Source organism: Pan paniscus, chromosome 3, assembly GCF_029289425.2.
Source record: "Pan paniscus chromosome 3, NHGRI_mPanPan1-v2.0_pri, whole genome shotgun sequence".
Taxonomy (NCBI): Eukaryota; Metazoa; Chordata; class Mammalia; order Primates; family Hominidae; genus Pan; species Pan paniscus.
Window position 1 is genome coordinate 153,969,103 of NC_073252.2, and position 576,716 is coordinate 154,545,818.

General features: G+C 35.8%; 2 long non-coding RNA genes across 4 annotated transcripts; one reads left to right on the plus strand and one right to left on the minus strand.

Annotated features, from left to right (window-relative positions):
* Nucleotides 1–184,372: 184,372 nt before the first annotated feature.
* On the plus strand, nucleotides 184,373–364,416 carry LOC117980099 (uncharacterized). Of its 3 annotated transcripts, XR_004671241.3 has the most exons (5): nucleotides 184,655–184,841; nucleotides 254,284–254,410; nucleotides 273,707–273,835; nucleotides 354,634–354,676; nucleotides 360,173–364,416. It is a non-coding gene; the product is annotated as an uncharacterized LOC117980099 (long non-coding RNA). The 3 variants fall into 3 exon arrangements; XR_004671244.3 differs by lacking the exons at nucleotides 184,655–184,841; nucleotides 254,284–254,410 and adding an exon at nucleotides 184,373–184,631; XR_004671242.3 differs by lacking the exon at nucleotides 254,284–254,410.
* LOC129397640 (uncharacterized) lies at nucleotides 355,843–417,196 on the minus strand. The gene is made up of 3 exons (XR_008625244.2): nucleotides 417,069–417,196; nucleotides 359,111–359,196; nucleotides 355,843–357,536 (listed from the first exon to the last, which is right to left on the minus strand). It is a non-coding gene; the product is annotated as an uncharacterized LOC129397640 (long non-coding RNA).
* Between the last annotated feature and the right edge of the window lie 159,520 nt (nucleotides 417,197–576,716).

Here is a 576,716-nt window from a genome sequence, read left to right on the forward strand (position 1 = left end):
ATCAAAATATTTAATTTGTTTCCTTTACAATGTGTGAATTAGGAATGGAAATTTAATAAGTGTCAGTCTCTAATATAATATCTTATCAGTATGTGTAAAGGTTTCAAGTTTAAATAATTTCCTCACAAAAAATAGCTACCAAAGAACTGCCCTTTAGCAATTGCAAACTTGACCACATGAACTTTTGAAAGTTTATTTCCAAGCTTCTCCCACTGTTCAGTATGAACTTCTGCCTACATTTCAGGATTTGAGACAGAGAGTACTTGAATTTATTGGGAGTCAATTGGTATTATTTCAGTATGTAGGAGGCCAGGTAGGATGTATAGAGATTAAAAAATGGGTTATGAGACACTATGAAATCCTATCTTTTCTTGACCCTTGACATAGAAAGAGAATTTGCTTGGAAAGTAGAGTTTCAGTGGACAACTTAATAGCATTGGGTTAGAAATTAACAGGTCTATCAATATCTGGTATCTTATTAGGTTATTTGTTTTTTAGCTTTATCCTAATGCCAAGTGAACCTCAGGATACTTGTTACATTTACCTACATTTTTATTTTGTTTTTGATTCACAGTACTTGGCATCTGTTGATACCTGAACATTACAATTCCTTTTATTTTTATTACTTTGGGTTTTGCTTTGAATCAAAAAGCATTAATGTTCCTGGATTAATAGTTTAATACATTTCACCAATTTGAAAGATTTTAATGAAAAGTAACAGTAACCTTGAAGGCTTTTCAGAATTTTAATATTTAATCACGGAAAGACTTGTACTGAAAACAACTCCCTTAAGGAATTTACTATTCAACAACTCAGGTCTAGTGAATCATGCCATTGTATACAGTTTTGTTTTGTTTCTTTGAATTGCATTCTCTTACCAATTCCTTCATTTCTCAATATTTTATCAGAAGAAAAATATATATCCTACTATCTTTCCTTCAGTAGAACAGCATATAGCAAATATTTTCACACAGAAAAAAAGCAGCTCATTTTGAAGGTAAGAAACTTATTTTATGAGAGTTGTCAGTTTAAATTAAAAAATTATCTTAGTCAACTAAATTGATTTTAGGTTGAATAGACTATCTATAATCATGTGGTTATTTGAAACTAAACAGCCTTAAGTAATTTTCCAATCACTTTGAAGACTCTGGTAGAGTTTACTAAAGGATTTCTCTAGTAATATGTATATTCCAAGATTTTAAAAATATTGTTCATAAAAGTCACTAATAAAACTTTTAACTTTGCTTGTGAATTTCCATTTTATTTAAAGATAAAAAGAAGACATTCAGAAAACTTTCACTGCAATACAAGGATCAGATTAATAAAATGAGGATGCTGAAATTCAAATAATTTTCAAATAATTTCTGGTAACTTTCCTAGAGTTTTCCAGGTAGATTTTTTAAATGTTTTCCATGTGGTTGTTGGTTATTAGTTTTTTGTTTTTTGTTTTTTAGCTCTACAACTTTTCAAATATTCTTCTGGAAGAAGTTCTTTTGGTCTATAAGTTCAAGATAAACAAGCTGTCTGAGAGCCTCACCATTTTCAAATCAACCCTCTGGTGCTGTTGTTGCTGCTTCTTCACTCCCATTGTTCAGTGAGCAGGAGGGAATATTACAGTTCTTTGACCCTTGCCACCAGCAGCTCAGTGAGTGGGACCATTACACCATTACAGCTCCTTCGCTCCTGCTTTTCAGTGAGTCCCAGGTTCTTGTCCCATGACTAAGAAGAATAAGCAACGTGGACACAGGAGAGTGAGTAACACAGGGATTTATTAAGGGACAGAAAAGCTCTCAGCAGCAAGAGGGGACAAGAAGGAGGGTTGCTGACTCTGGTACTAAGTTTGGTGTTTTTATGGACTAGGAATAAGGAGTGCACTGAGTGGTCTGCAGGCCATTTTGGAGAAAGCACCATTCAGAAAGAGACATGATAACGTAAAGCTCCAATTAGAGGCAGAAGTGAAGGCTTGGCCCACAACCAATCAGGAGCTAGAGTGATGTTTCAATTTATGTAAATGAAGATTTGGCCCCCTGCCAATCACAGAAAGATAGGTATATGCAAAACAGGTGAAAGGTAAGAGCCAATCAGGTGGAAGCACACAAAATGGGACAAAGGTGTGCCAAGGGGAGAGAAAAATGCTCAAAAAAGGAGTGGAATTTTTTCATTTGGGCTCACAGGGTGGGTGTTTACACTTAGGAACACAGGTTTTTTCTTATCTTGGGCCTGCAGCTTGATTCTCAGGCTGTTCTTGAAGGAGTTCTACTGAGGACCCGCTCTAACTGCCTGTCTGCCTGCCTGCCTGCCTGATTTCTTCCTTCCTCCTCTCTCACTATTACTATTGATTAATTCTGTGGGGAGTTTCTTCGAAGTTTGTACCTTTTCTGGTGAGGTATATGAACTCTGCATCAAGATCTTAAAATCATATTTTAAGCTTGATGCTATGTAGAAATAGCAGTCTCCAAAAGTCTCCAAATCCTGCAGTATAAATCTGGTCTCAAAATTTAGGCCTAACTATGAGGAATCACACAAATATGGTCTGCATATCATAGTTACAATTGTCAGTCTAAAATGAGTCAGCTTTGTCCTATGAAACTTGACTTACATTAAGAGGTTGTGATAGGTACATTACATCTTTTGGATTTTAGCTTCTTAAAGACAAAAAACCAGTATATTTTGAATCCCTTTACCCTTCTACCATCACCAACTACCCCAGCCTAGCTCAGATCTTTGTATTGAGTAGACGATTTAACACATGAAGAATGAATGAGTGGATTTATAATACTGCATAGTGCCTTCCATGTATGTCTCATTGGAGGCAGAATAATATAGAGTATATGACATATGCAAGAGCTGGAAGACACATTGTCATATATTTTATACAGGCACAAAACTATTTCTTTTGATCAGTGTAGTTACTGTTACCTATTTATATTGTATTTGAGTATTTTAGCTAGGATATATACTGTAATCTCTAGTTTTACAGAGTAATCATTGGTGCCCCCCCGCCCCCCGCTTTTTCTTACAAAAGAGGAAACAAAGTGTCCATGAGGTCTTGAGCTTTGAGCCCTTAAATAATTAATGTATCATATTTTGGCCTCAATTTTCTAATCTGTTGAATAAACAGATGAAGGCCAAATAATTGTTAAGGTTCATTCTGGGTCAGAGACTCTCCTTTTAATGCATTTTTTGTAACAATTTTATTGAGATATAATTCACCTGCCATAAAATTGGCTCAAAGTTCACAATTTAGTGATTTTTAATATAGTCACAGAATTTTGCAACCATCACTACTATCTAATTCCATAACATATCTATCACCCTATTATCAGTCATACCTCATTCTTCTCCCGCCTCATCATTTGGCAAACAACAGCCTAGTTTTTGTCTCTACGAATTTACTTTTTCTAGATATTTAATAAATTTTGAATGATGCAGTATGTGGTATTTTGTGACTGACTTCTTTCATTTAGCATAACATTTTCAGCACTCAGCCATATTGTAATGTGCATCATTACTTCATCTATTTTACTACCAAATACATTTTTAGTTACGTATTCATCCACTTATGAATATTTTGGGTGTTTTCACATTTTGGCCACTATAAATAATTTTGCTATGAACAGTTGTGTACAATAGTCATGGAAAATACATTTTAATTTCTTTTGAGTATATATCTAGAATTGGAATTGCTGGGTCACATGGGAACTTCAACATTTTGAAGAGCTGTTTGTTTTTTAAAGTGGCTGTACTGTTTATGTGCCCATTTGTAATAAATGGGGGTTCTTTTTTTCATCACATCCTCACTAACATTTGTTGTATCATCTATCTTAGTCTATTTCAGCCATTTTTCTGCATATAAAATAATATTTTGTTGTTTTGATTTATATTTGCTTAATGCTATATTAATAAGCATCATTTGGTGTATTAATTGGCTGTTTTCATAACTTCTTTAGAGAAATGTCTATCTGTCTATCTAAATCCTTCAGTCATTTTTTTTTTCTTTTGAGATGGAGATTTGCTCTTGTTCCCAGGCTGGAGTGCAATGGCGCGATCTTGGCTTATCGCAACCTCCACCTCCTGGGTTCAAGCAATTCTCCTGCCTCAGCCTACTGAGTAGTTGGGATTACAGGCATGCACCACCACACCTGGCTAGTTTTGTATTTTTAGTAGAGGTGGGGTTTCTCCATGTTGGTCAGGCTTGTCTTGAACTGCCGACCTCAGGTGATCTGCATGCCTTGGCCTCCCAAAGTGCTGGGATTACAGGCGTGAGCCACCACGCCTCGCCTAAATCCTTCAGTCATTTTTATTAGGATATTTGTCTTTTAGTTGCTGAATTGCAAGAAACTTCTTTATATATTGTGGATACAATATTAGACATAGTCTTCTACTAGACATAGGATTTGCGAATACTTTCTCCCATTCTATGGGAGACCTTTTCAATTCCTTGATGGTGTCCTTTGCAATAAAAAAAGCATTTAATTTTCATGAAGTAAATTTACTTTTTCTTTTGTTACTTGTGTTTTTTGGAGTCATATATGATAAACTATTGCCTAATTCAGCATTACAAAGATTTACTCATATTTTTTCCCCTGTGGGTTTTATCATTTTAGCTTTTAAACTTAGATCTGATTCTTTTTGAATTAAAATTTGAATATATCTTGAAGTAGGGGTTCAACTTTATCTTCTTTCAGTCTATAACAAGCTTTCCAGTACCATTTGTTGAGTAGACTATTATTTCACTATTGAGGTATATCGGCACCTTTACTGAAAATCAATTGACCACTACTTTCAGGGTTGGTTTCTGGACTTTTACTTCTATTTCCTTTATCTATTTGTCTATTCTTATACCAGTACCATACTGTCCTGGTTACTATAGCTTTGTAGTAAGTTTTGAAATTAGGAAATGTAAGTCCTAAAACTTTATTTTTTTTTTCAAGGTTTGCTTTGGCTATCCTGAATCCTTTGCATTTCCATATGAGTTTTGGTATCATCTTGGCAATTTCTGCAAAAATGAAGAAGCTGGAATTTTGGTAGGGATTGCATTAAAGCTGTAGAACAATTTGGAAAGTATTGTAGTAATAATTAGTCTTCTGATGCATGAACATAGGATATCTTTCCAATTATTTAGATCTCCTTTATTTTCCTTCAAAATGCTTTACATTTTTTTCAGTGAACAAGTTTTACACTTTTTTCATTATATTTATTTCTAAATGACACAGGTTCAGTGCCACTTTGCCAGCTGGAAATCTTTGTGGCCAGCAGCACCTCTGCCTGGGTTTCGCTCGGCTTTGGGTTCATGGCTGTGCTCACTCTGCCCACTTGGCCCAGCGGGCTGCAATCAGTTGATGCTACTGGCCTGGATCTTACACCTACACAGGGACTCCTCACTCTCAGTTCATGGCTGAATCCGGTGTGCTCTGGGTGGTTTTCACTGTGTTCCCTGGCCTCTGGACGAGGGGGACATGGCAGAATCTGAAAACTTGAAGATGCCAGCAGCCACGAAGCCCCAAGGGATGTTACAGAGCTCATCTGGGGATTTCAAAGTTTGAGCCCACAGGAAGCATTACAGTTTGTTCATTCCTGCCGTCTGCACACTTTGGCAAATGAGGACCACAGCTCGTTTGGTCATGCTGCCCCACTCCGGCCTGTGGCTCCTGGCTGGTCTGGTCCCACTGCTGCAGCTTCCCATTATGTGAGGTGGAGGGCAGAATGGTTACAGTGTTACAGCTCCTTTCTCACTTGCCGTTTGGTGGGTTCTGGGTTCTTGTCCCATGTCCAAGAGGAATGAGGTTACATGGACATCAGAGAGTGATCAAGACAGGGAAGAATTTTTTTGAGCAAGAGAAAAGCTCTTGACAATGAGAGGGGACCTGAAACAGGTAGACCTCTTTGTGAGCGAGGGCACAAAAGTGGGTAGTCCAATGTGTGGCTGGGTCTGAGTTTTTTGTTTGTTTGTTTTGAGATGGGGTCTTGCTCTGTCGCCCAGACTGGAGAGCAATGGCACCATCTTGGCTCACTGCAACCTCTGCCTCAGTCTCCCAAGTAGCACCACCACAACTGGCTAATTTTTGTATTTTTGGTAGAGACTGGATTTCACCATGTTGGCCAGGCTGGTCTCAAACTCCTGACCACAGGTGATTCACCTTCCTCAGCCTCCCAAAGTGCTGGGATTACAGGTGTGAGCCACTGTGCCTGGCCAAGTCTGGGATTTTATGGGCTCAGAATGCGGGAATGCATGCTGATTGGTCCATGGGAAGGCCTGGAAAAAGCACCATTCGATTGGCTAGAAGGCATCAAGGAAGTTCTCACTCCCATTGTGGACTCCCCAGAACTGGCAACTCAGTTTTCAGGTTTTAAGTGGTCTTCGGTTTGAAGATCAGGTTTCACTGGGGACCCCTCCCTGTCTGCCTAGGAATTTATCTGCGTCCTGCCACTATCATAAGTATTTTATTCTTTTAATACTATTATAAATAAGAGCTTCATAATTTAATTTTTCAACTGTTTGTTGCCAGTGTATAAAAATAAAAGTAATTATGTATATTGACCTTGTGTCCTTCATTTTTACTGAATTCATTTCTTAGTTTTAGTTGTATTAAATGAATTCCTTAGGATATTCTATATATAAGATTACGCCACCTACAAATAAAGATATTTTTAATTCTTCCTTTCCAATATGAATGTCCTTTATTTCTTTTCTTTCCTTTCTTTTTTTCCCCCACATGCCTTGGCTAAAACTTCTATTATAATGTTTAATAGATGTAGCAAGAGATGATATTCATGTCTTATTCCTTATCTTAGGAGAAAATCATTCAGTTCTTCATCATGAAGTATGATACTAGTTGTCGGTTTTTTATTGATCCCTTTATCAAACTGAGGAAATTCCATTATATTGCTAGTTTATTGTGTGTTTATATCTTACAAGGATGTTGAATTTGTTAAATGTTATTTCTGTCTTTTGAGATGACCACGTGTATTTTTTCTCCATTCTATTAATATAATGTGTTCCATTTATAGAACGTTGGATGTTAAACAAATGTTACACTCCTGGGATAAATCTCAATTAGTCACAGTTTACAAAACTTTTTTATGCTGCTGGATTCAATTTGTTAGTATTTATTAAGGATTTTTGCATCTATGTTAATAAAGCGTATTTGTCTGTAATTTTTTTATCTTATGATATCTTTGTTTTAGTATCAGGGTAATATTAGCTTCATGGAATGAGTTGTAAAGTGTTACTTTTTCTTCTATTTATTGGAAGATCTGTGACTTATTAGTGTTAATTCTTATGTAAATATTTGGAAGAATTTACCAGTGGAGGCACCTACCTTTTGACTTTTGTGTGAAAAGTTTTAAAATTACAAATTCAATTGTTTTACTTGTGGGTTTATTAGGACTTTCTAATTCTTCTTGAGTCAGTTTTAGTAGTTTGTTTCTCTTTAGGAATTTGTCCAATTCATCTAGGTTTTCTGACTTGTTACATACAATTGTTCACAATATTTTCTTATAATCCCTTTTATTTCTTTGGCATCAATCCTTCTATCATTTCTGATCATAACAATTTGCATCTTGTCTCTTTTTTATTGGTTAGTCTAGCTGACCAAGTTTGTTAACTTTGTTAATCTTTTCAAAGAAGCAACACATGACTTTGTGGATTTTCTCTGTCATTTTCATATTTCTGTTTTATTTATTTCAGCTCTAATCTTTATTATTTCTCTCCTTTTGTTTCCTTTGGGCTTAGTTTGTTCTTCTTTTGTAGAGCTTAATCTAACCTTTCTTAGGTAGAAGTTTAGATTATTGATTAAAGTCTTTTTTTTAATATTGGCATTTAGTGTTCAAAATTTTTCTTGAAGAACTGCTTATCTGTATCTCATAAGTTTGGTATTTTGACTTTTTGTTTTAATTCTGATCAAAGTTTTCTTTTCTTGATTACCTTGTGATTTATTCTCCAACCATTGGTTATTCAGAAGTGTGTTGTTTAATTGCCACATATTTGTGAATTGTCCAAATGCCCAAATTTCCTTCTGATATTAATTTCTAATTTTATTCACCATGATCAGAGAAACAATCTGCATAATTTCAACCCCTTTAATTTAATTTAACTCAGGCTTATCTTATGGCCTAACATACAGTATATATGGCAGAATGTAGAATGTCTATACATGTACTCTTGAAAGGAATGTGTGCTCCATTGGTTTTGGATGGACTACGAAGTCCATTATGTCTAGTTGGTATATAGTGTTATTCAAATCTATTTTATTGTGGATGGTTAACCTAGTTGTTATGTCCATTATTGAAAGTGTGATATTGTGTTCTCCAAATATTATTGTTGTATTTTTCTCTTTCAATTCTGTCATTTTTTGTTTCATGTAGTTGAAGCTCTACTGTTAGGGTGATCCATATATATGTTTATAATTGCAATGTCTTTCCAATGGATTTCCTCTTTATTATTACAAAATGTCTCACTTTGTCTGTAGTAGTTGTCTTATTTTTTAACATTTATTTTGTTTGATAATGGTATGGCCACTCTACCTCTCTTTGGGTTACTGATTTCATGGCATATCTTTATTCCATCCTTTTATTTTCAAGTTATTTGTGTTTTTTTTTTAATTAAATATGTGTCTTTTGTTGAAAATATATAGTTGAGCTACAGTTTTATTTTAACCATTCTGCAAGTGCTTGTCTTTTGATTAGATTTTTGTATTCAGTTATAGTTCATATAATTACTCATAAGTTCGGATTAAAGTTGCATTTTGCTTTCTATATGCCTTGTGTCATTTTTCCCTTTTTTATTATAACACTTTTTGTATTAATTTGATATTTTCTTATGTATTATTATAATCTTCTTGTTTTTCTTTTACTGTATTCTTTTGAGTTACCCTTTTAGTGGTTTCCCTGGGGATTATAATTTACATCTTAACTTAAAGTGATCTAATTTAGATTAATACCTATTTAGTTTTAATAGTATAAAATACTTTGCTCAAATATAACTTCATTTGTTTCCCCTCACTGTGCTAGTATTGTCACATAAATTATACATTTATATAAGTCCATCAACACAGTTTTATGATAATTGCCTTATGAAGTTGTCTTTTGTTTAGATAGAAAAGAGTTACAAAGTAAAAAAAAAAAGATAACAAATTTCATGTAGTATACTTACAATATGGGTATTATTATTGTTGCTATTTATTTTTACTACCTTTGCCAATATTATTTATTTGTTCATGTGTCTTCAAGTCTGTTTCTAGTATCCTTTTATTTCTACCGGAAGAAATCTCTTTTAATATAGCACGTGGGGCTGTCTGTTAGTAAAGAATTCTATATTTTTGCTTATTTGAGAGTATATCCATTTACTTTCCATTTTCAGAGGATGGTGTTCCTGGATGTAGAATTTTGGTTTGCCATTCCATTTATTTCAACACCTTGAATGTTATCCCACTGATACCTCATTTCAATTGATTCTGGTGAGAAGTCAGTTGTTGTTAGTCTTATTGAAGCTCACTTGAGAACAGATTTTACACCATAACATTGTTAATTTTATTCAGTTTAAATCTGTAAAATTTTATTGCCAGTAAAAAGTTTAAGCCGAAGTGTATGAGAGTATTTTAATACAAATTCTAATTAGGATATATTTTTTATTGCACTCACTTTGAATCACTGGTTTTTAAAACAAATTCACATAAGTAATAGATTCATGCTGTTCTCTGTCTGTATTACACAACTTTTAAACATAAACTGAAATAATTTAATGAGAGGTAATACATTTCACATGAACTGGAAAACGTGTATTTATGAGACTTGAACATAATTTGTAGGGTAATACACAGCTTTCTTGGATAAATAAACCCGAGTAAAGCTTCATTCTCTACCTACCAAGCTTTACTTTTCTGCCCACTAAGGGGTACCATGGCTTTGATTGCCATGGTCTTTTGGGGCTCGCCATATTCATGAATCTTACTAGTACATTATTTCAAAGGGTTGTTGAATGAAGATTTTGTAATGACATTAAATAACATTATGTAATCTGTAGAATATTTTGAATATAGCCAAATTAAAAATAGTGGACAATGATGGTAACTTCTAACTTTATCTCTTGGAAAGTCTTACCTGTGGCTGAGGAAACTGCCTTTAATATGGTTCTCTCTGGAGCCTCCTGTATATGCCAGCCTCATTCAATGATCTTCAACTATACTCCACTGTCATCCATGTTAGTAGTTATTTTGGAGCAAAAAGTGTATTTTATTCCTCTTGGACACTTACTTATTCTTTCTTGGCTTAAATATCTTTTTTTATAAAGTATGACTTATATGAGTATTTTGAGAATTAAATGAGATCATACATATAAAACATTTAATACTTTCTTGTTATAAATATAATAAATATATGTGTTTATTATAACATTTATTGAATGTTTACTATATGCCAGTTTATGCTAAGCCCTTTATACATAAACACATACTCCTATGCTACTTCCATTATTATTAGAGTGTTGCTATGGCACTGTCTACACCTGGATACTTCAGGTACACTGGCTGCTTCACAGGACCATGCAATGCTGGTATTGGGAATTTCTTCTCTAATTTACTCCACAATGTAAATTGCAGTGACCTCTTACCTAATAAGTTTTTCCTTTTTTCTATTTATCTGATCTTCTAAATTCTAGGATAGAGACAAAACAATTTTTACTACAGAGTCTTGATTTTCATAGGAAAAAGCAGATTCCAGAAATACTTGTTGGAAAATGATTACATTCAACCTTTACATTATCTTCTGCTATAGTTTGGATGTGACCCTTAAAAGTTCATGTATTGGAAATATAATTACTATTGTAACAGTATTAAGAGGTGGGGCCTTTAACACATTGTTAGATGATGAGGGCTCTGCCCTCATGAATGGATTAATGCTGATATTTTGAGATCCCAAAATGGGATCCTGATTAAAAAGATGAGTTTGTTTCTTTATCTGTCTCACATGCTTACTTGCCCTTCTTTCACAGTACAAGGCAGCAAGAAAGCCCTGACCAGATGCAGCTCCTAAATCTTGGACTTCCTGGCCTCTAGAACTGTGAGCCAAATAAACCTATTTTCTCTATAAATTACCCAATCTGTGGTATCGTGTTACAGCAGTAGAAAACAGACAAAGACATCATCTCAATTAATGTACATAAATGCATAACCTGTCTTGCGAAAAGGGAAGTGGAATGCCCAAAAGGTAAATTAATTTGCTCAAAATTACACAACTAAGTGGTAAAAGAAGCATTTGTAGAAGGTTGTGTTTAGTTCTGAAGCTTCCAGTCTTCCTAGAACTCGGAGGAATTGTGTAGGGCTCATTCCCGCTGTTCATGTCCCCACCTGGCACATAAATTTAATGACTACAAGGTTTGGTTTTTCTTAATGCCCTATCTCTAGTGCCTAGGACAGTGCCTGACACATGGTAGGCAGTCAAAATGTGCATTGATAAATTAGCACCAATGATAAATTTAATGTTTTCCTTTTACCTTTAAATTCAACTTTATGGAATAATAGCCATCACACACACAGAATGTTTATTCACAAGTTGTTGTCAGAAGTCATTAAATCTCTACTTTTTGCCCCAGCTTAAACAGAACAATGTCTTAGTTTTCCCTGGTAATGTTAGTATAATCTTGAACATTTTATTTATTTTTTCTGGGCTTAAAATATCTCTTATATAAAGTATGATTTATATGAGTACTGTGAGAATTATATGAGATCATACATAGAAAACATGAAATACATTGCTTGTTGTAAATATAATAAATATATATTGTGTTTATTATAACATTTATTAAATGTTTATTATATGGCAGATGATGCTAAGGGCAGCAAGAAGGCCCTTAAGTGATCCTGGTTAGTGATTCTTTAAATTTTGTCTCATTTTAAGAATGAGGACAATTAAACACCCTCACTAAGCAAGATCTTTTCTTCATACAATCAATAGCAAACGATTATAAAGTTGCAAATGGGTTGTTTTACACTGCCTAATAGAGAAACTCACTTCTAAATGATTGCCTTTTGTTATTTAGTCTCATGGCAGATACAAAGTAAACTGATATATGAATGAATACAAAATAATGTAAATCAAGAACCTTCATAATTACTTGTAAATAGCAGATTGGTCCTTTTTGTGGGAACACCAAGGACCTGAACATGACATTCAAAAAGGACACATGGGTGCTACATTGATTGGAATGGAAAAAGCTAGGAAATTACTGTGTACAAGAGATCTCGTAGGAAAGCAGTTACTATAGCAACTGCAGCCTCATAGACTGTATTAGATGATAGAACTTCTTTCAGCATAATTACACAGTCTTTTGATGTGCATCCTTCCCTGGGAGATACCAAACCCATGCAACATGGCTATACAAAGAAAATTATCTTAATTGGAAAGGACACCCCTCTTTAATATATGCTGATTGAAGTTTTAGTATCAGTATTCTCTGTGAAATTGTCTTTGTAGTTACCCTTTCAGAGATGTTTGGTTAATACGTTTCATGTAAAGTCTAAATATAGGCATCCTTGTGATGTGAATACAAATAAAAGAAGAGAGAATATAAATGTGCAGCATGCTATTTATACAGGATCATATAATTATTACCCTTGGCTATCCAAATAAATTAAACTTTGCTACAACTGCTAATTGAATTGGTATTAAGCTCATTTTTTTCTTTCTATTTTGAGCTTTCCTTAGAGATATTTAAATTCATAGCTTTAATTGCAGAAGGGGTACAGAGATCTTCCCCTAATTAGGTTATTAATAGTAAATTTGACTATTTTAAGACAAATGCTGAAGTGTACCTTTATATCTGATAATTTTCATTTTTAAGAAGAAAGAGATTCTATTTTTACAAGGAGAATGAACTTTTAAAATCACAGCTTCTAGTCAGCAGGTGCACATTACTGTATTCATAAATGACTGTCTGTGGACCATAACCTTATAATTATTCTGCTGAAAGACATTTCTGTCACTTGCTAACAACAGAATGGGTCAAGAGCACATCTCACTTTGGTGTTTGTGCCTTCTGACATCTTGCAGTATGGTTTGCAGACAGAAGGAGCTTTCACAGAGCTGTGAAGTGTTCCTTGTGTAATATAACCCAACTGAGAATGAAACCCCTCTCAGCTCTGATTTAGGGACCTGATGTTTTAACCCCTGCCCTGCCATAGATAATAACATTAAATAAGCCACTTATTACATTCATAATTTAAAACTCATACTTAGATATCTATTTTCTCTTCTCTAACTGGGTGGCATGTGCTATAAAATGAGATTTAGCCTCATAAAATAGATTTTCTATTAAATTTAAAGTTTACATTAACTTAAATATTATTAATTTATTCTCTTAGTGTGGATTATTATAAGAACCCCAAGAGGAATCCTATAACTCTCAACTCTTTAAAGTAGTAAAAAATTAAGTTCAGCATCATTTTCGCAGGCTCATCCCAGCAAAAAAAAAAAAAAAAAAAATATATGGTGGGTGATTTTGCAACCAGTAAGGAAAATGACAGTAGCACAATCCTAAGAAAGTGTGATTAAATCTAAACATTCCAAGTCCTGTAAACAACTGTGTTTCATCTCTGCCCCCTAACAGCTTACTGGAATGAAAAGTAAAACCAGCATAAAGCCAGAGACAAAAGGGAGCTGCCTTGAACAGCTGAGGTAGGACATTCAGTCCTGTATCCCGATCTCCTGCAATACTCTGTCCTTCCTCTACCCATGGAAAGAAGATGTGTAGAAGATAAAAGAGATGGGTAGAGTTTATACACATCTAGTTTTGCCTCTATTCTGTGAGCCTGTAGCATCAAATTTTAATTTGCTCAATACTGATCTACATGCCCCTCACTGAAGCTGCATCCATGTTTTCTTGCCCTTATGGGAATAGCCCAGAGGCCGGCAGGTGGCTCATGAAGGGTTGCAGATGTGCTTCGGTATTTTTTAAACGTGTGCTCTATTCACTGCCTGATTTCTTTTTTGATTATGAACCATCTGTAATTTTCAATCTGTTCTCAGGATTTTGCTTTACATGTTATTTGGCTATAGCAGGACTATTGTTCGTAATTCTCCATATGTGACAAACAAGGGGTGAGTTAAGACTTTTTGATATCTTGCCCCAAATGCTCATAATGGCAAACCTGTTTATACAGCAAGAAAGTGAATATAATTTCTGGAGCCCAGTCAGCCTCCTGATCCCACAGCCTGGAAAACCACCACCCACTTGAAATGATCTTCTCAACATTTTAAATTTATTTTCCTAACTCTTCTTTGGAAACAAAAGGGATACAATGCAAGTAAGTATGTCCATACTGACAAGGGGAACAGAAATTCCAAAATTGTTTTGTTTAATTCTAGAGACAGGGGTAGAAATAGAAAAGCAGAAGTTACCCTTCATCTTTTATTTCCTCCCACAGTTGCCTCTCTTCTTCCTCATTGATATCCTGACATCTTTCCAACCCCCAAACCAGGAATGTGGTTGTGGGTTCCTCCTGGACCTTGTCCTCTCATCTCTCCAACACTAAGTAAAGCAACATGACCTGTGCAGAACAACTCTTTCATTACCCTCAAATCCATCACCAACTCTCCATTATTTTAAAGTGCAAATCAAATCAGGTTACATTTTTGCTCAAACTTCCTAATCATTCTATCAATCTTTGTCATTCTCAAGAGCATATTTAAATTCCTTAGCTCAAATAAACCATGTGCTTTATCTATTGTCAACCAATGAAGATGTAGCCATACACACACACACACACACACACACACACACAATATGGCATAGAAATACATAAACAAATATAAGTATATAAATACATATATATGGATAGATAGATTTAATTTTTTTTTCTCTATGATTCTGCACATGCAGACCATTTAAAATCCTTCTTTCCATACTCACTGATCCTTACAGAGCCAGCTCAGGTATAACAAATGTCTGTTCCTCTTAGTCTTCCTTGACAAGGAGACAAGGGATTAGGTTCCTCAGCTCTTGGTTTCTTCTTTTTAATTTTCAGAGCACCCTGTGCCTATTTGCCTAACACTTCTTACTCTGTAGTGTAATCAAGGGTTTTTGCTTTCTGTCTCTCTTTGTATATGTGACTTCACTGAAAGCAAGGCCTATGCCTAGTTGCTTTCTCTGTCTCAGGATATAGCTTTGTTTGGCTCATACTAATAATCCCATTAATGTAACCAGAATGAATGAATTATTGACTAAACAGGGCACTAGTGTTTTGGTTATCAACTTCTTCATTCTAATACATTAATGTCATTTGAATAATAATAAACCATTCTGGTATTTTTACAACCATTTGGAGCTACTCTCTCTCCTCCTTTAATTTCTGTTTTAAAGATCTGTTGAAGCAAATCTTGTTTGGCACTGAGCTATTCATCTTCCTGTATTTTTTTCTTCTTGCCTGTAAATTCTAGGCCAAGTTAGAACGACTAGTTGCAATGGGCATCCCACTTAACACACACAGAAGGAGACATCATCCATCATCAAATAGAAAAAAAAAAAAACATGTAGACCTGTTTTGCTTACTCTCTTGCAATGGACTCAAGGCCAAAGAGAGGGATTCCTCCCTGCTACACAAGTCTTACTGCAGCAAAAGTCTCTATACTTTCCAAGTAATAGCTCCTGAAGCCCATACTTATATTCAAGTAGAAGATACTTCTACATATCAGATACTTGTTAACTTTTCTATTATTTAGAAGTCTGATAAGCTTATCGTAGCAAACATGTGCACCTTTGACTTTGTCTTCTCCCATCTTTTCTCTTTGCCCGCCTTACTCCAGACACTAGAGTCGTTTTACTTGTTCCTCAAATATAAGAACTTCGTTCCACTTTAGAGCCTTAACAATCATTTTCGCAATTCTTGGATTTCTTTTTTCTATGAATTTTTATGGCTGGTTTCTTTCTGTCTTCCAGGTTTTTACTTAAATCAATGCACATAGAAAGGCCTTCTCTGATAATTCAAACTTAATGTGCCGTCTGATCACTATATCATTCTTTCAAAAAATGTTCATAACATTTACTATCATTCAATGCTTTCTAATTTACTTGTTTATTGATTGCTTCCTTCCCAGCAATAAAATTCAGGCTCCAGGAGGGTAGGAAACCATTGTTTACATTTGAATGAGGACCTGGTTATAATGTGTGTTTAATAAGTATTGTCAAATTAGGAAATATGCTATCTTCGGAAATCATTTTATTCTTGTTGTTATGGAATCCCTGTCATTTACTTGTCTAGGACAAAATGGAACAGAGGGTCCTGAAAGAAAGATGAGAATTCAAACAAGTACCAAATTTCTAGGACAAATCCGCACTCTGTAATGTTGACAGAACAGATAAGAGAAGTGGACAAAGATGGGTGAACTAGGGGGGTATGAGTAGGGATTGGATGTAAGCTTTCTGTTTCCTGATCTTGGGCTGACGTGGTTTGGTTGTTTGTCACCAACAAATCTCATGTTGAAATGTGACCCCCAGTGTTAGAGGTGGGGCATGGTGGGAAGTGCTTGGATTATGGGAGTGGATCCCTCATGAATGGCTTGCTGTCACCCTGGTGGTAATAAGTTCTTGCTCTGTTAGTTTACATGATAACTGATTGTTAAAAAGAGCCTGGCACCTTCTCCTCTCTCTTGCTCCTTTGCTCTCCAGGTGACACACTGGCTCCCCTTGCCTTCTGCCATGAGTAAAAGCTTCCTGAGTTCTCACCAGAAGCCAAGCAGATGCCAGTGCCATGATTCTTGTAAAGCCTGCAGAACTCTGGGCCAAATAAACCTCTTTTCTTTATAAATTACCCAGCCTCAGGTATTTCTTTATTGCAATGCAAAATAAACTAATACGTAGACATAGTTACCCACTGTGCAATTTGGGCCTTGGGGTTAAATACTTTAGAAATATGGTAGCAGCAGTAAGTACAGTTCCATGATTATTAGACCACTTGATATATGGAGTAACCCTAGTTTGGGAAATAATTTCCTTCAAACTGGGAGATTTAGCCATATTTGTCACTGCTGCTGCTTTGATCTTTATTGTTACTTAACTTTTCATTGATGGTAAGGCTCCCAAGAGGCTGTGAGTTTACTGAAGACAGGTTAAGACTGTGCCTGACTCATACAGAATTCTTACTAAATTTTCACATAGTAAGGGCTCAGTCAGCCTCTTTTTCAACTGCATTAATTTAAAAGTATCTGCCTTTTACTGTCACCTATGTAGTAATCCTGCCAATATGTTTAACTTGAATGTCTTACTGAATAAACAATCAGAAGTGTCCAAATTGTGAGGAATTCTGCAAAACTGCTACCCTATACTCTTCAAAAAATATCAGTATTATGAAAAGCAAAAAGAAAATGAACACTGCTGTACATTAAAGAGACATCAAATCTAAATTTAATCAATGGGTAATCCTAGATTGGATGGTTGATTGAAAGAAAAAGACATAAAGGTTATTATTTGCACAATTAGGGAAATTTGAATAGAGAAAGTAGTATATTAGGAAACAGTGTCATATTTATGTTAAATTTCCTGAGTATGATAGTTGTATTACCTTTTATTAAGAAAAATGTCCTCATTCTTAGGACATACATGCAAAATATATAGGGGTAAAATTGCACATATGATTATGTCTTTCAATGACTTAACAGCTTAATTTATGGCTACCTAAAGAGAGAGAGAGATATTGAGAGACAGATAATGTACCAATTGCTAAAATGTGATGAATTTTAGTGAATATCATGGATGTTTGTTGTACCATTCTTGCAAAATTTCTACAATTGGGTATTATTTAAAATAAAAATAGAAGTTTGATTAGAAAAGTAAATAAATGTAAAAAAATTAAATGAAATTGTGTCTTGAAGATTTTATTTCTATGTGTACCTTGTTTCTTTTTGGAAGAGACAAAAGTCTTCAAGAAAAAAGAAATTCGCTGTATTTTGTAAGCTGACTTTTCAATAGTTTGAAAGTCAGCTCCTCCAAATAGTAAATTTAAACCACTATTTGATATCTTGATTATTTAAAAATAGTTTGAAATATGAAGGAATGTCTCCTATTTAGCAACAGAACAAGAAAAATTCTGTTTCTTAAGAATCCATGGGATATACTTACGGGATTAAAATTTTATTATGAATATAACACATAAGGAATCAATTATATTTAAAATAACTATATTATGCAGCTTTTCCTTTAGCAAAGGAGATTTGCCTACTGATTAAAGGCCATTGAGATTACTAGATTTAGATTCATATTAAACGTTTCCATTTAACATGTATAAACATTAACCAGATTTCCTGAAGATTCACTTAACATAATTTAAAATTTAAATATCCATTCAATTAAAGTATTGTTATCTCAGTGTTTTAGGTTTCTAGAAAGATACATTTTAAATAGGGATGCCGTTTGTATACATCTGTTTCTTAATATAAATTCCTTAAATATAATGGCATACAGACTGATGAGGTGTTTCATTTTTGAGAAGGCCAACTCTTGGAAAGCACGTATTAAAGGACATAGGCCAGGCATGGTGGTGTGTGCCTGTTGTCTCAACTAATAGGGAGGCTGAGGCTGAAGTGGGAGGATCTCTTTAACCCAGGAGTTCGTGGCTTCAGTGAGCTGTAATGCGCCATTGTACTCCAGCCCAGGTTAAAGGAAGCCCTGTCTCTAAAAACAAAACAAAACAACTCAAAACAAAAACCAAAACCTGAAGAACATCTGGGCACGGTGGTTCTTGCCTATAATCCCAGCACTTTGGGAGGCCGAGGTGGGTGGATCACTTGAGGTCAGGAGTTTGAGACCAACCCAGCCAACATGGTGAAACCCACTGTCCACTAAAAAACACAAAAATTAGCTGAGCATGGTGGTGCTTACATGTAATTCCAGCTACTTGGGAGGCTGAGGCAGGAGAATAGCTTGAACTTAGGAGGTGGAGGTTGCAGTGAGCTGAGATCGTGCCACTGCACGCCAGCCTGGGAGACAGAGTGAGACTCTGTCTCAAAACAAACAAACAAACAAACAAAGACAACAATAACAAAAGTCCTGAAGAACATAGTCTTATGGCCACAGGCCTCAGTATGAGCTCTTTTATGTCTAGGACTAACAATTGTTTATGTCTGGTGATTCATCTTGAAGTTAGTATTATTTTAATTATTGGCTTTAAATTTAGCAGAAATGTAATGCAATTAATGAATGAAATTAAACAGGAAATATAAACATTGATATAGATATTTACTTGTAAAATATGAATATATTTTCAAAATAATTGACTATACAGCATTGAGAATATATCCAACAGAAAACAGCACTTTCATGAGGATGCTCTAGTTGAAGCATTCAGTTTGTCTATTGTCTGATTTGTCTATTCACCCAGTCTTTATTGAATGCCTCCTACATTCCAGGAAAATTAAAAGTTCTAGGATAAAGCAGAGTATAGAAAGGATACAATCCCAGCATTATAGGTGATTAAACAAATACATATATTAAATTAAAAATATGTTAACTGGTGATAACTGTTAATGAAGGGAAGGGAAGGGAACAAAAAAGATGCATAGGAAGTGCCTGTGTGGGTGTGGAGGATGAAGAGGGTGGTCACTTTTAAATAAGGTTATTAAGTAAGGCCTCATGAAGAAAATCACATTTCAACCAAAACCTGAAGGTGATAAGAATGTGAGCCTTCAGGATATTGGGAAGACCATTCTAGCCAGCAGAACAGCAGATACAAAGGTCCTGTGGTAGAAGCCTGCTTGCTGTATTAGAGGGAAGCTGAGGAGGCTAGTGTATTAGTCCATTTTCATACTGCTGTGAAGAAATACCCAAGAATGGGTAATTTATAAAGAAAAAGAGGTTTAATGGACTCATGGTTCCACATGGCTGGGGAGGCCTCACAATCATGGCAGAAGGCAAGGGAGGAGCAAAGTCATGACTTACAGGGCGGCAGGAAAGAGAGCATGAGCAGGGGAACTGCTCCTTATAAAACTATCAGGTCTCATGAGACTTATTCACTATGATGAGAACAACATGGGAAAAACCCACCTCCGTGATCCAATTACTTCCCACTGCATCCCTCCCACAACACATGGGGATTATGGGAGCTACAATTGAAGATGAGATTTGGGTGGGGACACAGTTAGATCATATCAGCTAGTGAGCACAGAGCCCAGTGAACCATACAGAGAAAAAGGATATGGTGTCAGGGAGGTAGTTGGATGGCATAGGGCAAGGAGGTTGGACAACTCAGACCTCAGAGATGCTGTGAGGATTCTGGCTTTTAAGGCTTATCTAAGTTCTCAACTTATATACAAAATTGATTACCATGTCTTCTCATTATCTTAATGTCCTCATCTTAGAAAGGAAGTGACATTAATACAGGAAACTATGGATATCGAATAGTGAGTGAATAACAAAATTATTCATAATTAATTTAAATAGGTTCAATTTTTATATTGATGAATATTTTTATGAATACTTAATCTGAAACCAATATCTATGTTTCAGTGTAAATTAAATTACAAGATTATTTTTTAAAGGTATCCATTTATCCCTCTGAAATTATTTCTAATAATTAACAAGGATTTTTGTGCCAAGAAGCCTGGGTGAGATCTTGTAGCTATGGTGTGCTTAGGAATTTCAATGTACAAAGAATCATATATGTGAAAATAGCCACATATGTGTGGCTAATGCTTTCAGGATTTTGAAGAACTAATTTTACACGAATAATTATTACAATAATAAAATATGTCTTGCTTCAATAACTCACATGCTTTATTTAAACTTGTGATTTATTTTTATTTACATTAATGGTGAAATTTAAAGTGGAACGACTGAAATTAAAGATGAAAACTGTCTATAAAACTTACTACATTTAAATAGGTAATATGCATAATACTTAAAATATGCTTTGATGTGGTCACCATGAATCACTGCAAATATAAGATGTAAATAAATAATAATATATCTAATATTAATTAACTAATTAAATTAATTAAATATATTAATATAACTAATAATACATTTATAATAAAAGGCAATCCATTCAGAAAGTTCAAGAATACAAATATATAAACAAATACAGTTCATATGGTTTGGATGTTTGTCCCCCTCAAATCTCTTGCTGAAACATAACCCCAGTGTTGGAGGTATGGCCTGCTAGGAGGTGATTAGCTTATGGGAGTGGAACCCTCATGAATGGTTTAGCACCATCCCCTTGTTTAAAAGTGTGTGGCACCTCCCCTCTCTCTGTGACTATCTCTCTTGGCATGAGACACATTTGCTCCCACTTTGCCTTTCACTACGATTAGAAGCTTCCTGAGGTCCTCCTAGAAATAGATGCTTGCACCATGATTCTTGTACAGCCTGCAGAAACGTGAGCCAAGCAAACTTCTCTGTAAATAACCCAGCCTTAGCTATTTATTTATAGTAATGTAAGAATGGTCTAACAACAGTGAAAAATCTCTCACCTTTCCCATTACCCCTGTATTAGTCTGTTCTCACGCTGCTGATAAAGACATACCCAAGACTGGGTAATTTATAAAGAAACAGAGGTTTAATGGACTCAGGGCTCCATGTGGCTGGGGAAGCCTCACAATCATGGCAGAAGATGAGGGAAGAACAAAGGCATGTCTTACATGGCATCAGGCAAAGACAGAGCTTGTGCAGGGGAACTCCTCCTCATAAAACCATCGGATCTCATGAGACTTATTCACTGTCCCTAGAACAGACGGGAAAGACCCACCCCCATGACTCAACTACCTCCCACTGGGTCCCTCCCATGACATGTGGGAATTGTGGGAGCTACAGTCAAGATGAGATTTTGGTGAGGACACAGCCAAACCTAGCACCCACATATCCAACTTTCAAACTGGTTGCCACTTTAACTACATGGAAAACACTCTTTTAGTGTCTAGTGATCCTTTCCAGAATTTATGCAGTTGTGTCATCTCTCTTCTTCACGTTGTTCATCATTTGTCTTTTTTACTTAAAATTTATCTTTGCAAAAATTCCATGTCAGTACATGAATTACTTTTTTTAAAAGACTGCATAGCAATTTGTGATTTAGTCTCCTACTAATGAGCATTTATATTATTTCCAGTGTTTTGCTAGTTAATACACTTTTAGTTCAATGTATAATATTGTACAATTGTCATTTCACAAATATACAAGTATATTGTAGTTTAAACTCCAGAAATGGAAGTTCTGTGCATGTATATGAATATTTATATGTATACATATGTATTTGTATATTGATAAACTTTATCAAATTAACCTCAATAGAAGTTCAGCTAATTTATTCCAGAAATGTATGAGAATACTGGCTTTTTTATGGCTAACCAACAATGATCAATTTTTGTATTTTGTCAATAGAAGAAAAATGCAATTTCAGTGTATTCTTAACTTACTCTCCTCTTATCATGGAAAAAGTTGAACATCTTGTCATATGATTAAAAGCCATTGTATTTTTGTTCATGTGAATGCCAGTTTATAATGTTTTCCTAAGTTTTTTTACTTTTTCTTATTACTAATTTTTAGGCATTCTTTAAATTTTAGAATAACCTTTTGTGAAGTTGCAAATTTTTATTTTCAGTTGTGTAGTTTGTCAACTGTCTTTGTTTATAGTTATTTTAAAGTTTGTTTATAGTTATTTTAAAGTTTTACTTGTGTTTTTCAAAACAGTTGAAGATGCTTTGTTTTGTGGGTTTTTGTTTTTGTTTTTTGACGGCGTCTCACTCTGTCGCCAGGCTGTAGTGCAGTGGCATGATCTCAGCTCACTGCCTCCCAGGTTCAAGCGATTCTCCTACCTCAGCCTCCTGAGTAGCTGGGACTACAGGCACGCACCACCATGCCCAGCTAATTTTTGTATTTTTAGTAGAGACGGGGTTTCACCATGTTGGCCAGAATGGTCTCGATCTCTTGACCTCGTGATCCACCCACCTCGGCCTCCCAAAGTGCTGGCATTACAGGCATGAGCCACTGCATCCGGCCTGTTTGGTGTTGTTTTCGTTTTCATTTAGATGATATCATCTAGATCATAAGTCATATTTAGTAACTACTACTGTACACAAGGTTATAAGTCAGTTATTATTTACATTTAAATCTTTAATTCATGTGGAGTTTATTCTGATGCCCTGTGGGAGGTATGGTTCCAGTTTCATTGTTTTCCAAATGCCAGTCCAGTTGTCTCAAATAGGCATTTATTGAAAAGCCAAACATCTCTTAATAATTTGAGATGAACTGATTGCCATATTCCAAATTCTACTATGTTTTTGGGTCTATTTCCATCCTTTGTAATTTTTTTCAATTGGTCTGTCTTTCCAGAAATGCATCAGAAGTACCGTACACTGATGCTTGGTTTTGATCATTTAAAATATACATTGTCTGCTACAGATAATATTCCTCTTCTTTTTCACGTTTTTAAAATTATTCTTGCTTACTTTCTTTCCACATGAACTGTAGAATTAATTTGCTCAGTGTTAAGAAATTTTTATCGGTATTTTAATCGGAATCAAATTAAAATTTTGCATAAATTGAGAGACTTCATATCAATGTGAGGTTGAATGCTCGTGATTGCTGACCAGTCCTTCTATTCTTTTTGGGATTTGTTTGTTTTGGTTCTGATTAAATTTTATGTCTAAGTTTTTCCCCACATAGTTTTTGCAGATTCAAGTTAATTTTCATGTATGTTCTTTTGTGCATCTTCTCATCTAAAGAAGTAATTTCTTTCTTTCTTTCTTTCTTTTTTTTTTTTTTTGAGACGGAGTCTTGCTCTGTGGCCAGGCTGGAGTTCAGTGGAAGGATCTTGGCTCACTGCAACCCGCGCCTCCCAGATTCAAGCAATTCCCCTGCCTCAGCCTCCCAAGTAGCTGGGACTACAGGCACGCAACACCACGCCCAGCAATATATATATATATTTTTTTGTATTTTAGTAGAGACAGGGTTTCACCATGTTGGCCAGGATGGTCTCGATCTAGTGACCTTGTGATCCGTGCATCTCGGCCTCCCAAAGTGCTGGCATTACAGGCGTGAGCCACCGCGCCTCGCGTAAAGACACAATTTCTAAAGGCAGATATTTATATGAATATCAATAATGTTCATGCACTGCTACTTTACTGGATTTTCTTATTGTTTTAATAGCTTTTCCACAATTACTTGAAGATTTCTGGGGATTCAGCCATATTCTGCTAATGGTGATAATTTTGCCTATTTTTTCCAATATTTATACCTCAAATTATTTTTATCCTCTAATATCCAAGTATATCTGAGTATACATTTCCAAAATTGGAATAGCTTAGACAAAGCATTTATGCATATGTTTTTAATAATTGCTCACAATGCCAATATAATATTTCATAATTAAGGTATAAGGGGCATCCTTATAGAATTGAAAATAATTTAAAGTGCTATACAGTTATATGTATGTCTATATTATATATCTCGTTAAGGAAGTAACCATTCTGTTTTAACATATTGGGTATTTTTTAACAATTATCAATATTTTTAGTTATTTCAGATGACTTGAACATGTATTGAAATGATCAGTTGATTTTCTTATCTACTGAAAATGAATTCTGAGTTTTAAATGTTAAATAATTTTGCACCATTTTTAAATAAACAACCTTGATTATAACATGTTAAAAGACGTGTGAGGATTATTTTTGTAAATTTGCTTTAGGAATCTTGCATGGATATTTTAGGACAATTTGACCTATATTTTATGTGTATGTATTAATATTTGTGTGTATATGCATTTATGTGGTCTTTGCAGGTATTGGTGCTGAAATTATACTAACCAGGTAAAAAGAATGTGAATGTCATCATTTGAGTTTGCATGTGTGATCTGCGCTAATATAAGTGCTCTTAGGATTATCTGACTTTAAGAGCTTTTGCAGAATTGCCCTGTACTACGATAATCTAGGCAAGGTGTTTTTAGGCAATGGAGGCAAATTGTTTAATTTTTTTTACCTTTTATGGGGAAATCAGTCTCCTATTTAGATTTGTCTCTTTTCAGGTAAACTTTGAACATTCTTAGATAATTGGATAGTTTATACAGGTCTTCGTGTGTGTGTGTGTGTGTGTCTGTGTTGGTATACAGACACAAATATATATAGTATATATATTTGATTACTAAATATATACTAGATTAGATTATCTAGTAGTTTGCCAATGGCATTTTTTATTTTTTATTACTGTTTATTAATTCTGTTTTTCTTTTCTAATACATGTATTCTAATATTCTTATAATATTTATAGTTTATTTATAGTTATAATTTTATAAATATTTTCCCTTTTGCTTTCTTTTAGTTTATTTTGTTGGCCTTTTACTAGCTTTTTCAGTTGCTTATTAAAAGAAATTGTGCTCATGTTTTAAATTTCTATAAATATGTAAAGTCATGAACTTTTCAATTAAAGTACTATTTTAGTTATATCTCAAAGGGTTTGATATTTTCATTATTGTTATATTCTAATATTTTGCTTTACATTTTCTCTTTCACCCAAGATTGGTTTAAGAAAGAGTTTTTAAACTTGTTGGTGGATGAGGCATTTCTTTTTATAATTTTGTCAATGGTTTTTGTTCCATTGCATTTTGATTTGGAGTATTTTCTGTGCTATTTTCACCTTCTTTTTGGATTTATTTAGGATGTTTCTGTGGCCAATTATGGAGTCAATTTTCATGAGATTCTTGTGACATTGCAGATTTAGGTTTTGTTTTGTCATCAGACTAAAACTATTTCTTAATATGAAAATTAAGTTATCTATATTTATTACTATAAATCATATTTAGTCTGACTTTTAAATTATTTTCTTTTCTCCTTATGGTTATTAATTTTGCTTTGTAGTCTATTTCGTTGCTCTGTGTTTTTTGTGTGTATGTATTTTCTTTTATCTTGAAATGTTTTGATTCTTTTTTGAAAGGTTTTGATTCTTTTTATTATTGTTCTTAATAATTATACCTTTCCTCATATTATCAAGTTTTTAAAGATAATCTCTACCAGTTCCCAACTATGAACAATATTCAAATAGCATATTTCCTTTTCATCCTTTCTCCTGCTCTCTCTATTACCACCCAATTGTGGTAAATAATACCACCTCTCAGTGTTTTTGTTCTATGCCATTGCTGTGTTCGTTTTGGGGCTTAAATTACATTAATGTTCGGTTTCTTTTGCCTGTCTTTTACATATTTGATTCTCTTTCTAAAGATTCTCTTTTCCATTTCTTCTTGTTATTCTTATTTCTAGACGCAATGCCCTTTAGTGTGATTTTTTTTTTACAAAATGTATTCTGCTTTGTGTTCTTGTAGTATCAACTTTCTTCTTGTTAGAATTTTTTCAATATTTTTTTCTTGAGACCACCTGCTCACATTTCATCTCCTCCTGTTATCCTGACATTAATTTCTGAAGTTCCTGTGTTTCTGATCAGTGACTTTCTTTAATAAAGGTGATTAATTCATTAAGATGTTTTAATACATAGCAAAATATTTGGCTGTAGTATTTTAACTCTTCCGTGGCAATGTTTTTTCAGTAAGTGTTCATCAATTGCTAATTTTTCTGCTTCTTCCAGTTTTTCCCCCTTTGGTATATTTTTTGAATGGTACATGAGATGATACTTTTAAATTCATCAATAGATGCATTTCTATTGATGCACCAGGAACAGCCACCAGGAAGGGAATCCCATGGCAAGTGTGGGGCCGGTGTAGCCATCCAAGCTTCACAGTCTAAAGGTGGACTTTCAACTGCTGTCAGCTTCCTAGGGAAGTGGCTCTTGGTATCTCTCCATACAGCCTAATTTGCCTTTTTGAATAAAAGCTGTGTCTCGAAGACTTCATCCAGTCCTTCTGACCCAGTTGTTCCTCCCCTAATTGTTGCAAAGAATAGCTATGACTTAGTCCTGTAGGACAAACCATTCGCTTGCAAGAAATGAATATTTTGCTTGCATGCACTGAGATCTGGTAACTTGAGCTACTGTCCATATTATTTTTTCTTTGTTTTTTCCAGTCCCTTCTGTTCCACCTTACCTGTTTTTACAAACTTTCCCATATATGTTTAAGTTTGAAAATTGTTACTTCTCTTAGTTTTGCTGAGTTTGTGGCTTTAAAATACATATTTCTCTCTATTTTTAAACAAATTCTAGGAGAAGAAGTAAAAAGAGACATGTTGTATATGAAGCCTTCTTATATTGACTTTAAACATAGATCTTCTGGTTAGAATTCCTGTAAAATTTGTATTTTAATTTTATTAAAATCATCCTCACATTTTCTTAAAATTAAAAAATATAATTTTTTGTTTACCATGGGATTCTGTTTTGAGAAGAAGAAAATTACTTGTTTTGAATAAAACTTCATATGTGCTCCTGGCTCTTACCATTTCTAAATATGTGCGGACAGAAATGTATCATATCAAGGTAAACATTTATGAGAATAGAAAATTACTTGCCCTGGGCCACAAAATAATGATCTGAATTTAGTAGCTGTCAACATTACCAATACAAGATTAGAATAAGCTCTCTGACAACCTGATGCATGCCTTCTTGGGAATATGGGTATTAATTAGCTTCAAATTCCATCTCAACTTCATCTGAAGGACCAATGTCTATTCTCTAATTTTCATGCTTGGAAAAGGCAAATTTCAAATTATTACATATAATATTGAAGAGAATATATACTTTCTTAACTGGAAGAATGATTTTTCATAGACTTTATTGTAACAAAGTTCCCAAATTCTTAATCATTAGCAGATTATAGGTCCCTATTATTATAATTTGACACATTTAGGTTTCTGAATTAATAATCCTGATTTCTTCCATACCAGCAAACTTCAAAGAATGCCCTCTACTTAGGCCTCAAAAACAAACAAAAAACTAGGGAAGGAGAATTAATAGTTATCAACTGTGCTGGTACCTGAGCAGGTGCTTCACATGTATTAGTTCATTGAATTAACCCAAAGACTGTGCCACATCTGCGTGATTCCTGTCATTCTGTACATGAGGAAACGTGGGCAGTAAGAAATTGGGTAAAGATTCCAGAATATTAATACCAGAAAATAAAGAGCAGGGTCTCACTCAGGCTTTTCTGCTCCAAAGTCTGTTCACTTACTAACACACCAGATGGATCTCAAACAGGTTTCAGTGTTTTATGTAGGAGGAAATGAGACTTATTTTTAAATTATTTCAATTTCGCTAGGGTGAATCAATATTTATTCCAAACATTAATTACACCCTTGCCTCTTTTATTTACAATAAATTTTTCTTCTTTTTAGAGAATTGAGAGAATGAAATTCCAACACACATATATATATACACACACATATATACTTGTGTGTGTGTGCTTGCACGTGTGTGTGTGTATATATATATATATATATATGCATGCCTCAGAGTACTGAAAAATTAGGCATTGTTCCCTGTTGGCTTTAAGGTTTGTTTATTTTTTTTTTCAATTGGTCTAAAAATAATCATAGAAAAGAGCAGTGTGCTATATTACCTACATTTTCTCTATTTGTCTTTCTTTTTTGCAAAGTAATTATCAAGTTTGCCATGAGAAAATTCCAGATCCTTCTGTATTATGGACTTGAGGAAAATGTGAAAACAGTAAGTTGATTATACTTATTAATGAGATAGCATTTCTCAAGTAACTTGTTATTTTTGGAAATCCACCAGTAAGAATGTCTAGAGACTGGGATATTAGTATTCACTAATACTAACTGCGCCACAGCTGTGGCTGGATGAGTAATCAAACAATCTGTATTTGAAATGTTCCCAACACAAAGAAATGATAAATGTTTGAGGTCATAAATATCCCAATTACCCTGATTTGATCACTACACATTGCATGCTTGTATCAAAATATCACATGTACCCCATAAATATGTACAACTATTATATACCCATAAAAATTAAAAATAAAAAAAGCATTCTGCCCAGATCTCTCAACATTATGTTATTTCTTTAAAAATTTACTAACAGAATGAGAAGTGAAGAAAAGTAAACTCAAGTCTCACTGAAATAAGTCACCTGTGTTCTGTCTAGTGAACGTCTGTGTCCTCCGCATCCTCACTGTTCTCTGACCCCTGTCCTTGCTCTGCATTAAAAGGACAAGGAAAATGTCAAAGAGTGTTCAGCAGAAATTTTTGTGTGTTTGCCCAAATGTGGTAAATGTGAGAGCAGCTCTAGGTTCCTGAGTCCTGTAGGCAGATATCCCTGGATTGAGAAAATTAAGAAATGGTGCTCTAAGTTGGAACATTTAGACATAATTAATTAGTTCTACTGCAGTCTGAGATCATCTTAGAAATATGCTTTGGTACTCATTTTGAATTCAAGAATTCTCAAATTTCTTGTTTTCAGTAGTAAAAAAATTACACCATGATACAAAAGTTTACATATTCTAAAAGGACAATATGGTAGCCACTGAATATTATCTCTAAGACACAAATCATCAGCTGCAAAAGCATAGACTTAATGACTTAAAACCATCTTGCTTGAGGCTTGAAAAGCCACTTAAAATATTATGGAGTTTAAACACCATCAAAACCATTTATGTCTACAGCTGTACTACAATTATGTTTAAGGCATTCCTTGTAACGGAGACAGCAACTCATCAGCAGAGGAGAATGTTCAGAGAAACTAAATGTGCCAGCAAAAACATCTGTTCAACTCACAAATTTATGTGAGATAATTCAGCTGTATGGAATTAAAGTAAGTTTTCATTACTATACCCTATCAAACTGTAAAATGGATTATATCATGACATATAGATATGTCTTATTGAAGTAAGCATGGAGACTTGTTTTTTAATTCAAAATTATATTTAAATATATCATTTCAGTCTTTCAATAATTAGAAGACAGTTTATAAACATCTTAGTGGGTTTACGTTTAAACTGAACACTGTTTTAGTTTTAATAATAGGTTTTTGCACAGTAAAAGATAGGATACCTTAGAAGTGTTGGCTAAAAAAAGATTTCTGACCAAGTATGCACTCAGTCCTCTGTACTCTGTTTTAGACAAAAGAAAGGTGAATGCACTGCAATACCATGTTTGTATTTTTTTCTACTATAGACACCCAAATTAAGGGTTAAGCTCATTTCATTCTCGGTGGTTAAAGATATATTTGGCAAGAGATATCTCTGTTGTACAATGAAACTAAAACTAATGAATATTTTAAAACTTATAAGAAATTATCCATTTAAAACTTTTTTTTTCTCCAGTAGAAAATAGTAGAGCCTTCCAATGGGTAAGTCATGTTATCTCTATCCTCGATCTGGACTAAGGAAATAATTTGGTCTTCAATCTAGATGGTTGACATTCTAATTTAGGCACTTGAAACAATTATGATGGTCCATTTCCTTTCAATACTGTTGGTTTCCTGCTGTCAAGTAACAATTATTCAATTATTCATTTTCCATGTTTATCTTATAAAATCATCTTACCATTTATCAAATCCCTTTTTTTCTTTTTAAATAATGGAGACAACTTAGGAATTTAGAGAATCACAAAAGACCACATTCCTGGTGAAAACCACTGGAATACTGTCTCCAAGAGTGTTGCATTTTGGCTCATTGTATTTTTCATTCAGTGAAAGAACTATTTTTTAAAAAGGAGGACTTTGTGATGGTTCTGAAGTGAAGCCCATGCAGTTTACCAAAAGTGATAAGTAGCAAAATCATGAGTTAGGGTAAAACAAAATTCAAAAAACATTTACCCTAAAATGAGGCCTTGAAGGGGCAGGCATAATGTGAAATATGAATTTTATTCAGCAGCCATGGGTCATAGATCATAACTTTGTACTAAGATGAATCTAATATCATTTTTATGAAATTATTGTACATATATTTAGAACATCCTGATAGAAGTATTAAAAAAACATAAAAGAAATCAAAGGTGACTCCAGAGTTGTGACTTTTGAAAATTAGTCCTGCCTCAAATGCAGAAGGAAAGTCTGGATTTGTACCCTAAATATGCTGGGTATCCCTCTGAGAAACCCATGACTATGTCTAACCCAGACTTTTCCCTGGAAACTGATGAGGAGACACAAAAGCAAAGTGGATGTACATTGCACACTGAATGGTGCTGGGGCCAGAGTGGCATTATAGAACCAGAAATGTTGATGAAAAAGAGTGGCTGTCAGAAGAAAGAAACAAGAATGAAGTGATGAGATTAAAAAAAAGATCAAGAGATGAGAGAGAGAAAGCCAGAGAGAAAGAGAGAATGAGAATGGAGGGTGGAGAGAGAGAGAGAGAGAATGTAAATGAGCAGTCCTATGATTTCTGACAATATTCTGTGTCTTGGTTTCAGTCCAACTATTGCTCTTGTCCTTGAATTCCATGAGATAGTAATAAATTCTCTAAGAAGATTCCTTTTCTTGCACAAGTTGTAGGGACTTTGTAGACATAGAATTTCTAAATAAGACACTATGATTTACTTATGTTTATGCTAATTTTTGCATTTTCTGTAATAGACAATTATATTATTCTGTATATTTTGATAGTGGCTTAGTTAACATTCATGCAGCACAGCTTACACTTAAGAACCAGGAGTTTGAACTATGCCTTAAGACACCAAGAATCATGATGTAATAATCCTTTGTATATATTGTCAAGGGTTTTATACTGAAGACTTTTTTTTAGAGTGTTTGCTTGCTTATTTCTTGTTCTATTTTAAAAGAATTTGAATAGAGTTGGATTGCCAGGTATATCTAAATTAAGCCAGCATTCAATCAGCTATTACTGTCTTCTTATATTAATAAGAAAAATAAAACGATATAGTGGTAAAGGGTTGGGACAGCAAAAATTTTGGGGGGGTGGTATGGAGAGATAATGGGCGATGTTTCTCAGGGCTGCTTTGAGCGGGATTAGGGGCGGCGTGGGAACCTAAAGTGGGAGCGATTAAGCTGAAGGAAGATTTTGTGGTAAGGGGTGATATTGTGGGGTTGTTAGAAGAAACATTTGTCATTTAGAATTATTGGTGATGGCCTGGATACAGTTTTGTATGAATTGAAAAAGCAAACGGAATAAGAGAAGGAGAAAAACAGGTATTAAAGGACTAAGAATTGGGAGGACCTAGGACATCTAATTAGAGAGTGCCTAAGGAGGTTCAGCATAGCCTTGCCAGCAATGATTATTTATTTACTCTAACAGTTAAGAGTGGCGGTTTGGGGATAGTACCAGGAGATATCAGCTGTGATGTCTTGGAGAAACAGTGTAAACTGGCAGTGTAAACAAGAGCAGGGCATGTATGAGTAGTTGAGAACGGTGAATAGGAGTATGACTAGACAGAAGATAGTAGGGATGACAAGTTTTTTGGGGCACAGTCTAAGTTGGTCTGGTGTCTGGAATGAGACTGGGGCCTAATAAAAAGGAGTGTCTATACAGGAGCTTAAATGGGCTGTATCTTGTAGCATTCCGAGGACAGGCCTGAATTCTGACAAGCGAAAGTGGTAAAAGTATTGTCCAGTCCTTTTTAAGTTGGTGGCTGAGCTTGGTGAGGTGTGTTTTTAATAGAATATTAGTCTGTCACTGAATACTAAGAGCCTGAAAAAATGCTTGGCTGATTTGACTAATAAAGGCTGGTCTGTTATCAGACTGTATATTGGTGGGAAGGCTAAACTGAGGAATTAAGTCTGGCAGAAGGGAATGACAAGGCTAAACTGAAGAATTATGTCTGACAGAAGGGAAGAAATGACTGCAGTGGCCTTCTCAGACCCTGCAGGAAAGGACTCTACTTATCCAGTGAAAGTGTCTACCTAGACTAAGAGGTATTTTAGTTATCTTACTCCAGGTATGTTGAGTAAAGCTAATTTGCCAGTCCTGTGTGGGGGCAAATCCTTGAGCTTCATGTGTAGGGAAGGGAGGGGGCCTGAATAATCCCTGAGGAGTAGTAGAATAGCAGATGGAACACTGAGAAGTGATTTCTTTGAGGATAGATTTCCATGATGGAAAGGAAATGAGAGGTTCTAAGAGGCGGGCTAGTGGCTTGTACTATAGCATAGCCTGCCTTTGCTGGTGTGTGGCAATTAGGCCTGGTGGAACTGCCATCAATAAACTAAGTGTGATCAGGGTGAGAAACAGGGAAGAAGGAAATGTGGGGAAATGGGGTGAACGTCAGGTGGATCAGAGAGATGCAGTCATGAAGGTCAGGTGTGGTATCTGGAATAATGTGGGAGGCCGGACTGAAGTCCGGGGCAGGAACAATGGTAATTGTGGAGACTTAACAAAGAGTGAGTACAGCTGAAGGAGCTGGGGAGCAGAAAGTATATGCATCAGGTGTGAGTAAGAAAATAGATTTTGGAAATTATGAGAGCTGTAGAGAGTGAGTTGAGCACAGTTTGTGATTTTTAGGGCCTCTAAAAGTATTAAAGCAGTGGCAGCCGCTGCAGGCAGACATGAGGGCTAGGCTAAAACAGTAAGGTCAAGTTGTTTGGACAGAAAGGCTACAGGGTGTGGTCCTGGCTCTTGTGTAAGAATTCTGACAACACTAACCATGCCTAGGAAGGAAAGGAGTTGTTGTTTTGTAAGTGATTGAGGTTTGGGAGATTAACTGGACATGATCAGCAGGGACAGCACGTGTGTTTTTATGAGGTATGCCAAGATAGGTAACAGATGAGGATGAAATTTGGGCTTAACTGAAGTAATGGGAGCTATCTGTGAAGACTTGCGGCAGTACAGCCCAGGTAATTTGCTGAGCCTAATGGGTGTCAGGGTCAGTCTAAGTGAAAGCAAAGAGAGGCTGGGACGAGGAGTGCAGGGGAATAGTGAAAAAAGCATCTTTAAGATCGAGAACAGAATAGTAAGTTGTGAAAGAAGGTATTGAGGACAAAAGAGTGTACGGGTTGGGCACCACAGGGTGGATAGGCAAAACAATTTGGTTGATAAAGCGCAGATCCTAAACTAATCTGTAAGACTTGTCCGGTTTTTGGACAGGTAAAATGGGGGAATTGTAAGGAGAGTTTGTAGGTTTTAGAAGCCCATGCTGTAGCAGGTGAGTGATAACAGGCTTTAATCTTTTCAAAGCATGCTGTGGGATAGGATATTGGCGTTGAGTGGGGTAAGGGTGATTAGGTTTTAATGGGATGGTGATGGGCTGTGATCGGTTGCCAGGGAAGGAGTAGAGATGTCCTATACTTGTGGGTTAAGGTTGGGGGATATGAGAGGAAGACACGAAGAAAGCTTTGGGTTGGGGAGAAGGGTGGCAATGAGATGCGGCTGTAGTCCAGGAATAGTCAGGGAAGCAGATAATTTCGTTAAAATATCTCAGCCTAATAAGGGAACTGGGCAGGTGGGGATAACTAAAAAAGAGTGCATAAGAGTGTTGTCCAAGTTGGCACCAGAGTGGGGGAGTTTTCAGGGGTTTAGAAGCCTGGCAGTCAATACCCACAACAGTTATGGAGGCAAGGGAAACAGGCCCTTGAAAAGAAGGTAATGTGGAGTGGGTAGCCTCCGTATTGACTAAGGGGACGGACTTACCTTCCACTGTGAGAGTTACCCAAAGCTCAGCGTCCGTGATGGTCTACGGAGCTTCCGAGGTGATCGGGCAGCGTCAGTCTTCAGCTGCTAAGCAGAGAAGGAGTCAGTCAGAGAGCCTTGGGCCAGAGTTCCAGGGGCTCTGGGAGTGGCTGCCAGGTGAGTTGAACAGTCTGATTTTCAGTGGGGTCCTGCACAGATGGGACACGGCTTAGGAGGAATCCTGGGCTGCGGGCATTCCTTGGCCTGGTGGTCAGATTTCTGGCACTTGTAGCAAGCTCCTGCGGGAGGAGGTTCTGGAGGAATGCCTGGCCACTGCGGTTCAGACGTTTGGAATTTCTTGTGTGCTGGAGAAGTGGCTGGGGTTTGTCTCACAGTGGAGGCAAGGAATTGCAACTTTTTTCTATTATTATACACCTTGAAGGTGAGGTTAATTAAATCCTGTTGTGGGGTTTGAGGGCCGGAATTTAATTTTTGGAGTTTTATTTAATGTCGGGAGCAGATTGGGTAATAAAATGTATTTTGAGAATAAGATGGCCTTTTGACCTTTTAGGGTCTAGGGCTGTAAAGTGTCTCAGGGTTGCTGCCAAACAAGTCATGAACTGGGCTGGATTTTTATATTTGATGAAAAAGAGCCTAAACGCGATCTGATTTGGGATAAAGAAAAAGGAGCATTAACCTTGACTATGCCTTTAGCTCCAGCCACCTTTTTAAGAGTAAATTGCTGGGCAGATGGGGGAGGGCTAGTCACGGAATGAAACTGTAAGCCAGACCCGGTGTGAGGAGGGGAGGTAATAAAAGGATTATAGGGTGGAGGAGCAGAGGCTGAGGAAGAATTGGGAACTAGCTCGGCCTGGCAAGGAGCAGCCTGGGAGGAGGGGAGAGGTCAGATGGGTCTGTAGAAAAGGAAGATTAGAAAGACTCAGCGACACTTGGGGTTGGGACTGAGGGGACAGGTGGGAGGGAAAGAAGGAAGATTTGGGACGAGTTGCACTGGGCACAGAGACTAGGGAGGGACCGATATGTAAAAGAATGCCTGGATGTCAGGCACCTCAGACTGTTTGCCCATTTTATGACAAGAATTATTTAGATCTTGCAGGATGGAAAAATTGAAAGTGCCGTTTTCTGGCTATTTGGAACTACTATCGAGTTTGTATTGGCGTCAAGTGGCATTGCAGAAGAAAATAATGACTTAGGTTTTAGGTCAGGTGTGAATTGAAGAGGTTTTAAGTTTTTGAGAACACAGGCCAAGGGAGAAGAAGGAGGAATGGAGGGTGGAAGTTTGCCTATAGTGAAGGAAGCAAGCCCAGAGAAAAGAGAGAGTAGAGACATGGAGGGAAGGGGTTCGTGGGTTCTTACCTTCTAGAAAAGCGGGAAAGGGGTTGGGGCATGGATATAAGGGATTGGGGCGCAGTGATAAGAGGTCAGGACATGGAAACAAGGGATGGGGCGCAGAGATAAGAGGTCGGGGCATGGAAATAAGGGATCGGGGTGCAGAGATAAGAGGTTGGGGCACAGAAATAAGGGATTGGGGTGCAGAGATAAGAGGTCAGGGTGCAAAAATAAGGGATTGGGGCACAGAGATATAAGAGGTTGGGTCACGGAAATAAGGGATTGGGGCACAGAGAAACAAGGTTGGGGTACTTACCCCTCCTCTAGAAAAGCAGGACTTGCCGCTAAGAGTGAAGGAGAAGGGTTTGGGGGTTTCTTGCCCCCCGGAAAGGTAGAGAAGGGGTAGAGACATGGAGAGAAGGGGTTGGGGTACTTGCCCCTTCCCCCGAAAAGCGAGACTTGCCGCTAAGGGTGAAGGACAAAGGCAGGCGTCCCTGCGTGGTCTGACACCTCTGAAACATGGGTAAATAATCAGAGAGGCGTCCCTGCAATAATTAAACACCAAGGGAAGGCTGCCTTCCCTAGTCCGTGACCGACACCGGAGTTTTGGGTCCACAGAAAAAACGTGTCTCCTTTGTCTCTACCAGAAAATGAAAGGAATTGAAATTAAGAGAAGGGAGAGATTGAAGAGTGGAAAGGAGAAAGTGGTTGAGGGACAGTGAGAGAGGTTGGAGAAGAGAGTACGAAGAGGTCGCTTACCTGATTTAAAATTGGTGAGATGTTCCTTGGGCTGGTGGGTCTGAGGACCTGAGGTCGTAGGTGGATCTTTTTCATGGAGCAAAGAGCAGAAGGACAGGGGATTGATCTCCCAAGGGAGGTCCCCCGATCTGAGTCACAGCACCAAATTTCATGCGCGTCCCTGTGAAGAGACAACCTAACAGGCTTTGTGTGAGCAATAAAGCTTTTAATCACCTGGGTGCAGGTGGGCTGAGTCCGAAAAGAGAGTCAGCGAAGGGAGATGGGGTTGGGCCGTTTTATAGGATTTGGGTAGGTAAAGGAAAATTACAGTCAAAGGGGGGTTGTTCTCTGGCAGGCAGAGTGGGGGTCACAAGGTGCTCAGTAGGGGAGCTTTTGAGCCAGGATGAGCCAGGAGAAGGAACTTCACGAGACAATGTCATCAGTTAAGGCAGGAACAGGCCATTTTCACTTCTTTTGTGGTGGAATGTCATCAGTTGAGGCAGGAACTGGCCATCTGGTTGTGTACGTGCAGGCCGCAGGGGATATGATGGCTTAGCTTGGGCTCAGAGGCCTGACAATTACCATATGTAAACATTGGTCTCAACACTAAGCATACAAGAATACACAGAAGGCAATTTATGATCTAGTTTGGGATCTAGGATATACACATCAGACATTGCCCATTGTAGGGAGCAACTGGCAAATGAATTATATAAATAATGAGGCTGGAAAAGGAAGATATCATTTTCAGTACCCATAGTCAAGAAAACTTTTATTTGTTAAAAACGATATCGTGCAGTAAATGTTTATTGAACACTATCCATAGCCAGGACAGGTTCTGACACTAGGAATATCAAAATCAAATAACACAATGTTATTAAGACCCAAAAACATTATAGAACTAAACAAATATAATGCAATGTGCTAAATGTTATCATTAAGGCATTAATATTGTACTTCGGGGGTTCAAAAGAGAGTTTCTACTCTTCCAGAGAAGTAAGGAATGGTGTTGAAGCACAGCTGTATTTTTGGTGGATTAGGAAGAAGTAGTAAGAGTACATCACGCAAAATAGGCATAAAAAATAGATTGTTCTCAGCAAAAGAAGGATTCATGTGCTTGTGTTTTCAGCAGACTGAGTAGGGCGGGGCAACGTGTTTTAAAATGCAAGTTTTGTTATTATTATTCAGGTATGATGAAGCCAATAGATCAAGACATGGTTGTCACTGAAAAGTGAGTTTGTTACTCACACAAGAGGAAGGAGCGCATCATGCCACACATTGCAACACAGGGAACCGCCAGCAGGGGTGAGGAGGCAGAAGGAGTTGGGGGTTGGGGGAATGTGAGCAACAGCCTTTATTTTTATTTTTTCTTTTGTGGGAAGGAATGAGCAAGGCAGATGCTATGGTTTGAATGTGTGAAAAAAGCATGTATTGGGAACTTAATTCCCAATCCAACAGTGTTGAGAGATGGAATCTAATGTGAGGTGTGTAGGTCATGAGGGCTCTACCCTCATGAACGGATTAATGACAATTTTAAAAGGGCTCGAGGCTGCAGATTCAATCTCTTTCTTGCTCTCTGTTGCTCTTTCACCTTCCACCATAGGATAATGCACTGCAAAGGCCTTTGCTGGATGCTGGTGCCATGCTATTGGATATCCCAGCCTCCAGAACTGTGAGCCAAATAATGTTTGTTTGTTTTCTTTTAAGTTATCTAGTCTCAGGCATTCTGTTGTAGCAGCACAAAACAGACAAAGACAACAGGATAAGCAGGCTAAGTAGGTTTAGAAACGGTTAGTGTAAATAATTTCTGTGAGCTCTGAGATTTAGGGACTGACTCTAGTTGTCTGATGCCTGGTTCTGGGATGATTCGGTCAGGGAGATAGTGACCCAGGAGTTTAAGAACTTGGCCTCACCTCAGATGGAGGAGGGGAAGTAGTAGTAGCAGCGTGCTGAATCTAGCCAAGGAGCTGGGGGAATTGCTGGATTGCCCTAGAAACGCCGCCAATTCTTTTCTTTTGCATGATGATACATGTTTCCTGGAACTCGTTAATCCCTGCCTGTTCTTCCTCACCCTGATACTACATGTTCTGTTAACTAAGGCAGGAAGTGGGAGGGCCAACTTGTCTCCTATGGTTTGCTCTGATATGTCTCCTCATCCCTTAATCTCCTTAAAAAGACACTCATGTACTTAAGATAAAATATATAGGTTAAATATCCTGTGTGATTCCAGCTCCATATGGAAAGTGCAAAACTTGTATTGCTTTCTCCTTTAACATACAAATGCCACCCAAGTGGTTACCGAATTTCAGGGAAGGGGCTTGGAGATCTGTTTATTTTGGAGCTAACAAATAGTAAAAGAGCACTTTCAGGAATTTTTCCTTAAGGGCAAATTTACTTCAGGTTTAATAAAACATATTAATTGGACATCAAGCAAAAAGATGAAGTGTGTACATTTCCATCAAATACTCATAGACCCCTTGTTACATTGTGAGCTTTGACACGTGCTTTTCTTAAAAGCATCTTTCAGCCCAGGGTCTTTAATCACTTCACAGTTATTGTGACCTTGCAGGTGTACTTATTATCTCTCTTTTGCATCTAGAAAACCTGAGACCCAAGGGTTTCTTCCCTGGAGCTGCGCTAATTTTTCATCTATAAAAATAACTAGTATTTACTGATACTTTACATTCTTTGTGTTTAAAGAAACCAGGAATTATAGGGGTTTGTCTATCACTTTTAAATCCAAAATTTATGGTTCTTATTTTCAATTTTCAGGTAGTATCATCATTATGAGGTGATTGTTAAAAATGTGTATGAAAAGGGCTTCTAAATTTTAAAAAAGTGTGTATTTATTCCTACTGAATGTACCATATTTTTAAATGCATTTTATATCCCAATATATTGGAGGACAATTGATTTCAATACCAAACAAATATGTTTTATTAATTATTATAGCACATTTACCATGTTTATTTAAATATTCCCTCCTCACCTATTTTGAGAATATCCATCCAAAATATTTTTTATGTTTTCCTGTATATATTTCCGACCCACCCAAGCTCTGAGGGAGCATCTGCAGCTGTTGGAAGAAGATGTTAAGGATGGACCACAGAATGAGGACATTTTAATGGAATTTAATAGCTGAATAGCAGGTACATTCTTAGGCGAACGTTTTTCCTAATGCCTCGGCATCCAGCTGCTTTCCTTAGCCCTCAGTTGGTGAATATGAAAGTGAGTGCTACTGCTAACATCTTACTTAGATTCTTCTCCCCATCTCCCTTTGTTTCTTCCCTCTCAAATGTCTTGAACTGTGATCAGATGCTACATTCGGTGTGTTGCAAACTAAGTGCCACTCAGCTAATTCACTCAAAGGCTGCCACAGTGTCCCCTGTGCTGGTGGACACTAATCCCATAAAGTGGGTCTGTGGCACTTGTATCTCCTTGTGAAACTAAACTGAGACTAAAAAATAAAGTTAAATTCTAAATATTAATATATAATGGGAATATAAAAACAGTAAAGGAATTATAAAATTCACTACAGTCTATAATAATTGCATGATTTTTCTAGATAAAAGCAATTACCAATATTGAGTCAAGAGAGGCAGCATTATTTTAGATGATATGGCCATCTACTTAAAAACTTAGAAGAATCTACTGAAAAACCATTGAAGTTAATAAGAGGGCTCAGTAATACAAGATCAACATTAAAAAATGACTTTTTCCTGTACCTGTAATGACCAAATAAGAGGAAGATTTTAGTTTTTCCATATCTTCTTCTGCTGCAGCTTCAAGTTCAACCCTTGAAAGGTGAGTCAAAAAGAAAAACAAGGAAAGATCAACCTAAGGCTCAGCTTCAGAAAGCAAGTGGTATATAGAATATTATCTTTCACTATTTATCTTACATGCAAGCACAGAAACATTTTGCCAACAGTAAGATATAAGTGGTAGGTTCTATCAAGAGAAAGTTCCATTTGTGTATTTTCTTGGCAGAAATTTATATACCAGTGGATACCAGAGGAGTAAATCTATTTTTAAAGTTCTAGTTTGCTTTTTGACAACTTCAAATAAAATTTCATCAACACAGGTTTGACCACATGAAATTCCAGTCTGAAAATGACCATTAAGATTACAGTAGTTTATCCTTCTTAGGTAACTAATACCTGCTGTTTTTGACCAAAAGTGGGAACAAAAGATGAGCTTCCATATCCCTTGTATAATTTTGGAGCTCTTTGTTTCTTTTGCCATGAGGAATTATTGGTCACTAGTCATCCCAAATACAACCTTCTACTTCAAATATAACCTCAAACTATGATAAAATACTTTTACCTCAAGGTGGAGCTGTTATATTTTCAGAAGAGAAAAAGACTCAACACCTTGGTCTTGTTCTAGAATTTTGTTACAATCCTGAGGAAATGTTATTTTTAATAAGAAATGACAGAAAAAATGACCATTCCTTTTCTTCTCTCTCTTTTTCTAGAAGACGGTAATTAATGTTAAAGTTACAAAAGAACACTGACCCACAGGATCATTGTGTGTGATGACATTGTCTGTTCATTCTGGCACAGGCTGTTTTGAGCATATTTGGCATGGAGCTTCTTTTGTGCAGCTGTATACAGACTATGCAAACATGGATAGAAAGGCATCAAAACCATAACTTGCCTTTGTCAGAGCTTCTAAAAACATGACATTTTATGAACTGAGTTTTGTTTCTGTGTTCTCTGTTGACCTAATTAGGGATATTCTAGACAATTACGGCAGCTTTCCAAGTAGATGTTATCCTGGATATATTCAATTCTAATATAGTTTTATGTCCTTTTAAAAAACTTACCAGAGCCAGTTGTATCAGTAAATATCAGCAGTATCTGAGGTAAAGTTTAGCTGAATGAAATAAGAGCATAATAAAGCTTAATTTATCTGGTTCTTTTTTAAAACAATTCTGAGAATAAAGAAAGTCTTTAAGGGGCATTTATATCCTTGTTATATTTATTTTGAACTATTGAAAAAATGTAACTTCTACTCGAAAGGTGTGAATACCACACAAAATATTTCTGTGCATTTATTTTGCAGCTATTTTTAGCTGATGGAGAAGTCTCATTGAAGAACTTTCAGGTGCTTGGATCACAGAGAATATTCTCTTTTTAAATGAGGACTTCATAAGTTTCTCCCTGCCCTATTTTTTTGATTGATAGAGAAAAAATCTTAACCTACAGGATTTTGCAAATCGTAAAAAGCTACATATAGAGTCACTATCACACTGCAGTAGAAATTATGCATTCTATAGCATGGATGGTGACAGCCATAAACACGACAATTAATATGCCTAATATATTGTCATAAAATGCTACAAAATATTGCACTGCTACTGACTTCAGGGTTGCTGAGTCACTTGTAACAATGAATGTGATATTTTTATCAAAAGGTTATGGGCAAACCCCAACAATCCCCTGGCAAAGTCTCAAGATGTCTTCAGTTTAAAAAAAAGTAAGAGGTCTATCATTAGATGCCACAGAACATGAAATCTCACCCAAAATTAAAAATTAAAAAGTGGCATTTATTGAAGACAGTGTACTATTGTTTTTATTTATTTTATTTATTGATTTATTTTTTGAGACAGAGTCTTGCTCTGTCACTCAGGCTTGAGTACAGTGGTGCAATCTCAGCTCACTGAAGCCTGCATTTCCGGGGCTCAAGCGATCCTCCTGCCTCAGCCTCCTGAGTAGCTGGAACTACATGTGTGCGCCACCACTCCCAACTAATTTTTTGTATTTTTAGTAGAGATGGTGTTTCACCATGTTGGCCAGGCTGGTCCTGAACTACTGACTTCAGGTGATCCGCCCGCCTCGGCCTCCCAAAGTGCTCGGATTACAGGCACAAGCCACCGCATCTGCTGACAGTGTATTATTAAAAACAAGAAATCTTAGGTACTTTGTGACACATCATAAATTTATAATACAAACACAATGTTCATGTTTTTGAAAAACAGGTAGATTTTAAAATGTGGTTTCATAATGCTTTGATGTCAGAGCTTCCCAATGTGTCCTGATGGGAGCAGAGTGAGCTAAAGGAGGAACAGACCTTCTCATTTTCTCTCAGCTGCCTGATCCTAGTCTTTTCCAGAATTTCCAAATAAAACATGTTTGCTCCAAAATTAAGTCCAAATGTAACTTGATAGACAAGTTATCCTTATACTCACTATACTTCTGTTCTATTTTGAATATTAAGTGAGTGATGTTTAAATCGACTTGGATTTCAATACCTATTTTGCTAATGGGATTATTCTGTTTTTAGTAGTGTTGAATTATCATCATAAGAACAAAATATCTGAATCAAATTATAGAAATAAAGGCCAAAATATTGCACTGCTACTGACTTCAGGGTTGCTGAATCACTTGTAACAATGAATGTGATATTTTTATCAAAAGGTTCATGGGCAAACCCCAACAATCCCCTGGCAAAGTCTCAAGATAGCTTTAGTTTAAAGAAAAGTAAGAGGTCTATCATTAGATGCCACAGAACATGAAATCTCACCCAAAAGCAATGAATTTATTGTTTAAAAGAATATTCTGCCACTCGGCTTTCTACAAAGAATAGATACACTTTTAAATTCTAAAAATGTTAGAGAACTTTGCTATTCCATACCAAATCATTCTAAGATTGTTCCTTTGTAGTCTTTGCTATATTCTATAGCAGCACCATGAAACAGGACTTTCTGAAAACACTGAAATATTTCTGTGACCTCACAAAATGAAGCCACTAGCTGTCTGTGACTACTGATCCCTGGAATGTGGTTAGTGTGCCTGAGGAACACATTTTAAAATTGAACTTCATTTTAGTTTTTAACTTATTTTATGTATTTATTTTGAGGTGAAATCTTGCTCTTGTCACCCAGGCTGGAGTGCAGTGGCGCGATCTTGGCTCACTGCAACCTCTGCCTCCCGGGTTCAAGTAAGTCTCTTGCCTCAGCCTCCCAAGTAGCTGAGATTACAGGCACCGGCCACCATGCCTGGTTGATTTTTGTATTTTTAGTAGAGATGGGGTTTCACATTGTTGGTCAGGCTGGTTTCGAACTCCTGACCTCAGGTGATCTGCCCACCTTGACCTCCCAAAATGCTGGCATTACAGACGTGAGCCACCACACCTGGTCTTTAACTTAAATTTAAATGGTCACATGTGACTGGTTCCTATCCCATCGGAAGGTACAACTCTAGACACTCCATTATGAGAGTACTTCAGTGCTCTTTCTCCTCAACTCTACTCTTCTCCACACTCAACATCAACACATGCTAAAAAGATTTCTTTTCTGGGATATTAGACTTCAGATCTTGCTGATTTAAATAAATCTCACATTTTCAGGAATACAACCTGAGCATTATTCAAATAAATTGTATATTTGGAAGTGACAGTTCTAAGAAAATACTGCTGGTGAGTACTGTCTCTTCTATATAGTAAATTCCTCACTAATCCCAGATTTAAAGCTGATTTATTTCAAAATAAAATGAGTAGTATTTCTTTGTTGTTTTTCATTCTGCAGATGTAAAGACTTATCCAAATCCCCAGTCAATGGGTTTCTATTTTAAATGACTTCTGATTGAATTACTTATCCTTTTAACTATCCACAGGTGCCCATGAAGAAACCTTTAACCTATAACTAAACTAAACATGTGTCATCTAGACATTCCTGAGAGCAGTAGCTTTTTTGGAGGCATTTCTCCTCAGGAGTTCTAATTCAGGTAGGGGCCATTTCACTGTCAGTCAAAGTGATATTAGACCTGAACACATTCCAGAACAGTAGTGATTATGGCTGATGGAAGTAGACACTTTTGAAATATTCTCACTTGTCAAATCAATTAAGAAAAGTTTTGGAATCTTATTGCTTAGCCATTTTAATTCAGATAAAAACTTTTGGAAAAGCTAACAGTAAAGCTTCTATAAGACTTTGAAAAAAATCACCTCTAATTCCTATGCTCGTTGATTATAGTTAAAATAAAGGCTTTGATTTAGAGTTGAATCTACTAGCACCTTTCTTCTGAGACATTGTTATTAATTAGCCAATAATTTGCTAATTGACCTAAGCCAATTGGCTTGCCAGTCACATTTTAAAAATAAAGATTCTATTACTATTTAAATAGTAATAGTAATGATAATATATTGAGTACTTATTATATGTCATAGCATATATTAAGTGCTGTTCCAAATATTGTATACATAAATGAGTTATATATATTATATATATATAAAATGTGTATACACACACACACACACACAAACTCATTTGTCACTGAAATGACACTGAGATACATATAATAACATTAGTTGCATTTTACAAATAGGAAGCTGAGCCACAGGGAATTTAAGCTGCTTATTTATGGCCTCAGAGATAGTAAGTGACAGCAGCAGAAGCCAAATTCAGGCAGTCAGCTAAAATCTGAGTTTGGTTGCTGGTTCTTCAATTGACACTCTTTAAAGTAGAATTTTTCAAACCATTCTGTGCATACCAATTGCATTTTAAGATGTAAATTCTAATTCAGTAGATCAGGCATAGGACTTCAGAATATACAATTCTGATTTTTTAGTTTTGAAAAATAATGGTGTATATTTAAAGTGTACAACTTGATTTGATATAGGTATGCATTGTGAAATAATGACTATAATCAAGCTAATTAACATATTCATTGCCTTACATATTTACCATGTTTTTGATGTAGTGAGCACACTTAGAATCTATTATCTTAGCAAATTTCAAGTATACAAACTGTTTTATTATCTATAGATGTTATCTATAGAGAGATGACTATTCTCAAAGTCTTATAGAAACTTCAGTATTAGCATTTTCAAAAAGCTATACATTCTATTAGATCTCCAAGTTTATTCATCTTACATAATGGAAAGTTTGTACTTCTTTCCCAGGTGATGTCAATGCTGCCATTCAGGGACTCAAACTTTGAGGAGCAATTCAGATTAACAAAAATAAAAAAACTAATACGAACTTGGAATTTGTATTGCTGGGGTTTTTTAGATCCCAAAGGGCTCTCAATCTGTGTTCCATTTATACATTTAAAGCAGAGGTCCTCAGGATTTTTCTATAAAGTGCCAGATAGTAAATGTTCAGGTTGGCAGGACATACAGTCTTGGTAATAATCTGAAGTAGTAATATTGCAATGAAACTTTACTTACAAAAATAGGGGCTGGATTTGGTCCACTGGCTGTAGTTTGTTCAACCCCAGTTATAAAGCACATAAGAGAAAGCTTATTTAAAAGTGCATTTTGAATATAGTGTTCTCAAAATACCAAAAATGTCAAATTATTTGTCAGAGACCATTTGGTCAGTATATGACTCATTTTTCAGAACCAGTTCAAATCCTACTTTTTCTGGGAAGTCTTCTTTGACAAATTAGCACTTAATCTAAATACATGCTTAGCTTCATGTACACTTCCCACAGGAGTCAAAATTAATAAGTACCTTAAAATATAGTAGATATAAATTTAAAAATAAAAACAAATTATGTCTAAGTTGGGAGATCAAGTGTCAGATATTAAGTAGCATTTTTAGGTTAATCATGAAGCCTGGACAAAATTTGACAGGTTTAATAAAGAAATTCAAAGGGGGAAGAAACAGACCAAACCAAATGTATGTATGTTTATAGAGTTATAGACTTCTGGTTTCTGGTCAAGCACCTAAGGAGTTTAGAAGTCTTCACTCAGTCCTAGCAAAAGATAAAAAGCTGAACAAACTAAAACATTAAAAACTCTTCTTAGATCCATCAGACAAGTGGGGTCTCAGGACAAATCTACTGCCCCAACAATTGGAGAGATAGGTGTGTACAGAGAATCACAGCTTACTGGAGTAGAAATCCGTTAGTAGAAACCTTCATAGCAACAGTGCTGGGTTAGAAAAATCTGAACAGTAGTTGATGGATAGCTGGAGGCTCAGAGTGTGCAAGTCTGAGAGTTAAAAAATCTAGGGGGGCCCTCAGACTCTTACAACTTTTATTTCCAGGAATTCTACCAGATCCTAACAGTGAATACTGGAGAAAAATCCCCTCATGCTTCTGGCCAGGGAAGGGGAATAGGAAACATTTTGAAACACACCAGAGAATTCTCTTCTTCTTAATTAGGCCTACCCTCAAAAGAAACTAATTAACCAGAACCTAACCTGCTGGGATTATATCAGAGCTTAATCTACCTAAGGGTAGGGAAATACCCAACTGTAGCCCATCTAGTCATTTTGTCTCACCTAATGTGGGGAGTAGGGAGACTGAGAAAAGTCTGCAGTCCAGAGGCATGGGATTACCGTAAGACTGAGATGTAATAGTAGGACTATACATCACTTCCTGTCCACTCCCTTCTTACCACTTTATTACTATAAGCCTGTTTATAGAAGTTTCTTTTACCTGGCACAACACATCTACCTTTCAACAAGGTGTAATAAGAAAATTAACAAGAAACACTGAAAGGCAAAAGAACTGTTTGAAGCGACCTGACAATCATCAGAGCAATATTCAAATATGGCAGGAATGTTGGAATTATCAGACCAGGAATTAAAAAAAAAAACAACTTAAACTATGATTAAAATGCTAAGAATAGAACACAATGTGCAAGAACTGTGGCATAACTATAAATAGATGTAACTTATACATAATGATAATGCTGGAAAGAGAAGAAGGAGAGATAGGAGCTAAAGCAATATGGATGCAAAAATGACAAATTCCCTAAATTAATGTCAGACACCAAACTACAGATCCAGAAATCTCAGAAAATACCAAGAAGAATAAATACCAAAAAAGTACATCTAGGCATTTATCATATAAAAACTTAGAAAATCAAAGCTGAAAAAAAATCTTGGGAGAAACCAGAGGAAAAGAACAGTTCACCTATAGAGGAGCAGAGAACTACAACTGACTTCTCCTGAGAAACAAGGAAGCAAGCAAGCTTGCTGCATAGCAAGAAGAGAGTGGGATAAAATATTTTAAGTGTTAAGAGATAAAACCTACCAACTTAAAACTCTGCACCTTGTGAGGTTATTCTTCAAAAGTAAAGGAGCAATAAGGATTTCCTCAGAAAAATAAAAATTAAGGGATTTTTTTTTCATTAGTAAACCTGCCTTGCAAAAGAAGTTCTTCATAGGGAAGAAAATTATGTAGGTCAGAAATTCAGATCAACATAAATAAAGGAAGAGCACCAGAAAATGCATAAGTAAAGGTAAGATACTAACTTTTCTTTTCCTTAGTTGATCTAACAGAAAACAATAATAATAATAGCAATAGTGTATTCAATTATGTATACATATATGTGTATACATATATATACACACACATATATATGCATGCTTATGCATATGTGAAATGAATGTAACAATACTATAAGGCCAGAAGGGAGAAGCTAGTAATATTTTGTTATTATAAGGTACTTGGCTTACCTACGTGGTGATACGGTGTTATTTGAAAGCAGGTTTGGATTAATTGTAAATGTATGTTGCAAAATTCTAAGGTAACAACTAAAAAAGTACAAAGAAAAAAAGTATAATTAACATGCTAAGAAATGAGAGAAAATAAAATCAGAAAATATTCAAACTGTAAAATATATAATGTGATCTAATTTGTCCATTTTTACTGTGGTTGGCTGTGGTTTTGAGGTGTTATTCAAGAAATCCTTCCCCACACCAATATCCTGAAATGGTTCCCCAATGTTTCATAGTTTCAGGTATTAGATGTAAGTCTTTAATTCATTTTGATTTTATTTTTGTGTAGGGTGAGATAGCAGTCTAGTTTCATTCTCCAGCATATAGATATCCAGTTTTCCCCAAGCTATTTGTTGAATAAACTGTCCTTTCTCCAATGCATGTTTTTAATACCTCAGTCAAAAGTGAGTTGAATGAAAATGTGTGGATTTATTTCTGAGTTCTCTATTCTGTTCTATTGGTCTATGTGTCTGTATGCCAGTACTACAATGTTTCGATTGCTATAACTTTGTAGTATAATTTGAAGTTTAGTAATGTGATGACTTCAGCTTTGTTCTTTTAGCTCAGGGTTGCCTTAGCTATTCAGGGCTTTTTCTGATTCCATATACATTTTAGTCTTATATTTTCTATTTCTGTGAAGAATGTCATTGGTATTTTGATAAGGATTGCGTTGAATCTATACATTGCCTTGGGTAGAATGGACATTTTAATAACATTGATTCTTTGATTCATCATCATGGAATATCTTTTCACTTTTTTGGTGTCTTCTTCCATCTCTTTTAGTGATGTTTTATAGTTTTCATTGTAGAGATCTTTCAATTTTTGGTTAAGTTTATTACTATGTGTTTTATTCTGTTTGTGGCTATTGTAAATGGTATTACTTTCACAGTTTCTATTTCAGACTGTTTGCTGTTGGCATACAGAAATGCTATTCTTTTTTGTATGTTGATTTTGTATCCTGCAACTTTACTGAATTTGTTTATTGGTTTGAATGGTTTTGTTTGTGGAATCTTTAGGTTTTTCTGAAATTAAGATTATATAATCTGCAAACAAGAATAATTTGACTTCTTCTATTCCAATTTGGATGCCATTTATTTCTTTCCTTTATGTAATCTCTCTGGCTAGGACTTCCTGTATTATGTTACATAAAAGGGTGAAAGTGGGCATCCTCATCTTGTTTCAGCCAGGCACACTGCCTCATGCCTCTAATCCCAGCACTTTGGGAGGCCAAGGTGGGTGGATCACCTGAGGTCAGGAGTTCAAGACTAGCCTGGCCAACATGGTGAAACCCCGTCTCTATTAAAAATACAAAAATTAGCCGGGTGTGGTGGCGCATACCTGTAATCCCAGCTACTCGAGAGGCTGAAGCAGGAGAATCACTTGAACCAGGTAGGCTGAAGCTGCAGTGAGCCGAGATCATGCCACTGCACTGTAGCCTGGGTGACAGAGCAAGACTCTGTCTCAAAAAATAAAAAACAAAAAAATAAAGAAATAAAAAGGAAAGGCTTTCTGTTTTTCTCCTTCAGTATGATACCAGCTATAAGTTTGTCATATACAGTTATTATTGTCTTGAGGTATGTTTCTTCAATACTCAGTTTTTTGAGAGTTTTTATCATGACGAGATATTGAATTTTATCAAATACTTTTTGGCATCTATTGAAATGATCATACGGTTTTTAATCCTTCTCATCAAGCTACAAAGCTTCTGCATAGCAAAGAGAATATTCAACAAAATGAAGAGGCAAACCACAGGATGTGAGAAAATATTTACAAACTACCCATCTGACAGGAGATTAATAACCTGAATATAAGGAGCTCAAACAACTCAATAGCAAAAAGTCAAATAATCTCATTTAAAATGGAAAAAATATCAGAATAGGCATTCTTAAAATGAGGCATACAAATGGCCAACAGATAAATGGAAAAATGCTCAACATCACTAATTGTCAGAGAAGTGCAAAACAAAACTAAAATGAGACATCATCTCACTCCAGTTAAAATGGCTTTTATCAAAAGACAGGCAAAGCTGGCATGTGTGAAGAAAAGGGAGCCCTCATACACTGCTGGTGATAATATAAATTAGTACAGCCAGTATGGAAGACAATTTGGAGATTCCTCAAAAAACTAAAAGTAGAACTACCATATAATCCACCATCACAATAGCCAGTCTATGGAATTAACCTAAGTGTCCAGCAGTGGGTTAATGAATAAAGCAAATGAATTATTCAGACATGAAATGAATGAAATCTTATCATTTGTAGCAACATGGATGGGACCAATTATTATGTTAAATGAAATAAACCAAGCATGGAAAGACAAATATCACATGTTGTCACTCGTATGTGAAAGCTAAAAAAGTTTATCTCGTGGAGTTAAAGTAGAATGATGGTTACCACAGGCTGGGAAGAGTAGTAGGTGGGAGAGTGATAAAAGGCTATATTTCATGGGTAAAAAAAAAAATTATATTGAAGGAATAAAACCTAGTATTTGGTAGCAAAATAGGACAACTGTAGCTAACAATAACTTTTATTTCAAAATAACAAAAAGAGTAGAATTGGAACACTCCTAACACCAACAAATGATAAATGCTTGAGTTGATGGATATCCCAATTACTCTGATTTAGGCAGTGCACATTTTATGCTCGGATCAAAATTTCACAGCTACCCCATAAATTTGTGCAACTATTATGTATTTATAATAATTAAAAATAAAAAAATTAAATAATAAAACTATAAAAAAGAGAAAAAGTGTAAAAACAAAAATAGACAAAATGAAAAGGAAAACAAACAGAAAACATGAACAAATATGGTAGAAATTAATTGAACCATATCAATATTAATCTGAAATATCAAGTCTAAATACACTAATGAAAAGACAAAGATTGAGTATATCAAACAAGAAGACTCAACTATATGCCATCTATTAGAAACCCACTTTGAATATAAAGACACATACACATTGAAAGTAAATGAGTAAAGGAAAATATACCTTGCTAGCACTAAAAAAGCAAAGTATCTGTTAATTTTAATATCGATGTTAAATTTAGAGCAGACTTCAGAGCAAGTAAAGTTATCAGAGATAAACAGAGACATTATATATTGATAATGGAGGTAATACACCAAGAAGATATAACAACCCTTAAAGTATATGTGTTTAACAAGAAAGTGTCAAAATAGATGAGACAAAAACCAAAAACTGACAGAGTTGCAAGAAAAACTAAATGAGTCCACTATTATAGTTGGAGATCCCATTCAGAAATGAATAGTTTCAGCAGTCAAAAACTCAGTAAGAACACAGTTGAACTCAATAACTGGAATTCAATAACTCATCCATCAACTGGAAATATGTGGCATCTATTGATTACTCCATTGAACAACAGCAGAATGCACATTCTTCTCAAGCTCACATGGAATATTCACCAGTTTAGATTGTATTATGTTATGTAAGTCACACCTTAATAAATTTAAAAGAATAAATCTATCCTATGTCTGCTCTCAGATCATGATGGAATCTATAATGGAAATCAATTTAGAAATCAAAAGAAAGATGGCTGGAAAATTCTAAAATACTTAGAGATTAAACAACACACTTCTAATAACACATGAGTCAAAGAAGAAATCTTAAGAGAAACTAAAAAATAAGTTGAACTAAATGAAAATAATAATAAAACTCATCATAATTTGTGAGATGTAATGAAAGCAGTGCTTATGGGGAAATTTATGCCACTGAATGCATATATTAGAAATAATCATCTAAAATCAATTATCTAATTTTTCCCCTTAGGAAACTAGAAAAGCAGAGCAAATTAAATACAAAGTAGGAAGAAGAGAAGAGTTAGTAAAAATTAGAGCAGAAATCAATGAAATTAAACAAGAAATCAATACAGAGTATCAACAAAACCCAAAAGCTGATTCTATAAAAAGATCAGTTAAGTCAATGAGCCTCTTGCCCCAGCAAGCCTAACTAAGCCAAAAAGAGAAACACAAATTACTAATATCAGAAATGAAAGAGGGGACATCACTACCTGCTTATGAACATTAAAAGGATAACAAAAGAACATTCTGAACAACTGTGTGCCCACAAATCTGATATCTCAGATAAAACAAACGAATTCCTTGAATGACATAATTTGCCAAAACTCACAAAAGAAAGAATAGAAAATATGAATTGGCTTGTATCTATTAAAGACATTGCATCAGTAATCAATAACCTTCCAAAACAGAAAGTACCAGGTCTAGATGGGTGCACTGGTGAATTCAACAAGACATTTAAGAAACAAATTATATCAATTCTCTACAGTCTCTTTCAGAAAACAGATGAAGAGGAAATATCGAATAACTCATTCTGTGAAATCAGCATTACCCTAATACCAAAACCTGCCAAAGACATTACAAGAAAGTAAAACTACAAACCAATCTTTTTTATTAATAGACACAGAAATCCTCAACAAAATATTATCAAATTAAAACCAACAATATAGAAAAAGAATTATACACCTTGACAAAGTGCAATTTATCCCAGTATGCAAAGCTCATTCAAATTTCAAACATCAATGTAAACCATCATATCAATGCACTAACTAGAAAAAAATCACACGATCTTATCAATAGGTTTCAAAAAAAGCATTTGACAAAATTTCACATTTCATTCGTAATTAAAACTCTCACTGTACCAGAGATATATCAGAACTTTTTCAATTTAATAAAGAACACCTACAAAAATCTTACAGCTAATACCATATTTAATGCTGAGAAACTAGAAGCTTTTCCACTAAGATCAGGAACAAAGTGGCAAGGGTATCTCCTCTCATCATTCCTTTTTAACATAATATTGGAAGTCCTAGCTAGTGCAATAAGACAAGAAAAATAAATAAATAAATATATAGATTGGAATGGAAAAAATAAAACAGTATTTGAAGATGGCATGGTCATCTAACTAGAAAATCTGAAAGAATTTACAAAGAAAGCTTTTGAAACTAATAAGTTATCCTAACAAGGTTGCAGTATATAATGTTAACATAAGAAAGCCAATTGCTCTCTTACATACAACAATGAACAAGCAGGATTTGAAATTAGAAGCATAATAATATTTACTCAGCATCCCCCTCCAAAAATGGATTACTTACATATAAATCTGACAAAATATGTTCAAGACCTATATGAGAAAAACTATAAAACTCTGATTCACGCCTGTAATCCCAGCACTTTGGGAGGCCGAGGCGGGTGGATCACGAGGTCAGGAGATTGAGACCATCCTGGCTAACATAGTGAAACCCCGGCTCTACTAAAAATACAAAAATTAGCTGGGCATGTTGGTGGGTGCCTGTAGTCCCAGCCACTCAGGAGGCTGAGACAGAAGAATGGCGTGAACCCGGGAGGCGGAGCTTGCAGTGAGCCGAGATCACGTCACTGCACTGCAGCCTGGGCGACAGAGCGAGACTGCATCTCAAAAAAACAAAAACAAAAACAAACTCTGATAAAAGATATCAAAGAAGAGCTAAATGGAGATATTTCATGTTCATAGATAGGAAGACTCAATATTGTCAAGATATCAGTTATTTCTAACATTATCTATAGGTTCAATGTAATCATAATCAAAATCCTGGCATGTTATTCTTTGAATATCAACAAACTGATTTTAAAGTGTATATAGAGAGTGAAAAGATTTAGAATAGTCAATGCAGTATTGAAAGAGAATAACTAAATTAAAAAACTGACAATTATAAACCTTCTATTAAAAAGGGAGATGCGTAAGGAAACTTTTCAAGGTTACTTTGATAGTGGTGATGGTTTTATAGCTATATGCATACATTCAAACTCACACAGTGTAGGCAATGAATCAATTCATAATGCCAAACTCATTTAGATTTTATTATATTCATTACAGATGTACAGATTGTGAGTATTATACTTCAAAACATGGTTAAACGCAGGCCTTATTATAAAGAAACAGTAATCAAGACAATGTGGTATTGGTGAAAAAATAGACTAATTGATCAACTAATTGCTGAATAGACTAACAATAGGAGCTCAGAAATAGACTGAAATAAATCCAGTCAACTGGTATTTGACAAAGGAGCAAAGGCAATATTATGAAGCAGTTAGTCTTCTCAATAAATGGTGCTTGAAAAACTGGACATCTGTATACAAAGAAATATACACACAGACATTAATCCTTCAAAAATATTAACTGAAAATGGATTATAGACATAAATGTAAAATGCAAAACTATACCTATGTGGTGTTCAGTAAGATGACTTTCTAGGTAAAACACCAAAGGCTCCATCCATTTAAATAAATAATTTAAAAACTGAACTTAATTAACAACTTCTGCTCTGTGAAAGACAATGTCAGGAGAAAAAGAAGACAATCTACAGACCGAGAGAAAATATATGCATAAGACACACCTGATAAAGAACTTTTATCCAAAATATACAAAAACTCCTAAAACTCAGCAATAAGAAAATGAACAACCTAGTTTCAAAGCGAGTAAAAGACTTGAATGTCTGTTCACCCCATCAAAGAAGATATACAGATGGCAAATAAGCATTTGAAAAGATGTTTAACATTGTGTTATTAGGAAATTGCAAATTAAAACAAAAATAAGATTCTACTACATACATACCTGAACGGCCAAAATCCAAAACATCGATAATACCATATGCTGGTGAGGATGTAAAGAGACTCTCTCATTCAATGCTGGTGAGAATGCAAATAGTACAACCACTTCGAAAGACACTTTGATAGTTTCTTACAAAGCTAAACATACTTATACTATGTAATCTAGCAATTGTACTCCTTGGTATTTATCCAAATAAATTGAAAACTTTTGCCAACAGAAGTTCCTGCACAGGGATGTTTATAGTTGCTTTATTTATAGCTGCCAAAACTTGGAATCAACCAAGTTGTCCTCTAATAGGTGATTGGATAAATAAACTATGGTACAACCAGACAATGGAATATTGTTCAATACTAAAAAACATCGAAAAGTTTTTCTCTATGAAAATACATGGAGAAAACGTAAATGCGTGTTACTAAGTGAAATATGCCCATATGAAAAGGCTACTATATGCATACTGTATAATTCTAACTATATGACATTCCAGAAAATGCAAAACTATGGAGGCTAAAAATATCAGTGGTTGCCGGGGTATGGGGAGAAGGAGGGATGAATAGGCAGAGCACAAGTAATTTTAAGGCAGTGAAACTATTCTGTATGATATTATGACAGCAGATATTTGTCAATAAGCATTTGTCAATACCCATAGAATGTACAATATCATGAGTGAATGCTAATGTAAACTAGGTAATTTAGGTGATAATGATGTCTCAATGCAGCTTCACAGAGTGTAACAAATGTACCACTATGGTGGAAGTTGTTGACAGTGGAAGAAGTTGTGCATGTGTGGGGACAGGGTGTATGTGGGAAATCTCTGTACTTCTGCTCAATTTTGCTGTGAATCTACAGCTTCTCTAAAAATAAAGTTTTTATTAAAAGTTAAAAACAAATAACATCAATATTATATAGCGCTGAATAAACACAAAAGTAAAACTGGAGAAATCTGAATAAGATGACTAGTTTGTATCAATGTCAGTATTGTAGTTGCAGCATTACACTACAGTTTTGCAAAATGTTATCAGTACGGGAAACTGAGTGAAGTATAGAGGAGACTCTATATTGACTCTTACAACTGCATCTGAATATGCATCTATCTGAATGCAAAGTTCAATTTAAAAAATAAGGTTATGTCTGCTACTGGAGTAGGCAGCCAGATCGAGAGTTTTATTCTAAAAATACAATGAAGAAAATGTCATGAGAATCAGTGAGGGTATCTACACTTCTTGAATGCTCGCTACTTAATTGAGTAGTGGAGCAGAAAAAGAAAATGACTAGATTTGAAAACTGGATGGTAGGGAGAATCACAGCAGCCACATTAGGGCTAAGAAACCCATGAAAAGCAAAAGCACTTGATATTTTATATTTAAATGTCTAGTAGGCCATCAAGTTGGAAGTGATTTTTAAAAAATAGAAAGAAAAAAAATGTGCTTAAAGCTTAGGAAAAGAGGTCAGGATTACAGATGTAGATTTGTACATCTATAAGTTCCATGCATTGAGATAATTGAAAACCTGGCAGTGGTCAAGTTGCTTACAGAAAAAAAAAAAATGAAAGAAAAAGGCAAAAATTATCCTGTGACCAAAATATAGAAGAATGCCTGCTTAGTTCTTAGGCAAGGCATATAGTGAACAAATAAATGAAATCAAGTAGAAAGATAGAACATTTTAAAAAAATGGGTGATTACACAGAATCAAATGCCAATCCAAATTTTGTATTGAATAACTGAGGAAGTTTTGAAATGTTGAAGTTGTTGCTGTCCTCCAAGAAAACAATCTTAGTTTAATTTATAGATCATGGCAAGGAAAGGAAGATAGTTGGTAAATCCAATGGCTCTAAGAAGTTTGGGGAACAAGATAGCCAACTGGCATACACTGCTGACTTCTTATACCTGGAAATCTTGAGCAATAGGAGAGTGATGGTTCCCAGAGGCTGGCTCATTAACAGAAACATTATTCATATCCTGTAGGGAGACAATGGTGATTGAATAATGATTGTATATGTGTGGGAAATGGTAAAAAAACAAAACAAAACAAACAAAACCTGTAAAGGATGAAGGGAAAGGTTTCATGTTGGGCCTTTTTGTTTCCTTGTCATAGCCCTGTATATAATTTCGCTACTTAGGGCTAATTTGACTCTATCAAAAAAATCTGTTTAATTAAGGATGCCATAGGCAAAAAATTAGAGATAGACTGGTTAAATATATTGAAACATCTAAAGTCAACAAGGGATGAACACATATATTATACATGGAACTCCTTTAAATTGATAAGAAAACTCATATAAAATAGGTAAAGAAATAGACAATTCAAAGTAAGAAAAATCTCAAAGACCAATACATATATGTGCATATGCAACCTCAGTAATAGCCAGAAAAAAAAAAAAAGAAAAAAGTAAATTACACAAAGAGATACAAGTTTACTTATTACTGACAACATTGGATAGCTGGATATTAGTAAATGTGTTGATTTTATATGGAAAACAAGAAACCTGGCTGGGCACGGTGGCTCACGCCTGTAATCCCAGCAATTTGGGAGGCCATACAGGTGGATCACTTGAGGTCAGGGGTTCAAGACCAACCTGACCAACATGACAAAACCCCGTCTCTACTAAAGATACAAAAAAAGTAGCCAGGCGTGGTGGTGCACTTCTGTAATCCCAGCTAGTGGGGACGTTGAGGCAGGAGAATTGCTTGACTCCAGGAGGTGGAGGTTGCAGTGAGCTAAGATCGCACCACTGCACTCCAGGTTGAGTGACAGAGCAAGACTTCATCTCAAACAAAAAAAAAAAAAAAAAAAAAAGAAACCCTCAAGCAATGATGGAATATCTACTGATGTAATCATTCCAGAAACATTACAATTAAGTTATCATTTCTCCTTTGATTCAGCAATTTCCCCATTGGACTAAACTTGCTAGGGAACCTAACCGATATTTACAGTGACCACTAACAGGATGGTCACTGTAGCTTGTGCATAGTAGCAAAGCACTGAAAATAACTTGGGTACTATTGTTTATATATAAATTAAGTTACATGTGCAAGAAGAAATTCTGTGCAGTGGAGGAAGTGAATTGGTTTATATACTTACCCAAGATGTGATAGATCAAAAGTTGACGAGAGGATAGATGAATGCCCAGAACATAGCACTTAGGGAAAAATAAGTGTAAGCAACATAAGATTAATAACCCTAAATTATTTGTAAGAATGTCAAACACAGAAATATACACAAAATAGTACATTTGTCAAGGATTTATATATTTTTATATATAGAATTATGAAAGAAGAGTTGAAAGAACATATTCTACAAGAAAACATACAGAAAAAAATTAAACAGAAACACCTTGCAGTGGAAATGAAAATTCTATGCCGGAAGATGGCCAACTAGAAGCAGTTAGTGTGTGCCACTCTCATGGAAAGAAATAGAAGGGGAAAGTAACCTTTAACTGAAACACCTAGGGACATGCATTGGGATTCATTAAGAAAAGAACTTGACCTGCAGAGGATGGAACAAGGCAAGGTAGGATGACCGCCCACTCGGAGTGGCATGGAGCCAGAGGAGCCTTCCCACCCAGGGAAGCAGTGAGTGAGTGAGCAACCCTGGGGATCCATGCTTCTCCCATGGATCTTTGCAACTCTTGGGTCAGGAGATTCCCTCATAAACCCAGTCCACCAAGGCCTTCATTCTAACAGGCCAAGCTATGTGGAGTCTTGGCAGAGCAGCTGCTCAGGCACATGTGGAGCCCCAGAAGCTTTAGATACCCAGGGTTCCTGGCAAAAGTGGCTGCAACTCCAGCAAAACAGGAGGTAAGACCCCCATACATACCCCTAGAGAAGAGGCTGAATCTAGGGGACTGAGCAGCCACAGTCTGTAGGCCTTGCTTCCATGGCATCTTGCAGGATAAGACACTGTGGCTTGGAACTCCAGCTAGCCATGAGTGGCAACATTACATTTCCCTGAGACACAGATCCCAGAAGGAGGGGCAGTCTGCCCACTTGGCTATTTTGCAGCTTTAGTCATTGATGCCTGCAGGTTCTGAGGAATTCAAGGTGTCTAGGAACTGGAGTGGTCCCCCAGCACAGCACAGTAGCTCTATGAAGAGGCAGCCAGACTGCTTTTTCATACAGACCCTGGAACCCATTTCTCTTCACTGAGTGGAATCCCACAACCAAGGTCTACAACCGCCCCCACAGGTGTTTTCCAGCTAGCAGCAATTCCAAACCTACCTGGGATGGAGCTCCCAAAGGGAGGGGAGGGCCATCATCTTTTCTGTTTTGCAGCTTTAGCCACTGTCACCTTCAGGCTTTGGAGAGTCTAAGGTGACTGGGGGCTGGAGCAGACCCCCCAGCACAGCATGGCTGCTGTACGGAAAAGTGCCAGAGTGCTCTATAAAGTAGGTCCTTCATCCCCTTCCTTCCCACTGGGTGGGAGCTCCCTACCGAGGTTTCCAGCCACCACTGCCAGTGTGTTCAGGCTGGCAACAGATCTGTATCTCCCTGGGGTGGAGCTCCCAGATGGAGGGGCAGGCCACCATCTTTGCTGTTTTGCAGCCTTCACTGAAGATGCCTTCAGGTACTAGAAAATCTGAGGTAACTAGGGACTAGAGTGGATTGCCAGCATACTGCAGCAGCCCTGTGAAAAAGCAGCCTGACTGCTGTTACATGGGTCCCTGATCCCATATCTCCTCCCTGGGTTGGTCTTCCCAACCTGGGTCTTCTGCCACATCCAACTGGAACTATCAAGCCAGTAGCAACTCTGCAACTTCCTGGGACAGAGTACCCAGTAGGAGGAGCAGGTTGCCATCTTTGCTTTCTCACAGCCCTTGCCCTTGCTGTCTCCAGGCTCTGGAGAGTACCCAGGATTATGGACTGGTCAAGACCCCCAGGACAGAGCACCCATTTCATAGAAAAGTAGCTGGACTGTTCTCCATGCATGCCCCCATCCTCACTTCTCCTCACTGAGCAGGGCTGCCTGACCTGAGACTTCAGCACAACCACGCTGCTGCTGCCTGACTACTTCGACAGCCTAGCAGTTGGAGGAATAGCCTCATGCAGAGATGAGAAAGAACCAACGCAAGAACTTCAACAATTCAAAAGGCCAGTGTCCTGTATCCTCCAAATCACCACATTAGTTCTTTAACAAAGGTTCTTAACCAGACTGACTTGGCTAAAATGACAGAAATAGAATTCAGAATATGGATTGGAACGAAGATCAGTGAGATTCAGGAGCACAGCAAAAACCAATCCAAGGAAATTAAGAATCACAATAAAATGATACTGGAGCTGACAGATGAAATAGCTGTTAAAAAAGAAGAATTTCCCTGGTCCGATAGACCTGAAAAACACACTACAAGGATTTCACAATGCAATCACAAGTATTGACAGCAGAATAGACCAAGCTGAGGAAAAAATCTTGGAACTTGAAGCCTCGTTCTCTGAAATAAGACAGCCAAACAAAAATAAAGAATGAAAAGGAATGAACAAAACCTTGGAAAAACATGGGATTATGTAAGGAGTCCAAATTCATGAATCACTGGCATCTCAGAAAGGGAGAGGGAGAAAGCAAATAACTTGAAAAACATATTTCAGTATAGAGTCCGTGAAAACTTCCCCAACCATGCTAGAGTGGCTAAGAGTCAAACTCAGGAAATAGAGAGAACCCTTGCTTGCAAGATTCCACACAAGAAGATCATCCTCAAGGCACATAGTAATCAAGTTTTATAAGGTTGAAATGAAAGAAAGAATGTTAAAGACAGCTAGAGAGAAAGGGGAGGTCACCTACCAAGGGAATCCCATCAGGCTAACAGTGGGCATCTCAGTAGAAGCCCTACAAGCCAGAAGAGAATGGAGGCCTATATTCAATATTCTTAAAGAAAAAATCTTCAACCAAAAATTTCATATCTAGCCAAAATAAGCTTCCTAAGTGAAGGAGAAATAAGATCCTTTCCAGTTAAGCAAATACTAAGGGAGTTTATCATCAGACCTGCTTTACGAGAGATATTGAAAGGAGCACTAAGTATGGAAGGAAAGAAAGTTACCAACCACTACAAAAACACATCTAAGTACACAGAGCAGTGATACAATAAACCAACCTCACAAACAAGCTGGCATAATAACCAGCTAACACCACAGTGACAGGTTCAAATCCACACACATCAATACTATTCTTGAAAGTAAATGTGCTAAATGCCCCATTTAAAAGGCATTTAGTACAATACTAATCTGTGGCAAGCTGGATAAAAACAGCAAGACCCAATGGTATGCTATCTTCGAGAGTCCCATTTCACACACAATGACATCCATAGGCTCAAAATAAAGGGATGGAGGAAAATCTACCAAGAAAATAGAAATCAGAAAAAAGCAGGGGTTCCAATCCTAACTTCAGACAAAACAGACTTTAAACCAACAAAGATCAAAAAAGACAAAGAAGGGCATTACATAATGGTAAGGAGTTAAATTCAGTAAGAAGACTTAACTATCCTAAATATAGATACACCCAACACAAGAGCACTCAGATTCATAAAGTACGTTCTTAGAGACCTACCAACAGACTTCAACTCTCACACAATAATAGTGAGAGACTTCAATGCCCCACTGACTATATTAGTCAGAACACTGAGGCAGAAAATTAACAAAGATATTCAGGACCTGAACTCAACATTGAACCAAATGGGTCTGATAGATGTATACAGAACTATCCTCCCCCAAACAACACAATATGCATTATTCTTCCCATCACCATGTGGTACATATTCTAAAATCACCACACAATTAGATATAAAACAATTATCAGCAGATGCAAAAGAACAGAAGTCATACCAAACACACTCTCGCACCACAGCACAATAAAAACAGAAATCAAGACCGAAAAAAAATCACTCAACACAATGCAACTATGTGGAAATTAAACAACCTGCTCCTGAATGACTTTCGGGTAGATAATGAAATTAAGGCAGAAATCAAGAAGTTCTTTGAAACTAATCAGAACAAAGAGACAACATACCAGGATCTCGGGGACACAGCTAAGGCACTGTTTAGAAGGAAACTTATAGAACTACATGCCCACATCAAAAAGTTAGAAAGATTTCAAATTAACAACTTAATATCAAAACTAGAAGAACTGGAGAAGCAAGAACAATCCAATCCCAAAGCTGGCAGAGGCAAAAATTAACTAAAATCAGCACTGAACTGAAGGAAATCAAGACACCAAAAAACATTCAAAAGATCAATGAATCCAGGAATTGGCACTTTGAAAAAATTATTAAGATAGATTGCTAGCTAGAGTGATATGGAAGAGAAGAGAGAAGATCCAAATAAACACAATCAGTAATGACAAAGGGGATATTACCACTGAACCCACAGAAATACAAATAACTATCAGAGACTACTATGCACACCAACAAGGAAACCTAGAATACATGGATAAATTCCTGGACACATACACCCTTCCAATACTCAGTCAAGAAGAATTTGATTCCCTGAACAGACCAATAATGAGATTTGAAATTGAATCACTAATAAATAGCCTACCAACCAAAAGAAGCCAAGAACCAGACAGATTCACAGTCAAATTCTACCAGATATACAAAGAAGAGCCTACTACAAAGTACCATTCCTTTTGAAACTATTCCCAAAAATTGAGGAGGAGGGACTTCTCCCCAACTTATTCTATGAGACTAGCCTCATCCTGATACTAAAACCTGGCAGAGACACAACAAAGAAAATTTCAGGCCTTTATGAACATTAATGTAAAAATCTTCAACAAAATACTGGCAAACCAAATTCAGCAGCAAATCAGAAAGCTTATCCACCACGATCAAGTAGGCTTTATTTCTGGGTTATAAGGTTGGTTCAAAATAAGCAAATCAATAAATGTGATTCATCACGTAAACAGAACTAAAGACAAAAACCACACAATCATCCCCATAGATGCAGAAACGACTTTCAATAAAATTCCACACCTCCTTATGTTAAAAAAAAAAACTCAATAAACTAGGCATTGAAGGGACGTGCCTTGAAATAATAAGAGCTATTTAAGACAAACCCACAGTCGGCATCAACTGAATGGGCAAAAGCTGGAAGCATTTCCTTTAAAAACTGGCACAAGACAAGGATGCCCTCTCTCATCACTCCTATTCAATATAGTTTTGGAAGTTCTGGCTGGAGTAATCAGGCAAACAGAAGAAATAAAGGGCATCCAAATAGAGAGAGAAGAAGTCAAACTATCCCTGTTTGCAGATGACATGATTCTATATCTAGAAAACCCCATAGTCGTGGCTCAAAAGCTCCTTAAACTGATAAACAACTTTAGCAAAGTTATAGGGTACAAAATCACCATAGAAAAATCAGCATTCTTATACTCCAACAACAGCCAAGCTGAGAGCCAAATCAGGAACACAATCCCATTCACAGCTACCACAAAAAAAAAAAAAAAAAAATCTAGGAATACAACGAATCGGGTGAAAGATCTCTACAATGAGAATTAAAATACACTGCTTAAAGAAGTCAGAGCTGACACAAACAAATGGAAAAATATTCCATGTACATGATAGGAAGAATCAATATCTTTAAAATGGCCATAGTGCCCAATGCAATTTAGAGATTCACTGCTATTCCTATCAAACTACCAATGACATTCTTCACAAAATTAGAAAAAAAATCTATTTTAAAATTTATATGGAACCAAAAAAGAGCCCAAATAGCCAAGGCAATCCTGAGCAAAATGAACAAAGCTGGAGGCATTATGTTACCTGACTTCAAACTATTCTACAGGGCTACAGTAACCAAAACAGCATGGTACTGGTACAAAAACATACACATAGACCAGTGGAACAGAACAGAGAGCCCAGAAATAATGCCACACACCTACAACCATCTGACCTTTGACAAAGCTGAAAAAAACAAGCAATGGGGAAAGGACTCCTATTTAATTAATGGTGCTGGGATAACTGGCTAGCCATATGCAGAAGATTGAAACTGGATCCCTTGCTTACACCATATATAAAAATCAACTCAAGATGGATTAAAGACTTAAATGTAAAAACCAAAATTATAAAAACCCTGGAAGACAACCTAGGTAATACCATTCTGAAGATAGGAACTGGCAAATATTTCATTATGAAAATGCCCAAAGTAATTGCATCAAAAGCAAAAATTGACAAATGGTGTCTAATTAAACTAAAGAGCTTCTACAGAGCAAAATAAACTATCAACAGAGTAAACAGACAACCTACAGAATGGGAGAAAAATTTTGCAAATTATGTAGACAAAGGTCTAATATCTAGCCTCTATAAAGAACTTAAACAAATTTAGAAGAAAAAAAACCATTAAAAAGTGGATAAAGGGCATGAATAGACACTCTTAAAAAGAAGATGTACATGTAGCCAACAAGGATTTGGAAAAAAACTCCATATCACAGATCAATAGAGAAATGCAAATCAAAACCAACATGAGATACCATCTCAAACCAAAGTGGCTATTACTAAAAAGTCAAAAAATAACAGATGCTTGTAAGGTTGTGAAGAAGAGGAACACTTACATATGGTTGGTGGAAGTGTAAGTTAGTTCAACCACTGTGGAAAGCAGTGAGGCAGTTCCTCAAAGAGCTAAAAACAGAACTATCATTCAACCCAGCAATCCCATTACTTGGTATATACCCAAAGTGATATAAATTATTCTACCATAAATACACATGCTTGTGTATGTTCATTGTAGCACTATTCACAATATCAAAGTCATAGAATCAACTTAAATGCCCATTGATGGTAGACTGGATAAAGAAAATGTGGTACATAAACACCATGGAATACTATGCAGCCATTAAAAGAATAAGTTAATGTCCTTTGCTGGAACATGGATGGAGCTGGAGGCCATTATCCTAAACAAACTAATGCAAGAACAGAAAAACAAATACCGTGTGTTCTCACTTCTAAGTGGGAGCCAAATGATGAGAACACATGGACACAGAGAGGAACAACAGATACTGGGGCCTACTTGAAGATGGAGGGTGGGAGGAGGGAGAGGAAGAGAAAAAAACAACTGTTAGGTACTAGGATTAGTACGTGGGTGACTAAATAATCTGTACAACAACCCCCATGAGTTTACCTGTGTAACAAACCTATACATGTATTCCTGAACCTAAAATAAAAGTTAAAAAAAGAAAAAAAAAATCTACACTAGAACTTCAATTCTGAGCACTTGAGATCCTTAAAAACAAAAAGGAAATAAACAAGCAAGTGTGTTTTTTGGAAATGTCAGCAGGTTTAGTGGTAGTACAATTTAATCAAGATAGTGAGAAGGAGAGACTTGAGATTGTTTCTAATTCACAAGGAAGGAACAAGGAGAAAAGGAGAGTTGAAGTACAAAGAAAACAGGATGCTTATTTTGGAACAGTATTCTGAAGGAAGGTAGAAGGAAATGGGATTTGGAGATTCAGGTTAAATGAATATCTTTGGTAAGTAGAAAGATCCCATTTTCTTCAGCAGGAGCGAAGGAATAGAGAAGGAATGAACAGACAAGAGATATTTTAAGGCAAATGTGGGGCGGTGAGAGCAGCTTTCTTTCTCTTCTTTTTTTTTTTTAGTGTATTTCTCAATTTAGCACAGAAATGTATAGTCTTGTCTTATTTTCAAAATCATCACATGTCTATTATTCTTGGATCCCTAACTATATTGAGAGCACCTTACATTTCCTCAGAGATTATGAGAAAAATGAATTTTAGATCAAGAAGGGTCTTAAGAAGCATGTAATTAGCATTGATTATACCTGTATTATGTGATAAGCACTGTTTAAAGGGTGTACAGGCATTTCTCTAGACAAATCCTTCTTTTCCTTTTTTTTTCTTTCCCAGCGGATGATTAGATGAAGATCCAAAGAGGTTACCTGGAGGAAGTCACACACAGTAGCTAATGACAGTGTTGGGGATAAGAATCCAGATGTCTTCATTTCCAGGTCTTGGCCTGTTTTCCTCTACCTAAATCCTGCTGTGGATCAGCAGCTTCCAGTGCTGGATGATAAGTAAGCTGAAAGCATGTTCCCTGAGTGAGGATTAACAATAGGCATGTGGCCTCATTTTAAAAATCTTCAACTCACAGGCCTTGTCACAGGTTTGTACCCCAGGCTCTTCTTTTTTCTTTTTGAAAGCTTCAGTCATACAGAGAAGGATAATAAAGCCAATACGCCTCTTGCCGAGGTTTTATGAGTTTCTGTGCTGAAGACAGCATGCCAGAAGCTATTTTGGGCTATACAGTTTAAAATAATGAGAAAACCAACACCAGCAGCTGGGTGAACTGAGCACAATGCAAACAAGTAGCACTGAGCACACACGCACAGTGGGGACCCGCTCCACGGGTTTATAGCTTTTGGGAGCTGCTGCTGCAGTTCTTTTTTCCTGAGAGAACACTGACTACATTGGCGCTTTGCTAGTCTGGAGGTATCCAGTCCCAGCTTTAATGAAAGGCCTCATTGCCAGTAGTTCAGCCAAGAAGGGAACTCCCACTCCTGGGCATCATTTTGCACTGAATGGGTATTAAGCAGTTAATTATGAAACCCTGCTTCTATATGGTTGCTATGGAAATCCGTGGGAAGGAAACATTAAATACTGTAGGAAATAATTCGAGAATAATGAGCTGAGAGGGACAGACCATCACCATCTCAATTATTTCCATCATCACATTGTCAGGTGGAAAAAGTAAAAATCTATGGAAATTCTATGCACATTAATTTTCCTTTGTTGGAATTTGAATATTTCTAAAAAGCATAATTCATTCATATGAGGCTTCCACATTTTTTAAAAGAGTATTGGATAAAAATAGCAATAGCAAGGTAGCTAACACTCCAGATTAACTAATTATACTCCCCCCAAAGCAATGAATGTAAATATTTGGTTTATATCTTTAACAATTCAAGAATATACACACTCATAGTTTTCTACTTACATTTTTTTTTCAGAAAATCCTCATTAAAATCCTCATAAATTCCAAAACGTTCATGCGTCAAAGAAGCCGTAATCCTTCAAAATGAAGAAAAGGATTAAGAGAAATAAGTCATTCTGTGACAAAAATAAGCTCTTAAGCTCACGTGTCAGTTTTAACAAAGTTTCATAGCTTATTGCATTAGCTTCTGTCTTTGGTTATATCATGTCAAGTCAGGGCATGCCATTTGACCCATTACTTGAAAAGAAATACTTATAAATTTTCTTTGGTCATCAAAGCTGGCAGAAGTGGAATTTAGAATGATGATATTTCCATCGTTCCTGAGCTCAATTGAGCACAATATGGGTCTTGAGTAATAGAGAACAACGGGGCTATAGTCGAAACGCAGAGTTAAGCAAGAGTTTTCTGTGAGGTGGTTATGATGCGTGAGTACCAGAGTATTAATTGTCAAATAAAATTTTCAGTAATTCAAAACATAGCTGTCATACAGATATAAAATGAAGATATGTCAAATAAAATAGAACTCATGAACAAATAAACAGTAAGATGCTAACGCTGGTTAAAAAACCATTGAGTATAAGCATTTGAGAAAAACAAGCATTAGACTATGATCTCTAGGTTAGATTTTTTTAAAAACCTTAGTGTTCTACAGGGTAATAATGAAACCATTACTTTTAAGGTCTTTTTCCAATGAACAGAAATACACAAATTAACATACAACTTCACAGTGTCTAGGCCTGAATTAAAAAAAACATATGAATGACATTCACAGGTAAATTACTCTAAATAGTCCTGAGATTTGGAAATGATACACTGTGCTCTTTTTATTTAGAAGTTTTGGATATGTTTTCTTAACAGTTCCTCTAGTTTGATAATAAACAACCTCTAAAAATTTTTCTTGATTTCAAAAGAGTCTGGCTCCATTATGTTTGGCCTGACATTTTACACATGTGCAGAAAACATGGTGAATTAATTATACAAGACTCCCTGAGTTTGGAGCACAGAACAAATACTGAAGCTAAAAAATTAACATTTGTGTGGAAATTTCATTTTGGAAATTAAGATTGGGTCTTTTAAATGCCTCTATTATTTGTTCTTCTATCTCAAACCTGAGTGACACACTGTAGAAAGATATTATTGCTAATATAAAGAATGAAGAATTATCTTTCAATTGGATTAAGCCCTAGTGTTACATTTTCACAATCCTAAAGTTTGTAGAAGTAATGATGTCTTCTGATCAATAAACCAGTGTCAGAAATTCAAGCAGCTCAGTTTAAACAGAATTACCATTTGTCCTAAGAATCTAATTATTGCGTATGTAACCAAAGGAATATAAATCATTCTACCATAAAGACACATGCACCCATGTGTTCATCACAGCACTATTCGCAATAGCAAAGACATGGAATCAACCTAAATGTCCATCAATGGTAGAGTGGATAAATAAAACACAGGACATACACAGTGTGGAATACTACACAGACATAAAAAAGAATGAGATCATGTCCTTTGGAGCAACATGGATGGAGCTAGAGGCCATTATCCTAAGCAAACTAACACAGAAACAGAAAACCAAATATCACATGTTCTCACTTATATGTGGGAGCTAAACAATAAGAACACATGGACACAAAGAGGGGAACAACAAACACTGAGGATTACTTGAAAGTGGAGGGTGGGAGAAGTGGGAGGATCTCCCTTAGTACCCATAGTACCTATTGGGTACTATGCTTATTACCTGAGTAAGGAAATAATCAGTACACCAGACCCCCTAGACATACAGTTTACCTGTATAGCAAACCTACGATTTTACCCCTGAACCTAAAATAAAAGTTAAAAAAAAAAAATCTTCCTATCTAAAAATTAAAAAGAAACTTAAGCAGTCTGATTAATTGGCCTCTTCAAAAAATAAAAAACCCAAACCCTATTAAAAAATAAAAAGTATGCCTGTTTTATAGCACAAACTAATACTAATAAAGTCATGAAAATTATATACAGCTCTTTATTCACTTTTTAAATCAAAATTATTATGCCAGTCTATTTTGTTCAAAGATTCACCTTAAGTTTATGAATTTGAATTTTTAAGTGAAAATGTTTCTAGATAGTGGTTTCATGAGGATTGTTTTTTCTCAAATGGCTAGCAGATTTAAAGTATTAAAAGTTTGGTTTCATTATTTTCTGAGAATGTTAGATGTATAATATATGTGATTAATTTGAGAGTTTTTATTATCTAGTGTAATAATATCCCCCAGAGGAAAGATAATATTTTAAATTCACACAAAGAGAGGAAAAGGCTTTTCTCAGTTGCAGACACATCACTTTCTGCTTCAATTCAGCAGGCTCAGCTCCTGGTGAAGGATAAAAATGAAGCACAAATCCACGTTTCAAAAGTCTATTCTACTTTTGATTGTTCAAAAGAAAATTTTGCAGTTGATTTGAACTCACACATAGCAAAATGAACAAGCAAAAGAAGGCTAACAAACCAGATTTTATGTTGTCTCTGACCTGATAGGATAGATTTCTAGCATCCTGGTGGAGATTCTTAATTACAGACATATAAACCCACTCATATATACACACAGGGTGTTCCCTGAACTATGCAATGGTGGCTAATGCTCTACCAGTTTTTGCCTCTGGTTGGGGAGAGAGAACTCAAACCATTAGTTAAATAATGCACAGACGGAGCAACAGCCGTGGCTAAGAAATATAAACAAAGACAGAAAATTAAGAGGCAAAAAGATAAAGTTCTAGTACCACTTGAGATCCTGAGAATCATGAAAACATAGGTTTCAGCTGGAAAAATGACGAATTGCATTTTTCTGACAATGCAGATGATTATCTATGGCAGATGCATCCACTTGGGCATCTTGTAAATAACCTCTAAAAATGTCCACGTTTAATTTTAGAACATAAAAATATGATTCTCATGTAAATATTGAGTACATATATATCAGGGATTTTATGCAACTGATCAATTAATGCAGATGTCAGGAAAAAAGGAGTTTTTAAAGTTTAAACAATCATTTTGGGGAGCTGGCTATTTCTAGGCAGCAATGCTCTTGTGTGGTAGCCTTTGATTTTAAAGTTTTGGGTATTTCCTAGGGTATTTAAAAGAAACTCAGTTTATATATTTTGAGATAGTATTTGGAGAGCTATATTATGGTTTAAAATAAAAATAACATGCTTGAAAATAAATATAGTTTATATTTAGTTAATAAACATAAGAGTTAAATAAAATGTATTTTAAAGATGCATTTAAAAAACTGACTATAATATGGCCTTCAAGTAAATTCATAAAGAAAAAAACTTAAAAAAATCCCCTGACTAGAAGCAACTCAAACTTAAGCATAATGTTCTTAGAGTAATGTGGACTGCTTGCTGATACTAGCTTTAAAAACCTATACCATTCCTATTTTTATTTTTTATTTTTATACTTTTAGAGATAGGGTCTTGCTCTGTTACCCAGGCTGGAGTGCAGTGGCATGATCATAGCTCATTCTAGCCTAAAACTTCTGGGCTTAAGCAATCCTCCTGCTTCAGCCTCCCAAGTAGCTGGGACTACAGGCACCCACCACCATGTCACACTTATTTTTATTTTTGTAGAGACAGGGCATTGCTATGTTGCCCAGGCTGGTCTCAAACTCCTGGCCTCAAGCAATCCTCCTACCTTGGCCTCCCAAAGTTATGTAATCACAGGCATGAGCCACTACTCCTGGCCCCATTCCTATTTTGATTGCATATTGAGACTTAAGGGCTGAATTCTTTAGCCTTAACTAAAAACAGAATATACACTTCTATTAACCAAAAAAGACAAATTATGTTTTCTATTTTTTTGTCTGATAGATTTAGTTTTTTCAAATACTCCATTCACATGAGTTATACACAATTTATTTTGGTGGCATAAATATTTTCACACCTTATGTACTGCCATTTTAAATTATATGAGTAATACTGTGATTAGTATAATATTAATTCATTTTAAATATTATCATAATATTGATGACTTTTTGCCATTACATATTGATTGTATGATCAACAGAGTCTGCACTTTAACAAGATTCTTGGATGACTTATATGCACATTAAATTCTGTAAAACACTCATGTAAGAAAAATAAGAATTCAGATTCTAATATTGTCCTTGCAATTCAGTAGCTTTGTAATCTTACAACCTGACATAAACTCTTTTTTCATCTATTAAACGGGACAGTAAAGCCTGCCTTTTAAGGCTGTTGTAAGCACTAAATAATTCTGTTACCTATAAATTTCTTGGTAAATTCAAGTCTCTATAAATGTTAGCCATCACAATAATATCATTTTTAAAAGTCAGACTAAAGTTTCCATTGAAAAATCTTAGATCTAAAGCAAGTAATTATAATATTCAGTCTTCTAATCTCTACTACATAAAACAGTTGAGTGGGCACACATATTTTATTTAGGGCAAATTTTCCATTTCTCAATTAATTGTCCCTAGATTAGTGCTTCCAAGTAGTAGTTCCTGATTCAGTAACATTTCAATCCCTGGGAATTTGTTAGAAAGCAAATTATCCAGTCCAGCCCTTACCTAATAATAAGAAACTGTAGGAAGAGGGCCCAGCAATCCGTGTTTAACAAGTTTCCCAGGTGATTCTGATACATACTAAAGTTTGAGAACTATTGCTCTAGATCAGCCTCCAGGAATATTTAACCCAATTAATTTTCTGAGATCATCTAGCGAACACTTTTGGAGCAGACATCCAATCCACGATTACCATGCATCTAAACGTTGCTTAATGCATCTCGTTGGCATCAACTTCCATCCCTGGACCTGAGTGCACACCATTTCTCTATAATGGCTAGACTTCCTAATTCTAAACATTTGGCATTTTCAGTGAAATGGATTACAGTGATAATTTTTCTAAGAGAAGAATTTTGTTTTTACCTTGCTGGCAACCTCAATAAAGCTGCTTCCATACTTCTTCCTGGAGGGCTTTTGGCTGCTGTGATCCTGTAGCCAGCTATAGGCACATAGTGTCCGGAACACCTAGAGGTATTTTTGCAGCTACAGAATCTTCTCTTTGTTAACTTTCCTGTCCTTGTTCTGTTTACGGCAATGTTCATCCTGACCTTCACAGTGCATCATGTTGCCAGGGGGACTTAGCAACAAAAGCAGCAGAGGAAGTGAAGGGATATATTTTAAAAATGTAGATCTAAACCTAATCTTTGTTTTCTTTTTGGTTAAAATGAATCCATAGATGTTAGTTATTGAAACTGCATGCTTTGTTAATCATAAGTCTGTCTAAAATCCCTTGACTTAAAAATAAGAAATTATAGGTACTGAACCATATACCCTGTGATAAACGTGGTGAGATTGACTGTCTTGGTCCATTGAGGCTATGATAACAAAATACCACAAACTGCATAGCTTATAAACAACCAATAATTTATTTCTCATGATGCTAGAAGCTAGAAAGTCCAAGATAAAGGACTGAGAGATTGGATATCTGGTGAGGGTTTGTTTTATGATTCATAGAGGCTTTCTTCGTAATGTGTCTTCACAAGTGGCAAGAGGCAAGGTAGTTCTCTGGGGTCACTTTTATAAGGGCACAAATTCTGTTCATGAGGGCTCTGCCCTCATGACTAATCACCTCCCAAAAGCTCCACCTTCTATTACCTTCACGTTAGTGATTACCTTTCAACATATGAATTTTAGGAGGATATAAGCACTCATATTATAGCACTGACTACAGAAATAAATTGCAGATTTAATGAGAATCTTCAGATGATAAACAAGATTGCATATCTGGACTCTATAAAGTGGCAAGTAAGATATAGATTATCAGGGGATAGAAAGAATTGAATGATTATATGGTTAGTTATCCAGCTAGTTAATGAATTCATTCCCTTTGCAGAAGTGATTAAGGGAACAGTATTCATGAATTGGATTTTTTTCACTGAGAGATAATCCATTAGCTAAATAAAGAAATATCTATACCCTTAATAAGGACTTCAAAGACTTTCATAGTCTAGACTCAGGCTGCCTTGCTGACTTCCTTTCCTACTGTGCTTTGCCTCGCTCATTTTGCTGGTTTTTGAACATATTAAGCACACTCCTCAAGGCCTCTAGTTTGGAATGCTTTTTCCCCACTGTCTTATTCTATGTTATGTTGCTATGACAGAATACCATGGACTGGGTAATGTATAATGATCAGAAATTTATTTGGCTCACAGTTCTAGAGGCTGGGAAGTTTCAGAGCTTGGCTGTGGCATCCTGTAAGGGTCTTTGTACAGTGTAATCCCATGGGGGAAGGAGGAAGAACAAGGGAGGGCAAGAGTGCTCAAAAGCAAACCCGCTCCTGAAAGCTCTTTCCTAAAGGCATAGAGCCCCCTTTAAAGGCCTCACTTCTTAATCCTGTTATGTTGGCAATTAAATATAAACACGAAGTTTGCAGGGGACATTCAAACCGTAGAATCCACTTTGTACATGACTTATGCTCATACTATTCAGCTTTCTGTTCATATTATCTTGTGTTTTGTTTTCATTTCTTTTTCTTATTTTTCCCTTTGGCTCATAGGAGAATGTTTGGATTCCCGTCCCTGCCTAATAGCACCCCTGGAATTATCTATTCCTCTTCTTTATTCATATTTATAGCACTAACACTATACAACACATTTTATTTTATTTGTGTCTTTCCTCTTCACTATGGTATATGCTTTAAGAGGGGCAGAAATTTGTTTTTTCTTCTTCATGGCTATAACATCAATATATAGAACAGAGCCTGATGCATAGGTAGTTGGGTAACATTTGTTAAATAAATGAATGCATAAATAACTTAGTGTTTTTTCAGTTTTGCTTGTGATAAACAGGCTACTTTCTGTCTTGTCAGGCAACCAAGTGCAATCTTCAACAATGCACTTTGTCCAAATCTTCTTCAAAAATTAAGTCAAAAATTTCTCTATGGGTAACTTTTCCCATTTGTACTATTTGATAAAGATAGTGCTTAACATCGACTGAGCTCATACTATGTTCTAAACTGTGAACAGTGTGCATCACACTTTTCAGTGTGAAAGAATAATCAGTGAAAAAATCCAATTAATGAATACTGTTCTCTTAATCAGTGTAATGAAGGGAATAAATTCGCAATTTAATAATCAAACTCTATGAAATGCACCAAGTTTTTATGGAGCCCTAACAGAGAAAGAGCTCAGTAAATGTTAGCCATGCAGGAGGAATAAAAAAAAAAATCCTAATTCTTCTTCCATAGGAAAGTCTTTCTAAATTTGGAGATAGTTGTCACAAAATGTTGCGTCTTCTCTCTTCTCTTTAAATGCCTTCAGCTTTTAGAATATTTTCTTCTTCTTTAGTTTTCATGGATGTTCTTCTGTTTGTGCTTCAGTTTATAAATAGCCTCTTTATAATGTATCCCAAGATGGGAAACAATATTCTAGCTACAATTTAGCCTAGTGTAGAGTTCAGGCAATATAAATACAATCTTACATTGTAGCAGGTTTCAATTTAATGTTAACAATTAATTTCAGTGAATGTGTTAGTCAAACAAAATCACATGTGTCTTCTCATTTCAAGTAGTCTTAAGCAAACTGACTCTCAATGTAGTTGAATGTAAATGGTGAAATGTAAAATATTCTACAATTATTTATGTAGTTTCTTTTTCTTAAATTTTAATCAATTATTTAAGGCTTTTGAGAGCTTTTTAAATCTTGATTTAAATATCCAAAATGGTAACTATCCCTCCAACTATTCTATCATTAGTATGTGTTTAATTATGACAGATATTGTTGCTTGCTTATAAAACACCCAGTATCTCTTTTCTTCACCCTAGAAGAACTTAATTTTGTTTTCTTTTAGTTGGCCACATGCCCAGGCCTGAGATATAAATCATAATTGTCTAAACAAACCAAATCAAAGTCCTAATTTGGCATTGCATGGTCTAGGAGAGGCGTATGATTCTTTTCTGGCCAATGAGACATAAGAAGTTTTCTGGGTGCTTCTGTGCAAGTTTTTCTTTTCTGATAATGAATGGTATGGAAAACAGAAAGCCCTTTGGCCACATTCCTTTATTCCAGCATAAAACACTACTGTGTGAAGGTTTGTGGACCTTTAATAACCACAAAGATGTCCATTTACCGGTATTGAGACTGTTGAAGGAAAAAGACATAATTGAGCTAGGAGAAAAATGATCATCTATTGAACTAAGGCACGGTTAGTGTAAATTCTATTACATAAAGCTAAAAGCTACAAGTTTTGCCTTATTTAGGATGCTTATATGTCATTAAATAGGAAAAGATAAATAACAGAGTCTGAACTTCTTTCCACATTAAGCATGTCAATTTTAGGGGCCAGAACTGCTCAAAAGTTTTAGATCTACCAAATCTATCATTAGTTCACATCTACCTCTTTTCCACATGAACACACACACACACACACACACAGAATGACTTTAAAATTTATTAAATGTCTTATTGAAAATCAGAAACTCTGTGTTACTTACCTTTTCAAAATGTCTAACCTAATCGAGTTTCTCAAAAAGGAAAATAGTTTGGTTTTTAATGACTCGTTTTTGATTTTTCATGTTCCAATACTAAACCAGAGTGATTGTTGTTAGAGTGATTACTATGCTACGCGCTGAAAAAGTATTTCTGTCAAAGTCCATTTTTAATGTTTTTTTTTTCTTCAGGTATTAAAAGCAAAGTCACTGACTTACATTGAAGTATACATAGGGAATTATCTTTTTCACATTTTAAATACTAGAGAATATTTTCTTTTTTCCAAATTTTCAGCATTTTTTTGTGTGTCACTAAAACTTCTCAAACATTGTCTACAGTGGTCCTATGATCCAAATTTACCGTGTTTCCATACTCCAGATTGTAATTAAGAAGATCATATTGAATTCATTTGACTATATTGAAAGTATCCAGATACTCTACTGCTTAATGGAATTTAAATTACCATTAATAATGTTATACTCTCATGAAGTTCAAATCAATCTCCCTTGAAGAAAAATTGGAAGTCAGTAGGGCTATATTATCATCATTATTATTTAACAGTACATCTGCTTCTAAAGTTGGGACTATCTTTCTTAGTCACTTTTCTATAAACACTCTTCTGTGGAAAAAGACAGATTCAAAGTACTATAAAAATGGTTGATATTTGCAAAAGAAATGCTAAGTATAAATACTACATATATTAGTATATATAGTACATATCGTATACACTTAGCATTTTCTTTTGCAATTATCAATTATTTTTGTAGTAGTTTGAGACTCATAGGCACACAGGATATATATTTAAAATTTATGTATTTATATATATTTAACATTTTCAACTGTATTGATGTATAACTGATAAAATTGTGTGTTTACGGTGTACAATGTGATGATTCAATTTGCATATATTTTGTGAAATGACTCCCACAATCAAGTTAGTTAACACAACTGTTGTCTCCGATAAAAGAAAAACTTCAACTGAATTAGATTTAAAGGAGTTTAATTGAGCAATGAATAATTTGCGAATCAGACAGCCCCCAGAATCACAGCAGATTCACAGAGAATCCAGAACAGCTATGTGGTGAAAGAGGATTTACAGACAAAAGAAGAAAAATGACGTACGTAAATTGGCAGTGAGGTACAGAAACAGCTGGATTGGTTACAGGTTGTTGTTTGCCTTATTTGAACAGTTTGAACTCTTAGCAGTCTATGAGTGGTTGAAGTATGGCTTCTTGGATTGGCCAAGACTTAGTTATAGTTACAGGCGCATACTCCTAAATTAGGTTTACAATCTTGTCTGACTATTAAGCTAGGTTACAGTTCATCTACAAGGACTAAAATATTGAAGTACAGAGTCCCTCTCAGGCCATATTTAGTTTGCTTTAGCACCTCACATAGTTACCCTTTATGACTTAAATATTTTTACATTTCCAACCACAATGTTTATGTGTGTGTGTGTGTTTGTGTATATACACACATGCCTGTAAGACATTATCAAAATTGTATTTTGTGAATATTATATGCATTCACACAGGAACAGTATTGATTACTGCAAGTAACGTGAATAAGTGATGTGGATTGATGGAAACTCTCATGAAATGGTGTGTGTGTGTATGTGTGTGTGTGTGTGTGCGCGCATGCCATCAGTACTGATATTGTCTCCAGAAAATTTGGGTTTATAAGCCAATTTGAGCTGAGGTGAACAATTTTGATCTGTATCCTATTATTTTTTTTTATACATGGGAAAAATAACACTAGTTCAGTGTTATTTCTTGAAGCCTAAGATATGCATCTGAGGCTTCATTTCTGGTTATAACCTGCTATCATAGGAAAGAACAATTGTCTATTGATAAGTTTATTGTAATTTTATCATCATCCTAATTTTTTCCTAAGTAGCACTGGGTTCAATTTTATTACATTTCTTTCTGTAATGCCTGAAAGGCAAAAGGCTTTATATTAGATTATAAAATTTATTTTTTCAGCCAAGATGGAGCAACAAATCATATTTATATTCTCATATGAAATGCTATAAAACAGAAATTAGACACTAGGTTGCACAGGACAGTGATTCCTGAGAGATGGGGGACAAATGACATAATTCCTACAATTTTCTCAGCTTACTACTTGGAGAGATTTCTAAGTCAGAGCATAGAGAAGGGGAATCCAGGAATAACCTTCAGGTTCCTTGAGTTGAGAAGACAGAGCTAGAAGTCTACAGCCAAGGCAGCTAGAGGTTACATGGCAAAGTCCCAGACACAGACAGAGCGCTTCATAGAGAAAGGGTATGGAGATCTCCAAGTATCTCCCTTGAGTCTTCACTTGAGTACAGGTCAGCTCATAATTGTGTGAGAAAACTACCTAAGGCTAGAGGCAAAAAAAAAAAAAAAGTAACCATCCATTGAGATCATATGATGGTAGGAATAGTTTGTGTTCCAACTCGCTAAATTGGAAAACTACATAATTCATGGCACATTTGGTAGAATAACCAAAATTGATTTCCTGCAGTAGTAGGGAAAAATTAGCCATAGGCCAAAAGATGCTCCTGTTCTTGCTAACAATTTTAAAAGCAACCTTTGATTTTTTGTCCTTGTGATAGGGGTGGGGGGAGGGGGAAGGGATAGCATTAGGAGATATACCTAATGCTAAATGACGAGTTAATGGGTGTAGCACACCAACATGGCACACGTATACATATGTAACAAACCTGCATGTTGTGCACATGTACCCTAAAACTTAAAGTATGATAATAATAATAATAATAGAAAGAAACAAAAAAGCAACCTTTGAAAGAATCAAACCTTTTCTAAGCCACATAAATGCATTCCAGAATAAAGCATAGGGCTATTTGTAGAAATACAAAACATACAGCAACTGACAAACAAAGTTTACAGTGTTAGATATCCAATTAAAAGTTGCCAGGCAAAGGCCGAGCGCGGTGGCTCAGCACTTTGGGAGGCCGAGGCAGGCGGATCACGAGGTCAGGAGATCCAGGCCATCCTGGCTAACATAGTGAAACCCCATGTTACATGTCTCTACTAAAAATACAAAAAAAATTAGCCAGGCGTGGTGGCGGGCGCCTGTAGTCCCAGCTACTCGGGAGGCCGAGGCGGCAGAACGGCGTGAACCCGGGAGGTGGAGCTTGCAGTGAGCAGAGATCGCGCCACTGCACTCCAGCCTGGGCGACAGAGCCAAACTCCGTCTCAAAAAAAAAAAAAAAAAAGTTACCAGGCAAACAAAAAAGCAAAAAAATATAATGAATTGGGATGACTCACAAAAATATAACCTAAAGAAGATTGAACATCATTTTGGCAATCCCATGTACCTAAATACGTCAAATAATCCTGTTTACTGCTTTTCTGGATATTTTCAGCGTCCCTCTGATCCATCCAAAAAGCCAGGCATTAGGAAAGACAGTTTTAAAATTAAAGTTTGATTTTGGAATTCCAGATTACCATAAATTATTTATTTTGCCAAAATGATGACTGAGAAATTTTAAAGAAGAAAAACCTTTATAACCTTTTACAAAAGACCCCCACATTGTACTGTTCTAACACATCTTGCATGTAAAACTCTTTCTAGTAGTCTTAATTGCGTGTTATAATGATGACTCTTAGCAATTTTAACATAAAACCAGGTAAGTTATGTTCTGATAAGGTCTAATTCCAGCATAGCTAGGGGGTGTGGCCAACTCCACATGTCCCCAGGCCTTACCTAGCTGGAAAGCAGGCAAGTTAAACAATTTTCAAAAGCCAAAGAAGCAGTTTATGACCTTAACGCATTTAGCAAACCTAATATTTGAACATAATTTAGACCACATTTACATTTTGAAGACATTTGTATGTTACCAATAATCTTTAATAAGATTTCCTTTAGAAAGGAAAGGAGATCCTCTACAGAATGCAAATTCCCCCCACAAGGGACAGCTTTGCAGGGCCATTCCAAAATAAGCCAAAGAAATATATTTTGTGGTAAAATACATTGGTTTCCTTTAGGGCCTGCTATCTGTCATGTGATGGTATCCCAGACACCAAAAATTCCAGTTTTGGAATTTTGTATTTTATTGCTACAAAGAGTGATTTGTCAGTCTTACGATCTCTATTTTAATGTTAATGCTGGTCAGTTGTGTCTAAACTCCAAAGGGCGGGCTTATAATGAGGTATGTCCAAATCCCCTCTTCCCATTATGACCTGAGCTACTTTCTCAGGTTCGTTTGGGATTCCCTTGGCCAAGAGAGGGATCTATTTAGTCAGTTGCAAGGCTTAAAATTTCATTTTTGGCCTTAATTCTCCTGCTTCTGAACAAGATTTGCCAGAGGCAAACTCAATGGCCAAACTTTCATTGTGTCCCATAGCATTGCTGGGTTGGTGTGGCTAGCTGCCTCAGGTTTATCCTGTTGCTTGGTGGGACCCCTATGGCCAAGGGACTTTGAGCAAAAAGGTTTATAGACAATTTAAAGGTTCTAGGCCAGATGGGAATGGAGGTGAGCAGGCATTCATCAAACCTGAAAATCTTTTATGCAACATAGGAGTCAAAAACCAAAAGCCAAAAGGCAAGGTTACAAAATTGACTTATCTATAAATTCTATGTGTTGAGCTACTGTAATCTTGGGTTTAGTTACAGACTGGTAGCAATTAGTTACACAAAACAGGAGGATTTTGTTAAAACCATTTAAGCTAAAAAATGTAAAAAAAATTAGACATTTTTGTTGTGCTGCAATGCTTTTTGTCATTTAAAAAAACGACAAAAAAGTTTAAAAAAAACAACTTTGTGTGTGTGTGTGTGTGTGTGTGTGTGTGTGTCTGCAGAAATCTTATAACTGGGAACACTTTTCCCAGGAGTCTTGCAACAAAAATAGATTTTTTAAAGGGTTCAGATTGACTTCCAGTATGATAGTGGATAGAGCTTTGCTGACCTACTTCCCAGTGAAAAAGAAAAGAAAGGAAAGAAAAAACAATATAAAGCCTTTGGAAATTGTCTTAAGAGCAAACAGCAAATAAAGAAGCATCTGTTCAAGAAAATCAAGAAATATTTGGTAAAAATGTTGAGCCATGACTACTCCCTCCCTCCTTTTTTTCAGCATAGTGAAAAAGAGATTTCATTTTTTTCTTCTGTAGCTAAGATCACAGGAATCTCTTTCCCTTTAGTTTCCAGTGAGAGAGCTTTCTTTCTGTCAGAAACAGGATATGAGTTTCTTATCCTGTGCCTGGCTATCTGCTACTGAGGCTAAGATTTGGGAAAGTGTAGTTGAGAAGTGCTGTCTTCCTTCTTCCATTGAGATTCCACTCACGGAATGGAGGCTCTTCCTTGATGCAGCATGCATGCCCCAGCTTGGTAGGTGGTTCCATGCAAGAAGAGAACATCGAAGAGGGTTTTCAGGCTCAGGCTGCTTCCCTCCCCACCACATCTTCCACTAAGCTCCTACAGTAGTCCAGAGAAGCTTGACATTGTCTTTACTCACAACTCCAGAGCCTTACTCAAAAATTTTGCCTATAGGAAGAAACAAGCCATAAAATAGATCGCTCCTAATCTCTTCCCAAAGGAACTGACATCAATTGCAGCAGAGCATAGAGAAGTTCCATAGTATAGACACTCTTAAGAACAATGGAGGTAGTTGTGGTGAAAGACAATTAGAAAGAGGCTCTTGGATTTAATATAGATAAAGTCTAGATGATAGCTGGGTAGTTTTAGGAGAGAACTGAGGAATAAGACAGCTGGAAGGAGCCCTTCTGAGGTCAGAATAAATATCAAATATAGACACAGAAACTGTAACCGCCCAACTGGTTCACCTCGTCCACTGCCTAGACAGAGCCGATTTATCAAGACAGGGGAATTACAATAGAGAAAGAGTAATTCATGTAGAGCTGGCTGTGTGTGGAGACTAGAGTTTTATTATTATTCAAATCAGTCTCCCTATAATTCAGGGATCAGAGTTTTTTAAGAATAATTTGGGGGTTAGGGCTCGGGAAGTGGGGAGTGCTGATTGGTTGGGTTGGAGATGGAATAATAGGGAGTTGAAGCTGTCCTCTTGCGCTGAGTCAGCTCCTGGGTGGGGGGGCCACAAGACCAGATGAGTCACTTTATCCATCTGGGTGGTGCCAGTGGATCCATCAAGTGCAGGGTCTGTAAAATATCTCAAGCACTGATCTTAGGTTTTGTAATAGTGATGTTATCCTCAGGAGCAATCTGAGAGGGTTTACAAACTTGCAGCCTCCAGTGGCATGACTCCTAATACATAATTTCTGATCTTTTGGCTAATTTGTTAGTCTTACAAAGGCAGTCTAGTCCCTAGGCAGGAAGGAGGTTTGTTTGGGGAAAGGGCTGTTATTGTCTTTGTTTTAGAGCTAAACCAGAAACTAAGTTCCTCCCAGAGTTAGTGCGGCCTACTCAAAGGAATGAACAAGGATGGGTTAGAGGTTAGAAGCAAGATGGAGTCAGTTAGGTCAGATCTCTTTCACTGTAATAACTGTCTTAGTGATAACTTTTGCAAAGGCAATTTCAAAGCCTCCTTCAAAGGAACTAGAATTTTATTAGATTGGTGTAGAGAAATTTATTCAGGATACTTTTGAAAACAATAGATCCATCATTCAGCAGTTACTAGAGTTTAACAGCTGGATGTCGACAGGGAAAAAGAATGAGAGAGCCATATCAAACCACTGTTGTCCCAGGATGCATACCCAAAGCTGTGCCTTCAAGAAGAACAATATTAGAGGCCTAACACTGAGAGAGGGTGGAATGGAGTTAATTAAAATTTTCAAGCCAATTTTTCAACAAATAAACAAGAAATAACTATAGCAAGCCCCAGAGAGGGGAGAGGACCAGTACCTAAACTTGCAGCAACATTTTATCTAAAAGGTCAAGGTTTCAACAATAATTTCAAGGCATGCAAACAAATAAAAAATTATGGCTCATGTACCAGCAAAAAAAGAAAACAGACAACAGAAACTTCACGTAAGTGTAACCAAACTTCAAAGATGCCATTATAAGTATATTTAAAGAACTAAAAGAGGCTGGGCATGGTGGCTCACTCCTGTAATCCCAGACCTTTGGGAGGCCAAAATGGGTGGATCACCTGAGGTCAAGAGTTTTGAGACCAGCCTACCAATATGGTGAAACCGTGTCTCCACTAGAAATACAAAAATTAGCTGGAAGTGGTGGTGGGCACCTGTAGTCCCAGCTATTCAGGAGGCTGAAACAGGAGAATCGCTTGAACCTGGGAGGCAGAGATTGCAGTGAGCCGAGATCGCACCACTGCTCTCTAGCCTGGGTGACAGAGTGAGACTCCGTCTCAAAAAAAAAAAAAAAAGCAAAACAAACAAAAAAAGAACTAAAGCATTGAAGCAGAAAAAAAAGCATGATAATGTTATATTAAATATGTTAATAAAGAGATATGAATCATAAAAAGAACCAATGGGAAGTCTAGAGTTCAAAAGTACAATACCTAAAATAAAAATTGCCCAAAAAGACTAAATAGTAGATATTAACTGATATAAAAAAGAATTAGTAAACTTGAAGATATAATAATAGAGATTATACAAGCCAAAGAGAAGAGAGAAAGAAGAAAAAAGAAAAATTAACAAAGCCTCAGAGAAAGGCAGTATACCATTAAACATGACAGTTATGTTTACTTATAAGATCATGGAGAGGAAGAAAAATATTTGAAAAAGTAATGGCAGAAAACGTCCTAAATTTATTGAAAAATAATAACCTACGCATCCAGGATGCTCAATAAATTCCAAGTAAGATAAATGCAGAGATCCAGAAGAAGACACGTCATAGTAAAAATTCTGCAAATCAGACAAGGAGGAAATGTCGAGTGCAGTAAGATAAAAACAACTCATTGCTTATGCGAAAAACAAATGAAACTAATAACTGACTTCTCAGCAGAAACACCAGAGGGCAGAAGGCAGTGAGAAAACATTTTATTAGGCATGAAAGAGAAAAAAATAACTGAACAAACACTCTAGAGAATTATATATCCTGCAAACATGTCTTTCAAAATTAAAGATGAAATAAGACTTTCCCAGATAAACACAGAGATTTTGTTGCTAGCTATCTCACCTGACAAGAAATATTAAAATATTTTCTACAGTCTGAAAACAAGTGAGACCAAATGGTATTTCAAATCTACAGGAGAAAACAAAAGTCATTGACAGATAAAATTTATTATGTTATTTTAAATAAGTGTAAAAATTCATATTCTTTTTTTTCTTCTCTCAAGTGATTTTTAAAATTGTATGTGTGTGTATATATACGCCATATTGTTGGGTTTGTAACATACAGAAATGCAATACTTGTGTAATGTATCTGACTGTAACAGCACAAAGTAGATGGAAGTGGGCAAAGCTATACTAGGTAAGTAAATAACCTCAGATGGTAAAGAATAATTATAAAATGTATTGCTAGATGTAATATATATAACAGTAATATCATCAAAAGGGGAAATCAAATAGAAATATGTGGGAGTAATATTTTCATATATTATGGGAATTAAATTCATATAAGTTTGAAAAAGATTCTGATAAATTAAGAGGTATATGGTAAGCTCTAAAGCAATCACCAAGGAAATAACTCAAAGAAATGTAGTAAAAATAATTAAAGGAATTAAAATGTTACACAAGAAAATATTCATTATTGGAAAAGAAAGCAGCAAAAAAAGGACTCCTAAGCCCCTATGCTCAGCCCACTCCCACCCTGTGGAGGGTACTTTTGTTTTCAATAAATCTCTGCCTTTGTTGCTTTGGAAAAAAAAAAAAAGAAAGAAAGTAGAGAAAGAGGAATAGAATAAACAAAGAGAAAAGACATATAGAAAATGAAAAGTAAAATGATAGGCAAAATCCCAGCTGTATTAAAAATAACATTAAATATAAATTGATTGAAAAATCCAATAAAAAAGATTGTCAGAATGGATTTTAAAGAGCCAACTTTCTGCTGTGTAAAAGAGACACAATTTAAATTCAAAGACCCAAATAGAATAATGATCAAAAGATGGAAAAAGACATATTAAGTAATCAGGCACCACAAGAAAGCTATACTGACCTCAGACAAAATAGACATGAAACAAAAGATGCCTCAGGAGATAAAAGGGGACCTTTTATACTGATAAGGTCAATCTACCAGGAAGATATAACAGTTATAAACCAATAACAGAGTGGTAAAATATATGAAGAAATATTGACAGATGTGAAGGGAGAAATAGTTCAACAATAATAGTTGGAGACTTCAATAACCTACTTTCAATATGAGATAAAACAACTAGGCAAAAGATCCACAAGATATAAGAGACTTATACAATTGTATAAACCAAATAGGCCTAACAGACTCTATAGAACACTACGGCCATCAGCTGCAGTATGTATATTTTTCTCAAGTGCACATGGAGCATTCTCCAGGATAGACCATTTGCTATTCTGTTAAACAAGCCTCAATAAATTTACAAAAAAAAGATACAAAGTATGTTCCTGAACAAAATGAAATAGAATTAGCAATCAATAGCAGGAAAAAATCTGGAGCTCTTGCAAATATATGGAAATTAAACAATACACTCCTAAACAACCAATGAGTCAAAGAAGAAATAAGTAAAATCAGAAAATACTTTGAGATGACTGAAAATACAAACATGACATACTAAAGTTATATCATCTAGGTAATGCAGAGTTTAGAGAGAAATTCATAGCTGTGAATGATTATATTAAGAAAGACGACCTCAAATCAATAACCTAAACTTCCACCTTAAGACACCGCAAAAAGAAGAGCAAATTAAACCTAAACAAGGAGAAGAAAGAAAATAATAAAGATTAGATTACAAATGAACAGAGACCAGAAAAACAATAGAGAAAATCAGTAAAACCAAAAGCTTGTCTTTGAAAAGACAAAATCACCCTTTAGCTTGAATGACCAAGAAAAGAAAAGAGTCAAATTACTAAAACTGGAAATGAAACAAGGGTCATTATTAGTGGCCTGAAAGAAATAAAAAGGATTATAAAGGAATAATCAATAAAATATTAGGAAACCAAATCTAATAACATATAAAAATAATTATACATCATGACCAAGTGAGACTTATCTCAGGAATGCAGGGTTTAACATCTGAAAATGAATTAACCCAATACAGCATATCAATAAATTAAAAAATAAAAATTGTATGCTCATCTCAATAGACAAAAAAAAAAAAAAAATTTAACGAAAACCAGTAACATTTTGTGATTTAGAAATCCTTAAGAAATAAGTAACAGAAGGAAACTTCCTCAGACTGATAAAGGGCAACTCTCAAACCCATATCTGACATCATACTTAATGGAATAAACTGGATGAATTCTTCCCAACATCCAGAACAAGACAAGGATGTCTGCTCTTGCCACTTCTATTCTGCAGTGTACGAGCTATTTTAGCCAGCACAGGGAAAAAATAAAAAGCATCTAAACTGGAAAAGAAAAGGTAAAACGATCTATTGGAAGATTACATGATCTTGTATTTAGAAAATCCTAAGGAATACACACACATGCACACACACACACACGCACACACAAACTAATACAACTAATAAATGAGGTCAGCAAGGTGTTGGGATACAAGATCGATACACAAAACGTATCACAATGAACAGTCTGAAAATAAAATCAAGAAAACAATGTATTTATAATAGCATCAAAAAGAATACAATATTAATATATTTAACAAAAGAAGTGCAAAAGTAATACCCTGAAAACTGCAAAACATTGTTTAAAGAAGATCTAAGTAAATGGAAAAACAACTCATGTTTATTGATTAGAAGACTTAACATTTTTTAAATGCCAATAGTTTCCAAATTGTTCTAGTAATTTAATTCCAGCTATCAGATTCCCTATTAGAACCCCAGTTAACTTCTTTATAAAAATTGAGAAATTGATTCAAAAACTTATATGGAATTGTAAACATCTCATAATAGCCAAAACGATTTTGAAATACAAGACCAAAATAAGAGGATTTATACTTACTGATTTCAAAGCTACAAAACCATGACAATCAAGACAGTGGTACATATACTTATTCCTCAGTATACCCAAATTTCCTGGTACAAGCCAACAGTTCAAAAAACAAAGGTAGATATTTAATTTATGCAATATAAAGTTTTACTCAAAATGAATCAAGGATCTAATATAAGAGTAAAACTATAAAAATCTTGGAAGAAAACATAGGGCTAACACTTCATTATCTTGGTTTTGACAAATAATTATTAGATTTAGCACCAAAAGCATGAACAACAAAAGTAAAAGTAATAAAATTGAACCTTGTCAACATTTAAAAATTTTGCGCTTTAAAGGACACCATCTAGAGAATAAAAAAAAATCTACAGAATGGGGAAATATTTTCAAATCGTATAACTTATATGGTAATTGTATCTGGAATATATAAACAACACTTACAACTTGATAATAAAAAAGCAAATAACCCAATTAAAAAAGAAGCAAAGAATCTGAATAAGTATTTTTCTAAGGAATATATACAAATGGCCAATAAGCACATAAAAAGTTTGATATCATTAGTCATCAGGGAAATAAAAATCAAAACCACAATGAAAATCTACTTAAACATGATAGTATGCCTAGAATCAAAGAGTCAGATAATAACAAGTGTTAACAAAGATGCAAAGGAACTGAAACCCTCATAGACTGCTGGCGGGACTCTAAAATAATGCTGCTCCTTTGAAAAAGAGTGTAGCAGTTCCTTATATGACTGAACATATAGTTGCCAGATGACCTAGAAATTTCACTTCTAAATATATACCCAACAGAAATAAACACATGCAAATATAAATGAACACACAAAATAATTTTATATAAGCCATGAATAAAAGAATAAATCAAAATAATGAGAAAGCATTTTGAATTTTATGAATATAAAAATGAAGATGCATCATATCAATATTTGTAGGAAGAAACTAAAGTAGTACTTAGAGGAAAATTGATAGTGTTAAATGAGTATATTTGGAAACTCTCAAATAAATAACCAGAACTTCCACCTTAGGAAATTTTAAACATAAGAACAAATTAAGTTCTGGTTTCAAATTGGAGTATAGCAGCAGGCTGGCTTCACTCTCACTCCCATCTGAAGAAAACCAAAACCAAATCTACAATGCTGCAATATTTCATAAGTCAAATATGATGATGTGACAGTTCACAGGGCCAAAGAGAAGTGAAAAAACTCCAGCAGCAGATAATAAAGGAATTGCACTTTCATATCCATAACACCCTTCATCCCAATCTGCCAAGTACCCAGCTTGCAGAAAATTTCCATCTGACTCACGGTTTCTACACTGGAAAAAGTGAGATTGAGGATGGATAACCAGCTTTCTCACTATCTTGGTTTCCCTTGCAGAAGACCCATCCCTGCATCAACTCATGGGAAACACTGAGAATACGTGAAGAGAGAAATAGCCCTTAAGACAGCCAGAAACAAAGGGAAAAGGCAGGACTCCCATCTCCAGCCATGGAAACTCTGCTCTGTAACTGCCAAAAGATTTGCCAAATGAGAGTGGCTGTTCAGCAGCACCACATGGTATGTCTGTTTCAGAGGTGCCCTGGGCAGGAACCCCTCACCAGCCTTCCCACACCTAGTGGAATATCCCCTTCAGGAGCTTCCCCATTTAGGACCAGCAGCACTATGATTGTTTACCAGAACCAAGACAAACCTGGGCTTAAGGTGCCATACAATAGTGCCAAAAAAGAGGCAGTAGCCTGTTGGAAAAATCAATAGGTAAATTATAAAGAATATCTAAATGAACAAATACAAGAAAAACCAAAATAAACCAGACAGAGAAGACTAGAATAAATAGCTAATCCTTCAGAGCAAAGACATAGACATACATTCACAAGAAACAACAGCAAACAGCAAACCATGACCTCCTCAAAAGGACAAAGCAAGGAACCAATGACTGACCCTAAAGAAACAGCAATATGTGAACTCTCTAAGAATTCAAAATAGCAGTTTTAAGAAAAGTACTTAAACACGATAGTGATCTCCAAGATCGAAGGTGCTAATAGCACACATTGGGGAGAGGTCAGTCTTTTCAATAAATAGTGCTGGGAAAACTGGATAACCATATGCAGAAGAATGAAACTAGATTTTTCTCTCTCACCATATACCATAGTTAAATAAAAATGAATTAAAGACATACATTTAAGACATGAAACCATGAAACTACTAGAAGAAAACATTGGAGAAAGACTTTAGGATAATGGTCTGGGCAAATATTTTTTGTGTAAGACTTCAAAAACATGGGTAACCACAGCAAAACTAGACAAATGGGATTACATCAAGCTAAAAAGCTTCTGCACAGCAAAGGAAACAATCAAAATAGTGAAACGACAACTCAAAAAATAGAAAAAAAAATTGCAAACGATCCATCTGACAGTGGATTAATACCAAAATATATAAGGAGCTCTAACAACCAACAAAAAAACATACAATCCAATTTAAAAATGAGCAAAAGTTCTGAATAGACATTTCTCAAAAGAATATATACAAATGACCAACAAGTATCTGAAAAAAATGCTCACCATCACTAATCATTAGAGAAATGCAAATCAAAACCACAATGAGATCTCATCTCACTTCAGTTAAAATGGCTTTTATCAAAAAGACCGGAAATAATGGATGCTGCTGAAGATGTGAAGAATAGGGTACCTTCTGACACTATTGGTGGGAATATAAATTAGCACAGCCACTATGGAAAACTGTATGGAAGTTCTTCCAAAAACGAAAAACAGAACTACCATATGATCCAGCAATTTCACTATGGGGTATATATTTTAAAAAATGGGCCAGGCGCAGTGGCTCACGCCTGTAATCCTAGCACTTTGGGAGGCTGAGGCAGGTGGATCATGAGGTCAGGAGATCGAGACCATCCTGGCTAACACGGTGAAACCCCGTCTCTACTAAAAATACAAAAAAATTAGCCTGGCGTGGTGGCAGGCGCCTGTAATCCCAGCTACTCGGGAGGCTGAGGCAGGAGAATGGCGTGAACCCGGGAGGCAGAGCTTGCAGTGAGCCGAGATCGCGCCACTGCATTCCAGCCTGGGCGACAGAGCGAGACCCCAACTCAAAAAAAAAAAAAAAAAAAAAAAATTGAAATTAGGCTCTTGAAGAGATCTGTACACCCATGTTCATTGAAGAGTTATTCACAATAATAGCCTAGATACCTAAACAGCCCAAATGTCCATCAACAGATTATATAAAGAATATGTGATATATACACACTTGAAAGCTTAGATGAAATGGACAAATTCACTTAAATGCACAAACTACTAAACTTATTGATACAAATAAATTACTTGAATAGCCTATGTATGTTAATTCTGTAATCCATTTAAGGAAGAAATAGTACCAATTCCACATAAATTATTCTAGAAAATTGGAGAAGAAATACCCCACAACACATTTTCTGAGGTTGTTATTGCTCTGAACCAGACATTTAAAAAAGAATACAAACAAATATCTCCATGAACGTAGATGCAATTCTTAACAGAATTTTAGCAAATCAAATTCAACTACATATATATATTTCCATATGTATGTGTGTATATAAATATGTGTGTATATATTATATGTGTGTGTACAAATATGTGTATGTGTATATATACACATATATGTACACACACATATAATGTATGTACATATGTATATACATTATGTTGTATTACATATATACATGTATACAATACATGTATACTATATATATAGTATATACATATATATACACACAGATATACACACACACATATATATATAAAGATAATATGCCATAATCAAGTGGGCCTTATTCAGAAAGTCAAAGTTGGTTTAATCTTAGAATATCAATTGATGTAATTCTTTGCATTTTAAGACAGAGAAAGTGAAATCATATCATCATCTCAATAGAAGCAGGAACAAAAATTGATAAAACCCAACTCTCATGCCTGATAGACTTCTCCGTAATTTAGTCCTGAAAGGGAACCTCCTTAACTTGATAAAGGGCATCTCTAACAGAGCGAAGGATTATAGTTTTTGGAAGAGAATAAGTTTTCAATAAAAATCTTTCTCTAGAAATATCTATACTCTGTTTGGTAGTTTAAACTAAAACTATCTGCACCCACCAACTATTATAGTCGTCTTTTGATATGTGTAGTGGATTGATTCCAGAAAACCTGCTCCCCATACCAAAATTCTATACATAAGCAAGTCCCACAGTTAGCCCTGGGGAACTTGAATATATGTAAAGTAGGTCCTGTTTATAGGTGGGTTTTGCATCTTGTGAATACTGTATTTTTTATCTCCATTTGGTTGAAAAAATCCACTTTTAAGTGTATTGGACCCATGCAGCTCAAACTTATGTTGTTGAGGAATAAACTATATAATGAAGACATACATAGAGACAAGCACATACAGAAATTTTCCTTTCACATTTGACTACAGTATAACAAGTGTCGGTATAGATATAGTTTAGTTACAAGAAAATAAATTGCCTGCTGATAACCAGTACAGCCTCCTTCCATGATGAAGTTGAATGTAAGTGGAAAAAAATGAAATAGCAAAGAACATAGTTGAAAAGTCATACTATGTCCTTTCTTTTCTAGGATCACATTCTCTTCATTGTTTTCTTCATTGCAAACCTTCATTTTTAAAGAGTTACTCAGAAGGAGCTTGGCAAATTACTACCTAAATGTTTTTTTAAAGTGCTACCCAATTTGAATAGCACTATGACCTATTCAACTAAATATGAATTTAGTTACCTATGGGTAACTAAACTCTGGGTTACCTGTGACCCAGATCAATGAAATATAACTCTTTAGAGACCTATTTTCCATCCAGGAAATTATGTAAGAATATTGCTTTGGTTTTGGTTTTGTTCTTGTTTGTTTTTAAATATTGCTTTACTTTGTTAACTAGCTAGGAATATTTATTACTTTGATAATTTTCCTGTTCTGGCTTGACTTGTGATATTATGTACTATCATGTTATTGGTTTTATTGGAGCTGGTTTTGAACAATCCTGTAAAGATGATTGAAATGTTTTAGAAAGGTAGTAGTATAGTGTAATGGGTTGGGAGCTTGCATTCTGTAGACACATACTGTGGGTTTGAATTTCTGCTTTGTAACTTACTAACTTTAATCTTCAGTAAGTTTCTTATCCTTTATGTAACTCATTTCTCTTACCTCAAAATGAGAATAATAATGGTACCTACGTTATAAGGCTTGTAGGTGCATTAAATGATTTGATATATACAAAGTGCCTAGAAAAGTTCCTGGCACACAGTGAGTGCAAAGTTATGGCAGCATTATATTAAACCTTATGTTCGTCATTTGGGTGGGGTAGACATTTAACAAAATTGTAACTGACACTGTTTCAGATTAATTTCTAGAGTACTGTGTTTTTAAGTATGGAATTTCCATAAAAATTCTGATACAAAAAAATGAAGTTTTTAAACTTTTAATCATTTCAAGTACTAAACAAGTAACATAGTCAAAACAAATCAGTGATTCTGGCCTTTTGGAAATATCAAAAAGCAGAATTTGACTCAAGGAAAAGGAGAAAATATCATTGCTTAGGATTTTTGCTTTGAAACCTCTTGGAAATTAAGATGATAACTCACATGAGTTATCACAAAAAGAAATAAGGAACTCTAGCCGCACAACATTTTGAAACATTGCTAAACTCATTCAATTGTTTGTATGTTGAACTAAACATATTTAAAATATAATTACAGCATTTTCCACATATAAACAAATTCCTTTCACTCCACACCAGATGAATGTGTGCAAGGCTCTGTGTTATATTTCATACTAATTAACGACAAATTAAACTTGGAGCCTAATTTGTATTTATTCACATACCAAACACATTTGAATGTTTTAGATATCCCAGGTGAGCATATAAGGTATTGGAGATACAAAGTTGAAGGAAATAGATATGGTTCTTGCCCGGATGGATCTTCCAATTTAGAGAGAGACAGGATATATATGTATATAAATCAACAGAATACTTAATGGTGGATATCATGTACTATAAAGGAGCTAAACAATAAAACAATAGGGAAAAGAGAACAATCACTCAGTGAGTAAGCCACTGCCTTTGAGGGCATGGTCAGAAAGCCTCTCTGAGTGCACCAAATTTAAGGTAAGACTTAAAAGCTGAAGAAGGAGTCAGCCTAGTGAAAATATGAAGATTATGGGTTGGCCATTCTAAATACAAGGATCAGTAGATATTTATATAAAGGGTCTGATATGGAAGAATGTATGGTGTCTTTCAGTTTCTTTCAGAATTAGGAAGATCAGAATTAGGGAGGGTAGAGTAGCATAAGAGAATGTGTTTGTGGTGGTAAGATCACTCAAGATGTAAGCCATGGCTAAAAATATAGATTTTATAGTATAAAAGCAGTAAGAAGCCATTTTAAACAGGATAGTAATGTGATTTGTTTTATATTTCAAAAAGATTACTCTGCTTCCTGTGTAGACGGTGGAGTGGTGGGAGACAAAGGTGGAAAGGAGGGAGTCTAAATAGATAAGTAGGTTTTCAGCGTTCTGAGGAAGAGACAATGATGACATTGACTATGATTATGATCCTGAGTTTGAGAGAAGCAGACAGATTCAAAAATACTTTGTAGGTAGAACAATTAGGATATATCGATATATTAGATGTGGGTTTTTTTTTTAAAAGGAGAAATCAAAAGGTAATACATAAGTGTTTGTTTTTGTCTTTTTTGATTTGAGCAATTGGGTGAATACTGGTACAGTTTAGAGTAAAATAGAAGACTGGACCAGGCTTAAGAGATATAAAGGAATGAAATATTTAGTTTTGGTTATGTTTATTTAAAGATGTCCTTTAGAAAATAGGCAGTTGGGTTTAAGAGTCTGAAGCTTAGAACAGGAAACACATTCTGATAATGACCACATTTATATTTGTAGAGGCTGGGAGAGACAAGGAAAATTTATATTCCTCAAAAGCAGCGATCTATCAGTCTCAGCTTTTGTGATTTTAAATGTCTGGTATTTTTTCCACAAAGGAAGATGCTTGTTTCTCAACAAGTTTTATCTCAGGTCTGATACCACTGCTTCATACCATCCTACTTAATTAATGACTCCGTAGATGAAAATCATAGGGGACATATAACATTTTTTCATCAAATGCTGTTTTGTGTTTACCTTATACCTCAGGATTTCTATGCAACTTGGAAAATTAGTGTCTTTGTTAATATGACAAATGAATATTAACCTACACAATACTTCCAGACATGTTCTTATGACTGAGAAGTAAATCTTTAATTCCATATAATCAGTTCTCCTTTATCATATCAGAAAACTCGTCTTCATTCTGGAAATTATATTATTTTTCAGGTTTTTATTCTGAATATCTTATATAAAATAAAACAACAAAGTTTAGTAAAATTCTGTCTTAAAATGTAAGTGGATTCTATTCATAGAAAATGTGGGATGTATTGTTACTAGAGTAATTAAAAAAATAGTATTTTCAGTCAGCTTTCTACCAGTTATTGTAAAAAAAAAAAAAAGGTGGGGGGAGAGAGTGATATTTTCTTAATAGGTGGGGAGTTGACTGATTCCATACAACGTGAACAATTGTCATGGGCTGAGAAAGTTCCAAATAATCACCAGGACTCTCATTTTCAACTCTCCCACCCTCGCGTAGAGGAATAAACAAACAAACAAACAATAACAAATTTTAGACTGCCATCATTGGAGAATGAGTCTGGCTAAAACACAGGAGCCAATCACCAATTATCATGAATATTGGGTTTTACTTTGATATTGCATTTTCATATGTGGCTTATAGAACCTTTTCATTACTTTATATCAATGATCAACAGATGTCTTCTACAAAGAGCCAGATAGCAAATGTTTGAGGCTTTTCTGGCCATATGGTCTCTCACAACTATGCAACTCTACCACTGTGGTTTTGAGCCAGTGAATTTAGGTGGCGAAGTGTGGCTTAAGATGCTCCATTTTCTTGAGATTTTTCTAGAGAAATAGTTAAGTTTTACATTGAGTCCTACTAAGAAATTATGATGCAGAGTCACCTTTTAGCTATCACTGCAGAGAAAAGTTATCATGATTCACCTTGTCTTGAGAAATTATCAGGTATGGGAAGTACTGAGACTGAATATTATTATTACACAAGGTGGATTTGCAAAATTTCCACCATTGGAACTAGAAAATAGAGGATAAATACTACACTCCTATTTTATCTGAACTGATATGCATGAGTCAGTCAAAAATTAAATTCATTTCTAGAAAATGTTTTAGAATGTCTCATCATACAACAGCCACAAGATTCTCTTTAAATGTTGGCTTCAAAATGCAGATGAAAGATAATCATTTCAAACATACCTCTAGATCACTTGGTGATTTTCCATTTTCTTGTTCTACTTCTTCTCTAAGATGCCTGAAAAAGTTTGATTTTGGCTAGTTGTCTGTTTTCTCCATTTGTCCTACTGTTTGTCCTTCAGTATTTATTCTGCCTCTTAAGATTCTTGGTTTCCTGATTTCTGGTAGTGACCTGGTCTTGTGTATATTTCAAACTTACAAGCACACATTCACAGGAGTTAGGACTCTGCGATCAATTGATATAATATTAATAGGATGCTTTTTACTGAGCCCCATGATTCTCTGTATCTATTATATTTTTCCAATAGATTTTGGAACCAGAAATAGCTTACAAGTTAATGAGAAGTCTTATAAACAAATCAATAATCACAATACATTCTAATAAATGTATGATACATGTTTGATCTAAGATTTTCATTTTGTATAGGTCGATTAAAAGTGACTGTTATAATATTTTGTGCATACTTATAAATGGGACTCTACATATCTAAGCCTGTGCATCTCCTAAGGACCAAAGTATCATATGGAATTTCTTCCCAGATATCAGTAACAGAATATTAGGGACAAAAGAAACTCAGTATTTGGATGGCTTCTTGAAACTACTCTCTCTGGTATTGTAATTGGTAGGGGTCAGATTTACTGAAAGTTGGAGAGTATCGATTGATAAGAGTACAAAAGAGTAACTAACCAGGGGCATATTCATTAGTTAGAGCTTGGGAGTGGCTTTGCTGCGTTGTTCTGGTTCCGAATTTCTCGTGAGCTTGCAGATAAGATGGTGGCCCACACTTCAATCATTTTGTGATTTAATTGAGAAACGATGGTCCACTTCTCAGATGGATAATTCACATGGCTGTTGGCAGGAGCCTCCATTTATGTTGGCTTTTGGCAGGAGGCTTTAATTCCTCATTGTCTGTTGACAGGAGGTCTTAATTCTTTGCTTCATGGGTTTCCCCATAGGGTTTCTTGAGTGTTCTCATAATATGGCAACTGGCTTCCTTCTGAGATAATGATCTGAGAGAAGGAGAACGAATAAAGGATGATGCCACAGAACACACTGTCACTTTCACAATCTGCAATTATTTACACAACTTAGTCTGATTCAACCACACAAGGGCATGGAGTAGGGAAACTTTGAAGGCTATCTTGGAGGCTGGCCTACCTTAGTGGGGTTAGAATAATGGCAGGGTAGAAGAGGTATATGAGTGCAATATGCAAAAGATAGTGATTTACATGAATAGATTTTTATGGCAGTAAAGAAAAACTGGAAAAAATACACAGAATTCAGATTGGAGGCTTGCCAGAAGAAAACTATAAAAGGAAAACTTAACAGGTTAAGAGGTTACTGGAAATAATTGTCATTGCTATTGGGAAAAACACCCAAATCTTTAATATTGTTTTCAAATCGTCACATGGTCCAAATATTAGCTTGCTCTTAAGCACCATCTGCTAGGATGCTTCAGTATTGCTGTCTCTCTATGCCAGACACATTGATTGGCCTCCTTGAAGATCATTAAATAAGTATGTTCCTGCCTTTAAACATGTGCCCTACATTTGGAATGCCCTTTCCCACCTCTTTACCTAATTATCCTCTATTCAGCCATCATACTAAGCTCAAGCACCAGCTCCTTCAGGCATAACCTTTGGTCTCAGGTTGTCTAGCTATTTTCTCATGTATGACTATATCTATTACTGTCATCATCATCATCATCATCATCATCATCATCATTTCAGGGACATTTTTAATGTTTTTAATTATACAACTATCAGTGTCCTTAATCTCTAAACTAAAGTTTAAGCTATATAAGAAAAAAGAATCACATCTGACTATTCCATGTGCCAAGCACAGTGCCTGGTAAATTAGAAGGACTTAGTCATTTTTCATTTAAAGAGGCACTTAGTCATTTCTCAATTCAAGAATAAATACACTATTCCCTGAGATAGATGATAAGGATATGAATTAGTGTGATAGTAAGAAGGTAGAAAGTAGACGGCACATTCAAAACAGATGTTAAATCAAGGCCAAGGCATGAAGGAAAGTGAGTCATCAAGAATAATGATAAATACCTGATATTTTAAAACTGAACAACAGCAAAAGATTATAGGACGAAATAACAATATAAAATGAAGGCGTTAACTTTGAGAATTTTATTAATCAGACCCCAACCAGGAACACAGAAAATACACTGTGTTAATTTCTATGTATTGCCCTTACCTCCAAATTGACCCCTCAGTGCCTGTTCTGAAGTAATGGACTGATTGCTTTAAACATTTCTCTTTAAGCACAGCACTATGTTAAGCTTTGTCAATAGAGGGCACTGGAGTCACATTACAGAAGGAAGGGGCTTCTCTTCCCAGTTTTGGCTGTTTTGCTTTGGATTTTCAGCCCTCTCTGGCTCCTGCTGCAGTCCTGCTGTGTGGGTGTGTAAGAACATTCAGTGATGCCTTGTCCAGCCACACACCCAGAAGGCAAAATCCGTCAGTGACCTCATAGGCCCTGCCTAAGCCCTGTGACTACCTTCCCAAGGCTTCTTATCTCCACCCTAACATACTGACGCTGCATGCTCCAAGCCCATAACACCCACAGAGTATCCAGATTTCCTCTGTGTACTTGCCGACCAACCTGGCTTGCCAGCACCCTGGAGGTTTATCTCTTTCTTGTGTGATGAATGCAGACCAGCTTTGTCCCAGCCAACCTAACAAACTTCTCTGCTATTCCATGAGCTGCAAACATGCTTTCTCCAAGATGAGAACTCAGCCCTGAAGAGGGTCCCACCTTCTAAGTTTGTCCTTCCTTTGAAAGTCAGCTTCAGCATAGGGTTCCCTTTAGAATTGCTTCTGTATCTTTATAGTTGCTTTCCTATCATAGTTTAATAATTATTTCATATTAAATTCCTGTTAAATTTACGGCGTGGTTTATCTTTCCTAGCAAAATTAAAGAATATTACCAACTTACTATGAAAATAAAGAACATTTCATGCAGGGAACTGGTCATGCAACTCTGAAGAGCTGAGAAGCCAAATGTAGGCCTCTGAGGCAACTCATAAATTAGCATCTGCAAGAAGTTGCTACCTTTTGAAGTCAGCAGGGACAAGAGAAGAGGCAGTGTTACAAGGGCCAAGATGACACATTGGAAGAAAACTATGTCAACCTCTCTGGCAAAATCTAGAGCTACAGAGGAGAGGCCATTGCTATCAGAGTCCCTGTCTGGCTTTTCCTTTTCTTCATCTGACAATTTCCTGTAGGTGGCTCCCATTGTTTGAAACCAGCTGGCAACCAGCTTACAAGGGAACCCAAGAATGCATCTCGGAGACGGCCATCTGCAGAACACTGCAGATTAGGTGGAAGCTGAAGAATGGATACCAGAGCAAAAAGACCAAAGACTGGCAGAGATTAACTCAGGTTTATGCATTAACAACCAGCTTCCCAGGAGAGCAATGTCCTTTGTTGTAATGTTTTTCTGCGTTTCTGATGTAACTATTCTTACTATGGGTGGTTTCAAGAAGCAAACATGAACATCACTAGACCCTAAGTCTGGAAGGAATGCACCTCAGCACACCATGTATAGTAGTTCCACTATATTCAATGAATTTTTTTAAGTATAGATATTGGCATCTTGAAGAAACTGCTTGTAATGATCAGCAATACCATTCATTTAATAACAAAGTTTCTTTAAAACTTCAGAAGCTGATATCTAGATATTACAATGAAAGCTAAACAATTCAAAAGCAACAAGTTAATCCACAATTTTAAAGTATGCATGGTTACAGAGGACATGCTCCTAGACACTGATAGTAACCAAAGAGAGGAGGGTAAAAGGGAACTTGCTTGTGGTCGTTTATAGTTTACCTGCTTCTTCTGAAATATTATTCTCAGCCCTCCATGCAGACATAATCTGGGCAAGAGATGAAAAACAAATATGGCAGGGGCTGCTAATTTCACTTTTGATTGATATAATCGGAGGGGAAAGCTAGGCCGTTTATTTTTCTACGTTCTAACTGTTACTTTATTCCCTTACTCTGGAGATGGAGGCAAAGAGAATATCTTCTATTCCTAAGTGGCAGAAAATCTCTCAGAAGGTTATTTTGCATATGTATCAGAGTCACCATCAGAGTCCTTTCTAAAGGTGAACGCCACAGGGCGTGGTGGCTCAAGCCTGTAATTCCAGCACTTTGGGAGGCCGAGGCAGGCGGATCATGAGGTCAGGAGATCGAGACCATCCTGGCTAAAACGGTGAAACCCCGTCTCTACTAAAAATACAAAAATTAGCCGGCCATGGTGGTGGGCACCTGTAGTTCCAGCTACTCGGGAGGCTGAGGCAGAAGAATTGCTTGAACCCAGGAGGTGGAGGTTGCAGTGAGCCGGACATCAAGCCACTGCACTCCAGCCTGGGCAACAGAGCGAGACTCCATCTCCAAAAAAAAAATGGTGAACACTCATGAGGGAATGCAGTCAGACTTTGAAGGTTACCACATGCCACTTGCCATACAATTAACAAAGGGCTCTACATTGTTTTTGGCTTTATAATGTAAACATATTTTTATTAATAAGTTATATGATTCCTGCATTATTTCATAATTTGAGCTCATCAAGAAACTGTGTAACATTCTATTAAAATACATTATTAACTCCCCGCCCCCACCATTTGGCAAAGTTTTCTTTTTCTTACAAAGAAATAAAGGAAATAAGGTAGAAAAACCAGACAATTTAAGAATGATTAAGCATGTTAAACTTTATTCTGAACTTTTATCAGGAAAAAGCTCAAAGAGCCTGACTCTCAGTGTTGACCATGTGAATTTAGAAGTCGTCAGTCCAAAATGTGCCTTCATGCAAACCTTTAATTAAATATGGAGAATTTAATTTACTGTGATAACTTTAGGATTTTCAAATATGTCCAGAGAAAGGAAATTAAACAATCAAATTATCCAAACAAAGGCCATTTTTGCCAACATTCCCTGGACAATAAGAATAGATTTTTTTTCCCCTAAATTTTCTACAACGAACATGTATTACAATAAGAAAAAAAATGCTTACTTTTCCTAAACATTCAATGTTTCACTAGTTTTTAATTGTATGTACTTAGTAGTTTTGAGTCACTGTCTCGCTCTTTCACTGAGGCTGGAATGCAGTGGTGCAATCACAGTTCACTGCAGCCTCAAACTCCTGGGCTCACGTGATCCTCCCACTTCAGCCTCCCAAGTAGCTGGGACTACAGACGCATGCCATCACCCCTGGCTAATTTTTTAAATTTTTTGTATAGAGAGGGGTCTCGCTATGTTGCCCAGGCTGGTCTCAAACTCCTAGGTTCAAATGATCCTCTTATTTCATTCTCCCAAAATTCTATGATTACAGGCATAAGCCACCCCACGTGGCACACACTAGTTTTTAAATGACTGATTTGCTACATAAAGATATAAAAAAAGATGAGGCACATGTGCCACTTTTCTTAGAAAATATATTCTGTTGTAAGTTCTCTGAAAAAAAAAGTCATCTCTGTACTTGTCTTAGTCAATCTGGGGTGCTATAACAAAAATACCATAAGTTGGTAGCTTAAACAAAAATTAAATTCTCATGGTGCTTATTAGTCCAAGATTAAGAAACCAGCAGATTTGGTATCTGGTGAGGGCTGTCTTCCTGGTTCATAGCCAGCTGTCTTCTCATTGTGTCCTCACATGGCTGAAAAATTAAATGAACTCTCTGGGGTCTCTTTTATAAGGGTACAAATCTCATTCATGAGGCTCTGCCCTCATCACCTAATCACCTTCCAAAGGCCCCATCTCTTAATAAGATCACGTCAGAGGGTAAGGTTTCAACATATGAATTTTGAGGGAACACAAACATTTAGATATTGACATTTTGCTCCTGATCTCCAAAGTTTATATTCTTCTCACGTGCAAAATACATTTATTCTATCCCAATAACCCCCGAAGTCTTAACCTATTCCAGCATCAACTCTAAAGTCTAAAATACAAAGCCTCATCTATTAATAGATATCATCTAAATTAGTAATGAATGAGACTATAATTCATCCTGAGGCAAAATTTGTCTCCAGCTGTGAACCTGTGAAACCAAACAAGTTATATGCATTCAGAAAATAGTGTGGGACAGGTATAGGATAGACATGTTTATTCCAAAAGGGATAAACAGGAAGGAAGGAAGGAAGGGGTACTGGGTTTCAAGAAAGTCCAAAACTTACTGGGGCAAACTTTATTACCTTTTGAGGCTCAAAAATAATCCTCTTTGGCACGCTACTCCGTCTTCCAGGCCTACTACAGTGGTAATGTCAGTCCTCTGGCTTGGTAGAGATGGTCCCACAGTGGCTCTCTGCCTTAGCCTTCTGCTGGGGTCCCACAGATCTGTTGGGCTGGGTCCAATGCCCTTGGCTCACCCAGGCTGAAATCATAGTCCCATGGCTCCAGGTGGTCCTGCGTTTTGAAACCTGGGTGGAGGCAGCTGGGCCCTGAAGGCTCATGCACTGTGGCCTGTGATGGGAGTGGCAACCTGATCATCTCTGAATCACCTTCAGAGCTATTCTTCACTTGTCTTGAGAATAACATCTGGCCTTTGTTGAGATGACTGATAAATACTAATCTCCTTATCAAATGGACAATTGGCGACATTCATAGTGTTCTCATTTTTCTGCAATATTGGTAGGCTAGGATTTTTTTTCAAATCTTTAAGTTCTGCTTTCTTTTTACTGAAAAATTATGTCTTTTAGCCATTTCTCTCTTCTCACATTTCACTGTAATCATAATATAATACAGCAGCTAAGCTGCTTCTATATTGGCTTTCAGTTGAAGGCAAGCCATACTTTCACCACTTTGCTTAATAATAGCTTCAGCTAAATATCCAATTTCATCACTCACACTTTCCACCTTCTACAAAGCACTAGAGCATGAACACAATTCAGCCAACTTCCTTGTCACTGTGTAACAGGAATCACCTTTCCTCCATTTTCCAACAGCATGTTCATTTCTGTCTGAGGCTTCATCAGTATGGTCTTTACCATCCATATTTCTACCAACATTCTATTCATGATTACCAAAGTATTCCTTAAAGAGATTGAGGCTTTCTCTATAGTTTTACTCTTTCCTGATTCCTTATGAGAATCACCTTTAAAGGTCCATTCATAGTATTGTAAATTTTTTTTAAGTTTTCACCTCAGAACTCTTCCAGCCTCTAGTCATTATCCAATTTCAAAAGCACTTCTACATTTTTAGGAATTTGTTATAACATCACTTCCATTTCTCAGTACCAATTTCTGTCTTAGTTTAGGTTGCTATGGCAGCATACTGTACACTTAATGCCTCAGAAGCAACAGAAAGTTATTTCTCAAGTGTTAAAACCCCAAGATTGAGGCAATGGCATATTCTAGTTCACAGATGGCCATCTTCTTGCTGTGGTCACATTGGGGGAAGGGGTGAGGGAGCTCTCTGGAGTCTCTCTTATAATGGCACTACTTCCACTGAAGAGGGCTCTGCCTTCATGAACTAATCACCTACCAAATGTTTTCCCTCTTCAGATACCATCACATTGGGAATTAGCATTCAGCATATAAATTATGGAGACATTAACATTCAGTGTATAGGACTTCATCAGGATTAAAAGTGATTTACCCACTACTGTTAGATTAGTACAGTATTCTGTATTTTTTTATATATGTATCTTTACCAGTGAGCTACACACTTTTATGTTCCTCTGTAGCATCTTTCCATTTTATCTTGAGGAACTCCCTTTAGCATTTCTTTGTAAGGTTGGTCTAGTGGTAGTGAATTCCTTCAGCTTTTGTTTATCTGGGAAAATATTTATCTTTGTTTTTTTTTTGAGGAACAGTTTTGCATTATATTATTCTTGGTCAGCTGTTTTTTTGTTGTTGTTAGAGGGTTTTTGTTGTTTTTGTTGTTGTTTCTTTGTTTGTTTGTTTTTTTCCAGCACTTTGGATGTATTATTCTATTCCTTTCTGGCCTGCAAGGTTTCTGATAAGAAATCACTTATTCTTATGAAGACTGCCTTCTATATGAAGAGACATTTTTTTTTCTTGCTGCTTTCAAAATCTCCATTTGTGTTGAACTTTTGACAATTATGCTGTTTCTAGGTGTGGACATCTTTGTGTTCATTCTCTTTGTGTCATTTGGACTTCTTGTATCTTGATGATTATTTCCTTCCCTAGATTTGAGAAGTTTTCAGCCATTATTTATTTAAATAAGATTTGTATCCTTTATGCTCTATCTTCTTCTGGGACATCCATAATGCATATGTTGGTCCACTTGATGATGTCCTATAAGTCTCTTAGACTTTCTTCACTGTTTTTCATTCTTTTTTTTTTCTCTTCGACTCAGTAACTTCAAATGACATGTCTTAAAGTTCACTGATTCTTCTCCTTGATCAAATCTGCTTCCTCTCATGAATTTTTCAGTTTGGTTATAGCATTGTTTAGCTCTGAATGTCCTGTTTTTTGTTTTATATATTTTCTTTCTCTGTTGAAGTTCTCCTTTTGTTCATTTGTCTGACCTCCTTCATATTTATTTTGAATTCTTTTTCTGATAATTCACATACCTTAATTTTTTTGTAACAAATTCTGAAGCCTTATAATGATCCTTTCAGTTGAGCTATATCCCCTCTTTGTTCATGGGTCTTGTAACTTTGTTTTGGTATTCACACTTTTTAAAAAAACAGCCACATTTCCTAGTCTTTATGGGTAGGTTTTGTACAGGGAAAGACCTTCACTAATCAGCCCAGCTAGAGTTTCTGGAAGTCTTTTAATACTTTTCTGCTTCTGTGCACTTACTTGTTTAGATTCTTAATTAGGGGGATTTGGTATTTTTTTTTTTAGTGTATATTCTTTTGTTCTCTCTCTTGTCTATGCTATATCATGGATTCTGTGAAGTAGCAGCTCCTTTTTTATTGTCAGCAGAGCCCCAGGCATTTAATGTACATTAGATCTCATCAGTTGGACTAGACTCCATTCATTCAGGTAGCCCCCTAAAAAGCCGGAACATTAGTCACTCTCTCCAGTCTTCTCTTTACTCACAGTAGGAGAGGCTGGTGAGCTGTATTGGCCTATACAGAGGATCCTCTGGAGTAACAGCAACCCACTCAGGTCTTTTTTATTTTTGTTTTTGTTTGTCCTTGGGGCTCCCAGGCATGTAGTGCTATGTTAGGTCCCATCAGCACACTGAGACAGGCTAAACAGAAGCCTATTTAGGCAGATGGCCTTAAATATCAGAACATTAAATGTATAGTCCAGTGTTCTCTTTACCTCCCTAGAAAGAAGCTGGGAGCTGGGACTTTCCTCTCAATCATGTGGTACTGTCCCAGGGGCAGATGCTGTGGCAAGAAGGTGCCACAAGTTTTCCTACAAGATTTGATCCAGCTAGTTTTGTGCTTTCTTCAGTTGTAACAGCCACTTAACTAGCTTCTGAATTTTTCAAAAAGATAATTTATCTGTATATTGGTGTTGAATTGGTGTCTGTCTCTGCATGAGGAAGAAAGATCTAGAGCTTCCTATTCTGTTATGTTGCTGATGTTATTAAGGGCTCTTCATTTTATTGGTACATAATAAATACCAATTACTAGATTCCAAATCATCTATTGAAGGTATACAGTGAAGAAGTAATTTAGATATAGCAATGAAAATATGTTTCAGAGTTAGAAAAGTATATTAAAATATATAAAACTATATAGTCAATGTAAGTTTTGTAAACACATGTAATACTCAGACATGTATGTACATATACTCACATGCATATATTATTACATATATAGAGAAGATCCCAGAAAAAAAATCATCAAAATGCCAAGACAGAAATATTAGCTAATTTTAATTTCCGTTTTTATGATATTTCATTTTTAAAACATTCTATAGTCCACAAGAGCTAGTTTTTTCTTTCAAAAACTTAATAAATATGTGTTACTTGAAAGAAGAAAGGAGGAAGAAACTGGATTCAAAGAGGACATTTGAAAGGAAGAATTCTTTAATTACTTTATACCATTAATTCCTACTTTGTCAAGGTCATATTATGATGTGACATTTGTAACTTACTTATTCTGCATGCTGACTGAAACGTACTGCTGAACAGCTATAACATGGCTTTTAAAAAGTGTTAGAGCTAAATTATTCATGCTACGGCCATATTGAGAGTTGATAGCCCGCAAATTAGAATGCCAGTACGTGAATTTTATGCACGTTTCCTTTCCCTCAGAGAAACAGCTTATACAATTTACTGAATATAGCCACAGGTAAGAAATGCTGATAACATTTCCTTCTTGAAATGCCAGGTCTTTACAGTGGAGATAAGGAGCAAGATGTTGCTGCCTTGCAATTTTATGTGCTAACAAGATGCTTCAGCACAGTATCCAGAGTACTGCTTACTATTACCATAAGAAAGACAGGCATTTCTTGACGGATGAAAAGGTTTGATCTCACTGTTCACACAGAACATAATTAAAATACAGATACAAGTGCTAAATAGCACTGATTCTACATTTTTTTTTTAAATATTATTTATCACAGGGTGGGCCAGGGATTACTGAGATTTTGCATGATCTGTGGAGAGAATTGATCATTTTTTCTCTAAATTATAAAAGAAAAATATAAATACATGAATGTAGAACTCTTCTTTTGATTAATAATAAAATAGTAGTTTTGAGATTTTGCATATTAACTTGAATGCTTAATGAATGATCAGTTAACTACATGTGACAAGCTTAGGCCTCATTCGTCTCAGTTAAGTCAACTATCAGAAATGGCATGAGGCTGAAAATACATCTTATTAAGTAAGAAGTTTAGTCTTTAGCATCTAGTCAATGAAATGGCTTGCTCAGAGAATTACGCTGTAATTCTACACAGCTATACCTGGCCAATAGTATTATAGCTGACACAATACTTATATTACATTTCTTGTCTTCAGTGAAGTTAGACAGCCTGGGAATTTTCCAAGAAAATTACTAGAATGAGATAATGTACCAATTTTTTAATTAAGTGCAGTTCTAGAAACTGGAAACAAAATTGAGGAAAACTGCAATCATGCTTATCTGAAATTAGGAAATCTAGCTACAGTACTTTTACCAGATACAGAACTTAACACCAAACCTGGATCCGACAGCCTTTGAAATGGGTTTGAATTATATGCATTCAGTAAAAATGCACTGAAAGAGGAGCCTGTCTTTATGGGATGAATTCTTATGCTTGTTGATTGCATCTTCTGTGAACTTCAACCTCGCACACCAATAAAGAATCGTTTACATAATAATTTTGGTTTGTATTATATATGAGAAGATATTCAGGATATACTCAGTGTAGTCTCATTCCACAGACTGGGCAGGAATGCATGAGAAAGCACAGCGAACTTTCAAACAGCCTCTGCATAATTAGTTAATAAGGTAGAAAAAAAGATTCCAGACAGTGCTAGCTCTAAGAACAACTCTAAAATAAGAAGAATTTGTCCTTAGTCCATTCTTATTCTATTTTTCTATGCCTTTTCTTTTCCTTCAGAAGGTGAAACTTCTTGCCTTGAGCCAGCTGAAAAAGTTCTTCATACAGGCTTAGTCCTCCCAGACAGCCCCCTATGTTCTGACCTTCACTTTAGTTTTATTAAAATACATTTATTCTGAGCTCTATTTGCTACTTGTTTAAAGGCATTTTGGAATGGAATAAGCTAAAATATTCTTGCTTAAATTATAATGAACTAATATTATAGTTAATTTGTTATGCTCCTGGCTAATCAGGAGAGCTTAGGAGTGGAAAGATGTATCCAATTATTTCCACAGGTATTTGCTGAGTATCTGTCACTTCCCCTGCACTGGAGAGGCTTCTGGAAGACTATATAAAACAATTAGCTGCCAACTTCCATAAAAGAGATCACAGTTTAATCACAATGCTACATGAATACAATTGAAACATGTGATAGTAGTTTGGTGCTAAAGGAATTCAGAGAAAAGATAAATTTGTGTTGACATGACAAAAAGTATCTGAAGATGGCAGGATCTGAGTCAGATTTCAGAGGATACATGTAAGAGAAAGTAAAGTGTTTGTAAGGCACAGGGAGGCCATGAACAGGGAGAGTTACCATACATCCCATTTTGTCTGGAATAAACCTAGATATGACTATCGTCCCACTCTAATTTTAGTAGCTTCCCCTTTCACTCTCAGAAATGTCTCACTTGCACAATAGATGATACATATTCTCATGAGCAGGGCTTATCAATGGGATAGTGTAGTACCAGGATAACTAAAGGAGAAGTACTTTTGGGGGAATAGAGGATCATAAGGTTGGACTGGGGGTGTTGAGCCAGGTTATAGGGGCTCCTATATTTAGACATGATGTGGTAGACAAGAGGAAAATAACTTATTTTTCAGCTGAGTAAATGGCATAATAAAAGTGATCTTGAGAGATTAATCTAGTATAAAGTGACAATAATGAGTTGCATGTGTATATTTCTCTTTATTGCTTAGACCCTAGCTTACTTAATACCAAAAGATAGCATAGTCCATGAAGCCTTGAGAAAAGAACATCAACTTTATAGCTATAACTGTATCTTTGTTCAGTTACTTTCTGTCTTTACATATTTAGCCATGTACCATCTTGAGGACCTTTAAATGATTAGATATTATGAGGAGGGAAATACTAAACGTAATGAAAATATAACACATTGCCTAAAAATGGTGCTATTCCTATTTTTACTGATAGATTTTTAGTGTATAATATACTTTAAAAAATAACTTTTAGAGCCTAGAGTCATGGAGATTATGAAGCCTTCTACTCTGGAATCCATCTGCGAAGAATTGACAGCGGTATGCAGGAAAATGGGGAGTCATAATAATGTATGAGTAATCCCAACAAAGATGTAAGATACAATAAGTAGAAGAGAGGAAAAAGAACAAAAATGATTGAATCTCACATATTTCTAGCCGTTAATATAAGAAAAATTTTGGTGAGATTCATCAATTTGGGCCATTTACAATAAATGCACTGTACATTAACAGGTGGTTTACTTGAACAATAAAAGTGCCACTTGTTGAGCACCTAGTTTATGTGCAGTAATCTTTAAAAAAAAAAAACCCTACTAGGCAGTATTAGAGTCCACATTTTACAAGTGAGGGTATAGCAGCTGAAAGTGGTGAACTATCTGGCCCAGTGTCACTCAATAAGTGGAATAGTCAAGATATAGACTAAGAGGCTTTTCACCTGCAGAGTTCATTCAACCACATCACCCAGGCATCTCTACACCTGAGGTGAAATATTCAGGCTGGCTAAGACTTTCAAATATTAAAGAAAGTGTGTTACTGAGAAAGATTTAGGAAACTGGGTTCTCAGAATATTATCAGCAACTTGACAATTAGAACGATTAGGGCAGAATTCAAGCCTGAAAGATGGTTATGTAACAAATTTTTATAACCGTATGCTAATTTTAGATCTATTTCTTATGAAGAGCTGTAAGAACATGCCAATTGAGGAGACTATGTTGACAGAGCACTGCAGTCTATGATAGTCACTTTACTCATTTAATATGATGACTCATGATTCTAAATGATAGAAGCTTATCATGTTGAGCTTCCAAATCTTTAAATCCAATATAACATTAGTTAAAATTACAAGTTATTTATTGGAACTTCATAAAATAACTCTAGAGTTTCTCTGGAAAAGTAGACATTCATGAATAATTATTATAAAATTCTGAGGGAGAAAACCAAAATGAAAGTAATGGTTTGCCTGCCTAGCAAATGTTTCAATATACTTTATAACTCACCTTAACTTAACAACATGGCATCACAGCACCAATTCCCAGGTCCAAGTAGAGAGATCAGAAAGATAGGGGAAGAGAAGCATTACAAACCAGGGGTGAATATAAAGATTATTCAGCAAATTGTGCTGGGCCAAATGACTTACTCGTTGGAAATAAGTAAAATTGTATCCTCAGATCAGTCCTTATAACAAAATACCAGGTGCATAAAATTTTTCAAAGGTAAAAATGAATCATAAAACTTTCAGAAAAGAGGTACTTGTTTGTTTGTTTTGTATAATCTTGGCATAGGGCATAAAACCCAGAAATAATAAAAAAGAAAAGACTAAAATATGTTTATAGTATTTCTTTAAAAATTTACATTTGGAAAAATAATTCCATCAGCAAAAATACAAAATTTGGAAAATGCGAAAAGTATAAATTTCAAAACATACAAACTATTCAATTTGTATATACAAGATGCAAACCAATATCCTTTATATAAGAAAGTACTTATAAATCAGAAGGAAAAGGGTCAACATTCTAGTTTTTTTTAAAGTGTGACAGGTAAGGACAGAATAATGAATAATGTCAATCAAAAGAAAATCAATAAAAATTTATACAATAATGAAGTACTAGTATCATTATTGCTATTGCTATCATTATTGCCATTTCATATGCTGTTCAGCTATGAAATCTGCAGAGAATACACAAATTGATAAGACTTGGTATTAGAAATATTTGGACAAATCAGAACTATATAGTGTTCATGGGAAGGTAATTTATTGATCAATAATTATAAATATTTAAAATGTTCAAACAATTTGATGTATTAATTTCGTTAAAAAATTTTTATGGTCATATTCACATAAATAAATATTCCATCATTGCTAATTTTATAAGAAGAAAAAAACATGGAAATGATCTAGATCATAATTTCTAGGAGACTGTTTAAATAAATGTTATATTCATATAATGAATCACCAGGTGGTCCTTATAAAAGATGAGGTAGAATATTATAAATTAATATTGAAAAATGTCTACAATATTTTACCAAGTAAAAATATACTACTGTCAGAATATCATATATGGTATAAACTCATGACTTTTTTAAAAAGCATAATCTTATTTAATAGCTTAAATGCCTATGTTGAGTTAATGAAGAACATATTTGGAATGATATCCTTGCAGCACTTAACAGGCTACTTTGAAAAATTGATGGGGGAAGAAGAATTTATGGGGCATTATGTATTTTACTCTCTATCTAGGTACTATTTTTCTTTTAAATGTTACGTAGATACAATTCATATATGACTCCGCCTTTAGATATTGTTTTTTAAAGTAATATGCCTATAACCATTTTATAATGAAGATAACCTTAAAATAGATTGATTTTATTTTAAATAATAAGTAGATATTAGTTTTTAAATTACTTTTCTTAACAAATAATAAAAATTTACTGTTATTTTTACATTAAATAAATTGAATTGAATAAATAGAATTAATTATTGAATTTTACACTTTTTCTCTGGGTATATTTTCTTAACTGTCTACATTTTTTCTTTCTTGATCTCCTAGCAATATTAATATTTTAATTTAAAAGTCTATTTATGGAGAAAAAATTATATATTGCCGTATAACTTTAAAACGTCATCATCTTGGTAAAATTCTAAAGACTTCTATACAGATATTACATATTGAGATAATATATGTGATAGCGTTATTCATAGCCTGAAAGATTTTTTTATTTACTTAAACTGAAATATTAGGCTACAAAATTCATTTAGGTTCTGAGTTCCTGGACTGTATTTATTTTCATAGCATGGCTTATACAACTTCTAAAGTCATAGTTGTCATGCAATAAATAAATGGTACCCAATGCATTGAAATAGTTAATTAACTTTCATAGGTGAGCAATGCACTCAGGAAGTAGTTTGATTACTAGTAAGACAGCAAAATATTTACAAAGAGCTTTGAACTCTCCTAGTGAACCGGTGATGTCATGTAATCCAACCAGGTGTTTTTGTTTAGTGTTCTTTTACTGGTTTATTAGGGAATAGGACAGAGAAAGAGAGAGACAGAGAGAGGAGAGACAGAGAGATCCATAACTTGTAGCCAACATGTAAAAGCAGCTCTCACTTTCTCAAATAATATGGCATTTGAAAATGAAGCAATCCTTTTTGCTAGGGCACTAAAAATCATAGATACATCTTTATATATAAATATTTTTGAAAAGCTTCTAAAAAGTGTGGTTCTAATGATCTCATATGTAAGTTTCAATGTCTCACTAAATAATGACATTCAATTATAATCAATTTGCAGTTTTGGTGTTAATTTATATACTCTTCTAAAGCTACTATTTATGTGAATCATCTGTGAAAAAATTACTATCTGAATCCAAATATTTTACTAGCATTCAAAGCATTTTAAGAAAGCAATCTTTTTGAAGTGGTTTTCTATGAGAAATCAATCCATATTTAGGCAACATCAATTTAATTTACTACTTTAAATTTTAGGATTTTTTGGTGAAATTTAACTTCTTAAAACATTTCGGAACTGGAAAAATTATTTGTATGCACAAAACATGTTCACATGGGAAGGTCTACAGTGTTACACATTCTTATTATGAGGGTAATAGAACTAATCATATGTGTGGGAAGTAAAAGATGTATCATAGATTTAATATAATACAGGAAGCATGTGCCAGGTAATATAATCAAGTTTATTAACAAAGTACAGAATTCTTTAAGATAGGAAGTTTTGTCAGAGCCACATTAAAAAAATAAAACACATAAAAGAATTGGCATGACCAATCCAGGTAGGTAGGGCCACTAATTATTACAGCAGAATTGTCTCAAAAATATGTAACTTATTGATCTGATAGTAGGTGCCTATGAGGGGAGACCATGGAAGGCTTGCTTTTTCACTCCTCTCTAGGAAATTTTATGTAAAAAATATAATTCATCATTCAGTTTTGGGAATGAGTTGAAGAATGAATGAGGATCCAGTGTTTATAGACCCTTCAAAATCAAACAATAGAGGACTTCTAATTGTTTCAGAACCCTTAGCAATGATCATTGTCTAGATGACGTGACAAATATTTTACTGTCTTTTGGACCTTTAACTTTCATTTATAGTAAAATAAGCCTTCTTTATTATTCAGATTTAAGACAGAAAATATTTTTATCTAATAGGCCGCCTTTTGTTTGGATTATGTTTCTTTACATTCAAGTACCGTAAGATAAATAAAAACGTATATAACGTGACCCTGCATTTCTCAATTTCTCTTATGATTATAGACATTTCCAGGTGGTGTGGGCCAGTATTGACATGTATGCTAGATACCAGTGTAATTATTTTTCAGCTTTATTGAGGTATAATTGGCAAATAATTATACACGTTTACAGTGCACAATGCGATGTGTTGATATATATATATATGTTGTAAAATAATTACTAAATCAACTTAATTAACACATCCATTACCCCACATAGGGGTGTGTGTGTGTGTGCATGTGCTTGTGTGTGTGTGTCTGTGTGGTGACACTATTAACTATGGTCACCTTGCTATACATTAGATCTCCAGAACTTATTCATTCTTTCTCACTAAACTTTGTACCCTTTGATCAACATCTCATTTCCCCAGCTCCCCAGCCCCTGGCAACCAGCATTCTACTCTTTGCGTCTATGAGTTTGACTTTTTTCTGATTCCATATATAAGTAAGACCACATAGTATTTGTCTTTCTCTGCCTGGCTTATTTCACTTAGAATAATGTCCTCCACATTCATCTATGTTGTTCAAATGACAGGATTCCTTATTTTGAAAGGCGGAATAATCTTTTATTTTAAAAAAGATGCATGTGATATTTTAAGTGAATAACATGCAAGATCATTTGCAATGAAACTCTATAAAACGTGTGTAGCTTTCTCTTTACATTTATATGTGGCAGGGTAATTTACTGGGACATTAATTCTGACGGTTCTTGGTATAATCGCTCTCCCTCCATTTCCAATAGTTAGAACATATACTCCCTTCCCTCAGGGGAAATTAAAGATAGGCCCCTTCCTTACATTTGTTATTGAATTTCCCTACTCCTGGAGAGGATTATCCTGGGTTAAGAGAAACAGAATCTACCCAGGCTTGGAGGGCTGCAGAGGTCAGAAGGGGGCTTCAAGGTTAGAGGCACTACTTTACCTTGAAGCTTGTGAAACTTACTCTTTGGCTTTTAGGTGGAAGAGAGTCTTCCAAGTCCTGAACTTAATTTCAAAATCATATTTTTCCCTAAACGTTTTATTCTATATAACATTGACATTGTAAGGTACACAAATCCTAAGCAAATTATTACCAATACATATTCATGGCAACTCCCACCCAGATGAAGATGAATAATTGATATGTATATATTTTCGTTTTTCAAAGAGATCTTCCCAAACTATTTAAGTTCAAGTCCCATAACACTTGGATCCTTTCCCCCTTCAAGGTGTTACAAGTGAAAATTGATAAGACCTGAGGTGAAGGTGAGACTGTCAGAAGATCACTCTCTGCATGGTGTACCTAGAAAGGAGAAGGTTGACTGTCATTCAACAAGATTATTGGGCACAAACTGGCTTCCTGAAAATAGTCAAGTCTTCTTTATTTAAATACCCATATGACACTTGAATATCCTATACGTATTTGAATATCATATAGGCCTAGATGGTTTTCTCTAGGGATGTCCAATGGGAAGAAAAGACCAAAAGAAATTCCCTGCCATTTTACTGCCATGAAATATTAGAATGTTGGTAAAATTTAGGGAAGGTCAAATGAACTCCAGTATAGAATAACATTTACGGCCAGCCCAATAAGATGGAAGCTTTCAGTTAATTTCCAGTTCTGTTAAAGAAAATAAAAGAATGTCTTTTTTTTTTTTTTTCGCAAACCTGAATTTGTGGAGGTCAATTTGCATTTGATTGAATGCTTAGATTAGGATGGAGTAACATCACCACCAAGAAAATCCTAAACTTAACACAGCAAACATGTATTTCTCATCCATGTGGTGCTGGTTGTCCCCAATTCTTTGCTCATTATATTCATGAAGAGTCTCAGTCTGAGAAAGACAGCCTCTTGATGTGTGTGTCTGTGATCAGGGCAGCAAAGGAAGGAAATGTGGTCCAAAGCACAAGGGCTCTTTAACTTGTGCCCCGAAGTGACATGTGTCACATGGCATCCCCTATGTTCAAAAATAAGAATTGCAGCCCTAACAGGTGCTTGCGTGAACAGCCCCAATGACCACCATAAAATTCATTCCAGCTGCACAAACTACAGCTTTTCAATTTTCCTCAAGGAGCTGTTTATATGCTAATGCAGAAAAGGGTGTATTACCTTTCTATTTAATTTAGAATATTCTCAATGAACATACTAATCTCTTTTGTGCACCATTTAACAGTACTTTCATTTTTCCTGACTGCAAACAGATAAGGTAATTATTGTTTTTCAATTTCTCACAGATCACTTGGCACCATAGACATTTTATCAGGTTTTAGAATTGTACACCAAGGAGATCTGTGTATATATTTAACTTCCTTTATTGTCTCTTGCAAATATGGAAGCTATATTCCTTTAGATGCTGATTTTAAGGAAGTGCTTTATAAAAGTTTTGGTGATTTATGCTTAATTTTGTGTTCTGTTTTTATTAGAAACAGGCCAGTGGCTTCTAGTGTTAGAATTGGAATTTGGTTCACTGACAGTAAAATAACAACCATCTATCATAAACTGGCAATCAATTCTTGTTCTCTTCATTATTTGAATGTGGATAGGGCCCATAAAAATGAAAAGTAGCTTTCACACCCCAGAATAGACATTCCACTTACAACTTGAGAGTCAGTAGAGTGAGGTATTTAAGTACACGTGCTCAGAAGCCAGACTGCTTGAGTTTGAATCCCAGCCTTGCCACTGTGTGACCCTGGGCAAGTTGTATAAATTTTCTAAAATTCAGTTTCTTGATCTGGGGATGATAATATTAACTACCTCCATAGATTGCTACAAGTCATTGAATGAATTTTAAATGAATGAATGCTTATAAAGTATTGAGTGTTTGCTACATAGTAAGTTCTCTATGAGCTTTTGTTTTTATTGTTATTATTATTATTGTCATTATTTTAATTGGGGGAGAATATGACATTAATTTTTGCGAGTCAAATGATTTCATTCTACTATATAAGGTAATGTGACCCCAAAATATAATGTGACTTTATAATTATACACATTTACATATATATAATTTATGTGCATATATATATATACACACACACACATATATATATGCTGCTTTTAAGGAAGTGCACATACATACACACACATATTCCTACACACACACACACACACACACACACACACACACACATACATAGATATATGTATTTAAGAAGACAGTGACTCTACTTGGTTCCAAATGAAGTTATTTTGGAAATGCTATTGTTGCAGACACATAGCCCTGATGTACATGTGCTACTCTTGCTCTACGGTTAAGAATAAAATATTTATGTTATCAGTTGCCACTGCAGTCCTAACTCAGCTGACTTTTATTTCATAAGCTTATTTTTTAATCAGCAACATGTTTTATGACTCATCTGTCAATAACAGTGTGGAAGTGCTGTGTATATGCATTCAGAGCACTGGTTTTGCACTGGACTGCCTTTATACACAACACCATTTGTGAACTATGTTATCATGTATAAATTACTTAACATTTTCTGCCTTTTCTTCCAGGAAATAGAAGATAAATGAGCATGTGTGTATACCCACACACACATTGCTTTTAAGGAAGTACGCATACATACACACACACACACACACATATACATATATGTGCACATACATAATGTATGTATGTGTGTGGATGTATATGGACTGCAGCGGCAAGTGACAACAAAAGTATTTTATTCTTAATAGTAGGGCAAGAGTACCACATGTACATCAGAGCTGCCTAACTGTGACCATAGAATTTCTAAAATAATTTCATTTGGAACCAAAGTAGATTCACTGTCTTCCTAAATACGGATACATGTATTAATGAAAATAATTTGTGTAAAAGTGTTTTCTTCATCAAAGTATTTCACACAGGCTTGCTCATCCTTGCTTCTGTTTTTCTACTTTACATGTTTTTCTTTAATATACCTGGTTAAATTTTTTTTCCTTTTATGTTTTCAGATGCCAGATGTTCTAAAAATTAATCCCTCTGTTACAGAGATGATTTTTGTCTACAAATCCAGGTATCTTTAGAAATAGAATCTTGATCCTTGAATAGTCTCCCAAATGTGGAACATGCAGTTTATTTTCTGTAGCTGAGGTCACATCTTTGGTTTTTTTTCTGGGAAGTATATATCAGTGAAACAGTTAAGAATGGCAGCCATTTGCTTATGAGGTCTTAGGATGTTGAAATTGATAGTGGCCTACATGGAGAGATTTGAAATTTTCTGACAGGTGTCTTCTGTCCCAAATAGTTTTCCTTTCTAAGCAATCACTGAAAATTCTCTCTCCTCATCTGGCCTGATCATGAATGAATTTCAAAATACACGTTCGTGTGTTTTAATTCATTTACAAACACGAATTTATAACATCTACCATACAAAAGAGTGTCCAGATATCTTGGAAAATAGTAAGATAAAAGCCATAGTACTTGCCATTAGTGACATCACAATAAGGTAGTGGGAAATACAGCTAAAATGAACATTGTATCAGTGTGTGAAAAACTATATGGTAACATATGGAAGCTGGCATGTGAAAAATTGAGGAAACCCTCCTGGAGATGTCGTATTTTAGCTGAATTTTGAGAGGTGAATAGAAATTATGCTTGAAAAGAAAGTTTAGAAGAATATTCCTCTAGAAGGAAGGAAGCAACAGCAGGTGTAAAGACTTAGAGACACACCTGTAATCCCAGCTACTCGGGAGGCTGAGGCACGAGAATCACTTGAACCCAGGAGGCAGAGGCTGCAGTGAGCCAAGATTGCGCCATTGCACTTCAGCCTGGCAACAGAGCAAGACTCCGTCTCAAGAAAAAAAAAAAAAAAAAAAAAAGCATGACAAGTCAAGAAACTCAAAATAGTTGATGCTGGTTGGAGCACTACATGAGAGGTAGGGAATGAGGAAAGTGAAGCTGAAGAAGTAGGTGGGTGCTAGCTAGATCAGGGGTTGGCCAATGACAGCCTTCCAGACGAATGTGGCATGACATCTATTTTTGTAAATAAAATGTTATTGAAACACAGCCATGCCCATTTATTTACATAGGTCCACAGCTGCTTTAGCCCAATAGCAGAGCTGAGTAACTATATCAGAGACCTTGTGGTTGCAAGGCCTGAAATATTTTGTATTTGGCTTTTTACAGAAAATGTTTGCTAAGCCCTAGGCTAGATCATGTGGGGCCATAACTGTCTTTCTAAAAATTTTGAATTTTACCACAAAGAAAGTAAAAAGCGATTGAGTAACTTTAAACACAGGAGTTAGGCTTCATTGTGCAGAATGCAATGAGAGAATGGCAAGTCTAGAAGCAGAGATACCAGTAAAAAAATTGTTGTATGTGAAATTAGAGTTGAAGCCAAGAAAAAGAAGTTCAAATGAAAAGGAAATGATAGACTCAATAAATTGTAAACTGGTAAAACCATTGATTGGATATATGAAATATAGATATTGGATATATAGATTACGAGAAGTCCATGATAGTGAGGGGATTTTTGGACTGGGTTTCCAAAATATATTTGAACTCATTTATTAAAGTAGATAATTTAGGATGGATGAATTAGAAGAGCAGTAATGATGAGTTCTTTTGAAACATGTTGATTTTGAGGATATTAAGGAAAAATAAGTGGTCAATTCAAGAAGGCGTTTTTATATGTGGGGGTGAAACTGGCATGGAGTACTAGATTCGAAATTTAGATTGAAATGTTAATTTGGTAGTTAAAAGCAGTTGATGAGATCACTGAGGAAGTTTGTGAAACATCCGGAGGAAGTTGGCTCAAGATTAAGATAATGTAATAGACTGAGTTTTAAAAGTAGAAGAAATAGCAGGAGAATGTTTTGGAATTCGAGAAAGGTCTTCATGAATGGAAAATTGTCAACAGTGCTAAATGCTAGAGATAAGCTCAGTTAGATGAGATGTGAGAAGCGGCCACTAGATAATTAATGAGTAAGTTTTTAATAACATTAGCAAGAGAACTTTTAGTATAGGATTTGTGGTGCAAACCAAATTGAGCTGAAGTAAGGAGTAAAAGCCAGGTAAGGAAGGAGAGGCAGTTAGTAAAATAACAATATTTTAAAAATTGACTATTAGAAAGAGAAAGGGAAAATGAAATAGAATAATGGCTCAGGAAAAAAAAATGTTTCTCAAGGTTTTGTTTGGGGATTTAACATTGTTATACAGTGCAGGAAAATCATGAGAGGAAGTGGAGTACAATGGAAATCCCATAAACCTTAGAGTTAGTGAACCTTGGTTTGATTCCCTCCTCTGTCCATTGTTAGTCATGTAAACTTTAATTCTTCTGTTGCAGGATTTGCTGAATAAGTCTGAGCTTCAGTTTTCTCTTATGTAAAATGCAGACAAAAATATCTTGCAGACATATTTTGAGTGGATTGAAATAATGTCTATGAAGTATCTAGCAGAATGCTGTTATATAATAGGGACTCAATAAATAATGTTTTTATTTTTATTAATGAAATATTTCTATATACTCAGTTAATGCTAACGTAGGTTACATCTTGTTGAACCTATTAACTCTCAGACAACTTCCAATACTTATAGCACAGAAACAGAAGGGCAAAAAAGAAATTTCACTTATTGTAAACTTGGGAAGTTGGAGTACAGTGGGATTGTCCTGGAAGAGGAAAAACTGAATGAACACTTCTGAAAAAAGGGTTTTTGAAAAGGGGTATGGAATCACCTAGGGCAAGTTTACTTTTCTCAATTTCTGTCTTCATAATGAACATATTAAATAAAAGTATTGTTTGAACATGAAGATGTTTCAGGTTACCATGATATAAGTGCTCTTTATCTTTGGTCTAGACTATACTTGCTAATTTCTCATGAGTACCTGTGTGCTCAGAAAAGTCTTCCTTAAAATTTCACAAATTTGCAAAACAGGCTTTTAGTAAGACATCATCAGCTTCTTGGCCCTTACAAGGAAATGGAAGGAAACTTATTATATTCTTTCCTAGACCTATTTACAAATCATTCTTGGGTCACAGAAATGTCACAGCCATGAGTTCATCATTTTAAGGAAATTCCCTTTGCTTGAACATAACATATGTTAGTCCCACAGTGCTGAGCTTATAAATTCTTATGATTCCTTATTTGGAATTATCCTTCTGAGTCAAAACCAGACCACAAAATATGTAATGGTACAGACTAAACATAAGCAACATGCTACCAACATCCACCAAGACAACAAAAACAACTTATGGTAGAGTAACTTAGGAGAAGATAAACATTCTCAAACCAAACAAGGCAGAAACCGTACACCTTTCTTACTCTTTATTCTTAACTTTGGACTAAATTCCATGTCCAGTTGATAAATATAAATATTTTATCTTTTATTGTAGCAATTTTATCTGTATTGTAAAATCATCTTCATTTGTAAGACTCTGTTATGATAAAAAGTGCTTTTTCTGTCTTCCCATCTGCTCCATAAAGAAAGCAGATATTCAAGGGAGCAACATTATAAAAAGTGCCTGTGTGTGGTCTGGGCCCTGCTTAATGTAGAATCAAAGGATGCTGTGGGACTTCAGTTCATTCCACTACTTCCAGACAGTTTCCTCTAAACCCTCTTGGACAGACTAGTTTATAAAGTGTCCAGGTCAGGCACTTGGATAGTTATCCTACCTAACTGCCAGGAGTTTCTTCTCAGGTTCAAGGTTCCCTTAAATACATCTAACAATTAAATCCTTATTCTGATATTAGACCTTAAATGGAGAATCTCTGGATAGTTAAGAGCTTGTGATGAATAATTGTTAACACTCTTCCATCATTGAACTGTTAATAACAAATCAGTGACCTTGTTGTATAACCAGACACTTTAAATGTTTGCAGAAGCTTCAAGAATGAAAAGGTAAATAAAAATAGAGAGGCAAAGTCCCAGGTTTGTGTGTGTGAGATAGCGAGGCAGTACACATATGGGAGAAAGTAATAGTGCAGTATCTAAGTGCAGGAATAATAGTAAAACTTTAAAGGATTTTTTAAAATCATGGAACTTTATGTTGAATAGAAACAAATCTTAATATTTCAGAAGCAAGATAACTAATATCTTCAAGCAAATTAGATGGACACAGATAAAAGAATAGAAAGGGAGCAAATTCATTTTTAAGAACATAAATTTAGGTTTCTTTTAAATGATTTGCAGGTAGGAAACTAAGTTTAAAGTTTACTGTTTAAAACATGGATGTGCTCTCATTAGCAGAACACAAGTGCCTCTAGGCTGTTTATGAAGTTGTGCTGAGAACTGACCAGGTAAGCAAAGGTGATGGAGGGGCCCAACTTGCCCCTTTGAAGTCTTACAGATTGAGAAGCATTAACAGCCAAACTTCAAAGAGCAATGCTTCATCATTTTTGTGATCCAATCACTGTATTCAGCTGCAATTTATAGGCTGGTGATATTAAATTGGGAATGGTTTAGTTGCTCCCAATTAAGCTTTGGAAATGAAATTAAAAGTTCAAAGTACTCAGCTGCCTGTAAAGTGAGTTGGCAAAGTTGAGAGAAAGCTGTGGTAGTTTGCTTTGAAGTTTGTTTTGTTTGTCAATGCATCTTAGAGGGTTGAATTAAATGGGAAACTTGCTTGGTTCTAATTTTTCTTTTAGGGCAATACAGTCTGGGTCAACTCACAGTTTATATTGGACTAAATTATTTTCAAATAGCAGGATGGAATTATATTAACTTAAACTCCCTAAACATTCACACACAAAGCTACACACTCACATACCCATAGCTTGATGTATTTGAATTCTAGAGGTGAATGGAATTTCCAAATTTACCTAGACCACCCTGTGTGTAAGCTTTTGAGATTCACTGTCATCTAAACCATCCATCACACACAGTTGGTCCCCCATCCTAAAAAGCTTTAGGGAAGGAAGGTCAAAAGTTTCATTTTCATGAGGTCCAGAGGGGGAAGAATTATAAAATCAGATTCCAGGAAATAAGTAAAGCATCTCAGTAAATAAAATCTAATGGGCCCCATTTGATAAAAAATGACATAGAGGAAAGAGCTTCCATTTTGTCATGGAATGATTTTTAAATATGAAAGTGATCTCAGAGTGGGAAGTTATGGCATTTTTCAGAGAATTATCAAATAAGTATTGGAAGTGTCTGATTAAATATGGATCTATAAATGAATGCTGATGTTTTATTTTTTTGTGTGAGAGAGGAAGGAAAAAATCAAACAATAACTTGGCATTGCTTTTAATATAAATGCTTTATAGTGTATTATGCAAGTGAAATATGAGAAAGACTTTAGGTTAGAGGCATTGGATTAAAGCACATCAAGCAATTCTTTGTTTCATTCAGGAATGAAGATGAACATAGTAGAGGGCTCATGCTTTTCTATTGCTCTGTCTGCCTTTTAATATGTTTTCCAAGTTAAAATCTGTTGCCTTCTTCTTATTTTCTCCAAATGGAATACATTTTATCTTTCTAGTAGAAACTTGAGTTCTCTGAAGAGTACATCAAAGATTTCATGAATTCCCAGAACTTTTCTGGGAGGCGGGGGCAGTTTCATCTGCTAGAGAGAAAAGTCCTGCAGTGAAATATGAGTAAATTGCTGTGAGCCCAGGGCAGAGCCAGGGCAGGAACTACAGTTTCCTGACTCTCAACCCAAGTCCTGATGCCTGATCCATGACCACCAATAAAAACAGTAGCAAAAACAAACAGCAAAGGAACTGGGCTATCAAAAGGGTTACTTTTCCTAAGAGGCAGATGGGGAAAAAAAATCCTGCCTGTTTTATTCATATCTTTTCAATTGCGTTTTACATCCCAATGAATCATCAGGAAAAACAACAACAACAACAAAAACAAAAACACTTTTAATGAAATGTCAAGTCGAACGCTGACTTCCATTCTAAGCTAAGGTGACCTCCCGGTTAAGGCACAGACACTCTTTCCACTGTTGTTTCTGCGACATCATCGAGGGGTCTGCAGTGGATGACAAGCTGCTGGGGCGTTCTCAGCTTATTTCATTCTCCCTGTGAGTAATCGGAATCCTTCAGTTTTTACAGTTCTAAATCATTCATTTATTGGAGATATGTAATCCTATTGACATCACTGGGAAAACTAGTACAAGGAATACAGTATTCCCCATGATTTCAAACCTGCTGAGAGGCAGCCCTTGAATTGTCACTTCTGAAGTTGGCCAAATGGAGCAAGAGATTGCTGAGTGGGTGCTCTCCTCTAACATCTGAGGACGTGTCTATGCTGGGAGCCCACACCTGCACAGTCTGCTCTGGTGGCACTACTCCAGGAAGCTGGGTTTCGCAATGCTGCCAAAAATGGAAATAATGGGGAGAGACAGATGGTGCATCTGTGGAAGCCAAATCCAGTTGTATATTCTTGATTTCTTTTTTCTCTGCTCCTATGTAACCCTGAGGATAAGAAGATGTGAAACTAATCTTAGAAGGAAAAGAAACACTTTATAAAAAGTTTGGGGTACTTTCTGGCATGAAAACCTTTTATACACTTCCTTGGGGTTTCCCTTGATTTACTTAGTCTTTCTCCAATCTCAGATAATTGCATAATCTCTATAATGCATACATTGTTAAACATTAAATCTAATGTAGGGGTTTTCTGGAAACAAAAAATTATTTTTTTATATACAGGGCCTGGAAACAACTAGTCAAAATATATTAATATTGGGTTCTTGTCTTTCCAGGGTCTAAGTCATTCCTTAGTACCAAGGTAAGAGTATAAGCAGGTATGTCCACTCTTAAAGCCCACTTCATTTTTTTCTCTTCCTTTTTTGTGTGCCTATTTTAACTGCATCTCACTTGATAAAGGTAACATTAAATTACTGAGTGATACCTCATCCTTTTAAACTTTAAAAAATTCTATTATCAGACATCAGCATTCCCTAAACGAGTAAAAACCATAAAATGGTTTGCAAGCCATTTATTGTATCTCCACAGAAGTGGGATCATGGCTTGAATTGAGTTCTAGAACACTCTCTAGTTGTGTTGGACTATATTAGCATCCAGGCACGGTGGCTCACGCCTGTAATCCCAGCACTTTGGAATGCCAAGGTGGGCAGATCACGAGGTCAGAAGTTCAAGACCAGCCTGGCCAACATAGTGAAACCCCATCTCTACTAAAAATAAAAAAATTAGCCAGGCATGGTGGTAGGTGCCTGTAATCCCAGCTACTCGGGAGGCTGAGGCAGAAGAATCTCTTGAGGCAGGGGTTGCAGTGAGCCGAGATTGCACCACTGCCCTCCAGCCTGGGTAACAAGAGTGAAAACTCCATCTCAAACAAACAAACAACAAACAAACAAGAACAGTGCTTACCTCCTAATTCTGTTACTCTTGGCTAATGGTGACTAATACAGCCCTTGCCTCATGCCACAATGGACTGGAGGCAATAGTCACCTTTAGTCACTGTAGTTAAATTCTGAAACTTCCAAAGAATGTTTCTCCCCTCCACCTTGAACAAGTTTTATCCTAAAAGAGGAGATCCTCTGACATGGGTTCAGGACAGGCGTGGTGCACAGGATGAGGATTGTTCTTAGAAAAGAGGGGTGCCGCAATGCCTGTAATCATGGGTTTGTGAGGAGGACCAGAGGGAATGGCAGACCACAGGTACTCAATAAATGATAAATGCTTACTTTCCTGTCATCTACTTTGTGTATCTGGAATGTAGCCAGATATTTCATGGGAGCAAGCTGACTGCTAGCTCCCTTAGAATAGTAGAAAAAGAGCAAAAAGATAGGTTACTTCCTATCTAATATACTTTTGCAGTCTATTTTCACTGGACATTTAAAACAATGAAAGATAAAGAAACTGATGCTCAGGGAGCTTATGACCCAAATTTACTACTGAAAAACAAACAACCCCATTAAAAAGTGGGCAACGGACATGAACAGATACTTTTCAAAAGAAGACATACATGTGGCCAACAAGCACATGAAAAAATGCTCAACATCACTGGAGAAATGCAATTCCAAACCACAGTGAGATACCATCTCACACCAATCAGCATGACTACTATTAAAATGTCAGAAAATAACAGATGTCAGTGAGGTTGTTATTAGTTATTAGTAACATATTTATTAGTAGTAGTAGTAACATATTTATTTATTTAAATTTCATGTATTTACTTTAAAATTGTTATAATGTCTATAATTTTTGTTTAATTTAAAATACCTCAACCTTGACAGTATGACATTGCTGTGGTTTGAATGTCTGTCCCCTTCAAATTTATATATTAAAATACTAATCCCCAAAATGATAGTATTAGGAGATAAGGCCTTTGGGAGGTGATTAGGTCATGAAGACAGAGCCTTCATAACTGGGATTAATGACCTTATAAAAGAGACCAAAGAGAACTAACTAGCTGCCTGTGCTACATGAGCTTGAGTAAGAACACAGCTCTCTATGAGGAAGTGGGCCTTCACCAGACACCAAGTCAGCTAGAACCTTCATCCTAGACTTCCTGGCCTCCAACTGTGAGAAATCTCTCTTGTTTATAACCACCCAGTCCATGGTATTTTGTTAAAAAAGCCCAAACAAAATAAGAGAGAGATATGTATTTATTTCAGTTTACATCATAGGAGCAATTAGTTAATATTTTAAGTATTCTAATCAGAAATATACACTCTGAGTGACTCAAAAAGTACTCGCTTAGTTAACATTTGGAAAAAAATAAGAACAAAACCCTAAAATAACAGCAACATAAAAACAGAAGCCCAAGCTCCAGAATAGACTGTTTCTAATTTATAGCTGTCTTTATCTTTCCAAAATATTGAATGGTTGTTAAATAACAGAAATGCTAGAAGTTATGGTTCATCGGTGAAAAAGTTGGTGTTTAAGATAGGGGAATGGGCTGGAAATACCATAGGAGAAATATGGTAGGGGGCAGGGAAGTGCTAAGAAGAGAAAGGTGGGGTCCCTGGCGACAGCTCCACCCTTGGGCCTGTGCCCACGGATGTAGGTGAGGACAGGCACTCTTGTTTTCATGCCCAAATGTTGCATTTTCCAAGACCACCCTGGCCTGCCACTTCCCATATCCTGTGTGTCTAAAAACTCCAAGACCCTAGCAGGCACAGACACAAGTGGCTGGACGTCGAGAGGAACACACCAGCAGAAGAGCACACAGGCAGCTGGACGTGGAGAGGAGCAGAGGAGCAGAAGAGCCACCAACAGGCACCAGCAGACACCAGCAGACAGGCGAATGACGTGGCGCCAAGGGGAATTTGGCCGGGGCCATTGGAGGAGAGTCTGGCCACTGAGCAGCCCAACCCCAGGGGAAAACCACCTTCTTACTCCATACTTCTTCTGGCTCCCCATCCACCTGCTGAGAGCTACTTCCACCATTCTATGAAACCTTGGACTTATTATCATCCAAGGCCACACATGATCCAATTTTTCAGGTACACCAAGTCAAGAACCCTGGGATACAGAAAGCCCTCTGTTCTTGCAGTAAGGCCCATGATCTATTTGAACAGATTAACACAAGCTGCCTACAGATGGCAAAACGAAAAGAACACACTGTAACACACACCCACCGGGGCTTCAGGAACTGTAAACATTCACCCCTAGACACTGCCGTGGGGTTGGTTGGAGCCCGCAACCACAACCTGCCTGTCTGCATGTTCCCCCTAGAGGTTTGAGCTGCCAGGCACCAAAGAAGCAAGCCACACCCCCACCACCCGCCGTGCAAGGGGGATAGGGAACTTTTCCCATTTCAGGAGCACAGCTGGCCTTGCATGAGTAGAGTGTAGGAATGGAATGAGCCTAATTACATCTATGATTCAAAATGACGCTTGGGACTCTCCGTTCTGCTTTTGGCCACTTAGGACTCTTGGAAAAAAGCAAAACAAAACAAAACTAAGTTCTTTCATTAGCCTAAACTGGCAGCTATCTTGGTAAAAATTTTAGGCAATGTACTGTTATATCTAGCTACAAGTTCAGAGACCAGGGTTTCATTGAGTTTATATAATAGGAAGAGTGAATGTTTTATTGCCTACTTAATGATAAATATTTAATGTCTCTTAGATTTGATCTGAGATTTTTTCATTGTAACATGCCACCTGATAGCTTGTGATAGGCAAAAGAAAAAGAAAAAAAAAATTCTCACCCTCTTCTAACTAACTGAAAGTTAATAGTATTTTGTAGAGTAACTAAATAATTCTGAAAAACCAAATTGGCATAGGTCATAACAATATCCCATCTAGCCTGTGACAGAGCTGCAGGATTCAATCTCAGGACTGATTCATTGGCCCCCCTGGGTCATTATGCCTCTTTAGAGAATCTCTCTGCTGTATGTATCACTAATTGTAATCCTGGGCTGGATTTAAAAATAATCGGACTGACCAGGTGGTATGAATCTGTCATTCTGACTTTTCAAATTCCCTGGTCTCCAAAAGCCGACTGTGGTTCACAGTGCTTTGACAGAAGTTTCAGGCTTGCGGTTTTGTGTTTCCATAAGGGTCGTTTGGCAAGACAAGCTTCGTGTTAAGGTGGGATTCGACATGCCTAAGCCTTTTCCTTAAAACTTTATTACTGTGAATAACTCAGTTTTGATAAATTAATCTGGTGGGAAACTTTTCTTCAAGTGTACTGTATTACCTGTGGGAACTTAGGTTCCAATAGAAGCAAATCTAACTTCCATCAGCAAGAGAACCAGTAGAACACGGGAGTTAAATCAAAATGTTTTAAGCTTTCTTCTTTCAAACTTGCATGACGAAAAGATAGAATTATAGTATTGATACAGGAGTGCTGGGAAGGGAAGAGCCTGGTCCCTTTAAATGATACAGAGTACGGGAAGGGAAGTGCCGAGTAGAGGAGGGCGTGGTCCCTGGCTAGGGTTCCACCCCCACGGACCTAGCTGAGGGCAGGTACTCCTGCCTTCGCACCCAAATGTTGCATTTCCCAAGAACACCCTGGCCCGTCACGCCCCCATCCTGGGCCTATAAAAGCCCAAGACCCTAGCAAGGCAGAGACACAAGCAGCTTGATGTCGTGAGGAACACATAGGTGGAAGAAGACACAAGTGGCTGGCCGTGGAGAGCCTGCCAGTGGAAGAGGACACTGACAGATGCTGGCACACTGGCAGGGCATCCACCGGTGGCACGAGGTGGAGTTTGATGGGGGCAGTTGGAAGAGAGTCGGAAGAGAGCCGGATGCCCCCGAGCGGCCCAACTCCAGGGGACAACCATCTCCCTTCTGACTGCCCCATCGGCGGAGAGCTACTTCTACTCAATCAAACCTTGCGCTCATTCTCCAAGCCTATGTGTGATCGGATTCTTCTGGTACCCCAAGGCAAGAAACCCTGGGATGCAGAAAGCCCTCTGTCCTTGTGATAAGGAAGGGGGTCTTAGAAATTGAGCTGATTAACACAAGCCGCCTATGGATGGCTAAACTAAAAGCACCCTGTAACACATGCCCACTGGGGCTTCGGGCTGTAAACACTCATCCCTAGACACTGTTGTACGGTTGGAGCCCCACAGCCTGCCCGTCTGTATACTTCCCTAGAGGTTTGAGCAGGGGGACACTGAAGAAGCGAGCCACACCCCTATCACATGCCCTGTGAGGGGGACAAGGGAACCTTTCCTGTTTCAGTATCAGCATATAAAGGAACAAAAAAAAAATTTTTTTTTGAGAGAAAAAAATATGCTAAGCAAAACATACCACCAGAATAATAGTTGATAAGCAATGAAATATCCCCCAAACTGTAGATCCATAGCTTTATACCTGTCGAACCTAGCACACAGTTCAAATTGTATTGCAGGGGTTTTAACAAGATGCTCAGAGAGAAATGATACACATGACACTATTAGCAGATACAAAACCTTGGTGCCCAGAAGAAGAATATATTGTTGATTAGTTTTCAACCAACCTGATGGCTACAGCTAGATCTACGGATATAGGTCACAGTAATTAAAAGGGCCCAATCTTTTCCCTTTTTATATGAGACAGTATAAATCCTCACATGTTGATGAATTCTTGATAAATCCAGTTTTATTCAGAGTGAATGATGCAGTCAGATCTTTCTAATCTAGTTTTTATAGCACTTGTACATAGTAAGCGATGGGTGCTGTGATCTAGAACATATATATTGCCCTTTTTAATATTTGGAAAGCAAAATTTTGTTTCTACTCAGATGAATAATAATCAAACAAAAGGAACAAAAATTCCCCCAGTAAATGTGAAGAGAGTAGTTCAAACAAGATTAAATTGAACAATGTAGGATTTTTTTGAGCATCTCCTAGTGGCAGCATATCTTATACTTTTGAAAACAGTGGTCAAACTTGTAATAAGCTTTCTTTCATCTATTTTGTCATTAATTTGGATGATACTGATGATAAACTTTGACTGAACTCCACAAAGAAAATCAAACAGATCATTCCAAGGAATTTGTAGATTTTTTTTTTACTATGTATTAGTGAACAGGATTTAATTATGTAAAATGCACATATCACTTTTTCTCTATCCCTTCCCTTTTCGTTTTTGGAGACAGTGAGAGGGATGGTAGTGGGAATGTGGTAATGAGGATAAGGTACTGAGATCCAGGACAGGAACTAGAGTGAGGAGAGTTAGGCACTTGCCTTGAAGAGTGAAATGAAAGAGGGACCCCCAAACTCAGTCATCCAGATAATATTTTAATGTAGTATTTAAAAAAAAACCCACAAAAATAGTGAAAAAGATTCATGATAAACAAAATATCCACTTTTAAGTAAATACGGAGTAATGTTACTTATTTTTTCTTTTGTGTCAGGCTCTGATATGGTTTGCTCAGTATTGTTGAGAACTCTGTTCAAAAATTCATTTTCTAAGAATCATTAATTTTGAAAATAAAACATAAATTCTGATAGCACCAAGACCAGTATCAGTTTTATTTTTATGAACATTTACATTTACGTAGTTATATAAGTAAGTAAATATTCGGGCACAATATACAGCAAGACATTTAAGAAAATGAAGAGAAAGGAGACTAAGTTTCATGTCTTTAAGAAATTAATTTTTTTAAGATTTTAATAATTTTTTTCTAATTATAGGTAAATATATGGTTATTGTAACTGATTCCAAAAATACAAGAAAATATGAAAAATAAATGGCCAATAACTCTACAATCTAGAAATAAAGTTGTAAATATTTTGATGTGTTGGTTTCTAGATTTTGTACTTCACTTACACGCAAATATCTTTTAAAACAAAATATTGGATTTTTAGTTTAATAATTAATTTTTTCCTTGAAAATGGAAACTACGGGTTAGTGGGAATATAGACAGTTTTGAGACCAAAGAGGCATATTAAAACTGCCTTTCTAAAGCTTACGTTAAATTATTCCCCATCCTCAAGTAATGTGTGATTTAGCCTGTTTCTTTGAATACATAACAAGTTCTATCCTTTTTATTTTTGACAGTCTGAAGATGGCAATTAAAAAACAAACAAAACAACACTGTGAGCCCATTGTTGTTTAAAGCCATCTATTCATCTTAAGATTTCATGGCGTATTAATAACACTATTTATAATCACCTTTGTCACACTTTATTATTTATCAGTTTCAGTTCCTCTTTTTTGTTCTCTTTATACTAAAATCACCTACAGGGAAATATTTACAACTTTTTCACGTTGGTTTAAGCCTTTCCTACAGAGTTTTTGCTTTAATACTGACAGACCAAAAGCTTCACCATGGCTCAGTTTTACTTTGTTTTGTTTGCTCCTCATTCCTTATAATATTGTTAAATTTTTCTTTAAGATGTTAGACTTTTCTCAGAATATATTCAGATTTTGATTACTTATCCATGTAATTATATGGGAAACTGTACATTCACATCTCAATTCAGACCATGAAAGCTTACTTCTACTAAGTATTCCCACGGTGATACCCTTCCATTTGCTATTCAGGAATACCACTTACCTGCAGATCCATCATTTGCTTCTGGATATTCCCATGCACAATGGAAGATTTTCTTTCTTGTTTTAAAATTTTTAAAAATTCTGTATTTAGTGACTTGTTTACAGAACGTGTTCCCTCTTTTAAAAAAATTTAAACAAAGTTCATCAGTCTCTCATAGAAATGGTTTTTGTGTGTGTGGGTTTTTTTTTGTTTTTGTTTTTGTTTTTTTCCATTATAGGACGTGAACCTGACAAAGTTGTTCACAGGTCCGCTAGCTTTAAGTACAATGGGATTTCTGTATTCAAAAGACTATACTCAGTGCTTAATCAAATCCTGTCACACTAAAGTCAAATTTAGTTCTCTAGGAATCAAAGTCTACGTTCTTTCAAGACTATTTCCCACATCAGTGATATGATTATCAGCTTTTATAATTCTGCTATTTATTACTTCAATTATATTTCAAAATTTTAACATCACATTCTTTTTTTCAAAAAGTTTCACAAATATCTTACTTAGAACCATTTAAATGTCTACTTCCTTGTAATTCAATTCACGTTTAATCCCCTCTTGTATTTTTCTTGTCATCTCCCTTTCCTTCTTTGTTTCACAATAATTACGTTTTATTGATTATAAAGCAGATGCTATATGAGATTTCCTTTTGTTTTCAGTAGTGATTCTTTCTTTTATATTACGTTTTTTTACTATGTTTGCTATAGAATATTTTCATAGACACATATAGGCTTCATTTGTGTGTGTATACTGTGGCTTCTGTTAACTTAAATTCTGGATCAAATTTTACCCTAATATTGCTTTCATAAAGAAGGTTGCTAAACTGTTTCTGGGGCTTTTTCTTTAACATTTAGATAGAATTGAGACTGATTCTTCAGTCTCAAGTTAGGAGCCTTGTTTGCTAGTTCATTTAGGAGAGTTGGGAGGGAGGCAAAAACATGGAAAATTTTACTAGATGACTTCTGCAAGATTTCTTCCTAATTTTGTTGGAATTCGTATGCACAGGTCCAGGCCCAATAGACCTAGCCACATCTTTTTGCAAATTTATGGATAGCTCTGTTTGGTCTTTCTCATGATAAGAACTATTAAATACAATGTATTTTTTGGTGCAAAAATAATTGCGGTTTTTGTTAAAAGTAATAGCAGAAACTGCATTCCTTTTGCACCAACATAATAGTTTCATAAGGCTGTATCTCCAGAGTCTCTGATGCTATTCTCTCCCAAACGATATCTACACTTAAATGCCTACCTCAAAATTAACATTTAAATATGAAACATTAATCTTTCTCTATATTTTCTTCTCTGATTGCCCATCACAGTGAATGCCACTATTCAATTGGCCAAGCCAGAATAAAAGTATCATTTTTCTACTCATCCTTCTTTGTCACTCCCTCAAAATAACAATTTCCAAGTTTTTTCAATTTAACTTCTATTGTGTGGATTACTGTGATAAACTCTTTACTAGTCTTACTACATTTAATCCCAATCACCTTCAATTCTTTCTCTCCACAGTGGATATAGTGATTTTTCTAAAATAAAATACCATTCAATTATTGGATAAAAAGGAACACCTCCTTATCAAGCTTTTAATAAAGGCCATGCTGTTAAAAACTATTATCGAATTCTTCCTGAATTGAGTGTACTGTTTATATGTCCAGGCTTCCTCCATACTACCCCCTTCCTCTGATTGCACTGCGTCTATAATAAACTATTTTGGGTCATGAAATGAATTATTCTCTCACCCCCAACCATTGCACATGGTCTTCATTCTCTACAGAATACTCTTCCTGCTCATTGCCTTTCATTTCCTCACCCTGCTCCCTATACAGCTGCCCTTTATTATGTTCCCACATCATTCTGCATTTCCAACAACATCGTACTCTTCTTAATGGATTATAACTGCTTGTCTAATTATTAATTTCCCCTGAAAAATATAAATTCTGTGAGGAGAGAATCTGTCTGGGCATCAATGTGTTGTAGTACCAGCCTCTGTACCCAGTGCTGAAGGGCTTAGCTTGGGCTGCCACCATAGACTCCATTTATTGCAGGCAATTGAGGCTGCCCTGGATATTGGCATCTTTTCAGTATCTAAAGTGATTTTAGCTGAGTATTCCTTATGTGTCATTTAGGACTCTCCTCATTGTAGGTGATAGAAGTTCTACTTTAACTTACTTTCAAAAGTGATGATGTGTTGGAAGATTAGGTGCAACTAAACCTTAGGAAGAACAAGAATGCAAGCTGGATCTTAAAAAGAGCTGAAAGAAGAGAATGAAGCAGTCTGGCCTCTCCCTGGCTTTTATCATTGTGTCTCTCCATATATTAGCCATCTTTCTTCTTGGTAGAGAAGGGCTTTTTGCATGTGGAGAATTCCTGATCCACAGTACTTCCAAATGTATGTTCAATATCCTGGGAAGAAACAGTTGACCTGGACTACATCAGGTAACTTAATGCACTCATTATGGTAACCACATGGCTGTAGGAAAGCCTGGTGCCTAGACAAAGAGGACAACGCTGTCTGAAAAACACAAGTTTCTCAGGCTGGCTCTATTTTCATTTCTGAATCTAATGTAGGAGTTTATTCTGGGATCAAGAACCCCTTATTATTTTTTTTCAAAAGGCATATTTGTTTTTGGAAATTTGATTTCCAAATTAGCAAGTGAGGCCCTCTCTAGTCTGAACCTATCTGCATTGTATCTGTTGCATTCTCAAGGTTTCTACAGGTTAATAGCCCATCTTCCTAGTTTTCAGAACTGTTGCATATTCTACCTTATATTTTCTTTTCGAGTTTGTGGAAGTAGTAGTCAGATATTTCAAACTCTCATAGTTCCCTCAAACTGTTTTCCTAGAGATTAATTTATACCTTAAAATTAAAATCACTTAGCTTTTTTTCTCAGTACAAGAATTAAATTGGAAAACAGTTACCCATTTAAGTTAAAAGTTATCTTAAATAAAAGGAAAAACATTTCAGATCTGGCACTAGATAAACCCACTGAAAAACATTATCAACAGAAGAAAGGATCTAGCTCTTCCTCTCAAACATCGTTAATCATCATCTTAATATCTGATCCACAAATCATCACTGCTGTTTGGAAAATCAAGCTCATAGCTCAATGACAGCATAATTATTTTAAAACTAAAGGAATAACACATGTATTTTCCATAAAAAACTAGATTATAAAATGTTTTTTGTTTTTACTAATATTTTTCTTCATACGTATTTAATTTAATAAATATAGATGTAATATTTATGGAAAATTGTGCCGCTTTTTCATTTTGAAAATTAATAGAAGATCTGTGAAATATATAACATGGTTGCAGAAAATGCTCCATGTATTAACTATGAGAAAATATCAATTACTTAATATATACTTTCACATACATATAGTATTTGTGTTTGTCACAAACACAATGTCTTTGTGACCTAGACAAATGTTTTAAAAGTCCACAGATAATAAATAGTGTAAATCTCAAGAAATGTTATGGTTGATTCTGTTGATTTACACTAATTTAAATGTTTATGTGATAGGGATAAATGCCGTTATTTTCTAAGCTCTGTTTTTTATATAGCTTTTTAAAAGCTTCTTAGTATTGTTAAGAAGCTTTCCTTATAGAGGAATCAAAAATAATCCCATGATATTAGTCCAATATGTGCCATTGTTTTTTGGAATTATCCCCTGTGGCTGCTTTCACAAGCTGACATTGAGTGCCTGCAGCTTTTCCAGGTGCATGGTGCAAGCTGTCGTAGATCCACCATTCTGGGGTCTCAAGGACAGTGGCCCTCTTCTCACAGTCTCACTAGACAGTGCTCCAGTGGGTACTCTGTGTGGGGGCTCCAAACCCACATTTCCCTTCCGCATTTCCCTAACAGAGGTTCTCCATGAGGGCTCTGCCCATGCAGCAGACTTCTGCCTGGGAATCCAGCCAGGCATTTCCATACATCCTCTGAAATCTAGGCAGAGGTTCCCAAACCTCAACTCTTGTCTTCTGTGCACCTGCAGGTCCAACACATGTGGAAGCCACCAAGGTGTGGGGCTTGCACCCTCTGAAGCCACAATCCAAGTTGTACCTTGGCTCCTTTTAGCCACGGCTGGAACTGGAGCTGCTGGGATGCAGGGTACCAAGTCCCATAGCTGCACAGATCAGTAGGGCCTTGGACCTGGCCCAGATCCACAAAGCTATTTTTTCCTCCAAGGCCTCAGGTCTGTGATGGAAGGGGCTGCTATGAAGGTCTCTGGCATGCCCTGGAGACATTTTCCTCATTGTCTTGGCTATTAACTTTCAGCTCCTCATTACTTATTCAAATTTCTTCAGCTGGCTTGAATTCCTCCCCAGAAAATAGGGTTTGTTTTTTTTTTTCTACCACATGGTCAGGCGGCAAATTTTCCAAACCTTTATGCTGTGCTTTCCTTTTAAACTTAAGTTCCGATTTCAAACTATCTCTTTGTGAATGCATGGAACTGAATGCATTCGGAATAAGCCAGGTCAACTCTTGAATGCTTTGCTGCTTAGAAATTTCTTTTGCCAGATACCCTAAATCATCTCTCTTAGGTTCAAAGTTCCATAGAGCTCTAGGACAGGGGCAAAATGCCACCAGTCTTTTTGCTAAAGCAGAGCAAGTGTAACCTTTGCTCCAGTTCCCAGTAAGTTCCTAATTTCCATCTGAGATCACCTCAGCCTGGACTTCATTGTCCATATCAATATCAGCATTTTGTTCAAAACCATTCAACAAGTTTCTAGGAAGTTCCAAACTTTCCCACATCTTCCTGTCTTCTTCTGAGCCCTCCAATCAGTTCCATCCTCTGCCTTTTACTCAGTTCCAAAGTTACTTCCACATTTTCAGCTTCTCTTTATAGCAGTACCCCACTATCCTGGTACCAATTCTCCATATTAGTCCATTTTCACATTGCTATAAAGATACTACTGGAGACTGAGTAATTTATAAACAAAAGAGATTTAATTGACTCACAGTTCTGCACGGCTGGGGAAGCCTCAGGAAACTTATAATCATGGTGGAAGGCAAAGGGGAAGCAATGCACGTCTTACATGGTGGCAGGAGAGAGACAGCAAGCAAAGGGGAAGTGCCACACTTTAAAATAATAAGATCTCATCAGAACTCCCTCACTATCATGAGAACCACATGGGGGAAACGGCCCCCATGTTCCAATCACCTGTCACCTGGTCCCTCCCTCAACACATCGTGGGGATTACAATTCAAGATGAGATTTGGGTGGGAACACAGAACCAAACCTTATCAGAAGTATATGTATTTGAAATATATTTTGATAGTTAAACCAACAGGATTTGGTGATGGATTAAATTTGGGTCTGGAGAGTGAGGGAGAGAGAGGAAATAATGCCATTTCCTTGGTGTTTAGCCTGAACAACTGTTGACACTTTTAATGAGCCAGAGTACATGGGGAAGGCAGGGTGGTTCCAAGGAATTAAATTTGTGACACCAATTTGACCTTCATGTGATGATATCAAGTGGCATTTTTTTTGAGTCTGGAGCTCAGGAAAGAGGCTGTTATAGCATTATTGAGTGACACACATTCATGTCACATCACTCATGATATAAAGGTGGAATTTTCAACTACTGAATTAACAAAGCTATTATCTGTGTCTTCTTTTGAATGACATACATATATTAATTAATTATTAGGCAAACTCAATGGACTTAACTAAAATAATAATTATAAAATTTGTGTGTTATAAAGGAGAGAAGGAGTTTATTCACTACGTAAAAAAAGACAAAAGATAAGTAGATTTACCTGTTCTGTTGTGGCTCTAAAAATTAAGTTTTTTGCCCATGTCTTTTCATAGTGCATAAGCTCTTTCATTAAGCTGATATTATACTGTGCTATTATTTGCAATATTCTGGAGGAAATTCATATAACTAAATGTCTATTTTATAATTTGATTTTTTTAAGAAAATAATTTAAAAATTAAGGACTATAGTCAATATTTATTTAGAATAAAAATGAAGTCAGAACAAATGTTAACTTGTAAAAAATGGACAAATACCACAAACATAGCACAATCCATGGAATAATGTAAGAAGTTTATAAACTTTAGGATGCATAGCTATATTTTTTCTGAATTTTGTTATAATTAATAGTTTTGAAACATATACCAAATTATTCGGAATATGGGTGACACATTGGAGCAATTCATGTTTTTTTTAGTTGCTTCATTATATTGAAGAACTTACATAACAAATTAGTCTTATACTACTCACGCAGACCCATTGATGAGTACGTGTAGGACATTTGTCAGTGACACATTTTTTTATGTCTCTTTTGCTCTTTCAGTCACAAATTTGCATGCTGTTTTACCTGGATCTTGCAGGTATTGTCAGGACAAGATGTGTCAGAGATTATAAGATGATATGAGTTTATGAGAGTGTCAAGGTGAATAAAACATACTTAATCATTGAGAGGCAAAAGTACTATTTGCAATATTGCCGCAAGTGTGTTCCCTACCAACACAGGATCTATGAAAGTTACTCATTGAGATTCTCATCCAAAAAGAAAAAAGTGTATAGATAATTTATAAGTATGCATGTTGCATTAGCAAATATATTTCTGATAGGTGAGAAACTATTCAGCTAGGTATTCATGAGAATAAAATTTTCCACTTAACATTCTAAGTTCATAACGAGAAAGAAATTTCCACAGACTTGTTTTGGGCTTCATACTTTTTAAATTTCTTTCTCCTCTACTATCCACCTATTTCTGGGGCAGGAAAAACATAGGACACAGATTGCAGTATGACTTCTGACCCTGCATTTTTGCATCAGAAATCTGGAGAAGTCTGCACAAGAGATGTCCTGGAAGCCTTTCTTATATATTGATTGTGCCCAGCAATTACTTCACTTGGCACAGCAGTGAACGTGAACCACAGGAACACATCCCACCGAACTCGCCTCTGCTTAAGTGGGTTCCCCAAGTGCCACTGCTACTCCAATGCCACCAGATACGAGCATTGTCAAAACAAAGTCTATATCAAAGCAGCAAGTCAACAGATTGCACTTCAAATAGCTTTCTCTGCATGCTTGACAAAAAATAATAATAATAATCATGGGAACACGTATGTACGGCACTTCTGAGGGCCCTGAGATAGGCCTGTGCCAGTGAGAGGACCTGAAAGTTACATTTTACTAACTTGAGAGTAACTACATTCACCACACACAAGAAATAGCTAAAAATGCTGCAGTAGAACAAACTCAGAAATAGGAGAAAAATTGTCAGGCCAAATGTTAAAAGCTCACCCTCTTCTGTTTTTCTTTTTGATGTAAGCACCTGCTTCTAGGATATGCTTTCGAGAGGAAATAATTCCCTTCTGCAATGTTGGTTCTAGATGACTGAATGTTTCCATTTAGGCTGTACCAAAAGACGTTTTCTATTAGCTCTACCTTTAAGAACCTAATTTTGGCACACCCAGAAAAATAACAGAAACATGCAATAAAAATAATTCAAGGAATCAACAGTTAGATTAATTCTGGAATGGAACTAGACTATGTGGTATTGAATAATTATTTGGTACACTTCAAAAATACCTAGAAATAAATGGAAAAATCAAGGGATCATTTCTGAAAAACAAAAGAAAGAGCAAACAAATAAGGACTTTATAACTACTTAAACTAGATCTGTCTCAAATTGATTCTATAATTTGGTTCCGTGACAAATCAATGTTTGATAAATATTTATAAGGATAAATGCAGAAAGATTATATTAATAGTAACAAGTATGTCCATGTTTCTCTTACCAATTATATGAGTTTTCAAAACATTTTTATTTGCAATAATTTAAAAAATATTTTTCATGACTTATTTGCCTTTTACTTTTTTTTGAGACAGAGTCTCACTCTGTTGCCCAGGCTGGAGTGCAGTGGAGGAATCTTGGCTCACTGCAACATCTGCCTCCTGGGTTCAAGTGATTCTCGTGCCTCAGCCTCCCAAGTAGCTGGGATTACAGGAGTGTGCCACTGCACCCAGCTAGCTTTTGTATTTTTAGCAGAGACAGGGTTTCACCATGTTAGCCAGGCTGATCTCGAACTACTGACCTCAAGTGATCTGCATGCCTGGGCCTCCCAAAGTGCTGGGATTACAGGCATGAGCTACCACACCTGGCTTGCCTTTTACTTGTATTTATGATGTATTTGATGCCCAGGAGTTTCTAATTTTTATGTAGTAAAATTTATCACATTCCTCCTTTGTGGGTCTTTCCTCCTCCCATCCCATTATATATACTGCTAAAATGTTTTTCTCTATCCAAAAGTGCACAATTCAAATTGTATCTTTTTATATTTAGACTTATGTATACTTTTGAAAAATTCTAATAGGCTTACTTTAGATTTAGAATTTTTAAAAACTTAATTGAGGCTATATTGTTGAGAAATTTAACTTTTTAAATTTTCACAAATGCTGTGAAGATTAGAACTTGAATATGGCTGGGCGCAGTGGCTCACGCCTGGAATCCCAGCACTTTGGGAGGCTGAGGTGGGCAGATCACGAGGTCAGGAGATCGAGACCATCCTGGCTAACACGATGAAACCCCGTCTCTACTAAAAATACAAAAAATTAGCTGGGTGTGGTGGCGGGGGCCTGTAGTCCCAGCTATTCGGGAGGCTGAGGCAGGAGAATGGCGTGAACCGGGGAGGCAGAGCTTGCAATGAGCTGAGATCGCGCCACTGCACTCCAGCCTGGGCGACAGAGAGAGACTCTGTCTCAAAAAAAAAAAAAAAAAGATTAGAACTTGAATATGTTTTTATATACTCCCCTGCTTTCCTATCCATGATTGATTTTTAAAAATAATTTGGATTTTAGAACTTGCCTGTTATTATTCAATTGCTAATATTGTAGCTAAGGTGTATAATGTATACACCTTCTCATTTAATGAATGTATTTTAGCAGTTGAGTTTAATTCTGTTGATGTGCATTGCACTGATTTTGACAACTCATTATGTACTGGGTTTCAAGTGCTTCCTGCAAGTCTGTTTACAACTCCAATTTCTTTTCACTTAATTTTTTACTTATGAATTATATTTCAATAAGGAGAACTATAGCTTAGAATATATTTTTGCAGAAATATACATGCATGACATATTTGATAATATTACAAGAGAAGTTCATTTATTTGCCATTACATATAAATTGTCACTTGGACCTTTATAGAATGTTTAGTGTGATAAACATTTTCTAAATAGAAAAAGTGGAAGTCAAATTCTCTCTCTCTCTCCAGATGAAATAATTGCCTGCCTGGAAAACTCCACAGTATCTGTCCAAACGCTCTTAGAACTAATAAACAACTTCAGCAAAGTTTCAGGTTACGAAAGATTTTTGTTGGTGGTGGTTTTTATTGTTCTTTTGTTCTTTTTTCTTTTTTGTCTTTTATCTTTTTGTTTAATTTTTTTTGTAGGATACAAAATCAGTGTATGTATTAGTATGTTTTCATACTGCTATGAAGAACTACCCCAAACTGGGTAATTTATAAAGGAAAGTGGTTTAATTGAGTCACAGTTCCGCATGGCTGGGGAGGCCTCAGGAAACTTACAATCATTGTGGAAGGCAAAGGGAAAGCATGGCACCTTCTTTACAAAGTGGCAGGAAGAAGTGCCAAGCAAAAGGGGAAGAGCCCCTTATAAAACCATCAGATCTCATGAGAATTCACTCACTATCATGAGAACAGAATGGGGGAAACTGCAACCATGATTCAATCACCTCCACCTGGTCTCTCCCTTGACACCTAGTGATTATGGGGATTACTATTCAAGATGACATTTGGGTAGGGATACAAAGCCTAACTATATCAATGTATAAAAATCATCAGCATTTCTATACACCAATAATGTCCAAGCTGACAGCCAAATCAATAACAGAATTCCACTCACAATACTCACAAAAAGAATAAAATACCTAGGAATACATCTATCCAGAGAGGTGAAAGATCTCCACAAGGAGAATTACAAAACATTGCTTAAAGAAATCAGAGACAACATAAAGAAATGGAAAAACATTCCATGCTCATGGTTAGGAAGAATCAATATTGTTAAAATAGCCATGTTACCCAAAGCATTTTACAGATTCACTGCTATTCCTGTCAAATTACCAGTGACATTTTCCACAGAATTACAAGCAGCTATTCTAAAATTCATATGGAACCAAAAAAGACACTGAATAGACATAGCAATCCTAAGCAAAAAGAACAAAGCTGCAGGCACCACACTACCTGACTTCAAACTATACTACAAGACTATAGTAAGAAAAACAGCATGGTACTGGTACAAAAACAGACACATAGACCAATGGAACAGCATAGAGAGCCCACAAATAAAGCCAAACACCTACAACCATATGATCTTGACCAAAGCTGTCAAAGACAAGCAATGGAGAAAGGACTTTCCATTTGATAAATGGTGTTGAGATAACTGGCTAGCCATATACAAGAGATAGAAATTGGATGCCTTCATTTACCACATGTAAAAATCAACTTAAGATGGATTGATGACTTAAATGTAAAACCTAAGATTACAAAAGCCTGAGAAGAAAATCTAGGAAGTGCCATTCTGGACATTGGCCCTGGCAAAGATTTAATGATGAAGACTCTAAAAGCAATCACAACAAAAACAAAAAAATTGACAAGTGGGACCTAATTAAACAAAAGAGCTTCTGTATGAAAGGAAACTATCAACAGAATAAAAGAATCAACAGAATAAACAGAATCAACTATCAATAGAATAAACAGATAACCTACAGAATGGAAGAAAATATTTGCAAACTAAGCATCTGACAAAGGTCTCATATCCAGAATCTATAAGGAAATTAAATAATCAACAAGCAAAAAATAATCCCCTTAAAAAAGAACAGCCACTTCTCAAAAGAAGATACACACATAGCCAACAAGTATATGAAAACATGTTCAACATCACTAATCACTGGAGAAATGCAAGTCAAAACCACACTGAGATACCACCTCTCACTATTAAAAAAATAACTTAAAAAAAAACAGATGCTGGTGAGGCTTTGGAGAAAAGAAAACACTTAGACTGCTGGTGGAAATGTATAAAACAGAACTACCATTTGACTCAGCAATCCCATTACTGGGTATATACACAAAGGAATATAAATCATTCTGTCATAAAGATACATGCACATGTGTGTTCATCGCGGCACTATTCACAATAGCAAAGAGAGGGAATCAACCTACATGCCTATCAATGGTAGAGTATATAAAGAAAATGTGGTACAAATACACCATGGGATAATATGCATCCAGAAAAAAAAAAATGAAATTGTGTCCTTTGCAGCAACATGAATGGAGCTGGAGGCCATTTTCCTGAGCCAATGAATGCAGGAACAGAAAACCAAATACTGCATGTTTTCACTTATAAGTGGGAGCTAAACACTGAGTACACATGGACACAAAGAAGGGAACAACAGACACTCAGGACTGCTAGAGGGTGGATGATGGAAGGAGAGCGAGGATCAAAATGCTATCTATCTAGTACTATGCTCTTTACCCAGGTGACAAAATAATCTGTACACCAAACCCCCACAATGTAAAATTTACCTATTAACAAACCTTCACATGTACCTCTTGAGCCTAAAATAAAAGTTGGAAAGAAAAAAAAAATTACAGATGTGATTTTATTGATGTTACCACCTTCTGGTATTGTGTAAAGAAGACATTGAGATCTTCCTGTTCCATTAACAGAATCACTTTTGTTGCTTTGTTGTGTTAGATTTTGTTTGTTGTTTGCTCATTTTGCTGAGATATTTGAAGATTAGATGAGAAAAGATTATTTTGCCAAGGTTGAGGACACACCCGTGACACAGCCTGAGGAAGTCCTGATGACCTGTGCTCAAGGTGGTTGGGGCACAGCTTGGTTTTATACATTTTAGGGAGACGTGAGACGTCAATCAATATGTGTAAGAAGTACCTCGGCTCCGTCTGGAAAGGCGGGACAACTTGAAGTAAAGGCAGGAAGACTTGAAGCAGGAGGGAGCTTTCAGGTCAGACAGGTGAAACTCAAACCACTGTGTTTTTTTGTTTCTCATTAGCCTTTCCAAAGGAGGCAATCAGATATGCATCTATCTCAGTGAGCAGAGGGGTGACTTTGAATAGAATTGGAGGCCGGTTTGCCTTAAGCAGTTTCCAGCTTGAGTTTTTTAGTGATTTGGGGGTCCCAAGATATTTTCCTTTCAAAGGGCATTTGAAAGGGGCATGTGAGATAAAAGATTGGAACTAAATATAATATGTTTCCCTAATTAAGATTATCCAGTGGATACAGTGAATCTGATGATATGTGAAAAAGAAAGAGAAAGAAGACGACTATAAATATCTGAGAAGGGAAGTAGGCTTGGGATTTAGAACACAAATGGAAAAACTGATTTTTTTTCTTTTTCTTTTTTTGAGATGGAGTCTCTCTCTGTCACCCAGGCTGGAGTGCGGTGGCACGATCTCAGCTCACTGCAACCTCTGCCTCCTGGATTCAAGGGATTCTCCTGCCTCAGCCTCCCAAGTAGCTGGGATTACTGTCTCGCGCCACCAGGCCCAGCTAATTTTTGTATTTTCAGTAGAGACAGGGATTCACCATGTTGGCCAGGATGGTCTTGATCTCTTGACCTCGTGATCTGCCGACCTCGGCCTCCCAAAGTGCTGGCATTACAGGCATGAGCGACTGCACCCACACGAAAAATTGATATTTCATAGCAAGAGGGCACCCTCCGTTGTAATAGGACCGAAGAAGGAGAAGAGGGAAAATGCCGCTGGTGGGCAGGTTTAGAGGAGGGAAAATTATAAGGCTTCTGATGTCTTCTGTTTTTCTCAACTAAATTTGAATCTTGGTTATTAGTCAGGAAAGGATGGAGAAGGAAGTGATATAGTCTTAAGCCAAAATAAAGTGTGAAATTATTAGTTTTTGAAAATTAGAAAATCCTATTAGAGAAACAGAAGAATTGTTTGAAGTCATACATTTAAATTTAAAGAAGTCCACTTAGTTCTGTTTCTACGTAAATATAAGTATACATATAAATGTATATATTTTATTTCATCATGAACATGATGTGGATGTAATTATTGTCAATTTAAAAACAATCATATTTGGCCCTGATTACATGTTTCATCAGTGTCAGAATACTAGATTCAGTACAACGAAAAATGTGAATCAGACTAAGAGACTTCTAAAAATAATCCCAGCATTATTTGAGGTTTCCCATTCTGATTTATTTGTGTGGTTTTAGGATTTATCAGATAGCCTGTCACCTAGTAGACATCTTAAATGTCACAAATTCTTTTTAATAGAATCCAGTTATATATACCTTCCACAGGACAGAAGCCATACCATTTACCTGTATATTTCATAAATAATGAAAAGTTACTGGGTGTATGTAAAATTCTAGGATTGAATTTCTGAATAACTTGAATATCACATTAACAGAATACATATTTTCAAACCTCTGGCTTATAGTAAAAGTTGACTTTACTTGATTACTATTTGTTTTCATAAGAATTACTTCTACCCTGAGTCTAAAAAAATTAGAAATTAACATAACAATACCATCGCCAAATTAACATTTTTTCCTAGAAGATATGATTCTTTTCAAAATATTAGAAACTTAAAGCATAATATATTTCACAAAAATATCCATAAATAAATGGAATAATTAAATGTTCTTTTTAAAGAAATAATGGAATGCATTTAGGTAGGTTTAAAAATTACAAAATACAAATCCTGTGCCAAAGTCTGGAATGCTGTAGACTGGTTCACATGAACATGTTAGAATTGCAGGGTTTTTTTAATCAATACTTCTAAGCATGTAGATACTTGTACAGAAGTATGATGTCATACAGAAGTGTACCATGATATTTACAACTGACAAAACATACAGAAAATACATCAAAATAATTTTATTAAAAACTATATTTTAAGATCTTATGAAAACTGTAACTTTATTGACTGCATCACCCCTAATAAGTCTAAATTTGAAATTACAGCATCTTTAACATTTCTGGAAACAGATGGCATTATTCATTGTTGTGTAGCATTTTACTTCAAGATGGTCACTTGTTACCCTAAGATCTGAGGTGAAGTGACAAAAAGGTAAATTTTCTACAAGAAGATCTCTTAACAGAGATTTATTTCCTTCTTAGTGGCTTTCATTTCATTTTAAATCCAGACTAAATTCTGCAGATCAGCCACTTCCACCTATCTTACTATATGAAGATGTTATATTAGAAAAACTTTAGACAAATTAAATTTAACAGAGTTTATCTGAGCAAAGAACAATTCACAAATAAGGTAACACTAAGAACCAGAAGCAGTTTAGAGAGCTTTATTTTATTTTATTTTTTTTTTGGCATTGTGGCCAGTGAGTACTTGTAGACAGAAAATAGAAGTAAAGTAGTAAAGTATTATACGATAGTTTGATTGCTTATTGATCAGTTGGCACAGTTGGCAGCATGTGACTGGCTGAAGCTTGGCTGCTTTTGATTGGCTGAGACCCAAATATACATTACAAAAAATACACTAAATTAAGTTTTGGTTTCATTCCATGCTAGGTTAGGTTGCAGTTCTTTGGGTAGGAACTCAAAATATAGAGATAGCCTCAAGCCAATGGTCTCCTACTTATTTAACAGTTCTGATTATTTAATGTCCTTTAAAAAACATCTAACATTGTCCTGTCCTATGGAGGCTTGGAGTTTTGCATCTTTATTTTAACTTTCAGTGACTTCAAAGTGAACTTTTAACTCAGTCTTGTTAAATTGGATACTTTTGTGATAAAAGATCCCAAAGGTTAAGAGAAAATAACCCAAATGTAAATATGCATAAAATGTCTTTAATGTATTTTCCCGCATTTTCTAATATAGTGACTTGGTAGATATGCTTGCTAAGAACTTCCTTATTTCAAAGATTTGAAAGATTGATTTTAAAAGCAATGAAAGGCAGAGACCAGCAGGCTGTGTGGTTCAAGACCTCTACAAGGTGGTAAGCTGTTCTAACTGCAGAAAAATCGAATATCTGGACAAAAAGCTTTCCAGCACTTTCACTGGCATGATTTCATAGCCTACATCTCTTTAAAAATTAAAAAAAAAATCTCTTAAGAACTCGATTCTGACTTTTAATATTAATCTGCATTTTTTTCCACTTCTGCAATTTCAAGGTGAAAATGGATTTAAAATTTCATTCTTAGAATCAACACTGGTAGACTTCCACTCTGATTAACTATAACAGAGACAGAATGCACAGAAGAGATTGAAAACCTTTAGACTCTAGAGTTTTTAAGGATGTTTTAAAGCTATACGAGTACTTTATTTACTAAGCGATTTCTATTATTCACTCTTGCTACCTTTGGCAGAAGAGGAAAATTCTTACATAAGAATAAAAAAATCACTATACAACAGAATCTTTGACTCTCAGACAAGTATTCCACATATTTTGCACTATATGATTAAGACTTTTGATATTGGTCATGATAGTCCCTTTTGTAATGACTTATTTTAGATGATTTTTTCCTCAAAATTATGGAGAAAACTCATAAAATTTGCTGGACAATAAATTACTGTGTGATATTTAATTCATTTGAAAGAGACACTATTTTTTACAGGGAGTTTAGTTTATGATTTATTGGTTCTATCTGTACATATAAAGCAAAATTTTCATACAGTTTATACACCAAAACATTAACAAATTACTCTAGATGTCTGGAGTGAAGTATTAAAAGTAGCAGATGTTCTGTAGATTACAAAGCATTGGTGTTTATGTTCTATTTGAATGATCCCTTGTGCCAAAAATGCTTCATTGTGTTTTGTTGCCAAGTGACTTTTCCTGGAAACTCAGTCCTCCTTGTTTTCCATGATATCAATCTTCTATGTTTCCAGGTGATCTTTCTCAATCTCCTTCTTGAGCACCTCCTCTTCTATCTATGCCTCAAAGATGGCTGAGCATAGAGGCTGCATGTAAGGACCTTGATATGGTTTGGATCTGTGTCCCTGACCAAATCTCATGTCAATTTGTAATCTCCAATGCTAAAAGTGGAATCTGGTGGGAGGACATTGGATCATGGGTGCAGTTTCTCATGGTTTAACACCTTCCCCCTGTGGTGCTATCATTGTGGTAATGAGTTCTCATAAGTACTGGTTGTTTAAAAGTGTGTACCATCTCTCTGCTCTGTCTCTCTTGCTCCTGTTCCGGTCATGTAAGACATGACTGCTTCTCCTTCACCTTCTGCCATGTTTCCTGAGGCCTCCCTAGAAGCCAAGCAGATGCCATCATTGTGCTTCCTTTACAGCCTGTGGAACTGTGAGCCAATTAAACATCTTTTCTTTATAAATTACACAGTCTCGGGTATTTCTTTACACCAATGTGAGAACAAACTAATACAGAAAATTGGTATCAAGGAGAGGGGCATTGCTATAAAGACACCTGAAAATGTGGAAGCAGCTTTGGAACTGGATAATAGACAGAGTTTGAAAGGGTATGAAGCGCTCAGAAGAGGACAGGAAGATGAGGGAAATTTTGGAACTTCTTAGAGACTTGTTTAATTATTGTGACCAAAATGCTGATAGTGATATGGACAATGAAGTCCAGTCTGAGGAGGTCTCAAATGGAAATAAGAAACTTATTAGGAGCTGGAACAATCACTTTTGTTATATTTTAACAAAGAGGCTGGGTGCATTGTGGCCCTGCTTTAGGGACCTGTGGAACTTTGAACTTGAGAGAGATAATTTAGGAGATCTGTTGGAAGAAATTTTGAAGCAGCAGAGCATTGAAGATGTGGCCTGGCTTTTTCTAACAACCTATGCTCATATGGGTGAGCAACGAAATGACCTGAAACTGGAACTTATATTTAAAAGGAAAGCAGAGCATGAAAGTTTAGAAAATTTGCAGCCTGGCCATGTGCTAGAAAAGAAAAGCCCATTTTCAGAGGAGGAATTCAAGCAGGTTGCAGAAATTTGCAAAAGTAAAGAGAAGCTAATTGTCAATAGCCAAGACAATGGACAGAAGGCCTCAAAGGCATTTCAGAGACCATCCTGGCAGTCCCTCCCACCATAGGCATAAAGGCCTAGGAGGACAGAATGGTTTTGTGGGCCCTACTCAGGGCCCCACTGCCATTTTCAACCTTGGGACATTGCTCCATGCATACCATCTGCTCCAGTTCCAGCCATGGCTAAAATGGGTCCAGGCACAGCTGGGGCTGCTGCATCAGGGAGTGCAAGCCATAGGCCTTGGTGGCTTCCACATGGCATTAAGCCTTAGGGCGCACAGAGTGTAAGAGCTGAGGCTTGGTATCTTCTGCCTAGATTTCACAGGATATATGGAAAAGCCTGGATATCCAGGCATAAGCCTGCTCAGGGGTGGAGCCCACATGGAGAACTTCTACTAGAGTAGTGCAAAGGAGAAACATGGGGTTGGAGCCCCCACACAGAGTATCCACTGGGGCACTGTCCAGTGGAGCTGAGAGAAGAGGGCCACCAACCTCCAGACCTCAGAATGGTACATCCACTGGCAGCCTACACCCTGAGCCTGGAAAAGCCATAGGCACTCAATGCCAGTTCTTGAGAGCAGCCCTTGGGGATGAACCCTGCAAAGCCACAGGGGCAGAGCTACCCAAAACCCTGGGAGTCCAACCCTTGCATCAGTATTCTCTGGATGTGGGAGATGGAGTCAAAGGGGGTTGTTTTGGAGCTTTAAAATTTAATGACTGCCTGTTGGGTTTTGGACTTACGTGGGGCCTGTAGCCCCTTTCTTTTAGCCAGTTTTTCCCTTTTGGAATCAGAGTATTCACCCAATACCCATACCTCTATTGTATCTTCAATGTAACTAACTTTTTTTTTGTTTTACAGGCTCATAGGTGCAAAGGACTGGCCGTGTCTCAGATGAGACTTTAGACTTTGGACACGTGAGTTAATACTTGAATGAGTTAAGACCTTGGGGGACTGTTGGGAAGGCATGATTGTATTTTAAAATGTGAGAAGGACATGAGATTTGACAGAGGTCAAGGGTGGAATAATATAGTTTGATGTGTATCCACACCCAATATCAATTTGTAATCCCCAGTGCTGGAGTGGCACCTGGTGGGAGGTCATTGGATAATGGACGTGGTTTCTTGTGGTTTAATGCCATCTCCCTTTGGTGCTGTCATCATGATAGGGAGTTCTCGTGAGATCTGATTGTTTAAAAGTGTGTAGCATCTCTCCCCATCCTTTGCTCCTGCTCTGGCCATGTAAGATATGCCTGCTCCCCTTTACCTTCCATCATGATCGTAAGTTTCCTGAGGCCTCTCCTGAAGTCAAGCAGATTGCCAGCATTGTGCGTCCTATACAGCCTGTGGAACCATGAGCTAATTAAACCTCTTTTCTTTATAAGTTTCCCATCTCAGGTATTTCTTTATAGCAGTGCAAGAAGAGACCTCTTCTGTTCTCACTTCCATATTTATTTTATGTGATGTTACTTATCACCTACACGCTAGAGATTCCCAAACTTTCATTTTCGGTTTGAGCCTGTCTCTCAAGCCCTCAGTGTGTATAACTGTAGTAGACAGCCTATCTGACAATTCTATGTATTTGTTCCATAAGTTTCTAAGTTCTCCAGAAAGCTCCTCCTTTCTCCCTCCTGTGATTTTCACCATAATGGGAGGCATCTTTGTCCATCAAGTTGTCATAATATGCAACCTCAAAATCAGCATTGTCCCTTTCTGTGCCCATACTTCCCGGATATAATTACTCACTAAGTCCTATTGATTCTGTGTGTTTAATATTTCATAAATCTTTCCACTATTGTCCTCCCATGTTGCCACTGTCTTGGTTTACACACTGACTTCTGTCACCAGAGATAATGTAACTTCCTTCTCCCTGGGGCCTCTGCTCTAGTCCTGTTCCCACTTAGGCAGTCTTTCTCATAAAGGACACAAGGATTTCAGAAATGTTGAAAGTCAGACTGGATGGATGTAAGCTTGCTAGTGAAAGGAGAGAGAATATCAAGAATGCTCACCTCTCAAAAATGTGTCTTAGGAAACTGTCTTTGAAAAGATGAGATGAAGAAGAATGGGATCTTTTAATCACAGATGTATTAAAATAAAGATAGCCACAGGAAAAGTAATTGACTCTCATTCTTCAATCATGTGTACATTTATTGTTGGTCTTGCTCCCCAGATACAGGACAAATGAGATCATTTTAAGTTCCACTTTCTCCAAGAGAAGGATTATCTATTTTTAATTTCTCCAACTCTCACAACCATTAATCCTGAGCTACTTATATTTATTTGTTTTTTAAACTTATTTTTAAATATGACTGTCTTTCTGCAATCAATACTCTCACATGAAATAAACTGAGATTGGATCAGAGAATGTGTAACATACTCAGTAATCAGTCTACACATGTCTCTATCTATACATTACTAAGAATGCTTAAAATATAAAATGTAACTATTTTACACAAAAAATTAAGTTATTTGTTTCACATGTAGGCAGTTAAATGACTAGTAATTACATCCCTCTAAATAGCACAGTGTTTGAATACAGACTAAGAGTCAAGATGTGAAAATAGCCTCCACCAAATATGAGAATGGTATTCACTAAAATGAAATTTTAGTTGTACTTTAAACCTATAGTGTCTTCAATGGTATTTATTAAAAATTCTCTAGACCCCAAATGGACAAAAGAGAACAGAAGGAACATTTATTAAAAATTCTCTGGACCCCAAATGGACAAAGGAGAACAGAAGGAACATTTGTTAAAAGTTCCTATTTGTCTATTAATTTGTACAGAAATAATTTGTACAGAAAGATATTGATACAGAGATAACCATGATTTTTGGTTTAAAAGGGCTCATAGCCTATTTAAAAAGATAGGCTCTAAGCAAACAAGTACAATATAACAAGGTCTAACAAAGGAATCCACAAAGTACTTATAACAGAAGAAACAATTACCTCCCTTTTGGGAAAATTGGAGACTGGACAGAAGTGTCAAATTTAACATGTCACCAATCAGTGAGGACTGTCACAAGTAAGTAAGAAATATTTCATAACAGCAGGTTGGACTAGTGTCAGTTTGTTCCAGAATCACTTGGCAGCTCAGTTCAGATTTCCTTTTATTCCGAAAAGTTTCCGGAGACACACGACTTGGCACCATTCTTCAGCCAGATTCTATGTCCCACATCTGACTTATGACTCTTCAACTTGACCTGCATACTTGGGCTCTCTTGTTTGCTTCAGGAAATGGGGAGAGTCAGAGAGTAAGGGACCTACTGGGATTAAATCCCTGGTCAGAATCCCCAGCAAGATCAAAGGCTAACTGTAGGAATCACCCTGTGCAAAAATGGACCCAAAAACTACTGTCTAACTTACCTTTAAGTCTTGCTAATAGGAAGTGTCAGAGAGGCAAATAAAATACTATTGTATGAAAGATGCCTTTAATATCCAGTCATTTCTATTGCTGAAATGGTTATTGTTATCTTTAGTTGCTAAGATATATTAGATGTTTTATTTGAATGCTACGCTAAAGTAAAAACTGTGTACACTATTGGGTTTTGTATGTTTAATGAGACAGTTACCAACAATCTGAGGATGCTGCATATTTAATAATAAATGTTTGAAAAGTTTTAAGGATATCAAACAATGTATCTTCAATAATAATGAGGGGTACAATTCTGCCCTTTAGTATTGTAGATTATTGTTTATGTTTGCCAATTGGGGTCCCAAAATAGCCATTACTATCTCTACAAACATGATTGCATGCTATACTGTATATAAACTTAAATGTATATCCTATGTGTATGTATGAGGTTTTTTCTGGATACAGTAAATTACTTTTAACTAAAATTTGCTGTATTTTATTATGTTCTATTTTATCTAATAGATATAATAACATAGTTCTCAAATGTACCTTTAAAAAATTATTTCCAAATCTTTGTATATCATTTATTCAAAATTTAGAGCATATTTCTAGAAATAAATGTCATTTATTTCAGTTTGCTAATATATTAAATTTGACAGGGAAGAAAATATAGATGATACAAAATTTGTGAAATTAATATGAATTAGAATAATATCTTACCACATAAAATCATACACATTATCCTTATCACTCTTTAAAGTTTTCTTTGTTTCTCTTAAAATTATATTCTTTCCTCATGTTTGAAATTAAACAATGACATTTATTTTTATTTAAATGTTGTCTATCAAGATCCAGAGAATGTCAGTGAAACTAATTAACTATAGATCCAAACCCACTTTGAACCACTGTATATATGCTGAATTAATTTTTCAAACATTCTGAATGATAAGCTTTACAATATTTTTTTCTCTGGACTAGTTTTATACACATGAAGGCTGAGTAGTTCATCAAGGATTTACGCTTTATGATCAGGAGTTGAGAACTAACACTATCAGTAAATATGTGGAATTGGTAAATTCCTTAATAGTTCTGAGGCAAGTTTTCTTTAGATAAGCATAAATACTTTACTAGATTGTTGTTTGAAATGAGATTGAAAAGTAACTAAGTAAGCTATAAAACCTTAACAAATGTTTTTTGTACTATCACAGACTCCAGCCTCAACAAATAGATCGCATTTAGCTACCCAAGATAACATTTTCCAAAATGGTCCAGTGACACTTCAGAAAAAAATCAACAAAATTTATGGTTATATAGGTTCAGAAAATGCCACTTAAAAGAATTATATATTACATCACATTACAGGCCCTAAGGTGAGCTGCAGTAAAGGAAACTACTATTGTTTGACAGAGACTTTCTGAACTTACTTGATCTAGAAATCTTTATTCACATAATACTTCTCATATTCATTTTAACTTGAGCATAAACAAGAGGAAATTAAATATTCGAAGGTAATTATCATTTATAAAATTAAAATGATAGTTTATGTCAATATATAAAACACCTAGATTTGTATAAAGATTTGACTTTTAAATTTACGTAAGTATAACTTAACAGACCCAAGAAACACACATGGAGAATGTGCACTTAGCAACCTATTCTATACCTAGAAGTTGTGGATATTTATTCATTGCGAAAGGAGAAGAGTAAAGAGGAAACAATTATGAAAAGCCTGTAGACGGGGTAAGCCATAGAGAATGCGTTTCCAGAGAAGGTAGATAAATGATTAGTCAAGTTGCATGGAAAGAGAATTTCAGTATAATCAAATCATATATGATGGTACTGAGGAGGTTAGTAAGTCTCCTGTGTGGGTGACAGCAAGCAAATTAACTTGAAGATATAGAATCTCAGGCTGGGAATAATGAGAAAAAGCTCAGAGAGACTGAATAGAAATACAATCTTAGGGGTTAGACCAGCTCAGGAAACTGATTTTTTTTGAGGAATTTAAATATCAAAACATCAACACACATTTACTCAGCGAGTCACTAGTGTTCACAAGTCATCATAAGTTATCCTTTACTTTAAATACTAATTATTCCTGTCTAGACATTCACCGAGTTATGTGTATGGTTTTAGCAGAGCTTAATAAATATTTTGAGTCTGGTCCTGTGCATGAAACAGAACGCCTTTGTGTGGTTTCCTAGCCAGCTAAGTGAGAGTGACATGAAAAACATGCAGAGGTGTTTTTAACAAGAGTTATCCCTGTACACTCACCTTCCTGTAAACACTGAGCTTCCCTTTATGAATCCACCTGCTCTCTCCTCAAGCCTTATTTCTAGGAATACTGCCAAGCTTTCTGTTTTTGAATATGACAGTAGAATACTAAGGAGCAAATTTCATGTAACCTCATTTAACAAAATACATCTTAAACCAAGGTAAGACTTCAGAAAGATAATTACTAAAATATTCAAATATCTATATTTTAGCTTATTTCAAGGTATGATATGATCTAATTTATTATTTTTATAATATACATAAATGACGTATATTTATTGATAAATCTTCATGATATGATATAATTTATTATTTTTGTGATATACATAAATGATGAGTTTTGAGGAAATTTGGATGAGGCTGTGGTAAGGCTTAAATTTGACTCATTGGGGAAGAAGGATTTGTAAACAAAGTAGTATGAACAAGAAAAACAAAGAAAAATAGTTTCATCTAAAATGAGATATTTTAACACATTAAAAATACATTCACTATTACTATTCATAAACCAAAATATGCTTTTTAAAATAACTTTTCTGGAAAGGCAGAATATGATGGAACCTGCATTGGGCAATGTATACTGGCTTGTGAATCCTGTTCCCATAAGTACTGGCAATAATAAAAATACATTTATATGGTATATTTCATAGTCTTTCATTTTTATCCAATTTTAATACATCTTCTGTCAATTCTTCTGAATTAATTAGGTGAGACATCTTTTCAGTGTTTTCAATGCAAGTTGTACAAAGAATTCCATATGAATTTAAAGAGTTGCTGTAATAGCAAAAATAGATGTGAAAGTCCACGTTGTTTTTAGTCACTTATATTCTCCAGAAAGCTAAGCTGAATTCCCGCGTGAGCAGCCATTAGATAGCAAGGATCTATAGTTTTTCTTGGCAAGCCCAATAGACATGGCAGGTCCAAACCTGTGAAATTAGCTTCTTTAATGGCATTTCTCGAATCTAAAAAAAGTAAAACAGTTTTTGAACTGCTTTGACAATAATGGTGCTATTGAGGTAGTGTTTATATAGCCAGGGCCTGGTTCCATGGACCACAATAACCAATCTGTCCCCAAGATTTGGTCCTCAATATGAGCTGGAACAAGCCAGTGACTATGTTTTTGCCACATTGCAGAGTGCCAATATATTTATTTACCACTTTTTTCCCATAAATGATTTAAATTAGCTTACAAATCACAAATAGTGAGTCAAGATGAAGGGAGAATATGGGTAAAACATCAAAGTCATTGTGACAAATGCACACAGACATGCATGTTGGAGAATCCTACGCAGTGGCTAGAGGTGGACCTCAATTTTGGCTTTAAGTTGCCTAATAGCAAGTGAGTGAAAGAAAGGGGGATAACGAGACAAAGAGAGAAACATACAATGAGAGAGAGAGAAGGGAAAGAATAAAATATGCTGAATTATTTAATCAGTTTCCATAAAAATTAAAATCAGACAGTTATTCAGAATGTAGGGATATTTTTCTGAGACCTGAACTGGATGACATGAACTGTAGGGTAGCAGACAATGTCCTTGGCAGCATCCTAAATTACAGGAAATACTGAATTTTACATAATGCTCATAGCATTTCTCAATGAAGCCATTGGTTAATGAGGAAGGCAATTCTGCAACAGTTTATACACTTAACTTGATTTCAGTCAGCACACTGCATAGAAACTGACTTCACTGAAGTCTCATTTTATTTTCTTGAAGTCTCTTTTCTTAGAATGAAAGTCTAAGAGATTATTTTTGCAATTGGCTATTCCTTCAATACATGGTGAATCAGAATCTATTGTTAAAATACAATTAGTATGAAAAAATTATTGAAAATAGATAGTGAAGGTCGGTATGCATTCTTTATCCCTGGGAGTAGTATAAAGCATGTAGTATAAACCATGATTTCTATTAATTGGTTTACTTTAATTAACCTATATTTCTCACAGTGGTTTTTCATCTCATTTTCATTATTTTACCTGCATTTCAGAATTTAATGAAGAACTGAGAAATGTTAAAGATGCCTTCCAAATGATGATGCTCCATGCTCATTTTCAGCTGTATTTTACAGAGAGCCTTTTCTGATGCTCAAACTACAGCATTTGGTGTATTTCCCACATTAAGCAGTGTCTCATCCGTTTCCATCTGTGGAATGGGAGGAAATGTGGCTTCTGAGGTATTTCTCTTTAATCACCTGAAAGCTTTTAAAAGATGATTAATTACTTTGGGAGGCCAAGAGGGGCGGATCACGAGGTCAGGAGATCGAGACCAACCTGGCTAACACGGTGAAACCCCATCTCTGCTAAAAATACAAAAAATTAGCTGGTCGTGGTGGCGGGCACCTGTAGTCCCAGCTACTTGGGAGGCTGAGGCAGAAGAATGGCGTGAACCTGGGAGGCAGAGCTTGCAGTGAGCCAAGATCGCGCCACTGCACTCCAGTCTGGGCAACAGAGACTCCAAAAAAAAAAAAAAAAAAAAAGATGATTAATTATGTAGCACACAGATCTATAATCTTTAGCAGATAAAAATGGTTAAGAGCCAGTCCTCCTGCTATTGTTCATTTCACATGGATTACTTAAAAATAAATCTAACTTTCCTTGGTGTTTGAATAATTATTTTCAAAGTCTTGGCTTGCCTTAAGTCGTTTTTATCTACATAATAACTGCTAAGAGCAAATCTTTCTGATATCTCTAAATAACATTTCTTCATAATCTGGATCAAACTAACTGCTAAAAGAATAAAATTAAGTAAATATCCTTGGCACCAGATGATGTCAAGGGGTTTGAAAATGTGCTTTCTGGTAATTCTTGGGATTCAGAGATTTAGAAATAAATACCTCCAGGAAAAGAGTATACAAGAGATACCGCAATCACTGCCCTGCCTGCATGCCCTGCTGAGACATGAGCCTTTGCAGCCATATTACATCCTGTGACCCTGCGCCTCCTTTTCTTTTCACAGCTGATTGGTCCAGTGGTAACCACTTGACCCAAGCATAACCAATTTAATAAATTGAATAATGGCCTTTTGCCTCTAACTTATGACCTGTGGATTGACAGGAAGTATAGATGAACAATCTTATTTAGTGGCTAGGTATCTGAACTGTGAAACATAAAACATAGTAAGGCTTTTGTTAGAGTGAAGAGAGATCTGAAACAAAACAGTTATGAGAGAGACAAGGAAGGACTGAAGGAAACTAAAGTGAAATACCAGCCAAATTATAAGGAAGTAAATAATTCAAGTTACCAGGTAAAGGTGGTCAATAGAGTCAATAGCTATGTGGAGAAAGAGAGATCACATGAGAAACAGGAAAAGCTTATATTGCTCATGCAGGCAGATTAATAAAATTTTCCCTTATGAATACATTGGTTCTTTATTATTTCATAGTTCTAGTTGCTTACACAGACATATTCTTACTATAAATCCTCAGTTACTTGAAGCTACTGGAGAAGATCTCTGTGTTTTGGAACCCAAAGACCAGGCAACAGATATACAGGAATAAAGGAGCAAGACCCCAAAGCATATAATGAATACACAAATTCAGAGGGGTATGAAAAATGTAAAAAATGGCATAAGTAGTCAGTAGGAAGAATGTATAGGGAGTTCCAACCATGAGAAATAGGTGATAATGGAGAGTATAGTATAGGTTATACCTGGAATTGGAAGTTTTGAACAGATACTAATTCCAGCCACTGTGATGATACTCCTAGGATTGCAGTGTCTTGCATAAGAAGTGGTAAAAGCAGGTTTGGATCCTTATATAGATTATAGGAACAATACTCATAACAGCAAACACAGCAAGAATCTATGGCTGGGATCTGGGACACATAGAAGAGAGTTAAACTTCAAAATCCAGACTTGGTGGCCAGGTGAGGTGGCTCACACCTGTAATCTCAGCACTTTGGGAGGCTGAGACAGGCAGATCACGAGGTCAGGAGATCGAGACCAGCCTGGCTAACATGGTGAAACCCTGTCTCTACTAAAAATACAAAAAATTAGCTGGGCGTGGTGGCAGGCGCCTGTAATCCCAGCTACTTGGGAGGCTGAGGCAGGAGAATGGCATGAACCCGGGAAGTGGAGCTTGCAGTGAGCCGAGATCGTGCCACTGCACTCCAGCCTGGGAGAGAGAGTGAGACTCTGTCTCAAAAAAAAAAAAAAAAAAAAAAAAATCCAGACTTGGAAACAAAATGGGCATGCAATGATCAAAAGTGAGTTTCCAAGCAGAGAGACTGAAAGAGGATATCAGGCTCAGGAAATTGGCCTCTGAAGTCCTGCTAATAGTATCCACATACTGGAAATTTCAAATGCGAGAGTGTGAGAGGTAAGTGATCAGCATTGAGATCCTATATCCAGGATTCACAAAGGTTGATTGAACTTAACTTCTGGGTGAAGGCCTGGAGATAGTAGCTCTCCAAAGTGACCTGGGCTCTCAACAACTCTCATGGATTCCAGAGCAGGCTCCATAAAGGAGAGGACTTCAGCCTGCAAGCCATTGCTTGCTGTTTTGGGGAACCCTTCCAGGCCTATGCTCTTTAAGCTAGCTGCATGCTTTCTCACTTTCCGTCTTTATTGTGAGGATCTTGGCTTTGCACGTTGTTCATTTCTTTGACCTTGACTCTTCAATAGTCTTTTCTTTCCTAAACTTAGCCAGTCCCAGAGATATAGCCTCAGATCTGTCTTACTTGTGATTCACATTCCTTGCTCTCACCCCATAAAAGTCTACTCATCCAAGTGTGTCCATTGCCAGACCTGCTATTGCTCATGAAAACTCAGCACTGGTCAGAGCCATTCTTTCCTAAGAAAGGAGGCAAAGAAACTTGCACTGGGATTGGAGTGGGGTCCCATCAACATAACTAAGACTTCAGCCAGAAGGGAAGTTAGCAATAGGAACTTGACTGTGGGAACAACAATAGAATGGCTCTTTAGGTTTCCAGCCAGATAGATCTGGCGACCTGAACAAAGCAGACAGTAAGTAGGAAGACCAGTGGCCAATCCAGTGGGGAGTTCTGCAACAGATGCTTGGGCAATGTTACAGAGTCTATTTAATTAATATTTCAAATTATAATTGCTCATGAATACAAAATCAAATGACACAAAAAATTTATCATTAAAATCAAGTGCACAGGTATGTATCCTTTTCCCTTTGTCCTAATATAAACTACAGCAATGATTACTGTCCATTGGGTGATTATAATGTTAAATTACACTGCTTGCAATAATTCAATAAAGTGATACTATACACTATGATCTTTTTCACAAATGTTGAAAGTGGGCAGCCAGTATCAACTAGCAAAGGTCAAATTTCAAAGCCCATGCAGGTAGCCATTCCTGTTTGTATTATACATACGCACACAGGTGACTGCACAGGCTCACACAAATGAAATTTAAGGTAAATGAATTTCTTTATCAGACATTAAATCAGTCACAAAAGACTACATTTTATTCAAAAATCAAAAAGATAAAACAATTCTATTTTAGTACATTGGCAATCAAGAAATAGAAAAATCTTTCATTGATTTTAGGGAAAATCACTTCAAAATTATCAAATGTATATACTTGCTAGTAATCTTAACATACAAGTATTGCAAAAAACAAATAAAGATAAGTTGTATTAAAACGAATAACAAAAGACTATCAAAGTTGAAATAAATAGGAGATGGAATAGGGTTTTGTGTTATCGTAGAACTGGCAATGAAATCTGTTTAAGCCTTGACTCTGCAGTGCTTTTGTACTACTTGTCATTCCTACTAAGGGTTGTGATGATATATTCTCGGTGAAGGAGTTAGCAACTGCAATTTGCACTCAAACCTGGCTGTTCCATTAACTTTTATAATGAACCTGAAAACTGAGTGCTGGAGTATTATTAAAGCTGCTATTTTACAGGTGGTGGGAGAGAGGATCTTGAAGTGTCTTAAGGTCAGTTTTATCTTAGCTCTGCCTTCTTTTGCAAAACCATTGGGAGCCATTTATAACAACTGCTGAAAAAGCAAGGGCACTCTTATTTCTTCATTGAGAGAAGCACTCACCCTTAGAAAGACATTCGAACCTGCAACTTTACAAAGTACACTTTGCTAATAAGCCTGCAGAAAACCACAGGATTTATGAAAACATAGATCAATGCCAACTACTTTATTACATGACATTGCCAATAGCAGGCACCTGAAGTGAAGTTTTCTGTTTTTAGAACACTTTTCCCCTACATACTTGTATCTTTGGATGAGAGATTTCATACCAAGTAATCTCCCACAGTTATTGCTTCATATCTGAGCTCATAATTCATATTCTAACCACATCATTATAGTTGGTTATAGTAAAGACCTCTTTAGCTCACCAAAGGAAAACATAAACTAATCTTTATTTTGAGAAATATAAAAGTTAATATTTATTCTTGATATTTTCTTATTCTTCTAAAATAAACTAGTGAATTACTCCACATTTTCCAACATACTCAGCATTAAGGCTTTTCAAATGACCAGAGGATATTTTGAGTGCATATACTTATTCCTACTATGATTATTTTGTATTCTTTAAATAAAATACTGATAAACTAATCTTTAGAGAGTATAGCAAATATTCATATGTTAATTATGTCATTACATGAAATCAAATACTTAGGTGTTTCTCATAACCCTGGAGGTTTCTCTTTAAGTGCCCAAATCTCACTAACATTAAAGAAAGGACATGCTTGGAGATATTTACAATAACGTATTCAAAGGAAAATGCCTGTGTGTGTGTGTTTGTGTGTGTGTACATTTGTTCATATATGTGTGTATTTCAGAGAGTCAGTCCATCATTGTTTTTCAGCTATGTTTAGCAATTTCTTATGATTGTTCATGGTCTAACAACACTCAATGCATTCATATAAAATGACTTTTTAAATGTATCTGTGTAAGTGTTTATATCTATGTGTATGTGGGTTTTTTTTTTGCCTGTGCATAAAAAGTAGCACTTCAAAAATTAAGCACTTAATGCTGGCAGTCATTCAGACACAGGCCCCTTGCTCCTCAAGGGGCAGATAATGGTTTCAGGGCTCAATAAATGATGAAGTCTTTCAACCTTGTTTTGATTTGAAAACATTTTTCTCCCAATAGAATTGTACACATTGTATGCAACCTCATAGCTTCCTGCAGCTCCACATTATTCCAAGGTGAATGTAGTGAACTCATTTTAATATTGCATGCTTTGATGTACAAAATACTACTGAGATAATCTGAAACATCTTGCTGCTATTGAAATTCAGTAGGCTCCCAATACTATGTATTCAGTTCCAAAAGAATCTCTTCAGTGAGTCAATCAATTTTAAAGCAATCAGCCTATCTAAATCTTGAGTAACCTGAAAATCTAATGTATACAAAATCGTCACAATAGGGGCTCTGCTTCATATTTTGAAAATCCATTTTTGTTCTCACAAAAAAACATGTAAAAGAAGCATTTGGAAATAATAATTTAATATTAAGGATAAAATGCAATTAAATAAAATTAAATTATCAATTTATAATAAATGAATCATTGATATTTAAATATATCTAGAACAAAGGAAAATATACAATAAGGTTTAGTTAAGTGTTACAAATTACGTTACACAAAAGATAATTTTAACAGTGTATTTTATGTTTATCACAGAATAAAATAAAATACCAAAAAAGCCAATTTATATTTCTAACTATATTCTAAATTGACCTAGTAAGACCAAATAAAGAAAATTCCGTCAAAATAATGCTTGTGATTTTTTCCAGAGATAAAAAAGAAACAGAAAATTTTTGGTTTAGTAATTACAATAATATACAAAGACCTCTTAAGTTGTTTCATACAATTAAATTAATAATATAATTCTGGTAATAAAAGAACACAAGCTTTATATTTTTTAAGTTATACAATCATATCAGAATGACCAATTCATAACTTGAAAATTTAAACAAGTTCTAGTTTAAATTTTCATAGCAGTATGCATTATTTCATACAAAATCTGTGTCACATCTTGAAACATTATGAAACCTAAAGAAGTACACTGCAAGAGGAAAAAGGAAATTATAAATATGTACATTTTATAAAATCTTTAAATAACAATATATCCATTGTATTATAAAATATATGAATATTTAGAGTGACAAAAAGTATGTCTTGTGTCAAAATATTAATAATAAAATCAATAAAATACTTTGATATTGAGATCATACTCTCAATTCAGCCTTAATTCTACATATTTAAAAAAAATTAAATCTAAAATACACCATTAAATATTTTCCAAAAGCCTTATTATTGGCATTAGAATCCTGGTATAATATCTTATCAATATTAAAATATTAGATCTTTTTTCTTTTTCTTTTTTTTTTTGAGACTGGGTCTCGCTCTGTGGGCCGGGCTGTAGTGCAGTGGCGCAATCTCGACTCACTGCAATCTCCACCTCCCTGGTTCAAGCGATTCTCCTGCCTCAGCCTCCCTAGTAGCTGGGATTACAGGGGCATGCCACCACACCCCACTAATTTTTGTATTTTTAGTAGACATGGGATTTCACCATATTGGCCGGGGTGGTCTTGAACTCCTGACCTCAAGTAATCTGCCCACCTCAGCCTCCCAAAGTGCTGAGATTACAGGTGTGAGCCACCACACCCAGCTAAAATATTAGATAATTCTGTTATCATCTTGGTTTTCTATTTTTGCTGTCATAAACATTATTTAATAGACATCCTTCAACGTATTTTCCCTATCTTTAATGTATTCCCATATTGATACATTAAAGTAGAATTATGAGATGAAAAGGCATGACTTTTTAGGATTTCAATTCAGATAGCCTAATTGCTTCTTAAAAAGTTGACAACCAAATGGTAAATGAGAACAGTAAAGTCATGTTGGTAAGTATTATTATTAAAAGCAATTAAAATTTAAAAGGAAAATAGCCCATTATTGTTTATATTTATATTTATTTGAATATAAATACTATTTTTTTCATGTGTTTGCTGTTTGTCTTTCTTTTGACCCATTTTACTAGATGATTATTTATTTATTTATTTTTTTAAGTTCTGAGGTACATGTGCAGAACGTGCAGTTTTGTTACATAGGTATACATGTGCCATGGTGGTTTGCCACACCCATCAATCTGTCACCTACCTTAGGTATTTCTCCTAATGCTATCCCTCCCCTAGCCCCCCACCCCCTGACAGGACCCAGTGTGTGATGTTCCCCTCCCTATGTCCATGTGTTCTCATTGTTCAACTCCCACTTATGAGTGAGAACATGCGGTGTTTGGTTTTCTGTTCTTGTGATAGTTTGCTGAGAATGATGGTTTCCAGCTTCATCCATGTCTCTGCAAAGGCCATGAACACATCCTTTTTTATGGCTGCATAGTAGTCCATGGTGTATATGTGCCACATATTCTTCATCCAGTGTATCATTGATGGACATTTGGGTTGGTTCCAAGTCATTGCTATTGTGAATAGTGTTGCAAATAAACATACATATGCATGTGTCTTTATAGTAGAATGATTTATAATCCTATCAGAGTGAACAGGCAACCTACAGAATGGGAGAAAATTTTTGCAATCTATCCATCTGACAAAGGGCTAATATTCAGAATCTACAAAGAGCTTAAACAAACTTACAAGAAAAAAAAACCTCATCAAAAAGTGGGCAAAGCATGTGAACAGACACTTCTCAAAAGGAGGCATTTATGCAGCCAACAAACCTGTGAAAAAATGGTCATCATCACTGGTCATTAGAGAAATGCAAATCAAAACCACAATGAGATACCATCTCACGCCAATTAGAATGGTGATCATTAAAAAGTCAGGGAACAACAGATGCTGGAGAGGATGTAGAGAAATAACAATGTTTTTACACTGTTGGTGGGATTGTAAATTAGTTCAACCATTGTGGAAGACAGTGTGGCAATTCCTTAAGGATCTAGAACTAGAAATACCATTTGACCCAGCAATCCCCTTACTGGGTATATACCCAAAGATTATTTTTTAATTAAAATGATTTTATTCTATTTTTATTGACAAATTAAAAATTATATTTATTATGTACAACATGTTGTTTTCAAATATTTATACATTGTGAAGTGGCTGAATAAAGCTATTATCATTTTTTTTCTGGTAAGAACATCTAAAAGCTATTTTCTTTGCAATTTTAAATACCATATATTGTTATTAACCATAGTCAATATTGTACAACAGATCTTTTGAACGTGTTACTCCTATCTAATTGAAATTATGTATCCTTTGACTAACCTGCCCCAACTCTTCATGACCCACCCAGACCCTGGTAACTACCAATGTACTTCTATGAATTCAACTTTTTTATACTGCACATAAGTGCGTGTAAGTGAGGTCATGTGATATTTGTCTTCCTGTTTCTGGCTTATTTCACTTAACATAACATCCTCCAAGTTCATCCATATTGCTCCAAATGACAGAATTTCCATATTTTTAAAGAAAGAATAGTATTTCATTGTGTATATTTACCACAATTTTCTTCATTCTTTCTTCTATTGATGGATACAGGTTGATTCCATACCTCGGCTATTGTGAATAATGCAGCAATGACTATGAGAGGGCAGATATCTCTTCTACATATTGATGTCACTTCTTTTGGATTTATACCCAGTAGCGGGATTGAGGGATCATATGGTAGTTCTATTTTTAATTTTTTGAAGAACATCCACACTGTTTTCTGTACTAACTTATATTGCCACCAACAGTATGCAAAGATTCAGATTTTCTCCCCATTCTCTCTGATACTTATCCTGCATCTTATTGTTAGTAGCCATTCTAACGGGTGTGTGCTTAGATTCCACTGTGGTTGTAATTTGCATTTGTCTGTCGATTCAGGATTGTATGTGGCTTCATTTTAGATTTTAGATTTTTTTTCTATTTTTGGGAAGAATGTCATTGATATTTTCATAGAGATTGCACTGAATCGCTACATCACTGTGGGTAATACTGATATTTTAACAATAATAATCTTTTTTATTGTTCTTTTAGTCCCAAATTCATCTATTTATTTTCTAATCTTTATTTTGTTCCTTCTACTAATTTGGAGTTTGGTTTATTCTTGCTTTTCTAGTTATTTGAAGTGCATCATTGGGTTATTTATTTAAAATATTTCTATTTTTTTGATGGAGGAGCTCATTACTACACATTCCTCTCTTTCTACAGCTTTGCTGTATACCATATATTTTAGTATGTTGTGTTTCTACTTTCATTTGTTTTAAGAAAATTTTAATTTTTTTTCTTAATTTTTTCATTTACTCATTGATGTTTCAAGAGCACGTTGTTTAATTTCCATATGTTTTTATATTTTCTGAAGTTCCACCGGTTACTTATTTCTAGTTTTATTCCATTGTTGTCAGAAAAGATACTTGATATAATTGCAAATTTTTTAATTTGTTGAAATTTGTTTCATAGCCTAACTTATTGTCTATCCTGTAGAGTGTTCTATATGCTGATGAGAAGAATGTATATTCTGCAGCAATTGGATGAAATGTTCTATAAATGTCAGTTAGGCTCATGTGGTCCAGGGCATGGTTTAACTTCAATATTTCTTCATTGATGTGTACATTATTGAGAGTGGAGGGCTGATGTCCTCTACTATTATTATTTTGAAGTTTATCTGTCCATTAGATCTATTAATGTTTGCTTTATATATTTTGTGCTCTGGTGTTATGTGCACATATATTTAAAATTGTTATATCCTCCTGTTAAATTAGTCCCTTTATTTCAATATTGTGACTTTCTTTGTCTCTTTTTGCAGTCTTTGAATTGGAGTCTATTTAATCTAATATAAGTACATATAATCCTGATTTTTTTTGTTTTACATTAGCATGGAATATCTATTTTCCATCATATCATTTTTAGTCTATGTGTGTCTTTTATAAATGAAGTGAGTCTTACTTTTATTTTTAATGTTTTTATTCATTCAGCTACTCTATGCATTCTAATTGGATAATTTAATCCATTTACATTCAATGTTATTATAAATAAGTAAAGACATTGTTTGCAATTTTGTTACTTGTTTTGTGGTTGTTCTTTAACTCCTCTTTTTCCTTCTTTATTTCTTACTGTCTTTCTCTATGGTTAAGCAATTTTTCTTTCATAAGAGGTTTTAATTTGCTGCTTATTCGTTTTAATGTATCTATTATAGGATTTTGCTTTGTGATTACCATGAAGCTTCCTCCAAAAAGTCTTATAACAAGTTATTTTAAACATGTTACAACTTAACTTTAATTGAAAGAAAATAAAGGAAAAGCTGAAACACTCCACGCTTTAATTCCTTTCCCCCCATTTTGCCTTTTTTGTCTCAATTTACATCTTTTTATATTTTTTATCTCTTTACAGGTTACTCTTGTTATTCTTTTTTTATAGATTTGTATTTTAGTCTTCATACTAGAGTTACTCCACAATTACAGTATTAAAGTATTCTAAATTTGCCTGTGTACTTACTTTTACCATTGAGTTTTATAACTTCGAATGTTTTCTTTTTGCACATTTTCTTTCAAATTGAAGAACTTCCTGTAGCATTTCTTGTAAGACAGTTCTGGTCGTAATGAAACTCCTTAGTTTTTGTTTGTCTGGGAAACACTTTATCTCTCTTTTGTGTTCGAAGGAAAACTTGACTGAGTACACTTTTTTGGTCGATAGTTCTTTCTCTTCAGCACTTTGAACATGCTGTCTCACTCCCTTGTGTCCTGTGTGGTTTCTGCTGAGAAGTCTGTTGTCAAACAACTTGGAGTTCCTTTATGTGTTATTTGTTGCTTTTCTCTTGCTGTTTTTAGGATCCTTTCCCTGTCTTTTGACCTTTGAGAAATTGATTATTATATGTCTTATTTGGGTTGAATCTGCTTGATAATCCTTATCTTTCTTGTACCTGAATAATTATATCTTACTTTAGGTTTAGAAAGTTTTCTGTTATTTCTTTGAATAAACTTCTGACCTCTTGCTCTTTCTCAACTCCCCGTTGAATGCCAACGGCACTTAGATTTGCTTTTTGGGGGTTATTCTTTACATCTCATAGATGTTCTTCATTCCTTTTCATGATTTTTATTTTGTCTTTTGGTTTTGTATTTTCAAATAGGGCTCACAGATTGGTTCGATTGGCTATGACGTTTACAAGGCCCTCAGGGAAGGCTGGTTTCCCCACGCTTATATTATTATGCAAATGAGCTTTCCAGTGGCTCAGCGTCTACCTGTCACACGTACATGTGTGTGACAAAAGAAGTGAAGATGGGGCCGTCATCTTGAACACGTCTAGCCCCTAGTTCCTGCTGGCATTCACCCAGCTTGCCTGTCTGTCTGCAGCTTGACTTAACAGGCTGCTCTTTGTTAGAAAATGAGTTGGGACTGCTTTCATTAAAAAAAAAAGCTTTATTGCTCACGCTCACACACACACACACACACACACACAAAAAAAAACCTTACAGAGGACTCCCATGCCCTTGCTAACTGCCTAAGTAATTCCGTCTTAACTCTTATTACATTATTCTCCACATGTAGTTTACATCTTATTTAATCTCAACAATGTAGTTTTCAAGATACAGATTTTATATGCATTTTCTGTTAAACTTATGCCTAAGTATTTTATGTTTATGTTTAAAGTCAATAATTATCCATATATATACACATATATAATGAATTATTTTGATCTAGCTTTTTTCAAAATTCTTTTTATCTTTGGATAGCCATTTTTAAATACTGTCTTCCATTCTACCTACTACTATGAAGTGTGAAAACCCAAATAGTTGCTTTACTAGGCTCCCTTGAAGAATATCTGCTGAAATTCTTCTGGAAAAAAAGTCGATTTCTTGTTAAAAGAAATAGATACCAAGGAGAAATGGCTAGGGTTATGTTAGAAATTGCAACCTCTTATACTCTTGAATACGTGAATAAGAATGTGATGCTTTAGATTTTGTATCTGTTTTAATTTGAGTTCTCCAAGAAATAGAAGTCAAGACAAGATTAGACACACAAGTGGCAGCAGATTGAGAATGAAGGAAAAGAGTGGAGTGGGGAGAAACTTCTAAACATGATGCAGATTTTACAGTTAAAAGGGAGAGAGAGAAGAAAAGAATGCATTAGGAGAACCCAGATCATAGTGAAGTCCTGTGAATGTGTCAGTTAGGCCAATGGGGAGTTACAGCAAAAGTTTCCCATTAGAGGAAACAGGTCTTGGCACATTCGAAAACTAGTACACTCATTGTGTTTGGTCATTGCCTGGTGGGAGGCACAGGGAAAAATGGTCTCGGTCCATATGCCAAAGTGAACCCCAAACGTCAGCAGCTCTGATTCTCACAAAATATTTTCTTCTTCTTCTTTTGTTTTTGTTTTTGTTTTGGAGATGGATTCTGGCTCTTGTTGCCCAGGCTGGAGTGCAATGGCTTGATCTCGGCTCACTGCAACCTCCATCCCCTGGGCTCAAGCGATTCTCCTACCTCAGCCTCCCAAGTAGCTGGGATTACAGGCACATGCCACCAAGCCTGGCTATTTTTCTTTTTTTGTATTTTAGTAGAGACGGGGTTTCACCATGTTCCCCAAACTGGTCTTGAACTCCTGAGCTCAGGCAATCTACCTGCCTAGGCCTCCCAAAGTACTAGGATTACAGGCGTGAGCCACCGCGTCCGGCCCAAAATATTTTCTTAAAGAAAGAAAAAACTACACAGAATACCTTCATGGTCACTAGAGTATTTTCTTTTTCAGGCTAATTTATGTTAGACACCCACATTCTCAAAATATTTACAAACTAGGATGTTAGTTTATGAATTTGCAGATAGATATGTAAGTCTACTCCTTGAACCACACAGATTCATTTCATAACAGTTGTTTGAAAAACAGCTTTCCGTGGTTTCTATGTATCCCTTTTCCTGGGAGGAAACTTAGATAACATTAACTAAACTTGTGGGCTAAACTGCAGTCCCCATATATACCTTAGCTCTCAGGACTACCATTGGTAATCATCTTATTCATCTTCTATCACCTGATTTAAATTCTACTTATATTTACCACTTTGGCAGGTCTTGTAGGTTACCTGTTGGGTATGCCTAAACCTTCTTTCCTGAGGGTCTAAACCCTTGGTGATATGGTTTGGCTCTGTGTCTCCACCCAAATCTCATTTCGAATTGTAATACTCATGTGTCCAGGGAGGGACCTGGTAGGATGTGAATGCATCATGGGGGTGGCTTTCCCCATGCTATTTTCCGGATAGTGAGTGGGTTTTCATGAGATCTGATGGTTTTAAAGGTGATAGTCTCCCTTGCTCCCTCTCTTGCTCCCTTGTCAAGAATTGCCTGCTTCCTCTTCACCTTCCGCCATGATTGTAAGTTTCCTGAGGCCTCCCAAGACATGCAGAACTGGGAGTCAATTAAACTTCTTTCTTTTATAAATTACCCTCTCTTAGGTAGTACCTTCATAGCAATGTGAGAACAGACTAATATACTTGGTAATCATAACCTTCTCAGTCAAGAAATTACCACACGTATCAACTCATAGCTATATTCAGACCAGAGCTTGCCAAGAGGCTTCCAGCATAACAAAATGCCACACAATTAGCAGCTTAAAACAACATACATGTGCTACCTTACAGTCTTCATGGGCCAGGATTCTCTGCATGGCTCAACTGAATGTTTTGCTCAGAGTCTCATTTGGCTTCAATTAAGGTGTCAGCTATGGCTATGCCTTTTAATTGAAAGGATCAAGAGGGGGAATGATTCACTTTAAAACTTATTCAGATTTTTAAGAGAATTTGGTTCCATGCTGTCATAGAACTGAGACCCTCAGCTCCTAGAAGGCACCCTACCCATAGGCAGTCACCACATGACTGCTTCTTTCAGGCCAGAAGGCAAATATCTCCTTTAAGGTTTTCAGCTAAATTAGGCCTTCCCCAGGATAATATCTTTTGATTCACTGATAGTCAATTGATTAGAGGCCTTAAATACTTCTGTAATATCCACTTTTGGTATATATGACATTACATCACTCACATTCATAGAATTATACAGGGGAAGAGCCTCAGAATAATCTTAGAATTCTGCCTGCCATACCTGGGTTTCACATATATTCCTCCCTGCTCCTTTGTGTAAAAGCAGTCTCCTGTATGCCGACTGGGGTCAAATACAAGGGTCAATATGGTGACTCCTCTTCTTCCTTGCTGGTTCCTAAACCCAAAATTATAAAATGTACTTGCAGTAGTTATATCCTGTTCAATGGGATTTTTCTGTGTTCCCTGGTAAAATTTTCCAGATTTAAGGACCATGACCCCTAACCCTGCAAAGCCCAGATATGCAAGGATGAGAATAAATTCTCCTATGTATAACTGAATATAATAATAAAAGAGGTCACTCCTGTTTCCAGCCATTTCTGGATCCATGTTTTTTTTTTATTGTGAACTCATCACTATGTGGAGATTTCTAGTTTAATGTGTATATTGAAAGCTGAAAGATGGCACCTCATCCTTATAAAATATTTTCTCCCAGTTAGCACGTTGACTGCATATCTTGAAATATTTTATAAGGATGAGGTGACATCCTTCAGGTTGCAATATGTACACTAAATTAGAGGTCTTTCTAACTTAATGTACATAAAATTACATAGCCAACCTCACTTTCCTATTTTGCCTTTCCTATGTCATCTTCCAGGATAGTACAGGCATTTGCACTTCACTGAGTGTTGACTATAATTTTTCCATGCTTCTGTGAGCAGCAACCCTAGCAGCTAAGTTTTTTTGCCAGGGTGTTAAATTTAATGTCTGAGAAAGTACCCCCAGTCAATGCGTTTTGTTTATCCAGTCTTATGCTTTAACACTTTGATCAAGCACCCTCAAATTGCAGACTTGGGATACTCTTGTGACTCTTACTAGAATATTCTTATGGCTGTTTCAGGGTGTACTCTCTTTCCTGCCTTGTTAGATCCAGCAGGTCTCCAGCCAGGTTGTGCTGGGATTTAATCCTAGTTATTGACCTTGCCGTCAGGAAGGGAGATGGAAGGCAACTCTTGAGGGGACTCCTTTGCTTTCCAGAAGAGAGGCATATGGAGAATGAGGGCCATAGGGAATGCTAGCTCTTTCAATGGAAGGGTGAGTTAATTTTCCAAGCTTGAATGTTTGGGGGAGAGGATTCTGGAAAGCCAACATGCTTAGGACATTCTCCGGTGTTTCCCATCCCATATTTCCAGACTCTAGGTTTTACCTGGCATTGGCAATAATAGACCTGCCTGGGCTGAGCATTTAGACATCTTGGATCAAATCTTGACTATGATCCTCAACTGACTGTTCTTCTACTGAATGTTTTTAAGCTAGAAAACTGTCTCCTTGGCTCTCTCACTCAAGCTTTAATTCTTTTTTCATGACTCTAGCTTGCTCATTATCCATCTTCAGGTCATCAGTATAATTTAGTAATAGCTAGCCAACCCTGTTGATGTTATAACACCATACCTCCACATTTCTCAGAGGCCTGAATCTTCACACTGATGAGAATATCCCTATCAACTGGAACCTAGTTTTCCACTGATAATCTTCAGCAACTTAGCTGCCATTTGTGCCACACATTCCACGTGGAGTGGGATCATCCTTACCAGTGGGGTAGGGAGTGGGCCGGTCCTTAAGATCATTTTACTGTCTATTTTCTTTTTCTTTTTTTCTCTCTCTTTTTTTTTTTTTTTTTTTTTGAGACAGGGTCTCGCTCTGTCGCCCAGGCTGGAGTGCAATGGTGCTGTCTTGGCTCACTGCCACCTCTGCCTCCTGACCTCAAGTGGTCCTCCTACCTCAGCCTCCTGATTAGCTGGGACTACAGACATATGCCACCATACCCAGATAATTTTTGTATTATTTGTGGAGACAGGGTTTCACCATGTTTCCCAGGCTGGTCTTGAACTCAGACTCAAGACATCCACCCGCATCAGCCTCCCAAAGTGCTGGGATTACAGGCATGAGCCACTGCATCTGGCCACTTTTACTATTTTCTGTTACATTCCTGGTGCTATCTGTGTTAGCTTGAGTGTCCCAAGGAGTTAATGCCAAGACAGAATTAAACATACATGGGATCTATCAGGGGAAATGTCTGTGACAGATCAAGGTGAAGAAAGCAAGAACGCTCAAGAAGAGACTTCTCACCATGAAATGGGTCTGACAACTACAAAAGAGAGGGGGAAGGAAGAATTAAGTAGCAAAAGCTTCAGAATGCAGTGTTATTTTAGAAGGTGTCTGACTGACGGTCTCAGGCTGATGGGGTGCACCTGTGACAAATTTTCCCATTAGAATAATCTATCACTTGGAAGGAATGGCCTGAATCTAGTACCTCTGCGTTGCTCAGTCATTTGCTGGGAATAGCCTAAGGGAATCGTGGTCTCAATTTTCACATAATTGGGTCACCCAAGGGTACAGCAGCTGGAACTGTCAGTCAATTCTGCTCCCTGTAGCAGAATCTCTTGGATGAATTCTTAGCAGTGCATCTCCATGGCTACCAAAGTTTTCATAGTGAGACTTAGATATAACAGACATGAGTTCCATAAATCAACCTAGCAGCGATACTTAAGAGAAAACCTAGAAAAGCCTGAGAACTTAAAGGCATTTTTTGGCTTGCTAGACTAAACACAAGACCACCTATTTCTGTATTTCTAGAAAAGTAAACAACAAATACCTCTATTTATTTAAATCACTTTAATCAATTAAGAAGGGTTTTACCTGAAAATAAGGAAAAAATGAAAAGAAGTGCTTAATCAGCTGTCTCATGCAACCAAAAATCTGCAGTTAAGAAAGTCAAGGTTCACAAAAGTGCTCAGAAAAATTCTTGGAGAAACCCAATAACTACCCAAGATTTGTCACCATTTTTGTTGTGTAAATTTCATTCTCAAGATTTTCCTCATTATCGAAGGAAGGCTGTGTATAATATTTCCAAGTATCATATTCATATTTCAAGTAGACAGAAAGAGAAAGAATAAAGGAGCAAAATGCTAAGGAGCAAGCCAGCTGAGCCTACCCCTTTTTATCATCTTATCCAGGAGCCCAGCTCACACACTCAAGTGATCCACCCGCGTAAACATTTTGTTTGTCAGAGTTGGATCATAGTCCCCCCTACCCACAGGAAAGTGATTAAAGTCCATTGTATATGTGATTTGTGAAAGTGAGCCAAAATTACCCATCACTAAATTTGGGTTGGCATTTTCTGTTACAAATGTGTTAAAGTGACAAAAATAGTTATCAGTAAATTGAAAATGGAATTGGAGTAGAGGATGGGAAAATGTAAGTGCTCTGATTTCTGCAACTTCTACTGTGAGTGTTAAGTGATACTGTGTAATGTTGATGAAGCAAAAAATACAGGAAAAAGAACATTGCTTAATTATAAAAAGATTACTAATAGAAGAAAAGAACATAATTGTCAACACTTGCAAGAAGGGAAAATAGAAAAGTTCTCACTTTTAAGATGGAAGGGGGGGATATGAGTGAGCTCTTTTGCCATGATTTATAGAGATGGAAAGTCCAAGTATCTTTTAAAGGAGATAACTGAAAACGAGGATCATATTGTTGAAGAAATAGTAAAAAAAAAAAAAAAAAATTGAAGAAGAAATTATTTAAAATAGTTGCCTCTATGTGTTGTCTGTGTACTCTGTTATTTCTTTTGCTCTGCAGAAACTTTTTAGTTTAAGTCGTATTAGTCTATTTTTGTTTTCATTGCATTTGCTTTTGAGGTCTTAGTCATAAATTTTTTGCTTTGTCCAATGTCCAGAAGAGTTTTTCCTAGGTTTTCTTCTAGAGTTTTTATACTTTCAGGTCTTATATTTAGGTCTTTAATCCATCTTGAGTTAATTTTTGTATTTGGTGAGAGATAGGAGTTCAGTTTCATTCCTCTGCATATGGCAAGCCAATTTTCCCAGCATCACTCTTTGAATAGAACATCCTTTCCCCATTGTATATTTTTGTTGAGTTTCTCAAAGATGGGTTGATTGAAGGTATTTTGCCTTATTTCTGGGTTTTCTATTCTGCTCCATTGATCTATGTGTCTATTTTTGTACCAGTACCATGCTGTTTTGGTTACTATTGTCTTGCAATGTAGTTTCAAGTTAGGTAGTGTGAGGCTTCTGGCTTTATTCTTTTTCTGAGGATTGCTTTGTTCACTATTTCGGTGAAGGGCATACTAGAAGCCAAAATCTCACCATTACACAATATATCTGTGTAACAAAACTTCACATGTGTCCCTTGAATCTATAATAATAATTTTTAAAAAGTTGCCTCTGATAGGTGAGAGTAAGAGTGTGGTGCCAATGTGAGCAAAGAAAATACAGCTTTTAATTTTATGCTTTTCCATACTACTTTATTTTTCAAAAACAATACTCTTGTATTAGTATGACAATTTTGATCAGTGGAGAAACAACAAAGGGTGTCATAAATAAAGAGACCTTTTATTTTATCTTTCATCAGCCCCGTAAAGTTATTTCACTCTCCTTTTCTTGTGGCATTAAATAGACAATCAAACACACTTGACCTTAATTCACTGACAAGAGCATTTCTGAATTATTTAATACTAAATGGCCTTGTAGCTTGTGATTAGATGGAAATGTATTAAGCATTTTTTCCCTTGTAATTTATTTTAAAATCTGTAGCTTCTTGGATTAGGACACAGGAACATTTTAGATTAATATATCTGTAACCTTTGCATTGATTGCTGTAATTAACCATGAATTGGTAATTCTAGAAATAACTTTCATAGATATCAAGTGATTGACCACACATTGGCATATGTTTTGACTTAAAATATGTTTCCAAAACTTAAAAAAAAAATTTCAGGTCATGCTGTAATCGTCTCTTATTTCAATGCCAAACAAATTAAGATTACATTCTTTCAATTTGACTGTTTAATCCTTTTGCTTTTTTTTGAGTGGAGTCTTGCACTCTTGCCCAGGTTGGAGTGCAATGGCATGTCTCGGCTCACTGCAGCCTCTACCTCCTGGGTTCAAGCAATTCTCCCTGCCTCAGCCTCCCAGCCTCCCAAGTAGTTGGGATTACACGTGTGTGCCACCACACCCAGTTAATTTTTGTATTTTTTAGTAGAGACGGAGTTTCACCATGTTGGCCAGGTTGGTCTCAAACCCCTGACCTCGGGTGATTCACCTGCCTCGGCCTCCCAAAGTGCTGGGATTATAGGCATGAGCCACTGCACCCAGCCAACTGTTTAATTCTTTACAGGACACAAAAACTTCATAATGTAGAATAGCGTCTTTTATTTCTATGTGAAATGCTTGCAAATTGTTGCTATAACTATTTGAATGGCTAGTTCTTATTATTGTAACAAGTAGCTGAATTTTCCTGAGATTTTTCATATTCAAATAAAAATGAACACATTAAAATGTTTAAATATCAATGGCCAGTTGCATAGATTCTGTTTCTCTTATTTCAATTAATTTTACTGGCTTCCAGCTTTCTAACCGGTACTCCACTACTTAGTAACTAACTTTGGTTCTTATGATTGTAAAATGCCAACCACCCATTGGTAACAATTTACAAATCTAAGAAAAGCAAAGGTGTCCACATTAGCATATAATGAAAAATAGTGGATTACTCTGACAACCTGATAAATTGTTTAAAAAACACGAATAATAATAATGGGCTAGACATTATTAACCACCTACTGAATATTTGTTCTTCTCTCTTCTTTGATAAAACAAATACATAAATTACAGTTTTGTTAAGAATGGCAATATGTCCAACCTAAAGCAAAAATGAATGATGGTCAGAGCATCAGCAGCCATCTTGCTCCATGAGGAAGATGTAAAAAACCCCAAGTATGTTGAGTCAATGACCTGAAGTGAGCAATCTCTAAGTTATGATGTTTTTGTAATATGAAAAATTATTTCTTTCTTCCACCATAAGTCATTAGTTCTATAATTTTCCACCAAATGCAATGCTAAACATGAATCAATATGTGTTTAGTATATAAATATGTACTAAACATATTTCTAAATAAATATATAAATTTATTTATATAACTAAATGTTTTTATGATTGTACAGTTGGCCTCTCTTTCATAATAACTGTCTTATTTATAAGCCTAGTGCAGAAGAGGCAAAAACATAAAGTTTCTTTTTTTTTCACTTAACCTATGTTCACAAATAAGAATTCTTTTCTGTGGTGTTAGTTTGAAAAAAATTAGAAGTCATATCTTGGTTTGTCCAGAGAGATGTAGAATCACATTGGATTATAAAGAGTGAAGAAAGAAAAGCAAAGAAAAACTTGAAGATTCTTTTCTAGACAGAAAGGGATTCAAAGGAAAGTATGGTGAATTCATAGTATAGATATGGCTTATTTAGCTTTGTCATTATTATTGTTAGCTATTTTTTGAAGAATTATCCACAAACAAAGAACTCAAGTGACCGGTTCTCTAGTGTCAATGTTTATATGAGGGACATGAAATTCTACAGAGGAGTAAATGCTACCAAAGTTTAACATGAAGCAGTGGGTATAAAGTCCAGCACAAGTGGATACAGCGTATATGTGAGCTCATATCTTCAACTTTAGGGGGCATAATAAAATAACAAGAATTTGATGATTTTAAAATGTTGACAAAGACTTCTGGAGGTATGGCAGAAAAACATCTGATTTAGTATAATCCCTTTTAACTAAAAATTTATGTGCTATGGGACAAAATAAAGGAGAATAAATAAATACTACAGCTAAGATTGAAACAAACAGAAATTTCCAGTCACCAGAAATGAATAGTCAGCTATCACAGGGTGCTATTATATACCCTTTCATGGAAGTCTTGGCAACAGATATACTCCCTGAAGCAAGGTAAGAGGCTCCTGCTAACAGCAAGAAACATTTAGGTACTCACTATCTTCACGGATTACAGAAACTCTATTCTGTGGCCCAGATAAATATATAAAAACTTTGTCACTTGTCTAATGCTTTGGGTGGGAAAAATACACCATTTGTGAGAAAAAGAATCCTAGACATGTACCAAGCAGGTATATAAGCAAGGCTGGCTACATAATTTGCTAGGCCCAATGCAAAATAAAAGCGCAGGGCCTCTTGTTCATAAAGCAAGAAAAAAACCACTACTGGTAATGGTGCTAAAATAAAAAATTTTACTTTCTTCCATAGTCTCTCTATTGATGTGTTATGGTACACTTTAGGTACTATTTAAGTCTTTCTAAGTAAACAAACAAAAACCCCACACTAAAATTTTAAATTAGCTGGAATTTTACCCTTAATTTTTATAGTGTCTAATGATAGTTTTAAATGCAAATATGAATGTGTATTAGAATAATGAATCACAGAAATTACACAATTCATGTTTCACAGCTCATATATGCCTATGTGTTTTATTCTACAAGAACGGTGGAAACTGTATAAAACTAACTCAACTGCTTTTATTTATCTTATTGATACATGCACATTCTACCAACATTTCTACCTACATATACTGACAACTAAATAGGCACTGAAATGAAGAGGAACAATGGGTAGTTCTATCTTTCCCTTTCCTGCTGTGTCATCATTTTTAGTGTCAGTGGTTGACTAGTTAGTACAGGGAATTAACACAAGTAAGAAAGGATATGACAGTGCTCTTTGGTCATGGTGTTTCTTAGAATGCAATTGTGTTTTTTCCTGTTTGATGCAAGTTCTGCTTTGATCAGAATGGGTGGGCTTTTGGGGCTGTCAGTGCTCCTGATTAATCAGTGGTAGAGGTAATGTGCTTTTTCCTTGTTTGAGTTTTGCTGAACGCCCGTACCTCAAGAGTCACAGGACTTGTGTACTCATGGAGCATTATATGGGAACAGGGCATCAAGGAAGGTGGATAGCTAGCTATATTGTGCCTATCTCCTCTGCATTATTGCCTCATCAGACTTCACTTACAAGACACAAGTTCAAAGATGAAAATTATCAAGAGTCTCAAAAAGGGGACAACATAATATTAAACTAAGCGTGGAGCTTTTCTGAGTGTGGGGCCCTCTGAGACTGAACAGATCTCATGCCCATGAAGCCAGCTTTGGGTCCAGGATCAAAGTTCATACTATCTGCAGAGTATCAGCAATAAAAACCAAGAAATGAACCTAAAAATAGTCTAGAATTATTAAAATCCCTGGGAAATTGCTGGAGGAAGCAAACCTGAAACTTGTATAGTGAGTAGTAGTGGAAAATAATCAAGTCTGTTTATTTTTCTAGACACAAACATTGTTTAAAAAGCAATATAACAGGAAAGATACAAAAGCCTATTGGAACATGGTATAATGAGTTTCTACTTCTAAAAAATACATGATATTGAAGTAAAACATATAGACATAAAAGTGTGTAAATTTATAAGTACACACCAAAGTGTGCTGACAAAGTGAACACACCTGTGTAAGCACAAATCAAGTATGAGTATAAAATACTCCCAGCAGCACAGAAAATGCCTTCAGGCCCCATCCTATGCATAGTGCACTATATCCAAAAGGTATTTGATTTTGATTTCTAAAACCACAGAATTTGTTCTTTCTCAAATACGTATTTAATGTAGTCATAAAGCTGGTGTCGGTCTTTCTTTGCAAATTTTGTTTGTGACATGCATAAAAGTTGTTGCATGTAGCAATAATTGCTGTATTATTTCTACAGAATACAGAATTTTTAATACAATTTATTCACTCTCTTATTACAGATGAAAATTTCTAGTTAGGAGCCTGTCTTAGTCCATTTGGGCTGCTATAACAAAACACCATAAACTGGGTAGCTTATAAACAACAGAAATTTATTTCTCACAGTTGTGGAGACTGGAATATTCAAGATAAAGGCACCAGCAGATTCAGTGTCTGGTGAGGACTTGCTTTCTGGTTCGTTGATGGCACCTTCTTGCTATGTCTTCACTTGGTAAAGGGGTGAGTGAGCTCTCTTGGGCCTCTTTCATAAGGGTACTAATCCTATTCATACGGGCTCTGCCCTGATGACCTAATCACTTCCCCAAACTCCACCTTCTAATATCATCACCCTGGGGGGAAGGATTTCAACACATGTGTTTTGGAGAAGACAGAATCATTCAGACAGCAGCGGAGTCATTATATAAATGCTGCTATGATCATTCTAGTATATGTTTTTAGAAGCACACATGTAACATGTTACCCAGAAGTGGAATTGCTGGGTCAGGGGTTATGCATATGCTAAACTTTCCAGTTACCACTGTCAAACTTTCAAAGTGTTAATAACAATTTATACTCTAATTAGCAATATTTGAATAACCTAGTTACTCCAGTAACACTTAATTGTTAATATCTTTCTCTTCATTCTTGGGGATAGTTTTAATTTTTATTTCTATGATAATAATTATGATTTAAGCAACTTTTCATGTTAGCAATATCTATACATTGCTGACTATTCAATTACCTTGCACATTTTTGTGTTGGATTATCTTTTTCTTATTATTTCTAGGAATTCTTCATGTACTTATGCTTCTCAACTTATTATCAGGTTACATTCCAATAAACTCATAAGTTGGAAATATGATATGTTGGAAATATATTTAATACACCTCAACTGCCAAATATCATAGCTTAGCCTAACCTGCTTTAAACATATTCAGAACACTTACTGGTATGTTTTCAATGTGTTCCTCAAATTTCATCTGTTAAAAACTTAATCCCCAATGTGGCAATATTGAAAGGGGAGGCCTTTAAGAGATGATTGGATCACAAGGACTCTATCTTCATGAATAGATGAATAGATGAATGGGTGAATGGATTATCATGTAGTGGAACCAGTGGCTCTATAAAAAGAGAGAAAGAGAGTGCTGGGCTAGCATGTTAGCGTGCTCAGCCCTCTCACCCTGTGATGCCCTGCACCACCTCTGGCTCTTCACAGTCCCAATCAGCAAGACGGCTTACATCAGGTGTGGCCCCTTGACCTTGGAATTCTCAGCCTCCATAACAGTAAGAAAGATATTAATTTTCTTTATAAATTACCCAGTTTCAGGTATTCTGTTATAAACAGCAAAAACAAAGATACTTGCATTAGCTTACAGTTGGGCAAAGTCAACTAACAGAAAGCCTATTTTGTAACAAAGTATTGGACACTTCATGTAATTTATTGAATACTGTACTTAAGGTGAAAAACAGAATGGTTGTAAGAGTACCATCTTAATGTCAAAAAATTGTAAGTTGACCCATGATAAGTCAGGGACCATCTGTATTCTGAGTTTAAATATTTTGTTACTCATATGTGTTGTAAAGATATCCCCTGTATTCGTTTGCTAAGACTGCCATAACAAAATACCACAAACTAGGTAGCTTAAAAAACAGAAATTTATTTCTCACAGTTCCGGAGGCTAGACCAAGATCAAGGTGTCAATGTTTTGGTTTCTTCTGAGGCTTGCAGATGGCCACCTCCTCACTGTGCCCTCACATAGTCCTTTCTCTGTGCACATGCATCCCTGCTGTCTCACTGTGTGGCAACCTTTTCTTTTCTCAAAAAGAAACAGTCATATTGGATTAGGACCCAGCCTTATTAACCCTGACCACCTTTTTTTTTTTTTTTTTTCTGAGATGGAGTCTAGCTCTGTCACCAGGCTGGAGTGCAGTGGCACGATCTCGACTCACTGCAACCTCCGCCTTTCGGTTTCAAGCGATTCTCCTGCCTCAGCCTCCTGGGTAGCTGGGATTACAGGCATCTGCCACCCTGCCCAGCTAATTTTTGTATTTTTGGTAGAGACGAGGTTTCACCATGTTGGCCAGGCTGTTCTCGAATTCCTGACCTGGTGATCTGCCCACCTCGGCCTCCCAAAGTGCTGGGATTACAGGCGTAAGCCACCGCGCCCTGCCAACTTTTAAAAGAGCCCTATCTCCAAATATAGGCACCTTCTGAGGTACTGAGGGTTAGGCTTCAGCACATGAATTTTAAGAACACATTTCAGCTCACAACATTCCCCTATTCTATATGATTTTAATAGTTTGTTGCCTGCACAGTTCTTGGCACTAACAACAATTTTTCCCGCTGCCCCAACAACCCTTTCTGCCATTGACAGTACATGACTTTCATTTCTAGTTTTTGGAGATCCCTCATCCTAAGAGGTTTGCTCTTGGAAAGAACACCTTCAAGATGGTTGTAGTAGTTTTCTACTGCTGCATTCACCTTGCCACAAACTACAACACACATTTATTATCTCACAGTTTCTTTGGGTGAGGAGTGTGGGCACGGCTCAATTGGGCTCTGTGCTCAGTCTCAAAATGCTGCAATCCAAGCACAGGAAGGGCAACATTCTTATCTAGAGGCTCAATTGAGGAAGAATCTGTTTTCAAGTTCTTTCAGGTTGTTGGCCGAATTCATTTCCTTGTGTCTTTAGCACTTATAACCTCAGCTTCTTACTGGCTGTCAGATGGCAGCTGCCCTCAGGTCCTAGAGGCCACTTGCCATTCCTTGCCTAAGTGGAATTCCTCAACATGGCCACTTACTTTCTAGAACCAGCAAGGAGAGTCTCTAGTGCAGACTGTTCACAAGACAGTCTTATAGGATGTAACATAATCACAGGAGTGACATCCTATCAACTTTGGCTTTTTTCACTGGTTACACAAATCACAGGTTTTACCCACTCTCAAAGGGAAGGGATTATATAAGGATTTGAGTACCAGAAGGTTGGGATGACTGTGAGTCCCCTTGGAGTCTATCCACCACAACGGCTAAATCCTATGTATCATCTGTCACCTCCAGCTGGACCTTGTGAGACTTATGGATTCTTGACATACCACACTGGGTTATAAGTGGCTCCCATCATAACCTGTCTCATCCCTGTCATATTGAGCTATTCTAGTCATCCTTTACTTTAGAATTTGCTAAACAGGATGCAGGCATCCACATCTAGGTGTCCCACATTATTAGGTGAGGCTTCTAAGAAATTTCAATCTTATGTCTAATTCAAACTTTACTTTCCATAACCCTACTGACGTCTTCTACAGTACTGCATTCAGGTCACTCTGCTCTGGGCGCAGAATAGAAATGAGCATGCATGTTTCTTCAGCTCAGAGTCATCAACCTAGACTCTCTGGTTGGTTCTTTTCAAGCCACATTTACTTGGCAGGAGGTATGCAAGAAGCTTCGAGAGAGGACATAAAAAAGCCATAATTTGCACCCTACAATTTCTTACTCTGATATGCTCCAATTTCCTTTGTTTCTAAATTATCTGTTTTCCCTTTGTGTAGGCTATTTGGGAACACGTAGGTGGGGGCACTACATGTGGCAGGCAGCCTCTAGGATGGCAGGCACTCAATAATTTTCATCTCGTGGTATTCAATCCCTTGTAGAATCCCGTCTGTTTAAGTGTGGGCTGGAGCTACTGACTCATCTCTAGTGAACAGAATATGGCAAAAGTGATAAGATAACACTACTGAAATTAAGTTACAAAAATACTATGACTTCTGTACTGTTTATTTTCTCTCTCTTAGAGACATTAGCTGCCATGTTTTGAGCTGTTTTTTATGGAAAGACCCACATGGCAGGAAACTGATATCTCTGGCAGCCTGCAGGCCTCCCAATACCTTGTGAGTGACTTCAGAAGCAGTTTATCCTCTAGTGGATTTGATTGAGGCTCTAGCTGACAGTTGACTGGATTGTGAGAGACTCTGAGCCAGAGGCATCCAGCTAAACCATGCTTAGATTCCTGACCTGCAGAAACTGAACTCATAAATGTTTATTGCTTTTAAGCCACTAAATTTTGTGGTTTGATTATGCAGCAGTGATCAAATGCTCTATGCTGTATGAGTAACAACCCCCATGGTCTCCAAAACAGTAGTGACTTAACAACAACAACAAAATATTTCCTTTTACTTACATTGTAATCTAATGGCTCCACTCCATCCTGAATCCTGGCTGTGGGTTTCCAAAGCAGCTGTGGCAGGAGAGAGTGGCCTGGAGTAGAAAATCAAGGACGGGGTGGTGAAGGGGACATTTTAAAATCACAAAGCCTGTAGATGGATTATATCATTTATCTTTACATCTTTACCAGCAAAAACTGAGACACATGCCCCTGCCTAACTACAAGCGTGGCTGAGAAAAGAAGAGAAGCACAAGGATAATGGTGAGTACTGACAATCTCTGTCCTGGAGAGTTGGCAATCTTTTCATAAGCTTTGGAAGGGTCTCTGATACTTCAGTACTGCTTTCTTTATAATTTGCAGGTAACTTATGCTCATTTTTTCAGCTTGTTGATTTACTTGAAATTCTGACAATAGGAAATTTCTAACTTCATTTCATACAGGTAATCAATGCAAGAATTCTATACTGAACTCAGGTTTTCTGCCCTGGAGAACCTAACTTGAAAGCAGTAATCTAGGATCTCTTCCTAGCTTTTGGCATATGATGATCAAAATGCTCATTGTGTCTAACAAGCCCCTGGATAATGTGGCCCCAGCCTTCTTCTATGACCTTTCCGCACTCAATGCTCTCCAGCCCCCACAGCCTTCATTCACTTTCTCACATTGTATATTTTCTTTCTCACTTCTCATCTGGCACCAAATTCATGTGACTTCTTTTCTCCTGAACTACAATTTAACATCCTTAAATCTCAACAAAATTGTCACTTCCATAGATAATCTCTCCAATATCTCATATCATAGCAAGTTTTCTTTTTATCCAAAACAATGAACCCATTTCTTTTCCTTCACACTCACCATTAGTGTTTGTAGTTACATGTGATTTTATAAATCTTTAATGAGTATCTTTCTTTTTTAAGAGTCCCAAGGTTAGGGAAAATTTCTGTTTTGCTCATGATAATATCTTTGGTCCTTAACAGATATATACTACTATAGGTGCTTAATGATATGTTTGATTGACTGGACACATGAATAAATAATCTCAGACAAGTCTCACATAAAGTTGTTTGTAAGTTGAGACAATTTCTAAGACAACTCAAGGACCCAACAATGTCTGGTGTAATGCAGGGACAGCTAGAGAATGGTGAGTGACATCAGGATAAATGCAGGAATTTTCTTTAGGGGGTACGTATTCTTTTAGTCTGAATAATTTTCTTCTCTAATTAGTACAGCTCAGAGGAATGTTTCTCCCACTATAACATGACTAAAAACACAGATGGAGCACTTGTCTGATGTTCTCTGTGGGTAGCCAGGCAGAACACTGACCTATAGGAAGAATTTTGAGGGGGGTTGGATAACCCGGTGTCTTCTCTCACAAGATCAAATGGTGTTCTGTTGTACTTTGTGATGAAGAGGGGAAAATACTTGGGTAATATTGTTAAATGGAACCTACTTCATTTATTTATTTTTTCTGTTTTACTTATTTTTTTCTTAAAGAGTTCTACTCTTGAATTGTTTTATTTTCCTCTGACTATGTGTTTCCATGTCTCTGATTCTGAATTTTTTCAAGTTCAATATTCAGTTGAAATGAAGTACAGCTGAGTTAGAATCAATCTGGAAAAACAAACAAATAAACAAAAAATTACAGAATAGAAGGTTTTGTTTCTTCTTTATTGTAATTTCTCTCTTTTCTATCCTACAGCTTGTATCCTTACTTAGTTTCTCATCTCTATCTAATCTTCAAGAGAAGAAATGGTGGGAAATGCTAAAGGCCCAGTCCCAGATTATAACCAGGAAGGAAGGAAGAGGTCAAGTGAGGGGTGAGGGTCCACTGACATTTGAGGACTTGAGTGTCAGAAACTTTACATACGTAATCTCATTTAATTCTCATAGAGGTCCTATTCTATAGGTAAATGGTATTACCCCCTACACACACACACCATTTTCTAGATGAAGAACCTGAGGCTTAGAGAGGCTAAGCATTCTGTCCATAGTTAAACCATGAGCCTGTGACCGAGCTGGAATCTAAAGGTAGGTTTGACTCTAAAACCCACATGATTCTCACCTCAGTTACCTATAGAGAAAGAAAGATGAAATGGGCAGAATAAACCTCAACAGCAGGTAAATCTTTTGCCAGTGGATCATGTAATACAACAGTAGAATTAGAAGTGAAGTGTTCACACCTTATTTCAGTTGCAGTGGATTTTCTAATTCCAAAAATGTTTAAAGATTTCACTAGGGCCATAAATCTGTTTTGTGCTTAGGAAAAAAAATAAACAATAAAAAAGATAAACTTAAAACACACAATTACTGTGCCGACACAGAGATGCACTGGGAATTGTATTTTGCCAACACACCAGTGGCCATCTGTGCTTCAGATTTTCCAAATGAATTTTTGTATTTACTTGCTCTCATGGCAAAACCTCTCAGAACACTCCTTGGTCATTTAAAAACCCATGTTGACACAAGCTTTTCTGGAGTTGCTTGTAATTCCATAGTAACCAAGAGCCTCTCCTAGATGTTTTCTTGGCTTTATTCATCTGCTTGCCCTTCATTTTAGAACTCTGCAACAGTGTTGGTTTTGCATAATCTCAGTTCTTTCCTGTGCAGAGAATTGGGGAATTCTCTGCCAAACTGAGTGAAAAAATTGAGGCAATTATCTGAAAATACATGTGAGAACCTGTTATCACTCAGAATGAAAGGTAAATGTCTTCAAATTTCTGTTTCATTTGGACTAAGAAGACTTGAAGAGATTGCAATCTTTCCCGTCTCATGCATAAATCATCGAGTTACACATTCGCAAGGATGAAGGTGTCACTGAAGTACTTGTTTAAAAATAAATATTGCTTTTCACAGAAAGGCTAAATTCGTTCTCCAGGGAGCTGTAGTCATGGCAATGACACTTCAGAACTAAAATCAACAGTACTTTCTTTGATGAAGTTAGTTATTGCATGCTTCACATAAATACATGCATTTTGTCTATTTAGTACGTAAACCACCAAATTATGTTTTTGGGCATCATTGTCTACAGTTCTTAAGTTTCTTTTCTTCGAAAATATATGTGGTTTCTTCTCATCTGATCATATTGTGGCATTACGTTATGAATAGGTCAATGACTAAATACAAGACTCATCCGTTTTATCTGAAAAAAAGTTTGACATAGATAATAACTATTTTGTCAGTTAAAACTGATGGGCCTTAAATTTAAGATGTTTTTTCTTTCATATTAGTAGGTAGGTGGTAATAGTTTATTTAACACATTGTTTGCACAGCGAGAATCACACTTTTAGATTTTTTTCTTTGTTTTTTCAGGTAAGAAAATTTCTCAGATTTTAAATATTTTCCCCTGGCTATACATTTTTGAAATGTATAACATCCCTAATTCAAAATTTGCAAAGAATACAGTTAATGTGCTGCATATTCATATATACCTCATAGAGCTCATAAAATATATGCACCTGCATGCCCTGTTTTTCACATTTAACTTGTCTTGAGTATTTCCCATCAATGATATTTTTAAAAATTTCACTTATAATAACAATATCATTTTGTGTAATAGATATTTTATAACATATTTAATAATTTACAGATATTTGACTTTGATTTGTAGATATATATTCTTTATGAATTATTTTTTTCTTTTTGTATAATTTTTTAAGATTTTTTTTAAAAGAAAGGTGAGAATAATTTGCTAGTTTGGAAGTTTTCTTATGCCTTGATCTTTTAGAAAATACAGCAGAAAATACCAAAAATGTATTTTTTCCACTTTCTTCTGGAACTTTATTTCATTTATTTTTAATAAAAGATAATTAGGTTTTTACTTAATAAAGAAAACTGCCAATGCCTGTGATATCGAATAATGCCTTTATTTAAAAATATTATAAGTGTAAAGAAGATAATGATGTTCGGACTTTTTATATATAATAGATTTCCCATAATCCCATGACACAGTTCATAACACATAACACTAATACTGTTTGATTCCTCTGTTTAATCCTCTTCTCCACCTAAGATTTTATCAGGAAACTTTCTTCTTAGGAATTGAAACAGTAAGCACTTTTATTCACTATTACCTCTTTTTCTGTTTTGAGCTTTTGGGTCCAAAGGAAGGAGACTCTGTATTTTCTGAAGGCCACACTGCGCCTCTCCCAAGGTATAAAGGTAAGTAGTACCTTTGTGTCTTCCTCTGCTCTCCCTCTTCCATCCACCACGCGGCTCTTCTGGAGCTCTCAGCAGCAGGAACAGTTGCTCTGGTACAGCAGGAGGAAAATGGATTGTCTACAAATGGACTCTTTGCCTACCAAAAACGTCTGCTTGTTTTTAACACCTGTGGTTTAGATCCTCGATAACAGAAAATAAAGCATTCCTGATGTAAGTAAGCTTTAATAGTCAATATCTTTAAGACCCTAAGACAATTAGCTGCTGTTGCTTAGAATTTACTAATGACTCCACTTAATCACCTGGACTGTGCTGATGACTACTCATGACTTTATTATTTTTAAAGCTTTGTCAGTATCCATAAGTGCTTAAGAAGAAGAAGGTGAAGAAAAAAAGAGAGAATTCCATATCTCTCTGTTATCTCCACATTTGCTACACAGTCTGGGTACAGAAGCAAAAAAAGGCATGTATAATGAATAATGACAGCACCAACACAGGAGGCTAAAAAGTTTATTTCAGTTGGTTTCACATTTGACTACGCCTAGGGATTTCTCAAAGGAGTCACCTATAAATGTGGTGGCTACTCATTGATTGATAGACACTGCCTGTTATTTGGATAAGCCTAAAATAGGCCTCTTTGGACAAACAAAATCTCAGGAGAAGTTAGAGCAGGTGATTTAGAGGAGCAATCGGAGGGGTTGAGGTGGAATAGGAGTGACAGGGTGGTCCAAAGGGAATTTCAAGCTGAGCAGGACAAAATGCGAGAGTATAGATCAGAGCCAGACACAGCAGTGTCAGTAAATATCAGATGAATAAAATGCATGATGATTTTGCTTGAGATCTTGTCTTCAACTGTTCTCTTTGGCTTCTGCACTGTTTACCATTAGATTCAGTGGAACATAACTGACGAGAAAGGTTGTGAATAAACCATCCCCATTTAATGAATCCCCTGCTGGTTTTGCTGATGATCTTTTCCCCACCAAGTGTCCTCTTCAACAAGGTTGGGCAAAATACCGAATAATGAATTTAGCATAGCTTCTGTTAACTTGCCAGCTATTTACCATATATTTTCCCCCTTAATTGTCAGATTTTTTTTCAATGAAGATTAACAAGGCATTACTAATTTATAGAATGGTTTTATCTATGCTTTTAAATGTTAATTTGCATTGACTAAGATGAAACTGGGGTCATCACTTTTCCTTTAATAACTTTCTTCCTTAATTGCTATTTGCATCAAACCACTCTGAGTGGATATGGTTTTAGTTTTCTGAAAATGAGCATATTTGAAATATATTTTGAGATTCTTGGCTTTATTGAAGGGTTTGGAGGCATCCTTTATCCCTATGTATTTTATTTTCTGTTGAAAATCTCAGAAACATGTGTTACAGGGAAAGAACACAGATAATTTATATATGCAGAACATTTTCTCAGCATGCATGAAATGTATTATACTATCTCTTGGCAGTATGATTGTTTGCAGTTAAAGTTTGCATAAAACTCAAGTATTCTAGTATTTTCAATTATCTCTTTTAAAATCACCTTTGGCTTTGTCTATTTTATTTTAGCTGTGTTTGTACTTAGTGTTGGCTAATAGAGCACCTGCCATGTGAACATGTAGACAGAATTTTACTTTTTTATTTAATCCAAAAAGCATGCCAATGCAAAAAGGTAACTGCTGTTTTGAAAGAGTGATATGCAATTATCTAATATAAGTTTAAATGATACATTTAAAATACAGTTGTTGGGCTTACCAAATGTCTACTCATTCATACTCCAATTGCTGTTATATGTAAGACGCAGAGACCAGAGAATGCAATAGAAGCATGGTAAAGGTAGGATTTTTCTGTGTCTCAACCATTCAGGCAGATAAGTCTATTCTTTTCTTTCCTGCTATTATTCCAGGAAGTCATGGATTTTTCATGCAATGGGTGAAGAAGACATATAGCTACATACACAGTACTGACTGGGATGTTTTAAAAATTGCGTTTGAGAACATTTGAGCTAATACAATGCATTTTCTTAACGAGAGATTTTCAGAATAAAATTTTTAAGCTATTGAGCCTCTTGAAGCTACCTACCAGTGGACTTGAAAAAAGTCTCAGAGTTGGAATAACTTATTAGGTTATATAATGAGGTTATATAATCCATATTCCTTTATTTTTATGGTAGAAGTAACTGGGTAAGAGAAACTCAAGTCACTTTCCCAAGATCATCTGGTTGGTTTTTAGTAGCATTTGACATTTTGTAACCACTGCCCACTCCCCCAGCCCTCAAAAACTCATATAAATAAAATAAAAAATTTATATTTTAAAATCTTATTTCAATTTGTAACATCAAAGCTATAATGTACCATCTGTTTTTTGAGAATTTTTTTTGCTGTATTCATAGAATTCTATGATTTTCTCTATTTGTACCCAGCCCATTTTTTTCCATATGAATGCTAATATAATGAGAATTACTATTTCCCTTTGTTTATGACATATCTGGGAGTCTATAAACACAGGCAACAAATAGCCCAGAACATATTATTGTGAATTTGATAAACTTGATATTCTTAACCAATGCATAGCTAATCAACATGAGTCATTTCTGCTACATATGCCATATATATTCCTGAAAATCTTTTGCTAGAATTTTAGGCAAATGGAATCATACATCCCGTAAGGCATTAGTTTTTTCTACATGAATGACTTTATTATTTCTTGTGTGAGTTGCTTGTGATGAATTCTTTCAGAATTTTTTATGTATGAAATAGTTTTTATTTGAAATGTTTTTGATATATTTGTGTTGCATGTAAAGTTATAGGTTGACAATTATGGTAAGCTGAATAATAGGCCCTCAAAGATGTCCATGTCCTGGTTCTGGGGGCCTGTAAATAACATACATGGTAAAAGGAATTTTCTGGATGATTGAATTAAGAAGCTCAAGAGGAGATATTATGAATAAGTTAAGGAACTCGAGATGGGATATTATGTTGATATTCTGCGTGAAGCTAATGTAATCACAAGTGCCCTGATGAAAGAGAAAAGATGAAAAGACAGAAAAAGTTATACAAGAGGAAGGAAGGTGATGATTTTGAAGATGGCGGAATCATGAGCCAAAGAATGCAGTTGGCCTGAAGCAGGAAAAAGTAAGGGAAAGGATTTTCCCCTAGAGCTTCCTGAAGGAACACAACCCCTTCAAAGCCTTAATTTTAGCCCAGTGGAAATAATTTTAGCCTTTTTATTCCCAGAAATGTCAGACAGTAAATTCATATTGTATCAAGCCACTAAGTTTGTGATGATTTGTTACAGTGACAATAGGAAATTCGTGTTTCTAGTAATTTTTAAAAGTGACTCTATTATCTTCTCACTTGCATGAAAAAATATCTGCTGTCATCGTTATCTTTGTTCACTTGCATGTAATGTGTATTTTTTCTTTGGCTGTTTTTAAAATATTCTTTTCATCCATAGTTTTAAGCAATTTGATTATGATATGCCTTGTGCTTTTCTTCATGTTTCTTGAGCTTAGAGTTTGCTGAGTTTCTTGAGTCCATAGGCTGTAGTTTTACACTTTTAGCCAGTATTTCTTCAATTTTGTTTCTTACGTATACCCACATCAACAACCCCAACTCTCTCCTTCAGCTGATTTAATCAAATGTATTTTAAGCCACTCAATGTGCCACAGTTTACTGAAGCCTGTTTCAGTTTTCGTATTCTTCTTTTCCTTTGTTTCATCTTGGGAGGTTTTATTCCATTTCTGCAAGATCACTAATCTTTTCATCTGCATTGCCGGATTTGCCATAAAGGCTATCCAATGGTTGGTTGTTATTTTTGTTTACTCATGAAAACAGCATGGAGATAGTACAGAAATTTTCCATATACTTCCACATCTGTTTTTTTTTCTGTTTTAATATCTTCATTATGGTTCATGTGTTACAATTAATGAACCAATATTGATATATTATTATTACCTAAAGTAGCACTTTATTCCAAGTTCTTTAATTTTTACTTTTTTATGTTCCAGAATGTCATCAAGGTTGTTACATTATATTTACGCAGTATATCTCCTTAGGCATCTCTTGGCTGTGATAGTTTTTCAGACTTTTCTTGTTTTTGATGACCTTGATATTTTGTTGAAATATACTTAGGTATTTTGTTGAATGTCCCACAATTTAGAGTTCTATTATATTTTTCTCATGGTTAAACTCAGGTTATGTGTTTCAAGAGTGAGAAAAGAAAGGTAATATCTCAGTCTCATTATATCATATCAAGAGTGCATACTATCAATGTGAGTCATCACTGTTGGTGCACACCTTGAAAACCTGGCTAAGGTAGTGTTTGTCAGTTTTCTTCACCATAAAAACATTCTTTTCCTGTTTTCCATATTATACTCTTTGGAAGCATGTCACTATGTGAACCCCATATGTAAGAAATGAGGCATTATGTATCATCTCCTTGAGGCTAGAGTGTCTACATAAATCATGTGGGATTCTTTCGCATAGAAAATTTATGTTTTCCTTCCTCTCTTCATTTTCTTTCCTCCTCTCCTCTCCTCTCCTCTCCTCTCTTCTCCCTCTCTCTCTCCCTCCCTTCCTTCCTTCTTTCTTATTTTCCTTCCTTCCTTCTTTTTTTCCTTCCTTCCATTTCTTTCATGTGGATTCTTACATAGTTATTTTATACTTCGGGTTATAATCCAACACTACTCTGTTAATTTTGTTGCTCAAATTGTTCCCTGCTTTGGCCATTGGTAGTTCTGTCAGTTGGGTCTTCTGTCCCTTTGACATGTTACCAATATTGTTTTTGTTTTTATACGCACTGTATACTTTGTGGCTCATATTGCATATTTACTATCCCAATTGTATAAATAGTCATTTATCCAGGGAACACTGATTCCTTTTATTAGAAAATGGTATTAGAAACCAAGATCTGGGTACTAGGAGTGTTCATTGCTACTGGGGTGACCATGCTTCCAGGCCAACTCAAATGACAGAATAAGAAAATATATGTGTATATCCTAGCATATTAGTCTATTGGGACTGTAAAAGATATCACAGACTGTCTGGCTGGCTTACAAAATGACATTTTTTTCCTCACAACTCTATGAGCCAGATGTCCCAGATCAAGGTACTATGAAAAGAAAATAAATCTTAGGGCCCCCAAGTCACTAAGCTAACGGGAAAAGTCAAGCTGGGAACTGCTTAGGGCAAACATGCTTCCCATTCTATTCAAAGTCACCCCTCTGCTCACTGAGATAAATGCATATCTGGTTGCCTCCTTTGGAAAGGCTGATCAGAAACTCAATGCAGTGGTTTGTCTCTCACCTACATGTGACCTGGAAGCCTCCTCCCTGCTTGGAATTGTCCTGCCTTTGCTTCCAGTTGTCCCACCTTTCCATACCGAACCAATATTCATCTTACATATGTTGATTGATGTCTCACATCTCCCTAAAATGTATAAAACCAGGCTGTGCTCTGACCACCTTGGGCACATGTCATCAGGATCTCCTGACCCTGTGTCACAAATGCATGTCCTCAACCTTGGCAAAATAAACTTTCTAAATTAACCGAGACCTCTCTCAGATATTTGAGGTTCACCGTACCATTAGGGTTGATTTCTTCTGAGGCCTCTCTCCCTTGGTTTTGCAGAGAAGCACCTTCTCATTTTGCCTTCACATGGCCTTTCCTCTGCATATGTAGAGGGGGAAAGATTTCTGGTGACTCTTCCTCTTCTTATAAGACACTAATTTTATTGGATTAGAGCCCTATATTTATGACCTCCCTTAACTTTTATTACATTTTTTGGGGTTCTGCCTCCATATACAGTCACATTGGGGTTAAGTCTACAACATATGAATTATATTTGTTAGAAAGGTATACAATCTAATCTATAAGAACCAGCTTGTGTATATTTAAAAGTATTTTTATGAGTAACCATCTGTATCTATATCAAGCTAAACACGACATCATACTGATGTTATTTATCTAGTGCATTTTTTCATATTAGATATTATAATTTTAATCTCTAGATGTTTGATTTGGATCTTTTTAATATAGTCCATGTTTGTACTTAACATTTTTGAACAGATGAAATGCAGTTATGTTAATAATTTTAGTATCTTTTTAAATTTTATATCTGTCAATTCTGGATCAGTTTCAACTGATTATTCTTCTCATTATAGCATGTGATTTCTTGTTCATTTGTTTGCCTGCCTAATAATCTTTAAGATGCCAGACATTGTGAATTTTACCTTTTTGAGTGTTAATATTTTTATATTTCTATAGGTATTTTTGAACTTTGGTCTGGGATTTTGCTGACTTATTTGGAAACAATTTGATTCTTTTAGGTCTTTTTTCTAAAATTTATTGGGTGAATTGAGATCAGTGATCACTCTAGGGCCAATTATTTCCATTAAAGTAACAACTTCCTAAGTATGCTACCCAACGTACTATTGAGAGTTTTTCTTCTCTTGCTGCTCAGAGCAGGCACTATTTAGAGTTCTGTGTGATCAGTGGGCACGTAAGCATTTTAAGTGATTCTTTCCACAGTTTTGGAGAGTTACCTCACATGCATGCATGTGCTGATCAGTACTGCGTGCCACACAGTACTGTGTACTACGTAATGGGGGCCCTCTGAAGATCTCTAGGGTTTTCTCCCTGTGAAGTTAGTACTGTGAACTCTAGCCCATCTTGGTGTCCCTGTACCTTCAGAGATATCTCATCAGTTCAGTGAGTCTTCTAGGGTCTGATTGACTTATTTTCTCATGCATTGTGACCTGAAATCCTCTCAAGGAATCAATTTTGTCAATTATGGAGCTTACTTCATTTCTCAGGGAATTTTTTCTTTCTTTTTTTTTTTTTTTTTTTTTTGAGAGAGAGAGTCTCACTCTGTTGCCCAGGCTGGAGTGCAGTGGTACAATCTCAGCTCAATGCAACCTCCACCTCCCAGGTTCAAGCAATTCTCATGCCTCAGCCGCCCACATAGCTGGGATTACAGACATGCATCATCACGCCCGGATAAATTTTTTTGTGTTTTTAGTAGAGATGGGGTTTCGCCATGTTGCCCACACTGGTCTCAAACTGCTGACCTCAAGTGATACACCCAACTTGGCCTCCCAAAGTGCTGGGATTACAGGTGTGAGCTATCGCACCTGGCCCTCAAGGAACATTTTATTTCATTGCTTGATATCCAGTACCTTGAAAGCTATTGTTCTATATGTTTTGTTTGTTCTATATGTTTTGTTTGTTATTTGTTTGTTTCAGGTGGTAGGGTAGATTCAGTCCCTGTTACTCCACCTTGGTAATAAGCAGAAGTTCTATACCATATTTTCTTATTTTCTTGCTCTGTCTGTATTTGTTGCACACCTCAATACGTATGCCAACTTATTTTATAAATTTAACTCATCATTTTTCTTGTCATTTTTTCTACTAATTCTTTAAATATACAAGCCACTCCCTTCCTGAAAAATTATTTTTTCTCCTCCCTTGGCTTCACCCTCTAACCACCATCTGATCCTTGTCCTTCATATCTCAGATGTGCATTTTGAAAGAAAAGTCTATCCAAGATGCCTCCACATTCCTATCTCCCCAACTTTCCTCTGAGTAATCTGCCTAGTGCATGAGCCACACAGATGAAATTTCCTGGCTAAGATCATTAATGACTTATATACAGAAAAATCTAATTAACAGTTTTCAGTTTTCATCAAGTTTCTGTGCTATATTTCATGTGTTAGCCACTCACACCTTCTCTAAAAAATATAAAATTTTAATGATGGAGCTAAGAAATCAACTTTAATAAATCAAAAGCCACAACAAGTGAGAAATGTGGTATAAAATATTAATTTTTTAAAGTAACAAACTAAGCTATATGTGCATGCATGTCATCTTTGTCAAGTTGCTTTCCATTTTAAGTAATATAAAATCACTCAAGCAAACTTTTATCTAAGGCAAATTTATCAGTAGGTATAGTAGGTATAGAAGTATCTGAAGGAATCCAAGGGCAGGGAGTGCAGAGAGGCCTCATGAGCGCTTGAAAGAAGGAACTGGGAGGCAATCTGGAAGTCAGGCAACTGTTCCTCCACTATGAACTCTTAGGATAACATGCTCAGCCTACCTCAAATCAAAATCATGCACATTGAAAAGCACACATCAACAGCTTATTGATGTGCCATTTGCTCATTAAATTAGTAAAACTACTGTGTCATTTGCTTATAAATTAGTAAAACTACTGCTTATTTACCTGATATGGTTTGACTGTGTCCCCACTCAAAATCTCTTCTTGAATTGTAATCCCCCCATGTCAAGGGCAGGACCTGATGTAGGTAATTGAATCATGGGGGCAGTTTCCCCAGTGCTGTTCTCATGATCATGAGTGAGTATCATGAGATCTGATGGTTTTATAAGTGTCTGGCATTTCCTTAGCTGGCACTCCTCTCTCCTGCTGCCCTGTGAGGAGTTGCCTTCCGCCATGATTGTAAGTTTCCTGAGCCCTCCCAAGCCATGCAGAACTGTGAATTAATTAAACCTCTTTTCTTTATAAATTACCCAGTCTCAGCTATTTCTTCACAGCAGCATGAGAATGGACTATTGTTCAGCTCCCACTTAAAAGTGAGAACATGCAGTGTTTGTTTTTCTGTTCCTGCATTAGGTTGCTGAGGATAATTGCTTCCAACTCCATCTATGTCCCTGCAAAGGACATGATTGCATTACTTTTTATGGCTGCTTAGTATTCCATGGTGTATATGTACCACATTTTCTTTATCCAGTCTGTCATTGATGGGCATTTGGGTTGATTCCATGTCTTTGCTATGGTGAATGCTGCTGCAATGATCATACACATACATGTATCTTTATAATAGAAGGATTTATATTCCTTTGGGTATATAACCAGTAATGAGATTGCTGGGTCAAATGGTATTTCTTCCTCTAGGTCTTTGAGGAATCAGCACACTGTCTTCCACAATGGCTGAACTAACTACATTCCCACCAACAGTGTAAAAGTATTCCTAGATGCCTAGCTTCACTGGCATCTGTTGTTTCTTGACTTTTTGATAACTGCCATTCTGACTGGTATGAGAAGTTATCTCAATGTGATTTTGATTTGCATTTCTCAGTGATATTGAGCTTTTTTCATGTTTGTTGGCTACATAAATGTCTTCTTTTGAGAAATGTCTCTTCATGTCTTTTGCCCACTTTTTAATGGGGTTTTGGGACTTTTTCTTGTAAATTTGTTTAAGTTCCTTGTAGATTCTGGATATTAGACCTTTGTCAAATGGATAGATTGCAAAAATTTCCTTCCATTCTGTAGGTTGTCTGTTCACTCTGATGATAGTTTCTTTGCTGTGCAGAAGCTCTTTAGTTTACTTAGATCTCATTTGTCAATGTTTGCTTTTGTTGCAGTTGCTTTGGATGTTTTTGTCATGAAATCTTTGTGCATGCCTATGTCCTGAATGGTATTGCCTAGATTTTCTTTCTTCTAAGATTTTTATAGTTTTGGGTTTTACAATTAAGTCTTTAATCCATCTTGAGTTAATTTTTGTATAAAGTGTAAGGGAGGAGTCCGGTGTCAATTTTTTTTTTTTTTTTTTTTTTTTGCATATGGCTAGTCAGTTCTCCCAGTACCCCTTAATAAAGAAGGAATGAACAACACATACTGGGGCCTGTCAGGGTGGGAAGTGCTGGGGGAGGGAGAGGTTAGAATAAATAGCCAATCCATGTGGGATTTAATACCTAGGTGATGGGTTGATAGGTGCAGCAAACCACCATGTCACACATTTACCTATGTAACAAACCTGCATGTCCTGCACATGTATCCTGGAACTTAAAATAAAATAAAATTAAACAAAATTTTAAAAATTAATCTGTGTGGCCCAAACCACTGAATTTGTGGTAATTTGTTAGGGCAGTGTATTAGTCTGTTCTCACACTGCTTTGAAGAAGTACCTGAGACTGGGTTATTTATAAAGAAAAGAGGTTAAATTGACTCACAGTTCCATATGGCTGGGGAGGCCTCAGAAAATTTACAATCATGGTGGAAGGAGAAGCAAATATGTTCTTCCTCACATGGTGGCAGGAGAGAGAAGTGCAGAGCAAATTGGGGAAAAGCCCCTTACAAAACCATCAGATCTTGTGAGAACTCACTCACTATCATAAGAATAGCATGGGAGAACCACCTCCATGATCCAATCTTCTCCTTTGAGGTCCCTCACCTAACATGTGGGGATTACAATTTGAATTACAATTCAAGATGAGATTTGTGTAGGGACAAAGAGCCAGATCATATCAGGCAGCAAAAGAGAATACATCAACCTTTTGAAATGTTACTGTGATGATTCTACTATCTTGTTTGAAAAAAAACTTCAAAGAATTAAATCGCTTTGCTCAGTGTAACATACAAGACCCCACACTCATCCCTATCATCTACTCCAGCTGCATTTTTCATCATTTCTAAATTATATCCTGCAATAGCCTTATAAAAAGTTATGTTCTTTGGTGAACATTATTTCCTCTTCTTAGAAAATCCTTCTAGCTTTTCTGCACATTTAAAATCTTGTAACAAGAGTTAGATCACATGTTGTCTTCTGTGTGTATAACCACTATTTCTCCCATGGGCATTCTTATTGCCTCATCCTCTCAAACTCCATTGCAGTCTGTGGGGACCTACATATAAGCATTTATTTACATACATTATAACTTCTATATATTTATTTTCCTCAGTAGGCTAAAGTCCATGGGAAAAGGTGGTTCTCAGAAAACTGAAATGAAGAAAACACAGACTCAAAATTAAGGTGACTGTTTGCTAAGAGCCACTAAGATTCAGTGGCTCTGATGAATCTTGTCTTCTAATAGAGTGTTTGATAAATAAACATAATCCAATGTATCTTACAATGCTAGGAAAAATTAATTCTTAAATATTGTATTCTCAATTTTCAAATGTATCCATTTATGGAAAACAGCATATCTTGTGTCTAATGTGATTTGGAAGTGCATTGACAGATCTTATTTTATATAAGAACTCTAGTGTCAAATGAATTAATCCATAGTAAAACTAGAAATTAGAGACATTTGGAGGTGCCTGATTACTTAAAACCTGTAGTCATATCTCACTATGGACTTAAATACTTGGGGAATTTAGGTGATGGTATTGTTTTTATTGCATGTTGATCCTGCTTAAACAGGTGAAAGGAAATTTGTGACTTCCCCATTAATAATTATTCTTGACAAAATATCTCCGGACATAGCTCCCAGAAAGTTTAATGTTGGTCTTTGCATGGTCACATTGACCCCTCAGTCTGAGGAAACACAGACTAACCCCTTAGTTTGAGGAGCTGTTTCCAGGCAAAAAACAGAAATTGAAACTTAAAATTTCTCTTCTCAGTATACTCTGTGATTCCATTTATCTGAATTCCAAGAGCTGCAAAATAACCTAAGGTGGGCGAAATTATGATGTGGTAGCCCAAGTAGGAACTGTAGATTGATTAGAAAGGGGAATAAGGAAACTAATTGGAGTATGGAATGATTTAGTAACCCCAAAGTGACCAATGACATTATTTGAATTACTTTATTGTATTTATTTCCTCTCCCTTTTCAGTATTTTCTTTTCTGGATTGAAGTTGACCTTAAAGCAGAATAATGAGTAGAGTTCCACTGATTAGTTGTTCTTGTCTAAACCTTTCCAGTTTTTTCACTTTTCTTCATTGTATTATTTGCATAAAACTGTGCACATCTGTACATAATAAATGCAGTAGAAATACTAATCTAGTTTGGTGTGTTACAAATATAAAGAAAAAATACAAATAAATGTTTCTATTCATCATCTCTTGATCATTAACAATGTTTAACTCAAAAAATTTCTTTCAGTGATCCTTCCTTTTTGTAATCATTTGAAGCAAAATAATGCCACATAACTTCACTCATTTCAGAAAAAGTATCTAAGTTATCTCCCTACATTCTAAGAGTGTGTTTTAGAAAATTGAAACATGAAACTAGATGCCCTGAAGTTGTACATTTGCTATTGCAAATTCAGATAATTAAACCAATAAATTTAAAGCAAAGTTAAAGAAGGTGATAATGAGTTTGCTCATAGTAATATAAACTAATCGTGTTGAGAAGGAATGTGCAGTAACTAAAATGATTCAACAGTTCTAATTAAGGCAGTAGTGAAAAATGCAATTATAGGCAGAATGCAGAATGACCTAATTTTCCTCCCTTTCCCACTTTTGAAGTAGCTTCACCAAAGGAGTTGCCCTCTTTTCTATGTTTATTTTATAAACTCTGGTGATTAATACTTAAAATGCAAGTGAAGAAACATCATAACAAACAAGTCATTTAAAACACCAATGTCTGATTACCCAAGAGTGTGCTTTGTATTGAATTAGATTATATATTGCTGTGTCGCTGAGTAGGCTATTAATTGTACATATAAAATTTCTAATATGCAATATTTTGGCACTTGGATTCTAAATTAAGTTCAGTGTGATTATCCTAGATAGGTCCTCTTTGTTCTCACTTGGAACTAATTAAACCCAATATGATCACATGAAAGTGAGCTATAGTTAAAACTACAAAGTGCTTTGTTCAAAAAAAAGAAATCTTAATTAACAGAAGACATACTAAGGAATCATTTGGTTTAGTACATAGTTTCATTACTTTTTAAAAGGTGCTATTGTCAATGCTGACCATTTTAGACCCTGGTTCTGTATTTCCAAATGGATTACAAACCACATGGAAGGAAACAGAATGAGATAGAAAGAAGACCAAGACTTACCAAATCATAGATTCCTGGAAGCATGAAGATGAGAGTCTTTTCAAAGTCATCAAGTCTAACCTTCATACAAAGAGGTAACTTTGCTATACAGCATTGGAAGAACTTGTTTTCATTTCTACCATCAATTGGCTCACTTAAATTCCCTGAAGACAGGACCAAGTCCCTTTAGGTTTATGAGCTTAGAAGCTTATTTTTCTGGAGTAAAACTTTGGTTGTTCTTGCCTAAAACTGGGATAGAAGGAATATGGATAAAATATGTACTCACTCTATAAATATTTTTAAATGGTATTGAATAATATGATTTAGCACATCAGAACTGAATAGAAAACATAGCCAGATATAATTTTGTAATTTTCTATTGCCTATATTTAACTTTGTTGGCTTGTTTGTCTTTTCTTGAACTGATTTTCAAGTAAATTTTTTAGACAGTTTGGGGCTGGATCTCTTTCTTTGGAGACCAACGGAATGTGGGACATTTGTTCTGTAGTCTGTCTGAAGCAATAAACACTGAGAGGATAACATAGAAGATGGAATATTCACTCCTCTTTCTTCCTAAGAGAACTCATTTATTCAACCTCATATCACAGCACGGAGCATAGTTCTCAGTAGAGTGTGAAAGACAAATAATCGAGTTTACAGAATACCATCTCTTCATTACCAGGAAACCATGCAGAGTCCAAATATGCTCCAAAAGCCACTCCCTTCTTTTTAAAATACAAATAGAGCAAGCATTTTAAAATTCTAAAAATGTGATATTTGACTTGAAGGTAAGGAAGGAGAGATAACGAAAAGTTGGCCTTTGTGGTTTTTTTTTGCTACAGTAGAATATATAGAATTCATAGGTTGATTTAGCATCTCTCTATGAGAGAGGCTCAGTCAGACCCTAGTCAGTCAGCATATAATGAAAACATTCTAGTTCCTTTCATTTTTATATTTCTTTCATGATCATTAAACAAAAAGTTTACTATAGAAAAACTTAAAAACACAAGAATACAAAAGAGATAATGAAAATTTCCCATAATCAAGCCAGAAATAACACCTTTTAATACAGTCTACCTCTAAGACATATATACCACTACATAAATAGGTGTATGAAAATGATAGCTGGCATTTAAGAAACGTGCAGTGAATATTGGCTATTTTTAGTCAATAGTGATTACTATTATGATTATAATTTTAAATTATGAGGTTATATGGACTCTATGGATTATCATACTTCATAAAATTCTTCTATTTTTGGACAATTATGTTTTATATTATGTGCTAATAACATTTTAATGCATAAATCTCTCTACATCTCAAAATATGACTCTAAGTTTATAGGAGTGAAAATACTTGGTTAAAACAAAGGAGACTTTTAAAATCATGCTCCTCTGTATTCTTTACATAATGTCAAACTGCCCACTACCTATAAACTGTATACACTTTATTTATTATTGTTATTTTATTTTATTTTAGATTCAGAGGTACATGTGTAAGTTTGTTATGTGGGTATATTGCATAATGTTGAGTTTTGGGCTTTTTGTAAACCCATCACCCAAATAGTGAACACTGCACCCAATAAGCACTTTCTGTTTTTCTTTTGAGACAGAGTCTCATTCTGTCCCCTTGGCTAGAGCGCAGCAGCACAGTCTTGGCTCACTGCAACCTCCGCCTCTTGGGTTCAAGCGATTCTCCTGCCTCAGCCTCCCAAGTAGCTGGGATTACAGGTGCATGCCACCATGCCTGGCTAATTTTTTGTGTTTTTAGTAGAGACAGGGTTTCACCATGTTGGCCAGGGTGGTCTTGAACTCCTGATCTCAGATGATCCACCTGCCTCAGCCTCCCAAAGTGCTAGGATTACAGGCTTGAGCCACAGTGTCCAGCCCCAGTAAGTAATTTTTTAACCCTTGCCCTGCTTACTCCAGTTTTGGCGTCCCCAGTGTGATCTTTATGTCCGTATGTACCCATTATTTAGCTATTGCTTATACTTGAGAATATATGGAGTTGGACTTTTGGTTTCTGAGTTACTTTGTTTAGGATAATGGCCTCCATCTTCATCTATGTTGCTGCAAAGGACATGAGTTCATTCTTTTATGGCTGCGTAGTATTCCATTACACTTGCTTTATCCAGTCCACCATTTACGGACATTTAAGTTGATTTTATGACTTTGCTATTATGAACAGTGCTGCAATAAATATATAAGTGCATGTGTCCTTTGATAAAACAATTTCTATTTCTTTGGGTAGAGAGTAGCCGGATTGTTGGGTCAAATGGTAGTTCTATATCTAGTTCCCTGAGAAATCCTCATATTGTTTTCTGTAAGAGTTGAACTAATTTAAATTACCACCAACAGTGTGTAAGAGTTCACTTTTCTGTGCATCCTTGCCAACATCTGCTACTTTTGTGACTTTATAATAATAGCCATTCTGACTGATATGGATGGTATCTATTGTGGTTTTGATATGCATTTCTCTGATGATTAGTGATGTGGAGCATTTTTTAATATGTTTCTCAGCCACTTATATGTCTCCTTTTGAAATGTGTTTGTTCATGTCCTTTGCCTACTTTTTAATGGGGCTATTTGCTTATTTCTTGTTGATTTGCTTAAGTTCCTTAAAGATTCTAGATATTAGCCCTTTGTTGGATTGTTAGTTTGCAGATCATTTCTCTCATTCTGTAGGTTGTCTGTTTATTCTGTTGATTATTTCTTTTGCTTTGAAGAAACTCTTTAGTTGAATTAAGTCCTATTTGTCTATTTTTGTTTTGTTGCATTTGTTTTTGGGGTCTTCTTAATGAATTATTTGCCTAGGCCAATGTCCAAAATAGTTTTTCCAAGCTTTTTTTCTAACATTTTTACTATGAGGTCTTATATTTAAATCTTTAATCCATCTTGATTTAGTTTTTGTGTATGGTGAGAGATAGGGATCCAGTTTCATTCTTCTGCATATGGCTAGCCAGTTTTCCTAGCACCATTTATTGAATAAGATGGCCTTTCACTATCTATTTTTGTTGACTTTGTTGAAGATCAGTTGGTTGTATGTGTGTGGCTTTGTTTCTGGGTTTTCTATTCTGTTGCATTGATCTATGTGTGTTTTTTCATACCAGTATCATGCTGTTTTGGTTACTCTAGCCTTGCAGTATAATTTGAAGTCAGGTAATGTAATGTAATGTAATGTAATGTAATGCCTCTGGCTTTGATCTTTTTGCTGAGGGTAGCTTTGGCTATTCAGGCTCATTTTTGGTTCCATATGAATTTTAGAATAGTTTTTTCTAATTATGTGAAAAATGATACTGGTAATTTGAGAGGAATAATGTTAAACCTGTAGATTACTTTAGGCAGCATGGTCATTTAAACGATATTGATTTTTCCTATTCATAAGCATGGGATATTTTTCCATTTGTTTATGTCATCTCTGATTTCATTCAGCAGTGTTTTCTAATTCTCCTTATAGAGGTCTTTCACCTCCTTGTTTAAATGTATTCCTAAATATTTTGTGTGTGTGTGGCTATTATAAATGGGAATGAGTTCTTGATTTGGTTCTTAGTTTGAGCTTTGTTGTTGCATAAAAATGCAATTGATTGTAGTGCATTAATTTTGTATCCTAAAACACTATTGAAGTTGCTTACCAGGTCTAGGAGTCTTTTGGAGGGATCTTCAGGATTTTCTAGGTATAAGATCATGTCATCTGTGAACAGAGATAATCTGACCTCCCCTTTTTCAATTGGATGCCTTTATTTATTCTTGCCTGGTTGTTCTGGCTAGGACTTCCAGTACTATGTTGAATAGGAGTGATGAGACTGGGCATCCCTTCTTGTCTTATTCCAGTTTTTAGGGGGACTGCTTTCAGCTTTTCTCCATTTAGTATGATGCTGGCTGCAGGTTTGCCACTTTGATCCCGCACTGGTTTCCCTAGAAAATTCTGGGCATCAACCCTTGGGAAAAAACTTCTTTAATATCTATTGGATAAAAATAGTTACATGTTTCTTAAATTTGTATTTGTGCCATCTATTTTTCAATTTTTTCCCAGTGACTGGTCGCATGTTTTTTCTCTCTTTTAATTTTCCATTTAAGAAATTGTCATTTTAAAAGTTAATCGATATTAAAGGTTGTCTTTGTGTACAAAGCTCCTAGCTTTTTATTTAACTTTTAAATTTAAAAATTATAAATTTCTAAGTTTTATGTACTCAAATACTCTTTACATATATTTAAGAAAACACAGAGAGAGAGAGAGAGAGAAAGTCAAATAATGTCTTTGTTCTTGAGAACACCTCTAATATCTTACCATAAGGGAATTTGATTTCACTGCTTTATTTTGCAGGTTTTATTTATCTTTGGGTAGTTTCTAAGATAAACTAAAGAGCAGAGAGTCAAATCACTATTTAAGAAAACTAGAGATTTTACTAAATATTAAGTTTTATTAATTATTTTAAGAATACAGGTAATCACAAGGCACAAGAAATGCAGGAAGAATCAATACTGTGTTCTCAGATCCTTCTTTTTGCCACATCACTATACACTGGTACAGAATAACATGTGAGATCTGTAAGCTGTGTATGCTTACTAAGGAGAGAGAGAGTTTGCCTTAGTCCATTTGGGCTGTTATAAAATATGCCATAGATTGGTTAGCCTGCAAACAACAAAAATTTAATTTCTCACAATTCTGGAAACTGGGAAGTCCAAGATCAAGGTACTAGTATATTGGATGTCTGGTGAAAGCCAGCTTTCTGTTTATAGATGGTGCTTTCTCACTGTGTCCTCATATGGTGGAACGTTTAAATAAGCTTCTCTGGGCCTATTTTATAAGGGCACTAATACCGTTTGTGAGGGTTCTGCCCTCAAGACTTAATAACCTCTCCAAAGGTCTTATCTCCTAATACCATTACATTGGTGGTGGTTGGGGGTGGGATGGAGGGGATGGGGAAGAGAATTTCAACATGTAAATATGGGGGAACACAACCATTCAGATCATAGCAGAGTTGTTTTGATTTTTAAATATTTCCATTTTATAATCTGATAGTTACATAGCTTTTGTGACATTTTCCTAGGAGCCAAATGGCATAGATCCATTGATACAAGTTTTGTTTACCAGATACAAACTTAAAAAGACCAAGCACATTTTGCTAAAGTAGTCCAGATATTAGAACTCTCCTTGTAGAATATACCATCAGCGTCTTTTTTTTTTTTTTTTTCTGACGGCGTCTCGCTTTGTTGCCCAGGCTGGAGTGCAGTGGCGCAATCTCGGCTCACCGTGAGCTCCGCCTCCTGGGTTCACGCCATTCTCCTGCCTCAGCCTCCCAAGTTACTGGGACTACAGGCACCTGCCACCACGCCCGGCTAATTCTTTGTATTTTTAGTAGAGACAGGGTTTTACCGTGTTAGCCAGGATAGTCTCCATCTTCTGACCTCGTGATCCACCCGCCTTGGCCTCCCAAAGTGTTAGGATTACAGGCGTGAGCCACCGCGCCTGGCCCCATCAGTGTCTTTTAAAGGAGTCCTATCATTAGCAAGTTTTCAAGAAATGTTGACTGTGTTGACTATTCTTTTTCTTCAGCCACGTAAGTGCATTGGGGAATTAATCCTTGAGATTGTTTGGGTGCGGTGGCTCATGCCTGTAATCCCAGCACTTTGGGAGGCTGAGGCAGGTGGATCATGAAGTCAGGAGTTCAAGAGCAAGCCTAGCCAAGATGGTGAAACCCCGTCTCTACTAAAAATACAAAAATTAGCCAGGCGTGGTGGCGGGTACCTGTAATTCCAGCTACTTGGGAGGCTGAAGCAGAGAATTGCTTGAATCCAAGAGGTGGAGGTTGCTGTGAGCCGAGATTGTGCCACTGCACTCCAGCCTGGGCAACAGAGAGAGACTCTGTCTCAAAAAAAAAAAAAAAAAAAATTCCTTGAGATGACCATAGCCCTGTCCAACACCTTGATGGATACTTTTTGAGAAACTCAGCCAAAGGAACCATAGCCAAGTTGTGCCCAGATTCTGATCTACAGAAAAGATGGGATAATAAATGTCTGTTGAACAAAGTGGCTAAGTTTTGAGGTAAGATTTTACAAAGCAATAGGTAACTGATACATATTTTGGTACCTGGAAGTAAGATTGTTGCCATACAAATAAGGGAGTGGCTAAAATGTGGGAGTGGCTTTCTATCCAGGCAAAAGAAAGAGGCTGAAGTTATTTTGAGTAGCTGGTTAGAGAAAGCCTAAATTGCCTTGAACAGACTGTTAGAAGAAATCTGGACTTTAAAGATGCTGTCAGGGAGAGCTCAAAAACAAGTTCCCAAGATGTTATTGGAAATTAGAGGACAGGGGAATCTTTGGTATGCAGTGGCAGAAAGTTTACCAACATGATCCCCTGCAGGAATGTGAAATGTAGAAAGTGTGTCTAACGAACTGTATGATGTAGCTAAGAAGATTTCTGAGCAACATGTTGAAGGTGCTGCCTGATTTCTTCTTTCTGTCTATTGTAAGGGGAGCATGACATTGAGAGAAGGACTGTTAAAATAAGGAGCCAAAACTTGATGGTTTGGGAAATTTTCGAGCTCTTTAATTTGCAAATGATGCTAAAATTAGGATGTATCTTCTGATTAATTTCAGGGTGTTACTAAAAAAGCATGACCTAGAGATGAATCTGAGAGTGTGACTGTAATATATTTGGGCAAGCTGTCAGAAAGTTCAATGGCAGTTCCTCAGAGGAGTATTCGGTCACACAAAATACATTAAAAAGAGACGCTTAAGGACTTTTATTTAAGACATTTGTGAGCATGGTTTTTGTCTAATGGAATAAACCCTGATAAGATTCACAGGAGGCCCGCAAGGTGACAGTACACAGTGAAAAGAGATTGGTGGACTCCCTTATGCCCCCACAATTATATTGTCAGTAAGCAACATGAGAGAATTACTCAGCTGAGAACAAGTGTTACTCTTCACGAAAAATAAATGACTCAGGTGGCAGATCTAAAAGTCCAGATAGAGATGCAGAGAGCCAATGAAGATTATGAGACCTAAGGAAGGAACTTGCAACATGTGCCAATTGGTATGGACCAGTGATTCATGTTTTGTTCCCGTTTTTCTTCTAATTCCTTCCCCGCTTTGGGACAGGAATAGGGAGACAGTGATAGGAAAGGAATTGGTAGTATAAGAATCCACAAACTACAACATATGTAACAATATGCTGAGTAAAGGAAACTAGACACAAAAGGCTGTATGCTATATCATTCTATTTACATAGAATTTAAACACTAGCAAGAGAAACTTACTGTTGTTTGATTTCAGGATAATAGTTATCCTTGGGAGTGGAAGGGATAATAATTGCACTGTATTGTATGAGGACGGCTTCTGCTTTTTCATCTCTATGCTGCGTACATGAGTACGTTCATTTTATGAAACGGTAAACTAATAGAAATTTTCACTTTGTCAACTGTAGGCTAACACTTCATGCACTTTTGTAAATCTAGGTTATAGTTCAGTAAGTTTATGTAAGAAAAATAAAGATTTTAATTATAATACATAATAAATAATAATACAGACAAAAAAGGTAAGAATTTCCTTAGGAAATATGTTAAAGATTAGGTTTAACATAAGCTAGGAGAAAGAACAGGTTTCATTTTAAAATTATTTCTAGGAGTAATTATCTCATAGATGAAATAAAATATTGTATAACTTATGCATACACGGTATTGCTAAGATTTAAAACAAAATGCTCATAGATTGTTATTTAAGACATTTTTTGGTTGCAATTTCCTTAAGCTAAAAAGAGACTTTATTGTTGCAACAGTTGGTTAGTAATAATCTTTGGATTAGCTCCCCAAATCAAGAAGAATGCTGAAAGAATCAGAATCTCTCTTCTCTCCTTTTTTTTTTTTCCCCATCTCTCATTTATTCTTGTTTTACTTTGGCTTTATTTTTGTAAATTGCCACTGTGGTTGAATGTTTGTGTCCTGACTCTCCCTCCCCTAAGAAATTCCTATGTTGATATCTTTACCCCTAAGGTGATAGTATAGGAGATGGGGCCCTTGGGAGGTAAATAGATCATGAGGGTGGAGCTCTCATTAATGGGATTAGTGCCCTTATACCTGCAAGAGATTGCTCATTCCTTTTATAATGTGAAAACACAGCAAGAAGGAGCTTTTTGAGGAAGTGGGGCCTCACGAGATATTGAATATGTTGGTGCCGTATTTTGAACTTCCCAGCCTCCAGAAATGTAAGCAATACATTTCTTCTTCTTTTTTTTTAAGTCACACAGTTTATAATATTTTATTCCAGCAGCCCAAACTAAGACACAGATTTATTTCCTGTAGTGGAAGAGACAGCTTCTCACAATTCAGGTTTCATCCTATTAATATGAAATATCTTTCTCTGTGCCTTGATTTCGTCATCTATAAAATGAGGATTAAGTACTTAGCTTATAAGGTTTTTGTGAAAATTGAATGGGTTATTCAAGAGATCGGAAAGGTGCCTGGCACATAGTAAAACTTGGTTTGTCTATCCAGCCTGGACTTCTCCCTTGAATCTAGTCTCATATATCTAATTGCCTGTTGGAGATCTTTATTTAGACGCCTAAAAGGTGTATTACATTTAACATTTCCAAAACTGAGGTCCTGGTATTCTCTCCACACCTGCTTTTCTCTCATTTTTCCAATATCAATATACTCTGTTTTTCTAGTTACTGGGGCCAAACATCATCCTAAACTATTGTCTTTCTCCCAAATCCCACATCATATTTATTTATCAAATCATGTCAATTTGATTGGTGCTGTTGGATAGAACTTTCTATATTGATGGAAAAGATCTATATTTGTGCTGTCCAATATGGTAGCATGACTTGATGTGGCTATTGACCCTTCAAAATGTGGCTAACGTAAATGAGCAACTAAATTTTTTATTTAATGTTTAGTAACTTAAAGTTAATGCAATTGATAAAACCCACAGTTCCCTAACTGTTTACTGAGACACCCTGGGGTGCCACAGTGAACTCATACAAGTGCCAAGGTATATTTTAAATTTTCAAAGAAACACAGAAACATTAAACATCTCTTGGACATTATCTAAACTACTAGCTCAAGATAGTTTAAAGTTCTAAAATTAGATTATGACACAGTCTTCTCAATGATCTTATATCTTTTTGAGCTTAGAATTTCCATTATTATCTCCAACAAAAGCCAAATATTGTTAGAAAATCAGCATGAAATAGGAAATAAGGTTGACATTGTCTAATTAGATTTCAAAGATTAAGAAGTTGTACAGTACCTAACTGATACACATAACCCATTATCAAGTGTTGATTAAAGGTAAAATAGAAATATTAATTTTTCTTTTAATTGATGTATAGCATTTTTTTCAAATGTCTACTAAGTTGTTGGGGTATTAATTGTTATTAAGTTGTGTAGCCCTAACCACTTGATAAATGAAATGGTTAGAGATTTTTGTCCTGGGGACATTGAAAATGTTACTTAGATATTATACAAGAGTGCTATAAACTGAGAAAATATAGGACTCTATGGAGTTAGATTATTTGTTGTCTATTTTGGTTTTTATTATTTACTGAAATTCTGCATTTAATTTTTATAACTCTAGGAAACATTGTAGGGAAATGGTGTGATGAAGTTCTTCATGCTATAAAAATTATTTATAAAAGTGAATATGTGGTTCTGGTCTGAGCCACTTTTTATTTGTTTACCACCAATAGAACTTGGAAACAATATTAAATTTGGATTAGTAACAAATGATGATCAAAAAATTTTTTAAAAATATTGTGAGGTTTTGGTTTCAGGAGAACTTCAAAACACAGTTTTAAAACCCTTTGGATGTGACAAAACCCAACTGAATACTGCCAAGGAACTCTTTTCCTAATTTTTTCAGCTCTTGTGTATTTGTGAAGGAATTTAATCCTTATGTTACTGACTCATTTACACTTAACTCATCAAAATGTTTGGTAAATGCTAAAACATTTGATATCCGAAGAGCTTTATGAGATTTTACATCTGGGAATTCTAAAGTTTTATAAGTAATTTTTTAACTTTTTTAGAAAGCATATGGAAATAGAGCCTTAAATTTACTTTACTTTGGTATAGTTTAGAAGCAAAGGGGTAGTAGACTAATGAAATGATTTTGACTGCCCCTCTTGAAACAGCTCTTGTAAGCTGTTTCAGCATGGTAGATTTGAGTTGTCCTTAATGAAATATTATTTCAATAACTGAAAAGCTGAGTAATAGTAAAATATGTGTTTTCTTTTACTGGAAATAATCTCATTCTGAAAATGAAAAATTATATTTTAATCATTTTGCTATCTCTCTTTAATATAATAAGCCATATTGGTTAATTATCTTATTTTTCATTGGCAAAACTGTCAAAACCAACATAATAGCCTCAGTCACAGTATTTTGAGTGTAATAAATGCTGTCTTTACCCTTGAGAATGTGTCCTGCAGCAACCAACCGTTAACATGTTAAAAAACAAAAGCTTTAAAAAATGCGTTACACCATGGCTACAAAAGGCAAACGTTTTCTAATCACACTGTGTTGTTTTGCCTAACTTTTAAATGGCCTCAACATAAGGCATTTATGAAATGAAATTAAACTCTAAGAAAATACTAAATGTGAGTAATCTTATTTATATTTAACATTTAGCTCACTAAAACACAATGTGTGGTTCTCTTGGATACATGAAGATGATGTGATTATCATTAGGACACTTACTAGTTTAAATCATATGAAGTTGCCATTATTAAGAAGGACTGTGTTCGGTTATAGGCAATTTCTATGGCTGAGCTGTATCTGGTTATGAACACGTCAATATGGAAAGTACTGTTTCCAGAGGAGACACCTTTTCAGGAAAACCTAGTTTTCTTGTTTTAAAAAAAGCTGTTTATATCACTATCATATTTTTCTACTATAAACCTTTTCTGAATCTGGAAATAAACTTCAAATCTTAGTTGTTTGAGTCCAACAGTCAGGAGAGCCAGGTCCTAAGATTATAACCCTGAATCTCTGTGGATTACACATAATAAATTTAAGTTTCACTCATGCTGCTTGTCTGCTCTACATCTGTTGTCTTCATTGCAGGACTCAAGCTGATGAGACACTGATAGTCATGGAGACAGAGAGAAAAGGGAACACAGTGAAGAACAAGCTGGCTCTTAAAACTTTTGTTGACAGTTTTAAGACAGTTGACTTGTGCTCGCATTTCACTGGCCAGAACAAATTGTAGCAAACCACATCTACAAACGTGAAGAAACACAATTCTGCCAGGTGCTCCAAAATTTAGAGAACAGAATATTGGTAAACAACTCTAATGACTACAGTACTAGCAGTTGAAGATAGAGCTCTTAGATTATGTAAGATCCACCAGAGAACCCAAACCTTCAGTAGCTTGGAGTTACTCCAAATTCAACTAACGAAGGATCTGTAACTATTAACAGGAGTACTGGAGATATAAAAATTCATTATGCATAAAATATTGCAAAGGCAGTAAAAAAATACTGTGTAGTATGGAGAAAGAAAATTTGTACCACTGTCTTATTGGGATGAACTATATTTTAGGTGTCAACTTAAATAACAGAGAGAGGCTCCCTAAAAGAAAATGATATTTATTCAAAGAATAAGGTATTGCAATGGAGATATGTATTTCATAGTAAACTATATGCATGTTCAGGGAGGTAAAGCAAGATAAAAGTTTTTAAAGGAAAAAATGAGGAGGGTAACATAACTGTTTTGAGATGATTATTCTTGGCTGTAAGGACCAATAACAAGGCTGGCACCAATTCATGTTTGAACAAACAATTGTTGGGCAGATGTTTTGCCAAAGTATATTTTGTGTTTGGTTGTGATGGCCTTTGTGCAACGTTGTTGATACGGTTTGGCTGTGTCCTCACCTAAATCTCACCTTGAATTGTAATAATCCTCACGTGTGAAGGGCGGGGCCTGGTGGAGATAATTGAATAATGGGGGCAATTTCCCCCGTACTGTTCTCCTGGTAGTGAGTAAGTCCCAGGAGATCTGATGGTTTTATAAATGGGAGTTCACCTTCACAAGTTGTTTTGCCTGATGCCATGTAAGATGCAACTTTGCTCCTCATTCACCTTCTGCCATGATTGTGAGGCTTCCCCAGCCATGTGGAACTGTGAGTCAATTAAACATTTTTCCTTTGTAAATTATATTACCCAGTCTTTGGTTTGTCTTTATTAGCAGCGTGAGAACAGACTAATACAGTTGTGGTTTTTGAAGAATTTTCTGTGATAGTTTTTGTTATCAATCATGCATGAGAATCCTTTCTTCATGGCCTTTCACGGATCTATTTGCCAGGATATTTTAAACACAAGTGACTCAATTTTTATTCTGGTAACTTTCACATAGGCTTAGATTTTGTTAACATATTGTGCAGTAGGAGTGGACCTTATAAACCAGTGGACATAATCTGAACCCGAGTCAGATTTGACTGCGTCATGGAGCCAAATTGATTATTGACTATGGCTTGACATCAAGTTTACCTCGAACAGTCAATTGGATGATATTGATTCAGTCAAGACTGGGGGAAAAATAATCAAGCCCATTGTTTAGCTTTTGGGAACTTGTATGTTTATATGGACACACTCACACATATTTTCTTATTTTTTTTCCTTATCTTTTATTTCTAGTACATAATATCAGCATACTACATAGCCAGGGATAATGGAAACCACCACAGAGTTTGTCATTTTATTTTGTAAGGAAGTAGATTATACACACAAGTGATTAAGTAACTCTCATGTTAGTAAGAATAAATTCCTTAAAGAAATAAATTTTTAAATGAGGCAAAATTTTCAAGAAAAAACAATTTTTGTAATAAAAAGAAAAGTAAACCAGCACATATAGGACTGTTCTTAAGAAGTAGAGATTCAAAAAAGTATATTTAATGGTAGAACATTCAACTTCTTTAAGTTAACCAACTCAAATAATTTTGAAGTAACCATTAATGTCACATTTAAGACTCAAATGAGCATCAATATTGTAATAATCTAGTGCTTTAAATAATTTATTTTCAAATTTTTAAAGGTTTTTTTCATTCAGAATATTAGGGCAGAAACAGTGGCAGTATCATTAACTGCTCCCAGTTATCAAAGGAGTTATCAAAGGATAAAAAGACTAAATCTATGCTAAACCCAAGATATTACAGGAAATATTCTCTAACATATTGTTTATCTTTGCTTGATTTAAAAGACATCTGATATTGCTATAGGCTGGAAAGCTAACCCATTAGAAAGGAATGTGAAACTTTTGCGTAGAGACCACCTCGCTGCCATGAACAGATTACAAAATTAGTCCGGCAAGCAACAGAGAAAACTCAACTTCAGGCCGGGCGCGGTGGCCCACGCCTGTAATCCCAGCACTTCGGGAGGCCGAGGCGGGCAGATCACGAGGTCAGGAGATCGAGACCATCCTGGCTAACATGGTGAAACCCCGTCTCTACTAAAAATACAAAAAATTAGCCGGGCGTAGTGGTGGGCGCCTGTAGTCCCAGCTACTCCGGAGGCTGAGTCAGGAGAATGGCGTGATCCCGGGAGGCGGAGCTTGCAGTGAGCCAAGATTGCGCCACTGCACTCCAACCTGGGCGACAGAGCCAGACTCCATCTCAAAAAAAAAAAAAAAGAAAAAAGAAAACTCAGCTTCAGTGAACCTCCATGTGAAATGGTCTAGCTAGCTTTATTCACTTAGCTCTGACCATATTCATTTTTTTCTGGGGTGTTATTTTTATTTCAAATGTAACTACTCTATTTTCAAGAAAGATGAAACATTATGATGGCACCACACAACAAAGGAGCAATTCAATTACTAGGTATTCAATATAAAATAGTATAGTAAATATATTCTTAAAGTAAATATAATGTTAAATGCATATTACAAGATAACCAATGGGATTTTTATGGAAGCACATCTTTCTTTAATTAACCATAATGTATTAATGGCTGGTACTTTGACAATTTTTCCTTCATAGTTTAACTTTTTACCAAATAAGTTTTGACAGTTTTTAAACAAACTGTTATTTTCCATGATCGAGTCTCTGCCTACTTGTTGGGCCCAGAAATATTTTTATATTTTCTCCATTTCCTTTCAACTTTTTCCTTGGCACCTACCATTGTATCATTCTGTTCTCCAGATGGTAGGTCCTTGCCTGTGAGCCATGGCTCAAATATTCCAATATTAACTTTTCTAGATCCTTCTCATAATGTATATCCTTATCCACAATGCTTTACTGAGCCCAACCTAGGCACTGTGGCTTCCATGGCACACTTGTCTGGAGATACTATTTCACTTCAACGGCCCAAATGAATCCCTTTCTCATTTGCTGCCTGCAAGGTCCAGTTTTCACACTTCCACTGAGCAGGTAGTCAAACCAATGATTTTACCATCTTATTATTGTATTTATTATTTTCACATTGACATTCCCTTCAAATGGCTTTAAGGTGCCTAAAATGCCAACAGGATCTCAACCAACTTTTCTGCATTTACTTGTGTGGTGTAATTCATCTATTATTCAGAAAATGCTCCCCTACCTTCACTCAGTTTATTTTTTTCATATTCTATAATTTGCGCTGTTTTAAACATTTCTTAACTAAATCATTAAAAGTTGAATTTAGTAAGATAGTTGAAAAGAAATGATCTATCCAATTTTAAAAATTATTTTCTGTAAGGTTTTTATCAAGTAGACAAAGACTTAATACTTACATAGGTTCATCATTTATTTCTTACCACAGTATATTTTAACACTAAGAAAAAATTGTTAACTTTATTAGGAAAGATGAAAAAATTTAGATTTTATGCACTTGCTTTGGTTTTAACCTTTCCATATACAACATGTATCCTGTTTATCATAGCGCTTTTGCTTTAAGAAAAAGTTTGTGGCATAATTTAATGCTGTCTACTAATTTCTTATGCTCAATTGCTTAATAGGAGTAGCCTTATGGAACGCTCTCCACATAAATTCATTGGTTCATTTCTCTTGCACTTGTAACTGAGAATACCTAGGGATCTTCTGTACTTTTATTAACAACCTCCCATCCCCAAATCTCTGACCACAACTATGGGCAGTGGCTCTATACAATAGAAATAAGGTATTATTTTCATTAGGTTAAGCTGGAAGAAGCCTGCGACTTATAATGGGAAAAACTCCTTTACTCGTACTCTAGGAATGAATTTTAATGGAGCCAAGATAAGCATTGTGTTCCTAAAAGAAGATTCATTTAATGGTGAAACCAAGTTAAAGGAATACATATTTATAAAATGTTATGTTTCAGACTTTTGAATGTGTACAAATATATTTTGCCTTTTTTTCCCCTAATTCTACAACATGGCTATTCTTTGGCTTAATTAAATATCTTAAACAAATGTGTGCTTGGTTTAAACAATAAGTCACAAAGCTATTTGCCAGCATTATTTTCAAATTGCATCTAGAATCTCTCCATCTTTATGTTAAAACTCATTCCAATGCACAGGCAGGACAAGATTGATGTAATTATTTAAACAGAAACAAAGAGGGTTCTGTTCATAGTTGCAAATCATGTTGGTGCAAATCCACTGCCCTGGCACTGAGTGATGAGTGCTGTGGAGATAAGAGGTTGTAAGCACCAGAAAGAGTCATTTATGGAGTAATTCCAGGGAACTACAGCAGTACTTCAGATGCACAGCATTCCTTAAAGAAAGATCATTGATAGTAAGTCACACACACGAGTAATTTATGACTAAAAGCAAATAAAATAGCTTACAGATTTTCTCTATTTCCCTTTGAGGAAGAAAATGTTCTTTTCAGTTAACAATCAGAGGAATTAGAGTAAGAACAAAAAAAGTAAGGAGAGGAGAAGAGGTCTTAGTGACAACACACAGGATAAAATTAACAGTTTAAGAATAATTCGGTGGCTAGCTGAGTGAATATCCTTAATTTGATTGAAATTTACTTAGCTGATTTTTCCCACTAATAATCTTAATGTTCTTAACAAAATGCAGCACAAAAGTTGATAGTGTTTACAGTTAGAAGCCTTACTTAAATAGTTACCCGAATGATTTGACAAGTTCCCACATATTAATGGAACTTTAACAAATTCATGATCATTTTAGACTATACTTTCCTCAAGAGAGTAGGAAATAATACTTCTACTTGAAATGTTTTATTTTCAGAGAAATGTTGTGGGATGAAATTAGATAACATATGTGAAATTTCTGTGCTAATAATAAAGAAATTTAAGTTCTGTTAATTTCAAATAAGCCTTCTATTCATATCTGTTGATATCTTGAAATTATGACAATCTATATCTGCCTCCCTACTTCTTATTTGCTACCGGCTTAATTTCAAATGTCTTAATTTAAATATTCTTAGATTATCCTTACGTATATTTTGAGTGTTCTCTTTCTCCTAAAATGATATAAAAAGCATTGAAAACACTGCTTGATAATGTGGATATATCAAAGCACATAAATTTCCTCATATAATTTTTAACATATTGATTTTTAGTTATTTCCTTACATTTTATTTTATTTTTCCAAGAAACAAATTTCTAACATTTTGGAAAAAAGTTGTTTGTTACTGGCACAATGTTTTTCTCTGAGTTTTGTGTTATGGTCAAGGTATCCCACTCTGTGTGAAAGCCCTAACCCCAAATATTACTATCTTTGGAGACAGGACCTTTAAGAGGTGATTAAAGTTGCACGAAGTCCTAAGGGTGCAGCCCTGCTCTGCTCCAATAGAATTAATGTGCTTGTTCTTTTTTTTTTTTTTTCTTTTTGAGATGGAGTTTCACTCTTGTTGCTCAGGCTGGAGTGCAGTGACTCAATCTTGGCTCACTGCAACCTCTGCCTCCTGGGTTCAAGCGACTCTCCTGCCTCAGCCTCCCGAGTAGCTAGGATTACAGCCATGCGCCACCACACTCAACTAATTTTGTATTTTTAGTAGAGCTGGGGTTTCTCCATGTTGGTCAGGCTGGTCTCGAACTCCCAACCTCAGGTGATCCACCCACTTCACCCTCCCAAAGTGCTAGGATTACAGGCGTGAGCCACCATGCCTGGCCTAATGTGCTTGTTCTTATAAGAGACACTAGAGAGCTCCCTTTGTCTTTCTCCCTGCCCTGTGAAGACATAGCAAGAAGGGCCACCATCTGCAAGTCAGAGAGAGAGAGCACTCACCAGGACCTGAGACAGCTGGCACCTTGTTCTTAGACTTCCAGCCTCAGAACTGTGAGAAATAAATATCGGCCACTTAAGCCACCCAATCTCTGGTATTTTGTTATGGCAGCTCAAACAGACTGAGACACTGAGATTAAATAATTTAAAGGGATGTGAAGATAAAAGCATTTGAAAGACCCAGAAATCAGTATTTTTTCACTTTCTTTACCACATTGCAATAAATTCTCTCAACTCTTGTTCTCACTGGAAGGATATGAAATATCCTCATAATATACTTGAATAATTATAAGATAATTGTGCAGATATGTTTTGAAAATATCAGATTTCAAGGTGAGCATTAACCTTATCATGAAAAGAATTTTCTTAATTTGCAGCATTTAAACTTTATTCTAGTTATTTACATTTACAAAAAACAATATCCAAGAAATTCTGAGCCTAAATCATTACAGTTGCCACCTTGCCATTTTTGTTGACCAAGTTTATTAATGTATGGGGATTGTAAGGGTAAATTAATCTACTACACATGAAGTGGGTCCTGATTCAAGTTGGCAAATGTTCAACAGGATTTTTCATGGAGGCATAGATAGGATAAGAGTACCAGTAACCATTCAAATATTCAAGCATTTCTTTTTCAATTAGAGCTGTATTCTGTAATTATCATCAAGCACTTTTAGCACTGTGTTTGCCAAAGGAATAGAAAGAACAACATTGCTGACAAATGTCACTAGGTTTAGAGTCCATTAATGAGCTTTTCTTAGAAACTGGCTTCTTTCAACTTGATCAGCTATGTCTCTTCTGATGATTTAAACATGGCTTTTTAAAGCTTAAAATCAAAACCTGGAGGTATAGTATAAATCACTGAAATGCAAGTTCTCGTAAATTGCATATTAATGGTTTAAAAAAATGACATGATTATTCTGTCTGTACTAAAGAACCTGAGAGCCTTTTCCATTTTACTTGTAGATTCTGTTTTTTCCTTTGGCTTGTGTCCAGTTAGGCCATGACATACATGAATCATCATTCCCTATAGACAAAGAATTTGCCTAAGCTGGAAAGAGAGATAAATACAGGGATGATGTCATAGACCAGAACTATGTCTAGAAAAAGATGAAGGGGATGGTTTCATTTTGCTTTAACATAAATTGACCTAAATATTCTATCAGAAATTTTATTAGACAGTAATATAACCACAACTTTAAAGATAAGAAACTGAGACTTAGAAATACCTAATTATTCCTCATTAATACTGCTTATTAATGTTGATGTTAGAGTTAAATGTTAAGTCTGTCTATCTCCAATGCCAATGTTAACTTGCTTCTTTTATATAAACTCTACATGGAAACCGACCTCCTCGCTAATAAGAGCCTAATGTTAGTAAGCATTCTGTAACCAGATAGCAGGTCCCTGGGAATGTGGCAAAATGTGTACATTAAAAAAAAAAAAAAAAACATGTTCAGTAAAATTAACAGAAAGAAAAAAACTATTTTACCGTCTCATTTTTATGGCCATTTCATTTCAAGCCTTCTAGTATTTTTGTCCCTAGCTACTTGCAGCATGATTAGACAGCTTAGATATGGGAGCAGATCTACCAGCTTGGGTATGCTGGCTTTCGGGAAAACTAACCCAGCTGTAGCTGACGAAATGCATTAAGTAAGGGGAACAAAATAGTTTCAAGCAAGTTGTCAGTGAGGGTCTGAGATAAAGTAATTGGTTTTCCAGTAGATGGCAGCAAAAGGAAAACATGGAAGGCAGTGTGCCTGAATATGAGCAGCTGGGTAGAATCAAAACTAGACAGGTAGCAGATTCAAGATCAAAAGGACATGAAATTCAGGACACCAGTCACCAGGTGAGTTGACAATTATGAGTAAAGGAGAAAACAAGACCTAATAGGAAAATGGAATAGTAAGTGTTCACCATCATGGAAATTATGTTGACCAAATTTCAACAGCAATTGGAGATCAGATTTGAGGATATCTACAGTTACAAAAGTAATTTCAATATTTAGCAGCAGATAAAAAGCATATGTGACTTGAGTCAATACCAAAGCAGAAACAGTTATAGCTGATTAAACAACTCTTTGCATAGCAGACGCCAGGTGGTAATTGAATACCAAAGTGAGGTACCATCATCACACACAAACTGTAATTACTTTCTTTCCTTAATTCTTCTGTTCTAACTCCAAGTCCTCCCACCAATCTAACAATTCTCCTTTACTTTGAATTCTTCTTTCATCATTCTTCTCTCTTTGCACCAGTTCCTCACCATATTCTTGTGGTCATCTTGTATTGAAATGTAATTTATCATGGTAACAGGCAATTTGGGCAGTAACTGGATAGCCCAGGAGATTCTGTAATAACTGAACATTGGTAGAAAAAAGATGGATATACTTGCCCTTCTTCGTGCTTCAAATAATGTTCTCTAATTTCGTGTCAATTAAACTGTGTTGTAACTGTTACTCAGTGATGAGCCCTTCTGTTAAATCATAGAAATCTTCCTACCATATCAGGAGATGAACTATTAACCTAAACTAGATGAACTATTAACCTAAACTATAACTAAGAATACTTAGTAAACATTATCTATCTGTTTAGGAAGTTTCTAGCAAGATAAAACTCTATCCCTTTATTCTTTGTTATTAGGGTGGTGGGTGGAAGGCATTCAACTGAGAAGAAACCTCCTAATAATTAATGTTCTCTTCTCCATTTATTTAACATGTTTCTGTAATTGCATTTTAAATATTCTGCTTGCCACTTCAGAATGAATAACACATGATTATGCAATCATACAGTGCTGATCTAATCCTAGTAAGGTGCATGTAAAGTTCATCGCAATGTAAAGTGATCAGCTTTACATGGCTGATGTATTTACAGTCATGATTTACAAACATGACACTGACTCTTATCAATATCAATGATATGGAGGAAATCCAGGGCCTTGGATTCCACATTTTCCTCAATGTAAGTGTGTTTTATTTGTTTGTTTTTCTGTTTGTTTTTGGAGAGCCTCCAAATGTTTAGATAACATCCACTGAATAGGCGTTAAATTTCAAATAAAGTAACTGTGACATTTCCAAACAGTTTTTGAGTATGTGACTATAAATACATGAGAAACCCTAAAAATAATAGTTAATTCATTTCAAAAAACTAATGATAAACATATCAGTCTTTTTAATCAAATTCCATCCTAATTTTTTTAAATATTTGCTATATTGAAATGATAGTATATCTAGAACATTTAATATATTTTTCTCTTTCATCGATATGCACATACCCTGGCTGAGTTGATTAGTTTCAAGCCTAAGTAAACATAGCAACATTTTTCATACCTTACAGCAGGGATCAACCAACTTTTTTTCTATAAAAGGCCAAATAGTAAGCATTTCATCTTTGTGAGACAGACAGCCTCTGTTGCAATTACTTAACTCTACAGTTGTAGTATGAACGGCAGCCACAGATAATATTTAAATGATGGACATGTTATATTAGACTGATGCAAAAGTAATTGCAGTTTTTGCCATTAATAGTAATGACAAAAACCACAATTATTTTGCACCAACCTAACAGTACAATAAATCTATCTTTACGAAATTTAAGCACCAGACTGGATTTGGTCCATAGGCTGACCCCTCCACTGGAGTTTCTATCTCTTACTGTTCTTGACCTTAAATCACTTCCCATAACTTTATCAATGTTATATGCATCTATATAACTTTTATCATCATATGGAATAGTTGTACATATTTGCATCCCTGATATCTTACTAGGCTTATATAAGTGTTTGCGGTCATCTGGCCTACTCTTCTCTTCCAGTTTTACAGATAACAATGTTGGGACTAATGGTATGTTTAAAAGAAGGGAAAAACTCTATCTCCCATAACCATTTTTCTTTCTCCTCAATTTTCACATAAAACAGTCTCTTGGAAGACCAAGGCCATTTATAAGGTAATGAAAATGATAAAGGAATAATACCGGGTAGTCACAAGAGAATGGAAAATTCCAGGCAACAGGTTCACATGACTAGCAAAAGGAAACTGTTGAAATAGCTGCAGAAGTTAAGGGCTGATAAAACCCTGAAAAATAGTGTGGGCCAAGCTGGCTAAGATGGACTCGACCCAACATGGGCTGGATTTGACATAGGTTTCACATGGGACCTCATTATACGCTCATTAACATACAAATCTCATACCCACCAGTGTCATGACAGTTCTGGGAACACCCATATTTTGTGGAAAAATGGGTGACACTACAGTTTCAAGAAATCTGTATCTTTTTCCAGGAATCTTCATAAATTTTCCACTTCTTGCATTAAAAAAAAAAAAAAACATAAATGTAGCAGCTCCAAACCCCCTTTTGCGTGTCTGTCTCTTGAGTATTCCTGCGCTCCCCCTTCTTGAGTGTCACTTTACAATAAATCTCCGTACTTTTGCTATTTTCTGACGCATCCTTGAATTTATTCTCATGACATGTCAAGAGCGGGACTCCTCCTGGAGTCCAGGTCCCACCAATGTCTAGGAACCTCCCCTTGGCCACTGGTATCAGAATGTTAGATGAGAGAAGACCTTAGTGGTCATTTAGTGTAAGTTTCTATTTTGCAGATGAAGATATTGTGATACAAAGATTAAGTGATTTCTCAAACCAATTCAGATAGGCAAAGCAAAACAAAACTTCGGAGTTGAAGTTATGCCTTTAACTTTCTGGTATAATGTCCTACTCACAATTCTCAATAATATCTTAAACAAGAATATAGGATAAGGAAATAAAATAGGTGCAGCCTAACACCCTGGCTATTACCAACGTTCAAACAATGTTGTTTCATTCCTCTGCCACTTTCTGAAACGGACTCAGAATAAACTTTCATTTCCCACAACTTTGTCAAGTATTGACAAACGTTGACAACATATATAATGCCCATTATAGGGCAATATATACTTACTAAAGTGTAAGGAGCATATTTTATTGTAATTTTAGCAAGGGAAGCTGCATAGTCATGTCTTAAAATAGTAAATCTGTAACAGGAAGCTTTGGGGGGGGAAACTAATTCATTTGTATAAAGCTCCTCGTGATCTCTTCAGGGTTTATAACACCCCACCTCTGATCTGCATGTTGGAGAATTGCATAAGTTGTGAACAATAAGGACATATCTTTTAGAAAAAGGGAAAATCAGGCTAGTTTTGATTATAGTATGTGCATGTGTTTCTGTATGTGTGTGTGTGTTTTCCCCTGTGAGCTTGTGGAGATGAGCAGAGTGTCTGGAATGTGATCTCCAGAAGGGTACCAGAAGCTGGATGTGAGGTTGCTAGGCAATTTTCCCTATTGTTTTAAACAAACTGCACAGGCCTGGCAGCAGCTGTCAGAGTTCCTGGCTCTTAAGAATAACAGAGCTGAAAAACACAAAGAACAAAGTCTTCCACAATAAATGGCAATAAATAACAGGAACTTTCTATGCCAGTAAATGCAGGCACTTGGATGTTAAAGCAATTAATAAGGTTAACAAACACAAGAGGCCATTTGAATTCTATTTGTTGTCAAATACTTCTTCCCCCTAGACACTTTAATTTAAATGGTAAGACAATCTGAAAAGAGAATGGTAGGCTGTGATTTTGATAAATTATTCCTTTAAAGTCACCGTTTTCTTGCTTGTTTATTCTGATTTTATCCATGGAGAATTTCAAATCAGTGACAACAGTATAAACCTTACTCTAAATAAGTTTTAAAGACTTTAAATACAAACAAATTCTATGACTTAAATAAAAAAAAAACAGTTCAGTCAACTGTATCAGCACCACAAGACCCCCGCTACTTAACCCTTTATAGCTGTCAAAAAAATTGCACCAAATTTAGTACAAAAAATTCAACAAGTGGCTTTTATTTGCAATTTGAGAGTCGGGAAACACTCAACAAAATAGAATGAGTATTCTGATGAGCCAAGCAGAAGAGGTTGGCTTTATAGGCAGAAAAAAGGGCTGCAGAAAGCAGAAACAGAGAACACAAAGCAGACTGGTCATTTCACAGTGAGACTGTTTTTGTAAAGGTGAATGCTGGGGGGACTTCTTTATCATGCCAGCAAAAACTGACCTGTTTGGGGATTTGGCAACTCTCCCTCTCTCTCTCCTGATTTCTTGGAAGTTCAGATAAACAACTTCATTTTGTCTTGGTGATGTGGAACTCCAAGATGAGTGTCTCCATTTTGGTTTGGTCTGTTGGGCCTATTGCAGGAGTTCGGTCCAAACAAATGACCTTCCTATAAATGTTATGTAACATAGCCATAACCATTTTTTCACCCCTCTCCTCTTTTTCATGGAGATGGTTATACAAAGCTACACGTGATGAGATTGAATAGAGCGACACGCACACATACACACAAGGTCACGTATAACTGTTGAGATCTGAATAACCCCTACGGTTGTATCATTGGTTGTGATAGTGTGCTATAGTCATGTAAGAGATTGTCATCGGAAGAGGCTGTAGTGTGTCTCACGTTTCTGCCTATTGCTTTGCAGTCTTCTGTGAATCTAGAATTATTTCAAAATAAAAATTTTAAACAACCAAACACATCATTAATTTTTAATATTTTGGAATTAGAGCATTTTTTCCCTTTTAGAATGAATCGTAGTTTTACTGGTTTAGTTTTTACCTATGTGTGAACAATTTTCTTTCCTTCGATTGATGTTTGCTTGATCATCCATTACAAAACAATTTGGAAGGGTAACTCAGACATCTCCTGGTAACCAATTTTATTGACATATTGCCGGGCTAAAAAGTTATTTGAATGAAGGTTCTTTTTAAAAATTTATATTTATGGAGTCTACACCACTGGGAAATTTAAAATTAAGAATTTTTATAAATAGAAACAATGAGAATGTTGTCTTTTCAAAACAAATTCTTTGAGACAGTGGTTTTCAAAGTGTGTGTAAATATATATGTGTTTTAGCCTTTTATTTTGAAATAAATACAGGTTAACCAGAAGTTGCAAAGGTAGTACATAGAGGGTCCATACATCGCTCACTGAATCCCCCCAGTATTTATATCTTGTATAACTACAGTCAATATAAAAACCAGGAATTTACATTGCTTCAATGTGTAAGTGTACAGTTAACCCTCAGTGACATGAGTTTCAACTGCAAGGGTCCACTTACATGTGGATTTTTTTCAACCAAAGGCTGATAGAAAGTACAGTATTCATGGGGTAAGAAATCCATGCATAGAGACAGCCGTGTTTTCCCAGAGCTGCTTGTGGGACTTGAGTGTGCATGGATTTTAGTATGGGGGCAGCGCAGACTGGAACTAACCTAATCCCCTGTGTATACCAAGGAACAACTGTAGTTCTATGCCACTTTAATACACAAAAATTCTTTTAAATCCTACCTGAATCAAGATTCTGAACTATTCCATCACCCCAAAGATCTGATGTGAATATTTTACCACTTCAAATGAAGTATAGAAACTTCAGCTGGGTGAGGTGGCTCACGCATATAATCCCAGCACTTTGGGAAGCTGACAGGGGTGGATCATTTAGTCAGGAGTTCGAGACCAGCCTGGCAAACATGGTGAACCCCGTCTCTTCCGAAAATACAAAAATTAGCCTGGCATGGTGGTGGGTGCCTGTACTCCCAGCTACTCAGGAGGCCAAGGCAGGAGAATTGCTCGAACCCAGGAGGGAGGCAGAGGTTGCAGTGAGCCGAGATCACTCCACTGCACTCCAGTCTGGATGACAAGAGCGAGACTCCGTCTCGGGAAAAAAAAAAAAAAAGAGAAAGAAAGAAAAAAGAAACTTCACTTCCTTTTAAATTCCTTAATCCTCCACTGTTTATAATTGTCTTAAACATTCCTTGGCATACATTGACCTCCACTTGATACAATGCTATACTTTTTGCTCTTTCAAAAATAGTTGGGAAAACTCAAGAAGACAAGGAGAATGTATTCACATTTGCTCTGCCCATCATTATTCTTCCTTAATGTTTTAAGGTGCTTTCTTTTATTTCCTTTCTGTCTAGAGAACTTTATTTTGCCATCCTTAGGTTTACTGGCAATAAACTCTTAGTTTTCCTTCAACTTAGACTGCCTCAATCTCCCTTTCATTCCTAAAGGGTATTTTTGTTGGATATAAAATTCAGAGTTGATAATTCTTTTCTTTCAGCACTTCAAAAACATTGTGTAACTTTTTTTCTGGCCTCCAGGTTTTCTGATAAAGAACACATTGTCATTTGAATTGTTTTGTTTTTTCCTTTTAGGTAAGGTATGTTTTTTCTTGCTGCTCAAGATTACTTCTTTCTCTTTACTTTTAAGAAGTTTTCTCATGAAGTGTCTTGGTGTGACTGCCCTCTTACTTAGAATAACGTCTATATTTACTTTTGAAATGCTATCCATGAAATCCAAACATATAACAAGAAAAAGTCATTAAAACTTCTAAATTCAAAAAGCATGCTGTATGTTACAAAACTCTAATTTTATCCGTTTATTGTATTTCTTATATTTCTAACTTCACACAGATTTACACGTAGCTTTTTAGCCTTTCGTTCCAGTTGGTGGTTAGAAAGTTAAAATGAAAGGTTAAATACTGAAGTATAACTTATTTGGTAGGAACAAAACCATTCCATCATAGGTTTCCTTATATTTCTATTGAATGGGGATTTTCTTTTCTTCAAAGCAATCAGCCTGTCAGATCAGACCTTTTTTTTTGTATTTTTTTTTTGTTGTTGTTCTTAGTTTCTTTCCTCCACTACAGACGAGCAGATAATTCAACCTGAAATATAATATGTATAAGAAAGTGTGGAATTATTTTAAGCTTTCCCTACCCTGCCACCACCACTCTTAGAAATTAAATAGAACATGTAGAGTCCCGAAACAGAGTAGTTTGTTTTTGTTTTTGTTTTCTGCAATACAGAGATTTTTCAAGTAAATTATAAAAGGAAAACTTGATTTTTAAAGTCTCATTGAATGACTCATGCTTGAGTAGTTGAATGATAATTTGAAAAAGGCTCAATGCACTGCAGTATATTGCTTGGATAGAGAGTGAAAACTATATGAAGTAAAAAAAAAAATATATATATATATATATATATATCCTTTCAGAAAAGTCTTACTATAAACTTAGATGATGTTCAAAACTGCTAGTCTTCGTTATAAAATGTATTTTTTTTGTTTTGTTTTTTTTGAGATGGAGTCTGGCTCTGTCGCCCAGGCGGGAGTGCAGTGGCGCGAGCTCGGCTCGCTGCAAGCTCCGCCTCCCGGGTTCACGCCATTTTCCTGCCTCAGCCTCGGGAGTAGCTGGGACTACAGGCGCCCGCCATCACGCCTGGCTAATTTTTTGTATTTTTATTGGAGACGGAGTTTCACCGTGTTAGCCAGGATTGTCTTGATCTCCTGACCTCGTGATCCGCCCGCCTTGGCCTCCCAAAGTGCTGGGATTAAGGCAGAAAATGGCCAATCCACACTGAATTAGTATGTAAGCAATATCATAATTGCAGCAGAATGATGAATAAATACTTCCATTGAGGATAAAGATGGAGCACCTTCTGAAGTTTGTCAATAAGAAAATTTCAATACAGGTAAATGTAATTTCCAAATATGTTATTAGGATCTTACATAATGTTTGAGAATACCGCATGCTCTTCTATGAATAATAGAGTGTCTCTGATCCATTTATCTGAATGTTAAGGTAAAACTTTGAAGAGATTTCCAAAAATTTTATTATCTATGCAATTTAATTTTGGAGAAGCACTAGGTACTAGGTTTGAATAACTCATTTTTCCCCTTAAGATTTATAAGGTTTAAAATATTATTAGATTTTTTCCCATGAATGAATTACAATTTTTTTTTTATATTTTACATTACATTTGACTCAAGGTGAGAAGAGACAGGAAAGCATAATGAGAGCTAAGTGCTAGGTGCCAGGCACTGTTTCAAATATGTTATGAGCAATGAATCATTTAATCTTCAAAATTGACTTGTGGGATATATTATCATACTCTTTTACAAGATGAGAAAATGGAGATACCAAGAAGTACTAATAGCTAATGAGACAATTTTTAAACCCAGGTATCTGAATCCAGAGCCTGCACTTTTAGCTATAATACTGTGCGGAGAGAAATGAATATAAACACTGGAACTATTAGAACAGGTAACTTTACTTACATTTACCATTTACCTCTTGTACAGTCTTGAGCAAATAACCACATAATGCCCTTATCGATGTGAATCAGAATGCGTAATTGAAAAGTTGTAAAGATTAAAGACATGTTAATCAAAACTTCTGGCACTACCTAAAGGTGAAGAATTAGTAACTCTTATTATGCTGTTACAATGTTTTCTTTCTAAATATGCAACTTTGACTTTTGTTTGAGTCTTTTCCCTTCTTCTAAGTGTAATGAACACATCTCTGAAATACTGGACTGATACATACTCTTTCTCCCCAAGAGATCCTAATGCTTGCCACCCCGGCCCCACACATCTCTTCCTATCTCCATCTTCGTCTAGTTCTCCCCAAGAGCCTCATATTTGACATTTGCATGTCATACTTTATCAACAGCCTTCCAATATAAGCCCTGTACTTTTGTCATCTTAAATGATTAAAACATGTTGAGCTCCTTCATCACTTTATAGTTCTGTTCCTGTTGTTTTCTCTGTCTGGAATGTGTCTCTCCTGTTTCCTCTCTACCTATTCAAATATTCAAAACTAAAGGTTTACTTGAAACCCTGTCTATTTAACAAAAACTTCCTGTCTATTCCCTTTGACAATATAACTCAGTATCCTTTTCTAAAGACCAGCAGAAGGGCTCTTAAACCCCATTAGGTGGGACAATTGTGTTTCCTCTGAGTATCTGGTCTGCTTTTAAGTTATTTATACTGCCAATCATGGAGGCACAGGTTTTGTGTCTATGTTTACCTTGTTATCAGAAACTCCAAGCGTGAATCTGTGGTCCATTTTAGCTGTTATGAAATACTTCCAGGCAGACTACTTACTACTCTAACTTGATACATGTTTCAATTAATTTTGCTGTCCCATATTTACCCTTTTTTATCAGATATCTTTTAATTTTTGCATATATTACAATTTAATGGTAAAATAAAATTTTATCTCACAGAAAAGTAATGGTGCGAAAGGAAATTCTTGTAAAAAATAATTGAAAAATAGAGGAAATAGTGTAAAAATGTTAAATTACTTGTAAATAAGCATCCAGAAATAACTACTTCAAATATTTGGATCTATTTCCATTACTTCCTAAAATTAGTTGTTTTTATAATTATTTAAACAATATTTGAATGTGTTAAAATATAATTTTAAATTTGCTTTTGAAAATTAACATGATGATTTTTAGGTTATTAAATTTTCTTTTAATATATAATATTTAGTGGTTTCATAATATTTCATATGAATAATCATTATTTAATTGAGGTATTCTTATATAGTTGAACATTTATGCTGTGTTTAATGATTAACAGGTTACTACTGTGATGAACAGCAGTGTCAAGCATCTTAATTGCTAAATATTTAACTTCATATTATTAATGTAAATTAATGAAAGTAAAAGTCTCAGTTCATAAGTTACTCATATTTCTAAAGCGATTAATACTTGTTGCCAAATTTCTCTTCAATTTTCTTGTTCCCTGGACAATTGTAGGCATTGTAGTTCTTTTTATATTTATATTGTATGCGTTTCTATAAATATCTTCAATATCTTTGGAAAAAGATACGTAAATATCTGAATGAATATATAAATGAATGGATGGATTTCTTGCTCAAATTTATTTCTCTTCTAAAATTATATATAAATGATATATCTATTATATTATTTCACAGCTTTGTCTATTCTGTGTGTTTTTTCTTAAATCTTGCTTTAGTATTATGTTTGTCTCCTGAAATAGGTTGAAAACTGCCTTTAAGAAGGTACTATATGTGTTATATCTTCTAAGTGTCTATTTTTTCATCATACCTTTGGAAATATGATTAGAAGTCAAAGTGTACTTGGTTGACAATTAGGCTTCACAATACACACACGAAAATGGAAATTTTTATTAAGAAGTAATATAAAGTTTGTTGTGAGAATACAAATAGCCACAAACTCTCTTGTCCTGTCGTCAACACTAACATCATGGCAGCTAAAAATAATCTTTCCCCACTCTTAACCAAGAATGTTAGACAGTGACAGCATCATATTAAATTATTTCCTAAATTCTTTTGATAATGTCTCGTGTCACACTTCGGGACAGTGAATATTTAGAGTTTCTAAAAACATGACAGTGAGTGAAGAGTCAAATGGCAAGACTGCTTTGAGAAGAATGAACCTGAAACTGGGTCATACCAAACCAACAGTATTGATAGAATTACTTTGGGGTGAAGTGAACAGACTCAGTCAAAATGATCACACTGGGTGCCCAGATTATGATCTCTGAATATTTCTTTCACACTCAAAGTAACCAGGACTCTTTGGAGAAACAGCTTTCAGGTTAGAGGCAGAAAGCATATAAAATGGACTTGACCGAGCTCTATAAATCAGAAAATAAAGAAGCTTTCAAAGGTACTGGGGTGTTGTTTAAAGTACACAGGAGCCAATGGAAAAGGATCACAATGGCCAAAGAATGAAGATATTTGCTGCACTGACATAACAACTATGAAGGTTGGGGACACATCAAAATAGAGTTAGAACACAGCTTCCTCTAGTTTCCTAAATATGTTACCACTTGTCCATCTACTTTCTGGTTTCTAAAAATAACTTCTCTGACTTCATTGTCTCAACTATTCTATCTGCCCTTAATGTTTTATGCATATTTTGTGCATGCTCACTCTCATTTAGAGGGGCTGCAAAATCAGTGGAGGGAAACACATTGTCAGTCTCCCATATTTAACCACACAAAGTCTGGGTCTCAGATTTACTCTTCACATATTATTAAGAAAATACACACACACAATCTATTCTGCCAGACAGAAATAAAGTTGAAAATAGATTTGGCTTTCTTTGAATAAAGACAGAACTTTCTGTGTTTTTTTTTTCCAGCTTCATTTTTCTCATGCTTAGTCTTGTTTATTTGAATAGAAAGAATAGAGAGAATTTGGCTTAATATCCAGAAATAGTGTTCTGGGTGATTTATATTTGTATGGAGAGTTGTGTCATTTTCAGTTTTTCTTCTTTTTCACAGTGGAGGTTGAGCACTGACTTCAGTTAGAATTTCCTACGTGCAATGGTGCATGGATAAAATCAGACTATACATCCAATCTGTTCCTCAAAACACCTTAGTCATATATTGTTTGAGGCCATATTGTGATTTGATTAGAAGATATTCACCATGTGAGAAAAAAAAAAAAGAGAAAGGTATAGTAGTGTAGAAGGAAGACAGTGGAGAACAGGTAAGATATTACTAAGTGTAGGTTCAAATACTGGCTCTTTTCTAACTGCAATTCTAACTGCAACTCTTTTCTAACTGCAATACTTCAATAGAAGCATTTAACTACCACTTTGTCTTGCTCTCTGTGAAATTACATAATTGGTAGAGGTAATGTAAATAGCCTTCTGTCCCTAAATTTCCTGTGATTATTTTTTATTGCTGAAACAAACTATTCTGTATGCTGATTTTATGTCAAAATATTTTACAACCTTGGAATGAGAAGATGTTATTTAAGAAAGGAAAAGGCATAAAGCATTTGCAATTTTTCGTATGGGTTTCAATCTCAAAGTTGTATTCCAAATGTCAAGTTTAATGGTACCAATATTGAGTATTATTATTGAAAATGAAATTCTATTTATTTTAAAATTTATTTCATGATACCAAATATTCTTTTGATACCTGGTATATAATAATCTAGTACTTATATTAATCACCTAAATCTGCAAGTATTTCTTAAACTTTATTGTGCCTAACTTCCACCTGTGAATTAGTTAGAAATACAAGTGCCTAGACTCTTCTCAGAGATTATGATTTAGTAGACAGGGGTAGGACCAAGTTATCTACACTTTTATTGAATAATTGGCCAATTCTGATGTAGTCTTCACATGTCATCCTTTGAAAATTATGGCTAAATATCCTATTTGTAATTTCTTTTCACAATAACATTATTGGATAACTAACAATATTATCATACATATGCATATAGAGGGAGAATACAATTCTTCACATAATCTAAGGGAAAACCTTCAACTTGCATTTGATAATAGGAGATAAGTGTTAAACTGCATATCAAACTTTATATTTTTTGGCACATATTACAGTGATGCAAGGAGAAAATACAGGTTATACAGATTATTTATATGTAAATATACATATAAATATGTATATTTATAATGACCTAATCAAGCTCATCAGCTGTCATCAACTTGGGGAAAAGGAATCTCCAGTACACATAGCTCCCTCTAGATCCCCCATCATCTCTACATTAGAGTAGCTGTAGTGAATTCTTATAATCCCATGTTGCCTAAGCCTTTATTTTAAATTTAAATTGGACTTTCTCATACCAGAAACAGGAATTACCCTTGATATAGTTTACAACTCTCTAACTCCTCCCAGTTCTTCAGTGTGATGGGTCCAGATATCTGCCTTTCACAACTGCTTTTTGATGACCACCTTCCTATAGGACAGCTAGAAACAGCCTATGTGACTCACCCCTCAGACCCTTGTACCCCACATGGACTGCGTAGATATGGCATAGTGACCTGTCAGTCACAGTGTGATCTTCTGGAACTTGTACCTGCTTGCTTTAAACTCACTGTTTAGAGCTCTCTTCGGGAAACCTGCTTGGGTAATGCTTTGGAACCCAATGAAAGCTTTGACTCTTTGGTCTCTTGCTGTCTCTCTTCTTTTCTTGCTTCCCACCAGCTGGTTGAGCATGCGTGTCCCAGATAACTCTTCCTTTCCCACTGGCCCTGTGAGGCATGATGCCCTTTCCTCTCTGGGATCTAAAGGAATAAAGATTGCTTATGTTATTTCATGCCATTCATTTATATTTTGTTCTGTTGCCTCTTCTATGTCTCACCTGATCAACACACATGAACCTAGAGAGGCCAGGGCACTCCTAGAGAGTGGGTATCTTGGATTATGGCCACTATCAAGAGAAAGACCTCAAGACCACATTGGAGGAAAATATAACACCAGCACAAGCTGTTTCTTGGAAGTAAAACATTAGGCTGTTGAATTCTGCTGTTAGAGATCAATGTTGCTAATGTGTGGTCATATTTTTCCTGCCTTGTCTGGGCCCAGTGGGATTTGGCCTCACCTTGGAGTGACCTCACTATTGCTGAGCCTGAAGGCTGTGCAGTTCCTTACCTACTCAAGAGAGCCAAATATGAAGTAAAGTTGCCTCTCAAATTATGTAATGTACTATATCCCTCCAGATCAGAATATATTTTATTAAATATTCTGTAATTATGATTCTGGGTCAATATGAAATATACATAAAACCCGTATGTCCCTTAAGTTTTATATTTGTTAAATAATGAGGTTAACAGATAATTTTCAGTAGGAGTAAAGAAACTTGCTTCTAAGGTATACATCATATTCTGTATGAATATGTTACATACCTGAATATGATATCAGAATACATCATGTTCTGACAACATAATGATAAATATTAATTTTAATTATCACAGATAACTTCTGTTACTTAGCTCTATTTTTGAAATATAGAATCAATACATCTGGTTGGAAGTTCTACTAATTACTAAGTTCTACTAATTACTAAGTTTGGTTGATAGTTTCTAAATTTTTAAAAGAAATGTTAGTTAGAAATAGTTTAGCTAAAATTGCCATATCTATAGTATACTGCATAGCATTATGGTACACCGATAAGGTATTCTGAAGGAAAAGTTAATATCTCATTTAGAGAGGATATCTTTCACCTCTTGCTTCAGAAAAGTAAAAAAGACCAGATTTTCTTTTTACTTTCTTCTTGAGTTAAAAAGTGTCAGTTTAACCATAAAACAATATTTTAATTTTAAAAAACACCATCATGATTACTCCTTTAAATTTTATCTCGTATGTATGTGTGTGTTTTAAGTCATGACCAATATCTCACAGAAGGAAGCCCAATTAACTCAATTAAATGGAGTTTGTTTTATAAATACTTTTTATGCAGTATTATCATCCTGCTATATTTTAAATTCTATGTTCTCTGAGGCACTAATAGGCTTCATATGAAGACTATTGATCTAATTGTTCAAAAATTGTATTTCCTTCAATTAATTTCTTATCCAAAGACTATAGAGCAGAGAACCAGAAACACCAAAGCCTCTGGGATAGATCAATACACTAATAGCGAATTATCTGGAAAAGAAATCAATTAAAAATATCCCATTTGCAAAAGCTATGTAAAAATTAAATACTTAAAAATAAATTTAACCAAGGAGGTGAAAGATATTTACACTGAAAACTATAAGACACTGATTAAAGAAATTGAAGAATTTCTTGATAGATTGGAAGGATTCATATTGTTGAAGTATCCATATCATCCAAAACAATGTACAAATTCAATGTAATTCCCATCAAAATACCAATGACGTTCTTCACAGAAGTAGAAAAAAACATCCTAAAATGTGTATGGAATCACAAAAGACCTCGACTAGCCAAATGGCCATTACTTTTAATGGCAAAACAACAAGAACCAAAAAGTGACCAAAGTAAAAGAAGAAATAAGAAAATGTCAACCGTTGTTGGAAGTTCTGGTGTGCTTCTTTCAACAAGATACTGACGCAGATTCCCATTCAAAACAGAGACGGATGATATGAACAACAAGCTAAACAGATGGTTTAGCATACACAGATGACATGATTCTTAGTAATGGTGGAATACACATTCTTCTAAGTGCATTTCCAACATTTACTGAAGTTGACCATTCTCAGACTTATGGAACAAGTAAAATGAATCCAGAGTTGAATCACGTAGAGTATGTTCAGTGCCCTCAGTGGAATTAAGCTCCCCTTCCCCCACCTAGACTTCATTTCACACTTACTCTAGTGCATGATGCTCCAGAAATGCCAACCATTTTTTTTTTTTTAACCTCTGTTGAACAATTCTGTTCTAGATTCAGGGATTATCTCCTTGTTTTGTAGGTTTCTGATCAAGTGGCACTTTATGAAAGAGGGCTTCCCTGAACATGTTATCTTAATTTATAACTCTTTCCCCTTTCTCTCTTCAATATCACCCATTTTAGTTATACAGTACTTTTTTTAAACTATCTGTTGTTGTTTTATTTATTTACTTGTTTATTTTCTAGGAAATAATTGGCATGACTGCCAGGCTTGTCTCACTTGTTTACTGTCTAGTGCCTTAGCACGTAGGAGTTCAACAAGTAGCATTTGAATGAACAAACCAGTGGTTGCTGCTGATCCAGTGCTCATTGTTAGAACCCACAGCTACTCCCAGGATAAATATTTCAACTCCATACTTCCGTGATGATAAAAATACATTTGTGTGCATGGCCATTTCTTATTATTAGAACATTGAAACTATAGGTTATTGAAATTATGATCTGTATGATGCCCTTAATTCTCTACTTCATTTTGCTAATGCAATCACAGGTTTATTGTTCAGGGTACAGGACACATTTCTGAACCTCTAATTTCTTAGTCTGCACATTTCACATATTTTCTCTGATGCTGCCAACTATGAGCAAGCATGATTCTTTTCTACACATTTTAGTGAATTTTTCTTATTTTTATTTTTCTAAGATTTCTATTTCACATAAAAGCCAATTTATTTGTGAAATACACATTTCTCATTTTTAGAATGAAATGATTATTCTAGAAATTATCAGATTTCTATGTCGTTTTTAGATTGACGTAGAATCTAATGCTTGTAATATTTAAGCCCGTCTCTTTGCTTTGTAGGTTTTATAGTTTTATTTGTGAATCACCTTAATATTCTAGTATGTTTTGAAAAAGACTTTAATAAAATTCAGTGTCTCTAATATTTTTTTCGGGGGGTGGTGGTAGAAATCAATAGAGGGGTTTTGTTTGTGCTTGGGGAGTGTTAGGGAAATAAATACTTTACCTGGACATTTGGGTAGCTATGGCAAAACAATGGAAGAAAAACAGAGGTTGGTTAAGATTCAGAAGAAAAACACTGGAGTGTATATATTGCCATCCTTCCCATAGGGTCCAAGGACTAGGTAGATTTTGTCACACTGGAGATGAGCTATTTCATCTTTTCTTGTACTCTAAATTTAATTGTTTTTATTTCAATATAATTAGAAAATCAGCTAAAATAGAAACTGATCACGTTTATGCAGACAATCCAGACTATTTTAAAAGTATTTTCTCGCAAACTGAAGAAGAACCTCAGGTTTGTTATTTCTTTAGTAGCATTCAAGTACATTCTTGTTATGTCTGACAGGAGTTTCCTGGGCTCAGTGTTTTTTGAGGCTTCCGTGGTCTCATAATTGCATGTTGCTGTAATTCATAAGCAGCAGCGCTATTGACAGGAAAGGAGTAACACAGAATTTTGGAGCACTAACATGTTTAGATATTCACTTGTGTGAACTCATTTTGTTGCCAAGTGTTGTTTTTAGTGCTTACCATCATTGTCATAATTACTTTGCACCAAATTTATGTCCTCTAAAACTTTGTTTTAATTGGATTTGGCTGAGTCATATTTTCATTTTATGGGTGTGGGTATTGAATCTCAGTGAGCAGCTTATCCAAAGTCATATAAAATGTTTGTGACATAGTCGTATGCAGTACTGTTAAACTTATATTTCTGAATAACCCATACATGTGATATGCACTTTCCCACCTATCAGTCTATAGCAAATGCTTCCAAACATGGTCTTCTGTTTTTGTTAGAACTGGGTTCTTATGTTAGCTCAGGAATTTAATAGCTACAGGAATTTTTGCAATCATTTTAAACTTTCCAAGCCTTGGGTACTCATTTGTAAAATGCAGTACCTAACTAACAAGGTTGTATAAACATGTGAGTTTATATACCTAATGGGCACAGTTTATTTGCAATTATTACTTCTGTTTGAAATAAATTCATTTATATTTTACAACAATTCCTAATTTTTACCATGCATTGTTTGGGAACATTTTATAGATCCAGGATTAGACCAATTAATAAGCAACTTGCACTAAAATAAATGTCTCCAGAAATAAAGGCATATATAATTAGTCCTGTATCTTATCAAGGCACAATTTATTCCTCGTTATTTTTTAAATGAAATTATCCCCAAAAGCCAGTGAACAAAGGTGGCACTTCATAATTATTCTATTAAATAAGGCATTGAAGTATAATTAATGATTAATACAAACTGAGTAAGAGGAAAAATAAAGGCATATAATGTGGAGTGAAATTTGAACTAGATTTTTTAGAGCAATGCAGCGTTATGGATAATACATTGGGTTAAGGGTATTTTTATTTCTTTTTCAAATTATAAATGTATTAACATCAATAAGTGTTTTAAATTAGAAATCATTATTTCTGCCAATTCTACATTTGCTACTATACTCAACTTAGGATAACTTATAAAGCCTGATTTTTTTCTATGTTAACACTACATCATAATAAAGCATTTGCATATTTATGGTTAACTAATTAAGAGTGAAAATTTGACCAAAAAAAAAGTTAAAATTGAGTAATTACCGAATAGGGAATTACACAGAGACTTTCTAGCTTTCCTAGTTTTAGATCATTAGCCAAACTCTGAAGAGTATGCTATTGCTACAGTGTTTGAAAAAACAGTCTAGGATGCCAAGATCAACTGCCAAAAAAGGAAAGCAAATAATAATACCAAACGTCAAAAGCTACTTTTCACAGTTCTACTCCAAAACGGAGGATTATAAAAACATTATTTTTTATCGTCATAACAAAAAAACAAAGTGTTGTGTCAAGGTGAGAATAATTCTAAGTCTTTAAAAATTTCAGCACAAATGAGACCCTTGAATAAAATAGTGAAAGAAAATGGTAACATGTTTGAGGTGCCAGGATGGGAAGGATAACTGCTGATGAAAATCCCACATTTGAGTCATAATTCAACAAACACATTTATTATACTAGCTTTAAGGTGTTATTCTTGTGTGGTGTGGCTTTTAGATAGTGTAACATTTAGCTTAGTCTGTCCTAAGTACATATCTCTGAGTTTGGAATATGAATAGAAGAATTGTTTTCAATAATCACTAACTTCCATTTTCTACTCAGAGTGGTGTAGAGAAAAGGTGTGGGTCTTAGTAACAGTTTCAAATATTTTTTTTTTAGCTTTTAAAACTGAAATAATTTACCCATTTTGAGAAACAGCCTTCTTTAAAAATCTATAATTTAAAATTAAAAATACTAGCCCTGATATTGTGTATGTTATGAGAATCAAGTTAGAAATACAGTATAAGTACCTTTTCACAGCTGATTTTTATAAGATGCAAAAGGCATTGCTTTTACTAATATTATTCTACCTTTTTGAGTAGAATTTGACTCTAGAAATAGGGTCCATATGTTGTGAATAGTTTGACCCCTGTTATTTTTCCAAGCAGCCTAACACATCTACTAATAGACTAATTAATATACTAGACCAATGAAGGAATACTATCAGAAGGCCACAGTTTTCCAGAAGAAAAGCAGATTAAAGTGTTAGCCAGGTAACATTTTGGATTGTGAAGCCATTACTTATGAACTATCAAATCTCAATAAGGACTATGGAACAACCTGGTAATTTCATGGCAGGAAGCTTTGCTTAGAATTTTAGTTTTAGTTTTAAATAGCAGTCTATCCATGTACTTTTCTTTAATACAACTTGAAGCTAATTAAAGACAATTTATTCAAATGAAGTATTTAAATATTCTTAACCATGGAAACTGGGTGTGTCTTTTCTTAACACAATCCTAATTCATATTTTGTTAACTGACATACATTAGCTTTGTGCATTTTCACCAATGTCTATGATGTTTCAAACTAAATTATTACTTATGTTATAAATATGAATAGTATTTGTTTGCTTATTAGTTTTACCAAAGACAAGTTAATAGGTATTTCTGAACTTACTGGCAAGTAAATCGTTTCTAATTCAGTAGTTTAATCTTGGTGAGTTAAGACTTATTACTATTATAGATCTATTATTTAATCATTATATGATACATTTTTGAGTTCCAATTAAATGACAGGCTTTGTGCTAGGTGTGAGGAATATGTAGACAAAGAAGATCTGCTCTGTGTCTCAAGGAGCTTGATCTCCTTGTAAAAGAGAAGGAAACCAGCATTATGTCTTACGTTACATGTACAATGCATTCTGCTAAAAGAACTCAAAGAAGAAACCATTACCTCTGACTTAGAAGGCCAAGAAGACTTTTGAGAAGTAACTTCCGTGCTGTCATAGGATAGAAAGCATTTAGCCAGGAAGAACTATAAGACATGTTAACATAGTTGTAAGAAAACCATTTTGGTAAGTTTCTAATATAGCAATTTTTATGTACTCTGAAATTCAGATTCTAAATTTTTACCATTTTTTATCACCAAGAAATTTACAAAAGACAAATGCTTATCCCAATTCTGAGCCACACTTTACACTTTAACTTTACTCCATCTGTGACACCAAAGTCTAGGGTAGGAGAAATGGAAGAAGACTTGTACCAAGTTGGAGTGGAGAGTCAGAGGGAGGCTTAGGAATGGGCTGAGGGGAAGGTTGCACGTTAACACTATCTTACAAACTGCAGAAAACCCAGGGCCACATATTTACCACACTTACTCATTTCAGAAAGGGCCATCAGTCTCTCTAAGTAAAGTTTACACTCATTTTTGTAAGTTCAGGTATATCTTGAACTGATTCTCAAATTACCTGTTACTTTCTTTAAACAATGACCATAACTATTTACTTACAATTAATGATTAGAGTTCACTATATAATACATCTCTTTGAATTTTCATATGTTTTTCTAGAAGATATTACCTCAATTGTTGAAGGGCTCCTGCACCAGATAATCATATTAAGTAGGGGTATTTTTAGCATTGGGTATCTGGCAGGTATTGATGATTTTAATATATGGAATGAAATTTTAAGATTATGGAGAACTATCACCAAGAATAGTTCTAAAAAATGCGAGTAAAGTAGATAAACTTTTTTTTTTGGAAACTTCATACATTCTCTTCTTGTCTGTTTTATATTTCTTTTTAACACTTGGACAAAAGTGTTCCTAGACTTTCTCCTGACAGTACAAGTTCTACAATGGAGCAAGTTCTTCTGCTCTAAGCATGTTTTCTCTTCCCAATTACTTCTGGGCAATCCCTGCTAAAGATTTTATTCTACTCATCACATCCATCTGTGTACAGGTAGTAATTTAGTCCTACTTTATAATTTAGTCCTAGTTTATCTATAAGCTCTTGTCACTATTATAATATCTTCAAAAAGTATTGCATGCAAAACATAGTAATGCACTAGTATCGGATCCCAAGGGTGCTTCACAGTGCACTAGTTAATTTAGGGAGAAAGAAAGAGAATCATGATTCCTGTGGTTCAATATGTTTGCAAATTTGCTAAATAAAGTTAAACAATTATCTCCACAATAATATATAGAGCCTTAAAAACAAATACATGGATTGGATTGCCCCAAGACGGCTATACAATACAATGAAATTTCCAAAACATCTAAACAGTTTTAAGTGAGGAAATCATCTGATGTAGTGAGATAAGGAGTTCTAATTGCATGTTTTTGCAGTAAAAATACTTGGAACTAGATATATGTCTTATGCATTTTTAAAAACATTTTATCACATTCCTGGTTGCAAGATTGGGGTTCCATAGCATACTTCAAGATTCTAGCAAGTAAAAAAAAGGAAACTAATGGCAGAGAAATTATAATACTTTTGACAAACTCCTTATAGTATTTTTTAAAGAAATATGTACATTTTAGGACTAGAGATGTCCCTATATGAAGGCAATTTTATTCTAGCTTGCATTATTTGAATATTACAGGTAAAGAATATTGGGGGGAAACACGACCAATATTTCAATGTAGGTTTCTTCTATTTTCCATAAGTGTTGGTTGGCTGAGAAATAAAGAGAGACAGTACAAAGAGAGGAATTTTACAGCTGGGCTGCTGGGGGTGAAATCACGTATCGGTAGGACCGTGATGCCCACCTGAGCCTCAAACCAGCAGGTTTTTATTAAGGGTTTCAAAAGGGGAGAGGGTGTAAGAACAGAGAGTAGGTACAAAGATCACATATTTCAAAGGGCAAAAGCAGAACTACTGATAAGGGTCTATGTTTAGCGGTGCGTGTATTGTCTTGATAAACATCTTAAACAACAGAAAACAGGGTTGGAGAGCAGAGAACCCAGTCTGACCACAAATTTACCAGGGTGGAGTTTTCCCCACCCTAGTAAGCCTGAGAGTACTGCAGGAGACCAGGGCGTATCTCAGTCCTTATCTCAACTGCACAAGGCAGACATTCCCAGAGGGGTCATTTATAGACCTGCCCCCAGGAATGCATTCCTTCCCCAGGGTATTAATATTAATATTCCTTGCTAGGAAAAGAATTTAGCGATATCTTCCCTACTTGCATGTCTGTTTATAGGCTCTCTGCAAGAAGATAAATATGGCTCTTTTTGCCCAACCCCACAGGCAGTCATACCTTATGGCTGTCTTCCCTTGTTCCCTAAAAATCGCTGTTATTCTGTTCTTTTTCAAGGTGCACTGATTTCCTATTGTTCAAACAAAACACACATGTTTTACAATCAATTTGTACAGTTAACACAATTATCACAGTGGTCCTGAGGTGACGTACATCCTCAGTTTACAAAGATAACAGGATTAAGAGATTAAAGTAAAGACAGGCATAAGAAATTATAAAAGTATTATTTGGGAACTGATAAATGTCCATGAAATCTTCTCAATTTATGTTCCTCTGCTGCGGCTCCAGCTGGTGCCTCCATTTGGGGTCCCTAACTTCCCGCAACAAAAGAAAGATTACATTGTATAATCTGTATTGTATGAAGTTCAATAAATAGAAAAACAGGCAAAAGCAAAGCCTTAAAAGGGATGGTATTAAATAATTGGAAAACAGGGAGCAAATAAATTTCTTCTCCTGATAGTTTGACTTATAGTGTAATTCAAAGCAAAAGTCACATGGGGGCAAATAGCCAATGGAGGCCTGTTGCTGGGAATAAAGTGACCATGGCATGTAACTTTTAATGCATCTCAAGATGCCATATGGGTGGGTAAGGAAGGCACTGGAACCAGAATCAGAATGCCATCATGCCCAGAAGAGTTATTTAAATACAGTTGACATCCATAGTAAGAAATAAAATAAGATTTTTATTCACTTTATGATCTTTTGATAAATGTTGAATATTTCATTAAAACTTAACATGCAGTTTGGGAAATAATAATAGGTAGTTAGTAAATGGGAATTTCTTTCCCCTTCTGTGCTCTTGCAAAGTTAGTTTTTAAATTAATATCCTATGAATTTTTGATTCCTGGTCATTCCTGTGACCCATGATTTTATAATATTAAATCATCAACCATAACTTTAAAAAAAACAGAAAAGAGAATTACACATCCAAATTCTTCTTATGAAGTTTCAAAATCTAAACCTTATTCAGTGCACTAAGGATTTTTCTATTACTGATTTTAATGATTAGCCACAGGATGTAGAAGATGCAAGATGCAATGTAGTGGAAGGTCTTTCCACAAAACACTTCCTAGGAGATTTGAATGGCATGAAACTAGATTTAAGGTGCTGCCTTGTTCCCTGAGATAAAATTCAGCATTGCCATTTCCTGGGCTTTGGCCAACAGTGGCAGAGTTAGGTGATAGAAACCATATATTGGGTGGGGGAATAGAAAAGGAGAGGAGGCTTGTACACTACCTTTCATTTGGAGCTTTGAGAGGAGGAGTGCTCCATGACCACGTGGAGTGATGCTATTAGATAGAAACAGTGACATTGTGTGAGTGGGAAAAGAACAAGCCTGGATTAATGCTCCCCATTCCCATTTACTGTTCATGGTATGTGGGAAATTCAGTCATTTCTGGAGCTCCAGTGATGAACACAGAAGTGCTGAGAGAGCTGGTGACTAGAATGAGCCTGAGGTCTGGAGGAAAGAGATGCAGAGTGTGGGGAGGCTGTGACTTGTGGCCATTGCCGGAACCATAGGTATTTGTATAGATGTAATGCATGCCCAAAGGCCATGAGGAGTTAGGTACAAGGCCAACTAAGACGTGCAGGATAGTATTCAGATAAGCAAGTATCTTTTTCTTAATAATGGCATGTATGTTTTCATCTATGCCCAGATACTGCAGAGGGGAACAAAAGAAAAAGGAAGGGTATGAAAACCTGAAATTGACTGGGATTTGAATCTGCCCTCTACTAAGTAGAAATGCCATCAAATCAGTCATGGACAATTGAGTTCCATAATAGGAAATTAAAGAGAGATCTGTTTCTGTTCATTGGAATCACAAAAATAATTATAAAAAACATTTATGCCAATTAGGCATTGTTTCTAATCATTTTTAAATGTATGAACTCATTTAATTCTTTTTGAGATAGATACAATGTTTTCACCAATTTAAAAATGTTGCAGACTTTGGCCAGGTATAGTGGCTCATGCCTGTAATCCCAACACTTTGGGAGGCCGAGGAGGGTGGATTGCTTGAAGCCAAGAGTTCAATACCAGCCTGTGCAACATAGCAAAATGCAATCTCTTAAAAAATAAATACATAGACAAAATGTTGCAAATTTAGGGAGCATACATTTAACTGCCATGTATACTGCACTTTACAATGACAATATTTCCCATTGAATTATTTATATTTTTACACATTTTTTCCTCTTCCTATTTTCCATTTCCACTCTTCATAACATGTATACCATGTTGAGAAGGGGTAGTAATATAAAATAACTATAAAAAATATAAATTGTTGGCCGGGTGCAGTGGCTCACACCTGTAATCCCAGCACTTTGGGAGGCCGAGGCGGGTGGATCACAAGGTCAGGAGTTCAAGACCAGCCTGGCCAATATGGTGAAACCCTCTCTCTACTAAGAATACAAAAATTAGCTGGCCATGGTGGTGCGTGCCTATAATCCCAACTACTTGGGAGACTGAGGCAGGAGAATCGCCTGAACCGGGACCCAGAAGGCGGAGGTTGCAGTGAGCTGAGATCACGCCACCGCACTCCAGCCTGGGCTACAGAGCCAGACTCGGTCTCAAAAAAGAAAGTAAAAATAAAAATAAAAATAAAAATTGTTATATTTCTTGCTTGTTTTCTTTTTAAGTGGGCCATGTGGAACCTTTAGCCTTTTGTGCTCCTTCCCTTGACAATTTGCTTCCTCATACACCATAACTTTCCTTGCTTGTTGCTTTGTGTTATCAGGCAATTTGAGTTAATAAAAGGTTTCTAATCTCTATGTTTCATGTCCAAATAGTTCATTTGTGCCAATAGACTTTCACAGGATACTCAGAAGAATTAATTTTCAGTGTTTTGGATAGTGAATAGAAGTGGGATAAATGATTCATGAACTCAAGAACCAGAGTAACAGAGCATCTAAAAATGAAATGGATTAACTAAAGGACATATGCTAAACCATATACTGTATATGCCATATACTGACCATGTTAAATAAATTCATTTTCTCTATAGATTAGAATTCAAAGCAAGTATGAAAGTAACTTACCCAAATTATAATATGTAGGAATTATAGCACAGTAGGGGAATAGACCTTGAAGTCTGACAGATCTAGATTTAAGTCCCCATTCTACTAGCTCACTAGCTGTATAACTTGAGACAAATTCCTTGACTTCTGAAGCCACAGTTTTCTCATTGTTAGAATGAGGGTTGTAATATCTATATGCCAAGTTTAGGTCAATTATGAAAGTAAATTACTTAGCCCACTGCAAAAAAGAAAAAACAAACCCCAGAATAATCTATCATCATCATCATCATTACCTAATCATGCTGTTCTTTTACATTAAAAAAAATTATTGAGTGCTCAATTTGAGCTAATCTTTGTGTTAGGCAGTTGTAACACATCAATGAGCAAAACAGATAAATGACCCTGCTTTTGTGCTGTTTACATTTTATCAGGATATAGACAGATATCACTCAATAAATTGAATATGTAAGTAAATTTATGGAATTTTTATAAGGCATTACATATCTTGCAAACCAGCAAAAAATTTTGCAAGGTAAACTAAATTTTGACTATTGATTTAAGGGAACTGGGATAAAGTGTCCTCATTGAAAGGGTAATATTTAAGCAAATGTTTGAAGGATATGAGAGAGTTAGCTAAGCAAAGTAATACGTGAAGTATGAGGAATTATAGTACGAGGAAACCAGTGTGGCTGGAATGAAATGAGTGGGAGAGAGGTCAGGAAACTGATCGCTGAGAAAGTTCTTGTTGGTGCCTGTAGGCTACTGTAAGTGCTTTGGTTTTACTGTGGTGAGATGAGGGGCCACTGGAGGGTTTGAGCCAAGGACTGATGATGTATCATCATCTTCCTACAATGCGGTGAATCAGTACTGAAAACACTGTCAGCATATAAAACACTGACCTCCCATAGTTCCCACATAGTCAGAAGAGACCTGAGTTTTTAAATTGGCAAATATCATTCTAATGGGGTTCCACTATTTCCCTGAATTTTACAGTGAAAGAAATTCTGAAAGTATTTCAGAATTAATATAGCTATTTACAGGACAAAAAATATGGATTTCATGGAGGAAAAGCAAGGAATAATTTAGTGTTATAATAGATTTAAAATATTTGTATGTCACTTAATCTATGGTCATGAATCTATTTCCAAGTGCTTATTTATAGCCATAAATATTTTAGTTCATTATCAAACTGACACTTCACTGAGATTCTTCGGACATGTGGCTGAATTCATGTATTTTATCATTTTAATATGATATTTAATATGAATTCATGTACTTTATCATTTTAACACAACTGGATTAAAGATAGTGATTTAAAATATGGAATATAAAACTAAGTTCCATTGTTTGTTTACTTCTCCCTTTTTTTCTTCGCTATTAAGAAATTGATTTGATTTGGGAACATATTGTCATGTTCAGCCTTGATTTATATTCAGGAAAAAAGATCCTTAGCCTGAACAACTCAAATATTTTCTTGTCTGCCTTGCATGGACCCTGGCACTTAGACAATAGCAAAATTCGATTGTGTAAAGTATAAATTTGGGAAAAACATCAAACTCTAGAGACTCTCCTAGAAGTATAGTGCAGAAGCCACTTTCACATGTTTCTTATATTAGTTTTTCCATATACTTCAAAGTATTAATCATAACCCAATGACTACTCAAAAACTACATGTAATCAAAATTTATAGTACACTGTACAGTTTAAAATACCAATATCACTGGTTTTCTACTTCACAGAAAAAAATCACTCAACTTCTTCTAGCATTTAATCTTCTAGACTCATAACACTCCTGGGAGTTTTAGAGACTACCTGGCCCTACCCTTCATTTAAAATAGAGACATTTAGTCAGAGAATCTAAAGGGCATGCTCTTCATTTCACAGCTAGTAAACAGAGTTTGTACTGAAGCTTTTGGACACATCACTGCATTATGAGAAAAACTTCTTACCAGAGTGAAAGAAAACACTTCTCATTTTAGGTAGAAGTGGTCCTCTACAGTCACTGAAATGCATGAAGCAGATTTTCCTTATAAAACTGAGGTGATAGGATTTTGAAGATGTGCATCTGAAGGATTAGAGAGGAGAGAGTAAAAATCCAAATGATTCATAAGGAGTAAAGAGTGAATCTTGGAAGTGGTTAAATCTGGTAACCAAACTGGAAATTCCTTGATGACTCAGGGCCTACTATTCATCTGTGCTTGGAAAATTGGTAGAGAATTGAAGGTTTGCCTCAGACAGGAAATGGAACTTAGTGGGTAGTTAAGTAGTAGGAGACAGCTTTGCAAGATGAAGAATTAAAAAGTCTTCATGTCAGGAAGCTGACATAAAGCCTTTAGTCTCCAAGAAAAAGATCATCCACTCTGGAAACCTTATTTCCATAGGTGGGATGAAGTTGAGATGCTAGCCCAGAAAATAGGTGAAGGAATTAGGTGTTAACAAAGAAGGGAAACCTCTCATGCAGGACTAAGATGAAGGTATATTTTGGAACAATTCCTATCAGATCTTAAATTAATTGTTGAAATTAGACAAATTATCTTATAATAAAATCAAATGTGATTTTCAAGTGGAGCACATCTTACATCAAGGATATGTGTGCTATATTTGGTAGTCAAAATTATGAAGTGCTGCGCCATAGGGTTTTAGTAGAAAAAAGCGAGGGTTCCTAAATACTTTGCAATATGGAGAAAACAAACAATTATCCCATCCAAAATGCAATCAATGTCTCATTGAAAAACAATGATGCAACTCAAAGGAGGTCTTTGTGGGGAAAATTGTATCTCTAGTGCCCAGTCCAGAGGCAAACAAGTTACTCAAATTATCTTGAATGAAACCAAAAAGAACCTATACTCTATAACTGAATTCATTTCTATATGTTTATATATTTGTTTTTCATTAATATTTGGTTAAGTGTTAATAAAAACTGGAATACTTCCTTTAAATTAGTCAAATGTTTTCTAATCTGAAATACGAGTACAAGGTTCTTGTTCATTTCAGACAAGGGTAGTGTCAAGTCAAAACCAGCAGTTCTGTAAAGTAGGAGTAGTAGACATGGCAATATCATGAAGTGATGAGGGGTATTGTGACTGCTGATATCCTAGCACTCTCCTCCTATTAAATCCAAAGGTACAGAGAATTCAGTACCAATGTGTCTTGTTCTGAGTATCTCATGGTGGTGTTTAATGTATAAGGAGAGCTGGAAGAGTTGTGTGGAGACTAGTTAAAAAAACAATCTGAATCCAAACAAGTCCTCAGATATGTTTATCTCTATTCTGAAAACTAACTTGATCTGAAGCAGATAGCTTCAATCAGTCAAAGAGCTCCTTTGTGTGGTTCTATTTGCCCAAAGTGTTGCTTTAGAAGTCAGGATGAAATAAGGAGGTCACTAGCTGTCCCATCACCTTTGGAAACTTACAGCATGATTTTATGACTCATAGCAAGCCTTTTTGTTTTTGTTTTTGTTTTTGTTTTTTGAGAAGGAGTCACTCTGTTGCCCAGGATGGAATGCAGTGGCGTGATCTTGCCTCAGCCTCCGAGCAGCTGGGATTACAGGTGCCCACCACCACTTTTTTCTTTTTCAGTCAGTAAATTATCCCATCATGCTGCCAGCCCAAGATAATAATATATGAAGAAAAAAAGGTGGAAACAACAGACATGTTTATATATTCAGAAAAGAAAAGGAGATTATGCTTTGCTTTCATAATTAAAACTGAATGTCACATTTGCATGTAATATGTTTTTAATTTTATGGTTTTTATTCTTGTTCCACAAATTTATTGATAAAAAGTATCAACCTCACAGAAAGTATTTAGATGCATTTTCATATCTATAACCTCATTGTACATGTCATTTTCTTATGGGTCTTCTGGAAAATTTTCAAAAATGCTTGTGCTACCAAAAATGAAATGCTATGTTAAAGCAGGGAGTAAAATCCCTTACTGTACTGTGTGCACTTACACTATTTAACTTTTGTTGACCTTATCAAAGACTTTGGAATAAATTCAAAGTAGATGTTGCTTACAGTTTATATGAATAACTAATGATATAGCTATAAAGTAGTTTGTCAAAAATTATAGGTATTACGTCTTTAAAGATATGATGACCGCTGAGGAGTGACTTGCTTATGCAAAATAAATGAATTCACTCCTTCAAGGCAAGGGCATTTAATTTACTATAAATATCTTCTCAGGTGCTCAAAAAGAATAAACTTCTCATCATTGAGAAATGTTCCCCAAACTTTTTTATAAATATTATCTTCACCTGAGATGTGGGATAAGACAAGTTCTCAACTCCTTCCTCTACAGCCTATGAGATATATATATATATCTCATATATATATGTGAGATATATATATGAGATATATATCTCTATATATATCTATATATATCTCACATATATCTATAGATATATAGAGATATATATATATATCTATCTAGAGATATATATATAGATATCTATCTAGAGATATATATAGAGAGATATATATAGATATATATATATAGAGAGAGAGATAGGTACTTAGGTAGTTAGATAGATAGATATAGGTATATAATATTTATGTTCAGGTAATTCTTCTGACATGGGTACCTGGTTTATTATGAAAAACTGTGGTACATATAGAAGAGTGTTAGGGCTTACTCTATACCAGTTATTTTTAACAGAGAAAATCTAATGTATAGAATTATAACTTAAGTATGGAATAACTGAAAAAAAAAGGAAGTACTAAGGTATGTCAGGCATCCCCATGACTACATCTAGGTTCACTGAAACGCCTCACAGTATACGGCATATAGTCATACTCAGGCTATAATTTACTGCAGAAAAAGGATATGAAGCAAAATCAGCAAAAGGAGAAAAGGTGCATGTATGAAATCAGAAGGAAACCAGTCTTAAGCTTCCAAGCATCTTCTCCCAGTGGAGTCACAAAGAATGTGTTAAATTTTCCCAGCAATGAATTACGACAATCCACATGAAGTGTTTTCTACCAGAGATTCTCATTAGAGACACAGTGCCCAATGTCTTACTGAGGACTGATCATGTAGGCACTCTCTGCCTATCATTTGCCAAAATTCCAGACTTCAGAGTAGAGCAGGTGCTTGGTATAAACCACAGTTTGCACCAAGTATAAACTGGTATATACTTGGTATAAACTGGTATGCACTTGATATAAACTTGGTATGCACTTGGTATAAACTGTGTTTGCACAGTTTAGGCACAGCCAGCTATTCTTATCAGGGAAAGGTGAGAATCTTCCCAAAATCTTAGTTTCCAGACACCAGCTAGGGCCCAAACTTGCAACAGGACTTTCTGAGGATAGCGGACTCAGGCCTGCTATATTAAATCTTTTCTGTACATAAGGCATCATGGAGGCAGAAATGGCAGGAAACAGTTACAGGAAACACCCCATGCAGTTGAGGAAACAATGAGAAGTTGAGATCACTAAAATTTGGAAATTTTGGAGGAGTGGCCTCCTGGAGTGAAACTCAGACCTCAGAGTAGGGCATGGTGTTCAGCTGGCCATGATGTCTCTGAGTCAGAGAAAGAGACTGGAAGCCGGGATTCAAACCTCCACTGTAGGACGGGTAAGCAGACAGCTGATGCTGGCGTCTCTAAGGGATGTTGGATGAACTGGTCCTGCAAATGATGGGAAAAATTCAGTCTAGACAACCTTCTGATTCTAAAACAAACTGCCACTGCCAAAGGAAGAAAGAGTGTGACTGGGGCAATGCTAAGAGGAACAGGGAATCAAGTTAACATGCAAGAAGGAACAAGTCCTTTTTCCAGTTCTTTAGTCTATCTCTAGCATTCTCTTTTGGTAGATCCTAATGGAGCATTGGGCAAAGAGGATGTGGTTTTCAGAATTTCAGCCCCAGCTGCACTAGTCTAGAAAGGTGGATGTGGAGCTGAGACATTAGCTTAGTAGCTAGAACGGGATTTTGATTTTTCTCAGACCACCCCATGAAAACTTAGAAGGCTTATGAAGGGAATTCATACATTATAAAATTGCAACCAGAACATTTGGGATGATGCTGTGGGCGTATTTGCCATAGCAACACACACTACTACAATAAAATATAAAAAGTAAGTGACCTGTGAAAAGTAACATGTGTGTACCAAATGAGATAATTGTATCCATCACGTGGCTCCTAAGCCATTTCCATGGACAGCTAATTAAAAATAAGCAAGAATCAGAATTATGTCATCTCATCCTGGATGGCGGTGGTCTCCTCTGTATTCTTTTCTATGTTGGGAGGTAGGTATCATAACCATGCAGTGGCCATAGCCAAGTTTAGTAAAATTTTCAGCCTTTAATATCTTACCTGATATTGCTATGTTTTTGAATATTACAGCCTGACCTTTTTTTTTGTAGCAATATGAAGTCCCTTCTACTGTCTTCTACCTTGCTGTCATCCAACTCATGTGACCCCTATTAATTTTAACCTGATTACTGCCACTTCCTATGTGCATGGAAATGCAGTCTTGGTTGCATTCATTCAGTCCAGGTAGCAATGTGCAAAAAGATATGAAAATAATAACTACTAATGGTTGCACAACATTTTGAATGTATTTAATACTACTGAATTGTGTAGTTAAAAATGGTTAAGATGGTTGCTGGGGTCTGCTAAAGTCTTTCAAAATTCATGTGCTGAAACTTAATCCCCATTGTGGTGGTATTAAGAGGTGAGCCTTTGGGGAAGTGATTATGTCACGAGGGCTTTGCCCCCATAAATGGATTAGCGTCTTATAAAAGAACTGGAGGGAACTAGCTTAGTTCCTCTTACCCTTCCATTTCTTCTGCCATGTGAGAACACAGCATCTGTGCCCTCCTGAGAATACAGTACCACGGCACCATCTTGGAAGCAGAACAAGCAACTCTCACCAGACACCAGACCTGCTTGTGTCTTGATTTTGGACGTCCCAGACTTCAAAACTGTGCAAAATAAATTTCTATCATGTGTAAACAAAAAAAAGAAAGAAAATAATAACTACCATATATTAATCACTTAGCCTGGGGCAGAAATTTTCAATAGTATTTATACATTATCATGTATAAATCCTGCAGGACAGGTGTTATTTTCTATTTTATAGAAATGAACACTAAACTGAGGTTCATGGATCTGTAACACCTATATACTTTTTTGGGGGGTTGGGTGGGGATAGAATCTCACTCTGTCGCCCAACCTGAAGTGCAGTGATGTGATGTCGCCTCACTGCAATCTCTGCTTCCTGGGTTCAAGCGATTCTCTTGCCTCAGCCCCCCAAGTAGCTGGGATTACAGGCGTGCACCACCACGCCCAGCTAATTTTTGTATTTTTAGTAGAGATGGGGTTTCACCATGTTGGCCAGGCTGGCCTCAAACTCCTGACTTCAGGTGATCCTCCCGCCTCGGCCTCCCAAAGTGCTGGGATTACAGGTGTCAGCCACCATGCCTGGCCTGTATATTCTTTATAACAGGCCACACTGCACCTAGATATCTCTTACTAAAGATCTTATTTTCTTTCTTAAACCTCATACGCAGTCTATCATCACAAATAGAGCCTTGGCTTAGCAGAAAAAGTCTTGGAGTAAGAGCCATAATCGCTAATCTCTGCCCTTTTATCTGTAACTTAATTGGGCTACCATTTTCCTCTCTTAAAGCATTAACATAGATATCTGCTAAGGAAAGCAATGAGTTAGAGTGGAAATATTATGAGCCTTGCAATCAGATATACAAAGTTTTAAATTCAAGTTCCATCTTTATTACCTGAGTAAGCTTAGAAAACTTAGCCAATTTTCTCAACTGCAAAGCAGAAAGAATATCTAAGTCACAAGATTACTGTAAGAATTAAAATAGTCTATGTAAAATGCTGACTATATTTCATTTGTTTTGTGAAATTGATTTAACAAATTTCCTGTAAGGTTTTAACTGTATGCTGAAAGCTTCCCATCACTTGTAAATTGCTTTTGACTATTTGGTAAGGAAATAGTTAGATCCCTTTATTTCATGTCTAAATTCTATGAAACATATTTATAGATGTTTATTTCTCATTTCCTTTCTGTTTCATGCGTCCAAGGTCCTGGCCACTAAAAACAAAACAAAACAAACCACATCCATCATATGTACTGTGTTCTTGCCTAGTTTTACTAGCCATTTCACCTCTCTTATTTTCACAGGAGGAGTGGAGATGTTTTATTTTATTTTTAGAGCCAACACTCTAGGTCAAATCTAAAAACAATTTTATATAATTGAACTCTCGCTCACCAAAATTATCCTTTTATTTTACATCAGCATTTTTCTATTATTACATGCATTAGAGACAGCACGACTTTACTACTATACTTCAGAAGGCAATGAAAATGCATGCTGTGCAAAAAGGACAGCAATGCGAAGCCTTAGTAAAGTGTGAATTATTTCCTAGTTGAAAATCCAGAAGTGCTTCCCATTACGGAAGTAAAAAAACACTTTCAGTGAGGTGTATTTAATTGGGCTAAGTCATTTTCCTGGACCAAGTAATTATTACTTATTATTTACATGTATTTATTCTCATCTATGGTCTTTGTTATATTTATCATGAATTTCTTCTTCAACTGAAATTCTGTTTTCACAAGATTAAGTCTCACAGCCTTTTAGAAAGATTTGTTCACCACATAATCAATAGTAATTTTACAAGCAAAGGAAAAATTTGAGTATACAGTTAAGACTTTATAGGGAATGAATTGAATCAGTTCACAAATTAAATAAAAGCTGGCTTTCTCCTGGATTTCATAAAGCTATTGCATATATACCAATAATAAACAAAAAAATGAAGAATTAAAAGTCTTATAATGTAGATTTATCATTTTCTGTTAGAGATAAAATTAGCAGGCACAAAATCAGTGTTCTATATCTTTGCATGATAGGATGCTAACAAAATAAAGTCCAAATCTCAATGACTAAACAAACAAAAGCTTGCATCAAATCATATGTGGATAGACCAACTCGGAAGAGGAAGTCTCCTATCTGGATGATTCAGAGACACAAAGTTCCTCATTTTATGACAGTGCTCTCCCAAAACACAGTTCTAGTATGACTACAGCCGGGAAAAAGAGAATATTGAGAGTACAGTACCCACATTTTCAATGTTTAGGTCCATAAATGATGCTCATTGCTTTTGCTCAAATTTCACAGCCTATATCTAGTAACATAACATAGTCTTGTCTAATTGAGAAAGGACATGGTTAGTTAAATCTTTCTCTGTTGCCAGAAGTAGTGAACAAACAGATATCAATGAGCATTAGAAACCACTGCAGTACTCAAAATGTGCTTTTAATTATATTTATTCAGTAAAAGCACACTGTGTGTTTATATGTACCAGGTAGGTATTGAGGATGCTGTGGTGATCAAAATAGACATTTAAAAAATCCTCAAAAAACTTACTGTTCAGGAGTAGATCTACACACACCAGACTTTCAACAAACAATGTCTCTCAGTCAGTCCATTGGCCTGGTTCATGATCCAAGCAAAATGGCTTTGTGCTTGATCTGGGTGCAAAAATACTCCAATTTTACCTTGAACTACAAAGTTTCTGGACTTTGTACATTCAAATGTAATTTCCGGCCTAAGCAAAGTAACAGAATTGCAGGTGTTTAGCAGCTGGGTGCCCAAGTGTGCACTGTTTCAGCTTGACTTTTTATTATACAAGTGCATGCACAATATTTGCTACTTCTGTACAAGCGGGCAGGGTTCACCAGGTGTTATATTAAATTATGGATTCCTAGTCTAGGTATACAGCACTGGATTTACTTTCCTAAAGTCCGCACATCATTAAGCCTCACAAGAGGAAAGTATGTTGAGATCAAATTTAGAGGCATATGGCTTGCCACAGGCTTCAGTATTACCCTCTCTTCCTGGTCCCATTGCGACACTGGATTGGTTAGTTACAGAGAAGAAAGTAATGTCCATGAAATCCAGGTTTCATACCTAAGTTTTATTGTTGTTTATTTGTTTATTTTAGGCAAGAAACAATGACACCATGTTCTATACCACAAGCCCAAGAGGGTCTGGAAGCTATTTTTTTTAAAGAGAATCTTCTCTATACAAAAACATGGAGCTGAATGGGGAAATGGAGATTAAAAGTATTTAATAGATTTAAGTGGGTCTAAATATGCTACAAGGGAAATCAAGACAAACTAACTAAAACTCAGGGAAAATTCAAATAATGATCATTGAAAACAAACAATGATAGCATGATAAATAGCCATAGATTTGAAAGGGTGTGTGGGTGGGAGGGAGAAATTAAAAATGTTGATGTATAGGTACAAACCTATAGGTAGATAGAGGAAATAAATAATAGTGTTCAATAGCAGACTACAGTGACTATAGGTAGCAATAATAAATTGCATATTTCAAAGCAGCTAGATGAGAGGATTTGAAATGTTATTAACATATAGAAATGATAAATACTCAAGTTGATGGATACGCTAAATACCCTGACTTGATCTTTATATATTCTATGCATGAAAAATACAGATACCCCACACATATGTGAAATATTATGTATCAATAAAAGAAATAGAAGAAAATAAAATAAAAGATAAAAATGTAAAACAGACCCCCAAGCGGAAAGGAAAGCAACATTTGGATAATATCCAAGTGGCTAGTAGAATATATTCAAAAGCAGGCTATTTAAAAAGCCACTCCAGATGGGGTCACAAATATGCTTAGCCCAGTATGGATGTAGTCTACAGAAAGAAGCCTTTGGTTTTCAATGGGGTCATTTGCCAGGAGGCTGAATCCCTCAGGTGCACATGGTATTTAGTATTCAAGCCATTCCACAGAGTCAGTGACAAGATCAGTGAAATGAAGTCTTTCACCCTAACCATGACATTTCTCTTAAAAATTACCAAACAAGTCATTTGTTTGGTAATGACTTGTTTACCAAATGAATGATGAGACAACTTGAATAAATGTGCAATTGGATATGGCAAATCTAGTCTATGAGGCTCAATATCTAAAAACCATTATACTAATTGATCCCTTGCTCAAAACTGTTTATCTCTTGGATAAAATTGCTCATAGGACATACTGATCATGCAAATCATTCTTCACTAAATGAGATCTCAAACAATTCTGGTGCTGCTAATTTGACTTCTGGTAGTCAGCACTCCAAGATTTGATTCAATTATGTAAAGATAAGAACACCACTATTCCAGGATGATAAAGAAGTATTAGAAATGATTCTTCCTGTTATGGAGACTCTAAACCAAAACAAACACACAAAACAAAAAATAATCAAAATAGACATGTTTTCTTCAGCATAGGCTGCCATAGCAAAATACTACAGATGGGGTGACTTAAGCAATAGAAATTTATTTCTCACAATTCTGGAGGCTAGAAAGTAGAAAATAAAGCTGCTGGCAAGGCAGGTTTTATTCTAAGGCATCTTATTTTGGCACACAACTCACTGTATGCTCCCATGTCTTCCTCTTTACATATATGCTGGTGGTTTGTGTGTATGTGGTTTGTGTTTATGTGTGGAAAGAGAGAGAGAGATAGTGCACACAATCTTTCTGGTGTCTCTTCTTACATGAGTACTAATTTCATTATGATGGACCCACCTTCATAACCCCATCCAACCATAATCAAAGGCCCAAACTCCAAATACTATCACATTGGGTGTTGTAGTTTCAATGTATGCATTTTAGGGGAACACAAGCATTCAGTTCACAATGAGACTTGTATGAGGATAGGAGTATCACTATTCCAGGAAAATAAACATGCATTAGAAATCATCCCTTTCCTTATGGATCCTGTAACTAACATAAGCTTATGAACAAACAAACACATGAAATAAAAAATAATCAAAATAAGATTTTAAACGATGCTAAAATAGCAGATTGCAAAACATAGTCATTCAAACAGTGAATGAATGCATGGATAAATTTTGAAGGTATATATATAATGTTTATTAATTTATAAATCTATAATAATCAGTAAAACATGTATTTTATGATAAACATGAAATATATAGAATATAGTAAATATATATATTTATTTACTTTTATTTTATAGAAAACATGTGCTATATGACTTTTTGGAAGAAATAAGAGATATATTGAGTCTTACATCACGAAGAGTAGAATTAATGCTAGTTTAGAATCCAAATCAGTTTTATTACCAATATGTATCACAAGTAGAGACATAAGAAAGCATACTATTTAGAAATAGAGATAAAAGATGTTCATAGGGATAAGTATGGATTATAATTATATAGCACTTGAAGTGCTATACAAAACAGTTGTAAGTACAATTGTTTTTATTTGAAGTTCTTTTTAACAGTAAATGCTTCAAGATGTGTTTGCACTTGCAAAGCATTATGCACATGTGAACACGTGGGATTTAAGCTCAACAGGCATTTATATTTGATGATTATATTTGATCATCATTATATTTGATGACTCTTGCAATCCAAACATACCGCTTGAATACAAATTACTAGTCAATAGGTATATAACACATTTTATTAATACATTTCTGTCATTTTTTATCTGATATGAATAGTGCATGCTGTCTTAGACTGATTAGGCTGCTATAACGAAATATCTTAGACTAGGCAGTTCGTAAACAGCAGAGATTTATTGCTCACAGTTCTGGGAACTGGGGTCATCCAAGATCAAGGCAACCACAGATTCGGTGTCTGGTAAAGACTCTCTCTCTTCTTCAAAGACGTGCCTTCTTGCTGTGTTCCCACATGGTGGAAGAGGCAAACATGCTCCCTCAAGCATGTTTTAAAAAGACTCTAATCCCATCCATGAAGGCAGAGCCCTCATGACCTAATCAACCTCCCAAATGCCTTTTCTTAACCATCACCTTGGAGGTTAGGTTTCAATATATGAATCTGGGGATGTGGGGACACAGACATTCAGACCATAGCCTCTTATTCTGTCTTTAACCAAGATAAAAAGATTCATCCTAAGTAATTATTTTTACATTAGTGCTTTCCGCAAGGATTGGATAATAATGACAATGATGATGATTATTGCATTTGCACTTTTTTTGACCAGGTGTTTTATACACTTTATGATAATCTGCCTGTTCTGATCTGAATTATTTCCTCCAAAAATTCACGTAATGAAGCATTAACCACTAGCACTTCAGAATGTGCCTGTATTTGGAGACAGGGTCTTTCAAGAAATAATTAAGTTAAAATGAAGTCATTCAGTTGGAAGTTAAATCAATACAACTGATGCCTTTCTAAGAAGATATTATGACACAGACAGGTACAGAGGGAAGACCATGTGAAGGCACAGGAAGAAGCCAGCTACCTGGAAGCCGTGGAGAGAGGCCTCAGAAGAAACCAACCTTGTGGACACCCTGACCTCAGACTTCCAGTCTCCAGAACTGTGAGGAAATACATTTCTGTTGTTTAACTCACCTAGCCTTTGATACACTGTATAGTAGCCCTAATATTCTGATATACTACCCAACACCATTTATAATGTAAAACAAAAACAAAACCCACAAGATTCAGAAGGATTAATTTATTTGCTGAAGGCTAAGTTTGGTTTTATTTACCATTGTTTACACTTTATGGCAAACAATTTAAGAAAAGATGAGCTTATTTTTCTTTCTTGAATTTTTCACTGAAGGTCAGTTGGGTTGTGTTCAATCTAATTTCTTAGTTGGAAAGACTGTATCTTGTCTTGTTAAATTGAACTGATTAAAGCAAGTGCATAACAATAGGCAAGAAGATACTAGAAAGTTTAAGAGAATCACTCATGCAAATTCCCACATAATGTGTCATCCTCCCATACCTTAGAGACATTTCAAAGCAAAAATAAACTCGTCGCTTTTTATAAAGCAATGCATGCAAGAAAAGCTTCTACTAATTTAAATAAGTATTTATTTTGCTGTCAGCTATAAATAAATGCATTTCTTTTTTCCTATAAAATTGAAAAGGAGCATGATAATACAAAGTGAATCAGCTTTTTTGCCAGTAAAATAGGTTAAATATATCTTTTTAAAATCAAGTGAATGTATATTATTTCTTAGTTATGGTCGCTTCCTTTCTTCAACTTTCAGCATCTCTTAAGTTCTCTTTTCAGGAGAACTATAGTATAGCCTAAAGTTGGAATGTCTCTTCAAAACTCTTATTGAAACTCAATCTTCAATGTGGCAGTATTTAGAAGTGGGGCCTTTAAAAGATGATTGAATCATGATGGCTCTCCCTTCATGGATGGATTTATTCATTTGTTGATTAATGGATTACTGGGTTAAGAGGTTAACATGCTGTCATGGGAGCGGGTCTAGTGGCTTTACCAGAAGGGGAAGAGAAACCTGATCTAGCATATTAGAATGCTAGGCTCCCTTTCCCTGTGATAACTTGTGCCACCTTAGGACTCTAGGAAGAGTCTACACCAGCAAGAAGGCTCTCACCAGACTTGGCCCCTAGACCTTGGACTTCTCAGCTTATGGAACTATAAGAAATACATTTTGTTTGTTTATGAATTACCTGGTTTCAGGTATTCTGTTATAAGCCAGACATGGACTTTACCCTACTTAATAAGTTTGACAGTGTGGAATGGAGCTAGATTGCCAGCCAAAATATCAATACAAGTTCATAAATTTGCCTGTCACAGTTCCACAGATGCTCACAGAAGACATGAGACTCCTGGTTAGAAATAAAGGATTCTATTACTCTCAATAAAAGCAGTAGCAAGAGTATCGGTACTGTTCAGCTGGGTCTCTGCGTCTCACGTCTCACACGGAGACACAGGAGGCCAGGTAGAGCTTCCATGTGCTGTGGGATGTGCCATAAGAGAAGAACTTAGGGAATCCACCACTTCATACTAAGTAGTAAACAAACCTATTATTTTTATAGAGAAAAATTTGGTTTAACTCAGAATTATGTAATGCATTCCTGCAATGCATTTCTTCAGATCTCAAAATTGCCAGCTGCATAAACAATACTAAGTGGCTTGGGCAAAAGACAAATCAGTCTTGTGCTTTTGCATACTTGTCAAGATATATAAGAAAGCAAGAGACCCAGAGAAAACTTCCTCTCATCAGTAGGTGTTTAAATGTCATTTTATTTATTTAAAGATAGGTAGAGAGATATGTTAGATAATTTTGGTCCATGCATTATTTACATTTATTGTATACAACAACAAAACTATAAGAAAGGGACTGTAATCATTGACCATTTTCAAAAAATGTTTTAAAAACATTAAGTGATTAGGTGAATTGCTCAAGCAGAGTGGTAGAACCATGGTTCTGAGTGAATGCAGAGATTTTCTCAAACTCTGCTCCAGGGACAGAAGTGAATCCGTAAAAATTACCTTAAGTAAATCAATAAAAAATAATTTCCCTCAGCTCTGTTGTGAATTCAGTACCAGAGTCTTAGTTATATGGTAGATGCACTTATTGAGATGTTAATTTGCTTAAAAGATTGAGAGCTATCTGTGTTTAATTCTCTATATGTTTCCTCTTCTAAGTCAAGAAAGCTAGTCCTTTATTACTTGTTTCTGTGATTTTGTAGCCCATCTTCAAAACATTAGTTGTCTAAAGACAATGCATTTTTTGGTCTCGGTGGGGAGGACCTTGAAATTAGAAGAAGTTGAGTAGCAGGGAAAGAGTGAAGGAAAGAGATATATGCTTTGAGATGAAGGAGCAAGAGAAAATATAGATGATGGATATTAGTGGCCTCCCTAGGAAATGGCAGGATCTGTGACATACGTGAAGTGGAATTTGTGGTGGAAGTTGTGGCTAGGGTGTGTGGCATGTTTTTAGCTTGTATATTCAATCATGGGAATGTAACTACTGAGCTTAGTAGCAGTAAGTACTAAGTTCTAAAAGCCTCCTAAAATTTTCCTTCTGTTTAAGAACAATGTTACTTTTGCACCAAAGAAAGTAGACTGGGATGATTGAGACTGTTTACAGTCTAACCAAATAAAATTCAAGCTAAATCTAGCCTAGTTGAAATAAAATAATACAATTTTTCTTGAATGCTGGTGTGTCAACAAGTGACGTTGTGCAACATATAAAATGCCCCAAATAAATGACCAACCAAAAGTATTTTACTTAAACTGAATTAAACTTGAATGGAATTGAATGTGTTCAGTATCTGGAGTTTGAACTATTTCCTGAAGGGGTCATGCTATCATTATTTAGAGATATTTAATTGCCACTACTGGTATTTACCTAGTAGAAATGTACCTGCCTACTTCTTTGGGGAGCAAAGATAAATCATAGATGAGAGCCTGGTAGAAACTGAAGGAACTATAAAGAACATCAAATATAATTTTTCTTTTATTTTAATATTAAGATTTAAATATTACACAACCTAATAGCAAAACAATAATATGAAATAATGTCTTAAACCTAAATTACAGCAATAAAACCCAGACATAAAAAAGGTTATACTCTTTTACTCCAATTTAATGGGAACCCAACACAGGTTGAAGGTATTGGTTATGCTGGAAATCTGATTAATAGCAGCCCCCTTTAAGGAGCGCTAGGGAGATACAAGCAGACCTTCTAGGATCTGGTTAAGGCCCATTCTTAAATTCTGTGTGTTGAGTACGTGATTATGTTCAGTTTGTGAAAATTCATCAAACTGTATATCTATGCCATTTGCAGTTTGAGATTTGTATAGTTTACTTCATTTCCAAGTAAGAAAAAAAAAGAAATTTAAATTAGTTGCCTAAAATAAATTAAGTCATCTGAATCCTAGTTGAATTTTCTTTACAGTGCACAATTCTGTTTTTGTATTGTATATTATAAACCTATATCTGTAAAATAATAGAAATAACTTAAATATGGCAAAGCTTTAGACAAAATGAAGTTCTAATCAAATATACTTTCAAATAATTTTAAATATTGCCCTGAAGTCAGTCCTTTCTTGATACTAATTTCAAAAGTTATAAATGATATAATGAAAATAAATATTGTAACTTGAAAAGTTAATGTTTCTTTTTGCATAATCTCATTAGCTCTGTCCAGGTAGAATAATGGGGAATCTCAAAACACAATGGAGTGTGTATTAAATGCAAAATTCCATCTAGGGGCCAAATTGGGCACCTATAATAAACCAATTGCCTACATCTAGCCTATTCTATACAAATATCATAATTCTCTAGATATTTATGTGAAATTACAGACAATATATCAAATGACAAGCAATAAACGCATATAATTATTTAAGTATATAATTAAATTCCTTGTACACATTTTATTTTATGTAATGTTACCTGTCCTTGGAGACCTCAGAAGTTTGTCAGATGTGTTGGTTTACTGCAAGACAGCCACATTTAATTATCTGAGGGAAAGTATAACACAGTAGAAAAATATAGCTGGTTTTGCTTCAATCAATCCAAAGAAAGGGAATTATTATAGTACGGTTTTTGAATGATGTGCTTTATTTCACACACTAACCAGAGGCAATAGAAGCATCTGTCCCAGCAGAAGCCTAGAGACACCAGGATATTTCCTTGTTCATTCATAACTGGTACTTTCTTTTTCAGTCTTAACTGTATAAATGTTGCCAAAATATATTTATGCCAGTGTATCTTAATATAAATATTGAACTGATGTATTTTTATTGTCGATATAAATTTATATCTTCATATAAATATCAAACTTATGTATTTTTATTGTTGAAAGAATTATAACTCTTACAAAAATTTGTTTGAGTACGGTAGCTTCAATATTTTATGCAAATACCTTTCATGACAGAACCTATGATACCAGAATCTAAGAATTTCATTAGCTAAGGAACTCTTAATATAGTGAGCTCTGAGCCATTTTGCTTTGGTTTCCTTGGCAGGTGTTATCTAATTTCAGAAAATCATAAGAAATTTAATAAGTTAGTTAAGAGGCCATTAATGATACAAAAATTTCAGAAATCAAAAATGTATTAAGATTTATGATGACAATTAAGTGAAGAGTGCTTTTCTTTTAATTAGAGAAAGGATTATTCACCAAAAATGACTAATGGTATAACAGTCTAAAACCCTCATTTGCCACATGAAAAAACTTAGGTCCATCGCAGCTAAGATGATTAAGAGACATTTTCAAGGCATACTGTTTCACTGATAGCTATGCTAAGTTTGGAACTCCACTTTCTGTTTCTTGACCATTACCCCTTTCCTTCCTTCCCTTCCTTCCTTCCTTCCTTCCTCTCTCTTTCAGATTTATTGGGATATAATTCACATGCCATACAATTTACTCATTTAAAGTGTATAACGTGGGATTCTGCAACCATCATCCGAATCTAATTTTAGAATATTTCTGTTTCCCCTTTAAAAGAAACCCATACCCATCAGCTGTTAATTTGACATTCTAGCACGTCTTTTGGAAAACGTGTGTATACACTTCTTTAGGGTATATACCTAGAATAGAATTTCTAGATCAAAGCTTTGCGTGTGTGCAGCTTCAGTAGACAGTGTGAAACAGTTTTTCAAAGTGACTGTACTGAGTTATGTGTCTATCAGAGCATAAGAGTCGCATTTGTTACACATTCTCATTAACATTCGATATTTGCAATGCATTTCATTTTAGCCATTCTAATAGTATGTGGCAGTATTAAATTTTGGATTTAATCTTCTATTCTTTGATAACTAATGAAGTTGAATGCATTTTTATGTATTTCTTGACCATTTAGATTTTCTCTTTTGAGAATCATCTGTTCAAGTCTTTTGTTTGTTTTTCTATTAAGTTGTCTAATATTTCTATCTTCCTTAATACCAAAAAGAGAAGGAATTCCAAATAAGATCACATTTTGTGGTACTGAGGGTCAGGACTTTAAATATAATATTTGAGGGCACATGATTCAATCCATAACATCATCTGTTGAAAACAACTACAAATGTTCGATAAAATATTTTTTAAATGCTGTCTTTAAATGAGCTATACGTAGACTAACAAATAAGAGGAATCTATCTAAAGGAAAGTTTCAATTCAGAGAGGTAAATAATCTCTCAGAGCAGCCAAGAAACTTTTCCCATAGTGGCATTTACTAATTAGGCAAACTTGGGCTTTGGAATTTAAGCTTCTGAAGACAAGAAGGATAAGTAAAGACCCAAAGCTCACCTCAAGTGGTATGTCTCATAAAAATTTTCCCCACTGTAGACTGTGATCCAAAATACTATACTTCCTAGGACACCACTTAGAAAGTTGTCTTGTCAATGAAAGAGCAAGAAAAGTAAGCAAAGGAAAAACACCGATAACAGAATCAGTCATGAGTTTTGCATAAGTTTACAGCCTGGGTTTACGTGACCTGCATTGTACATGAAACCTTAAGTCACAATCTTGGTTTTTGATGGTTTTGACTTGGTAGTGCCTATAGGACTGGCAAAAGCAAACACAAATTCTTCATAACAAAAGATACCTTTATTCTAGGCCTCCAAAAATCTGTTAAAAACATTTTTAACAACAGTAAGAAGTACCCATCAGAATTAGCCAAATATAAAAAGAAGTCAGACCAAAAAAGCCCAAACGAGCAAAAATAACAGAAGGCAGAAATGGACTCAGACAAACTTCAGATATCTGCAATTATCAGAGACAGATTATAAAACAACTACATTTACAATGGTTAAGGAATTATAAATAAGGTTGAAAATATCTCAGAGACACAAAATTATTAAACATAGCCTAATATTTTTAAAAGCCAAAATGAACATTTAGACATTGAATATAGAAAAACCAAAATCAAAAACTTAATGGAAAGGATTGTCATCAGATCAGACACGGTAGAAGAGGCAAAGTAAACTAGAAGCAGGTTTAGATAAAACTATTTAAAGGGGAGCACAGTGATATATCACTAGATTTGTTTAAATCTGGAAATTTCACATGGTAGATATAGTGAAGTCTACAGTACATTTAATCAGAATGTAAAGAAGGAAGCAGGGAGACGATGAGGCAAAGTTAATATTTCAAGAGATAATGGCTAAATTTTTCCTGTACTAATAAAAATACCGATTCAGGAGGCCTAACAAATTCTTTTTAGAATAATTTTTAAAAATATTGCATCTAGACACACCATAGTTAAATTTTAAAACATCAAAACAGGAAAGGCATTGTTAAAATTAACCAAAGAATGAAGAGATTATTCACAAAATTATGCAAGGTAAATTGACAACTGACTCTTTAACAGCAGCACTTGTAAGCTAACAGTTAGTGGAATGTCATCTTCAATGTGCGGCAAAAGAGGACAGAGGACTGGAGTCCTAGAATATGAAATCAAGCAAAAATATCTTCAATAATAAGAATTACATGAATTCACATTCATGCAAAAATCATGTAACCAGTAGACCTCTGGCAGAAAGCTAATGCTTCTGGATAGAAGGTCTGAGAAGAAAGAAAAAAGTGGTGAACATACAGATAAATCTAAACAAATCATGACTGTACAAACAAAATTAGTGCATTTTAGTGTTAAAAGCTCAAGATAGATTAAAATATCCAATAACAATAACATAAATAGCAGTATTTTAGCCCATGTAATTATCAGGAGAAAGATTGAGCTATCAATAGACTTTTAACTTATGATGGATGTTATTACTTTTATTGTAGCCACAAAAAGAAAAGCAAATAGATTACACATTCTAAACAGTCGAATATTTATATTTCACGACCTAACAGTTCCATTATTAGGAATATACCCTAGAAAATGAAGTACCTGGGCACAGGACAATTAAAAATAGCTCCACATTAAGTAATTCAAACTTTTCTCAATACTCGTTGGTAAAGCAATAACAATGTAGTCTAAAATAAAGTTCTACACAGTATTGAAAATAACAAACTGCAGCTATACACAAAAATATAGATGAATTTTGAATAAAAACAGCAAGACACAGATGTTTTATACCCTTTGATGCTGTTTTATATAAAGTTCTAAAAAAGACCAAAGCAAGGTACATTGTTCAGAGATGCCTAGACAGATAACAAAACTACAAGGAAAAGGAACGAATTGATTATCATAAAATTGTAATAATAAATATTCCTGGAAAAGAGATATATAGGTTTGTGTTTGGAGCAGGACTCATGATTGACTCCTGAGTTTCTGGCCCTGTTGTATTTGTCGAAATGCTTAATGGTAATATGAGCATGAACTCTACAATTATTCATTAAAGCAGATACTTGTTTGAGTATATGTTATATATCATAGAGAAAGACGATTAAAATAAATGCATTTTGAAGATGCTGAAAACAAATTTTTATAACTAGAGTAACAGGTACAGTCAGGAATTTTGGTGAAGATTTTTTTTTTTTTTTTTTGAGGCAGAGTTTCACTTTGTCACCCAGGCTCTGGTTTCATCTATCATTGACATCTATGAATAATTTTGATAATAAGAGAAAAACTATGAACCAAATTAAATGTGGTTTATTGACAAAAATGCAATTAGCTATGAAGGTAGTGTCTAGATTACATAACGGTGAAGAAGTGTTCTTATCAACTTTCAAAGGCAACAATCTCATTCAATACACAAGGGTGACAGACTCCTAGCTGAATCAGTAGTCACACTGTATGAGAACAATCTCAGGTTATTTATCCATAGCTGTGTCTATACTAACTTGGGGTAACTTGAGCCTTAGGAAAACGGTATACAAGAAAATAATATTTGGTTAAACTCCCTCTTTGGAGAATGTCATTTATATTTCTTCTGGCAAATAGAATAAAGTTTTGATGTTTAGAGTAGATGTGTTGAAGAAAATATATTGTATACTGAATAATAAGCTTTTTATAGCATTAAAAATAGCCATAGCCAGAAAGTGATAATGATGCTCTCTTTTAGTTCATGTATGATTAAAATATTTCTTCAGTTTTGAGTTGCAAGTGATAGCTTTTGCTTAAGGCTCTTTTTCATTAAAAATATGGAGCTGTAATTTGGCAAATGATTTCTTCACATTCACTATAATTAAAGTGTGTAAATTCTAAAAAAAGAAAGCAAAATACTTTAGAGAAAAGTTATGTTTCAGATATGTAAAAGTTTATTCCACATATTTATTTCAGAGTGTTATGTTTCTCTAATGAATTACTTTTCTTCTTTTGAAGGCATAAAAGTTCACAACTACAGAATGTGTTAGATAGATTCCCTCCAACTTCTTGTGGTACAGCCACAAATGAAGAAAAGATAAATGTGTAAAATGAGATAAATTACTTATTTTATATCAATGTTCCAATATACTTTTACTCCTCTTTCACACTTAAGTGTATGTTTTTGCCTTTGGAGATATAAAACTTATAATCTTTCCAAAATAAATGCAATTTTATTTTGTTGAAAATGGAAACTCCAATCTGTTTCTTATGAAAGTATACACTTGAGCAAACTCATTTTGTTAAGAACTAGGAATACACTTGTTCACGCTTCCTTTTTCAAATATGAAAAGATTTTTAAAGATATGTATTTTGAGACTGGATAAGACTCAAGCCCAACTTTGTCTTCATTCACTGTCATTCTCTTGTATATATTTGTAGGACCTTACACTGCAGTAGTCCCCAACAGAACTGGCAAAGGTCAACTAAAAATATACTATGATTTGGATATTTATCTTTTAGTAATTTTTTAAATAGTTTTTGCTTATTAACTTTTACCCAGTATATTCAGGTCAGACCACTTGGTTGAAACAAAGAGATAAAGGTACCACTGCAGATAATTCAAGTGATCATATTGGATAATACAGGTAATTGAGGCAAAAGTTCATGGGTTATTCTGAAAATTGCCTTAATTCCTTGAATTATTTGGCCTCGGATATGTGACTTAGGTGCTACCATTAAACTCTGTTGAAAAAATGCCTATTTTCTTACAGTAAAAGCACAAATAATTTAGCAGGGGTTTTTTTGGTATTTGTTTTAATACTTCAGTGGGATTCTTAGAAGCTTCCCAGCAGTGATAGTAATGTGAAAGTGGAGGTGGAACAAATGGAGCTAAAGTGGTAGCAATAACAAATAGTGCACTTTTGCTGCCTTTTTGCATGAAAAAATGCATAATAAAACATCATGGGCTGGTGTTGAGTGCCTGCAGCTTTTCCAGGGACAAAGTGGAAGTTGCTGGTGGATTCGGCATTCTGGGTTCTGCAGAATGATGGCCCTCTTCTCACAGCTTCACTAGGCAGTGCCACAGTGGGGACTCTGTGTGGTGATTCCAATCCCACATTTCCCCTCTGCACTGGCAGTGCCACAGTGGGGACTCTGTGTGGGGGTTCCAATCCCACATTTCCCCTCTGCACTGCCATGCTAGAGATTCTCCATGAGAGCTCCACCCCTACAGCAGACTTCTTCCTGGACATCCCGACATTTCTATAGATCTTCTGAAATCTAGGCAAAGATTCCCAAACCTCAGCTCTTGTCTTCTGTGCACCCACAGGCCCAACACCATGGGCAAGCCACCAAGGTTTGGGGCTTGCACCCTCTGAAACAATGGCCTGAGCTGCACCTTGGCCCCTTTGAACCATGGCCAGAGCTGGAGTAGCTGGGATGCAAGGCACCATGTACCAAGGCTGCACTGAGCAACTGGATCCTGGGTCTGGCAGACTAAACCATTTTTCCCTCCTAGGCCTCTGGGTCTGTGATGGAAGGGGCTGCCACGAAGTTTTCTGAAGTACCCTGGAAACATTTTCTCCATTGTCTGGGCTATTAACATTAGGCTTCTCTTTACTTATGCACATTTCTGAAGCCTGCTTGAATTTCTTCCCAGGAAATGGGTTTTTCTTTTCTACCACATGGTTAGGCTGCACATTTTTCAAGCTTTTATGCTCTGCTTCCCTTTCAAACATAAGTTTCAATTTCTTATCATCTCTTCTTGAATGCAAATGACTGTACCACATCTTGAACACTTTGCTCCTTAGAAATTTCTTCTGCCAGATACCCTAAATCATCTCTCTCAAATTCAAAGTTCCACAGGGGGACAATACTGCCTGTCTGTTTGCTAAAGCATAGCAAGGGTGACATTTACTTCAGTTCCCATCAAGTTTCTTATCTCCATCTGAGATCCCCTCATCCTGGACTTCACTGTCCATATCACTATCCACATTTTGGTCACAACCATTCAACAAGTCTCTAGGAAGGTCCAAACTTTCCCACATCTTCCTTTTTCTGAGCCCTCCAGACTATTCCACCCTCTGCTGGTTAACCAGATGCAAAGTCATTTCCACATTTTCACATATCTTCACAGCAGTGCCTTACTCTCCTGGTACCAATTTTCTATACCAGTTCATTTTTACTCTGCTATAAAGAGCTAGTGGAGACTGGGTAATTTATGAAGAAAAGAGGTTTAATTGAGTCACAGTTCTGCAGGCTTAACAGGAGGCATGACTGAGAGGCCTCAGGAAACTATCAATCGTGGCAGAAGGCAAAGGGGAAGCATGCACATCTTTACAATGGTGGAGCGGGAGAGAGAGAGACAGACAGAGAGAGAGAGAAAGAGAGAGAGAGAGAGAGAGAGAAGTGCCAAAATCTTTAAACCATCAGATCTCATGAAAACTCACTATCATGAGAACAGCAAGAGGGAAATCTGCCCCCATGATCCATTCCCCTTCCCCAACACATAGGAATTTCAACTGAACATGAGATTTGGGTGAGGCCTCAGGGCCAATCCATATCAGTGATGGTTTATTTGAATAAAGCTATACTCTTTGTTTACCAGGACTAGCGAAGTAAAGGTCAGCATGGTCATGACTCCTATTATGTAGAAGCAAACATTGTGCAAATGTAGATGAAAAGCTAAGACAAAAGAATTCTTCTGAGTGTTTTCTCACAGAAATATCTGTAAAGAACACCTTTAGCATATCAAAAAAATTTACCACAGAGATATTATATGAGGACCATTTCTCTATTCTCAGTGTAGTTCATTTTACTAATTAGACTAATACTAATACCAATAATCTGTGTTCTTAATGAAAATCTTTCAGTATCAGGAGAAAAGGAAGTAGGAGAATTCTCTTCAAGAGGCCAAAAGATATGCTAAGTACTACAATGTTAAATGATGGGAAAACACATGACTACATCTTAGGAAATAATTCTGCCTGTTTTGGTGTATGTACCTGGACATCAAGCCCCCCTGTTTTGAGAAGTAGTAGGCCCTTGAAGTCAGAGTAACACAAACTTAAAAGAATGAGTATTACTGAGATTCTTCAAATCAATGAAAAGGAAATATTTTTTTAATTAATGAGCTGTCCGAGTTATTTTTAACCGAGGAAGATTAGAGTAACCAAGAGTAATAAATCTATTGCATATGGATGCATTAAATTTGATTTACTTTTAAGGGCTTAGTGAAGCTTAGGAAAAAAATACTGCAGATTTAGGTATAAAACTAAAAACAATAAACTAACAACTTTGCTCCTATTTCTGCCTATTTATTTTTTAGCATTACATGTTGACATAGGAAAAACATAGGAAAGACCTTCCTCACACAAGGTATAGAGAGAGTAGCAGGAGGTAGTAGGCAAGAGCAAAGCAGGGTTCATTTGTTTATTTGTTTTTTCTTGTTTTTTGGTATTTGTTTTAATACTTTAGTGGGATTCTTAGAAGCTTCCCAGCAGTGATAGTAATGTGAAAGTGGAGGCAGAACAAATGGAGCTAAAGTGGTAGCAATAACAAATAGTGCACTTTTGCTGCCTTTTTGCATGAAAAAATGCATAATATGTATTTTTCGTTTTCTCATCCTTATTAAATCTTAGTACATTTAGGACTTTCCACAGTTGAAATAACATGAACCTAATTTTACTCTTTAGGTCAGACACCAGACTGGACTATCCACACAGAAAATAACCTATACTACCAGGGAAGTGAGCTTGGAGAAAGAAGGCATGTAGAAAATGGCTTGAAGGAATTATTTTTCCTCTGCCTCTGGGAAGAGTGATTTGCTTTTTTTTTTCTCTCTCTTCTATAAAGGTACAAGAGAAAATAAAATGATTGTAGCTTGAGGGGAAAAAATGGGGTGATTATTTTTAAAGATTCAGTTGGAGCCAGAAAATGACACACTTGATGCTGAGGAAACTCCAAGTAAAATATTTTGGCTGTGATTACTGTTATCAAGGAAGAACAGGAGGAAAGCTACTACCACAAAGTGATTAAAGAGACAAATCTCTGGCCTCCTATGTGTACCTGGGCACAAGAATTCTCCAGATGTCCTCTCCGAATTGCCAGGGAGGTGAAACATATTTAAAAGGCATGCATTTTGCAGGACTTTTGGGTTTTCCAGGCAGTATCACACACAGTTAACATGTTTTGCTGATTTCTGTTATGCAGAAATGTTTGCTATACTTTTGCTTTTCATTCTTAAAATAGGAAAGTGCTGGGCTGTTCAGGAAGTTATTTTTTGCATTCTCAAAACTTCAGGGCTAAAATTAATGACAACATGTAAGCACTAAGAATTAACTGAGAAATATTTATCCATTTGTGCTGAGAGGTAACTTGCCTTGTTAGTTCTTATGAAATGCATTGAACACCAAGATGGAGATGTTTGATTCTAGCAAATGATCATGCTGATCTGCTCTGATCTTTATATCTTTTCTTTATGTCTTATAATTCTTAATATCTTCTCTCTACATATTAACTTTGAATGAGTGATAACTTAAATAATTTACTTTAGGAAGAAACACCCTATCTCTTGCTTTGAATAAAATCCCAGTGAATGTGATCTGCACTACCCAAAATATTCTGGTTATCTCTCAACTTGGGTTTTTCTGGAGAGATGGCAGCCTCACCACCAGGCCTACCCCTAAATTTTGCAGGGCCCAAAATAAATGTGCATATGAAAGCCCACATATGTCATGTCTAAATATTTAAATATTATAAGTAAAGGTCATTTTCTGCTAAATAACATATATTTTATCCTCATACTTTGACAAATATACCTTCATTAAAAAAATACCCAAACGTGTGAACTAAGGTTTATTGAAGACTTGAGAGGGAGGGAGTCAAGGGGTGAACAACTAGCTATTGGATATTATGTTCACTACTTGAGTGATGGGATCATTAGAAGCTCAAACCTCAGCATCATGCAATGTACTCATGTAGCAAACATGCATATCTGCCCCATGAATCTAACATTTTTTAAAAAATAATATACATTCAGATTATTTTTAAAAAAGAAGACTGCAGTTAAGTATTAGTATACATAGCTGTGTATACTATTGATAAGCCAACAATGGTATGATTAGAAATAAAATAACAATATTCACAAGTTATGTGTTTATTTCATGTTATTTTTATTTCCCACATGTACACAAAATTACTGATATTAGTCAAGATTTTTACATAATCTGTGTTTTATTAGAATTGATCTGGGTATTCAGCAACAAAATATAATGAAGGCATAATTAAAGATGCAAATTACACAAAATTTATAAACAAAAAATGTGGTTACTTTCATTTCTTTTCAAAAGGTTATTTTTATTCTAAAATGTTAAATATTACCTATCAAAACTAAGTGGAAAAATACGAGTTCCAAGTATAAGGTATAATATTAAAAATTTAATTCAAGATAATTTAAACTTAACTGACTTTCATTTTTGAAAATGTAATTAAAGCATTTAAAATAGAAAATAAAACTATGCTCCATTATAGCAAAGATTGGTTCAGGTGAGAATAATTAATGCTAAACCTAGTTTCAATGAAGAGTAGGATATTTGCATCATCTTAAATTGTCCTTTCACAGATTGCTTAATTTTTGCATAAGAAAAATATAACTTTAAGATGGAGAAATTGGAAAAATCCCTAGACTTGGTGGTCAGGATAAACATTACCAGTGAGACTCAGTTAGATACTGTGTGCCACTGCGATGATCTGAAAGGGACAGTCCATATGTACTATTCTATCAGGGAATGCATACGTTGAATCTTACCATGGGACAACATCACACAAACGCAATGAGGCACGTTCTATTGACAAAATGAAGCAGGTTGTATTCTTAAAAAATGCCCATCTAGTAAGAGACAAAGGTTTATGGAAAGGTATCAGATCTAAAATGATGAAAGACTCGTGGCAATAAAACACACATGATCCTACATTAGATACCATACATGTTCTATTTTCAACTTCCTTTTTCTCTCTTTTCTCCTGTTAATTTCATTCCGTGTATGTTGATGCACTTAATTGCTTCCCATGTTACTCTGAGGCTCTGTTCATTTTTCTGCATTATTTTTTTCTCTTTGTTCTTCAGATTGCATAAACTCTATCAATATATCTTCACATTAGCTGATTTTTTTCTTCTGAAGTTGAAATATACTATTGAGTCTCTCTAGTGCATTTTAAATTTTCATTATTACACTCTTTAATTCCAAAATTTATATTTTGTTCTTTTTCACAATTTTTATCACTTTACTTAAATTTTCTTATTTCATGAGACATTGTCATACTTTTTTTTCAATAGGCTTTCTATAGTTCTTTGAATATATTTATAATGGCTGTTTTGAAGTCTTTGCCTACTAAGTTTGATACCTGGGCCTTCTTGTAGACAGTGTCTCTTATCTTTTTTCTTTTTCTTGTATACAGGTCATACTTTTCTGTTTCTTTCCATGTCTTATAGTTTTGTTTCCTTAAGAAGTGGGTATTTTTAAAACATATTGTTACAATTCTGTTGACTGATTCTCCCACTCTCAGGGCTTGTTTTATTATTTATTTGTTTAGTGACTTGGCTAGAGAATTTTTAAGTTAGTTTCCTCTGCAGTGTGAAGCCTCTGTTGTTGCTCCTAGGGGGCTCAACTCTGGGGATATGCAGGATTAGTGTGGAATGTCATTGATTTTAGCTTTAGTAGGTCTGTTTTTATTTTTCTTTTGCCTAATCTTTCTGTTATGCTCTCTCTGTGAATTTCACACCTGGTTGTTGAACTCCACTGATTGGTGGCGATTGCCCTATTGTTTTTGAAAATGTCCTGGGGCATAAATTGTTCCAGAGCCTGATCCAATTAAATTTAAGTCCTTTGCAGGAGTAGTTTTCCAGTTCCCTCCTTGAGGTTTGTTCTAACAGAAGAGAGCTATTCTTAGGTGTTCACCCTGATAAACTGGGTGATCTACAGTTTGGCTGTTACTCTTATATAGCTACTAGCCTCTTCTTAATAGCTTACCACAAAAATATCCATTGTTTTAGGGAGCTCCCTTAAACTTGAACTTCCCTGCAGTCCGTTCAATTGAACTTAGTATTTTGAGAAAGCTTTGAAGTCGTCTCTTCTTGTGGTCTCTCTGTTTCCCCAGGTCAAATCTCTAAGCCACTGCTAATGAACTGGGGGCAAGAATAGTGACTCACTACTCTTAGAGTAGCATTCCTATTCTATGAGTGGGATGCAGGCTTTGGACAGTAACGTCTGGTCCTGTAAAATTGTCTTTCCCATTATGGAGCCTCCTATCAGTGAGGTGTGGCAAAGGTAATGAGGTATTACCTCATTACCTGTATCATTGTATTATTGGCCTGCCACATCTGTATTATTAAATAATATTCTGATTCATGAGTCAAGGCTGGGTGGAAAAAAGAAGCCCTTGCTGTCTTGGCTTCACTCATCTAGAATTTAGTGTCTGTAACAACTAGCTAGAGGGAGTGAGAAATGAGAAATGCTGGCTCAGTGCCCCTCCAAGAGAAATATCATAGCCATTGACAGGGAGCTGGGAGAAGAGGGAGCCCATTTCCTTGGCCACATGCACTCCAAGTGGAACTTCCATTAGTTTAAACTGTGTGTGTGTGTAAGGTAGAAGAAGTGGGTTGTGGCTCAAGTATCACTGGATATTCTTACTGTTACCAGTAGGGATCCAAATCCAGACTCCAAGAGAGGTTTCTTGGATCTTGAGCAAGAAAGAATTTTGGATAAGTTCATAAAGTGAAAGCAAGTTTATTAAAGAAGTAAAGAAATTAAAGAATGGCTACTCCATAGGTATAGTTATTTTTTGACTATATGCTAAACAAAGGCTGGATTATTTATGAGTTTTCTGGGAAAGAGGCAGGAAATTCCAGAACTGAGGGTCCGCCCCTATTTAGACTATATAGGATAACTTCTGGACATTGTCATTGCATTTGTAAACTGTCATGGCATTGGTGGGAGTGTCTTTTAGCATGTTAATGCATTATAATAATGAGTAGTGAGGACTTCCAGAGGTCACTGTCATCTCCATCTTGGTTTTGGTAGGTTTTGACCAGCTTCTTTATCACACCCTGTTTTATCAACAGGGCGTTTATGACCTGTTATCTTGTAATACAATTCTTGCCAACCTCCTATCTCGTTCTGTGACTAAGAATCCCTAACCTCCTGGGAATAGAGCCCAGTAAGTCTCAGTCTCATTTTACCCAGCCCCTATTCAAGATGGAGTAGCTCTTGTTTGAACACCTCTGACATTACCAAAATTTAGTTGATTTTCTTAAGTAAATGTTTCTTCATTTGTTGTATGCCCTTAGGAAAATTGCCAGAAACTTAAAATGGTGACTTTTTAAAATATAAATTTTCATGTGTTATACTTTCTCAAGTTGTGGCTGTTTCTTGGGGGCACTGGGCCACAGAACTCCTCATGCCACAATTCGAAAAGTAAAATTACATCAGATCTTTTTTATATCAAACATGTGTTTTGATAACTTAATATTTAATTTTTCCATGTATTCATTTAACAATTCAGTAGATATTTTAGGGAAATAATTGAGAATGGTTCTGAATGAGGGACTACCCATGACAGAAAAATTATCAATATCTGAATCCACCTAAGCATATATAATGTTTTCATAAGATAGCAAGTAAATAATATTTAGGAAATCATTTCTCATTAATATAATCCCACTCAAATTACTGTTAGCATAAGGAAAAAATTCCTAGGAAGTACAGAATGGAGGTTAAGAACAGAGATATTGTCGTAAGAGTCTGTTTTGAATTCAGGTCTAGTACTTAATGGCAAGTTAGTAGACCTTTCCCTACCTCTGTTACCCTATTGGTAAAAAAAGATAATTGTGAGTTAAAAGTATGGCAAAAGCCACAATTACTTTTGCACCAACCTAATAATATATACAAAAATCTTCTAGAGTAGTTACTGGCATAAAGTAATTTTTATATGAATGTTTTCTATTTTAAAAATAATAATGAAAATTACATTGAATACATGGATGGAATTCAATTCATGTATACAAAATTACTCCACATGCATGGCAATTAATTATATTAAGTCTATCTACTGTAGCTGTCCTTAATAAATCAATTAAAAAGATATGACTTTTTTTAAGGAGTAGTAATTTTATGTAATCTCAAGAAGCAGGTAATTGTAAAGGAAAGTTAATTTGAGAAACTGTTCTATTGTCTTTAATATATCCATATTTTAAAAAATCTATAATTAACATAATTTTAGTGAAGTCAAATAGATTGTATGGTCTATGAAAATAAGTTAAATTAACCCAGAAAGTTTCTGCATTTTAGGTATTATATTTCAATTTTAAGAAATTCCATTATATTTTTTTAAAATGCATTTAGAATCTGCAATATTTATTCTTCACATACTGTGTTTTACTGAATCTTTTCAGCCAAGAAGTAACATAATAAAAAAAAATTCAAGCCATATCTATTTCTATAAAATGAATCTGTGTAGTTCTCCATTGTTGCACAGGAGATTGATTATGTGTCTGGACAGTAGGAATCTCATCCGACAAGATTCCTTGAGAAAAAGAACAAACTTGAGATCAAATTGCTATTGGAAAGATTTTAGAAATGTAATCCAGAAACTATGTTTTTTCACTTATATCACAGTTGTGTATTCAGAACAGGCGATATCTTTCCTTTAGATATTCTTTCTTTCCTAGGGTCACATATGATAAAAATCTAGGGGAGTAATAAAGTTAAGTAAAACAAAGAACTACAGTTGTGTTGAATGCTTCTTCTTCTAGGCCTGATTTGAAATGTTTGACAAAGATGTAGAGGTAGCCTCTCATTGCAGTATTATTTGACCTTAGTTGAACATACTTTCTTTTCTTTGTGAGTTCTCTTTAATGAATTCACCTTTCTAATTAGAAATGCCACTGTCTCACTGTCCCTTGCTTTATTAAACTTTTACATCTTCAAACGCCTTCCTCTGAGACGAATCATTAATTAACTAATGGATCTTTGTTTCATAAAGACTTTAAAGAGATCATAGAGGACCAGACGGATGCATGTACTTTGGAAAAATATTTGTTTAAAGTCTTTAATATGTACTAACAGCTTTTGGTTCATAATAAATGCTCTTTCATTAATAGCTAGCAGAAAGAAGAAATGAAATAGTACTAGAAAAAACCCTATAGAAAGATGATCTTGAGTTGAGAATAAATTCTTCTGAAAACCAGGAAAGTATAAGGCAGTTTAATTTAAAAATCTGGTTTTCACCGACTCAGTGTAAATAAAAACAGGTTTAAATGGGAGCATTGGCCAAAAGTTGGGAATTTTACTGCTGAGGATAAGCTTAGAGAAAAAGGGCTAAAATTATCTATGTAATATTTTAATGGACACATTAGAGGTTGCTTGCTTTGATATCTTGTTCTTTGTTTTACCTGGTACTTTTTCTTTCTATTGATGTTTAAAATAAAATTAACTTCTTTTTACTAATTATAAAATAAAATTTTGATTTAATGATTTAAATATAAACATAATTTTGAAAAAAAATCCCAGTGTTCATGATTTCTGTTCCTAAAGTTTATTATATTTTAATCATGTACAATTCTGTTATTCCTCAGAAAAAGGCTCATGGTGTAAATGTCTCCTTTCAGACTTATTCTGGAAGAAGAACTAAATTATCTATGGAGAAACCTCAAATGGTGATGGAATTCCCCCAATAAAGTAAACAACACACTTGAAAAGTATATTGAGAATTTCCATTGTGTGGACAAGCAAGACAGGTAATTTATGTCATCCAAATTTTTCTTAGGACAGAGCTTGGCATAAGAATCTTACTAGGTCATTGATGTGAGGCTGTCACCTGCCAATGTCATGTAATCACATTGGTTTGGACTGCCACCGAAATGTTATTCTAATTTTGTTCCAGACAAGAAGTAAAAATCAAAAAAACTTACTGTGCATTTAGATGACGTTCAAAATTATGTCTTTGAGTTGTTATACCTTATTTTATTTATAAGCAATTGATTTCTCCGACATTATTTACTATAAAAATGATGTTAGTATTAGAAACCCCACATTTTCATAGTCTGTCTTTTGTCTCTTCATTTTGTAAATAGCACTAACAACGATTATTTTTAAAAACACAGCAAAATATTTTTTGACTATGTGCAACCATTGTTATATCTTACTTGTGTAATTTCAAAGACACTATTTGTAGAAAATATATTTAGGAAGTTGCCAAATAGGTGCAAGGGAAACACTGATATGCTCTTTGAGTGGAAATGGCATGTGAAATTCCTTCCACTTATTAAATATTTGTTTTTATCTTAAATTTTAAAAAGTGGCTAGAGACACCATACAGACTCACTTTAACCAATGGCATTTTATTTATTCAGAGATCAGTTGTTCCCTTCCTTCTCCACCTTTATAACGTCTTATTCATATCCTGTGTAATTCAATTTCACTAAAAAGTAGCTATAGGGGAATCCTCTATGTACTTCAACAGCACTGACAAATTTCAATATATAACCAAATGTCTTATATAATCAATATCTTACTTGAAGTTTGCCTTCTTATGCTATTATGATATAACCAACTACATTTTATAGAATACAAATCTTTTGTTGACTGCAAGTCAAAAGAAACATCACTATGCCCTGATTCTTCCCTTTTTTCTTTTTATGTTATTATTTTTAAGTGCACCTACCCTTTCCTTTTCTAGATTTATATAGAAATATATTCATGAAATTATATGACACATGTACAAAAAGAAAGTGTTCCCAAAGATTAAACTGTTTTCCCTGCTGGGCACAGTGGCTCACGCCTGTAATCCCAGCACTTGGGGAGGTTGAGGTGGGTGGATCATCTGAGGTTGGGAGTTTGAGACTAGCCCGACCAACATGGAGAAACCCATCTCTACTAAAAATACAAAATTAGCTAGTGGTGGCACATGCCTGTAATCCCAGTTACTCGGGAGGCTGAGGCAGGAGAATCGCTTGAACCCAGGAGGTGGAGGTTGCAGGGAGCCGAGATCATGCCACTGCACTCCAGCCTGGGCAACAAGAGCGAAACTGCGTCTCAAAATAACAAAAATGTTTTCCCTTAGGGAAGAAGGTAGGGAAACTGTCTTTGACAGCTGTTCTGCCTACACATAGGTGGGAGAGATGTCACTTCCTTACCATTCTTAACATTCATCTTATCATGTTACATCATTATAGCACTGGATATTTTGTTTTAAAACCTGGTAATTTGTTGCTAGTATTACTAATTCATGAAATATCCTTAGCATAATAAAATTATATCAAAAGCATAAAATAAAGCAATTAATTTTACTACCAGCACATTTGTTACATCCTGGTAAATCCTTTTCAAATCTCTTTGGAAAACTAAGCATCTGTCTGAACTGGGCACAAAAGATCTAGGCTTAATTTTCAGATATCCCTACACACACAAAAACTTGTGGTTTTATGACTTTCCATAACTTCACATAAATTATTCCACCATGTGAGCAAGTAATTTCTTATATCCTCATAAGGGTTTCTTAAGTTATCTACAGGTGTTTCAGGTAAATGATTATTTAGGGCCTCCTGGAGTGAACTATTGTAAGGAAGTTGTACTTTTGTGCAGATGTATTGGTGGGTTTTAGTATTTTTCTCACCCATACAAGTCTAAGTGATAAAATACACACTCATCATCCATGAGAACCTGAGAGATCACAAGTGCTCCTCTTACTGAGAAGGTGTGCATCTGGGAGGCTGTGTTAGAATCTCTGAGGAGCAAAAAGCATGATTGCAGTATGAAAAAAGCTAACCAGGAGACTCTGATAGTAGAAGAGTCAGCGGTAACACATTTCACAGCCTCTCTGCCACCACTCCCTCACACACACACACACGCACGGAAATTACTATATTAGATGATGTAGTCAGATACCTTTTAAAATTATAAAAATCAGAGTCCTGGAGAGGCAAGTAACTTGTCAAAGGACTTCAATTTAATGAATTTTACGTATTTTTTACCTGAATTATTTAGCCCATTATTTTTTAGGTAGAAGTAATTTATAAATCATCTCTAAGCTGGCAACATTGCCAGTTCATCTGATGAGTTTTTGAAGTTTTCCATTCTACCCATCTCTGGACACGATTTTATTTAGAATGAATGTTAAAAAGTAACTTCATAGTAGGATGAAAACTTATTTTGTGTAAACTTAATTTCTAGAGAATAAAAAATAATTAGGAAGTAATTAGATAATTATAACCATAATGCCTCTTTTTTTTTTTGAGACAGAATCTTGCTCTGTCATCCAGGCTGGAGTGCAGTGGTGTGAACATGGCCCACTGCAGCTGTGATCTCTTGTGATCTCTTAGGCTCAAGATCTCTTAGGCTCCTGCCTCAGCCTCCCAAGCAGCTGGGACCACAGGTGTGCACCACCATGCCCAGCTAATTTTTAAGTTTTTTGTAGAGATGGAGTCTCATCATGTTTTCCAGTCTGGCCTCGAATTCCTGGGTTCAAGCAATCCTCCCACCTCAGCCTCCCAAAGTGCTGGAATTATGACATGAGCTGTCATGCCCTGCCCATATACTGCTTTTTTTTTTTAACATTTACAGTAAGAAGTATATTTTTGTAAAGGACCTCTGGTTTCTTGGACTGAGGATCTTCTGACCAGATTATGGTCATTCACTCACTCTTCCTCTGGAAAGGTGGTGGCAAGAACCAGCATTGTTAGTAATGTTACTTTTACAAAAAGAATACATTGAAAAGTCGTGGTGTCTTTTGGGAATAGTCTTGTTTTAGAAGACCAAATTTATTCTGTTTGTCTGTGCTGTAAGTCTTACTTGACAAGTACCTCTTGTAGAGACTTTTGTTATTGGTGAGCGAGTGGACAGTTTTGACAAATGTGTTAGCTCCAGTAGTGGGTTCCTTTGACTTACTCTGAACCATGTTTCTGTATCTGGCTGTTATAAAAAACAAAAATGTTACTTTAGCTTTCACTTGCTTTAATTATTTTGGTATGGCCTTTCTATATATATGAGGGAATATTTGTCTTTGAAGCTCCACTGAGTTTTCAGCAGAAATAAGAGTCATTTCAGAGTTATGATAAAACATAATCTAAAATTCAGCTTTATGAAAGACATAAACCAAGGCATACAAATAAGAGGACGTTTGAGTCAAGTCAATCAGACACTTGCTGTATAGCCTTGGGTAGGTTATTCATCCTCTTTCAATCTCAGTTGTGTCAAAAGTAAAACAAAAATAATAGCACCTACCCTGTGAAGAGAATGTGATTTGATAACCTTCTGTACCTGGTGCATAGTAGGAACACAATAAACATTAGCTCTAATAATATGTAAAGGTAAATCATAAGTTCCTGGTATTGAAAATTAACTTATGTACCAGATGGAATTCTTCATTAAAATTATTTCAAACTCTTAGTCGTATATATGTCGTAAAGAGAATTATCCAGGGCCAAATCATCTGAGCATGAAAATAGCTCCTTGGAGAACTATAGCTTTCATTGGGAATCCACCAATATAATAGAGAATATCAAAATGATCAGGAACAAAACAGTTTTCTATTTGAATATCTGATTCATGGAGCTCCATAAGACCTGAATAAAAAGGGAAAACTTTCATCCTAGATACGTAAACATGTAAATGTGTGCGTGTGTGTGTGCACATACACATTCATGTGTCTTTTATCCTTTGGTATCTTTTCCTAAGAAATTATAAATAATATAGTGTCAAATGTAAAAATAATTGGTCTATGCCATCATCAGAGTACAGTTTATTAATAACTTATCACTAGAACTCTATCATATATGACATCAGCTCCACCCTGGTGGAAAATCCCTTCAGCTGCTGGTATTGAAAAGAAAGTCCAGGAAGCATCCAGGGCTGCTACTGTCTAGTTTTAGGCTTTGGTCATGTCTGTGCCATTTCTGCTAGGTATAATATTTTTATAGTATATATTCCTACATTTATTTATATAACATTTCATTCCTCTCAACAATGTTTTATAGTTGTATTTATTATTATTTTTTTCAACTTTTATTTTAGACTCAGAGGGTACATGTGCAGGTTTGTTACCTTGGTATATTGCATGATGCTTGTAATCTCATCTCCCAGGTACTGAGCATAGTAGCCAATAGTTACTTTTCCAACCCTTGTCCCACTTCCACCCTCCCCTCTCTAGTAATCTCCAGTTTTCATGTTGCCATCTTTATGTCCATGAGAACTTGATCATTAGCTCTCAGTTGTAAGTGATAAAATGCAGTATTTGGTTTTCTGTTTCTGTGTTATTTCACTTAGGATAATGGCCTCCAGCTGCATTCATGTTGTGACAAAGGACAAGATTTATTCTTTTTATGGCTGTATAGTATTTCTTGGTGTATGTGTGCCACATTTTCTTTATCCAGTCCACCACTGATGGGCACTTAGGTTGATTCCATGTCTTTGCTATTGTGTATAGTACTTCAATGACCATGCGAGTGCATGTGTCTTTTTAGAAGAATTACTTATTTTCTTTTGCCTATATACCCAGTAATGGGACTGCTAGGTCAAATGATAGCTCTGTTTTAAGTGCTTTGAGAAACCTCCAAATTACTTTCCACAGAAGTTGAGCTAATATAGATTCTCAACAATGGTCTGTAAGTGTTCCCTTTTCTCTATAGCCTTGCCAACATCTGCTGTTTTAGTTTTGTTTCTTTTTTTTTTTTTACTTTTTTAATAATAGCCATTCTGATTGGTGTGAGAGGAAATCTCATTGTGGTTTTGATTTGCATTTCTCTGATGATTAGTGATGTAGAGTATGTTTTTGGCCACTTGTATGTCTTCTTTTGAGAAGTGTCGTACATGGCTTTTGCCCATTTTTAGTGGAGTTGTTTTTCTTTCTTGTTGGTTTAAATTTCTTATAGATCCTGGATATTAGACCTTTGTTGGATGTACAGTTTTGCAAATATTTTCTCCTGTTCTTGTAGGTTGTCTGTTTTCTCTTTTGGTAGTTTCTTTTGCTGAGCAGAAACTCTTTAGTTTAATTAGGTCTCACTTGTCAATTTTTGTTGAAATTGCTTTTGAAGACTTAGTCACTAATTCTTTCTCAAGGCCAATGTCCAGAATGGTGCTTCCAAGCTTTTATTCTAGGATTCTTGTATTTCTGAGGTCGTACATTTTGAATAGGCGGTACTTTCTCTATTGCTTCTTTTTGTCAACTGTGCTGGAAATCAGATGCTTGTAGCTGTGCAGCTTTATTCCTGTGTTCTCTGTTCTGTTGGTTTATGTGTCTGTTTTTCTACAGTACCATGCTGTTTTGATTACTGTAGCCTTACTGTATAGTTTGAAGTCAGGTAATGTGATGCCTGTGGCTTTATTCTTTTGCTTAGGATTATTTAGGCTATTCAGAATCTTTTTTGGTTTCATATAAATTTTAGAGTAGTTTTTTCTAGTTCTGTGAAAAATGCCCTTGGCAGTTTGGTAGGAATAGCATTGAATCTGTAGATTTATTTGGGCACTATTGCCATTTTAACAAAGAAAAGGAAAATACAATCTTGATTTGGCTCTCAGCTTGAATGTTATTAATGTACAGAAATGCTACTGATTTCTGTAAATCGATTTTGTATTCTGAAACTTTACTGAAGTCGTTTATCAGTTCCAGGAGGCTTTTGGTGGAATCATTAGTGCCTTTTATTTCTTTCTGTTGCCTGACTGCTCTGACTAGCACTTCTAGTACTATACTGAGTAGGAGTGGTGGGAGTGAGTATCCTTGTCTTGTTCCAGTTCTCGAGGAGAATACTTCCAGTTTTTGCCCATTTAATATAAGGTTAGTTGTGGGTTTGTCATAGACTGTTACTATTTTGAGGTATGTTTCATTGATGCTTAGTTTCTTGAAGGTTTTTATCATGAAGGGAAGTTGGATTTTACTGAAAGCTTTTCTCTGTCTATTGAGACAATCACATGGTTTTGGTTTTTAATTCTGTTTATGTGGTAAATCACTTCTATTGTTTTGCATATGTTGAGTCAACTTTGCATCCCAGGAATGAAATCTACTTGATCATGGTGAATTAACTTTTTGATGTATTGTAGGAATTGGTTTGTTAGTATTTTGTTGAAGATTTTTCCATCTATGTTCATCAGGGATATTGTCCTGTAGTTTTTTTCTTCATTGTATTTTTGCCAGGTTTTGGGATCAGGGTGATGCTGGTTTTGTAGAATGAGTGAGCGAAGAGTTCCTTTTCCTCCATTTTTTGGAGTAGTTTCAGCAAAATTGGTACAATTTCTTCTATGTACTTCTGGTAGAATTGAGCGGTGAAGCCATCTGGTCTGAGGCTTGCTAGAGACTTACTATATGGCCAAGCATGTGATCAATTTTGGAGTGTGTTCTGTGTGCAAATGAGAGAAATGTATATGTGTGGTTGATGGAGAGAGTATTTTGTAGATGTCTATTAGGTACAATTGGTCAAGCATCAAGTTTAAATCCAGAATTTCTTCGTTAGTTTTCTACCTTAATGATCTGTCTAATGCTGACAGTGAGGTGTTGAAGTCTCTTATTATTATTGCATGGCTGTTTAAGCTTTTTCATAGGTCTAGCAATACTTGTTTTATGAATATACATGTTCCAATGTTGGAGATATAGATATAGATATATATATATATGATAAGTCTTATCATATATATATATCATATATATATGATAAGTCTTCCTGTTGAATTGAACCCTTTATCATTATGTAATCCCTTTCTTTGTCTTTTTTTATTATTGTCAGTTTAAAGTCTATTTTATCTGTCACAAGAATTGTGATCCCTGCTGTTTTTTGTTTTCTGTTTGCATGGTAACTCTTTCTCCAACCCTTACTTTGTGCTTAGTGGTGTTGTTCTATGTGAGATGAGTTTCCTGAAGACAGCAGGTGGATAGGTCTCTTTTTTTAAATCCAATTTGCTATTCTGTGTCCCTAAAGTGGGGAATGTAGACCATTTACATTCCACATTAATATTGATATGTGAGATTTTGATCCTATCATGATGTTGTTAGCTGGTTGCTTTGTAGTTTCTATTGTGTAGTTACTTTACAGGGTCTGTGGGCTATGTACTTAAGTGTGTTTTTTTTGGTAGTAGGTATCATTCTTTAGTTTCCATGTTTAGTTCTCTTGTATCTCTTGTAAGGCTAGTCTAGCGGTAATGAATTATCTTCATGCTTGCTTGTCTGGAAACTACTTCTTCTTTGCTTTATGAAACTTAGTTTGGTGGGATATTAATTTCTTGGTTGAAATTTCTTTTCTTGAAGAATGCTGAAAATATGCCCACAATCACTCCAGGCTTACAAAGTTTTTGCTGAGAAATCCACTGTTAGCCTGATGGGGTTCCCTCTGTGTATAATCTGACATTTTTATCTAACTGCCTTTAAGATGTTTTCTTTAACATTGAGTAAATGAGTAATAGAGTAATCAGAAGAAAAATAATTTTACTGAGAATAAAATTATCACTATATAATAGATACAACTGAGAAGTCTGTATTATCAATTATTAATATGAAAAGGTTCATAACATTCTGAGATGAGTGACAGAAAACAAAATGAAGAAAGTGATCAGTCCTTCAAATGGTGTGGTAAATGGGACTTAAAGCTACATATGTGGAGGAATTTGAACCCATTGGACTAAATTATAAAATGATCAGACAAACGGTATGATCCACTCTTTACAATGATATATGTTTTTCCATTATAACTTACAGAACTAATAGTTGAATGAAATAAAAATGTATGTAACTGGGAAAAAGAGAATGGACAGAAATTGGAAAGAAAAAATATTTAAAGCGAGCTAATCTAGAAGGACTTAGTAAAATAAGCAAAATAAATCATGTAGTGGCTGTTGAGTTTATATACTTTCAAGATTTCATTCTTCAATAGTTGAATAATTATGACAAATTCCTAATATATCTTAAATCTTGAAAATTATGGAAGACAAAAGAATGCTTAGATTTTAAAATTCAGTTTTTTGGTTTTTTTTTTTTTTTTTTGAGACAGTGTCTCACTCTGTCATCCAGGTGAAGTGGCACAATCTAGGCTCACTGCAACCTCCACCTCCCGGGTTCAAGTGATTCTCCTGCCTCAGCCTCCCAAGTGGCTGGGATTACAGGTGCCTGCCACCATACCCAGCCAATTTTTTGTATTTTTAGTAGAGACAGGGTTTCATCATGTTGGCCAGGCTGGTCTTGAACTCCTGACCTCTGGTGATCCACCCACCTCGGCCTTCCAAAGTGCTGGGATTATAGGTGTGAGCCACTGTGCCTAGCCAAAATTCAGTTTTTATTTATAATTAAGAGATGAGTTTTAGGATTTTCCCCTTTTCTTCAAGGCTCAAATAATGTTTGAAATTGTAAGAATGATGCATTTAGAATTTTCAATATTGCAATGGTAATATGAAATCAAGCAAATGTAATAAAAAAGATAACTTGGATTAACGGTAAGATAAAAAATTATCATTACTAAAAGACCATCTACTTCTTACAGAATTTAAAATATCTACTTAAACATAATTATATGTTTGGAAAAAATTTAGTTGAGCCAATAAATCTATCTATATCTATAAAATGTGGACAAGATGGATAAATCATTGATATTGAAATAGGTTCACTAATTCTCTTTTCCCATAATATGTTTATATTTCTCTGATAATAAGTTATAAGGTTTCTATGAGTATTGAAGTAGTTTAAGTCTATTGTTTTATATATTCAAAATCAGATTCTGCTCTTAAAACGTCCATTTAAAATATGTAAAGCAATAAATAACTTCAGTTGCTAAATTGGTTCAATTGCTCAGCTGCTCTGGGGAGAGGCACTATAGCTTATAAAGTTGTGGTTTCTCACTTACAAAACATCTAATCGATGTGCATATTTTACTCCTAGCTATAAAAAACCCAATATGTCCGTAATTGTAATAAATTTAAAATACTGCAAAGTATTAAAGGGAATATTAAAATTATTTTCTAACTCTTAAGTATTGGTACATTTTCTTCTAGTTTGTTCTTTGTGCATAATTCATATGATTTGCATGAGTTACCACCATTAATTTTCAAATAATCAGCAACTGGAAAAGCAACAAGGGGTAAAATATTAAATTTCTACTCTACTATTCTGTTCTACAAACGAGCCCTCTGCTTTTGGGACTTCACATCTTTCTTCACCTTATACATGTAGAGGCTTCATCACTTTATATGACTTAAAACAACTATGTGTCCGAAGAGCAGGAGCCAATACACTGGCTGCCAAAGGCCACCTTGCTATGTTAACAGGAAAATATTATCTATCTAGGATACATACATCTAAATATGTTGACATATAAATTTAATCTATATGAATAGTAAGTTGGGCAAGATGCTGGTTAGTTTTAATCAAGTATTTTCTTTGAGTAAAATATTGGATTGAGTTAATGAGCTAAAATTCAACCCATCATGAGAAACTTTGGAGAAAATATTTGTCATTGTATCCTAATCATATTTATGAATTGTTTAAAGAATGGAAGGAGATGAAGGAAACCAGAAATATTAGCCAGGAGATATTTACAATAATTCAGGTGACTTTCAGGACCAAGATATTCCCATTGTTTTTGAAAAAGACATGAGAAAAATGTTGCAAAGAAAAAACTGATGGAACTTGTTTAATGCTTTTATACAAGTAATGGGTCTTAGGTGATAGATTAAGTCCCAGTTTAAACAGTGTCAAATGCCTCTAAAGACTGATGGGTATTCAGAGAGAAAATAGGTCCTTGAATTTGGTGATTCTAAATCATATGTGTCTGATGTAAAAGCAGTTTTAACTTCAGTGAAAGCTGAAGAACAAAATATTGAGAGGAAACTGGATGAAACAAGTCAGAATGTTTGTAAATAATTGAATGTGAAAAGATAAAGGTGGGTAAGTCATATTTCAAGAAAAAAGGATGGAGGGATGATTTATTTGGGCTATGGGGCACTTGATTTCTTAATTTTGCATAGATCTCACTAAATAAGTATTGTTTATCATACTTTCCTAATGGTATTCAAAGCTAATATTTTTATGAGACGATAATTATAACTTCACATCATATGAGAAGAATCGATGTTTGCCTTCTGTTTTGTTTTTGTCCTTCAAATTACCTCTATATTTTGCCAATGTAGTAGATTTTCAGTAAGGGGGGAAACTACCTTGTTTCCTAGAGCTATTTGACCATCCAGGCAGTTGCCTGCCATTTTGTTATTGGGGGTGAGTGGAAAGCAGACAATTATAATAAAAAATAAATATGCACAGCCATGATGTATGTCATTCTATATTCAACTGTAATATTTTAAAACATGATCTTCTAAAGTCAAGAGAAAATGCTAGAAAAATGAAATAGGTTTATCCTTACCCATTGTTTACCCTTACCCATTTTTAGCAATGTTCAAACAGGTTAATTCTTAAATGGAGAGTCTTAAAAATAATAAGCTGGCATTTAGATTTCTGGTTGAGTGTGAGGCTTAAATTACTCTTCGCTTTATTTCTCAATATACTCTAAATGAATCGTTATATTATTTTTCATAAAAACTTTTTAAAAATGAAATTTTCTATGTACACGTAGGTACTTATTAGTGTTAATTACAGAAAGAATAAAATTCAAATGAGACTCAAGAGTAGAGTGATTTTGAAACTGTAAGGCTAAGTATATGGCTAACATACTTGACCAAAATTTTAAAACAGCAGAATTAGCCCTCATAAGCTCTAATATTTTATTTAAAAGGTTAACATTTTCCATTTTAAGGTTTTTTCTTGTCTTCATGTACATGATATAGCTATAAGAAAAGAAGCAAAATACATCAATTCCACATTTTTATTTCGTTGAAAGGCATGTTCTCTTATTCTAGAGAAGAAAGTCAGATTTTAGCTGTTTCATACCTGATTTATTACTTAACATAGCAAAAAACAAAACAAAAAAACAAACAAACAAACAGAAAAAACAAAACAGTACATCCTGAAAGGAGCAGGTGTTTATACAGTAAGTTTTGCCTGATCCTCTATTTTTCTTTAAATTCAAAGTGAAGATTTTTATTAATTAATTATTTACTCTCTCTTATTTTTATTTTCAATATAGAAATAATTATATAGGCAAAAAACATATTGACATAATGAAGCAAGTCAAGTATTTGTTATATAAGGTTTAATATTATTGAAGGCAATGTTCTCTATGCATCCATGTAATTTTATATTTCTTATGTATAGACACATAGGTTAGAGCTAAGAACTTTATAGGGAACAAAAATGGAACCTAACAATTGCCACTGACAGTAAGAAAATACTAATGATGAAAACTCGTTTTCCAAAGCAGTTGATGTGATCATTTCCCATGAGGCAGTGGTTAATATAAACAGGCAAACAGATCAATTTTTCACCACAAATATGTCACTACATTCTAATGTTTTCATTAGCTAAAACACCAAAGTGCTGATTCACTCTGCCTTGGGATAAATGTGACCATTTTCCGCAAACATTTTCTAAAATGCTGCATAAATATAATTTTCTTTCATTTAGTATTTGGATTTGGATTTCTCTTTACATGATTTAACAAAAAACTTGTTTCTCCTGAATCTCGTCTTGTCTGTGTTTGCTTCTATCTCTAACCTGAATTCATGTAGGAAAGAACAACATATGAGACACAACTCCTATCATCTATTCCTCAAAAATAGCTGTGCTAGAATTAAAAAATACTCAGTGTTTGATCAAACATGCTCAATGATAATTTTGATCAAATGTGAAGATAACACAAGGAATGGATTTAACAGAAATAAAAATGGTCTCAAAACAAAATTCATGATATGGTTTCAAATGGGAAGGATATTTCCATGTCAGATTGGGTGGTTTCCATTCTATCATACTTGTACTAATAAGTTTTCTTTTTAAAGACTGTAGTTTAGCATATTGTATATCCTCTATTCAACATTGAAATTTCAATGGACACAACCCCAAATCAAAGAAGCAGAGAGGCCAGCAGTGTAAATGAAGAAAAAAATAGAGGATGTTATACGTTTCTTTCCAAAATATGAAATATTCCCGACCGTGTTTGTCAAATACAAGCTGAGCATTCCACAACCAGCATCATTCTGATTCTATTACTTAAACAGTAATAAAAGGAGTCATCACTTTCAACATTGTTCCCTTAATGTTAACTTAAAATTCTTCTTAGTGTGGCTATAATATAGGATCATTAGAATTCCATGATTCGAATGTATATATTATCTTTTAGAGCAGAGGAATGTCTCAACAATAGTCCAGGGCAGTAGGTGTCAGCAGACATGGGGAAGTGAAGGAGGTCATAAACCAAAGTTCAGTCCATCCAAAACGTTACAGCTTCACTTGTAGTAGGACGTTTTTGGGGAACACAACAAAAATATTCTAAAAGTCATGAAGTATAATAAATGCCCCTGAGTAACTAAGTCATTTTTTGAAAAAAGATCAGAGAGGGCACTTGTAGTAAGAGAGCACACAACTTGCTACAGAGCCATAGTAATAAAAATGTAAAACAAAGGAACAAAAAACACAGTGTGGTTCTGACGTAGGACCAGACAACTAGACTAACATAACAAGAAAGGGGTTGGAAACTTACTTGTGTACTAACAGAAGTTTGGCCTGTGATAAAGCTGTTATCAAATATCTCTGAAAAAAAGACATAACATCTTTTCAGATGGTTTTGGAAATTATGTCTTTTACATGGACAAAATTAAATTTTATGCTTATCTTCTTTCCTATACAAGGATGAAGTAGAGAGGGTTGAAAGATATAAATGAGACATAGAAAATTCTAAATATAAGGAAATTCAATGAAAAATTACATAGGAAAATATCTTTATGATATTGAAACAAGGCAAAACTTTTATCTAAATTTCAAAATTATAAGAAATATTGGCCTAATATAATATTAATAAATACATAAGGTTAATGTCAATCACTATGTAAATATTGATTGCTAATATGTAAATAATAATGTTCCTAAAGAATACTATGAAGTTTACAGATGGGCAATGAGGAGGCAGAAGGACACAAATTCATATCTCCAGACAAAAAATGACCTCAATAAGATTTTTATGAAATACTGAAGAAATATTTCAGAGAATATTTGAGAAAAAAGTTTGCTCCTACATATCATTCTTTTTCATGAAAAAGGTAATTATCAGACAGAATTACCTTAGAAATCTCATACAGGAAGAAAATTGAAATAGTATTCCACTAATTTATTAAATACCTATAATACAAAGTATGTAAATAATAATAATTAAAAGAACCAGGAAAAAATATAACTAGCCACGATAAGGAATCCTAACCTTATAATATCCATTCACATACAATTCAATTAGTTGCTTAGAACACTTTGTCATTCAAAATGAAAGAGCCAAGAGTGTATCACATGATACGAGAGACACAAAAACAAGACTATGTTTTTTTTTTTTTTCTTTTTTCCCCCAGGGAAACCGGAATATATGTTTGGTTATATATGGTTACTACTCCTTCTTTTGCTGCTTACATGTAATTAGGACCTACAAGGATTTCTGTCTTAAAGTCTAAACATGTTTTTATGGATGGTCACATTTTTAAAGGTAATACTTTTTTTGAAGTTAGCATTAAAAATATGCAGCCACACAATAAATTCTACTGCACCATTCCTCTTGCTTATATTAAGGAAACTGAGTCACAGAGGTTTGTAGATATTTGATCATGTATTAACATTTCATTTCATATAAAAATTAGTTTTATTAAACTTTTCACAGAAAAAAACAACTAAATAAAATAATCTTGAAGAAGAAAGAGAACCCAGACTCAAGTCTATAATTACGACTTGAGAAGCCATGTGAAAGTGATAATTTTCTATTTAACTATTGTATGTGGGACCTTCAAAAGAAATGAAGTAGTGTGTTAGTTTCCAGAAGTTGCCACTATGTTCTTTGTACCCCAAAAATCATATATTTTCCTTGAACATCAAAATGGTCATCTGATTCGTTATATACGGTCCATGTAAGTTCTCCAACAAATAGCTCCATTGCCTTTTTATAGTTATTTAATCAAATGTGAAGCAATGATACATTCCTGCGGGAAGAGTTATCAAGTCCCCTATTCATTAAAATTGAACTCCACTTGTACAGAAGTATCTACTTTCATCCAAGATACACCCAGCTCCTTCACTCAACTGTGAAGTTCTTCATAAAACATCTTATTCTTTTTTTTATTTTTTATTTTTTCTGAGACAGTATCTCGCTCTGTCGCCCAGGTTGGAGTGCAGTGGTACGATCTCTGCTCACTGCAAGCTCCGCCTCCCGGGTTCAGGCCATTCTCCTGCCTCAGCCTCCAGAGTAGCTGGGACTACAGGTGCCCGCCACCATGCCCGGCTAATTTTTTGTATTTTTAGTAGAGATGAGGTTTCACCATCTCTACTGGTGTTAGCCAGGATGGTCTCGATCTCCTGACCTCGTGATCCACCCGCCTTGGCCTCCCAAAGTGCTGGGATTACAGGCATGAGCCACTGCTCCCAGCCAAAACATCTTATTCTTTTCTCCATAATTTGTTAGTTTCTCCAAAAATATATTTGTTATGTTCACACCACAGTGCTTTTCCTTTGGGAATATTTTTCTAATTCTGAGTCATTCTCATATTTATCTACATATAACAGGGTTGTTACCTTGAGGAAGGCATCTTATCTTGAGGTATGCAAAAACACAAGAGATCATTTCATTTCTCAAAAATTTTATTTTGCTTGCTTTTTAATCTCCCGCCTTCTGCCTTAGCAATCACCTCTCTCCACTTCATCATTTCTATGAGCTCTGCTCATTACTTATTCCACTTCACTGAATGTTTTTGGGTCTTACCAACAATTAAATTATCCTCTGTAACAACTTCAACTTTCACCTGGTAAATCTGCCCTATAGCCAGGTCACTCCCTGTTTCTTCAGGTTCTTTTCTCTAGTGACCTTCACCTTCAATCTAGTTGAGCTACGTGTTTCATATACCTTGTTGCCACCCACAACCATTAGTCTTCTGAAATACTAACCTCAAAGTTATTATACTGTCACCACATGTGTGTAACTCAGTTACACAGGCAATGTCTAAGAGTTGACCTCCTAGGGACATCTTGGCTGTGATATTTCAGCTTTTTATTTTTGTCTCCTGCTTTTGCAACCATTTATTTTTAAATCAGCTTTGATCTCTTTGTACAAAACATTCTCTCATGAGGAAATGCTCAAATCCATGTTTCTTCTAACTTACCACCGAACTTCCTAGAAAAAAAATTAAATATTGGAGGAATCAAATTATCATCTTTTTTTTTTGTTAGCGGTACTAAAACTTCACAATGTCCAACTGGCTTTCAATAGCAAGGTCCACTCACACTTCCATTGCCCTAGTTAGGTCTCTTTATAGTTCTCTACAGAAACTTTCCTCAATACTACTGAAACCAGTATATGTATACATGCATTTATCCTTTCTTTCCCCATAGCTCTTCATTTTTGTAAAGCTAAACCTTTCCATGGTCTTCTGGAACTCATCCCTTCGTGACTTCTCAGGAATAGCAAGACATCAGTTATTGACTTTAATATTAATTCAAAATCTCTGACCATACATTTATTTTCAGGGAAAACAAGTTTTGCTAGTAACTCCAAAGATGCATCTGTATGTGTTTATTTTCCTATACAATAATTTTTAAATTTCAAAACTTGTTATCAATTGATCCACGCAGAACATTGTAATTCTGAAAAACATGAGGTCTGTAATTTGACCTATCACTTTAAAATATATTCCCATCCTCTTTTTCTAATGTTTTAAAGAGTCTCTAACTTTATGTCTAAGAAACAATGAATATATTTTAAAACTGACATCTAAAGAGGATTCTAAAAAAAACCCACTTTTTAAAAAATTGGAGGGGGGAGGAGCCAAGATGGCCGAATAGGAACAGCTCTGGTCTACAGCTCCCAGCGTGAGCGATGCAGAAGACGGGTGATTTCTGCATTTCCATCTGAGGTACCGCGTTCATCTCAGTAGGGAGTGCCAGACAGTGGGTGCAGGTCAGTGGGTGCATGCACCGTGCGCGAGCCAAAGCAGGGCGAGGCATTGCCTCACTTGGGAAGTGCAAGGGGTCAGGGAGTTCCCTTTCCTAGTCAAGGAAAGGGGTGATGGACGGCACCTGGAAAATCGTGTCACTCCCACCTGAATACTGCGCTTTTCCGACGGGCTTAAAAAACAGCGTACCGTGAGATTATATCCCGCACCTGGCTCGGGCGGTCCTACGCCCAGGGAGTCTCGCTGATTGCTAGCACAGCAGTCTGAGATCAAACTGCAAGGCGGCAGCGAGGCTGGGGGAGGGGCGCCCGCCATTGCCCAGGCTTGCTTAGGTAAACAAAGCTGCCGGGAAGCTCCAACTGTGTGGAGCCCACCACAGCTCAAGGAGGCCTGCCTGCCTCTGTAGGCTCCACCTCTGGGGGCAGGGCACAGACAAACAAAAAGACAGCAGTAACCCCTGCAGACTTAAATGTCCCTGTCTGACAGCTTTGAAGAGAGCAGTGGTTCTCCCAGCACGCAGCTGGAGATCTGAGAACGGGCAGACTGCCTCCTCAAGTGGGTCCCTGACCCCTGACCCCCGAGCAGCCTAACTGGGAGGCACCCCCCAGCAGGGGCACACTGACACCTCACACCGCCGGGTACTCCAACAGACCTGCAGCGGAGGGTCCTGTCTGTTAGAAGGAAAACTAACAAAAAGAAAGGACATCCACACCAAAAACCCATCTGTACATCACCATCATCAAAGACCAAAAGTAAAACCACAAAGATGGGGAAGAAACAGAACAGAAAAACTGGAAACTCTAAAAAGCAGAGCGCCTCTCCTCCTCCAAAGGAACACAGTTCCTCACCAGCAACGGAACAAAGCTGGAGTGAGAATGACTTTGACGAGCTGAGAGAAGAAGGCTTCAGACGATCAAATTACTCTGAGCTACGGGAGGACATACAAACCAAAGGCAAAGAAGTTGAAAACTTTGAAAAAAATTTAGAACAATGTATAACTAGAATAACCAATACAGCGAAGTGCTTAAAGGAGCTGATGGAGCTGAAAACCAAGGCTCGAGAACTACGTGAAGAATGCAGAAGCCTCAGGAGCCGATGCGATCAACTGGAAGAAAGGGTATCAGCAATGGAAGATGAAATGAATGAAATGAAGAGAGAAGGGAAGTTTGGAGAAAAAAGCATAAAAAGAAATGAGCAAAGCCTCCAAGAAATATGAGACTATGTGAAAAGACCAAATTTACGACTGATTGGTGTACCTGAAAGTGATGGGGAGAATGGAACCAAGTTGGAAAACACTCTGCAGGATATTATCCAGGAGAACTTCCCCAGTCTAGCAAGGCAGGCCAACGTTCAGATTCAGGAAATACAGAGAATGCCACAAAGATACTCCTCGAGAAGAGCAACTCCAAGACACATAATTGTCAGAGTCACCAAAGTTGAAATGAAGGAAAAAATGTTAAGGGCAGCCAGAGAGAAAGGTCGGGTTACCCTCAAAGGGAAGCCCCATCAGACTAACAGCAGATCTCTCGGCAGAAACCCTACAAGCCAGAAGAGAGTGGGGGCCAATATTCAACATTCTTAAAGAAAAGAATTTTCAACCCAGAATTTCATATCCAGCCAAACTAAGCTTCATAAGTGAAGGAGAAATAAAATACTTTACAGACAAGCAAATGCTGAGAGATTTTGTCACCACCAGGCCTGCCCTAAAAGAGGTCCTGAAGGAAGCGCTAAACATGGAAAGGAAAAACCAGTACCAGCCGCTGCAAAATCATGCCAAAATGTAAAGACCATCAAGACTAGGAAGAAACTGCATCAACTAATGAGCAAAATAACCAGTTAACATCATAATGACAGGATCAAATTCACACATAACAATATTAACTTTAAATGTAAATGGACTAAATGCTCCAATTAAACGACACAGACTGGCAAATTAGATAAAGAGTCAAGACCCATCAGTGTGCTGTATTCAGGAAACTCATCTCACAGGCAGAGACATACATAGGCTCAAAATAAAAGGATGGAGGAAGATCTACCAAGCAAATGGAAAACAAAAAAAGGCAGGGGTTGCAATCCTAGTCTCTGATAAAACAGACTTTTAACCAACAAAGATCAAAAGAGACAAAGAAGGCCATTACATAATGGTAAAGGGATCAATTCAACAAGAAGAGCTAAATATCCTAAATATATATGCACCCAATGCAGGAGCACCCAGATTCATAAAGCAAGTCCTGAGTGACCTACAAAGAGACTTAGACTCCCACACATTAATAATGGGAGACTTTAACACCCCACTGTCAACATTAGACAGATCAACCAGACAGAAAGTCAACAAGGATACCCAGGAATTGAACTCAGCTCTGCACCAAGCAGACCTAATAGACATCTACAGAACTCTCCACTCCAAATCAACAGAATATACATTTTTTTCAGCACCACACCACACCTATTCCAAAATTGACCACATACTTGGAAGTAAAGCTCTCCTCAGCAAATGTAAAAGATCAGAAATGATAACAAACTATCTCTCAGACCACAGTGCAATCAAACTAGAACTCAGGATTAAGAATCTCACTCAAAACTGCTCAACTACATGGAAACTGAACAACCTGCTCCTGAATGACTACTGGGTACATAACAAAATCAAGGCAGAAATAAAGATGTTCTTTGAAACCAATGAGAACAAAGACACAACATACCCGAATCTCTGGGACGCATTCAAAGCAGTGTGTAGAGGGAAATTGATAGCACTAAATGCCCACAAGAGAAAGCAGGAAAGATCCAAAATTTGACACCGTAACATCACAATTAAAAGAACTACAAAAGCAAGAGCAAACACATTCAAAAGCTAGCAGAAGGCAAGAAATAACTAAAATCAGAGCAGAACTGAAGGAAATAGAGACACAAAAAAACCCTTCAAAAAATTAATGAATCCAGGAGCTGGTTTTTTGAAAGCATCAACAAAATTGATAGACCGGTAGCAAGACTAATAAAGAAAAAAGAGAGAAGTATCAAATAGATGCAATAAAAAATGATAAAGGGGATATCACTACCGATCCCACAGAAATACAAACTACCATCAGAGAATACTACAAACACCTCTATGCAAATAAACTAGAAAATCTAGAAGAAATGGATAAATTCCTCGACACATACACTCTCCCAAGACTAAACCAGGAAGAAGTTGAATCTCTGAATAGACCAATAACAGGAGCTGAAATTGTGGCAATAATCAATAGCTTACCAACCAAAAAGAGTCCAGGACCAGATGGATTCACAGCCGAATTCTACCAGAGGTACAAGGAGGAACTGGTACCATTCCTTCTGAAACTATTCCAATCAATAGAAAAAGAGGGAATCCTCCCTAACTCATTTTATGAGGCCAGCATCATTCTGATACCAAAGCCGGGCAGAGACATAACCAAAAAAGAGAATTTTAGACCAATACCTTGATGAACATTGATGCAAAAATCCTCAATAAAATACTGGCAAAACGAATCCAGCAGCACATCAAAAAGCTTATCCACCATGATCAAGTGGCCTTCATCCCTGGGATGCAAGGCTGGTTCAATATACGCAAATCAATAAATGTAATCCAGCATATAAACAGAACCAAAGACAAAAACCACATGATTATCTCAATAGATGCAGAAAAGGCCTTTGACAAAATTCAACAACCCTTCATGCTAAAAACTCTCAATAAATTAGGTATTGATGGGACGTATTTCAAAATAATAAGAGTTATCTATGACAAACCCACAGCCAATATCATACTGAATGGGCAAAAACTAGAAGCATTCCCTTTGAAAACTGGCACAAGACAGGGATGCCCTCTCTCACCACTCCTATTCAACATAGTGTTGGAATTTCTGGCCAGGGCAATTAGGCAGGAGAAGGAAATAAAGGGTATTCAATTAGGAAAAGAGGAAGTCAAATTGTCCCTGTTTGCAGACGACATGATTGTATATCTAGAAAACCCCATTGTCTCAGCCCAAAATCTCCTTAAGCTGATAAGCAACTTCAGCAAAGTCTCAGGATACAAAATCAATGTACAAAAATCACAAGCATTCTTATACACCAACAACAGACAAACAGAGAGCCAAATCATGAGTGAACTCCCATTCACAATTGCTTCAAAGAGAATAAAATACCTAGGAATCCAACTTACAAGGGATGTGAAGGACCTCTTCAAGGAGAACTACAAACCACTGCTCAATGAAATAAAAGAGGATACAAACAAATGGAAGAACATTCCATGCTCATGGGTAGGAAGAATCAATATCGTGAAAATGGCCATACTGCCCAAGGTAATTTAGAGATTCAATGCCATCCCCATCAAGCTACCAATGCCTTTCTTCACAGAATTGGAACAAACTACTTTAAAGTTCATATGGAACTAAAAAAAAGCCTACATCACCAAGTCAATCCTAAGCCAAAAGAACAAAGCTGGAGGCATCACACCACCAGACTTCAAACCATACTAAGAGGCTACAGTAACCAAAACAGCATGGTACTGGTACCAAAACAGAGATATAGATCAATGGAACAGAACAGAGCCCTCAGAAATAATGCCGCATATCTACAACTATCTGATCTTTGACAAACCTGAGAAAAACAAGCAATGGGGAAAGGATTCCCTATTTAATAAATGGTGCTGGGAAAACCGGCTAGCCATATGTAGAAAGCTGAAACTGGATCCCTTCCTTACACCTTATACAAAAATCAATTCAAGATGGATTAAAGACTTAAACGTTAGACCTAAAACCATGAAAACCCTAGAAGAAAACCTAGGCATTACCATTCAGGACATAGGCATGGGCAAGGACTTCATGTCTAAAACACCAAAAGCAATGGCAACAAAGACAAAATTGACAAATGGGATCTAATTAAACTAAAGAGCTTCTGCACAGCAAAAGAAACTACCATCAGAGTGAACAGGCAACCTACAAAATGGGAGAAAATTTTTGCAACCTACTCATCTGACAAAGGGCTAATATCCAGAATCTACAATCAACTCAAACAAATTTACAAGAAAAAAACAAACAACCCCATCAAAAAGTGGGTGAAGGACATGAACAGACACTTCTCAAAAGAAGACATTTATGCAGCCAAAAAACACATGAAAAAATGCTCATTATCACTGGCCATCAGAGAAATGCAAATCAAAACCACAGTGAGATACCACCTCACACCAGTTAGAATGGCAATCATTAAAAAGTCAGGAAACAACAGGTGCTGGAGAGGATGTGGAGAAATAGGAACACTTTTACACTGTTGGTGGGACTGTAAACTAGTTCAACCATTGTGGAAGTCAGTGTGGTGATTCCTCAGGGATCTAGAACTAGAAATACCATTTGACTCAGCCATCCCATTACTGGGTATATACCCAAAGGACTATAAATCATGCTGCTATAAAGACACATGCACACGTATGTTTATTGCAGCATTATTCACAGTAGCAAAGACTTGGAACCAACCCAAATGTCCAACAATGATAGACTGGATTAAGAAAATGTGGCACATATACACCGTAGAATACTATGCAGCCATAAAAATGATGAGTTCATGTCCTTTGTAGGGACATGGATGAAATTGGAAATTATCATTCTCAGTAAACTATCGCAAGAACAAAACACCAAACACCGCATATTCTCACTCATAGGTGGGAATTGAACAATGAGATCACGTGGACACAGGAAGGGGAACATCACACTCTGGAGACTGTTGTGGGGAGGGGGGACGGGGGAGGGATAGCATTGGGAGATATACCTAATGCTAGATGACGAGTTAGTGGGTGCAGCGCACCAGCATGGCACATGTATACATATGTAACTAACCTACACAATGTGCACATGTAACCTAAAACTTAAAGTATAATAATAATAAAAAAAAGAAAAAGAAACAGGTGAAATTAACTTTGATAATGTATTTTATATAACTAGCTATATCCAAAATATTATTTCAATATATCCTCAATATAATTATTAAAAAAAATTGGAACTAATGCTGCAATGCCCTATAGAATCTATTTTTTACCTTTAGTTCATTGCATCAGAATGTTTTTCCAAGGCCCAAGGCCTATTCTATTACTTTTTGAAGCAGCCTTTAAATGGTATTGTGAGCAGCCTGTGGATATGGAGCGACTTTAGCACATTTGAAAATAAACAGAAAAGATCTCTGTTTTCTTGAAGAGCTTGCCAACTGAAATTTGTTATACTATCACTTTTTGTGGGTCACCTGCCTAAGTTTTCCTTCATAATAATTTGTTTCCTCTCTACTTCCTCATTTATTGTGGAGAAATGCCCATTTCTAATGAAGGTTCAGGTCATTTTGGTTCATTCTTGAGGAGGACAACAATGAGCAAAGCTTTTGAAATCAATCTTTGGCAATATGATACAGTGCCAACACAGAAACCTAGCCCTCAGTCTGGCTTATCTCTCCAGATGTTGAAAATTTCTACTTAAGTTTAAATGAAATATTTTGTGAGAAAAGGAGAATGGCTCATCCATTGATGAAGCAAATATGAAGTTTTTCTCTCCAAATCTGAATAAAATGTGAAAATGCACTGAAAACTGAACCTAAAGCATTTAGTAACTTAAAAGGTTTTAGTGGATTACGGCTTGATTTATGAATAACTAGAACGAAGAAGTAATGAATTAAATTAGAACAAAGAGGCACAGCTTTGCAGTTAAATTTAAAAGTGACTCAATTATTTTTAAAATAAAAACTAAGTTCCCATTTGTTCCTTTGGGTGGGGCAAGCAAGGAGACACAGTGGGTAGGAGGGACGAGCAGGGCAGCCAGGTCATGCTTTCAGTTGTTGCCTTTGTTCTTTGAGTGCTTTGAACTCTGAGGATTTACAATGTGCATTTTCCATGCAGGAACCTCCAGGAGAGAATGAACATGTGCTAGAAGGCTGAGATAGATGAGGATCTTCTTTCCTTCCCAACAAAAAGAGATATATAACCCACACATAACAGCATTAAAATATTAGATAGTAAAAACCCAGGCTGTGACTTTTACAAAGGATGTTTGATAATAGAATGCAGGAATAAATCATAAAGTGAGGCTTTCTTCTGTAATGGAGGCTCTTTGACATTCTAATTATCCCAGAAGTAATTTCTTCATGTTATATATAGTTGATCTGTTCTCTTGCAGCAGAAACTAGGACATTCCCAGAAACTCGGGCAACTGTATAGGTATTTTGGCAGAACACACATATATTACCTATGGCCGCAAAGTGTGATGATATATTACATAACTACTTGGAATTGAAACAGTTTATGCATTTGTACTTTAGTGAATGAAATAATTCATCTACTCCACAAATATTTATAGAGACTTTGTGTGCTTGAACCAAGAATTCTGTCTATTTTTTTAGGAGCTCTGATGAAAGTGAATTGTCTGTCATGGAATGGTTTACAATGTGGAGTAGATCGGTAAACGAGACATTGAAACTGATAATGATGGCATATATAGGTTATCTAAAAATAGAATTGAAAGATCCTATCACTTGGACAAAAGCTAAAAATATTCTCATTATATTAATTAGGAATGTTAATATAATTATATCACAACCATTCTACTCTCTCCTTCTATGAGTATGACTTTTTTATATTTCACATATAAGTGAGATTATGCAGTTTCTATTTTTCTGTGCCTGGCTTATTTCAACTAGCATAGTGTACTCCAGGTTTATCCATGTTGTCATAAATGGCATAATTTCCTTCTTTTTGAAGGCCAAAGAGTATTTCTTCTTTTCAGCACATAGAACATAACTCAAGGATAGACCATATGTTGGACCATTAAACAAGTTTCAAAAATTTATAAATATTAAAGTCATACCAAGTATTTGTTTTACCACAATGGAATAAAAACTAGGAATCAATAACAAGAGGAAACTCAGAAACTATACAAACACATGGAAATTAAGCCATATGCTCTTGAACATCCACTGTATCATGAAGAAATTAAGAAGGAAATTTTAAAAATTCCCGAAACAAATGAAGTAGAAACACAACCTGCCAAAACCTATAGGATACAGTGAAAGCAGTACTAAGAGGGAAGTTTATAGCAATAAATAATCTATATCAAAAAGTTGAAAGACTTCAAATAAATAGCATAGTGATGCACTGGTAAGTAGGAGTTGAACAATGAGAACATATGGGCACAGGGAGGGGAACATCACACACTGGGGTCTGTTGAGGGGTGAGGGGCAAGAGGAGGGATAGCATTAGGAGAAATACCTAATGTAGATGATGGGTTGATGGGTGCAGAAAACCACCATGGCACATGTATACCCATGTAACAAACCTGCACATTCTGCACATGTATCCCAGAACTTAAAGTATACATAAAAAAAGAAATAGAAAGCCAAGAGAAAACTAAACCAAAAATTAATTAAAAATGAAATCATAAAGATCAGAGCAGAAATAAAGTCCAAAGTAAGACTAAATTAATAATACAAAAGATCAAAAAAAGGAAAGTTGGTTTTATGAAACTATAAACAAAATCAACAAACCTTTAGTCAGACTAACTTAAAAAAAAGAGAGACCTCCAAATCAATCCAAAATAGAAAATGAGACACTACAACTGATAATACAGAAATTTAAAGGATTATTAGAGACTGTCATGAACAACTGTATACCAACAAAAGACAAAACCTAAAGAAATGGATACATTCATAGACACATAGAACCTATCTAAGATTAAACCATGAAGAAATCCAAAACCTGAGTAGACCAATAATAGACAATGAGCTAGAAGTAGTAATAAAAAGGTTTTTTTTTTTTAATCAAAGAAAAGCCCAGAACCTGATGCCTTCACTTTTGAGTTCCACCACTTAAAAAATAACTAATACCAGTTCTACTTTTACTATTCCAAAAAATCAAGGGGGAAGGAATGCTTTCAAATTCATTATATGAGGTCAGTATTACTCTGATACAAAAACCAGAAAAAGACAACATAAAAAGAAAACAGCAGAGCAATATCTCTGATGAACGTAAATGAAAAAACCAACAATAAAATAATAGCAATCAGAATTCCACATCACATTAAAATATAATTTAATGTAATCAAGTAGGGATTCAAGGATGGTTCAACATAGGCAAAACAATAAATGTGGTACATCATAGCAACAGAATGAAGGACAAAACCATATAATAATTTCAATAAATGATGAAAAAGCATTTGACAACATGAAACACCTCTTCATAATAAAAACTTTCAACAAACTGAGTACAGAAGGAACATACTTCAACATGATAAAACTCATATAAGACAAACCTATAGCTAGCACTATACTGAGTGGCAAAAACCTGAAAGCATTTCTTCTAATATCTGGAACAAGACAAGGATGCTCACATTCACCACTTTTATTCACCATACTATTGGGAGTCCTAACCAGAGCAAGCAGACTAGAGAAAGAAATAAATAACATCCAAATTGGAAAGGAAAAAGTGAAATTATCCTTGTTTGCAGTTATGTCTACATTAAAGTAATACGGTTGCCAGAGGCCTATGCATCTATTTTTGTATCAAGTAAATATGTTTCCAGACTCATAGAGACTTGCAGAAAAGAGATTAAATTTACCATAGGCTATCCTTAGTTATCTATCTTCATCTTCGATACTGCTTGATCCTTGCTGGCCCTGTCCACAATCAAATTTACTGGTCTACTTGTGAAATAAAGCAATATATAGGAACTTCAGCATTTTTACCACCACACCGCATGCATGTAAGGCTGTCTAAAATACTTAAACATGTTGACTCATTTCCTTGAGACTAAAGTCTAGCTTAATATAGTTTTAAAAGTAAGATGAAAAGAAAAGAAGTCTTATTATTTTTGAAAGTTGTATAGGTTTGTTTTAGAAGTCACATTTTTAAAAACGAAATTATGGTCTGGGAACCATAGATTTATTTAGAAGAAAGACATATTTGATATTTGCTTTCCTAAGAAAAAGTGCATTTTCAAAACATCTTACAAAATGAAATTTTGAACTACTAAATCTGAAACTCTGGGTCAAACATGTTGTCATTACTGTAAAAATTCCTGTGGTTCTCATGGTTAGCCTTTGGCATCCACAGTTTCAGAAACTCTGAAGTCCTTCTAATTTTGGAAAATATGGGTGGGATATTTTGGTCTAGTTGTACTAAGCAAGATTCTTGCCTTTATCAAAGCTTAAGCCTCAAAATATGTTTCCGCCATTTGAAAGAAGTGGCAGATAACAAGAACTTAGAATTAGTGTAATAAATAAATGATGTTAGATTTTTTATGCTATATAAGGGCAGAAACAGATTACTAATTAGCTTTTTATCTACTTACACATTTAAATTGGGAACCCAAAAACCAGGAGCTAAACTTTCACACGTTGGGAAACGTATTCCTCAAGGAGTTGGGATCAAGAAACGTTTCTAGGGACAACTCATATTTAATTCAGAAACTAGCTTAAATGATTGTTTGGGGCAAATTCAATGATTATAGCCCACCCATTAATGTGATAAACTGGCATTATAGACTGCAGTAAGACCTACTGGGATAAAGGTGAGGATATGCGGTGAATTGCAAAAAATGACGTCAAATTATTCTGATCCTTGTATACAGGTCTTTTTGTAAAGTGACTTTGCTCCTCCTCCCATCAAGAGATAACGTTTATCTCTTTATCTCTTGAATCCCGGCTTGGCCACATAACTTGCTTTTAGCTAATGTGACAGGAGCAATGTGTTACTGGCAGAGATTTGAAAATGCTTGCACATTGCACCTTCCTCTCTTTCTGCTAGGCTGTTGGAGAATAAGAAGTCAAGTGAAGGAAAACTGAGGTACATCAGCTGTCAGCCCACTGGCTGCTAACCTGGCAACTCCATACTATTCTGCCCCCTTGAGAAGGAATGGAAATACTGCGCCCCTATATGTACACTTCTGCTTTTAAAGTCTAACTGTAAATATTGTTGAATATTCTTAACCTTACATGTATTAAGAAGAAAATTAGAAGTTATATAAAGTGTACAGCACTATGTGTTTACATGAGAAAAGTGGATTAGACTTGTTCACATACACAGAACAAGGTCAAGAAGTGCTTTACAAGGAGTGGCTGAGAAATAAGTGGATGTTTGCAAATGATAAGACTTCATTTGTCATGTGACTATTTTTATTTTTTTAAATAATTCATCCTTTTTCTTTTTTGAGACACAGTCTTGGTCTGTCGCACAGGCTGGAGTGCAGTGGCGCGATCTCGGCTCACTACAACCTCTGCCTCACGGGTTCAAGTGATTCTCCTACCTCAGCCTCCAGAGCAGCTGGGACTACAGGCGCCCACCACCACGCCCAGCTAATTTTTGTATTTTTTTTTTTTTTTTTTTTTTTTTTTTTAGTAGAGATGAGGTTTCACCATATTCACCAGGCTGGTCTCAAACTCCTGACCTAGTGATCCCCTCACCTCAGCCTCTCAAAGTGTTGGGATTACAGGCGTGAGCCACCGTGTCCGGTGCATCATTCTTTTTTAAAGCATATTTAATTCCCAAGAATGTTATACAGTTCTATTTATATATTATTTGTATGTTCTGTAAAGTCAAGAGATGTTGGATATCCAAATGCTTTACTAGTCGACCAACACAAAAGAAGAAGGAAGTCTATTAATGTAGTAATCGACTGTCACTTTACAAGACTGTGTTTTTGGAGATACCAAAAGGGCTGTAATCCTTTACCTCATGTTTTCTTATAACGGTATTTTGAGATAAAAGTACTCAATATAGAAAATACATGAGCAATGCAGTTCTCAAGGAAGTTTAAAAATAACTGAAAAGGAAAATGTGTCATATTTCAGGCTGTCAAGGTGTTTGGTCAGGTATAAAATGTTGATATAGATATGAACATTTTTGTAAATCCTGTGATTTTTTTCTTTGCATAGGTAATTTTATATTTTATTTACTAAAGATTAGTGGTAAAAGAAAATAATATTTTTAGATCAACAAGCATGGTTATGACTATACTTAACCTTTAAGGCTATCAGTTTTTTTGTTTCTTAAATATGAATTATACTATCTTAAAACAATATGGAAATATTCACTTTTGTGTAGTAACCTTAACCAAGGGCATACATTATGCACAATGAGCACTTGAGACATTTCACCTTATATCTAGGTGTCATCACAAAATTATCTGATTTACAGAGATCAAGAAAAACCTTGATTCTTCATTGATTTTCAGCAATGATGAAGAGTAACTACCACATTGACTTGTATATTTCTGAAAAAAGCAATTGGACAAAACACTGTCTACCTGAATCTCTAGTTATCATCTAAAAATGCTTGCATTATGGAGATAAGACTAGGAGAAGTGAACTTATACAATGTTAGTAATGATTAGGAGAAGAAGGATACTGTAGATGATTTGAATATCTTAATATAAAACACATAATAATTTGAGCACACTTTGACTAATTACTTTGCCCTTAGGTATTTCTGAAAAGTTTGTTTAGTAAGAAAATTAACAAAAATAAAGATTAAAAGAGAAATACATAAACTATTTATGACAGTGAGTTATTTAAACCATTTCAGTATTGTATTATTCTAAACATCATATACTTCAATTTTTGGTCTTTTTGTTATATAAAAAGTATCTTAAAATTATATCAGACTGTACTTTGTAAATATCAGGATTGTATACTAGAATTAAAATAGACTTTTGTATTATGCTCTACAAGACTCTTCTTATAGTAAGATATTTTATTAAGCTAGACAGTAAATATATTAAATGAGGTCAAATTTGTTATTTCCACTGCATTTTACTTATTTAAATATTTTAAGACATGCACTTTGTACATATGATAAGCCAGTCACTTCACCTCTACGGTACTCTTCCCCAAAACACATAGCCCAGTCTAATTATCAGCCAAACTCAAATTGAATGTTGTTTCACCAAATACCTGACTGTACTCCTCAAACTGTCAAGGTCAAGAAGAACAAGGAAAGTCTGAAAAACTGTCACAGACCAGAGTAAACTAAGAAGATGTGACACTAAATGTCGTGTGGTATCCTGGGTTAGAGCTGGAAGAGAAAATGATACCAACAAAAAATCCAGCGATATCCAAAAAAAAAGTATTCAGTTCGTTATTAACGTATCAGTGTTAGTTTTCAGGTGTGACAAATGTGCCATTGTGGTACAATGATGGGGAAACTTGGTGAATGGTTTATGAAAACTTTGTGTATTATCTTTGAAACATTTTTATAAAGCTAAACTTCCAAATACAAAGTTTTAAAGAAAATTCTAGAGCTCTATTGTTTTTGATACACATATAACAATTTTTGGGCCGGGCATGGTGGCTCACGCCTGTAATCCCAGCACTTTGGGAGGCAGAGGCAGATGGATCACAAGGTCAGGATTTCGAGACCCGCCTGGCCAATATGGTGAAACCCCGTCTCTGCTAAAAATAGAAAAATTAGCTGGGCATGGTGGCGCATGCCGTAGTCCCAGCTACTTGGTAGGCTGAGGCAGAAGAATCGCTTGAACCCCGGAGGTGGAGTTTGCAGTGAGCCAAGATTGCACCACTGCACTCCAGCCTGGTGACAGGATAAGACTCCATTTAAAAAAAAAAAAAAAGAATTTTTGCTTCAATGTGCATTTAGATTTCCAATACGGAAATAAAAATATTTGTTGCAATGCAAATTAGAATGACAATAGAGAATCCTAAATTTGTTTATGAGGCAGGAAATGGCTACACTTTCATCTTGTGATTTTAAGTATGTTAGATTGTGTATCAAAAGCTACCAGTTGTGCTCAAATATCCATTCTGCCTTGAATGTAATGGTCCCCCTGGTATTAAGCTAGGAGCATGGCTTCCCAGGATGAGGAAGGTTGTCAGGTTACATTTTTCAGGTTACCTTGCAATAGAAATGGCCTGGGTTATGGGATATAAGTTGAATTAGTATATGTGACTTCCAGCATGTCCTTAAAATTAAAGGTAGACTCTCCATTGCCCCTTCCTCCTTCATGTAGGCTGGAATGTAGACATATTGGTTGGAGCTCATGAGGCTATATTGGACCATGATGTGGAAGCCATGTGTAAAAATGGCAGGCAAGAAGAATAACAAAGCAAATAAACAAGCAAAAGGACCTTGGCTTCCAGAGACCATCGAGAATAATTCCAGTCCTGAATTGCAAACCTACAGATTTCTTTTATGTAAAAGAAATAAATTCCTATCTTGTTTAAGCTATTATCATTTAGATTTTCTGTTTCTTATAGCAGAAATGAATCAAAAATACTATAATATAAAATGTACTTTATTTTCTTTACAGATGAGATTTTTGGAATACCTAACATTTACAAATCTTAGCATTTCTGGAAAATGAATACCTAACATTTACAAACACCTAACATTTACACATCAGCATTTCCTGGAAAACTTGCCATTTTAGAATACACTTTAGAAATATTCTACTCCAGAAAGTTAAAAAACAATTTTCCTTATTATATCCAACGTTTGATTTTATCAAAATCTTTCACAAATATTTTATTCTCATGCAAACTGGAAATGTACTTTGTTTTAGGTAATTACATTCTATGCTTTCTGTATCTCTCTTACACACATACACTATCACACACCCATTACCCTCAAATGTGCAAAACATTTGTGCACATTACCCTCAAATGTGCAACACATCTCTTATATAAGATAAAGTAACATTTTCTTGGATACAAAGTACAAATCAGAAAAGGCATAAGCACAGCGAATTTGGTCTGATGCTGTTCAATTTCCATTCATCGTACCAGATATAGTCTTTATGTCAGTATATTGGGCAGCTTCTTCTCTGCCCTAGACATGATTTCATATTAAAATCTCAGGCAGGTTTTCGATATACTTTTCAGAGGAAAATATTGTTCTTTTTATTTCAGACCTGAATCAAGTTATGGAAATCTTCTATGAACCCTGGCCAATTCATTTACACTTGGCCATTTTTCCCCACATTTTTCATTTCTATTATAACTTAGGCAATCCAGGAGACTTATGGAACTCGTACAATTTCTCTCTGAAATAGCTCTATTACAGGGCAGATTAGTACATAGGAAGACACATCAGTAATTCTCACTTTTCTATTTCCACAAGAACGTATATGAAGGAAGTTGACTTGTTTAATGGACTCAGATGGATGAATCCAGCATTATGTATACAGTTCCTCTGAACTTCCGTCTGTCTTGAAAATATAACAGTGTGTGAATGAGAATGGTGTGTGTTGGAGGGATATCCTTTTATTTGCTTTACTTTATTTTTTAAAAAGTAAATCATTCACACACTTAACTATTTTAATTATTATTAATAGAAAATTTCTTACTACATGACTGTAACTTGCAATGCCTTATGTGAGAATTGTTGTTATGTGGCATGTTACTCTCCTCTCTAAAAATTAAGGAAGGTCATCATTGACTATCTGATAATGACGAGTTGATGAACTTCAAAGGGGGATCACTAAAAATATCATTAATTCATAAAGATGTCCAGACCATCCAATTAAACTCTACCAGTTCATAGCACTGCGCTACTGGTTCACAACATGAAATCACGCTGGTCAAGATTGAGCCTCCTTGGCTCACTTCCTCCCTTCTTTCTTCCTTCATCTTTCATTCTAAAAATAAATATTGAGTGCCTACTGCACACACTGGCCTTGGTGACGCGGTAACAAAACAGACAAGATTCATTGCTGTCTTGGAGCATTCGTGGAAGACAAAATTTAAAGTATACACAATAAATATGTAATGTATATGTGAACTTAAATGCTAAGGAAGAAAGGGAAAAAATGGAATCAGTAAATGAGAGAAATTGCACCTTCTTTATTTAATAGGTTTATGGTGAATGAATGTATATACCAGATAAAATATGATTTTATAAAAATGCTTATACTATTAGTATCGAGTGGAAAATTTTGAATGACGTATAAGGGAATCTTTGTATTTACCTTAAAGTGAAAAATTCAACAATTAAGATATTTGGATATTCAATAATCCTTAAGTCACCAGAGGAGCTTATTAAAAACTTTGTATTTGACATTTTCATTTAATTTTAATCTGAAGGGAAGTGGTACAATTGAGCCATAAACTAAAAGTAAACTAACATGTGTGAGCTAACTTTCATAGCTTTCTTTTTCTGTAGATCTATTTAATCACTAATATTTATTTTGGTCATCCTTTTGATTATCTAATTATTGAATTTGACTTTTAAATGTGTAAACCTTTACTTAACAAATGAATATTCATTTGATATTACCATTTTTAAAGTAACCTAAAATTTTAAAGATATGAATTTAAAGAATTTTTTTAGGGATTATTGTAATGACAGAACCAGAAATAGCTTTTTAATTCTTTCCCAACATATACCGACCCACAAACCTTTCAGATATGTAGAATGATTTCAACCATAAATTAATCTGTGCATGTGCAGAATCATCAGATGGCATACAGGTGGCAAATTCTACTTCCAAAACTGATTTGTTTAAAAAAAAAAAAGGCCAGGTGTGGTGGTTCACATCTGTAATCCTAGCACTTTGGGAGGCTGAGGCGGGCAGACTGCTTGGCGTCAGGAGTTCAAGACCAGCCTCAGCAACTTGGTGACACTCCATCTCTACAAAAATTAACACAAAAAAAATTAGCCAGGTGTGGTGGCTTGTGCATGTAGTCCCAGATCCTTGCAGTCGCAACACTGCATTCCAGCCTGAGCTACAGAGTGAGATCCTTTTTTAAAATAAAACAAAAATCTACAGTGAGCTTCTACCTCCAGGGCTCAAGAGATCCTCCCATTTCAGTCTTGCAAGGATCTGGGAGGTGACAAAACAAAATGTTTGTGGGTTGCTTTATTTACATTATAAAATAAATATTAACATTTATGATATTATATAGGTAGCAAACATGACTCAAAATAATTGTATTCGTTATTACTTAGTAGAATTTTGAAATAAGGTTTATTGTTACTCTTTGCTTCGTACAATTGCGTAGTATTTCAGATTTCTGAAAGTCACAAAGTCAGGCTAGTCATCTCCTCCTGCTGGGTTTTAAGCTGAAACTATAAAATAATCACAAACATTACACTGTATTACCTAAAGACCATCGTAATGAAGATTTAAGTTATGTAGTACAGGTTAACAACACTACTGGAATTGAGAAAATGAGAGATCAAACCGGGCAGGAATTATCAATAAAGTTATATAGATTTTTTTTATTATCAGTAATAACTGACAAAATTTCCATTTATGTAGTGCTTAACATTTTATGGTATCAATGTACTTTGATTTATATTTAAAACCTTTTATTTAATGTCTATCAACCAAACATGAATTTTTTTATAAATAGAAATTATCTGTTTTAATATAAATGGTGGAGGTTAAGTGGCCTCAGTTATTATTATTCATTTAAAACTCCTTTTCTCCCATTTGCCTGTTTAATCTCAGGAATACAAAATTTTGCGGTCAGCAAAGTTGCCTCTATTTTTTTTTCAAATGAAGACTTTACACATGATTTCTCCATGAGTAATTCTAATGAAATCAATCATCATATTTCTTTAAGATAAAGATCTGATGAAATCTTAAACATATACAAACATGGACTAGCAATGATGTAAATACTAAGAATGTATATGTACTTAGCAATCAATTACTTAATTCAGCACCATTAGTTGAGCACTTTTATGGCAGTAACCTAAGCATGATACCGGTAATGAAGGTGTGGCCTGCCCCTCCACACCTGTGGGTATTTCTAGTCGGGTGGGACAAGAGACTGAGAAAAGAAATAAGACACAGAGACAAAGTGTAGAGAAACAATAGTGGGCCCAGGGGACCGGTGCTCAGCATACCAAGGACCTGCACCAGCACCGGTCTCTGAATTCCCTCAGTTTTTATTGATTATTATTTTCATTATTTCAGCAAAAAGGAATGTAGTAGGAGAGCAGGGTGATAATAAGGAGAAGGTCAGCAAAAAACATGTGAGCAAAAGAATCTAAGTCATAATTAAGTTCAAGGGAAGATACTATGCCTGGACATGCACGTAGGCCAGATTTATGTTTCTTTCCACCCAAACATCTCAGTGGAATAAAGAATAACAAGGCAGCATTGCTGCAAACATGTCTCGCCTCCTACCATACGGCGGTTTTTCTCCTATCTCAGAGTTGAACAAATGTACAATCGCGTTTTATACCAAGACATTCAGTTCCCAGGGGCAGGCAGGAGACAGTGGCCTTCCTCTATCTCAACAGCAAGAAGCTTTCCTCTTTTACTAATCCACCTCAGCGCAGACCCTTTACGGGTGTCGGGCTGGGGGACGGTCAGGTCTTTCTCATCCCACGAGGCCATACCTCAGACTATCACATGGGGAGAAACCTTGGACAATACCCCGCTTTCAAGGGCAGAGGTCCCTGCAGCTTTCTGCAGTGCATTGTGCCCCTGGTTTATTGAGACTAGAGAATGGTGATGACCTTTACCAAGTATACTGCCTGTAAACATTTTTTGTTAACAAGGCACATCCTGCACAGCCCTAGATCCCTTAAACCTTGATTTCATACAACACGTGTTTCTGTGAGCTCCAGGTTAGGTCAAAGTGTCTGGGTCAAAGTGGTTGGGGCAAAGCTACAAATTAACAACATCTCAGCAAAGCAATTCTTTAAAGTACAGGTATTTTTCAAAATGGAGTCTCTTATGTCTTCCCTTTCTATATAGACACAGTAACAGTCTGATCTCTCTTTCTTTTCCCTACAAGTAAAATTGTCTAAAGCACTACACATTGGTGTTTTTAAGTCTGGGCTGGGCATTCCCATCATTCATTTTAAGATTATATACATAAAATAATACTAGAAGTTTTTTAAGTATATATTTCACTGTAAAATATACTTTTTAAATTAAATAGCCCTCATTTAATACAAACATTTTTATTAAATACACTTACTTTATTTAATAAAATAATACAATTTTATTTTATTAATAAGATAAATAGGTGTATTTAAGTGTAATAAAAATAGTTATTTTTATTTTATTAAACAATTTTTATAATTTTATTTTTTATTAAAATAAAATAATTTTATTAAATACACTTATTAAATAAAATAATATAATTTTATTGAAAATGTGTTATAGTTAAGGAAATCTACAATAATAATAATTATTATTATTCCAGAAAATGTCACTATATTTTGATATTTCTCTTTCTAAATTTACAGTGGTTTGAGGCTTTTAGCTTTTTGTAAATTTTGTTTGGCAGTTCAGATAAAAAGCAATATGAACAACAAAACTTCAGGGGAAATTTAGAGCAGAAGCTGAAAATCTATTACGAAGAAAAGTATCAACTAATACTGTACATGGATGTTCCAAAATTTAGGATCATTTGGAAGTAAAAAATAGGGAGGGGTCAAATTTTGATCCAGTAAAATGGAGAAATGGATTCCACAAGTGAATTGACTGAATTCACAAACCACATTGCTTTTCCATTATTACTTTTAAAAATATCTAGTTATAAATTAGACTTTGGGATTTGTGTTTATTTCTCTTTATAGCTTTTTAAACAATGGTTTCAGTATCTGTTAGGTAAATGAATTTGGGTTCTTTTAGAACAAGCTGCAGTTTGACAAGAAATAAATTGTCAATTTCATTATATTCAAATGTGTTGTCCTTCTACCCAATAATCCCTTTAAACAAGCATTAGGGAGTTGGCCTAACACCTGCCTTAACACCAGATAAAGTGAGGCTCTGAACACGTAGGAAAGAAAGTTTTATTCCAGGCAGACAATTTTACTTAATACATAATGCATCACTAAATTTAATTTGAGACATTCTTCCATGCAGAATATACTAAAAGTCTGATGTTTTGGAGACTTTTATAGATTTCAGAGATTTATTTTGTTTTGACATAAGAAACTCAATGCATAAATCCATGAAAGTGAAACATGTGCTGTAAATATAATGCATCAAAATGCCTGTGATTGCAGAGTACAGGAATAATTATCTTAATCAGTCTGAGGTCTCATGTTCCGGGTAGCAACTTCTTTTCCTAGCTAGGGTTTTCAACTGAGGCTACCTGTTAAACTCAGAGAGCATTTTAAAATACCTGATACTTACTTCCAGGCTCCAACACAGAGTAATCATGAAAATCTATGGAAGTGAAATCACTGGAGGTACTGAGTTTTTTAAAGTACCTCACGTGATTCTAATGTGCAGTCAAGTGGCAAACCATTTGCCTTAGCAAGGGCTTCAAATCATGGTATTTCCTATCACCTGCATTCATATACAGCAGTTTTTCAACCGGAAACAATTCGCCCCTTGGAGGATATTTGGCAAAATCTGGAGACATTTTTGATCATCACAATTTGGGAGTGTTGTTGGAAGCTGGTGGGTAGGGCCAACAAGGATGTTGCTAAACATCCTGCAATGCACAGCTCACCACAGCGAGAAATTATTAAGACCAAAATGTCAAGAGTGCCAAAGGTTAAGAATTCCTGAGATAGAGTCACCAGTGTCTCATGCACTGGGACACAAAAAACGAAAAATAACAACAAAAAACATATATTTATGTATCTGTAATTATTATTATTTTTTTTTGAGATGGATTTTCACTCTTGTTGCCCAGGCTGGAGTGCAATGGCGCAATCTTTGCTCACCACAACCTCTGCCTCCTGGGTTCAAGCAATTCTCCTGCCTCAGCCTCCCGAGTAGCTGGGATTACAGGCATGCGCCACCATGCCTGGCTAATTTTGTATTTTTAGTAGAGATGGGGTTTCTCCATGTTAGTCAGGCTGGTCTCGAACTCCCGACCTCAGGTGATGCGTCTGCCTCGGCCTCCTAAAATGCTGGGATTACACACTTAAGCCACCGTGCCCGGCCATATCTGTAATCATTTTTAAAGTATCTACTATCTTTCTTCCAATTCTAAAGACTCTAAGGAACAACAAGAGTAGGAATCTTTTTTCTTTCCTTTGTAGTTTGCTGTTTAAAGGCTGTTTATCTTCCCTACTGCCAGTTTACTGCCAGTTTAAAAGTAAATGGATAGGATAAATGGTTCAGGCAGTGAATTGATTGATTGATTTATTGGTTTTGCACATTTGACTCTTATTTACATGTTGCCAAAACAATTGAATTATTATGTTAAGTAATAAATATAATTTAAAGAAAGAATCCAATCCAATCAATCAACATGATAGAGACAACTACATTCAAACTTAAGGGGAAATTTTGAGCAGTACAAATGATTGTCTGCCTCGTTTATCCATATGGTAATTTCATGCAGATGACCAAGGAAAGAATAAATTTTCATGGGAAGACCCATTTCAACATTGCAATAAAAAGTCATATGATTATGAAAAATTAAAAATGTGCTCATTTGTTTGCATAATAAGCTTGTCAAAAATAAGTTAATTATAAGCTGCCATTGTGAGGCAGCTTGAGGTATGAGATCACAGAGGCTGGTGAAACACTACGTAATTGGAGCTTGGGAGAGAGGTCAGGATTAGAGAAATTTAGCCATTGTTTGCCTGGTGGGGAACAATTGTGGTCTCTGAATTTCCTAATGAAGAGTGTATAAGGAAGAGCAGAAGGGTCAAGAACAGGAATTTAGTAAGGGAACAATGTTATCTTATTTTAAAAAACCGTAAAATCTATATAAAAGGGCAAAATACAAATAAAAAGTGACGCTTCACTTAATTGACAGAATTCACTCCAGAGGAGTGGATTTCCTCCAAAATCACATATTTCTTTTTTCAGAGAGATAAAAGGGTGGCCTAAATTACTTAGATATTTATTTATTCCTAGTTGAATTACAGTTGCATTCCTAAAGAAGCCTCAGTGATCTTTCACATATTTAAGGGAATATGACTCCTAGTCTTTTTTAGTAAAGGGAACTATGTACTTGATATCCAAATTGTTAAAAACACTAAGTAATTCTGGAAGCCCAGAGCTTCCATGAGGGCCAATAGTCACGCAGGACTGAATAAAGGCCACGATTAGCACTATGATTTCATGCACTCAGGTATAAGCAGGCTCAGACCACATCAGGGGACAAGTTTTTATTAGTGTAAATCTATGTCTCCCATATACTTGGGCTGCAGCTTTTTCTTAAGTAGCTTCATTTCTGCATAACAATTGCCCAATTCTTATGACTGTGCTTTTGCCTTGGTTTTCTGGTTTGAACTTTTTGCTGAGGCTGGAGACTTGCCCTGAACTCCAGCCCAAAATAGTCCTTGCCAGTGCCCTAATCCTTATACCACAGCTTCTGATCTCCAAAGCCTCCAGCTGAGCAGACCTAGATAAATACAGTGATGGCTAAATAGTAAATTCAAGCTCCCCAAGTGAGTGAGTGAGGGAGGGAGTGAAAACACAACATTAAAGAAAACGCATGGTAAAGTTGTCAGTGATTCTTGACCAAAAACTAAGACTTCTCTAGATCATGAGAGAACAAGTCAGCTTTCATCATTTTGATCCTGCGTGCAAAAACCAGAAATGAAATATTTGCAGCCATGCAAGATGGCTTTGAAATCAGGAAGCCTTGGCTCACGCTATTTCCCAAATTGGCACATTCATTGGAAATGATGTTCAAAGCAACTCACACTAGGAATGGGAAAAGCAGTGTCTGCTTCTCTGAAAGAATATACAACAGCATTTCCCTGTGGAGGGGAACATTCATGCTTGCCATTGTAAGCGTGTATATGTGCAGAAAGATGAAAGTATTGAAGATGCAAATTTTATTTGTTTATGTGTTTATTTTTAGGTAATAGCTATCTGTAACAATAATGGCTGATGAGTCTAACAATAAGTCTGTTTATGTCATGTTTTAAAATAGCCCAAGGAATGTCTTATTTCACTCTGTGAAATACTTCTAAGTAGAGCCTCAAAGCAAATTAAACTAAATATTATGCATTTTATGGTTCAGGGTTGGTTTGCTAACAAGATAGCTACTGACAGAGCTGACATGGGCCAACCAAAAACGCTGAGGATGGTCTTTCGTTCAGAACCTCTTCCATACAACCTTTAACTTCTTTAACTGTCACTGTCTCAGATCTACAGAGAGTCCTACAGCACTGACCCAGAAAAAACAGGCTGTCTTGTGGGCAGTAAGACAGTAAAATTCTGGATAAATACCCTCTATAGCCACCCTAGAAAAAAAAATTAATGATGGGAATTTCAAGTTACTAGTATGGGGGCAAACTTCAGGGGAGAAAAAAGAAGGCAGTTGAGACCTTTTGTTATTGATCAAGTCATAAGACCACCTTAATGTTAGATGAGATTACTCAGTTTCCATTTGCTATATTTCATGGGAAGCATTTGCTATTTGGGGAACTGATGTTTATCATGGAACAAATGATTCTTTTTCTAATTTCTAGTATTTATCTTTTGCAATTTTGGCTTTTCTGCTTCCTCCACTTATTTGTCCACAATACCTTCAAATTCTGTACGTATTTAGTGAGCAATGTTGAAAGAGGAATATAATACATTTATTTATTATAATCACTGACCTATAATTCTTAGAATAATTAAGTAGTATAGAAACCAGGATTATACAGAAATATTCCTTATATTTAAAACTCTGTGATATAATTTTATACTTGAACCACTTTTTGATAAAATTTATTTCTATTAAGAGGCTTATTTTGACAAATATGCCAGTTAATCTCTTGCACGATATTCATTGTTACTGAATGTGTTTGGCAAATAATTCGGCTATCTCTAACTAGCTATTTGACATTGCTGTTGCTGTTGGGTGGACCATAAGAGTTATAGTTGCTTGGATCTAACATTTCTACATGAATACATGCTAGAGAAAGGAGCAAATATAAACAGGATGAAGTTCAACAAATCACATGAAAGAAATATATAGACCACAAATACCCGGTGGACCAGTTTGCTTTTTTACAAATATTTTAGGACAAATTTAGAAATGGTCACACTTGACCACAGGATAAATGTGAATCAGCACAATGGGGCTTCAACTAATAAAAGGAAGTAAAATGCACTGACATTTAAGCAATGAAAATAACCAACTTGGCACCCTTTTCGATTGACCCATTCTTCATCAGGACTAATAAACCGAAGTATTTGGGGAAAGGGAACTTAATATTGTTAGTATATTTTAATGTCAGGACCAGTTTCTTCTCTCTAGAAACTTGTGAATGTTAACCTGGGTGTATACCCATAAGAAATATAGAAATAGGTAGATTTACATAAAAATAATACTGTAATGTTAACATTTTTTCATAATCCTTAAATCTTCTTGATGTATATATTGTCTTCTTTGCAAACCTTGGTTTCAATCAGGGTTAAGTCAAGACAAAACATTCCATTTGATGATTTTAAGGTAGAATGGTGCTGGGAACCAAACAGCTGGTATATTTGGCATACCCATATGTCTTGAAGAATTCTGGATTTATCTTTATTATTGGACTACTTCATCCAACATTATTTTCCAAGAGAGTTCTGTATGGTAAACAACCATTTGAGACTCTAAAGGCTTAAGAAATTCCTATTGTTGGGAACAGGCCCCCCAAAATCTGGCCATAAACTGGCCCCAAAACTGGCCATAAACAAAATCTCTGCAGCACTGTGGCATGTTCAAGATGGCCCTGACGCCCACACTGGAAGGTTGTGAGTTTACCAGAATGAGGGCAAGGAACACCTGGCCCACCCAGGGCGGAAAACCGCTTAAAGGCATTCTTAAACCACAAACAATAGCATGAGTGATCTGTGCCTTAATGGCATGTTCCTGCTGCAGATAATTAGCTGGACCCACTCCTTTATTTTGGCCCATCCCTTTGTTTCCCATAAAGGATACTTTTAGTTAATCGAATATCTATAGAAACAATGCTAATGACTGGCTTGCTGTTAATAAATACGTGGGTAAATCTCTGTTCGGGGATCTCAGCTCTGAAGGCTGTGAGACCCCTGATTTCCCACTTCACACCTCTATATTTCTGTATGTGTGTCTGTCATTCCTCTAGTGCTGCTGGGTTAGGGTCTCCCCGACTGAGCTGGTCTCGGTACCTATTTTGTCTTTCCTGTTAAATAACAATTGAGTGAGATTTGTATTTTTTTATTATTAGACTTTAAGTTCTTGGGTACATGTGCAGAATGTGCAGGTTTGCTACATAGGTATACACGTGACATGGTGGTTTGCTGAATCGATCAACCTATCATCTACATTAGGTATTTCTCCTAATGCTATCCCTTCCCTAGCCTCCCATCCCCCAACAGGCCCCGGTGTGTGATATTCCCCTCCCTGTGTCCATGTGTTCTCATTGTTCAATTCCCACTTATGAGTGAGAACATGTGGTATTTGGTTTTCTGTTCTTGTGTTAGTTTGCTGAGAATGATGGCTTCCAGCTTCATCCATGTCCCTGCAAAGGACATGAACTCATCCTTTTTTATGGCTGCATAGCATTCTGTAGTGTGTATGTGCCACATTTTCTTTATCCAGTCTATCATTGATGGGCATTTGGGTTGGTTCCAAGTCTTTACTATTGTGAAGAGTGCCACAATAAACGTATGGTGAATGAGTCTTTATAGTAGAATGATTTATAATCCTTTGGGTATACACCCAGTAATGGAATTCCTGGGTCAAATGGTATTTCTAGTTCTAGATCCTCGAGGAATTGCCACACCATCTTCCACAATGGTTGAACTAATTTACACTTCCACCAACAGTTTAAAAGTGTTCCTATTTCTCCACATCCTCTCCAGCATCTGTTGTTTCCCGACTTTTTAACAATCACCATTCTAACTGGCATGAGATGGTATCTCATCATGGTTTTGATTTGCATTTCTGTAATGACCAGTGATGATGAGCTTTTTTTCATATGTTTGTTGGCTGCATGAAAGTCTTTTTTGGGGAAGAGTCTGTGTATATTTTCACCCACTTTTTGATGGCTTTGTTTATTTTTTTCTTGTAAATTTGTTTAAGTTCTTTGTAGATTCTGGATATTAGTCCTTTGTCAGATGGATAGATTGCAAAAATTTTCTCCCATTCTGTAGGTTTCCTGTTCACTCTGATGATAGTTTCTTTTGCTGTGCAGAAGTTCTTTAGTTTAATTAGATCCCATTTGCCAATTTTGGCTTTTGTTGCCATTGCTTTTGGTGTTTTAGTCATGAAGTCTTTGCCCTTGCCTATGTCCTGAATGATATTTATTGGGAAATGTATTTCTTCAAATCTGGTCTATTTTAATATTTTAATAAAGTTCTATGTAATATTCTCCAAAGTAGTATTTTATGGTTAATAAGTTTTAAGTCATTGCCTTAAGTTGACTCTTCTTCTGTATGTCATAATATTTTAAATTAAGCACAATCTCACAACAGAAGTTGAGGCATCTGATAAACTCTCAGCCCATAATATTAAAAGGACTTTTTTGTATTAAAATGTGTAAATATTTAAGGTCATCTTTTTTTGCTTTCATTCTGAATATATCTCATTAATGATTCTTTGTATGAAGCAAAATTTATAAAATACATTTTATTTATTTATAATGTTAATGTTTATCCAAATATAGATGCTAAAAATTAGAATCCTATTCACTTACTTTCCTTCCCAGTGTGAAATATAAACCTAACCAATGCAAAACGGAAAACTATCAAAAGATTCTTCCCACAATAGGAGATATTCCAAGTTACAATAATATTTCAAAATTAAAATTGTAAACTGCTTAATTTCTCATTAATGTATTCATCTCTTTTCTCACATTTTGTAGTAACACATTTTAATGATTTTCTTTTCTGAAAATATTACTTTCAATAATTAGAAGGCAAAATCACTTCCAAAATTTGATTGATAAGTAGTAAAGAAAACATTTTACAGCAGTGACATAGGTTTTTTTTCAAATTCATAGCAGTTAATCACATACATTTTGTAATTTACTTACTATAGTTGTGAATATATAAAAATAGTTCTACAATTTAATAACTAGCTTACATAGTTAGACTGGTAGACTATGCAATTTTTAATGGACAAAATTATGAGTTATATGTACATCACCATTTCAAGGGCATTTCTAGTCCAACATTTTCTTAAGTCAGCAAGAATATTGTTTGTGCTATGAAGCTGCACTCCTAGGAAATCTGTACTTTTATTCTTGCTGCAAATAAAATTCAATACTTAATGTTGAATCCATAACTCAACTGAATATGCCATTCACATTTTCAAAGCTTTGATTTAGTAACTTGGATTGAAGCATCAATTACTGGCATTAACTAATTTTCTCCATTGGAAGCACCTGATAATAATATAAAACTGGTATATTTAAAAGTTTTGAAATTCTTTTTTTGTTTATGGAGTCAACTCATTTTACAATATGAATATACTTATGACCACATTCAGTTTAGAACAGCCACTTTTTTTAAAAGAAAAAGTAGACATCATACTTTACAGAATGATATGAGAATGCAGAAAATGAACCCTTGTCCATCACGATATTGATATAAGTACTACATGTTAAAGTAAATGTTGATATTTTTTCAGCAGTTTGCATTTTTGATTGGTGTCACATCACTGACCACAGGAAATAAACAAAGACAAAAACCTGCTGAAGGTATTAAGCATCAACAAATATTTTTGCTCATTACGTGTTCATTCTCAACTTCCTTGTGAAGTGCAAATTCAGTACAGAAATTGTTCTTATACCTGCAGTTTTGCTTGTTGAGCTCATTTATGTGAAAGTGCTTATTCTGCTAGACTTGATCTAGTGGGCACAGTAGAATGAACATGTGATGGTGATACATGAAGAATCAGATACTTTCCAAACAAGACTCCCTAGATGAAATCCATTCTCTAGATGACTTTCATACATTTTCATTTTCGAAACATATGAGAGGGAAATGTTTCACCAGTCCAATATTACCCCCCAAATGTTTTGTTTGGGGCCCTAACTTTAAAAAATTGTCTTTAAAAAATAAAGCAAGAAAGAAGAAAATGAAAATTTTCCAAGAAATATGACCAGGAACTACTGTAAAGTCTCAAATTGAAAGGAAGAGACTAAGTGTCCACTCTTAGCACTCTGTAATTGCAAAGTTGTGTCAAAATGCCTTCATTCAGAAAGCTAAATATTTGTTTTTTCTTATTAAGCTTGATGTTCCCCACTTTGCTTGCCTAATAAGTGTTGGTGCCAGGGCCTTGCATAATTCTATTCCTGTTAGTATAGCCTGCTGCGTTGTCAATATGAAAGGTGAAATCATAGAAGCAGTAATCCCCTAATTTCCCATGACTTCACTCAACCATTTTCAATTGTGCACCAAGGTGTTTGCTTTGTACTACAAAAACCACTCTACAGCATACCCTATATCATGAATTTCCCCTAATGATTACATAGAAAACATAACAATACAGAAATTAGAAATTCTTAGAAATGTGGGTCCTATATATCCTGCATGTATTTCTTATAGTGCCCACTTTCTCCTTATTATACTTAAATTGCCTTGCCAGTACATTTTTTAAAATTGTGTAATTGCTTTTTCTGATAAAAGTTGCATTTAGAAAGAAATCATTTAAAATAGCCTAATTCATGTAAAGAAGTTTTGAATTACTTTCCAGCAAGCAAAATACTAACTACTTGGTCAAGTTTAATAAATCTTTTAAAGACAGATTTCTGTTGACCAGAATTATATAGAGAGACAGCTTTTATAAGCCATTTCTAGTTAATCAAAAAATTTTACAGTCTCTCATTAGTTGTGAAAACATATCCAGTACAGAAATTAAAGTTTGAAAAAATAAGCAATATTTTTAGGCTTCAGAAAATTTTTAAAAAATCTAGCTCAAAGTGTCAGAAACCTGGGAACACTTTTAGTTTAAAAACTATATTTTATTTTAACCCAAACCATTTGGCTAAATGCCTCAGTTTTCAGTTCAAAATTAGTTATAGAGCTTGTAATGTACTGTCAAAAACATTTTTAAGGTGGTAATATATTAATCTATAACACTATTCTTAAAGACCCATATAATTTGCTCAGGCAAGATCTTCAAGAATATAGAGAATTTGGGAGACTTGTTCACATTTATGCAATAAATAATCATTTGACAGTGGTAGACATTTCAAGCAAAGTAGCACTCGATCTTTGAATATTTCCTCTGCTCTTATTTCATTTATTAATTTATTAATTTGTCATTTAAAATGAACCAAATCACTGTTTGTAGAATGCTTTGCCTTAATAAAACTCAGAAAATTTTTGACATTACCAAGAAAATTAAAGGAGGATTGAAACTGAAGCATCACCAATGGTGACTAAGCTTTATCTGCAAAAATTCTTTCTGCAGTGAGGGAGACATCGTAGCTAATAATATTGGGAAAATATCATAATTGACTCAGTGGACATTGGTGGTAATTAAAAATTTTACTAAACACATTTTTCCATAAAATATTCGATGTTCACATTAGTGTCAATAAGATAGACTTCTCCTTCAGTCCTCTGAGGCTTGTCTTCTCCTTTTACTTTTTTATAAGAAAATTTTCTTTTTTACATAGGTATTTTTGTACTATCTTCTACTTTTCAGTACCCTATCCATTGGGTAAATGAGACGGATTCATGTACAGAATTTAAGTACCTCTAAATGCTTATATAAAACGACATAGTCATTGTATAGAAGCAGAAAATTGGAGCAAGATCTGCCTATCAAGATGTGAGCCTTTGGGAACTCACAGACATCTCCAGAAGACCAGGACTGATATGCCACCAATACTGTCTGCTATGGCCCTGCTGGCAGTTTGTGAGGAGTGGCCATAATAATACCACACTCCATTCTGATTTTTCAGTACTTATGTCATACCACTTGTTAAGTACAAATGATCCTTGACTTACGATAGGGCCACTCATTAAACCCATCATAAGTTGAAAATATTGTAAGTAGAAAATGCATTTAATAATCCCAATTCATATCTTTATATCTTCAGTTATGTCTGGGTGTTTTTAGATCCCCACGACTAACTTTTAAGAACTTTTCCTACCTCTATTATTGTCAGCTGTATATTTGGTTTAGTCATACTGGAGGGGCAAGAAACATTTGTAGAACAGCCAGTTTCTATTGTCAATCATCCTACCAAAATCCTTGAAGAGATGAATGTCCCTGAATTACTAAAAACAACTGGTTGTTGGTAGCAGCAATGAGAATGCTAGCCTGGCAGTGGTGAAGAAGAGGCCTCAGATATGTGAGACTGAGAGTTCCTCAATTTACTTCCCACTGTTCAGCAGAGAGCACCCTTCTGTGCTAAAAGGAGTGTCTAAAACTAGAGTTAACTATGTTTGTCTTCACTCAGCTACTGGTTTGTGAGTTCCTTGAGGTTAGGCACTGTTTCTCATTTGCACAATTATTCAATTGATAGCTACAGAAAATAGAATGATTTTTATCTCAGGTCTGTCTGCAAATATTGTGTTCTTATAATCTCAAACAGTTCTGTAGAATTAAAATATTTTGTTTCATATAGAGCTATTAAAAATTTTGTTAATTTTACTTTAAGTTTGGGATACATGTGCAGAATCAGGAAACAATAGATGCTGGTGAGGCTATAGAGGAATAGGAACGCCTTTACACTGTTGGTGTGAGTGTAAATTAGTTCAACCATGTGGAAGACAGTGTGGCGATTCCTCAAGGATATAGAGCTGTTTCTGTGTGCTGAGACCTTTTAGTATCCCTTTCAAAATTTACCTCCTCCCTCAAGGATAACTTCAAGACTGTTTATATGATAGTGAAATATTTTTTCTTCTTCTTCTTCTCAGTTTTGAACTAGATGTTTGTTCTCTGATGATATTTGCTGGCTCCTAAAGCCTAAAGAAAATCACAGGGAATAAAATACAGCTCTCTACCTTTGAAGTCTATCCAATAGCATGGAAGATCTATCACTTCTTTTACCTAAAGTTCCTTTAATTTACTTTCTTGACTGCTAAGGGATGACAATTAAAGCACCCAAGCTCTAAAATGGAACCCAAAGGTATAATAAAAAACAAAAGAAGCATTCCAAGAAATACTTTTTAAGATTTCACTATGGTTACAAATGTTAAGATTAAGTTTGTATTTTTCTAAATGCACAATAAAAACAGATTTTTTTTGATAATTCAGGCCAAAATACTTTAACTTGCTATATATTTTAAGTTTTCATAACTCTTGATTATAGTTTAATTCTTTATCATAAAATTTGGATACAGGAAGTTTCAACTTGTTTCAGTATATAAATTCCAATTCTATTATAAAGACACAGCATTCCCAGTATTCTCAAGTTTGCAGTATTTTAATTGAATAGTAATGAAAACAATATAATAACAATGTATGTTTTTTAAAGTAGAGATTATATAATCTGTAATACAAGAGAAGAAGTGAGCCAAATGATAATGTAGAAATAGCCACCCCCATAAATTCTATTTTTCCTCTCTCTCAGAACAAGCAATTTTGCCTATGGATCAAAATAATATTTCCAGAATGTTATTGATAGCAATCTGTTACCATCTTCATAATCGTCAGAGTATTTGAATTAAGTAAAATATTGTTTGTCTTTGAAACATTAAAATTTTGTCAGAATATTAAAATATGGAGACATTAACATCTTGCATCGAATTATAAAATGTGTACTCTCTGGTAGCTTCACTATCATTGTAATCTACTTTTATGCTTTTTGTACCTTGGATTCCAAAGCTTTTATATAAGACATCTTTACTCTAAGTGGTTATTGCAAAGGATAAATAAAACAATGGATGTGAAATTCTGGCTAAGATCTAGTCTTCATAAATAGTGTTATATTTGATTAATTACCATCTGTTCAGTTAGTGAAATGCAGATTTTATTCAAACATAAGTGAATATTAAGATTCGTATTAAGTAATGTATACCTGCTTGTATATATTTTCCTTGCCATTATAGTGGGTTACTTTGGGGATGCCAGAGATATTCCGGCATGTACACCAATATTTCTGAAGTCCCTGAACACTTTTATCTGAAACTGAAGGCTTCCTAATACATTATTACACATTATTATAATTTACCATCCTGACACCTCTAAATAAGGTCTAGCATATCACTCCAGACCTAGACAATATGGCCAACATAGCATACATACTTGTAGAAAACTCTATCATAACTTACAAAGTAAATAAAGTTGTGAAGATAGATTATTTAAGATCATTTAACAACTTTTGTACTAAAACACTCTTTGCTTAATAACAAGCAGAAGTGGAGTAATAATAAGTATCCTTCAAGCACTGTCTAATGTGAGGCTTTGGTACTATCAACCAAAGTTTTAATTTTGTTAGATATATATAACTTATTCCACATTTTTTATACTAACCAAATCAAAATATTTTTCTGAGCTAAAAAAATTGGATATTTAACTTTGAAAAGAATATATGGTACAAAACATGAAGGATGATACAGAGGAAATAGTATTCTAATACATTACATTCAATGTATGAGCATATTTACAACAATATTGGGGCTTTTTGGCCTTTAAAAAACCAATAAACTTTTTGAGTTCTTTGTTGTTGTTTATGAATCAATTATGAACAGAGCAAATTTGTTATATAATGTTTCCATTTTGATTTGAATAAAAGAACATGCAATAGATGTTCTAGTTGTTAAGAAAGAGTGAGCATACTCTACTCTATCCTTTCTACTGATTACCATTAAAAGTCCTGGACAAAACAATACATAAAGCAACTATCACAAGACATTGAAAAGTAAATTAGCACAGAACAACTGGTATGCAATTAAAAACACTACGTATGAAAGTGAGGACTTCTGTAAATCTGTTAATCAATAAAAATAATCAAAATGACGACAACATTTTTCAAAATTTACTTCTTCAAAACTCTGGAGATTAACCAAAGAGTTAAGAAAACAGAGGAACATTTACTCAAGAAAGACTGCTGAACCTCAGTGCAAACAGGATAATTTATAGCTTTTTAACTTGGCCTATTCCCATCTTTCACTCCCTGGCTTCACAGTAATCTTGAAAAAACAGTAGGCTCATCACCATGGTAGCTGTGAAAATCAGCAGCTTTGCCACCACTGGAGGAAGAATGAGATTCAAGCTCCTCAAAAATTTGTATCCTTAAAGCCTTGTAACTATGTGATCTGTCTTACAGATCTCTGTAAAAATCCCACTTACAGGGCTTCATCACTATTTGATCTTACTTGCAGGAAAGCTCTATTCCAAGATCGCAAGGACATTTGTCAAAAATAATCGGTAGCAATTGTTTAACATGGCATTTCCCTTAAGTTTCAATACCAGGTGGGGCAATCAAGAGCCTGGCCAAAAATGTGAAAAGAAGATTTTGGGAATGAGATGCTCATAAATAACATTGAAAGCTCTGACATATACCTGGAAAACTGGAAAATCACATGCATAGGCAGGGTTGTGTGCATGGTCAGAAAATGCCTAAAGGTCTCCAATCTTTCACTCCTGGGTAACCTTAAGGCTCTGTATAAGCAAAGAGTTAAAGCTAAAGTAGAGTTTTAAACTCCTTGAGCACTGAGGCTTATACTCCAACACACACACACACACGCACACACAGACACACACATACACACTACACACACATACGCACACATCCTTAGCCAAGAGCGGCAGACTTATTATTTCCAGGCATTTAAGAAAATATTGGTACAATCAATAACTGACTACTTGCCAAACCATGTAGAGACTTCAGTGGATGCACTCTAAGGAGGAATAAACATTAGAGGATTAGTTCAGGAAACTCACTAAATAAAAAGCAGTGGAAGCAATAACAATAGTAAAAACAATTAAAAGGCAGCAACAATAAACCTAAGGGAGAGTAGGAGAATCTGATTTCCTGGGTTACAGCATTGTATTTTCTAAAATCTTACTTTCCAAAAAAATTATGACATATGGAAAATATGAAACACACAAAGAAAAAAAACAATACGGAGAAATTGTGCCTCAGGAGAACAAAAAATTTCTACATTTAAAGAACAACAACAACAACAACAGAAAACATGTTCAAAGAATTAAAATATGAAAACTGTGTATCACCAAATATAGAATATCAATAAAAATAGTAATTACAACAAAGAATTAAATATAAATTCTGAGGCTGAAAAGTAAAATAACTAAAATAAAAAGAATGTATTAGGAGAACCCAACAGTAGATTTGAGATGGCAGGAAAATTAGTGAAATTAAAAATATGCCAACTGAGATTATCCATTCTGATTAAAACTAATAAAAAATAAAAATGAATGGAAAAAAATGAGCAGAGCCTCAGACATGTATGGCACACATCCAATACACCAACATACATCTGATGAAAATCTCCAAAGGACAGGAGAAAGAGAAAGAAGTAGAAAGAATATTTGAAGAAATTATAATCAAAAGTTTCAAAATGTGCTGGCAAATATTATTCTACACATCTAGAAAATTCAACAAATTTCAATTAGGATAAACTCAAAGACAGTCACACCAACACATCATAGCCAAATTGTCAAAAGATTGAGAGGAGTAATATTGTCAATATTGAGAGTAGCAAGAGAAAAACAGTTCAACACGTGTAGGAAAACCTCAATAAGATTAATATCTAACTTCTTGTCAGAAATCACTGAGACCAAAAGGCAAGAAGACAATGTATTTGAAGTGCTGGAAGAAAAGTTCTGCCAACCAAAAATTTTATATCCAGGAAAACTATCCTTCAAAGGTGAAAACTAGGTAAAGCTATTCCAGAATAAATGAAAACTGAGATACTTCATAGTTATCAGACCTGCAACACAAAGAAAAAAAAGAAATAAAACAAACAAAAAAATTTAAGGGAGTCCTTTAGGCAAAGAGGAAAGAATACTAGAAGGCAACTTAAATGCATAACAAGAAGTAAAGAACATTTGTCAAGTTAAATACACAGGCAATATAAAATATAGTAAAAGTGTATTTTTCTTTACTTTTGTCTCCTTCTATCTGATTTAAAGGACAATGGCATAAAGCAATTATTATGAATCTGTGTTGACTGGCAGAGTATAAACATGTCATTTGAATGACAATAATAGCACAAAGAAGGGATAGGGAATGGAACGATACATGAGCAAAATTTCTGTATAAAATTAAGTTAGTATTACATTAAGATTTTAATTGTAATCACAAGGACAACCACTAAAAAATGTTTGAAAATATTAAAAGAAATAACAATGGAATTAAAGAGGTATACTAGAAAGTATCTATTTAACACAAAGGAAGGCTATAATTAAGTAATAGAAGAAAAGAAAAGACACAAGACATATAGAAAACAGTAAAAACCAGCAAAAGCTTGATTCAACTAGATGCTATCTACAAGATACACACCTTAGGTTCACAGACAAGTAAGTTAACAGTAAAATGAAAAAATATTCAAAATGCAAATATTTATCAAAAATCTGGAATGACTATATTAATGCCAATAAAATAACCATTATGATAAAAAGTTATAATTGAAACAGAGAAGGATGCTTTATATGATAAAATGATCAATTCCTTAAGAGGATGTAATAATTATAAAACTATGTGCAACTAATACATAAATACCGTAAGCAAAATACCAAATACAAAGCAACAATGGACAAAATTGAATACCAAAAATATACAATTCCATATTAATACATGTAGAATTCAACATCTCACCATCAGTAATGAATTGAACTAGTTAGAAAACGATTAATGGAAGACTTTAATAAAACTATAAACCAACTAGAGCTAACAGATATCTATATAACCTGGAGAAAATTATGCTAAGTGAAATAAGCCAGACACAGAAGGACAAATTCTACAGGAGACCATTTACATGATGAATCTGAAATAGTCAAAGAAGCAAAGAGTGGAATGGTAGATGTCAGGGACGGGGGAAGGGAGAAACATGGAGATATTCGTCAAAGGGTACAAAGTTTTGGTTATACAAGATGAATAAGTCCTAGAGATCTGCTATACTGAATAGTGCCTATAGTTAAAAAATACTGTATTGTGTACATAAAATTGGGTGAGAAGATAGATGTTAAGTATAATAGATGTTAAGCAAATAATAATAAATAAATAGGGAAGAAGAAAACTTTCGGAGGTAATGAATTGGTTTATAGCATAGATTGTGTTTCATGCATAGAATTGTTTTATAGCATAGATTGGTTTCACAGGTGCATACTCATCTCCAAATTCATTTACTTGTATATATTAAATTTGTGCAGCTTTTTGTATGTCAATCATAACTCAATGAAGAGTTTTCTTTTTAAAGGAAGCCCCTCTTTGTCCCATTTTTCTTTCTTTTCCCTCAAAATAGACAGTAATCATTTCCCCACATTTCTTTATACTTTATTAAGTAACTATATATCTATAAACATTATTATTTCTATCTCAATAGAGACAGAAAAAGCATTTGATAAAATCCAGCAAACTTTATGATTAAAACCCTCAGCAAAATGGGCATAAAAGGGACATGCTTTAAGATAATAAAAGCAATCTATGACAAACCCACAGCAGATATTATACCGAATGGGGACAAGTTGAAAGCTTTCCCCCTGAGAACTGGAACAAGACAAGGATGCCCACTTTCCCCACTTCTATTCAACATAGTACTGGAAATCCTAGCCAGAGGAGTAAGACAAGAGAAAGAAATAAAGGGCATCCAAATCAGTAAAGAGGAAGGCAAACTGCTGCCTTTGCTGAGGACATGTTCATATACCTAGAAAACCCTAAAGACACATCCAAAACATTGTAAATGAATTCATTTACCAGTAATTACTGGTAAGTGAATTCATCAAAGTTTCAGGATACATAATTAATGTATAGAAATTGGTAGTCCTGCTATCCACCAACAGCAACCAAGCTGAGAATCAACTCAAGAACTCAACCCCTTTTATGATAGCTGCAAAAAGTATATACTTAGGAAGAATATACCTAACTGAAGAGGTGAAAGAATTCTGCAAGGAAAACTACAAAACACTGCTGAAAGAAATTATAGACAACAGAAACAAATGGAAACATATCACGTGCTTATGGATAAGTAGAATCAATATTGTGAAAATGACCATACTGCCAAAAGCATGTTACAAATTCAATGTAATTCCTGTCAAAACACCACCATCATTTTTCACAAAACGAGAAAAAACATCCTAAAATTCATATGGAACCAAAAAAAGAGCCTGCATAGTTAAAGCAAGACTAAACAAAAAGAACAAATATAGAGGTATTACACTACTCTACTTCAAACAATACTATAAGGCTATAGTCACCAAAACAGCGTGGTACTGGTATAAAAATAGGCATATAGACCAATGGAACAGAATAGAGAACCCTGAAGTGAGGCCAAATACTTATAGTTAACTAATCCTCGACAAAGCAAACAAAAACATAAGGTGGGGAAAGGACACCCTATTCAACAAATGATGCAAGACACAAGTAGAAGAATGAAACTGGATCCTTATCTCTCATCTTATAAAAACATCAACTCGAGATGGATCAAAGAGTTAAATCTAAGACCTTCATGAAACCATGAAAATTCTAGAAGATAACATTGGAAAAACCTTTCCAGACATTGGATTAGGGAAAGACTTCATGACCAAGAACCCAAAAGCAAATGCAACCAAACAAAGATAAAGAGATGGGACCATTAAACTAAAAAGCTTCTGCACAGCAAAAATAATAATAATAATCAGCAGAGTAAACAGAAAACCTACAGAGTGGGGAAAAAAATCTTTGCAATCTATACATCTGATAAAGACTAATGTCCAGAATCTTAAAGGAACTCAAAAAAAAAAAAAAAAACAGCAAGAACAATGCAAACAGTTCAATCAAAAAGTGGGTAAATTACATGAATAGAAAATTCTCAAAAGATGATACACAAATGGCCAAGAAACATGAAAAAATGGTCAACATCACTAATGATCAGGGAAATGCAAATCAAAACCACAATGCAATACCATCTCAGTCTTGCAAGAATGGCCATAACCAAAAAGTCAAAAAATAATAGATTTTGGCAGGGATGGAGGGAAAAGGGAACATTTTTATACTACTGGTGGGAATGAAACTAGTACAACCCCTATGGAAAACAATGTGGAGATTCCTTAAAGAACTAAAAGTAGATCTACCATTTGATCCAGCAATCCCACTCCTGGGTATCTACCCAGAGGAAAATAAGTCATTATACGAAAAAGATACTTGCACACACATGTTTATAGCACAATTTGCAACTGTGAAAATATGGAACTAGTGCAAATACCCATTGATCGATGAGTGGATAAAGAAAATGTGATATATATATAATGGAATATTACTCAGCCGTAAAAAGGAACAAAATAATTGCATTTGCAGCGACCTGGATGAAATTGGAGATTGTTATTCTAAGTGAAGTAACTCAGAAATGGAACACCAAACATCTTATGTTGTCACTCTTAAGTGGGAGTTAAATTGAGGATGCAAAGGCCTAAGAATAATACAATTTACTCTGGGGACGCAGGGGAAAGGGTGGGAGTGGGGTGAGGGATGAAACACTACACATTTGGTACAGTGTACACTGTTCTGGTGATAGGTGAACCAGAACCTCAGAAATCACCATTAAAGAACTTACTCATCTAGCCAAATACTATGTATTCCTCAAAAACCTATTGAAATAATTTTTAAAAAGAAAGTAGCAAATGCTTTTGACAAATTGATAAGGCTCATATAAAACAAAGGGTGGGAAACAAATCCCAAAAATTTTCAAGGATTTGTCACCTTGATAAAATACTTAGGGGTTCAATTATTTGGGGCAAGTTGAGATATCCTGGGTGAAGGATTATGGGATTATGTCCTTCCTACCATAAACGAAGAAGCACAATATCAACTAGTCCTCTTCGGATTTTGAAACAACACATACCTAATTCGGGCATTCACTCCAATCCATTTACCAAGTAAGTCCAAAACCACCAGTTCTGAACGGGGGGTCCTGGACAAGAGAAAGATATGAAATAAGTCTAGGCTTCAGTGGAAATTGACCTGCCAGTGGACCATAAGAACCAACAGATCCAATTATATTTGACGCATGTCTGGTAGATAGTGAAGTATGGAATCATTGAAAAGTGAATCATAGCAAGGAATCTGAAGATTTTGAAAAACGTTTCACCATCCTCTGTAAATAAATAACAATTCTTATTTTGAGAAATAGCATCTGGCTTGCTATTGGGCTTTAGTAGAGACTTAGCCCTTGATTGTGAGCCACCAAGTCATGTGATGTGAATTGCTCATGAAATCTGTGTAGTATCTGATTTATTGAACTACTTCCACGATGGAAAGAACTGCACATTGTTCTCACTAGTGTAGATATTTATTCTGCATATAGAATTGCCTTTCCTGCCCACAATGCCAAAACCAACATCCACTGATTTACAGAATGCTTTATACAACATCATATTATCCCTCACAGCATTGTTTCTGATCAAGGAACTTATTATCCAGCAAAGAAGGTGAGGCCTATGAAAAACTAATAATTACAAATATCTCTGTATTTAGTCCAAGAAATACGCAATTATTATAAAACTTTAAAATATAATTTGAAGTGAATCTACCTGAAGAATCTCAAATCTGCTTTCACATTTTAACATACAAGAATACTTTTTTTTTTTTTTTGAGACTGAGTCTCGCTCTGTCTCCAGGTTGGAGTGCAGTGGTGCAATCTCAGCTCACTTCAACCTCCACCTCCCGGGTTCAAGCGATTCTCCTGCCTCAGCCTCCAGAGTAGCTGGGACTACAGGTGCGCCCCCACCACACCCAGCTAATTTTTTTTATTTTTAGTAGAGACAGGGTTTCACCATGTTGGCCAGGATGGTCTCGATCTCCTGACCTCGTGATTCACCTGCCTCGGCCTCCCAAAGTGCTGTAATCCCAAAGTGCCAGGATTACAGGCGTGAGCCACTGTGCCCAGCCAAGAGTACTTTTATTGAGCAGTGACTGTGTTCCTGACTTCTACTAGGATATAGAAATAAAGACAAGACATATTCCCTGTCCTATAGAAAATAAATTTTAAATGCATAAAAATTTCAGGAAATAATAAAAATTATACCCAAAGTCCTATAAACAATGGGCTTCATGAAATATTTTACCATGTGTAGTGTTCCATTATGTGAAGTATGCCTTAAAGGCCAAACACTATTTTAAGCATTTTAATATATATTAGATAGAAGAAAACCCCTTTTTCAGAAACAGACAAACGTAAAAGCTTCAGGCCATCAGATGAAGCCAAACAACTTCATCTCCAGATCTAATTTTCTTATACAATTTATTAATACTTACATACAACCAACTACTTACTGGGCCCTAACTGAAGCTCCTTATAAATATTTATGAGGATTTGATCCAGTATAAGTTAATTCTTAAATTACAGCATATTTTCCTGATGACTCATCCTATTGAATAATGTAGTTATGATGGCATTGTAGGAGTCTGAAAGAAATGTGTTCCAAAGTGGGCTTCGGAAGGGTTCTGGGAGCATCATAAAATCAGTCATTTTGGAAGTGTACCCCAATCTGTGCCCTATTGCCTTCACTCACACGACTCATTCCCTCTCGATTTCTTCAAATCACAAGGCAGAGACAGAGTGTTCCTCCATCCTTAAAATTGACACCAAAGATTTATAAAAGACAATTTTGCATATCAACCTCTACACTACTGATTCCCAAAAGCATGATTCAACACAAGAGGGACACACATAATTGGAAAAGTCATATTCAATACACTTATTTTACTTGAAATAATGATTAATAAGACCATCTTGGATGTTAAGAAAACACAGGAGATAGAGCAAGAAATTGGTGCAAGAACAAAATATGTTGGGAATTATGGCTATATTAAAAGTGGCCTAGTTTTTCTATGAGGTTACCTGTTGGGGTTCCACATGTGTGTGTCCAGATGCATGATTAGTTCTGGGGCACCCTATATACTCTCCTCCAGGGCTTTTTGTTTGAAAGTTTTTGCTAAGGCTTTCTTTTTTTCTGCTTATAGTCCAAATCTCTCCTTAGGAATAAAAAACTCAAAAGACTACACAAATATGCGAAAAGATGTATTGCATATTTCTTTTTTGGAGACAGGGTCTCACTCTGTTGCGCAGACTGAAGTGCAGTGAGTGAGATAATCATAGTTCATTGCAACCTTGAATTTCTTAGCTCAAGTCATCCTTCACTTCAGCCTTCCAAAGTGCTGGGATTACAGGCATGAGACACTGTGCCCAGCTGACTTGTGTATTCTTTTACCCTAAGATTTTCTTACCACAGTTTTTTTTTTAAAAAGCAGAACATTCATTGACTTTATAAAGAAGTTAGAATTATTATAAAGGCGTAGTGAATCAATCTTGAATGAGTTAGTGTAGTTGAGGGAACTATGAATCAGACTTGAATAAACTCCCTTCTCTGCATGTCATCTGTTCTATAGCCAGCACCAAACTTAAAGAATAAATATAAAGAAAACACAATTGCAATATTCAAAAAAATCTCTAGAACTCAAAACTGAAAATTAAGTGAAGAGGATCTCGAAAGCTTGCTTCTTTCCTCTGTATCTTTAAGAGTTAATAGAAACCATATGGCCCATGTAGTTCTCTGCCCCAAGGCAATTTTTCCCTTTTCTTCAGTGGGCATTCATATCTAGTACCTCCAGGTGTCAATACAATTATGAATTTTAGAAAATGTATTAAGATTCTATGTTCAGAATAGCACTGACTTTTCAAAGAGCCCAGTAACAATATTATTGTTCATCTCTGCATTTTTCTGAACCTGTAAGGTTTTCTTAAAGGAGGACTCTCACTCTGTCTCCCAGGCTGAAATACAGTGGCCTGGGGGGACGGAGATATACATAATATTTCAGTTTTGTAATTTTTATTTCTATGGTGTGGGTGGCTATAGTATTGTTACATTACTTTCTACATTTTATATAATAATATGAAATTAAGAAATAGAAAATAAGACCATGATTAAATAAATCAAACGGCCAGTAATTGGCTAATATATACTAGGATGTATAATACAATTTCTGGATCTTAGCTAATGGTGGAGATGAACAAATGAAAGATTCCATGTATGATCATCGACTATTAGGGTCTCAAGGCCCAGATAAATGATATAGGCATACTTCAGAGATACTGTGGGTTTGGTTCCAGACCACTAGAATAAAGCAAATATCACAATAAAGGAAGTCACACAAGTTTTTTTGTCGTTGTTTCCCAGTGCATATAAAGTTATGTTTATGCTATACTGTAGTCTAGTAAGTGTGCAATTGCATTACATCTAATAAAGAAAAAATGATGTGCAAACAATTAAAAATACCTTATTGCCAAAAATGCTAACAATCATCGAAGCCTGCATTAAATCCCAACCTTTTTGCTGGTGGAGGGTCTTCCCTCAGTGTTTACAAATGCTGATTGGTCAGGATGGTAGTTGTTAAAGTTTTGGGTGACTGTAGCAATTTCTTAAGACAATAATGAAGTTTGCTGCATTAATTGACTTGCTTTTACGAAAATTTTTCTGTATAATGAAATGCTGTTTGATAGCATTTTACCTACAGAACTTATTTTTAAATTGCAGTCAATCATCTCAAGTTCTGCTGCAGCCTTATCAAGTTAAGTTTATGGAAGATTCTAAATCCTTTGTTGTCATTTCAACAATGTTCACGACGTCTTCACCAGGAGTAGATTTCAAGTCAGGAAACCACTTTCTTTCCTTATCTAGAAGTGACTCCTTATTATTTCAAGTTTTATTGTAAGATTGCAGTGATTCAGTCACACCTTAAGGTCAGCTTCTGAATCGGGTTCTTTTGCTATTCCCATCATATCTCCAGTTACTTCCTCCAATGATGTCTTAAACCCCTCAAAGTCATCTATGAAGGTTGGAATCAACCTCTTCCAAAATGCTGCTATTGTTGATAATTTGACGTCCTTCCATGAATCATGAATGTTCTTAATGGTATCTAAAATGGTAAATCCTTCCCAGATGGTTTTCAATTTACTCTGTCCAGATCCGTCAGAGAAATCACTATCTATGGCAGCTGTAGACTTACAAAATTTATTTCTTAATTAGTAAGACTTGAAATAAATCCTTGATCCATGGGCTGCAGAATGGATGTTGTGTTACAACGCATAAAAGCAACATTAATCTCCCTGCATATCTCCATCAAAGTTTTGAGGGGCATTATCACTGACCACTAGTATTTTGAGAAAAATCTTTTTTTTTTTTTTTTTCCTGAGCAGCAGGTCTCAATGGTGGGCTTAAATTATTCAGTAAACCGTGCCATAAACATATGTGCTGTCATCCAGGCTTTGTTCATTTATTTATGGAGAACAGACAGAGTAGATTTAGGATAATGCATAAGTGCCCTGGGATTTTTGAAAGGATAAATGAACATTGACTTCAGCTTAAGATAACCAGCTACATTGATCCCTAAAAAAGAGCCAGCCTGTCCTTTGAAGCTTTGAAGCCAGGCATTGCCTCCTCTTCTCTAGCCATAGTAGTCCTAGATGACATCTTACTGCAATATAAGGCAATTTCATCTACATGGAAAATATGCTTGTTTTTTGTTTTTGTTTTTCAGTGTAGCCACCTTTAACAATTATCTTAGGTAGATCCTCTGAATAACTTACTGCAGCTTCTCTCTCAGTACTTGCTGCTTTACTTTGCAATCTTATGTTAAGGAGGTGGCTTCTTTCCTTAAACCTCATGAAGCAATCCCTGCTACCTTCCAGCTTTCCTTCTGCAGCTTCCTCACTGCTGACAGTCTTCACAGAATTAAGAATTAGGGCCTTGCTGATTAGGCTTTTGCTTAAGGGAATGTTGTGGCAGGTTTATTCTTCTGTCCAGACCACTCAACTTTTTCCATATTGGCAATAGAGCTGTTTTGCTTTCTTATCATCTGTGTATTCACTTAGCTAACTGTTTGGTACAAGAGGCCTAGACTTCAGCCTATTTCAGCTTCAACATGCCTTCCTCAGTAAGCTTAATCATTTCTAACTTTTGATTTAAAGTGAGATACATGCTACTCTTCCTTTAACCCATACACTTAGAGGCTACTATGGGGTTCTTAATTGACCTAGTTACAATATTCTGTGTCTCAGGGAATAGGGATGCCAGAGGAGAGGCAGAGTAATGGGGGAATGGCTGGTATTTGGGGTAGGCAGAGCACACACAACAGTTAACAGTAGAGTTTGCTCTCTTATATTGGCATGATTCGTGTTGCCCAAAACAATCACAATAGCAACATCAAAGTTCACTGATCATAGATCAGTATAATAGATATAAAGTAAATGAAAAATTGGAACTACTATGAGAATTACCAAAATGTGACACAGAGACACAAAGCACATAGTGTTGGAAAATGGTGCCCCATAAACTTACTGAATGCAGAGTTGACACAAACTCTCAATTTGTAAAAAAATGCAATATATGCAAAACGCAACAGAGCAAAGTGCATCAAAATGAGTCTTATTACTTTATTTCTATCTTGTTAAAATTGCTGGAAATAAATTATGCCCTGCCCCATTATCCTGCTTGTTTAATTACCCATTAATTTGTTAGTCTTGGCTTCATATATAAAAAAGTTTGAGGCACCAGTGGCTGATACAATATGTAATTTTTGATCATGAAAAATAAGTTCACTAACTTCTCAAAGTCACAAAATTTCAAGATCCTTACAGCATTAAGCTCTAAATTTTCAAGTGTGAAGTCTTCTTTCTTCTTCAGGGTCCAAGATGATGGACATAGCACAAATGACTATATCCATGTTTTGGTCCAGAGAAGAAAGGAGAAAACAGTTAAAAGACATTTTCCAGAGTGTGTAAACATCATTTCCATTTATGTCTCTGGGTGGACCTTTGTCACTTGACCACACAGACTTTCAAGGGAGGCTAGAAAGAGTTATAGTTATTAAACTGGGCATACAGCCACCACATATTTGAGATTCAGATTTTAAGGGTGAAGTGAGAGTGGGATAGATAGCTGCAGCTCTTGCCACACCCACCAAACAGGATTCCTCCCATCCATGTCTTCTGTTTATCTATTTCTGCATAACAAACCACCCTAAAACTACGGATTAAAGCAATTATCCTTTATAATCAAGATATGTGGATCAAAAACTTGAGTAGGACTCAGCTGACTGATTCTTCTGCTCTAAGTGACTGTGGTCACTGGGTGATATTCAGCTGGCATCTGGGCTAATCTGCAGGGTCTAGAAAAGGCTGTATTTCCATGTCTGACATGTTCATGAGCATGATTTAAAGGTTGTGCTGAGTTGGTCCATTCTTCCTCTCTATGTATTCTCATGGTTTCTCTACATTATCTCCTCAGTGGTTAGTTACTTTCTTATATGTTTGCTTAAACTTCAAGAGAGAGTATTCTATGAGAAAGGAAATGAAAGCCACCAGGATCTGAAATTGGCCTGGCATCTCTTCAGATGCAACAGAGAGGATATAGATAAAAGAAGCATCAAAAGAATGAGTGGCCATCTTAAATCTGCCACTCCAGATAAACGTTTCAGGATTATTTTACTTACTCTTATAAAATCTGAATCTCTCGGCAAACAAACAAAATTAGGCTTAAGAAATAGCCCAAAGAGTTTTCCTACACTTATAAAGAACTTTATAAGTACTTACTTGTAAAGAACTAAGTTATGGTCATAACGTCACTGTAGGATTTTTTATCATTTAAATTTTTCTGTTTTGGCAATAATTAACAACTGTTATAACTATTTATAATGTTTTCCTCAGTGATAGCTTGGTATCTTCAGTTTAAGTTAGTCTTCTTGAAAAATCCTAGTGGTACAGCTTTCATAATTCAGTTCAAATATCATGCAACTGGATATTTGGGGTATGTGTATGTGTTCACGTGTGTGTGTTTTCTATTTTAGAAAGAGATTAAAGGAACAGGTAAGTGTTATCATGTTGGTTTGTTATTTATTTAAAAATGGATGTTTTCTTTTCTCTGGGATGAAAATAAAATTTTAAACATAAAATGTGGTGTTAGATGCAGAAAAAAAAACCTTAAAGTAAACATAGAAAGTTCACCAAGTGTCATCTGAGACCATTATAACTCCACAGACACTTCATAATCTTCTTTAGTTAAACATACACCAAAAGAGCTCATTCTTTGCTGGCTGCACATCTATTTACTTTGTAAGTAATAAAATAAGAATGAGCCCTTTCTGAAATTTATTTGGAGAGTCTGAATTTATTTTTAAACCTTCTAATTCTGAGGATCATGTGGGCTTATAAATGTGGTCTCTTCATTATTCTAGTTTTTTAAAAGAATTTATTTTGAAATAATTTTAAACTTACAAAAAGGTTAAAAAATATTTAAAATAACTTCCACAAATTCATTATCCTGCTTCACCAAATGTTAATAGCTTTTAAACCATAGTACAATTATCAAGACTCAGGAAATTAACAGTGATAAGGTATTAACTAATCTACATACCTTATTCAAATTTTATCATTTATCTCACTGATGTCCTTTTTGTGGTCAAGATTTAGTCCAAGGTTGCACATTGTTGCTTGTTATCAGGTCTCTTTAGTATTTTCCAAACCTGTGATAGCATCATAGCCTTCTTGTCTTTCATGACCTTAACACTTTGGAAGAATATTTGCCAGTAATTCTGTGTACAGTTCCTCAATTTGGAATTGTCTGATATTTCTTCATGTTTAACTTGTACCTTTGTGTATAATCACAAGTGATGCTGTGTTCTTCTGAGTGCATCATATTAGGAGGTATATGATATTTATATGTCTCACTACTGATACATGTCAACTGAAAACTTTAGTAAAGTAATAGATGCCAGGATTCTACACTATGGAGTTACAGGGTTTTTTTTCTTTCTATAATTAAACTATTTTATGGTGAGATTCTTTGCTTTATGGAAATGTTCTATTTTTCATTATACTTTTTGGCATTATTGATGGTTCTTTCCAGAAAAAATTATTACTGAGCTATAGTCCAAAAAATTATTTTCTATTCCCATCATTCTTTCTACATGTACTAATTGGAAATGCTACTAATAAATAAAGCATTTCTGGGTTTTATTTTCCATTTGTATTAGTCTGTTCACACACTGCTATAATGAGGTAGTTACCTGAGACTGGGTAGTTTATGAAGAAAAGAGGTTTACTTAACTCACAGTTCCATGGGCTTAACAGGAAGTATGGCTGGGTGGCCTCAGGAAACTTACAATCATGGCAGAAGGCAAAGAGGAAGCAAGCACGTCTTACCATAATGGAGCAGGAGAGAGAAAGAGTGAGGGGGAAAGTGCCACAACTTTTAAATCATCAGATTTTGTAGGAACTCGCTATCATGAGAAGAGCATGGGAGAAATCCACCCCTATGACTCAATTACCTCCCACTAGATCACTCCCCCAACATTGGATATTACAGTTCAATATGAAATTTGGGTGAGGACACACAGAGAAACTATATCATTCTGCCCCTGGCCCCTCCCAAGTCTCATGTCCTTCTGACATTTCAAAACACAATCATGCCTTTACAACAGTTCCCCAAAGTCTTAACTCATTTTACCATTAAACCAAAAGTCCATGTCCAAAGTCTCATCTGAGACAAGACAAGTGCTTTCTGCCTATGAGCCTGTAAAATTAAACAAGTTAGTTATTTTCAAGATACAATGGAGGTACAGGCATTGGGTAAGTGCTCCCATTTCAAATGGAATAAATTGGCCAAAATGAAGGGGTTACAGGCCCCATGCAAGTCTGAAACCCAGCAGGGCAGTCATTAAATCTTAAAGCTTCAAAATAATCTCCTTTGACTCCATGTCTCACATCCAGGGCCTTCTGATGCAAGAGGTGGACTCCCAAGGCCTTGAGCAGCTCCACTTCTGTGGCTTTGCAGGGTACAGCCACCACAGCTGCTTTCATTGATTGGCGTTGAGTGCCTGCAGCTTTTCCAGGTGCATGGTGCAAGCTGTTGGTGGCTCTAGAATTCTGGGGTCTGGAGGACAGTGGTCCTCTTCTCACAACTCCACTAGGCAGTGCCCCAGTGGGAGCTCTTTGTGGGGGCTCCAACTTCACATTTCCCCTCTGAACTGCCCCAGTAGAGGTTCTCTATGAGAGCTCTGCCCCTGCAGCAGACTTCTGCCTGGACATCCAGGCATTTCCGTATATCCTCTGAACTCTAGGCAAAGTTTCCAAACCATGATTCTTGTCTTCTGTGCCCCTGCAGGCCCAACACCACACGCGACCCACCAAGGCTTAGGGCTGGCACCCTGTGAAGCCACGGCCCAAGCTATACCATGGCCCCTTTTAGCCATGGCTGGAGCTGGAGCAGCTGGGATGCAGGGCACCATGTCCAGAGGCTGCAGAGAGCATTTGAGCACTGGGCCTGGCCCACAAAACCATTTTTCCCTTCTCGACCTCTGGACCTGTTATGAAAGGGGCTTCCATGAAGGTCTCTGAAATGCCCTGGAGACAATTTCTCCATTTTCTTGGCTATTAAAATTATGCTCCTTTTTACTTATGCAAATTCCTGCAGCAGTCTTGAATTTCTCTCCAGAAAATGGGTTTTTCTTTTCTACAACATAGCCAGGCTACACATTTTTTAAACTTTTGTGCTGTTTTTCTTTTAAATATAAGTTCCGGTTTCAAATAATTTCTTTGTTCATGCATATGAGTGTACAATTTTAAAAATAGCTAGGTTACATCTTGAATGCTTTGCTACTTAGAAATTTCTTCAGCCAGATACCCTAAATAATCTCTCTCAAGTTCAAAGTCCACAGATCTCCAGGGCAGGGACAAAATGCCATCGATTTCTTTTCTAAAGCACGGCAAGAGTGATCTTTTCTCCAGTTCCCAATAAATTCCTCTTCTCCATCTGAGACCACATCAGCCTGGACTTCAGTGTCCATATCACTATCAGCATTTTGGTCAAAACCATTCAACAAGTCTCTAGGAAGTTCCAAACTTTCCCACATCTCCCATTCTTCTTCTGAGCCTTCCAAACTGTCCCAACCTCTGTCTGTTCTCCAGTTCCAAAGTTGCTTTCATATTTTCAGGTATCTTTATGGCAATGACCCCACTCTCCTGGTAACAATTTTCTGTATTATTTCATTTGCACAGTGCTATAATGAACTACTTGAGATTGGGTGATTTATGAAGAAAAGAGTTTTGATTGACTCACAGTTCCACAGGCTTAAAAGGACGCATGTCTGGGGTCCACAGAAAACTTACAGTTGATAGAGGCAGAAGGCCAATAAAGGACTAGGCAGATAGGAAAGATTCCCTGGAGAATCTCTGACACCCCATAAATGTTTATATCAGATATTTTGTGCAGATAAGGGAACCTATACACGGGGCATGGCTGGACTTTCACAGGATACCCACGTGCATTGGGGTAATGGGGTGGAGCCACCAGGAATTCATGACTTATGCAGGGGAGAAGCCTAGTCTCTTCAACTTGTGTGTGGTGCCCCTGGTATTAAATTTGTGAGATGGAAAACTGCTTGCAGAACCCCCTCTCTTTGCTGAGACCTTTCCTTTCACTTAAATAAATTCCATCCTCCTCACCCTTCAGTGTGCCTGTGTGCCTAGTTCTTCCTGGTCATGAGACAAGAACCCAGATTAACTGAGATAAGGAAACAAAATTCTGCATCACAATCATGACAAAAGGCAAAGGGGAAGCAAGCATGTCTTACCATGGTGGAGCAGGAGAGAGAGAGAGTGAGGGCAGAAGTGCCACAAACTTTTAAACCATCAAGTCTCATGAGAACTCACTCATGATCATGAGAGCAGCATTGGGGAAATTCACCCCTGTGATCCAGTCACCTCCCACCTGGTTCCTACCCCAACACTGGGAATTACAACTTAACATGAGATTTGAGTGGAGACAGAGAGCCAAACCATATCACCACTCTACTGTGGCTTCGCAATAGCAATTATTAACATCACTTTTAAGTTAATCCTGAGTTTTAGATGTTGTTTGCCATTCAACTTTGGTGTAGCTATTGTTAGCATTACTATGATTTATTTGTTAATAAGGCCACTTTGTGGGAAAGTATGAAGGATATTTCTCCTTTTCCCTACCTGTCTTCCCCCTTCTCCTCTGAAGGTTTTTGTTTGTTTAACAATATTTTCACTTTATTTTCCCCCTTATTTCCCTCCTTCATCATTTTGAGACCTCGTCCTGAAGCTATTGATATAAAGGGCTTTGGATGTGATTTCATTTAAAGAAGTGTAAACGAATTAGCAGAAATGGAAACATAATACTTTATTTTGCTTTAATTTCCCAAGCCAGAAAATTAACACTTTAGAAATGTGAGAAAAGTCGGCTTGACATGGTAAGAACTCTCAACCATACAGTTCTCTTTGCTACCTACAGACCCTAGAAAGAGAGATTGGATACAAACGTCAAAGAAATCAAGGGATTGGTAGGAAAGAAATTAAATAAATAAGTCTGAACAAAAAGGAACTGTTCCCTAAAGGGTTTTTAAAAGAGAATAATTTTAACTGGATCTTGAAAGAAGTGTCTGACATTTTTTGAACAAAAGAAGTAGCAGGCCTCTGGCTACAGAACTGAATGTTCTGAGGAGACTGGGCTGTGTCACTTTGGAATTCCACAAGGCAGTGCAAAGTGAGGCTGGGGTCATAAAGATGAATGGCTAGATGATTACTGAGGATCAAAGGAGAAGAACAGTCGAAGAACGATTTCAATTAAAAAATTAAAAAGACTTGTAAATTAAGTTTATTATAGTCTGATGAAGAGTTAAGGATATGTATTACGTAATAGCATTGCAAGAGTCAAGGCTCATCTTGAGGGAGAAAATGAAACATTTTTAAAAGTAATCATTCTGTGCTATCATTTTACTGTGGATTGATGACAGGAAAAAGTTATTTTGTAATCTTTCTGATAAAGTTAAATAGCCAAATAAACTGAGTCAACACTAACCCTTGGCCCAATCCTTAACTTTTACATACCCCTAGTCTTTCATCTGCACAGTCTAAACAGCAAAGGACTTGCACATTAACTAGCCCATGTCTGCATGTGCTTCAGGCTCACAAGATAAAGCTTCATTTCAATCCTTGATATGGTGACACATGGGATGTCACCTGTTTCTCAACTACCCTTGAGCCAGTACAGATCTTAGTGGGTCAGTTCTGTTCAATCCTGTGAAAGAAAACAGCAAGCATTAGAAGGAAGAAAAGGAAGCTTTGTATCATGTTCTTAAGCCATTGCGCATTCTAAATCAAGTTTCCAGAACACTTTATCTTACCTCTAAATATTTCATCATGGACTAGTTTAGCAGTCATTTTCACAGTGTTCCTCTTTGAATATGTTGAGATGTCTTATCCAGAGAGTACAGTATTGTGATTAAGAGAATACTAATAAGCCCTGAGCAAACCAATTTACATCCCTAAAAAGATGCAGGTTTCTGACTTTGATCATCAAACCTAACAATAGATAACATTTGTAAAGTGCTCACTTTGTGCAGTCATGCTTTCTGAACTCTTTTATTATGTGTGTAAATGTTCTTATGATTTTTGTTTTTTTTTAGCTTTATTTGTTTTTTTGTTTGTTTTTTGAGATGGAGTCTTGTTATGTTGCCCAGGCTGGTCTTGAACTCCTAGTCTCAAGAGATCCTCCCACCTCAGCCTCCTGAGTTGCTAGGACTACTGGTGTGTGCCACCACACCCAGCCTCTTGTATTCATGTTTGAAAACCCCATGGCATAGGTGTAGTTGTTATTCAATTTTCATGGAAGGTAAAGGTGAACTGCAAATGTTAAGCAACCTACTCTAAGTCACAGAGTTATTAAGTTAGATGCAGGATGTGGATCCAGTACCACACAGATGACCATTAACCCAGTTAGATTACTGCCAATGTCCTTTTGATATTCTTGTTTTACTTATAAAGTAGACACTTTTCTCTACCATTTATGAACCTTATTTATGAGATAAAAATGCATGCATTCAATTATGTCAGTTTCCTTAAAAACTTTCCTTTTCTACTTGTTCAAATTGGTATTCATAGTAAAGTACTTCTCTAAAATCCAGTCTAACATTGTTTTTGAATACAAAAATAAAAACACTATTTGTTATGTAGCCCAAGCAAATCTGGGAAGGGCCTGGGGCTGAGAGGGGAGTGAGGTGCAGGAGGGGCTGAGGATGCACCATCCACAGAGCAGCTTAGTGGTGGAATGAGACTCGATATTAGCAGGAGGTGTGGACAATGAGGAGGAGCTGGACTGATAAATTACTCTATTTGCAACATTGTGTTTTCTTCAGTCTTCACTGATGACTCATTCTGTAGTAGTGTATTATTTTAAAATACTTTTCTTCGAATTAAATAGTTTCTATATGCTCAAAGGGGAAAAAAGGCATGTAAAATCACACACAAAATGTATTTCAATCATAATGTCATCACATAGAGCTAAACTCTGTTCATAGTTTTGCCAATAGGAAATAAAAAGGTTGCTATTCTGACTGGTGTGGAACTCAGGGGATTTTCAGGACACTTAATAATACTTGCAAATCCAGTGGTAAAAATTAATGGTAAAATATAGAAAGCCAAAAAAGCAAGACCAATACTGATGCAGCACTTGAGGATTGAAAGTTTAGGCCACCTAACAAAGTAAGAAAGTTGAGATCATTTCTCAAGCTAAGACGCTGCCTGAAGCTAAAGAGTGGGTAGTGGAAGACAGATGTTATAAATTCTGACTATAAACTTGTGCTCAGTTGCAGAAATCAGAACTAAGGAAGATACATGCTTTCACTCTTTGCTTTTACATGTATATATTTTTTATCTATTTACTTTTTCCCCTTTCCTTGCTATTCTTACGCTCTTTAATACAAGATATGTGATTAGTATTAATCTTAATAATTCAATATTTTAATTTCAGCATATTAAAGGGAGATTGTCACTGAAAAAGCAATAAAATATCATTATGCAAAGTTAGAAAAACAATGCATGGGACTGTCTATAACTTGAAAAATTTAATAGACCTGTAATTAAGTCATACATTGCAGAGAATTGTGAGTGTGGTTATTGAGGCACATAGAAATGACTGGATTCACACAGATAAAAACTCAGCTAAGTTTTTGAGATGGTATCACTGTCAAAAGAATCACTTGTCTGTGAAAGCTGTCCAAGACTTAAAGTGGACTGTGGGATTCCCCCTTCCACAGGAGACTAATAGCCTTCAGAAGGTGAAATGAAGAGCATAGAGAACTATGGATTTAGGGGCTGTTTTCAGGGAGCAGAAATGGAGCTTAATTAAAAAACATTACCCACCTTAAGGCAGGGTTGTATTATCTTACTAGTGGGATCACAGAAGTGCTGTGTACTAGGCATGGCCCTGTGCCTTCGTTGTTCCCCTTTCTGAAAAGGAGTGTTAATTGTGGTTTTCTGGATTTGTTCAACCCTTGTTTTTGTTGGTGTGGCAGTAAGCAGATAATTTCTCTTTATAGTTCATGGATCTACAGATAAAAAGGATCCACTCAGAGACAATGTTGAGATTATCACAGTATCCTGGAACTGGGACTTTTGAGTTAACACCATTGGAAAGGGAGTGAGTATGTTTTATGTGCATAGAAAGAAATGCAATTTTTTTTTAAATCAGGAGAGCCACTGTGGTAGATCATATTGTCAAAGTATCTCCTCTCCTAGTGAGTCCATTCTTACAGAATGTCAGTCTTGAGCAAAGAGTTGTTCTGGGGCAAAAAAGATCAGGAATGATGTGTGCTATTTCAGAGAAGTTTTGTACAATATCAAGTGGTTCTTCAATTGCTGTTTTTGTTGTGCTGCAGAAAACTGTCCTACACAGTGGCTATTCCTTCAGCCTGGGTCCTATTGGAGAATATTGAAGTCAAGTGACAGATAGCATTGAGCCATTGTATAACAATTGTGACGAACTTATATGTATGAATGCCACTGAGACTTTGAGATTATTTGTTACTATGGCATAAGCTAGCAAGGGTAACTGATACACAGAAAAATTAGTGAGGGAGAATCAATTTCTACCACTGCAGGAAATAAGGTTAGTATCAGAGGTGATACTCATTGAACTTGGAAAGCAGATATGTTATTTGTCCATTAATTCAACAAAAACTTATTGAAGACACAACTGTACTTTGGAAACTGGGCTATTGATGTCCAGGAATTCATGTGGCCAAGATTTTCTTATTGTGGAGTGTTGGAAATTAGTAATCTAGGACCAAAAGAAAAATAGCTTTATAGAATTTACTGCAAAAATTATTGCGTAATTTTTGTTAGCACGTACCAGCGTGAACCAAGTATAAAAGTATGCAAAGTATTCAAGAATGAGAATCAAGAATTTGTCACTAAATCTGGTAGTTATTTAGAGGTGATGTCCCAGATAATGTTTATAGATCAGCACAGGATCCAGGAAAAGAGATCTTTTCTTCCAAAGAGGAGGTTTCATGGATCATATGAAAACATATTAGTTTAGCAAGTCCCAAGGAAAGAGAGCCACTAACTTTCATGATTTTAGTAAATTGTTGGTTGACTGAGAATAAGCCCAATGTAATCTTTCATTCACCTAAAACTATGTAAAATCTTAAAAAATATATTCTGAGTATCTTTTCTTTCTTTCAAGAGTTGTTTAACTACCCTTATGTTCTAATGGTGCAAAATAAACTAGAGTGAAGAACTCCTTGTATCCTTGGGTATTTCCCATACCACTTCTAAAGCAAATCAATCATTAATCAGCAGCATATACATTAAAGAAAGAGCAGAAGAATTGAAGCCGTAGTGATGCTTCTTCACGGAGCTAGAGATAGAGCATTCTACAGCAAAATATAACAGGAAGCTCTTAGTGTGTGGGCTGTAGGACAGAAAACCTGGTGATTGTGTGGCTACAAGAATTACTTGAAAAAGAAAACCAGTTATTGAGAGGAGGATACATAGACAGCAGATTTTTTTGCATTGCATTGCAACTTTGGAAATATAAAGAATAATTAAAAGTAGTCAAAATACTGCAAAATTAGTTCAAAATGTGACCCAATATTATAATATAGTCATAATATTATCATTACTTGGTAATGTTTATTGAACTATGATTTCTGAGGGAGAATTAAGTAGATAACACTCCTTTATATAGTAATAATTCACCCCTTCCTTTGCCAACTTAAGACTAATAAAGGTTGTTCATACCTTTTCCTAGATTAGACATCCAAATTGCTCTATATCTCTGGAATTAAAATGACAATGAAGGAAAATAAAGGCTATTTGATGTAATAAAACAGAGTACATTAAAGTGGCTGTGTCCATATTCAACACCTCTGGAATGTTCTGACACGAACTTTCTGGTGGAAGAGACAATAAGGAGAGAAGGTCCAAAAGTGATATAAGACACAGAACACATATGGAAGTAGTCATGACAAGTGTCTTTTTTGTTTTTAATTCTTTACACATTTTAATAAAAGCCCTGTATCTTTCTACCTATGACAACCTCTAAGACCCTTTCCAGTGCAAAATCTGAAAATCTCTGACTTAGTATTGAACACTGAAATTCTTCTCAAATCTATTCTTTCCTTTTTAAATTCCAAATGCCACTGGTGCAGAATTGGCTCTGGCTTCATGGCTGGCCCATTGACGCTTAGCTCTAGATTCATGCTTTGGGACATTTTAAAAAATGTTTTAATGTGACTAATAGAAATTTAAACTCACTTATATGGACAAAATTACATATCTCTCAGAAAGCACAGTTCTCTCTTGATTGTCCTGCTTGCTTAGTGCTTTCTCTAATTTATAGATTTGTTTTTTTCCCCAGCTTTATCGAGGTATAATTGACAAATAAAAATGGCATATGTCCATAGTGTACAATGTGATGTGTATATATAAACACACACTTATATATATACACACACATATACATCATGAAATGATTACCACAATAAGGGTCATTAATATATCCATCCCTTCACACAGTTATCTTTTTTTTGTGATGAGAATATTTAAGATTTACTTTCTTAGTAGTTCTCAAGTATAAATACATCATTATTAACTGTAGTTACCATGCTGTACAAAAGATCTCAAGAATTTATTCATCCTGTCTAAATGAAACTTTGCACCCTTTTACCTACATCTCCCCGTCCCATCCCCCTCTCCCAGTGCCACACAATGAATGTTCTACCCTCGGCTGCTTGATTTTATGACTGTTACTAGCTTTATGAATTTCTATGCTTTTATGACCTTTGTAAATATTCCACATATAAATGAGATCATACAAATTTTTTTCTGTGTCTGATTGTTTTACTTAGCATAATGTTCTTCAGGTTCATCATGTCTCAAAGGGCAAGGTTTTATTTTTTTACTGAATCATATTCTATTATATATATTTATACACACATCCACTTACGTATGTATAAATATCTATATTTATAGTTTACCCTTGAAGAACATGGGTTTGAACTGCGTGGGTCTACTTGCACACACATGAATTTTTTTCTGCCTCTGCTACCCCTGAGACTATAAAACGAATCCTTCCTCTTCCTCCTCCTCAGCCTAGTCAATGAGAAGATGATGAGGATAAAGAGTTTTAGGATGATTCACTTCCACTTACTGGATAGTAAATATATTTTATCTTTCTTATTGTTTTCTTAACAAAATTTTCTTTTCTGTAGGTTAATTTATTGTAAGAATACAGTACCTAATATATTTAAAGCATACAAAATATATGTTAATTTGCAATATATGTTATCAGTAAGGCTTCTGGTCAACAGTAGGTTATTAGCAGTTAAGTTTGTAGGGAGTCAAAAGTTATATGTGGATTTTCAACTGCATGGAGGATTGAATCCCTTAACCCCTGTGTTGGTCAAGAATCAACCGTATATCACATTTTCTATATCCACTTATTCGTCTATGGACACAAGCTGCTTCCATATCTTGTCTATTGTGAATAATGTTGCAATGAATATGGGAATACAGATATCTCTTTGGCATGCAGATTTCTTTTCCTTTCAATATACACCCAGAAGTGGAATTGCTGGATCATATGTTAGTTCTGTTTTTATATTTTTGAGAAACCCCCATAGTGTTTCACATAATGGATGTACTAATTTACATTCCCGCCATCAGTTTGCAAGGGTGTCCTTTAATCCATACCCTCATGAACAAGTGTTGAGCATTTTTAAAAACCTGTTGGCCATTTGTATAGCTTCTTTTAAGGAATGTTTATGTAGGTCTTTTGCCAGTTTTTTAATTGGATTTTTTTTTTGTTTTTCACTATTGAGTTGTTTGAGTGCCTTATATATTTTGGGTATTAATCCCTTAACAGGTGTGTGGTTTGCAAATATTTTCTTCCCTTCCATAGGTTGTCTTGTCACTCTGTTGATTCTTCCCTTTGCTGCGCAGAAGCCTTTTAATTCGTTAGTTCCCTTGCTGTAAGAAAGGTACCATCAAGGAAGAAATTATCTCCATAATTTATTAATAATGTGTTTTTGGGTTTTTTGAAGTGTTTTCTTTTTTAACTTTTATATTCAACTAATTTTAGACTTACAGAAAAGTTGCACAAATAGTACAGAGAGTTCTCATATACTTCTCACCCAGCCTCTGCTAAGATAAGCATTTTGCATTACCATTGTCCAATTATGCACATATCTCCGTATCCTCATGAACACTTGTAGTCTTTTGTCTTTTCAATAATTGCCATTCCAATGAAGAGTACTAATGATCCATTTAATTGAAGAGTACTAATGAGTTACTCTGTAGAATGTCCCTTAGCTTTGGTTTGCCTGATGCTTTCTCATCAGGAAAATAAAGTTATGCATTTTTTGGCAAGAACTTCACAATTAACACTGTTACATTACTATTAACTAAAGTACAGAACTGATGTTATTAGTATTTCTCCTGTTTTTTCCCCCACCTAATGAACTTTTTATCATGCCACTGCACTTTAGCCTGGGTGACAGAGTGAGACTCCGTCTCATAAATAAATAAATAAATAGTTTGTTCAGTTTTTTTTCTTTAGGAACAAACTAACTTTACCAGTTAGGAAATATAAAATGTGTCTTAGAATTACAAGTCAATTTCGTTGATGTCACCAATTACAGGTCAAATGTCACTAATTTCTCTTCCCAGAGAAAAATACCTAAATGAAGAGGTAGCATGGAGTAATGATTAAGAGTGACTCTGGAGTAGAAATGTCTTAGCTACAAGCTCAACTCTTCTGCTTATGGCTAGGTAATGCTGGGCACATTAATGAAATACAGCAAACCTGTTTTTTCAATTGTAAACGTGGATTTAATTGTGCTAATGGTGTCAAAAAGCTGTGATAATGCGTAGCATCTGTAGGCAGACTGGGCAACTCTACACTGACCAGCTGTGTAAATTTGAGCGAGACTGTCTCAGATTCTTCATCAGCAAAATACAAATTTTGTGTTTCGTATTTGCATCCATCTTATAGGAATGATTAAATGAGATAATGGAGGTAAATCAGCGCAGGTGTTGGCGACGCTACATTCCTTTTAGAGGCTTCAGAGAAAAATCTACTTCCTTGTGTTTTCCATCTACTAGAGCTGCCTAAGTTCCTTGGCTCGTGGCCTCTTTCTCCTTCTTCAAAGCACATCACTCCAGCCTGTTTCTGTCATCGCATTTCTCCTTTTCTTCCTAAGTTTTTACCCACTATGTTTTTTCTCGGGCTGTGAGAATTTCATGCAGCAGATTGTTCAGATGTCCTGTTGTAGCTCAGCGCTAAGATCTTTTCCTCATTTTACCCAGGTATTTTCATTTAATACTAAGACAACAGGGAAATAAAGGTGATAGAGACTACAGAACACACAAAAATAAATAAGATACTAGAGTGTTCATTTGTTCGAAGAGTGGAGATATAAGGCTAGAAGAGGAAAAATGATCTGAACTTTAAGTTCAGAAAGGTCTTGGTAAGTGTATTTCACTTCTGAAAAATTTTACAAGAAAATAGTCCAAATTAATAATGATTAGTTTAATTACTTTTCTTTCTTTTGTGGTTAAATGAATTACTGAAAATAAATAAAAGAAGATCTTGCTGAGGAAATAATGCTGTGGTTGTTCAACATTCGAGTTTTGGTACAAATAATGCACAAATGGGAAAAAGCAATTCATAAAATTAAAATTTGGAATCCATAAATATTAGGGTGCTGCAGAGAAACAGAAGCAACAGAATGTGTGTCTGTGGGTGTGTAGAGAGAGAGAGAGACATAGGGAGAGATCTACTACAAGGAATTGGTTCATGCATTTATGGAGGCTGAAGTCCCATAATCTGTAGCCAGCAAGCCAGAGATCAAGGAAAGTGAATGGTGTAGTTTCAGTCCAAGTTCAAAGGCCTGAGAACCAAGAGAAATAATGGTGCAAGTTCCAGTCTGAGTCTAAATGCCTAAATACCATAAGAGCTGAAAGTATCAGTTCCAGTTCAAAAGCTGACTGACTTCTGACCAAGGAAGAACCAATGTTTTGGTCTGAGTCCAAAGGCAAGAAAGATCAGTTTCCCAGCTCTATCAGTCAGGCAGGAGGAGATATCTCTTACCCGGTCTTTTTGTTCTATTCAGTTCTTTGGTTGATTAGATGAGGCCCACCCACATTACACAGGGCAATCTGCTTTTCTCAGTTTACCAATTAAACTGTTAATCTCATCCAGAAGCATCCCCACATAGAGACCAGAATAATGTTTGACCAAATGTCTTGGCACCCAGTGACCCTGTGGTTGACACATAAAGTTACCCCTCACATCACAAAACACTGAAAGTTGTTTCTCCTTTTCTCAGATCCCTGTCACTAATAGGTAACCTTGATCAATAATATAACAATTTAGAAATATGTCATCTGAATTTTAAAAGAAATGGTTCAGCCTTGAGCAACAAAGCATAGATTTTTAAATACCCTTAAAATCTAAAATTTCTGAACACAGCAGAAACGTTTTCTAAAATTGAGTTTTATTCTTCCTGGCAGTAATTAACATTCTCTGAAAGTAATTTCAGAATTGTTTTTGTGGATAATGCATGCCTTTTTTGACATTAATATGTCAATATTTAGTTTAAAACTGAATCCCCTTAAGTATAATTTAAATGTCAGGGAATAATAAATTGATTACTTACAAATGCAGTGAACTATTGATGTTCTTACAAGGCTTTCATAATAGGATATAGGTGGAGAGTGAATCTTTTATATATATTATTAAATATAACATTTTATTTTAGAGTATTATAATAAAAGGTATTATCTATACATATTATAAGTTAGCTTTGTGTGCATTTATAAGTTAAATAAGAGAAAACCTCTTATAATATGTACAAACTCAAAGCTATTAAAATATCCATTTGCCCAAGTCAAGACTTTTTGCTGTGTGCATAATAATATAAAGACAAGAGGTCTACTAAAAATCATTTTTAACCTTTTTCTTAACTGTACTTTACAAGTTTATAGTCCAAAAATAGTAGGATATAGGGAATGTTTAACAGCAAATGAAAAAAAATGATGAATACCAGAGAACTGAACTATTGTTAACTAATTCATTCAATAATATATTCATTGATCAACTAGTATGTGGTAGGCACTGTACTAGGTGATGTGGATGTATCAGTGACCTAAAACAGAAAGCCTCTGCTCTCCTGGAGTTTACAATCTAGTGGGAAAGACTGACATAGCCAACTAACTAACTGAATAAATGTATAATGCTGTATGCTAGAAGGTGGCAAGAGCTATAGGAAAAAAATGAGGTAGAAAAGGAGGATACAGATTGCTTCGGGTGAGGTGAGTGGAAATCATTAAGAAGATAACATTTGAACTAAGGTTCAAAGAATCTAGGAGACTCGTAGAAGACATTTAGGGAAAGAATGTGTCAGGTGGAAGAAACCCCAAAGGAACCCCACTTAACAAAGAGCCTCATCTATCGCAAACTACATAAACCTTTCCCCTGCTCCATTTACCCAAATGACATGAGATTTGTCATTTTTAAGATTGTATACTATCTGTCTCCTCAACTCTAATGTAAGCTTAATGGAGACAAAATTTGTATCATTTTTATACACAGTTGACTATCTGGTGTCTAGAACAGTGCGTAGCATATATTAAGCATTCAGCAAATTATTGTTTTTAAAAAGTTACTTCAGTTATCAGTTAACAATTGCTCATAACCACAAAGCCTCAGTAAAAAGCAAAAAGAAGTGTTATTCCCACAAATTTGCAGATCAGCTAGGACTACTTGGTTGTAAGCTCTGCTGGCTGGGGTGGTTCCACGGTGCTTCACAGGGCAGACTGGCCAAGTGGCTCTACCCTGTGTATGTTTCATCTTCTCTCAGCCACTGGACAAGCTGTAGCCCATTCTTTTCATGGCAGTGGCGGAGGCTCAAAAGGACATGACAACCTACAAGCATATATCAACTGCCTGTTCCTATCACGTATGCTAAGATCCCACTTACTAAAACAAATCATGCAGATAAGCCCAAGTCAAGCGACAAAATATCCACTTCAACAGTTGTGTGAAGAACTACAAAATCATATAGCAGAGTATAGATGCAGGGAAGGGGGAAGGATTGGCACCAGCAATTCAATCCACCCTACATGCCCTTGTTTCTTCTCTTTTAATTCAGATGGAAAGTTGACCATAATCAGAATTGGCTACGATAAAGAAGATTCTGCACGTTTATGCCTCAGGGAGTCATGACAAGGCCTTGCTGAAATAACCAATGCAGGGTAGATGGCTTTTATCAAGTGTTTTTCATTTCTTAACTTCTGAGCAAATGTAAGCATTCTTATTATTGCTTATTATTGTCTAAATCAGAGGATTTATGCAAAATCTATGTCCTTGAAACAGTGTAAGCCACTGTCAATTAAGTGTTTACTTTTTGCAGCACATAAAGTATTTAGTACAGGATTTTTCTCTTCATTTTTATTTTCCTGCTTTCTTCTAGTTAGACGAAATCACAGACAAACCTGCTCACATTCTCAATAGGAACAGGCTCTGATAAATGTTTACAGAATCCTACTAAACATCAAACCAAAACAAGGTAGAAGACAATGAATTATAGGGAAATATTCATTTAAATACATTCAACAAGCATATCTTGAGTGTCTAACATATGCCAGGCATTATTATATTTACTTGGATTACAGTGAACAAACCACACAAAGAACTTGCCTAAACTTACATATCAGTGGGGGAGAGAGACAACAAACACATTATCCAGGCTAATCACTAAATCATGTAGAGATTTTATCAGGGCCTTAATCAAATGTTAATTTGAATAAAGTATCCAAAAGCAGAAGAGAAATGTCCTCAGATTTTAGAAATTTTCATTCATTAAGCATGAAGGAGAACCCAAGAAAATTTATTTTAACCCAAGAAAATTTATTCAATCTTGAAGAGTGATCAACTAATAGAAGTCATTTGGGATCTCATTAAGGAAACTTAGAACACAAAATCTAAGGACTATGAAATCCTCAACAGTCATCACATGTCACGTATTGCAAGTTAGGAACCTTGATTTTGGTGAACTATTATCTCAGATTAGGAAAAATAGAAATGTTGATATAACAAGTGACATCTATGTGCATCAAATTCAATTGCTGATAATGTTTTGATGAATTAAATTTCATTAGAAGTCATATAACTGGGGCATTATTATAAGTCGTCTTGTGAATATGAAACAACCAACACTTGAAGAATTTTGAGGATGGAGAAAAATGTTTGTTCCCACATATAACGAAATTTAAAATCTAGATTGAGCCAGTATCAGTTCAGTTCACATTTTTCAATGTATATGGAAGGTGAAAAAACATCTCACCAAGTAAGAATGCCCTAGAGCTCCTACATGGCTCCTCTGTTGTCTTGGTTCCTGTTGAAACGAAAGAATGATGCTTACTTCTGTCTTAGAGGAAGCCACACTATTTCGGTGTTGGCTGCCATCACCTTTTGCCTCCCTTCCTTTAGGTTCCTGCTTATGACATCTCCACAGCCCTGTGGCTCCACCTCCCTCGACTCCTGGTTAGACCTCACATCATCTAAGATGGCTTTCTTGATACCCCAAGTCTGGCTTGGTTGCCAATCCAGTGTCTTCCATTAGGAACATATAAGTCAATATTGTAACACTGAGTACCCTGTATTTTAAGTATCTATTGACTTGATAACTTTCTTCACTAGTCTTTGGTGGTGGGAACCATGTCTTTTTTACTTGGCACAGTATTCACGATGGTATATAAAGGCTTTCAATAAGTAACTAAGAAAAACTGACATATTGTCTCATTCTTATTCTAAAATAATTAATTTTAATCAACTGATTTTGGAATCTTTATATCATACTAGGTTATCATAAAGCACAGTTTTCTCTAGGATTGGCCTCAGAAAAAATGGGATTTGAAAAACATGAAAAAGAAAGGGAAATGAGGTGTAGTGAGTTGGCATATTCTCATTCCTTATGAGTAAGTCAAGATTATAAAGTAGATTTGACTGAATATTGTCCTATCATTCCCATGTACTAGCTTAACTTTGTTCAGAAATCATTTTTTATGGAAGGCCATAGTCCCCTTCTGTATCATGTATGTAACATGTATGTCTGCTATGGTTTGAATAGTTGTCCTCTCCAAAGCTTACGTAGAAATTTTATCCCCAATGTGGCAGTATTGAGAGATAGGACTTTAAGAGGCAGGGCCTTCATGAATGGATTCATCCATTCATGGATTAATGGATTAATGGGTTAATGGATTAATGTGTTATCATGAGAGTGGAACTGGTTAATAAGAAGAGGAAGAGAAGCCTAAGCTAGCACTCTCAGCCTCCTTGCTATGTGATGGCCTGAGCTGACTAAGGACGCTGCAGACAGTCCCCCACAAGGAAGAAGGCTCTCACCAGACGTGACCCTCAACCTGGAACTTCTCACCCTCCATAACTATAAGAAATGAATTTATTTTCTTTAAAAATTACCTACTATCAGGTATTCTGTTAATAAGCAACATAAAATGAACTAAGACAACATCTATTTATCTTCTTAAACACAGACACACAAAATAAGGTGATGCTCCTTTCTGTCTCATATTATCATTAACATACAAATACCTTTAGTTGTTTTCAATGATTTTTGCTGGAGAATTTTGTATCCTTTTTGTTTAATAGTAATGGAAAAGGGTTTTGTGCCTTTTTATAGCATTGTGCTCTAGTCAGCAGGTTTCTGATCCTATTGTACTTTCTTTTAAAGGCTTTACTTAAGGATTTTTCTTTGGTGGGTAAACTTAAGAGTGTGCCACCTGGACCCAAGGGAGACTAAAAAATTAAATTATTTCACACTTACTGACCCCCAACTACTCCAGAAAACTAGGATATAATTGCTATAAATGATGCATGAAGAATATAAATGTATATACAATCCAGGCTATAACATTTTAATTGCTTAAGTTACTATACTATAAATTAAACCAACATAAGTGTATCACAACAAATTTAAATGACTTTTTTATGTCAAATATTTCCCATTTATTAAAATCAGTCAAGATCTGGGATTTTTTTTTCAGACAAGATCTACTGTAGTTCTATGTTGTTACTTATTTTTCTCCACCATTGCAGCAGTGCCTTGTCCCAACTACCCTCTCAACCTTTTACAGAAAGCATTAAAATCCGTCTTCTTATCCCACAAAAATAATTCGTTTTGTTTTTTGTCTCAAAACCATCAACTGTCAACCAGAGGGGCCAAGAACTACTTTATGAAGAGGAAGATGAGGATACTGGTAAGTGGACCAAGGTGTCACAAGACTACATTTCACCTGATGGCCAGTCATGGGCAGGCAGGCATTATGGTATTTTTGGAGCTACTCAGGCACCTTAGCTAATATCATTAAAAGATATTTCTTCACTGATGCTGATAAAGATATCATCTTACCGCAGTATGGTTTTATTTTTTTTCTTTTCCTCTCCTACATTAGCTTTACATCTGCTTACAATACATACAACTTACATGCATATATGTATGCATGTACTATATGCCCTTATATAATCACTAATAAAAAGGTGATATAGCTTTTAAATTTTTCAAAAGATCACCAAAACAGTTCATTAACAAAAGTATTTCTTAAAGGGACACACAAATATGGAATGAGTGAGGGCAAGAAAGAAAACACTGTGGGAATGGATTAGAATTCGAGCTATTGATACGAAATCATTACTATTACAATTTGTATGTGTGAGATTTCTCAAGTATGTGTGTTTGTGTACATAGGTATATATGCGTGGTTTTATATATTTATAAGTGTTTTATATTTGCAAATATATATGTATTCATGAATACAGTTCCTAGTTCTGGATGCTGTTAAGAAGTGAACACAGCCCAGTATCAATGAGCACACCTTGTGCCCAGAGCTTGGTCTTTGATACCATTTTTCACTAATATGATCCAGGGTTTTTTGCTGGGGCTGGGGCAGGGCATGCATAAGATGAGCCTAGTGTATTCTATTTCTCCACAAAATATGAAGTGATTTAAAATACACATATCACAAGAACACAAAGTGAACATTTAATTTGCTACTATTAATCAAATCTGGGATGATATGAACACCAAAATCATTAAGAACAATGATACATTTTAAATCACTGAAGATATAGGTACTTACATATCCATGACTATAAAAAATGAATGAATAAATGGATAGATGATTGATAGATAGATAGATAGATAGATAGATAGATAGATAGATGATAGATAGATAGATAAGAGGGACATCTTTTGCCAACAGCAGAATGCTAAGGGATGAATGGTAAATGTGGAAGAGAGGAAGACTGGTTAATCATCACTTCACAATCATTATAATATGATTGGATCAGAGGACCATTATCAATGGATAATAAATCTAGATGAAAATTTTAATAACATTTTCACCGACTTATACTGTAGCTCAGAGACTGCTTCTAGTTGCAGTTGAGGCAGGGAAGAAAAGCAACAGTAATTAGTAATTATACAGTGGAAAAAACAGGCAACACCTTGATCAGATAATCGAGAGCACCTATACAACACTTTGCAGATGCCATCCTGAATGAATAATCACAATATAAGCATGAGAAGGCATTGGAAAACATGGAATGATGGATATTTTATTCAAAAACAAAAGGCTGGGGAGATGGTATTCTTTAAAATGTCAATGTCATAAAAGATAAAGAAAGGTTATGTAAATGTTCCAGATTAAAGGGAGCTAAGGAGAAATAACAATAAATATAATATCTAACTCTACTGATCCTGGACTGGATCTTATACTGGAAGAAGGAAACCAATGAACATGACATTATTACATCAACCAACAAAACTGGAATATAAACAGATTAGCTAAAGGTATTAATATATCAATATAAATTTGTAACATTGATTATTGTGGTTATGTAAGAGAATATTCCTATTCTCATACACACAAAAGTAATTGGTGGTAAAGGCCATAATCAATATTAGTTACCTTTAAGTAGTTTGGAAAAGTTTGTATCATATATATCTATTGATAGAGATAGAGAAAATGCAAATGATAAGGCAATGGAGGTAAAATGTAAACAACAGGTGAATCACTTTAAAGAGTATACAGGTGCTCTTAGTGCGGTTTTATTTTTGCAACATTTTGTAAGTTTGAAATTATTTCCAAAAAATGATAAAATGCATTTCCTTGAACAAGAAAAAACTATTCATACTCTTTCTTTATTCAAAAGATTACCTGATTCAAAATGCTATTTGTTGTATCACTAGAGAAAAGTTTATAAAGTTAGTTGGAATCCATTGATAAGTATTTAAATATGTTGACATAACCGTGCAATTTAGACGCATAGATACATTTTCTATACTTTGGGATAAATCACATCTACATTTTAATCTCAATTCAGATACTTTCTAGATTATTATTTTGGCAAAGTTATCTAAACTCTTAGAATTTAAGATTAAATGTCTGTAAAATGGGAATATGCCCTTCAAAAATATATTGGGAACATAAAAATGAAATAATATGTATGAAAAATATTGAATTGTTTCTAGCACCTTGCAGTCCATGCTCCGTCAGTCTTTTCACTTATTTTTTCCTTAAAAAGTGATATTTTCAGTTTGACGTCAAACTGATGCATTTTAACTAAATAATACCCAAATCAATAAACTCAAATTGAAAGAAGAAAGTTGCTGTTTTCATAAAAAAGAAGTTATATGCTTTGAAAAGTGTAAGAGGAACTCCCAAAAATAGTTATGTGAAATTAAATCTGGATAAGACAACATAAGAAGAGAAAGTAAAAATTTTCTTTAAAGTTCTGAAGAACTCTACACTCTGATTACTTTTTTTTTTTTGAGACAAAGTCTTGCTCTGTTGCCCAGGCTGGAGTGCAGTGGTACGATCTTGACTTACTGAAATGTGCGCCTCCAGGGTTCAAGCGATTCTCCTGCCTCCGCCTCCCGTGGCGCGTGCCACGACGCCCGGATAAATTTTTTTTGTATTTTTAGTGGACACAGGGTTTTACCGTGTTAGCCAGGATGGTCTCGATCTCCTGACCTTGTGATCTGCCTGCCTTGGCCTCTCAAAGTGCTGGGATTACAGGCGTCTGATTGCTTTACAAGCGTCCTTGGTTCTTGCGTCACTTAAAAAATAGAAACAGAAAATTAGAGTGACGCAAGGTGAGTGTGGTATATGCAAGAAAATAATAGCAAATTGGCAAATTAAAGAAAAACGCTTGGTTCTAAATCAAAAGGGAGGCAAATTAATTCACAGATGCACATTTGGAATTACAAAAATTATAAAACACGTAGGTATATTTTTAATGATTTCCACTTTAATTGGTTTTATGAATTAATCAATGACTGTCTGGCCTGATCTTGCCTGATAAGATCACCTAAAAAAATTCACTGCTGGCAGATTTGAAGTGAGGCAGGTAGTTTTATATACAAGTGGAAGAGCAAAAACTGGCAATAATTATTGGGGGAAAAGTAACCTTTAAAAACGTTAGTATGTATTGGACACTTATAGGCATCTATCCTAAATACATTTTCTAATTTAGGGAAAGGCCTTTAGGTAAAAATGTTTAAAACTAAGTATATTACTTATAACTAATTCCTGAAATTAAATGATGGTGGCTGTAATATAGATGCATACATATACACACATACTAGGATATATATCTATATGATAAAATGTTATACAGTTATCAAAATAAACTGGACATTTAAGAGGATAAAAATTCCTTAAAATATTGCTAAAATCACAGGGTATGTTACAAATCTGTATATAGAAAATGATTCTAAGAAGGGTAAGTGACCAAATTGTTGAATGAGTGATGATTTTTAACTCTGCTTCATACGTATATTGTCTTTTCCAAATTTATAGGTATAATGTTTCTGAGCTGGAAAAAAGTAAAAGGTTTTAAATTATTTTATTATAGAATAGTCTGAAAAACCAGATCTATAGCTTTAGTAAATGGATAATCGGATATTTTTCTAAGTTTTAAAATTTTCCTCAATTTGGAAGAATTTTACCTTAAAAAGTTAAACAAGGTGGCATACTTTTTGAAAAAAGAATTCCTTTTCTCTTCAGAGCCTTCTCTCTATAGGCATAGTTAAAAATGCTGTAGAACAGAACGAATGTATTCCCTACATTTGTATGAGGAGCAAATATTAAAGATTAAGGGACAAAAATAGGAGTAAGACATAGTCTATGATGAACATACTTTTAATATAAATTCATAATGAATATATAAGTTATCTCTTTTGTAAAATTTCTCTTTTAGATTTTATTGAATTACCTCTGTATTCTTTCAGTTACAACAGATTATGATTCTAAGACATTATCTTCAAATCTGCTCTCAAATTTACCTTTGCACAAATAATCTCTCCTAATTCATTGCTCTGCAAGGAAAGAAGGAAAGGTCAACATTTTGATACCTTATAGATGCTCTCAGTTGCAACATCTTTTCCCCTGTGGTCCACAGTCCACTTTCAAATTCTAGATGAGAGCTTTCAGAGGCTTTTACTTTCATGAGAAGTGATATTACTATCATTTTTTTTTGTTGTTGAAGCTTTGAGAAACTACCTTTTGGATTTTAATTCTTATAATTTTATTCTCACTGTTTTATTTTCCTTTAGACACTAGAGCTTATTTCCCTCCTTGTTTAAATTGCTTTGCATTCTGGTCATTAATTGGCCAGTGTTGGGGGCTCACCATGTGTTTCACATAAAGTTGCCAGCTTTCTCTGGTGTTATATGACAGCCTCCTTGAAAGCTGAAGACAAGGTGCATACGCTTTGTCTAAAAAAAAAAGACATGATTTGAACTAACGTAAATTTACAGTAGCCAAGGTTACAGCATAGTAGGGAACTCTTTAATACCTGAATGGAGGAGCAGTCATAAAGGACAACTTGCAAGAGTGAAATATATTAACGTCTGTAACAGGATGTCAGAGCCTGCTGTGCATACATCTGGGAAGCTTCAGAAGCATGGGAGGAAAAAGATCAGGAAATCAGAGGCTGGTTAAATATTGCATTGCTCTCAATAGGCGAATCAAATTAAAAATAAATCTTGAAGTCTTGAATAAAGTAAATAGAATCACACTCTATAAAGCAAAAAGTGATTCTGTAGCTGGGAGAAGCTTCCTGTAGCTGTATAAGTTTTATGTGAGATCCCTAAATCTTCCTCTTTATAGAAATGTTTATGTCTAGACTTTTTCCAGGTCGTTTTTGTAAAAAAAAAAAAAAAAAAAAAAAAAGCAATGAACCTCAAAAGATAGGATTCATAGACAGGATTAGAAAAAAAGGTGAAATTTTGACTGGGTGCGGTGGCTCATACCTGTACTCCCAGCACTTTGGGAGGCCAAGGTGGGTGAATCACCTGAGGTCAGTAACCTTGGCTACTGTAAATGTACGTTAGTTCAAATCATGTCTTTTTTTCAGTCAATGGCCAACGTGATGAAATCCCATCTCTACTAAAAATACAAAAATTAGATGGGTGTGGTGGCACACTCCTGTAATCCCAGTTACTGAGGAGACTGAGGCAGGAGAATCGCTGAAACCTGGGAAGTGGAGGTTGCAGGGAGATGAGATTGCGTCACTGCACTCCGGCCAGGGCAACAGAGTGAGACTCTGTCTCAAAAAAAAAAAAAAAAAAAAAAAAAAAAAAGGCAGGGGAGAGATTTTAAAATAAAATAAAATTGTGTGTGTGTGTAAATTAGTAAATTAAACGCTTTTATCTCCTTTCTTCTTTTCTATATTTTAAAAACTCTTCCAAGACAGAGTAAAATCATGGAGAAAATGGAAGAACTGAACGCAGACATGAGAAGTTAAATCACAGAAGAAAAGTTAAGCAGGAACTTGAGAGAGGGACGAACTGTGACAAGTTGTAAGAAGGAAGACCAGGACTCACCAGGAAAATAATAAATTGTCCTTGATCGTACAAAAGAATGTGTTAATGGAATTTTCCTAATAAATATAAGAGAATGTCAGCATAAATATTGATTTTAAAAACAACTTGAATTGTCTGACTTGTTCAAGAAGTTTCACTTCCAAATAAGCAAAAGAAAATAATTTCAAGAATTTGAATATTATATAATGCATTTGGGGAAATATATTTAGAGGTGCTCAAATAATTGTTGTTGATGGTGAGGTTAAAGTCATGTAACCCTGAATTAACATATTCTACATATTATATAAACTGTACCAAGGGCAATTTTGCTTCAGGACAAGTTAAAGGCAATGATAGTCTTATGTATATATTTTGATATCTCCATAGATAGTTGGAAAGAATATTTATCTTAACATGAATTTGGAAGTTTTGACCAGTATGAGTCTTGACACTTTATTTTATTTTGTTATTATTATTTTTTTGAGACAGAATCTCACTCTGTCGCCAGGCTGGAATACAGTGGCTGTGATCTTGGCTCACTGCAACCTTCATCTCCTGGGTTCAAGCAATTCTCCTGCCTCAGCCTCCCAAGTAGCTGGGATTACAGGTGCATGCTACCACACCCAGCTAATTTTTGTATTTTTAGTAAAAACGGGGTTTCACCATGTTGGCCAGGCTGGTCTCGAACTCCTAATCTCAGGTGATCCTCCTGCCTCGGCCTCCCAAAATGCTGGGATTACAGGCGTGAGCCACTGCACCCGGCCAACACTTTAATTCTTGAACAGATATTTTGGGGAGGACCAATATCATGGAAAATTTTGGTACCAGAAAATTTATGGAACTTACTCTATATTTTATCCAAGGGAAAAAAAAAAGAACAACTGGAAAAAGATTTCTCAAAAGGGAGATAAAATGTAAATGTTCTGATTACATCATACAAAACATCTGTTTATTCGGCATTAAAAATAACACTCAAGTAAATTTCAAAACAAATTACTTATACTATATATCACAAATATAATGCAATGACACTGGGAATTAATAATAAATAAACAAACAGAAATGTTGAAATTAACAAATACTCTCCGATTGAGTTCAGAAGAATGCTAAGAAGTAAATGCTGGAGTAAATGCTGGAGGCTGGCATGGCCCTTGAAACATTTGAAGGGAGCCTCACATTCTGGCAGCCACTCTGGAAAGTGTTCCTGTGACAGAGTCTGCACCAAGTGGAGAAAATGCAGCAGGAAGAGTGACTTTCAATCCATTGATGTAATAAAGGCCATTTCCAGGTAAAAAGTGTGAAAAGTGGGGACACTTTTTTGTGACTGTCTTTGGCTCTCACAGGAAACATTTTAAATTATCCCCTTTGGCAAAGAGAAGTTGTTAACTACAAATGTGGCTGTCTCCGTCTTCATCATAAGAAATCCCCCAAGAAACCATTAAATAGTCAAGATAACTTATGCTAAATTTAAACTTTTTCAATAAAACTTCATCTTGGCCTGAGGGATTTGGACTGTTGGTCAGACTCTGTTTCAGCATTCAATACGAGGAAAGCATATACTCTCACTGTGAGCACAAGAAAATAGAAAAATCATCAGATAGGTAAAAGGATACATTATTTTTAAAGGATAACTTTCTGTTGGGACATTAGAGTAATGCCTAAGGACAAAAAATTGTTTTGAAAATAATTTAATTTTTTCTCAAATTAAGAAACCAATGATGTCTGAAAGTATTATGTAATATGGAAACAATCTAAGACTTAGGAAATACTAAGACTATACGAAGATAAAAAAAGGTTGATGAATAAAATCTGCAGTGGAGTCAGTCAACAACAAATTAGATACTGCAAGAAATTAAGATTAACAAATTAGAAAATGGGAAATGATCCTCATGGAAAGCAAAATGGCACTTGGAATAATTCAAGGAGAGTGTATTTTCTAAAGGGCTATTTACAAATGTGTGAAGATAGGGGAAGCCCAAGAGATAGAGCATCAACCCGGGAAGCAGAAGCAGCCATACTCCTGCTAAACCTGAAGGGACAAGTGAAAGGACTGAGCATTTGAATCTGAAGGGAAGAAATTGCACACTGAGGCCTGGGGCACATTGAGAGAGGGAGCTGGGTCATATGCACCCTGCTCTCATTCTGCTCCCTACCTCAGATCTCCTGAAGCCAGAGAGTGAGAAGCCTGTGGATATGTTTCATACTCTTCAGCCTCCCCAGGTAAAGTGAGGATGGAGAGAGATAAAGTAACAATGGTTCCATGTAGACCTGAGGGGGCACATGGAAAATACCCAGCCCACAGCTAAAGAATTCTTTGAGAACATATATTGTATGAAATACAGATGAAAAATGGACACAATCAAATTGAAAAAGTGGTAAGAACTCAAGGATAGAAAAGTAATAGACAGAACAGACGGTAGGGGCAAGAAAAATAACAGAAATCTTTCCTAGATCAAGAAAGCTGATTTTGTAGCTCCAAAAGGTACACTGAATGTATCCAGACCCACTAAAAAGTAAAACACAATAAAGAACATAAGAATAGGGGATTAGCTTTTTTAGAAGAACTGATATTAGCAAATAAACCTATACATGAATTAGTAAGTGCTTTTCTGCATGGTAGAGAATGCTCTCCTGTCCCCACTAAAAATGTTCCTGTGCTTTTCTCTAGTGCCTGTGAGTATAGTCCCTTACATGGTAAAACAGACTTTGCAGATGTGATTAAGACTTTTGAGATGGAATTATCTAGGTGATCCAAATGTAATCATAAGGAAGGTATAAAAAGGAGGCAACAAAGTCATAGTCAGAGACAGATGCTTATGAAAGCAGAGGTTGAGATGGTGGTCTTTGAAAATAGAGGAAGAAGTCTTAAGCTAAGAAATGCAAGCAACCTCTAGAATCTGGAAAAGGCAAGGAAGTAGAGTCTCCCCTGCAGCCTCTAGAAGAAACATGCTTTGCCCGCTCATTGATCTCAGTCAGTAAGACCTATTTCAGACTTCTGCCCTCTGCAACTGTAAGATTATAAATTTGTGTAATTTAAGCCACTAAATTTGTGGTGGGTTGTTACAGCGACAATAGGAAACTAATACACACTGCTATTTGATTTCTATTATTATAGAAAATAATTATTTAAAATAATAATTATTAGAATATAATTATTCAATAATTATTAGCATAGTTATTCAATAATTATTAGAAAAATGCACAATATTATGTATGTATATAACACATAACCCTGTAAACTGGACTGGCATATTCTCATGTGGAATCCAGTCCACACTATTATTATTATTTTGTTTTTTATTTTGTTTTTATATTGTTTTCATTTTGTTTGTATTATCATTTTTTGTTTGTTTGTTCTGGCAGCCCATTTCTATATAGATGCATCCCAAGCACAGATTTATTTATAATAGTAGTGAGTAAGTGGTGTGTGTGTGTGTGTTTCAATTTGTTGAGTCTTTTTCTTTTTTTTCCCTAAAACTCTCTTTTCCATAATTTTCTACATATCCAGGAAACAGTAAATTCCATATAGTCTAATAATGTTTTATATCAATTATCTATTTATAAGTTGTACAATAGAAGGTGTTGTGCCCATACATGAATAGATTTATTTAGGTTAAAATGTTTCATTTTTCAAAAACACTTTTTAGTCATTTTCTTTGTGCCTCAATAGAGTACAAAATTTACATGGACTTCCTTATCATATTTAAATAGAGATATGTGACGTTTATATTGTTTTTTTTTGTTCACTCTGGCAGCCTAATTCTATGTAGATGCATCCTAAGCATGGAAGGTTTGTTTAAAATAGCAGTAAGTATGGGGTGTGTGTGTGTGTGTGTGTGTGTGTGTGCGTGCATGTTTAAATTTGTTAAGCCTTTTTCCTTCTTTTCCCTAAAACTCTCTTTTCTGTAATTGTCTACATAGCCAGGAAAGAGTAAATCCATATAGTCTAATAATGTTTACTATCAATTATAAATAAGTTCCACAATAGAAGGTATTGTGCCCATAAATGAATAGATTTCTTTGGGTTGAAATGTTTCATTTTTTACCGTGTTTGTGTTTACACTTCAATTATCAAGGAGAAATATTTATTTTCCTGTATTATATTTGCAATAAAGTATACTTGTGGAAGTAGTACATTAATTTTTTTCTATCTGAAAATTTTGATTTGTGTCAGAAATATCAAATTTTAATGTGTAAAATAAATGTTGTCTCAGAGACACAAAGTTTGTTAAACATTGCCCAACAATGTCTGAATTGCATTCCATTCTACATTTATTAACATAAGAATGATCAGTATCCAAATCACTGAATGTTCCTGACAAGCAAGGGATGCTGATTTACCACTATTGAATCTAGGAATTAAAATATAACAAGCTTGCCAGATGTAAAGTTCTAGGTTTGGTGAAGAGATAAAAGCCCTCTTACTGTTGTGCTATAAGATTTTACAATAGAGCATTAAGCAGCAACTTGAAAATGTGGCCAGATGTTGATATGTAAACTTTTCACATATTTTTGGAGTAACTTTGAAAGCCTCAGAGTAGTTAATATATACTCATAGACTGCATATCATTTGCTTCATAGATGGTCTGATAATGTTCACAATTAAAATGTTTGGGAACGCCATAAAATTTTTTTCACAAATCTCTTTGGTCAATACAAACTACCTTATGTGTAACTATCAACAATGAAACTGTTTCAATCCAAAGAGAAGGCAATTGTAAAAGTCTGGGATACTGCAGAAAACATAAGCCAAGGTGACTTTCAATCTTTAGTCCCTACTAATGGGTTTATGTAATACAGACCTTTTTTGTTCTTTCTTCAATTATAATAATTATATGTCGGCCGGGCGCTGTGACTCACGCCTGTAATGCCAGCACTATGGGAGACCGAGGCGGGTGGATCACTTGAGGTCGGGAGTTCAAGGCCAGCCTGACTAACGGGGAGAAACCACGTCTTGACTAAAAATACAAAATTATCCAGGTGTGGTGGCACATTCCTGTAATCCCAGCTATTTGGAAGGCTGAGGCAGGAGAATCCCTTGAACCCAGGAGGTGGGGGTTGTGGTGAGCCAAAATTGTGCCATGGCACTCCAGCCTGGGCAACAAAAGCGAAACTCTGTCTCAGAAAACAATAATAATAATTACATGTCAATCACATCATATTATTTAATTTAGCAGTACATCTTTTATTTGCCATGTTATGTCATTACAATTTTGATGCAAGATTTTCTTTTATATATGTTCTATTCTTTAAGTTCAGCCATTGACGTTCATGTTATTGAAGATATCCATTTATAATAAATCTAAATTATAAATCTGAAAATGTTTAATTTTTAGACTTTAGTCTCTAAACTAGACAAATTCACAATTTTACAATTTATAGCTAAAAAATCTTAACACTACTCAACAAAAAGTATAATTTTCCAAGAGGACCAAGCCATTGTTTCTTTTTATTGTTGAAATGTACATTTTGATTTGTAGATTAATGTACTGTAAACTGCAAATTACTATATCTGGTTGTAAATCAGGTGTAATGTTAGGCACTTTCTTTTGCATCAAGAAAAATATACTCTCACTAGTTATGTTCAATATGATTTTGTCACCTGTATTCCCAATTTTCTGCAAATGGTAGATTTAAGACCATGTATGAGTAAAACTTTACCTAAGTTAATCACATTGTAATATTTTAATATTAAGCTTGTAATGTTTGAAATTCTAGACCAATATTTGGTAACAAGAATATACAAGAGCAAGAATCTAAATTTCACACTATGAGAGAATATTCAGCCATCACTCTCAACAGTGGTTTTTTCTAATGACTTTAAAGTATGTCATTGGCTTTGAAACCTAGAGAATATGGACTATATTGTGAAGTAAAGGAACCCAATTCATTTGTTAATGAATGAACGCACGCAGAATAAATTTATTTTAAAAATCAAGGAAGAAGGAAAAAGACTAAGCAGAGAAAGAAGGGGAGGAAGGGAGGGAGAGAGAAAATGAGGGAAGAGAAGAGAAAAAGAGTAAAAAGGAGATTGAGAAATGGGGAAGACAGGGAGAAGAGGACAATAAAGAGACAGCTTTTCCTGAGGAAGAAGGAATTTTCCTCAAGATGACAACATTGCCTGCATTTCCAGCCTGCCATACAGATTTTAGATTGCCATCCCAACTGCCTCTCAGCCCCGCCAGTCTCCAGAGCTAATTTCTTTTCTTTTCTTTTCTTTTCTTTTTTTTTTGTTGAGACGGAGTCTCACTCTGTTGCCCAGGCGGGAGTGCAGTGGCGCTATCTTGGCTCACTGCAAGCTCCGCCTCCTGGGTTCACGCCATTCTCCTGCCTCAGCCTCCCGAGTAGCTGGGACTACACGCGCCCGCCACTACCCCCAGCGAATTTTTTGTATTTTAGTAGAGACGGGGTTTCACCGTGTTAGCCAGGATGGTCTCGATCTCCTGACCTCGTGATCCGCCCTCCTTGGCCTCCCAAAGTGCTGGGATTACAGGTGTGAGCCATGGTGCCCAGCCTCTAGAGCTAATTTCTTAAAATCTCTCTCTCTCATATATATGAAGAAACATTTTTGAGTAAGAATTCTCAACAGGGATATCACCATTTGTAACCCATTTATGCCTGAGGTTGCAATTTTTTAAATGTTTGCAATCAGACCTTGGCAATGACCTTGAGCAGTAGGATATAAATAACTCCTGTATGCTTAGCGTTCCAATAATGGAACGCTAGGCATAAGTTAAGTGGTCTTTTTAAAGAAATAAATCTCTTTTATTACCCTACATATGTATATATATTACATATATACACACACATATATACACACACATAAAGAGAAACATATATATGTTTCTATAATATAAAGTCTCTATAGTCTTTATATGTACATATAAAATATAAAATATATAATTATATGGGCTTTATTTTATTTATCTAGATAATGTGTGTGTGTATGTGTGTGTGTGTATATATATATATATATATATATGGATTGAGAGAGAGAGAAAATAGGTTCTATTTCTGTGGATATCCCAGATTAATACAGTTTTCAGATGAGATGAGCTGTGTTCAGGGTGGTATACCTGTAGACATAACGCAGATTTTCAAATTTAATTTAACAATTTACTAATTACCCATGGAGCCACATATGTTCAATTCACAACACACTGCAAGGCAGCCCTTATAGGGACTTAAACCACTTATGTTTGTTCCTATTGAATTTAACATTGACTTCCTAATTCTTAATTTTAGTGGACCTATAGAACTCTCACCACCAAGACAGTTTGTTTCTAGAGATCCACAGGTATCATTAAACTGCAAGATAGTATAGGCAAAAAAAAAAAAAAATGTGATCAAATCATGTAGGTATGAGTAGGAAAAAATTAGAGAAAGGTAATAGAACAAAGAAGAATATCCTATTAGTAACACTAATCAGATAAATTCTCTTATTTATAATCAGTAAACAGTCCTTGAAGACATTTGTGAAGAAGAAACAATTTTAAGTAGGAATTTTCAACAAAGATAGCACCATTTAAAAAAAAAGTGGTCTTTCTAAAGAAATAAATCTTTTATTAGCTTAAGTATGCCTACTAGAAAAAGTCTTAGCTCCAGAATAGTCACATATCATAGTTCTAACAGAGCATTATAAATCTTATCTTTCATGAATTTTTTACACCAATAATCACTTTCTTTCAATATTGACTGTGGCATAATTCTCATCATAAATTTCCATGGATTAGCTAAAATATTAGAAAATTATTCTTGTCATAATCTTAAGATTTATGTATCAGATAAAACATATGACAATAAGTCATCCAAAAAGGAAGAAAACTGCATATAGATAGTTAGCATTCCTGGAAATCTCAGCCCACAAATCATTTAACTTTTGGAGAACCCCAAAGGAAGCAATTTTTAAAAACATACAGCTATAATTCTAATTTCAGTACCCCAAAGAATTAAAAAACAACTGATCTAAATTAACAGGACTGCTATGGCCTAGATGGAAAAGGTTTGAATTAAGGGAATGAACATCTCCCTAGGTAATTCTTGTGCCCAACAAAGTTGGTGAACCACTGGAATAGAAGTAGAAAGAAAAGAGCAAAGCTATTACAATAGTCCAAATGAAAAGTTCAAGAAACTAAAATAAGACAAGTGGCAATAGAAATATACAGAAAAAAGTAGATTTGATAGGCATTAAGGCTAAGTGATTTAGGGATCCAAGACAGTAAGTGATTTGAGGAATAGGAAGCTGAAAAACTTAGATTATGTAAATTATAGCATATTAACAAAAAGAGGGAAAGGAGAAGGAGGAGAAAGTAAATGTGGAAAGATAAAAATATGGCTTTTATATTTTACTTAAGATGTCTGTGGAGCAGTAGATTAAGATATCTATTAGTTAGAAATGTGGGTCAGGAATGCAGAAGAAAGATGTGAACCTAAAATATAGATAAGAGCTATCACCATAAAGGTAGTTAGAAGAAAAAGAAGAGGAGCTGGAAGAGGAGAAGGGAAGAGAAAGAGGAAGAGGAGGTAGAAATGGGAACTTGTAGAACATATGTAGTATTGTTCTGTCTATGTATGCTTATTTTATATTTATAATATCATAATAGACGTACCAGAGTATAATTCGTTTCTTCATTCCGTAATGGGTTTTGGATATTGTTCCATTTTAGAACATATAGATTTATCTCAATATAAATAAATATGTACATGATATAGTTCCAGAAGGATATACAGCAAACTAATAGCAGAGATTACCTCTAGAGAAGTGGGAAATGATCAGGATTAAGGGTGTGATCAAAGAGACATTTACATTTACTTGTAAAGTTTTATTTGTTTAATATGCAAAATGAATTAATGTATTGCCTGTAAAATTAAAAATGCATTTTAAGTGAGGTTAGACTAATTCAACTAGATTTATCATTGTCTGGTTTTGTAGTTTAATGGAAAGCTTATGATACCTTGCAAAATTCAATTATATGCCGGACTCTCTTAGAAACCAGGAAAATGCCATTGTTTTGTCATAAAATAATAATTTAATAAGATGCATTTCTACTGAATTAGTATTGCAACTACTAGTGCATATGTGTAAAAATCGCAAATAATGCAGCCGCAAAATTTTACATTTATAAACCACCTGTCTTTTAGAGTATTGGTATATTTCCATCAGTCACTTTAACAGCTTCACGTTTTAAAATAGCAAATTATTTAATATATGTAAAAGTGCTTCCTCAACATTCACCATGAAACAGTATTTGTGAATACTGTCAACAAAATAAAAAAAAAGTCAACTTATGATACATTTTCCTTCTTTTTTTAGAAAATTGACTGATTTATTCTCAGGCTGTTGTTTTTGTTTTTGTTTTTTTCAGTAATATGTAGCCAGCCACCCGCTCAACATCTAGTATGAGAATTTCCAAGGTTCAATCTGAGGCCTTCTCTTCTTTCTGTATAGAACTTTCACAGAGAATTGACTCATTCCCATTACATTATTTTTTATCCATTACTTGAATGCCAGTCAGGTGTGCTATATCAAGCCCAAACCTCTTTCCTAAGTTTAGCTGTCTTCTCTCTCCACGCTTGACACACTGTGACCTCAATAAGCAGACCCCAAACAAATTTCATCATCTTTCTTCTCTCCTTCATTTTGCAGGGCATGATCATATCCAAACTGATTTTCTCTCCTGACTTCCTTCTTTATGCTAGTCATCCAAGGTCACTCAAGGTGAGAATGTTGGAGCATGAGTTGAAAATCTAAATGTCTACTACTGCTAAGCAGGAAACACCTACATGATTAAGACAAGGAGAAATGATATTGACTGGCAATCCAAGGGCATAACGAACCCATTAAAGGCAGTAGGCTTTCCTCAGCCTAGATCAGCTTATGGTTCTCATATTGTGCTGCCAATTGTTATTTTTAAACCTTATATTTAACTGCTGACAAAAAATATATTTTAAATAATATGACAATGAAAAAAAATCCAAAAGAGGTATCAGCCTTTACTGTAGAGGATTTGGTTTGACATCTATGGAAACAGTGCCATGCTTTCATTTTAGGTAATTGGGCTATTAAAATCATCAGGCCGAGTGTGGGGGCTCACTCCTGTAACCCCAGCACTTTGGGAGACTGAGGCGGGTAGATCACTTGAGGCCAGGAGCTCGAGACCAGCCTGGAAAATACAGTGAAACCAGTCTCTATCAAAAATCAGCCAGGAGGGGTGGCATACACCTGTAATACCAGCTACTCAGGAGGCTGAGGTGGGAGAATCACTTGAGCTGGGGAGGCGGAGGCTGCGGTGAGCCGAGACCGCACCACTGCACTCCAGCCTGGGTGACAGAGAAAGACTGTCTCAAAAAAAAAAAAAAAAAAAAAGAATAACAACAAAAAAAGTCTCTCTTGCTTTAGTCCATAAGACAAGGGAAATTTTACATATTTTAAATATTTCCTGTAAGTTATTGACTCCCTAATGACAAATAATAATTTTATCAATGATTTTTAAAATGTTAGTGTGACAGTCGTCTGAGAAAACTGCTATTTTCCCACCAAGAAAAGAATTAACTGTAAGGTCAGTAACTAACCTTCATCATCGTGTGTTTGTGTGTTGTGTGTGTGTGTATGTTTTTTATATAGTAAACCAGTGCTGTTAACACTTGGAGTCTTGTGAGTAAACTATATTCTTTTCTAAATGCTTTTGCTTCTGATTTAAACAAAAAATTTTTTTTAATTTTTTATATTTTAAGTTCTGGGATACATGTGCAGAACGTGCAGGTTTGTTACATAGGTATACACGTGCCATGGTGGTTTGCTGCACCCATCAACCATCTACATCAGGTATCTCTCCTAATGCTATCCCTCCCCTAGCCCTCCATCCCCTGACAGGCCCCGGTGTGTGATGTTCCCTTCCCTGAGTCTATGTGTTCTCATTGTTCAACTCCCACTTATGAGTGACAATATGCGGTTAAACAAAAATTTTTAAACCACCATTTCTGTATCTAAATTTTCATGATTCCCTCCTAAGGTTGTTTCTTTTTTCTTTTCTTTTTTTTTTTTTTTTTGACAGAGTCTTGCTCTATTGCCCAGGCTAGAGTTCAGTGGTGCAGTGATCTCCGTTCACTGAAACCTCCACCTCCTGGGTTCAAGTGAGTTTCCTGCCTCAGCCTCCTGAGTACCTGGGATTACAGGCGCGTGCCACTAAGCCTGGCTAATTTCTTGTATTTTTAATAGAGATGGGGTTTCACCATGTTGACCAGGCTGGTCTTGAACTCCTGACCTCAAGTGATCTGCCTGCCTTGGCCTCCCAAAGTGCTGGGATTACAGGCTGATCCACTGTGCCCAGCCCTAAGGGTGTTTCTTGAACCAACTGATATCTTTAGTTCCTCCAGCTATTATTACACCTCAGGCTTCGAGCACACCCTGCATGCTAAAATCCATAATCATCTTTATTTCCCTATTAAATTCTCACATAGTTACCTTTAAGTTTTGTTGTGAGAGCATCTGAAATCCTCTTTAATATTTTTCAGTATTCAATATATATTATTAACTACAGTTGTCTTGTTGTAGAGACCCATAGAAGAGAAGTCCCTATGGAAATGAAAGCAGATATTGGAGTTATTTAACCAAAGCCAAGGAGTGTCTGGAGCCATCAGACAAAAGAGGCAAGGAAAGATTCTGCTTTAGAGCCTTTGGAGGGGGCATAGCAGACACCTTAGTTTAAGATTTCTGGCATCCTTGGGTGTGAGAACATGTTTCTCTAGTTTTAAGCCACAAGCGTGCACTGATATCTTACAGGAAAAAAAGTGTATGTTAATTTCTTACAGAAGACCTAGAAAACTCACATTCCCCGTTGCCAAAAAGCACCATCATACCTCTGCTTTTCTAAAAGACCAAGCTGCTCAGAAGTTTTCTGCAGCCACTGTCCCAGCTCCTCATATCCCTTTTTTTTTCTCATCTCATTACAACTGGGGTCTAGTTCTTAGCACTTAAACTTTCTTTGTTAAGATTTCCCACTAATTCCATCTTGCCAACCCCAATGGTCCCAGTTTGTGACCACCTGTCTCAGCATCTCAACAGCGTTCAATACAGCTGACACCTTGAGATCCTGTGATTATGCAGGCTTGGGTTTCCTTCACCTCCCTGGTGCTCCATCTGACTCTCCTTTACTGGTTTCTCCTCCTTTAATTGACCTCTATGTATCTAGTGTCCTGGATTCAGTCTTAGAACACCTCCTCTTACTTTTTTTACTCTATGGATATTCTAATAATTCCAAAATCATTGTCTCATTTTGTCTCTAGTATATTCTAACGGTGTGACCTTGAGCAAGTTATGTAACACTCTGCTTGTTTTCTCATCTGTATTATGTGGGTAATTAATCCTACCTGCCCCAGTGAATGTTTGTGGAAAAATAATCCATCTATATAAGGAATCTAGAACACAGTCTGACATGTAGTAAGTGAGCAATAATGTTAGTCAATACGATGATAATGATGATGTTGATTATTTTATTTCTATATTTGGATAACGAACAGACATCTCAAACCCAATATGTCCAAAATAATATGCATGATTCCACAAAATTGCAATGCCTAATCCTCTTGCTGTGTTATGTATCTTAGTACTTGGTGATAACATCCCCAGAGAATCAGCTCATGACTCTTGTTCTCTTACTTTCCCCAGCATCCAATCCAATAGCAGCTCTTGGTAACTCATCTCCAAAGATAACATTAATCACTTCATTTTTCTTCACATCAATTGCAACCCTCACTTTCATTTACATCACCACTATCCCTGATTGGACTGTGACAGGAGACTTCATTGTTCTCACAATCGTCCCTCAACAATCCATTTTTCTATTAGAAGCCAAAACAACCTTTTAAGCTTCAATAAGAACACGCCACTCCATTATTTGAAACTATTCAATCACTTCCAACTAAGAACTGACATTATGTTATACTACCTTCCTATCAGTACATTCAGACTGTTGTAACAAAATACCATCAACCAGGTAGCTTGTAAACTACAGAAATTTATTTCCCACAGTTCTGGAAGCTGGCAAATCCTAGATCAAGGTGCCTGAAGATTAGATGTCTAGTGAGGACCTGCTTTCTTGTTCATAAACAGCTGTTTTGTTTTTGTTTTTTACCTGTGTCTTTACACGGCTGGAGAGCCACATTTCTCTGTGATACCTTTTATAAGGGTACTAATCCCATTTATAAGGGCTCTGCCCTCATAATTTAATCACCTCCATTTAATCACCTCCAAGGAGCTCACCTGATATACAATCACATTGGGTGTAAGAATTTAACTTAGGAATTTGGGGAGGGAGGACGGACACAAATAGCCCATCTATAGTACTTCCCATTGTACCTAGATTATATCTACACTGATCTCATCTTATTTGATTCTTCTTCAATTCTCCTCTTTTAGCCAAAGCACAGTTTCTTAAGACCTGGCTCCCACCTCAGTGACCCTGCACATTCTCTCCTCTCTGCATAGATAGCTCTGCACCCTAATTTTCACAGGAAGGGTCCCTCTCACCACTCAGGCTTCAACTCAACTGTCACCTTCTCTTTTGGGGTAGAGTAGTATGGCATGATCATGGCTCACTGCAACCTTGAACTCCTGGGCTCAAGTGATACTCTTGCTTCAGCCTCCAGAGTAGCTGGGACCACAGGTGCGCACCACTATGCCTGAATAATTTTAAAAATTTTGGTGATATGGGATCGAGACCATCCTGGCTAACATGATGAAACCTCGTCTCTACTAAACAATACAAAAAATTAGTCAGGCGTGGTGGTGGGTGCCTGTAGTCCCAGCTACTTGGGAAGCTGAGGCAGGAGAATGGTGTGAATCCAGGAGGCGGAGCTTGCAGTGATCCAAGATTGCACTACTGCACTCCAGTCTGGGTGACAGAGCGAGACTCCATCTCAAAAAAAAAAAAAAAAAAATTTGGTGATGTGGGGTCTCACTATGTTGCCCATGCTGGTCTTGAATTCATGGGCTCAAGTAATGTTCTGGCTTTGGCCTCCCAAAGTGCTGGGATTACAGGTGTGACCCATGGCACCTAGAAAACTGTCACCTTTTAAACATACCTCCATTGGTCTTCTTTTCAACATTGCATTTCTTATTTCCAAGTAACTTTCTATTATTTTACCCTGGCTTATTTTCTTCACTGCATGCCTTAGTGTCTAATGTCCTCTTTCTTTATTTCCTTATTTCTTTTGTTTGCATGTTTTTTTTTTTTTTTTGAGACAGAGTCTCGCTCTGTCACCCAGGCTGGAGTGCAGTGGCACGATCTCAGCTTACTGCAAGCTCCGCCTCCCAGGTTCACACCATTCTCCTGCCTCAGCCTCCCGAGTAGCTGGGACTACAGGCACCCCCCACCACGCCCGGCTAATTTTTTGTATTTTTAGTAGAGATGAGGTTTCACTGTGTTAGCCAGGATGGTCTCGATCTCTTGACCTCTTGATCCGCCCGTCTCGGCCTCCCAAAGTGCTGGGATTACAGGCGTGAGCCACCGCGCCCAGCCCGCATGTTTGTTTTTTATCACTTGACTCTACCAGCAAAATGTAGCTTTATGAGGTCAAGAGTCTAATTTTTCTTGTTCAGTTATATCTCTCCAGTGCCAGGAATGAATGAAGGGAAATAAATAGCAAACAAAACAAAATATTAGGGCTTCATATTACTTTGTTTGTCTTTAAAATATTTTGTGCATTTATGGCTTGTCAATTTGGGAAGTTTCTGCTTCTCATTCATTAGTTCATTCATTCCTTCAGTATGTGTTTATTGAATACCTATGATATAGTTTAGATCTTTGTCCCTACCTAAATTTCATATAAAATTTTAATCCCCTATGTTGAAGGTGGGACCTAGTGGGAGGTGACTGAATCATGGAAGTGGTTTCTAATGGCTTAGCACCATCCCCCAGTGCTGTCTTATGAGTAACTTCTCACGAGATCTGGTTGTTTGAAAGTGTGTAGCACTTTCCCCTTCACTCTCTCTCCTGCCAGCAATGTGAAGATGTGCTTGCTTTCCCCTTGCTTCTGCCATGATTGTAAGTTTCCTGAGGCCTCCCCAGCCATGTCTCCTTTACAGCCTACAGAATTGTGAGTCAATTAAACTTCTTTTCTTCATAAATCACCCAGCCTTATGTAGTTCTTTATAGCAGTGTGAGAATGAATTATACAACCTACTTATTTGCCAAACCACTGTTGAGGTCTAAGAGTTCAAAGACAATTAAAACTGTTCCTTCACTCAATGAACTAATAATGTAGACCAACCTAAAAATACTAGATGGTCCAATAAAGCTCTGTATAAATGGTTTCATAACCAATATTTAGATCAGTTATTCAATTAAATAAGTAGAGAAAACATTTTGTAAGCCACTTAGTAGATACTGTCAGCCTCATAAAACTATGGAGGAAAATCAACAGAAATTAAGGATTTTCAAAAATTTTTCTCAAATGTTTTTGTAAACATGCATGCATACACACATGCATGGGAAGATATTTGCTACTCTCCTTAGAGGAATTCCTAGGTGCAATATGTGATTGGTATTATTTTTATATAGTGTTCAGTAATGTACTTAAAATAAAAAAAATAGACTGAGTGTAGTAGGTATTACCCATAATCTCACCACTTTGGGAGGCCAAGGCAGGAGGATTGCATATGGCCAAGAGTTCAAGACCAGCCTAAATAACATAGCAAGATCCCATCCCTACCAAAAAAAAAAAAAAACTTTTAAAAATTAGCCAGGTGTGGTGGTGCATCTCTGTTGTCACAGCTACTCAGGGAGCTGGGGCAGATGGATCACTTGAGCTATAATCTCACCACTGCACTCCAGCCTGGGCAACAGAGCAAGACCCTTCCTCTAAAAGAAAAAAAAAGAAAATAATGTACTATTTAATATAGGCAGGAAATTGAATATTCTGGATAGGTAAATATACTTCAGCATTATAATATGTTATGTATTTTTAGGATTATACAAATAAAAATATTTCAGAAATTGTTTCAACTACCTAAGCTTATTGATGCAGTAAGAAACTACTCAAAGACTAGTTGAAAACTTGCGTCAAATAGCAACACTAATGAGAAAAGAAATTTTCCACATAAATTAATTTTCTTAATAATTAAAACTTATAGTGTTATGTGTTCCAAATGCTTTTTAAAAGTTTTTATTTTATTAAGTGGACTCATGTTGTACTGAAAATAGCATGAGTTTTGGCAAAAGATATATGGCACTTGTGATCCCAGTTTAGAAATTTACTAGCTATGTAACCTTAAGCAGGTCACTTAAATATTTGATATTTAATTTCATTATCCTTTAAAAAAGCAATAACTATGTTATTAGGTTATTGTAGGAATTTAGAAAAATATCTTTAAACACTTAGCATATCAAGCATATACTCAATATTGCTTTTCATGAAAATATTTCTAAATTATTAGTATGGATTTACTTTCTCTTTAAGCTACTGAGTGTAATAACCTTATAATATCTATATCGCAAGGTAGAATTAGCTGATAAATATAGGCTAGGCATGGTGGCTCACGCCTGTAATCCCAACACATTGGGAGGCTGAGGTGGGTGGATCACCTGAGGTCAGGAGTTCAAGACCAGCCTGGCAAACATGGTGAAACCCCGTCTCTACTAAAAAATACAAAAATTAGCCAGGCGTGATGGTGGGTACCTATCATCTCAGCTACTCAGGAGGCTGAGGCAAGAGAATTGCTGGAACCCAGGAGGCAGAGGTTGCAGTGAGCCAAGACTGCACCATTGCACTCTAGCCCGGGTCAACAACAGCAAGACTCTGTTTCCAGAAAAAAAAAATGTCTATATCTATATCCAACTATCTATCTATCTATCTATCTATCTATCTATCTATCTATCTATCTAAGCATGAGGTTGAAACACCACTCTGCCATTAATTGACCACGTTACATTGGCCCAGTCATTTCTCCCCTCTGACACATAATTTCTCTTTCTGTAAATTGTGAAGATTGGGATAGATATTTCATAAGATTTCTTCAAGATCTAATAGGCCAATATTGCAAGAAGCTAATGATGATTTTGTGATGCGATATTGTGTTGTTCTAAGGGGCTCTTATGAACTGAATTGTGCCCCCAAAAGATACGTTGAAGTCCTAACCCCCAGTACCTGTCAATGTGACCTTCTTTAAAAGTAAGTCATATGCAGATTTTATCAAGTTAAGAAAAAGTGTCTTTGTAATCCAATACTACTGGCGTCATTGGAAGAAGAGGGAAACACCTAGTAAGGACAAAGATATGCAGGGAGAAAGTCAAAGATGACGGAGGACGAGATTGGAGTAATGCTGCTACAAGGTGCAGAAGCCTGTGTCAGGGGCATTTGAACCAGAGCAACTCCATCTGGAATGAGGGATGGGTGAAAAAAGGCTGAGACCTACTGGGCTGCATTCCCAGGTGGTTGGGCATTCTTAGTCGCAAAATGAAGTAGAAGGACAGCACAAGGTACAGGTCACAAAGACCTTGCTGATAAAAGGATGTGATAAAGAACCTGGCCAAAGTCAGAATGGCGATTATTGAAAAGTCAAGAAACAATAGTTGCTGGTGAGGTTGAGGAAAAAAGGAATGCTTTTATACTGTTGGTGGGAGTGTAAATTAGTTCAACCCTTGTGGAAGACAGTGTGCTGATTCCTCGAACACCTAGAGGCAGAAATACCATTTGACCCAGCAATCACATTACTGGGTATATACCCAAATAAATGCAAGTCATTCTATTATAAATATACATGCACATGTATGTTCATTGCAGCGCTATTCACTATAGCAAAGTCATGGAATCAACCCAAATGCCCATCAATGATAGACTGGATAAAGAAAATGTGGCACATATAGACCATGGAATACTATGCAGCCATAAAAAGGAACAAGATCATGTCCTTTGCAGGGACATGGATGGAACTGGAAGCCATTATCCTCAGCAAACTAATGCATGAACAGAAAACCAAACACTGCATGTTCTCACTTATAACTGGGAGCTGAACAATGAGAACACATAGACACATAGTGGTGAACAACACGGACTGGGGCCTGTCATGGGGGAGCATCAGGAAGAATAGCTAATAGATGCTGGGCTTAATACCTAGGTGATGGGTTGATCTGTGCAGCAAACCACCTTGGCACATGTTTACCTATGTAACAAACCTGCACACCCTGCCTGTGTACCTTGGAACTGAAAATGAAAGTGAAAAAAAAAAAAAAAGAAGCTGGCCAAAACCCACCAACACTAAGATGGCAACAAGAGTGACCTCTGATACTCCTCACTGCTCATTATATACTAATTATGATGCATTAGTATGCTAAAAGACACTCCCACCAGTGCCATGACAGTTTACAAATGCCATCATGATTTCTGGAAGTTTCCCTATATAACCTAAAAAGGTGAGGAAGCCTCAGGTCTGGGAATCACCACCTTTTACCAAGAAAACTCATGAATAATCCACCCCTTGTTTAGAATATAATCAAGAAGCAACTATAAGTATAATCAGTTGAGCAGCCCATGCCTCTGCTCTGCCTATGAAGTAGCCATTCTTTTATTCCTTTACTTTCTTAATAAACTTGCTTTCACTTTACTCTATGGACTCACCTCAAATTCTTTCATGTGCGAGGTCCAAGAACCCTCTCTTGGACTCTGGATGGGGACCCCTTTTGGGTAATACAAGGATTGAGGCCACCACCAGAATCCAGGAAGAGGCAAGGAAGAATGGTTCCCACAGTCTCAGAAGTAACATGGCCCTGCTGGTGCCTTGATTTTGAGCTTTTAATCTCCAGAACTGTGAAAAAATATATTTCTGTTGTTTTAAGCCACCCAGTTTGTGGTACTTTGTTGTTTCAGCCTCAGGACACTAATGCAGGGTCTCAAAGATGTGAGGACCTGTTGATTTCTTCTACTTATTGGTGTCAGTCCAATCACTCAAGCATTCACATGTCTTACAGTGCTAATTTCCAAAAACTCTGAGAATTACTTGACAGGGCATACTCTATTTCATTATCTAGAGTGAGTATTATGATTTGTTCTGTATAGTTTCCAAAAAAATATTTAAAATAGGATTTTTCAAAAAAGCATCATATGCGTTGTAAATAATTATTCTGAAACAGGTCTCAACGTATGTGATGTTAAATTTCTAACATATTTATTTTTCTAACATTTATTTTTACTCTCACCCAGTTGAAAAATATATCTCATGATACTTCATTTTATTTACCATGTTAAGATATGATAGTGACACCATAGTCACCTCACTGCCTTATTTTTGGTATTTTTCTCTAAAATCATTCATCGATATTTTTTCCAAAATATTTTCTTTCTCAAGATAAAATTATGTTATTTTAGACATTCCAATAGACTTACTAATGACAACAAATTACTTATTATTTCCAGTACTGTCAAATGGGACATGAAAAATGTGGCAAATGTCAAACTTTATTAGATGGATTTTTTTAAAAAAAATAATCAAAGCTACTTACTTTTCCAAAAGAAAAAACAATTGTGATAGTTATTTCTTCATTTACTGTGTGCTATGGTTTGAATAATGGTGTCATTTCCAAAACTGTTGAACTTAATCCCCAGCAGTATTTAAAAGGTGCAGCCTCTGGGAAGTGATTAATATGCTTAGCACCCTTATAAAACGGCTCCAGTTTTAAGGAGTGCTCCCTAGGCTTTCCTAGGGAAAGGCTAGCCTTTCTCTAGCCTTGCTCTACCAGTGAAGACACAGTTTGTCCCCTCCAGAGAAGAGCAACAAATGTATCATCTTAGAAGTGGAGACCAGGCCCTTTCCAGACACCATTCCTGCCAGCACCTTGATCTTGAACTTCCCAGCCTCAAATGGGAAATAAATCTCTCTATTCTTTATAAATCACATCTGTGGCATTTTATTACAGTAGCACAATTGAACTAAACACTGTGCTTTCTGCTTTCTTCCTTCGCTGAACAAAATAACTTCAGTTTTTCATAAAACTAGCTGAAAATGGCACATAAGACCCATCGTTAATATATAAATTCTTGCCAACAAAGTGGAGAAAATTTCCTGGATATATTTACTATGATAATTATTATCATTTTAGTTTTGACTCTAATCTTTGTTTTTGCACCCCAAGAGTAGATTATAGACCTATATCTGATAACAGGTCCTAACAGTTGAATTCATTTTTCAAGGTTTGTGGTATATTTCTTCTGTAACAGAGAGTTGAATTTAGTGGCCAAATTGGTGATGCTGCCAAAGAATATTTAAGGGGGTAGAAGAAGATAGGTGGCTATCCAGTTACATCATCAGCTTGGTGATTGTCAGTACATTTCCTTTCAAGAGTTTTGTACTCAGCAACTGAAGCATTATCATAAGAGTCTTTTTTAGAGCGTCCCAGTCAGTAATGTTAATCATTCTCCATGGATTTGGAAGAAAGATTTAGTAATTTTTGTAAAAACAAGTATGGAAATAAATATATATTTGGAAATAGAAGCAAGTGCCAGCAGACATTACTTTATTCCTGCACTAGGCATGTCCATCGGCAGCTACAAAAGAGAATATAAATCAGAATTTCTCCAGAGAAGGAAAGCTACAATCATTAATGGGATAAGAAGGCTACTTCTCAAAAATGATTTAAATAACAGGGAGTTTAATATAAAAAAGCGAAGAAAAATCTAATTTCTTTATCAGTTTTTAATAAAAACACATCCAACATGCATGCGGAAATATTAACACATCCTCTTTAGTTCAGAAGGACTTGAGTGTATTTTTAAAAGTATACATGTTGGGCAAATTCTCAGTTGGGAACAACAGAAGTCTTTCTGATCACTTTAAGCTGAATAACGACTTCTCAGAATATATTAGGTCACTCATAGAGTCTTGGGAAGGGATGCAAAGATGGACTTAAAGTTTAGCTTCCAGGAACAACACGCACACCAGGCCAATGACCGATCTGATGACAAGGCTGACACTGGTGCCACTGAGTGTGTCATGCCAAGACACTGACTTTATTGCAACTGCCAGGACCATTACCACTTCTGTACTAGGAACTTGACCTGTTGCCCCTGGATTCCAAATACATTTACTGCCTCATGCCAATCAATAAAAGGCAGTGCCATCAAAACCTTTTCTCCTTGCTTTCTTCATTACAAAATCCAAAGGTCACATGGACAAAATTAGTGGAGAATATGCTACTAACTGAAATGAGACATGAAAAAATGAGTTGTACCTTTTAGATTGAGGAAGTTTTCTTCATATAAAGTATAAATTTTTGTAAAGCTAGAAAGCCTATTTGAAAAATCATGTTCTGTCGCAAATATGATAATTATCAATACAGATTGGATTCTAAGAATTGGTAAATATTTTAGAGGATTTTTAGTCTGTAAAGTATCCAAGGCATTAATTCATTTAATAAATAATTACTACACATTTGGTTCTGTGACCTAGAGCAAGTGACTTAAACTTCTCTGAGTCTCAGATATCTAAATGTAAAATGGTGAAAATAATACATTTATAAATGCAAAAAACTAATATGGTAAGCACTCAATAAATTATCATTGCTATGATTAGGAAATAATAGGTCCTAGGCAAAAGTATTCCTTCTATAGAATTCCTAACAGATAGCCATCCAGTCTTTTGAGTACTTTTATTACCATGTGACTTACATCCCTATGACAGCTCATTTCAAACTAGAGCATTTATTTTTATTTATATTACATGTAATATCATGCCATGCTATTATAATTTCCTAGTTTGGGAGCCATCAGCATAAAAAAAGGCTCCATTAAAAAAATTCATCGTGTTAATTAAACAGTTTCTCATGATAGCAATATTTTAAAAGGTGGCTGGATTTCCGATAGCTCCACAAAATTATTTCAATCCATGATAATTCATCTATATTATCATATCACTGAAAATAACCCTTATCACAGGTTGGTATCTTCAACTCTAACAACATTAAAAGTATCCACAAAATAGCAATGCCATTCATCTACACTGAGGTAAAGCCATGTGGAGGTTAACAACATAGGCTCTAGAGCCAGGTCACTCAGGTTGAAATCTCAATTCTGCTGCTTTCCAGCTCTATCACCTTAAGCTGGTTATGCAATTTTTCTGGGTCATTTGCAAAACTGAGTGACTAATAGTACCAACCTCAAAACTATTATGTGAGAATTGAATATGTCATTATACAAAGTGACTAGAACAGGGTCTGCCCTAGAGTGAGTACTACATGATTGTAAGCTATTATCAATATTACATACCAAGGTCAATTGGGAGTGCTGAGAATGCCAGTGTAAGGAGAGAATACCGACTGCTCCTCATGTCTCTCACAGTGTCATGAGGGACAAAGACACATAAACTGATCATTATAATGCACTTCAGTAAATACATGTGCATGGGTGAAAAAATAAGCACCTAACCTCGCTAGGGACTAGGTGGAAGTGAAGAGTTTGGAGAAGGCTTCCTAAGAAGATGATGGGTGAACTAAGCAACAAATAGTGATTAGAGAGTGGCTAGCTACGCGGCTCCAAAGTAGAAATCAAGTTGTCTGCCAGCAGTGGTAATGAGCAAATTAGAGTAAGAGGATTGGATAGTGGTAATAAGATAAAGCTTACCAAGAACAACTAATCATGAAGTTGTAATGATAATCTTGCCTCAGCCTCCCAAAATTTTGAGATTACAGGTGAAAGCCACCATGCCCTGCCAGTTTTGTTTCTTTTTGTTCAGGATTGCTTTAGCTATTCAAGGTCTTTTGTGGTTCCGTATCGATTTCAGAATTGATTTTTCTATTTCTGTTATTGGTATTTCAATAGGGATTGCATTGAATCTGTAGATTGACTGGGATCCCATAGACACTTTAACAATATTAATTCTTTGAATCTATGAGCATGGGATATTTTTCCATTCTTTGTGTGTTCTCTTCATTTTTTTATCACTGTTTTGTAATTTTTATTGTATGGATTTTTCGCGTCTTTAGTAAAATTGATTCTTAGGAAATTTTCTTTGTAGTTACTGTAAATGGGATTTCTTTTTCAGATTTTTCTCTGTTGATATATAGAAATGCTATCATTTTTGCAATTTTTTTTTTTTTTTTTTTTTTGAGGTGGAGTCTTGCCCTGTCACCCAGACTGGAAGGCAATGGTGTGATCTTGGCTCACTGCAACCTCTGCCTCCCAGGTTCAAGTGATTCTCCTGCCTCAGCTTCCCGAGTAGCTGGGATTACAGGCACGTGCTACCACGCCTGGTTAATTTTTTGCATCTTTAGTAGAGACAGGGTTTCACCATGTTGGCCAGGCTGGCCTCAAACTCCTGACCTCGTGATCTGCCCTCCTCGGCCTCCCAAAGTCCTGGGATTACAGGCGTGAGCGACTGCACCCAGTGCAAGTTAATTTTATATCCTGCAACGTTATGAATTTTTTTTAATCATTTCTAAGAGTTTATTTGTGTGTGTGTGTGGAATCTAGGCTTTTCTAAATATAGTATCATGTTGTCTATGAACAAGAATAATTTGATGACTTATTTTTCAATTTGGAAGCCCTTCATTTCTTTCTCTTTACTAATTGCTCTGGCTAGGATTTATAGTACTGTGTTGAGTAAAAGTGGTAAAAGTGGGCATGCTTGTCTTGTTCTAAATCTTTTCAAAAAGGTTTTCTATTTTTTCCCATTCAGTAAGATGTTAGTCATGGTTTGTCAAATGTGGCCTTTATTATATTGAGGTGTTTTCCTTCTACACCCAGTTTGCTGAGAATTTTTATCATGAATGGATGTTGAGTTTTACCAAATGCGTTTTCAGCATATATTGAAACTAGTAAATGGTTTTTGTTTTTATCTATTAATTTTATGTGTTCTACTAATTGATTTGCATATGTTCAACCATCCTTGCATCCATGGGATAAATCATTCTTGATCACGACAAATGAACTTGTTAATGATCTTGTGTTATTGAGTTCATTTTGCTAGTATTTTGCTGATGATTTTTGCATCTACATTCATCTGGTATGTCAGCTTATACTTTTTTGTTGTTGTTATTTCCTTATCTGCATTTGATATCAGGATAATGACAAACTCATGGAATGAATTTTGAAGTTTCCTCTTCTTGAATTTTTTTGGAATAATTTGAGTAGAATTTGTGTTTGTTCTTCTTTAAATGTTTGGTAGAATTGAGCAGGGAAGCCATCAGGTCCTGGGTTTTTATTTGAAGGGAGACTTTTTATTACTGTTTCAATCTTGTTACTCATTATTGGTCTGTTCATGTTTGCTATTTCTTCATAGTTCATTCTTCGGAGGTTGTATGTGTCCAGGAATCTACCCATTTCTTCTAGGTTTTCCTATTTGTTTGCATATAGGTATTTATGATAATATCTAACAATAATATCTAATATCTAATGTGTTTATGATAATATCTAACGATCTGTGGTATCAGTTCTAATGTCTCGATTTACAACGGTGATTTTATTTATTTTGTTATTCTCTTTTTCTTAGTCTAGCTAAAGGTTTGTTGGTTTTGTTTGTCCTTTCAAAAAACAACCTTTTTATTTTGTTGATCCTTTGTAATTTCTTAGTCTTAATTTATTTATTTGTGCTCTGACCTGTATTATTTTTTTTCATCTACTAGTTTGGGGTTTGGTTTGTTCTTATTTTTCTAGTTCTCTGAGATACATCATTAGGTTGTTTATTTGAAATCTTTCTACTTGTATGATGTAGGCATTTATTTCTATCAACTTCCCTTCTAGAACTGTTTCTACTGTGTCCCATAAGTTTGGTATGCTGTATTTCCATTTTTGTTCATCTCAAGGAAATTTTTAACTCCTTTTTTACTTCTTCATTGACCTGTTCACTGTTTGGGAGCATGTTCTTTAACTTCCATGAACTTTTGCAGTTTCTAATATCCATTCTGTTATTGATTTCTACTTTTATTTTATTGTGACCACTGTAAAACATACAGTAAATGACAGAGAAGAGAAATGAGGCATTTTAAGTCAAATTATACAGTAGATTTGGAAACTGTAATATGTAATATATCTGAAAGTACACAGGATATTTTAGGGAGGAAAAAATGGTTATCAAAAATTGCAGAGAAATTTCTAAAACTAAAATTTTTACATTTATTATCTGTGTAATGAAGTGCTCTTTTCCCGGACATACCCTTTTCTTTCTATTTCCTCATTGAAAAGATCTAAATGTCATCATTTCTAGGAAGGTTTCCTGACTGCTCCCTGGCCCAGCTTCAATAACAGCAGAGTTAACTGTTTTCACTTTTGTATGCTCTCACACTCTAGTACTTATTGTTTCATGTAGGCCCTAAACCACTTTAAGCACTTCCTATGCACAGGTTTAGTTGAGGGTATATAAGAAAATTTTATAACCCCTCACTGAAAAATTTAGTCTAGAGGGAAGATTAACTTATCATACAATTAATTTGATTAGTGATCTCATGTGAAATAGCAAGAAGCTGAAGAATCTCCCTTCTAACCTGAATTTGGGAAGAAGAATAAAATCTGCCTAATGGAGGTTTTGTCAGAGCAATTTCAAAGGATGTTAGAATGAGTTTAATGATGAATTATGATAAAGAGCATTTTAGAGAGTTGAAAGACAATGTGTGAAGTCAAGGACACTAGTAGAGAAATGAAGACTTTGGCCATCTCATTATACATATTTTTACAATGTATTTTACTCACAGGATGAAGTGTCTGTTACATGACTTGGCTATGAGATTTTTGCTATTCACATTTATTTATTTATTTCATCCCAGTACTTAGCCTAGTGCTCTCTGGTGTTCAATCAATCTCGTTTGAATGAATAAATCAATAGCAAGAGTAATATTGCAAAAGTGATTCAAGATGAGACATGCCAATATAATAAAAGGGAATAATTTGATTTAGCTTTTATAGTATTATGCACAAAGTAGGCATTTTTAAATCTTCTTAAGTGGAGACAGGTCTATGTAGAGGAAAAAAACAGACTTGCAAGAAATGTCATTGTCTGTTAAGTCAGATATGATGAACTATGATGAAAAAGTAGAAATTTTTCCAGTAACAAAACTGTATTTCTCTTTGCTGGACTTTCTAATAAAATAACTTTAGCACTCAAAAAAGTCATCCAAAGATTAATCACTGGATGACAGATGCACGTCGAACATAAGAGTAGTGATATATTCAAGGAGTTTTTATTTATAGTTAAACTGAAATAGGTCTGAAAAAGATCTTTTCAACACTGGATTGTTTATAAACAATTATCAGAGATCAAATACTGTGAAACTCATAGCTAGCTAGTCACAGAAGACAAGCAAGGTTTATATTTTACAACACCTTATAGTCTATTTCTAATAAGAGCAAAAGTTTTATTAATTGTTTCGGGACAGATATTTTTAGACAATTCTAGAAACACATATAACAATAATAACTCCATTTGAAAAAATATTTCACTGAGTAAAGTAAAATTACCTACTGAGTTGTAATCTGTAAAATAAAAGCAGTAAATTAGTAATATTATCATTAGTACTAAAGAGAAAAAGGTTTTCATTAATCATTGAGTATGAATCCCTCAAAGTGGAAATGTAATTCCACACTCATATCTACCAACAGGTGACAGCAGAATAATCATTCTATAATAAAAGAACACTACCTACTGTTACAAGTTGTAAACTTAGCTAGGCACAGTGGCTCATGTCTATAATCCCAGTACTTTGGAAAGCCAAGGTAGGAGGATCCTTGGAGGCCAAGAGTTCAAGACCAGCTTGGACAACATAGTAAGACCCCATCTCTACAAAAAAAAAAAGAAAAAAAAAGAAAAAAAATAGCTGGGTGTGGTGGCACGCACCTGCAGTCCTTGCTGTTTGTGAGATCCAGGCAGGAGGATTGCTTGAGCCCAGGAGTTTCTAGGTTACAGTGAGCAATGATCACACCACTGCACTCTAGCCTAGGTGACAGAGAATGACCCTGTCTCAAAAAACAAAACATAAAATTATAAATTTGTACTAGAAGTCCTAACCAAAGCAGTTAGACCAGAAAAAGAAATAAAAGGCATTCAAATTGGAAAGAAAGAAGTAAAATTAATGTCTGCAAATGACATTTTTTTATATGTAGAAAGTTCTAAAGATTGCACACACACACACACAAATACACAACTGTTAGAACTAATAGACAAGTGTAGTAAAATTGCAGGATGCAAAGTTAACATACAAAACCACTTGTATTTCTACACACTAACAAAGGATAATCCAAAGGGCATTCATGTTAAACATTCTCAGTAAACTGCGTATTGAAGGAACCTATCTCAAAATAACAGTCATATATGACAAACCCATTGCCAACAACATACTGAATGGGCAAAATATGGAAACATTCCCCTTGAAAACCAGCACAAGACAAAGATGCCCTCTCTCACCATTCCTATTCAATATAGTATTAGAAGTTCTGGCCGGGGCAAGTCCCCCATTGTCTTAACTCATTTCAGCATTAACTCAAAAGTCCACAGTCCAAAGTCTCATCCGAGACAAGGCAAGTCCCTTCCACCTATCAGCCTGTAAAATCAAAAGCAAGTTAGTTACTTCTTAGTTACAACGGGAATACAGCATTGGCTAAATACACCCATTCCAAATGGGAGAAATTGGCCAAAACAAATGGGCTACAGGCCCCTTGCAAGTCCAAAATCCAACAGGGCAGTCAAATCTTAAGGCTCCAAAATGATCTCCTTTGACTCCAGGTCTCACATCCAGGTCAAGCTGATGCAAGAAGTAGGTTCCCATGGTCATGGGCAGCTCTGCCCCTGTGGCTTTGCAGGGTACAGCCTTCCTCCCCGCTGCTTTCATGGGCTGGCATTGAGTGTCTGCAGCTTTTCCAGGCACACAGTGTAAGCTGTCAGTGGATCTACCATTCTGGGGTCTGAAGGATGGTGGCCTTCTTCTCACAGCTCCACTAGGCAGTGCCCCAGTAGAAACTCTTTACGGGGGCTCCAACTCCACATTTCCCCTCTGAACTGCCCTAGTAGAGGTTCTCTATGATGGTTCTGCCCCTGCAGCAGACTTCTGCCTGGACATGCAGGCATTTCCATATATCCTCTGAAATCTGGGTAGAGGTTCCCAAACCTCAATTATTGTTTTCTGTGCAACTGCAGGCCCAAAACCACATGAAAGCCACCAAGGCTTGGGGCTAGCACCCTGTGAAGCCATGGCCCAAGCTGTACCTTGGCCTCTTTTAGCCATGACTGAAGCTGGAGCGGCTGGGACGCAGGGCACTCTGTCCAGAGGCTGGAGAGAGAATTTGTGCACTCGGCCTGTCCCACAAAACCATTTTTCCCTTCTCGGCCTCTGGACCTGTTATAGGAGGGTCTTCCATACAGGTCTCTGAAATGCCCTGGAGACATTTTCCCCATTGTCTTGGCTATTAACATTGGGCTCCTCTTTATTTATGCAAATTTATGCAGCAGTCTTGAATTTGTCCCTAGAAAATAGGTTTTTCTTTTCTACCACATGGTTGGGCTACATATTTTTTTAGTTTTGTTATTATACTTTAAGTTCTAGGGTACATGTGCACAATATGCAGGTTTGTTACATATGTATACATGTGCCATGGTGGTTTGCTTTACCCAACAACTTGTCATTTACATTAGGTATTTCTCCTAATGCTATGCCTCCCCCTCCCCCAACCCCACGGCAGGCCCCAGTGTGTGATGTTCCCTACCCTGTGTCCAAGTGTTGTCATTGTTCAATTCCCACCTATAAGTGAGAACATGCGGTGTTTGGTTTTCTGTCCTTGAGACAGTTTGTTCAGAATGATGGTTTCCAGCTTCATCCATGTCCCTAGAAAGGACATGAACTCATCCTTTTTTATGGCTGCATAGTATTCCATGGTATATATGTGCCACATTTTCTTAATCCAGTCTATCATTGATGGACTTTTGGGTTGGTTCCAAGTCTCTGCTATTGTGAATAGTGCTGCAATAAACATACTTGTGCATGTGTCTTTATAGTAGCATGATAAAGGGGATATCACCACTGATCCCACAGAAATATAAACTACCATCAGAGAATACTATAAACACCTCTATGAAAATAAACTTGAAAATCTAGAAGAAATGGATAAATTCCTGGACACATACATCCTCCCAAGACTAAACCAGGAAGAAGTTGAATCCCTGAATAGACCAATAACAGGCTCTGAAATTGAGGCAATAATTAATAGCCTACCAACCAAAAAAAGTCCAGGACCAGATGGATTCACAGCCGAATTCTACCAGAGGTACAAAGAGGAGCTGGTACCATCCCTTCTGAAACTATTCCAATCAACAGAAAAAGAGGAAATCCTCCCTAACTCATTTTATGAGGCCAGCATTATCCTGATACCAAAGCCTGATAGAGACACAACAAAAAAAGAGAATTCCTAAAGACAGAAATGCCATTTGACCCAGCAATCCCATTACTGGGTATATACCCAAAGGAATGTAAATCATTCTATTATAAAGACACATGCACATATGTGTTCATTGCAGCACTACTTGCTGTAGCAAAAATATGCGATCAACCTAAATGCCCATCATTGATAGACTGGATAAAGAAACTGTGTACATATACACCATGGAATCTATGCAGACCTAAAAAAAGAAAGATTATGCCGTTTCCAGGGACATGGATGGAGCTAGAGGCTGTTGTCCTTAGCAAACTAACACAGAAACAGAAAACCAAACACCACGCTTACAAGTAGGAGCTAAATGATGAGAACGCATGTATACATAGATTGGAACAACACACTGGGGCCTATTGAAGGGTAGAGGGTGGAAGGAGGGATAGGATCAGGGAAAATAGCTAATTGGTACCAGACTTAATATCTGGGTGATGAAATATGCTGTACAACAAACCTCTATGAAGCAAGTTTACCTATGTAACAAACCTGCACATGTACTCCTGAACTTAAAAGTAAAAAAAAAAAAAAAAAAAAAAACCCATTTATAATAGCACCAATAAGAATAAAAGACTTAGAAATAAACTTAACCAAGAAGGTGAAAGTTCATGGATTGAAAAACTTTATATTGCTTAAATAACCATTCTACCCAAAGCAATCTACAAAGTGAATGCAATCTCTATCAAATTTTTAAGGCATTTATTTGCATAAATAGAAAAAAATCATCTTAAAGCTGATATGAAATCTCAAATGACCTCAAATAAGCAAAACAATCTTGAGAAAGATAAAGTTGAAAGCCTTAGGCTTCCTGATTTTAAAAAATATTACAAAGCTACAGTAATTTAGACAGTGTGATAATAGCATAAAGACAAACATGTAGCTTAATTGAGCAGAATAGAGAGCTCAGAAGTAAAACTTCATATGTATGGTCAGATGATCTTCAATAAAGGTGCCAAGTCTTCATAATTGAGACAGTGTCATCTCTTCAACAAATGGTGTTGGGAAAACTGAATATCCACATGCAAAAGAATAAAGTTAAACCCTTACCTTATATCGTATGCAATAATTAACTCAAAATAGATTAAAGAGTTAAATGTAAGACCTGAAATGATAACAGTCTTAGAAGAAAACAAGAGAAAAGCTTCATGACACTGCATTTGGCAATGTTTTCTTAAATATAACACCAGAATCACAGGGAACAAAAGGAAAAATAATCAAGTGGTACTACATCAAACGTAAGAACTGCTGCACAGGAAATGAAAAAATCAGCAGAGTGAAAAATGCAACCTACAAATTGGGAAAAATATTTGCAAACTGCATACCTGATAAGCAGTTAATATACAGTATATATAAAAAATTACAACTTTACAAATAACCCAATTAAAAATGGGCAACAGATTTGAATGGACATTACTCTAAAGATATACAAATGACCACCAGCATCATGAAAAGATACTCAACATCACTACCCATCAGGGAATTGGAAATTAAAACCACAACGAGATATCACCTCACACCCACTAGGGTAACTACTATTATCCAAAAAACAAAACAAAACAAATAACGAGAAATGGAGAGGATGTGGAGAAATTAAAACCTTTGTGCCCTATTGATGGGAGGGTAAAGTGGTGCGACCTCCATGGAAAATAGTATGAAGATTCCTCAAAAAATTAAAATCTAATAACCATATGATCAAGCCATCCTACTTAGGGGTATATATCTAAAATAAATGAAACAGGATCTCAAAGAGATATTTGCATGACCACGATCACTGAAGCATTATTCACAATAGCTAAGAGTAAGAAACAACCTATATGTCCATTGACAGATGAATGGATGAAGAAAATGTGGTATATACATACAGTGAAATATTGCCATATACCATAACATTGATGAACTTTAAGGACATTATGCTAAGTGAAATAATCCAGTCACAAAGAGACTCATTGCATGATTCTACTTTATAAGTGGATGTAATATGGTGGTATCTAAAGTAGGAAAAATCTTAGAAGCAGAAAGTTGAATGGTGGTTGCCAGGGGCAGAGAGGAAGTATAAAAGCAGAGTTGTTCAATGGGTATAGTGTTTCAGTCATGCAAGATGAAAAGTTCCAGAGAGCTATTGCACAACATTGTTCACATGGTTAACACTACTGTATTGTACACTTAAAAATAGTTAAGATAGTAAATTTTATGTTTTTACCACCATAGAAAAAAGCTATGAACTTGCCTTTTGGAATAAAAATGTGAAATTCTATATGAAATGCCTTTACTATAGTAAGAAACACAAAATAACTCCTCTGAATTATTTTACCTCTCCCTGCTTTTCAAGTATACAGTATTTCCTGAGATATTATTGAAGGTCAATGGGAAAGAATAATACAGAGAAAAATAAAGTTTGTCTTGCTCTTCAAAACTGTGGAGAGAAGACTAATTAGAAAAAAAATCAAAGGGTCCTAGAAGAAATACATATGTTATGGAATATTTTTTCAGTTCTCTGGAACCCAGCTAAAAATTTATTTCTTCTAGGACATGCCAGGAGAACAAAAAGAAAATAATTGAAATGGAAACAGTCAAATAGATCCTATAGGGACTGAGATTTATATTTAATGATGTTAACTGTTGGTCTCTTTCTTATCTAAAAGCATTGTAGGGAGGTCAAAGGATTTTGCAGCTGATCAAGGAAAAAGAGATGACCACAAGATGGACCTAGCCCTCAAAGACCTTTATTTGGGTCAGACATTTACAGGTTTGCATGTGGGGAAAGTCCCTCATAGAATGCCAGGGTCCAGAGGTCCCCATTCAGAAGCAGAAGAAGGAAGGTCCTCCTGGGGTAGATGGGGCATGGGTGATGGGGATTCATGTGCAAATGATGTCACTCAGCAGCAAGATGGGGAATCTCTGGATCAGGGATCTCCAAAGGGCAGCAGCAGCCTGGGGTCATTTATAGCTCTGGGGTTAGTCATCTTGTCTATGGCCAGCAGACAATGAGAGCAGTTTTGTGGGGTCCACAAAGCATTGGGCTCTAAATGGCTAAAATTCTATCTACTGGGCTACATTTAAAGCAACTGGATACATAAAAATTTGAATTTGGCACCCATGATGTTTTGAGCGAATGGGTTCCAGCTTGCTATAAAGAAGTAAACAATTTAGGGCAATATAAAAGGGGGGCATCCTTACTCCATTTATGTAACAAATATGTCACAAAGCCTACTTGCTTAACAATAGAGAACAGAAATAGGCATCTATTTAAGGAATTTGGCATCTTAGGAAAATGATTATTTCTCCTGTGCGTGTGTGTGTGTGTGTGTGTGTTTTGTTTGTTTGTTTTTTGAGACAGGGTCTTACTCTGCTGCCCAGGATGGAGTGCAGTGATGCAATCACAGCTCACTGCAGCCTCAACTTCCCAGGCTCAAGCAATTCTCCCACCTCAGCCTCTCAAGTAGCTGAGACTACTGGCACACATGCCCCTACACCCAGCTACATTTTTTTTTTTTTTTTTTTGTAGAGATGAGGACTCACTATGTGTCCCCCAGGCTCTTCTTGAACTCCTAAGTTCAAGCATTCCTCCTGGCTCAACCTCCCAAAGTGCTGAGATTACAGGGGTGAGCCACCACACCAACCTCTCCCAAGTGTTTTTAAATGAAGCAATGTTATTTTCAAAGGAAGCGAATGTGTTATTTAGTTGTCTTTGGAAAACTCAAATATATTTTTTGTGACATAAAAAATGTTTCGTGCTTATGAAGATGTGTCTAGTTTATCTTCATGGTCTCTAAGTTTATTTTATTTGCTTGATTGTACTGAAGTAAAATATTTCTTGTCATTTTGAGACTTTTGAAAAGTGTTTAGAAGACAGATATGGAGACTGTGGAAATGGGTCTACTTACTATTAATTTTGAAAATTTGGTTTTAACTGGAAAAACTATTCTTCAATTACAACAGTCTTTAATGGTTCTTTAATAAGACTATTTGTAAATAAAATTACTTTGTCATGAAATCAAAACATTTCAGTTTTTCATGTGTAATTTAATACATATGTAAATATATTCTTAAAGACTAACTCAGTAAACTTTAAAATCTTTTTTTAATATAAGGGGGTAATTTTCATTAAGTAATGTATAACATTTATCACTTATTTTATTTTTTCTGTTTTCTGAATGCAGCCCAAGTTGATTAATTTCAAACTATAAAAATGTATTTGTTTATGAATACTTAAGACATTTATCATATGATGCCATTTAAGAACCATATTAAAATATCATAATGTCTTTTTAGTAATAATGATATAATATCTGGGCTATGCATCAGAATGCAGAGGAAGCCATTAGGTTATATCCTGTAACCAATAATATTATGGTTTCAAAAATACGGGAAAAGGAACCCTATTGCCTTTACACAAGCACAGACATAGATTGGAAACAAATAAGAGGAAGAATTTGAAGTTTAAATTTAAGAGAATCTCATATGTAGATGAACTAGACTGGATGATCCTATCTGATGATATTCCTTGGGTCCTTCTAGATTCATGTTTTGCACATCCTGTCATTTCTAATAAGTATTTAGAGCACTGAATCACAGAGACAGCTGAAATTAGAGAATGCTGAAACCTTAAGCAAAAGTGGTTAACCCCAATCAAGTCTCAGTAATTAATATCAGTAGTTGGCAGCTGAGCCTGGATGTCATCGTATATTATAGATGATGAGGCTACCGTGAATTAAACCTTGTGCCTGATGAGAACACTTTCCCCTTGGTTAGAAAACATACTTCATACCTTATTTTACAACCAGGTGTGTAGTTTTCACTGCTACAGCAATTGGGCCACAGTATAGATTCATAAAATAAGTGTAAATGTGGATTTGAGTAGTTGGCAATTTAAACTCTAGCCATTCCAAAGTGAAATTCCGGCCTAAGTGAGCTCCAGTGGTTGTCAGCAGCTTCTATGATCAAGTTTTTACAAACTATCTCTTCTGGCTAATTGTGCTATCTTTGGTCTGTCTCCTCACAGGGATTCTCTGTGTGCATACTCCCAGTCTCACAGCTCTGTTCATGTCTTGGCAGCCTTCGGTTTCAAACTGAAGACTGTGGGAGGTTATGTATTCTGATACTAGGCTTCTTATTTGGGAAACCTTTATAAATTAATTGTGAAACTACATTGGATGTTATGTTATTGGTATAAACTTAAGCAACACTGAGGACCTTAAGGTACATATTGAAACCCTGAATTCTGTGAATCACCGAATATGACTGATTTTCATAGTTTCAGTACGGACCACCTTACTACATTTTTTATTTCATTTTTGTAAACTAAGACAGGACAGCAAAATATGAGCACAAACTGGGTTAGCCACATAACTTATATTTCCTGTTATCTTCTTTGACTCTTTCTTTACAATGACTTTTTTGCTGTGTTGTTGGTAGTTTTATCATTTTTTCCAAAAGCCTTATCTGTACTCTGGACAAGGTATATCAGTTGTAAAAATTAAACATTTATTCAACTATGAAGCCAGTCAGTCTATGGATGCCCTTTAGGCAGGCACTTCGTTTGCATTTAAAGTGTAATTAGGGAGAAATATGTTGAATTTTAAAGCAAGTATATGAAAAGCTTTTCAAGGTTTTTCAAATCTGGATAATATAATCCAGGAATTGCATTTAAAATATTTGTTTTATAGGAGAAAGGATGAAATTCTAGCTTTGACTGCACAAGGAACTCAGGATAATTAGGGAGAGAGAGCTTGCTCACAGTTATCAGAGGCATAAAACTCCCTCACTGGTCTGATCTCTGCTGCTCCCAGCTCACACTCATATCCCTCCTTACCCTCCAAGCTACTCCAAATAAGTAGCAGATCAGGGACAGCAAAGCATAAGTTAGATAGACATGCTTCTACAAGAGGCTGCTTCCCCCTGACCCAAACACTCAGGGCCCACAAGAAAATGTGGGGTTTTTAATATCAAATTAGAAGGAAGCCATTATCCTCAGCAAACTAATGCAGGAACAGAAAAACAAGGACCTCATGTTCTCACTTATAAGTGGCAGCTGAACAATGAGAACACATGGAGACATGGTGGGGAACAACACACACTGGGGCCTGAGATGGGGAGGTAGAGGGAGGGAGAGCATCAGGGAGAAGAGCTAATGGATGTTGGGCTTAATACCTAGGTGACGGGTTGACCTGCGCAGCAAACCACCATGGCATCTGTTTACCTATGTAACAAACCTGCACATCCTGCACACGTACCTGGGAACTTAAAATAAAAATTGAAGAAAAATGAAAAATAATAAAGTAAAAGGAATGCAGTGATAGGAATATCATGAGGCATTAAATGCAGGGATAATAAAGAATGATTTTTTAAATAAGAAATTTTCTTCTTTCTAGTTTAATGTATTAAAATGTGTTTATATAATTGTATATTTTATTGTTATATTACTGTGTTTTTCTGCATCACGTTTATAACATGGCTAAACTACATTATATCCATTTGTAATAAAAAATCTTACTCTGCTTTGTTATAGTATTAACTTATAAGTATACATTCAAGCTATAAGTAAATTACTCAGAATCAAAAGCAATTTGAGCTGGGCGCGGGGGCTCACACCTATAATTCCAGTACTTTGGGAGGCTGAGGCAGGCGGATCACAAGGTCAGGAGATCGAGACCATCCTGGCTAACACGGTGAAACTTCGTCTGTACTAAAAATACAAAAAATTAGACAGGTGTGGTGACATGCGCCTGTGGTCCCAGCACTCGGGAGGCTGAGGCAGGAGAATCCCTTGAACCCTGGAGGCAGAGGTTGCAGTGACCCGAGATTGCGCCACTGCACCCCAGCCTGGGCGACAGAGCGAGACTCTGTCTCAAAAAGAAAAAGAAAGAAAACGAAAATTCTTTTAACCCTCATTTACCTTGCATTTCTATAATTGTAAAACATAGAAATATTAACATAGCTATTAGAGATTATTCAGTGTTGCCTCGAGGCTCCAGTTAAGACAATAGAAATGAATACACTCCTCAAGTTTTAAACACAATGAAATGTTATGAACCATTTTTAAGAGAAAAATCCCTACCCACTTGTGTAACGAATTATTGCTATGTGTTAATGATATATGTTGACATAGCTCATATATAGCACATACACTGAGCAATAAATATTGAAATGTTTTCTTTATTCATGCTAGCCCTTTTCAATCCATTTTAAACATTTAAGGGGCTTTGTCATAAAATAATTTTTTATTAAAGTGAATTGTATATAAATCCCATTTTGCAATGACTATTTTTTTAAAAAACAAAGAAGAGAATGATAAATGAGCTTTCTGCTATTGATCTATTCAGCCACAGGGTGTCATTCTTGGAGTACAGATTAGCCTGTCTAGAAGCAATACTCTGGCAGCAGATACCAAACACCATATCATATTCAGTATGTTGAATACATAATGAAAGCTCCTGACTTTTAGCCTAATTTAATACTTCTTTATACTCAGCAAACTACATCATTAGACATTTTCCAGATCTATTTTGTAATTTTTAAATTATCTTTAGAATAAAAGCATGAAGACAACAAACAAAATTTCTAGTCGACTCAACCTCAGTGAATTGAATTAGATTGCTAGTCTTGGGAAGATAGAGAGAAAATATACAATCGGTACTGCTCTCTTATATTCAGAAAGAGTTATAAGGAAAAACAACAAAGTTGACAGATAGCCATACTTATAAAAAGCATTTTCCCTTTAAAAGTTATTTCCATTTCTTTCATCAAACTAATAGATTATATCGCATCAGTACATGGCTCAAGAAAACTCCAAACATGCTTGGTATAGCTATTTTATGCTGAATTTGCAAAGCGTTCTAGGCCGAAAGTTAACATAGACTATGGAACTATAGTCTCCCCCAAATCAGTTTAAACTTGGCACCAAGTATCCCACTCTGTCTTCTCCCACATTGGGTACAACTCATCTGAAAAAGGGTAACTTTAACCGTGGTGCATAAGTCATGAAAATGGCTTGGAAAGACCTCATTAAAATGGGGCCAGATAAAGGTTAAGAAAAAGGTGATATTAACCTGACACTTTGCTTCTCTTCTTTAATCACTGGTAATGTGGGGATACTTAAACCTCTATCATAAACTTGAGATGGAAATTCCCTCATGCCTACTTACATTGCTCCCAGCCCATCATCATGTGTAGAAAACAGATCAATGTTTTACTCCTTCATTCAGAGAACTTTTTTCAAATATGATCCCATAATAGAGAGAAAACCAGACATGATTCACGTACTCATGCAGCTTAGTCTCTAGTGAGTGAGAGAGACATGAATCAACCACGCAAGTAAGACATAACATTCCAATGTGGTTAGTGCTAAGAAAGAGAAACACACCACAGTGCTACAAATGCTTATTTAATTGGGAATTTTACCAATGACTAGAGAAGAATTTCCTGAGTTAGCCAGGGCAGAGCTAGGATATGGTCAATGAGTAATACTAACCAATCAAATAGAGAACAGAGAGAGATCAAGTCTGGAGCCTGTCAGGAAGACAGTGTCATGAGATGCAGTTACTGAAGAGGTTCAGGTCTCATCAAACAGATGGTGAAGACAATGTGGTGGAAAAGGCTGAAATGGTAGTCAATAAGTCATGTCAAGGATTTCGGTCTTTGCTTTTTGGTCTTTATCCTAAGAGCAAGAGGAAGCCGATGAATGTTTCCAAGCAAGAGAAGGATGAGGGAGGGAAAAGTGTTGAATATTCTAAGGTTCACATTTGCACTTTGAGAAAGATTATTCTGTTTAGGATGCAAAAGGAATTTTTAGTGGACAAAGGTGGTTCTTGGAAAACCAGTTACAAGCTAGAAGTTGGCGGCTTGTATTAAAGAAACAAAAGTTAAAAATCGAAATAAGATGGACTTGAGACATATAGAAAGGAATTCCTTACCTATCTAGGGATTCTATGTGGGGATGAATCTTTGATTTCATCTCGTTAATGGCTGGTGAGACTCCATTGTACAAAAAAAAAGTTGATTTAAGGGACTACACCTGACTGGGTGCAGTGGGTCACACCTGTAATCCCAACACTTTGAGAGGCCAAGGTGGGAAGATCACTTGGGCCAGGAGTTCAAGACCAGCCGGGGCAACAAAATGAGAACTTGTCTCTTCCAGAAAATTTTAAAACTTTGTGAGGCATGATGGCTCACACCTGTAGTCCAAGCTGCTCTGGTGCCTAAGTCCTTCAACATCACTCCAAGAAAGGTAAAAGGAGGTTTCCTGACTTATGGTCACATATTTCAACTACTCATTCATATGTTTAGCTATATATCACCACATACTCCTCTAAAAATTATTATAACAATTTAGATTTTTACCAAAAAACGAACAGGAGACCCAATTGTCCCATGTTCTTGATACCTCTGAGCAATGTCAATCTTTTTTATCTTGACTTATAAAACTTGGTTTAAAAAAACTTACTCTCTTGTCATTTCCTCAATTAAGAAGCAGTTGAACACATTTTCACAAGTTTGTTAGCTATCTTTATATCTTTTATATGAATTGCCTATTTGCATTTGCCCAATGCTAGCACAGTGTTTGACTTTTTCTGAAAGATTTATAAAAGCTATAGTTTTTATGTTTCGTTGCAAATTATCTTCCTGTTTGTTTAATAAAAGCAAGCTAAGGACCTCTGCTTACCCTCAAACTGTACTATCTGTCACAGCTTCTGCTTCCTCACGATTTTAAATTTCCTTATAACTTCAGCTGGTTCATGGCCACTTAGTCCTATTGTCATCTCTATAGGGTTTTTGTATTTAGAAGATAAAATTACAAGGCAGCCAATTAAATTTGAACTTCAGATAAAACAACACATATTTTTAACTGTAAGTATGTCTCATGAAATATTTGGGACATAACTATGAACTTGCATGTTGTTTATTTAAAATTGAAATTTAATTAGCTGTTCTGAATTTTTGTGACATACTTATCTCTGTTTCAAGCTACCTAATTCACTCCATATTTGTCCACCCAAATTCCAACAAATAAGAATAATATTATTCTATTCTATCCCAATTTGGACAAATAATTTTTAAGTTAATTTATAAGCTGCAAGCCTTCTAATGGATTAATTGCCTTTAAGTGAGTTGCCCAGGATAGCATTGAAACTAAGGGGGAGCTCCCATCAACAGAATCAGGATTTTATCAGAGAAGAGTGGAAAAGTTATGGACCCCATGACTATTACGTAAAAAATATATCACTTTTCCACTTAGAGATTTTTTAAAATAAATCTGCAATAATAGTTTTAAATTATAATCATATTCATTTTGTTTTTTTGAGTTTTAAAGTACAATATTATTTGATAAAGGCCCTACATCTTCATGTATCTAGATTTTTCAGAAAAATCAAGAATGATGTGGTAGACTGAATAACAACCCATGAAAAATGTCTGTGTCCTAATCCTGGAATCTGCAAGTGTGTTGCCTTATGTGTCAAAAGGTACTTTGCAAATGTGATCAAAGCATCTTGAAAGGGGGAGATCATTCTGAATAATAATTAATTATCCTGGGCCCAGTGTATTCACAGGAGTACTTATGAGAGGGAGGCAGTATAGTTAGATAGTGGGATGATGGGTGCAGAGTTAGAGAGAGAGAAATTGGAAGATGCTACACTGCTGGCTTTGAAGATGGTGGATGGGGCCAGGAGCTAACAAATGAGGCGGCTTCCAGAAGCTGGAAAAGGAGAGAAAATGATTTTCCCCTAGATCCTCCAGAAAGAATGCAGCTCTGCCAACACCTGAACTTTAGCCCATGAGAGCCACTTTTTAGTTTCTGTCCTCCAGAACACAAGATAATAAACAAATGTGTGTTGTTTTAAGTCACTAATCTGTAGTCATTTGTTGCAGCAGCAATAAGAGCCTAATACAAAGACAATACTCAGAATAGTTCCAGGTTTTCTTGAATAGCAATATATTTTATTCAATATAAACAAAAGCAGAATAGGAAAAAAATTTCATATTATTCATTTCATTGCTTATTTTAACTACTATATTTTGACCTATTTAAAAGAAATGAATATATCAAAAGAAGACTTGCTACCAAAGAAGAAAGTGCTCTCCCATTATATATCAACTGAAATTAGCAAACCAATAAATTTTGTTTGAAGATGTGCTTTTTTCAACTTTGGCTTTCATTATTAAGTATTTTCCAAGAGTAAAGATTTTTGCTGTATAATTAAATTGGAATTATATTGCTAGAATATATTCCATAAATGTAAATTTAAAAGTCTCACATTCTAAAGGCTGATGCATGTAGCCTAAGTTTAGTTAATTTGAACATACATAGGCAAGTCAAGGGGGGAAATATTAAAATATTATAATTTGAAAAATATGTGTTTTGTTTCTAACACATAATGATATACTCACACTTGAATATTCTATTTAAAGAACTTGTTGAATCTTTTCTTCTTTTATGCATTCATTTACAGTAACATGCTTTAAAAACAGTCTCAGAGAAAAAAATTACATGCAACTTAACTATACTGTTGTGTTCCTAATAAAAGAGAAAAATGACATGTTACAAAGCCATAATTATAGGGAGTTTCAGAAGATATATTTGAAAAGGTCTAGTAGATTAGTACTTAAAATGGTCCAACTTCTGTTGAGTTTGCCTTTAATGTTAGGTTGGATATATTTTCAAAAGCAACACATTAGGTTACCAAGCTTAATGTACTTGATCCAAACAATGCCATGTTTATAACATTATTTACTTTGAAGCTCTGAAATTAAAAAAAAAAAAACTATCTTCTTAACAGTGACCTTTTTCGTTTAAGATTTATTTTGCAAGATTTTAAAAATAAATAAATATATATATTATTTATATATAGTAAGAATTTTTTTCATTCAATAATATGTTACTATGGTTAAAAATGGAAAATATTCCAAGATATTTATTTGGTTAGTAAGTTAGTTAATTTTTTGGCTAACATTAATTGATCTCCTATTTAATAGGCATTATGTTACACATATTGTGTGATTCATGTGATGACCTTGTGGAATACACATTCATTATATACATAAGTAAAGTGAGGATGACAGAATTTTACTTGCTTTAAGTCCTGCGATTTTAGCGATTATATATTTGTATATTAGCTCTCAATAATGTTCTGAATTACACTTTGTGAGGGAGGGGTTTAACCAAGGTCCTTAAGTTGATTTTGTAATTGTAATATATAGTATTTAACCTATTAAATCTTTTGATTGAGTAGTATATTATCTACTTTGCAATAGCAAGGTGTCTGTATCAGCCAGGAGATGCTAGGTTATGCTGTGTAGGATACAGCCCCAAAAATCTCAGTGGGATTGTTTATTGCTTTATACAATCTACTTTAGATCTATTCTAGAGCTGTACATTTCTCCAGGGAAACTATCCTCAATTTGTTCAGTGTTCCAGTATGCTCTACATATAATTGTGTTTTCTATACCATTAACATAGACAAACACACACACACACACACACACAGGAAAGTAAATGAAAAGCAAAAGGGATGAGAGATTAACATAAAAAGAGATTTAAAATAGTTCCTTTTACAGCTGAAAAGTGAAGATCAAGAACCAATAACAAAAAATCTGTAAAGCAAAAAAATATACTGCCCACAAATAAAAAGAGAACTTTTGCATAAATCTCAAAATACCACTTAATGTAAACAAGGTTTTTGAGATAAACAAGCAATAAAAATGGTGTTTTTAAAAAGGAGCCCATTATCCTAAGAAATTGTTACTAATAAAAAATATAAAGAAGCATGAAATGATTTTGTGTGGGTTCTTGAATAACAGTGTTGAAAAACTTCTGAAACATATTAGAATCTGCTCAGGCTAGAAAACCATTTCAGACAGGATAAGCAGGCCTTCAACAGCATGTTCTATGAAGTTGCTTTTGGCTAAGAAACATAGGCTCCATAGACTGTTTCTGCATAAGAATTCTTCATTCCTATATAAGAAGCATTAAGAATTCTTCATTCCTATATAATTAGCATTGAGAATACTGATCTCATTTTTTTGTGTGTGCTACAGCTTCTTTTTCTTTTCTTAGATGTAAGCTTACTAGAAAAATCTGGGGACTACACAGATTGTTCATATATACAAGTCTCTCTTATTCCCACAAACATATACATAATAGCTGAAAATTCTCAAAAGAATGCAGGAATTTAAAGTTTTAACTCTAGCACTTCCACATATTTAGAATATCATTCACTCTCTTTTACTTGCTGTTTTAATCCTGTCTCTTTCTTAGACTTGAAAGAATACATTTTGAAAGCTTAAAACAAATGCAAATTAAAAAGAAAGTAGTGTTAGCTATTTTGCCACTATTTATCTTTACATATTTTTGTCACCATTAGGATCAGCTTATAGAGGAAATTTGCATCAAAGTGGAATGGCTAAGCAGAGAGCAAGCATATTGTACTCTTTATTGAGGTATATATATGTATAAAACTCATAAGAAATATTAAAACTTGACTTCTCCTTGCTTGTGTGCTTGGTTAAATTCCTTTATGAATATAACCAGTATTCTGTCAACTAAAAAATCATCTGTTCATGGAGGTATAGTAAAAGATGTAATGTGCATGCTGTTAATATTGTATGTTATGTTAAAATATAAATATTCATTCATTCACAGTCTTTTCTTAAGGTGCCAAAGTCTTTACAAGTCTTCTGATTGAGTAACCAGCTATTTCTGGTTTTATTTTCTTTAAAGTGGAGCAAAACTTAAGATATTTGTTAAGCAATATGAATTAAGGATCCTTCTATATTTTTCCCCAATATTTTCTAGTTGTCCTGTCCATGTCTAATTCATGAGTTGTTTGTTTGGTGTTTGTCTTTGTATGTGTGCGCACCTGGGGCCGGTGGGTGGGGCCGGTGGGTGGGGCGGAGCATCGGTGGCAGAGCAGGATGGAGGTGTAGCCATTAACCCATACATAACCAAGAAAAAGTCTTTTTTTTTTGGCGGGGGGAGGGGTACGGAGTCTTGCTCTGTCGCCCAGGCTGGAGGGCAGTGGCATGATCTTGGCTCACAGCAACCTCCGTCTCCCGGGTTCAATCGCTTCTCCTGTCTCAGCCTCTGGAGTAGCTGGGATTGGAAGTGCACCACCACGCCTGACTAAATTTTCTACTTTTAGTAGAGACGGTTTCACCATGTTGGCCAGGCTGGTCTTGAACTCCTGACCTCAGGTGATCTGCCTGCCTCGACCTCTCAAAGTACTGGGATTACATAAAAAATTTAATGTAATAGTATCCTTATTAGAAAGATTCCTTTAAACTATATATTTATGATTTTCTAGTCATTAATAAATTTTGGGATTTTCTCTTAATGTTATACTATAAGATCTCCATATTATCATAATCTATCCATTAATTTATTGGCTACATACTATTCAGTATTGAAAATTATCATCTGGCTAAGTAACAGGGATTTTTAATATTCAGTGATCTATGGATGATATTTTTCCCCAAATTTTTAATATTATTCTTTAGAAATATTTGTCAACAGCCTTTCTGATATAGGGTCACATCATTAGAGTCTGTAATTTTAAAAATACTAACATGCTAAGATCTGCCGCCCAAGCTGTTTAAATTATGTTTGGGGCAAAGGGAAAACCCAATCATGTCATAGACATGTATGCTTCCTATTGCTTCAAAGTAGTTCCTTCTGCCTGTGTCTGCATCCATTTAGCAGCCCAAAATGACCAACCAAACATTTCCTTCAAATCTCCATGTCAACCTTTTTAATACATTGAATAATAATAATAGTTTACTGCCATCTTTGAGGAGCAAAGCAACTTCAGAAATAACTATATTTAATCATTGGTATAATGCTTCACTGAATTGAGAAAATGCTTAAAATGCTTAAAATTTAAGGTTTGCCAAACATTTTTCAATCCATCCTCAAAGATTTATACCTAGGCAATAGCTGTCTCCAGGATCAGCAATGTGATTGTGATGGAGGCATCAATTCTCATGCATATTCAAACTCTTTTCATAGCACTATTTTAGGATCAGGATCCTGAGAATCAATCCTTTGGCAAAGCAAATTCCTGTCCAAGTGATGTAATACAGGACTATGTCATAGCTTTTCTCCTTCCTCTTCTTGATTAAAATAATCAAATAAAGATTTTTAGATAATTTGGATGCATGTCCTCTTACACAGCACATGGAGGTCAAAGCACTTGATAGCTGGTAGTGAAATTAAGTTCAAAATAGATATGCTTATCTTCTCTGCATTAATCTAGTTTTGGTGATGATTAATATTAGCTTATTCTTTCTTTTTGCATTTCTGTTGTAACAGTGAAAATTCCCACTGAAGTGGAAGGATGCCTCATTTTGATTAGAAAAATATGAAATATACATAAGTGCAAATGAGAAACACACACTAATATACAGTATTTAAGAACACTATCCTACAGGTAAAAGCTCCCTCTAGTAAATAAGTGTGGTCCCGTAATGACTACTTACTATGACCTTGGAGTCCATTTCCTTCCAAGAAGTTGAGCGGTAAGTCTTTATCCAAAATATTTTCCCCTTTTTATTATCCTGCTTAACAGCCAACTGTGAATACTGGCTGAAAGTCTCATGACTCATTGAATGATGGTGTGATCCTTCTCAAGACTCAGTTTCCTCTGCCTTGGCCCAATGTCCACTGAGAGCTCAAGATGTGACCACAGGCAAACATTGAGTGGGTTTAGGCCTTAGAGAGAGCCGTTGGCTCTATTCAAAGGCTGCCAGAAGTACAATGTGGTCCCTTGTATGAAGGATTTCTCCCTGGCTTCCTCTCCATTCCTATTTGAATCCCTAAGTCACTGACCAGTCTCTGGCCTCAGAGACTTGGCTTGAGAGAGAAATGGGTTTCCATCCTCATGAGAAAGTTTGATTACACTCCTGGTTTTTCGAGACCTCTCAAGCTTGTCCTGTCTTATGCATTACTAGCTACAGAGTTTTTTTTCAGGCTTGTTTCTAGAGTCTGTCCTCCTCCAGAGTACACTTTTTTCCAATCTCTCTCTGGCTACTGTACATCTAGCTTCAGTTGCCATTGCAATCTTGGCTCACTTATATAAAAATGCCAGGGTCCAGGCAGGGACTTTAATAATTATTTTCCATGAGTCCTCCCTTCTTTACTTCCTCTGTTGATTCTCTGTCATTCTTTATTTCACTTGGAATTGCATCCATGAACCCAGTGTACCTTGGCTCTCTAATTAAGATTACAGGTTTGTAATCAGCTGTGGATGCAGTTGTATGCTCATAAATAAAATCATCACTTTCAACAGGGCCTTGTTTTATGTTCACAGAGATTTTTAAAGATGCCAGACAATGCTCCTAAAGATAGCAGGTAAATTTCTTACTCATGGCCGGGTGCGGTGGCTCATGCCTGTAATCCCAGCACTTTGAAAGGCCAAGGCGGGCGGATCACGAGGTCAGGAGATCGAGACCATCCTGGCAAACACGGTGATACCCCGTCTTTACTAAAAAATACAAAATATTAGCCAGGCGTGGTGGTGGGTTCCTGTAGTCCCAGCTACTCAGGAGGCTGAGGCAGAAGAATGACGTGAACCCAGGGGGCGGAGCTTGCAGTGAGCCGAGATCGCGCCACTGCACACTCCAGCCTGGGCGACAGAGTCAGACTCTGTCTCAAAAAAAAAAAAAAAAAAAAAAGACAATTCTTACTCATGTATTAAATACATTCAGAAAAACAGAATTTTTATAAATTCATCTGCTCTTCCCTCACAGTTGAAGAGGAAATAAATAATTATGGATTTTTGGTCTAATCAGGAAATTAAAACTGTTCCTTTAGGCAATTTTATCTCTGTTTCAGATAAATCCTGTCTCTCAAGGTGGCACGAAGTGGCCTTTTAGTATATGAGGTTGCAGTTGTTTTGTGATAGGGACCTTACGCTTGCAAAGAAGATATGGGTTTTATGGATCCATGAGGCAGACTTTGGATCATGCTGGTATTTACCATCCAATAGCTAAGGATCCTCCCCAGACTGGTGACAGTTGAGCTGAGGATGACTGGCCTTGTCCCAGATAATCTGCAGGAATCTCCAGCTGACAACATTGGTGTAACTTATGTTCCACAGTAACTTATTGTCTGTCTTCTCTCAATGGAGATAGTATCTCATGGTCTTCCCCAGTGGCTTATCTCCCCTTCATCCATTGATATTCCCGTAGACATCCCTTAGGTCTGTGACTTTAATATGATTTCTCTGCTATTGGCCGCTGGACCCAGTGTTCTAGTTTTGAGAAAACATTGGCCTGCCTCAATGATTCCCTCTCGTGAGAGCCACTGGCCGTACTCTAAACATCCCCGTGCCCTTCAGAAGCATGAGAAGAATTTTTGTTTCATTCTTATCATATAGGAAGCAAAACTTCAGTCTTCTGTCAGCTTAACAATGAAATTCCACTGAATTTATTTTGAGGTTTGTGTGAGGCAGCTGGGAGGTGGTCTGCCCACAGAATACTGCATGTAAAGTGGAATTCATAAAAGCCCTTCTTTCGTTGCTTCCCACACTGAATTCTACCCTTTCCTGGGCTTTCAACTTGAGGAGTGTTGTGGGGGCGGTGCGGCACATGTTACTCTTGCTTTTTCTTCTTTTGACAATTCATTAGGAGCTAGGATAAGAGGGAATAGGTTTTATTTTCTCGTTTATATGATTAGCCTTATCTGTGCTGCATCTGGGTCTGGCATACCGAGTTTTCACAAAGTATTGTGGAAGAAGGTGACTGAGGAAGACTGGAATAAGATGATCATTTTCTTCTATGTTGATGCCATAGTTTTAATCCCATAGCACAGTGATGGTCCAAAATATACAAAATATACAAAAACCACTGTATAGTTACTATCGGAAAAAAATTAAAATAATTTGTTATGATCTATGCCCAAAACAAAAGGTATAAATTTGGAAGACTGTCGTTGTAGATGGAATATGCCAAATAACTAAACTCAACTTGTCAAACAAATTATTTGTCTGTTGGCAGGGTGAGAGCGTACATTTGAGTTAACTTTCTTTCGGCAGGCTAAATCCGTTCAAAATTAAAACTTGTACAAATTTTACTCAAGTACTTCTGTAATACATAAAGACAATTGAATATTCCTACTTTCAAAATCTTCAAGGTCATTCCAAACATTTTTTAATGTTTTCAAATGGAAAATAATAGTGTTTAAATCATTATTTGATCATTTGAATGGATTCAAAACTATGTCAACAAACATTTACTGACCCTATCTAGAGAAAAGTTCCTATCTCACTGCTGTGAAAAATTGACTAGTACTCAAATGAGTCAATAACATGTTTCAGCATCTTCAATTTTTCAACAAAATGTCAACTTTGCTGCCTGAAATACAGAATTTTCACATCTTGAGCAATAGTAGCGATTTCAATATTAGTTATTTACTATTGACCTCCTCCCAAAAGTCCAGTTAATGTATAGATATCAGAACATTAATTTTTTATTATTTTAGGTTATCCATAAACCACTAGCATGAAATATATTTGTTATGTTATTTGAATTCTCCATGCAATGCTAAGAATTAATAATATAATCTTATTTTTTATTTAGGTCCAATAAAAGAAAAGACATAATCTTATTTTTTATTTAGGTCCAATAAAAGAAAAGACATATGAAAATTGTGCCTTCATCTTTTAAAAATTGCTACTGAGGACTTTAGCCTTATAGCCATTGCACAATTTTCCAGATACTAATATCTGTGTGCAAACTTCGTCTTGGTGAAATTACTTAACTTTTTAAAAATAAATTATTGCTTGGAAGAACACTTGTATAATCTCACATGCCCTCTCTTGCTCTGTTGTCACTATTTTGACCAATGAACAGTCACAGAGTATGTACTGTACTGTATGCAAGAATAATGTGATTTTGACAAACTTAGAGTTAATAGGGAGTTTTCAAAATGAATATTCAAATCATTAAAAATATAAATTAAAAACAGCTATTCTAAATAATTAACTACAAAGTTTTTTTACACTTTATTAATCTAATAAATAAAATTGTAATTTCAATAGGGCTTTTAATTAATACTTGCCAATTCCCTTACTTCTGATAGAGAGAGGAGACAACCACATGCCTCCTAGGTCACTGTGCACAAGGGGCTTGCCTAAACATGCCCACGATGAAAAATTCCGTCCCTTTACACATATGCAGTAAGGGAAATAAATCAGTGTGGAGTGTCTCAGACTAAGGGCCCGCCTGTGCACTGGGAGAATGGGGTGGAGCCACTGGGAATTCGCGCATTATGCAGTGGGGTGGAGCCTGGCCTCTTCAGCTCTTGTGGTGTGGCCTCGTATTCAATCCATGAGATGGGAGCCTGTTGGCAGGGCCCCCCCTTTTTTTGCTGAAAGCTTTCTTTTAATACTGTGCTCTGTTCACCTTTCAATGTGTTTGTGTGCCTAATTTTTCCAGGTCGTGAGACAAGATCCCAGATTTCAGCTGTATTAAGGAGGAAAAAATCCTGCATCACTTTTAGTTATATTCTACCCCAATAGAAACAAAACTTTTTCAAATAAACTATTTTGTTAATTTAATGAGCTAAACATATACAGTCAAACTTATTATACACATTTTAAGCTTTTTATAAGATTAATAAATGTACATTTAATCTTTTAGCATACTTCCTCAAGTCTGTATTCAAATTATCAATAATACATTTTAAATTTAAATTGGAGTTAGCAAGTCTAATATGCTAGATTCCTTTAAACAGTTAATCACATTAAACAGCATAACATATATGCACAAATGATTTCCAAAATTAACATAGAAAGGTTTTTTAAAGTTTGGTTTACTTCTCCTTTACATATATATGTCTAATTCTAATCTTTTGTAGTATGAAAAGATTCATCAAGGAAATAATTATACTGAGGTTGCTCACCTGCCAGTGATGTCTGCTGAATACTTGATGTTTGATTCAGTTTGCAACATTTACCAACAATAGAGCTCCTTTACATAATCTGTAAGAGGGACTCTATGACCTTTAAATTGTTATAGACCTTTAAATTGTTACCTGGTTTTTCTTCTCTTATTTCCTCATTCTTCCTTTTACTTAAGAATCCTGCAGCCACATAGAGATGGTAACTAAGACCTTTACCCTTTCCTTGAATATTGCAATTTTTGACTCCCATAATGCATTTGAATGTTTTCCTGTCTGGCTTTAAAAACATTTTTACTTCTCTTCCACTGGATCCTTTGTATACATATGGCATTCTTTCATAGTCTCTTAAATTTATTACCTGATTTGTGTGGGCAGAATTCTATATTCAGTATTCTTTTCACATTTTCCCTGTCTGGTAGACATTTACATACAGTAAATGTCATCAGGTTGAATTCTGTACACCTCTCATGTACTTGTTTCTGTGGTCATAACCCAAAGTCTTGCTGGTAACAGTAGTGCAGAAAGATGAATGAGCTCCTTAATGATGCCCAGGGCAATCATAAGTAATGGGCCTCCCTTGTCTACATGCTCATAGGGTTTCCCTCCTTCAACTTTGCTTTCTAGGAAATTCTAAGCAGGACTTTGTTCATCACAGTGTGTGATGGTTAATACTGAGTGTCAGCTTGATTGGATTGAAGAGTGCAAAGTATTGATCCTGAGTATGTCTGTGAAGGTGTTTCCAAAGGAGATTAACATTTGAGCCAGTGGGCTGGGAAAACCAGACCCACCCTTAATCTGGGTGGGCACCATCTAATCAGCTGCCAGTATGGCAAGAATATAAAGCAGGAAGAAAAATATGAAGAGATGGAACTGGCCTAGCTGCCCAGCTTACATCTTTCTCCCATGCTGGATGCTTCCTGCCCTTAAACATCGGACTCCAAGTTCTTCAGTTTGGGAACTCAGACAGGCTCTCTTTGCTCCTCAGCTTGCAGACGATCTGTTGTGGGACCTTGTGACAATGTACGTTAACACTTAATTTTATATATATGATATATTATATATATGATATATTATATATTTTATATATGTATATAATATATACATACATATCCTATTAGTTCTGCACCTTGAGAGAACCCTAATACAGGTTTTGGTACCAGGAGTGGTTCTAGAGGAACAGAATATTAAGGATGGAATTCTTTCCTTGGTTTTGGGGTTTCTGGAGTTCGCTGCTTAATATGATTAGAGCCAAAAATGCTAAGGACTCTACTTCTAATAGTATGGAGAATTCTGATAGTCCTTGGCATTAACCGTTTAGAGAGTTATGCAAAATAAATGCATTTGACATTCCTAATTCACTGCTCGTGAGAGGCAAGAGGTTGAGTGACTCTATATATAATACCTTTGACCACATGTGGAGAACCAAGGAACATAAAGAAGCTGGTTGGTTGCTCCTAAGTTCAGTGGACAAAGTGATGAAAGAAAATGATAAACTCGGTGCTTCTATCTCCCGGCTTCAGAAGCAGATACTGAGCCTTAAATCTGCTAAGATTGCCCTGAGTAAGAGTCTTATCTCCTGTAGAGAAAGAGTCAATATTGTGAAAAAACAGACACAAGCTCTTATCATGCGAGTGGCTGACCTGCAATGAAAGGTGCATGCACAGCCTTGCCAGCTGCCTACTGTTAAAGTGAGGGCATTGATTGGAAAATAATGAGACCCTGCAACTGGGAATGGGGATGTGTGGAAGGACCTTGATGAAGCTGGGGACACTGAGTTTGTAAACTCCGATGAAACTTTTTGCCAGAAGAAACAGCTTCCCATCCCCAGTAATGGCTACATCCCCTCCCAATCCATGCTGCCATTAGCTTTTCCACCTTTGTCTGAGATGATAAACCCTGCGCTGCCTGAGGCAACAGTGATGGCCTCCCCTGAGGCAGGTGCCTGGCAAGATAATGTTGATTCTCCTCAGAAGCCACCCACAACACCCCTGTTTGCTTCTAGACCTATAACTGGACTAAAGTCCCAGCGGGCTCCTAAAGGTGAGTTTAAGAGTGTGACCTAAGAGGAGGAAAGGAATTGCTTGAGCTTTCTAAGTTATATAAACAAAAATCTGGAGAAAAGGCATGGGAATGGATATTAAGAGTGTGGGATGATGGTGGAAGGAACACAGAGTTGGATCAGGCTGAATTTATTGATTTTTACCCACTAAGTAGGGATACTGCATTTAATGTTGCACCTCAGGGAGTTAAAAAAGGTTTTAATAGTTTATGTGCTTGGTTAGCTGAAATATGGATTAAAAGATGACCTACCGAGTGGGATAGAAATGCCTGATCTCCCTTGGTTTAATGTAGAGGAAGGGATCAAAATGCTTAGGGAGATTGGGATGGTGGAGTGGATTAGTCACTTTAGATCTATTCATTCCATCTGGGAAGATACAGAAGATATACCTTTTTCCAATGTCTTGTGAAATAGATTTGTGAGGGCAGCACCTGCATCTTTGAAGAGCCCTGTAATTGCTCTTCTCTGTATCTCAGATCTAACGGTGGGAATTGCAGTCACTCAACTATAAAATTTAAATACAATGGAAATAATTGGATCCCAAGGTGGCAGGGGCCAAGTGGTGGCACTCGACCATCACAGGCAAGGTGGGCATAGCTACCATACTGGACAGCAGAAGCAAAGCAGCAATCAGAATAGTCTGACTGGTGTGGAGCTCTGGCATTGGCTAATTAGTCACGGTGCTCCTAGATGTGAAATTGATAGGAAGCCTACTGCATTCCTACTTAATTTATATAAGCAGAAAACTTCTAGATCAAATAGACAAAAGACTCATTTGAATTATAAAAGCAGAGAATCACAGCCCTTCAGTCAATTTCCAGATTTAAGCCAGTTTATAGACCCAGAACCCCTTGAATGAATGGGAGGCTGGGTCCCCTTGAGGAAGCACCCTACTACACTACTGACAATTTATGCTGTTAACCTTTCTCCCATCCTTCCCCAAGGAGACCTCTGGCCTTTTACCAAGGTAACTGTGCATTGGGGAAAGGGAAATAATCAGACACTTCGGGGACTACTTGACACTGGCTCTGAGTTGATGTGGATTCCAGGGGACCTAAAACGTCATTATGGTCCTCCAGTTAAAGTAGGGGCTTATGGAGGTCAGATAATTAATGGAGTTTTAGCTCAAGTCCAACTTATAGTGGGTCCATTGGGTCCCCGGACTCATCCTGTGGTCATTTCTCCAGTGCCAGAATGCATAATTGGCATAGATATACTTAGCAGCTGGCAGAACCCCCACATTGGCATCCTGACTGGTAGGATGAGGATTATTATGGTGGGAAAGGCCAAATGGAAGCCATTAGAGCTGCCTCTACTTAGAAAAATGTAAGTCAAAAACAATATCACAACCCTGTAGGTATTGCGGAGATAAGTACCACCATCAAGGACTTGAAAGACGCAGGGGTGGTGATTCCACACCACATCTGTGTTCAACTCTCCCATTTGGCCTGTGCAGAAGACAGATGGATCTTGGAAAATGACAGTGGATTATCGTAAGTTTAACCAAGTGGTGACTCCAATTGTAGCTGCTGTACCAGATGTGGTTTCATTGCTTGAGCAAATTAACACATCTCCTGGTACCTGGTATGCAGTCACTGACTTGGCAAATGCCTTTTTCTCCATTCCTTATGGGACATAAGATTTATTGACTTCACATCAGCATTTAAGTATAGTTAACTTTATGTAATAGTATTTGGGTTGGGGATTGGTGCATTTCTGGTTGTAGGAAGGATAGTTGTATTATGTTAGGTGTAATTATAAACCTTATTATTGTCTTTATTTGAAGATTATGTATGATCTCAGGAAATGTATATGGATTCAAGTTGATGAAAGGTGGACTCATGACAGTTAATACTGAGTGTCAACTTGATTGAACTGAAGGATGCAAAGTATTGATCCTGGGTGTGTCTGTGAGGGTGTTGCCAAAGAAGATTAACATTTGAGTCAGTGGACTGGGAAAGCCAGACCCACCCTTAACCTGGATGGTTACCATCTAATCAGCTACCAGTGAATATAAAGCAGGCATAAAAACATGAAGTGAGGAGATGGGCCTAGCCTCCCAGCCTACATCTTTCTCTCATGCTGGATGCTTCCTGCTCTCGAACAGCAGACTGCAAGTTCTTCAGTTTTGGGACCCAGACTGGCTCTCCTTGCTCCTCAGCTTGCACACAGCCTATTGTGGGACCTTGTGATCATGTGAGTTAATACTTAGTAAACTATTAAGTTTATTACTTCTGTCCCTCTAGATAATCCTAATACACAGTGGTTTACCTTCTCTTGAGTTACACTATTCCAAATTCTTTATTTTCTCTCTACTATTAATGTGCTGGATCTTTTATTTTTATTTCATTTTTTTTTTTGGAAATGAATGAGCTTCATTCAAAAGAGTAAATAAATCATTTTAAAAATCCATTATTAGAATCTGTTACTGTGTGATAGGAATTGAAATCAAATTATATAGCTTAGTTATTAAGATATCTCACTAACCAAATTTCATATTTTAATTTTCTTTATTTAATACATATATAACTTTTGAAAGGTAAGTTTTATTGTATTATTATTTATTATACATTCTTTTTAGAAATATAGTTCTCTAGGCAAAATATTTCTAAGGAGTATATTGTAATATTCTTTTGGACTAGAGAAAGCATCTATTCCCAAACCAGACTCTGGTTTAGTCTCTCCTTTACTCCCGTCCATGTCCTGTGTGCCCTTGGGAAAGTCACTTAAGGATTCTGTACTTCTATTTCCTCATCTGTAAAATCAGAATAATTTAAAAATCACCAACGTCACGGAGTTACTATAAAGACCAATTGAGTTGTATGTACAGAAAACAAGCACTCAACAAATTCTAGTGGTTATATATTTTTTTAGTTTCCACAAAACATAGAAAAACCAAATTCAGTATATTGTATTGGAAAGATGTTAATGACACATTACATTTGATTTATGTTTTTGCTTGTAACAAATAGATGGGCTTTTATGTTTTGATATATTTGATATATATATGTTTGATATATTTAATATATGAAAACATAAAATAATTTTATGTTTGAAGGATGGCAAGTGGCTCAGAAAGGCTGTGAAGATTGCATCTTAGGAGAATGGCAGAAATCAACAGATGAGGGAGATTTGAATGTGATATCCTAAGAAGTTTGGAATTTTGAACTCAAAAAGAGAGTCACACTTACAGACTAAGAAAAAAAAAAGGATTATATGATTAAATTTACACTTGAAAAATCAGACGATTGGCAATGGAGGCACTGTAATATAGAATAATGATATCTGTGTAGCAAGCATAATAACAGGAGTCTGAGAATAGTGTCTTAAATGTTAAACAACACTAAAGTAAATCATTCTAGGAAATATCTCTCTTCAGTAACAATTATTTACCTAAAGTCATCAAGATGTTCTCCCAGTTAGTAAAAATCATGTCCAAATTTCCACTGAAAAATCTGCAGAATTGAGGCAGCAAATCTCTAAAGTGACCCTCAGAACAATTAATAGAGATCAAAAGCAAAGTTCACCAAAATATTCCATTGAAATTGCATATATTAATAGCAAAGATACACAAAAATGTTTATTCAAATTGAAATTTTTAAATAGATTATGTTGGTTTCCAAGGGGACTCTTGACAGTCATTAATTCCAAGTAGCAATTAACTTCATCTTCTTCACACATAAACACAAGTACTATCTGTAATAAGCAGGCACATGTTGAAAATAGACAGTCTTCACTGAGTGAATATCTAAATGACCTGTAAAAAGAATTATCTTTCCATTCTATCTCAGATTATGCACTATTATAAAAAGGTGTGGTCACACACATCTGATCTCTCAAGGCTACGAGAATACATTATGTCCTACATTTAACATTATTACTGTGATGAATGTTTGATTTCTGAATTGTTGGAAGGGAATTTGTACAAGGATTCCATGGCACAACTACTGAAGAGAAAGACACTCCTTCTTCAGCCAAATGCCTTCTCAACTCATTTCAGGGGAATTCTGACTCAGTGTGTTAACAGAAGCTCTGCATTATCTGATTCTCATCTGGGCTAGAAGAAATGGCATCCCAAATTCCATGTAATTCTAATCTCAGATAAAAACAGACATTAACATTCACAGAATTGCCTTCTTGTTAATTTGACTCTGTCTTTACTAAGTCCATCAAAACGCAATGCAATAAAACCTGTGAAATTAATTTCTCCACTTACCGGTCATTTATGACAGAATTCATACGTTCCTCAAACCATTCTAAACCTAAGCAGGAAAAAATGGCATTGCTTTTACAGTTTTCAAAGTATTACATCTTTCCAAACACTTCTCATTTTATGGAAGCTGAGGTTTCAAAGGGTAATTGTATTTTGTCTGAGTATATAACATCAGTAAAGCAGAGATAGTGTAATTCCTATTAATAGTAAAATCAAATGGAAGAAAATTACTCAGTGTGATTTGTCACTACACTGGACTTTTGTAGCCATAGCTTGCAGTATGTAACTGATTTATTCATTCCACAAATGTTTATTAAAAACCTACCCCTGTGATAGATGGTGGGAGAAGTGCAGAGATACGTAAAATTGTCCCTATTTTCAAAGAGATTTCAAATCCACACTGTGTTATTAGGAAAGAAGAGCGTGTGTGTGTGTGTGTGTTTCATTTTACGAAAACCTACCATTAAAAAATAGACTACATCAAATAGTTTTATTTTTCAACCTTCCTCATGAACACAATGTTTTAAAATATTTGTGCCTCCCAAAGTTGGCAATCACAAGAAGCTTAAGCACATACTGGCATACAATACTTGCTTTTTCCTCTGGTAATTTTAAGGGAAACAAAGTTTAAAATATTACCTAAATAGATTCACATGTCTAAAAGGTTCTATGATATGATCTATAAATATATTTAAAAAGTAACAATCATTAACAGGAAAGAAATATTTCTTCTATAAGATATTTGTTTATATTTAATGCATAACTTAGAGAAGATGAATTCACCTAGTTTTTTCCTTTACAAATAAACCACTGTGTTTCCCAGGAGAGTTTTGTGAACCAGTTAGTATTCTGTGATTTGGCAGGCAGATGTCTTTTTAGTACAAGTTTTTAGCTTGACCACTATTGAATTTGCTCTTTTATGTTTTCTCTTGTAGCCACTGTGTACCCTGGGACAGTCATCAAACAGTATCTTTGAGTAACAGTTTCCACTTTCATTCATTTTGACACACAGTATTCTTAATTGGCTTTCCTCTGAAAAGAGAACTTACTCTGAAATGCTTTTCAGTCTGCATCATTTCTCCTATGTGCCTCATTTGTAAGGAACTCCCTTTGATGATATAACCCATAAATGTGATTTCATTTCTAAAATGCCACCTAGAACATGCTACTTATCCACTATTTACCTGCACAGTGTAGAAACATTACATGCATTAAGAATTGGTAAATACCTTTCAGTCTGCAAGTGCAGTATCATTGTCTTGAAAGTTTCAGTGCAACAATTTCTGTATCTCCATATACTATATGAAAATCTTCCTTTTAATGTAGCAAGAATTTGTGAGACAATCAGAAGATAGGCTAGTTATCTCTAAATGGCTCTGAAAGGAAGACTTACATAACTATCTTTCTGCCCTATCCTTGCTAAATGTGAGTGTTCAACAGCAGCAATTTTGGCAACACTAATCTACCAATAAGTGTTTTTGAATGCTGCTAAAACGTTAGCATTTATACTTCATTTGGGCATGAAGCATTTTTTTATGTATGAAATAACATAAGACACATACTTCCTGTTCACAGATACAAAATGAGAAGTACTACTAGATCTATCCTTTTTTTTCTCTCACTGGTGACATAACTCTACTTCTAAAACAAAAGGCATTTATTGGAAACAATGTTTACCTTTTCCTTCTCGACTGTGGGAAACAGAAAGACTGAGGTTTTTATAGTAGTCAGGTCCAACTTTGCCACAGTCTGTTGCAATTCCATGTGATCCCACCTTGTCACAACAGGAAGCAAGTTAATAAACATATAATTTGCCCTGAGGACTTTACCTGTGAAAATACTAGCGACTTTCTTCTTTCACCAAGCAAAAAAAGACTTCTACATTGATCCCATTCCTGTTATTAATAAAAATAGCAAGAAATTCATACAAATTTGGAAATTTCCAGCACTTATTTTCAATTATTTTTTTCAAAGGTGTTAAAGTTGATACCCCAAGTAGAAAATAACTGTCTTGAGTTGTGTAGTACATTTCTACTTATACCTTATAGCAATTTGGCAATCAAATAATAATTAGCAATTGTTAGCATTGATTATGAGGTGTCTTTATCTTACATCATTCTACCCAGAAACCTTGACTATTTCTACAACCTTCTATTTCCAATCTCATTCTTCTATTACAAGAAATATAGGGTGTGAAAAGGATGGACAAGGATGAATAAATAGTACAGTCTTCTTCTTTTAACCATTTTAAGATTAATAAGCTATCACTTACACTTTTGTTTGTCAATACACATATAGAACCATAGAAAAGAAACAAAGAGAAGAAAGAAACATGCATGGGAGAAGGTGATGCTAATAAGAGCTATGGTAAATGAAGAAAAGAAAAGATAGTTGGAAAAGGAGGAAGGTACAGCTGCCTCTGTTGCCAGAGTTAGAGGGAAGCAGTTTTGTTCTGGTCTTTGAGGCCAGTAGAATATTCTGGTGTGATATTATCCTGAGCAAACTTTCCCCATCACTGCTGCACTTATTAAATTTTGGTTTATTGAATTCCATTGCAACTTAGAAATCCACAAATATATTTTTACGAGATCCAAAAAAGCTATTCATAGAGCCAAATTCGTGCCATGAATTTGATGAAAACTTGCTGGAACCCACAATGAATGGTTCAAAAATGACTCCACAATGCTTTAATTCCAAAACCATAGATCTGGCTGACCTAACCTGACCCAGTTATGTTTTTCCTGGCTACCTCTTCAAATACTACTAGTTCTCTTGTTTCAGGACTATTTAAAAAAATATTGTCTCCCTCGTCACACACACTTTTCAGGGTTTTATTGGTTTCTCAAGTGTTGCTGTAAGGCTGGAGATTGTTAGTTATAAAATTCATAGGTTGTTGGTAACATAAGCTGAATATCTCCAATTTATTTAAAAACAACTACTATACAAGATTCTGAGTCAGCCAGATTTTCAAATTCAAAACCATGTCCATCTTACGTTTGCATTTTTAATGTGTTATTATTTTCCACTGCCCTGCAAACCCGTTTACTCTAGTTCAACATCTATTCGAAGACTGTGAAACGCAGGAGATGTTACAAACATATTCACATATAAAGAGTCTCACATTGGCCATCTAATTAAAACCTTAGGCCAAATATTAGAGGCAACAGATAGATAATGAAGTCAAACTTTGTAAGAGACGTTATAAACAAAATTACTTCTGGTTTCCCTTGCACTTTCAATCATGTAACGCAATTATTCTTAGTCTGTTTTGTGCTGCTATAACAGAACACCAGAAACTGTGTAACATATAAAGAACAAGTATTTATTTCTTACAGCTCTGGAGCGTGAGAAGTCCAAGATCAAGGCGCCATCTGGTTTACCGTCTGTTGAGGGTCCAGTATCTGTTTCCAAGATGAAAGCTTAAATGCTGCATCTTCCAGAGGGAAGAAACACCAGGTCTTCAGATGGCAGAAGGCAGAAGGGAAAAAATAATGTCAAACTCCGTCCATCAAATTATTTTATAAGAGCACCTAATCCCATTCATAAGAGAGGAGACTTCCTGGCTCAATCACCTCTCAAAGGCCATGCCTCCCAATACTGTTACATTTGGGATTAAGTTTCAACATGAATATTTAAAGGGGACAAAACATTCAAGTATAGCCACAGTTTACCACTTAATTATCCTTTAATTGCTTCTAGTGAATAATTAATGTTGTCCCCAATTGTTTTCTGTGGTCCTTAAGGGCAAGCAGCTTTAGTAATATTAAGGATCCTATCAGTATTAGGAAGCTAATGAGTATTCCCTAAGTACTTCTGAGTGACTCTTGATTACTGGAATACACTTATTTTTCAATGTCTAAAATGACTTCCCAGTACAAACCAAACATCATCTGGGTCACAATTCACCTTAAATGTAAAGATATCACTGACAAAATGGATTGAATCTCCAGTGCTTGGTTTTTAGAAAATTTCACCTCCAGAGACTTACAGTGTGAGTGTGATAACTTCTGACACCAGCACTCCTATTTCAGATATTACTATGATTTGAATTACTTAGATCCCATGAAAACTGACCCTTTTCTTTTCCTTTTCTTTTTTTTTTTTTTTTTGAGACGGAGTCTAACTCTGTCGCCCAGGCTGGAGTGCAGTGGCGCGATCTCAGCTCACTGCAAGCTCCCCTTCCCGGGTTCAAGCGATTCTCCTGCCTCAGCCTCCAGAGTAGCTGGGACTACAGGTGTCCACCACCATGCCTGGCTAATTTTTTCTATACCAAGGAAACTTAAATATAGAATTTAGATCTTTTATTTGATTCACAAATACATAAATACACAAAGTCTATGCATAAATAGAAGACTCTATTAAAATATAAAAGTCAGGGATGAGTTGGACTGCAACAGTCCAAACTACTTGAAACTTAAACCTAATTGCTCCTCTTCCAAAAATTCATTTGGCCCCCACTGTAAGTAGTGTTCAAGCCATCTAATTTTCTTTTTAGTTCCTTTTTCTCTCTGCTATGCTGTCTCCTGAGTTCTTATTTCCTAAGATAATATCCTTATATATCCTATGGTATTATTCCTAGAGCTATAACTTTTTAATATTCTATGATTAGGAGAAATTAAGCTCTCCAAGTTGAAGTTGAAAAGTAATGTCCAGGAGCTTAGCTGCATAGACACTAAAATCTTCAGACAGTTTTACCTAGCAATCTATTTTTCTTGTCTATTCCAGAATTTCCTTCATTATCAAAAGTTCCAATTGCTAGGAGAAATGTAGAGGAAATGTTTGGAATATTTCTTAGTGTTATAAGAGATATCACTAGACTTTAAGAATATCTTTCTAATCTTACAAAATTAAAGAATCACAAGATCAGATGCAAAATCACAGATTATATAATATCCCTCAGAACCTGTTCATAATAATCTAAAGGAAAGGATAATTCAGGTGTGTCCAGGACAGCTTCTGCTATAAGAGAAGGGAAATGAGAACCAACATTTCTTGAGCATACCCAGTGTTCCAGGCTTCATCTTTCACAATGAGGGTGAGGAACAACTAAAAAGATCAAATATGTGAATCTTAGTGCAGCAAAAATTCAAACAAAGTCAGGATGATGAGATGTATGAATTTCTCAGCCAGTAATCATTCAGTATTTATTCAGGAGCCAGTTTTATACTATTACATGTTTCCCTTAAACTATTTTGTTAGGTATATCCTGCTGCTATATAACCAAATTTGAAGTGAGTTGTGATAAAATCAAAAATAAAATCAGAGGCCTGGAAATTTAACTAGATGAAGGCAAAGTTAACCAGAAGAAACACAGAAATATAAGTCAGAGGGTGCTCTAAAATAACAAAATATTGATACAAAATTGGCACTGAGACTTTTGGCTAGAAAAGTAAAAAGTCAATTAGTTAAAAAATTCACATTTTGCATTATTAAAATATGAATCAGATGCATGAGAAAAATAAAGATTTTCTTTCATTTATTTCTATAAAATTTTGATGATTAATGTAGTGGATAGCCATTCAAAAAAATTCTGACTAACAACGCAAGAGCAGGGTGTGCATATAAATACTTTATGTACTTCAATGAATAAGAATGCAACTCACTAGCATAAATTCAATAGAAGAACTAAGAAATCAGCCTAAAATATGCAGCCACCTGTTGCCAAAATAATCAAGAATAAAATGAATAAAATAAATGTCCTTTAAAATATCCTTCCTTTATAACAAGTCTTGGTAGAAGATGGTTTTTGAATGACTTCAAAGACACAATCTCTAGCAAGAATTTAAAATTTAGGTATTGACTCTACCTTATAAGGACAGAGGCATATGATTTTCATGCACATGAATGCATTTGGAAAGATATAATACGAAGTGTCAATAATGTTTGTCCAAGGAAGTATAATTGTAAATATATTGTGTTTTGTATTTTTTTGTTCTAATTTCTTTAAGATTTAATGTGAAGAGGATTATCTAGAGGTATGCCAGAGGCCCCTCACCTTGTTCTGACTGTTTGAGACTTTCATCACTCCTTAATAAAGTATCATCAACACAGATATCAATTATGTTGATAACATGTAGCTGCATGCTACAGACAAGTGCACTCTCCATGCTGTAGCCACATGCATTCGATATTTCAGAGGAGCCAAAAATACTTGGCTCAGCTTAGTGGTGGGCCACAGTTAACAAACAAACAAACAAACAATAAAGGTAAGCATACAGAAATGCACCAAGGTAGGGAAAAAAACAATAGTAAAAATTAAAGATTATGATGTCCCTACATAAGAGCAATATTTACTTTAAAAAAACTGAAGAAAAGTAAAAGGTCTGTGGGTTTTAATCGATTATAAGTTCAAAATGAGTCACCAGTGTAGAATAATAGCCAAAAATGTTACTGTAAGTATGACCTACACACAGCACATTCAGAACAAAAGAAATGAGCACCCTGCTGTATTCTACAACTAGCATACTGCAAATGGAGTACTGACTCCTGGTTAGGGGTCTACAATTTGAAGGACAATCTGGAGAGAGTCCATTGAGTAAATAACCAACATATTAATAAAAGAAAGCTAAGGCTGGTCACTGTGGCCCATGCCTGTAATCCCAGCACTTTGGGAGGCTGAGGCAAGCAGATCACGAAGCCAGGAGTTCAAGACCAGCCTGGCAAACATGGTGAAACCCCATTTCTACTAAAAGTACAAAAATTAGCCAGGCATGGTGGTGTGCATCTGTAATCCCAGCTACTCAGGAGGCTGAGGCAGGAGAATTGCTTGAACCCAGGAGGTGGACGTTGCAGTGAACTGAGATTGCATGATTGCACTCCAGCCTGGGCAACAAGAGCAAGACTCTGTCAAAAAAAAAAAAAAAAAAAAAGCAAAGCAAAGAAAAGAAAGCTAAGTAGGTATTGGCATTAGAAATTTTAAGTCTGAAGATGTGAAAATTTAGGGACTGGGAAAAAAGATCAGATTTTCAAACATGAGAAAGGAGGGCATGACGAAAAGGGGCACATAGTCTTACTCTACTTAACCCAAACATAGCGCACCTAGGCAGTGATAATATATGTTGTCTCAATGAAAGAAGACCTTTGTCCTCTGATTTTAGTTAGGTTTCATGACAGTTTATGTCTTTGTTTTTTCACTTTCCACTATTTTCAAACTGTTTAGTCTGGTATTTATCCTCATTACTATACCAAACCAGTTCTTGAGAAGATCTGCATGTTAATCAATATTTCAGAAGTTATTATCCTCCATTTCAACAATGTTTGACAGTGTCATTCACTTCCTTTTTCTTGATGCATCTGCTTTCCTTGACTTCCATGAAACCATACTAACCTAATTTTCCTCCAAGCCCTCCAGTTACTGTGTAACTGTTTTGAATCTTATTCTCCCACAATATTCAAGTTAAGAACCTCTTTCTTCTTATCATTCTATATTCTCCCCTTAAGTGACAAGAAGAGATCTCACAAATTTAAATATAGATCACATACCTCTCTTCTGAATTCCAGATCAATATACGTTAACTGCCTACATGAAGTCTCCTACTGTTTCTCTTAAAGATACCTCAAACATTACATATCCAAAACTAGACTAGGATTCCCTCCTCCCTTCCTCCCACCCGAAAATCTTGATATTCCTCTAGTATTCCCTGAGTGAATAGCAACACCAACAACTCTATTATACAAGCTAATACCTTTTATATAGCCTTGAAACTCCCTCTTCCTCTCCACTCATGATCAATTCCTTACCATGTTCTATAGATTTAATTTCCAATTATTTTGGAAATAATTTCACTTGTTATCACCTCACCAGCACTCTAGGACAAGTCACCACCATGACTCATCCATACTTTTAAAAATGTTAGCTTCCCAGCAGGTCTACTATGATTCTCTGCATCCACTCATTATGCCACCCATTTTGAATCATTCATGTTTGTATTCCTTTTCTATTGCTCCCAAACACATTACCACAAAGATGGAAGCTTCAAACAATGCTCTTCTATTAATTCATAGTTTCTCTGGGTTAAAAGCGTGGCCAAAGGAAGGTTCAGCTTGCTTCTCTATTCTAGGTCCACACAATCAAAATCAAGGTGTAGACATGGCTTTGGGGAAGAACCTGTTTCCAGTCTCACTCAGGTTGTTGAACTAAGTTAGTTTCTCTGATTGAAGGACTGAAGTCTCTGTTTCCTTGCTGACTCTCCCCCAAGGGCCACCTTTAGCTCCTTGAAGTCTCAGTACATTCCTGCATGTGGACTCCTACATCTCAGAACCAAGTGTCAATCCCTACTCCCTGGTGGAACCTCTGACTTTCCCTTCTGCTGTATCTGTCTGCCTCCAGTCAAGGAGAGTTATGCACTTAAAGCTCTTGTGATTAGATTGAATGTACCAATATAATCCAACATAATATCTCTATTTTAAGGCCCATAACCTTAACTATATCTGCAAAGTCTCTTCTGCCATCTAACATAGCATATACATAGGTGCCAGGGGTTAGAACATGGACATTTCTAGGGGGCCATTCCACCTACCAAAATGGTCCATTCAATGTTTCCTGTCTAGACCACCTATGAGGACTGAAATAAAGATGTCAGAACAGTTTTGTGAACTTTGTCTGACATGTATCTTGACTCATAAAGACAAATCTCCTTGACAGAGTCAACACAGCTCTGTAATATATGAACTAAATTTACTTCTCCAACCTCAACTGATACAATGTTCTTGTCATTTTCCTGAGCCCAGCTACTACTGGTTTTCTTGCAGAATCTCACACTTTCTAGGCTTCTGCGCTTCATGAGGATGTTGTGCATACTAATTTCTCTTCCTAGAAAATCTTCCCATCACTTTTTTTTTCCTCAGGTAACTTTTACTTTTCCTTCCGTTCTTACCTCGAGCCAGATTTCCTGACTAAGTCTAAATTCTATTTGTAGCCCTGTGTGCCAACTCTTTGTAATCTGTCACATTTACAAGTTTACATTAGTCTGTGATTATTTAACTATCATGTCTCCTCAGTCAACAGCACCATGTGGCAGGGGGAATTTCCTGTGTGTATGCACCTCAGTGTCGCCAGTGACTGGCAAAGTGCTTGTCACCTGAGAGATGATCAATAGACATTCTTTCAGTTAATGTTCTGTGAAGAGTAACAAGTAAAATTGCTCCATCACAGAATGGCTAAATTGACATTCATAAATTTCCTGTAATGGATTTTTCATTAATAACATATTTCAATATCATATCATAATGATATCATATTACATGTCTATTTCAATATCATATTGCATATACAATAATAAGGTGCCATTAGTCCTATAAATCTTAGACTATACCTTGACCATAGTCAGTTTTAGTTTTGCCTTATAATATTTAAATGGGATTTTTTTGTTTATTTTTCAACTGAAGAACTAAGAAAACAGGTGCTAATCATTGCAACATTACAAAGGAGGTGCTAGACCACGTATGAGGACTGAAATAGAGATGTCAGAACAGTTTTGTGAACTTTGTCTGACATGTGTCTTCAAGTTATACAGCAAAGACTGAGGATTCAGCCAGGAAATTGAAGAAAAGATATTTACACAGAGAATTGCTCTTAGGTCCTCTCCTCTACCCACTGTCCCACTGGGAGTGAGAAGGGCAGAGGATTCACTGGGAGAACTTCAGTGGCTTCACTCAAATAATTTAACATGTGTCTTCTGGAATTTGGGGAACATAGTGGAGAGCTGTGTTACCAAACTTTCAGGAAGCCAAATGGTAAAACAGCTGATTAAAGTGATAAAACCAGTGGAATAGGGGCCAGAGCTGGGAAGTCGACTGCAATCTCACAGAGAGCCACAGAGCCCTGGAGAGCAAGCAGACTGCACCAGAAAGGTACACAACTGAGCCCACAGGATGAGAGGGAACACAAGGCCCAGGTGAAGGAGAGGCTTTTACTTGTGTCCAGAAATTTTCAGAGATCCTCCATGATGGGGGAATCTCCAAGTGCCCATGTGAAAGCCAACCAGCAAGAGAGCCAAAATTATACTGAGTCAGGAAAAGTTGAAAGCATTCTCCCTGAAAACTGGAACAAGACAAGGATGCCCACTTTCCTCACTTCTATTCAACATGGTTGTGGAGTCCTAGCCAGAGCAATCAGACAAGAGAAAAAAATAAAGGGCATTTAAGTCAGTAAAGAGGAAGTCAAACTATTGCTGTTCACCAATGATATAATCCTATACCTAGAAAACCCTAATGATTCATCCAAAAACCTCCTCGATCTGATAAAGGAATTCAGTGAAGTTTTGGGATACATAACCAATGTACACAAATCGGTAGCACTGCTATACACTAATAACAACTAAGCTGAGGATCAAAGCAAGAACTCAATCCCTTTTATAACAACTCTAAAAGAATAAAACAAAATACTTAAGAATATACCTAACCAAGATGGTGAAAGATCTCTACAAGGAAAACTACAAAACACTGCTAAAAGAAATCATAGACAACACAACCAAATGGAAACACATCCCATGCTTATGGATGGGTAGAATAAATACTGTGAAAGTGACCATACTGCCAAAGCAATCTACAAATTCAATGCAATTCCCATCAAAATCCCATCATCATTCTTCACAGAACTAGAAAAAACAATAAGAAAATTCATATAGAACCAAAAAAGAGCCTGCATAGCCAAAGCAAGACTAAGTAAGAAGAACACATCTGGAGACATCACATTACCTGATTGCAAACTGTACTACAAGGCTATAGTTACTCATATTCATGTGAGCATTTCTAAAACACTGCAATAAGGTTATAAAATATATGCATGTTGATATAAATGTTCAGTTTCCAAGTACAAAACAAATGCAAATGTGCTAATTTTTTTTTTTTGCTTAGTTTCAGGATTTGCTAAGAAAAGCATAAATCAAAGACAAAGTTCATATGGCATTTAACTCTTGCTTTTGTGTTAGGACATAAAAACACCTTAATAACGTGATGAAAGTAAGTATCTGACATCCTGGTGTTTATTTCCTTAAGAAATATGTCTGGGGTGGGGGTGGGGCAAGAGGGCTGACTAGAAACAGCGGAGTTTGGAGGCGCCCATTGAAAAGAACCATAATAAGCATGTGACTCATTCACCCGCAACATAGGCATCAGGTTGTCTTATCAGATCTGACTAGGAGGCTGATATGATGCAAGGAGAGGAAGGAAGAGCAGTGTGGTGTGGCGGCCCACCCGAGAGCCACACGCGGCAGGAAAGCCCCCACCCCGCCCCAGCCAAGGGAGGTCCCAGATGGGGAAACAGTGCTTTTTTAACGGAACTGTGCAACCCATGGATTAGAAGATCCCACTTGCGAACTCATGCCACCAGGGCCTGGCATCCCAACACCAGAGCCACACAGATTCTCAACAGCCTCTCAGCTGGAATCTGCTTAAGCCTACCAAGCTCCTGCAGGGAGGGGCAACCAGCACCACAGCTGTAACTGCGTGCTCTGTAAGCAGTTTGAGCTCCTTGGGGGAGGGGCAGCAGCCAGCACTGGGACTCACAGCCGCCTAACAAGCTAAGCTCCCTGGGCGGGGGAAGGGTGGTCTCCATCTCCACAGCTCCTGGTCACTTTTTTCTCCCTGGCTGGAGCCAGGAAGACTAGACAGCTTGGTCCCAAGAGATGTGCCCCACAGCCCACCACACTGGCTGTGGCAGACTGTGGCCAGAGTGCCACATCAGGCCTGACCCTGACTCTTCCTCCCTCACTGAGTGGGGCTTCCCTGCAGGAACTCCAATAACTCCAGCCAGAGGCTCGGGGACAGAACCCAGATCTCCCTGGGTCTGAGCCCCTAGGGAGAGGGGTGGTCACAGTATCTGCAGACCAGTAGACTTAGCCTTTCCTCCTGGTAGTTCTTAGGAATCCAGGCAGCCCAGACAAGTGGGTTTTCCCTGAGGGAAGCATACCCCCTCTACCAGGGACAATCAAAGTGTATTCTTAAATGGCTCCTGATCCCTGTGCCACCCAACTGGGTGAGATCCTCCAACGAGTTGTCAGACACCCTGTACAGGAGCAATCCTACTGGCTTCAGGTTGGAGCCCCTTGAGGTCAGAGATCCCAGAAGGAGCAGATATCCCTCTTTGCTGTTCTCCTGCCTCCTTGAATGACATCTCCAGGCACAGTAGCAAACCAGATGAATTGGGCCTGAAGTGAACCCCCAACAAACCACAGCAGCCCTACAGAAGAGGGACCTGACCATTGAAAGAAAAACAAACAAACAGAAAGTAACAACAACAGCATCAACAACAACAAAAAAGTCCCCACAAAAACCCCATTCAAGGGTGAGCAGCCTCAAAGATTGAAACTAGACAAACTCATGAAGATGGCACAGAATCAACAACAACAAAAAGATGCTGAAAACCCAAAAGGCCAGAGTGCCTCTTCTCTTGCAGATAATCGCAACATCTTTCCAGCAAGGGCACAACACTGGTCAGAGGATGAGATGGATGAATTGACAGAAGTAGGCTTCAGCAGATGGGTAATAAAAAAGTACACTAGCTAGCTAATCTAATACAAACAAGCTAAGAACCTTAACAAAAAGTTACAGGAGCTGCTAACTAGAATCACCAGTTTAGAGAGGAACATAATGACCCAACAGAGCTGGAAAACACAGCACGAGAACTTTGTGAGGTATACACAATAATAAATAGCCGAATTGGCCAAGTGGAAGAAAGGATATCAGAGTTTGAAGACCACCTTACTGAAATCAGGCATGCTGAAAAGATTAGATAGAAAATGATGAAAAGGAATGAACAAGAAATATGGGACCTCGTAAAAAGACCAAACCTATGATTGATTGGAGTACCTGAAGGAGATGGGGAGAATGGAAACAAGCTGGAAAACACACTTCAGGATATTATCCAGGAGAACTTCCCCAACCTAGCAAGACAGGCCAACATGCAAATTCAGGAAATATAGAGAGCACCACTAAGATGCTCCATGAGAAGATCAATCCCAAGATACATAATTATCAGATGCAGGAAAAAGTGTTAAAGGCAGCCAGAGAGAAAAGCCAGGTCACCTACGAAGGGAAGCCCATTAGACTAACAGTGGCCCTCTCCGAAGAAACTACAAGTCAGAAGAGATTGGGGGCCAATATTCAACATTCTTAAAGGAAAGCATTTTCAACCCAGAATTTGATATCCAGCCAAACTAAGCTTCATAAGCGAAGGGGAAATAAAATCCTTTCCAGACAAGCAAATGCTGAGGGATTTTGTTAGCACCAGGGCTGCCTTGCAAAAGCTCCTGAAAGAAGCACTAAATAGGGAAAGAAAAATCTGGTACCAGGCACTGCAAAAACACACCAAAATATAAAGACCAATGATACTATGAAGAAACTGCATCAACTAGTGTGCAAAATAACCAGATAGCATCATGATGACAGGATCAAATTCACACATAACAATACTAACCTTAAATGTAAATGAGCTAAATGCCCCAAATAAAAGGCACAGACTGGCAAATTGGATAAAGAATCAAGAACCATACTTGTGCTGTATTCAGGAGGCCCATCTCACGTGCAAAGACACACATAGGCTCAAAATAAAGAAACGGAGGAAAATTTACCACGCAAATGGAAAGCAAAAAAAAAAAAAAAAAAAATGCAGGGGTTGCAATCATCATCTCTGGCAAAATAGACTTCTTTAAACCAACAAAGATCAAAAAAGTCATGGAAGGGCATTACCTAATGGTAAAGGGAACAATTCAACAAGAAGAGCTAACTATTCTAAATATATATGCACCCAATGCAGAAGCACCCAGATTTATAAAAGAAGTTCTTAGAGACCTACAAAGAGACTTAGACTCCCACACAATAATAGTGGGAGACTTTAACACCCCACTGTCAATATTAGATCAATGAGACAGAAAATTAACAAGGATATTCAGGACTTGAATGAGCTCTGGATCAAGTGGACCTGATAGACATCTACAGAACTCTCCACCCCAAATCAACAGAATATACATTCTTCTAAGTGCCATATGGCACTTATTCTAAAATCGACCACATAATTGAAAGTAAAACACTACTCAGCAAATGCAAAAGAACTGAAATAATAACGAAGTCTTTCAGACCACAGTGCAATCAAATTAGATCTCAGGATTAAGCAACTCACTCAAAACCACATGATTACATGGAAATTGATCAAACTGCTCCTGATTGACTCCTGGGTAAATAATGAAATTAAGGCAAAAATCAAGAAGTTCTTTGAAACCAATGAGAACAAAGAGACAATGTACCAGAATCTCTGGGACACAGCTAAAGCAGTGTTAAGAGGGAAATTTATAGCACTAAAATGCCCACATCAGAAAGCTAGAAAGATCTCAAATTGACACCCTAACATCACAATTAAAAGAGCTAGAGAAATAGGAGCAAACAAATCCAAAAGCTAGCAGAAGACAAGAAATAAATACGATCAGAGCAGAATTAAAGGAGATAGAGACATGAGCACCTTCCAAAAATTCAATGAATCCAGGAGCTGTTTTTTTGAAAAAATTAACAAAATAGATGGAACACTAGCTATATTAATAAATAAGAGAGAAGAATGAAACAGACATAATAAAAACAATAAAGGGGATATCACCACTGTCCCCACAGCAATACAAACTACCATCAGAGAATACTATAAACACCTCTATGCAAATAAACTAGAAAATCTAGAAGAGATGGATAAATTCCTAGACACATACACCCTCCCAAGACTAAACCAGGAAAAAGTCAAATCCCTGAATAGAGCAATAACAAGTTCTGAAATTGAGGCAGTAATTAATAGCCTACCAAACAACAACAAAAAAAGCAGGACCAGATTGATTCACAGGCAAATTCTACCAGAGGTTCAAAGAGGGGCTGGTACCATTCCTTCTGAAACTATTCCAAACAATTGAAAGAAGGGTCTCCTCCCTAACTCATTTAATGAAGGCAGCATCATCCTGATACCAAAACTGGGAAGAAACACAACAAAAGAAAGAAAACTTCAGGCCAATATCCCTGATGAGTATCAGTGCAACAATCCTCAATAATATACTGGCAAACTGAATCCAGCAGTACATCAAAAAACTGAAGCCACCACAATCAAGTTGGCTTCAACCCTGGGATACAAGGCTGTTTCAACATATGCAGATCAATAAATGTAATCCATCACATAAACAGAACCAAAGATAAAAACCATATGAATATCTCAGTAGATGCAGAAAAGGCCTTTGATAAAATTCAACATCCCTTCATGTTAAAAACTCTCAGGCCAGGTGCGGTGGCTCACGCCTGTAATCCCAGCACTTTGTGAGGCAAAGGCCTGTGGATCCCCTGAGGTCAGGAGTTCAAGACCAGCCTGGCCAAAAAGGCAAAACCCTGTCTCTACTAAAAATACAAAAATTAGTCCCGTGTGGTGGCACATGCCTGTAATCCCAGCTACTCGGGAGGCTGAGGCTGGAGAATCGCTTGAACCTGGGAGGTGGAGGTTGCAGTGAGCTGAGATCCTGCCATTGCACTCCAACCTGTGCAACAAGAGCAATACTCTGTTTCAAAAAACAAACAAACAAACACTCTCAATAAACTAGATATTGATGGAACATACCTCAAAATAGTAAGAGCCATTTATGACAAACTCACAGCCAATATCAGACTGAATGGGCAAAAGCTGGAAGCATTCCCTTTGAAAACCGGTATAAGACAAGGATGCTGTCTCTCACCACTCCTATTCAACATAGTATTGGAAGTTCTGGCCAGGGCAATCAGGGAAGAGAAAGAAAGAAAGGGTGTTCAGATAGGAAAAGAGGAAGTCAAATTATCTCTGCTTGCAGATGACATAATTTTATATTTAGAAAACCCCATCATTCTAGCCCCAAAACTCCTTAAACGGATAAGCAACTTCAGCAAAGTCTCAGGATACAAAATCAATGTGCAAAAGTCACAAGCATTTCTTAACACCAATAATAGACAAGCAGAGAGCTAAATCATGAATGAACTCCCATTCACAATTGCTACAAAGAGAATAAAATACCTAGGAATACAGCTAACAAGGGATATGAAGTACCTCTTCAAGGAGAACTACAAATCATTGCTCAAGAAAATAAGAGAGGACACAAACAAATGGAAAAACATTCCATCCTTATGGATAGGAAGAATCAACATCGTGAAAATGGCCATACTGCTCAAAGTAATTTATAGATTCAATGCTATTCCCATCAAACTACTATTGACATTCTTCATGGAATTAGAAAAAACTACCTTAAATTTCAAATGGAATCAAAGACCCTGTATAACCAAGAAAATCCTAAGCAAAAGGAACAAAGCTGGAGGCATCATGCTACCTGACTTCAACCTATGCTACAAGCATACAATAACCCAAACAGCATGGTACTGTTACCAGAACAGACATACAGATCAATGGAACAGAACAGAGACCTCAGAAATAACACCACACATCTACAACCATCTGATCTTTGACAAACCTGACAGAAACAAGCAATGGAGAAAGGATTCCTATTCCATAAATGGTGCTGGGAAAACTGGCTAGCCATATGCAGAAAACTGAAACTTGACCCCTTCCTTACACCTTATACAAAAATTAACTCGAGGTGGATTAAAGACAAATGTAAAACCCAAAACCATAAAACCCCAGAAGAAAACCTAGGCAATAACATTCAAGACATAGGCATGGGCAAAGACTTCATGAGGAAAACACCAAAAGCATTTGCAACAAAAGCAAAAATTGACAAATGGGATCTAATTAAACCAAAGAGCTTCTGCATAGCAAAATAAGCTATCATCAGAGTGAACAGGCAGCCTACAGAACAGGAGAAAATTTTTTCAATCTATCCATTGGACAAAGTCTAATATCCAGAATTCACAAGGAACTTAAACAAATTTATAAGAAAAAAAGCCAAGCCCGTTAAAAAGCAGGCGAAGGATAGGAAGAGACACTTCTCAAAAGAAGACATTTCCGCAGCCAAGAAACATATGAAAAACACTCAACATCACTGATCATTTGATAAATACAAATCAAAACCACAATGAGATACCATCTCATGCCAGTCAGAATGGCAATTATTAAAAAGTGAAGAAACAATAGATGCTGGCAGAGAAATAGGAAGGCTTTTACACTGTTAGTGGGAATACAAATTAGCTCAACCATAGTGGAAGCAATATGGTGATTCCTCAAGGATCTAAAACCGGAAATACCATTTGACCCAGAAATTCCATTACTGGGTATATACCCAAAGGCATGTAAATCATAATAATATAAAGACACATGCACACGTATGTTTATTGCAGCACCATTTACAATAGCAAAGTCATGGAACCAACCCAACTGCCCATCAATGACAGACCGGATAAAGAAAATGTAGTATATATAGACCATGGAGTACTATGCAGCCATAAAAAGGAATGAGATCGTGTCCTTTGCAGGGATATGGATGAAGCTGGAAGCCGTCCTCCTCAGCAAACTTAACACAGGAACAGAAAACCAAATACCACATGTTCTCACTCATAAATGGGAGTTGAACTATAAGAACACATGGACACAGGCAGGGGAACAACACACACCAAAATCTGTTGGGGGTGTGGCGGGCAAGGGGAGGGAACTTAGAGAACGGCTCAATAGGTACAGCAAACCACCATGGTACACATATAACTATGTAACAAACCTGCATGTTCTGCACACGTATCCTGGAACTTAAAGTTAAATTTAAAAAAAAAGAACAAAAAGAAAATAAAAGGAAAAAACAAAGAAAGAAAAAAGAAATATGTCTAGGGGGTAGGCACTTATTGCATTTGGACTTGTATGACGAATAGAGATGACAGAAATCTGACTCCAATTGGAGAGTCCCAGAACTCTGTAGAGGTGCACCTGGGAGAGGTAAGAAGAGCAAATGCTATCTTTCTTGTGCACAGCCGTTCACAGGACTACCTAGAGTGTGGCCAAATGGAAAATTGTGCTAATCAGCTGCTTGATTTGTGTCAGACTGGAATCTAACAAGGAATAATTGCTTTGTTGTTTTATTTTTAATATATCGCCAAATATCAGCTAATCACAAGGTCTAAGTTTCTCTTTTACTATATATCAAGAACTCAAATGATGATTAAATAAGTATAATAAAGAGTTCCAAAGTGTAAAATAGCTTCATTATCAAACATTAAACTTTTTATTTTACCTTTGCCCTCATCTCCACTTTTCTGCCTATTTTAGTTTAAAAATGTCAGTGACAATCCAGTGCCATTGTTCAAGAAAATTTGAAGGTGGAATCATTCATCTGTGCATTTATGTGCCAAAGTCTGAAAGTCTAAAATTTCTATTATTACAAATAAGCATCAAAGTATGAGTTAAACAAAAAGTTCACAAAAATCTAGACTGATAATGATAAAACTAAACTAATAGTGATTTATACTGGAAGGAAAAATAAAATGAAAGCAACGACCTACATGAAGCAGGTTTTAGGATGTACCATGTGAAGTTTGTTCTGTGCAAAACAAAAGTGCTGACTGCCTGTGTCCGCACAAGCACGAGAGCCACTCTGTAACATTGCCAAGTATCATATGTCAGCAGGACTTCCAAGTACAGTACACTGAGTTGAGTTTTTGGTAAACTCTACAAACAAATTAACTTTGGTTTACACATTAAAAATTGTTAATTCTAAATAACTCACATATTATTATACTAACTCTTATTCATGCTCAAAACAAGAAAATACAGAATTTTAGTTTGTTCATCAGCAGAGAGGACCTGCCTTCATTTTTTAGAAGTTGATATTAGACATATGACTTAATTATTCAAATTCCAATATCCTGTGTTTATTAATAGAATAACAAATGCATGGCAATGATCCGTATTATATAAGGCCTCTCTGTGAAGCCATTGACTGATGCTAAACACGCATGTCTAAATTAAGAATTCCGTAAATTCTGCTGCTATGAATAAAATCTGCATCCTTTTTTGTCTTCTGAGTGAAATCCTTCTGAAGTACCAATTTGAATCACAAACTAAACTTGTTTTTTTGAAAATGTAGTGGATATCTGACTAGATTGGGGTAAGGAAGATAACAAGGTGTGAATTAAAAGTATGATATGCATTTTTAAAAGATATGCAAAATTTTATATTTAATTAATTATTCAACTGTAATATTATTTGACCAATTTAAATAACTTTAAATTTATATTTGAAACATCTTGAAAGGACAGGGGATAGCTTACAAACTTACTGTAAAAGTTTAAGAGATAAATATGTAATTCGCATTCCCATCTGCCATATCCAAACTTTCATTTTATCCAATTATTACATCTTTGTTCATAAGTACATATAATTTGCTGAAGTTTTGCTTTTTTTACTTATATCATTAAAAACCATTATTTAATCTATGTATTAACTTAAAATAGACTATTCTGTGGTATCAGTTAACTCCATGATGTTAGCAGTTTATAACCAGAAAGGTTCCCTTCTCACTCACTCTGAATGCCAGTTATGGGTTTTTGGGGCCTCTGTTTCAGAACTTGTCATTTGGAGATCCAGGCTGAGAAAGGATGAGGGGAGAGGAGACTGACACACAGCTTCGAAGCTCTGCCTGCAAGTGAAGCACAGAACTGTCACCCACATTTGCTTGGCCACCTAACTTCAAAGGAGCAAGGAAATGCAATTTTACCACAAGTCTGGAAAGGAAGAAGAACATGTGTTTTTTTAGTAGTACGAATGATTAGACTGCCTATAATTAAACACGGAATTTTGTTTTAATATTTCTACAATCATGCGTAGTGCTACAATGAATATTTTCACATAATTTTTCCTGTTATTTCTACAGAACAAATTCCCAATAATGGAATTACTGGATCAAGAATATGATTATTATAATGACCCAATACATATTACCTATTGCTTTTCAATATTATAGTAAATAAAAATCTTATTCTGCCAGGAGCCACTTGTTATTTATCTTGACATCTCCAGTCCTACCAGTGTCCCAGGGTACAGCCAATCAAATCTTCACTAATAAATAAGACATTACATTCTAGCTTATGATTCTGCACTTGAATTTTATTTGTCTTGAAATATTATGTCTTTAAATTGAGAAATTTAAATTATTTTTATTGAGAAAAAATATTTTGGAGAGTCATAATTGTTTAGAAATCTACCATTTTTTATTTACACATCAATTTGCAATGCCAAACACAGATTGTTCATAGAGGAGGCTTGACACAATCTTATTAGTACTAGTATATATATACACACACACACATATATATGTACACATATAACTGAATATATACATGTGCATGTCTGTGTATAGCATTCATACATACATACATATATATAAAGTATATATTAACATATATGAATGCTGCTATTTTAAGAGCAAGAAAATCATATCTAGATTTACCTAGAATTTCTTTGATAATGACACTTAGGGTTCTTACTTGCATTCAAGAAAAACAGACTGGTAATTGAAAAAAATATATATTTTGAAAGGAAATTGGGTAGCTTATTAAGTTACTAGGAAGGCTGTAAAAAAAAAAACTTCAAAAAATAAGTGGAAATTCTTATAGCCAAAACCTGCCCATGTGAATATCAGCGTGAGGATTTTGCTCACCCAGACACATTGCTGTGTCCACTGCATCACAGACACCACAGTTGGCATACATGCCACTGTTGCCATATGACATGGGTGCATTTGCTTCCTTTATTCCACTCCTGCCTTTGGAAACTGAAAGGTGATGCTATTGCCTCTGCACTGTCTCTTGGTTGCAAATGTCTAGGTGGGAATAGATAATGAGCCAAGAATAGGTCAAATGCCCAAAACCTGGCTGCAAGAGGGGAGGACTCGATATCTGGGATTTCCTGCTTGTGTATACAGAGACCAGACCTGTTCCACCAACGTGAATGCAGGGAGGTATTCCCCAGACATAGTCAGGGAGTTCAGAAGCAGGACAGCATAAATAAATAATTACAAAACTGAAAATAAATATTGACTACAATTAGTCTAATTAGACATTTTCCGCAATTCAATTCATTTTATTCCATTCCACATCCCCCCATTCAAGCACCATTGAGATTGCTCTGTTCATTTTATCTGTCCTTTAAGCTTTAGGATTTAAAAGTTTTGCTGTTTTGTTTTCTTCATATGACGGGATTATTCATTTTAAATTTCCTTTGATGAGTCATATCCTACAGCTTTTAGAGTCTCTGATGCACTTCCCTTTTTACATTTGATTATGTCATTCCCTAATGACATAATCAAAATCTATACAGTATATCAAAAAATGTGTTGCCAGTCTTTCAAGACATCTTCTTTCTATGGTTTGAGAGAAGACAAACATGTAGGTAGTATTGCTAGTAAGGCAGGAATGAAGATACACAAAACAACAGGTCGTTGTTCTTAGAAGTTGTCTATTGGAAAAGACAAAAAATATCTCAATACAAACATACATGTAATATAAAAGAAGTGGGTACTGAATATACTGGGCACACAAAAAAGACTATGATCAGTCCTACTTAGGAAAAGTTTGAGAGTGGATAGTTGAGCTAAATATTTCCTTTTGTCTGAAGTCTACAATGAATAACAAGGAATAAGCATTTATAAGAAACTTTGCCACACTCATTTCCTTAAGAAAGCCCCTCTAAGAATTTTATTTTATTTTAGTTTGGGGGTTTTTTTGAGACAGGGTCTCATTCTGTCACCCACGCTGGAGTGCAGTGGCACAATCTCAGCTCACTGTAGCCTCCACCTCCTGGTGTTAAAGCAATTCTCCTGCCTCAGCCACCCAAGTAGCTAGGATTATGCATGCACCACCTCACCGGGCTATTTTCTGTATTTTTAGTAGAGATGGGGTTTTGCCATGTTGCCCAGGCTTGACTTGAACTCCTGAGCTCAAGCAATCCGCCCACCTCGGCCTCCCAAAATGCTGGGATTACAGGTGTGAGCCACTGCATCCGGCCTGAGATGTGAATTATATAAAAGAAAAAAATTGTTTAATAAAGAAAACTCAATGAATTTGAGGACATCTCTCCAGCAGGAGTTATCAAATGTTAAACAATTTTCTAACCTTTAGCATAAACCCTTCTAAGGCTAAAGAAAGTCATCTTTAATGTTTTCTGTCGTTGTTGTTTGTTTTTTAATTTTTAACTTTTCGAGTACTTCATAGGTATAATTTTTATCGTTGAAATAATGAGGTTTATTTTCAATACAAATATATCAATACCACACAATTCACCAAAACAATTGTAAACAAGCTCAAGGTGGAGTGTACAAAAATCTCAAAGTTTCAAAACTAGAGGTGATCTTCCCTATGGCCTCAGGCCAGCCAATTGAAAATATTACCAACAACACCCAGATTTGTGTTCCCTTTCTTCTCCACTATCTCCTCATACTTTCTCCCACTTATTACCATTAATAATTACTGTGCAGCACAGTTTGAATTTAAAAACATTGATCTAATCCAACTGTCTCAATTCTCAGAGGATGAAACTCTAGTTGAGAGACATTAAGTGATTCAAATCTTGGTTGCAAAGTCAAGTCTAAAGCAAAGATGGTGAGAACTATGAAGGATTGCTCACACTGAGATTAGGTGAAAGTGCAGTGCAGTGTTTACTTAGGAATTTATTTAATTTAGGAAAGTATTTGTTAGATAAGCAAAATTGTACTCAAAAGTGTGACTCCTTCAAGAAGGTATTCTCAGCTAAACTTTAAAAATTATTCTAAAACTAGAGGTTCCCTGCAATGAAATGAATCACCTTATATGACAATGAATGCCTATATGTTGGGTGTATCACTGTAGATGATAAAATACAAGGACCAACAGTGCCTTGGAAGCAATCATTACTTTGAAGTGAAGATTCTTCTGGAAGACTCTAAAGTGAGGAGATGACATCTCCTGACTCCTGGTCAGATGACCATGAAAGAGCTCCATTTCTGCCACTGCCTAATTCTTTTTTCTGGGGCAAATCACTTACTTGTCTTCACTAGAATATTATGATGATCACTTGAGGTTGTACATATCAATCATAAGAATATTTATACTATACTTAACAAATTGAAATTTTTATTTAGTCACCCAACACTCTATCGAATATATTATTATTTACAAATAATTGTTATGAAACTTAAAAGATTTTGAGTGTTTGTGCCACTGCAAGAATTTAACAATAACAAGAATGACAGCAGAAGGGTCCCTCTTTTCTTTAGAAATGAATTCTTTCTTCCCATCCTTTCTTTAGAAATGAATTCTCAGGGCATATATTGAGAGATTCTCTTTCAGTCTTTGGAAGTCTGTTGAACTCCCATTCACTGTTGCTAAATTAGTAGTCCAACCTGTGCAGCTAATGAATAACACAATAAGGTGATGAAAGGTTTATCATTATCTTTACCTCATTACCCTTATTATTTTGATTTCGTGGAGGTATAGCCTCCAGCACAAATCAGCACCACTAAGCACAGCACTCTACTTTGTTGGAAGGGCAGGAATTTATACCTGTGTGTAAATAGGATCCTGTCCTTTAGAAATTATAGGAGGGACAGAGCAAGATGAGAGATTTTTTTATTCTTTTAAATCCAGAAACATGGAAGAGAGAAAGAAAGAGAAAGGAAGGGAGGAAGGAAGGAAGGAAGAAAGGAAGGAAGGAAGGAAGGAAGGAAGGAAGGAAGGAAGGAAGGAAGGAAGGAAGGAAGGAAAGGAGGGAGGGAGGGAAGGAGGGAGGGAGGGAAGCAGGAAGGAAAGGGAAAAGCAAAAAAAGCATTTAACAAAAGAGAACTTGAAGAGGCTTGTTTTTATGAATGTATTAAATTCAATGTTTATTTTCCTCTAGTGTGCAAAAACAGAACCCAGCATGTAAGGATTAGTCAAATTGATTTGAAGGTACCAATCTTTTTATGAATGATCTTTCAAAGAGAAATCACGGTATGTTCTGGCACCAGGAAGGCATTGCCAGGAAGCATATTTAGCAATTTACTTTCAAAGTAGGAAATATTCATTAGATCCAAATACCAAGTAGTTTGTAGGCCATGTTCATGCACAAACTTGATCCTAACACTGCTGAACATTATCTTTATCTGATCTTAATTCAGGTGTTGCTTAAAATATTGCCTTTCAGCTTTATCCCTGATAGATATTAGTTCAATATATCAACACAGTGCAATTAAACTTGTTATCTTGTCCTTTAGGAACACAGAGAAAAACTATAAACAGAAGAAAATCAACAATTTGATTATTTAGTCAATTATAAGCTCTTCCTGTAATATGTAAAATAGATAAAAACTGCCACTGGTAAAACTAACAATAACAATAAAATATATTACAGTTGCATTTTACAAAAGAAAGGAAGAATTTTATCTTTAAAAAATTCCTAGAATAATTAAAACTTAATCTGATTTTTTTTGCTTGAAAAAAGAGTGAGAAAAAAGTGAAAAAAGTAATTTGGATCAATCGTACAAAGGAAATACCATGAATCTCACTCTTATAAAACATTATGTATATACTCCAGCACAATGATTTATTCATAATTAGTTACCTATTAAAATTAAATTTCTAAAGATGCGACAAGATTTGTCATCCTCACTACCACATACCTACATCTTTCCAATGTGTCTTCAACAGAAAACTACATACCTCAAAAATCAAGATCTTAGAATCATGCTTCCTGCTTTGGTAATACCCAAAGGCATGATTATCTACTACTGAAGAAAACACACCCTGTTTTATGTGTTGCTACTGCTAACTTGGGACAGTTTTCTGCTCTGATTTCTTCCACAGTTATCAGAGCAAAGATAAGAATCAGATTATGTAGTTTCCAAGGGAAAAAAATAACAGATTTGAATATTGTGGGAAATAGATAACCTGCCTTCCAGGGAAATAAATATAAAATTGTGTATATTTATATAACTAAGCAATAGTAACACTGGTAACATTAGAACTTTAAAATAATGGCATACTTAATGTGCTTAAAATTTATTTCCTTCTTTGCACCAATTATCCTATTCCAGAAACTGATATCTATGTACAATATAGACGAGTTCTCACATGATCACAAAGTGAATGCCATGTTAACATATACTTCCATCAAGTGGTCCTCAAAGGGAATTAAGTGGTCAGGATGCTGAGTGCCTGTAGTTCCACATTGTTCAGAGTGTGCCTTAAAACTTAGTCTTCCAAATGTATTTTTGTCCATCATTTCCTCACTTCATTTCATACTGCCCTTTCTTCCAGTTGAAAGCAACATAAAGTAGCAGAGCAGCAACAATGACATAAACTTGCCCATATCATTCATTGATTCATTCACGCAAAAATACTTAGACTTCCTACTATGTGCTGAACACTGTTCTAAATGCATTGCAATCATTAATGGAAAAAAGCAGACAAGGGTTTCTGCCATCATGGAGCTTATATTCTGCAGGAGACTTGCAATAAACAATAAACAAAGATAAATTACAGAGTAAGTTAGAAAGTTGTAAGTTATTGAAGAAAAAAGGATGAAATTAAAAGAGATCAAGAATGCTTGTGGAATGGACACAGTTTGTAATTCCTAATCGTGTGTTTAGGATAGTGTTTTTTAATCCAGCAGGCACTCAGTAAGCAGGTGACATTTGATCAATGAGTCAAAGAAGGTTAGTTATAGTTGATGTGGATTAACTTGTGGGAGAGCATTTCAGAAAGAGAAAACAGCCAGTGCAAAAGCCCTAAGAGGTCGTTGTACAGAATTTGGCTTTTACTATTGGGGAAAGAGGAAATCATTGCAAAGTTTTGAGTAGGAGAGGGATATTATCTGCTTTACATTTTTAAATGATCACTTTGGTTGCTGTAATGAGACTCTAGAAGGGAAGTTAGAAGCAAAATGACAAACTGGACGCTGTTAAGTAAAGCAGGTGAAAGGTAATAATGGCTTAAACTCAGATGGTAGAAGTGGAGATGGTGAGAAATGACTAGATTCCAGGAAATAAGTGGTCATGAGAACAAATTTTAAAGTTGTATTATTTGGAATTCATAAAGAGGGCCCTAATGAACACAAACTGGAGCCTTGAGTTACTGATTCTATTTTTCCGGACAATCGCATGAATGTTGTTGGAAAAGTCAAAACCAACTTCACTTGTGCGTGGTCGAAAGCTTTAAACATTTTGAATCAAATAGAATTTCTTATCATCAGAATGTGGAATCATTTTTTATTTTAAGTAATTTCCCAGTAGTTCCTATGTGGCAGGCACAATGATACTGAAGGTATACAAGGACAGATCAGAAGTAGCTGCTGGGAAATGCTTCAGTAAAGAACAAAAATTATTTAAATAAGCAAGAGAAATAGAGTGATGTTATTCTGGTGCTAGAAGTTTGAAGAGGGTACTTTAGAAAACAAAGAGGAGCAGGATGGTTAGTGATAGAGGGGGAAGGTGTAAAGGGGAATTTAAGAAGAATTCTTTGGGTATGATACCCTTGAAAAGAGTCTTAAAATGTGAATAATATTCTCCACAATGATTGGTGTATTTGGGAAGGAAAAAGGAATGTAAACACAACACAGATACATGATCTGGAAGGTACTTTGAAACAAGTGTAGGTAGCTTGGTGATTGAAGCATAGAATTGTTGGAAGACAATTCTCCATGGGCTTCTCCTGTTTCTGTGCATCATGCAAAAGAAGCATTAATTGCACATTTTTTTCAAAACGACTTTTTCAAGGATCCTTTTATAGCACATAACATTAGAAGATAGAGATTGTGATTCCTTCCAGAGCAAATGGCTAGTTTGTGCATAGCTTTGGAAAATAAAGACAGTGTCTTCTGGGAAGGCATGCTTATCCAGTATAAAAGTTTCATGTTCCCTGGCTTCAGAGTTCCTCAGCTATGCTACAAGCCCACTCTGTGAGCAGCTTCCACCTGGGATCCCTCCATAATATCCCCATGGGACTTGGGGGACAAAAGGAACTGGTGCATACTTCAAACTCACACTGCCCACTGGGTCTTGATTTCTAATAAAGTTCTTTATCTCATGTAAAGTCAGGGAAGAGTCCACATGACCATTCTCATTTCTGACACCAGTGTAAAGTTTCGGGGTCACTCAGATGACACTCAGTTTTGAACATTTTCTGGAAGGACTCAGAACTCACAGAAAACAGTTATATTATGGTGTATTACAGCAAAAATAAGAATAGAGATTAGAATCAGCCAAGAGAAGACATGCATGGGGCAGAGTGCAAGAGTGCTTCAAACATGGGGCTTCCAGTTGGAGTCACAGACAGCATTCACCCCTCCAGTAATGATGTGTAATGATATGCACTTATTGCCAACCTGAGCCTTGGTGCCAAAGTCTTTACTGAGGTTACACCATGTTGATATGGTTTACTGCCCATGTGGTTGACGTCACTTTCCAGGCCCTGTGGAAATTTAGGTAATACAACCTGACCCCAGATCCCCACTATAAATTAGGTTGTTACACTGTCTGGCATCTTCCAATGCCCCCAGGTAAACGAAGATACTTTAATCTGGTAGCACATTCCAAGTGTTTAGAGATTACCTCCCAGGAGCTGAGGGCAAAGCCAGACCTCTGTTTGCAGGAGGTTAAATTCTTTACTGTACACGCTAGCCTGGGGCTCTCATGTTTTCTCCCGGTAGCCATGAAACTGTGGCAGGCAAACTTAGCTTGCAAATAGGGTAAAATCTCAGACTCTACATAGTTTTTGACAGGAATATAAAGAAAAATTTACTAGAAAATGTGCCTAGGAAAAAAGCTAACCAAGGGCCACATCATGGATTCTTTTTATCCTTACTAAAAGGTTGAATTTTATTCTTCAGTTCATTAAAATTGCATGTGTTTAGAGACACCAGTCCACATTAGAAATATTATTTTTTAACTATCACATAGCATCTCTCTCTATATATATATATACACATATATATAACCATTTTATATATACACACCCTATGTGTACATATATATAGCCATGTATATAATGGCAAAGTTTGCAAGTAATTAGAACGATTCAAGTTTATGAGTTTTTAGAGATAGTATTCTAGAAAACTAGAGGGTGAAGGCATTGAAGATGTTGGTAAGAAAGATATTGATTAATGATCCAGAATATCAGCTGGATCAGAGAGTCATGAAGGGATGCCTACTAATGTTAGTGTAGAAAAAGATGGGTACAGGGCAATAGAAGACAAAGGGCAGATATGAAAAGAATAAAGGAGAGAGTTATGGACTGACAGAAGAATGTAATGAAATATTGATTTGCTAGAGGTTAACACTTCATAAATGGGTCAGCTAAACTAATAACAAAATTTACTTCAAGAGAGTTGGTTCCAAGTTAAGATTGACTATGAGCAAAATTTTAGGCCAGAAAGAGCATAGTAAATTTGCAACCAGCATGAGCCATATACACGTGAGGCATTATGACACAATGAAAAGAATACATGCTAGAAGCCAAAATTCTAAATGTTGGTATGTGATGAGAGTAAAGTTGGTATGTGATGGGATGGAAGTGTTATATATCATGACAAGAACCTCAAAGAAAGAAGGATAGAAAAGTAATTATCTGCAATTCTCAATTGAGAGTCAGATCGATACCCATATTTCCCTTGTGCTGTATGAAAGATTCAACAGCTTTGATTTCAGTGGGCTTCAACGGAAAGGTCTTTAAATTAAAAAAGACCCAGGTTTCAAAATAGAAGAGGAATGAGTGAGGAGAGGGGATGTTGGGTATTCTCTGAAGAAACTAGAGACATAAGAATGTAGGAATGTGTGCTAACAGTGAACCTGGCTTACAGCAATCATCAATGGTGTGACAGTTAATTTTATGTGTCAAGTTTCCTGGGCCACAGGATGCCCAGATATTTGGTTAAACATTATTTTGGATGTTCCTATGTGGTTGTTTCTGGATGAGACTAACAAATGAATCAGTAGACTGAGTAAAGAAGATTGTCCTTCTAATGTGGGTAGTCCTTATCCAATTCATTGAAGGCTGGAATAGCAAAAAACAACAGGCTCAGTAAGGGATAATTCAGTCTCTCTGCCTGCTTCATTGTCTTTGACCTGGGACATCACTCTTGCCTTTGGACTCAGATTCAGACTGGAACTCCACCATCAGCACTCCTAAGTCTCTTAACATAACAGCTGCAGATCATGGAACTTCTATTACTGGTTCTGTTTCTCTAAGAACCAGGCAAATAGAAAAGGTGAGATTTCATCAGTGGAAGGCACAATGAAAGAGAGACTGGAGAAAGAGGTACATCAAAGAAAATGAATGAGAGGTCACATGGCTATGTGGCACCAAGAATGAGAGGCCTACTAAGACTGACTTTCTGCAAGCTTCTAAGCTCACTAAGCATATGGTCCTAGCTGCAGACTAAGTCTTACTGAGTAATCAGAGTTTAATCTTCATCAAAGTTCGAAATAGGATAGTACTAAAAGGATGAGCCGGTTTCCTAGATGTCATCTCCTGGTTAAATTATCTGACACAATATCTTGATTGTCTTAGCGTTAACAGTAGAAAGTATAGTGGCCTGGTATGAGAAGGTCAAACATCTCCCATGGCAAAGGGGGAGAAATATATACTTTAAAAAGAAGCACTGCAACTGGAAGCACACATATAGCTTCATTTATTGAATAATTCAGGAATGTGATAATATCTACCTGAGATAATCAGACTAAAGAGGAATTAAAGACATTAAGTGGGGAAACATTAAAATAAGAGACAGTTTTCTCAAGGGTGCTGTTACTAAGGAAACTGAACAATATATCTTTCTAAGTCCTTCATGTTTTCCTTCTATTTCTACTTATATTTGAGAGCCATAATGTGGCTCTTTGAATGATGTGACTATGCTACTCACAGAACTGTGATCCCTAAGGAGATCTGGGCTTAAGCAAAAGCAGATCATTAAGCATCGGGCTAACAACAAAGTGGCATTACTTCATTTTCAATTAGCAAATTGTCCCTGCAGACTTGACATTCCTAAGTGCATTAAGAGGTTCAAGTAAGGCCTGCCAGGGAAAGAAAAAAAGCAAGGAGAAGGATTAAGAACTAACATTTAATGGAGTTCTTAACCTTTCTTGTTTCATAAACCTCTGGTGAATCCTATGATCTTCTTATCAGGGTAATGCATAAAAATGCAGAGGATTACAAAAGAATTCAAGTATACTGAAATGTGGTTATCAAAATATGTTTTTAAACAGTGATGTTCTAATATGTGTACTTTTTTATTAAGACATCAAATAATAAAATATAGTAGCATCTCTAATAATTACCATAATTTTGAAGTAGTGGTATATACAAGAAATATTTTAGGCATCTGCAACAGAAATAATGTGATACAAAAGTATCCGTGACTTCTGTTAGTGGCAAAAATCACGGGTAGTACTAACATAGCTTGGAAGTATTTTTAGCTTATATTTATGATGTAATAAACATTCAGTTTCATTTAGAGGTTAGGAAAAATACAGATATAATTTTTCCTATGCAACACATAATACCCTCTGAATTCTATCCATTAACAGCAAAGAAGCTAAAAAAGAAAACCCACTGAATGGAGCCTGTTCCGTGCTATAGAAGATACAAAATGAGTGAGAACTTAGCCTTGGCTTCAGGCATATTGAAATCTAACAAAGCAACCTAGACCACAGCGATCTACGTAATAAAGAATAAGACAATCCTCTTGTAAAATTAACAACAGGGATATTACATGCTCCAGATATTATATCTCGGTATGCATTTAAGACTCTAGACCTAGAGAAACTGTCTTACATGTACACCAGGGGCAATTATGTTATTACAGTATTCTTACCAAAATTATAAAACTGTAAACAACCTAACAGTCCATCAGTAAGAAGAGGTTTTATATGAAGTGGTATTTATTAATGAAGTGAAACATTACCTGTTAAATGGTAAAATATTGGCTGTGACACTGGCATGTCAGTGATATAGGTATTGACATCAACGGTCATAGCTACATATTCATGTAGGTATCAGCATTATAGTAATATCTATGGAACCTATGGGGAAATCGCTAAGACATAAGATGCAGGAGGAAAACAGAAAGGAAAATGAGGCTGTAGGCAGTATAATTCATTCATGTAACTTAAAAAATCAAAGTCAAAACAATGCTATTTATTTGTTATGGAATCCAGCCATTATCCGGAGGAATGATAGGAATAAGGATGCGATGGTAAAGTGACTTTAGCAATATTTGTAAAACAGCATACAGTAAAATATTGATAAGTATATATTCTGGGATGTAGAAATATGGACGTCTGCTATAAGATCTGAGGAGCAGATCAGAAGGAACAATGTAAAAAGTCTGATGATTCCAAAAAATAAAGATGAAGAAAAAAAGAAACTCTTTCCATTAGAGCATCCCAATTCTTGGTCTAGGGACTTTCAGAGGCAGAATCCGTAACACAAGGCTGTTTTTCACAGGCAACTAGGATTTTAAGGAGTCATAATACTACCACAAAATATAATCATCAATGATATTTGAATGCTCTATTTTCATGGAATATAAATGTGATTTAAAATGTGAGTTTGGATGACAAACTATAATAATAATTTTTTTTTACAAATTAGTATTGCATGCAGTGGGCTTTGTAAACATTTAATCCTGACAGAAATCCAGTGAGAGTTATTTTATAGATTAGGATATTCAGGTCAGATAGGTTTGATGACTTGCCAAAGCTCACACAGCCTATGGTAGGAGATAAGAAGTAAACTCATGCAGACACTCCAGAGCTCATGCTCCCAAGCACAGTTCCTACATGTGCGAGCACACCCATGATCTACCAAGACTCAGAGCTCCCGAGGAAGCAATCAGTGATATGTCAAAAGCCTGAGGTTGCATCTTTTCTGCCATCAGACCTTTATTGAGTGCCTATCCTATGCTAGGTTCCATCTCAAGAGGTTTTATGTATATGTGTCATTTCTTAATCATTAAAAAATACATTTGAAAAACTACCATTTGCAAGATACCATGAACGAATGCTGATACAAATAAAGTATGAGGCCTGAAATGAAGGAGATTGTAATCTAGAGCAGAAACCAATGTATAAACTGCTAATAATATTACATGCTTTAACCAATTTGTTGGAAATTTGTCAAAGGAGTTTAAAATAAAATTTAAGGTGGAAATAAAATCCTCGCCATAGTAAAATGACAAAGCCCAATACTGAGGGGGGAAATATAATATATGAGGATAAAAAGTAAAATAAGAGTTACTAAATAATTCTTAGAAAAATGGTGATTTCTAGAAGCCAATAAGGGGTTTTATTTTAAGAAAAGAGTTGTCATAACAGGACTATGTCATAACAAGCATTTTGATTTAACCAAACACTTAGTCAAATTCACCTTAAGGACCAATGGAGTGTCAGATGTCACGGCCTGTCAAAAGGGACAGTCCTCTTACAACAGCCTCTAGCATAGTTTCTAAAATAAAAAGGAAAACAAACAAAATTCTTCAACCACATATATTCACTAAACAATTCAGATTCAAGTAAGTAACAAATAAATTTCCATTAAAATTTGAACACGACACTTAAAATGTCCATAGGTGGTTTGAAAAGTTACTACCATTTCATAAAGAACTTAAAAAACAGGAAGGGGAACATCACACACCGGGGCCTGTTGTGGGGTGGGGGGAGGGGGGAGGGAATAGCATTAGGAGATATACCTAATGTTAAATGACGAATTAATGGGTGCAGCACACCAACATGGCACATGTATGCATATGTAACAAACCTGCACGTTGTGCACATGTACCCTAAAACTTATAAAGCATAATAAAAAAATCATAATATTTCTTAGAAGAAAGTTTTGATAGATTTCCCCATTAGAGAGGTTTTCTAAAAGGTATAATGGTGACTGATAAATATTTTAAAACTGTATGTTTAAAAATACTTTCTAAAATAGTGTACTCAAATATGTAACTAAAAGTAAACTACTAAAATTATATTCCCCAAAGCAACTCTTCATAAAAATCTGTAGATCCTTATCTAAGACATTTGCATATTTATTTCTCATTTTATGCTCCACATTTATGTATGTTTTAAATTTCAGCCTAAAAAAATCATACAGCCTAATGGTTATTGATCCTCAAGCCCTGCCCCCAAAGGCTGTGTAGACACACTTAATATAACTGCTTTGTTTGTATCAAATGGGACTTTTTGCTTCTTGAAGAATGAGTAACACTTGTTTTATTTTTTCAATTTGGCGATTTCTGGTTTTTATTTATACGCTTTGATAGAAAAGCCAATTTAAAATAATGAAATTTTTCTACCACACCAGTAATGTAGAAACACATATATTGAATGGAAGATTAGTAGGACCATGATAGTTAAAAATGCATGCCTTTACTTAATTCACCCAACAATGTAATGAGTACCTACTACTTGCAAGGTAATGAATTGCACATATACAAATAAGTCAGAAATAGCTCTGGCCCTCATGGAAAGTTTCATACTGTTACTATGTTTTATTCCTTTGGTTTATGCCTGTTATTTCCATGATAATTAACTGCTCTTATAAAATCAGAGGATATTACTCACTCTTGTATCAATACTAAAAATGTAAATCCAGCCTAGTAACTTCAGGTAAAATAGAACAAAACCAACATTCATTCTTAAAATGGAACTATAAATTCTGAGATATTCTCATAATTCAAACTATTCCTGCTTATTGTCCACAAATATCTAAAAGCCCACAAGAAATAGTTTTTCAGCATCTGAGGCTGTGTTAAAATTCTTCCTCATAGGAATTTACAAATTTTTCTAAAGTTTCTTCCACCAAAGTTTCCGAATAATAAGAAAGGGGGGCTCTATGGTTAAGTAATGTGGGGAAAGAATGTGTTGAAATCATCTAAAACCAGTGTATTTACTATATAATTTCTCAGACCTTTGAGAATGCTAATGTGTATTGTAACTCAAAACAAAATATATCGAATGCAGAATGTAGCATTTCATCAACTTATTTGACTTTGAAACTCTTTATTCAAGTTCTACAAGTACTATTTCTGAGAAATATATTTTGGGGAAAAAATAGGCTAGCCAAGCACTTAGGAAGTTGATGAATTCTAAGAGCAAACATGGTTTCACTAAGAAGTCATTTCAGTTAAGTCATTTCCAGTTTTAAATTACTGAACTATTGTGCCTAGGAGTAGCAGAAAGCATATCTGAGTTTCAGGAAAGTATTTCTTCATGACAGCAGAAAATGTGGGCTAGATGACAGTTTAATTATTTGCCATCACATCAGGTGAAATGAATTAATGCAAATTAATGAATTCATTATTATTTATGAATGTCCAGTTTGTGGACTGACCTTGTAATCCACAGTCTTCGTGAGAAGACAGATGAATTATCACTAAATCTGCAGGAAACAGGAAGAGACAGCTGATATACCAATTCAGTTGTAAACAACTTTTTCTGTAAATGGCAAGAGAGTACATATCTTAAGTTTTGTGGGCCATACAGTCTTTGTCATAAGTACTTCCCTGTTACAGCAGAAACGCAACCATAGACAGTTTATAAACAAATGAGCATGATTGTGTTACAATGAAACTTTGTTTACAGAACACGCAGTGAACTGGATTTGGCCCACAGGCCATAGTTTTCTAACCCTTTTATTAGTTGTCAGAGATGGACAAAAAGAATCAGTGGTCTGGCACAATTGACTAGATCAATGAAAATGAAATTTAACAGATTTAACATTTTTGCATTTCAAGCCAATAATTCAACTTCATAAGTATTAGAAAAAGATGGATGGCTTAATAGTACAGTTTAACATAATTGGAAGCTCAATATTCCTCTATTTAATGTGTCTCCCAAGGAAGACAGTGCTCCATCTGTAGCACCAGAGAAGCACCAAATAAAACATTGCCTGGGTCAAACTATACTGGGAGTGTTGGGTCAAATTCTAGATCATCCATTTGAAAAGTGCTTTGCAAACAGGAGAGCATACACAAGAGAATGGTTGTTTTCCTGAGACAGTAAGGCATGTTATAAGATAAATTGTTTTAAAGAAAGGGACAATTTAATCTGGAGAATGGAAGACTTCAGTGTACCATACCTCTGTCTTCAGACATGCTAACCCAGATGGATTAGATTCCTCCTCAGTTTTTCCTGAAGTCAAACTGGGAATCATTAAATGTTGAAAAAGTAGGGCAAAATTTAGATTCAACAAAAGAAAGACATTTTTAAACAAATGTAGCTGTCCCCCAATGAAATAGATAGATGTATTTTCCCTATGGAGGTGTATTTGTCTGTTCGTGCACTGCTTTAAAGACATACACAGCACTGGGTAATTTATCAAGAAAAGAGGTTTAATTGACTCATGGTTCCACATGGCTGGGAAGCCCTTTAGAAACTTACAATTATGGCAGAATGCGCGAGAAAATAAGTTTGTGTCAGTGCAGGAAAAACTACCATTTATAAAACCATCATATCTCATGAGAATTCACTCACTATGATGATAACAGCATGGGGGCACCCACCCCCATAATCCAATCACTTCCCAGGTCTCTCCATAAATACCTGGGGATTACAATTCAAGATGAGATTTGGGTGGGGAAACAAGCCCTAACCATATCAGGAGGAAACCTTCAGGTATTGATGAAGTCTCTCTGACTACTTGGGGAGACATTACAGAGTGATTCAATCACTAACTAGGAGATTGGTGCTAATAGTTTATTTTCAACTCTAAAAATCTCTAACTTTATCAGTGTTGAAGTTCAAGTTGTCCACTCTCTTAATCATGCAATTTTTAAGCTAAGTTTTTAAACTACCATTTTTTAAACTAAGTTTTAATTTCTAGACTGAATGTCAATAAATTCCTTTGCTAATTCGAATTAGAATTTTACCTCTATTACTTGTCTTGCACTTGTTAACTTTTTAGCACAATGTCTACTCAGGTTTAAAATAAAATGTTTGTGATGGAGCATAATAAAGTATTGGACATTAATATTGGTATTTATAATGGTTAACAGTAACTGTGATTGATTAAGGACAACAGCATGCCCTTGGTTTCTCTCTTTGGTTTTAGTGTTTACAATGCAATATGACTTTTTAAAAAGCAAGCTATGCAGAAAATGTGTAAATTTTTGATGTGTAATGTGTAAATGATGAGAAACTGCTATCTCACCATCAAGTTGCAATCGAGCTAAGCTACAAATAGCAACATTGATTATAATAAGACTTTGAACTGACCTTGTTCTGCAGATGGATTTTGCATCAGTGTTCTTTGCAGTGTCTACTGGTATATCTGAAACATTTATTCTTGTAATTTGACAATTTGTGCACGTTGAATTAATAATTAAATCGACATGATTAATTCAACATGCACAAATCTTCAAATTAGAAGAAGAAATGTTGAAATTAATGTTGAAATTATTATTGTGTGATATCTGTACAAGTTAGCTACCTGTGGTTAGTATTCTTACAATTTCTCTCTCCCTCAGCCCTATCATTGCTTTCTGTTCTTATCTCACTGAAAAGTACTACGAAGTTTAGCGAGTATTTACTTTCAGGACTTATACATTTAAATTACAAATTAGTTTTAACTTGTGAATTCAAAGATATGAGAGTCGAAAAAACTTCACAGAAAAAGAAAATCCTTGGAAAAGCCTACAAAATACAGAGAAGAAATATGTTATCTTAAAAGGAAGAGGGAAGAGTGTTATTTTTAAGTTGAAATAGTATTTTTCCCTGAATCTGCAACTGAGGAACTATCCCATTAGAGGAAGTTTACAAAGTAAAACTTTTTTCTCCTCTAGACAAAAGTCAGTCAATGATAAGAAGATACCAGAATTAATTTGTATACTTCTTAGCTGTTTTCATTAAAACTGCACATGGCCTATAACTGGAATGGAGAGAACTGTCTCTTTTAATTGGCTGAATGATTCTTTATTCTCTTACGCAGGTGTCAGCATGTAGCAGGGGGCACATTCAGTGACATAGTGTTGAGTATAGAAATGGTATTATCTTGCTGTCCAAAGGAAAGTTCAGGAAAAAACATCACAAAATTAAAAATAGAAAATATGGTTACGTTATTTTTATCTATCTTCTCTTTAATCACTCAGAAATAGAATTGTTTAAAACAATACTGAAAACATCTTGGATAATGTGAGGAATACATGAAGATATGAATGTTCTTTGCATGAATATTGTCGGCTGTGACGGCTCATGCCACTTCTGGATTACAACGTGCTTCTTTAGGTCTTAGTATTATTGGTTTGTTTTAAATTGTATCATCTGGCTGCACTGTATACAACTTACTTAAAGGAATCTTTTCATATTTTAGTATTGTATATCATTTAAAAACATGATAAAAATATTTTCAATACAATTTTTATTTCCAAGATACTGTCAGAAAAGTATATTTAGTATAAGTAAATATTATGCTCCATTAAAAACAGTTAAGCTTTTAATAAACTTGCCTAGTAAAATTCTTTATCACCATTTTCTTATTGAAAACTGGTTTTTGGAGGATGTTGTTCTGATAGATATTAATAAAGATGCTTTTATATCAAAGTGTTCCATGGCCATCTTCTTGAAAATTTACGTTATTAGATTCCAGGAAGCCCTATATGTTTAACTTTATTTTTTCCCATAATTTCTGGGCTTATTTTAGGGATAAACATTATTTAAAGGTCTTCAGTTTAGAAAAGCTAAAATGAAAGCTCTTTTTCTGTAACAAACTGCATTCATTTACTGAGATATTCTGTCTAAATCAGGATAAGCAATGCTAGCTGTTCTAATAAAGGACCCTAAAATTACAGTGGTTTAGTATGGGAAATGTTTATTTCTCGTTAGCACAAAATCCAAAGTCAATGAGCTTCATCCACTGTTTCTTGTAGGTGGCTCTTCTCCAAACAGTGTATCAGAGATTTGATATCCTTCTATCTCCAACTTCTTAGAGTTCTTTGCTTAAGAACCCAATCAACTAGAGAAAAAGCATGGCAAATTGCATAGGATGATCTTCGCTTAAGAACCCAGCAAACTAGAGAAAAAGCATGGGAGAGTATATAGAATGTTTCATGTCTGGGCATGGAAATGCAGGAGTATGTCACTTTTCCTCATGTTACATGGACCAAAACTTAATCACATTGATCTATTTAGATACAGGGAAGACTATAAAATATAGACTACTGTGACTTAAGGAGTAGAAGAGAACTGGATATTTGTAAATATTGACAAAAATTGTTTATGCTGATTCTGTAAATTATGCTTCAATCAATATTTAAAGTGTAAATGTTTCTTTGGAAAGTGTAAGAGTATCAAACCATTTGTAACTCAAAGGTCAAGAAGAAATTATTTTTAGATCTTATATATATATTCTCATTACCTATTAACATATTGTGTATGTGTACAGTAATTTCAAGTCCAAATTTTAAAACCTGTTTAATAAAGTCTCTTGACTATAACATATCTAATAGCATTCTTTATAAGTACCTGATAAATTATCATGGTAATTATCAATATTTAAATTATCATGGCCATTTTGATCATAGCAATTAACTGATTTGGGAAGTCAAATTAATTTAGATACAACATATAATATGAACGAATAATTATGATAGATTCTAAGGACATGTTATATATGGATATACATATACATGGAGCATTTATTTAAATGGATAACCATAATATATTATATGGCTAATTGTTTTAATGTTGGTAATATGTGACTTCATCCATTCTAAGGATTAAATAATTACATAAAGAACATATGCACAAAGCAAACTCAAGCAAAAAATATTTTTAAAGTCTGACCAAAATTAGCAAAAGGAAAAAAAAAATCAGTATCTTTACAGTAAATGTTTATCTCTTTGTTTTCACTAATGGGATTCACTAAAAAATTAACTTATTATTTATATGCTGTGGCATAATCAAAAGCTTGTAACCCTAATGAAGTGGAAAATAATAATAATAAAAATCAAGAAAAAACATATCTTCAGTGTGGCCCTGGGCTGATGCTTCTTATATCACCTTTAAAAACCTTGTCCACAAATCATCAGCCTTATGCAGATCACAATAAAATCAGCAGGACCTTATGCCCTACTTTACTGAGATTGAGGTCTCTTGCATAGGGCCATCAACTAACACAGAAAAAAACTATCCATTTAATTTACAAATACACACACACACACACACACACACACACCTCTTTATATTCACTTTCTCTCTGAAAAAGAAATGGTGTTCTAATATATAGTTCATCTTCCTGTACTCTGTGTCTCCCACTGTTTAAAAACTTTGTTATTAAACTATACTTTCTATTATATCTTCTAACTCTGTGACTTTCTTATGCATTGTCTTTCTAAATGCTCAGGTATCTTCATCCAATAAGTAGATTCATGCAACACTTCAGCTCTGCTGTTCCTTCAAGCTCAGTCTTTTTTCTCCCTCATCAAATTAGCTGAAAGGTATTGACCTCCAATACTCCTAGCACCACACCACTCCCTCTTTGCATTACTTTCCTATGCTCTGTCTTCTCTGTTTATCTAGTAAAGCTCCTCCTGCTAATGTACCTGCAGCTTCCAAATCTCCAAGCCATAAGGATTTTCCCAGTTCTTTCCAACCTTATTCTCTCTATAGTTTATCTTTCCCTGGCCTCTATGACAGAAGATCATTTGATTTTTTTTTTCAAATGATTTTAGCATTTCCTTTTTGTATTTTGTTTTTATTTGTTTTAACTGGGGACAGGCTGGAATGCACTGGCATGATCATAGCTCACTGCAGCCTTGAACTCCTGGGCTAAAGCAATCCTCCCACCTCAGCTTCCTGAATAGCTGAGACTCCAGGTGCATGCCAACACACCTGGCTAATTTCTTTTTATTTTTTGTAGAGAGGGGGGTCTCACTATGTTGCCCAGGCTGGTCTTAAACTCCTGACCTCAAGTTATCCTCCTGCATTGGCCTCCCAAAGTGCGGGGATTACAGGCATAAGCCACTGTGCCTGGCCTGCCATTTCTTTTCTGAGTGCTATGTAGGTCCACTTTTTCTCACCCCACTTCCATTTAAACATATTTCTCAGAGTTTACTCTCTCAGTATGCATGTTTTTCACTCCTTGCCCTAGCTCTTAGGTTCTCATCTATTTTTATGGCCTTTAGCTATCTTATCTACAGAAATGACCCCCTCATCCATGGGTCTGCTCCAAATGTCCTCTTTCCCAAGTTCTAGATATACAGTTTAAGGAGAGTGCTACTCCTTGTCTCCTGGATGCCTCCACTGCAACCACAAACTGAACATGACCAGAGAAAACTGCACTTTGTCTCTCAGAGGGGACTCCTCCTTCTAATCTACTTCTTTTAAAGATGCCTCTATTTGCTCATTCACCCAGTCAAAACACTATCATTTTTGACTTGTCCATTGTTGACCATGTTCACGTAATTGAAAAGTCTATAGAGTGTATGTCCACAATGCTTTTCAATCCCACTTAAACTACAATGCTTACTGCAAATCCTCATCAATTGCCCTTTTGCCTGCAGGCCTTTCTGCTCTAATCCACTGAAAGCACAAGTGCCCAGTTATTTTTATTTTTTTGAAGTTACTAGGTCTCTCTTTAATGCACTCAATTACATCTTTGAGTACATATAATTGAATATTTAAGTCCTCTACCAGGTGGACTTTTTCTCCCCTTCCAGCTTTATATCCTGGTGATCCCAATGAATATCCAATAATCCAGTTAGGCTCAACTACCAATGTGCCCCATCATTTTCCTCTTCTGAGATATTACTCATGCTTCATCCACTACCAGGAATCTCTGCTACCTCTTTGTCCTTCCCAGACATCATGTCAAAATTCTACTTATTTCTAAAGACCACCAGTTCAAATTTCACTTCCTTCAGATTTGTCTTTTCTAATCCTTTCAATCATTTAAAAACCCTTATATGATGGCAGTTAGCTTATTCTGACTTGTTTCTCTGATACAATGCCCCAGTTACATACCTCATAAGCTTCTTGTGTGACTATTTTTTGATTTGCACTTGCGGCATTAAACAAAAAATGTTGAACACAATAGTTACTCATCCATCTTTGTTGAATTTACAAAACTTTTCCTTTATTCACTCAAATTATGATATCCAAAGCTGGACTTTAGTTTCAGAAACTTTGGGTAACAAAGCTGTGATATATTTAGTTAAGAAAGCACTGTAAACTTTTTCAATAAACTTAATCAGTAAAGATTTATTAAGATAGTTAAGAATCCAGGAAGAAACCTCATGAACCAAATGAATTGAAAGAAGCTCCAAAATATAAATATCTAAAAGGCAGAAAATGTGCCTAACAAAAGAAAGTTTTGAAGTGAGAAAAACATCTTTCTTTAAATTGTTACTGGAATTTTTTTTTGCCTCTAATAGCTTTTCAATATTAGCAAGAGAGAGATTAAAAATTAAAAATACATGAAATTTAGACAATGATTTCTGCTTTTACTTTTTTTCTTTTATAGATCTCATGTTAGACTTGTTGCCAAGAACGTCTGTGCTGTTTAGGGTCAGAAATTTATTTAGAATCTTAAAACTTCATAACTAATCTTAGAGGCATTCCCTAAATTAATGTCCATGACAAAGTTTCCAATGACTAGAATCAAAATATCATCCTTCATTTCGAAAGTTTTGGAAATTTCAAGCAGTTAAACATTTTAAATAATTATAATAATGAGCCTCTAATAGAGATAAGTGATATTAGGTAGTGGTTGGAGTTTACAGATGACACCTTCATTACACTTTGGTACATTTGAAAAAGGTTTTTGCTTTTCCTTAACAATATGTAGGTTTGAATAACATATTCTGTAGTGATAAGATTCTGCCTCATAATGCACGTTTATGTGATCGGAACACGTCTCACAACAGAATCCTGCGGAGCCACTGCTCAAAAGCAACAATTCAGCCTCTGCAACAATAACATTGTCTAAACATTCATATAAAAAATACTCTGGATAACAGTGTAGAAGCCATTCTAAAAATAATTCTCGAAGTTCCATGGAATTAACCCTGTTCCATTTGAGATCTTGTTTCTATGTAAAAATAAAACTTAGATTTTCATTACAATAGATAATATTAGAAAAATGTATTTGAAAATAAATTAACAACGTTATCAGTTTGTAGAAGCAAACAAATCTGTAGTTCTCATGGCAGTCGTATCAGGCAAGACAACCAGAGTTTTAAAGCTATTCTAATTTCCTATAATTCAAGAGATTTAGTAAAACTCGGTAGTAGTTAGCTGTGACTTAACCTGCTTCTTATCATAAATGGTCTAAAGTATTTCCATCTCATTTCATTCCTTTTAAAGCAAAAAAAAAAAGCTGTATCTTTTTTCCATTTTAGAAAGCATTTCAAACAAAATATTATTTGAATTTTTTGCAAAGCTCATTTTATTTTCCTTGATTTTCAATTTATGCGCATTTTAACCTTTAAATACTTTCCTGGAACCTTCTTTCTGGTATATCAAAAGCAGAAGTGTAGAGTATTTTATATCACGGCCTTTTTTCCTCTCGAGTCTCAAGCAATGGGGGACTGTTAGAATTTATGTAATGTATACATACAGGATGGATTTTGAATCACACCTTTTAAAGTCCTTTCTCCAAAAGTAGATTTTTAAAGGTCTCCAATACTTTCTTTAACAGACTGGATAAATCAAAGAAACAATTTTAGCTAATTGCTCATTCTTTTTCCTTTTTTATAAAATCCAGTTCATGAGTCAAGGTTTAGGAACTGGGCAAAATATATTATATAGAAAACTGAAGATGAGAACATTCCATCAGTAATGATCCAACAAGTATTTTTTTTCTCAGGGCTGAGATAGATAGCTCATTTATAAATTGTCTGTTTTTTTAAAGACAGGCTGAATCAAGAACTTGGTGTATCTATCAGTTTTGAAACATGCCCTGAAGCACAAACACAAAGAGAGCAGATCTCAGCAAGAGGAATGAGGTCTGTGTCACACCTGGCTGTGAGCCTGATGGAAGCTTCAAAGAGGGAAGGAGCTATTTTCAGTTTGCAGAGAGGGCAAGTCGACTTCATAAAGCCATTTTTCTAAGCTTTTAAAAAAATTCTTCACCAAAGTTCTAAAAATTTTCTTGATTCTTTAATGTGCCTGAAGCCTGGGAAAAAATTTTACTTGATTTTAATTAAAATCTTGTATGTTTTATCAGCAAAATAGGAAAAAAGTCTGATGGGAGGTTTCCCTTCCTTTTTCTGCCCATATTCCCTGAATATGCTTTTTATGTGTGTGTGTGCTGCATTGTATAGGTTTCTTAACATCAAAAATATGTCTCTGGTAGAGATATTTGCTGTATTCCCATTGAAAAATATCTTGAATTCTTATAATCAAAAGCTGAGCATAGAAACATGAAGATAAATTCTTCAAAGCATTCATCAACGAAATGGCTATAAAGTGATAATATTCAGTAAAGTACAGGGGTCGTGAGTGCTATCACACTCTTAGCTACTTAAGGCCATATTAAAATTTTTTATATTGACACACTTGGAGAACTTGTCTCTCTTTGCAGCCATAGGTCTGGAATTAAGACCTCTTGTGGTCTGTTAAGAATGCACCATTATATGAGATCATGTAAACCCTACCCTCACAAAAGAATAACCATACTAGAATGACACAGATCACAGGAAAACCATAAACCAGGCCATATTTACATACTACAGCTAGAAGATAAGTCAGAAATTTAAAATATAAGACTGTCATCTTTAGTTTTGTCTTGAACCCCATGGTCTTCCAATTTCTGCTGCTCACACAAGTCTATTACATTTTTCGTTTTCCATCGAAACTTTTTCAAATGATAATGTATACATTCTCCTTAAACTACTTTCTACTTAAACTATAGCTCTATACAATCTTTTCTCACCTGAACTGCAGGAAATCTGATATCTGAAACATCACCAAACATCCAAATGTATTATTAGTCGTGTCTTAATCCTTATCCTCCAGTTGATATGATTGACAAACCCTTTCCTTTCTATAAGGTTCCACATCTCTTGTTCATATCTTACATACTGTCATTACATAGATAATGACAGTACTCTCATTATTGTCATTCTAATGTCTTCACCTTCTCTTTACTATACATTTCCAAAGTTTGTATGGGTTTTCAGTTTTGTTTTTGTTTCTGTTGTTGTTTTTTTGGCTGCTTGCTTGTTCTCCATTTCCTTAAAAACCATCACACTATCTTCTCATCAATCTTGATACCACTCTTTCATGATCTAGCGGTCTCCAAAGTTTCAATGTGTCAGTGTAGCTTATCATCACATTTTCATATTTTTTCCTGATTTTTTTCCTTGAGATCCAGCTTTACTTTATAACTACAGGCTGGGGAGCTCTCCCTGAATGTTTCATGAGCAAATCAAACTTAACATGATGAAAAGGACATCTAAAAGGATATCCTCTTAACCATAAATTCTTCTTGACTTGTCAAGTCTGTAATTGACATCGATATCTTCTCAAGCCTCAAGGCTATTCATTACCTCAATGCTCATGCTATTCCACGATCTCTCCGTCAGAAATAAGCCACTGAATCCCCAAGAATTTTTCTGAATATTTTTGTGATGCTTATCAAGTCTTGATTTACTCTGCTATTTGGCTTCATCTTACATACCTTACTGTGCTAAAAACTTGTCTAATATCATATTTTTTTCGAACACAGAGTTTCCCCAGAAAGTATTCATATGATGATTGTTACCTAAGGAAATATAATTGATAATTAATTCTGTTCACTCAGAAAGCCACTCATAGAAGGAATAATTAATTCTGGACTAGTTTAAATGCACAGTCTTTCCTAAAATACCTACGACCATGTGGACCCTGTAGTAGGAACTAGCTTCAGGGAAAGGTGCAGTTCTCACATTCCAGAAGATTCACTCCAGGGCAGACACCAGGTTAAAAGAAGGATTTTGAATAATAACAGATTTGCTGACCCAGGTTAAAAATATGAATCTGTGCTATTGGCCACATAATTGATTTTAAAGAAAAGACCCTGCAGGTATTCATTCTTGCTGATATCTCTGAATGGTGAAAACTCATATTTCAACACAACCACTGCCAGTCAGGATTCTTCACATCTAATCTTTGGCTCCTATTCATTTTACCTGGTGATGATGACATACTCTTTGTCTGAAAGAAAAATAAACAGCTAAGTCAATGTCTTTCTGAAAAGGATTAAGAGCATAATTATATGGCAGAATGAGGGTGAATGGATGGATTCCATCATCTCACTGTGTAGGTGAAAAGTACAAAGGCTAAAGCAGGAATTTAAGGAAGAGTGAAGGCCCTTAACAGAACTGACATAACTCGAAGGGGCAGTTATTTACATGAGTAAATCTAAAAGACAAGTGCAAGTTCACAAGACACTTCAAAATAACAGAACCATGTGGCAACTTGCTGAATACTTGAAAATAACAGTTTAGTAAAACAAAAATAATTCAGTTTTTCAGATTGTGAGTTATCTGCATTAAATACATTAAGTCAAAAATGTCTTACTCTTTCTCAAATCATTTTCAAATATTAGTCATCAGTATAAAGGATAGCATATTCATATTATAAAATATTAATTTGGATTTCATAAGCAGTAAAGATGTCTGTATCTGTATCAGCGTCTGAGACGCTGTTATATATAGCATGATAGCAGATGTGACATTTAGGGGAACACAAAACATCTAAAATGCTGTTTCCATGGCAACAGTTTATAAAAGAGAATACAGGGACTTAATAAGCTAAGACAATTTTAAATTCAAAAGAAGCATATTTGACTTTTAGTCACTAAATTATGAAATAAAATTTTTTTCTGTATAAATTATTCTTTGAAATACATAAGGAAAAGCTTGCTGCCATTGCATTTAGTGACCTCCAGGAGAAATTTATTAATTTATATCTAGGACAATAACACTGAAATGCTTTTGAATCTTCTTACTTCTCAGCAGATGGTCTGTAGCACAATAATTTCATGTTCAGTAGGCATAGACATTTGCACTGCCCACTTGGATTTTGAAGACCAGGCTACATTCTTAATTTTTCATCTTAAACACAAATTAATATTCAGTTCAATAAATGTACAAGGCTTTGAATTAGATAATGAAGAAAATGGAGAAATCAGTGCTTATCTAGTAAGAAATAAAAGACAAAGACTACAAATAATAAAGTACAGCTCAAAAGACATCAAGTTCCTAGTATGGAACTATTATAGCAGAAAGATCAAGACATTGCTATGGACTAATAATTAAATCAAATCAGCCTTCATGGAGGAGGTTGTAGTTAAACTAAGCCTTAGCAGATATGATGGGATTTGAAGAGGTAGAGATGCAGGTAAGTATATTTCGCAGATGGTCTTATAGTACAGACAAAAAAAAAAAAAAAAAAAAAAAGGCTCATTGGAAAAATGGTTTAATTAGGAGTAAATAATGGAAAGCATTACAGAAGAAAATTAAGCCTTGAAAATTATAGACAGTAAATCTTGGTTAAATTGAATGTAATTCATTGAATTTAATTGAAATGAATTAAAGGTTTGGGTAGTCATTGTTCCTGGAAGATTTTGGAGGTCAAACTATGCAATTTATTCTGTTGGAAGGTAATTTGCTCATTTAATACATATTTGGCTGGGACTGGTGGCTGGCACCTGTAATCCCACCACTTTGAGAGGCCAAAGTGTCTTTAGACTCAGCAACTTATTGGGGGCCACATGACGGAGGATGTGGTGATGGAGGCAAATAATTAAAAAAAAAGAAGCTTTGGGGGACAATTAGATATGATTTTGCCACCTTGATTTCAGGGATTCTCAAGGTCACTCATGGATGCTCTGAAGAAGATCTTCAGCAAAGAGTTAAAAATATGAAGCTGGACATCAAGGAAATGTTTACCTGTTGACTATGAGCCAACCTTAGAGATATACTCAACTCCATCAGAATGAATAGCAACCATTACTAGAAGGAGAACAGAGACCAATGAGAAAATAAATAACATTAAAAAGGCATTAGGAAGAGAAAATGTATGAATAAAACAAGATGAAAAGTAATTACAAAAGAATTAAAAGTTTTCCATGCCATGAAAGCCCTAAGTGGCATCCCATTAAAAATTGACATCATAATACGACTGCGTATTATTTATGACATCAAGAACTATATTTTTAATGAAAGCAATTATTTTACTTAATCATAAATTGTCGGCCGGGTGCGGTGGCTCACACCTGTAATCCAAGCACTTTGGGAGACCAAGGCAAGTGGATCACGAGGTCAGGAGATCGAGACCACACTGGCTAACACGGTGAAACCCCGTCTCTACTAAAAATACGAAAAATAGCCAGGTGTGGTGGCGGGCACCTGTAGTCCCAGCTACTCAGGAGGCTGAGGCAGGAGAATGGCATGAAACTGGGAGGCAGAGCTTGCAGTGAGCCAAGATTGCACCACTGCACTCCAGCCTGGGCAATGGAGCGAGACTTCGTCTCAAAAAATAAATAAATAAATAAATTGTCAAAGACAAGAAGTCAATCTTGACTTCTTGTCTTTCACCTTCCATATCTGCTCTTTCACCAAACTTTGTTAAATACACCTTTGAAATCCAGTAAGTTTCATCTAATATGTTGGATACATGCATTCCAATAAAGAGTAGCCTGGGAACATAAATTATAATTAAAAATAGATTAAATATTTCACTTTTTCTAAAACAGAGAGAATTCTAAAATTTTCATTGGAACTGGTTTTTAAATATGATATCAATTTTAATAACCTTAGCATGGCAGACTAACTAAAACTACTGTGGATACATGAGTTTGCATAAATGGAGCTCACATAAATGAATTCTCAACTAAACTAGCTTAAACACACTTGTACTCTTAAGCCAAAACTGTATAACTGAGATATTAATTGAAATTAATTGTAACATGAGTTTACATCAAATGAAATGTGGCATAAATGCAGCCTTTTAATTATAAGATTGGATAAATTTGTTTTCAAAAACTTATAAAAATGCTTTTCCATTAAACTAGTTCAGTTTTAAAAACAACAGATTTTTTTTAAAGTGAGAGTGTACATGTTTTTGTAAAAGCAAAATTTCATGTATGCACTTTCCATTCATACTAGCTTAGAAATGGCAGCTTTTTCAGTTGAATTAAAATGTAAGGTTTCAGAATAAACTTACTAACAATTTCTCTCAAAAATAGTTTAAAATATGGCAATATGGCTTTAAAAACAATAGATGAATCATATTTAGAAAAAATAAATGTTAAAGTAATTTCCAAATATGTGATTTAATCTACACAAGCTTAAATAAGGTTAATCATATGCATTTCCTTCCTTCCTTTTATATTGCCACTGCCAAAGTTGACCACAGTGCCTAACATAATGTGTGGTATAGAGTAAGTGCTCAATAATGCTTATTGAACCAATGAATACACTGTTTTCCTCTCCTATTCTCTATTTATTCTCACAGGCTGCTCTGCTATGTGTATCATTATTTGATGGACTCAAAATATATCTGATGTATCTGTTAATTTCTTTATTTAATGCTTCATTAGAATTTATTGGTTTAATTTTCTTTATCATGTTTTCTTTATAATATTCAGATACGGTATTAGTCAAGGTTACCTACAGAGGCAGGACTAATAAGATAGATGTATATATGAAGGCGAGTTTATTTAGGAGGATTGACTTACACGATCACAAGGTGAAATCCCACAATAGGCCGTCTGCAAGCTGAGGCATAAGGAAGCTAGTCCGAGTCCCAAAACTTCAAAAGTAGGGAAGCCAAAAGTTCAGTCTGTGGCCAAAGGCCCAAGAGCCCCTGGCAAATCACTGGTGTAAGTTCAAGAGTCCAAAAGCTGAAGAACTAGGAGTTCCATGTTCAAGGGCAGGAAGCCTTCAGCATGGGAGAAAGAGGAAAGCCGGAAGACTCAGCCAGTCTGCTGTTTGCATCTTCCGCCTGCTTTATTCTACCTGCGCTGGCAGCTGGTTAGACGGTGCCCACTCAGACTGAGAGTGGGTCTGCCTCTCCCGGTACACTGACTCAAATGTTTATCTCCTTTGACAACACCCTCACAGACACACCCAAGGACAATACTTTGCATCTTCCAATTCAATCAAGTTGACGCTCGATATTAACTATCACAGGTATGTTGCTTCTCAATAGCTTTAGGTGCTTAACATTTTGTCACCTCAACAAATGAAAAATTTTTGAAGGCAAGGACCTGTTTTGCCTTTTGTATGTGTAGCTTCACACTGCACTTTGCGTGCACTTCATTTCCACTTGGTAAACACCAGTTATAAAATTATTCAAACAAAAAAATTGTTTTCAAACTTCCATAATCAAATTTGTATTTATCTTGAACAATTAGGTACATAGTTATTTGTAGAGCTGCATTTTAGGCTATGTACTTCTTAGACTTATTGGAACTGTACTCCCAGACTTGTAGATATTTCCTGATGAAAATATTACACTAAGCATTAATATATTCCCATGTTAGACTTGCCTTTTGAATATTCTTTATACCTTTAGATGTCTCTGTTGCACTGAACTAGAGGAGAAAATACTCTAGTAAAATTTTAGCATACGTATGAATTTCCCTTTTAGATATTCATTTATTTAACCATAACTCGCTTGTTCATTTAGTCAACAAACATGAATATCCACTCTGTGCCAAGTACTATTGTAGCGACTAAAGAATGAGATACAGCAATAAACAAAATTATGTTCCTGCTATGCTAATGCTTACGTTCTAGCGAGTATATGGAAAATAATCAAGCAAAGAAAAATACATATCTAAAACATGGGGTTGATAATAACTGCCACACAAACAAGAAAACAGAGGAAGAGAGGTAAAAATACCAAAGGAAAGCAAGGTATTGCAGTTTCATTAAGGGTGTTCAGTGAAGGCCTTAAATGAGATAGCATTTGCGCAGACATCTAAGGAGGTGAAGGAGTAAGGCATGTGTATATCTGGAAAGGAGTATTTCAAACTGTGAGAACAGAAAAGACTTAAAGGAGGCACATGCTTAGCGTGTGCAAGGAACAGAAAAAAAAAACCTGAAGGGTAGGGATAAATGGGGTACAGCAATCAAGGGGAGAGTACAAGACAATAAAACCAGAGAAGTACCAGCAGAAGGACCCTAGAGGTCATGGTACAGACTGGGATTTTACTTTGAAGGAGATAGAATGTCTTGAAAAATATTGTAAAATATCTCTGCCTTTAGGGTGCCAAAAAGATCATAGGGAGCATGAGTAGAAGCAGAAAAACAAGTTAAAAGATTTCAGTTTAGGTACAGATAATGGTGGCCTAGAATGGGGTTGTTTATGCTAGCTTTTGTGTACACTTCCAAAACCAAACAAGCAAATCACGGAGAGCTGAAAAGAGTGGATGAATTATATATGAGTTGTGACAGAAAGAGAGGAGTCAAGGATGACTCCAAAAGTTTATGGCTTGAGAAAATGGAAAAATGAATTTGCAATATTATGGATGAAATCGAATTGCAGGAAATTTTAAACTTCAGAAATATTAAGTTTGTGAAGGCTATTAAGCATTCAAATGAGAATGTCAAAGAGGGAGTTGGATTCAAGAAGCTTCTCCACTAAACTCCTCTTTTCTTTCCAAAATTAAGCTCATGTATCTTAATGCAAAATTATAATATGTGACTGATGAGACTAAGCTTTGTTCAATGAAAGCCCATATTTCAATAGCTGTTATTAGAATATTATATGTTAAACTGTGTTTATAATTGAAATGTCTTCAGTTTTCCATTTTAGGAAAGGGTTTTCTAACAGAAGTTGGTTGCCTAAGCTTTTGAGGCAAACTCTTCTGAAAGCCAAAATATCAACTAAAACCATCTCTATGAACTGGATCTTCATATTAATCGTCTTCACAGATAGAGAATTTACGTTGTGTTACTGAATGCCAGATGTAAGGCTGGCACACTTTCCCTGTCAACAATGATTATTGTCATTTAATTCGGTATTTATTCTGAGACTTGCTCTGTGAGCAGATCTCACAGGGAAAACTCTTAATGTCACAGACCTACTGCTCTGGTGTTATAAACTTCCTGAAAATTCACATAGGTCTGGGCCCTGTGTTTCCTTCCTAATCCCCTTATGCTACGCTAAGAGAGTATTTTCCAGAAACTGTTTATAAGGTCTGTAACTTCTGTGCCTGTGTTTCTCAAGCTTATGTTTCTTGGAGTGCCTTTGTTTTAATTGGAGACCATTTTAGGGCTTGAGCAACTTCTCTTAGAGCTACTTGCTGCTGTGGTTTGTCTTACATTTGTAGGCTTGCTGTCAGCAAAGATGTCAGAGCTAGTGGTCCCAAGGCAATATGCTGCTGAAACATTCTCCCACTTTCTTGTTTACAAATCTTCTCCTTCCACTTGACACAGTGCAGTTATGTGTTTCTCATGGTTTTGTTCATGTTTCTTATATGAATGACCTAGTTGGCATAGCTGCTTTCAATAAAATAGAGTAGTCTACATGAGACACCCAACGTCAGACTGGCTTGCTACTTTAATTCCCATTGCAGCCATCAAAATGAAAACATGTCTGTCGGCCAGAGGAAATCAACAAACATACAATAGGAAAGCAAAATATTTTCTCTTCTATTTTCTCTTCACTTGGAAATAGAAAAGGAGGTTATAACTTGCTAATCTCTGTGGCTCTGTTGTAACAACTGAATCACTCTCTGGGGAGACACAGACTCCTGTTGGAGAAACACTGTGATAATCAATGGTTTAAATGTCCTTAGCTGACTGAAATGAAGAACAATCAGCCATTCCAACTTTGCTGTTTCCTGAAGGTTCCTTGCTTCTCAATCCTTAATGCTTTTGCAGTTGAAGTTATCCCTAATGGTGCATCCTTCCCTTTCACCTCTCTACTTCCTTCTTTTTGATCAAGCATCAGCTGAATTCTCATCTACTCTGGGACATTTGTCTTACTGCTCTGCTTCAATCTGACATGCTGTGTATTGAATAACCTGACCCTGAGAAAGTCTGCTACACATATGCCTTCATCTACACTTCCTGTGCACAGATCCTTGTCAGTCATGGTCAAATTCTGGACCATGTGGCTATAATATGCTTTTATTTTTTCAACCCAGCCATACAATTAGACCGGGGGTATGCACAAGGCTCAAAGGCAGCCAAAACATCAGTTTTACAAGGATCCTTGATGTTCCAATGAATGTGAAATGTTAAATGGGACTATGAGACTCTTCTCTACAATTTTTAATAAAAGAAATACAGAGAGGTGAGGTGATTGACAAAGCTCACTCAAGAAGTACTTTATGTTATAAAAAAAGATCCAGAAGGGCCTTGATGGACCATGATAAGACAAAGTTTTGAAAAAGCAGAAATAAGAGAAGAAGCTTATTTGCAGATAGAGAAGAGAGTGGACTTGATGTACAGAAAGAACCAAAAACAGTCCGGGTGCAGTGGCTTATGCCTGTACTCCCAGTAATTTGGGAGACCAAGGCTAGAGGATCACTTGAGTCTAGGACTTCAAGACCAGATGGGCCAACATGGCAAAACCCCATCTCTATGAAAACTGCAAAAATTAGCTCGCTGTGGTGTCGTGTGCCTGTAGTTTTAGCTACTCAGGAGGCTGAGGTGGGAGAATCACCTGAGCCTGGGGAGGTGAAGGCTGCAGTGAATGATGATTTTTTCACTGCACTCCAGCCTGGGTGACAAAGTGAGACTCTGTCTCAAAAATAATAATAATAAAAAAAACTAAACAGAGCTCACTGTGGAGAGATGGAGATAGATGGGGCAGCCAAGTCCAATTCCAATTCCAGGAGATGTGATTGACAGTAAGTGGCAGTTGCTTGAGATAGCTAGGACAAGGCACTCTTCTTTACGTGCAAATGCCTATCAAGAGTTCCATGAATATCTCCTTTGTACACTCATCCTGCTCCATCTCTAACTTAGTTGTCAGTGTCTTTCAGAAGACTGTTACTGTTGTGAGAAAGAGATCTCAGTCATTCTGACTTAATCTATATATCTAACAGGTGCTCAATAAACATTTGGCCACTGTACCAGGGCTAGCGCAAAAAATGTCACGGCAAGCTAGAACTTTCAAATCTATCTATCTTCATTGACAGACTTTTAAGACTTTTCAGAATAAGAAAAGCATTGGCTGAATGCTAAGAATATTCCTACTCTAAAGCATTGTGTTATGTCTAGCTCATGCTAGAATTTAAGGCCTCCCTTTCTCTATCTATTAGACCTAATTAATTACCAAATCTGATTCTTTCTCTGACTCTAAATACCTGTCTCATTTCCTTCCCACTACCGGACCTCACAGTACTTCCCTTAATTCAGGCCACTATTTTCATCCAGATCAGTTACCACTATCTTCTCACATGTCTTCCGGCCTCAGTTGTGACCCCCTCAAGTTAATTTTTTCATTCTGCCACCAGAAGATTCTTAAACACAAGTCTGATCATTTCACTCCAGTACATAAAATCTTGCAAGGCCAATCCCCCTTGTTTGTAGGATAAAATACAAATTCCTTTATACAGCAGACAAGGTCCTTCATGACCTGACACTCGTCCTCTTCAGCATCATTTCTTTTCATTATTCTTTCTTTCCCTCTGCCTTTCTCTGTTCCAGCCCAACTAGCTCTTTTGGTTCCTTGAATATATCATGTTTTTCTCAACTCTGAAACCTCAGGCATGCTATTTCCTTGGCCTGGAACTCTGTCTGCCACAAACTCCAATGTCCTTAAAACACACATGTTTCATCTGAGTCAGGCTGAGTCATCCTTCAGTATAAGCTCAGATACTTCTTCCTCAAGTGTTTCAATTACTACCTTATTCATTCCCAAATTGAAGCTGGGTTTTGCTTCTGCACGCTTCTAAAAACCTTCTTGTATTTATAATATTATATTTGGCTGTAATACTCACTTTTTATATTATAAACTCGTTATAAGTAGGAACTCTATATAATGTCTAACCATGTTATCTGTAGCATCTAATGCAAAGCAAAGACACATAGTGGGCAATCATTAAATACTTTTTTAATTGAATGAAGTAGAACACCAGGATTCATTTGTACAGAGAGCAAGATAGGTATACATGCTGGCATATGACAGAATGATAAATAGACAAGCGTTAAGAATCTGGAGTTTTTGTGAGACAGGAAGCATAGTAAGATTTCTCTGTGTGTTTCCCTCCAGGAGTGATTCAGAGCAGGAGGATAGGAAAGGAGGATCCTATCTATTCTAAAAGACTGTCCCCAGTTCAGGATTACTTCACTCAGTCTATGGGCTAGTAAATAGATTGCATTTAAAGTAGGACTTTGTAATGTTTCGACAAATACAGAGAAATCCAAATGAAGAAAAGACAGAATGGTTTCTACTGGTATTGGAAAAGCTTATTTTCACTACTACATTTGTCCAAACCCTACAGATTAGTGATTAACTGAGAAATTAGTTTTGTCCTTCTTGTGTTCTAGAATAAGGTGAATAAACAATCACAAATAAAGTTTTGTCTCAAGATTTTAATTGTTCTACTGTTCCCACAGTATATGCCATTGTATTTTTAAAATATCCCACTTTTGTAAAATTGCAATAATAGCAACTAATCTTATAGATGGAGAAAATATAGGTTGGTACAAAAGTAATTGTGGCTTTTGCCATTATAAGTAATAACAAAAATCACAATTACTTTTGCAACAACCTAATAATATATATATATATATATATACACACACACAAATAATGTCAAGATACCACTAACCACGCTGTGAGTAGAAGAGCAAGTATTAATATTAATCTTTACTTTTTAGCCTGAGGCCTAAGATGACACTAATGTTATCATTATCATCATCAGCATCAGCATCCCCTTCCTTCTAAGAGCTGAGATTTGTTGAGCCTTTACTTTGTACTTTTCATGCATTATCTTATTTAATGACAACAATAACCCAGTAAGTCAGTACTCTTATTACTCCATTTTTTACATTTAAAAAATCAAGCTTAGACAAGTTAGTAATATTCCCAACGTCACACAGCTAGTGGAGGGAAGTGTTGGAATTCAGATCTAGTATCATATTGTAACCTGACAGTGCTTTTAACAATTGCTGAGAATTTCCTCGAAGCATAATTTTGTTGTTTTTTAACTCCTTTGTAGATGCTCGAACATGCAACTCAAAGATTGAAATAGTCTTTATAATAGTTGGTTACTGAAGCTACTTCCCTCTTTTTCAGTTCTCTGTACTATGACCTCATCCCCCTTCTACCTTCCCTCACTTCCCTTCCCACTCTTTCTTTAAGATTACAGGAAGAAAACCTATTCATGCGTTGCTAGGTCAGTTTTAAGAATAACTCTAGATAAACCTAAGGTCCAATTTTATATCCAAATTTGAAGACCATTATTCATTTCATAATCCTTCCATCAAAGGGATTTTGTGTTTGCAATATAGATAACAGTGTTCTAATCCAAGAAGTGTTTCTTGGAGACAAAGACTATTACTCTTGTCACACCAACTAATGACATTGTCCTCCTTATAGTCTTTGGAATATGAGGAGATAGTGATTGTTTATAAGCTCAGAAAAGAGCATTAAATTGCTGATCCATTAGGATTTTCATTTTCAAAGTCTTTGAAACAGCTTGGTACACATTTTTTTTACCATCTTATTTTCTAAACAAGATTAATGGTTCTTAGATTTTTTTTCTTTTTTTTTTTTTTTTGAGACAGAGTCTCACTTTGTTGCCCAGGTTGGAGTGCAATGGCATGATCTCAGCTCACTGGAACCTCTACCTCCCAAGTTCAAGCGATTCTCCTGCCTCAGACTCCTGAGTAGCTGGGATTACAGGCACACGCCACCATGCCCAGTTAATTTTTGTATTTTTAGTAGAGACAGGGTTTCACCATGTTGGTCAGGGTGGTCTCGAACTCCTGACCTCGTGATCCACCGCATCAGCCTCCCAAAGTGCTGAGATTACAGACGTGAGCCACCACACCCAGCTCTTCGATGTTCTTTAGGATCATGCAGATTAAATAGTGAGAGTCTATTTGCACTTATGTCCATCAAGTTGCAATACTGACTAAAGTCAAACTAGAAAATTAAACACCTATTATTGCCATATGTGACCAGAATATAAAGCCAATAAAAGCCAAACTGATATTTTGGGTCATCATGAATTTATTCCATCTTTAGGTGATAGGAAGGTTTCAGCTTTGATATTCTTTATATTTGGAACTGAGTTTCTGCTACTCAGTTCTAAGAGTAGTAGGAACTCAAGAGCATGACTTTTACATTAGTAGGCAAATGATTTTATATGGCTATAAGTACTGTAGTTATATATATTTGATTATTCAATATTAAAGCATCAATAGTTAGATTTAATCAACCAATATTCTCTGTGAAATACACTGAATCCAAATAGAGGACACTTCTACCTAGAAAAGAGGCAGCAGAACAGAATACAATAAGGGACCTAATCATTTTCACTTGTCACCTGTAAGTCTCTTTATTGTTATTATTGTGATCAAAACACATAACATGAAATCTACCCCCATAACAACTGTTTTCAGTGTACAGTACATATAGTTAACTATAGGTACATTTTTATAAATCAGATCTGTAGAACTTCTTCGTCTTGCATAACTGAATCTTTATATCCATTGAAAAGCAATAACCCATTTCCCACTCTCTGCTGCCACTGGCAACCATCATTCTACTTTTTGCTTCTATGAGTTTGACTGTGTTTGATACCTCATATAAGGGGAATCATATAGCATTTCTTTCCATGGCTGGATTATTTCACTTAGCATAATGTCTCAAGGTTCATCCATGTTGTAGCATATGACAGGATTTCCTTCTTTGTTGAGGTTGAATAATATTCCATTGTGCATATACAATAAAACATATACATTATATATATATATGTGTGTGTGTATATACATATATATTTTTTAAAAGTTTGACTTACAGTTCTGCATGGCTGGGGAGGCCTCAGGAAACTTACAGTCATGGAGGAAGGCAGAGGAGGAGCAAGCACCTTCTGACATGGCCGTGAGGGAAGGGAGAAAGAGTGCAATGTAACAGTGTTCCCTGTTCACTGCATCCACACCAAAATCTATTATTTTTTGATTTTTAGATTATGGCCATTCTTGCAGGAGTAGGGTGGTATCACATTGTGGTTTTGATTTGCATTTCCCTGATCATTAGTGATGTTGAGCATTTTGTATATGTTTGTTGGCCATTTGTTTAACTTCTTTTGAGAATTGTCTATTCATGCCCTTAGCCCACTTTTTTATGGGATTGTTTGTTTTTTTCTTGAAGTTCGTTGTAGATTCAGGATATTAGTCCTTTGTCAGATGTATAGATTGTGAAGATTTTGTCCCACTTTCTAGGTCGTCTGTTTACTCTACCGACTGTTGCTTTTGCTGTGCAAAAGCTCTATAGTTTGATTACATCCCTTTTATTTATCTTTGTTTTCATTGCATTTGTTTTTGGGTTCTTCGTCATGATATTCTTGCCTAAGCCAATTTCCAGAAGGGTTTTTCTGATGTTATCTTCTAGAATTTTCATAGTTTCGGGTCTTATATTTAAGTCCTTAATCCATCTTGAATTGATTTTTGTATAAGGTGAGAGATGAGGATCCGGTTTCTTTCTCCTAAATGTGGCTTGTCAGTTATCCCAGCACCATTTGTTGAATAAAGTGTCGTTTTCCCACTTTATGTTTTTGTTTGCTTTGTCAAAGATCAGTTGGCTGTAAGTATCTGGGTTTATTTCTAGTTTCTCTATTCTGTTCCATTGGTCTATGTGTCTATTTTAAAACCACTACCATGCTGTTTTGGTGACTACAGCCTTATAGTATAGTTTGAAATCAGGTAATGTGATGCCTCCAGATTTGTTCTTTTTGCTTAGTCTTGCTTTGGGTCTGTAGGCTCTTTTTTGGTTCCATATGAATTTTAGGATTTTTTTTCTAGTTCTGTGAAGAATGATGGTGGTATTTTGATGGGAATTGCATTGAATTTGTAGATTGCTTTTGGCAGTATGGTCATTTTCGCAATATTGATTCTACCCATTCATGAGCATGGGATGTGTTTCCATTTGTTTGTATTGTCTATGGTTTCTTTCAGCAGAGTTTTGTAGTCTTCCTCGTAGAGGACTTTCACCTCCTTGGTTAGATATATTCCTAAGTTTTTATTTTTATTTTTGCAGCTATTGTAAAAATCAAATCTTGATTTGATTATCAGATTGGTCACTATATAGGAGAGCTACTGATTTGTGTACATTAATTTTGTGTCTGGGAACTTTGCTGAATTCTTTTGCCAGTTCTAAGAGCTTTTTGGAGGAGTCTTTAGAGTTTTCTAGGTATACAACCATATCATCAGCAAACAGTGACAGTTTGACTTCTGTACTGATTTGGATGCCCTTTATTTATTTCTCTTGTTTGATTGCTCTGGCTAGGACTTCCAGTACTATGTTGAATAGAAGTGGTGAAAGTGGTCATCCGTGTCTTGTTCCAGTTCCCAGAGGGAATGCTTTCAACTTTTCCCCATTCAGTGTTATGTTGACTGTGAGTTTGTCATACACGGCTTTTATTACATTGAGGCATGTCCCTTGTATGCTAATTTTGCTGAGAGTTTTAATCATAAATGGATGCTGGATTTTGTCGAATGCTTTTTCTGCATCTATTGAGATGATCATGTGATTTTCATTTTTAATTCTGTTTATCTGTTTTACGACATTTATTATTTGCAGATGTTAAACCATCTCTGTATCCCTGGTATGAAACCCACTATATCATGGTAGATTATCTTTTTGATATGCTAGTATTTTGTTGAGGAATTTTGCATCTATGTTCATCAAGGGTATTGGTCTGTAGTTTTCTTTTTTGGTTATGTCCTTTCCTGGTTTTGATATTATGGTGATACTGGCTTCATAGAATGATTTAGGGAGGATACCCTCTTTCTCCATCTTGTGGAATAGTGTCAATAGGATTGGTGCCAATTCTTCTTTGAATATCTGGTAGAATTCAGCTGTGAATCCACCTGGTTCTGGACTTTTATTTTTCTTGTCCTTGGTTTAGAGGAGGCCATAAAATCTTTGCCCAGACCAATGTCCTGAAGTGTTTTACCTATGTTTTCTTTTGGTAGTTTTATAGTATTGAGTCTTATGTTGAAGACTTTAATCCATTTTGATTTGATTTTTGCATATGGTGAGAGATACAGGCCCAGTTTTATTATTTTGGATGTGGCTATACAATATACCCAGCAATATTTATTGAAGAGAGTATGGTTTCACCAAGTATGTAGTTGGTATATTTATCAAAAACAATTTGGCTGTAAATACATGGATTTATATCTGAACTCTCTATTTTCTTTCTTTGGTCTATGTGTCTATTTACATAACCATAACATGCTGTTTTGTTACTATAGCCTTATAATACATTTTAACATCAGGTAATGTGATGTCTCCAGTTTTGCTCTTTTTGCTCAGCTTGTTTTGGCTACTAAGGCTGTTTTTGGTTTCATACAAATTTTAGGATTTCTTTTTAATACTGTGAATAATCACATTGGTAGTTGGGTAAAAATTGCATTGAATCTGTAAATTGCTTTGGGCAGTATGGTCATTTTAATGATATAAATTTTTACAATCCATGAATATGGGGTGTCTTTCCAATTTTTGTGTGCTCTTTAATTTCTTTTTATTACTGGATTGTAGTTTTCTGGTAGAGATTTTCAATTCCTTGATTAAAGGTATTACTAGATATTTCATTTTTCTGTAGCTATTGTAAATGAATTACTTTCCTGATTTTTTCTCAGCTAGCTAATTATAGATGTATAAAACACTACTGATTATTCTATGTTGATTTTGTATCCTGTGACTTTAATCAATTTATTTATCAGTTCAAAGTTTTTGGCAGAGTCTTTAGGTTTTCCTAAATAGATCATATCATCAGCAAAGAGAGAAAATTTCACTTCCTCTTTTCCAACTTGAATGTCTTTTACTTCTTTCTCCTGCCCAAATGCTCTGGATAGGGCTTCAAGTACAATACTGAATAAGAGTAGTGAAAGCGAGCACCTTTGTCTTGTTCCAGGTCTTAGAGGAAGGACTTTCACCTTTTTCCCATTCAATACAATGTTAGCTGTGAGCTTATCATATATAGCTTTTTTTAATATTGAGGTACTTTTTTTTATGCCTTGTTTGCTGAGAATTTTTATGATAAAGGGACAGTAAATTTTATCGATTTTTTCTGTGTCTATTGTGATGATCATATAGCTTTTTGTTCCTCATACTGTTGATGTGATGCATCACGTTTATAGATTTGCCTGTCATGAACCATTCTTGCACCACGGGGATAAATTCCACTTGATCACACTGCAGTTTGTTGTTGTTATTGCTGTTGTGCTGTTGGATTCAGTTTGCTAGTATTTTGTTGAGAATTTTTACATCTATGTTCATTGGGCATATTGCCTGTGGCTTTATTTTCTTGTTGCATCTTTGTCTGTTTTTGATATCAGGACAATTCTAGTCTGGTAGAATGAGTTAGACAGAATTCACGCCACTCCAATTTTTTGCTAGAGTTTGAGAATAATTGATATTAGTTCTTCTTTGAATGTTTGGTAGAATTTGGCAGTGATGCCATCCAGCCCTGAGCTTTTATTTGTTGGAAGACTTTTTATTACTGATTCAATATCATTATTGTTATTGATATGTTCAGGTTTTCTATTTTTTTCTGATGCAGTCTTAGGTTGTTTGTATCCAGGAATGTATTATTTTCCTCTAGGTTTTCCAACTTATTAGTGTATAGTTGCTCATAATAGTCTCTGAGGGTCTTTCGTATTTCTGGCTTATCAGTTATATTGTCTCCTTTTTCATTCCTGGTTTTCTTTTTATTTGGGTCTTTTTCTTTTTTCTTGGTTAGTCTAATTTGCAGTTTATCCATTTTGTTTATCTTTCCAGAAAACCAATTTTTGGTTTTAATTATTCTTTTTTAATGTTTCTTAGTCTCTGTTTCATTAGTTCTACTTCAGCCTCTTCTATTTCTTTTCTTCTCTTCATTTTGGGTTTGGATTGTTTTTGCCTTTCTAGTTTCTTGAGGTGCATTGTTAGACCATTTATTTGAAGACTTTCTACTTTGTGATGCAGATGCTTATTGTTACAAACTTTGCTCTTTTTTCTGTACTCTTTTTTCTGTATCCCATAGGTTTTGGTATGTTGCGGTTTTTTGTTTGTTTGTTTGTTTTTTGAGATGGAGTTTAGCTCTTGTTGCCCAGGCTGGAGTGCAATGGTGCGATATTGGCTCACTACAACCTCCACCTCCCGGGTTCAAGGAATTCTCCTGCCTCAGCCTCCCAAGTAGCTGGGATTACAAGTGCCCACCACCATGCCCAGCAATTTTTTTTTTTTTTTTTTTGTATTTTTACAAGAGACGGGGTTTCACAATGTTGGCCAGGCTGGTCTCGAACTCCTGACCTCAAGCGATCCACCCGCCTCAGCCTCCCAAAGTGCTGGGACTACAAGCATAAGCCACCGCGCCTGGCCTGGTATATTGTGTTTTAATTTTCAGTTGTTTCAAGAAATGTTTTATTTCCTTTTTAATTCGTTTCTTTACCCAGTGGTCATTCAGGAGCATGTTGTTTAATTTTCCTGTATTTGTACAGTTTTGAAAATTCCTCCTGTTATTGATTTCTAGTTATCGTTCACTATGGTTTGAAAAGATATTTGATACGTTTCAATTATTTTTTATTTGTTGAGACTTGCTTTGTGTCCTATCACAGGATCTATCCTGGAGAATGTTCCAGGCTGATGAGAAGAATGTATATCCTGTAGCTGTTGGATGAAATGTTCTGTAAATGTCTGTTAGTTCTATTTGGTCTAAGCACAGTTTAAATCCAGTGTATCTTTGTGAATTTCCTGTCTTGATGATCTGTCTAATGCTTAGTGTGGGTTGTTGAAGTTCTCAACTACAATTGTTTTATAATCTATCTCACCTTTTCAATCTAATACTATTTACTACATATATTTGGGAGCTGCAGTGATGGGTGCATATATGTTGAGAATTGTCATATCCTCTTGCTGAACTGATCCCTTTATCATGATATCATGATGATCTTTTTCCTTTTTACTGTGTATGACTTAAAGCCTGTTTTATTTGATATAAATATAGCTACTCATGCTTGCTTTTGGTTTCCTGTTGTGTGGAATACCTTTTTCCATCCCTTTTATTTCATTCTATCTGTCTTTATAGATGTGATGAGTTTCTTGTAGGCAACATACAGTTGGCTCACTTAAAAAAAATCCACCCAACCAGTCTATGTCTTTTAAGAGGAAAGTTTAATCTATTTACATTCAAAGTAATTATTGATATTTATTTCTGTTATTTTATTAATTTCTGGTTATTTTTAATTTTTTTTCCTTCTGTATATCTTACTATTTATCATTGTGGTGTGGTGGTTTTCTGTATGGTAATTTTTGAGGCTTTTCTCTTCCTTGCTTGTGTGTTTGCTCTACCAGTGGGTTTTATCCTCTCACGTGTTTTCATGGTGGTAGATATTATCCTTTTACTTCTGGGTATAGGACTCCCTTACTCTTTTAAGCACTTCTTGTAGAGAATGATGAATTCTCTAGGAATTCACCATCTATTGATGATGAATTCTCTAGGAATTCACCATCTATTGATGATGAATTCTCTAGGAATTCACCATCTATTGATGATGAATTACCTCAGCTTTTGCTTGTCTGCAAAAGACTTTATTTATTCTTCATTTAGGAAGGATAGCTTTGCTGGGTGCAGTACCTCTGGCTAGGATTGTTTTTTTCTTTCAGCATTTTGAATATATCATCTCATTCTTTCCTGGCCTATAAGATTCCTGCTGATAAATTTACTGTTAATCTGATGGGAGTTTCTTTTCAAGTGAATAGATGTTTTCTCTTGCTGTTTTTAGAATTCTTTTTATTTGACTTTTGACATTTTAACTATAATGTGCTGTGAAAAAGACCCTTTTTGAATTTTATCTGTTTGGGAACCTCTGTGCTTCCTATATCTATGTGTCTAAATCTCCTGCTAGACTTGGGAATTTTTGTCTATGATTTTGTTAAATAGGTTTTCTAAGCCTTTTATTTTCTTTTTGCTTTCTGTGATACCAAAATTTCAAATATTTAGTCACTTTATTGTATCCCTTATGTCATGAAGGTTTTGTTCAGTTTTTTTTTTCTATTCTATTTTCTTTTTCTTCTGATTGGGTTATTTCAAAAGACCTGGCTTCAAGTTCTCAGGTTCTTTCTTTTGCTTGATCTAGTCTATTATTGAAGCTTTAAAATATATTTTGTATTTTTTAAATTAATTCTTCAGTTACAGAATTTCTAGTTCGTTCTCTTTCATGATCTCTATCTCTTTGGTAAGTTTCTCATTTATATCCTGAATTGTTTTCCTGACTTTTAAAATATTGTTTTCCAGTATTCTCTTATATTCCACTGAACTTCTTTAACATCAATATTTTTAATTGTTTTTCCATTCAACACCTCTGAAAAGAAGGGGAAATGAAAAAGAAAAAGAAAAAAATACATGATTTTTCCAGGATTTTGCAAGTATTTTTAGCTGGGATCTTTTGTTGGAGAATTATTGTCTTCCTTTAAAGGTGTCATATTTCCTTATCTTTTTATGTTTCATGTGTCCTTATGTTGGTATCTGCACACGGATTTAATAGTGGATTCCTCCAGTGTTTTGAACTTGCATACTTAGGCAAGGACTTTTTGCTGAACATATGTCTATCTTGTTATTTGAATATGGTACTTTGGTTTTGATTCCAGGTGCGTGCAGTAATGTAGTCTCTGTATAATTCCTTTGGCTGTAAAGAGTCAGTGACATCTGTAATTTCCTTGATGTCTTAGGGTATAGTTATTAGTAGAGGCTGTGGTGATGTTTTTCTGGGGACCAGGACACAAAGTTGGCCAGTGCTTGAGGCCCAGTGGTGGCACTGGTAGGCTGAGAATGCCTATCTGCCCTTAAGCTCCAGGGTGGCAAACACTGTACTGGTGTTAGTGGGACCAGGCAAAATGATTTTGAGAACTCCAGTTGGCTTGCTCAGATGCCTGTAGTGGCAGCAGCAAGCCAGGTGGGTGGACAAGTTCTTGCACCCCTGCGCAGCAGGTGTGGCATGGATGATGACAGTAGCAGTAGGAAACAATCTTCTGGGTCGGAAGCAGTGAGCACTGGTGCTGGTGATTACTGCAATGGGCTGAGTGGGTCAGTCTCAGGCCCACAACTGGTACATGCAGGTAGGTGCCAACTGTGGTGGTAGCAGCGGAGTGGTCAGGCCCAACTTCAGGCCCCATGGAGAAGTGCTCAAATGCTAACAACAGTAGACTGGCTAGGCAATCCCCTGGCCCCTGGACTGTGTGCTCTGGTACTGGCTGTGGAATCAAAGCCAAGCCAGTAAGGCTTGTACTCAGTTCCTCCAGGTGTGTGTATAGTCAGTGACTGCAGTAGGAAGGTGCAGAGTGATTTACAGTCCCCTGGTGAAATGCTTAGGTTGGGGGCTGCAGCAATTGTGCTGTGGCCCTGCTCCCGGGGAGGGTGCGGTTTCTTTCAGTGGCAGCAGCTGTATGCAAGTAGATGGGAAACATGAGCTTCACTCGTGCTTTAGCCCCAGTGGTGGTGGCTCTTGCTCAGCTCACACTTCAGTTCCAGCAGTGGCCGCCCACACTTTGTTTGTGCTTCAGCCCTGGCAGTGGCAGCCCACAATTTATCATGCTTCAGGCCTGGCAGCACAGCTATGGGGATATAGAATGTAGTAGCTCCACTGCTGGAGGCAGCAGGGTTGCAGGCAATGTCCTGCACTTTGGCCCCACTGACAGCAATCAGCCACAGTGTAGCTCCAGGTAGGGAATGTTGGTCGGGGTCCAAGGATGTGGAGATGCAAGCACTGTTGGGCTTCAGGACAGAGTGCAGTCTGTTGAGAGCTGGGCTTTCAAAATGGTACTTTACTCTAGCTGCGTAAGACTTTGGACACAGCATGAGTGGGACACAGCATGAGCTCCCTCTCTGGAGCAGTGCCATTGCTTAGTCTCCAGTCTCCAGGCAGTTTCCTATGTTAGTTTCAGAGCCTGTGAAGGTTAAGGGGCTCTCTAGTGGCTGGTATTGCAGTTCACAGTGGGAATTTCAACCGCTGAGGAGTACTTCACTTATCCTTTTCCCACACTGGGGAGTCTCTCCAAGCTCATAGCTGATCCCCGCCAAGCAGGCTGCTTCACTTCCCTCTCCTTTTTCGCTTTAGGTGTTTCCTGTCACATCCCTATTGAATTCCAGTGTTATCCAATGATTATTGAAAATGTGATTACCTACTCGCTAATTAGTCTCCTTTTTACAGAAGAGGTGAGTACAAGATGTCTACTTAGCCATCTTGGAGCCCGTCTGGTTTGCTACTATTTTGTTGAGAATTTTTCCATTTATACTCATCAGGAATATTAGCCTGTAATTTTGTTTTGTTTTGTTTTGTTATTCTTGTAATGTCTTTGTCTGGATTTGGTATCAGGGTAATGCTATCCTCATAAAATTATTTTGGAAGTAGTCCTTCCTCTTCAAGTTTTTTTGCAAGAGTTTGTGAAGTGTTGATGTTAATTCTTCTTTAAATGTTTGGTAGAATTATCTGGTGAAGCCACCAGGTCCCGGGCTTTGTTTATTGGGAAGATTTTGGTTAATGATTCAATCTCCTTTTGAGTTATAAGAGTTCAGATTTATTGTTTCTTAATGAGTCATACATTGTAACGTCTGTTTTTTATTTCTGATTTTTTAATTGGGTCTTCTTTCTTTTTTGTTTTTTGCTCTAGCTATAGGTTTTCCAATTTTGTAGATCTTTTAAAAAAGAAACTTTTAGTTTCAGAGATTATTTTTTCAACCCTGTATTTCACTTATTCTGCCCTAGTCGTCTTATTTCCTTCCCCCTGCTAACTTTCGGCTTAGTCTGTTCTTAGTTTTCTAGTTTCTTGAAGTCTAAGTTAGATTGTTTGTGTGGAATCTTTCTGCTTTTCAAATGTAAGTTTTTACTGCAATAAACTGCCTTCCTAGTATTTCTTTTGCTGTATCCCATTGGCTTTAATATGTTGTGCTTTCATTTGCATTTCTCTGGGGGTGTTTTCTAATTTTCCTTTTGATTTCCTCTTTGACCTGTTGATTATTCAAGAGTTTGTTGTTTAATTTGGACATATTTGTGAATTTCCAGTTCCCTTTTGCTATTGATTTTAGTTTCATTCCATCATCACACAAATAGATACTTGGTATGATTTCAATCTTAAATTTCATAAAACTTGGTTTGTGACTTAACATGTGCTCTGTTCTGGAGAATATTCTGTGTGTGCTTGAGAGGGATGTGTATTCTATTGCTGTTGGATGCAATATTCTGTAAATGTGTTAGGTATATTTGGTCTCAAGTGTTGTTCAAGTGCTGTTTGCTTGCTGCTGCTTGGTATGGATGTTCTATTCATTATTGACAGAAGGGTATTGAAATATCCTATTATTAGTAGGTTGCTATCTATCTCTCCCTTCAGTTCTGTCAATATTTGTTTTGTATAACTAAGTGCTTTTACACTAGATGTGCATATATTTACAATTTTTATATCTTCCTGGTGAACTGACACTTTTATCATGATATAATGGCCTTCTTTGCCTCTTTTGACAAGTTTTAACCTAAAATCTCTTTTTTTCTGATATAACTGCCCTGCTTTCTTTTGGTTACCATTTGCATGGGTCATCTTTCTCAGTTTTTTTTTTTTTTTAAATTTCAGCCTATCTAAAGTGAGTCTCTTGTATATTGTATACTACATATATTGGATCTTCTTGGTTTTTGTTTTGTTTTGTTTTTAAATCTATTTGGCCACTGTAGTCTTTTGATTGAGAGGCTTTTATCCATTTAAATTTAGAGTAATACTAATAGTCTATTAGTCTGTTCTCACACTACTAGAAAGAACTACCAGAGACTGGGTAAGAAAAGAGGTTTAGCTGACTCACAGTTCCAGAGGCTTAACAGGAAGCATGACTGAGAGGCCTTGGGAAACTTACAAACATGGCGGGAGGCAAAGGGGAAGCAAGCACATCTTACCATGGTAGAGTAAGAGAGAGAGAACACAAAGGGGGAATTGCCACACACTTTTAAACCATCAGATCGTGTGAGAACTCACTCTCTATCATGAGAACAACAAGATGGAAATCTGCCCCCATGATCCAGTCACCTTCCACAAGGCCCCTCATCCAATTTGACATGAGATTTGGGCAGGGACACAAATCTAAACCATATCAGATAGGAAATCATTTATTTTGCTGTTTATCGTTTTTTTTTCAGTGACATGCCTTTATTTATTTCTCATTTTCTTTTGTGTGTCTTTCATAGATTTTTTTTTTGTAGTTACCGTGGGGCTTACAGAAAACAACTCATAGTTATAATAACTTACTTTAAGCTGAGAAAAATTAACTTCAACTGCATACAAAAACTCTGAACTTTTACTTCTCCCCTCACACTTTATGTTATTGAGGTCACAAATTGCAACTTTTTATATTATATGTTTCTTAACATTTTTTATATTTATGTTTATTTTTTATACTTTTGGTTTTTAACTTCTAAGAAAAACATAAGTGATTACTCATGACCATTACAGTATTATAGTATTGTGTATTTGTCTACAAATTTATCTTTACCAAGAAGTTTTATACTTTCATATATTTTCATGTTGAAGTTTATTTTTTGTTTCAACTTGAAAGATGCTTTTTAGTATTTCTTTCAAGACAGGTCTACAGTTGATAAACTCCCTCAGCTTTTGTTTATTCTAAGAATTCTTTATATAGTCTTCATTTTTGAAGGACCTCTTTAAGTCTTGATCATATACATAGATCTTCTATAGTACTTTTTAGAAATACTTATCTCTTTAGCTACCAACATACGGTAACAACAGACCTGATTTCTTTTTTATGTTTCCAATTTTCTAATGCTGTGCTGTATAGCACTGCTGCATTTCATAATATATTGTCTATTTAAATCAATTTATTATTACAGTGATTCCATCTTAATAGTTAAATAAATACATCACTTATTTTTATATAATATTATATTCAATTAAATAAGCAACTAAGCTCTCTTCTAATTTTTTTCTCCCAGTCTGACCCATTATGGGTCCAATTCTTCATAGAGATTATAACTAGAGGATTTTATAGCATGTTGAAGTAGACTTTAGAAGAGAGTAGCCTGATAAAATACAGAACACGTTTATACCAACAAATTCTTTGTTGATCTGAAATTTAAATTTAACTTGCTACTCTATTTTTATTGCCAAATACGGCGGTTTTACTTTTGGAAAGCTCCTGACATTAGCTCACCCCATGGGAATTAAGAGAAACAAGCACTAAAATCAACTCAGATTTTTTTTATGGTGATGTGAGATACTCCCACTAGAATCAAATCAGAGGATAAAATAAGATTTATAACAAAACAGGCACCATCGAAAACTTGCAATATGCCAGACACAATGCTTAGCTTTTAACATGCATTTCAGTACATAATTCTTCCAACTACTCTGCCTTAAAGATAGGAAAATCAAGGCTTAAACAGGACGATTTGCCAACAGCTACATCTCTAAGAAGTGAGACAACCAAGATTCTAGGCCAGGTGCAGTGGCTCACACCTGTACTCCCAGCACTTTGGGAGGCTGATGCGGGTGGATCACCTGAGGTCGGGAGTTCGAGAACAGCTTGACCAACATGGAGAAACCCCATCTCTACTAAAAATACAAAATCAGCTGGGCGTCGTGGTGCATACCTGTAATTCCAGCTACTCAGGAGGCTGAGGCAGGAGAATCGTTTGAACCTGGGAGGTGGAGGTTGCGGTGAGCCGAGATCGCGCCATTGCACTCCAACCTGGGCAAGAAGAGCGAAACTCCGTCTCAGAAAAAAAAAAAAAAAAAAAAGAAGTGAGACAGCAAAGATTCTAAACCAAGCTGACACTACTAAGAGCCTATGGGCTTATCAAAGTGCTATGCTGGAGAGATAAAAGTTCAATGTCCCCGAGAGCTTCTTAGGTATAAATACAGATTCATTATACCCCAGGGTCAATCAGAATGTGATGTTTATGATACTTTCCTTCAACCTTCATTTAAAACATTTAATGGACATTTCTTTGTCAGATACTGTTCTCCAAACCAAATATAAAATGGTTAGCAAGATCTACTCAATTCCTACTCTCTCAAATATAAAACAAAATGCATAATATTCTGGGAGAAAAATATAGCAGCAATTGTGGATCAAATAAATAAATAATAAAAATTCCTTTTAACAGATGAGCACATAGCTTGGTGTTGTTTAGAAGACAAGAAATGTAAATTTATACATCTCAAAAAGCTGCCATACACGTATTAACAAAATGAGTTTCCTGGTTATGACTTTTCTTGAATATTAAAAATGAAAAATTTTCCACTGGACACCTAACAATAGTTTGTTTCCTAACGTGTGGTGGCTTACTTCGTGATCTAAGGTAACTCACCATTTAGAGTTTATATGCATATGTGAATAAATCAAAACTGATTATTCAAATTATTAGAATAGACCAAGATAACTAATTAGAACATAGTTAGTATGTATTTTAATTGCTCAACAAATACGCATATTTTATAATATGTGAAAAATTAATTTCTAAATAATTTAAATTTTCTCAGGACAGATGTAATTCTTTTAGCACCTACAAGTAGGATGATTATATCATTTATCACCCAAATTAGGATACTTCTCAGAGTAAAAGGAGGATCTATTATTATTATGTTTGTTCAACAGGCATAACCAGGATTGTCACAGACAAGCCATACTTGTAATCCATTCATCTCCATCTCACAGACTTCAAAGAAGACTTCAGTGTTTGGCTGTAATTAGTGCTAGTGAATTTTTCTTGGTGGGAAAACAAGAGATCATGGTACCAAATGTATTATATCAGGATTTGTCACGGCAGGCTTCTGGTGCCATTGGCAGTGATCAGAGCTAAAAATACAGCAAAAGTGGAAATCCTTCCTCACAGTAATAAACATTTATCCTTTCCAGTGAAGACAGAAACAATGCATCAACTAGTTAAAAAGATGAGATAAAGAAGGTGAAAAATAGTCATTGTTGCATAGTTACTAATAAAATATGTAAAATTTGTCATCTGTTATTACTGCTTATCTCATTCTTTTTATCTGCACATTTATTTGTGCAGTATTTTAATAACTGAAAATCCCTCAGTTGAAAATGTTCTCATATTGCCAATAGCTGCTTATTACTAGCCTCTGTCTTTGTCTTCTTTGTGTTTAATGTTATCAACTTGATTCAATTTTTATCTTATTTATAAGGAGATTGGTTGCCAGACAGTAATGACTATTACCACTAGAACTCATATCTAGACTGTGTCTTCAGTGACACATTGACACACTGTCTTGTAAATAATGCAGAGAATCATGCTTTATTTATCTATCTTTGTGTTTGCCTTCCTCCTCGTTTAGTAAGAGTTCTACAGAAAATTATTATTTGTTTCTGATACATAAACCTAAAAGCATGCACAAATATTCTAAGAGTTAACTTTAAAATTTAAAGAACAATACCCATAAGCAAGTATGCCCACATGCTAATTTGCAAATACAGCCATTCTTTAAACAAAATAAAATCAAGTTGTATTTGATAACACTTGTTCCATTCTAGCTCAGCAAATTAATAAACCCAAGGGAAAGTAAGAATGATTGTTGGGTAAGTAAAGAAGCTTTTATCTGCTTTACAATCTGCTTATTAATAGACTTTTACATGAGTATTGGGAGGAACAGGATAGAGTAAAAGCCATATAAAAGGAAAGAAAGGTTTAAAAGTTAGGCTCACTGTAAACTACATTAGTTGGCATTTAACTGTTCATATTTTATTTTCTAAACAACAATACTAACTTCAGGATCATTAGCTATTTCTATACCTGTACACATTTAAAAGCTATTGGGTTTTCTGCATTATTCCCCCCCGCCCCCACCACGAGCAATAGTCAGTGTGCAAACTTTCTTTAACATTTCAACGAACACATTGGGAATTTGTGTGGATTCTAGAGGCATATTGATCAGGTTGAACTTTGGAATAAGACACAAGTAGGAAAAGCAAGCCTCATTTAAATGAAATCTCTTTCCAAGACACTGAAAGTGTTTTAGAACTTAGATGAATCAATGAGACTTCACAGTGTTCTGTAAGGTGAGTAGACATTATTAATAATGTTACAGCAATGGAAAAATAGAGATGGGGGATTAAGGGGCAATACAGGCCAGTAAAATAAAGTAGGTAATGAAAATATCATACAAAGATCCAAGAACCATAGCTACAGCTAAACAGCTGTTTACTATATTTAAAATTCTAGCATTACTTATAAGAAATAGCATAATATTTCTGCATGCAAAATTATAGATGGCTTAATAAATGTTCAGGTTTCCTGCTAAAACAAATGTTTTTCTGCTGTCATATTTAAGAAAAATATTAATCTATTTTAAATCTTCAAATATGAACCAGAAGTGTTGAATGAAAACCACCACATTTTAAAATATCAGGTGTATTTCGGAGATGGGAGGACTGCTTTAGGCCAGGAGTTTGAGGCTAGCCTGAGCAACATAGCAAGACTCCATCTCTACAAATTAAAGAAATTAGCTGGGCATGGTGGAACCTGTAGTTTCAGCTACTTGGGAGACTAAGGCAGGAGGATCACTTGAGTCTAGGAGTTCAAGGCTGAAGTGAACTATGATTGCTCCACTGCACTCCAGCCTGGGCAACAGAGCGAGACCCCGTTGCTAAAAAAATAAAAATTAAACATTAAAAATAAATTTAAAAATAGGTATAGTCCTTCTCTGTAACATCACAGGAACTGCAGTTTTGAAACTCACTTCCCTGTGATTAACAACCACATGGACAACAGGGAAAGTGAAAATTAAACGGTTAATCAATCAGTAACTAGAGGGTAAAATACTCCAAAGACAGGAAACTTCATATGGCAAAAGGAGAATTTAAGAGTTTGGTTCACATAATCCAACTTCTTTTGGTGGATTTTACTAAACCCAATCTGCTTGAGATCTTCTCTGCCATGGGTCTCCTTGCCCATCTCACTGCTGGTAACGGCCCTTTGTTTCAGTTTATAAGAGAAAGGAGGTATCTGTTTCCTACCCATCTCACTATGTTGCATCCCCTAAAGTTATAAAAACCTCCAGATCATCAAATAAAGATAAAATTAAATAATAATGTCTGTAAAGCTTCCGTCAAAGAAATATACAACATTTTCACAACCAATTTTATTAGAGAACTCTTTCCAATAATATTGCTTTTGATTTTTACAGAATTCAAAATATTGTGCACTACTAATAACTATTATTGCAATTCAGTCGTGAAAAAGTTTATATAGAGTCTTATTATCATAAGAAGTAAATTATTTTAAAATTTCAAAATATATACGTTATTTTTGTTGCAGAGAACTCTATAGATGGTCAATACAACTTTCAATGATAAAAATAAACAGTATATTATTACAAAAGTGTAGGGAAGTAGAATGTAAATTATGACTTCGAGTGGACAAAGGGCCAAGTAAATTTTCCAGCTGCTAAGGAAGAGATTTCATGTATTTTTAATGTGGATGTTGGTGAATACCAAATCATTATGATTCTTAGATTCATTGTATGCATTTATTTTAAAAAGCCTGTTAAAAGTTTGTATTCTTAAAATACAGAGTATGATTTCAAGTGTATTATAAATATTGAGATTTTACAGCTTTATATTAAAATCTCAATATTTATAATACACTTGAAATCATATGCTCTGTATTTTTAAAATCTAATAATAAATTTTAGAGATCAACTTAAAAGTGTGCAAAGGAAGACATATATTTTCAAAATTGTATTAGACGACTTCCAAACAAAAGTAAAGTTTGAAGACCACTACCAGAGCCAACGTCTAGTGTCATAGAAGCATATAAACTATTCAAATAATATAAATCCTCAGAGTAGATTCAGGGACTGAACATTTGAGTTTTCCTGCATCAATTAATACAGCTAGTTAATTGACAGCTTTTCCAGGTGTTCTTTGTTTTACAAGCAAAGGCTGAAAAAATACAGGAAGCACATACAAAAGTCCAAGCCTCACAATTTAGAGACAAGCCCTGAACTTTCATCTCTAGTTCTTACATGTGAAATTTACCAAATACCGTAATCAATGTGTTTTACACGTGAGTAAATTATCTCCGAAGATATTCAATTTATACATTGAAGATCGATTTATTCAGCTATCCAATATTTTAACCATTAATTTTAAGCATGAAAAATGCATAGGGAGTATATGCTTTGACAATACAAAAAGCAGTAATACAAAAAAAAATTGCTTACTCAAAAGATTTCTCAGGAATCAAAGTAAAATAAACTTTAAAAATTCTTAAAATTTTCAAAATTGGAGAGGTAGCTTTGCTTTATATATTTATAGGCCTACCAAAATCGTTATTTGAAAAGATGATTTTTTTAGGCCTGGCACGGTGGCCCATGCCTGTAATCCCAGCACTTTGGGAGGCCGAGGTGGGCGGATCACCTGAGGTTGGGACTTCGAGACCAGCCTGTTTATTTAAATTATTCATATGTATACTTTTTACTGTTAATTTTGGACTGAGACAAATTGAGACTCTTTGATACTTTGTATTAAAATAATAGTATAAACTTAATGTTAAATTTCTTACAAATGTGCATTTTATTTAATGTTTGGAATATGTTTGTTTTCTATTTAAAATATATGTACATTTAGTTTCCCTGTAATATTCGATGTCATTCATTCTAAACTGTTTTTTAAATATTCATTCTAGTATTTTATAATTGTGTGAAATTAATATCAAAATTGCACTCTGGTTTATTTTGCATCAGCGTTGCCATCATTTGGCTCGATTTCCCAGGCACTTCCTCATCTGCTACCTTTTCTACCTGAGGCTCTTACTCCCTCATTTCCAACTTGCACCATTTCTTAATCATCTCAGTTATCGTTCTTGTTTCTGGAGTTCCTTGCTTATTGCCTTCTCCTTTATCTTCTAAAACCTTATCTACCTCTTCTAGTTCTGATGGATTGCCCTCTTCTCTGATGTTCAAAATTAAGTTTAAATTCCACTCTTCAGCATGTGGAAAGCAAGACCCCTGAGGGCGCAGGTTTTAGTCAACTTTCATTCAGTGCCGCTTCTACAGAGTTGAACACTTTCTGGTACATTAAATGCTCTCGGTAAGTATTTCTTGAAGAAATAAATGGAACTGACAATAAGTTCTCCTGCTAATATGATAAGTATTTCAAGCTTCTTTCGTTTACTTCTCCAAATATGTCACAAATTCCTCTGAATGCATGCCAACAGTTAACAAGTTTGGATCTGCAAGCCTGGCTCTTTATCCTTTAAGCTGTAGTCCTGCAAATTGAGCAAACTACCTTCAATGAATGGAATACTCTGAGTCAAGTCACCCTGATGACAAGTTAAGCTTCACATAAGTATGAATAAATTGAGAGAATAGCACTCTACTTATGCTTAATATCCTCTAAAGCAATGTTGTAAATATTAGTGATATGTACATTAAAATATTAATACAAATATGATCTGGAGAATATATTTTAAGAAATTTATTTGCCTACATAAACTTTGTAATAAGTCTCAAAAGCTTTTACACAATATGTAACTTAAACTAGATGTTAACAAAGTATTTTACTTTTGCACCTATAACTAGGTTCCAAGCCCTATTTACATGAATGCTTCTTAGAAACAGTAACCCTTTGACTTTCAGCTCTGATTTTAAGCCCTTCTATTCTGTGCTGTATCCTGTAGCTGCAGAGAGGCCAAGCATACATTACCAGCCGGCTTTTGTCTTCTCTTCTCTTCAGTCATCAGAAGCGTTTAATTACCAGCTTTCTCTAATTATTCCACTCCATTGTACTTGCCCTGCTAATTCCTTGCACCTTGAATCTTCACATCTTCACACTGGAGGGTTTTTCTTCTCAAATTATGATTTTATTTTCTCAAAATACAAAATAAGTGCATGCTCTGTTATTTGTTTTAATTTGACCTCCTTTTAGGAAAAAGTGGAAAAAGATGAAAAAACAGCAATTTCAAAAGTGATTTTCCTACATGTAGAAAATTATCAAGTGGATTTCCTTTAAATCCTAAAAAAATCTTTTTAATAGACAAATTTTATTCCTCTACATGCAACATCATATTCTAACACTTTCTTTCTTGTCTCTGAAGCTTAGACCTATAAAAAATTTTACTTTGAAAATAATTACATAAAATATTAAAGATTACTTACAGGCTAACCTAAGTACCTCAACAACTTTTATTTTTTATCTTGTTTTTTCCTCCCAGCTTTGTTAAAGAAGCCAAAACAAAACAAAACAAAAAAACAAACAAACAAACAAACAAAAAAAACTAATGTGTTTGGAACCAGGGCTTCATTTGCTACTCTGCTGTATCACAATTTTACTATTACATTGGGTCCTTACTTTGCACTATTGGACAATATGCCATCAAAAATAACTGATTTATTGATTGAATATCTAAGAAGCATAAAGATGATATAAATTTTTATATAGAATGACCTATCATAATATCCTTTTTCCATTTTGAGTTACAAAACCAAGTATATGATTTCTTTTGAGGATTTGAAGTACTTTTATCCCATATGCATAATATATAAAAGTTAATTTTGCAAATTTTTGCTTCATAATAATTAGTCATTATGTATCTAAATGATAGCTAGAAATATGTAGAACTTTTAGTGATGATGATTATTTTTTACTTCTCTCTCCCTTCTTCTCTCTCTCTCTCTAACTCTCTGTCTCTGTCATCAAAGCCAAAGTATATCAGTTTTGACATGGCAGCTGTCCAGAGGGATTTGCTCCCAATCATTTTGATCTAATGTTCTTTGTCTATGTGATGACAAAGCAATAGCATGTTTTTCATCAAAGGCAGGAAATGCATTATTCTTTCTTTGATCTCTAAAAAGGATTTTGGGGTAGAAAGGTGAGAAGACAGACCTTAAAACATTTCTTAATGCTCTTATCTAAAACTACACCACTTTAATGAGAAAAGTTAAATGTTTCTGAAAGCACAATTCCAAAACGAATAGGTCCTGATTTTTAAATTAATTTTTAAATCTTTAAATTAAAAAAAAAACACAATTTCTCCCCTTTTAGATGGGTATGTATCTCTACACCCCAAACTGGGGATCCTTTACTCACTTTGACATCTGATACTGTATTTTCAGCTTGAAAATAAGTGAGATCCTTGAAACTCACTACTATCTCTTAAAAGGTGATACCTTATGTGTCCTTTTCTTCTGTCTTTCCTCTCACTTAGTTTGAAGCCCTGGTTGAACTAGGGATTGTCTGTTCCATTGCCTTCTTGTCTGTTCCATGTCACCTTCAGTTTTCACCATTGCACTCGTTTCTTCAGTTAGCTGACTTGAGTTTAGATCACATTTTGCCTTGTACCCAATTAATTTCTTTTTCTTTTTCTTTTTCTTGCCTTGTGTATATGTGGGTGAATGTGTGAGCTTGTGTCTGTGGGTATATCCCTTACCTGGTGAATTCTCACTCTACTTCTCAACTCAGTTTTAAACACTTAAGGTTAGGTGCAACTTTTACTCTATATGTCAAGGAGAAGTTTTGAAAACCACAAAAAAGTTTTAATTCTATAATTCGTTTAATATTTATGTTGTGCAATACACTACAGAAGCCATTATGAAATGGATCATGTATTTCTGGGCAAAACAGTTCCTTCAGGAAAACATGACTTACAAGATAAAACTATAATGCCAGGCAATGGATAGAAAGCATCATATGTGTTCTATAAAGTACCAAGGGGGGTTAGATGAGGAGTAAATATTTTTTTAAATCTTTAAGATAACAAGTAGATCAACAGGTAAGAGAAATATGATGAACAACCTGAAGAGAAGTGAGGGTTTTAAAAATAGGGAGTATTTTTAAATAGCTAAATATATTGCATCTATATGTATAGTATAGCTAATGAGTTAAGTTGAGCAGGTCATGATGTTCCTTGATTGCCAAGCAAAGACTTATAAAGTTGATTAGGCTAGCAATAGGGAGCTTTATGATGATGAAAATTGTCACTTATTCAGTTTAGCACTTTGAGGCTTTTGATTTCAGAGTATAAGCGTATGAAGAGCAAAAATATTAGAGGCTAAGAAACCAGATACAAGTGTTACTGGCAGTGAATCCATATGGATCTGCAGCAACCTCAATTCTTTTATCCTCAGAAGAATTCAACCAAGGAGAATAAGGCAGAGAGAGAGAGAGAGAGAGACCAAGGCAAGTTTTAGAGGAGGAGTGAAAGTTTATTAAAAAGTTTTAGATAGAGCAGGAATGAAATGAAGTAAGTACATTTGGAAGAAAGCCAAGCCAGCGACTTGAGAGATCAAGTGCACTGTTTGACTTTGACTTGGGGTTGTATACGTCAGCATGCTTCCAGGGGGTTGAGTCCCTTTGCCCTGATTCTTCCCTTGGGATGAGTTCTCTGAATGTGCAGTGGCCTGCCAGCACTTGGGAAGGGCTGCATGCACAGCGTTTTCTGAGTTTGTACACATGCTCACTTGAGGCGTTTTTCTTTGACCAATAGAATGCCCCTAGAAGGTCATATACCATTTGAACTCTGCCATTTTTGCCTCTTAGTGCACATGCATGCGCCCACTTTCCCAGCTCCTGAGATCTTATTGGGAAGCTGCTGACCACCAGTTTCAGTTACATGTTGCTGTTTATTGAGAGACCGCCTTTCCCTGGCTCTGGCTGCAAACAGTTATTATTTCAGAGAGACAGTTAACAACCACCTGAGCATCACCTGATGACTGTCTGCCACTCGTGTCCTGTTGTGTGTGTTGGGGGGTGGTGGGGAGCCCTCTCTTGCTCTGTTCATGTCTGACTGGCTACCTACAGTGAAAAAAGAATGTCATGATAATCTATGCAGGATATGACAACAGCCTTATCCATGGTAGAAAGAAGATGTAAAAAAGGCCTGAGAAATATTTCAAAGTAAATATCAAAAGAACAACAGGTGGAAAATAAGAAAAATTATGCCTTTGGAATTCTGAGTCTGAAAACTAGGATAATGGTGGACCCATGAATAGAATTTAAGAAAAGAACAAGTAAGCTATGGAAGATAGTGTCATTCTCAATTTTTTTTTCCTTCAGGTGTTGGAATTTTTATTTTTATTTTATTTTTTTCTTTTTAGACAGAATTTCGCTGTTGTTGCCAGGCTGGAGTGCAATGGCACAATCTCAACTCACTGCAAGCTCCGCCTCCCTGGTTCAAGTGATTCTCCTGCCTCAGCCTCCTGATTAGCTGGGATTATAGGCATGCACACCACGCTCGACTAATTTTGTATTTTTAGTAGAGAAGGGGTTTCTCCATATTGGTCAGGCTGGTCTTGAACTCCCAACCTCAGGTGATCTGCCTGCCTCAGCCTCCCCAAGTGCTGAGATTACAGGCATGAGCCACCGTGCCTGGCCAGGTGTTAGAATTTATACTCGTTTTTTTCAGAACCTCCTTCTGAGGGTAGAGACACTTCCAAGCCAGGTGAAAGTGGGGTTTGATTTTGTGACTTGCTTTGGCAATAGATTGTGGGTGGAAAATACCAGGCGAAAGTTCTCAGATAAGGCCTTCACAGGCGTCATGTGCTGCTCATGCATGCTGCAGTGCTCCTGTGATCACCATGAGAAGAGCGTGCCCTTTTAGCATGGTCTGATACCCTTTTACAATGGCCTCTAAATTCAGGCGTATGAAGCAGAGTGGGGGAAATCTAAATCTTCCAAACTGAAATGTAAATGTAAGAGAGCTATCCAAGCTCACCTGCAGACCAATAAGCAAGAAAAAGAAGGGCTTCTTTTAGTAAGTCATTGTTTTAAGGTAATTAGTCATACTGCATTATTGAAGAGATTGATAAATGAGTTCATACTGAATTTGAAGGTTTCAGATGGAAATATATTGAAAATAATTAAAAGGTTAAAAGAGAGTTATGTCCTTGAGCTTACAGATTTCAGAGTCATGCTCATAAAATTTATGGTTAAAGAGGAGACAGTAAAAATCAATAAAATAAAAGGCTGACAATTGAATCATTACTATTAATAGGCCTAAGAAAATGTAGTCAGTAAAGAAGAAAAAGAGAAAAAATACTTTTGCAGCATTCCCCAGTGGCAAACATAGAGGTTCTATTGAGATATGACCTTAGCTTCAAATTCTAGGTCTGAAATATTTGACTTATAACCTCAAATAAGTTACTAAATGTCTATTAGCATGTTTTTTGTTTCATCAGTAAAATAGGAATAATATTTATTCTATATGGTTGTTCTAGAATTTTATAATATATATAAACTCTAGTGTAGTGACTGGCACGATAATTTTTACTTAAACTTCATTTTTGTCCAATAGAGCTTTCTGTGATTAAACTGTTTTATATCTGTACTATATAATATGGCAGCAGCTAACAATATGTGGATATTAAACAATTAAAATGTAACTACATTGCAAGACTTTAAATACATGTAGAATTTTATATATGCAATGATAGCACAAAAAGGCAGTTTTAAAATTTAAGTGTTCTAAAGTCATTGAATTTTTCAGTATGTGGTAAAAGTACTAATATATATTGAGCTTTGATAAATCAAAATGCATTTTGATTTTTAGGTAATAACTACCAAGGGATAAGTAAAAGGAGGTTTGACTAACAAATTAATGGAGGCAATGAAACTTAAAAGTCACTATTATGGAAGGGTGAGGCCAGAGGATCACTTGAGCCCAAGAGTTTGGGGTTACTTTGAGCCATGATTGCACCGTTTTACTCCAGCCTAGATGACAGAGTGAGACCCTGCCTCAAAAAATAAATAAATAAACAGTAACATTTTAAAAAATTCATTAATTAAATAAAGATAAGAAAAAAAACAAACAACAAAAAACCAGCAGGGAAAAAAAAAGCAAAGAATAAATACATCAGTATGTAAATTAAATGTAAATGAATTAATTATACCAATTAAAAGACAAAGATTATCTGACCAACTGGAGATTTCTCAAAGAACTTAAAATAGAACTACCATTTGACCCAGCAATCGTAGCACTAGATACATATCCAAAGGAAAATAAATCATTCTACAAAAAAGACAAATGCAGTCATATGTTCTTCAGAGCACTACTCACAATAACAGACATGGAATTAACCTAGGTGCTCATCAAGGGTGGATTGAATCAAGAAAAGTAAAGTGGCACATATACAACATGGAATATGATGCAGTCGTAAGAAACAACGAAATCCTGTCCTTTGCAGCAACAAGAAAGCAGCAGAAACAATCATCCTAAGTGAATTAACACAGGAACAGAAAACCAAATACTGCATGTTCTCACTTATAAATGGGACCTAAACACTGGGTAAACACGGACATAAATATGGTAAAAATGGTCACTGGGAACTACTAGAGGGAGGGGGGCAAGAGCTGAAAAACTGCCTATTAAGTACTATGCTCACTACATGGGTGATGGAATCATTTGTACCCCAAACCTCAGTGTCATGCAGTAAATTCATGTAATAAATTTGTACATGTATCTCCTGAATCTAAAATAAACATTGAAATTATGTATATTTTTAAAATACTTAAATGAGCAAAAACAGTCTTGAAAACAAAAACATTTGGAGATTTCCTGACCTGATTTCAAGCCTTCCTACAGTTTCATAAAAATTAAGACAGTGTAATACCAATGTAAATATATCGATCACAGAAGCAAGTAAAGTACAGAAATAATTGAGTCTCAACGATGGCATCAAAGTAATCCAATGGAGTAAAAAAAATTTTTTTTAACAAATAGTGCTAAAAAAGTTTGATACTTAGATAGTCTTTTATTTTAAAAAAAGATATTTGGCTCCTTATTCCATGCACAAAATATTAATTTGAGACAAATGATATGCCAAAAGATAATCACTAAAGCCATAAATGCTCTAGAAGAAAACTTAGGACACTATCTTTCTTACTTTAAATTGTCACAGATTTTTTTAGACAGAATACACAGAAATACTAACAACAAAATATTGATAATTTAGACTTCATTAAAATATAAACGTCTGTGTTTTAAAAAAAAATCACTAGAAAGTTAATGGCAAGATAGTCTGTTGAAAATATTCACAATATACTAGATTTGACAAAAGACTCATGCCCAGAATATAAAAATAACATATTTAACTGTAAAGACAATATAATAAAAATAGTCAAAATTCAAAAACAGAAGATTAAAACTGGAAAAAAAGCATATTTAAATATGTTGGACATCATTGATCAGTGGGTAAATGCAAATCAGTACCACCAGGAGATATCTCTTCATTTCCTCTAGAAATAAAATTTAAAAGAATGACAGCACAAAATTGTTGGTAAGGATATGAAGGAGCTAGAACTCTCATACATTGCTTATTGTAGATCTATTTGACCCAACAATTCTCACCCAAAGAACTGAAAACCCATGCCCACAATATTCTTATACACATGTTCATAGCATCTTTATTCATGATAGTCCCAAATTGAAACAACCCAAATGTCTACCACCAGGAATATAAATATCACTAATATGATATTAAACAAAAATAGAAAAACATGAAGATAAATTTTGTGTAGCAACAAATAATTTGTTGAGAGTAACAGCTGGAAAAGGAAAAGAGAGGAAGCAGGATTGAGCAAAGGGAGTCCTCAGCGGATGATACAAATCTGACTAAGCTTTGACCAACCCCGTGGGGCGCTCTGGAGCAAAGACTGGCAATTAGTGCAACCCAGCTTTGAGTAGAAATCACTTGGCCCTTGTACCACAAGCTTTTTCAGTAATTGACTGAAGGATAGTCCAAGAAAACTACGTCCTTAAGCTACTGCCACCTGACTTAGTCATTGTCTAGGGATTGCCAAATATAGTGTGGCCTAGACTGAAAAGCCGAGACAGGCGATGCAGAAGCTCACAACTAGAGGCTGGCAGCTAACCACATTCCTTGCAGCTGGCATGGAGCTCTTTCTGGAAGTGGTATTTAAGCAACACATCTCCATGATTTTCACCCTGTAAGGCTTAAATTACGTAAATTTCAAAACTACCCTATGGTATGAGTTGTCATGATGGTGGTTATCTTCAGGGAACAGAAAGACATTAGTGGTAGAAAGGGTCATGAGAGTGGTTTCTGTGGTGCCAGTAATCTTCTATTTCTTAACCGAAGTGTAAGTTATGTAGGTGTGTTTATTTTATAATATTTCATCAGGCTATATACTTATGGTTTGTGTACCTTTTGTTTGTATGTTTATTTAATTAAAAGAAGAATAATTTCAGTAATTCCAGTAAGGATATAAACCAGATGATGTTTTGAAGAATAAGTGAATAGTGAAAAAAATTAGAAGATTTTATAAAAATTTAGATTTTACATGTATATGTGTGTACATATATACGCACACACTATTTTTAAAAAAGCATGACAGAAAACAGATTTTGTTGTACTGTAATGAAAGACAAGATGCTCTTGAAAGTATAAGTGATTATAATATCCAGATACTTATTAAAGTGTCAGAAATAAATCTAATGAGGTAAGTTTATAATCTACTAAAATTTGTAATTTAATGAACCTCAAAATACAGAAATAGTCTATAAAATCTAAACTTTTCATTCTTATACTATATTCATCTTTTCCTAAACAAATTTTATTTTTCTTACTCAAATTATTTTTATTATTATTATACTTTAAGTTCTAGGGTACATGTGCACAACATGCAGGTTTGTTACATATGTATCCATGTGCCATGTTGGTGTGCTGCACCCATTAACTTGTCATTTACATTAGGTATATCTCCTAATGCTATCCCTCCCACCCCCGCCAAAGCCAATATAAATGAGATCTTACTAAGTGTTGCTACAGAGTAAATTTGTTGACCTGAATTAAATCCATCCAAAATTGAATGACAACAGAAAAATTTCATCTATATAATTTATCCTGTATTTAGGAGCCATAATATGCAAACACTTATTTGTTTATTATTTCTAACACACATGTAATATACAGGCAAATATATTTTTTATAAAGCCACCATATGTTAAGTACTACTATATACTAGCGGGAAGAGATGACTAAAACACAGTTCTTATCATCAAGGAACTAAAATTTCAACAGAGAAAAATACACTCATATGATTAATTGTAATATAATGTGAGTGTTATACTAGTAATAAAAAAGAAGATGCAGGAACACAGAGAACACAGGGATCACATTCTTTCTTTAATGGCAGAGGAAAGGCTCTGCTGCTAGATGCTCCAGAGAAGTGTTGTGTAAAGTATTAAGAGTTCACCAAGCAGAGGCAGGGAAAGAGGCAAGGAAAGGCAGTCAAGAAGAAAACAAAATTGCAGACTGATGAAATCTTGTGATATTCTGAGGATGGTTGAAGATTGTAAGGCAAGATAATTCAGCCCTGGTAGTAGAGGGAGAGTAAAGTAAAGGACTGGTAGACATAAGCTGGAAAGTGCAGATTGGGAACATAATTTGAAGCGTTAAGATAGATGAGAGAACACTAGATCAGGGATATAAAATAATCCTGAGAGGACAGAGGATGGGACCCTGGAGAACAGCAGCCTATAAAGACAGAGAAGCCAGGGACAGGGACAGGGAGAGAAAAACAAATGAAGAAGGAGAACAAGTGATTAACCCAGAGTATTAATGCAAAAATTAAGGGAAGCAGACACTTCAACAAGAAGGTAACTAGAGGGTCAAATGTCATAAGTCAATCATGCAATGGGCTATGAGAAGTAGACCCTGGATTTGGCAGAAAAGAGGTGGTGCTAATAGACTCGGATGGGTAAGTCAGAATCAGTGGGTCTAGAAGTGAAGAGAGGTGAGAAAGTGGAGCCTCAAGTCTGTACTATTAGCTCTAGAACTGTTGTACTATTCTTTCTAAAGAGAAAAAACGTATGAAGCGTTAGTTTGAAGGCAAAGTGAAGAGAAAAACCTGTTTTTAAGACATAGAAAAGCAAAAGTATAGCTGTCTGAGTGGAGTATGCCTATAAAGAAGGAATAATTAAAGATATAAGAAAGGATATAAGAGAGCTATATCCTGGCAAGAAATAGTCTTCTTATTTTTTTTTCTTCTGGAATAGGATGCATGTAAAGAAGAATGAGCAAATAGATAGATAGATTTAGAAGGAGAGGGATTGACTTAACAAATAAACTTGGCTAAGGACTGTCTTGAGCCAAAGCAGAAAATACTACGCTAACATTTTGTAGGAACGGGTCTGCATCTAGAGTCTCAGGAACAACACATCCTGTAAACAAGTCATTGCCAGAATATGACTGATTACCAGAGCCAGATAACTTGTCTACAAATATCCTAGACTGACTTTGTTTTTCTTATACCGTGTCCCACGTTTACTTTTTTCCTTTTTTCTGTCACTTCCTCCTTCTTATCCTCTAGACAAATAGCCCACTTTTGTTTTTCTAGAGCTGCCTCCTGGCCAGACGCTGCCCCAGCAGCACAGGGGCTCTTTCTTGAAGGGAGCTTTCTGGAAGGGGAGATTCCCTCCTCCCCAAACTCCCCGCTTCTTTACTACCCCTTCCTCCTTCCTGGACCATTTGCACAAGATCTGACAACTCATGTTGAGTCAGACTTAATAATGTTAATGGTAATAATAAAAACAATAAAAAGAGAATAATCACAACAGCCATGTTTGAAACTGTGACACTGAGGCACAGAGAGTGCAAATAAGTTAACTTGCAGAGTCTCACAAACAGTAAGTGGTGATGAAAGTCACCAAGCCCAGTGCTTCTTATTCTAACAACAACAAAAAAATAAGTCATACTTTTACTGGGAACTCTTTAATCCCAGCAAGAATGGGTTGAGAGGCCAACTTGAGAAAAGTGTTCTAATGTTTTCAGATACCTTTCTCTGAGCAAAATTGAGCTAAGGGCTTTGGAGATTTCACCCTGGATTTTCAAAGGACCTCCAGTGGACTTGTGTTTTGAGAATTTGCAACTAAATCATTTATGACTAATTCCCAAACAATCAAACTGTTCTCCAAAGAAAATCAAGTGAAGGTAAGCTGCTCTCAACACTTTCAAATATGACTAAGCCCTTTATACCTTCTTCAGAAATCTACATCCTTGTACACAGAGTTTGCTATCTTAACTCTTTAAATATGGAGCAGTGGGCAAGTGGGCAAATATAAGTGCAAATGAATTTTATTACTAAAGATTTTCTCTGTAAAGTTCAACTGTGCCAGGGAAAGGCAACGTTTTTACTTTAATTTTTATTTTATTGTATTTTTAAATGTTGGGCATATGCTATCACTGAGATAATTTAGAAATCTCAAACTAAAGGAGAACTGACAAAAATAGAATCTCCTCTATCAGGAAAAAAATATGTAAATATATCTGAATAATTAGTTTTTAAATTGTAATATACACAGTTGTAGCTGCACTGGACATGCTCTATCAAACAAGTCCTGCTAATATTTCATTTTTATCAATGACTCATCTATGGATGATTAGTAAGATAATGCTGCCTTACACAAAATTTTGCACCACAACTTGCAAATATAATAACAACAACAATAATAATATCTAACACTTCAGACTCTACCTCCTCTTGTATGTTACTTGGATATTAAAAGGCTACATAAGAAGACAAATCTTTCTCAAGTTTTCTAGAGTTTCAAGAAGAAGGATTTAAAGACAAAATAACTTTAGGCAAGATAACTAGCTGATAACTTAATCAGATAACTCCTGTTCTGAAAGGCATATAATAAGTGGGTAAGTCTCCAATATTCTGTGTGTACACATTGGCTTGGTGGCAGTGTACTCCAAGTTCTGCCTAGATCAATGGCCTTTAAACTCTACGTGTGTCAGTTTCACCTGGGAAGTTTGTTTGAAATTCAGCTTCTTTTACAATGTTCTAAAAATTTCTATGTCAATAAAATTAAAGTTGCACCCAGAAATCTGCATTTAAATCACATCTGGTGATTCTGTTACAGTTGGTTCAGAAAGAACACTTTGAAAAGCCTGTGTTTTGACGTCTACTCAGAAGTATTGGAATCAATGAAGAGTGGGACACTGAATCTGGATCCTCTCTAAGGAATCGTTTTCCAGAATACATCAAATGTTTCCTGCTTTGTAAACCTCTCCAATTCTCTCAATTCCCTCTGTCATCATTTAAGCACTGACCATCAGACCTTCCTGTACCTAGACAGCAGCTTTCTATTGGATTCTCTGCCTCAGGCACTGCTCTCCTCCATTCAAACCTTCACAATCATTATCTTTAACGTGAAGACCATGCAGTCTCAGGAACCCAAGATGATTCATGACACCTCCAAAAAAAATAGTAGAATTTTTTATGTATAATTATTCTTATCTGAAAAAAAAAGAAATAAAGCCTTACTACTATTTAACATCTGGAATTAATATAGGTAATTGTAATCAATCCCCAAGTCACTTATTTGAATTTTACATAAGTTACTAAAGATATCCTGAGGCAAGACTGGGAATTCAACAACAGGCAGTTAACAACGCCAGCCACACTTGTCCATTTCATTTAGCATGCTGCATTTTACCACAATTGACCTATGCCTGGTTAAATGGACTTGCAATTTATGTCACTAAATTTTAGTCTTCAAAAAATTGAAAATTAGATTTTAAAATATCCCTACAATAAAAGTTTGAATTGACATCATTACTATACTATAAGTGAACAGTAAGAAAATATTAGAACCAAAAATTCTAAATCTGGCTTTTTCTTTGCTATGTTACCAGATAATCACAACAATGGTCTAATCACATTTGACAAGAAATCATCAAAAATTTTGAAATTATGTTATTATTATTAACAATGAACCTTAGCGTAAATGCATGTAGTGTCTTGAGATATTGGCCAACAAAATGCAGCTATATAGATTATAAATAAATAAATATATTAAAACTAATTGGAGTTAGGTACTTAAAATTTCTTCCTGACAAAAATGAATTATCGACATGTTTCATCATTCATTCCACTGTTTGGTCTACGCTGCAATGAGAGTGACCTTGTAAAACACAAATGGATCATTTCGTCCTAAACTCTTCAGTGGTTTTCTGATATCTTTAAGACAGTTTTACAAGTTTTTCTATTCCAGCACCTCATCTTGGGTTGCCCTCCAGACATACTGGACTTCAGCTCTGTGAGACTTCCTGGGCTCTCTCTACTCTGGGTTCCCACACACTGTCTCTTCTCTGCCTGTAACATTCTTTCAGTAACTCCTTTCCCTCTTTGCCTGGCTGCTTTCCTCTCAATGGATCCCTTCAGATTATCACATTTAAAAATTACTTTGGTGGACCTTTCCAACACATTTAGACAAAGTTAGCCACCACCACCTCCCCGCATCTGTCTTTTTAGAATATTCTGTGCTTTCAGTCTTAAAAAAAAATCACACTTTACTATAATTTACTAGTTAAATGTTTTATGTTCCCCAGTAGTCAGTATAAACTGAGGTCATGAGCTAGGACTCTTGCTCATTCCTGTATTGCCGCCACTGTCTAGCATACTGCCTAATTTTTTTGTTTAATTTTTAAAAGAAGAAGACAGTTTTAGAATGGCATTTAGGAAAATACAGGCAAAAGCAAATATCATATGCCTTCAATTATCTCCCTAAAAACTTAGGTCATGAGGAAGTGTAACAGAAGTGCCTATGGTTTAAATGGGGCCAATAATCTGGGGTACTCAGTAGAGTAACTCGTAAGAGTAAGTCAGTAGTTCACTTATGGCTGGCAGAAAGTATATAAAGGTCTAATGCTTTGGGGAAACTTTGAGAATTTTAGGTTGTGCACAATTATTTTTTTCTTTAAATGGCTCTTATAAAACAAATTGCAAGACAAACACAATCACACTGAATTCCCAATAGAAAATGAAAGTGCTTTGGCAAAGGTAATAGGTTGTTGTCATTTTGCCAATAAATATATTGACATTCTGACTTTCATTCGACCTTTCAAACATGCTATATAAAAAGCTGCATGTTTGAGGATGAGCCAAATGCTTTTAAAAGAAGGAAATAGTGCCAACAATAAAGTCTCTGTGACTGAGCACTTGCAGAAGGAATTAAAGGGAGACAAGCAAGGACATTCCCTTAAGCAAGGCACCTAAAGAAGTTTCTCTGTTTCCACAACCAACCATGATGCTTAAAAAATTCAACTAAAATGTTTTAATCCTTGTAGTAAGGTTTGTATTGGTGTATTATCATTAAGAAATAAGAAATACTGAAAAAAAGAAAACAGATATTGTTGACTATTACCTTTCCTTCATAGTAAAATAATCTACTCAACAGAATGGGTGTTAGTAAAGAGAAAACACAAATTGTATAATGAAGAAGCTTTAAAAAAATTAGGCTACCTTGTCCAGACATTTTCTTTCACTTACACCTATTAATCACTGTCTACAGGTACTGATGACTTTTTAAAAAATCATTTTTAATTTATTTGTTATTTATATACAATAGTTGTACACATTTTGGGGGTACATGTAATATTTTGATACCTGTATATAAGTATAATGATTAATTCAGAGTAATTGGGATATCTGTAATTAAATATGTTACATTCATCATCTGGGTATTTCTTATTGACAGTGTTTGCATTTGACATTCATTTTGTGTGAGTTATTACCTAGGCATGTGATGTAGTAAAATTCTACTTATATAGATATTTTAATGTAACAGCTATAATGGCAGATATATTAAAAAGAATGATTTATATAGTAATCATGTAAATGTTCAATCATGAATATAACGAGTCATGATTTTTTTGCAATTTTGTTTTATAATATGCCTTTATTAACTTTGATGTATTTGAGGCATAGATCCTAAAAGGTTCCTGTGACAAATTAAGTTTATGCTAAAGATTTAGTACTTAGTCTTTGTTTTTTCTCTTTTCTTCTTTTTTTTAATAAAATTGCTGCTTGGAATAATGTGTTTTATTTTGAGAATGACCCTGTTTAATTTTGTACCCTAAGAAATGTTTGAGTAAATTAACTGTTCTGTTCATGAATTATCTGTGGCCTCTACCATCACTTCTCATAAAAGAATGTCAAATAGAAATCAGGCTATGTAACCCCACTGGTGATCACTGTGATACAAGAGGTGGCACTACTAAAACAAAAAAATACTTGTATACTTCTCATTCTGTCATTTTATTCTTCAACTTTTCATCATGAACACTGAAAACCTGAGTGAGAGATTTATATCCGTCGAGCCTTAATCCCAAATAGCTATATAGTACTTTAGATTTACAAGGCATTTTGTCTCAGCATCTTTAAACACTTTGAATCTTACTGATATAATTTAAATATCTTTAGTTGACACTGGTAAGACAATTAAGAGATGTAGAATAAGTATAACTATGTGTCATATCTAAGAGATAGCATTCATAAAAACAGAGAAGAACTTGCATATGAGTGAAGACATGCAGAAAGGAGCTGATGTTTTGATTTTCACTTTGAAAAGGAGAAAGCGCACTAAAGGATATTCTTACTGCTAATGGTCAATTCTTTCTACAACTGTGATTTATTTTACTGGAAGCTGGAACAGGTGTAGTCTGTCTTAGCCAAAGTCTTCCAGAAATTCATACCTGCCCCAGGTTTCAGGTTTCAGATGTGTTTGGTGAGATTGTTGAATAGCATGCAACCCAAGAACTTCTATCTTATTACACAGACAGAATACCGACTTACTGTGAAAACTTTTATCTGCAAATCCAGTTTTGCACTTCAGATATGGAAAAACTGAACTTACATAATTTGAAGGATGTTGGTAAGTTTGTCTTAAGAAAAATGTCTTCTTTGAAAAAGTTTTAACAAAAAGGAAGTTGAAGTTTATGCATATACATAAACTGAATTCACTTTCTTTAATTTCTCAAAATAAATGTCAGTGCTGGCCAAGGAACAAACACGGTACTTTTCATAACTTGCAATAGTTATTATAAAAGTTAACGGTAGGAAAATCAGGAGGTCAAAAGGAAAGTGTTATTTTGCTGCTTGGACTACAACATTTCTGCCATAAACTCTATGAAAAATAAATGTAAGTAGGGCAAAGGGAAAAAATGAAGAGTTTCCATACTCCAATCAAATATAGGGCTTTCACCTTAGGTCAAATACCATTTACTGAAAATAGCTGACTTTATAAAAGAAGCCTTATAATTGCCTTATTTCCCTTGAAAAATATACAGCATTTTGCCAAGCAGGTACATTTGTGTTGCCATTAGTGTGGCCAATTCATTTGGTGGTGCTGTTGAATGTCATGTGCACCACTTAGGAGTGATCACGTTTTTAAGATGGCAGAAAAGTAATTGCAACAGATCGGTTTGCTGACCCTGACTGCTATAAATGGCTACATAAAATGAGAATAGGTAGATCAACACAGCTCAAGTTCTGAAGTGAAATTTTATCTCATTTCTGGCACCGCAAATACTAACCTGATTCTTATCTGTCTAAGAAAAAACATTCCTCCGTAACAGGCTGGCAATAACTCTTTACGATTTCCACATACCTCTTAAAAATTATGAAAGACCCATTGTATTAAAACCTGGGATAAACAGGATATTTAAAGCCTGTTAGTGTGATCAAGTTCATCTGTAAATTTCACTTTGTTTTAGAGATCTCCGAAGAAAAAAAAATTATTCAATGCTCTTTACATTTTTCAAATTTCCCACTCCCCTTGGGAAGACAAAACCATGAAATAAGAAAAAGAAAATGAAGAGAATATTATTAAAGCACACACAGTCTATTGTTGTAAATTAATGAGTCCTAGACCAGGAGTCTTGAGATTTTGTTTTCAGTCCTTTTTGTGCCACGAGTGAACCACGTGTCCTTGGCTATTTGTCCTTGGGGAAGACACATGGCTTCTCTTGTGCTTCCATTGACCAAATGACCTCTGAGTCCCATTTTAGTTCTAAACCCCCTTGGAAATATGTTTAAAATTTTCTTTGATTTTTAGTTATCTTAATTTTAGAAATCCTAAATATTTATATGTCTACATTCATTCTAATTTCAGAAGAAAAATAGGCATTGTATATAGTAGATATATTGTGATCTTTGAGTTATAACACTCTGCCGTTCGATGATAATCCCTGAACCAGTTACTTATCTTCTCAAAGCATGTTCCTCAGTTGAAAAATAGCTACGATATTCCATTGCCTCTATATTGAGGCAATATTCATAGAATTTCAAGAGATAAACTAAGAACCTATTTTATAATTTACATAAGGAGTAATAATAATAAAACAGACACTTTTGAACCAACCATCAACTTCAGAAATTGAACATTTCCAAAGCCTGTAAATTTTTTTGGGCCCTTCAATAATTACAGATCTTTTCCCCCTGTAAAATGGTAACCACGACTATGAATTTTTTTGTTGATAAGTTTTTGCATTTTGTTATTTTCTTGCTAAATATATGTACCTATAAACTATATATAAATATATATATATATATATATATTTTTTTTTTTGTTTTTTTGAGACCTCGCTCTGTTGGCCAGGCTGGAGTGCAGTGGCACAATCTCGGTTCACTGCAAGCTCCACCTCCCGGGTTCACGCCATTCTCCTGCCTCAGCCTCCCAAGTAGCTGGGACTACAGGTGCCCGTCACCATGCCTGGCTAATTTTTTGTATTTTTAGTAGACACATGGTTTCACCATGTTAGCCAGGATGGTCTCGATCTCCTGACATTGTGATCTGCCTGCCTCGGCCTCCCAAAGTGTTGGGATTACAGGTGTTAGCCACTGCACCCGGCCTAAACAATATATTTTTAAAAGTTTTGGATATATGGGGAATTTATATATTATTAATTTATATATTATATTATATTATTATAATACTGGTATTATACCAAATATATCCCTCTGCAGCTTGTTTTATTCACCCTACATTGTCTTTGAGATCTACTTTTGCTGATGTAACACTATAATAATAGTAGTAATAATAATAATAATAATAATAATTCTATCTCTTGTGTATAGATATTCAAGTTTTGCTCAGTTTGGGGCCTTTATAAACTGTGTTAAAGATTTTTGTATATGCTTCCAGGTCCACACCTATAAGAGTTTCTCTATGGATATACCTAGGAGTGGAACTGCTGGGCCATTGAGAATGCTCATTTTTGGCTTTGCAAGATACAAGTTAGTTTTTCAAAGTAGGCATGTAAGAAAACATTCCCAACAGACTCTGGTGGAAAAAATATATATATATACACATATATTTGCTTAAAAAATGAATTATTTGTATTCAAAAGGAGAAGAAACTTTCTTCTGGCATTTTTGGAGGTAATTCTTGATTAATTTTTAAAATTTCTTTTATGACATTACTTAATTATATGTTTTGTTTGTTTTTACTTCTTGAGAAAATTTTAGGCGTATATAGTGACAAGGAAAACCATCAATTTTATCTAATTAGAACTCTTTAGAGTAGAGATGAAATCAAATTCTTTTGTACTAATCTAATAATCCTGATTATTTGTAATAAAGCTGTGCTTACAGCACAATGAATCATGTATAAGTGGCAAGTAATGATGGGTGGGAGAAGGCAGAGGATTCACTCCTCTCTTCTCACTCCATACTTTATAAGCTGGCAATCTAGAGTTTTTAACTCCAACCACGGCCCTTATAGATGAGTTCATATACTGCCTAGTAGACATCCGCACATGGAGGACATGAAGGCATCTGAAGATCAAAATAAACGAAAGTGCCTTTACCATCTTTCCTCCAATTTTAGGCCTTCTTTGTCCCCTCTCTCTCCCAGCTTACTAAACCTAAAACCTGGGAGCCACCCTTGACTTCTCCTTCCATATTGTAAAGCCAATCAATTGCAAAATCCTCTTGATTTTGTCTAAATGCAGCCCACTTTCTCCATCTCCACTGACATGACATTAATGATCTCCAACACTTGCCAGGCACTGTGTAAGTAAGTGCTTTATATAGATTATTTTTCTGAATACTTATACCAACATCATCAGGGGGTTATAATGGCTGTCCCGAGGATGTATATTGGAGGATATATATTGGAAAACAGGGTGAGGAAAGATAAACAATCACACAACTAACAGATAACAGGGCTGATTATGAAATCTCACTCCAAATGTTTTAACTACCTTGTGACAAAATACCTCAAACTCTTACCTTGTTACTAGTTCCCTGCTCTACTTCTGTCTCCCTCCAAATTTTTCTCTGGCCTTGAACCAGAAGATTCTTTAAAGTGTAAAATCTTATCTTTTTAATTCTTTAATTATTTTATTTCTCTTTAATTCTTATCTTTAATTCTTGGACACAGGGGTGTCCCATCTTTTGGCTTCCCTGGGCTGCGTTGGAAGAAGAATTGTCTTGGGCCGCACATGAAATATACTAACACTGATAATAGCTAATGAACTTTTTAAAAACCACAAAAAAACTCATAAAGTTTTAAGAGAATTTACAAATTTGTGTTGGGCCACATTCAAAGCCATCCTGTGCCACATTGGCCCATGGGCTACAGGTTGGACAAGCTTGGCTTAAAACCTTTCAATAGCTTCTCATTTGTCTTATTCTCATTTTCTTATTCTGTTTTCTTTTCTAATTCATTTTTCTTATTCTATTCTAAAAATCATTAGCAGAGTCTAAAAGTTGCCACCTACTTCTCTTCTCACTCTGAGTAGATATGCCCCTTTCTGTCACAGATTCTTTGCTTTTCCCCTTTAAATAAAACCTCCTTCCCTAAATAAGAGCAACTAATTATAAATCTTTTTTTTAATTCTTCAAATTTCACTAAAAAATCAGTTCTCCAAGAAAGCCTTTCTAACTCAATAGTCTAGGTCTTCTAATAACATTGACTGTTATGACAGCAAATAGATTTTGCCAGGTTATTAAGATAAGATAGAAGCAAGGAAAAATGACTGAATATTTACAACTCTATTGTCTGGGAGAATTAACTCAAGACCCAGATAATGAAAAACTAGTAAACATTTGTTGAGAGGATACTATGTGTCAGCCATGGTACTGCTTTACATATTTTTGTTATACTTCCTCTTAGAATTATGTATGGGTCCTATATAGCACTTAAAAAAATTATCATAAACTAATTAACAGTGAGATTTATTAATATTTGTCTTCATTTTTATACCTTAACTCATTAAGGGCTAAGATAGCTTCAGTTCCTTTTCCAGTACATTTTCAAGAATAATGTGTCAAACTAAAATTTGGTTGCTAAGATATAACTGCCAAGTTAAGACATTACTTATGTGCTCAGGGCAACCAATTTAAATACAGTTTTCTAAATCTTACATGTTATTATCTCAATGAGGTTGAAATATTTATCTTGAACCTTTAAAATTCAAAGTTAATAAGTAGAATATTTAATGCAGAAAGTACAGAATACAAGACCTGAAACTATAAAACTCTTAAAAGAAAATACAGGAAAAAGCTCCTTGACATTGACCTTGGCAATGATTTTTTGGCTATGAAACAAAGCATAAGTAATAAAGGCAAAAATAGACAAGTAGGATTAAATCAAGCTAAAAAGCTTATGCACACCAAAGGAAACAGTCAACAAAATCCTAACCTATGATACGGAAGATATTTGCAAACCTTGTATCTGATAACAGGCTAATATCTGAAATATATATAAAAATATCCCTACAACTCAGCGCCAAAAAAAAAAAAAAAAACACCCTGAATCACCCAATTTTAAAAATGGGCAAAGGATCTGAAGAGACATTTTTCAAGAGACAATAAATTGGACAACAGCTGTATGAAAATATATTCATTATCACTGATCATAACAGAAATAGAAATTAAAACCACAATGAGATATTAATTCATGCCTGTTAAGATGGCTATTATAAAAAAAGATAACAAGTGTTAGTGATGGGATAGAGGAAAGCAAACCTTAGGACACTGATAGTGGGAAATTAAATTGGTACAAATATTACGGAACACAGAATTTGGATGCCTCAAAAATTTAAAACTGGAACTACCATATTATCCAGGAATATCACTTCTAGGTATACACCCAAAGGAAATGGGAGAGCTGCATTCCCATGTTTATTATAGCATTATTCACAATGGCCAGGATATGAAAGAAGCCAGTTTCCATAACAAATGAATAGTGTTATCGTTTATATATGGCTTGTTTGTTTTTCTCCACCAAATCTCATGGTGAAATTTGATCCCCAGTGCCATTGTGTTGGGGGCGAGACCTAATAGGAGGTATTTGGATCATGGGGGCAGATTCCTCATGAATATATTAATGACTTCTTTTGGGGATGAAGGAGTTCTTGTTCTATTAGTTCCCATGACAGCTGGTTATTTTTTTAAAAGCCTGGCATCTACCCATCTCTCTCTTGCTTCCTCTCACACCAGGTGATCTCTGCACACGCTGGCTCCGTTTCACCTTCCATCATGAGTAGAAACAGCCCAAGGCCTTCACCACATTTCCTATCTTGAACCTTCCAGCAAGAAGAATCATGAACCAACTAAACTGCTTTTCTTTATAAACTATTCAGCTTCATGTATTCCTTTACAGCAACACTAAATGGACTAAGACAAATTGATAAAGAAAATGTGATATCTATACATCTCTCTGTCTATAAAGATAAGATACCAATTACAATGGAACATTGTTCAGCCATAAAAAGAAGAAAATTCTGGAATTTCAGATGTCATGGATGAATCTGGAGGAAATTATGCAAAGAAAAATAAGCTAGACACAGAAAGACAAATACTATATAATCTCACTTATACGCAGAATCTGAAAAGTTGAACTCGGAAGCAGAGACTGAATGGTAGTTGCCAGGGGCTGGGAGCAGGGAGAAGAGAATTGAAAGAAGGAAACGGGAGATATTGGTCAAAGAGACAAACATTCAGTTATAAGGTGAATAAGTTCTGGAGATCTAATATATAGCATGGTAACGATCATTAATTATACCATATTGTATACTTGAAATTTGCTGAAAGTAAATCTTAAGGGTTCTCAACAAATACATACAAAAAAAATGACCACCTTACATTACTATGAAAGATGATGGATGTGTTAACTAGCTTGATTTTGGTAATCATTTCACACTGTATACGTATATCAAGTCATGTTATACACCTTGAATATATACCGTTTTGTATGTGGATTACCTCAATAAAGCTGTGGGGTGAGGAAAGATTTGAAAAATATAATATTATAAGCCCTAAAACTTTGAGTAAAGCTTTGAGATTCAAGATTTTCAAGGTCTGAAAAATAATGAATTCCTTTCATTAACATGTAAATTTTAGAATCAGCCTGTTGATTTTCACACACACACACACGCACACACACATACACATTGGAATTGTTTTGAAGCCATAGATCAATTTGAGAAGAACTGACAGATTTAAATATTGTGTTTTCCAGGCCATGAACATGTTATATAGCTCCATTTATTTGTGTCTTCCTTAGTTTTTTTTTTCAGTAATTGTTCATACTTTTCTATATAGAAGTCATGCACAATTTTTGTAGTTATGTCCTTAGCTGTTCAGCATTTTTTATGGTCTTATAATGCTATTTTTCAATAATTTCTATTTGTTCATGGCATACACACACACACACACACACACATAAAATTGATTCTTATGTGTTTACAGTACATCCACTGACCTTTGCTTGATTCATTTATTTAGTCTAATAGTTTATATGTAGATGACTTTGGATTTTCTATGCATATAATCATGTCATCTGCAATAACAATAGTTTTATTTCTCCTTTTGAATAATTTTACTTGAGGCAAACTGGTTTAAGATTGTCATAACTTCCTTTGGAATTGTTCATTTTGACTTTATGAAGTGGCACCCTTTATGTCCATTAATACTTCTTACATTAAACTCTAATGAGTCTGGCATTAGCATAGCTATAGCATCTGTCTTTTTAAACATTCTTATGGTATATATTTCCATCTTTTTACTCTCAATTTTAGGTATATAATTGGAATATATGTATATATGTGGGTAGCATATAGTTGGGCTTTATTTTTAAAATCCAGTTTGACAAAATTTATCTTGGAGTTTTATTTCATTCGTAGGTAATATAAATACTGATATACTTGTAGTTGCCTTTAATTTTGACATGTAGCATATCTCAAATAAAGAATTCTGAACATAGAACAATAGTACAGAATACATTTCTAAGTATTTAGAGGCATAACTCTTCTACTAGAAAAGACTAAACCCAGAGTAAGAGAGAGAGAGAGAGAGAGAGAGAGATCTTCCACAGATATGCAAGTATGAAGAGGAGGTTATATATAAAGAGAGCCAGCCATAAACACTGTTTTCCAAGTAGGCTCAGGAAGGCACCTTTTGACTGCATATTACAAATTCATAAAGAATACTTGAGCTGGGCTCAAATGGAAAGACAAATTTCAATATCACCTAGATCTCACAAAAGCAGAGCATTCCATGTCTTGTTTCAAGGTTGAGAAGTTGCTGCTATTAGTTTGCGTTCTCTCCTTCCCCAGTTGGATGAAAGTTGTAAATGTTAGGGAGAGGTAAATTATAGTTTTGATGCATGATCACCCACACTGACAAATCGAAATGGTACCTTGCTATTTCCCTAGTCTAGTATGTAAAAATATACTACATCGAAGGAATATTTAGTATTAGTAAGAAAAATAAATATGAGAAATACAGATCCAAGCCCAAAAGAAATTTTAGTGAGATCAATTCCTCACATAATCTAATACCTAGAACCCTTACCTAAGAGGCTGTATAGTGTAGAGGTCAAGAGTTTACTACATGTCCAAGATTAGGCTATGGAAACCACCTCTTAGGTATGCTACTTACCAAATCTATGAGTTAAAGACAAATCCTAAAATTTTTGTTGACTCAGTTTCCTCATCTGTGAAATGAGAAACAATAACAGAAACTACTATGTAAGGTAATGTGGAGATTAAATTGCATCTAAAGCAATTGGAAAACTGCCCAGCAGATACAGCAAGTGTTCAAAATGGTTATTATTGTCGTCGTCATCATCATCATCATCATCATCATCATCACTGTGATCACCTAAGTATCCGTCCATCTTTCATAAGTTTCAGGTATATAAACAGCAGTGCTTCTAAGTTTCAAATTACACCTCATTGTTGATGCTCTCTCAACAACAGTACAAAAGATAGTCATCGTACCACCATCAATGCATGGAAGGAACCATAAGCACAATATTATATATTCAGTCAGCCTTTACTATTGACGATCAGCTTGAACAATCAGCTTTTCTATTCCTAAGACAGGATAGCTATAGAGAAAATAGACTTAAATATGAAAGCCGTCCACATCTATTTCAAGGACAAAAAAGACACTCTTTCAGCTCTCTACTCATATTGCAGCAATGCACAGGAATTGGACACAAAAAATCGGCAAAGAGTCTTTTATATTTTGTTGTATATTCTCAGGACATGGATTTAAGCTGTAATTCAAATTTATTTCTCATACTGCACATATGCTTATATTTGTTATAAAACTGAAAATGACAGAAGATTGTGGGTTATACTTCAAAGATAAATTTTTTAAAAATACAATGCATTATAATTTTTATAGTCAGTATTCTGTGCAATAGATCCCTAAAGATTTTTCCTCCTCTCTTCTGGAAACTGTACCTTTTGATCAACATCTCTCCTATCTCCATCACCTTCCCCTCCCCAAGTCTCTCGTAAGACCTCTACCCTCTACTTCCAGGAGTTCAACTTTTTTTTCAATTCTACATATAAATGGGGTCATACTGTATTTGTCTTTGTGTGCCAGCTTTTTTCACTTAGCATAATGTCCTCCAGGTTCATCCATGCTGTTGTAAATGACATGATTTCCCCCTTTTACAAGGCTGAGTAATACTCCATTAGGTATGTATACCAAACTTTACTCATTCATCTGATGATGGAGAGGTTGCTTCCATGTCTTGGCTATTGTGAATAATGCTGCAATAAACATGGGAGTGCAAATCTCTCCTCAGCATACTGATTTCAATTCCCTTGGTAATATGCCCAGAAAGGGGATTACTGGAACATATGATAGTTCTATTTTCTAAGGAACCTCCATAATGGTTTTCATCATAACTATATTAATTTACTTTCCTACCAATAATGTACAAAGGTTTCCTTTTCTCCACATCCTCGCCAACACTTAACATCTCTTGTTTTTTGGTAATACCCATTCTAACAGGTGTGTGATAATATTTCATTATGGTTTTCATTTGCATTTTCCTGATGACCAGCGACGAAAAGCATAGTGTCTTGTATCTGATGACCATTTGTATATCCTCTTTTGAAATGTATCTATTTAGTTTCTTTGCACATTTTTTGATTGGGTTTTGTTTCCTTGCTATTCAGTTGTTTGAATTCCTTATATATTTTTGATATTAGCCTTTATCAGACGTATGCTTTGCAAATATTTTCTCCCAATCCATGGGTTGTCTATTCAGAGGTCAATATTTTTATTTCTAATTATATGGAGTTTATAAATTATCTAGATGCAAAATTATATATTTGTTTTACTTGTTTGGCATTTACTGTGTTATTTTTATTTTTCTCATTTTTGCAACAAATATTTACAGTCCTTATACCTTGTTTTGGAGCTAGGAGGAAAACTTTATTAAGTCATCCAAGACAGAATTAGAGTGACCATCAATATGAAGACTCCTTCCCACAGGATAGACAGAAACTCAAACTTACAAAAGATACAGAAAAAAAAATCTATCCTTTACAACAATCCAAATTATTTTAAACTTATTTTTAACTTAACTTTCCACAAACAATATATTTTCCATATTTTCTAAAGGTCTATTGGGGGAGCCAGAGTCTGTGTAATATGCTCAGTCCATCATCTTGAAACAATTCCAAAAAAACATATTTTCATTTTCTAAACTCCTAATTTATCTACTTTTCATATGGCATTTGCCACTCTCTACCTTGTGCTTCAATTATCTGAGCCATTGTCCTCTCTCCCCTACTAGATCCTGTAGTGACAAGTAGACATGGCCATAGAGATGCAAGGTGAGCAGTTGTGTTTATTAAACCTTCATTACGTTCAAGAAACATCACATATATTATGTAGCTTAAGTGTTTTATAAAACATTAAATGAGTATTAATGTTGTTTTGTTACACAGATGAGAAAACTGAAGCCCAGAGAAATTATAGTACATTACTTTGTGTTTCTCTGATTTCAATGCTCTAAATCTTTCCATGAGGCAGAGACTGGATTTATTTTTGAATCCTCCACAGAGCTGAGCATAAATCTTCATCCATAGAAATTCTCAATAAATGAAAGAAGGTAAACATCTTGACGATACTCTTACTTTATACATCAAATAACACTTGTCACCTGTGTTCTCTGGAAAGTTGGAAACTTATTTTTATAAATGGCTATGCTGTGATCACACACACACAAAAAACTTTTTTTTTTTAAAAAAAGGTATCTAGAGTGCAGGATGAATAAGGTTAAAGCACATTAGCAATGCTTGAATACTTGAAAGAGTCAGAACTTTAAATATTTCCTTTTAATTATGTATTTAACCTATATATATATAAATGTAAACAAATAAAGAAATAATCTTTATCCTTACTGACTATAACTCACTTATAATCTAAAATACAATGGAATTGATTTTTGATTGAGAAATTCAGTTAGTTAACAAAGGTTGATTTCACACCTGTTGTGTGGTCTACAGTGTAGACTCTGCTACTTGAAGACTAAGAAAAGACTTTCTAAACATGCATGTTGCTAGTAAACACTACCTTCTAACACCTTTACCAAACAGATGACTGCATGGGCCTTTAAAATATACAAATTATGTTCAAATGAATAAACACCACAGAATTAACCTATTTTAGTGAAACAGGTTTATTCTACACAAACATTTTATATCTGCTGTAATAAATCATACTTTATGCCAGCTGACATGTTGTGAGCTGCCTACGGGGAGCCCACATGGCAAGTACCAGAAGGAGGACCCTGGCCAGCAGCCAGCAAGAGACTGAGGCCCTCAGAACAACAGCCTGTGAGGAACTGAAGCCTGACAACCACCAAGAATGAGTTTGGAAGGATCCTCTCCCAGTTATGTCTTCAGATAAGACTGAAGCTCCTGCCAACACTTAAACTGCAGCACTATAAGAAACTTTGAGGCAGAAAACCCAGCTAGGTAGGTGTGCTCTGATTCTTAACTCAGAGAAATGATCGGATCAGAAATATTCATTTTTTTCAAACCAGTAAGATTTGATGTAATGTGTTGCACACCAAAACAGTCTGTATTGACTGTAATACAGTTGGTAACAGAAAATAACTGAACAGGGGCAAAAATAAATATCCTCTTTCAAACAATGATTCATAAAACTGTTTGCAAAATACATACACACCCACGAACACACATACACACACACAAACACACCACAGTAGAGTGATTAAGAGCATAAATTCTGGAGCCAAAATGCTAGGTATAAACCCCAGTCCTGCTACATACAGCTGTGTGTCCTGGTAAAGATGTTTTAACCCCTCTCTGTTTCCTCATCTACAAAATAGAAAAAGCAACAGCAACATTTTCTCTGGTTTGTAGTAAGGATCAATGTGCTTAGAACATGACCGTACACTGTAATCACAATATAAATGTGAGGCATTCCCATTATTTTGGCAGCTAGTATTGTGCCTGCCATATAACTCTTGGTCAATAAACATACATGTCCCCCTACAGTCACATTTGATCAACCTAACATGATTGATTCCCTGAGAAGCAATTAGTTCTGAAGCTAAAGCATATCCCATGGTCTAAACTCAATATACCTTTGAGTAGAATTCTGAATTGAATTTTTTTATTGAAACTTCTGCTCACACCAGTTGAGAGCTTAATTTTATCATCTAGGCAATCTGAGCAGGTGGCTGATTTCTGAAGCAGCCTTTCTACAAAATCAATGAAGCAAAAGAAAGGAGTGAGAAGACTCACGAGAAAACACTCATAAGAAAATAAGATTTAGAGTTTATGTAAAGCAGCCTTCTTCCAAAACAGGATTATTGGTAGGGTGGGAACAAAAGTAGGAAAGAGTAGAATCAGGTCAATGAAATTTTTATGTGTTGTATACTGACATTTTTACCAGAAATTTTTTTTAACGCAAAGCAGGGCATGCTTTTCATTGACTTTTCCTCCATCACTCTCATTGTTTCCTCTTCTTAATGAGAAAACAAGTATTGCACTGCACAGATATCAGCCCAGATGGGGATGGAGACCCATCGAAAGGTGGAAATGCTTCTTAAGCCTTAGAGAAGCATCCACAAGGACCAAGCTCAGGGTAGACTCTTATCTAAACCTTGTGGGTGTGTGAATTTCAAGCCACAAGTCTTGTGAGAACAGATTGAGGCACTGCATTCCTGGTATTCCTCTCCAGTGGGACCAGAAATACCCAGGGTGAAAGTTTCTCATGTGCTTCTTGCCAAAATACTACACTCCAAACTCCCACAGTACTCCCTTCTGCAATGAATTCTAATTTGTTTCAAAAATAAATCTAGCACTTACATGGGAAAAAAAAACTCTCTGCTCAATGATATTGAGGGGCAGAATCAAAATGAGGTTCAAAAAATAATAGTCCAGAAGATAAAATCTTTGGTAATTTGAATCTTATTGTAGTAAATATCTTCTGGGTAAAGGGTTTTTTTTTTCTTTTTTTAAGTTTCCTATTGAATGACTTCTCCAGGAGTCTGCCACAGAGTATATAGGCAACAACTACCTCATTTCTAGGTCAGCAGAGATTCTCTGCATATACAGAGAAAGTCGGCATCCAAGTCCCAGCATCTGTCTGTCATTAGGCAGACCTGTGCTTAAAGCCACAAAGAGAGTAAATGATTTTCATCGTCAAAACCTAAAATAATCTAGAAGCAGCCTAATGAAAATCAGTCAGCTGTGCTGATTATTTTAACGTGCTTTTGGTGTAATTTTTATGGGAAATAAATGTATTAGAAGAAATCCTGAAAGTATTTTTGGAGGAAGTTGCTTATATTGTCTATTAATATGAGGATGAGGAAGAAGTGGAAAAAGGGGAACATTAGCAATTGCTCAAGAGGGTAATGCAAACTTTAAAGCAATAAATTATAACCAATTTTACATTGTTTATGATTAGGAAGGCAAATAACTAAAAACAGTGGACTCTTCTCTTAGAGAACAGGATAGACTTTATCAAGTGAGTTGAAATGCATTACAGAGTTCTGCTATCCAATAAAATATACTCCACCAACTGGCAGGGCACAGGAAATGCTCCCAATCCAAGCTCGTCTTCAGTTAAAGGAATTTGACTTTAAGCAGCAAGCGTACATTATTTTTATAAAGGGTCTTAAAGAAATGGGATTAGTGATAGGACAGTCTGGTTTGCATCTGCATAGGATCTTCTTGTCCAGGTAAAGTGGACCATATGGAAGAATGCTCTGGAACTCCTTAGACATTGAATTTCTCAGTTAAATACAAAGAATTTATTTTAGCTAATTAATTTAACCTCTTACTTTGTTATATTTTCATAAAGCTAATTTTAAAAAATCCTAGAAACTAACCTGATGTTAATGTCACCTATTATTTTGCCCACTATAATGCATAATGGACTGGCCAGTATACTTTTAGCAGCAATAAAATGAGCTGAAAAAAAACCTATAAAATATATGGAGTGGAACATTGTTCCCTACAAGGACAAATGATGGCTATTACATTTTCCAAAAACTACTACTGTTGAATAACTCTTTGCAAAGTCGATTTTGGACCATCTCAGAAATGGTGCCTTTCCTTCTTTTCAACAGTAGGTAAGAATGATGCCTTAGGTTTCCCAGAAGGACTAGCTGGAGTAGAATGCATCCAAATAGCAAAGTTACTTGCCAAAACGTTGAAAGACTTCTGCTTGCAAAATGGGACTTTGCATGCACTGTTTACTCTCTTTCCACGTGAATGGAGTTTCCAATCCAAGATGTCCATTTGGATGCAACAAGTCACTAAAGAATAAAATCAGCGAGGTTTGTCTAAACATGTTAGTATATTGCATCTGATTGCAAATTATGTTTGCTTTATTTCATTGTATTCACTGTTCATATTGTGATTGCTTAAAGTCCAAATCTACAATACATTTGGAAGATTCCTAGACTTCTTTCACATTTTCCATGTTAGCAAATGTTCCCTTTACCACACTCTTTCACACACACACCTGTTAAGTGTAACTGCTCTTAAAATTGGAAAAGCTGAAAGAAAACAACTCTTTTTAGAAATGACCCAGGTCAGGAGGCTCCTGGTTTTTATTGCCACTTCAAAGCCAAACCAGATAAACTGGCTTAAGGTACTACTTTGGCATTGAACGGAATTCAATACAGCTGTCTGAGTAGCAGAAGCTTTGAGGTCATAGTAATTTTGCTTGAAAGGCTCACCCCTCCTCCATATATGGGCGAGTTGCTGTGCTTCCTGTTCCTTTGTGCCAAGAATTCCTCTCCTGTCCCCTGACCCAGCAGACTCAAGACTTCTAATTGTGCTGATAATTTCATTCCTCATCTTTTCAGAAAGTCATGTGAGAGATTTAGCTCTGGTACTTAATTTAAACTGTTTATATTTCCTTTACAGTATGCTCCAACCAGCAGCGCGGACCGCAAGTGGAGCCCGGCAATTGGAAAGTTGCAAATGCCTGGATGCCACGTTTTCCATCTTCTTTAGATATCCTTGACTCATACATCCTGTCTGGGCTAATGTTGGTTTTCTGATTGCAGTGTGTCTGGAGTCTCAACAAGTGCCCAAGCCACCCTCAAAGGGTCACTCCTTGTTTCAAGAGCACTTGTGCTTGCCTTGACCTCTCTGTCCCTCTCTGATTCCACTTAGGAAGCTGCTTAGTTCCATTTTTCAACTGAAAAATTATCCTCTGCTTCAGGCCACTCTGTCATACTGGTTTGTGTAGTGTTTTAAAGCTAATTTGAACTAGGCAATGTCTTAGCCTTAGATATAGACAGATAATTTTCCAGATCAGACAAGCTATAGTAAAGCTTCAAAGGGAAAACTTTTATTCCTAAAGAGAATAGAAAACTCATCTGTGTTATTCACATTGTATTTAAGAAATGACCCAAGTTGAAAATAAATGTGACATGTGAAACTGAATATCCACTAATATTTCTGGTAGCTTCTGCAATTATGTCTAAGGTTTTCCATTTTACTGTTGAGCTTTTATAATAAATACAAGGACCAAGAATCATCTTCTGACAATAAAGCAAGAGATCAGTTCAATTGAGACTATTAGGCAGAAGTGGGAAACTGGAAGAAATATATTAATCTTTTTCTTCTGAATGTCTACAATGTAATGCCAGATTAAAACAAAACCAAATAAAACAAAAAAAGAAGCAGATGAACTTAACAAGAAAGGTTATAAATACCCAAATGTTTAGGTACCATTATCATTACTTCTTCTTACATTTTAAACTGGTTATTTCTACAAACTATTTGGTGCACATTTAAACTACTATCTTGAATTTTCAAGCAAAATTCCTCATATGAACATTATGTACCAATAATTGATATTTTAATTGATCTAAGATTAAATATAAGTTAAAGATATTGATGGCTTCCAATTTTTGTCTTATTTTTAAGAAAGTTGGGTCCATATGAACAGTCTTCTCAGTAACCAAAACTTGACATAAAGTAAATATTTGCAAAGTTTCTAAAATTCAAAAGCATCATTGTTTGTTTTGTCTGGATTTTTTCTCAATTTTCCATGGGCTCCAGCACTTCCTGTCTCAACTTGTGACCAGAAAAGAAACTACCAAAATGAAGCAGGAAAGGTTGTTTCTATTTTGCAGTTGAATATGCCAGCCAGGAATCAGGGGGTATTAGCAATTTCATAGATTGTCCCAACACAGATGTTGTCAAATGTTACACATGTAATAACTACATCCTTTGAAGTTTGGTCATAAGCAGTATTCAAGAAAGAGAAAGAGAGAAGGAAAGAAGGGAAGGAAGGAAAGAAGAAAGGAAGGAAGGAAGGAATGAAGGAAGGAAGGAAGGAAGGATATCAACATTCTAGAAGTAGAGCTGATGTACCCTGTGATGGGAGAAGTATACAGGGCAAGTTGATATGCCAAAACAGTGGGTAGGATTCCCTCACCTCATTGCCATGTGTTGAAGTTGGTTCACATAACACAGGGTTGTTCAAATGCCAGCTGATATTATATAATAAATCTATTCTTCAGCTACCAAATACAGCCTAATTTAATCATTTAATTATCTGCATTTAACTATGCAAAGATATTTCACCAACAAATAATTTTATCTTAAAATGTCAAATATTTAAGTATTTACTGTCAGGCCTCTGAGCCCAAGCCAAGCCATCGCATCCCCTGTGATTTGCACGTATACGCCCAGATGGCCTGAAGTAACTGAAGAATCACAAAAGAAGTGAATGTGCCCTGCCCCGCCTTAACTGATGACATTCCACCACAAAAGAAGTGTAAATGGCCGGTCCCTGCCTTAAGTGATGACATTACCTTGTGGAAGTCCTTTTCCTGGCTCATCCTGGCTCAAAAAGCACCCCCACTGAGCACCTTGCGACCCCCACTCCTGCCCGCCAGAGAACAAACCCCCTTTGACTGTAATTTCCCTTTACCTAACCAAATCCTATACAATGGCCCCACCCTTATCTTCCTTAGCTGACTCTTTTCGGACTCAGCCTGCCTGCACCCAGTGAAATAAACAGCCATGTTGCTCACACAAAGCCTGTTTGGTGGTCTCTTCACACGGACGCGCATGAAATTTGGTGCTGTGACTCAGATCAGGGGACCTCCCTTAGGAGATCAATCCCCTGTCCTCCTGTTCTTTGCTCCATAAGAAAGATCCACCTACGACCTCAGGTCCTCAGACCCACCAGCCCAAGGAACATCTCACCAATTTTAAATCAGGTAAGCGGCCTCTTCTTACTCTCTTCTCCAACCTCTCTCTGTCCCTCAACCACTTTCTTCTTTCCACTCTTCAATCTCTCCCTTCTCTTAATTTCAATTCCTTTCATTTTCTGGGAGAGACAAAGGAGACACATTTTATCTGTGGACCAAAACTCCGGCGCCGGTCACGGACTGGGAAGGCAGCCTTCCCTTGGTGTTTAATCATTGCAGGGATGCCTCTCTGATTATTCACCCACGTTTCAAAGGTGTCAGACCACGCAGGGACGCCTGCCTTGGTCCTTCACCCTTAGCGGCAAGTCCCGCTTTTCTGGGGAAGGGGCGAGTACCCCAACCCCTTCTCTCCTTGTCTCTACCCCTTCTCTGCTTTCCTGGGGCAGGGTCAAGTACCCCTCAACCCCTTCTCCTTCACCCTTAGTGGCAAGTCCCACTTTCCTAGGGCAGGGGCAAGTACCCCTCAACCCCTTCTCCTTCACCCTTAGCGGCAAGTCCCGCTTTCCTGGGGCAGGGGCAAGTACCCCTCAACCCCTTCTCCTTCACCCTTAGTGACAAGTCCCGCTTTTCTGGGGGAGGGGCAAGTACCCCTCAACCCCTTCTCTTTCACCCTTAGCGGCAAGTCCCGCTTTTCTAGGGGGCAAGAACCCCCAATCCCTTATTTCCACACCCCAACATCGTATCTCTGTGCCCCAATCCCTTATTTCCATGCCCTGACCCCTTACTTCCATGCCCTGACCCCTTATTTCTGTGCCCCATCCCTTATTTCTGCACCCCGACCTCTTATCTCTGTGCCCCAACCCCTTTTCCCACTTTTCTGGAAGGTAAGAACCCCCGAACCCCTTCCCTCCATTTCTCTACTCTCTCTTTTCTCTAGGCTTGCTTCCTTCACTATAGGCAACTTTCCACCCTCCATTCCTCCTTCTACTCCCTTGGCCTGTGTTCTCAAAAACTTAAAACCTCTTCAAGTCACACCTGACCTAAAACCTAAATGCCTTATTTTCTTCTGCAATGCCGCTTGACCCCAATACAAACTCGACAGTAGTTCCAAATAGCCAGAAAATGGCACTTTGAATTTTTCCATCCTGCAAGATCTAAATAATTCTTGTCGTAAAATAGGCAAACGGTCTGAGGTGCCTGACATCCAGGCATTCTTTTACACATCAGTCCCTTCCTAGTCTCTGTGCCCAGTGCAACTCATCCCAAATCTTCCTTCTTTCCCTCCCACCTGTCCCCTCAGTCCCAATGCCAAGCGTCGCTGAGTCTTTCTAATCTTCCTTTTCTACAGACCCATCTGACCTCTCCCCTCCTCGCCAGGCTGAGCTAGGTCCCAATTCTTCCTCAGCCTCCGCCCTCCACCCTATAATCTTTTTATCGCCTCCCCTCCTCACACCTGGTCAGGCTTACAGTTTTGTTCTGTGACTAGCCCTCCCCCACCTGCCCAGCAATTTACTCTTAAAAAGGTGGCTGGAGCCAAAGGCATAGTCAAGGTTAATGCTCCTTTTTCTTTATCCCAAATCAGATAGTGTTTAGGCTCCTTTTCATCAAATATAAAAATCCAGCCCAGTTCATGACTTGTTTGGCAGCAACCCTGAGACACTTTACAGCCCTAGACCCTAAAAAGTCAAAAGGCCATCTTATTCTCAAAATACATTTTATTACCCAATCTGCTCCCAACATTAAATAAAACTCCAAAAATTAAATTCCGGCCCTCAAACCCCACAACAGGATTTAATTAACCTCGCCTTCAAGGTGTACAATAATAGAAAAAAGTTGCAATTCCTTGCCTCCACTGTGAGACAAACCCCAGCCTCATCTCCGGCACACAAGAACTTCCAAATGCCTGAACCGCAGCGGCCAGGCATTCCTCCAGAACCTCCTCCCACAGGAGCTTGCTACACGTGCTGGAAATCTGGCCACTGGGCCAAGGAATGCCCACAGCCCGGGATTCCTCCTAAGCCACGTCCCATCTGTGTGGGACCCCACTGAAAATTGGATTGTTCAACTCACCTGGCAGCCACTCCCAGAGCCCCTGGAACTCTGGCCCAAGGCTCTCTGACTGACTCCTTCCCAGATCTTCTCGGCTTAGCGGCTGAAGACTGACACTGCCTGATCGCCTTGGAAGCCCCCTAGACCATCATGAACGCTGAGCTTCCGGTAACTCTCACAGTGGAAGGTAAGCCCGTCCCCTTCTTAATCAATATGGAGGCTACCCACTCCACATTACCTTCTTTTCAAGGGCCTGTTTCCCTTGCCTCCATAACCGTTGTGGGTATTGACGGCCAGGCTTCTAAACCTCTTAAAACTCCCCAACTCTGCTGCCAACTTAGACAATACTCTTTTAAGCACTCCTTTTTAGTTATCCCCACCTGCCCATTTCCCTTATTAGGCTGAGACACTTTAACTAAATTATCTGCTTCCCTGACTATTCCTGGACTACAGCTGTATCTCATCGCCGCCCTTCTTCCCAATCCAAAGCCTCCTTTGCGTCCTCCTCTTGTATCCCCCCCACCTTAACCCACAGGTGTAAGATACCTCTACTCCCTCCTTGACGACCGATCATGCACCCCTTACCATCTCGTTAAAACCTAATCACCCTTACCCCACTCAATGCCAATATCCCATCCCGCAGCACGATTTAAAAAGATTAAAGCCTGTTATCACTCGTCTGCTACAGCATGGCCTTTTAAAGCCTATAAACTCTCCTTACAATTCCCCCATTTCACCTGTCCTAAAACCAGACAAGCCTTACAAGTTAGTTCAGGATCTGCTCCTTATCAACCAAATTGTTTTGCCTATACACCCCATGGTGCCAAACCCATATACTCTCCTATCCTCAATACCTGCCTCTACAACCCATTATTCTGTTCTAGATCTCAAACATGCTTTCTTTATTATTCCTTTGCACCCTTAATCCCAGCCTCTCTTCACTTTCACTTGGACTGACCCTGACACCCATCAAGCTCAGCAAATTACCTAGGCTGTACTGCTGCAAAGCTTCACAGACAGCCCCCATTACTTCAATCAAGCCCAAATTTCTTCCTCATCTGTTACCTATCTCGGCATAATTCTCATAAAAACACACGTGCTCTCCCTGCCAATCATGTCTGACTGATCTCTCAAACCCCAGCACCTTCTACAAAACAACAACTCCTTTCCTTCCTAGGCATGGTTAGCGTGGTCAGAATTCTTACACAAGAGCCAGGACCACACCCTGTAGCCTTTCTGTCCAAACAACTTGACCTTACTGTTTTAGCCTAGCCCTCGTGTCTGCATGCAGTGGCTGCCACTGCTTTAATACTTTTAGAGGCCCTCAAAATCACAAACTATGCTCAACTCACTCTCTACAATTCTCATAACTTCCAAAATCTATTTTCTTCCTCATACCTGACACATATACTTTCTGCTTCCCGGCTCCTTCAGCTGTACTCACTCTTTGTTGAGTCTCCCACAATTACCGTTTTTCCTGGCCCAGACTTCAATCTGGCCTCCCACATTGTTCCTGATACCACACCTGACCCCCATGATTGTATCTCTCTGATCCACCTGACATTCACCCCATTTCTCCAAATTTCCTTCTTTCCTGTTCCTCACCCTGATCACGCTTGATTTATTGATGGCGGTTCCACCAGGCCTAATTGCCACACACCAGCAAAGGCAGGTTATGCTATAGTACAAGCCACTAGCCTGCCTCTTAGAACCTCTCATTTCCTTTCCATCGTGGAAATCTATCCTCAAGGAAATAACTTCTCAGTGTTCCATCTGCTATTCTACTACTCCTCAGGGATTATTCAGGCCCCCTCCCTTCCCTACACATCAAGCTCGAGGATTTGCCCCACCCAGGACTGGCAAATTAGCTTTACTCAACATGCCCTGAGTCAGATAACTAAAATACCTCTTAGTCTAGGTAGATACTTTCACTGGATAGGTAGAGGCCTTTCCTACAGGGTCTGAGAAGGCCACCACAGTCATTTCTTCCCTTCTGTCAGACATAATTCCTCAGTTTAGCCTTCCCACCTCAATACAGTCTGATAACAGACGAGCCTTTATTAGTCAAATCAGCCAAGCAGTTTTTCAGGCTCTTAGTATTCAGTGAAACATTTATATCCCTTACGGTCCTCCATCTTCAAGAAAAGTAGAATGGACTAAAAGTCTTTTAAAAACACACCTCACCAAGCTCAGCCACCAACTTAAAAAGGACTGGACAATACTTTTACCACTTTCCCTTCTCAGAATTCAGGCCTATCCTCGGAATGCTACAGGGTACAGCCCATTTGAGCTCCTGTATAGATGCTCCTTTTTATTAGGCCCTAGTCTCATTCCAGACACCAGACCAACTTAGACTGTGCCCCAAAAAAACTTGTCATCCCTACTATCTTCTGTCTAGTCATACTCCTATTCACCGTTCTCAACTACTCATACATGCCCTGCTCTTATTTACTCTGCCGGTTTACACTGTTTTTCCAAGCCATCACAGCTGATATCTCCTGGTGCTATCCCCAAACTGCCACTCTTAACTCTTGAAGTAAATAAATAATCTTTGCTGGCAGGACTATGCTGAATCTCCTTAGGCACTTTCTAGTCAGATATCCTGAGTTGTCCCAATTCTTAGACCTTTTATACCTGTTTTTCTCCTTCTGTTATTCCATTTAGTTTCTCAATTCATCCAAAACCATATCCAGGCCATCACCAATCATTCTATACGACAAATGTTTCTTCTAACATCCCCACAATATCACCCCTTACCACAAGACCTCCCTTCAGCTCAATCTCTCCCACTCTAGGTTCCCACGCCACCCCTAATCCCGCTTGAAGCAGCCCTGAGAAACATCGCCCATTCTCTCTCCATATCACCCCCCAAAAATTTTTGCCGCCCCAACACTTCAACACCATTTTGTTTTATTTTTCTTATTAATATAAGAAGGCAGGAATGTCAGGCCTCTGAGCCCAAGCCAAGCCATCGCATCCCCTGTGACTTGCACGTATAGGCCCAGATGGCCTGAAGTAACTGAAGAATCACAAAAGAAGTGAATGTGCCCTGCCCCGCCTTAACTGATGACATTCCACCACAAAAGAAGTGTAAATGGCCGGTCCCTGCCTTAAGTGATGACATTACCTTGTGGAAGTCCTTTTCCTGGCTCATCCTGGCTCAAAAAGCACCCCCACTGAGCACCTTGCGACCCCCACTCCTGCCCACCAGAGAACAAACCCCCTTTGACTGTAATTTTCCTTCACCTGCCCAAATCCTATAAAACGGTCCCACCCTTATCTCCCTTAGCTGACTCTCTTTTCAGACTCAGCCCGCCTGCACCCAGGTGAAATAAACAGCCATGTTGCTCACACAAATCCTGTTTGGTGGTCTCTTCACACGGACGTGCATGAAATTTACTATTTTACTTTTTTTATCCTATCATAACTTGAGAATATTCACAAGAAGCTCCTTCCAGAAAGATGAGTACATTTCCCAATTGTGCTCACTCATCTCTTCGGAGTTTGGGTTTCCCCAACTGGTCTAAATGGTGAAAACATGTGGCAAAACAGAAACACTGTAGGATGACACTTTAGAGACCAAGTTGTATCACTATGTTATTAAAATGTAAACATTCATCCTACTACAGCCAAACTATTACACTGGTACAAAAGTTATTGTGGTTTTTGCAATTACTTTTAATGGCAAAAATCTCAATTACTTTTGCACCAACCTAATACCTCACCCTTGGCTGTTCATGGGCCTCCAAAAAAATTTTTTTAATGAATTTGTGAAATAATGGAATATTTAAATTCATACATTCATATTGCTCATGAAAGTAGGCTATTTTAGTTTTTCAACTCAGAAAGCTTTTTTTTTCCTATTAAGAAATAGCTACATTAAACTACCACTGGAAAAAATATATATAACAGAAGCTATGGGATGATGTCACAAATATTCATTGTCAAAGTATCAGCTGATCAAGCTAGTCAGCAGTAAACAACTCTCCCACTGATAGCAGCATCAACAGCATTCCATCAAGTGACTAAATGTCTTAGACCCAACCATTTCTTCTGGTTTCCTAACCTATTTCTGGCCACATTATTCTTTGAACCATTCAAATGAAATATTGCTATCTCTACCCATCGTACAGAGCAAGCCATTCTACGAGGTGTGATTGAGAGTACGTGTCAAAAGAGAGCCACTGCGTCAAGATAACCTAGCCACTCATCTGCTACAGCATTTGAAATATCAGCACTTCAGAACCATTTATTTTCATTTCTTTATTTGGTGATCCTTCCACAATTCCAGCAAATTAAACTGAGTCACACAATAGCAGGCCACATCTATTTTCTTTCCAGGAGAGATCCAAAACTGTCTGCAATCTCAGCTGTGTTGGAAACTCAAAGACACAAATCCTGAATGGACTTGAAAGGGTGCAGAGGAAGCAGTTAAGTCTGCTGCAGACAAAATAGTTAATGTTGTAGGGCAGAGAGTCTGCCTGGAATGATAAATTATTTCTTCTGCTCCTTAAATTCTCTCTACAGTTTATCTTTTTTCTCTTCAATCTCTATGCCTGAACTGCTTGCCCTCAACTGTAATTACTTCTCTTGCCCCTTTATGAGTCATAGAAGATTCAGCTAAGTCCACCTTGGAAAATTCTACTGGAAAGAGAACACCTGATAATGTGATATCTCAGTGAATTACTGTTTCTCTTCCCAGCATTCCTGTCCATATTTGGACTCCGTAGTTGTGGCAGAGTCATTTTTCTTGTATTAAGAACATAGTAAAATCTTTCATGTAATACAATTATTCTATGGTTAAATCATTCCTTTCTTAGAAAACTGTCTGCTTAGAAAATGATATATTTGATATACTACTTTGGAAAATTTAGGGGCTGTGAGAGATGATTAGCAGGCTTTTCCCTAGCTCATCATGAAAGTGAAAGGGGGAAAAAATTCAAGAAAAAATGTGCTTGGATGAAGAATTTAACATCCCAATGGAAATTCTGTAAAGCTCAAGACATACTGACTGATGTTTATCAGGCCCTCACCTACCTCTGCAAAGGAAAAGGAAAGGAAAAACTGGAGGGAAGCATGCTTTTGTTCTGTGATGTGATGCTTGAAAGTCCTACAAAGAGGCCCCTTGGTTCCTTTCCCCTACAGTAGCTAAGCTATGAGAGATGGCATCTTTGTAGACTGCTGCTCCTAAATCCATCCGCTTATGGAAGTACCAAGAACTGGGTTCTAAGTGTAGGACTTTAAAAGGAATACAATAGAGCCTGAATTTCACTAATCTTTTTTCATAGCCAGGGTAGAAATGTTCCACTTCACTTCACACATATTTTTCCTTTATTCGTGTGCTTCCTGGAAGCACTTTGACTACTTAAAATATTAAGAGACCAAGAACCCTTTCAGTCGTCCAAAGCATCCTGTACTCTTTTTTGTTTTATCTCATTTTAGCAGAACTGCTTCCCCCCAAAAATCTCATCAGATTTTAAATCAAACATATACAAATGGAGGACAGCTCCAGTTAGAGAATAAAGGAACCAAGAAAGAGTTTCTATGGTATAAAGCTACCTTCAATGAAGAAAGTTAGCACTAGCAATAGGAGAAGATAGACTTCCTTAAGATTGCAGAACACCAAAGTAATGACATTTACACATGCACGTGTGTTAACATGGTGAGAGGCAGATGTGAAGCAATTTTACTACTTCCTGTTTCACCTGATAGGAATTACATTCTTCATTTGAGGCTGTCCAACATCTTTTAATATAATATTCTTATATAGTGGATATTTTGCACATTATGAATCCCACCTTCCCAAGGAAAACACAGAACACATGCGTCCTCAGACTCCTTGGCAGCACATGGCCTAGATTCTACCAATCACACTTGCCCAGATAATCTTAAATTGGTGCAAAAGTAATTGTGGTTTTTTGCCATGAAAGGTAATGGCAAAAACTGCAATTGCTTTTGTGCCAACCTATAATATATAGAGATTTAATAGTGAAACTGTATATAGGGATCTTCCACAAGTGTTTTTGGAGATACGTAGTTCTTCAGGCTCTGCAGGGGAAGTTCTTCTGGTGCCCAGACAAAATTCTAACAGATGTACCAGCAGTGTTTTCATTAGAGAAGCCTCTGTGTTGTGACTGAGTGCTGAACCTATTGGTGTATCTCTGAAACCTGACTCTGTTCGTGCTGATAATAACCTCTGATAAGAAATTTTTTTTACTTAGATTATTCAGAATAGATTCTATTTTTTGGAACTAAGGACATTAACCGATACGTCATCCCCCAGGATTTTCATTCCCCCTTAGCTGAGCTTTATTTTGATTAAGTATGTAAGCATCTGTCTTTCCAATGCCTATGTTTTTCAGTGCCTGTATTTACAGTGACAAGAGGCGAAATCATCATCTTCCTCCTTTAATAGAATGACAAAGTTTTGATGAAAGCTGTACACAGTGAGCTAACAGCCATTATTAGTTTGATCTTGGATATTACAACCTGAGACATAATGACCAAAGAATGATGGCAATTAAACCTGTATTAGGTATATGAATGCTACAGATTCATTGTAAACAGCCACATATTACCAAGATATCTAGGGGAAAATATCTGAATTTAGAGTGTTCCAAAATAACCCCAAAGACCCCTGCTTCTTAGTACATATACCCACCTATAATTCCTTCCATTTGTGTGTGGCTGGATCCAATGACTTGCTTCTAAGAAATGGAATACAGCAAAAGTGATGAACTACACTTCTGAGATTAGGTTATAAAAGTCTGTGACTTCTGTCTTACTTATACCCTCTCTGTCTCTTTTCCTTTGCTTGCTTTAATGAAACAAAGTGCCATGTTGTGAGCTGCCAAATGGGTAGGCTCACTTAGCAAAGAACCAAGGGTGGCTCCTGGCCAACAGCCAGCGAGGAACTGAAACCTTCAGTCCAACAGTTGAGAAAGAATTGAATCCTGTCAGTAAACCCATGAGCAAGGTTGGAGGTGGATCCTCTCCCAGTGGAGCTTTGAGATAACTGCAGCCCCTATCAACACCTTTGTTTCAGCCTTATGAGACCATGAGCCACAGGCACCAGCCTAAGCCACAGCCAGATTCCTGACCCACAGACACTGTGAGCTAAGAAATGTTTTAAGCCACCACATTTGGGTTTGATTTGTGGTTTGGTAATAGATAACCAATACTAAATGAAAGGATTATCTATTGAGAGTTTTTTGTTTTTTTGTTTTTTGTTTTTTGTTTTTTTGCATTAATGAAGGCCTTCAGTAGCATGCTTAATGAAAAATAAGAAGGCTTTGTTTGGCTTTGCTTTTACTGAATGTTGAGTCAGTTTGAGGAACTCTGAATACTGCCATGGTGTAGTGTGGCTGAAATGGTAGAAGAAACTCATGGGGAGGAGGAGCCTCTGGGGCGAGGTACTTGCCATTGGAAAAGAAACTTTGGGGCAAGAGAAGAAATGCTTATAGGTGATTTGAGGGAAAGACAGTCCAGTAGGCAGTGTGAAATATCTCTTTTCCTCTCTGTGAAACATTTAGTAAACTGTACATTCTTCTTTAAAACATTTGGAGTTAAATTTGACTTAGAGAGAAAGTGAGATACTAAGACCTGCTTAGAGCAGCTCACAACTACGGAACTCAGGTTAAAATAAACTAAGAACCTCCCTTTCATTAGTGAGAGGTGATTAAATAAACGAGATGCCTAGTAAGTTCAAGTGGGAAAGAAAAATAAATCAAAGGTATCCTTTGAAAAATAAAGTGCATGCATTGGTCATGACAATGTAATCAGGAGCATTTTTGTGGCCAAAGGAAGGAGGTAAATTAATTTGTACTTTCAAAAGGAGTTATGAGGAATGGCATATTTTAGAGAACAACCTGCTACCATTTTCAAAGGGCAGGTCATCTGTATAACTCATCCAGTTTTTTAATGGGATTACCTCAGAAAAATAAAAGGAAGATGGCAAATACTCTCTGGATAACATAGAGACAGTAATATGAATTATAAATCCTTTCTTCATATATTTATTCACAATAAGATCCTATAATTGCTAATGGACTCAAGAGAACATCTAGTTTATTTCTTACTGTCTTGGATAAGAATATCCAATTAACTCTGATAGTTATCTTTTAAAACCCCACATATCTCTGAAAGGTCATTTTACTATTCTCTATTAGCAAATTTCAGTACCAAGTATATCTGACAAAATTCTCAAAATAATTTTTTTATCATCTTTCCCCTTCATAATTGAATATCCTACTAGGCAAGATCTGAAATTGATCCTAGAACTGATAACTTTCCCAGAAGAGCCTACTGGTGCTTCTTTGCTATTTGCGATGCTGTACATCTCTCCTTGAACTTAAATATCTCCTTCATTTTAACACTCCTCCTACCTAATTTCTAGTGAATTTCATTTTCTCTGCTCATCAGCAGCTTTCATTCTGCCATCGACACTTATATATACATATATATTTTTAGATTTGTTATTGCTGGGTCTTCATACCAATAGCCAAATGGAGCATTGTGGAATGACTTGAGGATCAATTTCAGCTGCATATAATTTATACATTATATTATTATAGTTATAGTTATAATAATATACTTTCTGGTTCCTATATACTTTAGAGTTAAAGCATAGAAAAATTAGACTAATGCTATTATTTGGTGTCTCTAGCAGTGCTGCTCTAGTTTTTATGCAGCAAGCCTAAAAACATAAGCCAGTGGTTGTTCACAATATTTAGAACTATCAAATGTTAGAAAGGGTTCCAGAAACTGAAAGTCTGAAATAGAAGGTTCTATGTGTCTTATATAGAACAATCTTAAAAAAGCAAGTTCGTGAGTGGAAAAGTGACTTCAGAAATGCTTGATTGAGATTCTTAATTATAGCTCCACTATGCAACTTAACATGCCCAAATTTCAACCTGTTTTAAAGAGAACTCCCATTTTAAGATGAAATTTTCCTCTTAAATTCGTAGCTACTCTCAGTGGACTACAAATTCCTGAAGCTTAAAACTTCAGAGCTGACTTTGATTTATTTTAATCTTCTGTGCCTTATAATCAATATAACATTAATTCTTGATAATTCATATTTTGATATATATTTTAGGTCCTTACTTCTCCTTCCACTGCCACCCAACCCTTACCAAGTCATTCATTAGCATTTTTCCATTAATTCATTTTGCTGTCTCCATTCTTATCCTCTTTATGATCATTTCGTTTGGACCCTTTCTTGGGTTTAAGCTTCCTAAGACATTCTTTCATTAGGCTACTCTGCTGGAAAGTTGGAGTAACTTTTGATTTTTTCATTCCCCTCTTTCTTGACAAATCCAGTTAGTTGTTAAGCTCCATCAATTGTAATTTATACATGAACACCTTTTACCAAGTCATTAGGTTTCGATTTCACACCACACAGCACTCTCAGATCAGTCTTTTCTACTACAGTTATAATAATGTAATTTTTCAGCTAATGAACATTTAGTGTATCCCAACATCTGATGTATAAAGCGCTTATGCAAAGGAGATGAGGGTCTGAACTTATCTTTTAGTGTATACCTTTCACTGCTCCCCATGTAGACTGGAAACTCTACTCAAAACTCTTATTTTTTTCCAGCTTTTTCATCTCAGCACTTTTTGCTTGGCTATTTTTTTCTCCTGGAATGAGCTTCCTTCTAATCTGGGATCTACTTTATTTTTTAATGTCTAGAAAATGTCACCCTTCGTAAAGTGTCTTACTGTCATCTTTAAAACTTTTTTTCTGAAGTTCCATAAACTTTATTTTTACCATGATATTTTATCTTCTATTATAAATATTTGTGATTAAGTTTTATCTTCCTTATAAGCTCTTAGTTGTTAAGGTTTCTGTATATTTTAATCTGCCCTCTTTTCATAACGCTTATCATAACACCTTAAACATTACAGATACAAGATAGATTTGACTTTTTGAATGAATATTTCATAATGCTTCTCCACTGCCAATAAAGTTATTTCATTATTTGTAATCTCAAGTCACCTCCTCAACTTTACCTTTTACTCTTCTAGAGAGGTCTTTGCTACAATTAATAAGGTCTACTTGTTGTTCCCTGTGTTCTCCACTCTTAGTCTTACCTAAAGCTTTGCATGAAACATATGTAAAGCACTAGCTTTACATCCTATCTTGTCTCTAGAAGCATTTAATAAGTGGTGGTTAAGAGGAGGATTCCTGGCAGTAAGAAACCTGATAGGGTCAATCTCAAGCCTGCTGCCTGGGAACTGGCTAACAAGTAGGTAATCTCCCCAAATCTTATCATCTCCTTTGTTAAAAGGGGAAATTAAGAGTATCCACATTATAAAGGAAAATCATGTAGCACAGTGGTTGGCACATAAAAATAGTAGATACATGTTAACTATTCTCCTGATTCTTCTCTTCCTCCTCATCTCCTTTTTTACTCTTAAAGAGAAAGAATTGAAAAAATATTGATTAGTACTATGTTCCAAGCACTATTTTATCACTAAGCCTACAAACATAAATAAGTTCTAGTTCCTGCCCTCATTCCCACTTTTCTTTTTTAAAAGTTTTATTTTGTTTTTATTGGCACACAATAATTGTAGATATTTATGCGGTACAGTGTGATGTTTCAATAAATGATAACATTGTATAATGATCAAATCAGGATAATTAGCATATCTATCACCTCAAATATTTATTATTTCTTTGGGGTAAGAGCATTCAAAATCCTCTCTTTCAGGAATTTTGAAGTATACAATACATTATTGTTAACTACAGTCACCCTATTTTGCAATAGAACAACAGAACTCATTCCTTCTGTCTAATTGCAACTTTGTACCCATTAACCAAACTCTTCCACTACCCCCACAACACAGCCTCTGGTAACCATTTTTCTATTCTATGATACCCACTTCTATGATATCCACTTTGAAAAATTCTTTTTCTACCTCTATGATATCCACTTTGAAAAATTCCATGTATGAATGAAATCATCACACATTGAGGCCTGTCGTGGGGTGGGGGGAGGGGGGAGGGATAGCATTAGGAGATATACCTAATGTAAATGATGAGTTAATGGGTACAGCACACCAACATGGCACATGTATACATATGTAACAAACATGTATGTTGTGCACATGTACCCTAGAACTTAAAGTATAATAAAGAAACAAACCAAATAAAACTATCAAATTTCAGATAATTATAGAAATAGTTAGAGAGAATAATAGAGTTAAATATATGTAGGAAAAAGTTTTTCTTGAATAACTTTTTGAATTAGGCAAATCCAATTATTGAGCCATCATTAAATGGCCTCAAAAAGCTTTAAGATGTTGTCTAGTCTTGTCCTAACCTCTAAAAGAAACCATTTGCAAACTTATGAAGGCTAATGTTGTCCAACAAAATGACTTGTTCATAGAAATTATAAAAAACCATTTTCCCAGTGACATTATGACATAAATAGTAAACAAAGTAAAATAGGTAGCAGAGAAAGTAGATATACCATCTATGTTCAGAAAATTAATAAATATATTTCTCTTCTATAGACATTCTCTCACATTATAATCAGTTGTCTAGTGGCCTTACAATCACATGTCATGTACAAAGACATCTCCTATGGACTGAATGTTTGTGTTCACGGAAATTCATTAATGAAAACTCAAACACCCAAAGTGATGGTCTTAGGAGGTGGGGCCTTTGAGAGGTGATCAGGTCATGAGTGTGGAGTCTTCATGAGCAAGATTAGTGCCGTTATAAAAGACGTGAAAAGAGCTCTCTTGTTTTTCCATCATGTGAGGACACAGTAAGATTGCTGTGTGTGAAGCAGGAGGCGGGTCCTCAGCAGACACCAAATCTGCCAGCACCTTGATCTTGAACTTTCCAGCCTCCAGAACTGTGAGAAATAAATTGTTATTGTTTAAGCCACCCAGGCAATTGTATATTCTCTTATAGCAGCCTGAACTGATGAAGACAGCATGTAGACAAGGTTACCCATGTTTTCCTCCTTAACAAGGATTCTAAAATTAAGCTGTGTTTCTGTGTTTTAGAAGAGATATGTGTCCAACTCACTACAATCTTTATATTTTAAAAAGTAAAGTGTGCATTAATTTGATGACTTGCATATTATATATTTATCAACAATTAAAATAGCACAAATAACAAAACAGACATAAATAGATTGGTTAATTTGGGTCAAAATAGTTTATTATTAGAAATAACATTTTGTCAGGCAATTAAAGTACTGTGAATGAGCAATAGCAATAGATCCTCATATTAAGGTCTTTTTGTGTGTGTGTATAAAAATGATGCCTATACTAAATATCTGAAATCTTAACATGGAGAGAGAATTAGCTTAAGATCAGTATAACAATTTAAACTTTGCAATAGAGACCAGGAAATTTAACCACTGTTTCATTCATTTGAGAAATCTCTTCAGAATGCCTAAGGGTTGAAACAGACTAAACTGAAATGTGGTGGAGTACTCCATCCCCAGACATACCCGTCTTGAATTACACAGAGCAACTGCTGTAGACTTCACCACAAAAAAGACAGAGCGCTCTGAAATGCACTGTGAAGGACAACCTGCTTGCATTCCTGCTAGATTAAACAATATGTTTCTGCATCTGACCAGATGAATTTTTTCGATAACATCAAACCCCAAATCCAAAAACTTTCAGCAGCCAGACATTTAGTTCAAAATCTTCCCTAATTGTTGCCAACACAGCAGCTGCCAGGAGCCCAGATCTGACCAACAGAGCATTTTCCATTATCCTACAACAAAGAGGGTGATGAAAGGAGATCCTCCCTCTCCAGGACTATCTGATTTGGCTTAGATTTGGAGGAAAGTTGGGGGAAGGGGAAAGGGAAAATAACAAAATATTTTGGCCAGTCTAGGATAATGGGAAAGTCCCTAAATAGTCCTCTGAGTTCTAAAAGCTTTCTCATCTTTGTTTGGGAGTAAGAGAGCTGCCAGAATGTATGCAATCTTATTTTTAGTCTCATTCTTTGGAAAGAATTGTATTTCCCCAACTTCACCAAGTTCACTGAAAGGTTAAAGGGTAAATATATGGCTGATGAGAGTGCTGTCCTGCTTATTAGAAGAAATGAGCTGGATGAAATGGATGACTATCTCCCACTTTTCTAAAACTAAGAGGAAACCACATATCATTGAAACCCATTGAGGCAAAAAACAGACTAAATGTAAGTCATGACTATCCAAATAATCCAGAATAGAGTTATGCCATCAGGATTGCCTTTCATAGTCTGTTCTAGTTTATTTAAAAGGAGAGACAGGGATTATGGTCATCAGAACATTCTACAGAAATGTTCGAGAGTCAAAGTCCCTAATCATGTGTTCAGCCACAGCTCACCCATGGATTAACATTGTGATCAGCACAATAAAGGTCTAGGCCTCACATAGGTATGGTAAATTCTTCTTATAAAGATGTCTTAGAAACCTGGAAATCCCTCAGCCCTGTGGAAAGGTAGTGCCAGGACACAAGTCATTGCTAATGAGCCCCAGAAGAAAAAGTAACACAGTAATGTGAATGTAAACCTTACTCAGCAGCAGCTTTTCCAGCAGCTCCCATTTGCTGAACATTGTGCTGGAACCTGGGGAATCCCCATCCTTTGGGAAATTGTTCAATGCACCTTTAATGATTAAGTGCAATGTGATAAGTACCATAAGTGATACATCCACATTTTGTGGAATTGAGATAAGAAACAATTCACAATTCACAATATCTGGAAGAAATAGAGTCTTGAACTATGGATTCAAGTAAATCCCAGGAAGGGATCACTGGGTAAATCCAGTGATTTACCCAGAAAAACTAAGGGTAAATGCAGGTTGATTATTCCTCATCTGAAGAGCTTGGGAAGAAAAATGTTTCAGATTTCAGATTTTTTTCAGATTTTGGAATATTTGCATATGCATAATGAGGTATCTTATACACATAGTCTGAAAATAATTTTATACAATATTTTTAATAATCTGGGGCATTAAACAAAGTTTTGAATGCATTTTGGCTGCAGCCAGGAACGAGATCAGGTGTGGAATTTTCTGCTTATGGCATCAAGTCTGTGTTCAAAAATTTTTAGTTTTGAGGGCATTTTGGATGTTAGATTTTCAGATTAGGGATGCTCAACCTGTAGTAACCTAGAAGAGAGAATAGCATGTTCAAAGGTGTAGAAGCTTCAAAGACAGTACATTAAAGAATCCAAGAATCAAATGAAACAAACATACAAAATTCTATTTTGGTAAAAAGACTGCAAAACAGGCCACACATTTGCACACCTGTTTGTGATGTAACTTTGCAAAGGACAGATTCTATTCCTTTACTTATTAAATCTGGGCTTGGCTATGTGATTTGTTTTGTTCAATGAGGCACAAGCATTATCAAATGTGGTACAAGCAGAAGTTTCAAAAGTGCTTGCACTTTTCACACAGGAACAAGCTTAGGAAAGCCTGTGGGGAGCGTATGCTTAAGCCACCACCTTCACATTTGCTGATAGCCAACACCAACCACTACTCACGGGAGTGAGGCCAGCAGAGACCACCCAGTTCCCGACAGATCAGCCAGGTGACTGCACCCACACCAATGAGCCTAAGTAAAACTGGCGGCAACAACAACAACAACAACAACAACAACAAAAAATGTGATTCACAGAATAATTAGCTAAGAAATTATTATTTCCTGAAGACAATAAGTCTTGGATTTGGTTGGTTACAGTACAAAAGCTAACATGGTTGTGATGCTACAGAAGAGTGTATTAGTCAGGGTTCTTGAATGAAAATCTATATGTAACTGACTTTAGCTAGTTTAATAAGAAATGATCCTATTAAATGAAATGATACTAGACAGTTTGTAGACCCTCCAGGAGGGCCAGATGATTAGATGTGGAGTGCATGCAGCCAGAAACAAAGTCCAAATGACCAGCAGAAATCTTTTCCTGGCTACACCACTGCCCCCACCACAGGGTACAGCCACGCAAAATTGCCTCTCTCACCTCGGTCACTGAGCACTGGATCCTCTTGATAGAACCCCTGCAACTTCTGGACACACAGTGTAACTGCTGTCCCCCTCATGATAAATCCCATATGTCACCTCCTTATTTGCATGACTGGCTTCTAAATTAAAGTCTCCAGCTAGTTGGCATGATAACCCTCCAGTAGTGAAGCAAAGTATTGAGGGAGTGGATTTGTGACTTTAATTCTATGAAATAATGAGCTTACAAAGTAAGAAATACTCTGGGAATAGAAAGAGTGTTTATAGGTAGCAGGTAGCAAACGATAATTTGTACATGTCCATTAAAGAGTACTTCTTTATATTTACACCCTACTTTATTACTTAAATGTGCAAATGGCAAGAGCAAATATATTCTTCCAAATATAATTCAATTATCACTCCACTAATAAAAATTTCTTTATGTCCTCCTCAGAGGGAGACATTACAGCCTTCCATCAAAATAGCCAAATCCAGGACTTCTGAATAATCATTATTCCAAGATCATTCTATCCAAGATCATTACTAATCTAGTTTTGTCGTAAGTGTCTCTTGTTGCTGGATATTCTGTAAACTATGAGTTAAGAGATAAAGTTTCCCACCATGAAGATACCCTATATAAAAGAGAAAAAGCAAAAGGGGGAGATATGCTAGAATAGTCAAATGCATACATGACACATGAAAGAAAAAAAAACGCGTAAATACTGCAAGTAGTCACAAGGGTGCATTTAGAATTTATAACATTTCTCCTCCTTCATGTAAACCATGTTTTTGTTTTGTTTGTTTGTTGGTTTTACCCTCAGCCATCTGCTCATTTGGTTAAGGTTCTTTACCCGTTGACGTAACCCAAACATATTCCTCAGAGATCTGAAACCAGAGGGTCTACTTTTAATGCGACAATCTTTTTTTTTTTTTTTTTACATGTTTGCACACCCCTTTAATGACTGGCTTATAATCTTTCACAAATTTTTATCATTGGACATGACAATCCCATGGGGTGCCTGTGTTCCAAACATACTACCCCCTCCCTGCATTTTGAATAGCAGCCACATTAATAGTGCATGAAAGAAGTCCCTTTTGTGGGACAAGTTTAGCCAAAAGTAATTAGGTAGTAAAGAACAAAGCCAATCCATCGTTTCTACCTCCAGGAATTTAAGACTTCTTTCTTCAGAGCCTAGATCAAGGACCAGCGAACTTTTTCTTAAACAGCAAAACAGTAAATATTTTAAGATGAGACCAAATCTAAGATATAATGTGGGCACTTATGAAAACCATTTAAATTGATACCACTTAAAAACATAAAAGCCAACCTTAGCTCGTGAACCATAAAACAAAACAAAACAAAACAAAACAAAAAATGGGTCACTAACAAGATCTAGCCATTACTGATTGACAATTATGAGATGCCATGATGTGATGTCATCAGGAGAATCCTCTTTACCCTTACAAGGTATTTGCACCCGGCAAAGCCATTCTAGGGAAACATTCTCATTAGACAGGGAAGAAATGGCATCTTCTTGTGGAAAAACCATGTTAGTTATTTTAGCAGAAAAGAAATCTATTAAGGGTAGTTAGTCAGCTTGTTGCTGTCACAGGAGGTTTAGAATCTACACAGCAAACCACAAGGTACAAAGGCTGCAAATTCACTGGAGGCCCTGCTCCCCTTGAGATGGCCCTATTGCCACCACTGCACACTGATGTCCAAGCACCCAAAATCTCCTCCCCAAAGCCAGACCACAGATGCTACTACTAGAACTTCTGCCACTGAAGCATCTGAAACTGGATGTCCCTAACCCCACTCAAACCAGATGCTCCTGCTTGTCTGTGTCTCTAGTTCCAAAATCCTGAGCTTACACAAGTAGTCAGATTGACAGAGTCTTGGGTGTATCTTTCAGTCCCAGTTATAAAAAAAGAATATTAGAAAAGTTGTTTTCTGGTTTTTACTCTGTGGAACAAATTCAAGCGGTTCAATGGTATTGGGGAGGAGCAAATAAAATAACCAAGTTACAAGATGTGAAGTGACTTGTTCATGAGCATTCAGGAAAGAAGCAGCAACATCACAATTCCAATTAAGTTCTTTGCTCCCTGAGCTCAAGCTATTCACCACCACAGGAGACAGCCAAAGTGTGTAGATAGTAATCAAACACAGGAGTGCAGATAAAGTTGCTAGGATGCTGTGTAAAACAAAGAAAACAACTGACAATGAGTCATTAGCAATCCCATATTTTAAAATGTGGGAGAAGAGACCCTATTAAAGCAGACTAAGAGGGGGAAGAGAATAGAAAAAACAGCTGGGAAAGAATGAGTGTCAAAGATCTCAAGTGAAGGAAGAAATTCAAAAAGACATTTGCAAGGGGCATTAACAGCTCAGAAGTCAAAGGAGAAAAGAATATCTATATCTATAACTATATCTATATCTATATCTATATCTATATCTATATCTATATCTCCAACCATCTTTAGGAGTCAGCAGTTAAGGGAGTATAGACAACCTCTACCATAAAGTGAAGTCATAAGGACAGTCAGATTCAGTTGGTTGGGAAAATAATGTGAAATGAATAAGTCTAGTCAAATATTTCACACTTTCCTACCAAGGGGCAAAGTAATTATAAAGAAAAATGTTTCGAGATGGACGGAGATCCAGCAAGTGTTGCCTAATTGTTTTTCAAATGGGAGAAACTTAACCAAGTTTATATGTCAGTTTCCTTGTGAAGAAGAGGACAAAGTGGCCCTCTCAGATTTCTGGGGGGCAGCAATGGAGTGAGTAAAAGTCTCCAAGGAGTGACAGGAAGTTATACAAAGATACTCCAGGGGGCATTCAGAAGGACACTAACCAGAGCTATGCTCTCACAGTTTCTAGCGCCACTGAAATCCCAGCTAAGGCTCATGTCTGTGAGTCTGAAGATGCTTTCAGGGGTCTTGCTATATACTCCAAGATAATGATAGGAAAAAAGACATGGGGCTTCATTGAGAATATGGCATAAAGATAAGGAAGCAAAGAACTTGGAAGTGGTGGTCACAGGGTCTTCTAAGTAATGAACCAGGAATCTATGCTGGGTTTACAAGAAAGTGATCTGAGATGGTTGCTACATCACAAGGGGCTTTCAAGAGCCCAGAAGTTTCTATGCAAAATTTTGTGTGTGTAAGTGAAAGTTCTTCATCAATAGAGCAGTTGAAGAGGATTGAGTGAAAAGCATTTGGAGGACAGGTAACAATGGGGGAATAGAAAAGAGGGAAGAAAGGTAGTTCAGATTACAGCTGACATTGGAATGAAAGTAGCTTATTAGATAAACAGATGATGGAAGTATGTAGCCTCCCCAACCCCATTCCCGATCATTCCCCTAAGCAGGGGCAAGATGCCAGGCACTAAAATTACAGATCTAAACACTTGTTCCAAAGTCAATGCCTTAAGGAAAAAGAAATAAATGTTTCTCTAACTTCCTGAAGAGTGATATTAAAATAAACATCTATCCAGGCATGTGTCTCCTATAGACAGCAGAATAGAATTCATGATGCCACATTCCAAGACCTGGATGGGAGAAAGAACAGGATGTTATTATTATGAATCACAAAACATATTTTGTAATTTCTAATTATGTAAAAATATTAAAATCTGAAAGGAAAACTTATTCAAAATCATTCATTCATTCAATTAGTATTGATTGCACCTTTTCTAAATACCAGGAACTATGCTAGACATTTGGAATATAATAATAAACAGAAATTGTAGTACCATTTCTTATGGAGCTTACAGACCAGTTGGGAACCCGCAGTAACCAAACTAGGACACAGATTGGATTATATGCTGTGGTTAAGTGCCAAGGCTACAAGAGTGCAAACAAGGGAGACCTGACCATGTCTGGAGGGTCAGTAAAGTCTTTGCGGTGGAGATAATGATGAGTACAAGTGAGTAAAAATGTGGAAGCGTGTCAAGAAAAGAATGTGTAGTCCAAGTCAAAGACCTGAGGCAGAAAGAACCCTAGTTAAATCTGGGAGCTGACAGAAAAGCCACAGGGCAGTATGCAAGGTGAAAAACAATTCAAGGTAAAGCTAGTGAGAAAAAGGGAAGCCACATCAGACAGGCTCTATAACCATGAAATTGAAAAAATATTTTGCTCCAAAATAGCTAGCAAACCATAAATGATTTTGAGCAGGAAAAAGACATAATCAGTTTCTTGTTTAACAGATCACTATTTCTATTGAATGCATTAAAAAGGAAAGAGTGGGCCCAGCATGGTGACTCACGCCTGTAATCCCAACACTTTGGGAGGCCAAGGTGGGTGGATCAAGAGGTCAAGAGATAGAGACCATCGTGTCCAACATGGTCTCTACTAAAAATACAAAAATTAGCTGGGCATGGTGGCACACGCCTGTAGTCTCAGCTATTCAGGAGGCTAAGGAAGGAGAATTGCTTGAACCTGGGAGGTGGAGGTTGCAGTGAGCTGAGATCGCAGCACTGTACTCCAGCCTGCAGACAAAGCAAGACTCTGTCTCAAATAAAATAAAATAAAATAAAATAAAATAAAATAAATAAATAAATAAATAAATAAATAGAAAGAAAGAGTGGTGGTGATTTCAAGAGCAAAGATTGTTGCTTGGACCAAGGTGACAGCAGTGCAGATGGAGAGAAGTAGAATGTGTAATAAATATAGAAGCAAATGGATTAGAAATTCTAGGTACAAAAGCAATCGCAATGGCAGTTGAGTCCTAGAGTTCTAACTTGACCAACAGATAGATATGAATGACAAGTGTGGAGATATAAAATCCTGAAGGAGAACCAAGTTTTAAGGAAAAGATCACTAGTTGAGTTTTGGGCATGTTGAGTTTGAATGGCCTAAAAATTAGATGTTTTGAAAGCAGTTGATTCTAATAGTCCATAGAGGTACACATTTGGGATTCTTTTGTTGTATAAAGGGTACTCGAAGACATTAGCATGGATAATATGGATTGAAAAAAGAAAACAGCTAGAGCAAGTTTTAAAAATACAATATTTAAAGGACAGAGGGAGGAGGAAGAAACCTTTTCAAAAGGCTATTGAGAAAGAGCATCCAGAAAGATCAGAGGAAAGCAGATTATGTGTGAATGAAGCCAAATAAAATGATGATTTCAAGAAGGAAAGGTTACTTGAGATGTTCAAATGCTACTTACAGGTCAGGTAAAATAGGGGAAAAAACAATGTCCATCTTCGTTAGTGACGTGAAGTCTTGAGAGTTTTTAATAGAGATCCTTTTCATGAGGTGGTGGAGCAGAAGACCAATTGAAGTGTATGGTGTGATAATTAAAAAATAGAAAAAAGCAGGGATTGAAAGCAGACTTTTTTAAAAAATTTCTTTTATTTTTTGAGAATCTGAGCTGGGAAGGCCAGAGGAAAAAAAAATGAAATAGTGCTTTGTCTGTCCTAAAGAAGTCTTGTCTGATACCTGTTCTTAAGCTTATACAACTAAAAAAAATAAAATTTAATAGAGCATTTAAAATTAGATGACTTCACATTAAAATCAAACTGTCCTTGAAATGCCCACTGACCTGGCAACACATATTTATATTCTATCTGTTGTTTGCCAAAAGGGACACTGTGCCTGGAGAATTTATATGACTTGCCCAATATTATAGCTAGTCAAGGACTGGGACCTACGACTGCTGAGTTCAAGTTCTGTTTCCTTTGCAAAATTCCACTGTGCTTCTCATTCCTGCTTCTCAGGAATATAAGTCTGCCTTCCAATGCAATTCTGGAATGATCAGAGACACCCAACTCAGACTTATGCTCATATGATCCTGACCTGGAACCAATTTGTGCCCTTAGATGTGCAGGGTGAAATCAAAGCCCTCCAGTCTGGGGTTCTCCATCTCTGCTTCAGCAACTTCTAGGACTGAAAGAATGTTCCCTCTTCGTATGTTCAAAGGAGAACTGCAGGAATCCTTGGAGAAATTTCTCTCAGAATCAATTACTGTAGATGAGCACAAGCACTGTTAGTCATGACTCATGAAATGATGAAAGTAAGAAACAGTCAAGAATCCAATAAGAAATAAAATACTTGGCTAGGTTCATGATTTATACTCACTGTCCTCCAAATGTCTGGTCTCTGGAATGGAAATATCTTTCCTTAATTCTGTTATGGTTCTCTGCTTAGGGGAGCTACTGTTCCGGAGATCAATAAAACTCAACATGAAAATTATTCTCTTTGCCATTGTTGGGGAAACTCTTATTTACTCTATTGTTTTTTGGGCATATGTGTCAGATTGTTTTATTCAATTAAACAATATTTTGCTTTCATATATATGTGATTCTTACTGGCTACAAGGTAATTGTATAATTAATGTAATTGGTTTGAAAATAAAATGTTGCTTTTTATGAGCATCACGACTTTTTTTTAACCGTATCTTTTTCTATATTGTGGGCTCTGAACACAAAAGGAAGAATTTTTAAATGTCCCCTTTCTTCAGGTTTAGTCTGGTGCTTCCTTATTTTCCTCCTTTTCCCCCTGTTTTCACCTAGCTCTTTGTCACAAGTCTGGAAAATACAGAAAAAAATTACCTTTCTTTCTATTTGCAGACTCTTTTTTTTTTTTTTTTCTTTTGAGACGGAGTGTCGCTCTGTCGCCCAGGCTGGAGTGCAGTGGCGCGATCTCGGCTCACTGCAAGCTCCGCCTCCCGGGTTCACGCCATTCTCCTGCCTCAGCCTCCCGAGTAGCTGGGACTACAGGCGCCCGCTACCACGCCCGGCTAATTTTTTGTATTTTTTTTTTTTTTTATTAGAGACGGGGTTTCACTGTGTTAGCCAGGATGGTCTCGATCTCCTGACCTCGTGATCCGCCCGCCTCGGCCTCCCAAAGTGCTGGGATTACAGGCGTGAGCCACCGCGCCCGGCCCTATTTGCAGACTCTTAAAAACTATGTTGGCAATGGTGAATATTTATTTTAAATGCTGTCAGTTTGAAATTTGTTGTCACCTTAATAAAAACTTAAAACAAATGACTTAAGTAAACAGAATTTAATGAAAAAAATAAATGAGTCAATGAACATGAATAGAAATGTCTTATTTTATCTGGGAAGCGAGTGAAGATATATATCAGTTTTATATCCTTCTTGAAAGTTATCTAAGTGTTCATCACACACAAAACAATGTTTCCTCCCAAATGAAAAACTACATTTAGGGAATTTAGCTTAAATAGGTAAAACTAGTAAACTATTGAAACTTCTAAATTAGATTTTTATGTCTCTTTTAAGACAGTGAAGGTAAAAATGATTTTATTTCACTTTACACAGTATTAAATTTCCTCTAAAAACTTCCACATAGTTTATACCAATATAATAAAATGTGTTTCTTCTAGGAACTTAAAGGAATTACATTTGAACACAATTAAGAAAATAAATGTAAACCTTAATAACCTTACTCATGTCAAATTGTGCTCCAATACACCAAAGTGTCAAATAGTAGTACACACCTCTTTGCTTATTTGTGAACTTGAACTTGATGCAGAGATTACAATGGTTCCTGTGGCGGTGTGGCTTCCTCAAGGGGCCAGCTCTGAGATGGGTGTAGTATGCTAAAGATTTATGAGAAATCTTAGAATCAGCACCAGTGAAGGAAAGGGAAGGGAAGGAAGGAGAAATGGACAAAAAAAAATGATGGCTGTGATACGGTCTCAACATTGGCCTCGGCCATCCCTATGCAGAGCTCTAAGGCTGAGATGAACCTCCAGATTCTCCTAGCTGGGGAAAGAGGCCTAAGTGTTTATATCCCATGTCTACCAGTCACTGGGCATAGATCACCCTGGGAAGGGCCCATGATCTTGGGCCCTTCCAACAGAAGGAGTTATTTAAATACATCTACATCTCCTAGCCCTATTTATATACTTACATTTGAGATTTGTCTTTTATCACAGTTACATCACCAAAAATTATAGGAAGAGGAATATAACAAGTATATGTTTTTTGGTAATATTAAGAAAAAAAAGTATTCAAGTCAGAAAAGTATCTTATTCTGCCCCCTAACTCCCCATCCTCCCACCCCCACTGATCCATCAAATCCCCCCTAAATGCTGGCTCTTCCTTCAACCATGGATGAAAACATGGATAATCTTCATAACTATTCTCTCTCCCTCATAAAACTAAAATGTCCTCTGATCACTTATGGCCACTGTTACAGATCAATTTTTTTTTTGCTGATCAATGTATTAAGATCCAAGCATTTTTTTTAAAAACCCATAATTTAGTTTAGGGTTGAACTTATTCTTTTCCAGGATTTTATCTCCTTCAGATTAGCAGCCTGCTTGGTGGGCTTTATTTTTTCACTCTACTGGCTTCTCTCCCACTACCCAACCCCAGACTGTTTGTGGCTTCTTGTCCCCTGTTATTGATAGAGGGAGTGAGAGGCGGATGCAATGGGGAGCAGTTTAGTTAATAAGGAGGAATGTATCTGTTCCATCGATTCCCAAATTCTGACCAGCCTTTGTGAAGCCATTCCCACAAGGCTTCAGGTGAAAAGGACGTTCTTCCTTTTCTATAGGAATTTATAGCACACCAAAGATTCATATTCTTCAAAGAAAGACTTAATTGTTGATATCCTTGGCCCTTTCAACTCCAACTGTTGTACTCTAGAAATCAATGAAAGGTCAAAATCTCCAAATATGTTTTCTTCACCTCTTTTTCAAGTCTTGCACTGATGATGAGGCGTATCCTGCTGGAATGTGGTCATATTTTCCATGATGATTTTGTTGGTGATCTTTAGGACTCGTTTAACAATGAGGCCACAAAATTCCCATTTCAACAAATTCTCTCCAACATTATTCAAAAGGTAGATGCAGAAGCCATGCATATTAATCACCCAGGCTCTTGTGTGACACAAATTAAATATATTTTAATGCTTATGCAAGACACTTAAGAGAGACCCTCACTGAACTCCCTTACAGGCCAAGCTTAGCTAGCAGCTTTACTAATGCAGTAAAAATTCTATTTATCCACTTAGGTCATTGAGCTAATTTACAGGACTTAATTGTCAAATCAGACTCTCAGGAATCAGAGATTTTACCTATCAAACTTTACTAAATAATTTCAAGGGTGTAGTCAAGGAAAAGGCTCAGACAACGCAAAGACCTATCTGGATCATCAATGACAGCTCCCAGATTATGGTTCAGATTAATAAATTCAGAACTTTTAAAATATTAAACAATTTGAGGGAATGGCACAGCTTTCATGAAATGACCTTCCCATCCCCTAGAAGCCATACCTGATAAATCCCGAGTTCTATTTTCCTAGGCAATCCCTAGCTTGGGGCATCCTAGTAAAAGCAGTTAAGAGTTAATGTGTTTCTTACTAGCAAATAACGTTAGTTTTTTGCTCAGCAGTTAAGTTGGCAGGGAGATTTTAAGGAGTCACCTATCTTCTTTTCTTTCCTCCAGTACTGTTTCTACCATCCACAATTCTACCATAAAGGGAGTGAAAAGATTTCAGGCCATCGACTTTAACACCTTCCTCTCAGCTGCTTAATGCTAGAATTCACTATTGGGGGGAAAGAAAGTGTTAGTTTACCTGTAGGGTATAATTTACAAACTAGCTTAATGCAACAAAAATAAAAAATCAGGGGGATTAGGTGAAAGTAAATGACACATAACATTATTAGAAGTCTCCATTTTAAAATTAAAACTAGGTTCTCAAGTAAAATAATGAAAAAAAGTTATATATTGGCTCATATTCCTTAAAGGTCTCAGATAATCTTCCAAGGCTCATTTTTCTGCCCTCTTTCTCTGAGTTGGCTCAATTATTTGAGTCCATGCAGCAGTCCCCATAAGCTGCAGGTTTACAGCCAGACCAGAAGACTGAATCTAGCAGAAAGAAAGAACCTACTAGCTCAAACTAAAGGCCTAGAACTTTATTTAGTTGACTGCAATGGTTGACTTCGGTCATGAGCTCATTCCTGAACTAGTAACTGTGGCCAGTGGGACTGGCTATCCTGATCATTCCTAGGAGTTCCTGAAGTGTAGGGAGGGTGCAGCACATGGAAAGAACATGGTGAGGAAACATTCATTCTAGGCAGATGAGATACTGTGGCCATAGAAAGATGGAGGAGAGGTTGCAATCTGAAAACAACAAATGTCTACCATATCCTCAGACAAGAATTGGAGGAAAGGTCAAAGTAGATCAAAGTTAAACAAGTTTTAAAATTACACTATGGGTTTACTGTATACCACAGAGTTTAAAATATATTGAATTGAGGAGAGATTAAAAAACTGTTGATGAGTCAACTAAATGTAAAAAAATTATCTTTGACAATTTGGCAGAAAGGTAAAGGTAACAGAAAGAGGCAACTAGGAAACCCACAGTTTTCTGAGACCCTGCCCTGAACTTCCTCTAACATCTGTGCTTTAAAATTTCTACTTCACACTGGGTGCAGAGTCTCACACCTGTAATCCAGCACTTTGGAAGGTCAAGGTGGGAGGATTGCATGAGCCCAAGTTAGAGACCAGCCGGGGCAACATGGTGAGACTTCGTCTCTCCAAGAAGTAAACAAAATTATCCTGGCATGGTAGTACATGCCTGTAGTCCCAGCTGCTCAGGAGGCTGAAGTGGAAGGATGGCTTGAGCATTGGAGGTCAAGGCTGCAGTGAGCTGAGATTGCGCCACTGTATTCCAGCCTGGGCAATAGAGCTGGACTCTGTTTCAAAAAAATATATAGAATTTCTACTTCTACTTTTTTTTCCATCTCTTCATGCTCCTTTATCTACTACTCATTATGTTTTGAAGGCACTATCCACAGCCTAGAAATACCAGCAGACTTTCCAAGAGGACTTTTTTAATAATTATGTAAATATATTGTATTTACATATCATGCTGTTTTCATGCTGCCTATAAAGACATACTGGAGACTGGGCAATTTACAAAAGAAAGGCTTAACAGATTTACAGTTCCATGTGTCTGGGGAGGCCTCACAATCATGGCAGAAGGCAAGGAGGAGCAAGTCACATCTTACATGGATGGCAGGAGGCAAAGAGAGACCTTGTGCAGGGGAACACCCATTTTTAAAACCATCAGATCTCTTGAGACTCATTTATTGTCACAAGAACAGCATGGGAAAGACCTACCCCCATGATTCAATTATCTCAGACTGGGTACCTCCCACAATATGTGGGAATTGTGGGAATTGAAATCAAGATGAGATTTATTTGGGGACACAGCCAAACCATATCATATGTATTACATCATTAACCTTATCTTAAATCTATGTACCCTCTGTCTCACCTATCTCTGAATATTTTTAATGAGAATAAGAATAACAATAATATTCCTCCTTTCATTTTCTTTCTTTGTTTACTTCAGTGCAATCACGGATGCATTTCTTGGAAATGTTAGTCATGTTATTTTAAGTGAATTTTCCAGCACAAATTTAAAGATAGACATTTGAAAGATAAAAATCTGTTGCTAAAGGATAAAACTTTGCTTAAAGTAAATTCTGTGAAAATATTTAATGAAAAAGTGAGATAGTTTATTTTCTAAAATATTTGTTTTCTGCTGTGCAATCTGTAAAGAGGTTACCAAAAAAGAAAACAAAACAAAACAAAAAAACACCGAAAACCCGAAACTGAAAAATGTACCAGAGAAGAAAGGGAGCTGGCATACTTCAGTATTAGCAAACTTAATTTAGAATGGTCATATGTCAGACATAGAAAGTACATGGCCCGGTAGAAGTTGTCAGCTGAGAAGGCCCACTAGTTGGCATTTGCTTTGTCAAATGACTGCCAGCCAGGATCTGACCTTCAGGGTGCTGACAAAATTGGAAAGCAGCTAATAGACTCAGAAAACCAAGCTCATAAAATAGTGATCAATATGACTCATGACTACTGTCCCCAAAGGCAGTCTCTGCTCTAACCCCATGCCAAATTTAGAGCTAGACTCAGCACTTCTTTGCTTTCTCATTAAAGCTCTACTTGCACGAAATCCTGTATTATTGAAGTTGATGCTATTGGATATGTTAGAGAAGAGATGGAGAAAGAGGTTTTACTTTGCGCACCTACAATAATTTGAGCAAAGCATCTTGAAAACATGTAAATTCCATAAAATTTCTCTTCATCATGACTGCTCAAGGAGGCTCCTCTTCTCTTTGACTCCTCCCCTCTGGCTTTCTGTGGCATAAAGCCCAAAATTAAGGCTCAGATATGTGCCATCTTGACATCTATTGAAAGGCCTTTCAAGGGCCTAAATACAAGTTCCCCTCCCAACTCTATGGATAAGGTCCACTAGCCAAAAAACCCTCCCTATCAAAAGGACCAGGTGCACTCCCTACTTATCCCTCAGTAGCAGGTTTCAGTTCCCTGCCAGCGAAATTATTCAAACAAGCTAGTCACATCCTCCCGGAACCAGTGGGTACTCCAACCTCTGGATACTACAATACCACAATGCCTGTCTCCCACAACTTCTGGTTGTCCAAGTGCAACCCTCATGTGACCCTGCACATCATGCTATGTCCTTCTCCCTGGGCTGTGAGTATATACGACTCGTAAATTGCCACCAGTTTCATCTGCCCACTAACAGATGTTGTTTGTTGGGCTATCCCCATAACTCTAAGATGGGAATGTAAAAGGTGATTAAAGTACCATCCCATCAGTCCATCTGCCTCAAGTATTCTGACTTCCAGCATTTCTAAGCAAATTAGCAGTCTCCTTTCTCCGACTTCCAAATCTTCATTCCATCAGTGTACCATTTCAGGAGTGAGAAAAGCCTCTACGGTGGAGAATATTCTGGGAGAATAACAACAAAAGATTCCTGCAGCCACCAGAATCCACCCTGCCTTAAATTCCAAGGAAGATGTTAAACAACTTTTTATGGTTACTGTACTATGTGTCTATAAAGCTAAAGTTCAATTTACAGTGTGAAATGTGACTTCCAGAAGACTAAGCCATTCATATTCTTTACCAGTACTTTTCCATCTCTATGCAGATCTAAAGTATATTCAGATTTTTTGGTAAAAGTAGAATCAGAAAAATTGAGATTACTTGTATGAGTTCAATATTCACTAGAAAGAGATATAAAATTCCTAACAGCATTGTCTCATTTAGTCTTTACAAAAACAAACTATCATTTATGTAGAGTTGTTATCTCCATAGCACAGATGTTACCTCCACAGCACAGATCCATAGCATGCTGAGAAAGTGTTGGGTAATTTTCAGGATCACACAGTGATGAGTGTTCATTCGGCTTTCCTGCCTCTTTACTAATATGTGACAAAAACTGGGTAAAGCCCTGAGGGTACCATAACACTTGTTTATTACAAATTCTCCTCTGATTCTGTCTTCCCCAGTATATGGTAACCTTCTGAGGGTACACCTTACTGCCACACTCAGCATGCGCCACATAGTAGATGTCTGTATATAATCCATAGAATGCATGGATGACTACATGAATGAATATTCAAAAACATCCATTCATCTCTAGAACCATAAAGAAAATATGGGGTGAATTCAATTTATCAGATTTATAAGTCAGTGTGTTCCCTCAGGGTGTATCCCTAATTCACAGTTACAACTATTTTCTCTTATACTGTTTTCCTTTTAAGTTCTAGACATGACCAACAGGATCTCAAGTTCTCCCCTGTGGGACTGAACCAGATTTACCTTTTGCAGGTCTCAATTTGATAACACACCTTTGTTTGACCTCTTTCCCTTACTTCTTGCTTCTCTACTCAAAACTTTACATTTCTCGGGGAACTTTTCCTAATAGGTAAAGTGCATGGAGCCTCATCTCAGGGTCTGCTTTTAAGAAACTCATCCCAAGATACCACCTCTCTTCAACAGAACACAATTTCTCTTTAAACATTCTAAAACTAACCATTCTTGATTAGCTTTAAGCATGCTATTTTGGCCAGGCTTGTCTTGATTCCAGCAACAGAAATATTTCATGTTTATGTTACCTTTTGCACGTGTCTAATTTTATCAGTTGTGTGTTGACTTTATAATTGAACTTGGTGTTTTGGCTTTTTTCTCCTTGAATCTGCTGTACTGTCTGAACAGTCATTTTATCCATGGAAAAATGTATGAACTCTCCTTAGCCTTTTATCAACTGTTTTATTATGCCTTTTATTATTTACAACAACCTGCAAGACAATGATTATTCTCCTCATTTCAAAAAAGAGACAGTCTTGGGCCCAGAGGGAGGCCACCCAGGCATGTCATTTGGATGAACTGGAGCTGAGTCCAGGAACTCAGGTCTCCTGATTCCTAGAATAGTGCTCTTTCCCACATCTATCAATCACTTCTTGAGAATAAGTCTTCACATACTCATAATCACTAAGGTTGTTTTTACATGTTCTTAAAATCTCTTAACTCTGCCACGTTTACAATCATATACCAAGCAAAACAGGAGATCTTACATGAAACATTAGAGAAGCCTGGGATATTTAATTCTATGCATATGTGGCAAATCATTACATATGCATAGTAAATCTCTTAACTGTCATTTGTAATAGGGATGAAGTCATGAGTAACTTGCCCCACAATGGTTCATCAGTCTGCAAAACAAAATCCAAAACATCTCACAGTGTGCATATGAAGGTGTCTGCAAGCGAAATTGTCTTTTTGGTCTGAAAAACAAGATTTGTATCTTCCAAAAAATGTCTTCTGTTGGACTGTTTACCTTCTTCAATAAATCAGGTTATCATAACCTCACACTTCAGAGTTCTTCTATTTCTGGATTTTTCTCAGAAATTGCCCAGGGCAGGGAAATAAGAAAAAATAATCTATATGTTCTTGGCTATAAAATACTGTTATCTTGGCTCTATACTAATCTGGCATGTTTATTCCTTTTTCACATTCTTTATATAAAGATGTGTCTTTATAATCCTAATTTAAAATAATGAATTTGGTAAAGCAATTATAAGTTACCTTATATTAATAGAAAATAACCCAAGGTCATGTAGAAATATATATTGACACTCCTCAGTATTTTAGAACATTTTATCTCAATTACCCATTGGAGATTTTAATTCAGTTGTGCATATTCAAAAATGTAGTTTTTTGATAATTTCCTTTTTGCCTGCAAAGGAGCAGGGAGAATTTGTTTAGAAGTCATATTGCCTAGTCTGTCTGCACAGAAAGCTTTTCTTTACCAACAGGAAAAGTGTTGATATTGAATTAATACCACCATCGTAACAAGAAAAAAGTTAACATCTGCTCTACTGTAAAAGAGAAGACAGTAAAGCTATTCATTTTTTCTTGTTCTAATAACACTCTCTTGAATAAATTTAGTCCTCACTAAGACTTTACAATAACATTATAGCAATGTGAGGCCCATTAAAAATGCTAGAACTTAACAAACGATTTTATTTATTTATTTATCTATTTATTTTTGAGATAGGAAAGACCGTGAAAACAGGGAGACAGGTAAAGAAATCAACAGCTTGATTCTCTACATTTAGATGACCGAGGAAATGTCTCACGGCAGTTGGATGAAGAAGCCTGGAGTTTAAGGGAAAGTCTGGGCCAGTGATATACATTTGTGTCATCAGTGTATAGGTAGTCTTTTAAGGTAGAGAACTGGATAAGATCACTGAAGAGTGAGGATAGACAACAGAAACAAAAGGTAACTTTCAGTAGCATGGCCTTTATTAATCTGCATATTCCCAAGAGCTCCACAAATATGATATAGATTCAAATGATCTATTCTTTTAGAATTAGCATAAAGCGAATCAAACATGGCATCATCCTGTCATAAAAGTTCTCTTCTCCCTACATGTGACTAAAATGCAGGTTACAAAAATTCTAAGTGTTGAGGACTTCTATTCGTGGAAACTTTCTTCACAAATTAATGATTGATTGTGATGATGTCAGACAAGCAAAGAATGGTAAATGGTGAAAAAATTATACAATGCCAAACCATATGATTACCTACAATAATCCTTCCTTTATTGATAGCTGCCCCCAAAACATCTCTGTATCTTTGTAACTCTTCCACATAACCAATAATTTCCTTTCACTTAAAATATGTTCTTTATGTCTAATCACATTGGACAAACCCACTTACAAGCTCTACCGGACTGTGTATGTGTGTTTATACATTTCCATTTTAATATGAACTCCTCAAACTTTCTGTTTACTTTGATCAAAAGCATTGTTTTTGTAGAAACAAAATGGTGACAACACACACATAGTACATAGATGTAGATGACCTGATATTCCAGGATAGATGTTTAGAAGTGGTAATATTAGTGTATCCTAGAGACAGAGATCCAAATCTAGAGATAGAGATAGAGAGAGAAAAACATAGATCTAGAAAGACTTTACAAATGATATTAAAGCAATATTAGGCCTATCATATAACGTTAAAATTTGACCTATTAATATACTGTTTTATGTATTTCATATATTGTATTACATATATGATGTACTATATATTATAGTTTTATATGTGCATTTTAAGTTCAGATTGTGATATATTTTAAGTAGGAACCGTACACGAAACTGTTCATTTAACAAGACTTTTTTCTGGCACTGATTTGTTACGCCAGCAAGATTTCAGCATTCTTAAATATTTAGATAATTAGATGAGGATTTCTTTTTTCTTTGTAACCTCATGCTGAGCCTCATGGGAGTACTAGGAAAAAAAAAAACTACAGAGTATGTTGATAAGAAATCAGTTTCAAAACCAATAAACCCAAATTTATATACTTTATGCAGTGATCATTTATATTCCATTCATCCTTTGGATACTTGAAACGATCCCCCAACAACAGCTGTTGCAATAGATGACAGCGTACCACTTGACCTCAATATGGCAGATGTGTGTGCTTACTGCAGCTGTCAAACTATAATAGAAAGAGCAGCAGAATTCTACCCAAGCTATGTCTACGAGAAACCAAAAGTATTTTTGTGTCGTACACAGATTAGAAAAAGAAATCCTAAATTCAAGGTACATAAATGAAATAAATTGGTCGTTTTACAATGTGTGGACTAAACCAATGAATAGTTCATTGTTGTGTTCCAAATAATTGATTTCCCATCATAAAAAAAGATGCATATCTCCTCCCCATTTCTGCCAACTGGCTTTACATGATACTAGGCTCTAGGTTCAAAGGGATGAGAGATCAACTGCTTCTGTAAAAGCCATCGCCTCTGATCTGCATCTAAGTTATCCTAAACCTTGCACACAAACACACACCTGCAAACACTCATGCAGCAACACTGTAAATAGAAGACAATAAGACACATTTACATTTAAATGTAATTACTCTGAAAAAAAAAACTGATGACAAATGATAAGACAATCACTTGGCAATAATGATTGTTGTTGCCTTTTCAGGATTGCTCCCGTTGATCATTTAGATTTCTTTTGGTCCCTTTATAGGTGTTTATGTTCAAAAGAACAAAATAGAATACAGCTTGTCTGAGCTGCACTTCTTTGGTGATACTTTCCAGCATAACTAATGTTGTTTTCTATGTCCTGAAGCCCAAGCTCACCTTTCTTTTCCTAATATGGTCAAGTAACTGGCTGAAAAATCTAGGAAAGCAGTTGGTGAGGATATTTGAAGACTTTTCTGTTTCACCCATGGAAAGCCGACCACAGTCAGGAAATGCATCATACCCTAGGCAGAAGAAGGCACAACATGTGAAACACTCAAGTAAAAATACATCTTAAATTATGTTAATAAAAGAAATTACACTATAATTGCCAAAGTCTTCCCAAGCCCAAAACATGCTAATAAATATATAAAAATAAAAAAACATTTTATTGTCTCTGAAGGAAATATAAGTATTAACACTTCATGTCTATTCATTATAATTGGTAAATGTTTATTGAAAATAGAAAGTTTTTTTAACTTATTTTAGTCTGTACAAATACAAAGACATGAAAAACTTTAGAAGTGACTCTGGTCATTCCAGACATTTTTCACTGATAAAAATCAAAAGGGACAACTTCTAAGTTTGTAAAACTTGGCGGAGAGTCTACAACTACCAATTGTTGGCAGATTTTCATTCCCTCCCCCATCTTGTGAGTCTGGTTTTTGTGTAGTAAACCCTTTGAAGTCCATGGGTGTTCTCCACACAGAAGAAATTGTGTCTGGTGAATCAGGTCTTTACTTTTTTGCTTTCTCCCAATATTTTGTAACTGTTTAGTGCTTAACTAACATATATTCCTGCTGCATCTTCTGCTTTTCTTCATCGTAGTTTAAAAAATTATGTTTAAATTATACAATTCAGAGAAAATATTAACGTGCATGCTTTCCAGAAACAAAAATAATTGTTCAACTGAAACTTAAAACATACATTATGCAAATTAACAAGCACTATAGAGAACTAGAAATGAAATTGTAAAATGTGCATATAAAGTTTAATGATGCAGACAAATATTCCAATTAATTTATAAATTACTTTACTTCTCTCTCTGTGTGTGTTTCTTTCTGCCTCTTCTCTTACTCTTGCCTTTTTTTCTCTCTCTGTCTCTCTCTCACTCTCTGTCTCTCACTCCTAGTTATAAGATTTTAAAAAGTTAAATCATTTGGCCTCAAATTTTCCACATTAATGTCTAGTCTAAAATGGAATTTCTTTTGAAGGCTTAAGCAAGATCTGTCTAGCTATTTGTGTGTTATATGAAAATAGAAGAAATATGCTTCTCTAGTTATAAAAAAAAATACGGTTAAGATTTTTCTTTTTGCTCATATAAATCAAACAGAGCCAAAGCTATAAACTTTCAACTTGGAAAGATTAGAAACCCATTGAGGAAAGAAAATGTAGCTAAACTCAGTGAAAATCTTCTAAGTGCTTTTATTCATTAATTTATAGAAATCAAAGGAAAGTGGTTTGAGTGTACCTAGCAATACATGTCTATCTACCTGTACAAAAGGTCACACAATTTATGCCTTAGGGTGGTGACAGTGCATACCTGCATGTGGTCTACTCCCTGTTAATACTGAAGGTAAACATTAGGAAATTACAACTCAATAAATTACTAAATAAATATTTCATGAACAATTTAAGTATGTGTTGTATTTATGTGTAAAATTTTTTTAAAAATACACTAAGATTATATTTGAATTACAGGTCAAGTTATTTCCTAATTTATACATATTATTAATACATATATTCTATGTTCTGCTCTCACTACAGATTAATTCAGGCTTACCCCACTCTATTTCATCCTTAGTCTCCCTTTCCAAACACTTAAGCAGCCTTTTCCTCCACTCCCAAACTGTGATTTCAAGAAACTCTATGTGTTGCAGTTTGTAAGCATCTTCTCTATTTTTACTCTTGGTGACCCAAGAGATACTAGTTTTCTTCTTACTTTCAAATGGTAACATCACCATCTGCAACAGTGTTCTACCTGAAATGTAAGGAAAACTGTCAGCACTTTCTTTAGTCTCCAGCGACTGTTTTTAGCACTGTGACGCTAGCTTGAATTCTCCGAGGACATCCTTTTGAATCCTTTAGATTATAGGTCAGTTCTTCATATTCCTTTACATATTTGGAATGGGGTTTAATTGTTTTTCTTTTCCCTACACTGCGTTTTCCTAACAGCTTGAGGAATATCATCATTTGTATGAATGACCATCTCAATGCTGTGGTTTTTCTGCTTCCAATACTTCCATGAAATTTTACTTCCATGATTTCACTATTGCCTTTCTCCACCTTTGGGTCCACATTACACTGCCCAGGCCAGGGTCTCTCCATTTTCAACTTGCCTTAGTGGTACTGACTCAAAATTAACTCCCTGTTTTGGGATTCCTTTTCCTTTCCACAATCCATTCTCCACCCTGATTTCCAAACACATTAGCCATCTGAAAACATTTTTACTTGTAGTGTTTTAGTTTGTGACTTTGATCTTCCCACATAGTTCCATTTTATCTCTAAATATTAGTCAGTGAACTCCAAATTTTTTCTACTGACTTACTGCTGTGAAAGGTAACAGACACTTTTCTCCCACAGCCAGCTACATCTTGTTGCTAATATCATGATATTACAATTTTTCTCTTGGCTATTTTTAAACTTTATATACAACACTTAAGTCTCTATATTAAGCAGCTTTAGAAGGTATTTCTTAAACCTTTGTTATGGAAGAAGAGAAATGTGAAATTATTACTTCTAAAGAGTGGAACAAATTTATATGACATTTGCTTTTCATTCTGTACCTCTCTGTACTGTCTGAGTTACCTGTACTTGAATTGCTTGAAAGAAAAATAAACAAAACAGAGATCTGATTATGACATTCACATTCAATGATGGCCCATTTTCTCAAATATTAGTTTTTCATACTCCCATAATCTTGCAGTTTATATAAACCACCTCCACCCTGGTGCTCAGCACCAAATTGATTTTCCTGCTTTACAATACTATTCCCTGCTAGTCTTAGAGCTCATCCCAAGCCCTGGCTGACTTATCCAGAACTATGCCCTCAGTACTGTGGACAGGCATGATTCACCAAATAAATGAATTTCACAGCTGCAAACTCGACCTAATGGTCTACAAATCCGATAAAATCTGATAAGGCATCCCATATGCAATTCTTGATCTCTTATCATGGCAAATCTGTCAGATGAAAGATCAGGTTCTCCCACATCCTTGAGTTAAGGCACATTAAGCAAAAATTCAACCCCCTCTCTAAAGCCAAATGACAGGTGACTTACCCCACCCTTGTTCCTCCAGCCACATTCTCTTTTACTGATACCTCCCCACCAGCAGCCGCTACAGCAGCAGCCATGCTAGTAAGGCCCCAGCAGGCTTCAGTGATACAATTACACAAATTAGGACTTAATGTTCAATTTTTTGTGTCTTCCAACTCTTCTTGGCTAGACTGTAAGAAACTCCAAGTCAAAGTAAATTTTCTGCTTCATGTAGACATGATCTAAGCTTCAGTAAGAAAATCAATAAACATTTTTACAAGAAATAATACGATGGAACTCCAAAGTTTTCAACATTCTTCTAGCAACACTCTCAAGCTTCAGAAGCAAATTTATGCATTTCTTTTTCCCCTACTTCAGCCATTTCAGCAGAGTTCTCATTTGGGGGAATGTATTTTATTTTATGTTTTATTCCCATGTTGAAGTAAAAAGAACATTTTCTTTCACCACGTGTATTTTTCTAAAGTGAACTTTTCATTTCATATTGTGGATGGCAGCAGCCAGCCCATGTTCCATGATCCTCAGGCACGGCTTTGTATACTGGTCCCCAAACCAGATGAGATGCACTCATCACTCAGCCACCAGGGCTATCAGTCAGAAGAAAACTTCTCGGATTGCTTAAAAAAAAACAGCCAAGGAAAGAACCTCACAGCCAAGGCAAGAACGTCACAGCCAAGGAAAGAGAGGACAATAATTTAAAGCATTTCAAAAATGCCTTGCTGAATATTTAATGCAAAATGAAAAGAAAGGGCAGTCTCTAAAATTGGACAGAAAAAATGCAGATTAAGAAAAACCATATTTTCTTTTTTAGCATCTGAATAGATTTGTCCCCAAGTTTTTTTAATCAAATGAAAACATCAAATAATTCCAGAAAGCTTATCAAATCTACAACTTCAGAACAGTAAGGCAAACATTCTTGACAGACAAAATATTCTATTGTACAGCTATAATCTAGTCATTTTATATTCCTGAGGTACCTTCCACTTTCCACCACAAAGTCTAAAATATAATAAATGAATCTTATTTTTAATCATCACAGTAGGATTATAGAGGGGAAAAAATTTTCTAGTTCCAGTTTCCTCTGCTTTCTGTACTCCATCCACATTGCATGTCTTGTATGCATTCCAACTTGCTGCATTTTCCGGCTCAAAGCCAATGAATTTGCTGTTCCCTCTGCTGGAAGCCTGCCCCAACCAGCCCTCCACCTCACTTGTCACAAGCCTCTTTATCAAACACATCTCATATGTTCATTCATTCCCTCAGCAACCACTTACAAAGAACCTGCTATGTACCCAACACTATTCTAGACACAGGTGTTACATCAGCGAGCTCATTGGTCTCACATTCTAGGAAGGGAAGAGAGGCAACGAATAAATAAACAAATAGTATGAAGTATGTCAGATGGAATAAGTACCATGGGCAGCACTAATTCAAGGTGAGGGGAAATGGGATACTGAGATGGCAGAGATGTTTTTTTTTTTTACTGTGTAGTTGCTGTGTAGTTTTTGAAAGTGGCATTAGAGAAAGAATCTGAAGGAAATTATAGGGTGAGTCATACTCATATCTAGGGGAAAAGCATTCTAGGCTGAGAGAACAGCAATCACAAAGATTCTGAGGAAGGAGCATGCTTGATGTGTTTGAGGATTAGCAGGACGCTAGCATGGCTAGGGCCAATAAGCAAGGGAGAAAGGGTCAGGGGCTACTGAGAAGTAACAGGATCAGATGGTCTATGGGGGGGCTCCCACTCTACCCTGAGCAAAATAGGAGTCATCAGAGGGTTTTGAGCTAAGAAGTGCATAGACTAACACTAGGTTTCACCAGGATCACTGGAGTGCCCGTGTTGAGAATGGATTTTAAGAGGGGAGGGGAGAAGCAGAGAGAGCAGTTACGAGTCTGTGCAGTAGCCTATGTAAAAGACAATGGTCTCTTGGAGCAATGTGGTGGTAGTGATGGTGATAAGACAGTGCAGGATTCTGCAGATTTCTGTCAAAAAGTAGGACTGATAGCATTGACTGAGGCATTGGCTGTGTTAACTTCAATATGGCATGCTCAAGGAAACTCAATTTCAGACCAGGTTAAGGCTTCCTGCTATATACACCCAAAGGACCTGACATCTATTCTCATAACACGTTGCATCCTTACAGTCTTTTTGACAGTTTTATCTTCTCCTGTAACTCCAGCTCCCAAAGCAATGTTTTTCATGTTAGATGTCTAATAAACATTCTGTGAAATGATTCCTTGAATGCCAAATTAGAGGGTTTGTGCATTTCTTTATCTCAACTTGTAATGCCCTCTGTAATTTACTGACTTGATAAACCCCTATTCATCTGCCAATTATCACCTTCTCCTGAAGCCTTCCATTGCCCCTTTTCCCAAGACAAAGTGAATCCCTAACCCCCTGGTTTTTGAGCCTTGTAGTACTGCATCTATTGCCATGTATTGCAATTTACTTCTGTGGTGTGGTTAAAAAAATCAACAGATGTGCTCTTAGCAAACAATTCTATCTAATGGTCAATGGTTTATGTTGCTGCAATGCAATAAACTGTCCTCAGCACTCTTAGGCCTCTAGGGCATATGCTATATGCACAAGTACCAGTATATGTGACTTTAAAAAATGATAACAGTGTATTGAATATTTACGTTATACCACACTTTATGGAAGGTATTTGTCTAAATGATCACATTTGCTTTCACAAAACACTGTATGAATAAGAACAATTTTTAGGCCATTTTACAAGGGAGTAAACTGAGGATAGACTGCTTGCCCAGCTTATACAGGTACTGTCAGAGTGAGAATTCAATCCTAAGCACAAAGACTGTCATCAAACAAACTCTATGCCCTGCTGCCTCTCTCAGAAGAAGCGGGTTGAGTTCTATGTCTAGGCCTAGTACAGATGAAAGATAATAGACACAGAAAATTATATTTAAGTTAAATCAAGTGTTCAGTGGGAATAGAAACACCCAACGCCTAAGCCAAAACTGACAATGTTGACATATAACTTCCAGGAATTTTCAAAAATATGCAAGGCAAGATATTTTTCATGGGATAATATATAAGGCTGTCGAATCCATTTAATTTCACTTCCAAAAGATAGGATGGCCTCAAGAGACATGTGAGCTACATTTATTTTTAGTTTCACCTCTTCTAACAAACAGAAGCTTCCTTGAAACAAGCCCTCTGCCTTTTCCATTTTTCATCCCACTACTCAGCAAGTTCTTGTTTAATTTCATGGAATAGTCATTCAAATCTTGCTCCTCTTATGAGTAAATCGACTCAAGCCTGAAGAGATTAGATTACTCAATCCCATCATACAGGTGATTTTTAGCCAAAAGACACCTGGTCCCTGGACTCCTGTTGCAATGCTTTCTTATCTCCCACCACATTTAGAACCATAAAACAGAGTCATCTACAAGAAAACTAGGATTCAAGAAGAAAGAAAGGAAGGGGGTTAGGAAAAAAAGATGGGAAGGAAGGAAGGGGAAGGATGGAAGGAAGGAGGCAGGAAATATTTATTGTCTTTACTTAATACAACAAACTCCAGACGCAGGTCCAGTTACAAATCCCGTTTAGTGGAAAAATTCCTTCTTATTGATATTGCAGAGTGTGTGTCAGCTACTGTGTGGACATCATTCTCATCTAATAATGCTTTTTAATATAGCCATTTTCTTGTTCATAAATTATCTCATTCAAGTCTGGCATTGTATTGAGACAGTAGAGTCATTTGTATTTCATTGAATTTCCATTTCCTAGACTGTGGCAGTAATAATCTCCAACATAAATGACTTTATAACCCATTATTAAATATTTGGCAAGCACTTCATCTGCGGTTGACACATTAGAAAAGCAGAACCAAATCTCTCTACAGCCAAGAATGGAATCATCAACCAGTGAAGTAGATATATACCATAAAAATTAGTAATAATAAAGTCAAGCAATGACCAGTTTACCTGCAGTAGATTCTCAAGTATGAAAGTTATTCCAATACACAGTTTCAAGTTCTGGCAAATTATTAGAAGAGACCTATCTTACAAGGTAGGGACTCTTTTGTCAACCTCTACTCCCTCTACAAGCCCAAATTCCCCTGAGACCTCTGCCCCTCTGCTCCCCACCCAACACACAATGCCATATATATTTGGTAAAATTTCTTCACTTGCGTTTTGATTAATTTGACTTTAACTTTCATTGCCCTTGACACCAATTCTTTGCCTGAGAGAGGCTAGACATATTTAATAAATAGCTACAGGCTAAATTAAATTCAAGCATTTGTTCAATGCCCTATCACTTCTGTGAACACTTCTTGCTTCAAGAGTCTAGTCTGCTGGAGATGGATTGAAAGACACATTTCTTTTTGTCCTCAACTAACCTCTGAGATGCTTTTGGCTGCAACCCAGGGCCATTAATCTCAGTGATATATTCTTCATCCGGATGCATCATCTTTGTGTCTTCTGGTAGGACTATTTGAGGAATGTTACTAGACATTCATTTTCCTAGACTCTGAGTTTCTCTGCAATCTGGCCTTGCTGACTGGGTAGATCAGCCCATGCCATAACTGCCATCAACTTATTTCAGGGCGGGAAACAAGATTCCAGAACACTTCTGAGCAGTGACAATGGGCATAGTCACTAGTGTTCTTTTCTGGACCAGTACCTCATGAGTTCACCTTGCTACCATCGAAGAAATCCAGAACAACTACTCAAGGACATGTCTGAATGAGTCACTGAACCATGGCTCTGTGAGGTCAGCTGCTCTCTGATCCACTCGCTCCTCAGCTTAAAAACATGGCAAGTTCCAGCCAAACTTGATCACCCATCCCAACACATAGCAGTAGCTTTTAAGCCTTAAAAATGATCAGAATGATATGAGGCAACTTGTTAAGTGCAGATTCCTGGCACACACTACTAGAGACATCAAATTAAGTGGTTTGAAATGATGACAAGAGATCTAACACTTTAACAAGTTGTTTTGAGACAGGTGGATTTGGACTATAATACTGTGAAAATTACTAGCCTTCCATCTGTGCTGCATGCCATCATGTTTTCATTAGTTTCACATTATTATTCTTGTGAATCAATGGAGATCAATGGAGTCTACTAGTAGGGATTCAGTAGACCTTCCTTTTTCAAGTAGCTAGAAGGGAATGTTGAGGAGAGTCCATTTTCAGGGTACAGTTCTCTGCTGTCTGTCATATTAGCATATATACTTGTAATAACTGGTTTAATGGTATTTACTCACTAATTTTACAGTTACTGCTTAATTGTACCAATAATTAAGTTATACATATCAGGTAATTTTTTAAAGAGTATTAGTTTGCATATTAAAACCCAAGGAATTATCACATTATAGAAAATGTCACAAATATAAATATATGATAGAAATATGTTTTAGGGAAAGAAAAATAAGTCTACAGTTGTAAGATATTGAGAAATGAGGGTATAACAGTTTGGCCTTTATCTTGGATAATAACCTGACCTCAATGGTTCTTCTCTTTGATTAAAACTAGATAGTTTCTTAAAAGCTTATTTTCTGTTCTCATATTTTATCTAACCTCCTAGGTCAAAGATAGTGAGACAAAAAGGAATTGCTCAAATACTGAGATGCATGTCAACTCTTCCAACAACCTCCAGAATTTACTGAGCCTGTAACACAGCTTTTGTAATCCTTTTCTGTGAAATCCAGTACTGTGTCAGCTTCGTTAGGGTCTAAAGTGTACCTTTCATAAAGGACCTCAAGATTTATTTTCCTGAGCTTTAAATGAGTGAAAATGTGTTTTGTTGAAACTTCCCAAGAAGTAACTGCATTTTCTATGGAATCTTCCATTGTTTATGGGCCTGATGAAAGCATTTGGCACTTAATGATTCCCAGACTATTTCAACTTTATAAAAAATCAAGAAAAAGAAAAAAAAGGTGAAAAGTAAATGTTTTGAATGCTAACAATAAAATATGTGGATTTTTAAACCTTACAAAGAAATGAATGCAATGATTTGCTTCAGATGTTATGAAAAATTTTAATGACTGTTGACCTGTTCAAATGAGGAAAATGAAACATGAGAGAAAGTGACTGAGAACAAGATATCCAGGTGGCCCTCTGAAATTCAAGTCTGTTGCTATTAGCCCTGGTTTAATTATCTTCCACTCCCTCACAGTCAGTTTTCCCATAAATGTTAATACTCCCTATGAAATCTCAGCCCTTACTTTGGTTAGACCATTTGTCAGTACTCTAAGTTATGTATTCTGCTCAACATCTAGCCAGTTAGAGACACCACACATAGAGCATAGTGACAAAGGGTCAATTTTGGACAACTACAACCTTTAATTTGAATTTATTATAATTACAGAAAAAAACTATTATAATTTTCTCCAAATTATTTTGGGCAGAAGAAACTAAGTAGTTTATCTTTAGCTGATGCCACCAATTTAAAATTGACTTCAGAATATTTATTATATGATAAAGGTGACTATTTGTATGAATGTAACATTAAATCCCCTCATTGCTAAAATTAGGTTATATGTAAAGTATGTAGAAAGTACAGACAATACCTTCTGTTAAAGGATTTTTATCATTTAAATATACCTTCAAATGTAAGAAACCTATTAGTATGGCTTGATTGCAACACTACAGCCTCCGTTTTATTAAACAGGAAAGCCAATGGAGTTTACTCAATTACTTTGTCAACACGGTTTAAGTTTGAAAGAGAAGATAAAACAACAAAAATTCTGGAGTACAGTGTTATAGCCCAGATTCCTTTAACTCCTGATTTTTCTATTGCCAAAATCCAAAGTTTAGAAATGTAAGTGAACAAGCTCTGAAGACTCATTATTTACTATTTGAGAAGTATCTAAAATGTAGTGAAAGCTGAACAGAATTTCCTTGGAGCTCTTACTAGCAACATATTAGTAATAGCAATGATTGATTTTCATGCCGTTCACTCTTTCTTCACATCTCCTTTGCCTTCTCGCACCCCAAATCCAATAAGTGTCTCTACATTCTACCCTGGTCTCTTTTTTTATTTTATTATTATTATTTTTTGAGACGGAGTCTCGCTCTGTCGCCTAGGCTGGAGTGCAGTGGCGCGATCTAGGCTCACTGCAAGCTCCGCCTCCGGGGTTCCCGCCGTTCTCCTGTCTCAGCCTCCAGAGTAGCTGGGACTACAGGCGCCCGCCACCACGCCTGGCTAATTTTTTTTTTTTTTTTTTTTTTGTATTTTTAGTAGAGAGGGGGTTTCACCATTTCAGCCAGGATGGTCTCAATCTCCTGACCTCGTGATCTGCCCACCCCGGCCTCCCAAAGTGCTAGGATTACAGGCGTGAGCCACCCCGCCCGGCCTTACCCTGGTCTCTTTAAATCTTCCCAATTCAATGACCTCTTAGAAATATGCTCCCTGACAATAATGTATGCTCCAAAATAAACTCCCTCTGATTCTTTTTATCTTTCCAATAATCTATACTCTTTGAATCTGAGCCAGCATGTAGCTAGAAATTTGGAATAAAATATCTATATTGGTAAACAGTGGTTTCTTTTTAAGTGGAAAAATCAGTGTTTTCTTTTTAAGCAAAAGGATAATTTATTGGCTGCTTTAATTAGGAAATCAAAGTAATTGTATAACCTTTAGTCACAACTAGATCCAGAATTGTGAAGAATGTCATTAAGAATCTCTCACTCCTCTGTTTTTCATTCAAATCATTTATTTTTAGCCACATTCCATCCATGAACAACCAAAATAGCTCTGGAATGCTGTAGCTTTACGTGATACTTAGTATTTGCAATCTCAGAGGAATGGAGATCCTTTCTCCCCTGGTATACATATAATTTCCCCCAAAAATGCCTTGATTGGCTCTGCCTGGATTATATGGCAAAACTGGACAATCACCAAAGCCAGTGAGATGGGATCAGTGATTAGTTAGCAGAGATCAATTTCCATTTCTGTGGCAAGCAACTAGGTGTTGTGATTGAGAAACTACCATTTAGGAAAGGGGAAGCTCACAAAAGGAAAAGAAGGGCCATTTTCCGATGCCACCTCTGTGGACTGAATGACCTGTTCACTATATTAGAGATGTTTTCATTCCTTGAGAAAATTTGATACTACAATTATTTTCCATTGAGTGAGATTGCTGGTAATGATGGGATATTGAAAAAATTATTTTACCAAAGGACCCTTCCAGAATCCCCTTAAGGATGGCTCATCTTCTTTTGCTTTTTATTTTATTTCCATGATGATTTCATTCCAAGGTTTGCTGCTCTCTGAAAATATAAGTGAATTTATCGCTTTTCAAAGAACACTTGAGAAACGAATCAAGAGTCAAAGAACCAAAATACACACATACTTCTCATCTGCATTGTAGTCATAGGGACAAATTTTCTGAGAAGTTGGTTTCCAGTTCATTTCTAAAGCATTGCTATAAAAAAATCATTCTCAATAAATACATCATATCATTATTGTTGAAGTAAATCAAGGAAAAAGGAAAAGAAATATGGAGGGTACATATTATTTTTCCAAAATACAGTTCTTCAACTTCCATCTCATACTCCTGGTGAAAGATTATCTTTACTTATTATGTTATAAATTAGGCAGAATCTTGGAATTACCTCACACAAAACTACTCTGACAGCCTCTTTGAACCTGACATAGTTTAGATTATATTTATTCATTTGGAGCCTACCTCTTCTCTAAAGATAATGAATTCCTGACAAAGAGTCAGAGCTTTTAGATATTTGACATCAGGTAAAATCTTGCCCATTTTTTTCTAAATAACTATAAAATCTGGCATGAAATATTTAGGATCTTAGATTATAATTTTTAAATAAATACTACCCATCAATAAATTTGTATGTTAAGCACATATGTTGAGCTTGGATTCAAGGATGCTGTGGGCTAAAGTATTAATAGTTTAAAGCTGGAGCATCATCAAATGATGCTGAGAATGATGTTCCACCATTACATAGCATTGGAATGCAGTATTAAGAATTTACTATGAGACAACATAGCTAAAACATTTCAACAGAACAGATGATCATATTTGTAACTTGAATTAATATCAAATGCCAAAACTTCTCAGTGCTTTGCAAATTCTATGTACTGTTAAATTGTCCAATTATTATTTCAAAGCTGTGGTGACACTTCTCAATCCATCCAGACACACATCTCTCGCTATCTCTGTCTCCCTTTCCCTTCCTCTCTCACTTCAAACATATACACAGATGCATATATATGAAGTCTCTCTCTCACACACACACAACTTGCAAATGCAAAAATATATTCTTCCCATTATGGATTTTCATTGTACTTGGTGGAAAATCTCTTCAGACCATGTGAGACTTAAGACAGACTTTGATCTGGATGTTGATATCACATTGGTTCATAGACATCGGTTCAAAACTCTGTATGAAGCTTTCCACAATTATGTTGTAACTTTGGTATTCCATTCTCTGCATTGCCGTCCAAGTACTGAGGTAAAAGAATGCCATGGCAGTGTTCAGCCCTGGATTTTCCATTAAAAAATGTGACCATGTGCATGGTGTAGATGAAAGCAAGATGCCCTGGAAGCTTTTGTTAAGCAAGTTGAAATAAGGTAGGTTATAACTTTCAGAGTCACTGGGACATAGCCTCAAACAACGAAGCAAAAAAGTAGGTGGATGGAAACTACAGCAACTGCCGAGACAGCTCCACATAGCTTTAAGGGAACTTTTTATCTTTTTTGAACAAAGATGTCAGAATAGTCAGACTGTCTGGAAATCCCAAAAAGAAAAATTTCAGCATACTTTCCAGATGGTAGAGGAAAATATCAAATACAAACCCTATCGTATGTTTCCCCATTTTGTTGTGGGGTGTCATGTTTTTACCTATACTCATGGATCTTAATACCAGTCATATTTACTTCTAAATTAAAGTGCAACAAGAAATAGTCAAAGGCAAATATGTGTATATATATGTGTAAATATATGTGTGCGTGTGTGTGTGCATGGATAGTTGATGTATATACACATATACGTGATAATATCTAATACAGTAAAAAATATACAGGAATTGGATATTCTTTTGTGAATATTTTAGATGATAAAATGAAGCCCCATGAAGTATCAAATTTCGAAATAACTTAAAGAATGTAATTGGATTGTTTGTAACTCAAAAGATAAATGTTTAAGGGGATGGATACCCCATTCTTCATGATGTGCTTATTTCACATTGCATGCCTGTATCAAAACATCTCAGGTACCCCTTAAATAGATACACCTACTGTGTATCTACAACATTTTTAAAAAATTAATTTTCTTAAAAAAGGAATTTTCAAATGTTTATCTGTCTATAACCAAACTGTTAGTCACATTATCACATTTGAAATAATTTTTAATAGAATTTAAAATATTCTTAATGATAGATTGATTATAAAACCTATTTAGATCTCTGGATATAATTTTCAATGTGCTTTTACGTTTTCTACTGCTACTTATAATTATTTATCTTGCTGTAACATCAAAATTTTCATTACTGTCACTCTGTCTGCTCCTGGCCAAACTCCCTACACCTCCTTTCATTGGCCTTCCTGTTACTAGTTTGGATGATTAACAAAGTTGTCAAGCTTGTTAAAAGTGTCTTTTCCAAATTAAAATAATAAAAGAAAACATCAAATTAGAAAATATCAGGATAGCTATCCCTAAGGCCATTTCACACAACTTTCCTACACACTGCCTAAGAAAGCCAGAAAAATGATAAAACCCAAAATGAAAACTAGGAAAGTCAATTCAGAAGAGATTCTATATACAACAAAGCAGATTGGATTAAATCAAAAAGTACAATTGATGGTCTAAGTGTGGAGAACCTGCCCACTGAAAGAAAAATGGAAAGACCTGGTAACTTCCTTTTAATCTCTGTCCACTGGGTCAGCTGCGCAAGATACATACCAACAAGAAAACAAACCAGTTACCCCACTACTTAACAGATGGTGCATTCAATTGATCCAAAGCACCCCTCTTTCTTAATCTAAATCTAATCCCACCTTCCACCCCAACACCTCAACACACACACACTCATACTTCTTTCATCCTTTTGGAAAATAAAACCTAAAGAAAGAAAGTAAACAGGAAGAGAATACAATGTGTTTAAAAAAAAGATTGGAGTGATTTTATGACATTTTAGAAAATGTAACCCTCCAAGCTAAGATTTGTAGATGGTATGAAAAGTCTTAATAAATTTTTAAAAAGTGGTTATAATTTTTATATATCCCATTGCTTTGCAATCTAATATTTATTCTAAAGATAAGATTTTATTCAGAATTGGGCTAGGAGTTGTGCATACTAATATCAGATAGTACAATGACTTAGTTGATTTAGTTGTGCTAGAAAAATCTATATGATATCAGTGAATTAAGGATGGGGCAGTCAACATGACCTGTTTATAAGAAACACCAGACCTGGAGACATCTCTACTATTTCAAATAAGAATTAAAAAAATAAAAAATAAAAATAAAGGGTCTTAGAAAACATTGCAGAACAGGGAAAAGGAAAGCTCATTCTGTAGACTAAATACTTGTGCAAGCCACCAAGCAGCCAGAATAATTGTTCAAAAAGTATGGCATTTGCAGAAAAACTCAAAAAGACTAAGAAGAATTTCATGTAAAACAAGTGCAAAAGCCTTCAAAAGATTCATATTTTAAAAGGTCCGAAGTTTTTAAAAGTGAGATAGATTGGCTAGAGGCATTACACTTTCTGATTTAAAAACATATTACAAACCTACAGTAATGAAACCAGTATGGTACTGATATAAAATAGATATATGGACTAATGGAACAGAATAAAGTCTAGAAATAAACCTATGCATGTATGATCAACTGATTGCTTACAAGGGTGGCAAGAATACACAATGGGGAAAAGATAGCCTCTTCTATAAGAAGCTTTCAGAAAGCTGTGTATACACATCAAAGAACAGAAGTGAATCCTTATTTCACACCACACACAGGAACCAAGTTAACATGTATTAAAGATTTAAACATAAAATTTGAAATAGTAAAAATCCTAGAAGAGAACATGTGGGAGTGTAGCTTTATGAGATGGTCTTGGAAATTACTTCTTGGATAGACATCAAAAGCACAGACAACAAAATAAAAAATAGACAAATGAGACTATATCAAAATAAACACCTTCTGCACAGCAAAGAAAACAATCAACAGAGTGAAAATGCAACTTCCAGAATGGGAGATAATATTTGGAAACCATATATGTAGTAAGGGATTAATATCCAAAAGATATCATGAACTCCCACAACTCGAAAGCAAAAGAAAATGAAATCACCCTATTAAAAATGGGAAAGACACTTAAATATATACTTCTGCAATGAAAACATACAAATGGTCAAGAAAATGAAGAGATGTTCACAGCACTAACAACAAAGTCCCCACAAAAACCCCATCCAAGTATCAGCAGCCTCAAAGATCTAAACTAGACAACTCATAAAGATGAGAAAGAATCAACAAAAAAATGCTGAAAACCCCAAAGGCCAGAGTGCCTCTTCTCAAAATGAATGCAATGCCCCTCCAGCAAGGGTGCAGATCTGGATGAGGATGAAATGGACAGAAGTAAGCTTCAGAAGATGGGTAATAACGAACTGGCTGAGCTAAAGGAGCATGTTCTGATCCAGTGCAAATAAGCTAAGAACCTTGATAAAATGTTAGAGGAGCGCATAACTAGAATAGCCAGTTTAGAGAGAAACATAAATGACCTGAAGGAGCTGAAAAACACAGCATGAGAACTTTGTGAAGCATACACAAGTAGCAATAGTGCAATCAACCAAGAGGAAGAAAGGATATCAGAGTTTAAAGACCACCTAGCTGAAATAAGGCATGCAGACAAGAATAGAGAAAAAATAATGAAAAGCAACAAATAAAGCCTCTGAGAAATATGGGACTGCGTAAAAAGATCAAACCTACAATTGATGAGAGTACCCGAAGGAGAAGAGGAGAATGGAAAAAACCTGGAAAACACACTTCAGGATATTATCCACAAGTTCCCCAACCTAGCAAGGCAGGCCAACATTAAAATTCAGGAAATACAAAGAACATCACTAAGATTTTCCATGAGAAGATCAACCCCAAGACACATAATCATCAGATTCTCCAAGGTTGAAATGAAGGAAAATATGTTAAGGGCAGCCAGAGAGAAAGGCCAGGTCACCTACAAAGGGAAGCCCATCAGACTAATAGCAGACCTCTCAGCAGAAACCCTACAAATCAGACGAGAGTGGGTGCCAATATTTAACATTCTTATAGAAAATAATTTTTCATATCCAGCAAAACTAAGCTTCATAAGGGAAGGAAAAATAAAATCCTTTCCAGACAAGCAAAGGCTGAGGGATTTTATCTCCACCTGGCCTGCCTTAAAAGAGCTCTTGAAGGAAGCACTAAATATGGAAAAGAAAAACCAGTACCAGCCACTGTAAAAACACACCACAATATAAAGACCAACGACACTATGTAGAAACTGCATATCACGCCATTCAGAGTAGTGATTATTAAAAAGTCAAGAAACAATAGATGCTTGCGAGGCTGTGAAGAAATAGGAACCCTGTTACACTGTTGGTGGGAATGTAAATTAGTTCAACCATTGTGGAAGACAGTGTGGCGATTCCTCAGGGACCTAGAACCAGAAATACCATTTGACCCAGAAATCCCATTATTGGGTATATGCCCAAAGGAATATAAATCATTCTACTATAAAGACATATGCACTCGTATGTTTATTGCAGCACTATTTACAATAGCAAAGACATGGAACCAACCCAAATGCCCATAAATGATAGACTGGATAAAGAAAATGTGGCACATATACACCACGGAATACTATGCAGCCATAAAAAGGAATGAGATTATGTCCTTTGTAGTGACATGGATGAAGCTGAAAGCTCTTATCTTCAGCAAAGTAACCTAGGAAGAGAAAACCAAACACCACAAGTTCTCGCTCATAAATGGGAGTTGAACAATGAGAACACATGGACACAGGTAGGTGAACAACACACACCATCACCTGTTGTGGGGTGGGGGGCAAGGGGAGAGAGCCTAGAGGAAGGGTTAATAGGTGCAGCAAACCACCATGACACACGTATTCCTATGTAACAAATCTGCACATTCTGCACATGTATTCCGGAACTTAAAGTAAAATTTTAAACAATTTAAAACAAAAATAAAAATGTTTAACATTACTAAACACCAGGGAAATACAAATTGAAACCACAATGAGATATTACCTTTCACCTACTAGGATGAACACTATCAAAACACACATACCCACATAAATACAGACACAAATAACAAGTGTTGATGATGATGTGGAGAAAAGGAAATTCTTGTACACTGTTAGTGAGAATCTGAAATGATGCAGCCACCATAGAAAAGAGTATGGAGGTTCCTTAAAAATTTAAACATAGAATTGCCATATGATCCAACAATTCCACTTCTTGGTATATATCTGAAATAATTGAACTTAGGAACCTGAAGACATAGCAGCACTCTCATGTCCATGGCAGCAGGTATTCATAATAGCCAAGATGTCAAACAACCCAAATGTCCAAAGACATATGAGTAGTTTTTTTAAATGTGGTAAGTACATTCAATGGAATATTATTCAGCCCTAAAAAAGAGAAGAAAATCCTACCATTGGTGACAACACGAATGGACCTGGAAGACACAATGCTAAGTGCAATGTCAGCCACAGAAGAACACATACTGCTTGTTTCCTCTTATATGTGACATTGAAAATATTGCTATATAGAAGTAGACAACAGAATGGTGATTACCAGGGCATGAGAGAGGTGGTGATGAGAAATGGTTGTTCAAGAGGAATAAAGTTACCATTCTACAAGATGAATGAGTCTCAAAGATCTGCTGTTACAACATAGCGCCCACAGTTAACAGTAAGGTATAGCCCACTTAAAATTTTGTTAAGACTGTAGATCTCATGTTAAGTGTTTTTACTGCAAAAAAGAGAATGCAAGGAAACTTTTGAAGGTGATAAATATGTGTATTACTTTGTGGTGATAGTTACTTGTGTTACAGGTATGTCCATTGTATACCTTAATGAGGTGCAATTTTTGGTATATTGATTATACCACCTTTTTTAGGCTGAAGAAAATAATTTTTAAAATAAGATGAGTTAGTGAAGAAAAATCATAATAGCAATAATAAAATATATATTAGAGGCGATAAAAATTAAAATTGACCAAGAATAAAAGTAAAATCCTAATTTAGAGAACCAGCTAGATAAATTTCCTAATAACGCAGAGGAAAATTGGTGTAAAGAAAGGAAAACATTACATAAGAGTATATAATTTTGAAAGACATGCAATAAGAATACAACCAGACAATAGTAGAGGTTACTGTGAAAGAAACCACAATGTCTAAAACGGAAGGAATAATGAAAGATTTATGAAAGAAAAAGTTCCTATGCTAAATAAATGACCAACCTATAGATCAAAAACGCTCAATAATTTTTGAGCATAAAAATTATAGAGACTTATATCTTAGCATACCCAAAAGAAAAAATGAAGTTATAATGATAAAGAAAACATACTAAAGTCACCCAAACACTTTTACATCTAATAAAAATCAGGTAACACTTCTTTCAAATGGTAAAACAAACAAACAAAAGAACCCCATAACTTGGATATCCTACAAGTGGTTGTTATGTGTACAGCCCACGAGAAAAAGAAGATATTTACAAATACGCAAGAGCTCAAAAGAGATTACGCTAACATATGTAGCTTACAAAAATTAATAGAAAACTATTTTAACAGCTAAAAATTGATCAAACATAATTTTTTAAAAGATAGTTCATCATGTAATAAGACTTACAGTAAATGTTAAATTAGTTCAATGACGTGTAAATATGTAGGAAATCATGAAACTTTATCCAAAAATAACATATATCATATAAATAATAATATAGGTGAAAGTCTCTAGATTAATGATCACAATTTCAAGTGATCACAGGGCCTGGGAAATAAGGCAGATATATAAAGAGGGCCAGGTTTAATGAGTAGGGAGTGGTGGGGAGGACTCTGTACTAGAGAGCAAATTCAGTTACGCACAGCGTAACAACCTTTAGGTCAATGATGGACCACGTATGACAGTGGACCCGTAAGATATGGACGTGTACGATTCCATATTTTTACTGTACCTTTGCTTTTTTTTTTTTTTTTTTTTTGGGACGGAATCTCGCTCTGTCGCCAGCCTGGAGTGCTGTGGCACAATCTGGGCTCACTGCAAGCTCCGCCTCCCGGGTTCACGCCATTCTCCTACCTCAGCCTCCTGAGTAGCTGGGACTACAGGTGCCCACCACCACGCCTGGCTAATTTTTTGTATTTTTAGTAGAGACGGGGTTTCACCGTGTTAGCCAGGATGCTCTGGATCTCCCGACCTCGTGATCTGCCCGCCTCGGCCTCCCAAAATGCTAGGATTACAGGTGTGAGCCACCAGGCCCGGCCTGCTGTGTTTAAATACACAAATACTTACTGTCGT